A 576,716-nucleotide genomic window follows, 5' to 3' on the forward strand; every position below is an offset into this window, starting at 1 on the left:
GATGGAAGAAGCTGAGTTGCCTCGAGCATTTATGGGCCTTCGCCACAAAGCGCCACGCCTGGCAGACCGAAAGACAGACTCCCAAGTTCCCGCAATCAATTGTAACGCGAAAGAAGGTTTTCCTTTCGATATTTTGTTTCATTCTTGGCAACGGTTCTTTATTTCAGAATATTCACTGTGTCAAGATCACGTATTCAAACGCTTCTGCCGCGCTCTGTTTTCATATTGTTTTTGCTTTTGCTTAAACCAGGCTTTCTCAGGGTTTTGTGAAACCTTGGGGTTTCTTTACAGCCCTGGAAGGGTTTCTCAAATGGTTGGGAGTTAATTAATTTTTAAAATATTTTTAAATTTGTTAAATATTTCTTGGGTGAGATGACCATATATGGTCGTGTTGACCTCCCCCTTTCTCAAAATGGCCAATGATGGGCCTAGAGGGGGTGGAGATGGGAGGGGCTTCTGGGGGCCTTGTACTGTCACGGAAAGTCAGCCTTTTTTCCCTCGGAGAGAATTACCCATGGACAAGAGAAAAGATGAAAGCAGCAAGGTTTATTTTTACATGCATGGAGAAAGAGAGTTCAGGACACACCCAAATTCCTCTCTGGGGTCTGTGACGCAGCAGAGCTTATTATTAAAGGTAAAGGTATCCCCTGTGCAAGAACCGAGTCATGTCTGACCCTTGGGGTGACGCCCTCCAGCGTTTTCATGACAAACTCAATACGGGGTGGTTTGCCATTTCTGCTGCCTTACCGTTCTGCGCCACAAGAGGCTCTACATCTCTTTATTAAGACAGCCCTATTCTGCCTATTGCTGTCCCATTGGCTAGTTAGTCAATGAGCTCACATGCTAATATTCTGCCACGATAGATTTCTAATTTTTCGTCCCCCAATATTGCCCCATTCCCTTGATATTAAGCTTTCTGCTACAATGCCTGGGTCTTTGTTAGCTCTTATCTTGGTAACATACTAGCCGCTCTCATTTTTATTGTCTCCATCTTCTACGTGTTGACCTTCTAGCATGTAATGGCTTCACACTGAGACAGAAGACTCCATTGTATTCCTAACAGTACATCCCAACCATATTCTGCATGATTCTTCCACTTCTGGGATTTCTGAAAGCCTGGAGAGAATGTGTCAGGTGTTTCTCAATGGTAAAAAAAAAAATTGAGGAAGGTGGCAACCAATGTAACTCCATCCTGTGTATTAGGTTGCCTAGGCCTAGAGTTCACAGAGGGTTCAGAAGAGGGTGGAGGTGAATGGATGATCTCTGCCTCTGGCGTTCCTTCAGGAGGGACAGGCTATAAAGCCATGAGGTGTTTGGGTACAGAGACTATCTCTGTGGTCTTGGGACCCCGGTGGGAGGGTCAACTTTGGTCAACTGAAGTCAACGTTAATTTCACCAAGAGAAAGGAGGGGAGATGAGATTTGAAGTTGTCGCTCTCAAAGTGATGGGGGATGTATCTAGATATACTGTGACTGACCTTTAGAGATGTCCTCTTTCATCATTTTCTAATAAAGAGATTTTATTCAAAGAAGTCTGCTTATTGAAAGTATCAACTGGAACCTCACACACTACATAAACAAAAGGCACGGATGAAAATAGTGTTAACAGTTATCTGATTTTCCAGGCATTTTGCCATCTTCTGTAGCTGTGTGAATTGTTTGTTGTTTAGACATGTAAATGGTCATTTACCATCTTAGCTAATTCCTCCCCTCACCCCCCACCCCCGTTGTTCAGACGGGTGTAGTTAGCTGCCTAGTTTGCCCATCCCTAAGGCTGGCCCTGCTGGGAGACCTGAGTTCAAAGCCTTATTCCGCTATGATGCTCACTTGGGCCAGATACCACCTCTTGCCTATCCTACCTCACAGGGTTGTTGTGAAGACTTTTTTAAAAAGAAGGAACACCATGTAGGCTGCTCTATAGGGTGGGTGAACATATATTGGTAGGGTTGCCACGTGGATGTGGGCTGGGGGCAGGGGATTGGCGGTGTGTGGTTGGGAGTTCCCTGATGTGCTGACATCACACAGAAATTATGTCAGCATGTTGGAGGTGATGCTCTGGCTATTGGACAAAACTTTATGGTAGAGTTTTGCTCAGAAGCCAGAGCAGGTAGTACACACTCCTTGGGCCCACTCCCTCCCTCCTGAAACTTGCAGAGACGACATTTGCAATTCTGCTGCAGGCAGTGCCCACTGTCATTGCTCTCCCCCCAACCTAAACACGTGGAACTGGCAGCTGGCTTCACAAATTTCAGAGGGGGCACATGCAATGGTGGTGTCTACATTGGTTTTGTGAGTTTCAGGTGGAAGGTGTGGGCATGCATGACAGCGGCATGTGATGGGGGAGTTTCCCCTCCTTCATTAAGCCCCTAAAGCCAGGGGGAGGTGCCAAAGTGGGGGGTTCTCCTGGCCCCAGCAGGCATCTAGCATCCCTATATACTAGGAATAGATTCAGGAGGGTGGCCATGTTAGTCTGATGCAGCAGGAAAAGTTTGTCCAGCAGGGTCACCACTTGTTGGGTTTTAATTGAAGATATAGTAGTAGCGGGGTACCTCAGGGCTCGGGGCTCAGTCCGGTACTTTTTAACATATTTATTAATGATCTAGATGAGGGGGTGGAGGGACTACTCATCAAGTTTGCAGATGACACCAAATTGGGAGGACTGGCGAATACTCCGGAAGATAGAGACAGAGTCCAACGAGATCTGAACACAATGGTAAAATGGACAAATGAGAACAAGATGCAATTTAATAAAGATAAGTGTAAAGTTCTGCATCTGGGTCAGAAAAATGAAAAGCATGCCTACTGGATGGGGGATACGCTTCTAGGTAACACTGTGTGTGAACGAGACCTTGGGGTACTTGTGGATTGTAAACTAAACATGAGCAGGCAAGTGTGATGCAGCGGTAAAAAAGGCGAATGCCATTTGGGGCTGTATCAACAGGGGCATCACATCAAAATCACAAGATGTCATAGTCCCATTGTATACGACACTGGTCAGACCACACCTGGAGTACTGTGTGCAGTTCTGGAGGCCTCACTTCAAGAAGGACAGATAAAATTGAAAGGGTACAGAGGAGAGTGACGAAGATGATCTGGGGCCAAGGGACCAAGCACTATGAAGATAGGTTGAGGGACTTGGGAATGTTCAGCCTGGAGAAAAGGAGGTTGAGAGGGGACATGATAGCTGTCTTTAAGTATTTGAAAGGTTGTCATTTGGAGGAGGGCAGGATGCTGTTCCCGTTGGCTGCAGAGGAAAGGACGCGCAGTAATGGGTTTAAACTACAAGTACAACGATATAGGCTAGATATCAGGAAAAATATTTTCACAGTCAGAGTAGTTCAGCAGTAAAATAGGCTGCCTAAGGAGGTGGTGAGCTCCCCCTCACTGGCATTCAAGCAAAGGTTGGATACACACTTTTCTTGGATGCTTTAGGATGCTTTGGGCTGATCCTGCGTTGGACTAGATGGCCTGTATGGCCCCTTCCAACTCTATGATTCTATGATTCTATGATTCTATGATTCTATGATTCTATGATTCTATGATTCTATGATTCTATGATCTTCCAGTTACCAGCTGTGTACACTGGCAAGATATTTTTAACTGCAAAGGACACTGATGTGTAGAACCTGGGTCAAACCTGTAATTTGCTTTTTATCCTCTCCCAGTCCGAATAAACCCCTCTCCTTAGCACTGTATTCGATTTCCATTTTGATTTTGGGCGCATTCAATTTTCCCTCTGCAACATGCATGTTTGATCCACGGTAACCCAACCTTTTCCCGCGATATCCAGGAATAGATATAAGTAGCTACATTTGAAAAAACACATTTGAAAGTCCCCGGTATACTGTAGTATACTGTAGATCTTCAGCATTTTGCCGGATTAACTTCCTGCAACACTGATGTAGAGAACCAGCTTCAGCCAAAGACCTTTATGGTCCCTGATTGGCTGGGCATCAGTTCAAAGACTTCCTGGTTCCTGATTGCAAGGCTTCCCTCCCAAGACTTATTTTGCCCTGTTTTAAAGTGATTGCGCTCCAGAAGCCCACACTTCTGAGCAGAGATTTGTTTCGTTCACTGTGAGGCTGCTGCTGGCTCTTTTCTTCCTGAAAAGAAACAAGCTTCACTTGCTCTGGCTAATAAAGCACTCTTTAATGGTTGGACTTCACACACCCCCCCACACACACAGACTTGTTCAAGAAAAGAAAAATAAACAAGTAGCTTTGCGAACACCACTCTCCTCCCTGCTCTGAGCTTCCCCAATCAAGTGCTGAACACTTTCTGTTTCAATTCGGGGGGGGAGGATAGGAAGGAGGAAGATCCGGGTTCAAATCAATCTGAATTCAGCAGGATCAACAAGGGAACAAACAAAGTAAACACAGAACCAGCCCTGGTTTGAATTCTGCCGTATTCTTTGGTTTTTAAAGCTCCCCAAATCCTGGCGTATCCTTCATGTGAAACCACGGACTTCCACTGGGCACGTGCGTGAGGAGTCCCTTGGCTGCCGCTCAGAGCTCTTTGTCATTCTCTAGCCAACTCTTTCTTAAACGCCTTGACTGCAGACCAATTTGGGTAAATGTTTTCATTTTCTCCCCCTCCTCTGCCCTGCCTTGCACACACTTCTCCCTAGATAATTGCTTTGGTGGTTGCATTTTACCTTGATGTACTTGTTTTACACGTTAAGCGTGGCCAAAGAAATAGATATTAGAAGATTGTGTATTAAAGTCTGTTGCTGCCGCCTCCCTCGGCTGTGTGGGGAGATGGCGTGGGAGGGCTATTAAAAACCTGAGCAGAATACTGTCTTGGCTGGCTGGAAAACGTATCATGTCGCACCTGTTAAATGGACCAGCAGGAAGCAGAGATTTGGGCAAGGCATAAGGAAGGGATTTTTGAGCAAAGAAATAGTTGGGCACTTGGGGGAAATGGAGTGTCTTTCCCAATCCCTTAATCTCTGGGTTTGTCTTTAATCTGCACAGCCAATCAGATGCCCTACTTTGCAAATACTCCTCCCCTCCTACTTTCTAAAAGCAATTGGTGGGGACCAGGGAACGTGTCGGTGGATGCCCAGGGTTGGGTGCTTCAGGCACCAAAGTGGCCGTTCGCGCCCGATTTGGGGACCCCAGTATGAAAGGTTTTACAATGTGCACGTATGGGAGAGCTGTTATGTGCTGTAATGCTCCTGGGCAGCAGGCAACAAGGACTGCTTTGTGCCATGGCTCTAAAAGAGTACCCGAGAAGCCCTTCTGGGTCAGAGTTAAGCCATTCAGCATTTCCCCCCCCCCCCTGCCTGATGCCTCTGGGAGGCCAAGACACAGCAATTCTTTTATCTGCTGGCTCTCCAGCAGAGCTTTTGGCACTCAGAGGTAGAAGGCTTCTGCTTGTGGAGGTTCCATGAACCTCTCATTCAGAGGCATTTAACATTGTGAACTTATAACAGTAGAAAAGAGCAAGAACCCAAGAGCACCTTAAAAAACAATAGAATTTGTGGCCATTGTGGGTTAGGGTTAGGGTTAGGCTTGCAGAGTGGAGTGATTTCAGATGGCAATTGGCATTAGCAAGCCAATGACAACAGCAGGCGTGACTGGAATAGTTGTGATATGCAGGGTGGGGTGGGGGTGGGGGTGGGGATAAGGTAAAGGTAAAGGTATCCCCTGTGCAAGCACTGAGTCATGTCTGACCCTTGGGGTGACGCCCTCCAGCGTTTTCCTGGCAGACTCAATACGGGGTGGTTTGCCAGTGCCTTCCCCAGTCATTACCGTTTACCCCCCAGCAAGCTGGGTACTCATTTTAGTGACCTCAGAAGGATGGAAGGCTGAGTCAATCTTGAGCTGGCTGCTGGGATTGAACTCCCAGCCTCATGGACAGAGCTTTCAGACTGCATGTATGCTGCCTTACCACTCTGCGCCACAAGAGGCTCGGTGGAGGGGTAGGCATGAGGAAATCCGCATTGGCAATGAGACAGGAAATTGTCCTGTTTGAGCGTGGACTCTATTGTCACCTCCGTACAGATTCACTGTCCTCATTGCTTGCAGAATGCCCCAGAAGTCTGGGGAATAAGCTTCTTAAGCCAGTACAGTCAGATACAAATAAAGACCTAATGAAAATGATTGCCAAATTTGCTTGGGTAGCTATAAAAATAAGGCAGAGCTGGACCAACCCTATATCCTAATACTTTTACACTGGATCCATATGGAATTGTTCTTATTTCTTAGTTTTTATCCATTCATCATTGATTTTATATCTGTAATTTTATGTTTTCTGCTGGTTGGTCTATGACTGTAAATAAAAATTGATAAAAATTGATTGATAGATCTCCATTCGGTTCAGGTGTCCAAGGCCAGACTTTCTCAACCAGGGTTTCTTGATTTTATTTATTTACTAGGAAAAGAGCCCATTGTAATTCCAATACAATGGGCGCTAGAATGGGAAGGGAAGGGTAGCAAGCAGAAAGGGCAGCAAGCAGAAAAGGAGCGAACCTTACTGGAGCCGTCGTTGAGGGCTGGCGGGCGGCGGCGGCGGCTGGCTGGCGGCTGGCTTGCGTCGTTGGCGGCTGGCTGGCAGCGGCGGCGGCCATTTTTGGAGGTCCGTGGGAAGAACGGACGGGAGTCCCCGGCAGCCGCACGCTGGCCGGCCGCTGGGGGCTCCCTGGGCGGCGGCCTGACGCGGCGAGAGGCGCGAAGCCGCCGTCCGTCAGGCCGCCGCCCAGGGAGCCCCGAGCGGCCGGCCAGCGTGCGGATGCCGGGGACTCAGTAGCCGGCGGCCTGATGCGGCGGGAGGCGCTTCGCGCCTCCGGCCGCGTCAGGCCGCCGGGCAGGGAGCACCCGCCAGCCGCGCTACGCGCGGCTGGCGGGTGCTCCCTTGCCAGCGGCCTGACCCCTCGGGAGGCGCTTCGCGCCTCCCAAGGCGTCAGGCCGCCAGCCAAGGAGCAACTGTGAGCCGCGCTGCACGCGGCTCGCAGTTGCTCCGGCAAGGAATTGGAGGGACCAATCGGCAGGCGCTTTGCGCCTGCCCATTGGTCCCTCCAATAGTCTGTCCGGGGGAAGGGGCCAATCGGCACCCTTCCTCATCCCGGACACAGCCCGCCTTCCAAGGGCTTACTGTTTTATTTAGTCCGTGGCGCCCGCGGCGTCACGGGCGGTGTACAGATGGTTCAACTTGTATCCTGCCCCTCGCAGGAAACCAGCTTGTTGCGGCTAACAGTGTAAAAAACCCCGCATTAAAGCCCTCCATAAAACCGTAACCCCTTTCCATTTGAAACACAGCCAATTCCAGACAGCAGCGGCCAAGCCTCCCCCCCTCCCCCCCTCCCGAGCACAACAGGCGGAATTTGCTCAATGGGGGGGTGGGGGGAGCCCCGATCTTGACCAGCCCAGCCTCAACCAAAGACCTTTATAGTATTTCTTTCAATTGGTTTTTACAAGGATACTAACAAAGTTAGTCTTCAACACGCAACCTTGTCTTAAGGGATCACTTATAAGATTCCTTAGAGGATGGTTACCTTGTTGGACCTTTGATATTACTAGACCTAAGATATATGTCTTAAAATATAAGGTTGCATGTTGAAGACTAACTTTGTTAGTACCTTTGTAAAAACCAATGTAAAGAAATGCTACACTATATTGATAAGTTCACTGATGAAGTAAAAACGAAAACAAGGCTGCTGTAGCTAGGAACTCATCCTGCTTATAACAGTTTATATTGTTTGAATAAAAGTTTTGCCATCGCCAGCTTGAAAACTACCTTTTCTTGTCTATTCAACCCAAAGACCTGGCAGGAGAGCTCCATCTTACAGGCCCTGCTGAACTTGAAAGCTGTGTCAGGGCCCTCAGCTCACCCAGGAGTTCATGCCACCAGGTCGGGGCCAGGACTGAAAAATATCTGGCCCAGGTTGAGGCCAGGCATGCCTCTCGAGGCCCTGGGACCCTCAGCAGATTCATACCTGCAGAGTGGAGCGCCCTGTGCGGGGCATGAGGGGGTAGATGGTCCCGTAGGTAACTAGGGCTCAAGCTGCATAAATCCTGAAAGGTCAAAACCAATACCTTCAACCTGACCCGGAAGCAAATTGGTAGCCAATGGAGTTGTTTCAGCAGTGGCTGAACATGAGCCCTCTAGAATGACCTGGTGAGCACTCCTGCAGCCACGTACTGCATCAATTGCAGTTTCCAGGTTAGGGACAAGGGCAGGCCCACATAGTGGGAGTTACAAAAGTCTAGCCTGGAAGTTGCATAGATCATAGTGGATAGGTGTTCCAGGGACAAGTAGGGTGCTTAGTAGCCAAGCTTGGCAAAGGTGGAAAAATGCCATACAAGCTACCTTAGTAATCTGAGCCTCCATGGAGCTTTGTTTGACACACCACGGTTGATTTCCTGTTGTTGTATTTTATACATACCAACTCCCCCAAACATTCCTCACTTCCTCACCCTTATTGCCCTCTATTTCCCTCCCTGCTTGGTCCCTTTAGTGCCCACGTCTTGTCTTTCTGTCCCTTTATGCCTGGACAGTTATCTCCATATTATGACTTCTTTTGAACTGTTCCTGGTTCGAGTTCCCAGGGGAGGGGAAGCCTCCTCGAGCCCCTATATCTCCTACCCTATACTTTGTGAGTCAGTTCTGACCATGCTGTCAATATAGATGCTTGCATTTCTAATAAAGAAACTTTAATTCAAAAGGTTTGCTCATTTAGAATTCAAAGTCTCTCACACTTAACCAGATTCTTCAGGGATTTGCCACTTCTGGGGTTTCTCAAAGCCTGGAGCATGTTTCAAGGGTTTCGCAATGGTTAAAAGGGAGTTCCTCCACCAGGCATTTGGTTGAGGTCGACCTGAACCATCACTTCCCAAGGGCCCTCCTCCTGAGCCTCCCTCCTATGGCACCCATCATAATTCCGCCCAACCCACTGGGCTATCAGTATGAGTTACTTTAATGTTTCCCACATTTCTCTACTGTTCCATGTTACTTGTTGTTTCACTTCATTCATTATTGTGAATCTAAGTTATCTGTATTGTTTTCTGTTTTATGTGAACTGCCCTGAGCCTTCGGGGAGGGCAATGTATGAATATAATAAATGAATGAATGAATGAATAATGAAAAGTTGAGAAAGACTGGTCTAGACCTTTGCTATCAGTTGCAATTTCTTTTTAAAAAAAATTAAGTGTGTGGGCATTACAGCTCCTGCGGCAATGAGTTTTGTGCATTTCTGCCATGTCCTTCCTGATACCTGGCAGATGTGCATTATAGGCAGCAAACTGTGCAATGAACCAGAAGAAAAGCTGGAGGGCAGGAGGTACTGACGGGGATGGCCACCTCAGTTGCCAGTACATAAAAAGTACAGTGAAAAACAGTAAGACAAGGAGAGAGCATCTGCACTTAACAGACAGACTTGGGCGGAACGATGAACATGGGGTGACCGTTTGCTTGGCACGGCTTCTTTGGCAGCCAGGTGGGTGGCTCCGAGCAATGCCCATTAATCTGGTCTGTCCAGAAAGAGATTGATAGGTGCAGGATCAGACTCAAATTAGCCCCTGCCATCTGGACTTCATCCCTGGATTAACTGCAAGCGTGGGCTTGGATGCATGGGAAACCAGCTGTGCAGTTAAGGGACGGGCGTGGGGGAGATGTGGGTCACTGTGAAGCAGTGGAGCAGGTTAGGGCTGATATGAGAGAGCTGTTTTGCTGGATCTGTCCAGAGGACCACAGAGTCCACCCCTGCAGAGCCCATGAGCTCTTCCTCTTCTGTGTGCCTCTACAACAGACCTGGCGGAAGAAGCTTTCCAGTTTTGCTCAATAATTTTGCCGTTGAGAAACCTCTGAAATATCCTTCAGGCTTCGAGAAAGCCCAGAGGTGGCGCGATCGTGCAGAATAGGGTTGGGAAGCAGAGCTGTGGACACGCCCACCCGGGGCCCCTCCCCTCCCCACCCCTCCAAGACCATCATTGGCCATTTTGGGAAGTGAGGGAGAGTCAGTATGACCATATATAGTCATTTCACCTGATAAAAATGTTTATTTTAAAAATACATTAAGAGTTAATTAATTCCTACCCATTCAGGAAACCCTTCCAGAGTTTCATGAAATCCTGGTTGAGAAAGTTTGATTTAGACTTCCAGAGAGCTGAATTCTGTGCCTGGAACTCTGACCCTAAACCTCATGTCTGGTGCATTGGTCTCACCATGGCTCTCCTTTTTGATACCATGATGTGGCAGGAAGCAGCTATATTCTGCTGACACACACGCGCGCGCACACACACACACACTGACTGCTACAACAGGAAAGAAGGGTGAACTTCAGGGGACTTGGAGTTTCTTCAGAGAAGGGACACCCAGTGGCCTGCCTGCCTTGAGTCTTCCAAAGATGCTTTCAGCCTTGCTGGTCCAAAGTCTCCCCCATTACATTTGTTGATGGTGGCAGCCTCCAGGGTGTGGTCTGCCCAGGGCTTTTTATCCACTCCCAGTATGAATAAATCCCTGCCATCTACACTGAATTCAACTTTTTGATTCTGGGCGCTTTAAATTTTCCATCTGCAACATGAATGACTGAGCCGCAGTGACCCCACCTTTCCCCCGTGATATCCAAGAGCGGAGATAACTCTGTATAATTGATCTAGCCACTGACGTAGAGAAGCAGTCTGGCCCTGATTGGCTGGGTGTCAGTTCAAAAACTTCCTGATTGCAAAACTTTCCTCCCAAGATTTATTTTTTCTCTCTGTTTCCCTATGGAATCTGTTTTAAACTGACTGCGCTCCAGAATCAGCAGAGATTTGCCTGTTTCTATGAGAGGCTGCTGCTGGCTGGCTCAGCTCCCCACCCCCCACCCCTATTCATTAAGGAAAGAAAGAGATAACAGCCTCATGCTGCACTAGGCTTCTCCACTGGCAGTCAAAAGAAGATAAATAAAACATGCCAGCTGGACTTCCTCCACCCTTCCCCCTCTCAGCTTCCCCAATGAAGTGCAGAACACTTTCTATTTCAAGTCAGGGGAAAGCAATGAGGAAGACCCGGGTTCAAAACGATCTGAATTCAGCAGGATCGACAATGGAATAAACAAAGTAAGTGCAGAATCAGCCCAGTTGAGAGACAAACCGTAGTGGCTTTGCCATTGCCTACCTCTGTGTCCCAACCCTGGGCTTCTTTGGTGGGGGTCTCCTAAACCAAGTATGAACCAAGGATTAACTTCTGAGATCTGACAAGATGAGGGTCATCCAGGTCAAAGCAAGCAGTCAAACAGAGCTGGTTGTCCATGGCCTTCCTCTGCATGGCAGCCATGGACTTCTTTGGTGGGGGTCTCCCCTCCAAGTACCCGCCAAGGCCAACCCTGCTTAGCTTCCAGTATCTGATGAGCTCAGGCTATCCTGGGCCAACCAGGCCAGGGAAATCTTTTATTAGGACCAACCAAAAGCTTTATCAGGGCCAACAGCGTGCAAGCTTTTGAGTTCTCCAGAGTGCTTCATTGGGGGGGGGGGGATGTTTCAGACCACAGCTTCTTATGCCTTTTCTCACCAGCATCCCTGGGACAATAGTAGATATACACTGGTGCAATTTCACACCGTGCTATTTGTGAGAAAGGGAGACTCCCCCCCCCCGACATACATATTTTAGATGTAGCAATGAAGACCAAAGTCTTAGGCATGTGTAGGTGGTCTGTAGCCCAGTGGCAGAGCACCGGAAGGTCGCTGGCAGTTCTGGCTCAAGGATTTACCTAGGGGGCTGTAGCTCAGTAGCCAAGCCCCTTCTTGGTATGTAGAAGGTCCTGGGTTCAGCTTCTGGCCTAAATGATGCCAGGAGGAGAGCTGGGAGAGAAAGCAGCCATCAGTCATCAATATGGGCAATGCTGGATGAGAGAGGCGAATGACCTGGCTCGAAATAACAGAGGAAGAGACTGCAATCAGCGGGGGCTGCTCTGGTTCAGGTGGAATTAGGAACAGGAATTAGCCAACAGTTGCCTCTAGGTGGCAGCAGCAGCTATATTAATTCTCTCTCTCTCTCTCTCTCTCTCTTTCTCTCTCTCTGAAGACTTATTTTTTTCCCTTTTAAAAACCAATCCCAGTTTTAGAGTTAGGGAGGAACAATTGAGATGTGACCTTTTGGAAGCAACCTAAATAGAACATTTATGTTTAAAAAGAGAAGAGACAGGCTCCAGAGGAGCTTTAAAGAGCCATTTATTAAACTATGAAAAGGTTTCCCCCCTCCCTCTCTTTCCTGGATTTGCATATAAATGATTTGCAAAAGATGTTTTTGGCTAGAGAGTGGGGAGGGGGGGGGAAGGAAGGGGAGACGAATCCCTCCGTTGCTATATATTAAAAAAAAAACAGTCCACCTGCAGCTGAGTTAAGTGGCTGTGCAGGCTTAGGAGAAAATAAGTCTTGGTAGCAATTTAGGATAATCCAGACTCCCCAAAGTCAGTGGGATTGGTCTGTCCATATGTGGGACTGGTGTTTAATTAAAGCTGTGAAATGAAAGGAAGGAAGCCACCTGGATCTAGCAGAGTCGCTTTCTCTCTCTCTCCCTCTCTCCCGGGCTTGGGGAGTCAGGCCTGGCACCCCCAAAGTTGTATTTGTTCTACAGAGTCATGGAGAACAAGTGGGTGGCACACCTTCCCTATGAAGAACAGTTCAGAATATTAGGGTTTTTATTTTTTCTTAACTTGGAGAAAGGACAATTGAGGGGTGACAGGATTCAGGTTTACAGAATTATGCATGGGATAGAGAAGGTAGAGAAAGAAGTCCTTTGCTCCCTTTTCTCACCCCACAAGGACTTGTGGGCACTAAGTGAAATGAATGAGCATACCAGGAAGTCCTTGGTGTAAACTGCACGGAGCTTTTATTCCAGCCCCACATCGATTCAGTCCCTGCCGTCTACACAGAATGCGATTTCTGTTTGGATTTGGGGCGATTTAAATTTTCCTTCTGCAGCAAGAAGGATTGATCCGGAGTGACCCTACCTTTATTGTGTGATATCTCAGACTGCTGTTAATCCTCAATATCCAGATTGGGAAAGAGCTCCGTGGCAGAGAACCTCTGATAGGCTACACCAGGTCATGTGACACACTTGCCTTAAAGGAGAAGCCCCTAACTTCTCTCAACTTCTGTCAGTCCTGGATTTTTCCTCCCTCCTCCTCTGCCTTTTTCAATCCTCTCCCCCCTCCCCCCGCCTCCAAGAAAAGAAAGAGGCTCCCTGCCTGGCTCCACTCCCCCCGCCTCCAAGAAAAGAAAGAGGCTCCCTGCCTGGCTCCACTCCCCCCCCCTTCAAGAAAAGAAAGAAAGAGACTTGCCTCCCTCCCCCCCCCCTTCTGAGCCTCCCTAACCACGTGCAGAAGACTTTCCTGTTTCAATGGGGAGGGGGGGGGGAGAGAGGAAGAATCGAGTTCAAATCGATCTGAATTCAACAGGATTGACAATGGAATAAAGAAAGTAAGTGCAGACTCTGCCCTTGTTCATCCAAAGATCATTAATGTGTGGAATTCACTGCTGCAGGAAGTGGTGACAGTTATAAGCAACGGTTATGGCCACTGTGTGCCACAGTGTGTTAGTGTTAAATGGCTTTGTTGTTTTTCTCTGCTTTCTGTCTTGTGTAATTCATTATCCTAGGTGCAAAATGTAGCTGTTTAGCTAATTCCAGGAATTCCGGCTGTGCTATCTCTCACCCTCAACCTTGGGGCAGGTGGTGCCAATTGTGTCTTCCCAGCCGTGCAGGGGGGTGGCATCTGGAGTCTTTTGTGCCCAGATGGGCAGGTGGGGGAAGCCAAAGGATTGGGGCTTAAAACAGACAAATGCCTTAACGAAGTTTTTGATATGTAAGTATTGTATCTTGAATAAAGAGATTTTCTTCAACAAAGTTTGCTTTTTGGAATCGTCTGGACTCTCACAGATTGCTTAAGACTCCCTTTTTCACAGTTCCCAATCCCCAACTGTTGGCATTACCATGCCTGACAATGGAGACAAGGAATCAAAGAACAACACTGGAGAGGAAGGGGAAGCAGCACCCAGATTTCTAAGACTCAGCACAGGTTTCGCAAGAGCAAGTCATGTCAGAGACTAAACTTAACTCTTTTTTTTAGAAAGTGACTACCTTGCTGGATCAGGGGAATACCGTGGACATAGTTTATCTGGATTTCAGTAAAGCTTTTGATAAGGTTCCACATGATATTCTTGTTCACAAGTTGGTAAAAATGTGGTATAGATCCTCATTCTGTCAGGTGGATTGATAATTGGTTGACAGATTGTACCCAAAGAGTCCTGGGGCCTGTATTGTTCAACATATTTAGACATGATTTGGATGAGGGATTAGAGGGGGTACTTATTAAATATGCAGACAATACTAAACTGGGAGGGGTAGCAAACACAACTGAAGGCCGAATCAGAATACAGGATGATTTTGATGGGCTCAAGAAGTGGGCTAAACTGAATAAAATGAAGTTCAATAGGGACAAATGTAAAGTTCTGCATTTAGGTAGGAAAAACCATTTATACCAATATAGGATGGGGGAGACTTGTCTTGGCAGTAGCATGTGCGAAAAGGATCTAGGAGTCTTCGTAGACCATACTTTGAACATGAGTCAGCAGTGTGACTCGGTGGCTAAAAAGGCAAATGGGATTTTGGGCTGTATCAAATGGAGTATCGTGTCCAGTTCACGGGAGGTGATGGTATTGTTTTACTCTGCTCTGGTTTGGCCTCACTTGGAGTACTGTGTTCAGCTTTGGGCACCCCAGTTGAAGAGGGATGTTGACAAACTGGAGTGTCTCCAGAGGAGGGCAACAAAGATGGTGAGGGGTTTGGAGACCAAGATGTATCAGGAAAGGTTGGGGGAGCTTGGTCTGTTTAGCCTGGAGAGGAGGCAACTTAGAGGGGATCTGAGAACCATCTTCAAGTATTTAAAAGGTTGCCATGTAGAGGGTGGAGCAGAGTAGTTCTCTGTTGCTCTGGAGGGACGGACCAGAACCAAATGGATGAAATTAATTCAAAAGAAATTCCATCTAAACATCCGGAAGACGTTCCTGACAGTCAGAGCGGTTTCTCAGTGGAACAAGCTTCCTCAGGAGGTGGTGGGTTCTCCATCTTTGGAGATTTTTAAACAGAGGCTGGATAGCCCTCTGACGGAGAGGCTGATTCTGTGAAGGCTCTAGGGGGTGGCAGGTTACAGTAGATGAGCGATAGGGCTGTGAGTGTCCGGCATCGTGCAGGGGGTTGGACTAGATGACCCAGGAAATACCTTCCAACTCTGTAATTCTATGATTCCATGAAATTGGGGTAACTGCAGTAGGCAGGTAGTTGTGAGTTCCTGAATTGTGCAGGGGGTTGGACTAGATGACCCTAGATATCCCTTCCAACTCTATGATTCTAAGAATCCCCTGATCGATGGGGGGGGGGGACATGAAGGTGGATATCCAGGTAGTGACCGTGCCTTGCCTTGTCATCACCACTCTGACCTAGAAAGTCTGGGCCCAGTGCTGTTTGCTGGTACACCTATGACCCCCATATCCCTTCATCCAACTGAAGTGATGAGAGGAAGAGCAGCCAGTGCCTAGAGCTCAACAGGTGCAGCAAGAGACCCTGTTGCAGCCGGCAGGGGAGTGATGTCCAGGGCCCTGGTGTGCCAGCCACTCCAGCAGAGCCTGTTCTGGGGGAACCAGACCTGTCACGGAAGCTCTGGGCTATGTTTGACAGCTCCTCAGAGCAGCTTTCGTATTTCGCGAGTGGCTTGGGGGAGCATGGGTTGCTTTTGAAACAAATGCCAGCCACATCTGCTATGGAAGGTGAAGCCACAGAGTGGTAGGTGCCCCCAAGCTAGATGACTTTGGTAGCTTCATGCAGACCCTCTGGGAGTGCTTCAAGTATCCGCTCAAGGTCAACCGAGCACACAATCAGCTGTGGCACCTGAAGAACAGGCCTGAGACAGTGGGGTGTTACATGGGAAAGTTCCAGGGGCTAGTCAACAAGATTCACAAATGGTCTGAGGACACCAAGGCACAATACTTCCAAGAGGGCCTCAACCACAAAATCCTTGACCAGGCTCTGCTGTGTGATTACCGGCATACCTTGGTGGGCTGGTTGCATTTAGCAGGAGAGATCAAGAGTCAAGTAAGCCAATGGAGAGCCACTTCAGTGGACTGCACCAGCTGGTGCCCTACCAGGGGGGATCAGATGTGGCAGAGAGAAGTCAGTGCTGAGCTAATGTCTTGTGCCTGGGCTGCAGGGCTGAAGGGCACTTCTTGGCTAAATGCCAAGGTATGGCCCACACGCTACCCCGGCAACCTGGCAACCCCAGGGAAGGGGCCAAGCAACCCCAAATGGGGTTGTGACCCCAAGGTTAAGAACCACTGGTCTAGAGAGTCCTGTGAAATTTTAAAGCCAAAAGAGTTGTATTATAGCATTACTAGCAAGAAAGCCCATTGCAACCAGGAATGCAATGGGCGCTAGGACCCAGGGGACACCAGGAGGTGCTTTTTTTTTTTTCTGCTGCGTGGAGCTGTGAAAGGCTCCTACAGGGTTTTTTTTTTTCTGCTGCTTGGAGCTGGGAAAGGCTCCTACAGGGTTTTATTTTCTGCTGCTTGGATCTGCGAAAGGCTCCTACAGGGTTTTTTTTTCTGCTGCTTGGAGCTGTGAAAGGCTCCTGCAGGGTTTTTTTTTCTGCTAGCTCTCGTGGGCGTGCCGGCTTGGAGCTCCTACAGGGGTTTTTTTTCCTGCTGCTTGGAGCTGGGAAAGGCTCCTACAGGGGTTTTTTTTCCTGCTGCTTGGAGCTGGGAAAGGCTCCTTCAGGGTTTTGTTTTCTGCTGCTTGGATCTGCGAAAGGCTCCTACAGGGTTTTTTTTTCTGCTGCTTGGAGCTGTGAAAGGCTCCTGCAGGGTTTTTTTTTTCTGCTAGCTCTCGTGGGCGTGCCGGCTTGGAGCTCCTACTGGGGTTTTTGTTCCTGCTGCTTGGAGCTGGGAAAGGCTCCTTCAGGGTTTTGTTTTCTGCTGCTTGGATCTGCGAAAGGCTCCTACAGGGTTTTTTTTTTCTGCTGCTTGGAGCTGTGAAAGGCTCCTGCAGGGTTTTTTTTTCTGCTAGCTCTCGTGGGCTTGGAGCTCCTACAGGGGTTTTTGTTCCTGCTGCTTGGAGCTGGGAAAGGCTCCTTCAGGGTTTTGTTTTCTGCTGCTTGGATCTGCGAAAGGCTCCTACAGGGTTTTTTTTTCTGCTGCTTGGATCTGCGAAAGGCTCCTACAGGGTTTTTTTTTCTGCTGCTTGGAGCTGTGAAAGGCTCCTGCAGGGTTTTTTTTTTCTGCTGCCTCTCGTCGGCGCGCCGGCTTGGAGCTCCTACAGGGTTTTTTTTTTCTGCTGCCTCTCGTCGCGCTAGCGGCGAAAGGCTCCTCCGGGGGTGTTTTTTTTTTTTCTGCAGCTTCTCGGCGGCTGGAGTCTTGTGTTGTGTTTGCGGCGGGGGCTTCCTTGGGGCCGGCCTGACGCGGTGAGAGACGCTTCGCGCCTCTCACCACGTCAGGCCGGGAGCAACTGCGAGCCGCGCTGCGCTTGGCTCGCAGTTGCTGGGGCTGGGAATCGGAGGGACCAAGCGGCAGGCGCTTCGTGCCTGCCGTTTGGTCCCTCCGGTTGTCTGTCATGAGGAAGGGTCCAATCCGGACCCTTCCTCATCCCGGACACATCCCGCCCCAGAACCCCTTACTGTTTTATTTAGTCCGTGGCGCCCGCGGCGCCACGGGCGGTGTACAGATAGTTGTGTCGTCCTGCGTTACGCCCTCTCTGGCTGTGCTCCCTGGCTTAGGACATACCCAGCTCCTTGCTTGCAATAAAGAACCGACAAACAGTAGATGGTCTGCTGCAGAATTGTTTTATTCCAAGTGTTCCTCTTTACAAGTCATCTCTGTCTCTCCTACTAGCCTCCTCTCGCTTCACCAGCCCACCCCCAGTGCACTTTCCTTACTTGTCTTATACTTCCCCGTAGCCACACTGTGTACCACTCCCCTTCCATTATTCCCCCCTCTTCCATTGTTGCCCTTTTCCGCCCGACTGAGTTCCAGCACAAGTGCTGTCTCTCTGCTTAGGTCTACCACTTCACTCGGTGTCTTGCTTGTCCCTCCCGCGGGAAGCTTGGGTGGGGAGCTAAGCCTCCACTTCCCCCTCCCACTTCCCGACTCATGAGCTCACTGAGAATTTGCACCTTGTTCAGCTGGGAACCTTTGTGGGCCTCCTGCTGAGTCAGGTGTTTGTTCTTTTTCTCTTCCCCTCCCCTTCCGGTCTCTTCCCAGCCTCTTCCCTCCCAGTTTCTTCCGTTCTGTAGTTCTTCCTCCTCCTTTCTTCCCTCAACTGCATCCTTGGCCATACCGGTCTTGTCGTTTGTGACTCTGGAACACTCTCCTCCATTTGGTCGGCCTGCCGTGGACACCCTTGGGTGGGCTGTTGCTGGTACCCTGGACAAGTTGTTTCTCCGACAACGTTGCTCCTGACACTCCCCCAGCCTCCCATGGCGACAGGTGGGGCTGGTGCCTTCTAATACTCCTGGGAGGGTAGTCTGTTCATGTCTGGACATAGTTCCATTTTTTTTTAAATCTAACTTTTCTACCGCCATGATTGCATTTAACATTATATATAGTTCAATTCTATCCAACTGCTTCCAGTTTAAGCCCATTGAAATAATTGTGAAATAATTATAACTGGGTAAATCTGCCAAGGATTACACAGAAATTATGGCAAATTATATTTTATAAAGCATAGAAAGTGCATAATGAGAGGCAGAATCCACCCACAGAATCCTAATCATATTCACTCAGAGCTCAGTGGCGTTTGTGGGCAAATGTGAATAGACAGAAATTCTGCCCATCATACAATGTGGGCGTAAAACTTTTTTAATACCTAGGAATGGTTCTGTAGGCAAACGGCTCAAAAATTGCCCATAGTAACCGTCTTGCTGACATAGGAACCAGATCTGCACACAACATCCTTAAGTTCCTATGGAATAAGGGTGGTCACTGTGTCCTGGCTGCCCTTAAAGTCTTTCAGGCCAAGACTCTAGCCCAGCTGCTTTACGGCATATTCCTAGGCCCTCCAGCCACCTGCTTTACCCCACTCGAACGGGTACAAACCAAATTCCTGAGAGCGGTTTTACAAGTTCCCAGGTGTGTGTCAAACTCCCTGGTTCGGTTGGAGACTGGAATGCTGAAAGTTGAGGTGAGGGTTGTAATTTCCTCTCTCCATCTCTGGCTAAAGCTGATTTTCAACCCCAGTGGTCTACTACCCTTAATTTTAGAGGATAGCTTTCAATCTAGCTGGTTAGTGGCGGTTAGACATAAGATTAAATGTCTTGGTTTTTCCTCATGTGCTTTACTATTGGCAGGTATGGACTCAGCTAAAAAAATGATAAAACAAAGAATTCAAGATACTGAGCAGCAAGCAAACCTTTCTAGTTCCCCCATCTTTAGGTCACCGCTCAGTAACAGATATATTCTTTTTCCCGCCTCATATCTTTTTACTCTGGAAAGTAACACTCACAGAAGAGCCTTTACCCTGGCTAGGTGCATGGCACTACCCTCAGCAATATTGGAAGATGGTATAAAAGGATCTCCTTTTCTGAGAGAACATGCCCCTGTAATTCTGGCCAGGTAGAAGATCTTGAACATGTTTTTCTATACTGTCCTTTCTATGCCGAGGCCCGAGCTGAGTTCATCCATCCCTTTGTAAAGCAAAAGTTAGGACACACTGTAACACATAACACAGACATAATCAATAAATTACTGTCTGATGAATCCCCCCAATTCACTAAACCTGTTGCTAAATTTTGTTCAATAGTATGTAGAGTTCGTGGAGCTGGTAGGGCCCACCATGAAAAATGAAATATGAGGATCCTGTTTCAGGCTCAAAGCTATTTCTGCTCTAGTTTTAAAAATCCACTATACATTTTACCACCAAGTTTTAAAGTTACTTTTAATAATATATACATATATTTTTGTATTTTAACATCATGTTTTAACTGGGATGCATTGTATAATTTCCTCTGTTGTATGACTGGTGCAAACCGTAATAAAATTTCTACTAAATTTCTACTACTACAATGTAGGCCGCATCTAAATTCCCCCACCTTTTTTCCTGCTAAGATCTCCTTTTCAGTTCTCTTTAATCCTGCCACCAACTACTTCCCCCTCAATCAGCTGGAGTCAACATTGGGTGACTGCAAGAAGTCTCTCCCTTTGCAGTTTGAACCAATAGGATTTATCTGGCAGCATTCCGCCTATCAGCTGCCAGATGGATTGGGTTCTTTTCAAGCCTTGTTGGATCCAGTGAAGAACAAGTGGATGGGGTGTTGCCATTTCATCAAGCCGTAGGGGAAAGAAAGAGCACATTAATGGAATTTGGCCACAGAGGTTGCAGGTTTTCTTAATTAGAAAATGTGTAGGCCTTAATTAAATGTGTAGGCCTTGGGCGGGACTCAACTGAGAGTGTGGTCATCTTGTTGGTGTACTGTGCGCCCAATGCACCTCCAAATGCCCTGCCAGCCCTGCCAGAGGGGGTGGTGGCTTGGACACTGCAGTTCCCTAGACTCTTAATTCTGGGGGACTTTAACATCCATGCCAAGCTACCATCCTCTGGAAATGGACTGGATCTAGTGTCAGCCATGGCGACACTAGGGCTCTCGCAATTTGTTGTTGGCCCTACCCATCAAGCAGGCCACACCCTGGACCTGGTGTGGGGTTGAATGTGGATCTGGTCTCAGCTAAGGCCATGCTATGGTCAGACCACTATGCCCAGAAGGCCCAGCTAAGGCTGCCACTCCCTCCCCAGTTGGGCACCAAGCAGATTTCAGCTCTCCTGCGGAGATTTATGGACGCGATAAGATTCCTGAATGCTCTGTGGGACCCATTGCCCCCCGACACTTATCTAAATGGTCTGGTCAGCGACTGGCATGACAGAATGCTGGGCATTGACAAGACAGCTGCCCAATGTCCTCTCTGCCCCCATCTCAAGCAGGCCCCTTGGTACACTGAGGAGCTCCATGAGAAGAAACAGGAACTGAAATGACTAGCGGGAGTCTGGAGGAAGACTCATGATGAAGCTTCAAGAACATCTTATAGAATGCAGTTAGGAGCCTATGAGATGGCGGTGAAGACGTTGAAACACACATTTTACTCGACCACAATCGCGTCTGCTAACTCATGCCCAACACAATTATTTAGGATAGTTTGATCTCTTACTGCCCTGGAGGAATGGTGCCAAAATAACAACCAATTGGACATCAGCTGTGAGGCATTCTCGAGTCATTTTGCAGACAAAATCTTGACACTTTGCCACATCCTCCCTCCAACCTTAGATACAGAAAGTGAACTTAGAGCCCCCTTGTCTGTCTTTGGAGAAAACACTGAGTAACTGCAGACAACTCTGAGTAACTCACGCTGACTGAAGTGAACAAGATGCTAACGGCAGTGAAGTCAACCACAAACCCTGTAGTCCAGTGGTTCTCAACCTTTTTAATACCGTGGCCCTTTAATCCAGTTCCTCATGTTGTGGGGACCCCCAACCATAAAAGTGTTTTCGTTGCTACTTCATAACTGTAATTTTGCTACTATTATGAATCGCAATGTAAATATCTGAGATGCACCATGTAATTTCATTGTTACAAATTGAACATAATTAAAGCATAGTGATTAATCACAAGAACAATATGTAATTATATATTGTGAAATATTTATTTCTAATTACAAGTAAATAAAAGTTTGCCTTGAAGCCTGGCGTAACATGGGTAAGAGTCTTAACGTATGTGTAAATTAGGGGTTAATTCATATTGGGGTTGGGGGATGGGGAGGTTTGTGGATTGGGGTAGGGCTGGAGGTGGACAGTAAGGGTCATTTGGACAAAGTGCAGGGGTAAGTTATTAGACTGGTAATGTTGGGGGGCAGGGGGGAAACTGGTTGGGGTGGGTGATATAGGTGAGTGAATAGCTAGAGGTGGTTGGTTTGGGATGGATCGATTCGTTGGTAGAAATTACTTGTTTTGGGGTGGGTAATTGGGCAGAGGTATTTTCCTCCCCTCCCCTGATGTTTGGCAGACTGATTTCCCTCCCTCCTTTCTTTTGTTGTTGGGCAAGATTGATTTTTTTTCCTTTTTCACTTTCCTTTCCAACCTCCTTCCCTCCTTCCTGTTATTGGCCAAGTTCTTTTCCTTTCCACTCCTCCCTCCCTCCCTCTCTCCTCCCTTTCCCCCGCCTTTTCTGAGCTCCTGCCTCATTTTTTGGAGTGAGCCCCGGTGAATCCCTCCCCCCCTTTCTGCTTGCTACAATTCTCACCTGATTTTTATTATTAGAGAGTTCGTTCCCACCAATTTTTCTATTGCAGTTTCTATTGCAATATGCTCGCATTAGATTGTGGCCTGGTTGACTTGGCCTGGTTTCGTGATGGATCTCCCTCACCCGACCCTTGATCCCACACCGAACACTCCCTCCTTCCCCACAATAAATATATTTTTGAATTGGCCAATGGTTTCCTCCGCCCAGTCCTCCTTTCCCACAGTTAGCTTATTTTTGTCCTTTACTCTTCTGTTTTGCTGTCCCCCCACTGTTTTGCTGTGGGCCAGTCTGGGGTCCATCGCTCAGACCAGTCCGGCTGTGTTGCTTGGGGTGGTCTGGCTGGGTGAGTTGGGTTGAGCAGCATCCTGGGTGTGGTGTGCTGGTGGGGTGTGGGGCTGACGGTGTCTTCGTGCAGCCCCAACTCAATGTGGCAGCTCTCAGGTCCCTCTAGGGCGCGGGTCCTCCTGGGCGGTGGTAGCGTGTTGGACAGGGCAGTGATGGCCGTGGTGGATTCCCTGCGTCACCCGGACTGGCTGAGGCGATGGAGGCAGAGACTGGTGCAGCAGTCTGGGCAACACTGCAAGGGCAGTGGTGGGGCCGGCACAGCTTGGCTGCTGTAGTCCCTGCATCAGTAGTTTGAAGGGGGGGGGCATTTTCCGATGGTCTTAGGTGACCCCTGTGAAAGGGTTGTTTGACCCCCAAAGGGGTTGTGACCCGCAGGTTGACAACTGCTGCTTTAGACCCATGTCTATCGTGGCTGCTAAAAACAACTGATATAATAGTGGCCTACTTGTCCCTGGAAGACCTAGCCACAGTGACCCACGTGACGGTCACCTCTAGACTGGACTTCTGCAACCCGGTCTATGCAGGTCTCCACATAGCCCTGATTCAGAAACTACAGCTGGTCCAGAATGCAGCAGCCAGGATCCTCACAGCAACATTCGGCCCATCCTCCAACAGCTGCGCTGGCTTCCAGTCAAATTCTGGATTAGGCTTAAGGTTCTGGACCTTTAAGGTCATATGTGGTCTGGGCCCAGTGTACTCACTTGACCTCAACCAGGGCCAGAGCTTTCTCCATCCTGGCCCCCACCTGGTGGAACGAGCTCCCAAAGGAGATCAGAGCCCTATCAGAACTTGAACAGTTCTGCAGGGCCTGTAAATGGGAACTTCTTCACCAGGCATTTGGTTGAGATCAACCTGAACCAATCACCTTTCATTGGCCCTCCCATAAAAACCACCACCGATTCACTCAACCCACAGGGCCATCAGTATGTTAAAGTTGAATCCATGTTCTCACCTGTTCTTCTGTTCATCCATTTTCTTCTGTTCTATCCATGTTCTTCTGTTTTTCTTCTGTTCGATCCATTTTCTTCTGTTCCATTCTTATGACTGCATTGTTACTGTTGAGTTATCTGTATTGTTTCCCTGTTTTATGTAAACCGTCCTGACCCTCAGGGGAGGGTGGAATAAAGGTAAAAAAGGTAAAGGTATCCCCTGTGCAAGCACCGAGTCATGTTTGACCCTTGGGGTGACGCCCTCTAGCGTTTTCATGGCAGACTCAATACGGGGTGGTTTGCCAGTGCCTTCCCCAGTCATTACCGTTTACCCCCCAGCAAGCTGGGTACTCATTTTACCGACCTCGGAAGGATGGAAGGCTGAGTCAACCTTGAGCCGGCTGCTGGGATCGAACTCCCAGCCTCATGGGCAGAGCTTTCAGACAGCTGCCTTACCACTCTGCGCCACAAGAGGCTCGTCCGAGGGTGGAATATAAACATAATAAAAAATAAGTAAATAAAATACTGAACACTTACATATCCAGTATTTTTCTGTTTATCTACTGAACAGAAAGGGACTGTTTGGATCAAAACTAGACACCTAGCAAGACACAGCAGTGATGGATGGACTCCTTTGGCCACAAGAGTTAACAAGTACTACTGGGAATCAGAAAAAATATATATTCAATGAGCAGAGACAGCTGACATGTGCAAAGCCGTAAGTGAAATCTGTGACATGATCAACTGGTAAAGTGGTATTAATATTACAATGAAGAAAAGAGTTCCAGGGTCTTATGGACAAGCAGTATTGCTAAGCACCGGCATTTGGACTGAAATTAATTATAACCAAATGCTGCTCTATACTGGTATTGATCAAACTGCTTCTATTGCAGAATGTCGTCTGACAACTAGGTAATGTTATAATCTGATATAGCACGTAAAGAACCAGAAATTAAAATTCCTTTCCTTTCCTTCCTTTCCCCTTTCCTTTCTTTCCTTTTCCTTTCTTTCCTTCCCTTCCCTTCCCTTCCCTTTCCTTCCCTTTCCTTTCCTTCCTTTCCCTTTCCCTTTCCTTTCTTTCCTTCCCTTCCCTTTCCTTTCCTTTCTTTCCTTCCCTTCCCTTTCCTTCCCTTTCCTTTCCTTCCCTTTCTTTCCTTTCCCTTTCCTTTCTTTCCTTTCCTTTTCCTTTCCTTCCCTTTCCTTTTCCTTCCCTTCCCTTTTCCTTTCTTTCCTTTCCTTTCTTCCCTTCCCTTCCCTTCCCTTCCCTTTCTTCCCTTTCCTTCCTTTCCTTTTCCTTTCCTGACACAAAAAGCATCATGTTGATCATGTTGAAACAGCTTTATTAATAGCCTTGAGGGTGGGTTCTATAGCATTATGCTCTCTTGAGGTCCCTCCCCTCCCCAAATCCCCCCCCCAAATCTCCAGGTATTTCACAACCCAGAGCCAGCAGTCTTATTCACACACTTGCACGGATCAACACAAACACATGGAGTCACTTCAGCATATTTTTTTTTCAGACAATCTTCCTTTAATACAAAGTCAATATATATATCTACATACACCGTGGTTCTGAGTAACCACTTTGAACTGGTTTTGTTTGGAAATAACAGTGTGAGAGCAACAGGGGCCTTGCTTTCATACAAAGGAGGGAGAAAAATAAAAAAAACAATAAAAGGGGAAAAGAAATTTAAAAAGGGGCTCGTAACCCCTGCCTGCTCATCCACTGCCCATGTGCTGACCTTTCTCTACATTGTACCTAGAGACCCCCCCTGGTGTATCTGGAGTAAAGCACCGAGATGGGTTTTGCCTCACATCCCCTCCCCTGCTGTGTCACCCCTCTGGAAAATAACAAAAGTGAGCAGTGATTATAAATCAATGGCCCCGTACCATTTATATTGTCCAGAGAACACGTTGTGGGTGAGGAAACCGGGGACAATGAATGCCAGCACTCTGACCACCCCATGTCAGATTTTCCTTGGAAGAGCCCAGGGGGGAGAAGGTCACATGTTATCCTCACAACACCCCTGTGAGGTAGGGTAGGCTGAGAGAGAGTGACTGGCCAGAGGCCACCCAGTAAACTTAAGGCTCAGCAGGGATTTGAACTTCAGTACATCAAAACTGAGAGGGCCAATCTGCATGTTATGTTGGTGCTGCTTTTGGAAAGGGATATGTGTGATTTTTTTTCCTCCTGCCACCCTCCCAGGACCCTTATTCCTCCCCCTTCATTTGGGGTACCAAGAGGCTTGAAGTGTCTTTTAGTCCCCAGGAAAGGGGTCCGAGAGCTCCTCTAGCAGCTTCACTCCTTGGAATGTCCCCCCCCCCCTCCCCACATCCCTAAACAGGACAGCAAACATTACATGCTGTTTCATCCTGAAGATCCTGGGCAAGGCCCCCACAAATCCTAACTCCCCCCCCCTCCCAAGTTGAGCCCAGCACTCCAGCCTGGGGCAGGGACTTGAGAAGCCCTGCCATCAACAGGGTGTTTCTTGGGTGGGGGTGGGACTGCGCGATCCCATGGGGGCTTAGAAGCTACATCCAAAGCGGGTTGGGTGCGCCAGAGAACCTTTCGGGATAACCCCAGTGCCCTGCTCCTTCCTTTGTTTCTCCACGTTCTGGTGTGGCTTCGAGATCCCAGTCTTTCCCATATGACGTGGCTGTCTAAATGTCACCTCTCCTCTAGCCATTGGTCCCTTGAAGAACAGGCATGCAAGACACGGTGGCCAGAGGAGAAGGGTAGGGAACCTTCCCCCACCCACTCCTCTAACCTGACGCCTTCCAAAAGCTTGATATGCCTTTTTGAAAGGGGGGGGGGAAAGAAAAAGCAGCAACAGTTTTGTAGTTGTTGTCCATACACGAGCAGATTAAACTTCTTTTAAATGGTTAAAAAAAAAAAGCATTATGTAAAGTAGCGTTTTCCCGCATGATGCGTCTCCCATGTTCCACAGCCATTACACGTAACATTTCTACAGTGAAAAAATAGACTTGTCTTTGAACAGAATATGAACAAATAAGTATTTTTTTTTGTAAATTCATTGAGTGATATCTTTTGTAATTTTTTTTACATATTTTTTAAAAAGGAAAAAAAATACACTATTTGAAAAAAAAAAAAGCAACAAAAAAAAATGTAATGTCACTGGCTAAGTTACATCGATAGCTTTAAAGAAAGCCTCTCCCAGGCATTTCCTCCAGCCGTTTCTCTTGGCTTCGGTCTAATCCTGCTTGCAGTACAGATTGCCTCCCCTTGTTGAGCGCCCCCCCTCCCCACGTGGAGTTCTCTAAAATCTGCCGTTTTCCTCTTTGGCATTGGGGAGGGAGAGGGCGGGACACGTCCACTAAAATATGGGGGTCAGAAAAGTTCATTTTGAGGCGCAAGCGGAACCTGTGGAGTGGAGGACTCCTTTCATTAAAAACAAAACATGTTTCGTACCTCACACTGAAAAAGGGGAGGTAAGTGGGAATGAACCGAAAATGGTCAGGACACAGGGCGATGTTGCCCCTCCCCTGTTTTGGAGATCCGGTGTTTTGGGTCCTTAGAAAGTCCTTATTGCGTGGTGGTTTTACTTTCTGACACAGAAAAAGTGTGGCATTTGAAGAGATGAGGAATGTTGCAAGTATGAAAACGGGTGGAGGGGGCAGGGACACGCCCACTTTTGCATGGTGACAAAAACAGGACAGGGTTTTCCCCCCCAGGTAACTCCTGTACAATGCATTCATTTGCTGTGAAATAATTCGCTGAATTTCTCTGTGTATCTTGTACCCCCAGCCTGACCTTTGGCAAATCTGCAAGTGACTTCCTGTAAAGATTTTTCAACTAGATTAGTATGTAAACTGAAGTCTACAACAATATCCTCATTGCCACGGTCCGATCCTTTACTTGGCGATCTTTCTCCAACCTCTCTGGGCTTTTGTTTTTTCCAAACCCAGGCTGCTGTTTTCCAAGGTGGGTGCATGAGGGGAGGGGGGGAAGGCTCAAGGCTATTTTCTTGTTTTTTTAAAAAAAAGTTTTGTTAAGTGTTTGGATCAGTTCTGCGTTGTCCACACACTGCTGTCACTTCCACACCGCGAACACCAAATGAGGTAATAACAAGTTCGCCACTCAAAAAGGAATCTTCTTCCTGGGCCGCCCTCCTCCCGGCTTTGCGGTCCAGGCTCTTAAAAAAAAAACGAGGAAAAAAAAAAAACAACAATCCCAAAACAAATACACGGGGGGTCCCGGAGCCATTGGGAGTTTGAGTATAATTTTTTTCTCAACCACTTCCTGGCTTGCTTGTCTTTTCCCCGCTGGAGTGTCCGAAATGGAGAACAAAAATATAAAAGGAAAGGTTCTTCTGATTCAGTTTGTGGGTTTTTTTAAAAAAAGGTCAAGCTCACCTCTCCAGCTGGGAAGGGGGCCTTCCAGGACTTCATGATAAAAGAGTCCGCAAGATGGATGGCTTTTTGTGTGTTTGTTTGTTTGTTTATGTTGCATAGTGGTCAAAACTGCCCAGGTACTCCAACGCTGCTTGATAACAGAACTGATATTCATCCTGGAGAGGGGGAGCAAAGAGAGAGGAAGTGGTTATAACAGACAGGCCACCAAGGTGAACACCAGACCAGCTGGGAAAGGCGTCAGAATCCATGGCCACATAGGCCAGCATCCGGTTTCCAAAGCTCCCAGCAGCAGCATGAATTCACCTAACCCCTTTGTAAGTCAAGTCCCAGTCAGCCCACATCCAGCATGAATATTACGAGCCTGTTTTTAAGATCTTTACTCAAGCTACCCAAATGTGTCGCCAATCGAACCATCCTTATTGAATTAGGTCACCAACACCCGGCTTTGGAAGCTTGGCTATTGACTTTCGAATACTGGCTGAGGATTCATTTCTCAGCCTTCTCTGGTAGCCTGCTGTTGTGAGATCCGTACATTTCCAGTTGGTACAATAGAATTTCACTTAAACTGAAAAATATTGGGCTCGATATTGTGTGGGTCTGAGTGAAAAAGATACTTTCAAGGTAATTTCGCATAGACTTGAGGATATCGAAATACAAATTTTATCTCCTGTCCTATGTAATACCTATTTCACCCAATTCTGGGGCATTTCATCCAACTATAAACTCCTACCTGCTTATCTTTATCGGTTGGACTCTCATTTGGCTAGGAGGGCTTTCCTTCTTGCCAGAGTCAACTCCTTTCCCTCAAGGGTGTCCTGGGGAAGATTCTATAAGACTCCTGCCTTCAAAAGCCTCGGACACTCTACCACATTTTGCTTTGGAGTGTCCAGTCCTCCCTCCCCAATGAGCTTCTAGCCAGTCATATTTGATGGATTTAAATTCCAAAGCCAATTCTAAATCCCTCATCGTCAAATTAATGCTTTCAGAAAAGGATCCCATTAAACTCGCCAGGGTAGCCGATGTCCTTGGAAGCATGTCCCAAATAAATAATTATGTTGTCTTGCCTAACCTTGGATTGTGATTGTTTATGCCAATAAAGGCTTTCTGAGTCTGAGATATTACAAGTCAACTGCCAATCAACCTTTTGGGATGTCCTAGACTTATGGGGAAAGGAGAAATACATTCTCCCCATTTGCTTAATCCTGAGCATAACTGAGCCAACCTCCGTCATGTCCCTAGGTCACCTCTCCCTGGGCTAGGTGGTCCTTTTTGAGTAATTAAAGGCAAATTTAAATGGAGAGCAACAATGTATTCATTTATTATTTACAGCTATAGACCGCCCCTATCGAGCCAGTTGTCTGGGGGCAGTTTACGTTCAATGGAGAGAAAGTGGAAATAGATTTTTTCGAAAACGGGGCTGGCTGTGAAGCAAGAGGCCCCTGCTCAAATCTCCCCTGAACACCAGAATCAGAGTGAGGTTGGACACAGACAGACAGACAGACAGACAGACAGACCAGAAAGTCACTTCTGTCCTTTCTGGCGGTGTCCGGGCTCACCTTTCTTGGTTCACCTTCTGCTTCCAGTCTAAGGCAGTTTGCAGATTTGGGAAGTGATGCAAAAGACTATGGAATCTGCAGAGCAAAGGGGGCAGGGAGGGGGACACACAGGCCAAGCCCCCTTCCTTTCAACTACCAACTAGCCTGTTCTAGCCCAAATAGGACCATTAATTGGAGAGCTCTCCAGGCGGAAGAACACCGACAAACTGAGTAGAACACACACACATGTCATGCTCTGCAAATTGCGCTGTTACAATCGAACTTGAATAGACCTTTCTTGTTGGTGCTCGACAAATATATCCCAGTGGGAAACAGAAGAGCCTGCTCCGGCTAAGCCGAAGTGGTCCTCCTGGATGTTGAAGTGTAAAATATGGGGATGGAGAAGAATGGCTGCATCTCTTCATCCCTCAGGAAGCTACCCGGCTCCCAGTGGAGTGGATGCCTGTAAAGATGATCGGCAGCCCTTCGTGTGTTTATCGTCTCACTTCGCGTGCTCTGGTGACAAGGCCCCTCCTTTCCAGCCGGCCCCAGCTGCTCTTGAAAGAAGCCCAGGGCTGGCTCACATGGAAGCGTCCAAACACTCAGTGGCCCAGGGCGGTGGAAGGTACAAACAGAGTTTGCGACGCGATGCCAAATCTGTGATGGCCCTTTGGCAGAACCAAGTATTGCCTCCTGATCCAGTCATCGCCTAGAATAGGGGTCCCTCAACTTTTTCAGCCTGCGGGCACCTTTGGCACTTGGAAACGGCATGACACAGCATGGCAGACACCACCGCGAAATTATGGCTGCCAAATGGCTGCCGCAAGAGGCAAAGCCAGCTACAAAATGGCCGCCCCAGCTTCCTTTCAGCCACAAGGGGGAGATCCTTGTGGGGTGGTGGTAGCTGCGGCCGAAAAGCAACGTTTGAAAAATACGGATTGGCAACTGAATCTCCGACGGCCATCAAGCGGCTTGGCAGAAGCCCATCTGGACCCGCCAGGTTCTAAAATAAGAGACACCGGGAAAGCTGCTCATGGGCCCCACATTTGCGACCCATGCTCTAAACCAGGGGTAGTCAACCTGTGGTCCTCCAGATGTTCATGGACTACAATTCCCATGAGCCCCTGCCAGCAAACGCTGGCAGGGGCTCATGGGAATTGCAGTCCATGAACATCTGGAGGACCACAGGTTGACTACCTCTGCTCGAGACCATCTGCAGAAGAGGAGCATGGCGCAACCGGCTGTAACAGACGCAACTTGTGTACTGCGTCACCTCATGCCTGAGGGAGTTGCCTCCAGGCAATGTGTGAGCGTGCTTGTGTGTGTGGAGGGTATGTGCCCCCATGTAGTCCCCTCCTCTGACCTCTGTCTGCACCATAGCGGGCCTCTGTGTCCGCAGCATCTTCACCGTCTGGAAAATGTCCACCACTCCTTCATAGCGCATCCTTTCCAGCACAATGCTCAGCGTGATGAAAACTCCGGTCCTCCCTACACCCGCACTGCAAAAAGGAAAGAAGACAGAAGGTGCGTCATGGGACGGCTGATCCAAAGCAGGGAGGCCTGAGGGTGGGGGAGGATGAAACATGAGATCCCTAGGGAGGGAACTGGGTAATTTCAGCACCCAACCCCTTCCACATCTTTTGGTTGCTCTGCTTGATTTTGAGTGTTCCCTAGGCTGTACAGGGTCACAGAAGTCTCCATGGCTGGGCCACAATGTCAAGTCATCTAGACCAGGGGTAGTCCATGGACTACAAACGCTGGCAGGGGCTCATGGGAATTGTAATCCATGGACATCTGGAGGACCATAGGTTGACTACCCCTGGTCTAGACGGAGGAGGGAAAACAGTCTGGTGCTTAAAGGAAGCTCAGCCCTGAGTGGCAGATAGCAAAGCATCTACTTGGCATGCAGAAGGTCGAGGTTCAGTCCCCTGTGGCATCTCCAGTTAAAGGAGGTGATGGAAAAGACCCGTCTGGGACCCTGGAGAGTCACTGCCAGTCTCAATGTGATGGTCTGATTCAAAATAAGGCAGCTTTCTGTGCCTGTGATTCAGAGTGTTATCTACAGGCAGCAGATCTGAATCGAACCCTTGCTTAGCTACTAGGAAGCTCCCTGCAGTGTGAGCCAGGGCTGTGGAGGGGATAAAATGGAGATGGGGAGGAGTCACGTGAACAATCAATGGCCCAACACTCTGCTTAATAAAGCAGCCAACTGGATGCCCCAGAAGTCTTAGCAGGAGGGCGTGAAGATCAACTACTTCCCCCAGCACTGGTGTTCTGAGGTAAGCTGCTGCTGAACATGGAGGTTCAATCATTGCGACTAATAGCCACTGATGGGCGTTTCCTCCATGGGTTTTTGTCTTATCCCCCTTTCAAGCCAACTAGTCTAGACAGCTTGAAAAGGGGATCAGACAGATTCGTGGAGGATAGGTCTGTGAGAGAGCTATCCTACATGAATCTGAGGGGAACCTCCATGTTCAGAGACAGTCAATCTTTGAATCCCAGAGCCAAGAGGCTACTCTGGGGGGAAGCTTCATTTTCTATGTCCTGTTGGCTGTCCAGAGGAGCTGGTTGGATACTGTGGGAGACGGGATGCTGGGCTAGATGGACCTTGACCCAGCAAGGCTCTTCTTATGTTTTTATGAAGGCCTTGGCCGCTAGGCCCTGTTGTTGGCTCTCCAGGGGAACTGGCTGGCTCCTGTGTGGAGTAGATGGACCCACAATGGAGTAGATGGACCCATAATGGACTGATCTAGCAGGACTCTTCTGAGGTTCTTATCAGAAGAAGGCCATGGCCTCGAGGTCCTCTTGTTGGCCCTCCAGAGGAACTGGCTGGATGCTATGCAGAACAGGTTGCTGGACTTAAAAGTGAAATACTAAAAGCAAAGGGACAAATAATTCCCTCCAGAAGGAAAATCAGGAGGAGCCTTAAAAAGCCAGGGAGGCTCCATAATCAGCTTTCCACAGATCTCAATAATAAAAAAAGTCTCATTTAGAGAATGGAGGGAAAAATCAAATGCATCATTATAGGACGGGGGAGATCTCTATTGGCAGTAGGCCGTGTGCAAAGGATCTAGGGGTCTTAGAGGTAGCAGTGTGACTCGATGGCTAAAAAGTCAAATAGGATTTTGGGGTGTATCGAAAGAATAGTGTCCAGACTGTGCAAGGTGATGGTACCACTTGACTTCGTTCTGGTTAAACCTCACTGTTCAGTTTTGTGCACTGTGTTCAGTTTTGGGCACTGCAATTGATTCAGCAGGGCTCTACTCGTGTTCTTAGTGGCTATCCACACATTCTAGGCCAGGGGTAGTCAAATTGTGGCTCTCCAGATGTCCATGGACTACAATTCCCAATTCCCAAGATTCCTGGGAATTATAGTCCATAGACATCTGGAGGGCCGCAGTTTGATTACCCCTGTTCTAGGCAGTGGATTCTCCAAGCCAATGACTCTTTGAGTGAAGAAGTGCTTCCATTTGTCTGTCTCAAGGAGACCACATACACTGCCCGGAGCCCCTTGAAGTAAGGATGAGATGGGAACCAATAAGCTGACACGTTTTTCTTCCCCCACTGAGCAGATGGCTCAGTCCTTCCTTCGTGTTACAGAGCTGGGGGCTCTACTGTTGTTTTCCCTGCTTGTGGGAAGACGGGAGCTCCTGCAAACCATGCTTTCTGCACAGCCTCTCGGCACTGCTGGACTTGTTTGAAAACAAGCAAAACAAGCTGGCGCTAGACGGGAGCTTTATTCCCTCCAGTGGTGCGATTAATCAACTAAGGCTTTAATCGCAGATTAACACCCCTCCCAACCCCCCCAACCCCAACCTGGGCACACTTAGAAGCTGCAAAAAGATGTTGAGGATTATGGAGCCTTCACCAAAAAGCAAAATGCTACAAGGTGGCATTTCAAAAAGAGACGGCTGACCTGCCCAGGAGAGAGCAGCAAACCCTGACCCCCACTCAACATTGCAGGAGGGATGGCAGCAAAACAAGAGCTCTGCCCCCAAACACACACTGGGTAATGCCATTGGCATAGCTATGCATTTACATGCATGTGATTCATGTGTAAAAGACAGACAAGCTGCCTGCTGCGGGTCTCTCTAATGGGCCCTCCAGGGTCCTGGGTAGAGAATGGCCCTCCTGACATGTGCTACTTGGGACTGGGACCTACAGGTGGCCCATCCTTTAAAAAAATATGGAATTGAACACATTTGAATTTCCAGCACAATACCAACAGTTTGATTCAAACAAAACAACTAGTGAAATTACCAGTAGCAAGATAAAAGTGGCCCTCATGGAGAAGTCCTTGAGAAAAATCGTTAGCTTCCTCAAAGTTGAATCCCAGAACTTTCTATGAGGTTTTGCAATATGCAGAAATTGAAATCTTGGTTATCTAGCACTTTTTAAATGTATTTTTTTTAGTTAAGAGACAATTAAATAATATTTTTAATTGCATGTTTCCTTTGAGGAGCCCCAAGCGGCATAGAGGAGTTCTCCCCACCTCCAGTTCATTCTTACAATCCTGTAAGAGTGGGCAGAGATAGTGGCTCAACATTGCCCAGTGAACATGACTGAAGAGCGATTTGAATTCAAATCTCCACTCGCGTCGTCCTACATTCTATTCTGTCTTTGCTGTCCAATCACAGCCGACATTGGCCCAGCTCTTATGTGGGTCCTGGTTGGGGACCCCTCCTCCCATTTTGCCCCCGTGGAATAAGGACAATCTAAATTTCTGAGAGCTGCCCTCTGTCTACTCAGCACTATGTTTGTAGACCGGCACAATCAAAGTCAAAGCCAAGGTCTGCCTTTCTTCCAGCAATTGCTGGCTCAAGGTAAATTTCTCACCACAAGGCCAAACCCCCCTGATCCTCAGAGACAGCTTCAAATCTTCACGGCTTACGGCAACAGAAAATGAGCTGGTCAATCTAGCACTCTCCCCACAAGTGATTTTGCTTTCGGGAGACAAGCAGGCCAAATGGGTCCTGAAGCCAAGGGGCATGGATATTGCATGATGTAGAGGGAACAGAACCCTGGCTCCCCTGTTATTAGATAAAAGCAGATCCCCAACCCCTGTCTCTCCTGCTGCTCATTGCTTCTGGCTTGACAGCCCCACCCACAGAAGAGCTTTCTCCCAGGCTAGAATCCAGGGCTTTCCCTTGGCTGATACCAAATGGTCCCACGTGTGGAAAGGGCAGGTCTTTGTGGGTTGGGGAAATTGACTCCCCTTCCATCCAGTGGTTCGTTCAAGGAGGATTTTGTCTATTAATAATTTCCCAGGATGTCCCAATTCGGAATGTGTCAGACTGTTACTTTCCAACTAATTCCCCCAACGGATGCTTTTCATGGTTAGATTTTGTGCTGTCACTTGTAAAAGACGTCAGCAATGGGTATCTTAACTTTTAATTTTCATAATTCTTGCTGTTTTAATTTATAACCTATTAATTTTATAACTGCTGATTACCCATGCATGCATTTCATTGAGTTGGAAGGGACCTCCTGGGTCATCTAGTCCAAACCCCTGCAATATATAGGATATTCCCAACCTTATTGCTCATCCACTGTCACTTGCCACCCCCTTGAATCTACACAGGATCGGCCTCTGCGTCAGCTGGCTACCCAGCCTCTGTTAAAAAATTTCCAGAGATAGGGAACCCACCACCTCCCAAAGAAGCCTGTTCCACTGAGAAACTGCTCTAACTGCCAGGAACTTCTTCCGGATGTTTAGATTGAATATCTTTTGAATTAATTTCATCCCATTGGTTCTGGTCCGTCCCTCCGGGGCAAGAGAGAAGAACTCTGCTCCATCCTCTACATCAGCAGCCCCCAACCTTTCTCAGGTCAGGGACCGCCTCTGGAGTGAGGGAAGAGACGACGGCCCGGGTGGTGCGAAAACGTGCAAGCGCAATTGCCGCGCATGCGTGTTTTCGCCACCAGGTGGTGCTAACATGCATGCGCGGCAATGGCGAGTGCACGTTTTCGCCACTAGGGGCGCTAACGCGCATTCACGTTTGCATCACCGCCATGCCGGCGGCTGTGTCTGCCTCTTCCCTTCCTTCTTGCTGCCGGCGGGGGAAGGCAGGCATGGCTGGCGGCGGCCCGGTACCGTGGCCTTTGCAGCCCGCCACCGGGGATTGATGACCCCTGCTCTACATGGCAGCCTTTTAAATACTTGAAGATGGTTATCCGATCCCCTTTCAGTCGTCTCCTCTCCAGGCTAAACAGACCAAGCTCCCCCAGCCTTTCCTCATATGTCTTGCTCCAAAACCCTCACCGTCTTTGTTGCCCTCCTCTGGACACACTCCAGTTTGTCAACATCCCTCTTCAACTGGGGTGCCCAAAACTGAACACAGGACTCCAAGTGAGGCCGAACATCTTCTAACTTGAGTTGGGAGGGATTGAACTGCGGACCCTCTGGAAGCAAATCGGATGCTCTGCCACTGAGCCCTCTGTAATCCACGCAGGCCTTCAGTTAAAAAGTGAGGCCCTTGCAAAAGTGAGAAATCCTTACTGTGAAGGGGCTCCCAACAGATCTGCAGATGATCTAGGAATTTTTTTGGAATATAAGGGTGGGGGGGGGGGAGCAAATGTGCAAGCTGCAGAGTGAACAGTTTTCAGGTTCAGGAATGGATGCACCAATACAGACAGGGGTGAATGATCAACGTAGACGTGGATGCTCTGTTAGGGTCAGGACGTTCCGCCTTGCCTCAGAAAATGTACTGCAATTAGAAGCTAGATTTAAGCAACAACAACAACCACCCAAATCCTCTATGCTCTGGAAGCCAATGCTCTCGGCTTAAGTCTTGTGCTAATGAAAGAATTCTGCCAGGGATTTTGGAAGCCAGGAAAGCTTCCAAGTACAGCCAATCAGGAGGCAGCAATGGGCTTCCCATCTGACAAGAGTCTTTGGCTTAACAGGAAGGTTGGCTGAGCAGCCGCCTGGCTCTGTTTAATTCCAAGGTGAGAATTAGCAGCGGAGGCTTTTGCAGCCCGAGAAGAGAAGACTCCAAGCTTTGCTTAACTCCCCTTCCTTGGTTTTTTTTTTCTTGCTCTTCTCCCAGCTTACCTGCAGTGGACAGAAATGGGGCCGTCTTGTCCGAACTGCTCCTTCGTTTTATGTACCTGCCCGATGAAATCGATAAAGCCTTCCCCAGATTTTGGCACGCCTTGTTCTGGCCAGTCGGTGAACTGGAACTGGCGGACTGTCCGCGACTGCCCATCCTGCCAGACAGGGGGAAAGGAGAGAGGTTATGTAGCAGCAGCACCGGGGGAGACACAGGTGCAGAAAAGCTGAAGATCATGCCACTCACTTAGGGCAGAGTCTGCACTTACTTTGTTTATTCCATTGTCAATCCTGTTGAATTCAGATCACTTTGAACTTGGATCTCCCCCCCCCCCCAATTGAAACAGGAAAGTGTTCTGCACGTGGTTAGGGAGGCTCAGTAGGGTGGGGGAGCCAAGCCTCTTTCTTTCTTTTCTTGAAGGGGGCGGGAGAGAAGCCAAGCAGGGAGCCTTTTTCTTTTCTTGGAGGGGGGAGATGATCGAAAAAGGCAGAGAAGGGAGAAAAAATCCAGGACCGACAGAAGTTGAGAGAAATTAGGGGCTTCTCCTTTAAGGAAAGTTTGTCACATGACCACATGTGGCCAATCACGGGATTCAGAACAGCCTTTAAATATTGAGCATTAAAAGCACTATAAGATATCGCACAATAAATCACTCTGGATCAATCCTTCTTGCTGCAGAAGGAAAATTTAAATAGCCCTAAATCCAAACGGAAATCGCGTTCTGTGTGGAAGGCAGGGACTGAATCGACCTGGGGTCGGAGTAAAAGCTCCGTGCAGTTTACACCTAGGAGCAGATCTCATTGTTTCTGACCCACCCACCCCCGGTGGCATTTCCTTCTGCAGGTGGGGTGGCTCTGGACAGTCCCTCTGAGCAAGTGCAGAGAGCATGGTTAATTCAAAGATAGCCGAGGACACGGGGCCACTGCGATCCATCTACCCACATGGTCGGGAACAGGCTTCTCCTCTGTGAATCTGCTAATCCCCTTTCAAAGCCTGTGGCCATCTCTCTATCTTGCGGTAATGAATTTCCTGCTAGCAGAGAGCCTGCCTGGATCATTCCCAAAGCTGCATGGACCCCGGCTGCTTTCTGCGGGATGGCTTGGAACCTGAGAACCCTTCCCTGTTCTCTCTTTGGGCATTCGTCCAAACGGAACAGCCGCCCCAAGTCCACCAAAGCACCCCCAAACTATTCATAGGGGATTCATAGGGAGACACTAAAGCCGTTGTGTGCTTCCCTGTACATACATGTTCAGATCTAAAATATATATTGTATTTTGGCTCAAGAGACTGTAATAATCTTTTGAAATGAGTTCAAAGAAATTACACAGCGGGAGGCAGGCGGCTGCTAGAGAAGAAACGCTGCGCCGGCTTCAATCTCAACGCCGTGCTCAGGCACTTCAGAGTCCGCAGCTTTCTCGGTGCCACCCTCAGGGAGGAGAAAAACTGCAATAAGCCAGTGGGAGGAAGAAAAAAGGATAGCTGGGGAAGAGGAGCTGTGTTGCTGTTGGGGAGGGAGGAAATCTCTTCTGCACAACCTCCTTTGGTGATGAAGCAGAGAGTCTGCGGGAATTCGGATGCAGCAGAACTCAGTAAGGGGTGGGGGTGGGGGACGTACAAAGACAAACGTTGTCTTCTTAGAGCAGCTTCCTGTTTTCAGTCCAAATATACTATTCCAGATTCCAAGGGACCTCCTCACTGCCCTGTTCTACAAGTTTGAAGCACATCAGTTGGGCACAGAACTGATTGGCTAGTGCTGATACTGTCCCCCAGAAGCCACCAGCCCCAACCCTCACTGTAGTTTTGTGCTGTTAGGTTAAAAAAAAACAATCCCCCCCGCCCCAATATTTCAGTGTTTTAAAAACAAAAGGATGGCATTGCATGCCGAAGCACTAAGGCTGGGGCAAGACTGACAGCTGAGGTAGTACCAACCCATGCTGCATTTATTGTTTCAGTGGCAAAGCTGAGGAGGAGATCTGGGGCGTGTGGCTGAGGGTTGCATGCAGACATCAAAATCCAGGATTGGTCCAATTGTGAATACGCGGGGCTCCAAAGAGGCAGGAGTGGAGGGTCGTGGGCTTCCCCGCGGCTGGAAACAAGCCATTGAGCTAGATGGGCCCTTGCTCTGATCCCACAGGGCTCTTTCACAGGCAGCAGGGATGATAAAGACCTTCAGCTCCAGCCCTTGGAGAGCGGGACTGCTGGTTAGCGTGTGCTACGCTGGGGGTCAGATGCATCATGAAATTAGGAAGATTTCCCCCAAAAGTCAGCGCTGGCTGCTGTCAGGAAACGGGCGAGGACTTACCCTGGCGTCAGTGACCTTGAACTCTCGGAGGATGTACTGAGGCATGTTGTACTCGGCCATGGGGTCCACCACAAAGTACTGGTACCTTGCGGATCGCTCTGCCGGCCAGTATTGATGGCACTTTTCCTGTTGCCCGATGGGAGGGAGAGAGGGATTCTATCAGCACTTAGAACAAGCAATATCAACCAGTCTTCACTTTAAGCAGGATCAGCCCTCCCTCCCTCCCTCCTTCCCCCGCATTGTGCAGCCGTGATAAATGGCCCCATTATTTGCCCTGTCCTCAGCCACGGACGTGTAAATCCCGCTGGAAACTCTACAAAGCTAAAATAAATACCGTTCACAAGCAGCATCTTCTTTGGCATCTCTATTTATTTTTCTAGCACATTTGTATCCTGCTCTGACTCCCATGAGCTTGGAGAGGTTTTGATTGTTCCCACAAGGATAAAAACAGAACAATGTAAGATGAGCTTCTTTGAATGCGCCCTCTGGGCTGAAGGTCACTCGGTGATCTGAACCCACGACTCTTCCCTCTTCTCCTGTCTTCATCAGAAAACATGCTGTTGCATAATGCCGCCACCAAACTCAACTTGACCATGAGAGCTTTGACTCACAAAAGCCCCTCCTCCCATAATCCTGTGGGTCTCTCAGGTGTTCCTGGATTTCAATGCAGCAGTTTAACTGCAAATCAACAGGGGCTCCCCTCTGAAACAAAAGCCACCTATTTGCTAGTTTATTTAAACATTTATATCCCTCCTTTCCTTGTGGTTCAAGACAGCTTAGAAGAAAAAGAAGAGTTGGTTCTTATATGCTGCTTTTCTCTACCTTAAAGAGTCTCAAACTGGCTTACAGTCACCTTCCCTTTCCTCTCCCCACAACAGACACCCTGCGAGGGAGGTGAGGCTGAGAGAGCCCTGAGATTACTGAAGAAGAAGAAGAGTTGGTTCTTATGTGCCACTTTTGTCTCCCTGAAGGAGTCTTAAAGCAGCTTACAGTCGCCTTCCCTTTCCTCTCCCCACAACAGACACCCTATGGGGTTGGTGGGGCTGAGAGAGCCCTGAGATTACTGAAGAAGAGTTGGTTCTTATATGCCGCTTTTCTCTAACCGAAGGAGTCTCAAAGCAGCTTACAGTCGCCTTCCCATTCCTCTCCCCACAACAGACACCCTGTGAGGTGGGTGAGGCTGAGAGAGCCCTGATATCACTGCTCGGTCAGAACAGCTTTATCAGTGCTGTGGCGAGCCCAAGGTCACCCAGCTGGATGCATGTGGAGGAGGAGCAGGGAATCAAACCCGTCTTGCTAGATTAGAAGCCCATACTTCTAACCACTACCCCAAGCTGGCTCTCTTACAATAATAGCTCAAACATCTCCAGCTAACCTCTCCCCCCCCCAAAAAAAAAAACAGCAAACCTCAAATATCTCTTCCCTTCACCCCCATTTCAGACACCTGCCCCCGGCAAACAGGCTGGTCTTGCGGTGCCTCCTAAACAGCCCCCCCCCAACCCCAATTCAGGGAGCCCACTGCACAGCACGGGAGCCATGATGGAAACTGTTACATCCCCCTCCCTCAACTTTGCACATCCACTTCTACAGAGTGTCTCCCGATACACAAACACCTTAAGGCACATATATTTGCAGACCGCTTGGTGCAGCTGCCCAGAGCCATAGATTTTCATGCAAGGCATAGTTAAGGATTGCAATCATTGGTTCAGTGCCTCTGATTTGCCTTCTCCAACCTCCCACTTACCCGACCCATCTCTCGAAGTTTGGTTAGCATCACCACAATGGTAGAATTGTTTTCCCAAAGCATGCGCCAGAAGTCCTCTGTGGTTTCTGCTAGTGGCCCTTGAGTGGCGATGTATGCTTTCTGTTGCCTAGGAGGCCAAGGGTATGAAAAGTTAGCCATCTGGAAGGGGGGCAGGCAAAGGGTCACGGAGACAAGCAGACTGCCACTCTCAGAGGGGGACTCCCACTCCCAAAGAAAAAGAACCTGAAGAAGGTCCACAGAACAGGAATAAAGGAGGCCATGGAAAAGCCAATTGGAAGGCTTCTTTGGGAAGTGTAGAAGAGCAGTCAGATGATAGCCAAGCGGTTCTGGGAGAAGAGAAGACCAACAGCCACCCCTCCAAATGACAGCACCCCAGCAGAGTCACCCCCGCAGAATCACTGTTGTCTGATTGTACAGAGATTGCCTTGGTTTGGCTGCCCCACCTGAGCCCCATAATGTCCTGAGGCCAAGCTCATAGGAGCTCAGTTCAGGGGAGTCAGAGTTGTTTCTTGTCTTGCTTTTGGAAGACCGTCTCAGAGGGTAACCTCATTGAAGAAAAGACAGATCTGAGCCCAATAGTATCTTGAGCTCTCTCTCTCTCAGTCACAAGTTGGAACAGAAATCCCTGAGTCAGATGGAAGGTGGGAGGGGTGGAAGGTGGGAAGGATGTCGCAAGATGCAGAGGTCCAAGGCCCATTGTCATCCGCTTGATTAGCGGAGAAATGCTTATGGGTAGAAAATTAACATGTCGGCTTTCAGCTCTGAGAAGGTCCATTGTTCTGAACTTGTGAATTAATTTAAATTCAGCAATCTCACATAGTAATCTCCCCTTGATGTTTCTCTTAGGTCAATAATGGAACGTCCTGGAAAGTTAAAATGTTCTCCTTCTGGTTTATGAGTGTTGTGATTTTAAATATCTCAAAAGCTGCACTCATATCAAGCTGCTTCTAAAAGGGATACCAAGATTGCTTTCCTCTCTATGAGGGCTAGTGACTTCCTCATTTAAACCTAAATCACTAAGGAAAGCTTAAGAAACTCTAATTAGCCCGAAACATAAGCACTAAAGTGCGTGGATGTACTAGTTTTATCTCAAAAATTTCAACTTTCCCTTCTATGTTAAGTAAAATATTTTGTTATTTTTGAATTTCAAAATGACTTGAGTGCCATTTAAGTTGCTTAAATTAAAGCAGACTCCTGATCCTTACCCGAGGTTCCTGGACTGAGCCAATAACCAAAATATCATTCTGTAACAGGGTGGGGCAGCAAAGATGAAAACACAGGACTAGGGCGACTAAATCAGTAAAGGGAAAGAAAGACGGAGGGCAAAGTGGATGGGGCCATCAGAGCCCTCTTACCTGTATCCATCGATAAAGCTGGCGTTGATGTAGTCAGAGCCTTCAACGCCCCGAATGGGCTGCAGGCAAACCCGCGTGGTCTCATATGGCATGATGTTGACAAGGCGGTTTTTGAATTTGTTGCATGGGAGGTTGGCACTGATGAACCTTGAAGTGTGAGCTTTGGAGTTGGCCAGTCTCTGGCAGGAGGGAAGCAGAGAAACTACATGTGTGAGAAACTCAAAGAGAAACCCTCCATGAGGCGGATTTCGTCATTGTTTCTCCTGTCCTCAAAGCTCAGCAGCAGAACACTTGCCTTTCCCCCCCCAAGTTCCACCCCTGGCCTTTCCACCCAGGTAGCAGGAGAATGTTTCCTGCCCATGATCTTGGAGATCTCGGTAGAAGAAATGAGCTATGGGGAGAAAAGCTCCCTGCCCTAGAATTTACCCATGTATAAATCTATGATGTGACCTCATCTGGTTGCTGCAACTCAAAAAAAGATATTATAGTACAAGAGAGCATGCAGAAAGGGGCAAGTGAAATCAGGAAGGGAATGGAGCCCCTTCCCTATGCAGTTAGGCTAAAATGGTTAGGACTCTTTCGCTTGGAGAAATGACGAGGGACGGATGACATGACACAGATTTACAGAATTATGCCCGGGGCAGGGGAGGTAGAGAAGGGAGTCCTTTTCTGCCTTTCTGACAATACCAGATCTCATAGGCACTCAATGAAATTCATGAGCAGAAGGTATAGAACAGTGGTCCCCAACCTTTATTAGGCTGGGGACCCACGGGCCGCGCCCACGCATCGAGCCGCGCCTGGCCGCGCCCGCGAGCCGCGCCCGCGGATCGGGCCGCACGGGCGCGGCCTGCACGGGCGCAGCCCGGCCCTGATTCCCTCTCCCCGCCCTACCGCAGTAAGAAGCTTCCCGGGCCGCAAGCTTGTGGCCTGGGAAGTTTTTTCCTGCGGAGGGGGGGGCGGGGAGAGGGAGCCGCGGCCCGGCGCCATGGCCTTTGCGGCCCGGCAGCGGGCCACGGCCCGCAGGTTGGGGACCACTGGTATAGAACACAGAAAAGGACTCTTCACCCAAAGAGTCATTAACGTGTGAAATTCCCTGCCAGACACAGTGTGCAAGAATAGACAGCTTCAAGAGGGGATGGGATCTGGATCAGAGGTCCATGAGTGGCTATTAGCCACAAGGTAAAAATGGAATATTTTGGGGGCAGGGATGCTGTATCTTCTTGATGCCCCCAAAATATTCCATTTTTACCTTGTGGCTAATAGCCACTCATCTTCTTGATACAATTTGTTCATGAACCCAGCCGCAGACTCAAAGCTTGCAGAAAGGAGTTTGGGGACCTAGACAGTCAGCCTCAAGCACTAGGGCAGGGGTAGTCAAACTGTGGCCCTCCAGATGTCCATGGACTACAATTCCCAGGAGCCCCTGCCAGCATTCGCTGGCAGGGGCTCCTGGGAATTGTAGTCCATGGACATCTGGAGGGCCGCAGTTTGCCTACCCCTGCTCTAGAGGGACCGATGGTCTGACTTGCTATAAGGCAGCGTTATAGGTTCAACTGAGTCAAAAAATCTCTGCTCTCTACCACATACAGCTTCTTAACTTAATTTGAGCCCAGGAGCACCTTTAAGACCAACAAAGACTTATTCCAGGCGTGAACTTTCGTGTAAAGGCACCCATCCTCAGACAAATGTTTCTTCATTTATTCGTTTCAAAGGTAAAGGTATCCCCTGTGCAAGCACCGAGTCATGTCTGACCCTTGGAGTGACGCCCTCTAGCATTTTCATGGCAGACTCAATATGGGGTGGTTTGCCAGTGCCTTCCCAAGTCATTACTGTTTAGCCCCCAGCAAGCTGGGTACTCATTTTACCGACTTCGGAAAGGATGAATCAACCTTGAGCCGGCTGCTGGGATCGAACTCCCAGCCTTATAGACAGAGCTTTCAGACAGCATTTTGGCTGCTTACCACTCTGCGCAGGGGCTCAAGGGAATTGTAGTCCATGGACATCTGGAGGGCCACAGTTTGCCCACCCCTGACCTAGACCATTTCCACCCTGGAGGCTTCATGCCAGCAAATTTCCCCACCTCTTCCTGCTCCTGCATAGGGGAACATTTGGCCTGGTGCACCTCGTCCACCCCAGATCTGTGCTCCCGCATGGGACCCAGGGCAGCAGTTCCCGTATGGAAACAGTCCTTTGAGAGCTATTTGTAAACAGAGATCTAAGTCTGACACAGAATTTTGCAAGCAGGTGCCAGCATTGTGTGCACAGCGGTGTACAGGAGAGGTTTGCAAAATGGGAACCCAGGCATGTGAAAACCAAAAGGAGTCTATCGAAGTCCCACGGAGGACACTTGCACCCCACTTTCCTTTGGCCTCCCGGCCAAGCATAGACTTCAGCACTAGGACTGAGTCTTGGCTGATGGACAGACAGATGGAACTTGGAAGTAGGGTTGTGCATTCCGGTGCGGTTCGGCCGATTCGGCGATCACTGAAGTCCGAAGTTTGCCGAGGCTCACAACCCTACTTGGAAGTCTCATGCTAGGAAGCAATACTGTGGCAACTTCTTCCCCCCCTTATTCTTTCTTTACTAGTGTATTGCTATAGGGTCAAAGCTCATACTGATCCGTAGAAAATGTTTAATGTTAAGCTCTCAACTTAAATCTGAAAATATACCTGTCAGGATGGCTCTTAGAATGGGTCAAGTGTAAATTGTTTTATAGATGTATCTGTATTAAGGGTATGGAGAAGTTATGAAATCCTCTTGTAATTTTTTTTGTACATTTTTAAGGCTAAGCCCTACTTTCTTTTCTTTTCACTAGGGTATTGATACAGGGCCAAAGCTCATACTGTTCTACAAGAAATGTTTAATGTCAAGCATTTAACTTAAACCTAGAAATATCTGTCAGGACAGCTCTTAGATTGTGCTAAACAGTTAACGTGAGGTCTACGATCTCTTAAGTAAGTTGATTATTAACAACTTTTCTTTTGTATATCTAAATAGGCCTCTTTTCTTAAATGTAGTGGAAATGTGGTTGGCTCTTAGACTCAAACGTGAACAAGTTTATAAGCTTTGGGCAAAAGTTTATATCATTGTGTAGTTAATGTGGGGTCGTACATTTTCAAATGATGATTATATTTTACTATTCTTTGTATTAATAACTCATACTGTATCCTATATTTCTATCTTTGTGAAAATAAAAAAAAAACTTGTATATAAAAAAAAAATACTGTGGCAACTTCAACCTTTCCCCCCAGGAACAAGTCCCTAGCCCTCGTGCTTGGGAGTGGCAGATCAACAAACAGTTTATTTAAAACATTTCTTACCTGCCTCCAGCTTACATTAAAAATGTAACACAGCTTACATAAAAAATAAAGTGATAAGAATAAAAGCCACAGTAAAGCCCAAATTGCAGGCAGGAGGGCCCCTCCCCCTGCTCTTAATTTCTGAGCAGATGAGAGAAGGCATCCCGGACTCAAGCCATGCTGGGCTTTAAAGGCTGAATCTCTCAAGCCAGAAGAATGGTACAATGACATTTAAGCAAATCCAGGGTGATGTCCCACTTGCTTCCTGTAGGGCTCCTCATCCTTTCCTAGGGCTAGCAAAATGATGCCAGGGAGGAGGGACTGGAACCTGAGTACAACTACACCAAGATCTTTAAAGCGCTAAATGGCTTAAGGCCAGAGCAGCAAGAACCATGTAATTGGAAGATTTCTCAGGCCCTGAATACTGACTGATTGTGCACAATGTGTAACACTCTGGAGCCTGTGTTTTCATACTGATCACTGTGCACCCACCCGGGTGAGAACCCTAACATTAACCAAAAGCTCTTGTGTAACACAACGCCGTGAGAGAAAGAGGCTCTCCTGCATTCCCCCCACCCCTGAATTTGCGGATGTCCGGAGCCTTAGACTCCCTCCCTCCCTCCCTCCCAGCATCTTGTAAAGATGCTTTTATTCCAGAAGGCATTTGGACTGGTTTTGTGCAGTAGGAATTAAATGTTTGCCCCGCTGAGATTTATGAAGGAGCTAGGCTGCTGTTTTAAAAAAGGAAAAAGATGAGAAAAGGGGCTAGAAAATGAAAATGCTCCTTCCTCTGTTCTCTGCCCTTCTGAAAAAGCTCCATTGTCTGCCCCTGGAGGTGGTGGGACAGCTCAACCCTGCCTCCTTGGGTAGGAGGGACTTAAGAATAAACCCCGCATTTGGGTGCATATAGTTTAATAACTCTGCTCCTTTACATCCTCCTTGTGGCTTTAATTTTAGATACTGAAGCTTTAATGTGGCTCATTTTATTGCTGATTTCCGTCCCTGTTTCTTTTTTTACCGCACTGGTAGTCCACCTTTCAGAAAAGGAGAATAAAAAATACTCTAAATCTGTTCCATTTTTATTCCACCCTTCCTCCTGGGATCTTAACTGCTCTCTCTTTCCCACTTTATCCTCATGACAGTCCAAGGCAGGTGAAGATAAGAGAAATAGGCTGATCCAAGGCAACAAAGCAAACTTTATGACGGAGATGGAATTTGAATAGGGTTGCCAGCTCTGGGTTGGAAATACCTGGAGACTTTAGCAGTGGATCCTTTTGCACTTTCCCTCCTTATACTGTACTTTTATATGCTATTAAAGGCTTGTTGTTGTTGTACCTGGAGACTTTGGGGGTGGAGCTGGGAGTAGGTGGAATTTGGTGTGGGGAAGGACCTCAGTGGAATATAATGCTATGGAGTTCAGCCTCCAAAGCAACCATATTCTCCAGGGGAACTGATCTCTTTAGTCTGGAGATGAGCTATCTTTCTAGGGGATGCCCAGGTACCACCCAAGGCCTTGCATCCCTAGGTTCTGGTTATCACCTTTAAGGCCATACACGGTCTGGGCCCAGTATACCTGAGGGATCGCCTCTCTGCCTACACCCCTCAAAGAGCCTTACACTCTAGCACTTCTAACTTCCTGGTGATCCCTGGCTCCAGGGAAGCTTGCATGGCCTCAACCAGGGCCAGCGCTTTCTCCATCCTGGCACCCACCTGGTGGGACGAGCTCCCAGAGAAGATCAGGGTCCTGATGGAACTTGAAGAGTTCCGCAGGGCCTGCAAAAGGGAGCTCCTACACCAGGCATTTGGTTGAGGTCGACCTGAACCATCACTTCCCAAGGGCCCTCCTCCTGAGCCTCCCTCCTATGGCACCCATCATAATTTCGCCCAACCCACTGGGCTACCAGTATGAGTTAATTTAATGTTTCCCACATTTCTCTACTGTTCCATATTACTTGTTGTTTCACTTCATTCATTATTGTTAATCTAAGTTATCTGTATTGTTTCTGTTTTATGTGAACCGCCCTGAGCCTTCGGGGAGGGCAGCATATAAATATAATAAATAAATAAATACTCTAGTCTGATATTCTACAAAGTATACACCATGTCTATTAGCCACCCTGTGTCCCAGCAAACAAACCTCCACAGATTAAAGATATTCTGAAGTACCCGCCTACTCTTGACGCACTGGTTTGGGAGCTCTTTTTAAACCCAGTCTTGTGTCTTTGCACTGTTGACCCAGAGAAATGTTGCGCCAAGAGTGTTCCCATGGAGTAAGTTCCCTGGGTGAGAGGAAGCCTACCTTGAACTCTAGCTCCATGCCTGTGACGTGCTCCCCAACTTCGATCTGTGCCAACTTTTGGATGTAGCTGTACAGATTCCGAGCGGGCACTTCTGTGTTCCCGCAGGCGACGGCTTCTAGCAATGAGTCATGTATAAAGCTGTACTGGTCCTCCGTCTGAACCATGTAGTTCCTCTGTGACCTCATGAGCGTCACGTGTCCGTAAATGTCCACCGTCTTTTCATGCTTTATCCTCTCCAGCATGGCATCAATCACGATGAAGCAGCCTGTCCGGCCAACCCCCGCACTGTAACAACAAAAAGATAGCTCTTTTCCACTCCAGAAAGCATGAATTGGAATTCCGGGGTCCCCGTTGCCTGCATGATCTGCATACTCCAGCAATGCAACGTTTGAGGCCGGATTGGCACCTGGAAGACCAACCAACCTGGGCTTGAGCTTCGTTCTGCTGCTTCAGACCAAGGCAGCAACCCACCTGAATCAGACTTCACCTATGGCAGCATTAGGACCGGTCACAGAATCATTCCACCTTAATTCTAATAAAACTGTGACCAACCTCAGAAGCTGAAGTCTCTTATATTATTTGCCCCAGCCTTACTCCAGGGAACTCAGAGTGGCCTCCGAGGTCCTTCTTCTTCCATTTAATCCTTGCAACACCCCTGTAAGGTAGGCTATGTTGACAAATGTGCCCTAAAGAGGTGGGCATTCAAGCCTGAATCTCTCCATTCTGTGACCACTACACTGTACTGTCTCTCCAGGAATCCTACTTGCAGTTCTATAGGAACACTCTGTGTGTATATGTGTGTGTGTGTGTGTGTGTGTGTGTGAGAGAGAGAGAGAGAGACAGAGACAGAGACAGAGAGAAAGAGAGTCATTATTTGTGGAACTGCCTGTGGCTGGCAGCTACACAATACATTGCCTGTGACTAGTGTCAACATTTAAACTGTAAGTTCCTTGAGGCAGGACTCTTTCGAGCTTCTATCACACCGCAAATGGACGTGGTTGCTGACAAACTGTCAGAAAGGTTTATGTTTCAGAAGAAACTCCAGTCTTGATTCACAGAAGTCTGCTGATGAACAGGCAGAAAGAACACACATGGACCCCAGGCAGGAGAGATGTTCTGTAACGGACGGCTTGTGCCCAAAACACACCTTGGAAGGTGCCCCCAGCTGCAGATCTCACCACCTGACTCATAGGATGAGGTGTCCTTTCTTGGACAAAGGGCCTTGCTGTTAACTAAGGTACCTGGAGGGGAGGGGAATGGGGGAATTTGTAAGTCATGCTGAATGTTGGGGGGTCAACAATTGAAAGATGTTCAAAAGCCAAGAAAAAACACCCTTTTGTATCACCATTCAGAGGCCTAGATATTTGTCTATAGCAGCACCTGCAAGACTAACCACATTTGTGACAGGGGAGAAGCATTTGGGAGTCCCTGCTCACTTCTTCAGATAGATCCAGATGGGTGACCCTGTTTGTCTGCCTGGAGCAGGAGGAAAGAGGCAGAGTCCAGGAGCACCTGCAAGACTAACAGCATTTGTGGCAGGAAAGGAGGTTTCAGGAATTCCTGCTCACTTCTTCATCCCAGGATTCCTGCTCAGTTCTTCATCCCAGGATTCCTGCTCACTTCTTCATCCCCGTACACGAGCCCAGGAGCACCTTGAAGGCTAACAAAATCTGCGGCAGCTTTTGTGAGTCACTGCTTACTTCTTCAAATACTTTTTTAGGTATCTGAAGAAGTGAGCAGTGACTCAGGAAAACTCATCCTCTGCCAGAAATTGGGTTAGTCTTTAAGGTACTCCCGGACTCGTGCTCTTTTCTCTTGCTACAGACAGACTAAAACTGAACTATACATGGAAATAACCAAAATCAAAATCTGAATCAAGCCTGTGAGACCAGTTCCCCCTTGGACTGTCAATCAAGTACTTAAATATAAACAACAACAACAAAAGTCTGTGAACATGACAATTCTGAGCACCTCACATGATCTGCAACCAAGTTTTATTCTCTTCAGTATTCTCTGATTCTGACTCTGTGAAGGCTCAAGGGGGTGGCAGGTTACAGTGGATGAGCGATAGGCTTGTGAGTGTCCTGCATAGTGCAGGGGGTTGGACTAGATGACCCAGGAGGTCCCTTCCAACTCTAGGATTCTATGATTCTGTGATTTTTCACTATCCATCTTCATAAAACAATGGAAGTCGTAACCAAAAGTGCTTACACAGCATGCCCAGTGTTCAAAGCACTTCAAGTAACTCTTTCAAGTGTAAGGCAGGCTAGATTCTGTGCACGGACTGAAGCTGGGGGAAATATAATGTTATCTGTGGTCTGGGAATTTTTATCTGGCTCCAGTCTCCCTTCAGTCACAACCACATAGTCTTGTTACAAGGACACAAATCCTGTGAATCAAAATGACATACTTCCAGGCATAAAATCGGCTCAAATCTGTCTCAGTCTTGGTATCTGCACAGCAGCCAATGATGAGAGTATTTCCTATGTGGCTCCTGAGCATCCATCCAGCCTCTTAAGGGCTGTAAACTGAAGTTGTGTTTGAGGGCCTGTTGAGAGCATGGACATTTGCGCTCAGTGGCTGGTTATCACTCTTGTGTGGTCTGCGCATGCCATGCAGGAACATGCCTGGCAAATGCGTCAGTGTGTTGATCATGATGGGTAACCTACACGCTTGACATTTTGGAGGTCATGAATTCATAGGTTCCTCATACTGAGAAGAAGAAGAGCTGTTTTTATGCTCTGCTTTTCACTGCCCGAAGGAGTCTCAAAGCGGCTTACAATTGCCTTCCTCACCACAGACACCTTGTGAGGGAGGTAAGGCTGAGAGAGCTCTGACAGGACTGCTCTGTGAAAACAGAACTGTGACTGGCTCAAGGTCACCCAGCTGACTGTGGGGGAGGAGCAGGGATTCGAACCCAGCTCGCCAGATTAGGAGCTGCTGCTCTTAACCACGACACCAAGCTGGCTCTAGAAGTTTCTAATGACCACAGTGCAATGGAAGCCAGAGGCCTTTCCTTTGGGACTAATGGACAGACAGCGGGAAGAAAGTAATGGAGCTTCGTTTTTATACAAAACAATGTCAGCTCGATGACTTTATGCTCAGAAACGGAAAGGTCCGATGTGGAGCGTCGGGGTCTATCCCTGGGTGTAAACTGCACGGAGCATTTATTCCAACCCCAAATCGATTCAGTCCCTGCCCTCTACACAGAATGTGATTTCTGTTTGGATTTTGGGCGATTTAAATTTTTCTTTTGCAGCAAAAAGGATTGATCCAACCTTTATTGTGCGATATTTTAGAGTGCTTTTAATCCTGAATATATTCAGAATATTGCATTGTTTTGAATCTGGGATCTCCTCCGTGGTAGAGGACCCGTGATTGGCTACAGGTGCTCATGTGACAAGCCTGCCTTAAAGGAGAAGCCCCTAAGTTCTCTAAGTTCTTAGGAGAAGCCCCTAAGTTCTGTCGGCCTTGGATTTTTTTTTGTGCTTTCTTCGTTTCCCCCCCCTTCAAGAAAAGAAAGGATTTTTTCCTCCCTCCTCTGACTTCTTGGATCCTCTCCCCCCTTCAAGAAAACAAAGAAAGAGTCTCCATTTGACCCCCCCCCTTCTGAGCCTCCCTAACCACGTGCAGAAGACTTTCCTATTTCAATGGGGAGGGGGGGGGGGAAGAGGAAGACTCGAGTTCAAAGTGATCTGAATTCAACAGGATTGACAATGGAATAAAAAAAGTAAGTGCAGACTCTGCCCTGGAGTCCATCATTAACTTACTTATGGTCCACTGACCGGTGAAGTCCAACACACCAATAGAGATCATGTGGCACAGATTATTATTATTATTATTATTATTATTATTATTATTATTATTATTATTATTATTATTATTATTATTCGATTTATTATTATTAATAATCCATGGGGTTCTGTTCTGAGGCAGACACAAGTTGGGTACCTTTTTTTCTGACGTACATGAGATACACTCTCAACGCCAAATTATATAATAGCGACTAGTGGTGAGCCTAGGCATATGCCATAGGAGGTGGTCTCCAAAAAGTCTAAAATTTACATATATTGGTTGGAGCCATAATTTACAGATCCCATTCAACCACTCAGCTGCACTTTATAATGAGTTTAGAATAAATATTTTACATAGAGTGTATTATCACAGTTCTGACCACTGAGGAAAACCCAGTAGGGTCGAAACACGTTTGGTCTTTTGTGCTGTTAGCTCTGTATAGTTTTTATGGAGTTTTTATTCTGTTTTTAATTGCGCACTATAATAAATAAATCAACATTTCTTACATTGCTTTATTGTACAGCTCAGCTTCTGAGTTCCTACCTGCAGTGTGCCACGATGGGACCTGCGTCAGGAGGGTTGCAGGTTTTCACTCTTCTGAGGAAGGCCAGGAAGGGGGTCGGGTACTCAGGGACACCGTGATCCGGCCAGGCCGTGAACTGGAACTGGCGGACCTCACGCTTCTCGCTGGAGCCGTTCTGCAGGAAACAGCACAGCACAGAAGAGGTCACAAGAGAACAACAGCGCAATGACTAGTGCAGAGGCCAGGGTGTGCAGAGGCCAGGGTATGCAGGTCAAATGGCTCATAGAACTCAGGCGAGCCAGATTCTGGAAGAAGAGGCGAGAGAGACACAGGAGGCTCTGTCCTTCCTCCCTGAGCCACCCAGTTCTCTTCAAATTGTACAGCAGGACTAGAGGGACGGCCAAGCAGGGATGTTGTGCATGTCCCTATGTCACTGTCAAGCTTCAAAAGGGGAGTTTGGCTTTGGTGCTGCCTGTGGGCCTTCAAGCATTACGCCAGCACAGCAGGACACTGCCACAGCAGTATAAAGAGTCCCCATGATGATGGGCAAAAACATTCATCCATCTGGCTCTTAACATGGGTAAAATCCCAGTGTTACCAATTTCTCTTTGCTGAAGTCAGGAGGGGCAGCGTAACTCCAGTCCAGTCAGCAGAGTGCCTCTCTACAGGGGCCTCAAGCCTCCTGAGAGGGCCTCGGCTCAGTTGGACAGCATTTGCTTGGCAGGTTCAATCCTGGCATCGCCAGCTAAAAAGTGTAAAGACTCCACCTGAGCGGTTCGACTAGATGACCCTGGAGGCCCCTTCCAACAATTTGATTCTATGAGATCTTGGAGTACAGCTGCCAGTCTGAGCAGACAATACTGACTAGGCATGTACAAGCAAAAAAAAAATTGTACCATTTTGGATTTGGCCTGGAACTATACGAATGCCCCTTGTACAAATTGTACGAATACCCTTTCACGAGTTTGGGTTTTTCGGGGGGCACATGCTATCTCCCCTTCTCAGGCAGCAGAGAGCCTCTCCACTGCCTGAGAAGGTGGGGAAGAGAGCCCCCGCCAAACAGCTGATCATGTGGCACAGATTGGCCCCTCTTACCTTGTGAAGTGAGAATGTCCGGACGCAGAATGTGGCCAACTCAATGGTATCTAGCAAGGTCACTTGGATCATGCCATATGTCTCGGTGCCCCGGCCTGGCCAGTACTGGTCACACTTTATCTGGAAGATCAACGCATAGGATCAGGACATGGGTCCACTTCTCAAGGGAAAAGAAAGAGCAAGAATTCGGCTCATTCCACCCCACCTGAGCAAACCAGAGCAAACAATGAGCAGCGTGTCAAGGTCTTCCTTGAGGGATCACAATCAGGGCTATGGCTATCTTAGTTTAAAAGAACAGGCATCATGAAAACATGGAGTCTGCACGCCAAGCAGACTGTATTTTATGACGTTTGCTATTTATTTAATTTATTTAATTTCTGTCCCGCCACTTTCTGTAGACTCATGGCAGATTACCTAAAAACAAATAAAATCCCAATAAAACCGATCAGGGCTCCCCTTAAAACAAACCCAAGAAGGAGGCATAATCCCGCGACTACACATCCTCATCCTTAGCCAGCACCGCATGATGGGCTCACAGGGTGTTAAGCGTTATATGGAGGAGGGCTCCCCATTCTTCCTGACCCTGGCCTCAACTAAAGACCTGGTGGAAGAGCTCTGCTTTACAGGCCCTGCGGAACATAGGCAGCTCCGTCAGGGTCCTCAGCTCTTCCTGGAGCTCATTCCACCAGGTCGGGGCAAGGACTGAAAAGGCCCTGGCCCAGGTCAAGGCCAGGCATGCTTCCTTAGGGCCAGGGACCACGATCAGATTAGCACCCACAGAGTGAAGAGCCCTGCAGGGGCATAAGGAGATAAGTGGTCCCTCAGAAAGGCAGGGCCCAAGCCACCGATGGCCTTAAAGGTTAATACGAGCACCTTGAATCTGATCCGGGCTACGACTGGTAACCAATGCAGCTGCCTCAGCACAGGCCCTCCAAGGTGTACCTGTGAGGACTCTAGCGGCTGCATTTCGTACCAGCTCCGATTTCCGGGTCAAAGACAAGGGTAGGTCCGCGTAGAGCGAGTTACAGAAGTCTAGAGGTGACCGTTGCATGGATCACTGTAGCCAGACAGTCCGGAGGCAAGTAGGACACTAGTAGCCTCGTCTGGTGAAGATGGTAAAACCCTGTGTGGGCTACACCTATAACCTGGGCCTCCATTGAAAGGGAGGCATCTAGGACCACTCCCAAATTCCTGGCAGAGGGAGCGGTGTTGAGCTGTACTCCAGCCAAGGTGGGTAGATATGCTTCCTGCCCCACTGCCTTTCTTCCCGGCCACAGAACCTCCATCTTGGAGGGGTTGAATTTTAGGCAACTCTGCTCCAACCACCCAGCGACCACTTCCAAACATCTGGCAAATGTATCCGGGGGGGGGGGAGTCCAGGTGGTCATCCATGAGGAGATAGAGTTGGGTGTCATCTGAATATTGAAGACAACCCAACCTGTAAGTCTGAACCAGTTGTGCCAGATGGCACATAAAGATGTTGCATAGATTGGGGGAGAGTACTGCCCCCTGTGGGACTCTACATGGGAGTCAATAGGGGTGCGATAGATCTGTTTCCCCACAGCCACCCTCTGTGTCTGGTTCCAGTGAAAGGAGCACAGCCATTGAAGGGCTGTCCCCTGAATCTCATCCCCAGCAAGGCGGTGAGCCAATAACTCAAGGTCGACCACGTCAAACACAGCAACACAAGTATGGCTGACCTACCCTATCCAACTGGTGCTGGGGATCAGCCATCAGGGCGACCAGCACCGTCTCCACCCCGTGGTCAGGGTGGAAGCCCGACTGGTATAATTTTGCATAATTTATTCAGGTATTGTTAGTCAAGGGAGTGGTTACGTCCAACTCTTTAAGCCCTGTAGGAGTGGAAAAGAGCCAGAGTCCAGGAACCCTTTTTAGCAGGGAAGTTTTCCCGAGTCATTGCTCACTTTTTCAGATAGATCAGAATGGATGGACAGTAGAAAAGAGACACAGTCCAGCAGCTCCTTCAAGACTAACACAATTTGTGGTAGGGTAGACCTTTTGGTGAGTTACTGCTCATTTCAGCTCCAACTAGAATATGAGTCCTCCTGTCCTTATGGCATGGAGTGATTTCAGATGACAATAGAGTGTGATTGGGTGTGAGATGCAGAGATGTCAGAAATAAGCACTGGTAATGAGACAGGAAACCTAGGTCTCGATTCAGTCCAGGTGGAGGCATTATCCTGTACGTCCTTATCAGTTGCAATTCAGTGGCCTCTCTTTCTAGTCTCCCTTTTACACTGCTTTTAAAGAGGACTGCTACTCTTAGGTCAACAACTGACTGTCCTGAAAGGTTAAAAGATTAAGTCCTGATTAGTTTAAGCCCTAATCACGTCTGAGTTCCTGAGAGGTCACTATTTGCAATCAGATATTTGCTGTCCTGAGGACTTGCGGCCATCCTCCCCAAGTGTTCAGTCTTTGCCATGCAATCTTGATAACAGCCTCTGAACAAGACAGCCAACTACACCTCCTGGGCTGCATCCCCATCTCTCACCCGCGATTTCTCCTCCAACTTGGTCATCATCACGACTGTAGCGGAACGCTGCTCCCACACCATGCGCCAGAAGTCCCCGAAGGTCTCTGGCAGGGGCCCCTGCGTGGCGATGTAGGCGTTTTGCTTCCGGTAGCCATCAATGTAATTGGCATTAATGTAATCGCTGCCCACAATCCCTGCATCAGAGTGGCCAAAACAACCTGCATTAAATCAAAGTTACATGTGGTACAGTGTAGTGGTTACAGCACCAGACTTTTGTTAGAGATCAGAATTCAGATACCCTGAGTGGCCCTTGGGCCCATTGGTCTTGCTCAGCCTGGCCTACCTGACAGGGTTGCTATGAGGATAAGAACTCAGCCATATTATACAGGCAAAGAAGGGCAGAGCTGGGGCCTGCTTCCTGGGCAATAGGAAAGCTTTCAGGTGCTCCCTCTCTCAGAGCAGTGTCAGACATATGGGAAGACAGTGTGTAGCAAATGAGGCCTGGGGGCTCCCTTCTCCAAGGAGCACAGAGAACTAGATGCATCCAAGACAGTGGCTTAGTTTTTCAAGGCTGGTCTCAGCCCTTCTGAACGACATCCAGTTTGGAATGACGTCTTCTTTCAGGCAGCTGGGGAGAGTAAAGTTTTGCAGAGCTCTACAATTTGGTTCTGCAGTTCCGTTATCTGATCTGGATAGGTCAGGTTAGCCTGATTTCATCAGATACGGCAGGGGTAGTCAACCTGTGGTCCTCCAGATGTCCATGGACTACAATTCCCATGCATTTGCTGGCAGGGGCTCACGGGAATTGTAGGCCATGGACATCTGGAGGACCACAGGTTGACTACACCTGAGATATGGCAAGCAAAGCAGGGTAGGCCCTAGTCGTATTTAACTGGTCTTACTCTCACCTGGATGGCCCAGATGATCCTGATATGGGTGGCTCCTTGGATGGGAGACCACCCAGGAAGCAGAGCTGCTATTTTATGCATTAGGCTCTTTCCTGAAGGCTCATCTTTTGTGTAAGATACGTTGGTGACTAGGCAGGCAAAAGGTCTGAGAGGAAAGGGTGGATTCGCGTAATGCTAGCACAAGGGCATTTGCAGAGAAAGCCCTGTCCTTCCTTCTTCCTGACTTGTTATGGAGTAAGGGGGCTTCAGAGTCTCTCTGTAGTAGCCAGTTCAAGCCCTTTCCTGCTCAGCTTTCAAGAAGTAACTCTCCTGTCCAAAGTCAGCAAGCAGGTTGTAGGAAAGAGGGCAGATACATTTGTGGGGAGAAACGGGCCATTTTGATAGGGGACTGAGGCGACAATCAATCAGGCCTGCTCAGCATATTCCTTCTTTACCATTCCACATTTTCTCAAGTTGCTTATTGGGCACTGAATAGGGTTGCCGATTGAAAGCCGTGAAATTCCTGAAGATCTGGGGTGGAGGGAAGGAAGGGTGAGGTTTGAGGACCTCAGTGGGGCATAAAGTCCTAGAATCCACCCTTCAAAACAGCCAGTTTCTCTAGGAGAACCAATCTCCATAGTCTATAAATCAGTTGCAATTAGGGTTTTGCGCTGCGTTGTCCGAATCGGCTGCTCTGGGATGCCGCAGCCAGCGCCTCACCGCAAGGGGGGGGAGGGAGGGTGCACAGCCGCGCACCCTCCCTCCTCCCCCCCTGCGGTGAGGCGCTGGCTGCGGCATCCTGGAGCAGCCGATTTGAACGACGCGGCGCACAACCCTAGTTGTAATCCCGGAAGAGCCTCCCTTCTGAACCATAGTCAAAGGTTTGTGGGTTCCCCCCTCCCAGCATTCCCAGACAAATGAAATCACTGCATCTGCCCCAAGATCAGGGGAGCAACTGAAGGAGGGTTGGCATCCCTGAGTCACACTGACCCTGTGGGGCTTCTGACAAGAACTGTTGGGTAGGGGGCCTGAGAATATATTTTGCTCAAGTGTCTCCCTCCAAACTTGCTCTTGGAACATTCCTACAATGGAGTCACTCAGCATTCCAAGACCCTCCTATCCAAATGGTAGCAGAGGCAAATCCCCCCAGCATCAAAAGGTGAAAACAAAATCTGCCCTCCCTCCCAAACCCAGATTATCCATTGAATTTAGGTGTGGCAGCTCAGGGTTGGGAAGTTCCTGAGATTTTGGGGATACAGTCTGGGGTGAGGAGAGAACTCAGCAAATCCCCCCAGCATCAAAAGGTGAAAACAAAAACTGCCCTCCCTCCCAAACCCAGATTATCCATTGAATTTAGGTGTGGCAGCTCAAGGTTGGGAAGTTCCTGAGATTTTGGGGATACAGTCTGGGGTGTGGAGAGAACTCAGCACCCTGGAATAGCCATTTTATCCAGGGAAAATGCTCTATATAGACTGCAGATCTATATAGAATGTTGCAACTCTAGCTCTCCAGGCACTACCTGGAGGTTGGCAACCCTATCTGAAACACAGCTCCATCAACATGTCTCTCCCCCAAGCAGAAGTGGCCCTGCCATCTGACTTATGATGAATCTCTCGCTCCCCTTTGCTGAGGATCTCTGCCTTCTGCTAATTCAGGGAACAAAACCGACTGAGCATGAAACCGTTGACCTGACATACTTTTAAATGAAAGAAATGCTTTATTAGAGAAAAAAAGACCAAACACAACAGAGCTGTGCTGCATCATTAAAGCGAGTCATGGTTGCTAATTTCAAAGCTTTTTCACTCTCCCCAAAGAGATCACACTAAGGTTCCCCTTCTGTGGCCTACAGAGATTTTATCCACCGAGAAATCTGAGCTGGAATCCAGGCCAGGGCCCTTGATCCACCCGACTCTGGTTTGAACAATTCCTGGGGACTGGAGAGGTGGGATCTTGGGGAGGGTGAGTTAGGGGGGGGGGCTTAGTGGGGGCTCAAGGCCACAATTTCCCTCCTCCAGAACAGCCATTTCCTCCATGAGAACTGCCTTCTGTTGTCCAAAAATCTACCGTAATACTGGTAGATCTGCAGGCCTTACCTGGAGGCTGGATACGCTACATCTCAACCCACCTTAAGTGTAGCTAGAATGTGCCCGAAGCAGCAAGTCAGGGCGTGGCACTGGCAAATCAGGCAAGGGAATGGAGTGACAAGTGGGGCTGTGTGCGGTGACGTCCGAATCGGCCATTCCAGGAACGGCCGATTCGCACGCTGCCACGCACAACCCTAGTGGCAAGCCTGCCTGTGAAAAATGTTTTTTTTTTCAGTCCAGCCAGGACAACTCAAAGACTTTGCAGACAAAATCAACTGGGTAGGTTTCCACCAGGTGATCAGGTATGCTGTGCAGCAGACTGAATTTGGTCCCATGGACCTGTCCCAATAGTGGAGGCACCTTCCTTGGGGCCACTATGGCAGCCAACTCTCAAACTAAATGAATATGAGCAAAAAAACCAACACGGGATTACAGATTTTGAAAAATCCCATCCCCAAGAACCCTCCCACACACTTGCAGCCCCGTGCCATTTGACGTGTCTCTAGGAAGAGCCAGGAATGGTCCATACCTTCGATAGGCAGCAGAATGACCCGGGAGTGGTCGTAGGCGATCACGTTGGCATACCGGTTTTTGGGTTTGTTCACCTCTAAGTTGGAATGCTCCCAAGTGAACTGCTGACCAGGGTCAATGGACTAGAGGGAAGAATGAAGCAAATGTAATTGAGGAAGAATAAATGGTCTTTGTTAAACACTAGAGTGGCGCCGACAGACAATACTGGGAATGAAAAATTGGAGGGCTGACTCAATAGACAGCAAAGGAAATAGATTCGAAGCCTACTTTTAGCTGGAAAGGTCACAGCATAATGATGCACCACCTCCCTTGAATACACAACATCCCAGCATTGGTTGTCCATTGTGTTCCGGATCAGGTTCAGAGTTCTGGTGTTGACTTTTAAGGCCATCTGCGGGCCCCGTGGTCCCCGTGTGTCTGAGGGACTGCCTGTCTCCTTATGCCCCCCACAGGGACCTTTGCTCTGCAGGATTGAATCTGCTGGTGGTCCCCGGCCCATGGGAGGTGTGAAAGGGCCCTGACCTGGTGGAATGCGCTCCCGGAAGAGCTGAGGGCCCTGACGGAACTGACAGAGCTCTTCTGCCAGGCGTTTGGTTGAGGCCAGGCTGTGGAAAATCCTAGGTCCCTCCTCAGAAGGCCCTGGACATCTAGGGCCAGAGGAGTACTTCCTGAGGCCTGTAGGCAGTGAGTAGAGGGGTGGGCCATTTTGGTCCATTCTAGACTGGTGTGCTGGGAGGGGGTTTAGTAGGTTTTTATGCTGCTAGGGGATTGTTTTTATTTGTGTTTTATCAGGGTTTCTATTATAAACCGCCGTGAGCTGGCCTGTCCCAGGAGTGGTGGCCAAGAAATCAATCAAACAATCAAACAAACAAACTGGCAGGCCATTTTCTCTCCTGCTTCTGTCTGGGCAGCCAGGGAGGCCTCTTGGTGCATCTCTTGTGGGACCTGATGGTTCATGGCTGGTCTGCTTAAAATTATGTCCTGGCTGACGGGAGAATGGGACCCCTTGGCTCTCTGCTGCGCTTCAGTGAGCTGCTCATTTGGGTGGTTTCGGAAGGATGCTTCTGTCCAATCAGGGAGAGGCCAGAGCACAGCTGGATGGAATCTCTGGGCCCCCCCCCTCATTTCCAGGGGGTGGGACAAGCTCCCTGGGGATGGTTTCTTTAATAAACAACCAATGGGGAAAAACTTGAATTCTCTGTGAATCCCGTCGCTATTTTACTTTGTTTTCATCTATTTCTTTACTTCCTTTACACTCTCCCCAATGGGAACTCAAAGTGGATTACATCATTCCCCTCTCCTCTATTGCAGGGGTAGTCAACCTGTGGTCCTCCAGATGTCCATGGACTACAATTCCCATGAGCCCCTGCCAGCATTTGCAAATGCTGGCAGGGGCTCATGGGAATTGTAGTCCATGGACATCTGGAGGACCACAGATTGACTACCCCTGTTCTATTGGGACCTTGTGAGAGAGACTAAAAGGCAAGCAGGTGACCGGCTTGAGACTGGGGACTTGAACCTGTGTTTCCCACTACTCTGCAGAGGTATGTGTGTGCTTCTGATCCTCTTGGGAGGAGGGTAAGATGCATGCAGCCCCCTGCTTCAGGATGTGGGCAGCTGCTCAACACGAAACCCACCCACCCCTTTGGAATCTCCGGTCTGAACACACATTGCCCAGGGCCTTGAAAACCCTGGAATGGCAAGAAACTTCTGAACTGAAGTTCTCAGGCTGCTGCATTGTGCACTCTGCCCTGTGCTTACGGCCCTTTGTATACAAAATAGTTTTTAAAACGTGGAAAATAAACGGGTTCGATTTGGCAGTACTGTCCTGCTGGTGAAGGGGCTTTTCCTCTTGTGGGGGAGATGTCAAGATGGGCCACCTGCCCACACCTGTGCCCCTCGTATGTCAAAACCCAAGCAGGGAAGCTCAGTGTGGCCACGCTCAAGGACAGGAAGGAGGATCAGCACATCTGGGAAGAGTCCCCACCCCCAGCAGTGTTCAGCTGTTACAGATGTGCAATAAGTCAATTGCTCTCCTCTTTGATTGTGCAGAGTCCCAACTGGAATGGCGTCAGTGGTAGGGATGCCTGCTCTGGGTTGGGAAGCACTAGAGGAGAGCAGGGGTTGGGGATTGGAGGAACTTCAGTGGGGTATGATGCCACAGGGTCTGCCTTCCAAAGTGGACATTTTCTCCGGGTGACGTGAGCCCTCTTGCCTAGAGATCAGTTGTAATTGTGGGAAATCTCCAGCTACCACCCAGAGGCTGAGAACCCTGCTCTAGTCTGCCTGATGTTCCCCATGCCCATTGGAGCCCTGCCATCTGGACGGGGATCGGCAGACACGATGCACAGAGAGAGACACAGGCCAAGAACAACGCCCGCATTGTCTGCAGCACAGATCACTTGTCATCCGAAGTATGCAAACAAGAAAGTAAGTCATCAAAACAACCAAAGACTAAATTGCTGGGGAGCATCTGGTTTTGTTGCTACACGGCCTCAGTTATCTAATAATGACTGCATGCGGCCAAAACATTCTTGGAAACAGAATAGAGTTTGTTTGGATGGTGAGTATTAAAGACTCTGAAGACAAGAAATTTGTGCTTAACATTGTCCGCCTGTAGGGATTCCTTTGTAACCTGCAGGATTTATTGCGCCACACATTTCCCCCCCTTGTTTGCATACATGCTGAAATCTTTTACACCAAAGTAGACACACTGCTTTCCTGACGGCAGCCCCCTAGTCCAGGGGTAGTCAACCTGTGGTCCTCCAGATGTTCATGGATTACAATTCCCACGAGCCCCTGCCAGGCTCATGAGAATTGTAGTCCATAAACATCTGGAGGACCACAGGTTGACTACCCCTGCCCTAGCCTACTCTCAGGCCTGGGTTTTGCTCCCACAAACAAGAAAGTAGGGAAAAGGAACAGCAGCTTTGTTCCCCCGCACGCCACTCCCCCATGCTGAAACCCAAAATCACTCTGTGCTCCATGCCTTGACCCTGTGTCCTTCAAGAAACGCCCGCCAGGCCAGCCTGTGAGCAGCAGTGGAGCTGAGCTGGGCCAGAGCCTCCGTCTCCCTTGAAGCAGGGCTCCTTCCTGATGAAGAGGAATTTATAACCGTCGCCAAGCGCTTGTTCCCCGTCCATCTCTAATCTCACACTTCGTTCTATTCATTAAGGGTGTTTGTTTTAAACTCCAGAGCTGCAGCTTCAGAGGCGGCTGCCCCTGGAACTCCGCCAAAAGCACTTTCAGAAATTACATTATGCAGATTAGCTTCTGAGAAACGGGAGGGGGGGGGGAAGACAGAGGGCGTGCGTTTCATTTGCTCCTTGCCTGCTTGCCTGCCATGCCCAAATGCTGATATTGGCTAGAAAGACCCCAGCAGAGCTGAGAATCTCTTCCCATCGTCTTCCCGGTGATTAGCAATTCATACAGTCAAAGCTGGCTGCCAGAAAGACGTGGCTGGTTATTTTTGCACTGAGATGCTTAAATCGAGCCACCTGCACCCTTCTCCCCAAACACGCACCATTGGGAAGGCTGGTTCTCAGCTCCCCTCCCCTGCCAATTGACCTTTAGGCTTCCCTGCGCTGATCACACCCTCAGCTGGCCAGATTCCCAGGGGTGGATTGGGAGGTATTAATTGCCCCGGAAGGTGGCCAGGTCCTCTCCCACCACCTTCAGTCCCTTCAGTGACAAACAGCTCAGGAGCCAATCGGAAAGAAAGGGAGAGTCACTGTGGTCCTCTTACTGGGCAGGCAATGCCTGGGCGCTGTTTTGCCCGTCCTTCTTGCAGGATGAGCTGTGCCTGGGTCAGCAGGACAAAGCCATGTGTCATGGGATGCCGCCTCATCAGCCACGTGGCAGCCACTGGCTCCAGGGCAGCAGCCACCAGGATGGCCAATTCTTCCCCAACCTCCCCCTCTGTGTGAGTTCTTCCCCCGCTTAAACTAAGTAGCTAAGTAGTTCTGGCAATTATCAACATCCCACAAATAATTTCCTTCACCTCTGTAATTAGAGTAATTTGAAAAAAAAATACTTTGATTAAGTCATGGCATTTCACATTTCTTTCTCATCTGCTGGCAGACGCTCTTTCTTTGTAATGGGTGACAACAATGGCCTCCTACTTTTCAAGAATTAGTCATTTAATGGCTGTCAAGGCCTCTGTCTTTTTCAAAGGTTTCTGGAAGAACAAATGCACTTCTGTTACTGAGGTAAATGCATTGAGTTCCAGTATAAAATCAATCCGATTTCTACCCAAATGGGGTGCTAAAACCAGACATACCCATGACATGTGTGTTGGTCAACCCCAGCCAATCAAGGGTCGTTAGAATTTAAGGGTTTTCCAAGGTTCCTTGAAAGGGTCACTCCTTTTTGGGTCGTCATTATGCTGTGCATTTTCTCTCACATAGGAGATGTAACAGAGAGGGGAGAACCTGACACCCCATCAAGGATGTTCTTTCCAACATGTTGGTTTGCCCTCAACCAGTTCTGCACTGTGGCCTCCATGACTTCCCCGAAAACCTTTGGATTTCCATACCTCATACTCCTGAGAGAGCTTCAGGTTGTCGTTGGCTTTGAGATGCTCTGTATGATCGGCCAGTTCTGAAATGGGGATGGGTGGATGGCTGAGCATACCTGGAAGAGGGAGAAGGGAAAGGGGCGGGGAAGCAAAACAGCTCCTTCAGTTGAAGACCAAGAGTGTTGCAAGCAACAAACAGTTTCACAATGTGAATAGAAAACAACTGCAATGGAAGGACGGCCAGAAAGGGAGGGAAGAGAGACTGAGGGCTTGAAATTGCGTCCTGGGAACTCAAAGGTAAATGAAGAGTTCTCCCCTTGATGGCCCCTTTACCGAAAATATGAATTTCATCTGGAAAAAAAAAAGGGGGAAATAAAAAAAGATAGATTCTGACAGCAGACACTTGCTAGCAGTTCCAACAGTGAAGTTAAGGGGGGAGGAGCCAAACAAGCAAACGGCAAAAGAAACAGATGGTGGCAAAATGTACAATCTGAAGAGGAACCAAAGCGTCAGCGTGTGGGGAACAACCCCCCCTCCCCGATAATAAAAACATCCCAAAATGGGAAAGAAACAACCACCTCACAGACACACGGACATTAAAAAAGAAAGAGGGGTATGAATTGAGCAGGCCGATGGCAGAAGGGGAGTCTGACGTACGCAGGTGAGGAAAAATATGCAAAAGCGCTGTGGAGGTTTTTTCAAAAGTTTCCGCAAGGTTCACTGGACCCCCACACCTCTCGTGTGGTGGATTGGGGCAAAGCTGGTTTGTGACACATGAGCCACAGGGAAGTGGCCTCTTATTACTAGAGCATGCAAAGGAGAATTTCCTACCCAATGATAATTTGGTGGCGTGCTATTGGATTTCTACTGAGAATTTCATTTTCTTTTGGAACAAATCTCATCTTACGCCTTTCAAAAGCATTAGGAGCAGCCCCACTCCCCGCTTTCCCTTCGACAGTCATACACAGATCGGTCTCATGAAAGGGCCCAAATTTCCTAAAATCAGAAATTCCCACCCACCTGAAAATGGCTCCCCCCCCCGGTTAGATGTGAGCATTTCATAGTTGGGGGGGAGAGGGAGCAGAAATCTGCCTGTTCCAACTCCTGCAGTGCAAAAACAGGCTGTATGAGTCTGGCTACGAAAGAAGACAGCCACGCGTATTCCGAAGATGCTGGTCTTCACCCTCTAATTCAGGGGTAGTTAAACTGTGGCCCTCCAGATGTCCACGGACTACAATTCCCATGAGCCCCTGCCAGCAGGGGCTCATGGGAATTGTAGTCCATGGACATCTGGAGGGCCACAGTTTGACTACCACTTGCCTTGAGATTTTAAAGGACAGTAGAATACTTTTGGTCACGTGCCTTCCACGGAGAAAACAGCTCTGATAGTTTGCTCCTTTTTGGCACAGGCAAGGCAGCAGAAGGGAAAGCACAGATCTCTCCATGCCCAGGATCTGCAGCAGTCCTTGGTGCTCTCGTCTCCCCGTCAACTCCCAGCACGGCCTCGTCTCCCTCCAGAATGCACTCTGCCCTTTCCTGATGTCAAGTGACAAGTTAATTGCTTTTGAATGCCACGGTTCAGGTCTGGTAACAGAGTGGTTCCCCCTGAACGTGAGCAATCGCACTCTATCTTCACACCTCTTAAGATTTCGAGCAGGGCAACATAACCAGGAGGAACAGCCACCAAACAGATGTAACCCCCTCCTCTCTCAGAATTCCCCATTACTCCTGTCCTCATCAGGTCTGACAGCTAAAACTGACTTGCCAGAAGCGACTGCCGCTTCTCTATAGCACTTTGTAGCTATTCTCCTCCCAATCAGTTTTACAATGGGTGTGTGTGTGTGTGTGTGTGTGTAGGAGGAGGAACCACAATGCCCGTCTCGCTGAGAGGCATTTGAACATTATTACGGGAGCTGGCTGACGTCTGGAGGTGCGGGGTCAGATTGGAGGGGGGCCTGAAATGTCAAAGGGGAATGAAATAGCATTAAAAACAAAACATTTTCCACACTGCCCTTAGATTTGTAGCAGAAACAACCACGGGGACATGCAGACAGGGAGTCGGGATCACCGGGGAAATGTCTGCACGACAACTTAAGCTGATTGACTGTGGCACAAACTGACTGTTCTGGAAAAAAAAAATGGGGCATTGGCTGCAAAACAACGCCATAAATCAGTCGCAGCTCAGCCCTATGAAATGCATGCTTACTTTGAAGCAAGCTCTACTGATTGGCGTGCTCCCAAATGAGAATGGTAAGACCGCTGGTTTAGAGACATTCTGCAGCGGCAGAATTCTGGGACTGCCGGCGATGAGGGCATGTCTCATATTCGTCGGTGCTCCTCCATATTAAAAGCTTCTTGTATGTAGCCAACTAGCAAAGCTAGAAGAGTGCAATGCTAACATTTGCATATGACATGGTGTACAGTTACAGACAGGGCTTCTTCCCCCATTAAACCCTGGGAGTTTTAGTTCTGCAAAAGGCCTGGGGACCACCACCAGCAAATTCATAGAATCATAAAATCATAGAATCCTAGAGTTGGAAGGGACCTCCTGGGTCATCTAGTCCAACCCCCTGCACTGTGCAGGACACTCACATCCCTATCGCTCATCCCCTGTCACCTGCCAGCCCTTTGCCTTCACAGAATCAGCCTCTCTGTCAGATGGCTCTCTAGCCTCTGTTTAAAATTTTTCATTCCTGCCATTCTTGCCAATCCCCGGGTCCCTTTGGAGGGAAGCCATGAACATTTAAACTGCTTTAAAAACATTTGCGCCCAAGGCTTAGTTGCAATGCTTAGTTGTCCTTTAGGAAGGGATGTGGCTCAGTGGCAGAACATCTTCCTGGCATGGTGAAGTTCCCAGGTTCGATCTTGGGCCATGCCAGCTAAAAAGATCAGGTGGCAAGTAATGGGCAACACCCCCTCCCAAGACCCTGGAGAGCTGCTGCCAGTCTGAGAAATGATCCTGATTTTCATTTGTTCATGCAGAAGAAGAAGAAGAGTTGGTTCTTATATGCCGCTTTTCCCTACCCGAAGGAGGCTCAAAGAGGCTTACAGTCACCTTCCCTTTCCTCTCCCCACAACAGGCACCCTGTGGGGTGGGTGAGGCTGAGAGAGCCCTGACATCACTGCTCGGTCAGAACAGTTTTCTCAGTGCTGTGATGAGCCCAAGGTCACCCAGCTGGCTGCATGTGGGGGAGTGCAGAATCGAACCCGGCATGCCAGATTAGAAGTCCGCACTCCTAACCACTACACCAAACTGGATCTCATCACATTCAGCGATGGTTGGTAAGAATATTTCTGGGTGTTTGTATCCTTAAAAGACCACACTCCACCAGCTCTGCCCACGAAACTTGAGTTGGCAGATGCTGTGCTTCCCTCCCCAGCAGCCTTTTGAGAAACCACCACAGTGCCCCGGGGATGGCGGAAGGACTGGAGGGGAGCCATGGAGGATTTTGAGCCCCACTGGGTATTATGGGATTAAAAGTAGCAGCAAGCAGGGGCAGCTTGGTCAGAAAATAACCCGGAGACTCGGCACAGAGATGGCAAAAGCTTAGCACAGCATCTACCAGTTTTACAGCGTGCTTTTGCAAAGGATGATTGCAACCCAAATTGCAAAAACCAACAAGGAAAAGATACCTCACCGGCAGCTGAGAAAGAAGGTGCTTAGCCCCTGTTGGGACGGGGGGAAAGCCCTGCTGAGAGGCTGCCATGGAGCATACAGGAAGATGGCAGATGGGAGCCAGAATTGGTATTCTGAAGACCCTTGCAAAGGCTGACCCCTGACAAAGGCACACAGACAGATCTAGGCCTGGAAAATACTCCGAAGCTGGCAACTCAGTGCCTCTCCTCCCTTTGCCCTTCACACAATGGAAAAGAAAGCACGGAAGAATTGAGCGGGAGCATCGAATGAGATCAAGTGGCAGGCAAAAAATTAAAACAAACAAAAATGAAGCTTTGGGGCTCATGAGCGCGTCGCAACGAGCCACCCCCAAGCCACAAAACTGACATTGTATGAGCAGTAAATCATACAGAGAAACAGCAGACAGTCGGCTCCGCGGGTTGGCACTGCAAGGAGGTTGTTTGCTGCTTCCCTGCATGAATGAGCGCATCAGCCTTCTCTTCCAGCCGTTGTCTGCTGGGGCCTCAGTGCTGACTGAACCGTGCCATTCTCCTGAGGCAGGACAGCAGTCCAGTCACCCTCTCCGAAGGACTCCTTATCACATCTCTGCGTGAGTCAGTGATCTGCTTTCACTTCCTTCCATCTCATGCAGAAACTGGGGCGAAAGAGGGCCCTCCCTTCCTGAATATGAATAACCAAATATTTTTTCTCTGTGTCGGAATAACACATTCCCCCTCAATGTTTTTTCTTTTTTTGGGGGGGGGAGAGCAAGTTGTGGGCTGGCCTGCCCCTTTTCAACCCACCCCCCTCCCCGACATCAAAGCAGCTTTCCTGCCAAATCTAGTTTCCAAGCAAGGCCACATTTTCTGGCTTTGGAACGTAAGAGATCTTAGCAGAGACCATTCTCATCTAGCGTTTCAAATCCCTTGAAATCTCCTTAATCTTGTTATTGCAAAGGACTCAAGCTTTCTCCCTCTCCCCCCCCCCGCCCCCCTCCCCCTCCCGGGCTGGATCATTCAACAGACAAAATCACCCAAGCATCTGTTGAGCGGGCTGGCGCAATCATGAAACCGCCATTTGACGGGAGGTGGGTGCTTGGGTGCTCTGCTGCGGAGTTCCAGCACCAGTCCCCAAAAAGAGGAGAAAAGGACTTCACCCCAAATGAATCAAGAACCCCCAGTTAAAGAGAGATAGACGTGCAGCCAACTATTATAAACACGATGTGCAGACCATTTTAAATGTTCAATATATGACCACACGTTTCGGCATATTAGCCTTCTCCAGTAGTCAGGCATACATAAGCATGCACTGATGAGAAAATATAATCGCTCCAGATATATGAGAACTACTGGGAAATAACGAGAAAGACCCAGTAGAGCTTGCAATCTTACACAATGTATCTCAAGAAAATCAGAGCCCAGTAATAGCACCTTTAAGACCAACCAAGATTTATTCAGGACGTGAGCTTTCGAGTGCAAGCACTCTTCATCTTGAATAAATCTTTGTTGGTCCTAAAGGTGCTACTGGACTCTGATTTTATTGTGCTACTTCAGACCAACACGGTGACCCATTTTAATGTATCTCGAGGATAGGTTGAGATTACAGAGGCCTCTTTATCTATAACAGTAGGCCCTGGTTCAATGTAGTCGTCGTCTTCGTAGTCATAACAGCTGTTTTTTTGTACCCACTTTTTGCTAGCCAAAGAGGTTTCAAATTGGCCTACCCTTCCTTCTCCCCACGATAGGTACCCTGTGAGGCTGAGACAGCGGAGTCTGGTCCCAGGTCATGTGCAGAGTTCTCCAGATTAGATCCCTTGGCTCTTATCCACTGCACCAAGCTAGTGAATTCTCTATGCACCTTCCTTGCAGGATCCAGATCAATACATGTTACTGGATATTTTCATTGTCTGACGATACTACAGGTTTGGAGCCAATGGATTTTAAAGTCTGTGCGGGCGAACGGATGCCTGGCCACTGAAGAAAGCCATTGCGCTGAAATGCATTTGATACAGGTAATTTGGTCCTAGTTTAAGATTTTAATAATTGATTTTGGGTTCAGGTTTTACGGTGTTTTTAACTTTCTTTCAAGCAGACAGCCCATGGTGGCCTGAAACAGCGGAACACAGTTTGTGTCCAATGGCACCTTTAAGACCAACAAAGTTTCCTTCAAGATGTAAGCTTTCATGTGCAAGCACAATGAAATGGAAATTACCAGACCACATAGATAAGGAGAAAGTCCGTCATGGATTAGTCGGTCATGTTGGTCAACAGGGATATTGGTTCCTTATCTCACTACAGATGCCAACCATCCCCCAGAAGGACCATACATTCTCCTCCTTTTATTTTATGCCTTATTTGGGAGGGCTAACATAATTGAATAGTAAATGTAATGTATCATAATTTATAGTAAGATGCAAGGTAATTGAGAATGGGAGATTGAAATTTAATTCTCAGTTCTAAGGACAGAACTATCCATGTCTGCAGTTCAACCCTACAAAGATGGAGGTCCTGTGGCTGGGCAGGAAGGGACCATGTGAGGAAACGCCTCTGCCCACTCTGGATGGTGTACAGCAGTGGTCCCCAACATTTTTATCACTGGGGACCACTCAACGCCGGAGACCGCTCACCGGGGACCACTCAACGCCTTTTACTGAGGCCCGGTGGGGGGGGGGTAGTTTACTCCTCTACTCTCAACCACTGCCCTAACGCTCTCTGATCGCTATGGTAATGTTTAAACATCCCTTCAAAATAAGATACAGACACACCACAACAATGAAGTGTGTTGTAAAGGGCTGGGGGGGATGAAGTAAAGGGCCGGGGGGGGGGGGGAGAAGGCGTCCTTCGGGGCCCACCTCCAATTAGTCGAAGGACCACATGTGGTCCGCCGCCCACAGGTTGGGGATCGCTAGTGTACAGCACTCAGTGGCTCACTCCACCAGGAACCTGGGCGTGATACTGGATGGTTCCCTCTCAAAGGAGGCCCAGGTCACAAAAAGAGCACAGCAGGCATTCTAAAACCTTTCCCAAGCCAAACTACTAGCACCCTACTTGGCCCCGGAGCACCTAGCCACAATGACCCATGCAACAGTCACCTCTAGACTAGAGTTCTGCAACTCGCTCTATGCAGCCCTGCCTTTAACCTTGATCCAGAAATTACAGCTGGTCCAAAACGCAGTGGTCAGAGTCCTCATAGTGATACCATGGAGGTCCCATATTTGGCCATTCTCCAATTGCTGTGCTGGCTTCCAGTCAAATTCTGAATCAGGTTTAAGGTTATCACCTGTAAGGCCTTACACCAGTTGTCCGCAACCTGCGGGCCGCGGAGGCCATGGCGCCGGGCCGCGGCTCCCTCTCCCCGCCCCCCCCTGCAGTAAAAAACTTCCCAGGCCGCAAGCTTGCGGCCCGGGAAGCTTCTTACTGCGGGAGGGCGGGGAGAGGGAATCAGTGCCGGTCGCGCCCGTGTGGGCGCGGCCCGATGTGCGGGCGCGGCCCGATGCGCGGGCGCGGCCGATGCGTGGGCGTGGCCCGCGCGGGCCGCGGGCCACGCCCCAATGCCCTGCCGGTCCCCAGCCTCAGAAAGGTTGGGGACCACTGCCTTACACAGTATGGTCCCAGTGTACCTGAGGGCCACCTTCCTGCCTACACCCCTTAAAAAATTTTGTGTTCTACCACCTCCAACTGTCTGGTGATCCCTGGGTCCAAGGAAGCTTGCTTGACCTCGACCAGGGCCAGAGCCTTCTCTGTCCCAGCCCCCACCTGGTGGAATGAGCTCCCAGAGGAAATCAGGGCCCAAACGGAACGAGAACAATTCTGGAGGGCCTGCAAAAGGGAGCTCTTCCGCCAGGCATTCAGTTGAGGGCCACTAGCTCCAATGTCTTCCACTGGGCCATTCGTGCTTTAACTTCCTTTGTAAATAAATACATGTATTTTCATATATTTGAACATTCTAAATTATCTGCACATTGTATTTATAACAACAGGCTACATGTTTATATCTCTCTAACCTTTTGGGGGTTCTTAAAGTGTTTGTCTCTTGGCATTGAGATAACAGCTTAGAACTTTTATTCTAAATGGAGTACTACAATACTTAGTCTCTCCTCACCTCTGTTCTTCAGTTCTAATGGCCACATTTTTAAATCTCCAAGGAGCTCACAGTGGTTGTCCCTTCCTCCATGGCATCCTCTTGATCAGGGGTCCTCCAGATGTTCCTGTGGTCCTCCAGATGTTCCTGGACTACAATTCCCATGAGCCCCTGCCAACAGTGGCAGGGGCTCATGGGAATTGTAGTCCAGGAACATCTGGAAGACCACAGGTTGACTACCCCTGCTCTTGATGACTCAAGAAGGTTGGTTAGGCTGAGAGCCTGCGATTGGCGCAAAATCATCCAAGGAGAGTCTTGGTAGATTTGAACCCAGGTCTCCTTTGTCTGACTCACTAGTCATGTCACCGCACCGACGTTTGCTCAGTCAGTTCTGGCCATCACCACATCCTCATGGTTGCTCTGCTCCATTTTTGGTCTTACATCTGATATAAACCTCTTCTGCCAACTTTCCTTGGTCTCTTCCCAGAACATATTTCTGTGCTTATCCTTTTGCAACAGTTCCCTTTGAACTTCCTTACCTATTACAACTCAGAGGGCGTTAAAAATAAAGACTAGGATCTGCCAGTTCATGTTGCCACCTGGCTCTAGTTGGTCTCTTTCACCACAAGATTAACAACGTTGTCTTACAAATAATTACGCCAGACTTATTGCATTGATTTCACTGGGAGTGAATTAGAGCAATTCTTAGTAGGATCACATCCTGCTCCCCATCAGAGATGGGAAGTGGGATGCAATCCTACCCAGAATTGCTCCAATCCAGGCCCAGTGAAATCAGTTTTGTATAACACTTCGTAGGACAACACTTTATTGGGACCATGGGTTGAGACCTTCAGGTAGTCTACATGGCTTCACCTTTGGGGTCACAAGACTTTGCATAGGTAAAATTTCGAAAATTATTTTCAGAAGGCTTTCTGCTAGTTTGCATAAGTGGAGAGGGAGCAGGAGGACAGTAAATGGAGTTCTCAGCTCGGGATGCCAGGTCTGGGTTTGGAAATACCTGGAAACCTTCATTAATAATATAGATGAAGAAATAGAGGGTAAATTTATCATATCTGCAAGTGACAGAAAATTGGGTGGGGTGGCTGATACCCCAGAGGAAAGGAGTACAATTCAAGGAGATCTGGTGAGATAGGGAAATTAAGCCATTGCCAACTGGGGAGGGCAGTTTATAAATGTAATAAATAAAATCAAAACAAATAAATAAAATTAAATTAAATAGTGATAATTACATTTGTATAATAAATTGTGTTGCATCATGATAAGGCGGGGGATACCTGGCTTGATACTAGTGCATGTGAAAGGGACTGAGGCGTTCTGGTGGACCATAAGTTGAATCTGAGCCAGCAGTGCGATATGGCAGCTAAGGAAGCTCATGCGATATCAGTCGGCGTTGCTAGGAGCACAGAATCAGGAGCAAGGGACGTTATAATGCCACTCTCTTCCTCATTGGTTAGACCTCATTTGGAATACGGTGGCCAGTTCTGGGTGCCACAGTTCAGGAGGGATATGGACAAACCGGGCCGTGTTCAGGGAAGGGTGAATGGGATGTCTGAGGGGCTGGAATCCGTGCCTCACAAAGAGTTAGTTGGGTATGTGCAGCTCGGAGGAGAGGAGGGCAAGGGGTATTGTGATGGCTCTGTTTATAACTACATAAAAGGAAGGCATGCTGAAGAGGGGGCCAACTACTGCAGCTTGAGAGACAAGGACTGGGAGTCATGGGTTCAGATTACGGGGAAGGAAGTTCCACTAAAATACCAGAAATTATTTTCTGATGGTGAGGGCTGCTCATAGATGGAATGTGCTGATTCGGAGGGTGCTGGAGTCTCCTTCACTGGAAGCTTTTAGGAGGAGACTGGATAAGCTCCTGGCAGGAGGGGATGGTTTTAAGTCCCCCAAAAGGTGATAGGGCTGGACTGGATGGCCCTTAGCCATCACTTCTGGTTCTGTGTGATTCTGATTCTGACTTTGGAGGTGGAGTTGAAGGTGGGTGGGATTTGGGGCAGGGAGGGGTCCCAGCAGGATATAAGGCCATAGAGCCCACCTCCAAAGTCCCCACCTTCTCCAGGGGAACTTGTTGATCTGGAGGTCAGGTATTTTCAGCAGAGACAGGCCGCCTCCTCTTCCTGTCTTGGGACTACGATGCCCCGCCCATTTTTTCTACATGTCTGGCACTCTGATGGGTTCCTTGTTGCCACTTGGGCATTCCCGGGTGGGGCTGAGCCTTGGAAGGCGGGGAGTTCATTCCTGGAGGGATCACAGTCTACAGCACTGAGGTGGCTCTTGTGCCTTTTGCTGTACCGGATTTCTACAGCCAATCGTATTCACAACCAAAGATAGTAATGATCTTTCAAACAGGGCTGACAATTCTGTCTTTCGGGCTAGTTGCCAGGATGGGGAAGGTAGCAAGCCAGAAAATAACAATTCATGTCGTTATCATGCTCATTATTTCTACAATGGCTTTTTTTGGGGAGGGGGAGGGATGTGGAGCATGCTGCAAACACCTGCTTTGACACAACTTTAAACAAACACCCCAAACTCGCTCTCCTTTGGAACAGAATGCCGTTTTGCGCATGATCAGAGGCACTTTTATTTTGGGGATATAAAAACACAAACCAACTCCAAGCCCTTAGTTCTGCTCCAGGATAAAGGCATTCTGTGCATGCACTATCAGAGTTTTTGGAAACAAAAAGCTAACAACAGGTTCTTAGAGCGGCTAATGGGATACATACACGAGGTCTCGATTTGTGTGTGTGGAGGGGGGGGGGAAGGAAACATGGAAAGTAAACTTATGATTAATTCTGGGGCAGTGGCTCTTGAAACCAAATTGTTTTTTTGGCTTTTTAAAGCTTGCAAATGACAAGTGATGTAAATTACTCATCTCCTCCTGTGCTTTGCTGATCTCTCTGTCCATGCCTGGGAATTCAACGTGAACCGGCCTGACTGAACCACTACATCCGAATAATGCCTGGCACTTGCTTAAGAGAATGCTTGTTAAAAATAAATAAAAACCCAGAGCACAGAAGGGACATCGTTAGATACCACTGTAAATTCCTCCATAGAAAGGCAGGAGAAAAATGTACTAAAAAGGTAGGAAGACCTGTGTTCAAATCAGACCAGAATGACTTGCTATAAAGCACTGTGTACACAGGAGGTAAGAGCAGGGGAAATCAAAGTCAAGAAGAGATTTGAAACAAGGCTAACTTTTCCAGGGGCAGAATGGAACTTTCCCCATCCCTCTCCCTGAAACAGGGAGGGGCTGCTGCAGATGTAGAAATTTGCCAAAGAACATGCACAGCACAAGGTGATAAGAAAACAAATCCTACAAGGAAATGCAGAAGAAATCAGGGGAAGGGGGAACACCAATTGTGTTTGACCAATACTTGAAGGGCAGCCACAAGGAAGAGGGCAGAGACTTGGAACGCTTTCACACGCATGCACACACGCGTGCACACGCACGCACACACACACACACAAATAACGCACTTTCAATCCACTTTCCATGAACTTTGCAACTAGATTTCATTTTGTGAAATGGCAAAATCCTCTTGCAAACAGCTGCTGAAGTGGACCGAAACTGTGTTATTCAGAACCCTTACTCTCCACTGCATGGGAGGGAAGGGCTAAAACAATTCAGCTCCGGTTACAGGAGGGGAGATTTTTGTCGAATGCTAGGAAAAAGTTCCCATTGCTCGATTTTGGGACCTCACTTGGAGATCTCCAAGCAGAGGGCTGGGCTAGATTTCCTCAAGGTCCTTTTCTGATCCTCAGATTATGGGGGGGGGGGGTTTTGCATGTTTCTTTTTAAAAATTATACTAATATACATATATAAAAATACGGACAAACAAAGAGAGATACATACACATTTGGCTGAAATTTTGATCGCTTTGCAAAAGGCCTTTCAGTTCAAAGACTGTAAAACTGGAAGCACAGCTGGACGAACAAATGGCATGGGGGGGGTGAGATGGTGAAAGCTGCAAAGATTGCAGATGGAGAGAGAAGGGACACACACACACACACACACAGGGTGGAGTGTGACTAAAGGGAAACCGAAAATTCCGGGTGGGGTAGGGAAGATTCACAACCGATGAAGCCGACAGGAACAAAAACACACAGGAACTAACTTTCAAAGTCAAACTCAGGGTCACTGAGAGGGCTGCTCAGACCAGAATCTGCAGAAAACAGTAAACAAACAAAAATAAAAATAAACCAAAAATATATATATCTAAACACAAAAAAATACACTTTTATTGTTTAAAAAAATACTACTCAACCAAGAAAAAAACGGAACAAAAATGAAAGCAACATAAATAATAATAGGGGGCTTTTTTTTGTGTGTGTGTGTGCAGGGGAGGAGGAGGATGGGTGTCTCTCTTTGGGGCTCTCTTTTGGGATTCTTTGTGCATGTAGGGGGAGGCGGAGGAGGGGAGAAACAGGGCCACAGTGTGCAAGCAAAGAATGGCTTTAGTCATTCTCCTCCCTCCCTTTCCCAAATTCCAGGCCAGAACAGAAAATATCTATTCTCTGTACAAGAATGTATTTGTTCTATTTTGAAATTGGAAACCAGAACAGTGGTGACCACCCCCCCCCCCCAACAAAACCATGGCCATTCATGGACGTGGCTGGGAGTGGGTGGTTAGAGAAACCTCTCCTGCGTTTCCCATGGCGGCTTTTATTTAATGGCTGCAATTAAGACATCTACTCAAAACCCTGAGTAGGCAAAAACAACTTTGACGGACCAAGCGGCTGCTGGAGCAGAAGGCCCGTCGTGGGTGTTCGTGGCACAGTTGTGCAGGGCTTGCGAGGCTGAACTGTTCTGCCAGGCCTGTGGTCAAGGCCTGAATCTGACATCTAAGACCTGCTGGCCTCCCCATCTGAATCCACCCAGTTGAACCTCATGAAGATTGTATTTGCGAGCCCCATTCCCATCCCTCGGAACTGGAGAGGGATTTTGCAGACTGGTTAGACTGTTTGTCCTGAAGTAGAATTGAATTTTAAATTTTATATATTATTCATTCTATTATGTATTTTAATATTCTCTTAGATGCCCTGAGTCTACAAACACAAGTCATACCACAAACACCTTACCATCCTTTCAGCGATGTGCTGAGCCCGATTGGCCCTCACTGGAGAACACCCCCCATAGAGTGATGCCAGTCTCTCACTGAGGGCCAATCAGAGGCCCTTCCCCACCCCCCTGCTCCTCCTCCTCTATGTTGGTTCCTGCTCTCTCTACAGCAGGTAGCCCAGCCCTTCCTTCTCTGCAGCAGAGGTGAGGGAGAGGCAGTAGCCTTTAGAAAGGCCAAAAGACTATTCCAGCCCAAGAGACTCTTTGAGAGCAATGACCACCCTCCTCCTGGCCACCTTCACCTTACCTCAGAGGGCAGCCATGCTGGTCTGTAGTGGAAAAGCTCAAGCTAAACCCAGCAACACCAGAGAGACCAGCAAGATTTTTTTGGGGGGTGGGATGGGATGGGGAGAGCTTTTGAGAATCGAAGCAACCGCAGACTTTGAAGATGAAGCAGCAACAGTGCTGTTCTTTTGTACCCCACTTTTCACTATCCAAAGGAGCCCCTAAAGCAGTTTAAAAACACCTTTCCCCACAACAGACAGCCTGTGGGGTAAATGGGGCTGAGAGATCTCTAAAAGAACTGCTTGGTGAGAACAGCTTCGAGAGGACTGTGACTGGCCACAGGTCATCCACCTGGCTGCATGTGGAGGAGCGGGGAATCGAACACAGTCCTCCGGATTAGAGGCTTCCACTCCTAACCACTACACCCAGCTGACTCTCGAGAAGTGATGAAGAAGGCTTTAAATCTCAAATGCGTCTACCCTCAAAGTATGGCTGGTCTCCAAGGTATGTTTGGACTTGAATCTGCCTCTTGCCCTAGTCTGCCACCCTAGATGGGGCCTGGCTAATTCTTGAACAGGACATTCCACAGTTCCTTCACAGCAATTGTGGGAAGCTGGGTCACCGCTGCCAGACTTTCCCTCAAGCTGCTACCTGCTCCACAGAATGGGGTACCTGCATGCTTTCCCCTGCAGGGAGGCTCCAGGTAGGGGTGTTGGGACAGGTGGGAGAAATGGCCAAGAGTGAGGGGTTCACTCACTTTCCCTTGGCACCACTCACCTGGTTCTTCTCCCTTTTCCCTCCTCCCTGGTGAAAAAAAGGTAATTTTCCAGCGCACCTCACCTTTGCCTCTACAAATGCCAGGTTTGTGTGCTTGAAAGGGGTGAGGAGTATAGAAATCCTCAAAGGTCAGCTTTTGGTTCTATGCAAGACTAGGGGGGGACAGCTCAGCAAAGTGCTTCTAGCTACAGTTCTGGCAGACCAACAAGGGTCAAATGGTTCCTTTTGTGTGGAAGCCAAGGGATCTGTGGACTTTGGCATGTAGATCAAGAAACTCACTGGATCGACAAGAGCAATGAAAGAGAGGACAGCCCCTCTGTCGTGGTTTCCTCCACTAGCCCACCCTGTGTGAATCAAGTGCTATCATTTCTTGAGTTCTCAAACTGAGGAACTGAAAGGAACTTGATTTGGAAGAAGCAGAAGGAAATCACAAGGCAACTGTTTGCATTTGCCTTGTGTTTATGTCCTGATTTTCAGACTGCAAGCCTTGTTGTTCCCTACCTTTCAGCACCTTGCCATGGCGAGTGTCTCTAGGGATTACCTTGAAGGCTTTGGAGTCCACTTGCCTTACTGTTGGGTTCAGCCCAGGTGTGCCTCTAGCTTTAGCCAGAATCCTGCCAAGATGGACATGCAGAAACTAAACCCCTGGCAGTGCCGGCCATACTTTTTGGGAAAGAGGCAGTGTTGGAAGGAAAGAACAGGAACCGGACAGAAGGTGAGGAGATCCAGAAGAAAGCATAAACCACCATCTGCCTCTCAAGGCCCAGATTTTTCTAGGCACAGAAGTCATAAATATTGGGACAGAAAAAGAACAGTGGCTCGTCAATCTGCACTTTGGGACGCTGAGATGTGTTGTGGAGCCCCAGCAGCTTCTACAAAGATCACCATTTTTGGTTGTCAATGTGCATGCAGAGAGATGCAAAGGCCCCGGGTCTCTTGTGTCTTTTTATACGCACGCTGATTCGAATTATAGCAAAAGCAGAGTGGCCACTCAGTAGTGGAAAAGATCCCCACCCCTTCGTGCACAGGCTTGACTCCTCCTCTTCCTGTCATATGACCGTGATGTCGTGTCACTGCTTGTGACATGCTCCCAACTCCAAGGGTCCCCTGTGGTCTAAAGTCCCAGGTCTGGAAAGGCGGTTCTAGAGATGGAGCTCCATGAGCCTTAAGAAGCAAGTCTTTAAGATACCAGAAGCCTGCCTGCTTGAAGAGAAGCAAAAGGCTCGCCCAGGCATTTGGGACAGTCAGCTGCTGCTTCCCAACACCAAGAAAGAGAGAAGAGAGAAGTGAGATGGCTTTTCTCAGCTTGTGACTTGCAAGTGTCCATTCCTCAGATCACTTGCCAGTGGTGCTGCAGAAGACAGTCTTGTTGAAGGTGAGGTGTGGCTCGTGGAATTTTGCTCCATGAGACAGTGAATCCAGATCACTTCCACCCAGAGGAAGTTTGGCATTCAGTCTGGAACAGGGGTTGGGTCTTTGCCCTCCTGAGCATCCACACAATGTCATTTTTCTTATCATGTGCTTTCCAGGTTCCCCCCTGCTTTGGGCTGATTGTTGCTAAACATGGCCTGAGACCTCCCCTTTTTTTCCTGCAAGACAGCAGCTCATAGCTCTGCGCCATGTGGACTGGAAGGGGCACATCCTTGACAGGCCTGTCCACCTTGGCACCATCTCCTGCAGCTACCATTCTCCTCATGCTCCTGGATAGTCACAGAGCAAGCACATTTTTTTAAAGCCCTCAGGGGAGGAAACCGGCAGCCACGGTGCCTGTGGGGAGGAGGCAAGGAAAGGGCAAGGAAAACTGCTGAGCAGCTGCCCTTCCTTGCTGCAAAACCCTCTATGCTCACAGTTGAACAAATGTTGCACCAACAAGGGTCACCCAGCAGCATAGACTGAACAGAGAGAGAACACGAGAGAGACTGCAGCATCTGCCTTTGTGTTCTGCAGTTCTGGTACGAACTGAGAGCTTGCGGCATCTTAAGTGGCAGCAGGCAGGGTCTGAGGCAGAGAGGTGTGGGAGGGAAGAAATGCTTGTCGATGCTGAAGACGGCTTTGCCCACAGCCTTGCAGACCCCGCACAGGTTAGCAAACGTTTCTTCCTCTGGGAACAGGGCTGGGGGTGGAAATTTCATTCCTACACCAGTGAAAATCAAAACCTGCTCCATAAACCGCACCTATGAAGTACATTTGCTCTAATTCACCTTTCATGCTGCAATTTTTTTTGGCTTATTTGGCAGTACTTTAAATAAGATCTTCTGTTGGGGGAGGATCTCAGGGCAAAGGAGCTACTCCAAGTCTCACTCATCTGACACTAGCAAGGTTACTTCAATTCTGCTTCTGGTTTTTGAGATTTAGTCACGGACTGTTTTGGAGCATGTCTCTGTGTCTGGGGAACCACTATGCTCAGAGGTGGCCAGCCTCTGAATCCCAGGGCCCTGTTGCTGAACCTCTAGAGCAGGGGTAGTCAAACTGCGGCCCTCCAGATGTCCATGGACTACAATTCCCAGGAGCCCCTGCCAGCAAACGCAGGGCCGCAGTTTGAATACCCCTGCTCTAGAGGAACTGGTTGGCCGCTGCATGAGAAGGGAAGCTGGATTGGACGGACCTCTGGTCTGATCAAGCAGGGCTCTTCTATACTTATTTAAAAACAACAATAATAATGAAACCAAGTTTCTGCATCTTGTTCTATATTCTGCCATTTCTCCAGTGCAATCACAAAAGAGACCCTGCCTCCACTTAATTCCCTAAGATTCCAGGCACTAATCAATGATTTTGTCTGGACCCAGGGCAGGCCAGAACCCCACAGAACCCCATCCAGTGGGTGCTGAGTGACACTCCTGGAACAGCTGGAGCTTCCCAGCACCAAGGGCAAGAGCTGGGTGCTTCCGTTGCCTGATTGGGAAGAGGGGGAGCCTGCTGAAATTCCAGGTTACCTCCAAGGCAGGAAGCCAGGGCACCCTTTGCCGTGAACGCGCCAAGAAACTGCTTGGGAACAGAGGCCTGCTCTGACGAACATTTTCCACCCGGGTAATTCATATTCAGCACTGAGATAATTAGTTGAATTTGAGCAGCCTGTATTTAATTACTCTGACCAAAAAGCCTGGCATCCCCCCATCCTTTAACATAATTTTATACTGCATTTTTCACAACCTTGCAGAATCTTTGGTCATCCCTGGAAGGAGAACCAGGAGCTCTGCGGACCATCTGGGCACTGGAAAACTCCTTCCAGCCTTCCTGTCTGGCTTCCACAGGTGTTAACTCACACACTTCAGGGGGCATTTTTTTCGCAGCCAGAAGGTCTAGAATCTTGCTTTCCTTTTCAAAGCCTGACATTGGCAAGACTCCGTGGCCAAGGTATTTATTCTGCAGCCCTCCTGCGCTCCCCTCCGTCCTTGTGAAACACACACATCAATACACACATACCTGTTGAGATTATGGATGTTGTGACACGGCAGAGCCATACCACTGCATGGCCACGCCTTGGCAACTGTGCTGTGGGTCAGCAGTGGCAGCCAGGGAAAAAAAAGCAGGGCCATGCTCCCCCTCCCACCAGTCCTCGCTGGCTGCTACTGAAGGTGGATGAGTCTTTCTTAGAAGTCCCCTAAGTGAAGCCCCGTGGCAGGAGGAGCCTGCCGCCCGTTTACCTGGGGTCTGGAAATTGATGCGTCTCATCTCCACGGGATCTTTGGGATGGTGGGGGGTGATCTCGGCATTGTTCAGCATGCACTTGATCCTTGGCTCAGAGTCTTTCCGTTTACTTATGAGGAGGAGGAGAAGGAGGAGGAGAAAGAATGGGAAGGAAAAACAAAGAGAAATTAAAAAGGATGCTCAGCCACAGGGATTTCTAAGTGATGCTTAGGGCTGTGCTGCTGGTAACCTCACAATCCCTGCAGCAAGAAAGGTAGAACACTACAAGCTGCAAAAACTTCATTGTTCTGTATGTATGTCATGATTCATGTCTAGGGCAGAGACTCACACAGAGACAAAAGGCAGATCTATCTATCTATCTATCTATCTATCTATCTATCTATCTATCTATCTATCTATCTATCTATCTATCTATCTTTCTTTCTTTCTTTCTTTCTTTCTTTCTTTCTTTCTTTCTTTCTTTCTTTCTTTCTTTCTTTCTTTCTTTCTTTCTTTCTTTCTTTCTTTCTTTCTTTCTTTCTTTCTTTCTTTCTTTCTTTCTTTCTTTCTAATGGGGACCCAAAATGGCTTTTTACAAATGACTTGTGCAAAGAACTTATGTATTTCCCTCCCCCAGACTAAAATATGGCCATTGCACAACAACCAAAAAAAAAAAAAAAAGTATAGGCAATATAAAAGTATAGGCAATTTGCAGTAGCCCTGACACCAGGAAAGAGGTGTGGGGGTTTGTGTGTGTGTGTGGGGGGGGGACCTGGGATGTGATCTGGTAGCCAAAAGGGCGGCAGCCCTAAAATGTTTAGGAATCACTGGCCTACATTGTTTATATTGATAGATGTTTCATCTCTCTGTTCACTGAAGACACCATAAAATGGAAGATAGGGAAAAACGACACACGCAATGATCATAAAACACACAAAGATAGTAAAAGCTATAAACACAAACAACCCCCCTCGGCAATACCAGGCCACAAAAACCTAAGATAAACGAAAGTAAGAATTGAAACCATTCATTAAAGCAACAGTTCAGTAAGCCCAACCTTTACCCATCCATCCTCGGACTCAAATAGCCTGCAAGAAAAGTAGGGCTTATAGTGTTTGCATTCCTCTGAACCAACTGCAAATCCAATCCCTAGGCTAGTATCAAATTCCAGGAGAAGAACCTATTTCTCCTTACCTGCCTTCCTCATACAATGCATCATTTTATAATCCAGATCCCAACAGTGGTGACCTCTCCACTCCTCAGGTCACATCCGGTCCATCCTCCAACAACTGCACTGGTTACCAGTCGAATTCTGGATAAGGCGTTAGGTCTTGGTAGTTACCTTTAAGGCCATATGTGGTCTGGGCCCAGTGTACCTGAAGGACCACCTTTCGGCCTACACCCCTCAAAGAGCTTTGTGCTTGGCTACCTCCAACTGGCTAGTGAACCCTGGCCCCCAGGGCCAGAACCTTCTCTGTCCTGGCCCCCACCTGGTGAACCAGCTCCCAGATCAGGTTCTTTGCAGAACTAAAACGGTTCCACAGATCTTGCAAAAGGGAGCTCTTCCGCCAGGCATTAGGTTGAGGTTGACCGGAACCAACTACACCCACTAGGACCCTGAACCACCCTTCCAGGAATCTATGTACCTGAACTGGACCATGGACCTGACAGTTATCCTGTTAAATTGTTATTATTATTATTATTATTATTATTATTATTATTACCATTTCTGTATTTCTTTATTTCTTTATTTATTTATCATACTTATATACCGCCCTTCCCGGAGGCTCAGGGCGGTTTACATCATAACAGAGAACAATACATAAAACAGTCTGTAACATGTATAACTGATAACTAATAATTGTAACCAAAATAACAGCACAATATAACGGTATAACAATATAGTACTACAAACAGGTCCAGGGCTTATTGATGGGATTCTGAGGGGGGCGGGGGGGAGCAGGGGCCCTTTGATCGCTGTTAATTACGTCTGGTCTCAGCCAAATGCCTGGTAGAGGAGCTCCTTTTTGCAGGCCCTGCGGAACTGTTTAAGCTCCGTCAGGGCCCTGATCTCCTCTGGGAGCTCGTTCCACCAGGTGGGGGCCAGAACAGAGAATGCTCTGGCCCTGGTCGAGACCAGGCGGACTTCTTTAGGGTCAGGGATCCTTAGCTGGTTGGTGGTAGTAGAGCGCAGAGCTCTTTTGGGGGCATAGGCGGGGAGGCGGTCCCTCAGGTACACTGGGCCCTGACCGCGTATGGCCTTGAAGGTAATAACCAGAACCTTTAGTCTGATCCGGAATTCAACTGGTAACCATTGCAGCTGGTGGAGAATAGGCCGGATATGAGACCTCCACGGTGTTGCTGTGAGGATCCTGGCTGCTGCATTTTGAACCAGTTGTAGTTTCCGGGTCAGGGCTGAGGGCAGGCCTGCGTAGAGCGAGTTACAAAAGTCCAGTCTAGAGGTGACCGTCGCATGGATCACTGTCGCTAGGTGTTCCGGGGCCAGGTAGGGCGCTAGTAGTTTGGCTTGGCGGAGATGGTAGAATGCCAGCCGCGCTACCTTTGTGATCTGGGCCTCCATTGTGAGGGAGGCGTCCAGAATCACGCCTAGGTTCCTGGCGGAGTGAGCCGTAGAGAGCTGCACGCCATCCAGGGTAGGCAGGTGCGCTTCCTCGCATGGGCCCTTCCTACCTAGCCACAGGACCTCCGTCTTTGAAGGATTGAGCTTCAGACGACTCTGCTTGAGCCATCTCGTCACTGCTTCCAGGCAGCTGGCTAATGCTTCTGGGGGAGAGTCAGGGCGGCCATCCATCAGGAGGAAGAGCTGGGTGTCATCTGCATATTGGTGGCAACCCAGCCCAAACTTCCGTACCAGTTGTGCGAGAGGGCGCATGAAGATGTTAAATAGGATAGGAGAGAGGACCGCTCCTTGTGGGACTCCACAAGTAAGTTGCCGGCGGTCTGATGTTTTCTCTCCTATTGCAACCCTCTGTCCACGATCCTGAAGGAAGGAGATCAGCCATTGAAGGGCTGTCCCTTGTATTCCAGCATCGATGAGGCGGCGAGCTAGAAGCTCGTGATCGACTGTGTCGAACGCCGCTGAGAGGTTTAATAATATCAGCAGTGCCGACCCGCCTCGATCCAACTGGCGACGGAGGTCGTCCATCAGGGCGACTAGCGCTGTTTCTACCCCATGGCCAGGCCGGAAGCCAGACTGGGATGGGTCGAGGACCGAAGCTTCTTCCAGGTACTCCGTCAGTTGGTTTGCGACTGCCCTTTCTATCATCTTGCCCAGAAATGCTAGGTGCGAGACGGGCCTGTATTGTTAGGCTCTTGTGGATTTAGAGATGTTTTTTTCAACAGTGGACGTACCACAGCCTCTTTCAAACCCTCCGGGAATTCTCCTGTTGTGAGAGATAGGTTGATTATCTCCCGGAGGGGGCCCTTTATTCTTATGCCGGCTGTTTTTAAGAGCCAGGATGGGCAAGGGTCTAGTGGGCATGTAGTTGGTCTTGTTGTCGCTAGTATCCTGTCCACTTCGGTCAGTGTGAGTCGTCTGAAGTTACTCATAGTTTTCTCCAAAGACGGCCAAGGGGCCTCTAGTTCATTTTTTGTATCTAAGGTTGGAGGGAGGTCGTGGCGTCGAGATTTTGTCTGCAAAATGACTCGCAAATGCCTCACAGCTGATATCCAATTGGCTACTGTTTTGTTGCCCTTCAATCAGGGCAGTGAGGGATCGAACTACCTTAAACAATTGAGCTGGGCGTGAGTCTGCAGATGCGATGGTAGCCGAGTAAAAATTGCGTTTTACTGACTTCACCGCCATCTCATAGGCTTTCATCTGCATTCTATAAGATGTTCTCGAGGCTTCGTCACGAGTCTTCCTCCAACTCGCTCTAGCCGTCTCAGTTCCCGTTTCTTGTCGCGAAGCTCCTTGGTGTACGAGGGGGCTCGCTTGAGACGGGGCCGGAGAGGGCGTCGGGGAGCTATCTCATCAATGGCAGTCAGCAGTCTGTCATGCCAGTCACTGACCAGGCCATTGAGAGAAGTGCCGGGAGGCATTGGTTCCCGCAGAGCGTTCAGGAATCCTATTGGATCCATAAGTCTCCGCGGGCGAGCTAAAATTTGCTCGGCGCCCAACTGAGGAGGTGGTGGAAGCCTTAGCCGAGCCTTTAGAGCATAGTGGTCTGACCATGGCACGGCTGTTGTTGTGACCAGATCCACATCCAAACCTACGCCGAAAATAAGGTCCAGGGTGTGGCCTGCTTGATGGGTGGGGCCAACAACAAATTGCGAGAGCCCCAGTGCTGCCATGGTTGACACTAGGTCCTGTCCAGTTCTAGAGGACAGTAGCTCAGCATGGACGTTAAAGTCCCCCAGGACTAGTAGACTGGAGAACTGTAGCGTCCAGGCCGCCACCGCCTCTAGCAGGGCAGGCAGGGCGTCTGGCGGTGCATTGGGCGCGCGGTACACGAGCCAGATGGCCACGCTCTCGGTTGATCCCCATCCGAGGCCAACATTCAATGCCTGGTATTGACGGCGCAGGAAGGGTTCTAAAGGAGAAAGCCTCTCGGGTTAGGATTGCCACCCCTCCTCCCCGCCCCGCTGTCCGGGACTGGTGGAGGACAGAGAACCCAGCAGGGGCTAGGTCTTTGAGGGCAACTGTCTCCCCCTCCCTGGTCCAGGTTTCTGTCACGCACGCCAGGTCCGCTCTTTGCTCTGCAAAGTAGTTTTGCAGCATAGCGGTTTTGTTGTTTATTGACCTGGCATTGCACAGCACCAGTGTCAGAGGCGGGTTGTTTACCTTTCTATTTGATACCAAAAAACAAGTTCAATGTATTGTTCCTTTGCATTCTATGTGAACCGCCCTGAGCCTCAGGAGTGGGCAGTATACAAATGTAATAAAGAAATAAAAATGAATTCTTAAAAAAATGCATTTGAGAGCCTATAAGATGGGGGTGAAGTCGGTAAAATGCAATTTTTTACTTGACTGGCATTGCATCTGCTAACTCACGGCCAGCTGCCTACACTCCTCAAAAAGCCTCACACTCCCCCACCTACAACTGACTGGCCCCAGGAAGCTCACTTGACCTCAACCAGGGCCAGAGCCTCCTCTGTCCTGGCCCCAACCGGTAGAACGAGCTCCCAGAGGAAATCAGGGCCCTAACAAAACTAGAGCAGTTCTGCAAGGCCTGAAGAAGGGAGCCCTTCAGCCAGGCAAAACCTTCCACTGGGCCCCTGAGCTTCCCTGCCTCTCAACCATGGGTCCATCGGTACGCTTCAGTTGTGAATTACTGTTCTCATTATTGTTCCATTGTTCAACTGTACTATTTTGTACTATTGTTATTACTGTTATTATTAGTACTAATAATGGCTACCAATTCTCTGTATTGTTCTGTTCCGCTATGTTTTAAGTAAACCACCCTGAGCCTCGGGGGTGGGCGGTATATAAATTTAATAAATAAATCATGAACAAACCTGGCTGGCATATTTTTAGCACTGGCAACAATTTAGCAATTCAGTGTTGGGGATTTTATTGCTATATTTATTTTGTTTATTGCACTTCAGTTCCCAAAGCACCTCCAGCTACCATCAGTACCAGAAATCCAGAGCAGACCCCAAGCCTTTTAAACTCTTACCTGTCTGGCTTGCTGTTCAGGAAAGCGGTAAAGAAGCAGGAGGGAGAAAAGACAAATGTGAGGATTAGTCAAGGAGTAGATGGGAGGAGCAATTCCCAACCCTCCCTTAGTGTCCCCTTACAAAAACCAAGCATCTCAGCCAATGAGGAGAAAGTATCTTCTGTCCGCGGCCTGATGGAACTGTCCATCCTTCTTCAGGCTTCTGTAACTGCAGGGCTAGGCTACTACAGTGTGCTCTATGTTGGGCAACCCTTGAAGGCTATCTGGAAATTACACTGAATGCCACAAAGGACAGTTTGTCTACTGGTTAGAGCATGCTTGTGAGAACACTGACACTGTTTATCTGTATGCTCTGGGATGCAACTCAAGGTCTTCCTTTTGACTGAAGATGGATGCAATGTCAGGGCCCTTACTTGACAGCCCATGTTTTCCATTCATGAGCCTGTTTACTGTCTTAGATCCTCCTAGAGCTGACCCTTCCTCCTCTGGTTGTGCCTCCCTTTGAACTGTCTAAGACAAAGGATCACTTTTTTTGGACACGAAAGTGGGGAGGACCTTTGCTATTTGCTTTAAGCATCATGAGGTGGTTAAGCATCATGAGGTGGTTACCTGAAATCTGTTTTCAGGTTTAGTTGTTTGCTAAACATATAAACAAATAAACAAACCAGGAAGTCTGAGGGGCAGGGGATCTTGTTCCACATAACACTATCACTCACGTTTCCTACAGGTGTTTCATTGCACGTAAGGTGGTGGGAATTGTCTTACTTCCTCTTTCTTCCACATGCAGTCAATGTCCAGTGTGAGCTGGGTGCTCAATCACATGGAAGGCCCACTTGTTTAGTGTTTAACCTCTTTGGTACTCTGACTTTCTCCCCAGTGGAGACCCAAAGTGGCTTATACATCCCCCCTTCCCCATTTTATCCCTCTGAGATAGGCTTGACTGAGAGTGGGCAACTAGATTCGATCATGGGTCTCCCAAATCCTAGCCGAACACAATTTATTTATTTTTGATCGAAAGCTGTGACTTCTTTGGGTCTGTCTGTCTGTCTGTCTGTCTGTCTGTCTGTATCAATCCATCCATCCATCCATCCATCCATCCATCCATCCATCCCCCGCTCCTCCCAAAATGCCATCTCGGGCCAGCTTCCAACATAGTTTCATAAAAACATACATAATAAATGAAATGTACACACAATATTAAACTCTAAAACCCTCATTGAAAAAACAGTCATGCCAGCTGTATATGCCAATAATCCATTTAAGAGCGTCTCAGTTTTTAGGAGGGGTGTCCATAAAGAGGGAGCCCAGACGGAGTTTAACGGAAGTCATCTCGCTGTTCAATGGCCTCAACCAAATGCCCACTGGAAGAGCTCAGTCTTACAAGCCCTGCGGAACTGACTCAGTTCCGTCAGACTGCTTAGCTCTTCCAGGAGCTCAATCTACCAGGGTGGGGCCAGGACCGAAAAGACCCGGCTCTGGTTGAGGCTAGACATACTTCTTTTGGGCCAGGAATCAGTAGTTTGCATTGAACAGTCTTAGTGGCCTTTGGGGGGCATAGTCAACCAAGCGGTCCCTCAGGTATGCTCGGCCCTGACCACAGACGGCCCTGAAAGTCAGTACCAATAATTATTGTGGATTTGGAATTCCACTGAGAGCCAACAGCTGCCTCAAGGCAAGCTAGATGTGGCTCCTTCATGGTGTATGAGTGAGGAGCCATGAACCCATGTTCTGGACCAGTTGTAATTTCCAGATCAGTGTCAATGGAAGACTCATGTAGAGTGCATTACAGAAGTCCAGCCTGGAGGCCGCATGAATCACTGTGGCTAGGTGTTCCAAGGCCAGGTATTGTGCTGGTAGGTTCATTTGGTAACGAGCTGAGCTACCTGAGTGACCTGCACCTCCATTGACAGGTTGGCATCAAAGATCATGCCCAGATTCCTTATGACTACAGGCTAGACCTCATGGGGCAACACAGTTGGTTATTAGGCACTTTTTCACCCTGTCACATTGTTATTGTTCTAGTACTGTGCTAAAAGGATATCTTCTCAGTGGGTCAGTGTAAATGTTCTCAGGAGATCCCTGAGTGGTGACCACTGGTTACCAAGGTGCTTTCTAGGGAAACCTTGTCCTACGGGAGTTTATTACAAAAAAAATTGAATGTTATTATGGACATTTCCTTGGGGGGGAACTTCCGTAATACATCACTTTCGTAATAATCTCATTTTGGAAAAGAAAGACTCAGGTGGAGTTGACTCTGCACAATTGGATGTGTGCAGAACTGTGACATGCATGGCTTGGGGTGGGGGTGGGGGTGGATGCTGGGCTCACTCTTCAGCTTTGCAAGGGACAGCACCACCCCTACCCACCTCCCCACAGCAAATGTCTGAAGCAAAAACCTCTAATCCTCTGAAGGGTATTTCTTCCAAAAAGCACAAGGCCACTCATGGAATCACAAGAGTTGGAAGGGACCTCCAGGGTCACCTAATCCACCCCCCTGTACAATGCAGGAACTCCGTATGCCCCCCAGACAGCCAGCAAAGCCAAGGCAACACGCACAGGTTGGATTGACAAATATTTGACACGGCCACTCACTTTTTGTACAGAAGGATGGCGATGACGATGCAAATGATAAAGACCACAGCCAAGACTGGCCCGATCACCCAGATCAAGCCCTCTTCTCCGTCGATCTTCGGCTGCGGGTCAGGGTTATCTACCTGGAACAGGTCTGAGAAGGGGCTGGCTGCGTAGGTCTGGAAGAGAGATGAAACGGAGCAGGCTGAAAACGGAGCTGGGAGGGGAGAGAAGCTGGCCTTTTAATAAAGGCTGCAAGAGGAAGAGACTAAACTGGTGGGGGATGTGTTTTTAGCCCTGTTCCACCTGCCTCTCCCTTTAGGCTGATCCTGCCTTGAGCAGGGGCTTGGACTACATGGCCTGCATGCCCCCCCCCCCCCCACCTGTAAGATGATAAAACAAGTGACTGCAGAAAATACAAAGGAGGGTTAAACCAGCAGCACAGGGGGTTTGCTGTTGTAACTGGACAGTTCTGTGGCACTGTAAAAGCTAACGTATATGTTGTAGCATGAGCTCGTTAGCACACAATGCGCTGTACTTTCGTTAGCCTTGGAAGATCCTTTAGCTGCAGCACCCTTCTGCATTGTCCCTGGTGAGTCCAAGCCAGTTTCAGACCCCCAAACCCCAGTTTCCTAAACAAATAAAGGAAATTTGGCTGGTTTGGGTTCACTTGTCAGGGGTGGCATGCCCCGACTCTCTGAGACCTAGTCACAACCTCTCCTAGCAACAACCTCTGAGAACTAGCCAACAACCTCCAGCCATTCCTCCCCTGGGCGGCAATCTAAACCCTGACACCCTTCAAACCTAGGTTCAGAGGAAGTGCCTTCTACAAACTTTTCCCAGACATTTTGTCCAGCTGGGTTCAGGGTTCAGGCCATTTATAACCTCTGTTTTGCTTCTTTGGTGTAGTGGTTAGGAGTGCGGACCTCTAATCTGGCATGCTGGGTTCGATTCTGCGCTCCCCCACATGCAGCCAGCTGGGTGACCTTGGGCTCACCACGGCACTGATAAAGCTATTCTGACCGGGCAGGGATATCAGCGCTCTCTCAGCCTCACCCACCCCACAGGGTGTCTGTTGTGGGCAGAGGAAAGAGAAGGCGACTGTAAGCCGTTTTGAGACTCCTTCGGGTAGAGAAAAGCGGCATATAAGAACCAACTCTTCTTCTTCTTCTTCTTCTTCTTCTTCTTCTTCTTCTTCTTCTTCTTCTTCTTCTTCCCCTTCCAAATGTTGTTAGCTGCCGAAGTCGTGTCCAACCCATCGCGACCCCATGGGTCGGACAGAGGTGATCCAAATAGAGGGAAACAAAATGGAGATTTTAAATGGTTGGCAGCCATTTTGGCACTCCATTTCATTTCTAAACAGGGGAAGGCACAATGGACCGGCCTGAACCCAGCCAATCTGTTCTGGGGCTTCAGGATCGTTTGAGTTCAGGGATTTGGCCTGGGAACACCCCAAGTCCCAAAAATAAACCAGGATTTTCCAGTTCATGCCCATCCCTCCTCCTAACCTCTGATTTTACATTTTTGGTTTCCTTAATGTATTCGATTTTATAGATCTGTCTGGATTGTAAGCTGCTGTGAGTTCCATCAGGAAGCAAGGCAGCTAATGGATGTTTTAATCAAAATAACATGCCATAAAATCAAATAGCACAAAGTTCAGGTCCGGTGACACTTAAAGGTGCCACTGGACTCAAACTGTTCTGTTGCTTCAGACCAACGTGGTGATCCCCCCCCCCCCCAGAATCCATTGGGTAGCAATTGTGTGATTTTTTCCTGTTTGCAAAGCACTTTGATACCTGAAAGCCCTTGTTACATGCCTTACTCAAAATTCCATCTTGTCAAACAAGCAGATATGCTCCAAGCAGATATGCTTTCAGGCATAGCTTCCTGGTCATAAAGATCTAGAAACTTTCAAAAAGCGAAGCAAGACAACATCCTCTGCTTTTTCCCGGACAGCTGTGGAATCCTGGCATGCTAGCAGTACTAAGTACCAGAGACAGAAAGGCAGGCTTTGCAGAGACCCACTCTGGGAATCTCTCTCTTGCTCCTAGATTTGCCCCACCTAATGGGAAGGGATAGGAGACCAGGGCTTCTGGGTTCAGGTGTGATGCTTTAAACATCGCACTCGCTCACAAATAAAACATGACGACGTGCTGGGCTCTGAGCCGCTTGGAAGCATGGAGCACTACCTTCCTGGCCAAGTGCATCGCGCATGAATGCATGAACAGAGCCGGGGCCTCTTCTACAACCTAGTAATTGCAAGACGAGTTAATCCACTGGGGAAATCCTTTCCACAGGCGTGTCGACCTAATCCTTTTAATGTTAAAATGCAAAACCAACTGTTTATTTAAAAAAATAATAATAGAAAACAGGGGGGAAAGAGGCTTCTCCCTCCACAAAAGTCATAGCAATAACCAGGTTAAAAGGATATGGGGAGATTTTCAAAGGGGGAGAAAAAAAATGACAACTGGTATGTTTTGCGTGGGGAAAGCCAGGCACTAATCTCCATTCTACCGAGAAGCTCACTTCACAATAAAGACACAAACAATATCTTCAGAGCTGCAGGGCTGTTCTGAAAACACCGGCACGCTGCTCCGGACAAACATACCTGTCTTCTTCGGAGCTGAGCTCCAAAAACATTTTGCAAAATTTTTAATGGAAGCAGCTGGTGTACAAGTCAGTAAGTATTGGCTGGTATCTGTGACATCAACCAAACTGAGCAGTTTTAAGCTTTACAGGTTTTTAAAAAAAAGGTATTCTATATAATTAAAACATTTATTAACTGCCTTTCTACCTTGTGGCGCTTAAGGAGGCTCATGACATAAATAAAAGAAGCTATAAAACACATACAAGATGACAGTTAAAAATCTCAATTATTACTGCCAATAAGTAAAAACGAAATTAGTCAAACACAATCCTAAATGGAACCGTCTTCAGCTGCCTCATGAGGATCAAGAGTGGAGGGGCTAAATGCACAGATGTGGGGCTGCTGCTGAGAAGGCCCCACCTTGTTGCTCAACAAACAAGCTTCTTTGATTGGCATGTAGTCGGGGAGGGGCTTTCCCTGTGATCTTAATTCCTCGGCAGGAAAGTATTATTAGTTAACTAGCTTCAAAGCCCGTTCCTAAGAACGCGCCTTGAAAGGGTCCCCTCCCCTGGACCCCAGCCAGTCAGCTTAAGGTGGTCTTGGGCGACAGCTCCCAGCCAGATCAAGTGGGGCTGGTGGGGGCTGGCCAGCTCGTTAGCAGGGCCCGGAAAGAGCTCCTTAGCAGTCCTTAACGAGCAGTCAGTAGGCCGGGAGGCCCTCGTCAGCAGGCCCAGCCTAGCAGGCCAAGAGGCCCTTGTTAGGAGGCCCTCCACCACGATCCTTTGGCCAGGGCCTCTCCCCTTACCTGCTGCTGGCTCCAGGCACTGAGGTGTCTGAGCATAGAGGCTAGAGTCAAGGGACAGAGGGGGGGAGGTGCAGGGGCAGGGCCAATCAGGGCAAAGCTGACTGCATCCTGATTGGCCCTATTCCAACTTGGACAGCCTACCCCCTAGGCTGTTTCATAAATATATAGAGGAACAACAATGGATAAGGACTAGCAAGAAAGCCCATTGCTAGGACCCAGGGGACACTGGGAGGTGCAGATCTCTCTCTCTCTGTGTCTCTCTCTCTCTCTACGTGTGCAGGAGGCATAGCAGGTAATCAGGGCTGGTTTGTAGGAGTTAAGGAGGGCTGCTGTGCAGTTTGGAGCAGCTCTCTGTCTCTCTCCCTCCATCGCAGAAGGGACAGCTCTCTCTGTGTCTCTCTCTGCCTCCCTTGCAGCAGGAGCAATAGGAGGGAGTGACGGCTTGTGTTCAGTCTGGCAGGGCTCTGTGTGTCTCTGTCTCTGGCACGGCTGGGAGGAACATGGCTAGCGTCTAGGGAGTGAGGGCGAGAGCTGTAGGGGCAGGGGCCTATTCAGTTCCACCACGTAGGCTGTTTCACAAATACATAGAGGAACCGTGGATAAGGATAAGGTGAAAGATAGCTGATAAACGTTCAAGTTATCCTCTGAACATTTTTTTAAAAAGCGCCCTTAGCTTGCCTGAAGACTGCACTGGCATGTAGCACATATTCTTTTGACGTTATGTTTAACTTCACTTTGGGTAACTCCTGACCAGAGAGGGCAGGAAGGGGGCGGGACTTACGGCTTCAGAGTTCCGGAGCACGGCTAGGATGAAAACGACATACTTCTGCCCCGCCTCCAGGGGCTTGTTCTCAAACCCGTCGTAATGCTTCATATCCCCGAGGGTGAAATGGCTGGGCAGGGAGAGGAAGCGGGCAGCAACGTATGGCTTGTGGAGGTCCAGTTGGCGGGAATGGCGCAGGCTACGGCGCTGCAGTCTCGAGATGTCCTGAATCAACTGGGGGGAGGGAGGAGGGGAAGACATCCATCAGAGCAGGGAACCGAAGCCTCATCCCATCCCAGGCTCCCCCAGTACTGTCCAGGTGCTCCCAAGTCTTGGACCTTTTCAACAGTCAGGACTAGAAATGTGCAGGGCTGCAGGACATTGGGCGTCATGCCTCCAAACACACTTTTAGAAATGACCTTTGTACAATGAGAGGCAGGGTGCCTTGAATTAAGCAAGGTTCCTATGTCTTTTTTTCCTGGGAAGGAGGGGAGCTTTTAACACAAGGTCTTGTTTTAGACCAGTTTGATTTTGCTCCTCTTTGTAAGATCCCCATGTCCTCCCTCCCATTTCCACATTAGCAAGAAGGTGGGCAAAAGTGTCTGCAGGACTGCTGTGGTTTTGAGACAGAAGGAAGGGGCAAGTTTTTAGGGCAGTGAGGCTGTTCCAAAAACAAGGCTTTCAGAGGTCAACATCCTTAGACCCCAATGGACCCAAAGGGCTCCCGGCATCCTGGAGGACCTTCTGGCCTCCATTCCCGTCACTCTCTGGCCATGCCCTTGCTTGTTCTCTTCCTCCCTCATAGCAGGCAGAGACACCCCTCTGTGCTGCCTTGTGGTTCTCTTGCTGAGTGAGCAGGGACAAGGAAAAGTTACCCCAATGCCAAGGGGGACATGAATGAGGGGAGGGGGCCACAGGGAGTCTTGCCTGAGAGCCCTCCCTAAGTTTATACACTCTCCCGAAAAGGCACTCGTCCTGCACATGTGGATGGGGGTGAGGGATAGGAGAGCCCACTTTGGGAGGGGTGGAGCACCTGGTGAAGAGGGGAGGAAAAAGAGCCCACCAGAATAACACTCCGTTGACCCATCTTTTTGTTTAATTTATATCCTTCCTTTCTCCTCAATGAGAGCCCAAAGTGGCTTCTCATTCCCCTCTATGCTGTTTAAAACCACCATCATCTGCCTCCTTCCCTCCATTTTATCCTCACAACAACCTTGTGAGGTCGAGAGGGTGCAATTGGCCTAAAGTCGCGCATCAAACATCCAGAGCAGAGCGGGGGCTTGAACCTGGAATTTCCAAGATCCTAATCTGATACTTTAGAGGAGGGGTAGTCAACCTGTGGTCCTCCAGATGTCCATGGACTACAATTCCCAGGAGCCCCTGCCAGCAAACACTGGCAGGGGCTCATGGGAATTGTAGTCCATGGACATCTGGAGGACCACAGGTTGACTACCCCTGCTTTAGAGTAGAGTAGGTTTTTATACCCTGCTTTTCTCTACCTGAAGGAGTCTCAAAGTGGCTTGCAATTGCCTTCCCTCCCTTTCCCTGCAGCAGGAATCTTGTGAGGCAGGTGGTGCTGAGAGAGCTCTGGGAGAACAGGGACTGGCCCCATGGAGAAGCAAACCCAGCTCTTCAGACAAGATGCTACTGCTCTTCATCACTGCTATATCCTGCCACTCTTTTGGCCAGGCAACCCAGCCCGGAGAATGAGGAGGGATTGTTGCCCATTAGTGTTTACAGAATGGCCAGGAGCGGGCGGGCAATCCTTGAGAGGCACAGCCTGTGGATTCTCGGCAATTTCCATCTTTGGAAATTTGTAAACAGAGTTTAGATAGCCATCTGATGGAGAGGCTGATTCTGAGAAGGCTCAAAGGGTTGGCAGGTTACAGTGGATGAGCGATAGGGATGTGAGTGTCCTGCACAGTGCAGGGGGTTGGACTAGATGACCCAGGAGGTCCCTTCCAGCTCTATTCTTCTATGGTTCTATGAGGTGCTGCCTGCCCACACCCCCAAGCTGCACCAAAGAGGATCACAAAATGTAGAGGCCAGCCCCAAGGGCTGTTTTTGCAGGGTTAGTCAAAGCAGGATTCCCCCCACCTCCCTCCCTCCCTCCCCCCACCCCCAAATCACCACCCACCTCTTCCAAGTCCATTTCTTCAGGACTGTTGTATGGGTTCTGGAACTGCCCACTTCTGGACTTCTTTAAGGGGACCACCACTATGTAATAAGCCCTGATAATTAGAAAGAAAAGGAACCCCGATTGAGCAGGGATGAAGAAAAGAGAACAAGAAGGCATGAATGAAAGGTACTAATAAAATGGATGAGTAAGACTAAGGGGGCAGCTAAGCACTGGAAAAAACTTTTCCTCTGCATGGAGGAACCCCTCCCCCCCATGTAATGCTAATGTTTATGTTGGATTATAATGTTACATATAATAAGAGCTGGCTTTTTCTACCCTGCTTTTCACTACCCAAATGAGTCTCCAAGGGGCTTCCTCTCCCCACAACAGACACCCTGTGAGGGAGGTGGAGCTGAGAGCGCCCTAAGAGAGGAGGAGCAGGAAATCAGACCTCATACTATAGATCAGGGGTAGTCAACCTGTGGTCCTCCAGATGTCCATGGACTACAATTCCCATGAGCCCCTGCCAGCATATGCTGGCAGGGGCTCATGGGAATTGTAGTCCATGGGCATCTGGAGGACCACAGGTTGACTACCCCTGCTATAGATTAGAGGCTGCTTTCAGACAAGTGAGGAAGAGCCACATATACTAGTACGCTGATCCCTAGAGATCTGCAAATAGCTCCCAGTCAATATTGCGGGGAGCCGCGGCCACCCTCTCACGCCCTCCTGCCTGCCGCCCCTTTCAAAGCCCATTTTTAAAATGGGCTTTGATACTAGTATAAATATAAAAAACAAACAAGCAAATAAGGTTGGCCTGGCCTGCCTCAGCTTTGGGGCCAGGGGAGGTGGGGGAGGGGACTGACCCTGTTAGTCAAACCCACCTCCCTTCTCCTCTTACTAGCACTAGACAGGAGAAAAGACATGCCCTTTAAGCACCCCCTCCCCCTCCCCCACACACTTAAATATGCTAACAGCAAACCAGGGGATGCATTTTGAAGTAGCAAGACTCAAGCTGACATGCCGAATTCCCACGCTCCCTCCCCTGCCTAACCCTGAGGATCTACTATGGCAGTGGTCCCCAACCCCTGGTCCGGGGACCGGTCCCGGTCCGTGGATCAGTTGGTACCAGGCCGCAGCTCCTCCTTGTCCTCCTCCCCGGCTGCTGCCTTGGGGGCTTCTCTGCCACTCTGCTGCCGGCTCACCTTTGGTGTTCTCCAGCGGCTGCCATAGTTGGGCTCCCCCTTAGCATGGCACTGCACAGCTGCTGCTGGCAGCGCCCCCCAGAGGCCGGCTGGAAGTCAGGGGCACCGGTGGGAAAACAAGTGGAGCAGGGGCTCAAATGGCGGTGACATCCCTCAGCAAAAGACTACACCCCTCCCCCCGGGCCTCAGTAAAATTGTCAAGCGTTGACCGGTCCCCGGTGATAAAAAGGTTGGGGACCACTGTACTATGGGGTATCCTGCCACACGTGATTATTCCATTTCCCAGCATGGAGCTGAGGGCATAGGGCTGGAGAGAGGACATGAGCCAGGTTGCTGCCTAGGGGTGCCTTCCAGCCACCCCCTGGGCTGAAGGGTACAGGTGCTCTGCTGTGGCCCCACTCTTACGTACTGCACGGCTGAGTCTGAGCTTCTGATGTCCATCAGGTTCACCATCACGTGGCCGTCAATGTCATGTCCAAAGGTCACCTCCGGTTTTTTGCTCAATAGGTTTGCTGCGGTCCGGGCGTCCACGTTTTGCTGAAGACCCCCCATGGTGTTCCCACGGTTGGTCAGGATGAATCGGTAGTGGGTCTGGGGCTTCAGGTTTGTAATCAGCTTCTTGGTTGCGCGGCCGTCCACCTCTATGTCCTTGCCACCGTTGTCATACTGGATCTAAAAGAGTCGGGAGAAAAGAGAAGGGGATAAGGATGAGAACGGAGAGGCGGAGTAGGGTATAAAGCCTCTCAGTGGACACGCCCTGGGTCAAAGGCAGATGAACACCCCTCCCCCTCGGCCTCCGGGCTGCAGGAATGGATGTTTGGTGAGACACTGGACAGGAAATCCATCTCCTCCTCCTCTGGTCCCACTCTAGGGTGAAGAGGGAGCAGAACCCAAATAAGGTCCTGTACAGCAGTGTTCCCCAACCCCCGGGCCGCAGACCGGTACCGGGCCATGGAGCCCTCAGTACTGGGCTGCGGTGGAGGGGAGGGAGGCACGCACGCCCCAGTAGGCGCGCCTCCTTCTCCCTCCACAGCGCAGCGAGTGCCACGCAGAGGAGGGGGCGTTGGTGCTGGCACTGGCACACTGGCAGGCACAAATGTGCAGGAGCCGGTGCCTGCACCTCCCTCTCCCTCCCCCTGGTCCCCGGCCCGAAAAAGGGGACCAGTGCTGTAGAGGAAGGGGCAACAATGCCACTGGATTCTACTCCATCCTTTTCCCTTTGATAAATGGAGCTGCACTTAGCCAGGACATCTTCCTTGTGCAAGAGCAAAGGGTGTAAAGGAAGGTATTTAAAGGACACCCCCTGCCGAGGTTGAATAACCTGGATCACCAGCCCAACCCATTGGGTTTAAACTACAAGTACAACGATATAGGCTAGATATCAGGAAAAAATTTTTCACAGACAGAGTAGTTCAGCAGTGGAATAGGCTGCCTAAGGAGGTGGTGAGCTCCCCCTCACTGGCAGTCTTCAAGCAAAGGTTGGAGACACACTTTTCTTGGATGCTTTAGGATGCTTAGGGCTGAGCCTGCGTTGAGCAGGGGGTTGGACTAGATGGCCTGAATGGCCCATTCCAACTCTATGATTCTAGCTGAGCTAGAAAGGGGGGGGGACACAGGGTTGGCAGTGGGGGTGGGGAGTGGGATTGGACCACAACATAAATTCCTAATCCTCTTTTCATGGCCTGGGGTCACAGTCACTTCAGGGTAACACAAAAACGCCCAGTGGCCTTATGATTCCAATAAATCCATACCCTGTATGGAATAGGAGAGTTGTAATTTTCGGGGAACTCCCATCCCAGGAGAACTGATGTCTTGGTGACCATCTTCACTTTGAAGTTTTTGGGCAGAACTGTCGGAAAGAAAGGCAGTGAGGGGAAGGGAAGGAGGAGAGAACGGGTGAGAAGGAGAGCAGTTGGATCCCACTCTCACAGAGACATTTCCCCGCATGCACACAGACACACATACCCAAAGATGTGCTTTATTCCAGCCTTAGTCACCAGAGAGGTTTGGAACGAGAGAGATCCAGCCCCCCTCCCAATCTATCCCACTCCCTTGCCAACAAAATAACTACACGGCTGCTGATTGGCTGCTGAGGAGAAAGAGTCTTTAGATGAACAAAACCATTTGAAGATACTTTAATTTGTCGGGGACCTCCCCCCCCCTTCCCCCTGCCCCTTTTGCAGCTTGCAAAACAAATAAAGAGAAAGTGAAAGAGAGAGAGAGAGAGAGAGAAAGCTGAGGATAGGCTCCGCCCACCTGTGATAGCGGCTGCTCCGCCCAGCTGTCACTCAAGAAGGGCTGTCTGGACTTGACTTTTGGAAGAAAGAGTAAAAAGGGACTTACCTGTTGAAGGCAGAGAGAAGCAATCTGCCTTTTCAATTTTGGGTTGGCTTTTTAAAAAAAATGTACTCACACGCCCCGTCTTCCAACAAATTATTACTGGTTAATTTATGGTGTTTCACTGCCTCCTGGTAGCAGCTCAGATAACAAGGAGAGACAGCGAGGAGAAACCAGCAAGTCCTACCTTGGTCCAGAAGGAATGTCCGGTATTGGACAATGGGGCTGTACGGCCCAGGGCCTTTACTGGTGTGGGCTCGGATTTTAACATCATAGGCGGTGTTGGGCTTGAGGCCGTTCAACACGTACGAGTTCTCGGGAGATGGGGGAAGTTCTTTTTCCTGTGGGTTGCCAGAAGATCCAGCCTCCCAGTAGGCCACGGTATACTTGACGATCGCCCCGTTTCTCTCAGCCAAGACAGGGGGCAACCAGTTGAACTGCACTGATCTGGAGGTGACATTGCTGGCCTCGAGGATTTGGGGGTAACCTTTGGGCACGTCTTCCGGTATGGTGATCTCCTGCCTGGCTTCCTCCCCGAAACCGGTCCGACCTTTCACAGCCAGCTTGAAAACGTAAGTGGCTCCCTTGTGGATGCTGGTGGCAGCGTACTTATCCTCCTGGGCCATGAACTCCAAGGTGGCCAAGGGATCGATGTCTTTGCGGCCAAACTGAAGGCGGTATCCCAACACTTGGCCCTCGGCGTCCAGGGGAGGTTCCCAATTGACAAGGAGGGTGTTTTCTTGAGTCTGGTGGACAGAGAGAATTGGCTTTCCTGGGACTGCGGAAAACAGAAGGTAGACAGGCTTCAAGGATCTTTGAAAAAGAAGCACCCTTCGCAACACCTGGGAAATCTGCATTTAGTGGAATGTATATTATGGATATTTGCCACATTTCTGCCCCAACAAATAGAGGAAATTACTATTTCTGGGGAAAACCGTACTTAGAAAGTAAACATTACTGTGGCAAACCAAAGCATTAGCTTTAATTAATTAATTAGATTTATATCCCACCTCTCATGACTTTTGTTGCCTCGAGGCAGCTAACAATTAAAAACCATAACAATGCCCCATAAAAACCTCATTAAACAATAGCAGTACACATAGTTTCTCCTAAAAAGGAAACCAGAAATTACTCTCTATCAGTTTGGAAAAATATGCTTATTTGTGTAAGCAGGATTGAGGCAGGTCGGCCATCCTCGTGCTATTAGACCTATCAAGCGCATTTGATGTAACTGATCGCAAGTTACTGGTCTACCACTTTGCCGGTACTGTGATCGGGGTAACAGCCTTGCAATGGCTGACCTCCTTTCTTAAGAACTGCTCTCCGAGGGTTGCTGTGGGGGATGAGTTGTCTAACCCCTTGGTGTTCTCATGTGGAGTTCCCCACACTTTTCAACATCTACATGCGCCCCCTGGCCCAGCTGGTCTGGAGCTACGAGCTGGGATGTCACCAATATGCGGATGACACCCAACTCTATCTCCTGATGGACGGCCGACCGGATCTTCCCCCGGTAACGTTTGCTGGTTGTTTGGAAGGTGTGGCTGGATGGCTTAGGCAGAATTGTCTGAAACTCAACCCTTCCAAGACGGAGGTTCTGTGGCTGGGTAGAAGGGTACAGGAGCAGGAAGCACGATTACCCTGCCTGGATGGATTGTCACACTGGCACCAGCGGGGGTGATCCTTGAAGCCTCCCTGTCTAAGGAGGCTCAGATCACAAAGGTAGCTTGGACGGTGTTTTTCCATCTACGCCAAGCACACCTACCAGAGCCCTACCTTTCCTCAGAACATTTGGCCACTATGATCCATGCAACGGTCACTTCTAGACTAGACTTCTGTAACTCGCTCTACGTGGACCTACCCTTCTACCTGACCCAGAAATTGCAACTGGTACAGAATGCAGCTACGAGGGTCCTCAATAGGTCATCATGGAGGGCCCATGTCCAGCCGATATTACGGCAGTTGCATTGAGCTTCTGGATTAAATTCAGCTGGCTAAGTTTTGTGCCGCCACCATAAAAATCTGATGCTCTAAAGTAGCATAATTTTAAGTTCTATTTTATGATCTGTTTTAAATTGTATTCCACTAATGACCAAATTCTTTTGGTCTCTTATGTATTGACTTCATATAACTTCGTCTGAACAACTGTAATAAAGTTTGATTGACTGATTGATTGAATTCAAGGTTTTGGTTTTGACCTTTAAGGCTATATGCGGTCTCTGTGGGACTGCTTATTTCCTTATGTTCCCCGCAGGGCTCTTCGCTCTGAGGGTATGAATCTGCTAGTTGTCCCAGGCCCCTATGAAATGCACCTGGCCTCGATCTGGGACAGGGCTTTTTAGGTCCTGGCCCCTACCTGGTCGAATGAGCTCCCAGAAGAGCTGAGGGCCCTAATGGCGCTCTCTGGGTTCCACAAGGCCTGTAAGATGGAGCTCTTCCACCGGGCATTTGGTTGAGGTCAGGCTGAAAACTGGGTGGTAGTAAGATCGGGTACCACCCGTCCCCCTCTTGTGATCAGTACTCCTAGGCTGATATTGCCCGGAACATTTCTGGTGAACACAAACAGTGAGCAGTAGAGTGAGGCTCTCTGGGAATGAATTGGTTATCATTTGTGGCCACCACCAACAATTTCTTATTATGTACTGGGGTTTTGACTGGTTTTATATTTTATTGTAAACCGACACGAGCCAGCTTGGCTGGGTGTAGCGGTCTAGAAATTTAATAAACAAACAAACAAATAATCATATGTGCCTGATATAACTTCAAAGGAAGGACTGGGACTTCTGGACAGAATAATTCTACATGTTTTCTAGAGAATACAACAGCCAGAGGACCTCTGGGAGATGATACCATGTCTTCTGAACAGGGGCTAGCCAAATGCTTCTGAGAAACCCACAAGAGGGCTTCTGTTGTTTGCTTCCCCCAGAACTGGCATTTTGAAGTAGACTCCCCTTGATGCATCTGTACACAAGGCACATCACAAACCTCAATTCATGTCCCTCAATTAGTCATCTATTCAGTGATTCTTACATTCAACTGCATGTCCCATTTTGCTGCCCATCTACTCAGTTTGGATAGATCTCTTTGGAGTTCTACAGTCTGCTTGGTTTTTCATCATCATGAACAAACATGCTGGTATTGTCTATGAAGGTCATTGCCTTTCCTCCCTGACTTTAGATTACTAATGATACACTAAATACCATTGACCCCAACTACCTACTTCTCTTCATTATAACAATGGTCCATCTTCACCAGCTCTCACTTTACTATTTTTTAACCAATTAGTGACCAACGGGATCCATCCAAAGTGCAGAAGATGTTAATTGCGGACTTCGTTAAAAAAGAGTGTCTTTTTTAAAAAAAGGAAACCAGGTATATAATATCAGTCTCTATCTACATGTTTATGATATTTTTAAAGAATGAAAAATGTTTTTAGAGCCAGGACTTCCCTTTGTAGAAGCCATGATAATTCTCATTCAGCAAGGCTTGTTCTTCTGTATGTTTTATATTTCAAGCTTTACATTTACCCACAACAGTCACAAGGCTAAAGGGTTTGTAATTTCCTAGCTGTCCAGGGTCCCTTTTTAAAAAACTGGTGCTACATTGAATACTATTCAAGTCACTAGCAAAGTGGCCAATTTTGGGGAATAACTGTATTTTTTGTTAAAAGAACAACGTTTTCACATTGGAATATGTCTTTTTTAGAACTTCATCTCCTGTTTCATTGATCTGACTTTGTTATTTATCCCTCCTACCAATACAGAATAACTTCTTCAGAGGAAACCAATGAAAATAATTAACTCTGCTTCTCTGCAGTCTTCCTATTCTTTTTCAGAGACCATTGCAGAACACCTTTGCACTTTATTCTTCCGACTCCCTTCCTTGCCAGTTCCTTGTTTTCAATGTATTCCACAATTACTGTGCTGATTCTTTGTTGGCATTTTTTAGCAATATGCCTTGTGAATTCTATTTTTGCTTACCTTATTGTCAATTAACATTGGCTTCACTAGAGCGTGTTCACGTTTCTGCAAGAATGCTATTTCCAAAGGCAGCCTCTTCCCTTTTATGCATTTATTGACATTGCTCATTCGCCGTACTCTTGGACCTGATGATACCTGTCCTAATTTAACCATCACTTTGTTTTCAGTAACTGCTAAGCATCTTAGAGTGATCTAGTCCTCTTAGCTCTGCCTTTCAATTTTTCTGGAACTGTAGCTCTTCTATTTAAAAACTCCTTGTTTGAAATCAACTGCAACTGTGTCAGGCTGTTTTGATTTTCTTGGCATTGTAGTCCCTGTTCCCAGTTGGTACATTGTTTACATTTTGCACCATGTCTTGGGAAACCACTCAGGATTAAATCTTCCCTCCTCTCATCAGTTGCACAGCCAACTGCTCCAAGGCATAGACATCTACCATATCAAGATATGGCATCTTTCTGTGCTGCTTAAATATACCTTGACCTAGACAATGTGAAGGTAGCTGAAGCCATGAGATGCCTTCAGATTGCTCAAAAAATACAAGTACGTGACTGGGTGCAAAAGACTAGGTTTATTGAGAGCAAGCAAGCAAGCTAACCCGACAATATTAAGGCATGGCAGGTTTGACTCAGCATCTAACACTCCTCTGCCCCTCCCATGAGAAAGAGAGAATTTTAGATGTCCTGCACACAGAGACCTCTCAGAATGCAGAGGCAATGTACAAGACTGTTGCTGTATTCGTGCTCTGCAGGGTGTGTGTAGATGTGTTAAGGAATAAGGGCCGGCAGAGGAGAATGGTGAACCCATCTGAGGGAACAGGAAAGGGGTACCAGATATCAAGGGCAGCAAAGGAAAGTCGGCAGAACCCTTTAAGGCAGGGGTAGTCAAACTGCGGCCCTCCAGATGTCCATGGACTACAATTCCCAGGAGCCCCTGCCAGCGTTCGCTGGCAGGGGCTCCTGGGAATTGTAGTCCATGGACATCTGGAGGGCTGCAGTTTGACTACCCCTGCTCTAGAGGCTCAGCAACAGGGCCCTGGGATTCAGAGGCTGGCCACCTCTGAGCATAGTGGTTCCCCAGTCACAGAGACATGCTCCAAAACAGTCCTTGACTAAATCTCAAAAACCAGAAGCAGAATTGAAGTAACCTTGCCAGTGTCAGATGGGTGAGACTCGGAGTAGCTCCTTTGCCCTGAGACCCTCCCGCAGTTTGACTACCCCTGCTTTAAGGCTTCAAGTCTTTTGCAGATGGCAAAGTTGCAGCAGAGGTCATAAAGAGGGACACCCTGGCTGAGGTTTGCCCAGGCACAAAAGATGGGGGAAAACAAATCCGTCAATTTTGCTGTAGTGGTGAAATTAACATATTATTTGAAAAATGGTTCCATCTCGAAATTTGGGGAAAGATGTTTATTATGAAAGCAGAAGATAAATTTAGAATGAGAATTGACAAGTTAATAAAATACTTGTTAAGATTATGATGAGGAGAGGCTCTGGCAGAGGTCTATTATCGACCACAACTGTGGACTCCATTTTGTCCACATCTTGGCTCACGGCTAGTCAAACTGCGTCCCTCCAGATGTCCATGGACTACAATTCCCATGAGCCCCTGCCAGCATTCTGAGACCAAGATGGGCAAGTTGCTAGCTTCAGTGAGTCACACCACCTATCCTCTAGAGCAGGGGCAGTCAACCTGTGGTCCTCCAGACGTCCATGGACTACAATTCCCACGAGCCCCTACCAGTAAACGCAGGCCGCAGTTTGACTACTCCTGTCCAGCTTGTCCGCGGGAGTAAACAGCTGGGCAAACACTCTTTCCCCCTCAGCAGGATGAGCAGCTGAAGAGGTTTTAGCAGAGCCCTTCACTGAGTCTTTTGGGGAACAGGTCAGCTAAATCCCATAAATAAATGCCTCAGTTTCTCACTTCTGCTGCTCAGGTGCCCCTGGACTTGACCTTTGTTCTGCTGCTTCAGACCAACACAGCTGCCCACCTGAATCAACCTTTTCCAAATGTTCTTTACAGCTTCACTGTCATCCTTACCAACGGCAGCCTTTGCATCCCCACGCTGTGCTTACCTGCCCCCTTAGTCACCACCAGCTGGGGTTTGCTACGGGCCCCGTCCCCTTTCATGGTATAGGCCGCGACGGTGATCGAGTAGGCGGTTTCCGGCTGCAGCCCGGCGATGATCATTTCCTGGAGGCAAGAATCCAGAGAGAGAAAGTTTCCCCCACTCCTTTTTGAAACAAGAAGTGTTCCGATTAGCTGCAAAACTCTGAAGCATGCAGGGAACACAACACAAAGCAATCCTTTTTTGGGGGGGGGGGTGGAGAGATGACGGGGGGCGGGGGGTAGGAAAGCCAGAAAACCGCAGCGAGAACACACACGTAGCTTGCTGCGAACAAACCCTGTTTTAATGCAAAGCATGCAGTCGATGGTGGAGCCTTTGCTCACCCATCTGCCTCTAAGAATTCGCTTCCTATCTCAGTAGAAAACGCTTCTGCCATCAAAAAGCTCGCTGGCCTCTTCAAAGGGCTCTTTGCCACTCGCTTAAATCTTCCCCCAAAACGTGCAGCTTCAAACAGATTAAAAGCCTCCCCCTCCCACCACACACCAGTGATTCTCTTCAAGAGGACGGTGCAGGCTTTTGTTGCGCTCTGAGATGTCCTCCCCGCTTTCAGGCTCGCACAAAAGAGGACCTGCTCTGGCTGCCTTCACGCCCAGGCCTTGGCGTTATGTCCCTCCATGCAAAGATGGCTATGCAGGTGCTACATTGAACAGGTGACGGGCCTGCAATGCTTCCCACGGGCATCATCCCTTGCCCCGAAAGGCAGGCCCAAGGCGAAGGGGACCTTGGGAAACGATTCCCCCACCAACAGCATTCCCAGGCAGTGGGAAATACAGGAAGAATGTGGGTACCTGCCCTAAGGATGCCTGTTTTGGGTTGGGAAATACCTGGAGGTTTTGGGGGTGGAGAGGATGGGATTTGGATAGAGAGGGACCTCCGCATGGTTCAATGGTAGGGAGTCCCACCTTCCAAAGGAGCTGGAGATCAACTGTAAAAGTTGGAGATCTTCAGGCAGCACTTTGAACAGGAGTGGTCAAACTGTGGCCCTCCAGATGTCCATGGACTACAATTCCCATGCAGCTCATGGGAACTGCAGTCCATGGACATCTGGAGGGCCGCAGTTTGGCTACCCCTGAGCTGGCAGCCCTAGCCTGCCCCACCCCAACCAGGCTTAAAGCTTTCCAGATGAAAATAGGAAAAATGCATGGGGCGAAAGTGACATCCGAGCCTTGTTAGCCTCCTTCGTCTTTCTGCCTGAGTGCTTCTTAGTGCTGAGTGACAGCCTCATCATCAAGGTTTGGGTGTATGCCAAAGAGTGAGTTTCCTTGGGTGATTTAACGGACACCCTTTGGAGAGTGGATGACTGCAGATTCCTGAAATGCGATGATAAAACCGGTTGCAACCCAATGACTCCCTGGGATCCGAGCCGGGAACCTAATAAATGTTGTTCCTTTCTCCCAAAATGCAATGGGGGAAAAGTACAAAGGAAACAGAGAAACTGTTAACTTCCTCCCTGCATTGTTTTCTTGCACTGCTGCCACTTATTCAGGACGTGGAGCTTGTGAGCACGTGCCGTTGTCTTTATCATGGGCTGCAGCAATGAGAAAATAACCTGCTTTTAGGATAGTCAAAGGAATACTAGTGAGCCAAGGAGGGGCTTAGCATTACCTGCCCCACAGAATGACTGAAATGGGGGAGAAAGCTGTAGATGCAACTGAATGAATAAAATGAAACATCTCTCTTTGTGGCCTCTCCACCATAGGATAGGGAAGAATCCATCTTCCTCCTGGAGGTACACCTCTTTGCATTATTTTAATCTACTCTAAGGTACCTTGCTGATCAAATAATTTAAAAAGTAATAACTATTGCACGTTATCTCTGACTATTGCACATTATCTCTGACTGCTTCGCTTTCCCCAGGAGTGATGCAGGGAAAACCACGGCACAGTCACGGATAAGGTCTGGGAAGCAGCACAGCACTGTGAAGCGGGATGGATTAGAAGAGAAAAAGGGAAACAAAAACCAAGCAAGCAGGTCCACACCACTGCCAAGGAACAGGAAGGGAGCAGAGCAGAACGGAGTCGGAGGGAGGGCATCTTACTTACATATTCCGCAGTATCATCGGTTTCCCACTGGGCAAGAGAGGGTGTGCAGGGGAGGATGGAGAAGGGAAGAGAAAGAAAGAACGGCGTGAGACAGAGGGAGCAGGGAGGAATCTGTCTGGGAGCGAAACGCAGATCCCGGAAGGCAGGAGACACCCAGGGCAAAGGAGAAGGAGGTATAAGGAGGCATGGAGGTTAGTAGGGTCTAGAGCCATTGTGGGCAACATACAGGCATCATGTTTTGGACTAACCCGAAGCTGAAGAAACAGCGGATAGAGCAGCACCTTCTGCACCAAGAAATAAGCTTTTGGAGAGGGCTGAAATACACCCCCCCCTCCATTCCAACCTTCCAGTGTTGCACATCTGTTTCCCATTCTGCTCCTCTTCCGACATCATTTCTCCCCTCCCCGCCCACAAAAACCTTTAAGAGGGCTTCCCTGTATTTCACTACACAATCCCAGGCAATCAGGAATCGCATAACGAACGGGATGGTTGTCCAAACCCTTAAACCCTTAAAACAGCTTTGGCTACGGGTTAGGGTAACGGAAGAGAAGCCAAGCCTGATCTTGCTTGAACGTACATTTTCCACACAGGTGATCTGACACTGATTCAACACTGTTGGAAAATGGATCTCCCCCCCCCCCCCCACCACACACACATGCCCACACAATTGTTGTGTATTTGAGAGAGTTCTGCTATCGAGATCTTTGCTCTGACGTCCCTCCCTTATTGCCGTGCTGTGCAGCAAAACGAGAGAAGGAGGTTGTTCTAGTTTCCAAAGCAACAAGGATGTATTCCTCCCCCCCGCCCCCCCCCCCAAATTCAGAACTTTTTCATGGGTATCTGCAATACCATTTGCTGAAAATAGGATTTGTGTGTGTGTGTGTGTGTGAAGCTCATCACCCACCCTCCTTTGTTCACTGGTTTTCTTTTGTGTGCACCAAGATGGGAGCAAAGGGCTCTTTAAGGCATTTCCTATCTATTGTGAACTACATACAGCCCCCCCCTTATTACCAACCCCTATGAGTCAATCCACAGGCAAAGGAGAGCAAGTTGCTGAGGAGTGTAAGGGAAGGCCTTTGTCAATCTTGTGCGTGTAGGCTGGGGGGGGGGGAGAGAGTTAAGGAGCCCTTGAGTCACATGGGGGAAAGCACCTGAAAGTCTTAATGAAAAGAGTGTGCTTTGGATCAGAGGGGAAGCAACAGGGGCCAGAATGACTCCTGTCAGTACTGCCCAAAATGCATTACTTTGAGCTCAGCATTTCCCGGACCTTGGCATGTCTCAGGGATGTGACTGAGACATCTGGATACGGACTGAAATTACTGCATGGAAGTTACAGGTGAGCTGGAAGGCCCTTGGTATAAAGTGAGAGCCGCCCCCTTTTTGTGGATGGTCACAACTGCCCTTTCGGTTCCCTATTTTACTGGTGACTTTGACTGGCTGCCTGGAGAAAGTTTGCTTTACACACCTGGGGGCACCCAAGGAATTTTAAACTGTGCCTTCAAGTGTCTGAATTTCTTTTTAAAGAGACGAGCCAGAAGGAGAAGTGGCAGATGTTGGGCACTGTGAAGGCAGCGGAATGGGAGACAGACAAAGCGGAGCTTATGGGTTCAATCCACCAGGAAGTTCCCCCCCCCCCTCCAAGCCTAATCGGAACGAATGGGAGATGCACACGGAAACACTCGTCACTGTAAGCCTATCAAAGGCACCAGCCGTGTGATGGGTTTTATTGCAGTATAATAACAGGAGGAGAAAGGGTGTTGGAACGGCTGTTTGCCACAAAACCCCCGTCTCTCAAGCCAGCAGGTCTCTGAACGCCAACGTCAAGGAGCTTCCCAGGAGGATCTTGCTGGCCGGTCCTAGAAAACAGAGGGCTGGAAGGCACCAGGAATTTCTGAAAGCACCAGGGTTTCCCCACTTCCCATGACTGCCCCAAAATGCTCTGCCGTCTTGCTTCCTAGAGGTCCCCCTCTGCTTTAACAATGGCATCTCAAAAGGGCACTTTGGACTGCTGTAAGAAGTAGAAATATCGCACCCCATTAGCGAAACCCATAGTACCAGTGGAAATGACCAATCTGGATTCTGTCCAGGATACTGGGTACTCTGGTCTTTCGACGCTCGTCTGATGTGATTAATGAGGACTGCACAGAAAATCCTTCTTAACGCAATGTGCTCTATGCTAATTAGGAAATGGGTGGTACTATTCATCTTTTCCACCTCTAGTAGAAAAACTAGTCCGCTGCTGCTGCCATTCATTCATTATATAAAGACATGGCCAAAATATATGAATTGCAGTATATGAGTTAGGAGGCAGCATATGTCCCCAGTCCCATCACGGTTTTACATGCTGGTGCAGCCCTGTGTTCTATTCTGCCTGTCTCCTGGTTTCACTTGGCGAGGGGCTAAATTTAATTTCAGAATTGGCACACACACAGCTTTTCAGCTCCCGCCTGGTGCCTCCCATCCCCGCCCTTCGGCTAAAAACGTGAATGTGCTCATACGCACATTGGTTCCAACTGCACTGCGTTTGGCGTTGTGATTTTAATCAGCACATGCATCAAGATCCCCTGACCCCCTTTTGTGCAAGCATTTTAATAACACTTCCCTCCGGGAAGCAAGCATGTGAGCATAGAGGCCCACTGGCTCTAAAGCAGCACAAACAGGAATCGAAAGCACTCTTCTGCATCTTATCAACACACACAGCAAGATCTCATTTGGGGGTGGGATTTTAACACGGCGAAAAAAACTGCGTTGCAGCAGTCTGAACACAGTTGGGAAATAAATGGCAGATGGCTTGCGTGCTACTGCTGCTTGGCAGAGAAAAGTAAGGCGCTTCCAACTCCAGTGAGAAATCAGGACAGAACGAATTCCCCAAATTCCCTAATGTGAAGAAAAACACATGCTCTTGGAATGTCTGTGGTCTTCAAGGATCAAAATGGCCCATCCTTTTGGTGGGGCATCTGGATTCATGCTGCTTCACTGGATGGCAAAATGCCCAGGTTTCCTGCTCCAGGGGAATCACAGTCGTCAAGAACCAACTAGTTCATTTCAAAAGCAGAGGTCCATCCTAAGGGTATGCATTTGGCTGGACAAAACTAACAAAAACCAACAACCCCAAATCAAGGCTGATTTGGGTCCCCTCCTGAGATTTTACCCAAACTGAAGATCTCTAGTATGATTTGAGACCCAAATCACAAAAAGCAATTTGATTTTGATTTGGGTTCCCAAATCTGCCTGACAAATGGTTGAGCTTCTCTTCATGGGTCAGCTGTTTGTAGGGCTGTGATTTGGGGAATATTCAGCTTTCGCAAACCAAGTTGAACCAGAATCCCAGTACCGAAGCTGGAATGTAGGTATTTGGATATGTCAAATTCGGTTCGGGTCCATTTGAACCCAAAATATCCTCAATATTCTTGTGCACATCCCTAATCCATACCTGAGCATCAGCCAGCATCACATCCTTGATCTGGGGCAAGCCCTTGGCCTCCCCGTTCTCCATGCATACGTAGTGCACTTGGTAGCCACGTATCTGCCCATGCTGTCGGTTCTGGACCGGTGAGCGCCAGAACACTTGGATGGCTGTTGAATTCAGAACCTCCATTTGCACCTTGCGAGGCGGGGCACTAGGCACTGAAAGGGGGGGGGAGGAATGGAAGAAGGGGGAGGGAAGAGACAGAGCAACAGGGTGTATGTCACAGCTTGAATATGGGAAATGCTCAATCGCTAACCATATCTGCACCAAGGCACCAAGTGGTGAGCTGCTTCAACCTGCACCCGCTCTGCATGGACATATTTCATGCCTTGACTCCCTTAGAGTGCAGTCAGATGTGACTGTGCAGTCAAATGCTAACTTGAGTGTGGGTTTAATGCAGGGCTCAGTTCCAAAGAGCACAAATTGATGGTATTCTGATAGAATGCCTTCCTATCCTGTAATCACTACTTAGTCCACTGAAGAAGGCCCTCTGGTCAAAATGCGTATGGTCAAGGTCACATTAGGTCCACATCTGGCCAAATGGTATGATTTTATTCTATTCTGAGGCTATTGGGCCCATAAGTGCTGTTAATTTAATTGTAATAAATACATGTATTTTTCTGTATTTGATAGCAAGTTTGTTATTCATTAAGATATAAGACACAGCATTACTGGGCCCTTAGATTTGGAATTCTTTAACCTTTTGGGCCTTAATTCAATTTTTGGGTTGTTTTCTGTTGAATGAATATTCTAGTCGACACAAGGAGAAAACATCTTGCTTCTCTCCACAAATAGCATAATCAGATGAAATCACACCGTGATCAAACAAGATACAATATGGACATCCCATATAGGTAGTTTCTAGGTCAATCCTGTTCATGCATAAAAGCAGAAGGTGGGAGGTGTACAAATCAGATCTCCCCCTTTAAGTGGGGGTGGGGCGCGATTAGCAATGTAGGTCTTCCCTAGCTTTTTGCCAGGCCCTGAGAAGTCACACACTGCAGAGGAAACCTTTGATGAATACTTCATTTTCAAATCCATCTTGCTTCATTCCAGAACTGGTATCACCTTAGATTCAAATGGGTCGCCTTGTTGGTCTGAAGTAGCACAATAAAATCAGAGTCCAGTGGCACCTTTAAGAACAACAAAGATTGATTCAAGGTGCAAGCTATCGAGTGCAAGCACCCTTCTTCAGACTCACACTTTGAATAAATCTTTGTTGGTCTTCAAGGTGCTACTGGACTCTGATTGTATAATAGGCTTTTGTATAATAGGCTTTTGGCCAATCATGAGGGTTGCCTACTGCCTGGAGAGCTGAGGTCAGAGTCTGGCAGGCAGGGTTTGGTGAAGGGAGGGACTTTTGTGAGACTGTCTGGAAGTTGGAAGCCTACTAATCATCTACTTGGGACTGCTAGAAAATGCTGCTCCTAGAAGACCTGGATTCCCAGATCTCCTCTAGAGGAGACATACAGCTGGTCCCAGAACAGCAGCTGATCCTTGAGGAGAGCTGCAGGCAACTGGGACAGAGATGATAGATCAGATGTGTTCTGGCCCAGGAAATCAGGTGATCCTGAACAGCCAATCCTATGCCCGTTTGCTTGTATCCCTCTAAAACCTGATGGGGTTTCCTCTATTTCCTCATTGTACTTCCAGGTGGGCCCACCAGCTGCCTATGGCTTCTGTTTCAGATACCTCCTGAGGTCCAGATTTCTTTATATGGGGGGGGGTGTGGACTCCACCAGACTTTGTAGTCTCAACCAGGGATCAAATGATACAAGATATTCTGAAATTATTTGGGTGGGGGTACCATGACACAGGTAGCCTTGCAAAAGGGCACATGGAGTGCCCCCCCTTAAAATAGCTGCTTCAGAAATCAATGCACTGGAGGATGGTAGGGCACCTTTTCACCCTGCCTGACAGTCCTGATCAGAATCAGGCCCCAGAACCCTTGGAAACGTTGATTCCCACTCATCAATTCTGGCTTTGAGATTGTCAGTTGTCTGACTTGTGCCAAATTATTATTATTATTATTATTATTATTATTATTATTATTATTATTATTATATTTATATTTATATTTATATCCCGCCTCCCCCCGAAGCAAGGTTGCCTGGCTCTGCAGTAGGACCTGTTGCAAAAAGCAGCCCGATTAAGAAAAACAGGAAATGGATGAGCAGTTCCTCAAAAGAAAACCTGATTGTTCCAACAACTTTTCTATACATTATAGAATCACAGAAACACGGAGCTGGAAGGGGCCACACAGGCCATCTAATACCACCCCTTGCTTAATGCAGGATCAGCTTCAAGCATCCAGGATAAGGATCTGTCCAGCTGCTGCCTGAAGACCACCAGTGAGGGGGAGCTCCCCACCTCCTGAGGCAGCCCCTTCCACTGCTGAACTAATCTGTGAAATTTCTCCCTCTGATAGGTGAAAATTTCCTCCAATAATGGATTTAAACCCATTATTGTGGCTCCTCTTCTCTGTTGCCAATAGGAACCTTTCCCTGCCCTCTTCCAAATGACAAGCTTTCAAATCCTTAAAGAGAGCAATCCTGTCCCCTCTCAATCTCCTCTTCTCCAGACCAAACATTCCCAAGTCCCTCAGCCTTTCCTCAGAGGGCTTGGTCCTCAGGCCACAGATCATCCTCGTCATTCTCCTCTGAAACCCTATCCATTTTGTCCGCATCCTTTTTGAAGTGAGGCCTCCAGAACTGCACACAGGATACTAGGTGCGGTCTGACCAACGTGGTATACAGTAGGACTATAGCCTCTTGTGATTGTGATGTTATGCATGTGATGATACAGTCCAAGACTGCATTCACCTTCTGCTTACATTTAGCTTATAGTCTACAAGGACCCCAAAACCTCATTCGATCACTCTGCTACCCAGATTGAAAAGATTCTGGCCCATAAGAAGTCAGATTTATTGTTTCAGAAGGTCTTCCTGCTTGGTCTGCTTCCCTTGGACTTCCCTCCTTCCAGTCTCCTCGGGGGGCAAATTATCACAACAGATCTCTGTTCATGCAGAGATGGCCAAGGAAATCCCCCCCCCACGAAAGAGAGTGATGCCCCTTGGCATGAATTCTCTCTCTTGTTTCAACAGAGGCATGCTAAATAAGATAGTCATGGTTAACTGCAGCAGGTGGGCTCCTGTGAGGAAGGGTAATTATTACTCTTCCACATGCTTTTAGGAAATCTTTTCAGGAACTAAGTGTGCTCCCAGTTTTAATATAGGAGTATAAGAAACCACAGCCCCACAGGGTTCTTTGCTTTTGTTTTGGATCTGCCATACAGAGACTTGATAGAAAAGAGAAGAAAAATTACCGTCTTCATCAGTACGAATGATGACTGGTGGGCTCTCAGGGCCAGGCCCCACTTTGGTATGCGCCGCGACGGTGATGCGGTATTCTGTCCACTTCTCCAGTGATTCCAGAAGGATCTGGTTGGCCGTCGAGGCAATGTTGTTCACCTCTCGCAGTTCCGTGTCCTCCGAGTCCAGGGCTCGATAGTGGACGCTATATCCATCCAAGATTCCGTTTTGGCTTTCGGCCGGAGGAGGCCGCCAACTTACCCGAATGGCTGTGGATCTGACGCTGACACATTTTACGTCTTGAGGGGGAGCGGACGGTTCTATGGGAGGAGTTGGGGAGCAGCAGGGAAGTTCGGGGTGGGGGTGAAGGTAGGTGGGAGGGGGAATGGAGAAGGGGGACAATAGGATGGGGGGGGGGGAAACAAAAGATGGGGGAGATAAAAGAAAAAAAAGGAAAAAATGATAACAAAAAATCTAAAATAAAACACACAAAAGTTTGGTTTAGGAAGATTTAAATTTAAAGGGGGGGGAAAAGAAAATAACTTGCTTTTGAAATGAATAGAAATAAATCAGCAACAGAAACTGAGGGGATATTGCAACACAAATTTTACAAAGCAAAGAAAAAGATGCAGAGGGAGGGCTAGCCGAGGGTGTTCTGGATTCTTGCCCCCCCCCAAGAGGATCTTTCCTGATGTCACAGTTGCTGCCTGCTTTAGAACTGGTTCTATGGATGGGCTGATATCAAAAGCATTATCTCAGAACTGCTCTTCCAGAGAGATTTTGGGGAGCTTTCTAAAGGGCAGATCACCTGCTATTCTTTGGAAAACCCAAGTGGATAAATAATCCTGCCATGAGTTCATCCATGACCAGGCCAGGTGCGGCAAATGTGACATGGAGAACAGATCTGAGAAAAATATTTCCAGCCCTCAGAAATTGGGTTCTACCACCTAGAAGGACGACAATATGTGAAGGAGGGCAGCAGAGCTCTCATCTGAAAAAAAAGCCCCTTTCAATGGCTCACGGGAAATATTTCCAGTCACATCCTACTTGGGAATATGCAAACCAGCCTGTACCACAGGGCAGCCCATACTGTTTACTCATGAGTAATTGTTTAGGAAAGCAAACTCTATATCCACAATAAACAACAGAATGCCTGAGGAAAACAGTGGGTGATGGGGGGGGAGAGGATATCCCCTCTTCTCCCCTCAAATCTTGCCTCATACAACTAGGTCCTTGGGGTCCGAACTAGGAAATCCACACTTTTCAATACAGCAATGTTCATCACCCCCCCAACTGTTGCTGAAGTCTTTATCCCACCCCTCCCATCCAGTATATTCCTATTTAAGAAATCCCTGGCATGCTACCCTGCCTTAAAAGGGTTGCCAGACCCCTATGCAGAACCGGGCAGTGCCATTTCAGTAGAACAGAAGGAAAAGAGCTTGCTGGAGCGACAAATTTAAACCAAGTTCAGTGATGTCTCCATTATGCACTGAGACTGTGGCCCAGGGGTCAAATTTCTATGAACATGTTTTTTGTTGTTGTTTCTTTTTAATGGCTAAAACCCCAGAATGGTATTTTGCACTTGGTATAACTGCTTCTGGAAGGACTACTGTAAAAGTCACCCCAACCTCTGTTATTCTTCCACATTATGAGAAGAAAACTTCCAAGTGCAGCTAATGACTGCCAGCCTTTGACTCCTGCGATTAAAAGGTGTTTTTTTTTAGATTCCAGTTCTTGAATAGGCATGAACATTAACTAGTTCACAACCTTAAATTGTTCATGAATTTGGCTGGTTCATGCCCTTCTTTGGAGGAGGTGCCTCCCTTGAACATTTCATGGACCTATTGTCCAGTTGGGTTTAGGCCATTTAAACCCTCCATTTCACTCCCTCCCCTTCCAAACAGAGGGAGGCAAAACAGATTTTAAATGGCTGGCAACAATTTCAGTAATGGATTTCTCTCCTCCCACTCCCAAACAGGAGGCAGTGAAATGGGTTGCTAAAATGGCTGCCAGCCCTTTAAACCTCACAGTTCATGGGCAGACCTGTGAAGCTGTGAGGTTTAAAGGGCAGGCAACCACTTCAGTGATGGATTTCTCTCCTCCCGCTCCCAGACAGGAGATACTGAAACGGGTTGCTAAAATGGCTGCCAGCTCGAGGGCAGGCCTGTGACGGGCAGGCCTGTGACGCTGTGAGGTTTAAAGAGCTGGCAGCCATTTTAGTCATCCATTTTACTCCCTTCCTCTTGGAAACAGGAGGAAGTGAAATCGACTGGGGAGGATGCACCTCTCCACTATGACGTCCCTTTTGCTTCTAATGGGAAGAAACTGAAATGGACTCAGCTGGCTCATTTCCTAGTTTCAGGTTTGGTTGGGCTCAGGGCTTCAGTTTGGAAACACCCTGGAGCGAATTAGAAATTTCCAATTCATGCCATCCCTATACTTGAGGCTGCTACAAGGATAAGAAAGTGTTCCCAAAATTAAGAGGGTTTTTGTTTGTTTGTTTTGTTTTTGCTTTGCTGTGTTTTATGATTTAAGTGCACTTTCTGATCTGAGCCTTAAATCCACAGGGGAAAAATTAAATTGAGCAAGGCTATAGTCTTATGCATGCACTCGGGAGTAAGTCCCACCGAACTTGTATGCAACTGAGGTATGAGTTCTGCTGTATCTTCTCATTGATTTTGTCCAGAAGGGTTTTGTCAGGAAGGGTTCCAACTGACAGTCCCTAAGCCCTGAGAAGAAACAGCCAGCTTCCCTCTGCTGCCTCCAGAAAAAAAAAATAGGAATAATTTTTGGCAATAGAATTTGTCTGACAGTTCTCTCTCTATGTGTGCGTGTCTTAGGGTCTATTCCCCCTAATCATAGTGCTTAAAGCCTGTGAAATTTTCCTGCACACATTCTTTGCTCTCTTGAAGATTCTAGTTTAAAAACTTCTTATCCCATCACCCATCCACCCTCGGCAAACTGGTCTTCCAACACTCTGCCAGCCACTCAAATATATAGAGCACACAGAAACCAAATGAACAAGCTTAGAAAGAAAGAAAAAAGCTCAAATTATTAAGAATATTTTAAAAAATCTTGCTGACAAAAATGAGCATATATACATGTATATATATATGCTGAGATATAAATATCGCAGAGAAAGGGAAATTAAAATAATATAAAAATAAAACCTCAAGTAATACATAAATACAAAGCCAAGCCTGCTGGAGTTTTTGACGTCTGGTTTACCTACCTTCTGCAACAGCTAACTTTATATGACTTTCTTACGAGAGAACCCGGAATTCAGCTCTGCGGAGACCAAGCCAGGCTCTTGGTGGGTTTCTAGATGCAGCTCATATCTCACTGCTTCCCTGTGCATGAGACACCATCTCCTCCCCTTCCCACTTGATCCTCATGGGTCAGATTTCACACAACAGTGGGCACTGGAGATCCTGCAGCAGTTAGTACGCCAGATTGGAATTTGGAGACTTGGATTCAAATCTTCCCCAGCTGCAGAAGTTTTACTGTGAGTACTTAGCCTAGCCAACTCACAAGGTCGTGGTAGATAAAATGGGGAATGGAGAGCCATGTATGCTGCTCTGAGCTCCATGCAAAAGTGTGGAATAAAACATACTCTATAGGGAAAGAACATAGAAAAAGGTGTGGATGTGAAGGGAAACCCAAGTTTGAACGCCTGATTATCTGCCCCAGTTCAGCACTGTGCAGAGATTGCTCTTCTTATGTGGGAAAGCAGATATCAGCTTCAATGATAATGGGGTGATGGAGGGAGGAGGGAATAGCCTACCCCACTTGCCTTCAACTAGAGAATGGCTCCTTTGAGGCAGTATCTCTGTTTGTTTGGCAAAGGCCCAAACCCAGAAATTTTGTACTGGGCCCCCAGATAGCGTTGCCATCTATGGTTGGAAAACTCCTGGAGATTTGGGGACTGGAGCCTGAAGAGGTCAGGGTTTGGGGACAGGAAGGACCTCAGCAAGGTTTAATAATCTAGACCCTCCAAAACAGCCATTTCACCCAGAAGAACTGTGGTCCTGAGATCACCAGGCCTCCCTGGAGACTGGAAAATGCTTTCCTCAGAATGCAAACCATGCAGCTGCACACCAGCAAACCCCCAAGATGACTCCAGTATGTCGAAGGCTATTTACTTTTTGAAAATTGAAATATGACAGAATATAAGTAGATGAACACTTTGTCCGATCTGCTCAAAACCCCTCTGAGAACATGCAAACGGTTAATATTGGGATATTTGTGATAGCTCATTTATTCCTCTGCCTCAGCTGTGGAATAAATTGAGACAGGGTCATAAAGGAGGCAGAGGAGAAAAAAACAATAGGGGTGCCTCCCTGCTAAGTTTTCACTTCCCCATTTTCAATCTGTCCCCATTTCATTTTCAACTGTATCCCTGAAGCCCCCCAACTGGCGTTTTATGAATGCCGAGAGCCGCTTGACTTGGAAAGCAGGACACAAATCCAGTCCCTTCCCTCCCACCCCCATTTGAACCATCCTCCACCATATTTGTTGTTTTTCAGCAGAGGGCGGTTGCTAATTTGAGAAACGGAGGCAGATGAGATGCCGCTTAACCCATCCCAGCATCTCTAACCCCGTCCCTGTTCTTCTGCTCACCATGGCACCCTTTGAGGCTACTTTTTGGGGGGTTCCTTTTGCTTTATTTTAAACAAAAACAATTGTGAGATGTTATATTGAGCTCCCATCTCCTCAAAGTCACTCCAGGCTACTGATGAGGCCTCAGCCAGTTTGGGCCTCAGTAGCTGGTTCAGAGTTTACTTCCTTTAAAACTACAAGAGGCTGGAGCTACTGGGGGGGCTATAGAGGGTTGCAAACTGGCGATTTTGAGATCACAGTCCCATTTCCTGTCGAGAAATTGATCAGGATGGGCAGCCATCTTAGTTTGTGAAGATCCAAAGTCCAGCAGCACCATCTAGGTCGGGGGTGGGCAAACTGCGGCCCTCCAGATGTCCATGGACTACAATTCCCATGAGCCCCTGCCATGGACATCTGGAGGGCCACAGTTTGCCCACTCCTAGGCTCACAGCATCTGTGGCAGGGAGAAACTCCAGTATGGTTAGGTGTGGTGCTGCTGGGCTCTTGTGCTCTTTTCTACCATTTTCCTCTGTGATCGTCAGCTGTCCCGGGAGACTGAATAGGCTCCTCTTAGCTCCCTGCATTCTGCCTTTTACAGCTCGTGTTCTGACAGGATTCTCCCCACTTCTCAAGATGGCCGACCTCACAGACAATAAAGATACATAATATTACACACACAGACAGACACACAAAACACCCCCTCCCCATAAAAAGCAAAAGTTAAAATCACAATTCAGGACTGCTGTTAAACGTATCCAAAGGCAGTCCTAAATAATACCAGTTTGAATTAATTCATTAATTTACTTTCTTTGCCCCCCCCCACCAATTTGTACCCCTATTTGTGTGTCGAACATAATAAATAATGTAATAATATAAATAACACGGGAAACATATTGCTCAGAGACTGAAGAGGAATAGTTTTGTTTTCGTTTTTTAAATTTTTAACTGCCCTTCTACCAGGTCCATTAAAATTAGGGTCCCCTGGGCTGACATGACATGGATCTGACCCTTGACCTGTCCAGTATCACTTGTGGTTTGGCTGCGGCTATGGTGGTGAGCAAAACAAGCATATTTGGAATTTGGGGGTGAAAGTTCTCCTCTCGTAATTTGAGTCGGGCTGCTTGTGCTCGGCTGAGAGGCCAAAATGTTGACGATGCAGAGCCTCCTGCCTGTGTCAACGAGACTTTAATTCTTCACAAAGCGGCTAGCCGGCACCTGAAGTGTAGTACTTCAGAGAGGGTTCCCAATCTCCAGGTCATGGCTGTGGATCTCCTGGTCTCACAACTAGGGTTGAGTGCTTCGGCATCCGAAGTGGCTGTTTGTGCCCGAAGCAGCCAGCCCCCACCCGTGATGCAGCGCGGGCTGCTTCAGGCACGAACGGCTGCTTTGGACGCCAAAGCTCCCAACCCTACTCACAACTCATCTCCAAGTGACAGAGGTTAGTTCACTTGCAGAGAATGACTACTTTGGAAGGTAAACTTCCTGCTACCAAAGTCCCTCCCCTCTCCTCCCCAAACTCTGCCCTCCTTAGGCTCCACCCTCAAAATCTCCCATCCAGAGCTGGCAAGCCTGCATGTGATCCTAATACTTCTTCAAGCAAAAAGGGTCAAACAAGGCGGCCAGTAGGGGTAGTATTTAATTCTATTCCACCTATATGGGAGACAGGTTTAGGGATATAAATACACATGGCCTCTACCATGTCGAGAGAACCAGATGTCATGGATCAGGTTTATGGTCTAACTAAGTATGCTGGCCTCCAGCTGGGACCTGGAGATCCCCTGAAATCACAGCTTATCTCCAGACTGCAGAAACCAGTCCCTCTGGGTGAAGTGGCTGATTCGGTGGGTGGCCTCTAGGGCAGTGGTCCGTAAGCTTTCGCCCGCTGTGGACCGCCGCTCCGGAGTGGGGGGAGAGGGCGGCCCGGCGGCCCGCGCACGCGCGGCAGCCCCAGCACAAACGTGCATGCGCGGGGCGCACATGCGCATTTGCGCCGCCGCCATGCCAGCGGCCGCGGCTCCCCCTCCCGGCCCATCTGGGCCGCCAGCAAATCGGCCACTAAAGCTTCTCTTCCCTCCCCTCCTGAAACAAGAAGCTTGCTGGGCCGCGAGCTAATCGGCCGCTTTGGCGGCTGATTTGCTTGCGGCCTGGTGAGCTTCTCGCTTGGGGGGGAGGGAAGAAGGAGCTGCGGCCCGGCGCCAAGGCCTTTGCAGCCCGCCATCGGGCCACGGCCCGCGGGTTGGGGACCACTGCTCTAGGGCACTTGTCCCCCTCCCCGTCCCGAAATCTCCAAGAGCAACCCAAGGCTTAGCCTTCTCCAAGTTCTCTATATGGAGGGAATTTTTCTGTATGGAGGAACAAGTGTAATCAAAGTGAGATGCCGGCCTGCAGTCTAAAGAAACAGAGGCCAGATGCAGAAGCCTGACAAGGAAACATTTCCGGAACTTACAAAACTCCCCATTTCCTACTGTCACTGACCCCACAACGGGGATCTGGCTGATGCCTCTATTGAGAAACCCACTGCAGAGACGGACCTGACCTCACCTACCCTTTTTGTATCCTGACACTAGCCACTTCAGAAATTCAATACTAAAAAAACAAAAAGGAAATAAAAAACAGAAAATTAAAAAAAAAAAAAGTATTGCTCCAGAGAAACAGTCAGAGTGTAGAGAGCCACCTGGTCTTTTGGGTTTGTTTGTTTTTTTCCACTGGAATCGACTCATGCTGCACACTCACCCTTCTAAAACTCCAACCTGGAAGACCTGTCGAGTACCCCTTCTGTTCCCAGCAGGACAGGGAATGGGGAAATATGGAGAGGGAGAGGAAGCCAGGGGAGAGGGAGGATGAAGGCGCTTGCTGTACCCTCTCCGGCTAAGTAGAGAGAGGAACTGAGAAGAGCCACCGGGATGACCTTCGCCTTGGCCACGCCATCGGTGTGAAGACAGCTGCCCAGTGCAGACCTTGCTGAACAGAAGACCCATCATGGAAATTCATGGTTCTGAGAGTTTCCTTCACAATCCAGCCCAACCTGTGTGAATTTCAGGGAGCAGTGTATGGTTGCGCATGCATGCTGGTGTGTCTATAAAGGTGGCAATGTTTGGGAACAACAAGCCCAGTGTCTTCCCCTTGGAAGAGGATAGTATATTTTCAACCCTTGGAGTTACACCAAGGTCACACAGCATATATTGGTGGGGGTCTCTTTCCCCAGAGGTTCAAAGCAAAGTGTGGGGGGTGGCCAGGTGCTGGGGGAGGGGCATGCAGAACACATGACAGGTTGGGCTGTATTTGTGAATCTGCTTGAGACCAGCCAGTACTCACCTTTTTGCATGCTCTTGCACGCTTTAAAAGTTGACTGTCCAAGCCTCAAGAATGGCCCCTTTTACTGAGCTTTGGCATCGAGGTGTCTTTTAACCCTTTAGGTACCACAGACTTTGGATACATGAACCCCAATTTTTTTAAAAAAATGTTTTTTTTAAAGAAAGAAAACCCTATGAAGATCATTTTTAAAAGCTATTCGACAGGGTCAAAAGCTCCATTTTCTGAGGGAACAGAAAAGTATATTGTCCCTTTTGAATTTTGCTTTTTATTCTCCTCCCCTCTTTTTATCTACCCAGTCCTTTCATTGTATTCTCAAATTATCTGCTTGCATAGATTTGTACACTTGTCAAAATTTTCTGAATGGAGTGACACTTTCCAAAGTAAAAAGAAAAGAACCCAGTGTACTGCTAGGTTAGAAACGGAACAATGTCCGTCTTGTATGTGTGTGTGTGTGTATATATGTACACACACACACACACACACACACACACGTATGCATGCCATACAGCTCAGCACACAACTCCCTTCCTCGTTAGAGTTCCTCCTGGGATCCAAGTCGAATGTCTCTGGTACTTGAAGAGTTAAAACCAGACTATTTCAAGAGCAAAAAAGAATACTTTACCTTTAGTTTAATGGATTTTCTAAATAAAAACGTGGGTTATGATGCTTGGGAGGGCCACCCTGACAGAAGAGCGAAAGTGCAGTGGAGGCTGTTGCATGCGGAGAGGGTCGGGGTGGCAAGAAACGGAGCACTGGCCAAGCATGCACACTTGCACTGGAAAGCCGAGACAAGGGGAAAACTGGGGGGTGGGGGTGGGGGCGGACATGGGACATTGCAGCAAGCAGGCGCTGAGCAGAGGTGGGGGGAAAGAGCACAGGAGAAGGGCGGGAGCATGAGACCATGGAGGAAGAGAAAGGCATGTCTGCATAAAACCTCTCCTGCTTCTAAGTGCAGGGCTTGAGTGCCAAACCACAACTCTGGGAGCAATCTCCTGCGGAAGAGGGGAAGGACATGTGGCCCCCACGGGACCCTTGCCCCCACGGGACCCTTGAGTCAGCAAACCAACTCATGCTCATTCTACCGTCGTTATGGGCCACATTAATGGAGGACAACTGGTGTAGATACTTCACCAGGCAGTCTAAACCTAGATTTTTTTTTCAGTAGAGCAAGTTCATTATAAAATGGAATAGAAGAGATGTCCATGGACTATAATACCCAGGAGCCTTTGCCAGCAAAGGCGTTTGCTGGCAGGGGCTCCTGGGAATTGTAGTCCATGGACATCTGCAGGACCACAGGTTGACTACCCCTGATCCATACCATTCTAACAAAATAGGTGGATACTAAATTGGCCAGCTGCACTTTTCTTGTCAGCTGGGCTGTACAACCTTTTTGCTTTGTATACCCACATACATTCAATCTTTGGCTTGCAAAATTATAAGATCTCTGCTCTAGAGCTACTGGGTGGCAGTGAAGATGCTCATGTTAGCCAACAGACTTGAACCAACAACACAACTCAGGCAGGCAATCAAGAGGTCTTCCTGTGGCTAGCCTAGGGCTACTTTCCTGCTACAGTGGGAGCCATTCTGCTGCTAGCCTTCAGCTTCCTGTTGCTGAGTGTGGAAGAACTGAAAGGGATGTCACATAAAGGTAAAGGTATCCCCTAGGTCATGTCTGACCCTTGGGGTGACGCCCTCTAGCGTTTTCATGGCAGACTCAATATGGGGTGGTTTGCCAGTGCCTTCCCCAGTCATTACCATTTACCCCCCAGCAAGCTGGGTACTCATTTTACCGACCTCGGAAGGATGGAAGGCTGAGTCAACCTTGAGTCGGCTGCTGGGATTGAACTCCCAGCCTCACGGGCAGAGCTTCAGACTGCATCTCTGCTGCCTTACCACTCTGTGCCACAAGAGGCTCTTAGCTCTATAATGCTCCAGCAACCACCCAAAGCTCTATGGTGAAACCACAGAGATCTGAGAGATTGCTAGAGTGTTGCAGTGGTATCATTTCTAGTTATGTAACTGGAAGTGGTGTTGTGTGGCTTTATGTGACATCTCACCCCACCCCTCAAGCTCCTGGAAGTTAATACTAAGTGTCTCAGAGTTTGGTGGAGAGGCATGATGTCTCTTTCAGAGATGAGAGTGGATCTTTTGGAGCCCTAATTTAAACTGTATGGATCCCAGAATTCTGCACCACTAGCATTTCTGGAGCATAACCCCGTTAAATACATGTATTTCAGGGGCATCAAAAATGCTTCCAAGCCACCCTGGACGCTCTTAAAATATCTCTCTACAGTAATATTTACATTATTTACACAGGCTGATTATCTGCGGGTTCTGAATGGGTTGAAGAGAATCCAATCTCCAAAGAACGCCTTGTGCAGACATGTCTGGGGGGGGGGGGGTAGGATGAAAAAACAATATTGTTGTTCACCCAAACATAGCACTCATGCATTCTCACAGACATGCCAGGACACAGACAAGGAGAAAGAAGAAAGAAGTAGGAAGAAAGAAAACTCGCCATGGAGTAGGCTGGGGGAAAGGGAGCTGTATGGAGTAGGGGCTGCATGGTGTGGGGGGTGGTGGAAGAGACACAAAAAGCCTGCCCCAAGCTGGGAGGTCTGAGCGCCGAAGGATGCCACCAGGATCAGGGAAGTATTGAACTCGTTCCTCCAGCAGCCAGCCAGGAAAAAAACAAAAAACGTTTTCACCACATCACAAGACCGCTGTACAAAACCCCTTTCCCCATATTGTCTGGAAAGGAATCCAACCTCGCTGAATTGTTTTAAGGAGAGAAAGAGAAAGAAGCATTGAGACCGCCACCCTTGCTCCCACCCCAAACCTAGTTGCTTGTCACAAATATTTTTTAAAAAAATCCCTAAAAACAGCCAAAAACAAAATGATAGATCTTTTCTTCAGGGGACATGCAAAGAAGCTGAAAGGGGCCCAAATGAACCAGCAGGCTTTTCCCACCTCCCAGATTTCCAATGGATTTCCAGAGAAGCCTCTCTTACGGTGGGGATGCACCCTCCCCATGAAGAAGGAAAGCAGGGTTAGCAGCTGTGTTGTACCCCTCCCCCCCCGTTTCTGTTTATGCATTTTTCAAAAGAAAATAAACAACACAACGGAAACCAGATAATTTCTGGCTCTGTACTTCCTCATTTTCAAGTGGCAGAATGAACATGTTGACAAAACAAAAGGCTTTCTAAAATATATATTGCTATATTTAAAAAAAAACATTTAACAGAAAGGAAACAGAACAGAGAAAATAGAAATACTAAGGTCGTACCAAATGGACAGGAGGGCTTGAGGAACATTTGGCCTTAACACAATTTGATGGCAATTAAAACTCAGGAGGATGCAAACTTGCAGGTGGGTGGGTAGAGTCAGCAAGGCTTTGTAGCAAGTGAGGCACCAGGTTTTGTCTTTCCAAAAGGACATTGTTCATTGAAATTCCTCTCAGAATTCCTGGCTGACTGTGCCTTATTCTAGAGCTGTGCTCAGAGGACAGCCAAGTTGCTCTACAGCAGAGGTAGTCAACCTGTGGTCCTCCAGATGTTCATGGACTACAATTCCCATGAGCCCCTGCCAGCATTTGCTGGCAGGGGCTCATGGGAATTGTAGTCCACGAACATCTGGAGGACCACAGGTTGACTATCCCGGCTCTACAAAAGCACCTCAGATCCAGATTTTGGGGATAGGTTTAAGATTCAGAGCTCCCTTGTCAGATATATGCTTTTGGGGAAAATACGGGAGTGAAGGCAACTGAGAGCGGCTGGCCTGGCCATCAGAGGAGCTTGCTCACCATTTCTCCACACATGCCCCACTCACTCTAATCATGGGCCAATCATTTTTATATTATGTTTTGGGACTGCAACATGCAATCAGGTATATTAAAGGACTTTTAAAGAAATGCCTTGATGAATCAGATGGAAGCTAAATATATCTGTCTGCCTGCCTCTCTCTATTAGCCATCTGGAGATGCTGCCCGCAGATAGCTAAATCTGCAGATTGGGGTTAGATGGAAGATAGAGAGATTTTTCTGAAACCTGGGGGACTCCTAGTTTTCTTTCCAGCTCAGAAGGAGTTGCTCCCGCCCTGCCAAGCAGCCACAATGGGTCCAGCTGTGGTGGTGGTGGAGGATGACAGCCATGTCTGACTGACTGTACCAGTGGAAGAAGCTGGCAGCCAAGCTGAGCCCAGCTGCAACAGTGAAGGACATTGACAGACGTGCTGGGTTGAGCCACATTATGGGGAAGGAGGCAAAAAGATGCATCGGACCAGGCTGGATCCAATCTCGGCAGTGGGACATGGCTGTGGTGGCAAAGTATAGTGGTATGGAGGCTGGAGCCATGCCATGCCATTTAGGATTTTCTTCCCCCAAACCGTGAGGAATCAGTCGGAAGGGGCCATACAGGCTATCTAGTCCCACACCCTGCTCAGCCTCAAGCAGCCAGGATAAGTCTCTGTCCAGCTGCTGCTTGAAGACTTCCAGTGAGGGGGAGCTCACTACCCCCTGAGGCAGCCAATTCCATGGCTGAATTAGACTCACAGAATCCTAGAGTTGGAAGGGGCCATCCAGGCCATTTAGTCCTGGGCTGGCTGGAGAGTCACCGCTCAGAGGAAGATACGATACGATAACATTTATTGAATGTAGCCAAAGGCCGTTGCAAAACACAATTAAAACAATATGGCACGAATATAAATAAATAAAACAATATTTCTCCAATATTGTGTACCTAAAAATGTAAACATGGACTACTAAGTTACAATAAAAGGGATAAAATGGTGTCTCAAGGTGGAGGCTCCTGTAAAAATGCATTAGCTTGAATCTTCCTGGCAGCCAGAGCAAAAACTGCCACCCTACATGAGATATAGGGGTCGACATCTGATAGCAGATAGGTGACTTTGTTAAAATCAGCAATAGGGTATGAGTTTGGTAATAACTTGGCAAGGAGCTCAGAGGAAGAAGCCTTCCCCGCCGGTAAGTCCGCCGGCTGGCTTCCCCTCACCCTCGGGAAAGGAGCAGAGACACCCCGGGTCCCTTTACGCTGCGGGTGGGGAGGCCGCGGTAGGCGGGGGCCTTCTCCCGGGCCCAGGAACAGCCTCACCGCATTGCAGATGAGGCTGTTCCTGGGGCCGGGACAAGGCTCGGGGTAGCGGCCAGGTGGGCGGTGGCCTTCTCCTGGCGCCGGGGACAGCCTCACCGCGTCACAGATGCGGCGAGGCTGCTCCTGGGGCCGGGAGAAGGCCCCGGGTTGCGGCCGGGTGAGCGGGTGGCCGAGTGACCGGCTGCCTTCTCCTGGCCCCAGGAACAGCCTGGCCGCGTCGCAGCCTGTTCCTGGGCCCATCTTACGGCCCTGCCCGCTAATGCCCGCTGTATTTTTCTTACAGCGGGCTTAAATTCTAGTTATCAATAAGACAAGAAGCATGAGCACACAATGTGGGAACTGAGCTGTCTCAAGTTCTCCTGGCCTCCAGAACTACACTTCCCAGGGTACCCTGACAGAAAAAGAAAGACTGCTAAGGCGATAGCTATACACCCCCTCGAGACAAGTTTGGTTCCACATCTGAGCATGAGTCAGCTGAATTCTGTTCAGAACCTGAGAACTTTTGCATCCTCCTGAGTTATAATGGTGGAGTAGCACCCAGTGGTCTAGATCACACTGCTCAGGAACCAACAAACCGAAGGAGAATGGGAAAAGAGTTGGGGTAGGTGGGATAAACGATCCTCCAAATCCAAAGAGAAAATAGGGCCAATGGGGAAGGAACAAAGAAAAGCAGGACATGGAGGCAAAGCCATCGGACCTGAGAAGTAGGCAACACTTCCACTATTTAAGGACTGCTTGGGGGACGGGAAGTGTCACTTGGTTTTCATATGCTGGCCACCTGACCCCAGCCTCCCCCCACCTCTGCTCATGGCTACTCCAAACCCGTGGCCGAGTTCATTTTATAGTAAAGATGAAAAGAGACAGAAAAACACAAAGAACAGCCTGCAACAGCCAATCATGCGGTTGGAACAGAAAAGAAAACGAAAGGACGAAAGAAAGGGAAGGGAGGTGGGGGAACCGACAAAGAAACCACCTCGTTTGAGGGGGAAACAAAATAAAGCGAAAATCCGTGGAAAGCCCAGGTTGGAATATTGCCAGCCAGGGACTGGAGCTATCCCCAGGGCAACAGCAAAGGGAGACAATCCATTAAACTAAAACCAGCACCAGTGTATGTCCCAATGTCATTCACCGCCCCCGTGCCTCTGGCCATTAGGGGAGTGCAGAGAAGCTGCTTCGTCCTACAGGCTAAGAAGCTTGATGATGAACAATGAGTTTGGGGGAAGGAAGGGGGGAGGCAAGAGTAGGGAAAATGTTTTCCCTTGGAACGATGACCATTATTAGTCTCATGAAACTTCTTCCGTTCCCCAGCCTTGATCATCAGCAATTTCCCCCTGCCCACCCTTCCCCGGTTTGAACTCCTCCAGCGTAGCTCAGTTTTTGCTTCTGGATGGGATGACCACCTCACAGAGAACGGGGGAGCCATTCTCCCCCACCGCATGCTCCACACAGAAGGTCAATGGGATGTCATGTGTTGCTCACACACACCTCCAAATCAGGAGAAGACTTCCTTCGCCCAGGCTGGCAAACGGGTCACAAGGAGCCTATGTCCTTCTAATAACTCAAGGTGCATGACAAAGAGGGATTGGGTCCATTACCATGTATTTAATAAAACTGAAAACATGAGAATTTTCCCTGGAAAAGGCAGATCCTGTTTCTCCTTCACTGAGAACAAAACTTCAAGCTGTCGTCCCTCTTAAAGCGGCAGGACGTCTTTTCCCCTCTCTGCCCTACGTGGGCTGCGAGGGCCGAATGCTTTTCAGGAGCACAGCTGAAGTTCAAGTTACATGCCACGTGATAAAAAAAGAAATGAAAGCCTACATCCTCTGACTGAACCCCGATCCCCATGAGGCTGCCCCTCACCATTACAGACCCCGGCACCCAACCTCAGAATTTCCTCCCTGACTGTGATCCCCTGTGAGAATTCTGGGAAAGGAGAGAGACACCTACTAGACTGCAGCGTGCGCTCCCTGACCTCCGGGGTGTAGGCCCCAAGCCCCAAAGCTGAGCGAGCAGCCAGCTGGAAGACATACTCTGTGTTTGGTTTCAGGTCTCTCACAGTGAATAAAGATGTGGGATCAAAGGTCTTCGAAACCTGCAGAGTGGGTGGGGGGCATGATACACACACACACAAAAAGACCATGAGCAAGGCTTGATACACCTCTTCTTCCTGTTGCATGTTCATAGTCATAGTGGGGTTTCACCCGCTAAGAAATGGGGATGTTGTAGTTTACTGGGAGTTCCCCTTGTCCCGTCTCAGCCACTCACCTCTTTCTGGTTCTCTCCTCTGTAGATGAGCTCATACTTCACTATCATATCCTGGCGGGGAGGACTCCATGTCAATAAAATACTACTCTCAGATTTGGCTTCTGCTCGAAAGTTCATTGGTTGTCCAGGAACTAATGGAAGGGACAAGAAAAACCCAGAAGACATTATATCTGACACAGGAGAAGTCAAGATGAGTTTTGAAGTCCTGATGCCATCGAACAAAGACATTCCTCATATCCTCACAGAATAATACATAACAATGACATTGAAACAATGAAGGAGGCTGTATTACTTCAAAGGAGGATGACTTTCAGGGAATGCAAATTTTACGTTTTGGAACGAAGCTCTTTTGTTACTGTTAACAGAGAGAGCACTGATATTTAAAAGTGAGTGTATGAAAATACCGTACATCCTAAAAGACTAACCTATCTGATGCAGACATTTCTACCTAGCTGATCATGTTATGGTTCACAAGCAACAAACTTCTCACTTTTTGCTTCAAATATTAAGCAGCAGGGAGTCCCTGAGTTCCTTAGGAACAGTGGTCCCCAACCCCCGGTCCGGGGACAGGTACCAGTCCGTAGATCAGTCAGTACTGGGCTGCGGCTCCTCTTCATCCTTCTCCCTGGCTGCTGCCACAGGGGCTGCCCTGCCACTCTGCTGCCGGCTCACCTTTGGTGCTTTCCAGCGGCTGCCATGGCTGGGGCTCCCCTTCAGCATGGCACTGCGCAGCTGCTGCTGGCAGCACCCCCCAGTGAGCGGCAGGAAGTCAGGGGCACCAGCAAGAATGCAAGTGGAGCAGGGGCTCAGGTGGCAACATCCATCGGCAAAAGACTAGCCCCCCCCCCCCCCAGGCCTCGGTAAAATTGTCAAGCATTGACTGGTTCCCGGTGATAAAAAGGTTGGGGACCACTGCTCAGGAAGACTGTGAGTTCCCTGGGTGTACAGTCTTTGGCTTATCAGGACAGATGAACAGAGATGGAAAACATTCTAGAAATTTTGAAGTCATGGGGAAAAAATGTTTCCCCACTGGAAAAAAAAACCCAGAAATTTTGGGGAAAATTTAAATATATGCAATACTTTCATATCAAACCTACTGATTGAGCAACATAAAGTATACATCATTTATAACTTAGCATGTAAATTTGTATATGGAGTTTAAAGGCATCTTCACTTTCTATAAGAAAAACATCAAGTATGCACAGTACATTGGAGAGAGTTGCAAATTGCTGCACCCAATAATATTATTGTATATTTTTTGCCATCTGAGAGGAGGAGGGAGAAGAGCTGAAAGCAGCAAACAAAATAAAGTATTTGGACGGAAACTTTATCACTGAGTCACGATAGCTAGGGCAGACGTGTTTGTTATTAAGCTAAAGTTTGTAACACTGAAAAATGGAACTCTTAATAATATATTATAGTTAGATACATTATAATGTATTAATTGTCACCAAAACTGGAGTTGCTTTTCAGCCTTCCTTTTAATTTTCCAATTTTTCTGTTGGAAAAACGGGGAAAGATGCCCTTTTTCTGGACCCTCTCCTCTCTCTGTACCATTTATGGGGCAGGGGGAAAGCATGGTTTGGTGAGTTTCAATCCAGGTGAGAGATGGGTGATTTTAGATTTTGTGGTCTGGTAGTCCATTCTATTTCTACAGATGTGGACAAAAGCCATGTAACACCAAGCACAATACGCAAACTTCTGAGTCCAGCTCAACTATTAATTGGGCTGGATATTATTTTTAAAAGAAAGAAAAGAGGGGGTAGATGGGGATAAGAAAAACAGTTATTTGGGGGCATGGTTTGGGCCAACCATGAGCAGGAAACTGGAGTAAACAGCTGAAACAAAGAAGGAAGGAAGGAAGGAAGGAAGGAAGGAAGGAAGGAAGGAAGGAAGGAAGGAAGGAAGGAAGGAAGGAAGGAAGGAAGGAAGGAAGGAAGGAAGGCTCTCCTGCACCCCACAAATTGGGGGGTGGGCATGTGGGGGAGCACCCAAAGGCCATCCTGGACCTCACAGGTCTGGGGGTGGTGGCATTTCCTCCATCTTCCGTGGCCCCGGAGGGTGGCCTTTCCTGTTTCTTCCGCCCACCCTGACTCAGGGAAGTGCAAAGGCTCAGTTCCATGGGACTTGCAATGGGGGCTGGACTCCTTCTCCTACCCCCTACCCTCATGATCTTGGGTGGGAGTAGATTCCACACTTTGTGACCAAGGGCTGGACAGCAGGTTAAGCCACTTTGTCCCTCCAAGCCACCCCAGTTTCTGGCCCAGCTTGCCTTGGGAAATGGGCCAGCAAAGGGGAGGAGGAAGGAGGTGGGACAGACCCATTATTGGCCCTCCATGAGAGAGTGAACACTCCTGAGGGCCGATAATCTGGTAGGGTGTGAGCTGTTCTCATGTAACTTGAACTTTATTATGGTAAAAGAAAAGATGAAAATCTCCAATGTAAATGAAAGGCACTTCTTAACTTTCTTTTAGTCATTGCTAGGTTGCTCATTGCCCTGTGCTGGAAGAATCCTAGGGGATTCTTTGGTAGGTGGAGTGCAAACATAAGGAATATAGCAGCACTCGAAAAATTAACAAATAAGATGAGATTATTTTCTGGGGAGAAAAAAAGAAATGATTTTAAGATAATTTGGAATAGTTATATCTTTAATGGAATTTCCAGAATAGCTCATTTAAAAATATTCTTTAATTGGATGGAGACCTTTATCTGGAAATTTGACTAGGGTATTGAATAATTACATTATAGCTAATTTAAATGGACACCCCACCCCCCATTTTCCTTTTCTTCTCCTGTTTTTCTTTTTCATTTGGTTTATAAATTTCCAAGTTTTTTGTTGTTTTATTTAATTTTTTGGGACAACATCATAATATAATGGCCTTGTCTTGGATATGAGGTTCTCAGATGGTTGTTTTGTTGTGTTTTCATGTTATGGTATTTGTCTTTGTGGGCAAGAGACGTTCAGAGGTGGATTGTCATGGCCTGCCTCCACCTCATCATGATTCTGGAATACCTTGGAGGTCTCCTGTCCAAAGACCAGCCAGAGCCAACCCTGTTTAACTTCCGATGATGAGATCAGGCTATCCAGGTCAGGGCAGCAGTTCCAGTTAGATTGTGACAATCATAGATCCTAGAGTTGGAAGGGATCTCCAGTGTCATGTAGTCCATCCCCCTGCACAATGCAGGAACTGACAACTACCTGCCCACCCATGGTGACTTCAGTTTCATGCCCCAGTGATCCCTCCACTCAAAATCTCTAGCATCCAGCCTGGCTTGGAGGAAATTCACCTACCATTCCATAAGCAGTTCTGCATTTTCCTTGTATCTCTCCTCCACTACTAGTTCTTCTTTCCCATCCCTGGCACCCCATTTCCTTGTCTTCTTCTTCCCCACCTACCGACATACCTTTATCTGCCCTTATGTTCACCTTTATCTACTTTCCACCCTCAGGCAGCCTCTTCCTGGGAGGCCAGGCCCAGTTGCATTGCCATGAAGCCAAGTTGTACAGGTTGTGGGTCTTCTGTGCTCATTACCAGGTCTCTCTCCAGCAAATCCTCCTCCATCAAGGGGCTGGGCAGGGGACTGGGACAAGACCTTCTCCCTGTGCTCCCCGCTATAGCTTTGCAGAAACCAAGTTTTAGACTGCTCAGCAATATTGCTTTGGTTGCATAGTCACCTCCCAAACGGTCACTGAGAGCTCAGTGGGCATTCTTTTCTTAAAGCAATATGTTGTTTCTATAATTGGGGGGAGTTTTAATCCCCTAGTGTATTTTTTAAGATTTCAGATTTTCTGAAACCTGCGACTTTCAGGTTTGTAAAGCAATCCTTGCTATCAGTCCCTATCTCCATTTGCAGATTTCTTGATCCATGCTCTATGGCCTGGCTGAGAGTTCAATCATATGAAACCCCCCTTCTGCAAAGCAACACATTTTAGATCTACAGCAATGATTATGATAATAACAACAGTCAATCACCATAAACCTTTTAGAACTCAAGCCTAAGCATCTTGCAAAGGCAACATCAATATTTAGACCGGTTTTTGGAAGTTGAAATCATCGTTGTGAAGCTGTTAAGGTTGTAGCCTTCAATATCTATGTGAAACAATCATTTACGGGCCTCTATGTGTGTGTGTGCATGCACACTTGTACAATCTTGACACAGAAATTCAGAAAATATAGAACAACACATGGAATTCAGCTTCCTAAAAAAACCTAGTTTTCATTTCAGAAAATATCAAGTAAGTGGGATTCCAGTGTCCTTTCCTGGATGGGCCAAGCCAGACCGATCTCATCAGATCTCAGAATCTAAGTAGGGTTAGTCTTGGATAGTACTTAGATGGAAGACCACTAAAGAAGTCCAGGGTTGCCGTACAGGGGCAAGCAATGGCAAACCACCTCAGAACACCTCTTGTCCTGAAAACCCTACTGGCAGAATCCCTATTTTCTTCACAGATCCTGCCATGCATTCAGTTGCTTTCTGTATGCTTATATACATTTGCCTGTTTATCTTTCTAGTGCTTTGGGGTATAAAGGTAAAGGTATCCCCTGTGCAAGCACCGGGTCATGTCTGACCCTTGGGGTGACGCCCTCTAGCTTTTTCATGGCAGACTCAATATGGAGTGGTTTGCCATTCCCTTCCCCAGTCATTACAGTTTACCCCCCAGCAAGCTGGGTACTCATTTTACCGACTTCGGAAGGATGGAAGGCTGAGTCAACTTTGAGCCAGCTGCTGGGATCGAACTCCCAGCCTCATGGGCAAAGCTTTCAGACTGCATGTCTGCTGCCTTACCACTCTACGCCACAAGAGGCTTTGGGGTATACTGTTTGTATTTTCATAAATACTGGTCTGGTCTGCAAAATTGGGGGGGTAGGGTGGCGTTGGGCCATCTGGTGCTGGTGGGAAGTAGTTCTTGTTTCCTGGAGAACTATAGCCTAAACCGTTTCATCTCATGGGTGTTTACATGGTACCTATCTCACTGTTGGCCTCCAAGGTTTTAACACGTGGGCTAGAATTCCCCCTGATGGAAACCACTGCTTTGGTCTTGTGGGAAGCAAGGAGCCAAACAGATCCCTCACTTCCTATGGGAAAGGCGTGGGGTGATGTGACATTCGGAAGTTGGGTGCATTGACATTTTTAAGGGGGGGTGTTCAGAAGGTACATTGGTCTCTGTATCGCTAGCTAACTTCAGATTCAACAAGAAATTTCATGGACTTTGTTCATTTCTTTTCTAGTAAATCGCTTTTGCTTAACATGACCATGGACTACAATAACCAGGAGCCCCTGATAGCATGTATTTGTGGTCCATGGGCAACTGGAGAGCCACAGCTTTGGTCTTCTTTGCTCTACAGCAGGGGTAGTCAAACTGCGGCCCTCCAGATGTCCATGGACTACAATTCCCAGGAGCCCCTGCCAGCAAATGCTGGCAGGGGCTTCTGGGAATTGTAGTCCATGGACATCTGGAGGGCCGTAGTTTGACTACCCCTGCTCTACAGGGTTGCTATAAGTTGTCTGAAAGTTATTTATTATTTGTTTATTTATTTATTAGATTTTTATACCGCCCTCCCATACGGCTCAGGGCGGTCCACAGAAAACATTGTAGGAGTAATACATAGAACAGTCTGAATGCATAACACAGTCATAAAGAACATATCAACAATAAACTAGCAGAGGCTTCAAGTAGAATGACAACTCAAATAGAACGACAACCCACAGGGAGGTCAGGCTGCTTGGGTGTCTGGGGTGGTGGTTGTGAACCAGCAGATTTTATTGGGTTGGTCGATTCAAGCAAAAAGAGCTCCCTTTTGCAAGGCCCTGCATAATTGTGGTAGTTCAGGCTTGGGGGCACTTGACACACACATAAGATTTTAGCTTGACAAAGTTGGAGGCGATCTACCAATGGGCAGGATAGCTTGCATTACTCTAACCTGTGTTTTGTCTAGCAGAATGAGAATAAATTATGCAAAAATAGTTCATCTTGCTCAAAAACAGAAATCATGGATATTTACTTGTAAATCTCCCCCCCCCCAAAAGCACAAAACACACACAGAAATGTAAACCACTTCAGTGCTGGTGGCTCTCCATAACTAACCAAACATAACGGAGGACAAAGCTACTTATTACCCTGTGGCGCCCCACATGGTGCCCCACCTAGAAAGCTGCAACAGTGTCGACTGTACGTGTCTTCAAGAACTCACCTCCTTGCTGCGTTTTCACTTGGATGGGATCTGAGAGTGGTCCATCTCCTACAGAAGTGAATGCCAGGACTCGAACGGTGTACGTTTCCCCTTCCAGAAGGCTGCTCACTGTGGTCAAGAGACTGTCATCCACATTGTGTTTCTGCCAGTTACTGACAGGCTGGTCCGGTTCCATGGTGTAGTAGACACGGTAGCCTCGGATTTGTCCGTTCGGTTCCTCGGGCTCGTCCCACTGGATGATCATGGTGGAGGCACTCAGCATCCGACCCTGGACGTTCCGGGGGGCACTAGCCGGGGCCTGCTCTCCAGTCCTGGTCACCACAGGTTCACTTGGGGGGCCCTGCCCAATGGTGTTCACAGCCGACACCCATATTTCATATTCTGAATTGGGGCTGAGCCCTCCGATGCTATAGCGTGTGGTGGTGATGTCTTCTTTGATCTGGTACGGGCCGTCTTGGCTCTTTGATTTGTACTCGATGATGTAGTAAGACACTGGGTCAGGGTTCCCTGAGTCCCAGGTAATTGTGATGCTTGTCGCGGTGGTCTCTGTCACTACGGGAGTCCCCGGCGCCTTGGGAAGTGCTGAGGAAAATTGGGAAGCATTAGCCTAAACACCGCCACATGCCCCTATATGTCAATGCTCCACCTAATTGGCTAGTTATGGCTCCAGGAGCCAGCCGCGCGGGCAACGATTATTACACGGCCGTTTGAGAAAGAGCTGCCGAAACATTCCAGACCTAGTTACGCACATTTTATTATCCTCCTTAAACTGCCCCATCAAAAAGGGAAAGCGTTCAAGCTCAGCATCTGGAATTGTTAATGTGAGCTTGGAGATTGCGAGTGTGCCAGGAGGGGAAGCGGCATAGAGGGAAAAAGGCCAGGTGGAGACAGGACTCCTGAAATGCTTCTTCCAAACATGGGCTGGTTCTGCAACGGGAAACAGCCAGGGGAATGGGGTCCCCATGCTCCTCTTTCAAAGATGTAGCAAAAGCTATGTCCTGGGGTGAGTCCCCGGAAAGAGCACCAATGCTCTATAGCTGCACCTCATGCCCATTGCCAGGAGTCCTCTACAAGTAATACCACCCTAAAGCTGGAATACCCCTTAAAGGCTGTCTAGGCCAACCCTCTGTTCAGTGCAGGACATCCCCACAGAGAAATCTGCAATCAAGCACACAACTCCTGCTCAAGATCCCCGGCCCCATGGAAATTAAACTGGCCTCAACCAGAGCCAGGGTTATTTTTTGCTCTGGCAGTGGCCTGGTGGAATGCTCTCCTGAACGAGATCAGGGCCTTGCGGGACTTAAAACAGTTCCGCAGGGTCTGAAAGAGTAGTTCTACCAGGCCCCCGGTTGAGGACCATAGGCATCATCCATACTGGCCTCGATGCATAAACAACAGCTGCACACCAACTAGTTCCAACACAAGAGGACTTTGCTTCCTCCTATTGAAGAGAAGGTGGGGGACTCGTGGCTTTAATGTACATTGGTTTAAATGTTTTGATATTTTAACCCTTGTTTATATTAAATGTTGTGAGCCCTCAGGGAAAGGCAGCATAGAAATGTAAAACAAACAAAGAATTACATCCCCAACTAGAATCCTGCAGAAAGCTGTCTAGTCTCTGCCTGAAATGAAGGCGAGGCCAGACCTCTAGAGGTGACTGGTTCCAATAAAGGTCTCTTCGTGTTCTACTCTGATCTACCCTATGGTCACTTAAGTCCATTTGAGCTGGTCCACCCTCTGGAGCTTCAGGGGACACATCCATGCGCAGTCCCATGTGCCAGCTCTTCAGGAACATGAAAACATGATAATCCCTCTCCCCACCCCCTTCTCCTTTCCAGGTTGAACGTATCTGGTTCTTTTAAGCCAGGTTATTGTTACCCGTGGTGTTCATGGGTGCCTGCCAGTACTTCGTTCAAATGGCAGCAAAGTGGGGAGGGGAGTAGTGCATTTGGTTCCACCTCCACCAGCCATTTTAGTAGTTGACTTTGGTTCCTGGATCAGGCATTTATTAAATCGATCGATCAATCAATCACTATTTATCAGCCGCCCCTACTGAGCCAGTCATCTCAGGGCGGCTCACAACAATATGCAATAAAACTGTCCAATATATAGTACAGTATATAAACAAGTTAAAAACACAGTAAAAATTAGCAGCACCATTCTTCAATTGATCTGAGCGGAGTTGTTATCAGATAATCTTAAATAAGGAGGGTAGGAGGAGGGCCCAAGGCTGTTAGGGGAGGCCCATGTGAAGCTCTAGTTTCTCTCTTGAATACTGGCCCCAACCATAAGCCTGTTGGGAGAGCTTTGTTTTGAAGACCCTGTGGAACTGTGCTGACATTGCCAATTTTACAGCTTAAAAATAAATGTGGACAAAACCAAAGTCATATCCACAGATGGAGCACCAACAAATGTATACCTCAATGGAGCCCAAATTGAGCAAGTCAAAGAATTTCAATACTCATTGGTGCAAGAAAAGAGTGTCATGTCTCACTGAAGCCCACAATAAGCAACATCAGCATTTGTCACTCTCAAATGGTGCCTCTGGAAGAAAACGAACAGCTCTCTCAAGACCAAAGTTTGTCTCTTCCGGAAACTAATCCTGCCGATTGTCCAATCTGGATCAGAAACATGGACTTTCCTAAAACCTGACCCAAACAAACTCAAGACCTTCCAAATGCGATGCCTGCAGCAGATTCTTTATGACCGATTATGCACGGCGGCAGCCACGATGGGCTACCGCTGTTCCAGTGTGCCGGGGTAAAAAGCCCCGCTGTCCCCTGAGTAAGCATGGGGGCGGGGCATCCCAGGCGCATGCTGTCCGCCTTGGCACAACGGCCCTGTGCACACAAAAGGCAGGGCCGGGACTGCAGGTAAGCTGCAACAGTGGCTGGGGGGGGATTGGGGGTAGGGGGCCCTGATGCAGGATAGTGGGGAGCAGCATGCTGCTCTCCCACCATGGCAGGGGTCGCCCCTGTCGGCTCCACGGAGCCATGGAGCCAGCAGGGGCGAGGGGCATCCCTGCAGGGATGCTATAGGTCGAGGGAGGAGCCGGGCCAAAGCCCAGCTCCAATTATGCACAGAGCTCGGTCGGGCTGGCCCTCGCCTGCGTCCTTGGGAGTCCCAGGACTCCGGAAGAACCTGCGTTCCATTAATGCAGGTCTTCTAAGGGCCTGGGACGGGTCCTGGCTGGCGGTGACGGTATACATAATCCGGGATTTTCCCTGATGCCCTGCCACTGCTAGAGTGGGTGTTCCGGCCCGTGCATAATCGAGCTATGTGATCAGAATCAAAATGAGACAATTCAGACAAAATGTGACAACCAGCTGCAAATTAAAGAAGAAATCCAAAAGCGCAGACTGCAATGTTTTGGCCATGTCTGCAGAATGAACACCAGCAGACTGCCTCATGAACTCCTCTGGTGAGCACAATCAACTGAATGGAAGATCCAACGACTGGTACCAAAGAAAACATGTCTGAATTAGATCGAGGGAGACCTGAGAAACCTGCGATTGACTATCCATATGGCCAAAACTACTGACACCAATCGCCACAAGTGGAAACATATTATAAACAAGACAAACAAAAAACAGAAATTTAAAAAAAAACAGCAGCACCAACAAACTGCTCCACCAATCGCCAGCTAAAAGATAAAAAAGAAAGAAAAAGAAATGACTGTATCAGCTCCATCAGGGCCCTGATGTTCTCCAGGAGCTCATTCCACCAGGCTGGTCGTGGACAGTCACATTTTTGGTTGATGTTCTCCACTGCCTCTCAAAATTCCATCACTGCCTGCAACTCAGAAAAGTTGGGATTCCCTGATTTAAGCTCTCTTCATTATTTGATTTCCAGTGCTCCAAATGTCCCCTCCTGTGAAGTCCTTCCAGTTTGTCTAAACTTGCACTGCTCACTAGGGGCTACAAAGTTCACAAACTTCTTGCATGTCTAATCCCCATCTCACTCGCCCCCAATCCCACGTGTGCATATTCTAAAGCAGGGGTAGTCAACCTGTGGTCCTCCAGATGTTCATGGACTACAATTCCTATGAGTCCCTGCCAGCAAACGTTGGCAGGGGCTCCTGGGAATTGTAGTCCATGGACATCTGGAGGACCACAGGTTGACTACCCCTGTTCTAAAGCACCCTCCCTTTTGAACATGTACATGGATGTTTACACACATCCATACCATGCCTGTGACCTGTGCTAGCTGATCTCGACTACTCTCCACCATCCTAAGCCTTCTTGCTCTCTCAAACAATTCTACTTGACCTCTCAGAGGTCATATTTTCCCATGCAAGGCTCCATCCTCTCTCTCTTGATGCCTCTTATGTCTGCTACTATGTCCCCTCCCTCCCACCCTGACTCGGCCAGCTCCAGGGACCCGTGTCAAAACCCACTTGTTTTTGCCATTATTTTCTCAACTCTCTACAAGGTGTTCTGTCTTTCATGATGTTTATTGCTGTTTGCTTTGCTATAGCCTAGGTTAGGGGTTAGAGTGCTAAAATGCTTTGAACTATGGGTTAGGATGTGGGGATGCTTCAGGGGGGTGAATTATAGTACACACCATTTGACTTCCTTTCATTTTTATGTCTCCTGTTCCCAGGAGAATATTAAGTCTCTGATCTATGGCCTGGACATTTCCTGCCCAAACTGGTACTAAGGGGGGGCTTGTGGGCACAGCGGTTTAAAAAGGGACCTGGGGCCATCTTTTCTTTAGTCTTGGCAAAGGAGCAGCTTGTTAATCTCCAATAAAGTAAGCTTTTTTTTCAAACTGAGTTTTCTTCTTGTGGCAATTGGCTGGAATCTCACACCCAGGCTGACCCCAGGAATCGTACCTCCTGGTCCCCCCCTCTCAGGGGTCCTAACCCTAATCCAGAACCCCACAGATCTCCTGTTCCTTTATTTATCATGTTTATTCGTGCCACCATTCTTTCTCCCTTCTGCTCAGAGTTCCCTTCCAGAACACTTGCCTGGCACCACAAGGTCTTCATATATCACTGCTCCTCTCCCTGGAGAGCAGTCTGCTCTGCTAGTCCCAAATTGCTGGTGACTCCTGGCTCCAAAGGTATACACCTGGTCTTGGGCAGAGCCAGAGCCTTTTTGATCCTGGCTCCACCCTGGTGGCATGAAATCTGGACCCTGACGAAGCTGTCAAAGTTCTGCAGAGCCTGTAAAATGGCACCCCTCCCCTAGCACATGGCTGAGAGCATGATGGAATGGAACCAAATGGGTCTCCCTCCTTCTCTACAGATCCCCATTTTATACCATCTCTAGTCCGGGGAGTCAGTGAACGATTTTTAGGCAGGGGATGGGATTGTTCCTGGCTGTTCTGGATTCTTTCTATATTAAGATTTTTTACATTGGTTTTAAACTGGGTTTTGTTATGGTATTTTATTACTGTAAACTGCCTGAAGCTTGCCTGCAGCAAGGGGCAGTATAAAATTCAAATGAAAAATTAACAAAATAAATACCTGAGCATCATTGCTGACCTTTTGGCTTGGCACTTTGTGTGCCCCCCCCCCCAGCATCTCTGGGACTATCCTTCCCATCCCTCTTTTCTCTGAAAGGTCTCTGAAGCTCTGCGCTCCCTCCCACACACCTGCATGGCCTCCTCTGCACTAAATTTCAGGTTTAAATTCCTGGAGGAAGGACATTTTCATTTGTTGCAATTCTAAAGAAAACACACATACACAGACTGGCACGCATGCTGATGAAAATACTAGCACACTGGTCCATGCGGTGCTGACACGAAGCGCACACGCTTTAAAAACAAGAGCAGATACCATCAGAACATGCATGTGGAATTTTCTTTTTGGTTTTCAACAGATAGCCTGGCACATTTGCTGCTCTCAATTCCAGCTGGGCAGTTTTGATCACATGCAGGGATGTACCCCGTGACTCCCTAGCAGCACGGGCATGCGCAGATACACCAACGCATGCTTCTGAATTCAAGTGCACAAATGTTTCAAAAACATGCTGTGGGATGTTCAGGGGTAGAAACAAGAGTTCTTGCAAGAGGAACCTCCACGAATCCAAACTGGGATTAGAACTCTGGGTGCAACATCAGAAGAAACGCTCCTCATATCAGCAGACAAAGGCAAAGGTCAGAGCTGAAATGGTGCTGGGCATGCAAGTGAGCAGACATCTGAAGGAAAGCAGGATGGCACCTGAGAAAGCAAACAAAGTGAGTCCCGGAGGCCGAGCCAGCTGCCTCACTACACATGCCCAGTGCAGAGCCTACTAGGAACTCAAGGCTAGCTATCCAAATCAGGAAGACCGAGCGTCATAACAAACTTACATTTCACAGTGATCTGGGCCACAGCTTCTATGACACCCAGGCTGGACATGGCTACACAAGTGTAGTTAGCAGAATCTTTCACGTCTGTCAGCTCCAGAACATTCCGGCCCACCGGCATGTCATCCTCCGGAGTCAAATCTTCCGCCCCTTGCATCCACTTGACGTACGGCATGGGCGAACCAACGGCCACACAGGTGATGTTTACATTGCCACCGGGCATGATCTCGTGGCTGACGGGCAGGATGGAGAAACGAGGGGCCACGCGGCGAACTGCGGACAAAGTGCAGAGCGGTAACAAAACAAAAACAAGAGGAAGAGAGAGAGAGAGACAGAGAGAGAAAAAAGAAAGAAAGATAAGGGGGAAAAGGAAAGAAGAGCAGAAGAGAATTTAAATATAGATGGGGTTTTAATTATTTGTCGTTCCTTCATTAAAAAAAAAAATAAATCTGAAATAAAAAAATTATTGGAATACCAAAATCAATCAATCGAAAAGAAAAGAAAAACATAACTTCAAAATAATTTTACTTTCACAAACGATATATAGAATATAGACATAAAAGCGATATTTCATAGCAACAGGGTTCCATTGATCAATTTTAGACCCATCACAGCACAAATAAATACACAAAAATTTATTAGTAATTTCTCATCTTTAAAAGCAACAAGAGGTGGCTTTTCAGAGCTGGGACTCCCCCCATCCCCGACGGGCTTGGGGGGGATTTTCATGCCCTACAAGCCCACATTTTCAGATGGTGTTTCTCCCTTTTCAACTCTTTTCACCTCCTAGGATGTGGAAGACCTGTGTGCCCAGCCTGTGTTTTTTTCTTTTCAAATTATTCGGCAAGCAACTTTGTCCCCTCCAGAGACAAAATAAATCGGCAGGAGAAGGGTGGGAAGATGGCGAGAAATGTCTATGCTCAGCCTTGGCATGATGAGGCTCTAAATATGGCGAAGGGGAAGGCGCAGAGCCCATGCAGGAAGTCCTACAGCTCTGGGGTCAGAACTCTCAGCCCAAGGCTTGGAATCATTTGTGCTCAGGGAGCGGTGCTAGGGGGGGTCTTCCGGGCCAGACTTGGGGCAGAAGAGTGGGAGTCTAGCTTATAGGGGGCCCAAAAGCAAGCTGCAGCTTTGTATCTGAAATATACCTTGCCATTTATCTAAAGCACTGGAAGCCTGGGGGCACCTGTAGAATTTTGGCACAGTGCGGAAGGTGCGGCCACAGAAGGCGGAGCTAGCCACAAAAGGGCTGCTACGTCTCACCTTCAGTCATACTGTGAAGATTCGTGTGCAGCTGGTGTCAAAGCAACATTTAAAAATTCTGCACAGCCAATCAAAACTCCAGTTGCCCTTGGCGCCCCACCCAGTTCCAACCACTTTTAAAAAAACACTTGGTGGTGCCCAGAAAGGTGTCAGCGGGCATGGGCACGGAAAGGTGTCAGTTTAATTGCGGGGGGGGGGGGAGATATTTTCTTGTGCCTTAAGCAGCACACTGACTGAGCTGGCTTCATAGGTGCTCCGGAGGGAGACTGGGGTAAGGGTCAGAGTTGAAGTGACCCATACGATACATAGGTTAAAGGGGATAGGACCTGTTCCCTGGAGGTGGTCAAAATTTTGCTCAAATGTAGACGGCCGTGCAAGCTCCCCACCAAGAAAGAGAGCTGTTCCTTCCCCTCCTGCCCTTCCCTGAAATGAGAGGAAAAAAAAGAGATCTGGGGAAGGGGGAAGGGGTGGGGGAAAGATGAGAAACTCTAATTAAATTTTTGTGGTTTTTGGGTATAGAAACCCTAACAAAGCCTCTTTTAAAGATCTGACATGATTCCATCGATAGATGCAGCTCTCCAGAATCACAAACATCATGCAAAAGAGGTAAACAAGATAAGAAAAAGGCAGAAAGGAAGGAAGGAAGGAAGATTACAGAGGAAAAAGAGGAGAAGAGAGGAAGGAAAAGGGAGAAAGAGAGGGAGGAAAAGACAGGGGGAAAGAAAATGTAGAGCAGTTGGACTTGTAAGCAAATGCCCACATGAATAAGGAAGGAGAAAGAGAGAAGCAAAGATGGGTGGGGAAGGGAAAGAGAGGGACAGAGACAGAGAGGGAACAGGAAGGGGAAACCCACTTTTTAAATGCTGCATATTGTTACTTATCTGATGTGAACCAATGTGTTAGGTTTACATTGGCACATCCCAGCCCTGGCAGAATAATAATAATAATAAATATAATAAAATATAATTAATAATAAGAATAATTATAGGGAGAAGAAAAAAACAAGGCCATGAAAAAAGCACAACTTTTTCAATGTTGTGAAGGGGGGGGGGAACACACTGAAACAAAGATGGATGTTCTGTGCATCTCCTCAGCAGAGCCTGGGATGCATTTCCAGAGTTTACATGAAGGGGAGAAACTTCAAGGCAAGGGGCGGCCCAGTTTCCTGTGGCTCCAGTTATTCCTTCTGAAGAAGAGGACTAACGGCTCCTGGTTTTCTTGACTTCTGCATGAGGAGTTTCTGAGGGAAATATTTCAGAGAAGATGACCAGGCCTATTACACACACCAGCGAACAGACTTCCGCTTCACTTTGCACCTGGATTTTACTATGTGAAGTGGCAAAATCCACTTGCAAACGGTCGCTGATGAGGATTGAAATGGCATTATAAAGCAGGTGTGAAAGCACAAGTGACCGAAAAGGGATGCTAACTGTCCGGGGACCCCTACTGCTAAAATGGGTCTCAGTGTTCCTTAGAATTGTGGAAGGGGGCATAGAGGCCATCTAATCCAACCCCCTGCTCAAATCAGCCTAAAGCAGGGGTGGTCAAACTGTGTCTCTCCAGATGTCCATGGACTACAATTCCCTTGTATGTACTGGCAGGGGCTCATGGGAATTGTAGTCCATGGACATCTGGAAAGATACAGTTTGGCCACCCCTGGCCTCAAGCATCCAGGATCAGTCTCTGTCCAGCTTCTGCTTGAAGACTACCAGTGAGGGGAACTCACCTCCTTAGACAGCCCATTCCACAGCTGAACTACCCAGACCGTGAATTCTCCCTCCCACCCAGATATTCCTTAATCTAAATTCCTTGTTGAAGCACACCATCCCAAGTGGGCTACATGAACTAGCTGTGGCCAGACCAGTAGACGTTAGCTCTTCTTGGAGCCAGTTTGGTGTAGTGGTTAGGAGTGCGGACTTCTAATCTGGCATGCTGGGTTCGATTCTGCGCTCCCCCACATGCAACCAGCTGGGTGACCTTGGGCTCGCCACGGCACTGATAAAACTGTTCTGACCGGGCAGTGATATCAGGGCTCTCTCAGCCTCACCCACCCCACAGGGTGTCTGTTGTGGGGGGAGGAATGGGAAGGCGACTGTAAGCCGCTTTGAGCCTCCCTCGGGTAGGGAAAAGCGGCATATAAGAACCAACTCTTCTTCTTCTTCTTCTTCTTCTTCTTATGTTCCTAAAAGTTGTGGAGACAGAGCCGAAGCATGAAATGGGAGAGGGACCAGGTCAGCTTTGTAGGGGTGCGTCCAGACCAAGGCTGTGAATCTGTCAACATGCCGGTTTGGGCCCTCTCAGCTGTGGCACCAAAATGATGGGCTCTCTTTCCCAGGAAGACGGATTCAGGCGGACAGCCATATTGGCCTGAAGCAGCAGAGCAAAATTTGAGTCCAGGGCACCTTTAAAACCAACCCAGCTTAATTCTGGGTCTAAGCTTTCATGTGCGGGCACATTTCTTCAGATACAGAAGTTACACATGAAACCTTATACCCAATATTAAACTTTGTTGGTCGTAAAGTAGCCACTGAACTCAAACTTTGTAATTGCTAGGGAGATCATACCATCCCTTTCTTTTCACTGCCTTCTCTGACTTATTCCCTTCCTGATGTTCCTGTATTTGTTTGTTCTGTTTAAATTACACTTTTAAATCTTGATTTAATGTTTTTATTTACTGGCGACATTTTAGAAATAGATTCCCCCTTCCCCCTCATTTTAAGGTTCATTAGACTGGTTATGATGGATGAGGCCATGCATGCACAAGGACGTGTGTTATAATTTTGGGCCTTGGGCCTGGAGAAATTTCACTTGGGTGCTGTGTGGAGAAAAGTATTCTATCTCCCCTCCTCCAGAGATTTCCATATTTGCTGTGAGCTGGGCAGGGCTTTAGTAGTTCAAGGGCAATTACAAAATGGATTCCATTCTGCATTGGCATGGGTTACCCAGCCCTCTCCTAATCATCTACAGCCCCATCGCTTCAAAAGGAATCGCTATATCTCCCCTCCCTGCTCCTTCACACATCTCTAGCAGTTTGATCGTGAGTCAGACTCTGGTATGATGAGATCAGCATCGTCTCTCCTAGCCAGCTGTGGTTCCCTGAGGTCTCAGGTCGAGGACATGTTTACTACCTGATTCCTTTTACTGGAAGTGTCAGGGACTGAACCTGGGACCTTCTGCATGCCAAGTGAATGCTCTGTCATGGAGCCATGGCACTTTGACAAGTGCTAGAGTGTAAATTCATGTTACTTTGAATCATAGAATAATAGAGTTGGAAGAGACCTCTTGGGTCATCTAGTCCAACCCCCTGCACTGTGCAGGACACTCACAACCCTATCACTCATTTACTGTAACCTGCCACCCCCTTGAACCTTCACAGAATCAGCCTCTCCGTCAGATGGCTATCCAGCCTCTGTTTAAAAATGTCCAAAGATGGAGAACCCACCACCTCCCGTGGAAGCCTGCTCCACTGAGGAACCGCTCTGTCAGGAACTTCTTCCGGAGGTTTAGATGGAATTTCTTTTGAATTAATTTCATCCCATTCGTTCTGGTCTGTCCCTCTGGAGCAAGAGAGAACAATTCTGGCACCCTTTTAAATACTTGAAGAATCAAAGGAGTAATGACTACTTCCGACATCCTTCTAAGCCCGCAGGGTCCAGGGTGTTTTAGTGGACTCCTTTTCTCCAGTGTGGGTCCCTTCTTATCTCCCTGGCCCCACAGTGGGCCTGTTAAGTCGCAGTCACTGCTCCAAATGCTCTGATTCTTTCTCTCCCCACCAGAAACAAAAAGTCATTTTCGGCGGGGACCCAAAAGACCACTGCTAGTGGCTCTCCCACCAAGGGCTTCAGCATCGTCCCAAGGCTTTCGAGGGGGGGGGGTGATCTCTGATTTTATGCATTGAAATATCTCAGTAGCAGCAGAGTACAGCTCTTCAGCTTTTGCTCCTCTGTGGCCAGCAGGGGAAATAAAAAAATACCACACAGCCAGAGTTTACAGACGGTTTAGGGGTCCCTGCCCGCCACCCCTAAAGTGGATAGCAGAATCTCTGTGGTCTAGCATGTTCTCCTCCATGGAGAGAGAATGGTATTTTTAAAAAACAACTATGTTTTCTAACCAGTTGGATAATATCATATATGTGTTTTCCAGAGATGGAAACTTGATAGAAAACAAAACACACCAATGTGTTTTTGTGTGCCGGTGCGTGAACCTTACAACTGTTACGTTCTTCTGAAGATCAGCGCAAAAACTAGGCTTGTTTTCTGTGAACTATTTGGGGGCTAAGCCAATATGCAGAGAGGATTCCCACAGGTCCAAACCAAGTCTTTTTGCCTCCCTCTAGGTGGATAGGTAGGATAGAGCTATGGGAGATATACGTGGGTCAGAAGCCAATGGAATCAGAAGGGTATAACTCTTGTTTAGGACAGCATGAGTTGAAGTTGGCCTTGGCCTTGATCCTTGTTGAAGTGTCACTTCTAGGCCACATATGTTTTAACCGTCATGACCTCTCCTCAAGTAACCTGGGAACTATAGTTTTTGGCCGGACTACAGAACTGTTCCTTGACTCTTCACAGAACTACAGATCCCATGGTTCCTTGAAGGGAAATCTCAATAGTTGAAACTAGTTTAATCTGAGAATTGCCACACTGGTTGCTAAAGGATCAGAAGGCGTTGTCAAAGGTTTTCATGACTGGACTCAACTGGGGGTTGTGGGCTTTCCAAGCTGTGTGGCCATGGTCACACTCCACACGTAGGCACTGAGAGATTCCCCTCTTGCCGCGTCCTACCTCTGGTGACGCCAGCCACAGTTACTTGCAAAACAGGAGGGACTAAAACTACCAGACCACACAGCCTTGAACACCAACAACGAACAGTTATAAGGGGATCACACAGTTCCTTGGAAGTTAGATTGCAGATGGCTATTGACCACAAGGGGCGCAACTTCCATCTTTATTGTCTGTGTACCTCTGCATACCAGTTGCTATGGTGCGTTGGTGAAAACAGGGGAGACCTTGGCCTCCACACCCTACTCTTCAGCACTCTAAGAGAACTGGTGAGAAGCTGGCCATTGGCCTGACCCAGCAGGGTTCAGCTTATGTCCTTCACAAGAATGCCACAAACAGCTATTTGCTATTATGCTATGCTATTTCCCAGAGCTAATGAGGGATTATTAAGGAACTGATGTGAGGGGAAAACTGTCTGTCTTGCTCAAGTCCCCAACCACAGGGGAAACTAGCATGATCCACCCAGAGACAAAATGATAGAGGTGGTCTTGGAGACATCTTAGCAGCTTCCAGGAACTTCTTATGCTTTAGCCTATCATCTCCCCCAGTTGTCTTAATCCAACTGCCTGGGGCTTTGACAGAAATTGTTCTATTAAAAAAATGGAGCCACGAGAAAACAGTGCCGGCCACATTGGAGACAAGATGGTGAGATCCTGAAGAACAAAACAAATAGGAAAAACAAAACAAAACAGAACATCAGTTTGAGGCATGCAGACAGGTCAGGAGTCTAAAAAGGGGGTGGGAGATGGGAGGTTTTTAAAAAGGGGGGTCTAAAATATGTAGTTTCCAGATAGGAGGGGAAAAACTAAAAGCAGGTGGTGGTGGAAGAGAATTTGTGAGGAAGGGGGAAATATGTAACTGAACGGACAAGATCTGGTTAGCAAACAGCATTAAAAATAGCAAACAAGTGGCAGGAAGGAATGCAAACACAGAACCGTCATGGAAACAGAACAAGACAGTAAATCTGAACTAAGTCTAGCACTTGAAGAAAAATAGAGAAGAAGGAAACAGAAGAAGAAAAAGGAAGGAAAGAAAAGAACAAAAGCAGAACTGAATCATCGGTAAAACAGTCATTGAACCAGAAGAGGTTCTGTGAATCGAAGTCTGAAGGGAACCCCAATTGCTGTTCTGTGTTTGCTGGAGGAAGGAAGAGGCAGGGGACAAAAAACTCCACTGCAGGGAAGAGGAGGAAAACAGGGGGCTTTTTAGCATTCAGTGTGCAACCACCCAAGATCACCCAACACATCCCTAGGAAGGATGGAAGACTTTGGAGGTTGTGAAACGCAAGCTGAGAAGACAAAAACAAAAGAAGCTTGCAGGAGGCTCAGGCAGCAAGGCAAAGGCAGCTCCCACAGAAAGCTCAAAATGGAGTTCTCCTACTCTCAACCCCTCAAGGCCTTAAGGTGGGCAGCTTGTGCATCTTGGCTCTACAGTTTTCTACAGGAACCAGGCAAGGGAGGAGAGTCTGGAACTTCCCAAAGTGTCCTGTTCTACCACCAAAATTGTTTTTTTTTTAAGTATTAGGGAGTCCTGCTTTACTGCACTTCCATAGGCCTGATTAATTCATTTTTTATATCTGAAAACTGCCACCATATTTAATCTTTTTTCCCTATAAGACAGACAGATCTCTGCCCTTCATCCTTTGTCTCTTCTCTCTCATCTCCCATATCAAGTGTAGCTAACTGGAGACACCGACACTGGAACAGAGAAGAAAGTGTTCTATTCTGGATGGGGTCTTGCAAGCCCAACCAGAATGTCCTTTCAGCTCTGCTTAGAGGTGGCCACTCTCTATCCTACCAAAGAGCCCTGCTGGATCATACCTGTTGTCCCTCTAGTCCTGTGTCATGCAGGGGCCAGCCAACCAGTTCCTCTGGAGGCCCAACAACACGCCAGATCAGGGACTACATTTCAGAGTCAACCTGCTCACTTTCAATCCAGGTTCCAAACCATGTTTGGCATGCCACTGTACAACCCCAGCCGAGGTAGCATGCCACCCTGGTTTGGAAACCAGAGACCTTGTAACAAGTCCTTTGTTATTAGGGCGATTTGTGAGATCAGAACAAAAAGTGGCCACATCCTTCAGGTATCTTGTGCTTGCCTCCCCTCCTCCACAAGTTCACACATTCTGATTCTGCACTGTTGATGGCATAGTTTAAATTCCTTCTCCATGGGGAGCTGGATGTTTTTATAAATCCAAAGCCGCCAACAGCTTGCTTAGGCGTCCTCCCTCTGCTGATTATTCCCCTCTATGAAACAATGCTCAGTGTGACAGCGCCACCAGACCGGGTTCCCTATTCCCATCATCCAAGAGCAGGAGTGGGTAGGGCCGGTTTATCCGTGTAGCACGGGCTGCAGGCCCCACACTTCCAGGAGCCAAACACGGTGCCTTCCTCCCATGTATCAGGGCTCCCCCCCCCCGTTTTATCTCGGAGTGACACCCCTGTCCACTATTGGGGACCCTTCCACCCCCAATCTGGCTGCTCCCATGAAAATTGTACTCTGCTAGAGCCCCGCAAACTCTTAAACTGGTGCTGGTGCTACAGGCCCAGTGAATCCTTAAACCAGGGGTAGTCAACCTGTGGTCCTCCAGATGTTACATGGGCAACAATTCCCATGAGCCCCTGCCAGCAAACACTGGCAGGGGCTCATGGGAATTGTAGTCCATGAACATCTGGAGGACCACAGGCTGCCTACCTATGCCTTAAATCTAGGAGTGGGGCATCTGGCAGTGCTATGGTATCTTTATCCAGCAGGGCCATGGCAGCTGCACATCTCCTGCAGTACCCAAGGGCACTCTTAAGTAATCTGTTTCACTTATAGTCTTGTGTTTGGAAGAGAGCCAGAAGGAGCTACGCAGGATGCCGGGTAGAAGCAGGAGGGGGGTGGGTGGGTTACAGACCTGGTTGTTGAAGGATTAAGGATCCAGGTTTGGTTGGCAATTAAGCCACCACAATCCGCCCTTGGAACACAATCCCAGATGACACTGGAGGAAAAAAAGTCTGAGGACTGATCAATCTTTAAAGAACAAAACAAAGCCGATTCTGGTTTCTTTTTCTTTTCTTTTTTTTTCCAGATTCGCCCACGAAAAAGGAAGAATTTGAAGGGGGCAGATGGGGAGGCAATTTCTGCACACACAGACTTCAAACCCCGATTCACTTCAAATCAAATCAAATGTGGAAAGAAGGCAGGGGGCAGTGGGCAGGCGGGGAAGAGAACAAAGTAAAATAACCAACCCAAACATCAGAAACAGGGAGAAAAAAAAGTTAATTTCTGTTTATAAAAAAAGTAAGAAACGTGGGAGGGGAAGAGAAACAATTTTTTTTTTAACGTAACCAAATTAAATATAAAAGTGGGAGTGACCAGTTTGAAAGCGCTGCACAAAAACCAAATGGTGTTAAACATTTTAACATTCAGCAAGCCGCTGCTCCGAATGAGGTGAGAAGGCGGACATTATTGGCATTTTGGCGAGACAGGAGGCCATTCCGTCTTACTCCAAAATGAAGAAGGGGGGGGGGAGGAAAAGGGGGCCAAAATAATGTACAGCCTCTGATTTGTAGTGAGGATTAGATTACACCTGGCCTTCCCCTCCCCCCCCTCCTCGAAAAACAAGGTTGCCCCTTCCTGTCTTCCTCTAAAATCCTCTTAAGAAGCTTTCTCTGATTGCAAAATTTCAGTTCTAACCCCTCACCCCGGGCTACCACTAGGTGGATCCGGGCATGTTTGATATCCTGCCCTGCTTCTGTCCTTTCAAAGGACAAACAGTTCTTCTCTTCTTCTCCTTCTTCCGTCAATTTAAACATCTGGAAGGAGGCATTTGCAACTGGTACCCAAAGACGACAATATAATTTCTTCTCCTGATACCCTTTCAAGCCATATATCAATTGGCCAATTCCCAGACTCCTAGTCTCCATTTCCCCTTCTGATGTAGGCATTCATTTTAAAAATTTATTTTGCACATCAGATGGAATGAAATCATTTTCCAATTTGAGTTCTGAGCGATTCTGGCACCAACCCTGTTATATTAGACACAGGACATGCGTGGGTGCCTACAATGTTTTTTTTTGTTTTTTTTAAGTAATTAAATTAATGTGACAAGGTGTAATCTAAAATTTCCCCCCCTAAAACAAAGAGAACAGCAATGCAAAAGGCATAATAGACGGAAGCAGGCAGAGGGTTTTTCAAAAAAATCAGTTTTAGCTCAGTGTTCCCGCAAAGCGCCCTTCTTAAAAAATGCCATCGACAGCCAGGCCACCATTCCCTCAAGCTCTTGAGAAATCCTTCTGCAGAAACAGAATATTAATTCCGCTGTTTTATTGGAGTTTGTTAATAATAGTTTGAAATTTACATCTGAAAATTAATGAGCAGATGACTACCCAAAGCAAGCATAGGGTATCCTACTTACCCTGGGCCCATTCTCTCTGTCTCTCTCTGTCTCTCTCAAAATGTGTCAGGGATGACTGAGATTTTAGAAATGATGCTTCTATAAGCCTTTTGCCCCTTGTGCTCTTCTCCAGTCATGATATAGAGAGGTTCCGGATCTGGAAAATACGAGTGTTCTAGGAAGGTTTTACTGCCACTGTGGGCAGAATTCTAATCTAGATTACCCACCTAACTTGAAGTGGACATGGGACTTATTGCTGGATCCAGAAAGAAAATGGAGGGTTGCTCAAAGGGGCCACAGAAAGAAGCTAACTTCTCTTTCTGTGACAAACTGGCTTGTGACATTAGTTATTCATGGTTTTAGACTGCAGTTCACCACAGGTACAAGGCAGAGCTCTCGCATTTAAAGTCAGAGGCACGCCCTAAACCTGGACACCTTAAGCCAGCATGTTTCAGGTCTGAGAATGGAGGTTCGTAGGTTTGCTAAGAATGGGGGTCACCTATACTATCTGCTGTCCTTTGCCAGTCACAAGAAAAAGAGTATACGGTAGATCACAGTCAAAAGTCAAAGCCGTAAGGTTCCGTGTAGGCAGCCAGGAACGTAAAATTTTAAAACAGGTGAGGGAAGATGTAGCTTGAATCGTTAGAACGGGGTAGTCAAACTGCGGCCCTCCAGATGTCCATGGACTACAATTCCCATGAGCCCCTGCCAGCGTTCTGAGACCAAGGTGGGCAAGTTGCTAGCTTCAGTGAGTCACACCACCTATCCTCTGGAGCTCATGGGAATTGCAGTCCATGGACATCTGGAGGGCCGCAGTTTGACTACCCCTGCATCAGTTACATGCTGAAATTTCGTAAGTCCAGGTATGTTCCTGAAAGGCTTTGAGTACCAGGACTGCTCCTTTGGCGGTTTGAACTCTTGCGTGCCTGAGTGAGTGGTAGTAGCCCCCCGTGAAAGGATTTACTAAACTTCACCCTGTAACCAGTGGAAGTTCTGACAAATAAAGCCACTTCATGATTCTTCTGTTTCAAAGATTTCTGTACCAAGCAGCCTACACGGGACCCTTTGCCAGGCGGCAGGGTGGACCGCCTGGTGCCCTGCTCCTTCAGGGGAAGTTGGGAAGAAGGAATCCCACTAGAGAGGCTATACCTGAGAGAAAGAATACCTTTTAGAGGCATGCGTAGATTGGGGGGGGGGACTGTCAAATGGGGCAGATACCCCTTTGTTGAGTTTCTTAGACCAAACCCAAACTTCTTCGGAACATTTAAATTGTAGTTTCTTCTGGTTCCCCGTGGGCTGGGGGGGGGGGCTGCAACATCACGGGAAACACCACTGAAAGACCCAGGGATCTTAACCTTTTGATTTCTTCTTGCTTGCCCCTCATGAAGTAGGTATGATGACTTCATAAAAAATATTCTCCCAGGTCCCCTTGCATGATGGGATCGGGGACTCTCCTTTCTCTTGTCAAACTGTATTTGACATGAGATTCAGCTGGGTAACTGTGTCGGTCTGAAGCAGCAGAACCAAATTTGACCCCGGGGGCACCTCTGAGACCAGGGACAGAGTGTGCACACAACAGGAGATACCGTGAATAAAACTATTAAAAGTGCCCCTGGGGTCAAACTTTGACACTATGCCTGATTGCTAGGGAACATCTCTCATTGCTACTTTTAATGGATCTCTTACAAAATGAGCTTCACTCTAGGACAGGGGTAGTCAAACTGCGGCCCTCCAGATGTCCATGGACTACAATTCCCATGAGCTCATGGGAATGGTAGTCCATGGACATCTGGAGGGCCGCAGTTTGACTACCCCTGCTCTAGGACATAATTTCTGTCTTGCAGATGTGTGGGAAAGGATTTCGGAGGAAGAACCAGGGGAATAAAACCCCATTTTCTCTGTATTCTCACTAAACATTTCCAGTACTAAATTGGATTATTTTATTTTTTCAGTGCATCAACAATAGAAGACTTACTGAAATAGGACACCTACAAATAGTCCTCTAATGTACAGTCAGTTCCACCTGCTCTATAGTTTCTTCCTGCCTGGTTGTGGCCCAGCCCAGATGAGCCAGAATGGGCTGGAAAGGCACGTGCTGGCAGAGATGGGTTCTTGGATGAGCACCGTCCGCAAGCTGCGAACTGCACAATTCCTTCCCAATTCCAAATCCATTTTGCATCCAGCCAAACTGCATGGGTTGGGGTTCCTCCTGGACTCCCCTCACTGGAGGAGGCAGATCACATTTTGGTGGGCTCCCTACATTTTGCAAAAAAACCTCCCTGCGTGTAGAAAACCAGCCCCACACAGAGAAAGGGGCTTGCCATTTGCTTAATAAGCTAGCTCCCCCTCCTGGAAGAGGGTATTAATGTTGAATGATGTTTGAAGAGAAGGGCACCTTGGACCTTCCCGGCAAGGAAAGGAGGTTGTGTCTGTGCAGGGGGTGGGGATGGGGGGTGGGCAGGACCCAGGGCCTCAGCAAGGAAATCTCCGTTTAAGAAAGAGAGGCAGAGAGAAGGAGAAACAAAGAGAAAAGAGGAGAGAAGAGGAGGAAGAGAAGAAGAGAGAAGAGGAGAGGAAATAATGAGACAGGTCACTCTCAAGGCTGCACTGGATTTCTCAAAAAAACAACAACATAAATTTAAGAATCACACAGCTTTAATACCTGTATGCTAGGAATGCCCACCTTATGGTTATTGCTGTATCATGTGGTCACTAATTAATTCAAGGAGAGGTCAGCCCCCCCTCCCCCTGTATTCCTCCAAAAACCTTTCCGTTAGGGACACAATGATTTCCCTGAGGGGCAGAAAGACCCCTGCGGTTCCAGGTATGAAAAGGCATGAAAAACACACCTGAGAAAGAAAACAAAGCCAGAAGATTGGCCGTGTGAACAAGATGGCTCCTGATATGTGGGGTATACCCACCAGTTGTCGACTGTGTCCTGTCAGGTACACCCTGCATATCAGGATCTCAGGTTCAAAAAAGGAGACAAGAACCCGTAGCCAACTTGGTGAGGTTGTTGACAAGATGGCGGCCAGGGTTTCCTCCTAATCCATTTCTATGAAACATTGTGGATTTTGCCACAGGCCTGTGGATGCCTCAGGCGTCTCCTCCATGTTGCTAAGCACAAGAAGATGTAAAGTGGGGCACAGGGAGCTAGTATCTTCCATTTTCAGTTTTCCTAAATGGTACCCTTCATGGGAAGAGGCATCGGGCACACACCTTGAAAGACACCTGAAGGGAGGCGGGCATTTTGCATAAGCTCAGAGGAAACCTTGAGCAAAACAAGTAGCTGCAGCAGGTCAGTGGCTGTCTGGGACTGTCTGGGACTGCCGCCTGCAGCTCATGAACTCTGCCACCGGCTGGACTAAGCCGGCTGGCCTGGGCTGCTGTAGGCCACTGAGCCAGTTTCCTCTCAGCCACAGATATTTTATAAGATGCAATTTTAAAAAATGACATCCATCAGTTAGAGTCAAAGCTGAACTGGGAGGAGGGCAGGCAGTGATGAACAACCGAAAAAAGATGGCACTTTAAAGACCAATAACATGTCGATCTGGATTTAAAGTTTCAGATTTCATGTGCATGCACACCACAAGGTCATTTTGCTCTGATCGGAATCCAGCCTCAGGCACCTTGTGGTGATTTCAGGATCCTGAGGTTTAGTTACCAAAATTTTAAGTTAAGAGAGGATTGAAACCATCTGCCTTGAAATACTTCTGAACAGAGAAGCTAGAGTTCAGGATGGAGATCTACATTTATATTAGCAAGTGTGGGTTTTTGAACTAGGATACTGATGAGAATGTGAAGCCGTCTTTCGGTACAAATCTTCTACCTCTAATTTATGTTCGTGTTTATCGATGCACTTCTTCTGCATCAAGTGCATATTGGTGGATGTCCATGCTCATGACGATCAACCTTAATTCATATTAAAATGGTCATTCTGATTGGCTTAATTCCCTTTTTACTAACCTCTGATGTTTTTCCTATTCACTTTAGATTTAGTTTTATACAAACTAAGGCCTCATTTTCTAAATGTCCCACGTAACTCCCTCACCTTGGACCTCCCCCCCCCCCCCGGACAGGCATTAGAACTGTGTGAGTTAATCCCCCTGAGTTGGAGGCAACCAAATTATCAAGGAGGGTGGAAAGAAGTAGATTTGGAGTGTGTGGGACGGGGGGAGCAGGAACACTGGCTTTTTCCCCACAATGCATTTGGAATAAAAGTACAGCACAGCATAACCAATCAAAACCAAAAAGAAAAAAGAGGGAGGAACAAAAAAAAAAGAGAGAAACAAAAAAGCAAAAAATTAAGTTGAAAACCCTAAAAAGGAGTGATTTAACGAATAAAAAAAAATCCACTGGGGAAAAGAAAAACACATTGTTCATTTAAAATCATATGTATATAGATATATACACGCACGCACATAAATTTGAAAATAATAAGAAGAATTTTAAAAGGACCAGCATGCACAAATTGCCATTAACATTCTCCTATCATGCATCAGGCCCAAAAGTCCATACGCAAGGTAACCATGACGACAGAAAAATGCACAACGCAGCAAACATTACCAAAAGGATGCAGAGAGAGGCCCACAATGCAACTCAACTCATCGCCAACGAGACCCGAGAACGAGCAGGTCTCGCTTTTTTTTTTTTTAATAGATATCGAGATTTCTTGCTTTCTTTCTCTCTCTTTTTTTTTAAATTATAGCTGTCATTTTTTTCCAAAAAAATAATATATATATATTTATTTTTTTCTCTCTTAAGAAATGTAAAAATGTGGGTAAAGGAAGTTAAAAAGAAAAAAAACCACACCAACCTTCTCGTAGCTCTGAGGGATGTTAAGGGGGTTTGATGCAGAACACAATGACATGAGGAGAAGAGAGAAAAATAGGGAAACACAGAGAGAGTAAAAAAAGGCCTTCACGCTGGCAGCTGCAAATTGATTTTGCTTTCTTTTTTTCCCGTCTTTTAACTAAAAAAATAAATAAAGCTTTAAAAAAAAATCTCAGAATGTCCCTTTTTTCTTTCCTTCCCGTTCTTCCCTGTCCATCAGGGCTGCCGAGGAGGGGCCCTGGGCAGCATTCTGGCAAGGGTCAAGGGCCACAGGGGGAGGGGCTCCCACACTTTGCTTAATAAAGGTGTCAATGTGGCACCTGGCCAGTTTAGGAGGGCAAGGGGGGGGGTCTCCTCCTCACGAGTCCCCTGAGCCCCCACGGATTCCCTTCAGGAGCCCTGCGACCCACCCTCGGTCCAACATCCGACTCTCACGAACGCTTGTGGCTGTGCTGTTGAAATGTACAACCACACCCCCAAACAGCAAGGGACCCCTTTTCCACCAGGGCGTTCTCACCGTTGTTCAGCTCCTCTGCAAATGTTTAAATAATGGGAAGTCAACACCTCATGAGGTACAAGAAAGCCCTGCAACAACTGGAGGCATGTCCTCATGGGGGTTTCGCCACGACTTGGGGCACTCCAATTCTAGTAACACTTACTGCAAGGCCGCAATTCACAATGAATGGGTGAGAGTATCCTCAGTGGCGCAGGCTGCATTGCTTTTTCTTTGCAGCGGTGGGTGTGGGTGTGGGCGTGGGTGCCGTTTTTCTAGAATTTTGGCTTATAATTATTTATTTATTTATTTAGATTTATATACCGCCCTCCCCGAAGGCTCAGGGCGGTTATAAACCATCCTAAGCAAGAAAGTACCCATGTGGACATGCCTTGCAGCGTCTCTTTTGTCCTCACGTCTCCCCACCCTGCTCTGGCTTCATCTGAACTAATTAAAAAGAAAACAAAACAAAACTGGTTTAGTCTGAACTAATTAGAAAACAAACAAAAATACCGGAACATAAAGACCTTGTTCCTTAGGCTGTGAACTGAAAATAAGCAAACAGAAAAGGAAACTCCTTACAAATCCTAATACCGAAATTCTTTGTAGACACACACACACAAATGTTATGAGAGAAAACAGCTGAAAAGAAATCAGCAAACTGCAAGCAAGTTTCACATTCTTTATGGAACAAAATGGAAATAATGCACAAAGCTACCACCAACCCAAAAGGAAACACCTGCTCTATCCCCCACCCCCATCCCTAAGAGGACAACATTTAGCATTACACCCTTTCACAGATAGTAACACTTAAGGAAAAACAGGAATGATTAAACAGAGCATGAAAAAGCTGCCCCCAAGTCGTCTTCTGTGGGGATCCCCATGCAATCCCAAACTGACAAAGCTGCTAGGTACCATTAGCAGTGTGGAAGTCTTCCCTTCGAATCCATACAACAGTTGGCGTAAAACACAGATACATCCACGGAGTTTTGCAATAAAGATGCAGCCAGCTTAAGAACCTGCTCTGCACCAACAACTGGTGCAGTGACGTACTTGCTGGGATTCAGGAGAGATAACTGCACATTCCATCTTTAAATACATTTTGTCCCTTGAGACTGTTGTTTTGAAAGGGTGTAATGCTTGTAATGTGTCACTAGGTGCTGCTATTGTGACAATGCAAGCGTTAATTCTCATGTGGGGAGGGAGTCCGCCTAGATTCCGTCAGGCATCCGAATGCCCCTTTCCCCTAATAGTTGAGAGGGCCAAGCCCATTCCAGTTTTGCAGAACAGAACAAATGCAATTTACACAAACACAGCAACCACAAGCTGGGGGAAAAACACATCAATGACCCTCCCCTGGAAGAAAGAATTGTTCTAAACTGTGGCAGAGGTTTAAAAAAACGTCCGCCATACATGACCAATGAAAAGAAGGGCAACAAACCTATTTGGGTCAGGGATTGTGTCCACCCAGCCTAGAACTCCAAAGTTTTTAGGCACTGGACAGAAATATCCGGTACATGTGTAATTCCATACAGTGGAACACCAGCTTGGAGGCCAAGAGAGACTTTTAAGAATGAGCATACTTTATATCCTTTCAATGTATTGTTGCCGTATGGGTGCACCCACAAAAAGAGTTTAAAAAAATCGAGCATGACAAATATTCAGTTATTTAAAATCCTTCCTTCCTTCCTTCCTTCCTTCCTTCCTTCCTTCCTTCCTTCCTTCCTTCCTTCCTTCCTGTGTCCACATGACTGAGACAGGAAGCCCACCAGGAGGCAAGGATTCCGCAGCGTCCACAGATGTGATGCCCCCCAGGTGGAAAGTGGAATTGTTCTGCAAGGATCTCTCTGCTGTTTCCTGACTATGGTTGGCCAAGAGCCTGGCCAGTCATCCTTGTACACCCACTGAAAACCAAACTGAAGTATTAAAAAAACAGCAACTTAAAATCTTAATGTTTGTGGCAGGGGAGGGGCTTTCGGGGGCCACTGCTCACTGCTTCAGATATCCGGAAAATTGCTTCTGTGTTCACCGCCTGCTTTTCTTCCACATGCAGCCAGTTGGGTGGCTTTGGGTCCCGGTTCTCTTAGAGCTCTCTCAGCCCCACCTACCTCAAAGGGTGTCTGTTGTGGGGAGAGGAAGGGAAGGGGATTGGAAGCTGCTCTGGCACTCCTGGCACCTGTCATGCATTTCTACAGTGTGGCAACACAAAAAACTTGGCCACTTGCTCAAGGTGCTCCTGGCTCTTTTCAACTGCTGCCGACAGACTAACATGGCCGCCCAACTTAAAAAGAAGTCTATGGAGCCCGCAGCCAGCTACAAGGCCTCACTAGGGATTGACATTCGCTTTGCTGTCTGCTTTATGTCATCCCCCCACCCCCCTGTGTGTGTGTGTTAAACATCCCCCTACTTTTATTGTGTGGGGGGCACACACTGAAATTAGGCAAATGTTTTTGTCAAAAAAAGGGGTGTGTGTTTGGGGGGGAGGGATCTGACAGCTCTGTGAGTGGCTTTAGATCAGGGGTAGTCAAACTGCGGCCCTCCAGATGTCCATGGACTACAATTCCCACGAGCCCCTGCCAGCATTTGCTGGCAGGGGCTCATGGGAATTGTAGTCCATGAACATCTGGAGGGCCGCGATTTAACGACTCCCGCTTTAGATATTGCCTGAAATTCCCCCAACCAAGAAAAGGATGTGTGTTATTGCATTTGGGGAAGGAGATTGCAAAGAGTGACAGCTTTTCTCTTTCAAAGTACTCGCAAGTTGGAATGCTTAATAGCTGCTTGCAAGTCTTTTGCGGGGGGAAGCAGCAGATGGCAGAGAGCTCTGGGAAACGGTGGGTCAGTTTCCACCCAGCTGTTCTGAAAGTGCTTTGCTTAGATGCAAGGGACATTCCCCCAGATGCTGAGGGATCCAACCCAGTGCAGAGGGGACCTGGGTGCAATTCCCTACTCAGCTATGTCATTCAGTGTAACAACCTTGAGTCGCCCTCTCTCCTATGATTCTCTGGTTGCAGGCGTAATGCCCACTTCCAGATGACATCCGGCCATCAGTTGCCCCACGGCAAGGGAGCGTGATTCTTTCACATTCCCTTCTTTGCTGTGGGCACCATCGTGGCCTATGTCAGGCCAGGCCCATCCGGCAGAGAAGAGTTGGGCCATCCAGGCCTGGCTCCTCCCCGGACCTACGGTATCCCAGAAGGGACAAAAATGTCCCAGACATCTTTGCGTTTTCTTTTTAAGGAATGGGGTATTGAGTTGTAACACAATATCCCATTCTTAAAAATGAAAATTGGGGCCCTGCTGCCCCAGCTGCCTCATCTGGAGGGTAGATTGGGCCTGGAGGAGAAAATGCTCCCCCATACGGATTTGGGAAGATGCAGAGCAACCTGCCCTGGCAGAAACACCTGGCATCAGCCTGGCGCAGTGCTGAAAAGGTCTCTCTGCTGATCCTACCTTTCATGGGTTTGGTACAGATAAAAATCCAGGGCAAGATACCCACACATGCCACCCTGTGTTGTTCCAAAGCAAGGCTGGGCACAAACAGCCAGATATTGGTCCCGCAAAATGTCTTGTAGGCCTTGCAGAGGGCTTTGGAGAGGCCTGACACAGCAGTGGGGAAATCCATGGGCCAAAGTTCAGTCCAAATATCCAGGGAATTGTTTCGGTGTTCACCTCCCCCTTTTATGATCCTGGCAGCTGCAACGTAGCTGTCCCAAACAACTTGGCCACCGGAGCTCGCTGGCCAGAAGAAACAACAGACACTGCACTAGGCTCCTGCCAGAACAAAATGGCTCCAGAGCTAGAGGATCTGTAACTGAGGAGTTGCCAATCTGATTGCTTCCCTCATACCCTCTGCTACCAAATCCATAGGCATCCACTTGGGACTTTCTGTAGAGAACGCAAGCAATTGCGTGATGTCCTTCCCCAAGAGAATGGAAGCCTCCTGGCTCCCCACTCAGTATCACAACTGTTTTGCAAAAAGCAGTGGAGGAATGAGACTCTCCGTCAGAAGATGGGCACTAAACATCTCTGCTGGGTCAATAGCTCCTGGCCAAATGGAGGAGGCTCATCCACCTCTTGCAAAACTCACAGCCCATCATTATATTTTTTTTGGACTGGGGGGGAATAGAATAATTTTGGATTAAGATTTTCATTTTTGATTGAGTCTCATTATGGTGAGGTTCATCACTACCAATGATGGTGAGGAAAAAAAAAATCTCTTCTGCTGAAAGATTGTCTTCTGGAAGGAAGCTGTCCCCTTAAGCTTTACCAACATCCAGCCCCTGCTGGCTCCCTCTGCTCTTTCCCGCATCCTAGCTTCACCCCTGCCCTTCACTCGGTGTAAAAACAGAATCACGGTTAGGGGTGTACAAAGGCCCCCGAAGGCCACGGGCATGCCTGCATGTGAGCAGGTGGACAGAAAAAGGTCGCATTGCTGTTCTTGCGAGCCACGGCGCTCCCTACCTCTCACGTATAGGTTTGCGGGGGAAGAATACCGCACCCCGGCGCTGTTGCTGGCCACGCATTCGTATTTCCCCTGGTCGGTCTCTTCGCTGCTTTCAATCTGGAGGCCACCTGGATTGGGAGGAGAAACACAGAAGAGGGGGAAGGAGACGCCAGCAGACATATTAATGGGGGGGAAATTCAGGGCAGGGAACAAAGCGTGAACAGATCTGAGTTGGGTGGGCAAGGGTTATTCTGACCCGTTCCCAACAGTAGGTCTCACAAGGTCGCTACAGAAATCAAATCTCTCCCAGTGAAAACGACTCAACTTGCCTTTTCCAGTTGGCATCCGGACGAACAGGAAGCACCTGAATGCGGAAGGGAATGCAATCTTCCTCCAAAGCAACCAGGGTCCTCCCTTTCTTTCCGCCATAACTGCCCCCTCCCAATCCCTGTGGCCAATCCAAGGACTTCTTCCCATCCCCCTGCTCCCTCCTTATTTATAGACTTGCGTCTACGTGAGAGAGTCTCCCTTCATCCTTCATCCACATCCCCTGTTCCACATTTCCTCCCGGACAGAAGTAGCTTTCTGGTTTCTCTCACAGTAGTTCCATATTATCCACATTCTGCAGCTGGCCCTTCCCCACAGGCTAACAGACTCGGTTCAGGCAGCATATTGAATGCATGATCTATTTAGCCCACGCTTGGCTCTCGTGGCCCTTTCTTGCATGCCCATGGAAATGCCAATTGCTATTTTGGAGTCAGGAGGTGAATTTCTTCCAGGCCAGACTGAACAAGGATTCTGGAGTGTTTTTTTTGGGGGGGGAGGGGGCATCATCTGGGCATGGAACTGAGGTCACTGTGGGTGGGCAGGGAGTTGTGAATTTCCTGCACTCTGCAGACGGTAGGACTAGATGACCCTGGAGGTCCCTTCCAACTCTATGATTCTATGATTTCAGCTCATTTCTTCAACCAGGAATTGGCTAACCCAGGCAACCATTCAAAGCCTGGCTTAACTTGACTACAGCTGGTTTCATCTCCGCAATTCTTCAACCTGCAGAAATCCCAGAATTCTTTGCGATGGGAGAACGTCAGAATTTCCACGTTCACATGTCATGTGAAGCCACAGTTAACACTAACTCCCCCAGTCACTGATTTCAAACCATGGTTTCAGATCTACCCTAAGTAACCATCATTAGGACCACATTCGGATAATCTTCCTAGCCACAGTGAATTAAAATGGGGGGTTTGCTTGATGGATAAATCTAGATGTTGTATGTGACATCACAGAAGCTCAGCCAATGGCAAAAGGAAAGCTCTCTGCCCAAATGTAGTTGAAGACATGTTGAAGATGTGCGTGCACATTGCATGATAAGGATATGGGCCAACATTTTAGCAAACCACTGGCTTCCAGAGAACTGTCCTTCTGCCAGTGGGGTGCCAAGAGGCTCACCAGCCCCAGAGATGAAAAGACAGTTGAACAAGAGCAAATGAACAAGAAGGATCCTCTCCCTAGTGACAATAAAAGCATGTGGACTCCAACCTGCTTCTTGCTGCCCAGTGTCTGCCTTTTGAAGACCTGTTCAGGTGGGCAGCCATGTTGCGCTGAAGCAGCAGAACAAAATTTGAGTCCAAAGGAATCTTTAAGACCAACAAAGTTTTATTCAAGGTGTGAGCTTTCATGTGCCTTTGGACTCAAATTTAGTTTAGAAGACCTGTTTACCCTGGACTCTGTGATCCTTTCCATCTGGTTTATCAACCCTACATGGCCAACCCGTCATACTTCCCCCTCCATCTCCATCTATTTGGACACCCAAAACTCCCAAGGCCAGGTCCTCCTAACAGCCATCCTGCCAGTGAGGGCACAGAGGGGCAAAGTTTAGCCCATTAACTGGGGAAATAGCTCTTGATTGGTTAAAAATGTGCCAGAATTTAAAACAAGCAAACAATTTTTAATGTGTTGGTGTGCCATCAAGTTGCAGCTGACTTATAGCAACCCTGTCTATTTTTGTTGGCAAGAGAAAAAGAGAGGTTGTTGGCCACGGCTTGCCTCTACAGAACAACCCTGGACTTCCCAGTGGTCTCCCACCCAATAACTGACCAGCTGACCCTGCTTAGCTACCAAGAGTTGATGAGATCAGGCCAGCCTGATAAGAGCCAAACGCTAGTGATTTGTTTTCAAAATTCAAGATGGGGAAACATTTAAGCAACTTCCTGGCATTCCAGAAACAAAACTTAGTATGTATTTCTACAATACAATATATGCAACAGAAGTATAAAATATGCAGGTTAAAGCTGTAGTATTTCCCCAAAACAGTAGGAGGCTGGGCAGGAGGGACTGAGAACTATTAGTCTAAAGCAGAGGATAGATCCAGGTGGGTCAAAGCGGCAGTTTGAGGCCATAGTGGCTCCTTAGAGACCAACAAAGCTTTACTCAGGGGGAAAGCTTTTGCAAGCATGCCCACTGTCTCAGATACAGACCCTTCTGCATGCCCATGAATGCTGACACCCAGAATAAAACTTTGTTGGATTGAAAGATGGCACTGGACTCAGACTTTGCTCTAAGGCAGAGGAAAACCCCAACCCTAAGGGCTCCTCTGCTTAGCCGCTCCACTTTATTAGCTCTCAACGCCAACCAGGAGAAGGGAGAAGAACCTCAGCCAATCCCTTTGGGCTTTCATGTTCCTTGACAGCCTGGGGACAATGAGAGGGGGGCAAAAGTCTTCCCTCCCCATACTGGTCTTTCCCCTTCTGTATGAGGAAACACAAAGCCGAATACATCAATTTCCTTATTCCAGGCCATGGGTTTGGATCCAATCTAACCATCACTGCTTTTGAAGAGTTCTTTAAAAAAAACAACAAAAAAGCAAACACCTGAAACCAAATCTATATTTCAGTCCTCTGAAATGTCTGTGAGCTTTAGGTTTTAAAAGCCACCCCGTCCACCTCCGGCAGTGAGAAAGAGAACAGCCTCTTTCCCAAGAGATGCTGCAGCTGATGCCGGAGAAAAGGAATAATTACACACATATGGAAAAGAAAGACAGTTCAGGGAGAAAATAAATACCAAAAGAGGAACATGAAACAGGACGTGAAGCCACAACAGGGAAAAAGAGCCACACAAGTCCAGATTAAAGACTCACACCATGACACAAACGAGAACTGGTTATAATCGAGAGGTGTGCGTGAGACATTCTGGTGGGGGGGAACCAGGGTGGGGGGGGGGGCGAGTGTCCGAAAGTGTGTGAGAGTTTGCGAAGTGTTCTCTTACCTCGGATTGGAGTACCTTCTGCAAGAAAACCAAAAAGAAAAGAAAAAGGTAAGTGAAAAGGAGGTGGGGGAAAAGAGGGAGAGTCAGGAAGTGCCAGTGAGAAAAAGGAACCCCAAGAAAAGGAAGACCCTCTTTGGCTGCGAACCCTCAAATTCTGACTCTTCCAGTCTCCGGGAATGAGAGAAGGGACTCCCAGTTGGTTGAAGTGGGGCTCCCAATTGGCTTTAAGAGTGGGCAATGCTAACATTCATTCCAATCAGTTAGGAGACTGGTCTAACCACAGTGGCTGCCATTGGTAAACATACCCATGGTGCTGAATCCCTTACACTTCTGACTGTCGTCCTTGTAGATCCACAGGACAGTGTGGGGAATCTACATTATGGATTTGGTGGCTAAAAGACTGACTCAAGGAGTTGTTGGGTATTTTTTTGGGGGGGGGGCTGGATATAAGACCCACAGGGCCTCCTCCACCTCTACCGGCACTCCAAGAAAAATCAGGTCCACGTCCCTCATTAGTGGGCTACCTAGGAAACTTGTGAAGGGTCAGCTGTTTTGGGATACCACATTAGTACCTAACACGTAGCTATGTAATAATATCACCAAAAGGGTGGGCAGATTTGGAGCAGAAAAGTGCCTGGGGGTAACATGGGGCTTAATCTTTTTCTTCCTTAACATTTTTATACGCCCCCTCCCCCTTATTTTGGGAAGGATTTGAGAAACACGTTTTCCAGGATAAGCCTATATGTAGAGTAGAGGCCCCCAACTTTCTTGAGCCTAAACCTCTGAAATTCTGACCCAGCTTGATGGATGAGATCACAAAATGGCGGCCACCGGAAGTGGAGCCACCCACAAAATGTCTAGGAATGTGGTCATGCATAACCCTAATAGAGACTCTTGAACATTTCAGGCAGGCAGGGGGTCTGTTGAGAAGGCTGGAGCGTTTGAACATATTTTCCTGCCTGTACACAGTGAATCTTCAGTCATACCGTGAGATCCTTGGGCTGCAATTCCTGAATGGCCAGTTGGAAACCCTGCTGTGCAAAACCCCCTCCAGGCTCCACCCACTTTCCAGAAACACTTTGTGGCACCAGGAGAGGTGCAAATGGATGCCAGGCATCATGTTAGGGAGCCCTGGCCTCGGTCTTCCCAGGGGAAAGCTGGGGAAGGCAGATGTTCTCAGTGGAAAAGCCTGGGAGGAGAAGGAAGTTGCCCCCCCACCCCCCCACCATTGGATCCAGATGTGGTACCAAGCCATAGCTGAGTTCAGGCCCTACTCTGTCTGCTCCACCCTAAGTGAAGGGAACATCTCAACCTTGCAGCGGCCCTGAGTTCAGCCGGAAGCGGTCTTCCTTGGTAAACGGAGGTGAGATCCTTTTCCCCACTGGCGTTCAAGAACGGCTGCATGTCTTATCCAAGAACTGTATGTTAGAGAAATCTGTATGGTTTTACCCCAGTCCTAAAACAAGGCAAGAGGCAGCATGTTTTTCAAGGCAATGTGAGCTTCTCAAGTCCTTTGCAGAATTTCTAGGTGTTTCCCAATTTTTACTTCATGTACCCCACCTGCATGGCTCACCAAAGGACACTCACGAAGAGCTACATTCAAGGTACACTTCTCTGCACCATCCATCAATATTTTGGGGGCATGCTTCTCCTGCCCATACCTTTTCCCTGCCCTGTTCGGTGTTCAATGCATTGTTTTCAAGACAAGGGGTAAAACCGATTATTATTAATTATTAGTTATCGTTAAGTTGGGTGAGAAGAGGCAAATGTCATGTGATTAAAGCTGGTTAAGGATCTAGTTAGGCTCAGGTTCTAGTTAAAGAAAAAGGTTAACAAAGTCATCTAAAGACAGGTGTTAGCATCTAGTTAAGGCTGCTAGCTAATTAAGATGTTAATAGAAGCAGAGCTAGTTAGCTTATTGGGGAGGCGACTCAGAAAGAAAAAAAGAGAGGATTAAAATAAACCTGGACTGGTTTCTGCAAAGAGCATCCGGACAGTTTTCGAAATGAGGGACGTAAGGAGCAAGGGAAGAGGAGGGTAAGGAGCAAGAGGGTTAGAGATTTATTCAGCCTCGACACATCCTAAGGTCTCGAAAAGTAGAGTGGGGGGAAATCTACCATCTGTGGCATAGAGTGAAACACTTTGGGAAAGGATGACGGGGGGAAAGGGGTGTGTGAGTAGGAACAGTCATGGATCTCTCAGCTCTGTTGTTCTACATTCTGTCCAGCTGCCTAGCGGAGTTTAAGGAGGTTTTTTATGGGGACCCCCCGACTTAAGCAGCAGGGAACTAGATGCTGCAGAGAGGATGAGAAGGATCCTGCTCAGACAGAGTTTCCCACTTGCAATATCCTCACATAGTTATGAGCAATTGGACCGGCAGGGGCTAGATATGGAGGAGCAGGGTTGCTAGAACTAACTTTGGATACTGAATTCAGAGGTTCCCATCCAGTCCAGCTGTATGAGATCCTGTAATAATAGGTTAGTTCTGTCCTATTTCCAGTAGCCACTTATGGCTGTGAAAGCTGGACAATGAAAAAAATCGGACAAGATAAGAACCGATTCATTTGCACTCTGGTGTCGGAGAGGGTTTTTGTGGGTTTCGTGGACTGCAAAAGTCACAATCAAGGAAATACTACAGTGCATAAAGCCGGATCTATCACCGGTAGGCAAAATCACAAACTCTGGCTCACTTACTTTGACTATATCATGGGATCCAACTGAATGGGGAAAGCAATTATGCTAGGACTGGTCAGTGGAAAAAGGAAACCAGGCCGACAGACGGCGTGGTGGTTGGGCACGATCGAGGTGGACACTGGCCAGAGCATTGCACGGGTGAGGGAATTGTGGTGACAGCTGTGCTGTGGGGTCTCCAAGAGTCGGACACAACTGAATGGCTGACTACAACAACAACAACAACAACAACAACAACAACAACAACAACAACAGAAATGCACCACGTACTTTCAAAACACTTAGAACTGACAATCGTTACCTAAGCACACTTGAGATGACATCTAGAGGTTACTCCTGGCTACCAAGGCATCAGGTTGTCAAAGCCAAATTATTTTGAGCCATTCTGGCATTCGGCTGGCACAAGGCATAAGATGTTTAATTCAAGTCAGGGCCTCCCCACCTTTCTGTGCCCGTGGGAGCCTTTGGAAATCTAACACAGTGCAGTAGGCACCGTCTCAAAATGGCTGCCATAGGAGAAGGAGCCAGTCACAAAATGGCTGCCATGGCTGCCCTTGAGCTCCACAGAGAAGATGCTTGTGTTGTGGCGGCAGCTGCTGCTGAAGCAACGTTGTTACAAAATCTGCACTGCCAATCAACTCTCCAGCTGCCAGTAAAAAGCCTCTCTAGGCCAAAGCTCCACTGATTTTCTAAAACCACTTGGCAGGTGCCAGGAAAGGTGTTAACAGGTACCTGTGGGTACCACACTGGGGACTCCTAGCCTAAGTCAAGATTCATGCCCCACAGAATACTTCCAGAGGGATAGGCACATTCAGCCTGATTAGCAAAACCAAAGAACCGTCTTGCAACACCTTACAGACTGGCAAACTTTGAGAGCTACACTTATTTTCGTATGTGCCCATACACAGGGGACACCTGTTTCCGGAACCATCTCATGCACCTGCCTAAACGGGCTCTAGTCCACGAGAGTTCCTGTTAGAATAAAATAAAATGTTCATCTTTGTAGTGCCTATTTATTTCTACTCCTTCCCCAACGACAGATCTAAATGGGCCTATAACTGGATCGCAGGACACCTGGTTCCTTTTGCGTAGGGAGGATGGCGGGGAGGAAAGAAGTTGGAGGAAAGAACTGCCACTTCCCAAACTAGAAAAGAAGGGGAAAGCACAGGAGGAAGACACAGATGGTAGATTTTTTTTTCTTTCCACTGTTGGAATTTCACATCTAAGAAGAGCTCAGGAACTTGTTTTGTGAGAAGCAGGGGGATGGGACGAGGGGCACAGAGAAACTTGGATCAAACTTAGGAAGCCACAAGGCCTGAGAAAGACTTGGTGCCATTGGTGCATTCGCTGGCAGGGGCTCATGGGAATTGTAGTCCATGGACATCTGGAGGGCCGCAGTTTGACTACCCCTGCTCTAGCCAGTGAGTGGCACCTGCCCATCCCAGCCCCACTATGCATGGGTAGCTTTTTGTTATAAGCGCTCGGCCCCACCCACCAAGAAGTTCAGACGTCATGGACGCTGGGCATTTCCGGGGCAATGCAGATTGGCCATTCGGAGACTTACCAGTATGGGATCTACTGGTATCTTGTAGAGTGTGACCTGCTGTCCCCCCAATCTCTCTCTCTCAAGCACAGGTTTTTGGGAAACTCAACGTTTTCCCAAGGAGCAACATTGCAGGCGTTGAAACACTTGCTTGGTATGCATGAATCAGACCTCTCTACAGAAAAGACAGCCTGCAGTGCAACTCACATTTTTGGAGGCAGGTGGGCTCAGTTCCTGGTACGTCCAATTAAATAAGGAGGATTTTAGGTGGGAAAGCCATCCCAAAAGTTTGGAGATGCTGGTAGACAGCAGAAAGCCTGAGGCTGGGTCAGCAGTTGGTGATATTGTATGCTCTGGAACTCCCAGAAAGAGAGTCGGTCTGTATACATTGCTTTTCATACCCAAAGGAGTCTCAAAGCAGCCTATGACTGCCTTCCCCACCCTCTTCCAGGGCACCAAAAATGGCTCCTGCCTATCTCCTTCCCTCCCTAGTGCCCCCTGGAAGACAGCTGGGGCAGCAACCACAGCTCTCAGCTGTGGCCTTGGAGACTCCCTCCACCCTCATCCATCTGGGAGACTACACTGCCTCACCTGCGGTCCTGGAATCTGACTCCAGCCAGGTTCCTAGCAAGCACCTCTTAGATGTGAAATTCCAAGATCCGACTGCGTTCGCGCTCCAAAATGAGGGTATCAAGGTTGTTTTGCTTTGCAATTGTGGAATTGCAGGATGAATTCCTGCAAAACGTTTTTAAAACCGTTTTTTTTTTAAATGCTACAGTCAATCCAATGTTAGGACGCTTTGCAATTTATTTTTAAAACTCCTTTGCCAGGGTCGAGAGTGGCTGTTGTGGAATTCTGGCTGCAGTTCTTTATTTGTTAACCTGCAATACCCTGTGGTTAAATCCATTAGAACAGGCGGAATACCCCTACCAGGTTAGTAGAAGGAAGGAGCGCCATGCCTGCCGGAAACGCTGTTAAGGGGGAATTAGTGGGGAGGGTGGGGGGGGGCACAGGGGCACCAGCAGGCGGGGAGTTAATTTTTATGTTGGAAGGAATTGATGTATTTAAGTGGAATCCACACTTACCAAAGGTATCTGGGTGTTAAAAAAACAGGGAAAAATAAATAGAAAAGGGATGTTATAAGCCAGTTACTTTAAGAAAAGTGAAATCAAACACAGTCCACAGACAAAGACATTATGTTTAAAACAAGACCTGGATGTCCATGCGGAAGTCGTCTCCCTCCTTCAGACAGCCAAAGTAATTCCCACCCCTGGTCAAGACGAAAGGTAACATAACAAAATAATCTGCTTGGGAAAGTGTAAAAGGAGGAGTCACCCACTCACAGGCCAGCCTCTGCTTCTGCATGAGTTGCTGTTCTGAGAGCAGAGATTTGTGCAGAGATGCAACGGGCCGCCTCCTTCCAAAGAAAAGTTCACTCTGCCGTGTTTCATAATCTGCAGTGACTGAACGGCATGATCATACCCAAAGTGCAAAGATAAGACAGAATTCTCTGTCCTTAGTAGAGGTCAAATGGAAATGAGCCCAGAGCACTGATTCATACAGAGATGCAACAGGCAGCTCCTTTGAAGGTAGGAAATGCTCCTGCATCTCTGCATTATGAATGAACCAAGGGCACAATCACATCTGACTCAGAGTCAGTAGAATTAACCATTCCCAGGAGGTGGTTGATTGGAAGGTGATGTGGTCAGAAGTTCGGGAATTGCCAGGTTACGATACAAATAAATAAATAAAATCTGCCTGTGCAATATTTTTGTGGGTTCGTATTCCAGCCTGTGTGCCAGCAGCACATTTTTAGAGTCTGTGTGGCCCAGAGAGAGATACTTTCCTTCTGAAGTTCAAACTTTGCACGTGCTCGCTCTCTCTCTCTCTCTCTCTCTCTCTCTCTTAATTCTGTTCATGGAACAACTAACCGTGACTCCTCTGGACACCTTTATGGGTGTTTGCTCAGTTATTGGAGCAGCATTACACACACGCACACACACACACAAAACCAGCAGGAGTTTAAGCCTATGCTTCCCTTTCCTGTTTTCTTTGCCCTCCAGGATCTGAACACTTTGGGGAAGGGAAGGTGCTTGCTCGCCAGCTCCCAAAGGGCTGTTCTCCAGACCAAAGCTGCATAGGTTGTCATCTGTCAGTCAGACGCAAAGTGGAAGCTCAGCTTTGTTCTTCCAAAACAGCCCCCCAAAAGAGAAGTGGGGCAGGTGGCACTGCCATACCAAGGGGGAAATGCTGCACTTTCCAAAGGTCTCTTCCGTGTGCACATTAACATGCAAAGAAGCTCCACCCCAAAATAAACGCTCATAGGGCAATCCTACACAGAATTAGGCAAGTCTAATCCCATGGAAATTAGAGTGGGGCATCACCGCATAGGGTTTTACTGGCATAAGAAGAGAGCCCTGCTGCGTCCGACAAATGGTCCATCCAGTCCAGCATCTCGTCTCACACAGGGGCCAAACAGTTCCTTAGGAGGGCCAACAACAGGGCAGGAAGGCCGTAGCTGCCGATAGGCCTCGCCTCCATGAATCATCCTTTTCGAACTGTAGGAGGCTTGGAGGCCTCCCATGAAAAGAGGACGAGCCCCTCTCAGCTTCTGCCATCTCACACTCCAAATAATTCACCACTTCAGGGCAATCCCATTTACTCTAAAGTTCAATTTGTTCCCATGAAAGTGGGCTTCACACAACTGGCTTTAGTGGGGCTCCAGGCCAGGATTAAAACACCACCCACAAACCAGAAAGTGGGTCTGCCCTGCTTGAAAAATGGCTTTATCCAAGCCACTGGCCTTGGTCAAATCCACCCCCGCAAACTACCAAGGAAGAGGGAAGAAGCAGGAAGTGAGAACTGGATTATTGCCTCTGACCAGCAGCAAAGGTTGCTCCCAGATTTTCCTGCCACGGACAGCAAGTTGGTGGCCACTTAGGACATTGACACATTCCCAAAAAGCCAAAGTTGTCAATGGTGGGGGTGTGTGCTGTCCCTAGAGTTGTTTCTATAGGGGGCTTTCCTGCAGAAAGACCACCAGGACAGTTCCCCCAGAAAGCCTACTGTCCTTTCACCTGGGCTTAACCATGAAGGGTCATTTCCACCAGCTGGGCAGTTCCCACGAGTGGGTCAGTGTGCATTAAGGACTGAATACACAGCAGAACCCTTGTGCAACGGTGCCAACAATCCAGCCTTCCCCTGTGACAGCCCAGGGCTGCAAGGGGGTCAGAATTCAGCAGTGACACGCGTGGTCTTCCTGAAGATCTCAGCTCTCCTTTTAAAACAAAAAGCAAGGCTCTAGTCCTTAGGATAGCAAAGGTACACTTGAAAGCGTATGAGAATCTCAGCAGGGGAACAGCGATTTGGGGCAGAGCTCCAGGCCTTCAGGAAACAAAATCCAGAATAAATTATGCAGAAAAGGGGAGAGACCTGCATAATTACATAAGATATGTTCACAAAATATGGCTTTGCTGGCAGAAGGCATCACTGCTGCGGAAAAGATCCCCATGTGCCCATCTTGGTTTCTCGGATACGGAGTAGATGTTCGGGCAGAACCGTGCGCTGTCAGGAACGTTCATGACAAACTGACAGCTTACAGTGGGAGCAACGACTCAAAGATAGATCTCATTTCCTCCCCAGTTGTGAGAAACAAAAAGAGACTTCCAACATTTATTAGCTGTCTAATTGTAAATGACTGGGTTTTCTTCCCCCTCGGCAACCAGAAGGCATTGTTTCCAACGCAAGGCCTATCTCCGAAGAGGCGGCTTTCACGGAAGGGGATTTCTGCTAACAAGATTTCGATTCTGTCGAGGCTTCTTCGCACACCGGAGGGGATATTTCTATGAAAACGCCTTCCAGGACAGACAGATGCTAAAAACAGAGAAACGAGACCCTTTCCTCCCCTTTAGAACCATTTGGTTTCCTCGCAGGCAAGTTTACGCAGACTTCACAGGACAAAACCGACTCGTGCTGTTCCACGGGTCTACGTTTCTTTAAGCCAGATAAAAATCACAGTCGCTTCAGGGGGTCCGAATGAGAGATAGAAGCATGACACAGACACACAGCTGACACAGAGGCAGACAAGAGAGAGGGACAATGACAAGGAACGGAAAACAACGACAGGGAGAGGAAGCGCAAACAGCGACCGAAAAGCAAAAGACAGTGGAGTGAGACCACACCAGACTGAGAGAATACGTCAAAACCAGACAACGAGGCAGATGGATGCATCGTGGGGCGAAGAACACCTGCGCTGAGAGCTGTGCCTGGTGGACCCAGGGCTGCACCCTGCCTTCCGAGCCTCTCCAGCACAGCCTGGTGGCTGGGAAGACCCCCATCGCTGGCACGTGCTCCCCCTCCCTCCCTACGAGAGAGGCCATTCAACTGGCTTTGGAAGGCTTGCGGGACTCACACAATCAGGGCAGGACTCAAGGGAGGGAGGTGCTGAGGATACCCATAGAGAGCACACACGCCCCCCCCCTCCCCCCATGTGAAACCAATCCCAAGAAATCCCTGGCAGGGGGCGGGCTGGAAGGAATGACTGTCCAGGAAGTATAATCAGGTGGGTGGTCGTGTTGGTCGGAGTCCAGGGGCGCCTTGAAGACCAACAAAGTTTCATTCTGGGTATCAGCTTTCGTGTGCAGGCACCCTTCCTCAGATACACCCCCTCGGGCAGAAATGCGTCTGAAGAAGTGTGCATGCTTATGCCCAGAATTGCACTCTGTTGGTCTTAAAGGTGCCACTGGGCTCATGCTTGGTTCTGTTCAACCAGTAATACCCGCTGGACTCCCTGCTTGGGTGTTTGTTGGCTCCTCATTTATTAACACCCAGGCCTAAAATGCCACCTACTCCTTTCCTGGTCTTCCGAACGGGACACAGAATTGCTGTTGCAGAAACAGAAATGAGAAGAACATTGATCCCACAGGCTTGACCAGACCACAGTGTCCCAGGGGCCCTTCACAGATCTTATGCCCACCAGGAACGTGTCCACCACTCACAGATCTTTCCAGAGCATGTAGCTGCTGTGTTGCCTGAAAAGGAGTGACTGGTTTACTGTGGCGTGTGCGCGCACAGCTTCGGATCATGCCCACCGGAACCCTGGAAATCCCAGCACTCTGTTTGCACATGCTAAAGCTGCAAAGGTGGACGTTGCCCTTTTACAGACAACACAGAAGCCGTGTGTCTCAGGAGAATGGGCGTGATGTTGCTGAGCACCTGGTACATGTGGACGGAGAAGAGTCCCACCTCTGCTACCACTCTAGGCAAGGAGAGTGTCCAACACTCTGCTGCCGGTTTCCCGGGCTGTGTGGCCAAAGTGGTCTGCTAGTTTTAGCCCCTGGTGTTTTGCAAGTAACTGTGGCTGGCATCGGCAGAGGGGGGACGCGGCAAGATGGAAACTCCACCCTTTGGCATGGAGCAATTGCCGTGTTGCCCTGTCCTCCGTCTGAAGATGGACGCATCTTCACCCGCAGTTACCGGTGAAAGACTAGACCACGGCCACACAGCCTGCGTGGCCCAAACAGCCAGATGATTCCAGCCGTGAAAGCTTTTGAGCACCCAACAGCTAGAGCTTTTGAAGGACATGCCCAAATCTAGCTGCAGCAAGAGCTGGGCACACAGGAGAGCAAGTTTACTCCACAAGTGGTGCCTGGGAAGTCCAGTTCACAAACTGCCGGCCTCCCCAAAGTGCCAGCACAACGCGCCTGCCACGAGGGGCAACTGAGGCCACAGCAATGACCATAGAACTCTGGCCCCTTACCATCGCTTCCGGGACAATAGGTTTCTGGCCGGCTGGGGATAGGCTGAAGAACTTCGAGCACCCTTGCCAGGGCCTAGTCTGCACGTACAGGATAATGCACTTTCCATGTGCTTTGGCAGCTGGATTTTCCTGTGCAGAACAGGAAAATCTACTTCTAAAGTGCATTGAAAGTGCATTATCTATTGTGTGTAGATTAGGCCCAGGATGCAATTCCCCAGGTTGTCTTCAGGCAAGCCATAGTCACTGAATGGGCTTTGATAGGAAAGGTCAGCTTTAATGGAGGCAAAGGAAGGAAGAAAAGAGTTTTCGGGAACCAGGTAACGGACCCAGTACAGACAGCTCGGAACCGGCAGGATGCTCCGCAGTCCCGGCGTGGGCAGGACTCACTGGCTAGCTCCTGGACTCCAACCAAAAACTCATACAGTCCCCACTCCCTGGAGCTGTTTTACAGCGTTTTTTTGGGGGGGGGGGTAATCAAAATAATACAGAAAAGGAAGGCACTTCAACATGTTTTTTTAAACACTGCAGGGCAAAGGCCAGCAATACAATTTGACAGCGCGGACGTTTGCTGTGCTACTAACAGAAAAGGGAGCGGAGAGGGCTGACCCCGCGGGCAAAGTGCTTGCTGTGATTTTTCTGCCTCTGCTACAATGGTCACATATTCAGATTTGCCGGAAAGCCGCACAAAAGAGACCTGGCAGCAGCAAGTGAGCTCAAGAAATGGGTGTGGTGCCCTTGGTCTGCCCAGAGTAGCACACACTGACGATTGCTCTATAAAGGTAACGTTTCTGTCCACGGATGCCTGCTGAAACGGCTTCGTGCACATGAATCCAGCGGGCGCAAAGTGCGAGTCTAGCGGGGTTTCCGCCAGACGTGCAAGACGGGTGCCCTTCATCATCTCCAGGCGCCAGCCTCTCCCTAGATCGCAAACCTTCTGCCCGCCCCTCCGAGGGACGCCACCTTACCTGATCTCAGCTGCTTTATCCTCCCATTGCTCGCGCTGGGGTGGACGGGCAGGAAGTCCTTAAACCACGTGATCTCAGGGTCTGGGTTCCCGCTAGCTGCACACAGCATGGTTGCTGTCCTCGTCCGTTCCACCACCTTCAGCTGGGGTCCCATGTCGATGTTTGGAAAGCCGGGTGGCAGCTGGTCTTCTGTTGGCCACACAACCGAGGAAAAGGGGTCAGGAGATGAACTTGCCCTTGTCCTGATTTGCAAACTTGCTCTGAAGATGACATCCATTGTGCCCATTGCCCTCACCTAGAACCGTGTGAACCCCCCCCCCCATCATCCCTCTTCTTGTTGAGACCAGTTCTTGCCCCATCACAGTTCTGCACATTTGCTTCTATCTACTACCTTTCACAGCCTCCCCACATCCTCTCATTTCTCCCTTACCTGTTTGTCCGACATATCCCTCCCACGACCCAGATTCATAAGAACCACAGACGAGCCCTGCTGGATCAGACCAGGGAGGGTCCATCCAGTCCAGCTCCCCTCACACACAGGGGCCAGCCAGTTCCCCTGGAGGTCCAGCCACAGGGCAGAGAGGCCAAGGCCTTCCCTGATAAGAATATAAGAAGAGCCCTGCTGGGTCAGACCAGGGAGGGTCCATCCAGTCCAGCCTCCCATCTCACACAGGGGCCAGCCAGTTCCCCTGGAGGTCCAGCCACAGGGCAGAGAGGCCAAGGCCTTCCCTGATAAGAATATAAGAAGAGCCCTGCTGGGTCAGACCAGGGAGGGTCCATCCAGTCCAGCCTCCCTTCTCACACAGGGGCCAGCCAGTTCCCCTGGAGGTCCAGCCACAGGGCAGAGAGGCCAAGGCCTTCCCTGATAAGAATATAAGAAGAGCCCTGCTGGGTCAGACCAGGGAGGGTCCATCCAGTCCAGCCTCCCGTCTCACACAGGGGCCAGCCAGTTCCCCTGGAGGTCCAGCCACAGGGCAGAGAGGCCGAGGCCTTCCCCTGATATGAATATAAGGCTGGGTCAGAACAAAGAGAGGGTCCATCCAATCCAGCCTCCCCTGAACAGAGGACAGACTCAGTATGTGACCTCACGCCAGTCCCACATCCCCTCTGCTGCCCACTTGACAATGTCCTCGTGAGACTAAAGGGAGCAGGGAGAGCCCCCTGTGAGCCCCCCACAGGTACCGCCTCATGATTAATACAAGCGTGGACTCCGCAGGGCGATCGTGTGCACTGGGAAGACGCGAGTCAGAACACATGGAGAGCTGCTGAACTCCACGGCTGACCCTCCAAGCTCCACATCTGGTCTGACCCATAGATGCCTGCCCCCCAGAGATCTGCTCACGGCAGCTGCCGGGAATTGAACCGGGGACTTTCTGCGTGAGAAGCAGCTGTTCCTCTGCTGAGCTACGGCCTCTGTGCCGCGCACTGTGGTCCGCGTTGTGTACTCCAAAGGCAGGCCGCCGCATCCCCCACCGAGGAGGAGACGAGGGCTGACCCCCAATTGGCTGGCGGTGACATCATCCGCTGGAGTCGGGGCTTTGCCTGTTCCTGGCTGAGGCCGCCCTGCCTCGGCCCTCCGACGGGCGCTCGTTAATTTCATGAACTAATTAATCTGCCAGGAGATAGAACAGCCCCTCTTGACAGGCGGGGTGTATATTATACATGAGGGAGAGCGGGGGAGGCGTTTGTGGGTGTGTGTGGGGGTAAGGCCTGCAACAACTATTATTACCAAGTGTTTCTAATTAAACAAAAATGTTAATCTTGTGCCACATTGTGCAGAATTCCTCGGAGTTTAATTAAAACAACCGCGGCTGGAGGCGTGATCAGATTGGAGATGAGATCGGCAGAGGACGCCGGTCCCGGAGGTCTCGCCGACACTTGATTCCGCCAGAGAGAAAAGCTCCACACGCCCACTGGATAGCTTGCTAACCTCCTTGTTCACTGCCAGGATTTTGCAGAGGGTGGATCTGCGGGGATCTCAGCCTTCCAAGTTTCCCAAGAGGAAAGTTCCAGAGTCCAGCATCATCATCAGTACTAACAGTACAATGGTACCGCTTTACTCCCCTCTGGCAAGACCTTACTTGGAGTCCTGTGTTCAGTTTTGGTCACAAAAACTGAAGCAAGATGTAGAGAAACCGGAGCATGACCTGAGGAGGGCTACGAAGACGGTGAGGAGTTTGGAGACCAAGACATATGAGGAACTATTGAGACCAAGCTCCTTCAACCTTTCCTCATACAACTTGGTCTACAAATCTCTCACCATATTTGGAGCTCTTATCTGTATCTGTTTCCTGTTCCCTGTAAACCGCCCTGAGCCTTCGGGGAAGGGCATTATAGAAATACAAATGAATGAATGAATGAATGGATGGATGGATGGATGGATGGATGGATGGATGGATGGATGGATGGATGGATGGATGGATGGATGGATGGATGGATGAATCTTGTTAAGAGAACAGAAGAAGAGCTGATTTTTGTACCCCACTTTTACTGACCAAAGGAGTCCCAAAGTGGTTTACAAGCTGTTTTCCCTTCCTCTCCTCACAAGAGACACCCTGTGAGGGAGGTGAAGCTGAGAGAGAAGAAGAAGAGTTTGTTCTTATATGCTGCTTTTTTCTATCCAAAGGTGTCTCAAAGCGGCTTACAGTCCCCTTCCCTTTCCTCTCCCCAAAACGGACACACTGAGAGGTAGGTGGGGCTGAGAGAGCCCTGGGAGAACGGTGACTGGCCCAAGGTCACCCATCTGGAAGAACGGGAAGCAAACCTGGCTCTGCAGATTACAGTCTGCTGTGGTTTAACCAGAACCCCAAGGAGAAGGTAGTCTGTCACTTCCAAAAGTCAAGAATACAGACTCCTGAAGAGCCTCCTCCTCCAGTTTGTTTCTTCACTTCCTTTGTACTCTGCCTTTTCCCCAATGGGGTCCCAAAGCAGCCTGCCTCTCCTCACAACAACCCTGTGAAGCAGGTTAGTCTAAGAGTGAGTGACTGGCCTAACTGACACAGAAGAACAGGGATTTGAACCTGGGTCTCCCAGATCCCAGACCAACACCCTAATCCCTGCATCACTGACTCCAAGGGGTCGGGATCTCAATCGGAAGAGAGTCTCTGGATCCGTTTTCCTCAACCCACCTGGTTTTAATGGAACTTTGGCAAATTAACTGCAAAAAATTCTCTTATTTTTGCATGCTGTTCAGGGTACTGAATCCTCCTAGCTCCTGATGACAGGAAATTTCTTTCAACAAGTCCTCTGGAGTCCAAAATTTCACCTGGCATGGTCCTCACAATTTCTAGGAAAGTTTTACATCCCAGAAGGCCTAAAACCCTTTTTTTTAAAAAAGAACAATTCTTCCTCTCACCCATGGAAGGGATGTGTGCCTCGGCGATCCCCAAAGCCCAAGGCGGCGAGTAGGAGGCCAGCACCATGGCGCGGAGCGCAGGGGCACTCACCACGCCCCTTCTTTCTGCGCCGTGATCCTGGCTTCCTCCGGGCCACCTTGGGCTTCGGGGATCGCCCAGGTGGCCGAGCCGAGGCACACATCCCTAAGCTCAACCCAAAGACAAACTTCCTTTTTTAGTTTGAAAAAGTCCCTTTTGGTATCATTAATCAACCCCCCCCCTCCCCTGTTTGCTGCAAATCTTTGCTCCGTTGGGGCCCCCTCCAGAGAGAAGGCAAGCAGGCAGTGGGGCTCAGGGAGGGGGTCCGAAGAGGGAGTGAAAGGCAAAAGAAAAGGGAAGGAAAAGTGAGGTATGCATCAAAGGAGGAGGCAGGAGAGCAGAGGAAAGGTGAGCTTGCGCCGAGGAGCAAGAAGGCAGCGCTCCTGCACCCCTTGCGAAAAGCAGAGGTTAATAGATTCGTTCTCTGTGCTTTTAACTCTCCCCAGCAGTTACAAATGAGTCCAGCGCCGGGAAAGCAAAGCCAGGTTTTTACTGCTGAAAGCCGAAAGCCAAGAAAGTTCAAAAGGATACCTTTGTTTGGGAAAGGAGAGAGGTTTTTGTGTGCGTGCCCGCATACAGATAGAAAATGGGCCGAAGAAGGAAAAAAACAGAACAGAGAAATCAAGACTAAAGCATCTCTTTCGATTATCTAAATACCCGGCATTCTTATTATTTAGGAAGGCCTTTTTCTAGCCTGAGATCCAGTTGTCACATATGGTACCTTAAAAATAAATAAATCAGAATTTTGATGATCCAACTGGGTAGCCATGTCCAGGCTGAGAAATCCCTGTAAATTTGTGGATGGAGCCTGCTGAAGGCAGAATTTTGGAAGGGGGGGCGGGGCTCAGGGGGGGGGGGGCACAAGGCCATCAAGACACCCCCCACACAGCAGCTGTTTTCTCCAGGGGGTCTTTTCTCAGTAGTCTGGACACCAGCTGCCGTTCTGGGAGATCCACAGCTCCCCCGGGAGGCAGCAGCCGAAGAGCGGAGAAACTGTCAGCCAGAGGCACAAGCTGTGCTGAGCCATTTTTCTTTTATTCCCGAAAATAATCCTAGCAAAATAGGTTCTTTGTAGATGTCCTCGTAGGGTTGGAAAATTGCCCGGATGCGTGCTGGTTATTCAAAAGCACATTTTCAATACTTTCACCAGCGGCAATCCTTGGTCCATTTATAGGAGTTCCAAAGTTGCTGGGAGCAATCCAATACGCTGTGAGTCCAGATTTAGTTCAAAATATGTGGCGTGGGGAACACAGCATCTAGTGGGGCCTCCCTACACATCCCCTGTGTCGGCTACAAAGGACTTGTGTCCCTCTACAAAGGGTTTATTTTGTTAGGAATGTTGTCATGGATGAAAGGAAAATGGCTCAGCACAGCTTGTATCTCTAGCTGTCAGCTTCTCCGCTCTCCGGCTGCTAGATCCACTGATGGGGTGTGGTCTGTTTGCACCCACTTGGAGGCTGGTGACCATAGTGTTGTTGCTGTTAGTTGCGAAGTCATGTCCGACCCATCGTGACCCCATGGACAATGATCCTCCAGGCCTTCCTGTCCTCTACCATTCCCCGGAGTCCATTTAAGTTTGCACCGACTGCTTCAGTGACTCCATCCAGTCACCTCATTCTCTGTCGTCCCCTTCTTCTTTTGCCCTCGATCGCTCCCAGCATTAGGCTCTTCTCCAGGGAGTCCTTCCTTCTCATGAGGTGGCCAAAGTATTTGAGTTTCATCTTCAAGATCTGGCCTTCTAAGGAGCAGTCAGGGCTGATCTCCTCTAGGACTGACCGGTTTGTTCGCCTTGCAGTCCAAGGGACTCGCAAGAGTCTTCTCCAGCACCAGAGTTCAAAAGCCTCAATTCTTTCACAGTCGGCCTTCCTTAGAAGACACTTTTGCATACAAGCCCACTTCTGCAGGTACGGGGGAAGGGGGAGTTGCCAGTCCCTACATATTGGCATATTATTAGCCTGAAGCAGGTGCTTGGCACAACAAGCTTAACATGTACAGCCACCATTTGTCTGGGTTCAATTCTGTGGGGGAACAAGCTTACGCCATGAATAACACTTGGTTGGTCTTAAAGGTGCCACCGGACCCAAACGGAAATCTATTGAGCTTTGCAAACCTGTCCCCCTGAGGGCTCTGCCCCGGAGGGTGCCCTGAGACAAGCCAGCCTTGCCTGAGACCAGCCCCTCAGCTCCCAAGGGCAGCCCTCCAGAAGGAGGACACACCCCTCTGCTCCAAGCGACAAAAGGTGGCATTGTGCAACCCCCCCCCCCAGAGCTGAGGAAAAAGCATGGGGGGGGGGCTTAAAAGGTTTGGCAGACAGAGGACAGCAGGTGTGACCCACCCAGGGATCACCTTGTGGGTAAGAAAACAGAGAATTTCTGCCAGTTACCCAAATACTCAAAGTCGGTGGAGAAGCTCTGCAGAGGTTCCGAATATAATCCCTGTCAAAGACACACACTCCCCCCCACGCACACACACCCTTCTAGGTCAGCCATTCCCAGGGCACATTCTTGAAGAGATTAATCTCAGGGTTCATGGATCCCTGCAATCCCAGTGATCCCACTGCCAGTAAACCACCGAGAGCCCATAGAATTCCAAAGTATGTCTGTATAAATAAGTAGGTTGCCCCCAGTACCCCTCAAGCTATCGGTCCAATTCCTTTTCATCCTATCTCTCCTAGATGGTAATGCCTTCCTACTTTTACTCTCACAACAACCTTGCGAGGTGGGTTCGGCTGAGAACATGTGACTAGCACACAGTCACCCGCAAGGTTCCGTGGCAGAGTGGAGATTTGAACCTGGGTCTCCCAGATCCTGTTTATGTAGTTAGGATATTTCTGGGCCACCTCGGAGCCCAGCTCTAACCACTGAACCGCAGTGGCTCTGGGATGAACGCCCATTTCAGGAAGGATAGCCACACAACGGAGGCACACGTAAGTCAGAAGTCTACTCTCCTCGGTGCAGTGGTTAAGAGCAGTGGCCTATAAACTAACTAAGCATGACTATTCCAGTAAGACAGAAACATGGCAGGAGATCCAAGATGCCTAGGTGGATGAACAGAGAACTTCAGGAGGATCTAAGGAAGAAACAGGAAACGTTCAAGAAATGAAGGGAAGGACAGACCTCTTAAAAATGTTACTAGGCACTGTAGGTCAGCCGTCAGAGAGGCCCAAGCTGGGAGTGAGCTGAGACTGGCCAGGGAAGCCCACTCAAACAAGAAAAGCTTCTACAGATATGTGAGGAGCAAACGTAAGGGAAACAAGGCAATAGGCCCTCTTTGGGTGAGACTCTGACAGAGGGCAGAGAGAAAGCAGAATGGCTCAGTACCTGTTTTGCCTCTGTGTTTTCCCAGGAGAATAGGGACACCTCTAGGGAAGGTAGTAGGCAAGGTGGCAGGTTGACATGGACAGAGGGGTTGTCGAGAGGCACCTGGATGCACTGGATGAGATCAGATCCCCTGGGCCAGATGGCGTGCACCCAAGAGTGCTCAAAGAACTTTCTGGAGATGAGATTGCTGTTTTTAAGTATTTGAAATGTTGTCACAGAGGAGGGCAGGGAGTGGTTCCAGTTGGCAGCAGAGGGTAGGGCCCACAGTAATGGCTTTGAACTACATGGAGAACAGTACTGGCTAGATATTAGGGGGTGAAATTTCACAGGCAGAATAGTTTAGCAGTAGAATCGGCTGTCTAAGGAGGTCGTGAGCTCCCCCACACTGGCAGTGTTTAAACAGCAGCTGGACAAATATTTATCCTGGATGCTTGAGGCTGATCTTGCATTGAGCAGGGGGTGGGACTAGATAGGCCCCTTCCATCTCCATGATTCTACGATTCTAAATGGGGAACCAGGTTTGATTCCCCATTCCTTCTCCACATGCAGCCTGCTGGTGACCTTGGGGCCGTCACAGTTCCCTCAGAGCTCTCTTAGCCCCACCTACCTCACAGGTTGTCTGTTCTGGGGAGAGGAAGGGAAAGGCATTTGTAAGCCACTTTGGGAGCCAGCATGGTGTAATGGCTAAGACCTGCAGCCTCTAATTTGGAGAACTGGATTTGCACCTCTACTCCTCCTCCACACGCAGCCAGCTGGATGACCTTGGGTCAGTCACAGTTCTCTCAGAGCTCTCTCAGCCCCACCTAACTCACGCAGGCTGTCTATTGTGGGGAGAGGAAGAGTAGGTGATTGTAAACAACTTTGAGAGTCCTTCAGGTTGTGAAAAAGCGGAATACAAAAGCCAACCCCTCTTCTTCTTTGCAAGCACATTTAGAACTGATAGGAGAGAGAAACAGACATGCTCATATGATGGGCTTACCTCTCAGGACAGTGAGTTTGGCTGTGACTGTGATCTCAGCAACAGAATTCTGGGCAATGCATTCATAAATGTTCTCGTCTCTGGGGGTGCGGAGAGGCTGGATCCTCAGGACGGCACCAGCTCCTTCGTCAAATTCGATTGTCTGGGGTGGAAAGAGAGAGAGAGGCAATGAAGTGAAATCACACCGAGGAACAACCCCACACTGAAGGCTGCTTGGTAACACGCACTCTTTATCAAATTGCTCAGCTATATTCATCCAGCTGCAGCTGACCTCTTGCGGAGGGCGTATGGCTCAGCTTTATTCAAAATCAGAGATCACAACAGGATATCCCCAATGGGATTCCTCTGGAGCGATACAACCAAATCCCAGCCGAAAAGAGGGAATTAGAAGGAGTCCAGCGCAGGAAGCTTCCTTATGCCAACCAAACAACTGATACTTCTCTCGTCCTTCAAAACACTTCAGGGTGAACCTTCCCCTGCAGAGAGCCACATGGAGCATCTCTACGGAGACTTCGTTACACTTCCATTCATAGAGGCAAGGGTGATGGCCATTGATGGATAAGCACAGCTGTTTCAAGGAAGACCTTCTTTGATGTATCGGTTGTGCTCATGCAAAGCTCACCTTTATTATTATTGTTGTTGTTGTTGTTGTTGTTATTATTATTATTATTATTATTAAGATTTATTACCTGCCGCTCCCAGCAAGCTGGCTCGCGGTGGATTACAAAAGTTGAGCCGAACAATAAAAATAATGTAAAACTTGTTAATTATTTATTATGGTGCACAATGAAAAACAGAATAAAAACTTCTTAAAAACTAGACCGAACTAACAGCACATAGAACCAAGGACCAAACGCGTTTCGACCCTTCCGGGTCTTCCTCAGTGGTCAAGATTATAACAATAAAGCTTTTTCTGACGCACATGAGATTACACTCTGAGTACAGAACTTAATGAAAGCGAAGAGTGGTGACTTTAGGGAAATAACATAGGAATTGGTCTCCAAAAAGGATAAAATTGACACATTACAGATCCCACTGAACCATTCAGCTAAACATTATAGAGAGTTCTATATAGATATATTTATATATAGGGTGTATTATAATAATCTTGACCACTGAGGAAGACCCGGAAGGATCGAAACGCGTTTGGTCCTTGGTTCTATGTGCTGTTAGTTCAGTATAGTTTTCAAGAAGATTTTATTCTATTTTTAATTGTAAAAAGGTAAAGGTAAAGGTATCCCCTGTGCAAGCACCGAGTCATGTCTGACCCTTGGGGTGACGCCCTCCAGCGTTTTCATGGCAGACTCAATACGGGGTGGTTTGCCAGTGCCTTCCCCAGTCATTACCGTTTACCCCCCAGCAAGCTGGGTACTCATTTTACTGACCTCAGAAGGATGGAAGGCTGAGTCAACCTTGAGCCGGCTGCTGGGATTGAACTCCCAACCTCATAGGCAAAGCTTCCAGACGGCTGCCTTACCACTCTGCGCCACAAGAGGCTCATATATATATATTTTTTATGGTGTTAATTATTTATTATGTTAATTATTTATTATGGTGCACAATTTTTAATTGTGCACCATAATAAATAATTAACAAGTTTTACATTATTTTTTATTGTTCAGCTCAACTTTTGAGTTCCTACCTGTTAAGGTTGGGTTTTGTTCCTTTTCTGGTTTATCACGGTGGATTACAACATTAAAAAACCCACAATAAAATATAACCATTCCCAAGCAAAACCATTTAATAACAAGACCTTCATTTTGGATAACCTGGCCACGATAGGCACAAGATACAGCAGCAAAGAGCCATCTATGATTAAAGTGGATAACAATCGAGAAAAAGAAGTGGGCAGACCAATCCTGCACCAGATTCATGATTCTACACTGTACAAGCACACACGTGCACACATCTTGATCAACCTGAAGAAGTGAGCAAGGACTCCTGAAAGCTCTTCCCCGGCCACAAAGGTGGTCGGACCTGAAGGTGCTGTTGGACTTTGGACCTTTTCTCCTGCTTCAGGCAGACTCACAGGCCGCCCATCTTGATGTGCCAGTGTTTGTCTCTTGGGGCCCTTCCTTGCATACCCAGGGAATTGCTGATTGCCACTGTGGGATGGCAGGTGAATTTCCTCCAGGCCACACTGGATTCTGGACATTTTTGGTGTGTGCGTGGAAGGATCACTTGGGCATGAAATTGGGGTCACTGTGGGTGGGCAGGTAGATGTGTGTTCCTGCATTGTGCCAGGGGTTGGACTAGTTGTCCCTGGAGGTTCCTTCCAACTCTATAATTCTATGACCACTGGTGTGATTCAGCAGGGCTTTTCTAATGTTCTTATGAAAGCCTCTGTCTCTCTGCCCTGTGGCTGGACCTCCAGGGGAACTGGCTGGCCCCTGTGTGAGAGGGGAGGCTGGACTGGATGGACCCTCCCTGGTCTGACCCAGCAAGGCTCTTCTTATATTCTTATCAGGAGAAGGCCTTGGCCTCTCTGCCCTGTGGCTGGACCTCCAGGGGAACTGGCTGGCCCCTGTGTGAGACCGGAGGCTGGACTGGATGGACCCTCCCTGGTCTGATTCAACAGGACTCTTCTTAAATTCTTATCAGGGAAGGCCTTGGCCTCTCTGCCCTGTGGCTGGACCTCCAGGGGAACTGGCTGGCCCCTGTGTGAGACAGGAGGCTGGACTGGATGGACCCTCCCTGGTCTGACCCAGCAGGGCTCTTCTTATATTCTTATCAGGGAAGGCCTCGGCCTCTCTGCCCTGTGGCTGGACCTCCAGGGGAACTGGCTGGCCCCTGTGTGAGAGGGGAGGTGGGACTGGATGGACCCTCCCTGGTCTGACCCAGCAGGGCTCTTCTTATATTCTTATCAGGGAAGGCCTCGGCCTCTCTGCCCTGTGGCTGGACCTCCAGGGGAACTGGCTGGCCCCTGTGTGAGAGGGGAGGTGGGACTGGATGGACCCTCCCTGGTCTGACCCAGCAGGGCTCTTCTTATATTCTTATCAGGGAAGGCCTTGGCCTCTCTGCCCTGTGGCTGGACCTCCAGGGGAACTGGCTGGCCCCTGTGTGAGACCGGAGGCTGGACTGGATGGACCCTCCCTGGTCTGATTCAACAGGACTCTTCTTAAATTCTTATCAGGGAAGGCCTTGGCCTCTCTGCCCTGTGGCTGGACCTCCAGGGGAACTGGCTGGCCCCTGTGTGAGACAGGAGGCTGGACTGGATGGACCCTCCCTGGTCTGACCCAGCAGGGCTCTTCTTATATTCTTATCAGGGAAGGCCTCGGCCTCTCTGCCCTGTGGCTGGACCTCCAGGGGAACTGGCTGGCCCCTGTGTGAGAGGGGAGGTGGGACTGGATGGACCCTCCCTGGTCTGACCCAGCAGGGCTCTTCTTATATTCTTATCAGGGAAGGCCTCGGCCTCTCTGCCCTGTGGCTGGACCTCCAGGGGAACTGGCTGGCCCCTGTGTGAGAGGGGAGGTGGGACTGGATGGACCCTCCCTGGTCTGACCCAGCAGGGCTCTTCTTATATTCTTATCAGGGAAGGCCTTGGCCTCTCTGCCCTGTGGCTGGACCTCCAGGGGAACTGGCTGGCCCCTGTGTGAGAGGGGAGGTGGGACTGGATGGACCCTCCCTGGTCTGACCCAGCAGGGCTCTTCTTATATTCTTATCAGGGAAGGCCTTGGCCTCTCTGCCCTGTGGCTGGACCTCCAGGGGAACTGGCTGGCCCCTGTGTGAGAGGGGAGGGTGGACTGGATGGACCCTCCCTGGTCTGACCCAGCAGGGCTCTTAGATTCTTATGTTCTTAGACATAAGGGGGAAAGCAGGATAAACTAGTGAATGTAAGAACATTAAACTACATGTTTTAAGTCTTTTAAGTTTTAAGACAGCTGTCTCCCCCCTCTGACCTGATCTATTCACCTGGGCACCAAGTCCCAAATTTTGATTGCCGTTTGCCTTTTCTTATTTATTACACCTTTCTGTTCATATTGTTATACGTGCTCTAGATGCGCTAGTTCTTTTGTTCCATGTACACTACCCCGAGATGTCCCAGTGTGGGGCGAAATATAAATCATCAAATGAATAAATACAAATAAAATGTTTTATCCGTCCAAGGAGCTTGGGGCAGCCGCTGAACAGCACGGTGAGGCAGGTTAAGATGAGATTCCTGGACAGTGGGGATTTGAACCTGGGTCTTCCTCAACCAAGTCTGACATCTTATCAATAAACAATGTGTTGGCCCTGTTTTTAAAGCTCTCCAATGATTCACTGTAATATAACCCCACAGACAACCCTCGGTATCTCTCTCTCTCTCTCTCTCTCCCTCTCTCTGGTCGAGAACAGTGGCTTCTGAACTATCTGTTTCAAATCAAGTGGTAAGCACTTACCTCAAACCGCTGTGAGTTCACTTTCTTCCCCTTCTTGTTCCAGGTCACACGGGGCTTTGGGTCTCCGGTTGCTTGGCACACGAAGGAAGCCACCCCTCCTGAGACCCCAATCTGGTCTACGGGAGTCTTGATGAACACTGGGGGACCTTGGGTGGCAAGAGGAAGGGAAGGGACAGCAAAGGGGGGGGGGGAGAAAGACATTTGAATAAGTTGGGAGGCCAATTAACAAAAAATGAACAGGCTGGATCCACGGATCTGTTCCCCTAGTGGTGGAGCATTCTGCCAGCTTTCCCTGATGCAAAAGGCTCAAAGCTGCAGAACACTGAACGAAACCCAACAGCTAGTGGAATAGATTCGTGAAATGCAATGCCATTCCACAGCCTTTGGCTGAGTGGAGCCCAAAACTATGTTCTGCATGTTTACATTAGTCTCGTCCTCCTGTTTCCTTTATTTCTCAAAACCACTGCATACACAGAAAGGAGCAAGAGCCCAATAAAACCTTAAAGATTAACAAAATGTACAGACAGGATGTGAGATAGATTCCAAAGGGGTGGCCGTATTAGTCAGAAGCAGCATAACAAAGTTTGAGTCGAGGGACACCTTGAAGACACCCTGAAGTTTTATTCAAGAAGTGTGTATGCACAGGAAAGCTTACACTTGGAATAAAAGGTTGTTGACTTTAAAAGTGCCCCTGGACTCACATTTTATTCAGAAAGAATGTCCATACGTCTTGGAGAGTGGACTTATTTCAGATGCCGAATGACAATAGCAGGTCCAATAGGTTCTTGACTTGTGTTGCTGACACCTTCGTTTCCCGGGAAGTGAAGTGGGCAATTACAAGGTCCACAATTTTAGACTTGATTCTCACCGATAGGAACTGGTTGATAAGGTGAAAACAGTTGGGCACACTTGGTAATAGTGACCATGTGCTTTTGGAATTCTCAAGAGCCAGTTTGGTGTAGTGGTCAGGAGTGCGGACTTCTAATCTGGCATGCCGGGTTCGATTCTGTGCTCCCCCACATGCAGCCAGCTGGGTGACCTTGGGCTCGCCACGGCACTGATAAAACTGTTCTGACCGGGCACTGATATCAGAGCTCTCTCAGCCTCACCCACCCCACAGGGTGTCTGTTGTGGGGAGAGGAATGGGAAGGCGACTGTAAGCCGCTTTGAGGCCTCCTTCGGGTAGGGAAAAGCGGTATATAAGAACCAACTCTTCTTCTTCTTCTTCAATCTTGGGGAAGAGAAAAGCTGTGCGGTCAGACATATTGGCTGGAGTTTAGGAGAGCAAATGTTAACAAACTTAAAGTTATGCTGGGTAGAATTCAGTGGTCAGAAAAACTTAAGGAGAGGGATGGGGATTTCTTAAAAGTGAAAACTGAAGGCACAATCACAAATAGTTCCCCTGAGAAGGAAAAACAGGAGGAGGTTAAGAAGCCAGAAAAGCCCCATAAACACAAAAGATTTGAGTAATTAAAAAAACATTTGGGAAATGGAAGTAGAGCCGTATAACCAGGGAGGAATATAAATCAATGTTTTCTAACACTTCCTACAAGCATCGCTGGGCTCCAACTACACAGCTCCACCCCCTGAAAGTGAAAATAGAAGGTAGTAATGTCTGATGGCAAATCAGCCAGTCGGTTTGATGTTAAAGGTTTTCATGTCTGGCAGCAGTGATGAGCTGGCTCAAGGAAAGTCGTCTGAAGCTTAATCCTACAAAGATGGAGGTCCTGTGGTTCGGTAGGAAAGGGCCAAGCAAGGGAGCACGACTGCCAAACTTAGATGGGGCATGGCTGTTAGTTGCACGCTCTGCCAGGAACCTGGGTGTAACCCTTGACACCTTCCTTTCCATGGAGGAACAGATCGCAAAGATAGCCTGGTTGGTGTTCTTCCACCTCTGCCAAGCCAAGCTACTCACGCCCTACCTGGCCCCAAAACACCTAGCCGCAGTGATCCTGGCAACGGTCCCCTCTAGGCTGGATTTCTGCAACTCACTCTACACAGGCCTACCCTTATCCCTGACCTGGATATTCTAACTGGTGCAGAATGCAGCAACCAGGGTTCTTACGAGGACACCTTGGAGGTCCTATATTTGGCCCACACTCCAACAGCTGTACTGGCTACCAACTGGTAGGCTCACGGCCATACACGGTCTGAGTATCTGAGAAACTGCCTCTCCACCTATACCCCCCCCAAAGAGCTTTATGCTTCTCCAGCACCAATAAACTGGCAATCTCTGGCCCCAGGGAAGCTCGTCTGTCAACGACTGGAGCCAGGGCTTCCTCGGTCTTGGCCCCCATCTGGTGGAATGAGATCCCATAAGACATCAGAGCCCTGCTGGAGATAAAACAATTCCACCGAGCCTGCAAAAAGGAACTCTTTCACCAGGACTTTGGCCAAGACAATTGAACGAGCCACTAACCCACAAGCCAGAAGCCCCCATAAACTCCACTGGCAGTGCAGACAGATCAAACTGTTGTTTGTTATTGAGTTCTGTTGGTGTATCACACGGTTTGTCACTGTTGTTATCGAATACAGTTGTTTATTACACTCTTTGACAACAGTTTTGTTTTGTTTTTTACTGTTCTATAAGTTCTATAAAGGTAAAGGTAAAGGTATCCCCTGTGCAAGCACCGAGTCATGTCTGACCCTTGGGGTGACGCCCTCCAGCGTTTTCTTGGCAGACTCAATACGGGGTGGTTTGCCAGTGCCTTCCCCAGTCATGACCGTTTACCCCCCAGCAAGCTGGGTCCTCATTTTACCGACCTCGGAAGGATGGAAGGCTGAGTCAACCTTGAGCCGGCTGCTGGAATTGAACTCCCAGCCTCATGAGCAAAGTTTTCAGACGGCTGCCTTACCACTCTGCGCCACAAGAGGCTTGTTTATCGCACTGTACCGTATGAAAGTTATAACGTAAACCAGGCGGCATATAAATATAATAAATAAATTAAAACAATGGTTCAAAGTTTTGATTTAATGTCATTCATGGATTAATTGTACCGCATAATTTTCTAGGTGTTTTGGTTCAGGTCAGCAGGATGTTCATTGGCCCCAATCAAACGCCTGGCGGAGAAGCTCCATCTTAGAAGAAGACATTGCTCCCCAATGTAACAAGAAGAGGCATGCTGGTAATTGGGGATTCCCTACTTGAGAGGCGTAGGAGCCAAAGTCTGTCGACCAGACTTCTTGTCTCGGGAGGTGTGCTGTAAGGATGTGTGCCTCAGCGATCACTGAAGCCCGAGGTCTCCGCACCGTGGCACCGGCCTCCTACACACCTCGGGCTTCGGTGATCGCCAAGCTGAGCCACACATCCCTAGCATGCTGTCCACCTGGCGTGAGAATCAAGGATGTCACAGAAAGGGTGGGAAGACTTGTAAAGCCCAAGGACAGAGATCCCTTCCTGCTCATTCATGGGGGAACAAACGATGTTGCACAGTGCAGCGTGGAGCATATGAAGCGAGACTACATGGAGGAGGAGGACGGCCGTGCTTCACAGTGCTGTGCCAGCCAGGCTGGGTGACCGCCCTCTCAGACCTCCTGCCTGCCGCAGCCAGCCACACTCAGTGGCACAGCACCAGCCTGGGTGGTTTGACTTGACAGCTGGGCCACCCCGCTCTGCAGGAGATGTGCCCACCAAGGATCGGAGGGTGGGGAAGGGCAGATGGGAGATTAATGGGCTGACTCACTGTGGGATGCTGGGAGCAATTAGCTGAGACCTAGAGACTAACTTAAGAGCCTCTTGTGGCGCAGAGTGGTAAGGCAGCGACATGTTGTCTGAAATCTCTGCCCATGAGGCTGGGAGTTCGATCCCAGCAGCCGGCTCAAGGTTGACTCAGCCTTCCATCCTTCCGAGGTCGGTAAAATGAGTACCCAGCTTGCTGGGGGGTAAACGGTAATGACTGGGGAAGGCACTGGCAAACCACCCCGTATTGAGTCTGCCATGAAAACGCTGGAGGGCGTCACCCCAAGGGTCAGACATGACTCGGTGCTTGCACAGGGGACACCTTTACCTTTACCTTTAGAGACTAACTTATAGGCCTCTTTGGCACAGAGGCGGGATCTGGTGTTTTCCCTAGAGGTAGTGCTGTGGCAGACGTGGTTTCCCCGTGGCAGCCTTCCCCATCGCTTCTCTGCCCTTGCTGTGGTCACCATCACAATTTTTTAAAACAAACGAGCACTAGAATATCATTATATTGATACTATAAAAGGTAGAGGTAAAGGTATCCCCTGTGCAAGCACCGGGTCATGTCTGACCCTTGGGGTGACGCCCTCCAGCGTTTTCATCGCAGACTCAATACGGGGTGGTTTGCCAGTGCCTTCCCCAGTCATTACCGTTTACCCCCAGCAAGCTGGGTACTCATTTTACCGACCTCGGAAGGATGGAAGGCTGAGTCAACCTTGAGCTGGCTGCTGGGATCGAACTCCCAGCCTCATGGGCAGAGCTTTCAGACTGCATGTCTGCTGCCTTACCACTCTGCGTCACAAGAGGCTCTATCAATACTACAGGTGCAGCCAGTTCTCTGAATTCCCAGTCTCTCATCCCCTGACTAAATGGAACCTCCATGCTCAAAGGCAGTGTACCTGTAAAGACGAGTAACTGGCAGAGAACAGCCACTGGCGGGGGCTCCATCTCTGCCTCATGGCCTTCCGAGGTATCTGGTTGGCCACTGGTGGAAACAGATGGCCACACGAGATTCAGCAGCATTCTGCTTCAGATATCGTTTCAAAATGGGCTCTGATTGCTACGATGCACAGCTGTGCAGCGCATGATGTGTCGGTGTTTGTGCACCTGCATTAATAGACTTGTGCACTATATATAAAAAGTATCCACCCCCGACTCAGAGGTTTAACTTCTAGGGACCCTGGAGAAGAGCCCTGAAGGTGGGAGTTTTGTAAAACCAAGCAAAGAAGAATAAGAATTAGTTCCTATATGCCGCTTTTCTCTACCCAAAGAAGTCTCAAAGCGGCTTACAGTCGCCTTCCCTTCCCTCTTCCCACAACAGACACCCTGTGAGGTGGGTAAGGCTGAGAGAGCCCTGATATCACTGGAGAAGAAGAAGAGTTGGTTCTTATATGCCACTTTTCTCTATCCGAAGGAGTCTCAAAGTGGCTTACCCTTACCCAAAGTGGCCTTCCCTTTCCTCTCCCCACAACAGACACCCTGTGAGGTGGGTGAGGCTGAGAGAGCCCTGATATCACTGCTCAGTCAGAACAGTTTTATCAGCGCCATGGGGAGCCCAAGGTCACCCAGATGGCTGCATGTGGGGGAGTGGGGAATCGAACCCGGCTCGCCAGATCAGAAGTCCGCACTCCTAACCACTACACCAAACAACCGTTTATCAACAGGGGGACAGCTGGGGTCTGTAGAAACCTCCCCAGTGCGGCTCAGGGCTTCTTTAGGAGAGAGTGTCGTCCGCCAAAGTGAAGCTCTGCGGAAGCAGAAATGATAATTTGGTAATTGCATCATGTTCCACAGCAGGACAAAGTAATTCATTTGGTCAGCTTCAAATGAGATTACAGTTCAATTTCCCAAAGCACAAGCTTTCGTGAGTCTAAGTTCCTTCAGTCAGGAAATTGGACTCCAGCATCTTAGATTCGGCTTTTGTTGTCCGCTTGCTTTAGACTTGCTTAATATTCATATTATTAATTTTTCCCCCTTAAAGTCCTTAAGAAGAACCCAGTAAATTAGCTCATAACAATCATCTCACAATTGCAGATGTGGTGGTGAGGGGAGGGCATTGGGTTTCACGTGTGCATTTATGTGCTTTACATTTTGTCCAGAAATATGTCTCTGTACATTTTGTGCATACACAAACTGCTCCTCTTTGTGGGAAAGAAGAAGAAGAAGAGTTCGTTCTTATATGCCGCTTTTCTCTAGCCGAAGGAGGCTCAAAGCGGCTTACAGTCGCCTTCCCATTCCTCTCCCCACAACAGACACCCTGTGAGGGAGGTGAGGCTGAGAGAGCCCTGATATCACTGAAGAAGAAGAAGAGTTGGTTCTTCTATGCCGCTTTCCCCTACCCGAAGGAGGCTCAAAGCGGCTTACAATCGCCTTCCCTTTCCTCTCCCTACAACAGACACCCTGTGGGGTGGGTGAAGCTGAGAGAGCCCTGATATCACTGAAGAAGAAGAAGAGTTGGTTCTTATATGCCACTTTCCCCTACCCGAAGGAGGCTCAAAGCGGCTTACAGTCGCCTTCCCATTCCTCTCCCCACAACAGACACCCTGTTAGGTGGGTGAGGCTGAGAGAGCCCTGATATCACTGCTCGGTCAGAACAGTTTTATCAGTGCCCTTGCGAGCCCAAGGTCACCCAGCTGGTTGCATGGGGGGGAGCGCAGAATCGAACCCGGCATGCCAGATTAGAAGTCTGCACTCCTAACCACTACACCAAACTGGCTCTCCTGGAAAGGACACCCCCACATCACTGCTGCAGGAAGCAATGATGGCTCCAAGCAGAGGCAGCCTCAAGACGGGATCAGATAAACAGCAGAACAGAGGTCCATCGGTGGCTGCTACCTAGAGGAGCCCTCCGCTTGGCGCAGGGATGCTCTGTCTTCATGGCACTTAGGGGAGAAAAGTAGAATAGCTTCTGGAGTTCTTCCCTGCTGGCAGGACCTCTTGATGGCACCTGGGTCTGGGCCATTGTATACACAGAGTGTTGGACTGGATCCAGCAGGACTTCTCTTATGTTATGGCTGGGGCAGCGTTAGTTCCTGCCTTGTGCAGGGGGTTGGACTGGATGACCCTGGGGGAATCCTTCCAGCTCTATGATTCAATGATGGCGCCTGGGTTTGGGCCATTGTGTACACAGAGTGTTGGACTTGATCCAGCAGGGCTTGTCTTATGTCTTTATGTCTGGGGCAGTGATATTCTGTCTTCTTGGTGCTTGGGGGGCAAGAGTGGGAGGGTTTTCTAGAGTTCTGGGCTTGCTGGAGGGACTTCTTGGGACCACTGTGTGACACAGTGTTGGGCTGGAGGGGCCACTGGCCTGATCCAACATGGCTTCCCTTATGTTCTTAAGGATGGAATCAATGCCCCCACCTCAAGGACTATAGGCATCCCTTTTCCCTACAGGAGTGAATGGGATCAGTAAGAGAAAAAAGCAGGGGGAGGGACATCATGATAATCAGGGAGGTGAGGTCCTGCTTCTAGGCCCTCCAGCCACTGAGAAATCAAACCTCCCCCTTCCCCAGTATCTGCCTAGAGCCACCGTTCACACGGACACGGCACAGTGTGGATATTGAGCCAGCTGGCAGTGTATCTGAAGACAGCCATGTAGAGATTTTTTGTGGCTTGCCCTTGGTATGGATCCCCTTGGGCATCGCAGGAACATGCAAGGTGGAGGGAGGGCCGGTGGAGGGGGGCAGACTCTCCCCCAGCAGGCGGACACCCCACTGCTCAAGAACTGCTCTGCCAGCCTCCCCCAGCTTGTGATCTGCACACAGGAAACGCACAGTCCGTAGCTGCGCCAGATCCACACCTCCCTCCGGAACAACAGAAGGCAGCTTTACGATCAGAAAGGAAAAGAGCACAGCTGTGGCTTTGCAATTTAAATATTTCAGTAAATTTTAAGTTAACAAGCCCAGAGGAGACAGCGCAGAGGAAGAGATCGGGAAACGACAGGAGGACCCGAACCAGAGGGCCAAGATTCAAAGCACCCGCTGGAATGAGAGGCAGCTCTCCAATTGATACTGCCCTTCCAGATTGGAGCACGGCACAGGGGTCAGGGAGGTGCTAATCCCCGCTCTGCTGCGAAATTTGCCAGTCTGCTTTTTTTGGATCAAGCTATCTTGCAAGGTAACTGTCTACTCGCAGGGGTAGTCAAACTTCGGCCCTCCAGATGCCCTTGGACTACAATTCCCATGAGCCCCTGCCAGCGGTCGCTGGCAGGGGCTCATGGGAATTGTAGTCCATGGACATCTGGAGGGCTGAAGTTTGACTACTCCTGGTCTACTGAATACCCCACTGTGTCGCCTAGCAGGTGGACTAGGAATGAAGTCAGTAAAAAAATTAATGAAATAAAAGTGGGGAAAGAACTATCTACTCAGCATGAAGACCGGGCCAGATCAGTATGTAATGAAAGGAAATATTAAGCATCGTTTGGGGACAAACCAGGGTTCCGAGGGTGGACCTCGGGCTCAGCCATGTCCTTTCATAAGTAGACGAGGAAGAGCTGGCTTTTATACCCTGCTTTTTCCTACCCAAAGGAGTCTCAAAGTGGCTTGCAAGCACCTTTTCCTTCCTCTCCCCACAACAGGCTCCCTGTGAGGTTGGGGGGGCTGAGAAAGCTCTTAGAGAACTGTGACAAGCCCAAGGTCCCCCAGCACGTGGAGGAGTGGAGAATCAAACCTGGCTCTCCTCTTTTTTTGACCTCTTTTTTAACCACAGCAGCACCACACCTGCTCTCCTCTGCCCCAGGTTTCCCCCATCCTTTCCATAGAGCCCCAGAACAGCACACGTGGATCTGCCCTCCTCTTTCCTCACAGTCATCCTATCAGGGGTAGTCAACCTGAGGTCCTCCAGAGGTTTATGGACTACAATCCCCATGAGCCCCTGCCAGCAAATGGGAATTGTAGTCCATGGACTTCTGGAGGACCACAGATTGACTACCCCTGCATCCTATGATGTCAGCGAGGCTAAGTGGGGCTGTGGCTCAGTGGCAGAGCTATTGCTGGGTGTGTTGAAGGTCAACGGTTCAATCCCCGGCATCCTCAGTTGAAAAGAACCAGGAAGGAGGTGATGGGAAAGACCGTTTTCTGCCAGAGACCCTGAAGAGCAGACTGACTTTGATGGACCCGGGAGAAGGCGGGGGAATCTGGTTCAGTAAAAGGCAACTTGGTGTGTTCCTGTGACCAAGGTTCATCCAACAAGCTTCACAAATCCAGATGGGGGTATGAAATCAGGTCCTCATCAGACACTCAAAGCATGACAACACACCGTTTCTCGGTCATAAGCAGTCATAAGCACACCGACAGCAATGGGTTGAAATTAATTCCAAAGATTTTTTTCGGTTAAACATCCGGAAGGAGTTCCTGACAGTTAGAGCGGTTCTTCGGTGGAAGAGGCATCCTCGGGAGGGGGTGGGTTCTCCTTCTATGGAAGTTTTTAAGCAGAGGCTGGATAGTCATCGGACAGAAATGCTGGTTTTATGAACTTAGGAAGATTGTGAGTGGGTGGGCAGGAAGGGATGTGCCAGTGTTTGTCTCTTGTGCCCCTTCCTTGCATACCCAGGAAATTGCTAATTGCCGCTGTGGGAAGGTAGGTGAATATCCTCCAGGCTAGGCTGGATTCTGGAGATTTTTGGTGGGCGGGGGGGGGGGGTCACGGGCATAAAATTGGGGTCACTGTGGGTGGGCAGCTAGTTATGAGTTCCTGCATTGTGCACAGGGTTGGACTAGATGACCCTGTAGATCACTTCCAGCTCTATGATTCTATGGTGTAGTGGTTCAGAGCGATAGCTTCTAATCTGGTGAGCTGTGTTTGATTCCCCACTTCTCATCCACATGCTGCCAGCCAGGAGACTTTGGGCTCGCCACAGCCCTGATAAAGCTGTTCTGACCAAGCAGGAATATCACCCACCTCACAGGGTGTCTGTTGCGGGGAGAGGAAGGGAAGGGGATTGGAAGCCACTTGGAGATTCCTTCAGGCAGTGAAAAGCAGGATATAAGAACCAACTCTTGGAGGATCCACTGTTCTAGAAAGATAGAAAAGCATTGACCTGCTCTACAAAAGATTCAGATTCTGCTGATGGCATCCTGTCTGTTCTGCAGGAGAGCTTTCCCTGCCATCTTAAGCAGAGCTCCATCTTTCTATGAACTGAAGCAGATGAATTGCAAATGGCATGAATTCTTCACAGAGACTTACAGCTGTACCGTGGGTTGCTAGTTCCTGGTGTCAACTAGTGAATAATCGCCTCCTCAATTCTGCTCCAGGCTTACATGTTGATTGCAAGACGCAGAAACTGGTCCAAAATCACCCAGGTCGTTTCCACAACTATCTAAAATTTCACGGCAACACTCTTTTTAGCTGTGCAGTCATTCCTCGATTTCACACAAAAATTGGTCTCCTCAGGCACAGATCCAAAGGAAAGGTTTCCATTGCACACCTTTTTGGAGTCCCGAAATTTGCGGTAATCCAGTGCGTGTGGTCAGCATTCCAAGTGGCTTCTCTCTTCTTTCCCTGCCTTCCACATCCTTTGGGGGTCCTGAAAGCCCACCTACTGCTTCTCCCTTTCCCATTTCATTCCCTCTGCACCCTGCCGCCATATTTCTCTTGCATTTCCGGTCACATTCAGATGCATGGCCGTCGCTACAAAATTAACACGCCCACAAAATAAACACCCTTATCTCTATTTAGAGACTAAAATCACCTTTGAATGACCACCTGCTGTGTGTTGGGAACTCTTAGGGACCCCTCTAATTCCCCCCCCCAGCCATAGCACCAGATGTGGGAATGAGCTTTCCCAGCTGAGTGGGGATTGGCTATGGGGATTGGTCTCTTGGCTATGAGCTATGAGCCAACCACACCCTGGCAAGAGGCAATGAGGCCTTGAATGCAGCAGAGTATGCTGGTCCTTCTACTTCTTCCTCTTATCCTTCTCTTGAGGCCGACATGTGGACCCCTGGCCCAGGACATCACCACTCTGTGTGTGTATGTGTGTAGGAGAGGAGGGGGGTCACTCATATTATGTCAAAAACCCTTGTGTGAATATTTGCCCTGGAACGGGGAAGAGTTTGGCCCCCACATGAAAGCTATTGAGGAAAGCCAGGGAAAGCTCTTAAGTTTTGCACTCTTGTGGTGCCCTATTATGGCACCGTAGTGCCTCTACCTTGCCTTGTTATTTTGAACTAACCCCCTCCCCTCAAACGTTGGCGAGGGGGGTGTCTTTCCTTCTAAGCTTCCCAACTGAGCAGTGGTAACTTCCTACCCTCTTTGCTCCAAAGCTGCTTTTCCCTTCTGCTCCTCCCTCCCAGGAGCAGAAGCCGAGAACACAATCTCCACACACGGATACCTTGCACTGCCAAGGACACGTGCCTGTCCCCACCTTTTCCCCAGAAGAATCCACGCAGGATTACATGCCGCCTTGATGGATTCCACACCTTCCCTCCCAAACCTTGACCCTCCTCGCGCCCCCAAGCATGTTCTGTTCCCGTTACGAGATTCAAGGCAGCTTGCCACATCGAGATGAACGTGAGTTTGTGACAAGGGAGGTGAGCGCCGCTTTTGATCTCTTCCATCGTCTTTGCCCACTGAGCTTTTATCTGCTCTGGCACGGAACAATTGGGAAGGAAGGATCTATTCGTGGACTCAGATGCAACTGGGGGGAGGGAGGGGGGAGTTGTCCTGCAAATGCTAGCGGCCACTTCTTAGGAGATTTGTGCGTGGACCCGGAGCTCTGCACACGCCATGCTTAGAATGCAGAAGGCAGATTGCTAACTGGGCTTTGCCTTTTCCAATTATCGTAGCAACATGGTTGGAAAAATTAATACTAAGCAAGGCCTTTGGTGAAGCCAAGGAATGACAAGAAGCCACTGAGGCCGCCTGTCAGTATTCTACAAGTGCCAAACAAAGCACCCACAGCCCAGATGGCTCAGCCAGTCTACTCTTGTCCCAATTCATAAGCTAAGCAGGGTCAGCCCTGGTTAGTATTTGGATGGGAGACCAAGTATTGCCATGCAGAGGCAGCCGATGGCCAATCACCACAGTTAGAGCCAGCTTGGTGCGATGTTTAGGAGAAGGGGTCCTCAACCCCCGGTCCACGGCCCGGTATCGCAGCGAGGGGGGGAAGAGGCAGGCACGGCCGCTGGCATGCCAGCGAAACAAATGCGCAGGCGTGGAGCTGCCGCACATGCATGTTTGCGCCCCCTGCTGGCGAAAATGTGCATGCGCGACAGCTCTGCATGTGCGCGTTAGCGCCACCTAGTGGCAAAAAAGCATGCGCGCAGCAGCTGCGTGTGTGTGTTTACATGCAGCTGCGGCGGCCAAGCCGCCGGCTCTATCCCACCCTCGGAGGTGGTCCCCGACTACAAGAAGGTTGGGGATCGCTGTTTTGGAGTGCAGACTTCTAATCTGGTGAACAGGGCTTGATTCTGTGTTCTCCCACATACAACCCGCTGGGTGACCTTGGGCTCTCCACAGCACTGATAAAGCTGTTCTGACCAAGCAGTGTTATCAGAGCTCTCTCAGCCTCACCTCCCTCACAGGGTGTCTGTTGTGGGGAGAGGAAAGGGAAGGCAACTGTAAGCTGCTTTGAAACTCCTTCGGGTAGAGAAAAGTGGCATATAAGAACCAACTCGTCTTCTTCTGATTCCCTGCTCCTCCCCAACATGCAACCAGCTGGATGACCTTGGGCTCAGCACAGAACTCATAAAGCTGTTATGACTGATTAGGAATATCAGGGTTCTCCCAGCCTCAACTTCCTCACCGGGTGTCTGTTGTGGGGAGAGGAAAGGGAAGGCGACTGTAAGCCACTTTAGAGACTCCTTTGGGTAGAGAAAAGTGGCATATAAGAACCATCTCTTCTTCTTTTTCTTAGCCTGTGGCCTTGAAATCCCCATGAGGAGCCAACCTAGGTCAGTTGTGACTTGATGGAACTTTGCACCCACACAAACAAAGCCCTCATTGATAAGTGCCCGAATACACCCAAAAAGAGGCTCCGTTTGCAATTCTGCATGACGCTGGAGACAACAGAGTTTTTTTTCAATGTTCTGGGGAGTCCTGTGGTCAGAATCTGCTGGGACACTCAGCTTCAGCCTCTCGACCCCTCGTCACGGCAACCCTGGGTCAGTCAGTGTCTTTTGGCCTAGCCTTCCTCACAGGGCTGTTGTGAGAAGGGGGGAATTCTGTGAGCACCGAACAAGCAACAAGGTGAGATTCTGGTGCTTCGGATGTTAGCATTTTGTTTCCTAAATTACCCGGGCAAAGAGTTTCGCATCTGATCCCATCCCAATCTCATTCTTCTAAAACTCATCTTCGTGAGCGACCCCAAAGGACCATTTCAAAGTCGAAAGCACATTCAGGCAATTTGAATATTTCATTTCACAGCACCAGGTTTATTCAGTAGCGGGATGTCTCTCTGATTGGAGGAGAGCACCGTTCTACAGGGCACATAAATGTTCCTGAAATTCTATTAGGAATGTCCATCATTCATGTGGTACGATGTAGAAGGAGAGCTGGGCTTTCATAACCCTGCTTTTCACTATATGGAGGAGTCCCACAACACCTCACAGACACCTAGAATCATAGATTATAGAATCCTAGAGTTGGAAGGGGCCATCCAGGCCATCTAGTCCAACCCCCTGCTCAACGCAGGATCAGCCCAAAGCATCCTAAAGCATCCAAGAAAAGTGTGTATCCAACCTTTGCTTGAAGACTGCCAGTGAGGGGGAGCTCACCACCTCCTTAGGCAGCCTATTCTACTGCTGAACTACTCTATGAAATTTTTTTCCTGATATCTAGCCTATATCGTTGTACTTGAAGTTTAAACCCATTACTGCGTGTCCTCTCCTCTGCAGCCAACAGAAACAGCATCCTGCCCTCCTCCAAGTGACAACCTTTCAAATACTTAAATACTTTCAAATATCTTTCCCTTTGTGTCCCTGCAACCAACGTAAAAGTCCGCTTTTCAAGAAACGCTTGACAGACAAATGCATGTGAGGCAGACACATGCGCACTTTTAAAGACAACCAAATCCAGCAACACCTGACAGATAGACAAGAGTTGGGGGGTAGGCGCTTTCGAGAGTCAAAGCTCCCTTGGTCAGAGACCAGCAAGGTTTTAGGGCAGGGGTAGTCAACCTGTGATCCTCCAGATGTTCATGGACTACAATTCCCATGAGCCCCTCCCAGCATTTGCTGTTTTAGGGCTTGAAGGTTTCGGGAACCTAACGGTATTTCATGAAGGGAGCTCAGATTCTTGGAAGGGCATGCCCTAAATATCTTTTTGGTCTTGAATGATGGGGGTACCTGCACTAAAACATTTGTTGGGGAAAATATTTGTTTACTGCATTTTTATCCCACGTAAGTCTTCAGGGCGCTGTGCAACGGTCACTTTTCCTTCATTATACCGTCACAACGCCCCTGCAAGGCAGTCTGGCAGGATGCAGGTGAGTTGTCATCCTTCTGTTATTTATTTATTTATCCAGTTTAGTAAAAAAAACCCAATGCAGTCAGGAATACAGCAGGTGACAGCGGGATAGTGGAGGGGGGAGACAGACAGACAGACAGACAGGCAGGCAGGCAGGCAGGCAGGCAGGCAGGCAGGCAGGCAGGCAGGCAGGCAGGCAGGCAGGCAGGCAGGCAGGAAGGAAGGAAGGAAGGAAGGAAGGAAGGAAGGAAGTGAAAATATGTCGCAGCATCATTGGAAGGGGGGAAGGCTTCCTGGCCCAAGGGGGAAGGGAAAGATCCCACTCCCCACCGCTGGCTCCCATTGGGCCCCCACCCCCAGGGCATTTACATGTGTCCTGGGTAGCAACTAGGGGCAAACCGCCGGCAATGCCGGCAGAGAGCCCCTGGCCAGCTGGGTGGGCGGGAGTAGGCATGGTCTGTCCGAGGCAGGGCCCAATCGGGATGCGCTCGGACAAGCCATGCCCACTCTCCGCCCACTTAGCCCTTAGCCTGTTATTTTAAAAGCGAACCCGCTGTTAACGATATGCCACCCTTCCCCGAGGACTCAGGGTGGCTTACGACATTTGAAATAACAGATTTAAAACATCTGCACATTAAAATTGGAAAACAAACATTAAACATTAAAACAGCTAACATTAAGGAGATTGTCAAACAACCCAAGAGCCGGCTTGGTGCAGCAATTAGAGCATTCAGCAATGATCTCGGAGAATGAGTTTGAGTCATCACAGCCATGGATTTACCCAGGGGTAGTCAAACTGCAGCTCTCCAGATGTCCATGGACTACAATTCCCAGAAGCCCCTGCCAGCGAATGCTGGCAGGGGCTTCTGGGAATTGTAGTCTATGGACATCTGGAGGGCCGCAGTTTGACTACCCCTGGATTTACCTGTGTTTTTTACTGTTCTGGTCTAAGAGCTGGGCCTAGTCTGCACACAATAGATAATGCACTTTCAATGCACTTTAGAAGTAGATTTTCCTGTTCTGCACAGGAAACACCAGCTGCCAAAGCACATTGAAAGTGCATTATCCGATGTGTGCAGACTAGGCCCTGGTTTTCATGCTCCACTTCACTATCCGAAGGAGTCCCAAGGTGGCTTACCAATACCTTTCCCTTCCTCTCCCCACAACACACACCCTGCAAGGGAGGTGGGGCTGACAGAACTGCTCTGTGAGAACAACTCTAACAGATCACATAGCCCAGCTGGCTGTAGGTGCAATAGTGGGGATTCAAACCCAGTTCTTCAGATGAGAGGCCGCTGCTCTTAACTGCCACACCGCATTGGCTGGAGAGGACCTTCCAAGCGACACCAGGCTCAAAACGGAAGCTGCTGGACAGACTGGGAGCTGATTCTCTTGGGACTATCCCACCCAGTCACCAGAAGAAGGGACTGTTGGCAGTCCCTGTATGGGCAGAATCCCATGGGAATTTGAACCCAAATCAAGCATTATACATTAGTGCTCACTGGCAGTCTTCAAGCAAAGGTTGGATACACACTTTTCTTGGATGCTTTAGGATGCTTAGGGCTGATCCTGCGTTGAACAGGGGGTTGGATAGATGGCCTGCATGGCCCCTTCCAACTCTATGATTCTATGATTAGACCTGCTTCAATGGGAGAAATGGAACTGGGGAGGGGAACAAAAAATGCCTCCCTCTTAAGAGCATAAAAGAAGCCCAGTTGGATCAGCCAGTGCCCCTCCAGCCTCTCACTCTGTAGCACACAGTGGCCAAGACCCAGGTGCCCTCAGGAGGTCCACCAGCAGGGCCAGGACTCCAAAGTCCCGCCCACTGTGGCCCTCCCAAGCCCCAAGAAGGCAGAGCATCCCTGCCCCAGAGAGTGTTCCATCCAGATCTTGTGGCTAAGAGCTATGCACAGACCTCCGCTTCACATGCTCATCCCCTCCCCTCTTGAAGCTGCCTATGCTTGCAGCTGCCATCACATTGTAATTATTTTGGGGTGAAGTCTCAGAGTCCTGATCCATGCATTTTCCCATGCAAGTGCATGCTTTAAAGGCCTACTTTACTCATCAGAGAATACATCACATCTTATGTTCCGTACTTTGGGTAGGAAATGGGATCACGGTTTCTTTAGCTGCAGATCTGGAACATTTTGGAAGGGTGCAGATATCAGTCCAAGGGAAGCTCCAACGCCCTCCACCAGCTACCTCTGGATCGTCAGAACATGATGCGAGGGTTGGCCAATGAAACACTGTTCAGCCAGCCAGTTGGTGGTCTGCCCTTTCACAGGTTCAAGCAACCTGTGAGCTACGGATGACAATCATGTTCCTCTGCTTCTCTAGAAGGCGCTAATCTCCTCTTCCTCATAAGCATCTTGGAGGGATTGGTTACCAAAGTTGAGGTGGTTGAAGCATCGCAAGAATCAGGAGCCACTGATGTCCCACAGATATGCGGTAGGATTCAAATACTTGTGACACTTCCCCAGCATGGATGGGATCTTCCTGACCTCCCACTGTCCCTGGTGGGATCCAATATGGTGCAGTGGTTAGTGTCCAACAAGGATCAAGTACACATCTAGGGATGGTAGTACGCAAGGTATCATGTCTGCGTGGCAGGTTGATATGGATAGAGAGGTTTTCGAGAGGCACTTGGCTGCACTGTGTGAGTTCAAATCCCCTGGGCCAGATAGTATGCACCTGAGAGTGCTCAAAGAACTTTCTGGAGAGCTTGCAGAACCCTTGACCTTCATCTCTAGGACCTCTTGGAGGACTGGAGAGGTGCCAGAAGACTGGAGGGGAGCAAATCTTATCCCAGGCTTCAAATAAGGGAGGAGATATGACCCAGGAAACTACAGGCCAGTGAGTCTAACCTCAATTACAGGGAAGATAATGGAGCAGATTTTAAACGGGATGATCAGCAAACATCTGAAGGACAGTTTGATCTGATGGATAGTGTTGATCTGGGGAAGTCAGCATGGATGTTACCAACAGGTCCTGCCAGATCAATTTGGTTTCCTTCTTTGACCAGGAGACGGGCTTACTAGATCATTAAAATGCAGTTGATGTTCTTTACCTGGATTTTAGAAATGCTTTTGGCCAGGTTCCCCATGATGTTCTGATGGGTAAACTGGAGGACTGTAGACTGGATTTTCAGATGGTTAGGTGGATAGGGAACTGATTAGAAAATTACACCCAAAGAGTAGTTGTCAATGGTATTTCATCATATTGTAGGGAGGAGAGCAATGGAGTGTCACAGGGCCTAGTACTGGGTCCGATACTTTTCAATATTTTTATCAATGATCTGGATGATGGAGTGGAGGGACTCCTCATTAAATTTGCAGGTGACACCAAATTAGGAGTAGTAGTAAACACCCCAGAAGATAGAGTTCAATGAAATCTGAACATGCTGGAAAAGTGGGCAAACGAGAACAAGATGCAATTAAATAAAGAAAGGTGCAAAGCTCTACATCTAGGTCACAAAAAGGAGAGGCATGCATCCTGGATGGGAGAGACACGTCTGGGCAGCAGAGTGTGTGAATGAGATCTTGGGGTCCTTGTGGACTCTAAGCTAAATATGAGCAGACAGTGTGATGCGGAGGTAAAGAAGATAAATGCAGTCTTGAGCTGTATCAACAGACGCGTCCCATCAAAATCGCAAGATGCCATAGTCCTGCTGCATACCACATTGACCAGACCCCACCTGGAGTCCTGTGTGCAGTTCTGGAGGCCTCACTTCAAAGAGGACATGGACAAAATGGAGAGAGGAGAGCAAGGAGGATGATCTGAGGCCTGAGGACCAAGCCCTGTGAGGAAAGGCTGAGGGACTTGGGAATGTTCAGCCTGGAGAACAGGAGGTTGAGAGGGCATAGGATTGTTGTCTTTTAAGTATCTGAAAAGTTTTCACTCAGTTCCTGTTGACAGCACAGTAGAGGACCCTCAGTAATGATTTTAAACTATGTGTAGAACAGTATTGGCTAGATATCAGGCTGATCCTGCACTGAGCAGGGGGTGGGACTAGATGGCCTTTGTGGCCCTTTCCCACTCTAGGAATCTAGGAGTCTAGTTCAGCAGTGGAATGGACTGCCTAAGGAGGTGGGGAGCTCCCCCTCCCTGGCAGTCTTCAAGCAGCGGCTGAATAGATCCTTATGCTGGATGCTTGAGGCTGATCCTGTATTGAATAGGGGGTTGGACTAGATAGCTTGTATGGCCCCTTCCAACACTATGATTCTATGACCAAACGGGATAAAATCTTTGAACCTGTTAAATATCTTCATTATGTCGTATTCTTGGTGACAGCCAGCATTGTACAGTGGTTAAGAGCCGTGGCCCCTAGTCTGGAGAACTAGATTTGATTCCCCACTCCTTCACATGTAGCCATGTAGTGACCTTGAACTAGTCACAGTTCTCTCAGAGCTCTCTTAGTCTCATCTACCTCACAGGGTGTCTGTCATGGGGAGAGGAAGGGAAGGCAATTCTAAGCTGCTTTGAAATTCCATCATCAGATAATAAAAAACAGGGTACAATAAAAGAGCTCATCCTCTTTTATAATTATGGATTGGCTACATCCCTTCCATTGTATCTGAGGAAGTGTGCATGCACATGAAAGCTTAGACCCAGAATTCAACTTGATTGGTCTTAAAGGTGCCGCTGGATTCAAAACTTTCTTATGCTGCTTCAAACCAACACATTGACCCACTGGGATCTCTGTCCCCTTTCCCTGTCGTTTCTTGCGTCCGTCGGCTGAGGTAGTTTGCCGTTCATGTTTGTCCTGGGAGTTCTCTAATCCTACTCCCGTTGCATCGGTCGCTGGCTCTCTTACGGAGTCTGACTGTGCTATTTCACCTCCTTCCATCTCAGTGAGAAGGGCAGACTCTCAAGTAAAGGTCAAAGGAAGCCTCAAAGGCAGCTTGCTGGGTGACTTTGGGCGGGTTGCAGGGCCTCAGCCCATGCTCACAGAGGAGTTGTGAGGCTAAATTGGGTCCCTGCCTCACACTCCCGGGCTAGCCCGCCTCGCAGAGGCGTTGTGTGGCCAAAGTGGAGAAGAGGCAATGAGGCAGTCTACTTTATGGAGAAAGGCAGAGTAGGAAATGAAGGCGACACATAAATAGCATGGAGTGCCAAAGTTGGGGGCGGTGGGGGTGGAAATGGCAGGAAACGCCCCATTCCCACACTGGGAATATGATCCTGGGAGGCCTCCAAGCCCACCCTCTGATTTAGAAGGGATCCATTTGAAATCCAGATGGCTTTCAGACAGCTAGCAGACACCGTCTCAAATAAATTGATCTATTTTAAGGGAGGTGCTCCAAGTTGGGCATGGGGTGTGTGGGAGGGATGGGTTTCCATCCTTTGCTATCTTTATCTCTTTCCCCACTGAGACCCCCTCTCCCCTTCTTTTCCTCTTCCTTCTTTAAGGTTTGGAAGAGAGACAGGGAAGGGTGTTGTGTCTTTTTTTTAAGAGTCAGAGTGCTGGCTTCATTAATTATGCAGAAAAAGCAAAAGGGGGAGGGGGAGGGGGGAGAAGGAAAAGGAAAAAGGCCATCCTCTGGATGAGTTTAAAAGGAGGAGAAAACCCTTTTAGAATGGGGAGAAATGGCTCCCCAAGGCAGCTGAGATTTCTCTTGCAACTTCAAAGGACAATAAATTATTCAAATTGCTTCTGCCATCTTCCTCGCTCTCTCTTCTTGATGTTCTGCTCTCCAGTCAATTAAAGGGTTTTTTTTTTGGAGGGGGAGCATGGAGGAAGAAGAGGAGGGGGAAACTTTTTTAGGCTCTTAAACTAGGGTAGCCCCCCCCTCCCTTGCAAAACAAATGCATATTTATTTTCTTCTTGCCCGTGTGCATGCAAATAATTATTTTGCTTTTTTGTTTCAAACATGCTATGAATCCCGGAAGGATCACGCCACAAAACATCTGGCAGTACAGCCAATGCAATAGCTCTAACCTTGTAGTTTGCAAAGATGAGTCCTACTGGAGTGGGTCAAAGGCCCACCTGGTCCAGAATATTTTTCCCAAGAGGTAACCAGTCGGATTTCCTCTGGAGAGCCCACGAACTGTGCCAAAGCACTCATGAACCACACATCAAAAGAGAGAGCAGTTCTACGCCTCCTCCAGCCCGCCCCTCCCGTACTAGTCCAATAGCCGGTTTAGAGATTATGGTGGCAGGTCCTTCATTCCAGAAGCAAAATGGCATCCCTCGTACAAAGTAAAAACAGCTCTCTAACTCAAGTTGCACGCATCCCTGATGCCATCTTACAACCAAAAGGCAAGGGCTAGTCCATTCCACTTGGACTTGCTGCAGAGACTGGAAAAGCCAGCTCAATTTCATGTGCTCATTAACACAGCTGGTAGGCTGGGATTAATGTTGCCAACCAACCTGGAGTGTGTGTGTGGGGGGGGGGGCAGTATCCTGACACGTCAACGTGTGGAAATGGGAAGCCAAAGCTTTTGGTGGCCAAGAAGGACATTCCTTGTGTCCCACTGTCACGATGGTCAGTTCATAGTTTGAGGAAGAGTGCTTGCACTCGAAAGCTCACGCCTTGAATAAATCCTTGTTGTTCTTAAAGGTGCCACTGGACTCTGATTTTGTTTTGCTGTATTCCTTGTGCACGGAATCCATGCCCCTCCTGCCTCCCCAAAGGTGACCTAAGAGGCCGACATTCTTTTCTGCTCCTATATTTTATCTTACGACAACCCTGTGAGGTCAAGTGGTTGTCAGTCACTGGCCCCAGGTCACCCAGCAAGCTTCTAGAACTGAGTGGGAATTCAGCCCTGGAACGGGATCACCGCTTTTCATATCCACATATCAGAGTGCTGAAAAATATCAGCAGCTCCAGTTCCGTGTGTTCCAGATACCAGTTTGGGATTCTAATCTGGGTTTTCTTTGGGTATTCACCTCCATTATTATGGAGTACTGGAGGGGCTGTTGTCCCAGTGGGAGTGGAGTTGCTGGTGTTTGCCCTTCACATTAACTCCCAAATGTCGAGCAATTTGGAATAAGAGGTCCAGTTTTATGGGGCTCTGAACAGTGCCCCCCTCCACTGTTTGCTGTGTTTCCTCCAGGTCAAGAAGAGCCCAAGTCACAAGAGCAAGCAAAGCAACTCCTGGCAAAGCTGTTGGGTTAGAGAACAGAATCCTAGAATCTTAGAGTGGGAAGGGGCCTTACTGGCTACCTAGTCCCACCCCCTGCTCTGGGCAGGATCATTAGACTATGCTGTATCTGAAGAAGCAAGCGTACACGTGGAAGCTTGTGGCCAGAATTAAACTTTATTGGTCTTAAAGGTGCCGCTGGACACAAATGGTGTCCATTGAGGATAAAAAACCCCCACTGCTCTGAAGTTTGTGCAGCAAAGTTAAAAACTGCAATGAACTAGGGCGATGGCATTTTTTAAAAGGGGCCACAGCAGACAATGTGAGTGGAGCGCTAGCTGGAGCCATGGGGAACAGTACCCCAAGGCACAAGCCCAAAGAATGCTTTGGGGCAAAGACCCACTGGACAAAACGGGGCTTCTTTCTGATGAGGGCAGCTCATGCCTGTTCCCCATGATCACCCCCCCCCCCCAATTCTCTCAGCAGCTGATGCTGAAGGCCTCCAAATATCCAGAACAGGGTGGCTTTGATCTTTCGTCGTCACCTGAGCAAATGTTTCTTGTTAGCTAAATCTCCTACGGATGTCTCCCGATTCCTTTTCAAAATCCACCTAAGGGGCAATCTGTAGGTGCGGATAAAAAGAAACATTCTTGTCCCTCTCACACGCCTACAGCTCTATAGAATTCAGGCAGAAAAATCAGATATTGATCATTGATGACAACATACTCTCTGCACAGGAAGCAACCAGGGCTGCCTGTTGATCCGCTTCACTGACACATCACCTTCCTCCTGAACGGGGGCCCAGAGCCGTTCTCCTGCATCTCTCCTCTCCTGCATTGGAGGCAAGAACGCTTCTCCCCGACAGGTTGGTTTTCTTCGTGCTGGAGGGCATCCTCTGAACATCTGCCTGCCCCCTGATGCACTGCCGTTTATTTACGTCCTTAGATTTTTATACCGCCCTCCCATGTGGCTCAGGGTGGTTTCTCTCTCCGTGTGTGAAGTCATTCCTGACTTATGGCAGCCCCGTGAATGGATCAAGGTGAACGGCCGTGCCAGTCTGTCTGGAGCGGGAGAACAGAGCCGGACCCCGGCAGCACCAGAAAGATGAGCCGGGGAGGAATCGCTGTTTGCTTCTTCAGATACCAGTGACGGAATGAATGGCTTCCAAGTGTCCTGTCATGTCCAGCCTTGCTCGGGGGCTGCAAATGGAGGACTGTGGCTTCCTTGCTGGAATCAGTCTGTCTCATGTTGGGTCTTTCTCCTTGCCTGCTTCCTTCAACTTTTCCTAGTGGTTTTCTTTTTTTTTCTTGTCTTCCCCTACTGCCACCAACAATCCAGTTGCACCAGCTGATTCCTTTTAGCTCAGTGGTTCTCAGCCTGGGGGTCGGGACCCCTTTGGGGGTCGAACAACCCTTTCCCAGGGGTTGAAAAGAGCGAGATGGGACAAGATGATGGCACGGTGGGACAAGAGGCAGAACTGAACTGAGATGCCCCGGAAAAGAAACAATTTATATACAATCATGAACCATGGATCTTCACGCCATGTTTCGGTTTAATTTCATATGGTTGGGGGTCACCACAACATGAGGAACTGTATTAAAAGGTCACGTCATTAGGAAGGTTGAGAACCACTGGTCTACAAGAAGCAAGTAAAATCTGTTGTTGAATCGAGTCCCTTTGGGGAAATCGTATCCAAACAAAACATTAAAAAGCTCTTTCTCGCTCTCTCTGCTGGAGGGTGGTCTGGGACTTCATACTTGGTTTTAAGACTTGCGGTCCAAAAAAAAGTATAGTCCTCCAATCCATGTTCCTGTTCCACCCAGGGTTGGACCAGGGGGGCATCCAACACCCTGTTTCTGAGACGACACCTACTGATTCTGGTTTGGAGCGCTCGCGTTGACATCCCCACATATCCCAAACTCAGTTCTACAATGGATTTTACTTGCTCCTTGTAGACCCTTTTGTTCCCTTTGCCCCTTTAAATCAGCACATTACCAACACCTGGGTCATCAGGGTGTGCTTTAAATGTGCAGTAGGAGACAAACTGGTTGGGCACAATCAAAGAGGCGACCTCTTTACCGAAGAGCTATTGCTCTTCGGTATGTTTTAACTTTATAACTGTTCTACCTTTATAACTGAAATTAATACTGGTGATGTTAAATCTATATATTAAGGTAGGTTGACTGAGGGTCTTTATATATTTTTGTATATAATTGATTTAAAAATGGCAAACTTCCTGGTGGTGCGTGGAGATCTCCAAATTATCTCCAAATCACACAGATAATTTACCCTGAGGAGAACTGCTGTTTTGCATGGTGGACTTCATGACACCTGAGACAAATGCTTCCTTGTTTTGCTCAGGCAAAGGACTGCACACACCAAAATGAAACTAACTTCTTATTTAAAAAGCATTTTACTTTAAGAGTGATGCCACACGTACTGTAAATATGTGACTTCTGGGGGGCGTGGCCAGCTGGTATCACTCCCAGGGTCACTTGAAGCCTGAAGACTATTTCAGGGGTTACTCACTCACAGTGAAAAGGTTGAGAAAGACTGCTGGAGAGATTTCAAGGCAAGATAGGGTGGTTCACCATTATTCATCTCTCCAATCTACATTAATTTCGCTGGATGACTGACATATAAAGGCTCACACGTAAGCCCACCCCAGATCTCATTATAAGCAGGAAGACATCCAAACGTAGGGTATTTGTCTCTCTTCCCAAAACCACATCTTCCAGCCCCCTTCTCTGTTCGCTGACGTCTCCTAAAACAATACGTCTTAATGAGAGAAAGGAAAGAGCTTGTTTGAGCACAGCTAAGCATACTGCAAAACCTCATCTCCCCGGGAACAAAGCTCTGCAGAACCAAAGCCAAGGGTGAAAGTCAGTCTAGAGCGGCAGTCCCAGCAGGGAGGGTATGAAACAGGAGCAGTGGAATTTGGAAAGGGGGAGGGGAGTGTACAAAACGATCCTGGCACTGAACATCACGTGTAGTTATGCCCTCAGCTGCTCAGCCCAGTCTTTTTCAACCTTTTGATGTTGGAGGAACCTCTGAAATACTTTTCAGGTTCTGAGGAGCCCCCAAAGTGGTGGCATGCCTCTTCAGAGATGCGGGTGCAGAAGTAAGAAGGGTATCCATCAGATACTTTTCCGTTTCCATCGCGGAGGAAGAAACGAGACCTGTACAGCAGCAGGGGAAGTGGGCTCCAGTATTGTCTAGTGATGTCAGGGGGCATCCAAACTTCTGGGAAAGGTCATGGATAGGGTTGTGCACCCCGGTGTGCTTTGGCCAATTCGGCGATCACTGAAGTCTGAAGTGGCCAGAGCCCCAGTGCTGGCCGCTTCGGACTTCAGTGATTGCCGAATTGGCCAAAGCACACCGGGATGCACAACCTTAATCGTGGAACCCCTCAGGAGCTCTTGCATAACCCCAAGGTTCCCTGGTTGGGAATCAATCCCTGGCTTAGTCAGAAGTAGCACGCATAGAATCACAGAGTTGGAAGGGACCTCCTGAGTCATCTAGTCCAACCCCTTGCACTTGGCAGGACACTCACGACCCTATCGCTCATCCACTGTAACCTGCCACCCCCTTGAGCCTTCACAGAATCAGCCTCTCTGTCAGATCTAGCCTCTGTTTAAAAATTTCCAAAGATGGAGAACCCGCCACCTCCTGAGGAAGCCCACCGAGAAACCGCTCTCACTGTCAGAAACGCCTTCCGGATGTTTAGACTGAATTTCCTTGGAATTAATTTCATCCCATTGGTTCTGGTCCGTCCCTCCTTGCAAGACATTTGTTTGCTGCTGTTCTGCCTTGCAGAACTCATTCTGGCTGACAACATGAATAGAACAATGGTAAACAACACATAAAAGACAGGAGAACCAAGTCTGAGCCCAGGGGCATCTTTAAGGGCAACAAAGGTTCGTTCTGGGTTCACGCTTTCACAAATTTTTAAAAGTGCAGGTGCGCATGGAATTAAACTTTGTGTGTCTTCAAGGTACCCTTGGACTCAAACTTAGTTCTGTTCTTTCGGACCAACACGCTGACTCACCTGAATCTGTAAAAGAACAGTTTCAAATTTCCATCAGGACCGCCAATAAAGAAAACCTAAATCAGTCAAACACAATCTGTCTCCGACTGCCTCCGGAAGGCTGACCATGAGGAAGGCCTCTCTCTGGAGAGCTTGCTCCGTCATTGTGGGGCTGCTACCAAAAAGGTCCTCTCTCGTGTGTCCCCTCCCCACCCCCCAATGATTTTCTTTGGTTTAAACTTAAAGATACTGGCTTTGCTTGTCAACTCCTGCAAATAGGTCTCATGGGGCCTTGTTACAGGGAATTCAGCAGGAAAATATGTACGCAGAATTTGCAGCACAGGCTATTAAAGACAGAAACCCAAGAGTCATGCTCAGACATCATGCAGCCCCTTAGCCCCCCATGATTAGAGCCCCCCCAGGCATTATGCCACCGCAAAGAACAGCCCCAGCATCTGATTGGGGGAGACAGATTTCCATCTGAGTCACGAGAGCGGCAGGAAGAATGCCAGGAGCAGGGTGGGGAGGGGGAGGCTCGACTGGGAAGTGGTTGCAGGTCGGTAGAGGCAGTGGCCAGCAGGGCGAGGATGCAAGAGAAGGGGGTCCAAGCCCACCATGATGGACAGGAGGCAGGCCCAGGCAATACACACAGACCACAAACCACACACCCCTCTCTGCACAAAGCATGCCTCTGAAGTTCACACGACACCATTGATCAATTCAAGCCCAAAGATCAACACCCAACTGGCCGAACTCACCGACTGGCCTCAAAATCAGTAAAAGCAAAAACAAGAACCCATGTTTATGCATCACTTATCACTCTTGCGTCTACAGACCAACCCCAGAAACTATTTTTTAACAAACCGTCAAGCCTTGCCTTAGCATGTCGGAGCAGAAAACAGCCAGAGTCCAGGAGCTAACAGCACTTGTGGCTGGGGAGGAGCTGAAGTGAGCTCCTCCCCCCGGCCACAAATATTGTTAGTTTGGAAAGTGCTTCCGGACTCTGGCTCCCTTCGGTCAACTACAGACGGACCACCATAGATATCTATCTTTTGTTTGGGCAGAGTGTTCCTGGGCATGCAAAGAAGTCTTGTGGCCAGATTCCGTTCCTCTGGGATTAAGGGGGGGGGGGGGGACTGTGGCTTGAGGGCACCCAATTTCAGAAGTTAAGAAGAAGAGCCAGCTTTAATTCCCTGCTTTTCACTGCCCAAAGGAGTCTAAAAGCAGCTTACAAACACCTTTCCCTTACTCTCCCCACAAGAGACACCCTGTGAGGTAGATGGGGTTGAGAAAGCTCAAGGAGAACTGCTTGGTGAGAACAGCTCTAACAGGACTGACTTGCCCAAGGGCACCCAGCTGGCGGCACGTGGAGGAGGAGTGGAGCATCAAACCCAGCTCTCCAGATGAGAAGACCTGGGGAATCAAACCCAGCTTTAAGCGGGCCCTTGGAGTCCAGCCAAGTGTACATGTGTGCAGCAGCCTTCTGCTCCGGATGGCCAACTCCTTCTTGTCCTCTCCTCCCTGTTGGACTCCCTTAAAGAGCACCAGTGCGGGCAGGGACCGGATGACATCACTGCCGCTTGGTTTAATTTCATCAAGGTGACACGCCGTCCGCTTCATGCCATGTCCTTGGAAGGAAGACGCGGGGGGGGGGGGGGGAGCACGGTGGTCCCAAAGGGGTGGCGAGAGACAGGGTGCCGGCGGGGGAGGGCGTCACAATGGGCAGAGTGCTGGACCAGGCTCCAAAGGTGGTCCAGGTCAGTCCTTCTTGTTCGGGCCAGGCCAATTCATGGGTTGTGGGGACAGGGGAAGAATGAGCAAGATCCACACGGGGACGTTTTGAGGAAAGGGGTGGTGGTAACATAAAGGTATCCCCTGTGCAAGCACCGAGTCATGTCTGACCCTTGGGGTGACGCCCTCCAGCGTTTTCATGGCAGACTCAATACGGGGTGGTTTGCCAGTGCCTTCCCCAGTCATTACCATTTACCCCCCAGCAAGCTGGGTACTCATTTTACCGACCTCGGAAGGATGGAAGGCTGAGTCAACCTTGAGCCGGCTGCCGGGATCGAACTCCCAGCCTCATGGGCAGACAGCTTCAGACAGCATTTCTGCTGCCTTACCACTCTGCGCCACAAGAGGCTTGTGAGGTGGTAACATAGGAAGCTGTAAAAATGATTCCTTTCTGGATTAAACGGGGCTGATAAGTGACAAAAGTGCTAAGCTAGATATGAACACGAATACCCAAGTTTCTTGTCCTCAGACTCATATATGCCTTGGGGACCCTTGACTGGGTGGAAAGGTGGCATAAAAATGATTTAAATGAACAAACCAGCCAGCCTGTCCACCAGCATCCCTCTGGGGCATTGAAAAAGAACCAGCTTCATTTTCCTATTGAAATATGCTTCCTGGGCATAACAGGAGTGCTTCTTAACTGTGGTGGCCACACAAATAGCTATTTATACATTTTCTGCAGAACTCCTTGAGGAATCCTGCTCATCTAGTTCTTTTTTGGCTTGCCTTAAATTTTCCCTGCTCTTTCATCTCAGTGTTGTCGGATTCTGTCTGCCAACCAATGATGCAGACACAGGTCAAAAAAAGATGCCCGGGCTCACAGAGTCACAGCTTGGGCAAAACTGGAAAGGCATCTACCCGCCACACCCCAGAAGACCCTCTCCTCTCCCTGAATAGGGGGCATGCTGATCAGGAGAAGGCGCATCATGAAGATACAGCTCAAGATAACCAAGGCAATCGAGTCAAGCAACATAAATTCAAAGGAAGCCAGAAAGACATCACAGATACTAGCCAGCCAGGCCTTGCTTCCATGAACCTGATGCTCAAGCAAACCAAACACAAGGCAAAACCCTGTATTTGCTGTTTCAGTCAACAACAGGTATCTCCCAAGGATTCCTGCAAGGCTCTGATCCAACCAGTGCTGTGCAGTGGTTCAAGTGCAGGACTACAGCCTGGGAGGCCAGGTTTGAATCCCCACTCTGCTACGGAGCGCTCAACGGCCATGTGCACACTCTCAGCCTAACCTGCCTCACAGGGTTGTTGTGAGGATGAAATGAAGCGGGGAAGAACGACGGAAGCTGCTTTGGGTTCCCAGTGGGGAGAAAGGTGGGGTATCATCAATGAAATCTGTACCACTATTTAGTTCTGGTAAGAGCTGGTGGGAGGAGTTGGTCTCATGGCTTAACTGCCACTCAGGGCGGCTGGCCCATCCCTGCATGCCCCCTCCTCCAACTGAATTGCCTGTCTGTCCGACGGGTGGCCAATCACGTTTCGTCCCCAACCCCTGACCACCACCTCCTCCTTGTACTTCCCTTCGAGGCTCTAGGTCCCTGCCCCGTGAGAGCTGCACGTGCCTGTGAGTTTCCTGCCTGGGAGGGCAGCAGCCCTAGAGCTTGGGGTGCTCCAGCAGAGCGCTTGGCCCCTAGACGGAAGCCAGCCAGCTGTGGTCTCAGGGTGGGGAGAGGGGGTAGGGAGGCCCCACCCAGTGCTCCTGTGGCGCCCAGCAACTTCGGCCCCAGCCTTGTCAGGCCTTGGTGGGGCTGCTGGGGCGGTGGGAAGAGGGCTGCTCTGCCCGCCAACACCTCCCCCCACCAAAAAAAGGCCAGCCACCACCTCCATGGGGCTCAACACATCTTTTGAAGCTAGAGGGGCCAGGTGCCTGCCACCCCTTCCCACCCTGCGCTGCCACATGACTGTTGAGCCCCCTGCGGCTTCAGCTGGCCTTTGGCGGCCAGTGGCAGCAGGAGCCAGATCCCTGCTGGCACTTCCCCGCCCTGCCGTGACAAACCCCCTCTGAGGCATCTGTAGGCTTCAGCAGGTGCTTTGCAGGCAGTGGTGAGAGGGGAGGGCTCCTTGCAATTCCCCTGCCCCGCAAGGTGCCCACCAAGGCCTGTCTCGGGGTGGGGGTGGGGGCTAGCACCCATTGTGTTGTCACATTACAACAGGCGTTGCTGCTAGTACATAAATAAATAACATTCCCCCCTTCCCGTGAAGTAGTGAATGGAGTGGACACAATCCATATGCTGCATGCTTAAACCACAGGACCACAGTGGAGAAGCCAATGTATCAGAATCAGAATTTGCATCACGCTGGTCCAGAGCAGGCTGGACAGACAGCTGTGCCATGAGCAAAGCATTGAATTGAAAGGTTCATGTGAGGCCACAGTGATGGGGTAAGTAGCGATAAATTTCTTTAACTTTTTCTCAGCTACTAGATACTGATACGACGTTGCATTCAGGATTGTTTTTGATTGAGCAGGTCTGCTCTGTAGTAGAGAAAACACTTTGCCATCTCTCTGGAATGTAGCTTCTGATGAACCTACATTTCAGCGGCTAATGTTTATGTCAAACTGACCTAATCCCACAGCTGAAGGACGGGGCATTATTGCTAATGTAAATAATTGGAGGCTTGGGGGGTGGGTGGAGGCGTAGAAGCAGCTTTTAGGGCTGGACCCATTCTGCACACGTATGATAATGCACTTTCAATGTGCTTTTGCAGCTGGATTTTCCAGTGCAAAACAAGGTAATCTACTTCTAAAGTGCATTGAAAGTGCATTATCCAACGTGTGCGAATTGGGCCCTTGTCTGCAATTTATGGGGGCTGGCTCAGTGGCTGCAGGGTGGGCCTGGGAGATGATATAGGGGGGAGGAGACCTTGGGTTTTTGGCCTGACCCGTAAGGGCATCATCTCTCTCAGCCTTCAAGGAAAGGGCATTTAACACTATGTAATCCTATGGGTGACACACAAATTTGGGAACTCCCTTGTGTCTATTTTTCTGCAGTAACATAAATATCAAAAAGGCTTTCCTCTCACTGTACTCAGTTGGGAGCAATACACTGGGCAAAAGAACCCGTATGAGGCTGCTTGGCTATCAACAGTATCCACACATAGAGTATGCCTGCTGCATCTCTGCATGCTTCATTGTCATGGTTTTTCCAGTCAGTCCTCCAGAAGTGGGCAATTCTGACTCAACATCAAATCAAGTGTGACTGAATGATCCAGAGACACTGAAGAAATGTCTATCCTCATAGAAGTCTACCTACTGTGTCTCTGCCTGAGTTACTAGTCCAATTCGCCTTTTGTGTGGAAAGCAATTCTGATACCTCCACGTAATCTCTTTCTTAATGTCAAGATACAGAATTATCTATCCCAAGAGATGGCTTCTTTTGTGCCTATGAATAAGCTTTATTTTAAGGGCTATAAAGAAGCTTTATTTTAATCAAACTCTGTTGGGGTGTTCGAATTCTGTTGGGCTATATATGAGATTTGAACTACTGGATTGGTCACAGTCTAAATGAAGATCTGTAGTATTAGGTAAAGGTAAAGGTAAAGGTAAAAGTGTTCCCTGTGCAAGCAACGGGTCATGCCTGACCCTTGGGGTGACGCCCTCTAACGTTTTCATAGCAGACTCAATACGGGGTGGTTTGCCAGTGCCTTCCCCAGTCATTACCGTTTACCCCCCAGCAAGCTGGGTACTCATTTTACCGACCTCGGAAGGATGGAAGGCTGAGTCAACCTTACTGTAGTATTATCTTTCCTCAAAGGAGGTTGCCAGGTGCATCTCTGCATGAATCATTGCTGCAAATTTATCTCCTTTCAATCTCTCTCTGCTGGAAGTGGCAAAGTCCACCTAGTCTCTGCATCAACCATTTTGATTCAATCTTTCAGCAGAATCATCTCCCTAAGAGGCTGCCTGTTGCATCTCTGTATGAATTACTCTGCTAGCCTCATCCCCTTTCAGAAAGTAAACTGCTTCCAGGATGGTGTCTTATACCAAAAAAACAGGCACGCCATCTGTCACGATAGAATGTGTGTGTGTGTGTAGGGGGGATATGTCCCCTGCAAAACTTACTTTCTGCAGCACAGTCAATCAGCAGGAAGTCGATGAGGTGAACAAGCGAGATGAGCAAAGGCATTCCAGGGCCAGGATTCATGCTGACGGCGGGCAGAGGCTGGGCTGCCTCCCCGGTTCAGCAAAACTCACAGCGCCTCTGGATCAGGGTCAGCACCTGCAGGGAGCGACACAAAGTCAGGTTGTTAAAAGGGGTCTAGCTTGAGAAGGGACGGTACACAGAACTTCATGCGCAGGGAAGGAGTGTCAGAACCACAAAAATTCTGAAGGCCCATCTCAGCCAGTATTCCATCCCCAAGAACCCTTCAAACTGGGCGTGCAGACAGCAGCCTGCACCCTTTCTCCTACAAAAAGCCAAATTCCATCCAAACAGAAAGGACTCCCTGCTGATCCCCAACCCCAGAGCACAGACGGCCAGATGAGGACATTGGGATTCGGCCAGATCCCTTCTTCATGCTTTCATGGGAAACTAGAGGAGATTCTTGAAGTTCTATTAGTTGACCTCCCCTCTACAAAACAACCAGGGAGGCTGAAGCAGCGGGGACTCAAAACTGGACTGAAATCATGGCACAGAAGAAGAGCTGACGAAGAAAGGTAGGAGAGCAAACAGGTGAATAATAACCATGCAATCCTCCCCTCCCCAGGAACCTCCCACTCAGTTGTTATAGTCTCAGAAGCCCCCCGCCCCCTGCAATAGCCTGGCTTTCTTTCCTCACCTGGGCTAACTGCTGACCTCTCCCCAGGCCCTGCAACACAGACCCATCCACAATCCAGGAACAGTTGTGCTTTCCTTTCAAAACCTTTGGGGAAATCTGCTCCTAGGCCTTCCAGGGTGATGTATTTGTCTGGTTCTCAGCTGTGGGAGATCACCAAGACCAGTGGTGTGTGTGTGTCCACGGGGCCATGCCCTTGTCTCACACCAAAAAGGAATCGGCATGCAACGTTGGCCCCGCAACTGGCATGTCATATGAAGCCCCAGGACTGGCCCGAGCCAAACCGCAGACATATCTCCTCATACCCACCCTTCCAAAAAAAACTAATCCCTCCATCCTGGGCAAGATGAACAGACTGTGCCCGGAAGTTGATGCATGGAATCTCACTTAACAAAATTCTTCAGTAGAGTTGAAGATTAGTCCCTGGAGGTGGCACCAAAGTCAAGGCCTTGTACCATGCCCACTGCATGCCCATAAAACACCAGATGGATCCTACTTAAAGTAAGAGTCTGGCCAGGAGCATAAATGGGATCGACTGATTTCTGTTGCTGGGAGAGGATACCAGCAGAGCCAGAACCCCAGAAGCCCTTCCACTCTCACCTCCCAAGCACCAGGAATACAGAACATCACTATCCCAGATATAATAACATGAGAGAAGCCATTTTGGATCAGATCAGTGGCCCATCTAGCCCAACTCTCTGTGTCCCACAGTGGCCAAGACCCAGGTGCCATCAGGAGGACCACCAGCAGGGCCAGAACCCCAGAAGCCCTCCCACTCTCACCTCCCAAGTGCCAGGAATACAGAGCACCACTGCCCCAGACATAATAACATAAGAGAAGCCATTTTGGATCAGGTCAGTGGCCCATCTAGCCCGACACTCTGTGTTCCACAGTGGCCAAGACCTAGGTGCCATCAGGAAGACCACCAGCAGGGCCAGAACCCCAGAAGCCCTCCCACTCTTGCCCCCCAAGTGCCAGGAATACAGAGCATCACTGCCCCAGACATAAGAACATAAGAGAAGCCATTTTGGATCAGGCCAGTGGCCCATCTAGCCCAACACTCTGTGTCCCACAGTGGCCAAGACCCAGGTGCCATCAGGAGGTTCCTCTCCCTAATTTGACAGAATAAGGTCCAAGGGCTGAGGGGGGCATGGAATCCAGAATGAAGAGCATTTTCAAATGGGAAACTGATGTAAACAGCCCTCCCTTCCCCACAATGCAACCCCCAAGGTCCTTTCTTTCTAGCCCGCCTGTTCAGAGGCAGACAGGCCCAGTCCGCCACATGTTGTGGTAAAGAGGGAAAGATTTAGGTCTGAGATGCCCGGGTTCAAGTCCCTACTTGTGCCCTGGAAGCTTGCTTGCCAGTTACAGTCTCTCCACCAGGCCTACCTCGCCAGGTTGTTGTGAGGATAAAACTGGAGGAGAGGAGAAAGATGTAAACTGCTTTGGGGCCCCCATTGGGGTGAAAAGTGGGATAGAAATGAATTAAAATCATTAAAAATGAATCAGTGAACACAAGAAACCTCCTTCTACTGAATTGGGCCCTCGGTCCACCCCCGTCCAACTTGTCTACTATCCGGGTCTTTACCGCCTCCCCCTGCCCCTCCTAACTAGAGATGCTTCCAGGGGTTTGAACCGGGGACCTGTGGCATGGCAAACAGAGGCTCTGCCACTGAGCCACAACTAATTTACTGAATTTAGAGTTTCCATCAGGCTATCAGAAGAAGAATAGTTGTTTTTTTTTTATATCCCACTTTTCACTACCGTAAGTGGCCTTCCCTTCCTCTCCCCACAACAGACATCCTGTGAGGTAGGTGAGGCTGAGAGACCTCTGAGAGAAACTGCTCTGTGAGAACAGCTCTAAGAGAACTGTGACCGGTCCATGGTCACCCAGCTGGCTACCTGAGGCAGAATGGGGAATCAAACCCAACTCTCCAGATTAGAGGTCACCACTCTTAGCCACTACACCAGCTGGCTGAGAGCAGAAGATGAAAGATATCTCCGCCCTTGAAATGCAAGATACTAGCTGGGTCAGACCAATGAGTCCTGGATTCAAATCCCAGCACTGGCCAGCTAGATACCACATGGACACCCCCAGGCATGGAGGCAACATGAACAGTTCAAGAAATCATTCGCAGAAGCTACAGATTCTGTCCAGCTACTGTGGCTTCAACCTACTTCTTCTTCTGATTCCCTGCTCCTCCTCCACATGCAGAAGAGAAACAGCCATGTCCACAATTCAGCAACACTTACCATGCAAAGTCATTTAATGACACATGTTGGAGGGGGATTTGCATTTCTGAGGGGTCAAATCTAGCCATGGCAGAGGGCAGGGGTGGCCAAACTGTGATTCTCCAGGTGTCTGTGGACTACAATTCCCATCAGCCCCTGCCAGCTCATGCACTCTGGAGAGCCACAGTTTGCCCCCCCTCCTGGCACAGGGATAGACTACAATCCCTTACTCTGATATTCTCAGCCTGGCCCAGCTCACAGGGCCGTTGGGAGGGGGAAAAAATCTATGTCAGCACATGTTTTGGGGAGGGAGGGGGGAATAAAAAAAGATTATTTTGTCCAGGAATATTACCTTAGTTGAAGCAGTCTTGTACCATTGCACTCTTTAAAAGAAAACAGTAATAAATGACTAAAGAGGCACACATCCGCTGCCTAGGATCTGCAAATAACTTCAGAAAGGCTGGATTCGACTCCAGTTGCACCTTATTGACCAATGAGGTTTTGGGGGTAGAAGCCTTCCAGAGTCCTCGCTGGAAATCTCATTCATTCATTCATTCATTCATTCATTCATTCATTCATTCATTCATTCATTCATTCATATCCCACCATTCCCATGCAATGGCTCATGGCGGGTCACAAAGTCCTCCTTACAAACCCATTAAAATCCCCATTAAAAGGATTAACCCCTAACTTGCTAACAGACTCCAACCCAGCTGTTCCACTGGCTGGCCACACTCTGGAACAACCTTCCCCAGGGCAGTGACTAGTCCACAGGAAAGGCTGAGATTCTTCCAGCCTAACAACTACCTTTTTCAATCATTTGATGGGTAGGAGAAGAGGTAAGTGCTTTGGAGCAAAGTATTTTACGATTCACATACAAGACTTTAGAACCCTCGGAACTATTTGTAACTGCAAGGAACCCGCTTCTGGTTGCTTTTCACTTCAGGGTAATTGTCAGAACTTTGTAATGGGATAGTTTCCCCTGCCATTCTGTTAATAGTGTCTGTAATAAAGAACGGAAACAAACACAAATAAACACTCAGTCCTCCCGTGGCTCTCTGCACAACTGAGTAAGGCTACAGAACCCATAACTCGGCGCGACTACAAGCATATGGAAAACACCATGGGGCTTTCGAATGGAAGAAAACGATGGGGACCACTGGAATTATAGTAAACTCAATTAGCCACGACTATAACAAGCAGATGGGTTTTTGTTGAATGTTTCCCACAGGGAGATCAAAGAAGAACAGGAGTAAACAAGTAGAATTTTGGCCAGAGGTTTCATACAGGGGCCCCAATTCCTGGTGGGTCACCAAACTCCAGGTAAAAGAGTAGATCTGACCAATTTCATAAACTATGCATTGCACAGGCAAAAACTGAAGCGGGAGAATGCATTTCTCTCTCTCTCTCCTACAATCCCTGAAGCCAAGAGTCCCCCAACAGAGTTTGCATCCAGGAGGCCAATCCGAAGAAAGGTCTTTGCAAAATCATCCCCGTCTGTTTGTTTGTTTGTTTTTTAAACAGGCACATCAAATATAGAACCTCAGCTGTCCAGGAAAGTCCACATAAAAGGTATCGATTGGAAGCCAAGCGTTGGATACAGATATCAAATGTCAACAACTCCCGTCCACCGAATTCTGGAGATGATGCAGAGGAAGGGAAAAATATGCCTAAATTGTCAAAATTAGGGCAGGTCGGAAAAGGCCCAAATGGAATATAGAAATTAATTTGCACCCAGGTGCCATCAGGAGGTCCCTCAGCAGGTTCAGAAGTAGGACTGTGTACTTCAGCTCGGTTTGGCCTTTTCGGCAATCGCCAAAGCCCAAGGCAACCAGCACCGCGGTGCGGAGAGGAGGGTCGATGGCGATGCGCAGTGAAGGCCATGTATGAATTACTGGTTGGGTGAAGAAGGACTTCCTTTTCTGTGACCAGCGGGAGGGAAGAAGAAGCCCTGATCCGAACAGGAAGAAGACTGTGCCTCCTTAAGAATTGGCTCGTCTGCCCGGAAATTCATCGTCACTGACAAAGTTACAGCCCAAGACTTTCAAATCTCCTGGTTCAGATCCCTCTGAATAGTTGCACTATGTACTTCCCAAAGTGATGCCTCTGGGGAAGACCATCTGCTTGTCCAAAGGAGAATGCTGGGTACTATTTCATGTTCATTTAGAAGTGAAAATACCGGCCAAGGACAACTCCAGTCCCAGCCTTAAAATGCGCAAGGAGCACACAGCTCCACGGTGATGGCAGCCATTCATCCGTGTTCGATGTTTTCCGACATAAACCCAATGAACTCCTTATCAAATTCAGACAGAGTCCAGAATTGGGAAGGGAGATGTGAGAATGGAATTTGTAATGAGCCAACCACATTCAGTGCTCAGACTGCCTGATGATACAAGCAAGTCCCGGGTTCGAATCCCTGCTCAGGAACACTGCTGCTTGAGTGATGACCAATGCCCTTGAGGAAAACCAGGATGGATTTGGGGACGTAACGTGTGGCTGCCAGGCTCATGAGTGTCACACCAGGGATAACCAATGCATTAACGTCTACACCAGGGGTAGTCAAACTGCGGCCCTCCAGATGTCCATGGACTACAATTCCCATGAGCCCCTGCCAGCGTTCGCTGGCAGGGGCTCATGGGAATTGTAGTCCATAGACATCTGGAAGGCCGCAGTCCATGGTGAACACCTCAAAAAGAATCTGCATGTCTGCTTTCTTCCGGGGCTGCAAACTCATTGCCACAGCCGGGTTAGATGCAGGGCCTACCAAGCGGAATATTATCTGGGAAACCCAGGCTGAAATCCCCACATTGCCAGCGAGCTCCTTGTCCAACCGCACTCTCTCAAGCTAACCGACCTCACAGGGTTGTTGTGAAGATAAAACAGGCAGGGGGAATAACATTGCTCTTGTGGTTAGTCTGGCTCTTTCCTCCTGTGTCATACAGAAAGACTCACACGGCCACCCATCTTGATCTATGTCCAGTATTTACAGGTTGCAGAATCCGCGTTTCCAAGCTATGGAATTAGCGCTCCCCCAGCATGTAATTCTCTGCATTTAGGTCAGTATTCACAGCCGTGTGCTGCGATGTTCAGGAAATCTTAGGAGCACCGTCCCGGCCAGTGTTAGTCTTCCTTCAAACAGAAATTGTTTATATTTTAATCTCATAACTAAGTTTCTAGATCTCAGCAATCTTAAGAGCTGAAGAAGCATTTCAAGATGCCCAAAGGAGAAGAGGCAGAAGTGAATATTGGCTCAGCATAAGCGTTCCAAGCAATTTCGAGGGACGCGTTTAAAAAACGCCTTTCTGGTTTTAGGGGCGGCGAAGGTTGTAAGCGTTCTTTTGATCAGCACTGATCAAAGCGGGCCAAGTGTCAGGGCTGGAGAGACAGCACCAAGCAAAAAATGAAATCTGAAATACAAAACTCCCATTTTAAAGCTCTTGGGAAGGGGTGGAAGATTACCCATTTCCACCTATGCTTTGCCACGATCAGAAGATGTGGATCCAGGAAAGGCAAGAGACACCCAGTAGAGCCTGTCTCCCTGCCAGCAAGGGGGGCATCGGACAGCCACAGGTCTGCCTAAAGGGAGCCCTTTTGCAGGCGACCTGCAACTAGCTGGCAGAATTCACCCCATGGCCGCAAGTCCCCAATGGTCACCCCTGGGTAGACACAGAAGCCTTTATTGGAATTCAGGAACAAAATATGCAAAATGTATATAATAGAGTTATGATAAAACAGTGCTACCCAGTTTCATTAAGAACCTGGAGTTAATTCTAGAAATAAAATCAGAGTCCAGTGGCACCTTTAAGACCAACAAAGATTTATTCAAGGCGTGAGCTTCGGAGTACAAGCACTCTACCTCAGGACTCTGATTTTATTGTGCTAATTCAGACCAACAGGGCTACCTATTTGAATCTAATTCTAGAAATATTTACAGAAAAACACCACAATACAAGAGGTTCGTGTAGGAGGAGCCTATTAACACATCTTGTTTCATCCAGTTCAGATTGAAAAGCGCACAGTGCAACAGCAATCAAAGAGTGATACGCGGAGAATTTAGGGCAGGCCAAAATAATCTGGGAAAGACGGGACCTCTGTGTTAACTGCAATGTGAAGTTTGGGCCTACGCCAGCCAGAGGACTTGCATGTTCTCCCTCAGCATTTAAAGGCAATCTCGGTTTGGTGCCAGCCTGACAAATTCAATCGGCTGTACATTTCAATTTTCAAAGCTCCCCGGGTCCCCAAGAGGTTACGGACGTGAAAGAAAATCAAATCTGAATGCTTGCAAGCAAATCGACAGGGGGAGAACTTGCCGGGGGATTGGGCCCCTCCTTCCCTGCCCCCCAAATCCATGTCCTCTGTCTAAACCATGCACAGACCTCTGTCTAATGCTCCCTTGGGAACCTCATTAACAAAGCATCAGAACAAAGAGGGGGGCGGCTGAGTCACACCACGCTAATGCCTTGTGACGGGCGCCCATCCGCCTTTGGACGGATCCCGCCCGCCTGACATGATATCATTTCATTACGGAAGAGCATCAGGCTTAGAAAGAAGGATGGGAGGGCTTGATGGTGGGGGGGGGGACTGACATAGAGGGGAAATCCTGCTGACCAAAGCACAGGCTGAGACCCGTGGATGTGTTCCGGGAAGGGCAATAATCTTCTCTGATGCAAGGAAGGAAAGGAACATCACTAGCAGAGCAGCCTGCAGGATACGGCCCCATCCTAGCTCTTCTGTAGCCAGCGGGGATCAGAAGTGAATCTACGTTGGGTGGATTACCCAGCCTTGTTTCCTTCTGGTGAATGAACCACCGTGTGGTGGTTGAAGTCCAAAAGTGGGAAGGTCAGGATCCGGCAGGTAACGGGGCTGCAAGTGGCCCGAGGCAAAAGAAGCAGACAGGTCAGGGGCCAAACCGTAGGCGAAAACAGGACATAAGAAGGCATGCACACGGCCAGTCATTAGCCGAATCTCTGTTATGCCACGGAATGTTCACTAACATTTTAATGGCTCTTGTCCCAACAGACTGTTAAAAACAACACTGGACTGTACACTAAAGCATCATTCTCACATGGTAGATCTTGGGTGTGTGTGTGTGTGTGTGTGTGTGTGTGAAGGGGCAGTATATATTCCAAGCAGACAGTGGAGCTGATAAAGGTCACTGAACAAACCTGTGGCAGTAGCTCCTGCCTGCGACAACGTTCCCCATCCAAACCTATACCAGCAAGGAGAGACGTTTGTGCAGCACAGGACAATGGCCAGAGACTTTCACAGATATTGCTTCATTGCTCTAACAAAGGGGAAGGCAAACGGTGGCTCTCCAGATGTCCGTGGACTACAATTCCCATGAGCCCCTGCCAGCAGTTGCTGGCAGGGGCTCATGGGAATTGTAGTCCACGGACATCTGGAGGGCCACAGTTTGCCTACCCCTGCAGATTTCCCCACCACCACCCCCTCAGTCCCCATTGACAATTGCTATGCCCTGTGGTGAGGTTCTGCTCCGAAACATTCAGCAAAACAGACGCCTCCTGGGGGAGGAGGGATGTCTGCTAGCAGAGACCCTTTACGGGAAGCCTGTCGGAGCCCCCGAGGGCAGCTGACGACCTCCTGGCCATTCCAGCTCGCCTCTCCAGCGATGGCTTCTCGTCATCCGGGGAGGCAGCATGCCAGCTGGGAGCCGAGCCAAACCAGACAGTCTCTCTCGGGCCAGGCACGCAAGCCGCCATCTTGGCAAAAGAGGTCATTCTCCCTGGCCGTCTGCAGGGTGCACGAAGGACCAAAGCCTGGCCATTCCCCCACCACCACTGCCCAGAAACTGAAGCAAGTATTCCTTCCAGTAAACAGCAATCCCAACAGGAGCATCTACAACCCAGGAGTCCTTTAGAAGCCAAGCATTTAGAAGCTGCCCGCCTTAAGGCCGAAGGACCTCTTTGTCTGCAAAGGCCTGATGGGGACATTTTTAAAACTCCCCCCCCCTACACACACACACACACACACAAACACACACAAACAAGGCATATTGTCTGTGTAACTCTCTTCCTGCTGGCCTTCAATTTTCCTTTTGTCGGCTCTCAAGTGCGCCTGAACAAGCCCAGTCTCTCTCCTCTCCAGCGGCTCACCGAAGGACAGCCCGTGGGGAGCCGGGGTGACTACACTGGGGGGCTCCAGAGGCTGAGGAGTTAGACTGGAGGGGCCAGCAGCACCTTCAAGACTCACAATATTTGTGAAAGGAGAACAGCTTTTGTGTGTCACACAGCTAACCGCCTGAATCTATTGTTTAGCAGCGATTGGCATCCGTGGCCATGGCACATTGGGGTGCTATTGGTGTGCCTGAAGGGCACCTGGGCATGTTGGGATTTTCAAATGATTCCTGTTCTAATCCAGGGGTAGTCAAACTGCGCCCCTCCAGAGAGGGGCCTGGCTCAGAGAGCATTTTTTTTTTTTACAAGATCAGATGTGCCTCCACAGTCAAAAAGTTGGGAAAAGCTGATCTAGAGGCTTGAGATGGCAGGTGCGAAAAGCATTCTGCATATGCTCAGAGGGACTTCCCTTTGCAGTTGCTTCTGGCAAGGGCCATTTTTCAACACAGGCACCAGAGAGAGGATTCATAGAGGGAGGGAGGTGGTGAAGTGCAGAGACAACATCTTGGGCCCCTCTCCTGTCTCTCAGCCTGCCTCACCTCGCAGGGTTGTTGTGTGGGTAAAGGGGATGTCTTTGGAAGAACAGGAGGATAGAACCTAACTGATAAACAAGCACAAATTGCACAGACTGCAGGTGGAGGGGTTGAGAGTGTATGTTGAGATCTTTCCCCCTCCTGAAAAAAGCAAAAGCACACACACACACACACACACACACACACCATCAGTGGAGACATAGTGGAGAAACTCAGAGAAAGCTGGAGATCCAAGGAAGAAATCATGCCCTGCTCCATGTGCAACTGAGTCTCGGAGAACAGTTGAGATGGGAGATGCAAGGTAGGCTTGTCACCCTCCAGGCAGGACCTGGAGATCTCCTGGAATTACAACTAATCTCCAGACTATAGATATCAGTTCCCCTGGAGAAAACAGCCAGCACAGAAAGGAGTCTTTGGCATTATATCCTTTCCTCAAAACCTCCAGGTTCTACTCCCAAATCTCCAAAAAATGTCTCAGGCAGGAGTTGGTGACCCTGCGTGTTTAGATCAAGGCGACTGCCTGGGAAAGGGAGGGGGAGCTGACCCCAGCCCCAGAGGAAGAGAGGGGGGCAGACTGCGTGTGGGGGGGGCATTGAGGGCATCTTCCCCCTCTTTTCCAGCTCTGAGGTCCCGATTCACAGCCCCAGGGAAGTCCTCCATTCAGAGAAATCTGGCCTTGGGCTTGTCAGGAAACAGACAAGCAAAACCCAAAGGCCATCTGTGCAGACTGGAACCAGGATCCCTTATTATTCAGGGTACCTGTCTCTTTCTCTCTCCCCATGTCCGACCTTCAGAAGCAGTAAATCAATAAAACAGTTAACAAATTTGGGTGGCCTGATCCAGCAGTGGGCAAGCTTGTGCCCTGTGGGAGGGTAAGGCTATCCGTGGCTGCCACTCTTGCAAATGGAGCCTCCACGTGCAAAGGCAATCTACCCCTGAGCACCAGAGACTGGGAACGAGAAGCCGGAAATGGCCCCCTGTTACCACCTTCCCACTATCAGAAAACAGCATGCTGGATGAGTTAGTTAGGGAAGCTGTGTTCATGAGATAATACCAGCATGGACAACACAGATTTTTTGGGGGAAACTGTCCATCTGGAAAACAGATGGGAGGTGGGGGGAGAACCCTGACTGTTCTCAGAAAGCAGCTAACAAGAGCAGGGAGAAAATGCAACTGTTTTCAGGCAGCAGCTGGTGAGGAAAGTCGCCAGTGGGAGTCTTCCAGTGGGGCACGCACCCAGGGCCAAAGCACAGAAACACACAACAAAAGAGGGAGAGCGAGGAGGGAGAACGACGGCAGAAAGCACGCAAGAGTTTGCAACAACAATCAGAAAACAAACCCGATTGGTGAATAAATACTGATTTGATGAATACAACGAGCATTAGTGATGTGAATTCTGAGCATTTCCACATTCTGACCCAGAAGCTGAATTTTTTGCAGGCAAAGAACCACTGACGGTTTTGGGATTTGCAACCAAGGGGAAGGGAAAAAAACCCTAGAACTGAAACCTCCGAGGGGCCAACGCAGCCCCATTCCATCCACTGCATCTCTTGAGTGGGCAGGGAACCGTGGAATCGGTGAAAGCAGCAAACACATGCACCCATGTTGGCACACTCTGGGTTGGATGCCGGTCCCTCCTAGGGACACAATTATGGAAAATAGGGAACTGGTCAAAGATTTGGGAGGCGCATTAATATAGTTGCCATAAAAGGTACCATCCTACCCATTTGCGACATGCCCAGATCAAGGACTCCACTCAGGAACCTATTTTAAATACCCTGATACAGGAAGTGGCATTCAACAGCTGGCAGACCTGGGGCCCATCCTAGCCGGTGTTGTCTCCTTACACAGGCAGGTGGAGAAAGGTCCATCCTGCCTGGTCCTTTGAAATGCAGATGCCAGGGACTGAACCTGGGACCTTCTGCATGCCCTTGAGCCATAGTCTCTCCCCATTATTCACTCAGCCCTTGATTTACCCCCAGAAATGCAGGTCTGGAAACACAAGGCAAATGGCCTGTGATTCAGCGGCATTTCTTACCAGAGCTGACCATCAGTGAAAATAAGTAAGGCAAGACCCCTGAAGGGGGCTCCGAGGCTCATCAAGAAGCAGATCCGGACTTTCTGTTTTTTCATAGACTCAATATCACCGCGACAAAGTCCAAAGACTCCCGCCTCTCTTCTCCTTCCAGATGTAAGTCAGGTTGGCAGCTCTGGGTTGGCAAATACCTGGAGACTGGGGAAAGGAAGAGCCTAAATAGGGAGCAATGCCCACCTTCTGAGGTGCCCCTCCTCTCGGTCTAAGGCAGGGGTAGTCAAGCTGCGGCCCTCCAGATGTCCATGGACTACAATTCCCATGAGCCCCTGCCAGCATTTGCTGGCAGGGGCTCATGGGGATTGTAGTCCATGGACATCTGGAGGGCCACAGTTTGATTACTGATCTGTGTCACTTGGAGACCAGATTGAAAGGGAGGGATCACTCTGTTGGTCAGAAGCAACACAACCAGGTTTGAGTCCAGGGTCACCTTGATGTTTAAATCAAAGTAACTCACCGGGGGAGAGCACAAGAGAGAGGCCTTTTCAGTAGCAGCCCCTCGATACCGAACAAGCTCTCCAGGGGGATGCTCCAGGCCTTCCTCAACAGGTTTATTTAGGATTGTGTTGGACTGATTGAGGTTTTGGCCACTGGCAGTTCTGACTGAAATTTTAAAGTGTTCTTTGATGGATTCAGGTGAGTGGTTGGTCTGAGTCCAGGGGCACCTCGAAGAACAACAAAGCTAAATTGTAAATATAAGCTTTCACGTACATGCACACGTCTTCATATCAGAACACTCAGGCCTAGAATTAAACCTCGTTGGCTTCGTTCTGGAAACCAGCTATAATTTTGGGGAGATCTTCAGCTGCCACCTGGAAACTGGGAACCTTAGGTATAAACCGTCCCCTTTCTTCATCCATAATCTTCTGGATGTGTGTGCATGCGGTGTATGTTTGTGTGTGTTTGTTGTTGTTGTTAAATAACAGTTTGCAAGACTAAACCCCTCTCCCTCGTCCAAATATGCTTCCCCCCCCATTTCACCCATGCTCACATTCTCTTGTTCTTTTGTTTCTCACCTGGCTGTCTCAGCCCTGACTTGAGAGACAAGCACTTCCCACACGGATGCCACAAAAAGAAGGTCAGCGACACCTTCGTGCCGGACTCATTGGTGGAAAAGCTTGCAGGGAGTTGTCATGTGAGAGAGGCGTGGGTGGCCGACACCTAAAGGAGTTGTACCTGAGGTTCGCAGGTGAGGGTCATAGCTCCGTGGGAGATATATCACCTGAACGGTGAATGGTGCCAGTAAAAAAAAAACACTTTCGGAATAGGGATTTGAGGAGTGCTTCCTTTGTTCAAGATCCTGGAGACTTGCATTTGGGGACCAGAACATAAGTCAGGGGTCCCCAATTACCTGGGTGCCTGCAAGCACCTTTGGAATTCTGACACCTGTAACCTTTGCCTTCACAGAATCAGCCTCTCCGTCAGATGGCTATCTAACCTCTGTTTAAAAATCTCCAAAGATGGAGAACCCTCCACCTCCCGAGGAAGCCTGTTCCACTGAGGAACCGCTCTAACTGTCAGGAACTTCTTCCGGAGGTTTAGACGGAATTTCTTTTTAATTATTTTCATCCCATTGGTTCTGGTCTGTCCCTCTGGGGCAAGAGAGAACAACTCTGCTCCATCCTCCATATGGCACCCTTTTAAATACTTGAAGATGGTGCTGTGGTGGCCGCGGCTGCCAAAGCTACATGTTAAAAAATCTGCACAGCCAATCAAATCTCCAAAGGCTAGGCAAAAGCCTTGCTTGGCTTCACCCACGTCCGATAAACATTTGGCGTGCGCCAAGAAGAGGGCCAGCGGAGGCCTTGTGGCCATGGGGCTGAACCCGAGAACATTGGGCTACTCTGGGCAGGGCAGGACAGGGACCCCCACAGCCACGATCCAAGGTCATTTGGCTAGAGACACGAGATGACTGAGCCGGCACATTCCGGATGGGAAGCTGGTGCTCTACCACTGGTCCCAGTTCTGCCAATGTTTTGGGGCAGAGACCTGTCTGCTCTTTTTTAAAAAGTCACCCTCTAAAAAGCCAAGGGGCGTGACTGCCGGGCCAAATTTCTACACACAGAGAGACACACCCCTAAGAGGAGAAGCAGAAGCTTCTGTGCGATTCTGCAATGAGTTTCAAGGGTGCTTGGGAAGGAGGGATCCCCTTGCAGGTTTTGCAGCACAGGGTGGCAGTGAGTCACCTCAACCCACTCACACCAGCCGAAAAGATGTTCTTGCTGATCAAGGGGCTGTTGCAGTGCATTATCAGACGCAAGGCAGTGCGGGGGTGATGGCTAAAGAGCTGGACTAGGGTCTGGGAAACCCAAGTTTGAATCCCTCCTCTGCCAGGAAAGCCTGTCATGCACTCACAGCCTATCGTACCTTACAGGGTTAAACCTAGTACGCAACAGAAGCCCTGTTAGGTCAGGGCCCATCCAGCCCATCCACTCTGTGTCCCACAGTGGCCAAAACCCAGGGCCATCAAGAGGTCCACCAGCAGGGCCAGAGGTCCAAAAGCCCTCCAAATTCCTGCTCCCCCCAAGCACGAAGAAGACAGCACATCCCTGCCCCAGAGGGCATCATCCATACTGTGTAGCTGCTCCAGATCCTGATCAAATCTCCTGCTGTAGCCGCCAGCACTTCCTGCAGCAGTGAATTCTGTGGGTTCAGGACTCTTTGGGTGAAGAAGGACTTCCTTGTATCTGTTCTAAGCTTCCTGCTCCTTAACTCCATCGAGGGCTCATGAGTTCTTGTGTCCTGAGAAAGGCGAGAAAGGGCTTCTTTCTCTGCCTCCTCTATCTCAGGCAAATTTTTAAAATCTCTGCCATGCTGATGGGAGGATAAACCAGGGGAGATGAGCACGGCGTGAACCACTTGAGTCTCCAATCGGGAAGAGAGGCAGGATAGACATACAGTAAGTTAAACAAAGCTGTGACTTGACCACCCAGCCTCCTAGGTCCTTGCAGTAGTGGACCTGAAACAACCCACCCCACTTCCATGTAACAAACCATTCCGTTAAGCAATTAAAACAGCACTTTAATAAGGATGGGAGGAAGAGAGGGAACCCAACTCCCTGAATGAGATGTCAGCCTCCATTTTCTTCAGCTAGTTGCCCCAGGGATCGTTTCCTACCAAGGGATGCAGCATAACTCCATGGGGAGAAGATCCAGAGACTTGGCTGAACCGAAAACGAAAGCCTCCGGGGGTTGAATTCATTAGCAGGAGGAGGCCCTGCCAACAAGGCTCTGGTGAGACAATGCTGGGGCCTGGTGGGTCAGAGGAACCAGCATAGAGCTCTGCAGTCTCCCCAAGACTGGAAGACCATCCCGGACTCTCCAAGGAGAACAGGGATGTGTTGAAGCCCTCCCTTGCCCTGGGCCTCATTCACAATAGTGGCAAACCTTTGTGTTTGTTCGTGGTCCATAACCCCTGCACTCTGGCCTGGCAGTTTTGCTTGGGGACATCCCAATCCATCTCCCTCTCTGGTTTCCTTCCTCTGATCCCCTCTCTGCAGAGCACAAAGTTCTACCTTTTGTGATCGGCAGAGCAACTGCTTGCTCCCCCCCCCAATTTTATTTTTCTCCCCCCCCCCAATGAGTGAATTAGCAGGAGAGCAGCCGACTTGAACATCCCCTTATCTTAGCACAGGGCTCAGTGGCAGGGATTTGCATAATTTTAATCTTTCCCACCAATGAGCATGAAAAAAGCAGATTTTCCACTGTTTTATCTTCTGTTTGTGTTCAACAAACAGCCTCCAAGGTTTTGCGCCTTTCTTTATGTTGCGGGAGGGGGGGGGGCAAAGAAAAGGAGAAGGAGGGGCTATGAGGATACAAGCTGGAGTGGGGGGCAAGATGGAAGCCATCGGCCTGGAAGGGCTGAAGGAGGCTGAACCTTTGCCACGGAAGGAGAAAGCCAACCAGCCCTTGACTCTTTACAGTCCATGGACCGGGAACAATTCCCATGGCTTTTCGGCTCCCTCTTTCCCCACCCACCCCCGGCCAAAGCCACATCACAGCAGGGCAAATGAGTAGGGAACCCGGCCCTGTCTGCTAACCATGCTATATTTTAGAGGAGAAACCAACAATGTCTGCATTTGCATGGAACAAGAAAACAATACAGGTAACATCATTTCTAGAACAGCAAGGTGAATAAGAACAATAACGTTAACATAGCCAAAGGCCATGACAAAGCACAATTAAAACAATATGGTACAAATACGAATAAAATTGTTATAAGCAGAACGAGTTCCTAGGGACAACAGCCTCATTTTCGTTTTGACTTCATCAGTGAACTTATCAATATAGTATAGTATTTCTTTAAATTGTTTTTTACAAGGCTACTAACAAAGTTAGTGTTATATTTTAAGACATGTACCTTGGGTCTACTAATATCAAAGGTCCAACAAGGTAACCAGCCTCTAGGGCAGGGGTAGTCAAACTGCGGCCCTCCAGATGTCCATGGAGTACAATTCCCATGAGCCTCTGCCAGCATTGGCAGGGGCTCATGGGAATTGTAGTCCATAGACATCTGGAGGGCCGCAGTTTGACTACCCCTGCTCTAGGGAATCCTCTAGCCAGTGCCCTTGATAAGAACAGGTTGATTTCACACAGCTGCATTCGATTAGACTTTTGAAGTTCTCCCACTCAATCCAGGATTCCAATGGGAGAAGGTAAGGGATTTGGGGATATATCTGTTGATGTTGATCTGGTAGTTTGAGTACTACTGATGCCGTTTGGGTTCAGTGGTGTACCCGGTGAATTTATGACCTTGATTAATGAAGTGCTTCATGATTTGCTGTACAAAGGGTTTGCTTGATGACATTTTAATCTATTCGAACTCAAAGGACGAGCTTGGTAAGTGTTGCAAGATCTACATTAAAACAACCTGTTTGCTAAGCTATCCAAATGCAAGTTCCACAAAGAATGCCTGGACTTCCTAAGATATCGGGTATCCCAGAAGGGGCTAAAGATGGACCCAACTAAAGTGCAGGGTATCTTGGGAGGAACTCCCCCTTAGCCAAGGTGCCTATTCCAAAGTTTCCTGGGCTTCGCTAATTTTTTGTGACTTCCTGGCAAGTTCACTCAAGGGCACTCCCCCTAATGGACCTGTTAAAAATGAAAGGAGGGGAAGACAGAAGCAAAAAAAACCCAGAGCAGGTAACACCTGAATATCAGCAGGTGTTCGAGCCGCTGAAACGCTTAACTATTGAGCTCATTCTCCACCACCCCAGCCCAGCAGAGGCCTTTCTGATGCAAGTCGACTCAAGTGACATGACTATGGGGGCAGTTCTCCTGCAACACGGGGAAGGGGGCCGCCTACACCCTTGCACGTACCTGTCAAAGAAAATTCGGCACCGAGCACAATTGGGCTACCTGGGAAGGATGGTCTGAAGCAGGGCAATGGATATAAGTACAACTTGCCTGTGGAAGGCTGACAGATAGCAGAACATAGTTTCATAATGCTCCTTGTAGTTGCTCCTGAAGACCTGGAATCCAGAGGTACACTGCCTCTAAACACCGAAGCTCCATTTAGCCACTATCATTAACAGCCATTGATGGATCCATTCCTCCATGAATGAGTAATCCCTTTAAAAAAGTATTTCAATTTGCAGACATGTCTACACCTTGTGGTGGTGAGTTCCACAGATTAACGGTGCACTACATTCAGACATTCTTCCTTCAGCCTCTTCTGAAATTTATTACCCATGTGGTAATCCCATGTTTTGGGGGAGAAGGAGGAAAACATTCTCAGTACATTTTCTTCAAACCCCACATACTTTTATAAGCTACTCCTCATGCTCCTGTTCTCCCATCTAATGACACCACATTCTGGCAAGTAACCTGACAGTGCAGCCTGAAATAGTCACCAAGTTCAAGAGATGGGTCATATGCTGCTCATAACTCTCAAGTTTCTAGCTACACCCCTTGATTTTCAAAGTCCGGATATGCGGGGGGTGCTCAGTTGCTGGGCTGTTTGTGCTGCTTGGACTGCTTGCTAGAGGTACAGGCAGCCAGCAGACTCAACAGCACCTCCATTACAGGTGGTCAGAAAGCGGTATTACAGTTATCAGCACAGCAGGGACTGGATGACCCCCAACCCCAGCCCTGCTTGGACCCTCTGTTGTTGGAGTCCTCATGGACGCAGGCGAGGACCTGCACCCCTGGCTCTCAGCTACCCTGGCCAAGTGCTTGCCGGCTTTGGGCTGCCTCCCTCCCCTCCCACCTGCCACAGTGTAGAGTCTGAATTGCAGAGTGCTCCCAGGCGGAGCCCGCCTGCTCGCCCTTTCTTAGCTGGGTCACTCTCCCTGGCTTGCTCCCAGACCCTGTAGAGCCCAGGGCTGCCTGGGACCATCAGGAGCCTGGGAAAAACCTCTCTCCCCATCAACACTCAAGGGAAGGGAAACTGCAAGGATCAGCAGCGAAAACAGCAGGGCCATGTTTATTTTTGTGAGCCGAGGGTTTGGGTTCTTTTGCTCCCACTCGCTCTTCCAGCCCTTCCCAGATTCCACACAGGCTCCCCAACCCCCCCCCCCAACACACATACACTACTGTCTAATCTACACTCCAAGGTGCAATTACCTCCCCATACTTTCCCCATTTACGCTCCAGAAACCTTATAATTTTCCCAGGCCAGAAATGTAATTAAAAGAAAGCTTCCTGGAGTGGAGTGCATCTCCCTTTAACCCTGCACTGGACTAAAAATACTCTTGGCTGGCAGACCAGAAGAGCCAAAACGTCCTCCTGCCAAAGGGAAAGAGGGTGGGGCAGAAGAAAAAACGAACCTCTAGAAAATGCCTGGGAACAGAGGAGGGGAGTCTGGCCGGACTGGGCACAGGGTGTGGGAAAGAAGAGGGCAAGCTTAAGTCTCAGTTGTTGGCCAAGTGGATTTGTACGGCTTCTTTCCTCCAAGGAGGTGAGCGAAGGCACTATAGATGATGTTATCCTCACAATCACCCTGTGAGGCAGGTAGGTAGGTGAGTCTGGCAGACAGACAGAGACAGAGTGAATGAGAATCACTCACACATGGCGATTCGCACCCAGGTCTCCAAGATCCTAGCCCAACGCTCTGGCTCTGCTTCCAAGAAGCCCCTCCGCAGGCAAACGCCTTGCCCCTCATCTTGCCCTGCAACAAGTAATATTCAAAGACAGTCTGACTCTAAAGATGGAGGTTTCGTTGCACTACTGCAGCTAAAAGGCACCGACAGACCTAAATGCCTTGCCCCTCATCTTGCCCTGCAACAAGTAATATTCAAAGACAGTCTGACTCTAAAGATGGAGGTTTCGTTGCACTACTGCAGCTAAAAGGCACCGACAGACCTATCCACCTCTGCCAATGCTGTTGCTCTTGTTTTTTTAAAGCACTCGGAATGGGTAACCTTCAACTGCCGCAACAACAGCCCTGCAGAGTCTGCCCCAAAGTCCATCTAAGGCAGACACTCTGTTGTGCCAAAGTGCACAGACGCCCATAAGCCCCACTTTCTCCTCCTGTGGCCCTGCCTCCAGCCGCTAGTGCTTGGGGCCTGAACCCACTGAGGAATCTGGGACCCTGCAAGCAACTCAGACCAGACAAGGGAGCCAGACATCAGTGCCTACCGCCTACCAAGCAATTGTGTCACCCACGTCTTCCTAGACATAGAGCCAAGGCAGGTTCTCATGTGGTGTCCCCTCGTAGCTGCACTTGCAACCAGAAGCTCCTGATGACAACGGCAGTCTTGCAGTCAAGTTGTCTCTCGGATGACGAAGGGGCCACCTGACTTCACCCAACGAGGCTGGACATTGTCAGAAACCTCAAGGAGGGCAGCACACGCTGCCCGTTTCTATGGCAGATCCTCCCCCCCCCCTCCATCTGGAACTGACATACGAGGCGTGAGCCCCGGAGCCTTCAAGCCAGCCTGGAAGACTGCAGCACGGTTTTAGAATTAAGAATGGGGGGGGGAAGAAATCCATTTAAAATTGAAGAAGAACATGCAATTAAGAGGATCAAAGCGGCTGGCATGGCATCCTCACTGGCCATCTTCAAGGAGCGCCAAGGAGGAGAGACGTTCTGGGCATCCTGTGTGATCCCTGCCTGGTCTTCCAGCCTGCCCATTTATTGCCGTTCTCCTCCACTGCCGCAGCTGCCCTGAGCCCCGCAGCCTGATGGAGAGGGAGGGAGCTGGCCGTTGTTCTGCAGATGGGGGTCTTGCCCAGCCAATCCCCTCATCTGGCAACGGCCTGGCTTGGCAGAAAGCCCCGCCTGCTTCTGTGGCCGCTTGCTCCTTTCCAGCATGCAGAGAAGCTCTGCCCAAGCTGTTGCCCAAAAAACTTTTCCGACTGCCTGCAGGCCAGGCCTGCTCCCTTCCGGAGGCTCAGAGAGAGCAGTGGCCCTGTGTCTCAGCACAGGGAAGGGCCCACAGTCTCTTCCTCGCTCCCAGCTCATTGGGCTGCGTTTCACGGTTTCTCTTTGGAGAGGGTTGGGGGACGGGCAGGGGTGATGCCCCTTGGCTCTCATGCAAGGTTTCTTTCCCACCCTCTGCAGCCTGCCTGGCCGGATCCAGGAGCACATCCTGGACCCCACGGCCAGATTAAAACATTCTGAACTTGTCCAGGTACTTCGAAAGAAGGAAAGACACCACATTCTTCTCTCCCATCCCAAAACAAGATCAGAAGCCGGCAAGGACCAGCGGACTCCCAAGGACCGCAGCAGGTCAGAGATCATTGCTGACAAGAGACTGGGGGAAACTACAGGTTCTAATATCACTATTAAAAGAATTCCAGGTGTCCAAGACTCAGAGCATTTCTACCGCTCAATGCAGGGGTCAGCACTGACCAAGGGGGGCAGAGGGCAGCCTCCTAAGTTCCCCAGAGGGCCTCTCTTTTCATCCGCAAGATGCCTAGGATCCTCAAGTAGGGGTCCCACCTGGAGACCATCTACTATTAACATCCTCCAGTTCCCCTGGGGGAGATGGCTGCTCTGAAGGGGGGTCTCTAGGGCATCAGACCCTGCTGAGGGCCCCCTCCTGAGTGCCCTCTCCTCTGAAAACTCTTCGCTTCCCAGGCTCCACCCTCCAAATCTCCAGGCATGTGCCAACACAGTGCTGGCAACTCCTAGGCCTTATTCTCCTTCTCTACCACCTACTTGAGGCCATGCTGAGGAATGGCCGCAGTACAGAGAAAGTAGAATGAACCAATGAAGCAGAATTCAGGTTGAGAACCTTCACTTTAAAAAAAAAGAGAAGTTTCTAGTTCTCATGATCCTGAAGATACATAGAAGATACATAGAAGACTGAAGGAGCTGCTGGTTTCTGGCTTTTCCAGAACTTACAAGGGTCTATCACAGGGTATTCCTTCCACCCCTTCCAATACACTCATCCCCTCCTTCAAATGGTTCTGCAAAGAGAGGCAGAAAAAGAGAAACACAACGAACACCTCCCAGATAGCAACCAAATCCTGGCTCGCCTGAACTTGCAATAATGTAATCGGACCACTTCCAAATGCCAAAATATTCAGTGCAGCTTTCTTGTAAGACACCCTTGCGTGGGTGGAGGGTTTCAACCACAGTTCTTCTCTGTGTGTGTGTTTTTTTTAAAACATGCCCTGTGGGGACGAAAAGAACTTGAGCTCTGAGTAACAAGCTGGGACAAGCCGAGTGTTTTTCATAGCTTCAGGGAGCTGAGAGCAGAGGATCAGGGCAGCCACGCGAGGCAGCTTGTGCTCCTTGGCAAGAGAGAGAAATCATCCCCGGGGAATCGCTCCAGAGGGGAGCCGTGCTGGTCTGCAGGAGGGAGAACAGCCAGAGAAGTCCACGAGCACTTCAGGGACCAGCAAGAGTTTTGGAGACTGTACTGGGGAGAATCATACCAGAATCATAAAATCATAGAGTTGGAAGGGGCCATACAGGCCATCTAGTCCAACCCCCTGCTCAACGCAGGATCAGCCCTAAGCATCCTAAAGCATCCAAGAAAAGTGTGTATCCAACCTTTGCTTGAAGACTGCCAGTGAGGGGGCTCTCACCACCTCCTTAGGCAGCCTATTCCACTGCTGAACTACTCTGACTGTGAAAAACTTTTTCCTGATATCTAGCCTATATCGTTGTACTTGAAGTTTAAACCCATTACTGCGTGTCCTCTCCTCTGCAGCCAGCAGAAACAGCATCCTGCCCTCCTCCAAGTGACAACCTTTCAAATACTTAAAGAGGGCTATCATGTCCCCTCTCAACCTCCTTTTCTCCAGGCTGAACATTCCCAAGTCCCTCAACCTATCTTCATAGGGCTTGGTCCCTTGGCCCCAGATCATCCTCGTTGCTCTCCTCTGTACCCTTTCAATTTTATCTACGTCCTTCTTGAAGTGAGACCTCCAGAACTGCACACAGTACTCCAGGTGTGGTCTGACCAGTGCCGTATACCATGGGACTGAAGTATCATGTGAGGATGGAACGCTGCCCCCTGGCCAGAAGCAGGCCTTGTGTTTCTGGGACAGGGGTTTCAGACCTCTCTCAGAGCAAGGAGGGGTGTTGTAGGGGTCAGACACCCTGAACTCCCCACATACATCTGGCTGGGGTGCCTTGGGCCAGTCTCTTCTGCCTGCCAGCTCCATCTCCTAAGACAGTGGTTCTCAACCTTGGGGTTGCGGCCCCATTTGGGATCGCTTAACCCCTTCCCCACGGTCGCCAGGTTGCGGCAGTGAGCAGTGGTGGTGGCCAGCTGCAGTGGGCGTCAGTGATGGCGTGCAGAGGCGGGTGTGGCAGTGGTGGGAGGCGGGTTGAGGCAGCAGAGCCTCGGCAATGGCCGTCTCCACGACGCCTCAATTGCTGCATGTGTGCGGACACCCGCACACGCCACCTGCATGCGCTACGCACACGCACGCTGCCGCTGCTGCACCAACCGCCGCCTAGTTGGGGTCGCGGAGGAGGTAAGGTTGAGAACCACTGTCCTAAGGGCATTGTGGGCGTAACATGTGGGGAGAGAGCACCTGAGCTTCTCTAGCCCCCAGTTCACTATGTGTTAAGGGAAATCAGCAAACACATCCAGTTATTTCTCTAAGACAGGGGTAGTCAAACTGCGGCCCTCCCGATGTCCATGGACTACAATTCCCATGAGCCCCTGCCAGCAAATGCTGGCAGGGGCTCATGGGAATTGTAGTCCATGGACATCGGGAGGGCCGCAGTTTGACTACCCCTGCTGTAAGAAATGTACTAGACGGCTCACCAGTCTGGCCAAAGCAGCCGTGAAAAGCCATTTAAAATCAGGGCACACAATAATTTAAAAAGGCCTGTGCAAATGACCAAGTGCTTTCCCCCAAATGGTTAACTGAGGAGCCCCTTCCGCAGACTGCCCCCTGCCTCAGCTCAGAAGTTATGGCTCAGGTTACGGGGCCCCTGCCCAGGGCCCTCCGTGCTAGGCCAGCTTGTAGGGAGCACCGCCTTCCTGCAATGACTAACTTTGCAAGAGGCGTGCATCCTCACTGTGAAAGCAACAGTAATAAGACTTCCTCTGAGGAGCTATGGGAGGCAAATGAATCAAGATGTGATCACTACTCGTCCTCAAGCCAGGGAGTTATCAGTACGGTGCACTGGCGGTTCGTGCCAAGGAGGCACGGACAGGTGAGGTCAGAAGCCAACTCTCCGCTGACCCCCATCTCTGGGTGGCTTGCTTCGTCACCGTTCTCTTAGGGTTGGTCTCAAAGACAGTTCTCTCAGAGCTCTCTCAGCCCCACGGGTTGTCTGTTGTCGAGAGAGCAAGGGAAAGGTTGTAAGCCACTTTGGGACTCCTTCCAGTAGGGAAAAGGAGGGCATAAAAAAAACAATTGTTCTTCTTCTGACCCTCCCCTCCCCTCCCTCAAGATACTCTCAAAAGCAAAGCTCTTCCGCGGTCACCATTTTGGACCAGGCTGGTAAACGCGGATGATTTGTGAGCCACTTACAAAAAGTGTTTTTTTCCTGGACTGCCTGCCCTGATCCCTTTTAATCCACTCCCAATGCAGCCTCCCTTTCTTTCCATGGGGCACCTGAAACAACCCCCCCTTGCGATACGTAGGTTCAAGAAGAAGCAAAAAAAAAAAAAGGGAAACGCATCCGATGGTCTCTTTGAATGCCGCTTCAAAGGGAAACTTCAGTGGCGTTCCCCACCTCAGTTTGATTGTGAAGTTTGGGGGAGGGGGTTAGAGGAGCATCTATTGTGCGTTCCCTCAAAGCATAAAGCGATGCCTATTGTTTCTTTCTTTGGTTCTCTCCACTGTGTGCGCGTGTGTTTGTGCACAGGGAGTCAGATGAAAGGTGTGCAGGAGACGGCCACCCCCTTGAGGGTCCTCCTTCAATGACAACCACCTCCGATCTAGGTTCTGACAGCCCGATATGGAAGCGCCTCCCCAACTGCACGTCAAGGGCCCAAGCGCATTCTCAGTTCCCAGCTCCAGCTCCCACTTTTCCTCTGACCTTGAGTGGCCAAACTTTCCTGCCGACTGCAAATCTGAACGTCTCCTGTGACTCTGAGCCCATCTCTTCCAGCAAGCCCAATAAGCCCCATCTCGGTCTTGAGGCCATCCGGTGCAAACCCAAGGAACTGGGGAGAAGGAGGGGAACACAACCTTCAGATACCAATCCAGAGCATCATGTCAGGAGCTGCACATGAGCTCCATGCTGCACAAGGGGCTCCGTGCTGCACCACAATACGGGCACGAAAACAAATATTTCCCGGGTCCGGTCCACTGCACTTTATTCTGCCCCAGGGACAGCGCATCATGTTCCCCTATGCCGCCCATCCTACGTGCCACCACATGTGCACTCCTCCCAAACTGTGCCATAGATGTCGACCCCAAAGCCACAGGCGTACCTGGTGCCGGGTGCTTTGAACAAACTCATCAGAAACTAGAACAAATTGGAACGGGATATTTTGGTTGTGTTGGGGGGCAGCAAATTGAGCGATCTTGAAATGTGTTATCAGCAGCTTCCAAGGTGGTTTCTGAAGAGTAGGTCCCCCCCACACACACTGCTTTTCTCTACCCGAAGGAAACTCAAAGCACCTTGCAGTTGCCTTCCCTTCTTCTCCCTGCAACAGGCAGCCTGTGAGATAGAATTTGGAGAGAAATTGGCTGGCCCAGACCCCCAGCAGGCTTCAACTGGAGAAGGAGTGGGAAATTGGACCTGGCTCTCCAGATCAGAGCCTGCCCCTCTCCTCCGTGATGCCATGCTGGCTTCAGGACCACTCAGGCAAATCCAGGGCACCAACTGGCAGACTGGGACCTGGCGGTATCTTAAGACAGGAGGAAAATGTATCCACCCCCCAGTCAGAGAATTAACTCCACAATACTCAGGGGCAGGAATTAAACTAAGGAGGACAACACAGAGAAGTCGGTGTGGTGTAGTGGTCAGAGTGCTGGACTAGGATCTGGGTTCGAATCTCCACACCGCCATGAAGTTCACTTGGGCCAGTCACTCAGTCCAGCCTACCACACACAGATGCTGTATGGAACAAACACGGGGGGGGGGGGTTCTCAGTTCAGTTCTGCCTCTTGTCCCACCATGCCCATCTCGCTCTTTTCCGCTGCTCCAGACAGACAAACGCTCTATCTCGATCTACCCCGCAAGGCTGTTGTGTAGATGGTGCCCCCCCCCAGCTAAGTTGCTTGCCCAGCCGTGACCCCTGTGAAAGGGTCGTTCGACCCCCAAAGGGGTCCCGACCCCCAGGCTGAGAACCACTGCTCTAGAAACACACAACCTCTTTGATAGCAAAGAGAACTTCTGCAGAAAAAACACGGTGCAAAGACAGTTCTCCGGAGTTTTTAAAAAGTTTGGAATTATCCACCTTGAGTGGATTCTATGAACACTATATTTGAAAGCCGGTTCTCATAACAATTCACTTGGATCCAAACCACTCCTTAGATTTGTAATCGTGGCAGTCTGGGGTTTTGGGTTTTTTACAAAAAAACAACAACAACACTCCCTGTATTTTAGAAGACAAGACCCCACAATTTTCACTTTATTCAGACAGTCCTGCATAGCAGACAGGCCTGGTTGGTTGCGTCACGGGGGGAGAATAAGGAGGTTAGAAGTCCAGATTGAGAACCCGCACGTGACATTGCCAGGAATATCATCCCATGTTCAGTGTGTGTGTGTGTGTGGGGGGGGGGGAGACGGTTTTCTGCACGTCATCCCGTTACGTACAGCCAGGGCAAAATTATAATAGAGTAAAATAAGCTAATATTATAGACTAAAATACAGTAAAATCAGCTGATTAAAACATCTTAATTCTAGCTCGATAAACAGCCATTAAAAATTCAGCTACACACAATGTGGTCTCTGCAGAAAGATCATGAAGCAGAAACTGGAGTGTAGCTTCATCATTTACTGGTCCTCCAACCCCCATGCTGTTCCAGGGGTGACTGTGGCTCTGCACATGTCCATGAACTACAATTGCCTTCAGCCACTGCAAGTGGGAAAAATCTGGCCCATCCTTTGCCAGTATGTGATTCCAGTCCCCCTTCGGGCTGCCTGCTGTCATGAATTTCTGTTGCAAAGCAGAGAAGAAGGTTTGTGGTGGCCATACACTCCAGAGAGGAAATGGGGGTGCTCAGGAGTAGAAGACGATGTCCCTCTTATCCTGGGGGGCTGCCTGTCCAGGGTTAGGCCATGCAACCAACCCAAGAACAGGGAATGCCAACCCTGGACAGACCACGAGCTGCACTTTGTACAAGACAGCTTGCATTGCCATGCAATATCTCTGCAGAACAAGGATGGAGACATTTGATGATTCCTACTGAGGAGGGCTACGAAGATGGTTAGGGGTTTGGAGACCATGTTGTATGAGGAAAGGGTGAGGGAGCTGGGTCTGTTTAGCCTGGAGAGAAGACGACTAAGAGGTGATATGATAACCATCTTCAAATACTTGAGGTGCTGTCATATAGAAGATGGAGCAGAGTTGTTTTCTGTTGCCCCAGCGGATCGGATCAGAACCAATGGGTTGAAATTAATTCAAAAGAATTTTCGCCTAAACATCCGGAAGAAGTTCCTGACAGTTAGAGCAGTTCCTCAGTGGAACAGGCTTCCTTGGGAGGAGGTGGGTTCTCGTTTTTAAGCAGAGGCTAGATAGTCATCTGACATATATGTTGGTTTTATGAACAGGCAGATTGTGAGTGGGTGGGCAGGATGTGCCAGTGTTTGGCGCTTTCTTGCATGCCCAGGGAAATGCCAGCTGCCACTTTGGGGTTGGGATATGAATTTTGTAACAGGCCACACTGGCCAGAGATTCTGGGTTTTTTTGGGGGGGGGGGCCTTCATCCAGACATGGAATTGGGGTCACTGTGGGCAGGCAGGTAGTTGTAAGATTCCTGCATTGTGCAGAGGGTTGAACTAGATGACCCCGGAGGTCCCTTCCAACTCTATGATTCTATGAACTTTTCTTCATTGGTCTCCAAACTCTTCACCATCTTCATTGCCTTCTTCTGGACACACTCCACTTTGTCTACATCCTTCTTCAATTGAGGTGCCCAAAACTGAACACAGTACTCCGAGGTCTAAGAAGAGTAAAGTGGTACCTTGCATGATATGAACTCTGTACTTCTTTTGATACAGGCCAAAATCTCGTTTGCCTTTTTAGCCACCGAGTCACACTGCTGACATGTTCAGTGTATGGTCTACACTGTCTCCTAGATCCTTTTCACACATACTCCTGCCGAGACAAGTGTCACACATCCTATAGTGCTGAATTTGACTTTTCCTACCTAAATGAAGAACTCTACATTTATCACTTCCGAAGTCCATTTTATTCATTTTAATCCAGTTTTCTAGCCTGTCAAGATCATCCTGTATTATGATGTCGGTGTGTTTGCTATCTCTCCCAGTTTTGTGTCATCTGCAAGTTTAATAAGCACCCCCCTCTATTCCTTCATCCAAATCATTTATAAATACATTGAACAACACAGGGTCCAGGACAGATCCCCGAGGCAGTCCACTCATCACTCCTCGCCAAGAAGGTGACAAACCATTTACAAGCACCCTTTGGGTGTCAGTTCTTGATCCACCCAACAGTAATAGGATCCAAATTGAATTTTACCAACTTGCCAATAAGAATATCATGTGGGACCTTATCAAAAGCCTTTCTGAAATTGAGATAAACTATGTCCACAGCATTCCCCTGATCCAGCAAGGTAGTAACTTTCTCAAAAAAAGAGATAAGGTTAGTCTGGCATGACTTGCCCTTGAGAAAGCTGTGCTGACTTAGTAATTACAGCCATCTCCTCTAGCTGCTCAAGGACCAACTGTTGGATAATTTGTTCTAAAATTTTGCCAGCTATAGATGTCAAGCTGACAGTTACCCGGATCCTCCTTTTTCTCCTTCTGGAAGATGGGAACAACATTTGCCTTCCTCAATCTTCTGGCACTTTACCTGTTCTCCAAGAATCGCCAAAAATAATGGACAGAGGCTCAGAAATTACATCTGCAAGTTTTTTTTTAGTTCCCTTGGGTGCAATCCATCTGGACCAGAGGATTTGGTTTTGTTTAAAGAAGCTAGGTGTTTATGGACTACCCCTACAGGGATCTCAGGCCACAACTTCCATGGCTCATCATGTGAAATGATTTTGCCACAATGAGCACAATTCCTCTTGCAAGAAAAGACTGTGGAGTAGTAGGAATTGAGCTGTTCAGCCCCCTCTTCATCGCCTGTTCCAATGTCACTTTCTGGTCCCCGCAATGGTCCTACCATGTCCCTATCCTTTTTCTAACTTTGAACCTAACTACATAGCCCTTTTTTTGTTTAGTTTTTTTAGCATTTCTCGCTAGGCTAAGCTCATACGGAGATTTAGCTTCTCTCCCTACCGACCAAGTCATAAAATATCATTTAAATATTTTTACAGTGGCCCATGAAGGAAAAAGTACTTGGGGCCCACAGGAATCCTGATGACATCTGAGTGGCCCCAGGATGCTGGACTCTATGGACCCTTGGCCCAAGACCCCTTATGGCAAGAAGGGATTTTTATCTGAGCATCCACCCACAACGGACCTTGTTTCCTCTTCTGTATCAGCCTCGGTACTGGGCATTTTGACTGCTCCTGCATGGTCCGAAATGGATTTTGCCCCACCCCCGGGGCTCCCATTTCTAATGGCCCCTTTTGTTCTCTGGGAAATGCCCTGTTCATTAGTTGTCTTTTCATTTAGCAGAGGTAGGGAGGGGAAGGAGGAAGAAGGTGGTGGGCTGCACACAAATAGATCAGAGAGACTGGGAAGAAAAGCCATAAAATAAAATTCTGAACCTTCTGAAAAATCCTGTAGCCTTCCCTGGATTCTACCACGTTTGTGCATTTCCCTCCCTCCCCACCCACCCCCTCCACTCAGCATTTAGGCTTACCGGCTGGCTCCAGCTCTGTTAATTCAATAACCTGCTATATAATTACGCCATAATAAACTGCTATTATCCTAACATTCGCTCGACAGCTGTGATCGCCTTAAAGCGCATGGAAAGGGGGGTATCTCCAGGGATACGAACTGGGGCATCCTTCTGCCAGCTGGGGGGGGGCGTGCCCCATTAAACCCACCCACTCCATCCACGCAAAGAAACAACACACACAGAGTTGGGAAGATTAATGTTAAGTTCTCTTTCTTATTAAAAAAAAAACAACAGCCTTCTGAAGGGGCTGATCGCCTACGGTAAAGAAATACCACATCCAGGTGATCTTTGTAAAACTCAGTGGTGGGTATCTGAAGAACTAAGCAGGGAATCACAAAACCTTATACACCGCCACAAATGTAGTTAGTCTTGCAGGTGCTCCAGGACTCTGGCTCTTTCCTTCTGCTCCAGGCAGAAAAACAAGCACAACCTCCCATCTTAATCAAACTGAAGAAGTGAGCAGGGACTCCTGAAAGCTCCTCCCCAGCCAGAAATGTGGTCAGTCTTGAATTCTTGCTCTTTTCTGGATTCTTGCTCTTTTCTGCTTTTCCAGACAGATTACTGTGGCCACCCATCTTGATCTCTTTTCTTGGGCCGCAAAGAGTACCAGTCACAGGTTTACACGTGAACACAAACAAGAGTGTTGTGTTTTTCAACACCGCTCGGCAACGTCACTTGGTAATATTCTCAACTTATCATAAAGCACTCCTGTGGAGCGGATTAAATAAAAGGGTAAGGGCTGTTTGGGAGGAGTTAGGGCGGGCCCTGTCCGGGATAAAAACTCAGAGGGACCAATCAGGAGCCGCGAAGTGGCTCCTGATTGGACCCTCCGAGTGTCCATCCAGGGCCGAGCAGCCAATGGGGAGCCGCATTGGCTGCTTGGCCCGGCTGGGGACTTACCGCACAGACTGAACTGGCAGCCCACACGGTGAGTCCTCCACCCCGGGTGCTCCTCCGCCTTAAGAAAGGAGCAGGGACGCCGCATCTTCGACGCCGCGTCCCTGCTCCTTTCCAGCCCTGGGGACCCTGCCCATTGGGGGGGCCACCCATGGTGGAGCTGTCCTCCTGGCACAAGGCCCCGCGATGCTCCGGGGTGGGGTCGCCGGCTTCTCCCGGACCCGGCTCCTGCTCCCGGGGCTGGGAGAAGGAACCGAGACGCTCCGGGGTGGGGGGGACCACCTTCTCCCGGGCCCAGGAGTGGCCTCGCCGCGTCGCTGACATGGCAAGCCCGCTTCTGGGCCCGCAACAAGGCCCCGGAACACTCCGGGGTGGGGCCTCCCTGCCTTCTCCGAGCCCCAGCAGACCAGCCCACAACCAGGAGAACGCCCCAGGTCGCGGCCCAGACCCCCTGAAGCCTTCGCCCTGCAAAGACTTCCCCGGGGACTGGCCCCTAGCGCCCATGTTATTCAGCGATAAAATGGGCTGTATTCCTAGTTTTGCATAAAGTAAGAATACACCAGGATCACAAAGAGCTGGGACTCATAAATATAACTATTATGCAGATTCTTTCTTCCCGCACAAGGAAGTTTCCTGAGATGCAAGAACAGACCCGCAAAATGTCTTTAACGCTATCCTTAACTCTCACCTTTCCCCTAGGCTATCTAATCCCTGAGTATGTGTAAAGGGCCATCAAGTTGCAACTAATTTCTGGTGAGTCTGGAGGGTTTTCATGGCTTAGCAGCCCTTTCAAGATGTAACACCCACAGTCTCCCATCCAAGCAGCAACCAGGGCCCAGGGTTGCTTAGCTTCCCAGTTCTGATGAGAATGTGCCAGCCTGGGCTCTCCAGGGCACAGCAGAGATGAGCAGAGCTGGGTGGCCATTGTCTGCCTCTGCGTAGCAACCTTGTACTTCCCTTGATGGTCTCCCATCCAAGCACTAATCAGGGCCCACTTTGTTAAGCTTCTACAGAGACAGGGCCGCAAGGAGACGGGAACAGAACCAAAAACCAAAGGAACTCGTGTCTGAGAAAGACAGCCTTTCCTCACAGCAAAGGGACGGGGAGAAAGAAAAGACTCCAGTTCAAATCTCGCCACAGTGCCCTATGCAAGTTTCACACCATCAGGCTTCAGTTCAACACTGTGCAGCTAATGAGTCTGGCCTACCTTACAGGAGCGGAAGAACAGCTACTGAGAAGGCATGAAAAAGATTGAGTTTCCTGAAGCTGCTGTGGCATAGTGGCTGAGGGAATCCACTGGGATCTGGATGGTCCCGGGTTCAAATTCCTCCTCTGTCCTAAATGCACTCAGTGGCTGCAAAGACACTCACATCCCTGTGTGAGCATCTTGAAGGCCCCAATACCCCAGCTTTTTTCCACTGCTCCAGACAAACTCAGCAAACCCCTGAACCGATACTGTCTCCTGTTTAAGGACAACAAGACGAGACTCTGAATGCCTGAAGGGCCTATATATATATATACACACCCATCTGCCTTATTTTCTGCGTCCCGCCCTGCTCTTTGTTTGCACGTCATGTCAGTCACCTGACCCCCTCCCACTTCCCAATTGTGATCCAGGAAACTCTAGGGTTGCTCAAAAGGTTACTCGAGGAGAAGGCCAGTCAGGGCAGATGAGACTCCCCTCCCCAAGAGAGGGTCATAAAAGCCTGAGTGGGGGAGGAAGCAAAAGCAAGAGAACGCTTCTCTCCCCGCCTCCGTTGTCCTTCCAGGAAACCAACAGGCAGCCGATTAAGGATAGAGCACCAGATGGGGAAAGAGTGGCTTACCTTGAAGAGGGGTAGGAAAGACATTCGTGGGGGACAGACCCATCCATGGCAGACAGCAAAATTAAACCTCAGAGACAGTCTACCTCTGGAGACATACAGGGAAGGAAAGCCATTACCTTTCTGTCCAGAGGTTGTAAACAGACCAGGGTCCTCTCCAGCCCTGTCCTAAGACAATGAGAGATCCTGCAACTACATGGTCTATCTAGGGCAGAGTCTGCACTTACTTTGTTTATTCCATTGTCAATCCTGTTGAATTCAGATCGCTTTGAACTCGGGTCTTCCTCTCCCCCCCCCCTCCCCATTGAAACAGGAAAGTCTTCTGCACGTGGTTAGGGAGGCTCAGAAGAGGGGGGGGGAGGCAAATGGAGACTCTTTCTCTGTTTTCTTGAAGGGGGAAAGGATCCAAGAAGTCAGAGGAGGGAGGAAAAAATCCTTTCTTTTTTTGAAGGGGGGGGGGCGGTGTAAGAGGATCGAAGAAGGCAGTAAAAAAAATCCAACAGAAGTTGAGAGAAATTAGGAGCTTCTCCTTTAAGGCTGGCTTATCACGTGACCACCTGTGGCCAATAATGGGTTCCCTACCACGGAGGAGAGCCCAGATTCAAAACAATGCGATTTTAAAATATATTGAGGCTTAAAAGCACTCTGAGATATCGCACAATAAAGGTAGGGTCACTCCGGATCAATCTTTCTTGCCGCAGAAGGAAAATTTAAATCGCCCCAAATCCAAACGGAAATCGCATTCTGTGTAGACGGCAGGGACTGAATCGACCTGGGGTTGGAATAAAAGCTCCGTGCAGTTTACACCTAGGTCAGGATTGCTTACATGCAGCTCAAGGCTGTCTCCCCTTGGCGATCTCCGAAGCCCGCTACGGGGTTTAGGAGGCCAGCGCTACGGCGCAGAGAGGAGGGGTTGGTGGTGGCAGTGGTGAACCAGGATGGAGGGGTGGGTAGGGGGCCTGGGTGGGCTATGCTTCCCAACCATATTCTGCATGATTATACCACATCTGGGGTGTCTTGAAGCCTGAAGAATGTTTCAGGGGTTTCTCAAGAGTAAAGAAGTTGAGAAAGGCAGAACCTTTGGGAAGCCCCTGCCTCTCCCCTCCCAATCAAAGCATCTGGCAGTTCTCTCCAGCCCCACAGAACCACACCAAAGCACATGGCCTCTGAAATGCCATTCCCAGGTGCAATCAACGGCACAAAGATTATTGACAAGGAAAAGCCGCGTGAGTTGTCCAAGGTGTTTGGCAGGAAACATGTATCACTTCTTTCGCAAAGCAAATCCCCAAAAGAACCCTCGACCTTTTACATTTTATTTTTCTATTTTTAACACACACTAGAAACCCTTTAGGAAATCTCCAGGTCCCTTCAAGACTGGAAACGCACCAAACTCCTTGGCAATTAAGGATGAAATGATCGTCAGAGGGAACCATCGACTACAAGTAATTTGCACAGCCAATGTTACTGGGAACATGACACCTGATAATCAGGCAGGTAAACTCCAACCTTGATTAGTGAGGCAGAGCACAGAGATGTTAACAGGCCTGAGTGTCTGCTCTCTGTCTTGTAAGCCACCATCCCCATTTGGCCTCTCTGGAGGGGAACTTGGGAGTGGTTTTGAGCACCTGCCCACAGATGTACACCCGGGGTTCCCACTCACTCCTCCAGGTTGCTAGCAACGAAATATCTGGTGCCGGAAGCGTGATGCAGGGAATGAAACTGTGACAGGTAAGGAGAAGAGGGCCTTGAACCTTGTTGCCACCCCCTGTCCATCCTTCCTCCCCCCCAGGATTCCAAATTTGTTTGCAGAGTCCCGCCTTCATGCAGCTCAAGGATGCACATGGCAGGAATTTCGACCACAGATGCATTCTACTTTTTGGAAACCTCCAGCCTAGGCGATCCAAACTGCAACACACAAAGCCAGGGGTGGCCAAAATGTGACTCACCACATGTCCGTGGACTACCATTGGCAGGGGCTCATGGGAATTGTAGTCTATGGACATCTGGAGAGCCTAGGTTTGGCCACCCCCCTAGAAAGCTGTCTTGGTGTCCTGCAGACCATACAAAAACACCAAAGACAAAGCAACCAAATTATCTGCAGCAAAGACCACATTACTGTAATTTTCCCACGCTGGTATGAATTAGCACTGTTTACTTAAATTGTACCTGGGATTAATGGAGACTACGTTGAGACGGAGGACAGGTTAGATCTCAGAAGTGGAGGGGGGAAAACGCATGTTATTTGCGCGAGATTGGCTGGCTTAGTACAATGGTCATGGCCAAAGAGAAACTTGTTAAATGGTCCATAAACTTAAATGCATTACAGAAACATATCAAATGGGAAACTGTCCATCTTTTATGAATGGCAGCCGTGCCTCGTAACAGTGTGAAGGAGGCCACCAAATGTTGGTCACTGGAAAAAAAAACATTACCAATCTGTGAAGAGAAACAGCTGGCAAAACTAGTTCCTGTATTGATTTAGTTTCTGTTGTGACTGAGAATGCAAACCTAGGTCATGATCAGGACAGGAGGTGACAGGTGAGGATGCTACATAGATAAACTCCCAGTGGCTCTCAGGTAAAAAAAAGGTAAAGGTTTCCCCTGTGCAAGCAATGAGCCATGTCTGACCCTTGGGGTGACGCCCTCTAGCGTTTTCATGGCAGACTCAATACGGGGTAGTTTGCCAGTGCCTTCCCCAGTCATTACCGTTTACCCCCCAGCAAGCTGGGTACTCATTTTACCGACCTCGGAAGGATGGAAGGCTGAGTCAACCTTGAGCCGGCTGCTGGGATTGAACTCCCAGCCTCATGGGCAGAGCTTCAGACACAGCATGTCGGCTGCTTTACTACCCTGAGCCACAAGAGGCTCTAGTGGCTCTCAGAGATGTGGCCAAAACTCAGGTTCCCTGGTTTCAGCAGCTCAGAACAATGGTGTTTGCATTCTTGAATTCTCACATTATGGACCAGGAAAGAATTCAACTCTCCCCCACCCGCTCCCTGTTGCTTATCGTGTCATTTAACCCAAATCAGACTGCACCAAGCCAACCAGTAGGGTCATACCCAGACAGCAGGGTAGGCACACCACATGGCCTGCTTCCCCTGCATCTTGGCTACTGTTTTGACAGGGTCTGAGATGCAGTGTCTCGAGAGGCACCCTAGGAAAGATAGTCCCCAACATCCCTGGAATCTTAATGGGCAAGCAGTCTAAGGCCTAATGTTGCACCAAAACAGGGAAGGAAGAGGCCCTCTCATCTCTCCCAGCCCACCAGGTAAAGTGGGTTAGGAGACCTCCCTGGGGCCCACCATGGGCTACCCGGGACACACTGAGCTCAGATCTTGGGCTCACACAAGCCCCCAAAGGTGTGCAAATCGTTTCTGCAGGCATACCGGGCTGGACCCTGCAAATCCTTTCAGCTTGGCAGCTGTGCTTTTCTCCTGGACAAGGAGCTCACAGCTGCAAGCCAGCGAGCTCAAAGAGAGCTCCCTTTGCGCTGGAGCCAAGAGCCTCCTCGGACGGAAGCAGAGGGCCCCAGGGGAAGGGGAGATCACCAGAAGCCCACCGGCTAGGCGGCCATTTTCAAAAGCTACCAGCTTTATCCCAGGGTGGCTTCTGCCATTCCCCTCTCCACGGAGCACGCAACCCTAGTAGTTATCTGTGGAACTCACTGCTACCTGCTGTTGCAGTGGCCACTAGGGTCCAGTGCTCTGGGGGAGCTCTCAGTCCAGGTGTTTGTCTAATGTAGGAGGGAGAAACCTGAAATAGGCAGGATGTTCCCAAAACATGCATTCTGTCACTCTGCCAGCATTGCTTTTGGATGCCCCATGCTGTGCAGGGATGAGATGCCTTTTCTGCCTTTCTTGGGACCCCGGCACACCGGTTGATTTCACCACTCTCCAAAAACAGGCAGAGCAAAGAACGGAAAATCTATTTATAATGGAAGGAAGCCAAGCACCTGGTGCTGGCTGCAAACAGGGGGACGGCCAACCCCCTCCTCCCGACCCTGCCTATGAGTTCTTGGTGGGGCACACACACACACACACACACACACACACACACACACACACACACACACACACACACACACACACCGGCTGGTTGACACGATGCAAGAAGGCCAAATCCAGGGATTGGCAACAAGACCACTAGGCAATGGTTATTCCCTGCGCATGAATTCCCAGTGGAACAGAGCCATAAAAAGAGACGGTGACTTTGGAAAATCAGATATCCTCCTCTCGCTGGGAGACACCGCACCCTCTTGCGTGCCCCTCCTTCCCGGGTCAGGTTCTAAAACTGTCTAGCCGAGCAACATATGGAAAAGCTCACGTACAGCCCTTGCATTGCACCATGCTGAAAACGAGACGTTTCCAAGAACAGAGATCTCAGTCTGCATTTAGGGCTTCCGGTGCAAACCCAGCTGCTCATAATGGGTTGCTATGCACTTTGCAACGCCATTTCAAAGTAGACCTTCCCATGACTCTGTGACCACCTTAGGCTCCATGGATTTCCCACACGTGACGTTTCAGGGTGGGCTTTGGTCGGATCCCTCACTGAACTGATCAGATGAGGCTTCTGGAAGGAGAGTTGCAGTCTGCAGCCACAGGGGACAAATGGACGTGATCTGGGGCACGCTCCATACACACGGGGAGGCAAAACAGGGACCACAAGGTTTATGGGCTCATCAGAAGCTGCGGGGGGGGGGGGGTGCAATAATGACACCATTTTCACTATTAGTTCCAGGCATACAGAAGCAACAGCAGGGCTTGCTGAGCCCAGCCCAAAGACAGGGGAGCTCCGCCTACCCTAACAGCTCCTGCGGATACTTTGGTAGGAGTGAGGTCCTTGTAGGCATTCCATTCATTCAAATGGGAACCCAGAGTGGTTCTCCTCTCCTCCATTTTTATCCTCACGTCAGCCCTGTGAGGTAGGTTAGGCTGCGAAACTGTGGCTGTGCCCTGGGACTAGATCCCCCACAAGATACTACTTAAAGTGTGTGGCCTCATCTCCTGCTTCTGGGAACTTTAAACTAGAGAGTCCCCCCCAAGAGATCGGTGTGTTACCATATCATTCAAAATTCATTCCAAGACCACAAAAATGGCTGTCGGTTTCTACAAAACTATTTCACCCATTAATATCTGAACTGCAGAGTACATTTTATCACAACTCAGTAAACCAGTTGTGGGGGATTACAACTTTCATCTAGCAATTCAGATTGAGGGGGAAGAAGAAGAGTTGCTTTTTATATCTTGCTTTTCACTGCCAAAGGTGTCTCAAAGTGGCTTACCGTCACCTTCCCTTCCTCTCCCCACAACAGACACCCTGTGAGGTAGCTGAAGCTGAGAGAGCTCTACAGGGAACTGCTCTGTGAGAACAGATCTATCAGGACTATGACTAGCCCAGGGTCACCCAGCCGGCCACATGTGGAGGACCGGAGAATCAAACTCAACTTGCCATATTAGAAGATACCACCCTTAACCACTACACCAAGCTGCCTCACAGAAGAAACCCATGATTCAGAGCTGCATACAAAAGAATTCACTGCATGCAGAAAACCAGAGTGTCAGGGAGGGTTCTAATTTCATCATTGAGGTACTAGATGTCCATGTGCAAGGAAGAGGTTTTGTTTGTTTGTTTGCATGCCTCAAGGGATCCTTGACCTGCAGTCTAAATGGATACAGTCAGAAACAGGCTGAATTTTATATAATGTAATATTAAATAAGTGAGCTGATCAAACATTAAAATTTCTGCATGCTTTCAGAGGGTAGTTTCTAAGTGCCTCAAACCTTCCACTCATGTAGCATCTGAGCCCACGGAAATCTCCGTAAGAAAGACCAAGGAAATACACAAAGCTGCAAAGCCATCAAGCCAAAAGGTAGGACTTCCTATGGACATCGTCCCTCTCCGTGACAACTGCAAGGAAAAGGCCCCCAAGAACGTTAGGTATCTCAGGCAAGGAAGCCGAGGAGAAGGGCAAGGTCGCTGAGTCACTAGCCAAGCCGAGTTCAGCAGGATACGAAGATCCCACCAGCACCCCAAATACACCTCCACCTTCTATCATATTCTCTAGCCCAGGGGTGATCAAACTGAGGCCCTCTAGATGTCAATGGACTACAATTCCCATGAGGCCCTGCCAGAAAATGCTCGGTCCGGTACTTTTTAACATATTTATTAATGATCTAGATGAGGGGGTGGAGGAACTACTCATCAAGTTTGCAGATGACACCAAATTGTGAGGACTGGCAAATACTCCAGAAGATAGAGACAAAGTTCAACGAGATCTGAACACAATGGAAAAATGGGCAAATGAGAACAAGATGCAATTTAATAAAGATAAGTGTAAAGTTCTGCATCTGGGTCAAAAAAAGGAAAAGCATGCCTACTGGATGGGGGATACGCTTCTAGGTAACACTGTGTGAACGAGACCTTGGGGTACTTGTGGATTGTAAACTAAACATGAGCAGGCAGTGTGATGCAGTGGTAAAAAAGGTAAATGCCATTTTGGGCTGTATCAACAGGAGCATCACATCAATATCACAAGATGTCATAGTCCCATTGTATACGGCACTGGTCAGACCACACCTGGAGTAATGTGTACAGTTCTGGAGGCCTCACTTCAAGAAGGACGTAGATAAAATTGAAAGGGTACAGAGGAGAGCGACGAGGATGATCTGGGGCCAAGGGACCAAGCCCTATGAAGATAGGTTGAGGGACTTGGGAATGTTCAGCCTGGAGAAAATGAGACTGAGAGGGGACATGATAGCCCTCTTTAAGTATTTGAAAGGTTGTCATTTGGAGGAGGGCAGGATGCTGTTTCCGTTGGCTGCAGAGAAAAGGACACACAGTAATGGGTTTAAACTTCAAGTACAACGATATAGGCTAGATATCAGGAAAAAAAATTCACAGTCAGAGTAGTTCAGCAGTGGAATAGGCTGCCTAAGGAGGTGGTGAGCTCCCCCTCACTGGCAGTCTTCAAGCAAAGGTTGGATACACACTTTTCTTGGATGCTTTAGGATGCTTAGGGCTGATCCTGTGTTGAGGAGGGGGTTGGACTAGATGGCCTGTATGGCCCCTTCCAACTCTTATGATTCTATGATTCTATGACATCTGGAGGGCCGCAGTTTGACCACCCCTGCTCCAGCCCCTTAAAACATTTATTTTGCCATCATCAAGCCTTTATACTTTAGTTTTTTAAATGTATTTTACTTGTATATCCCGCCCTCCCAGTGCTGGGGCCTAGGCCAAAATAGCCTTGCTCTGACAGAGGCCTATCTCACTTCCTTGGGGCCAGGGATCTTCAGAAGACATTGTTCTGAAGAGCTGAACACTCTTGGGGGGATAGAAGGGGAAAGACGGTCCTATAGATATGCTAGCCCCAAGACAGAGACCAAAGATTCAGGTCAAATCAGGCCCAATCTAGGTTGACTTTAGCAACTTGATAAAATAAAAAGATAAAAACCACTCTGTACTGGCTCAGGAACGTTTTGCTCTCCAGCTCTCTTGGGGCTGGCGCAGTGTAATGAGTATGAAAACAAACTGAGATCTGGGAAGGCCGCTGATTCAAATCTCACTTCTCCAACAAGCAAAGGGTGTGTGGATAGACAGAATATCTCCTCCCTGCCGCCCCCCACTCTTGATGGAGGCAAGGAGCTCCACATTGGCACCCTGGGAAATGTAGTTCTCGTTGCTGACAATTACCTGCAGGGTGGGAATAAGCGACTTTGCAGGAATATATATATATATATTTAACTTCTTTTATACCCCATCTGTCTCCCCGGTGGGGAAGATTATGGCAACATCCTAGCATGTGAACACTGAAAACTGCTCTCTGAAATCCATAAAAATTAATATATTCAGCGTGTTCTTTTCTATTATTCCCAATAACGGTTTTGGTAGTTGAAAACAGACCCCAGGGCTGCATTGTTCTCCTACGGCCTCCTCCAAAGGACCGTCTCTTGTTTGTATTTTTATGGGAAATGAAAGGAAGGAAGAAATCGACCTGCCTCGACCCTGGAAGCCTGGCGAGGCCTCGAACCCGTCTCTCCTGTGCCACTAATGCAGGGGTAGTCAAACTGCGGCCCTCCAGATGTCCATGGACTACAATTCCCAGGAGCCCCCTGCCAGCGAATGCTGGCAGGGGGCTCCTGGGAATTGTAGTCCATGGACATCTGGAGGGCCGCAGTTTGACTACCCCTGCACTAATGCATCGGCCCACCCAGCAGAACCTCCTTGGCTCTCCAGCCTACGCATTCCCCTCCACGCATCCGGCCAGAAGTACTCTGCCGATTTGAAATTAAAGGACCGGATCTGAAAGACATTTACCATATTCTCTGCTCATTTAGCAGCTCCGTCCTCCATTCCAGAACAATTAGAAGAATAAAGACATTACGGAATGGAGGTGGTTTTGGCATTTAAAAACAGTAAAAACAAAGGGAGAAGAAAGAGACAATCGCAATTTTTCACACAGGAGTCTCATTAATTGTCTGTGGTGCTTCTATCCCCTCCCTCTACCGTTCCTGCAAGTTTCCAGTCCATGGTGAACAAAACAGCCCACCCTCACCTGTGCCTCCCACCTTCCGGTTTCTGAGATGGTTCCTTTGGCCATCATCAAAGGCCAGCAAGAAAGAGAGTACTGGGTTTCAATCTCACCCCTGCAGCCCGGAAGCACTCTAGGTCACTTTGGGCCAATTGCATCTTAATTCACAGGGCTGCGGCAGGGAGAATGCAATAATCCCAAAGCATACTTGAGGGACAGGAAAAATAAAAAACTGAGTTAAAAAACACACACGTGCGGGCCGAAATGAAATCTAGCCGTTTTAACAAGAGCTGCCAATTTTTCAACTAGCTGCCTGCTTAACAATGGCCTGATCCTTTAGCGCCATGTTGAGAACTCTCCCCCCCCCCCCGTAACTTTTTGTGGATTTTTGTCCACAGAGCTTCATTTAGAAGGTGTAAAAAGAGCTGGGCCCTCAACCCTGCCTCCCCCCCCCAGCAGCTGGCAATTCTTGTGCCAATCAGGGCTTGCCCAGATGTTTGCATGCAGCACATGCCAGGCCTCAAGGCACTGCTGAGCATGACCGCACATGAAATCAAAACTCTTTCCGTGCTGTGCCACCACAGCATTGAACAGAAAACAGCAGTGGTGAGATGGGACTCCACTCACCTTCATTTTTCTGTGTGTGTGTGTGTGTTGAGAGAGGAAGGTTTAATTAATTTATTCATTCTTCCTTTCAGAACAATGTTTATGCTGCCTATCAACCTGACCAGGATCATAGAATCATAGAATCATAGAGTTGGAAGGGACCTCCGGCATCATCTAGTCCAACCCCCTGCTCAACGCAGGATCTCAAAACTACCTGGTGACCGAATTCCATGCCCAAGTGATCTTCTCCACCAGAAATCTCCAGAATCCCACCTGGCCTGGAGGAAATTCACCTCCCATCCCACAGCAGCAATCAGCAGTTCCCACAGGAGGTAAATGTAGAAAGATGGAAACAATTTAAAACCATCTGCAATTGAAAAACAATTCAATAAAACCCCATAAGCAAAAATACAAGAGCCAGGGAGGTTGCCCAGTAGAAGACCACCCATTCCCCCCCTCCACCACCAACCCGCCCAGAAGGAAGAGGGACACCACCAAGTGAGGGGGATTTCCTTGAGCTGATATCGAGAACGCGGGTGCAAACCATCTCTCCTCCCACCCCACTTTCCAAGATCCTAAGCCCCAAAATGGTCCACCAGGTTAACTCAGGTAAACATGCAAGGTCTTTGTGCCTGGGTGCCAACTGGGGCTATACAGCAAATGCTGGCAGGGGCTCATGGGAGTTGTAGTCAATGGACATCTGGAGGACCGCAGTTTGACCACCCCTGGGCTAGAGAAGATGAAAGAACATGGAGGTGTATTTGGGGTGCTGGTGGCGTCTTCGTATCCTGCTGAACTCTGCTTGGCTAGTGACTCAGCGACTTTGCCCTTCGCATATGCTGGCAGGGGCTCATGGAAGTTGTAGTCCATGGGCATCTGGAGGGCCGCAGTTTGACTACTCCTGCTCTACAGGGACAAAACCGGCTGGGCTTTTCTTTGTCAGGCTGCAGGGGGGGCAGTGGCAGTAGAGCAAATGGCAAACTGCAGGGGTGGGGGGAAGCAAGAGAGAAGGTGGGCGATTTACTGGGATGGAGACCCTGGAAGGACATGGTTCTCAGAGGCAGATGCACTCACTGGCTGACAGGAACGCTCTGGAGCCAGGGACATCTTTGGCTCACCGAGGTCTCTAGAGTCAGCCCCCCCCCTTCCCCTCCACTTGTGAATCAAACCAATCCCATCTGGTGTTCAAGGAGAAGGAGGGAGGGGAGGGAAGAACCCATAATCATCCAAGGAGGATTTGAGGCTGAGGAAGGGAGAGCAGATGAAAGTTTCTTTAATGGGGTGGGGGGAGTAAGGAGGAGGATGCTGGCAAAACAGAGTCAGAAGAGGAAATCAGAAGGAAGGGCAGAGCAAAATGGTGAGGGGGGGGGGAGTACCCTGCAGTGTTGGCAGAGGGATCTAGGGAGATTACCAAGAGGGCAGCTTCGGGGTTGGGAGACGGCTGGTCAGAAGGGATTGGAAAGAGATTGGCTTTCAAAATAGCCTGCTCTGTTGCATCCTCGGCAAAGGCTTGGAAGCCAGCCGGGGGAGAGGGCAGGAGGAAAACAAAAGACCCCCCCCCCGGCCATCGTCTTCCTCCTCTTCATCAGTCAGGAGAGGGAACGAGGGAAGAAGTAGAAAAAGTGGCACCCAAAATCCCGGTTTAATCACAGAATCATAGAATCATAGAGTTGGAAGGGGCCATACAGGCCATCTAGTCCAACCCCCTGCTCAACGCAGGATCAGCCCAAGGCATCCTAAAGGTTTCAAACACTGGACAAGATCCTGGACTCTTACCCACCAGCTGGCCTTTCCCACAGGATCCAACCCAACTGCCTCAGTCACCAGGATATGGCACCCAAAAAGATTACACGCTTTGGAGCATGTGCAGAATAGTGTGGTGAGAGCTGATGTTTAATTCAAGTGCACCCTCCAATGCTTCCCTGGGTTTGGGCAGAGCAGGACTTTAGACCTGGGAGTGGGGGGGATTCAAAACCCATCCCTGTTTGTTTTTCAACTCCCCCCTCCTGCTTCAAACCATTTTTCCATCTGGACGAGGAGGGAACAAACTACCAATCTGTGTTCATGCGAACGAATGCAGCCCACACCACAATGTATTTTTGGGGAGGGGGGGTCACCATCAGCAAAGACTAGAATCCTTAAAAAAAAAAAAAAACAGGAACCAAATAGAGTCTCCCCCCATCCCCCACCCCCAAAAAAAACCTGGGAAAAGGCTGGAAAAGAAGCCCCCGCAGAACTCTTTCCGGGAGCTGCACGATGTGCGTTCCCCAAACAAGTTGGCGAGTTTCCCTGTGAGCCACAGGCCTCCTAAAGAGGAGCAGCTTTGTCCCCCCCGAGGAGGCAGCCCAGGGTCCTTTCCAATGCGTGCGTGTGGCATTTGCAGATAAAAGACCCAATTGTTTCACAGCGGCTGAACAGGGGCTTGCCACCGAATCCTTCCCCCTCAACAGCTCTGAGCCAGGCCCAGGCATACAACAAGAACACCATCTGGCTGGCTGGCTGGCTGGCTGGCGGAGGGGGTGGTGGGGGGGAGAGGATTCACTCAAACAGTTCCGAGCCTGACAAAACTGGCTTTTCGATCTTGAAAATTGCTTCATTTCTCAGGGAAAACAGGCATTCGGCAGGGCGGGATTGTTCTTCACACTGGGACATCCTAACTAGGTGCCCCAAAATATATCTTGAGGCCGCTTCTTAGCATCTTGGAGTAGGAAGGGACCTCCAGCTTCATCTAGTCCAGCCCCCTGCACAATGCAGGACACTCACAATCACCTGCCCACCCACAGTGACCCCAATTTCACGCCTGAGTGATTCTCCGCCACCACCAAAAATCTCCAGAATGCAGGCTGCCTGGAGGGTATTCACCTACCATCCCATAGTGGTGATCAGCAATTCCCTGGGAATGCAAGGAAGGACTACAAGAGAAAGACACTGGAACATCCCTTCCTGTGCACCCACTCACCATCAGCCTAAGTTCATCAAATCAGCACTTCCGTGAGATAACTATTTAGCCTCTGCTTAAAAACTTCCAAAGAAGGAAAACTCACCACCTCCCGTAGAATCGTGTTCCACTGAGGAACTGCTGTCAGGAACCTCTTCCGGATGTTTAGCCTAAAATTCTTTTGAATTAATTTCTGCCCCTTGGTTCTGGTCCAATCTTCTAGGGCAAAAGAAAACAACTCTGCTCCATCTTCTATATGAGAGCCCATCACGTATTTGACGATGGTTATCAAATCACCTCTTAGTCGCCTTCTCTCCAGGCTAAACAGACCAAGCTCCCTCAACCTTTCCTCGTACGACTTGGTCTCCAAACCCCTCACCATCTTTATTGCCCTCCTCTGGACATGCTCCAGTCTACTGCCAAGAAAGGTCTCACCCATCCTATAGTGATGCATTTGATTTTTTCTACCCAAATGCAGAACTTTACATTTTCACTATTTAAATTCATTTTAGCCCAAGTATCCTGATTCTGTCTTCTGGTGTGTTTGCTACCCCTTCCAATTTAGTATCATCTGTAAATTTAATAAGCACCCCTTCTACTCCTTCATCCAAATTATTTATAAACTGGAAAGTAAGCCCGGTGTAGAAACAATACAGCAGGCGTCAGTGGGCAGTGGGTGGATGTGGCAGGCTCCCCCCCCCCTCCGGGGCAGTGTGGGTAGATAAAGGGATGGGTGGACGGGTGGATAATAGGAAGGAAGGAAGGAAGGAAGGAAGGAAGGAAGGAAGGAAGGAAGGAAGGAAGGAAGGAAGGAAGGAAGGAAGGAAGGAAGGAAGGAAGGAAGGAAGGAAGGAAGGCAGGCAGGCAGGCAGGCAGGCAGGCAGGCAGGCAGGCAGGCAGGCAGGCAAGAAAGAAAGAAAGAAAGAAAGAAAGAAAGAAAGAAAGAAAGAAAGAAAGAAAGAAAGAAAGAAAGAAAGAAAGAAAGAAAGAAAGAAAGAAAGAAAGAAAGAAAGAAAGAAAGAAAGAAAGAAAGAAAGAAAGAACATGGGCAGAAAGGATAGAGATGAAGGAAGGAAGGAAGGAAGGAAGGAAGGAAGGAAGGAAGGAAGGAAGGAAGGAAGGAAGGAAGGAAGGAAGGAAGGAAGGAAGGAGAAAGGTACAGGGAAAAGGAAGGTGTAGTGAAAGGGATCAGGGCACGGAGGAAGGAGAAAGGTGAAGGGTCCGCTCGGCAGGTGAGAGGGGGCGAATGGTGAGGGGAGCAGGGGGGAAGAGGTTGAGGTAGAGATGGGTGGGAGGCAGGGTGTTTGGGGGGGCAGTGGTGGCGGAGCGCGGGGAGAGAGAGAGAGAGAAAGGGGGGAAGTGAGGAGATTTGGCAGGGGGTAGGAGGGGAGGCGGTGAAAGGGCTGTTTGGGGAGGTGAGTGCCCAACCCCCGTCTGCCTCCCGAGGTGTGAGCCCCGCCGCCAGGCTGGGTGGCGGGACCGGAGCTTCTGGAGCGGCAAAGGGACAGCCCCGTGGTGGCTGCTCCGGGTCGGGGTTGTTGCTTTGCCGCCCTGGAAGTTCGATGGGCCCAGCAGGCTCCAAGCCAGGGCCGGAGCTTCCTGCGTGGCAAAGGGACAGCCCCGCTGCAGCTGGGCCACGGCTGGGCTGTCCCTTTGGTGCCCCGAAGCTCGGGGAGCCGCCCGGACCACCGCCTACCTTGCTTGGCTGCAGGGTAATGGCGGCGGTGGGGAAAGGCAGCCGACTTGGGGGGGGGGAGCGGGTCAACAGGCGCTTTGCGGCTGCCGATTCATCAGACAGGGGCCAAGGGGCTGATTGGCCCCTTGGCGGCAGACTGGCAACTGGAAGGCCCTCCGGTTGTCAATCCAGGGGGAAGGGGCCAATGTCCACCCTTTCCCATTCCAGGCAGGGCCCACCTCAAGGACCCTTAGCGTTTTAGTTATACCGCTCCCGCGGAGTCATTTACCCAAGCAGCAAGGCAAACTAAACTGGATGGTCAGACTCCGGGTGGTTCAGGAAGTGGCTCTTGAAAAATCTGTGTAAGAATGCCCTACCTAAGCAAAGGCGTCACCTAACCCCCTTGGATGACTTCGGCCCCACTGAAGGAGGACAAGGAGGAATTCCTAAAGAGCACTAAAAGCCAATCCCAGAAAGCAACGGTTTGGATTTTCGGCTTCAGGGCACTCTTCCTCCCACACACTGTCCACACAAACAAGGCTGGGAGAGGCAGAGGGGAAGAAATGGAACCTCTCCCAGCTCCAGGTAAAGATCTTACGAGGACAACCCCAACTCCTTCTCACGTTTACCGGGGAGTAAGGTAAGGTGACCTGTAAACAGGATGCTTAGGGCTAATCCTGCGTTGAGCAGGGGGTTGGACTAGATCAGGGGTAGTCAAACTGCGGCCCTCCAGATGTCCATGGACTACAATTCCCAGAAGCTCCTGGGAATTGTAGTCCATGGACTACAGAAGCTCCTGGGAATTGTAGTCCATGGACATCTGGAGGGCCGCAGTTTGACAACCCCTGGACTAGATGGCCTGTACTCTATGATTCTATGATTCTATGATTCTGTGACCATATTTCAACATTGGCAAAGTGGGACACCATTGACCGGGGGTGTCTTGATTAAAAATTTGGTCTATATGGAGCAACAAAAAGTTTCATAGAACGCACAGAATGCAAAAATAGTATTGTAATATATATATTTTTAATTTCAACATAAGTACAATTTGCCAGGGGCCCCCAGAGGTCCCTCCAAAAGTGGGACAATCTTGGTCACCTTAGAGTAAGGACCCTTCAAACCAGCAGAAATTGCTTCCGATGAAGATATGCCCAATGCATCTGAGGAGTCCTCCTTTGCAGCTAGAGCAGCAAGATCTCAGGTTGCGCCAAGGGAAAGCACAGCCAGACTCTTCAGAAACATCCAGACCAGCAGCTGCTCCGGTTCGTCTCTTGCGTGAAGCGGAACCTGGGGGTCACTCGCAAGGCAGAGCACAAACATTGGGGAGGGGGGATGTCTTTGCTTGCGAAGGACAGCAAATCTCTGCTGGCTCCTCAATCCCCTCTTTGCGCCCCTGCTTCCAACACAGCCAGTTGTGGAACAGAAGGGGAAGGACAGGTGTGAGAGTGGTTTACAGGTGAGGTAACAGAGCACGTAGAGAGCGCTGCTCCTCACATGCTACCTGACAAAGGGAACTTTGATTTCCAGAAGCTCACACCCAGAAAACCTGCCTGGTCTCTAAGGTGTCACTGGATTCAAATCCAGCTCTTCTGTGACTACCCCAGCCTCCCTCCTCAAACTCACTAGCCTGGAGCCCACATTAATCTTAACCGACTGGGTACAGTGCATTCGTGTTTTTGTCTTTCTGTGTGCATCTAACAATTCTCAACTTCCATGGATAGCTGCATGTGTAATTCAAACTCTGCAGCTCTATGGGTTTCATTTGGGAAGTGGACATGCCCTGCCTCTTTCTTACAAACAGGTGAATATGTATGATGTGAATGTGTTCCCTGAAATGTAGGTGCAAATGGGTAGCCGTGTTGGCCTGAAGCAGCACAACAAAATCAGAGTCCAGTAGGAACTTTAAGACCAACAAAGATTTATTCAAGGCGTGAGCTTTCGAGTGCTTGCACTCGAAAGCTCACGCCTTGAATAAATCTTTGTTGGTCTTAAAGGTGCTACGGGCCTCTGATTTTGTTCAATGAAATGTGTGAAGAGTGTGTCACCTCCAGAATTAGGAGGAAAGACTTCCGGAATTTTGAGGGGTGGGGGGTGGGAGAGTGCCACGTCATCACAATGGCCGGCACAGGAAGGAAGAGCCGAACCCCAAAGAGCTGTCACAGGAGGCAGAACCAAATGAACTACAACTCCCCAGGTAAGTGAAGCCCAGGTGCCTACACCGCATCCGTCCTGATCCTCCAGTGGCTGCAATTGCTATTTGCCGCCACGGAAAACCCTTTCATTTGGAGGAAGGCAACCAATATTATTATGGATTATTATTAATATACAAATTAATTTCATTTATAAGCCACCCTTCTCTACGGCACAAAACGGTGTTCGTTAGAATAAACAATAGGAAGGCGTAATCAGCCTAGCCTTACAATGGCCCGACCCACTTTCTGAAAAGCTCAAGGGTGGGATCCAAGAGCAGTCCTGTCAGACACTGTGGTGCCCGTGGGTGCCATGTTGGAGAACCCTTCACATGTTCTCTAGAAGTTTCCTGTTCACTCTCATAGTCTAGGAAACTGTGGCCCGCCAGAGCAGGGGTAGTCAAACTGTGGCCCTCCAGATGTCCATGGACTTCAATTCCCATGAGCCCCTGCCAGCATTCGCTGGCAGGGGCTCATGGGAATTGGAGTCCATTGACATCTGGACGGCCGCAGTTTGACTACCCCTGGGTGCAGAAACCACACAAGGCTAATATTCCGCCAGCAAACAAGAGGCAGCCTCCCATTCAAGGAATCAGATTGTCTCTGAAACCCTCCCTCTGCTTAATTTTCACAGTGCGACTGCATGCTGCTGCACAATAAATAATTGAGCACAGATTAAAGGTGAATCTAATAGAAGCACCTCTCTGCCTCACTCACAATCAGTTTGAGGAACCCACTGCCCGTGGATACAGCGACGGTCATTAGCTTTTAATGAAACCTGAAATTAATTTTGATGGGGCTGAGAGTCATATAATTTTTTGGGGGGGGGGGTTGGTTTTATTGTTCAACTGAATGTTTTTACTGTTGCGAACTTCCCCAAGCCCGTATGGGGAAGAGCATCACACAAGTTAAATATTGTTATTGCTGTTGCTGTTATGATTATGTGCCTTTCAGAAAAGGATCGGACAAGTTCGTGGAGGAGAGGTCCATCCCTAGCTATCAGCCATGACAGCTAAAAAAAACCTCCATATTCAGAGGCAATATGCCTCTGATTTAGTTTCACAGCTGGGCATCAACAATACTGTATGCTGTCGTTGGGTTTCAAGATCGTGTTCTTATGGATTCCAAACACAAACAAGGTGGAAGCTGACTATGTGCCAGAGTAGGGCCTTTTCTGGAGTGGTGCCATATTTTTTAAAATTCTCACCTGCACAAAGTCCCCAGCACTTCCCCAAGGCTGGTCGACATGACCGTAAATAAATGAAAGGAATTACCGCTTGCTGAAGTGTGACTTACAAAGTGCCCCAGCACAGCAGAGATTATGCCTGTTTTCGCAAACATCTTACAAAGCAGTAAGAACTGTTACTCTGAAATGGAAAAAAGTCACAATCTATACTGCTGTTCTTTTACTGATTTGTATTTAGGGTGACTGAAACAATTTAAACACAATTCTGAGCGGATGGCAGCAAAAACCTAAATACTGAATCACAGCAGCCACGAGAAAGCCGGTTGACAGGGTGCAGTGGTTAAAGCAGCCTTCCTTAACTTTTTTGCCATTAAGAAACCCCTGAAACATTCTCCAGGCTTCAAGAAAGCCCAGAAGTGGCACAATCGTGTAGAACAGTGGTCCCCAACCCTGGGCCGGGGACCGGTACTGGTCTGTGGATCAGTTGGTACTGGGCCGCGGCTCCTCCTCGTCCTCCTCCTTGGCTGCTGCTTTGGGGGCTGCCCTGCCACTCTGCTGCCAGCTCACCTTTGTTGCTCTCCAGCGGCCGCCATGACTGGGGCTCCCCCTTGGCGTGGCACTGCGCAGCTGCTGCTGGCAGCACTCCCCAGTGGGCGGCGGGAAGTCAGGGGCGCTGGCAGGAAAGCAAGTGGAGCAGGGGCTCAGGCAGCTACAACGTCCCTTGGCAAAAGACTACCCCCCCCCCCCGGGCCTCAGTAAAATTGTCAAGCGTTGACCGGTCCCTGGTGATAAAAAGGTTGGGGACCACTGATGTGGAATATGGTTGGGAAGCAGAGCTGAGGACACCCCCCCCCAGAGGACCCCCCCCTTCCTAGGTCCATCAATGGCCAAGGTGGGGGGGGCTGGTCAACATCATCCAATTAACATTCAACAATTAAAAAAATATATTAAAAAATTAACTCCCATGCATTCAGGAAACCGTTCCAGGGCCGTCAGGAAACCCCAGGCTTTCACAAAACCCTGGTTGAGAAAGCCTGATTTAGAGTTTCATAATAAGATCTGAAAGAGTCAGGTACGAAAATGCAGGAGTGGAGAAAAACGCAAGTTGCTTTGAGCCTCCAATGGACACTGAGGTGGGTTATAAATGAAGACGGACAGACATAAAAATAAAGATTACACCCCCATCCCCCCCAGGGCAGTTCTCGCAAAGACAATTTTAGCCATCAGGCATCAAAGCATGAAAGGCAGGCATGCATGTAAAGACCCCAACTTTCATGCCATACTTCCCTAAGCCCCCCCAACACACACACACACACACTCACAGTTCCACACTGCAGGCAGCTCTATTCCACCTGCCGCATTAGCAAGCTCTGCCCCAGCCTTCTCTCCAGGGACTGGAAAGCCAAGTAGGTGTCTGCTCTTTTAATTCCAGATAATTTGAAAAGCTATTAATTGCTTGACCACATGCCATCAGAGCTTCGAAGGAGTTGGCAACAGCTGGAGTGCGCCGCAGAACCCCCAGTGCTCATGCGCCCACTTTCAGGCTTTTGTGCGCTAAAGACAAACACCTGGACACCATCGTTCCATGTGGACCTTCATGCCCAGCACCAAACCTAGGAATGAATTCCGCAAAAGCCAAAACGGGGACCCAAGAGAGATCTCCTTCGTAATCGGGTGGCTGCAGCAGCCCACTCTCCCAATTTGGGACTCAGCGGGGCTCCAGGAGGCTTGGAAAAATTGAACCGATAAAGAATTGACAGCAAGGTCACCCAGGGTGAAGGCGGCACCATTTTTTCCAGGAAGACAATTAGCGAGAAAGAATTGCTAGGGGGTATAAAGGATTGTCGGGCACAGTTTGGGTCCCTTTTTCAAAAAAAACCACCGTCCACAAGACTGACGTATGCAGAAAGCAAGTGGAATTTACCAAGACAGGTAGAACCAAAATCCTGGGAGCCTGAAACGCACCTCGAGACCATTCCCCATTACAGCAAACCAACACGTGTGACTTTGGAAAGAACCATTCACACCCTCAACCCTCCCCAGTGTCCCTCCTCAGCACCCATGCGCTGTGCCACGCAACTCGTCCTTCCAAACACCCAGCCATGAGGCAATGGCAAAGAAGTATTCAGCCAGGCATTCTCCGTATAATCCCCCCGCCAACCAAGAATGCCAATCTTGGCACAAGGACTCACAGGCGCCTCATCGCGCACGTAGAAAGGAAGCGGGTGAGTCATCATGCGCCAACAATGCTGTACCCGGGGCATGGGAGGGGTGGGGGGGGAGAGATGACGCTGTACTGGAGCTGCCCCTAGGTTATCAGACTATCAACGGTTTGAAGTTCTCCAAAGTGGGAAGGGTTCCCCCCCATGCACCAAACAGTTTGGGAGAAGGATGCCGAACATTAACAGTCGAAAAACCGAAACCATTTGCAGTAACCATGTAAGCTCAAACAATTTATATCAAGAAAGGATAACAAATATTTTCCAGAACAACAATGTTGACAATTGGCACAGACAGTAGGTCCAGAGCCCCCCCCCCTCCATCCCACCCCGTTCCCCTGCAAATTGGTAAGATTCCTTTGGTTCTTCTGTCTTGGTCCACCAGGGCTGAAGCTACAGAAAAGGAGATTAGGAAAGAGCCAGAGTCTAGGAGCTCCTTCAAGACTGACAACATTTGTGGCAGGGGAGGAGCTCTTGTGAGTCCTCACTTCTTCAGATACAGCTAGAATGTGAGTCCATCTGTCCTTATATCTTGGAGAGTGGCGTGATCTCAGGAAAGGAGGTTGTAGACCAGGGGTAGACAAACTGTGGCCCATCAGATGTCCATGGCCTACAATTCCCATGAGCCCCTGCCAGCAAATGCATGGGGATTGTAATCCATGGACATCTGGAGGGCCACAGTTTGTCTACCCCTGTTGTAGACCATGACTGAGGGACCTCAGCACTTTCCCTGGAATCTACCAAGAGCTTTGAGAAAGTGGGCAGGGTTGGGGGAGACTTTTGTCCCATAGGGCTTCTGATTGGCACTGCAGACGTCAATCAATCTGGCCTCCCCACTTGAAACACCCACCAACAGAGACCCTTCTGAGCTCTGAAAAGATCCCCCAGGCATTAACACGAGAAGGCAGTTTTTAAGGTAAGACGGTTATTTATTGTTATGATTTTACCCGGTATGACTTTATAATGTCGTGAACCGCCCTGAGCTGATATTTATTATTTATTATTTAAAAGGCAGGATGTTAAACAGCGTCTGCCTGAAGTGATGAGCTGTGACCAAACTCCCTGACATCTTGTGGCTGACTCCACCCTCTGTGGCAGCCATTTTGGAGTCGTGCCCACCGCCCTGCCTCAGAACCCCGAAGCTGCCCAAAGTCTCAACAAGAATCCCTCATCTAGCCTAACATGTGGAGAGAAAATCTGCTGGGCTTGCAGGTGGTCTCTGGTTCGATGCCCAGCAGGTCTCGGGAGCAGCAGATAGGAATGAGCCCCTTTGCTCAGGGGTAGTCAAACTGCGGCCCTCCAGATGTCCATGGACTACAATTCCCAGGAGCCCTTGCCAGCATTCGCCAGCGAATGCTGGCAAGGGCTCCTGGGAATTGTAGTCCATGGACATCTGGAGGTCCGCAGTTTGACTACCCCTGCTCTGGAAGAACCACGGCTAGTAAGAAGAGGCCATTCTTTGGCAGCTTCCCACTGAAGTGGTGGCATTTCTTGTAGAAGAACAGGATGCTCTTGAGCAGAGGGAACCCACAAGTCCCCCAAACCAAAGAGCACAACCACCTCCTTTGACACGGTCTCTGACACATCAACAGAACGTGACAACTGAGGGGTGACACGACAGAGGCTGACAAAGTTACGCGCAGGGCAGAGAAGAGCGAAAACAAAGGCCCTTTCTCCCTTTTCTCACCGTACAAGAACTTGTGGGCACGCAATGAACTTAAGGCGCAGGAGGCTCAAAACAGATAGAAGGAAGGACTTTTTCATCCCAGCACATGGAACTCACTGCTGCAGGAATCGGCAGTGGCTACAAGCATTGACAGCTCAAACAGGGGATCACCTGGAAAAGAGGTCCATGCGTGGCTCTTAGCCACAAGGTCTCAACAGAACAGACTCTTTGGGGCAGGGATGCTCTGTCTTCTTGGGGCTTGGGGGGGGGGCCACAGTGGGAGGGCTTCTGGACTTCTGGCCTTGCTGCTGGACCTCCCAGTGGCCCCTGACTTTTGGCCCCTGTGTGACACAGAGTGCTGGACTGGACGGGACACCGGCTTGATCCAACAGGGCTTCTCTTATGCTCGTAAATTCAAATGTCATTTTGTCTGAGTGGGAAGGCACTGTGCCTTTAACTGTATTTACAAACACCCAGAGCGTAGTCTGGCCCTTGTACTTGCAGAGACACATAAGCAATAACTACAGCAGGGTCATGCAGGATTAGACCAAAAGTCCCCCTAGACCTGTTTCTTGCCACACATGGTATCCTGGGTGTAAACTGCACAGAGCTTTTATTCCAACCTTGGATCGATTCAGTCCCTGCTCTCTACACATAATGCGATTTCCGTTTGGATTTTGGGCGATTTAAATTTTCCTTCTGCAGCAAGAAGGATTGATCCGGAGTGACTCTACTTTTATTGTGCAGTATCTTAGAGTGCTTTTAATGCTCAATATCCGGATTGGGAAACCAAGCTCAGTGGTAGAGAACCTCTGATAGGCCACACCTGGTCATTTGACAAACTTGCCTTAAAGGAGAAACCCCTAATTTCTCTCAACTTCTGTCAGTCCTGGATTTTTCCTCCCTCCTCTGCCTTTTTCGATCTTCTCCCCCCCCCCCAAGAAAAGAAAGAGGCTCCCTGCCTGGCTCCTCTCCCCCCCCCTTCAAGAAAAGAAAGAAAGAGGCTTGGCTCCCCCCCCTTCTGAACTACCCTAACCACGTGCAGAAGACTTTCCTGTTTCAATGGGGAGGAGGGGGGGAAGAGGAAGACCCGAGTTCAAAGCGATCTGAATTCAACAGGATTGACAATGGAATAAAGAAAGTAAGTGCAGACTCTGCCCTGGAAGGATGATGAGAAAAGGACTTGTACTGTTCTGCACTGGGTATTTAAAAAACCCACTGCCTCTGCCCAGGGAGGCTCCCTTTACACCCCAGGACTACCTTTTGCGATAAATTGTCCCAATGTCCTTTGAAGGCTAACTAACCTCGCTGTTATCGCCACATCTTGGGCTCCAGTTAAGAAAGAGTTCCCGAAGAGAAGCAGAAAGGGGAGTGATTTGCTGGACGGAGACATTCCTGGGCACAGAGAATTTCGATAGCGGGCAGGCAGCTGACCGTATCAGATCAAATTCACTGATAAAATGCCGTTTTCCAGCCGCGTTTGCCAAAAAGCAGTTCCAGCCAGAAACATCTTGTTTGGGGAAAGCACGGGGAAATGCTCCAGGGGAGCTTGGTGGGATCTAACCCATTTTCCAAAGGCAAACCGGCAACTGTTTCTCTGTCAAGCTGCAGGCAAGACGTGGATGTCGCAGAGTTCTCTTGCGCCTCATCCTTGGGAGATTGCTTTCATGGGGTAGAATGCCTCTGAATGTGGAAGTTCCACTGGTAGAACGACATCTTTTTTGTGACTCTTCTCATAAAGACAGGTATCTTGGAGGCGTCCCTTAGGATGCAGGGGACTCTATCAAGATCTGGACTCAAATAACTCGCTAGAATTGGCTCCAGATCTCTTGGACAGATTATTTTGCCAGCGGCAGATGTTTTCCCACAGTTAGCCTTTTTCAGGGGAGGAGGTCCTATGACGCTTGCTTGGCACAGAACCCCGATTCCCTCATTCTGACGAGTTCATATTTTTCACGGCCTCCAGAAGTTCTCTTTGAAAAAAGTTCTGGGAAATTTAAAAAATAAGAACACCCAGGCAGTGACTAAACCTGTGATAATCGGAGAAAATGCTCTGGCTGATTTCAAGGGAATGGATGCAACTCAAATTCCCTTGGCCAGACCAGCCAAGGGGAGGGGGGGCACAGCTGGCAAAAGGGGATGCACTAATTCACACAACAGACCTATTTGCAGAGGACCATGACTGGGGAAGGCACTGGCAAACCACCCCGTATTGAGTCTGCCATGAAAACACTAGAGGGCGTCACCCCAAGGGTCAGACATGACTCGGTGCTTGCACAGGGGATACCTTTACCTTTACCTTTATGCTGCATAAAATCAAGTGTATACCAGTTTCTTATTATTTATTTATTTATTTATTGGACTTATTGCCCACCACTCCAGGCAAACTGGCTCATGGCGGGTTACAAAATCAGGTTCCAATACAAAACCCCCAATAAAAAACCCATTAAAACCTGATTAAAACACAATAACGTAATCTAGCAGTAACATAGTGGTAAACATAACCCCATTCTATGGTGGTGCACCCACCTAGGGGGGATGGTAATGCAATAACGGGTTGCCATCAGAGACGCCAAGAATTGGTAGTGGCTATCTTCCTTTGGCGCAGAGTGGTAAGGCAGCTGTCTGAAAGCTTTGCCCATGACGCTGGGAGTTCAATCCCAGCAACCGGCTCAAGGTCGACTCAGCCTTCCATCCTTCCGAGGACGGTAAAATGAGTACCCAGCTTGCTGGGGGGTAAACGGTAATGACTGGGGAAGGCACTGGCAAACCACCCCGTATTGAGTCTGCCATGAAAACGCTAGAGGGCGTCACCCCAAGGGTCAGACATGACTCGGTGCTTGCACAGGGGATACCTTTACCTTTTATCTTCCTTGGGGGGGGGGGGTGCAGCAGAGCTATGCCCTGAAAAACTGGGCTCATCTGTAGACAAAGTGGAAGAGTTCCGTCTTGTGGAATGCTGAAAGCTCCTGCAGGGCCCGTAGCTCTTCCAGAAGCTCATTCCACCTGGTAGGGGCTAATCCCGAAAGGGCCCTGGCCCTGGTCAAGGCCAGATGGGCTTCCCTGGGGCTGGGAATGACCAACAGATTAATGCCCGCACAGCATACAGCGACAAGCGGTTCCACAGTCTCCTGTAAGTAAGACTGTTTACAAAAGAAGGCTGCCTGTTGCTTCACTGCATGAGTCCCTGGGCTCTATCTCCTTCTAATTAGCTGTACAGATCTGGTGCACTTAGGTTAGGGGTGCTTGTGTCCGTGTCCAGATTTTAACATTGGCAAAGTGGGACACCATCAACCGGGAGGGTTCTTGATTTAAAATTTGGTCTATATGGAGCAACAAAAAGTTTCATAGAGCGCATAGAATGCAAAAATAGTATTGTAATATATATATATTTTTTTTAATTTCAACGTAAGTACAATTTGCCAGGTACCCCCAGATGTCCCTCCAAAAGTGGGACAATCTGGTCACCAAGTCACAGTTTCCCAGCCTGGATCTGGCCGCCTCACCCCACTCCTCCCCCACTGATGGCCAGGGACCAAACCCTGACATCTCTTTATTTATACATTTATTAGTCAACCTTCTTCCTTATGTAGCTTGGGGCCACTCGCAGCACAATGATTTGGGGAACATGAGCTTCCTTAAGTCAACGCTCCCTCAGGTACTAAAAATCCAGTATTTGAAATCACAGCTCAGAATGGCTTGTAAACTTCGCCAGTCTTAAATGAAACCGTCTCCAGCTGCCTCCTGCAGACCAGGCACTCAGCCCTGGGCAGCCTGCTCCATAACTGTGGTGCTGGCGCCAAGAAGGCCCTCTCTTGTGCGCCCACCAAATGAGCCTCTTTGATTGGTGGAAGAGTCAGAGGGCCTCCCCTCCGTCTTAGTTTGAGAGTTTAAAGCAGGGGTAGTCAAACTGTGGCCCTCCCGGTGTCCGTGGACTACAATTCCCATGAGCCCCTGCCAGCGAATGCTGGCAGGGGCTCATGGGAATTGTAGTCCACGGACACCGGGAGGGCCACAGTTTGACTACCCCTACTTTAAAGACTTGAAAGTAGCAGGCCCCAGAGAACACCCACACACACACACACACACACACACCTCCCAGTCTGAGGCCTCCAATTCACACTGAGTAGATTGACCTGTGTGCCAACTAGCGATAAGAAGTCTCAGAAACACTGGGGAGGGGGAGACCTTTTCTCCCTCATGTTGTCAAATATCTAGGCCAGGGGTCTCGAGACTTTTTGTGCCTGCAGGCCCCTTTGGAATTCTGATATTCAGTGGTAGGCACAAGCACAAAATGGCTGCCTCAGGAGGAGGTGCCAGTCACAAAATGGCTTCCCTTCAGTCACACAGTGAAGAGCCTAGTGCGGTGGTGGCAGCTGCTGCCCAAGCCATGTTGTTGTAGGGATTTTTTTTTTTGTATGAAACAGCACAGCCAATGAAACCTACAGGGCCAGTCAGAAGCCCCATCTGGCTCCCACTCCCAGAAAAAGAGTCAGCGGGCGCTGCGGTTCCCATGGGCACCACGCTGGGGACCCCTACTCTAGTCCTTGCTTTGAAGAAGTGTGGCACTATCCCTTGAACACTGGGCACAGAGCAACACCCAGCCAACTCTGGAGTCCATTCAGACAAACCTGTGAATTGGGGCCAAAGAGTTCTGCCCACCCTTTGCCGTTCCCCTGTTTTCTCAACTCTAGACCCAACGTTGGCCAGGGCCTTCCAGCTACCAGCTTCTGCTTTTCCTCCTCACTAGAAGCTGTATTACTACTACTACTACCACTACTACTACCACTACCACTACCACTACCACTACCACTACCACTACTACTACTACTACTACTACTACTACTACTACTACTACTAATAATAATAATAATAATAATAATAATAATAATAATATTGTTTGCTCCTTATTGAGATCCATGCGTGGGGGGTGTGGTGGCACTGGCCAGCCACACACCCCACATCCACTGTGCTGCCTATGCACTGCGCATCCCCAACTGAAGCCATCACATCTTCTTCGATGCAGAATGTGGGCGAGAGGAAGGTGCTACTTTTTCTTTCTTTTATTATCTCTTGTTTTTCTCTTTTCTGGCTCTCTTTGCTGGCAGCTCATCTTCTCCTAGTCTTTCATTTCAATTGCGGTTAAAATAAAGGGAGGGAAAGACGAAGGGACTTCCTGGGTTGCGTTGGAGCTTGTATAGTGGGGTGGTGGTGTGGGGGGTTTTTTTTGGGGGGGGGGCTGTTTTACCTAACTATTTATCTTAAGCTGTAAGTTTCCCATTAGTCCCTGGAGTAATAAGAGTTGTAGGACGCAGTTAGTGCTTTCTACCACTGGTATGTACACTCCCAAGGACTTTTATCTCATTATGTAGAGACTAGACTAGATGTAAAGCCCATTGTATCTTTGAATACAATGGGCACTATCATGGGTGCTGGGGGGGGCAGCAGGCTCGCAGGGCTCCTAGCAGGCCCCTCCGCCGCACCGTCCCCGCCGCCCGCTTTCCCCCACCCCCCTCCCCCTCTCCCCCGAGGTCCCGGCTTCGGTGTGGTGACAGGAGAAGGGCTAGCGCGTCTCCGATATGGCGGGCCTGCTCTTCTTGCCGTGGCAAAGCCTTTTCCCCCCTCCCCCCCACTTCGGTGCGGCAAAAGGAGCAGGCCCGCCGTGTCTCCGACATGGCAGTCCTACTCTTCTCGCTGCGGCAAAGCCTTTCCCCCACCCCCCTGCCCACCCCAGTTCCCGGCTTCGGTGGCGGGAAAGGAAGTGGCAGCGGCGGAACGCGGGGTTGAGTGGCGAAGGGGGGGAAGAGTTGGGGGTTGGGAAGAGTGGGTGGCTGGGTGTTTGGGGATGGGGAAGTGGCGGCAGCGGAGCATAGGGTTGAGTGGCAAGTGGGGGCAGGGGGGAAGAGGGCGGGGTTGAGAAGGGTGGGTGCCTACCTGCCTTGTCGGCGGGCAGCTGCATAATGGCGGTTGTCGGCCAAAGGTGGTACAGCTTGGGGGGTGGGCGGGTCGTCAGTCTGGGGGCAAGGCGCCAATTGTTGTGTCCCCCCCATCCCGGACCGAGCCCTCCCCCACACTCCTTCCTGCTTTATTTATACCGCTCCCACGGAGCAGTGTAAAGATATGTTGACCAACACAGGGCCCAGGAAAGATCCCTGAGGCACACCACTGATCACTCTTCTCCAAGAAGATCACAAACCATTTACAAGCACCCTTTGGGTATGGTCTGTCAACCAGTTCTTGATCCACCTAACAGTAATAGGATCCATACTGCATTTTATCACCTTGTTCTAAAAGACCCACTTGCAGAGGAGGTGACCTGCCATCTCTGTTCTTGTCCCTGGCTAATCAGTTCCTATCTCAGATGCAACGAATCATTTGAGGTCATTCCAGACACAAACATGCAAAAAAAAATTAAGAGAGACTCCATTGTGTCTCTGCCTGAGTTACCAATCTACATTCCTCCTTCCCATTGGTTACCAATTTTGCTTCCATCTTGGCTACAAAAGCACTGACCAGTCATTTCCAGGGTGGAAATACACCAAGAACAAGCTGCCTGTTGCATCTCAACATGAGTCAGCGTTCCGCATTGGCACAGCCAGGTCAGCAACACATGCAAGATGGCCTGTTCAGGAGGCTGGCAGCTTATCTAAGAAGACTGTGGGGCAGTTTAAGAAAAATTCCCATTATTGAGTGCCAAGGAGAAAGGCAGTCTCTCCTCATACCTCCCAAGACTGACACGAGCCCACCTTTAAAAAGGGAAAACAAACAAACAAACAACAAGCAAGAAATGGTCTGTTAAAAATGACAACCATGAATAGATGGAAGGTCCTTCACAGCCAAATGCAGGCAAGGACCAAATGCACACGATCCATTTGTGAACAAACTAACCATGATGCAAAGGTTCCTTTTTCTCTCTTCTCCCACCTTAACCCACCCTCCCTTTTTCTGTACAAGCCAAACGGCGCTGGATTTATAAATATCCAGAAGATGCAAAAAAAAAGATTCCTACATCTGATGAACGCTCTTATTCACAAGCTGCCAACCAATTGTCTGTAGGTGGACTTAAAGAGAGAACAGGCGTATGCTGGATGAAATATTCAGCCCGTTTGAAAAAAGACGCAAGAATGCTCAATGGCTAGGGTATTTCAAGGGGGGAGTTATTTTGGGGGGAGGATCTCTCTTTTGAAAATCACCAAAGTAACATTATTTGGGATTTTATGCAGCGTGACTCACACTGGGGTCCCGGTGCTATTGAACATCGCTTCCTTTCAGGACGACTTGCTCTAAATGGAATTTTCCAAAAGGAGCAAGAGCCTTTGAAGGCAGGCGAAAAAGCAGGCTAAAGATTCCTTTTTTAAAAAACCCCAAAACCGAACAATAAAACCTAACATTAAAATTGCAAACCGGGTTTTTTTAAGATACCTAGATGTGTCTTCTCCAAGTCTCCACACGCTCTCTTCCCATTGGCCCCCAGAACAGGCTGTAACAAACGGCTTTAAAAAGACGTTTCTTACCAAAACAGAAAAGGCAGCCCACAGGACTGCAGAAAAGTCACCACAAACTTGCTCACACATGCACAGACCCACACTCACAGCTCCCTAAATCTCGAACAGCTTTCCCTCTGCTTTTATCATTCACACAATCTGGTAATGCACACATAGGTCAGCTTTGGGAGTTGCACAAGTCCTCTCAGTGCACCATGAATGGCTGCAAATCCCCCAGAACAACGACCCATAACGTTTGAAAAGCTGGAGGGTAGCAAACTTTGCTTGGGGAAGTTCCTGGAGGTCTGGACGTCAAAGTGACCTTGGCAGCGTATAATGCCATAGAATCATTTATTTAATTGAACTGCTTGAATGATTTTAACTGTTCGTGCATTTTAACAATGTTGTAAACTGCCCTGAGATGGCAGCGCCGTTAGGGGTGGTCTAGAAATGTTCTAATAAATAAATAAAAATCTGTTTTTAAAAACCAGAGTAGCTGATCTCTGTCGTCTGGAGATCAGCTGTAATTCTAGAAGATCAGAACAGAGAGATCAGGCCAATGACCCCTCCAGTCCAACCCTCTGTGCCACACAGTGGCCAAAACCCAGTTGCCATCAGGAAGTCCATCAGCAGGCCCGGAATTCCAGAAGCCCTCCCCCCATTGCCCCCTCCCCAAGCACCAAGAATGCAGAGCAGGCATAGTCAAACTGCGGCCCTCCAGATGTCCATGGACTACAATTCCCATGAGCCCCTGCCAACGTTTGCTGGCAGGGGCTCATGGGAATTGTAATCCATGAACATCTGGAGGGCCGCAGTTTGACTACCCCTGATGCAGAGCAATCACTGCCCCGGGCACACTGTCCCACCTGTACTTGTAGCTAAGAGCCACTCGGGGACCTCTGCTCCAGATGTTGATCCCATCCCCCTCTTGTCTAGGTTTATAGTGAATTTCACATTAATGACTCTTCTGTTGAAGGACTTGCTTTTATCTATTCTTAGCTTACTGCTTGTTGATTTCATGGAGTCTTGTATGGTGAGGAAGGGAGGAAAGGACTTCTTTCTCTCTCTTCTCTAAGCCAGGCATAATTTTGGGCACGGGTGGTCAAACTGCGGCCCTCCAGATGTCCGTGGACTACAACTCCCATGAGCCCCTGCCAGCGAATGCTGGCAGGGGCTCATGGGAATTGTAGTCCATGGACAACTGGAGGGCCGCAGTTTGACTACCCCTGCTCTTTCCCGTCACCCCTCAGTCGCCCTTTCTCCACACCAAAGAGCCCTCTCCTCCTTAAGTCTTTCATCCCTCAGCTGCTGAGCATCACCTAAAACCGAGGTGGGCTGGGGTGGGGGGCACCCCAAGGGCAGCAGTGAATTCCCAGGCAAGTGGGAAGGCTGGAGAGGGGAAAGGGGGGGGGGGAAATGGCTGCCAACTTGGCTAAACTTTTCCACAAAGCTGCTCAGGGGCCCCCACAGATGCCTGGTCTCCCTCTCCCTCTCCCTCCCCATTTGCAAACATTTTCAGAAGTTCGAACGTGTTTTCGGAGCTTTGGTGCTTTCTGTTTAAAGTGTTTGCAGGGAGCGGAGAGAAGAAGGACACTAATAAAAGCTTTCTAATGAAAAAGCACAAATTACAGGCAGAACAAACTTCACTGACCAATCGCAACGCGCTCAGGAAACCACCAATTTTCAAGTTGGGGAGGGGGTTGGGGGGACTATTTCCAGCCCTACACAGCCTGAAGCCTGCAGCTCCCCTCTCCTTTGCTACTCTTTGTTGGCCAGGAATGAGGGGTGGGGGGTGGAGAAAGGGAATGGATGGGGAGGGAGGGAGGGGGGGAGGGAGAGAGGGAGGGAGTTCAAGTGAATCTTTGGAAAGCTGCTCATTTTCAAACATCAGCCAGTGGGGGAGGACAAGCCTAACGCTCCACACAGGCACAGCTGCCAAAAAACGTGCACCAGGGTTCACACTGGGCACTTGCGTTCTCCGCTTGGAACAACCAATTGGTTTGCAACCAGCCAGATTAAGAAGTTTTAAAGTGGGGGGGGGGGGGACGGACGGACAGAAAGAAAGAAAGAAGCGGTCGGGGAGAAAAACCACAGCCTCCACTTTTAACAGACTTACTCTAAAAACTCCAGTCAACTTGCTGAGTGTTTCTGCTACCAAAGTTTTCAGGTTATTCGTCCAGGCAGACAAAAGACCGGGGGGGGGGGGGGGGGAGAGATGTGAACAAATGGGGGTTCCTCTGATGTGATTAAGGACCATTCTGAGTCAGCAAATGCTTCCCCCCCCCCTGAACTTCCCTGAACAACTGGATATAATTTTTTTTTAATTCTAATGTTTATAGCTTGGCTTCCGACACCAAAAGCGTGCCAGGAAGGAATAAAGCAAAATCCGTACTCCCCCACACACTTCTTGCCAAAGAGCCCTCTCCCCAAAAAACTGTACTATTTGTTAAAACCGAACAGAGAATACAGAGATGGAGGAGGAGGGGGGGACTGGGATGGGGGGTATCTGGGGGAGAATTCCATGATAATCAGGGCCTTGGGAAGGGGAAAAAACTATTCTTCTCAAAAGGGGGGCCTCAAAAGTCAAACAATCTAGGCATGTGCTCCCCCATGATATATCATTACGAAAAATCAGGGGCCTGGAATGCAGAAAAATGCCCCCTTTAAAAGCCTGGAAATAAACAAAGAGGTGAGTGGATCCAAGAGGGCAGGGGACTGACTCTTCATAGGATTATGCGAGCACGTTTGTTTGGCAAGGGGGCTTTTACCCTCCCCCTGTTTCTACCACCAAATCGCTTTGCTCCCCCAAGGCCAAAAGAGAGTCAATGCTGCCCCTGCCCTGCTAGCTCCTCCAAAACAAAAGAACCCTTGGAAGAACAGCAGACAGTTTTGGGAGAGGGTGGATCTGGGGGGGGGGGGGAGATAAAAACAGAAGGAAGTTCGAAAAACTAGGGCGCCTTTTAAACTTAAGAATTGTAATTCTATTGTGATGAGCTGTGGGAGGGGGGGGGTCCCAAATTCTGGGAGTTCTTTACCCACCATGAGCCTCCAAGACTAGGGGGAGAAAAAAAATACGGGACAAAAAACCCAGTTAAGACTCACCAGGCAAGCGGGAATCTCTTCCATCAATGCTTCATACTCCCCCCAGTCGCAGGGGCCCCCCCGATCTGGTTCCCGGGACGGTTTCTGTCCAGTTAATCCAGTTTTTAAGTTTGGGATGCGAGAGGCAGTCAGCCTACAGTCCCCTCCAGCCAGGCTCCGGAGAGGCGGAGATGGAGGGGCACAGAGGGACGGACAGGGGAGGAGCTGGGAGAAGCCAAAGGGGAGGAATTCGAAAGGGGGGGGGCATCAGGAGAAGGGGAGAAGAACGATTCTCTGTGCACTGTTTGGCTGTGGAAGAATACCAAATACTTTAAAATCTGGAAGACATATCTGGTTCTCCCCCTCACAAACTAAGACTCTCAAAAGCTGCATTTGGCTTTTCAAACCCTCAGCCACAAAGGCGCGGGAGTGAGGTGAAACCCACAGTGGGGAAGAGCTGGGCATGATCTTCCATGCCTCCCTGTCTACGGAGGTTCAGATCACTAGAGTAGCTCAGCTGGCATTTTACCGTCTCCACCAAGCTAAGCTACTAGCACCCTACATGACCCCAGAACATTTAGCCAGTGATCCATGATCCACAGTCACCTCCAGGTGAGGTTACCGGGGCCCTCCCTTGACTTTGACCTGGAAACGGCAACTGGACCAGAACACAAATGTTCTCATCAGGACCCCTTGGAGGACCTACATCTGGCCTGTCCTCAGGCAACTGCACTCTCTCCCAGTTGACTTCTGGATCAGGTTCAAGGTGCTGATGTTGACCCTCAAGGCCATTCCCAGTCTGGGTCCGGTGTACCTGAGGGACCAGATCTTTTCACTGGATATAAAAGATACTTGGGATTAAAACTGGGACCTTCTGAGTGCCAAACAGATGCTCTACCACTAAGCCACGGCCCCTCTTCCTCCCAACAGGGTTCAGTGTACACAGGGGTCCTATTTTATCCTCACAACAGCCCTGCAAGGGGAGAAACGTGGACCCCATTGGGAGAAACATGGGGTATAATAATAATAAAATATATAATAAAACAGTTGAGCCTGGGCCTGGCACTTGGGCTCTCTAGGCCCAAATTTCCAGAGCTGTGACGTGTATCACCTTCCCTGTGAGACTGCAGCTTCCCTGAAGGGGTCTTACTGTTGGGATTTCCAAGCTCTGTTGTGGGCATGATTCAACAGCAGATGAAGAACACCCCATAGGGGGCATCGGAGGAGGTATCAATTGAGCATAGTTAGATTAGTAGCTTCCGGGTATTATTCAAATAGTCTCCTCCTATGTTCCGATTGGCTCATCTGGAGACTTCCTGCTCCTTTGAGCTCTCTTCCTTGACTCCAGAACAGGCGCTTGACTCCAGAACAGGCAGAATGAAGACAACGGTTTGACAGTTAGGTCTCTCTCTCCCTTCTTTCTTTACAAAATTGCTTCCTTTCATAATAAAACTATTTTGTTCTTTTAAGCATCTCGGTGCTCTGCTCCTGTTTGCATATTTAAACACTGCTAACACTTAAGAGGTCATCTAGTCCTACCCACCACTGAATGTGGGAAAGCCAAAGCTGGGATATCCCCAAACAGCTAGCTAACCAGCCTCTCCCTGAAATCCTCCATTAGAGGAAAAGAGGAGTAGATTTTTATACCCCACTTTCTCTACCCTGTGTTCAAGTGGCTTACAATCTCCTTCCTCTCCCCAAAACAGGCAGATGTATTATTTATATGGGTCAACTGACCGAATAAAGAGACTGACTGACTGACTGACTGACTGACTGACTGACTGACAGGCACCTTGTGAGTTGGGGAGGGGGGCTGAGAGTGTTCTGAGAGACAGGTGAGTGGCCCAAGGTCACCCAGCTGGCTGCAGGTGGAGGAGGAGGGAATTGAACCTGGCCCTTAACCACCACGCTGGCTTCTGATTAGGAATCCCCTCCTAATGTTCAGGCGAAACCCGCCCCTCCCATCACGGAAGTCCCTTTGAGCCAACCCTGCTCATTGAGAGTCAGTGGAGTCTTGGTTAAAGTGCTGGACTAAGATTTGGCCAGTCCAGGTTCAAATCCCCAGTGGAAACTTACTGGGCAAAATTGGGCCAGACACGCACGCTCAGCCTCACCTACTTCACAGGGTTGTGGTGAGGATAAAAGGGAGGAGAGAAGGCGGCCAGCTGCTTTGGGAGCCTCGCTAGGGAGGAAGACAGGAGAGAGACAAAGTCAATGAATACAAGTTCAGGAAAGGTGGCACTTCTGCAGATTTAGCAATGCGAGGCGGGAACAGCAGCGCATGGGCCATCTCTTCCGGGCTTTCGACATGTGCCGCTCTTGCAGGGGTAGTTTTTGGGCAGGGACGAGAGCCAGAAAGCTGGGCAGGGGTGCTCTTCCAGCTAGGGTCCCCCCTGGACACCAATGGGAGATGGGAGGGGCAGATCCAGGTTGGGAAACTCCTGGAGAAGCCTTGGGAGAAAAGGGGCTTAGGGGCTGCAAACTGCCAAGGAGCCCACCCCCAGAGAATCCCTTTTCCCCAGGGGAACTGATCTCTGTAGTCTGGAGAGGAGATGGAATTCCAGGGGATCCCAGGCCCCACTCCCAGGCCTTGAGCCCTGTTGCTTTCCACTGTGAAGGACTCTGCACTCAAAATGCTTCTGCTCAAAAAATGCCTTTTGATCCACTCCAAAACATCTCCTGGAAGGAGTGAGGCAAATTTGAAGCCCATGATTTACCTACAGACAACTTCTTAGCCCAGACCTGGGCAGGGGAGAGGTTAGGGGACTTCAGAAGAAGAAGGAAAACACCTGGAAACTTTAATCCCTTATGCCATCTGTGGTTGCACCTATTTATCGATTTGTTTGTTTATTTATTTCTTTAGATTTTTATACCGGCCTTCCCTATGGCTCTGGGCAGTGTACATAAAAACATTTTGGAACATTTACACAGAACACTATCAATATCAATATAACAGTATAACAATAACAATAACATACCAACTAGAACAAGTAGAACAGTATTTCAACAATAACTTTGACACTCCCTCAGTAGGTTCGATCTCTCAGTCTGGGGGTGGGGGGGACCTGTAGTTGTCATGGGTCAGTCGGCCTCACCAAATGCCTGGTGGAAGAGCTCCTTTTTGCAGGCCCTGCGGAATTGTGGAAGTTCCAGCAGGGCCCTGATCTCTTTGGGGAGCTCATTCCACCAGGTGGGGGCCAGGACTGAAAAGGCCCTGGCCCTTGTTGAGGTCCGATGTGCCTCTTACCTGGAACTGCTGTTCACCGAGGTGTCACTGCGCAGGCACACGTAGGAACAGCACAGTTGTTGGAGCTGCTGAAACTAGGGTTGTGTATTTTGGCGCGGTTCGGCCGCTTCGGCGATCACTGAAGCCCAAAGCAGCCAGGTGATGCCAGTGACAGAGTCGTTAGAAGACTGGTCTCTGGTTTCAACAACCAAGCAGTCAGGTATAGGTCTCTCCCCTTATATGGCTCGTCTCCGTTCTCCAGAACTGGACACAGAGAGTGGCAGTGGGGGCAGATTTGTACTCCTGTGTGGAGTACCACCAGGTGCGATCCTCTCCCCTAATTCAAAGGAAATTCCATCTAAACAACCAGAAGTTCCTGACAGTCAGAGCGGTGGAACAGGCTTCCTCGGGAGGTGGTGAATTCTCCATCTTCAGAGATTTTTAAATAGGCTGAACAGCCATCTGACGGTCTGATTCTGTGAAGGCTCAAGGGGGTGGCAGGTGACAGTGGATGAGCGATAGGGATGTGAGTATCCTGCATAGTGCAGGGGGTTGGACTTGATGACCCAGGAGGTCCCTTCCAACTCTATGATATTTAACCTTTTTATGCACCCAGCTGACCTAGAGTTACAGGCTGGGTTGTCACCAATATGCAGATGACACCCGGCTCTTTCTCCTGATGGATGGATGGCCTGACCACCCCGCCCCCAAGAAGTTTTGCCAGATGTTTGGAAACAGTGATGGCCTGGATCAAGCACAGCCACCTGAAACTGCTGCTTTTCAAACTTCTGATGCACACCCCAAAAGATTGACTTTCTCTGGACACAATCTGTCCAACAGGATGCGTTTTTCGATCCCCTGAGCTTCACCAGATTCCTTAGTAATGTGCTGGAACTGTCTTCCTTTGAAGCCAATGGGACTTCTCACACCTCAGATCTTGCCTGGATCATACCTACAGTGCACACAAGTTTTTAACAGTTACTCGGTGGATTGCATTTTCTTTTCTTTTCTGGCTGCACCTCCTAGCTGGAAGAAAGCAAACTGAGAACAGTAACTCAGAGAGGCGACAGCTGGAAGGTCAAGGAGCCCGTTCCACCCAGCCCCTCCTAGCCTGCTTCCAGTGCTGCCCAACAAGAGGTCTCCCAGAAGCATCCCAGCAAGGTACAAAGTACTCCAAGGTAGTCTGCCTCTCAACTGGGAGGTTCAATTTAAGCAAGAGACGGTGCCCAGCATGCTGTAACTTATCCCCCAGGCTGTTTTTCTCCTCCAGCACAAATGTTACAAGAGCAAGATTGTAAGCAGTGACTTCTCCGTAGTACAAGAGCAGAATTGGGGGTGGGGCTGAAGGGGGAGGAATCTGGTTCAGAAAGCAGCGAAGCTACAATCCAGATTGGAAACAGATGGGAACAAACATGACATCCGATACCACGCAGGAGGATGAAGGGAGGAATGAACTCTAATGTTCCCAGCATTTTGGCAGCCAATCAGCACTGGAGAAAAGGAAAATATTTTGCTTTAGGAACAGCCCCCCACACCTCTCCGCACAGTCTATCCCCCCCCCCCACACACACACAAGGTTTCCAGGGAAGCAAGGAACCTGGAAAACCTTCATCTTCTCTATTCCTTCAAAGAAAAGAAAAGAAAAAAAAGGGGGAGAGACATTTCTCCCCCAGTCTGATTTTGCTATTAAGCTCAGGCAGATTACCTCCCTATGAAAGAGCAGCCTGCCTTTGTTTAACCATGTGAGGGACAAGCCTTGGGGGAGGGCCAGGAAAACCAGAAGACAATCATGGCCTCGAGCCTGGCCCAGCAGGGCTCAATGGATGCATCGTTTTTGGGAGCCCATACTGTGACATACTAGGAAGATTTGTGCAATCTGAAGATAATCCATTTACTGATATTTTAAATGTTTGGCTGAAAGATAGTAAAATATTTTTGTTGTTGTTGTTGACATAACAGGAGGGTTACCCACAAGACTGTGCTTGTCTCCTTACATAAAGATGGCAAGGCTTCAGTTCGTTTCACTTCACTTCTTATGAGTCAGTATGGAATAGCAGTCAGTGTCGTATTAGGATCTAGGATGTGCAGGTTCAAATCCCCACTCTGCCACGGGTCAGCCAGGGTGTAAACTGCACGGAGCTTTTATTCCAACCCCAGATCGATTCAGTCCCTGCCCTCTACACAGAATGCGATTTCCGTTTGGATTTGGGGTGATTTTAATTTTCCTTCTGCAGCAAGGATTGATACGGAGTGACCCTACCTTTATTGTGCGATATCTCAGACTGCTTTTAAGCCTGAATATCCAGCTTGGGAAAGAAAGCTCCAGATTGGGAAGCTCCGTGGTAGAGAACCTCTGATAGTCATGTGACACGCTTGCCTTAAAGGAGAAGCCCCTAATTTCTCTCAACTTCTGTCGGTCCTGGATTTTTCCTCCTTCCACTGCCTTTTTCGATCCTCTCCCCCTCCCCTCCAAGAAAAGAAAGAGGCTCCCTGCCTGGCTCCTCTCCCCCCCTTCAAAAAAAGAAAGAAAGAGGCTTTGCTCCCCCCCCCCCCCTTCTGAGCCTCCCTAACCACGTGCAGAAGACTTTCCTGTTTCAATGGGGGGGGGGGAGGGGAGGAAGAATCCAAGTTCAAAGCGATCTGAATTCAACAGGATTGACAATGGAATAAAGAAAGTAAGCGTATACTCTGCCCAGGTCTCAGCAATGTTGAGGAGGAAGAAGACCCAGCATAGCCAGGCTAGAGGCAGCAGAAGCCGAAAAACAAGAGGAGGAGGTGCCAGAAAGCCAAGACTTGCAGCCAAGAGCCTGAACAGAGTCACTTCTGATCCAGCAGATGAAAGCCAGCTGCCTGTTTTTGATCCTCCAGGAACACCCAAACCATTAGAGAGGTGAAGGCACAGGCTTAGAGCAGAGCTTCAGGGCAAAAGGAGAAGTGCTCGCCTTATAACTAGACGTCAGCTACCTGATGAAAGTGAGGATGAGTCTGTTGCAGGATTGAGTCTGAACATCTGGTGTTTAACTATAAGAGCTCTTGAGGGACATTGTGTGGTATGGCTACATGTAATGGCAGTGCCCTGCTTGAGTCCTGGAAGCCTTGCTGATTACCATGCTTGCCTGAACTCTGGAAGCTTGAACCTTGAACAGAAACTCCTCCCTTGATTTTGGTAATCTGAAAGAATTATGAAGATCACTGCAATCTGATATCATCACCTGGCCAGAACATTACACCCTCTGCCATAGAAACCTGCTGGGTAACCTCAAGCCAATCATACTTTCTCACTGTACCTACCTCAGAGGGGCATTGTTGTTGTTTTGAAATCATTTTTTATTAAAGCTTTTTTTTTAGTAAGACAAAGATAAAATCTAACAAACTACCGAGAAATGAAGATAGAAACAAGAAGAAAAAGACAGAAGAATAGGAAAAAATACAAAGCAGCTGTTTTTGATTTTCCCTTTGCCAAATATATGTAGAATAACAGACTTAACACTTAATCTAAAGGTACAAACATGAAAAATTCTCTTTTTTCTAATTTCTAATAATTTCTTTTAGTCATGTAAACCTCAAATCATCAGTTCATTTTTCCCATGTAATGCAAAAAGTCTGTAAAAAAATTTCAGTCAGCCATAAATACAGATATTATTTTTTCTTTGACCAAAGACGTAAGCTTGGCAAATTCCATCATTTTCACCAACCAGTACCCATTTTGTGGGTAATGTGTCTTCCCATTTTTGTGCATATAATAGTCTACCTCACAGGTTTGTTGTGAGGGTAAAATGGAGAGCAATGCAGGCCGCTATCGGTCTGCAATGGAGAGAAAGGCAGAATATAAATGATGGATGGGACAAAATAAATAAAATCAACATTTCCAGCAGAGAGCAGATTGCCTGCTTGTTCCTACGGAAGCACAAAACGCCATTTTATATCTTGCTATGTGAGATTCTTGAAACTGGAGATGCCGGGAATTGAACTGGGGGCCTCCTGCATACAAAGCAGGTTCTCTGTGCCCCTCACTCAGCTAGGAAATGCACGAGTTTGAAGTCAGGCTTCAACAAGGTCTCTGCAGAATCCCAAAAGCTTGTGAAAAACTCAAAGGCAGGTCCAGTGCCCAGTTGACCCTGTGCCCTGCCAGAATCGTGAATGTGGCCCTTGACCTTCCAGATATTGGTCAAATCCTTCCAAAAGCACCCGTTTCATTACCCAACGCCCAAATAGAAATTCAGTCATCAACAACTAAATTGGCTTTTAAAAAAACAACGTAATGAATGACTGTAGCAATGTTTAGTACAGTTTCTAAAAACGTACAATTCACTGAAAAATTCTTCTCTTTGGCTGTCAGCCTAGAATAGAACAGCATACAGTTATTGGGGGGGGGGGATTTTAAAGGAAAATTAAAGAACAAGATCCCCCCCCCATCCCCCCCACCCCCGGTGGTTGTCCTTCGTGGGCGGCTGGCCAATTCTCTCTGCTAGGAGATGGGGGTGGCAAATTGGGCTTTGCTTCTTGTCAGGAAGAATAAATACCACACGCTCTTCATCCCGGGTGCCAGACCCCATCCAAGGGAAAAAAACCCTCTGAAATGCCTCCCTCTCAAGCCAAAGAGATATTCCAGACATAAAGGGCGCCCCTCCCCGACACACACAAACACACACACACACACAAGTTCTTCTCAACAGGTCACACATCAGACCCAGCTGTCAGTCAGTAAAGCAGGATGCAGTGGAAGGAGACGCATCAGCTGGACCATCTTCCCCAAACAGCTGCCTGTGGGCAGAGAGCGTGAAGCCAGTCAGTCGATGAACAGGTGAACAGCCCCTCCCCAGCCCTATCCAGGGGGCCAGTGGTGGGTCATCTTCAAAAGGGTGACCACTCTATGGGGGCGCCTCTTAAGGGGACTGACCTCCTCTGCTGCTTCTGCCCACCTTAATAAGTGTGCTCTTACAACAGAGAAGGAGGAGGTACTCTTCAAAACCCCAGAATGGGTCAGGCAAGCCTATTCCACAGACCCACAGACACCGCTGTAAGGATGCCCGGCAAAACAACCCATCCTCTGTCTCTCGGTCCCCCTGGGAGAACAGAAGAAGCTGCCTTTGACAGAATCCAGCCTTGGGTCCATCCAGGTCCATGCTGTTGACTCGGGCTGGAGGCCGTTCCCCAGGGTCTCCCCCCCAGGCATTTCGCATCAGCCAGCTCTTTTGGGCTGGAGATGCTGCCGGGGATTGAACCTCGGACTTTCTGCGTACCAAGGAAGCACCACGCCACCCGGCCATGGCCCGCAGTGGACGTGACCCTTGCTAGTGATTTTGGCACTTTTCGGGTGCTGGGCATAAAGTGCTTCGTTCCAATGCAGGGGAATCACATGTACATAGAAGCCCCTCTGATGGAAACATTGCTGCATGCGGCCTGGGGGAAGAACACCTGTTTTACATGTATGTATGTATGTATGTATGTATGTATGTATGTATGTATGTATGTATGTATGTATGTATGTATGTATGTATGTATGTATGTATGTATGTATGTACGTAGGGCCTCTTGTGGCGCAGAGTGGTAAGGGAGCCATCTGAAAGCTGTCTGCCCGTGAGGTTGGGAGTTCGATCCCAGCAGCCGGCTCAAGGTTGACTCAGCCTTCCATCCTTCCGAGGTCGGTAAAATGAGTCCCCAGCTTGCTGGGGGGTAAACGGTCATGACTGGGGAAGGCACTGGCAAACCACCCCGCATTGAGTCTGCCATGAAAACACTAGAGGGCGTCACCCCAAGGGTCAGACATGACCCGGTGCTTGCACAGGGGATACCTTTACCTTTTATGTATGTATGTATGTATGTATGTATGTATGTATATTTTGATGTTTTATTGAAAGTTGTTTTGACGTTATAGTCTGCATAATGTTTCATGTAAGTTATAATGTTCTGTGTAAACCGCCCAGAGCTGCAAAGAAATGGGCGGTATAGAAATCTAAATATATGTATGTATGTATGTATGTATGTATGTATGTATGTATGTATGTATGTATGTATGCATGCGCGACAGAGAATGAGGTGGCTGGGTGGAGTCACTGAAGCAGTAGGTGCAAACTTAAATGGACTCCGGGGAATGGTAGAGGACAGGAAGGCCTGGAGGATCATTGTCCATGGGGTCGCGATGGGTTGGACACGACTTCGCACCTAAAAACAACATGCATGCATGCATGCATGCATGTATGCATACATGTATGTATTATGGTTTAAACCAGAACAACACAAAAGCAATAAAATTTGGTACATACTTGCCTTGCATCTAGACAGGCCCAGGCTCAACCCCATACATCTCTCATTAGAAAGGACCAGGGAGAAAGTGATGCGAAAGACCTCTGGCTGGAGACCCCGGAGAGTCAGTTCCGGGCAGAGTCAATGAGACGGACCATCATCCTCCCTAGAAAGCAGCTTCATGGGGTCATTTGGGTCAGTATTCGGGGCTGGGTTGCTCCCCACCCCCACCCCGTCATCCTCTGGTATGGTGGGGACTTTCCCATGACTGCATCATCTTGCAGTGATGCTCTGTATTCCTAGAGGGGCAACAGCAGAAGGGCTTATGTAGTTCTGGCCCCACTAGTGGACCCCCTGTGGGCACCTGGGGTTTTGCCATTGAGTTACACAGAGTGTTGGACTGGATGGACTATTGGCCTGATCCAACAGGGCTTCTCTTATGTTCCCTTCATGAGTCATACCTATTGGCAGTCAAGCCCTATCTCTGATTTCTGCAGGGCCAGCAAGACAGAGCTTTTCTGCCCGGCCAAAGGTTGAGGCCAGATAAACAATAAATAACATTGTATTCAAACCTCGGGCCTCCCCCCCCACACACACATACCATCTGCCCCCCTCCTCCCCTCCGGTTCCTCCAATTTTTCAACATCAAATTGGTTCCGTATGTGGACTCTAAGGAGCTTTTATTTGCTCTGTAGGATATAATGGAAAAGTTATTAATTTATGTGTTTGTTTGTTACACTTCTATGCCACCCTCCCTTGTGACTCAGGAAGGCTTACAATGAAATTTGTGGCTCGCAGTTTGCTGTGATGCTGGCATAGTACAGAGAACACAGTAACAGTTTGGTAGATATTTATTTATTATTTATTTTAGAGAGCCAGTTTGGTGTAGTGGTTAGGAGTGCGGACTTCTAATCTGGCATGCCGGGTCCGATTCTGTGCTCCCCTTCTGCGCTCCCCCACATGCAACCAGCTAGGTGACCTTGGGCTTGCCACGGCGCAATAAAACTGTTCTGACCAGGCAGTGATATCAGGGCTCTCTCAGCCTCACCCACCCCACAGGGTGTCTGTTGTGGGGAGAGGAAAGGGAAGGCGACTGTAAGCCGCTTTGAGACTCCTTCGGGTAGGGAAAGCGGCATATAAGAACCAACTCTTCTTCTTCTTCTTCTTCTTCTTCTTCTTCTTCTTCTTCTTCTTCTTCTTCTTCTTCTTCTTCTCCTTCTCCTTCTTCTCCTTCTCCTTCTCCTTCTCCTTCTCCTTGGATTTCTAGTCTGCCGCTCCCCTGAGGCTCACGGCGGGTAACAACATGTAAAAAAACCCCATAAAACCCCTAATACATAAAACATCTAAAAATTATTATTAAGGTCTTGGCAATCACCCTTAAGGGCATACAATATTAAAAGACTAGAAATAAAGCCCATTTATAAAAATGGGCAGAGGTCGGGCTTGAGGCGAGGCCTCCGTACCTGCGAGGCTGTTGGGCCGCTGTCGGGGGCGGGCTGCGAAGCGGCGCAGCGTGGAGTTGTGGTGGCGCAGACGACGGGGAAGGGAAGGAGGACTCCTGTAGAGTCCACGCCTGCGTGCTGTAGGCGAGGGCGGGAGGCGGGGCATCTGGCAGAGGAACCAGGCATGCGCGTGAGTCCGCGCATGCCTGGTTCATTCGGGAGCGTTGCTGGCCGGCGAGCAGGCCGCGCTGGCTGGCAGCATGGCTGGGAGGCTGAAGGGAAGAGAGGGACAGGGATCAGGAGAATCGGTAGAAGGTGAGGGCGGATCGGGGAGCAGGGAGCGGGCGGGGGAAGGGTCAGTTGTTGTGGGGGTTGGAAGCGCGGGGTGTGGGGAGGGTTGGGGGGCTGCGGGTGGGTGGCGGAGTGTGTGTGTGTGTGTCGGGAAGCGGCGTTGTGTTGGGAAGGGGTCTGGGGAGGGTTTGGGGGGTTAGCGGGCAGCGGGTGGGTGTTGGAGTATGGCTGGGCAGGTTTGTTTGTATCGGGGAGCGGCGGCGGGTCAGGACGGAGTGTGGGGAGGGTTGGCGGGTGGGTGGCGGTGTGTGTGTGTGTGTCGGGAAGCGGCGTTGTGTTGGGAAGGGGTCTGGGGAGGGTTTGGGGGGTTAGCGGGTGGCGGCTGGGCGTGGGAGTGTGTGCGTGGGGGGGTCTCGTTGTCTTTGGGGCGGGAAGGTAGGTGGGGATGGAGCAGGGGGGCGAAGACTGAACGATTAGCGTGGTGTTGGGGGGTGGCGGGAAAGGAGCAGGGACGCTGCGTCTTCGACGCGGCATCCCTGCTCCTTTCCCGAGGGGATTGGGAAGGAGTCCCTGGCGGGCGAGGCGGTGGGAAGCGGCTGATGGGAAGGCGCGCTTTGCGCGCCTCCCCATCAGCCACTTGGGCCAAGAGTGGCACTCGCAGCGGCGAATCAGGAGCCGCTTCGCGGCTCCTGATTCACCGCTGCGAGAGTTTTTATCACGGACAGAGCCCGCCCTAACTCCTCCCCAGTAGCCCTTAGGGCTTTATTTTATCTGCTCCGCAGGAGCGGTTAAAGATGGCTATTCATAGGAGTTAACTCCCCATCTCCCCTCCCCTGCCCGGCTGCAGTCAGGAGCTCTTTTCATTAGGAGCGAGAGTCCTGATCTCACTAATTCTAATTATTCTAATTATAACATTTGAATATAGGCACAACAGTATAATGTTTTAAATGCAATAACACTTTAACAATCTTAAATTGTGTAAATTGTGTTATCCACTCAGCCTTTTGTTTGTTTAGTGCAGGGTTAGTCAAACTGCAGCCCTCCAGATGTCCATGGGCTACAATTCCCATGAGCCCCTGCCAGCAAACGCTGGCAGGGGCTCATGGGAATTGTAGCCCATGGACATCTGGAGGGCTGCAGTTTGACTAACCCTGGTTTAGTGGATGTGCAGGTCCAGAGTCGCCTTGGGTCATGGGTCTATTGTGGCGGTATTGCTCTGATTGGCCTCAACCAAACATTTGGCGGAAGAGCTCCCTTTTGCAGGCCCTGCAGAACTGTTTCAGCTCTGGCAGGGCCCCAGTCTCCTTTGGGAGCCCATTCCACCAAGTCGGGGCCAAGACGGAGAAAGCCCTGGCTCTGGTTGAGGCCAAATGGGCTTCCTTGGGACCAGGAAGTGTGAGCTAATTGAAGTTTGTGGAGAGTAGTGCTGGGGCCGAGGGGGCTGGGACAGGCGGTCTCTCAAGTACACAGGGCCCTGAGCGTGTACGGCCTTAAATGTAATTGACAAGACCTTAAGCCCAGCTCCCTTGATATTCCCACAAGCTAGAGAAGGCAAGGAAATGGCTCGGAAACCAAACAGGGATCTCTTCTGTATATTTTCCTGGGGAGAAAGCCCCTTTGGCCAGCTCTCGGACAAACACACCCACATGCAGACATTCACACACAGATGCCCTCTCTGTCCCTTCAGTGACACAAAAATGCCTAATTCTTACAATCCTCTGAAGCACTTTTTGCAGCCTCCCTTCTTCTTTTCCCTGCTAGTTCAATGCCTGAAGAAGATGGGGAAGAGTGCTAAGAGGTTAGAAAAAGGTCAAATGCTTATTCAGAATTTAAAGTGCCCCCCCACATGCAGGAGTCCTGGGGAGGGATGGGTGAGAGAGCAGAGACAAAGCTGGCTGGTCCACAGTCTTACAGATGGCTGGAGCTTCCGGTTCCTGAGAGCTTTCTCTCTCTCTCTCTCTCTGTCTCTCTCTCTCTCTCAGGACAAAACATGCATATACACAAATACACACACACACAAAGGGATTTTCAAGTTCACTCTGGAATCTGGCCATTAATGGGACAACCCCATTCACAAATTATGATTGCCTCCAGGGCAATTTCACTCAAGCGTAGGGAACGTTCCCTTTTATATCCATTTCTGGATTCTGCCAAGTGCCTCCTATTCACTGTTGGTGTTATAAATTCTATTTTATTATTTTATTTTTATTTCATTACATTTATATACCACCCTCCCTTGTGGCTGTGAGTGATTCACAGTAAAATTCATGGTGCCATACAGGGAACATATAATAATTGAGAACATATAATAATTGAGAACAGGCAAGAGTTGGTGGATGAGGTGAAGGAGGTGGGGACCCTAGGGGGAAGTGACCATGTCCTCATAGATGGGGAGCCAAGGAAGCTTGTAGCCAGACACGGATGTTGGATTTTCGTAGGGCAAACTTTAATAAACTCAGATGAGTGTCATACCATGGACGAGAATGCTGGAAGGGAAGGGAGCATGTGAAGGGTGGGCGCTACTCAAACAAGAGCTATTGCATGCTCAATCAATGACTATCCCAGAAAGACGAAAACACTGCAGGAGCTCTAAGAAGCCTATTTGGATGAACAGAGAACTTCAAGAGGAACTAAGAAAGAAAAGGAAAATGTTCAGGAAATGGAGGGAAGGACAGAGCTCTAAAGAAGAGTACCTACAGGTTACTAGGCACTGTAGATCAATCATCAGAAAGGCCAAAGCTGAGAGTGAGCTAAGATTGGCCAGGGAAGCCCATTGTAACAAGAAAAGATTTTTCAGTTATGTGAGGAGCAAACGTAAAGTAAAGGAGGCAATAGGCCCACTGTTGGGTGCGGATGGACAAACTCTAACGGAGGATGCAGAGAAAGCAGAAAGGCTTAGTGCCTATTTTACATCTGTTTTTTCCCACAGGTCAAAGTGTTTAGGCACATCTAGAGATGGCCGTAGCCAAAGGATAGTGTCTGGGTGGCAGTTTAACATGGATAGAGAGGTTGTCGAGAGGCATTTAGCTGCACTGGATGAGTTCAAATCCCCTGGTCCGGATGAAATGCACCCGAGAGTACTCAAAGAATTTTCCAGAGAACTTGCACAGCCCTTGTCCATCATCTTCGGAACCTCTTTAAGGACTGGAGATGTCCCAGAGGACTGGAAGAGAGCAAACGTTATTCCAATCTTCAAAAAAGGGAGGAAGGATGACCCGGGAAACTACAGACCAGTGAGTCTGACCTCTGTTGTGGGGAAGATAATGGAGCAGATATTAAAGGGAGCGATCTGCAAACATCTGGAGGACAATTTGGTGATCCAAGGAAGTCAGCATGGATTTGTCTCCAACAGGTCCTGCCAGACCAACCTGGTTTCCTTTTTTGACCAAGTAACAGGTTTGCTGGATCATGGAAATTCGGTTGATGTCGTTTACTTGGATTTTAGTAAAGCTTTTGACAAGGTTCCCCATGATGTTCTGATGGATAAGTTGAAGGACTGCAATCTGGATTTTCAGATAGTTAAATGGATAGGGAATTGGTTAGAGAACCGCACTCAAAGAGTTGTTGTCAATGGTGTTTCATCAGACTGGAGAGAGGTGAGTAGCGGGGTACCTCAGGGCTCGGTGCTCGGCCCGGTACTTTTTAACATATTTATTAATGATCTAGATGAGGGGCTGGAGGGACTACTCATCAAGTTTGCAGATGACACCAAATTGGGAGGACTGGCAAATACTCCGGAAGATAGAGACAGAGTTCAACGAGATCTGAACACAATGGAAAAATGGGCAAATGAGAACAAGATGCAATTTAATAAAGATAAATGTAAAGTTCTGCATCTGGGTCAGAAAAATGAAAAGCATGCCTACTGGATGGGGGATACGCTTCTAGGTAACACTGTGTGTGAACGAGACCTTGGGGTACTTGTGGACTGTAAACTAAACATGAGCAGGCAGTGTGATGCAGCGGTAAAAAAGGCAAATGCCATTTTGGGCTGTATCAACAGGGGCATCACATCAAAATCACAAGATGTCATAGTCCCATTGTATACGGCACTGGTCAGACCACACCTGGAGTACTATGTGCAGTTCTGGAGGCCTCACTTCAAGAAGGATGTAGATAAAATTGAAAGGGTACAGAGGAGAGCGACGAAGATGATCTGGGGCCAAGGGACCAAGCCCTATGAAGATAGGTTGAGGGACTTGGGAATGTTCAGCCTGGAGAAAAGGAGGTTGAGAGGGGACATGATAGCCCTCTTTAAGTATTTGAAAGGTTGTCACTTGGAGGAGGGCAGGATGCTGTTTCTGCTGGCTGCAGAGGAGAGGACACGCAGTAATGGGTTTAAACTTCAAGTACAACGATATAGGCTAGATATCAGGAAAAAGTTTTTCACAGTCAGAGTAGTTCAGCAGTGGAATAGGCTGCCTAAGGAGGTGGTGAGCTCCCCCTCACTGGCAGTCTTCAAGCAAAGGTTGGATACACACTTTTCTTGGATGCTTTAGGATGCTTTGGGCTGATCCTGTGTTGAGCAGGGGGTTGGACTAGATGGCCTGTGTGGCCCCTTCCAACTCTATGATTCTATGATTCTATGATTCTATGATTCTACATATATATTTCTAACAGTGGAAACTGAAAACAATACATTGTTGAACATGTAACATTTAAGCATAACATTATAATTTTAACTCACGATTTCGTATTTTAGTCCTGTGGTTTGCCTGCAAGGTGTAGTTGGTGATAAGAGGGGTCTCTAGGTTTTGACGGGTGGGACTGGCCTCGACCGAAGAGTTCCATTTTGCAGGCCCTGCAGAACTGTTTTTAGATCTAACAGGGCCCTGATCTCTTCTGGGAGCTCATTCCACCAGGTGGGGGCCAGAACAGAGAAAGCCCTGGCCCTGATGGAGACCAGATGAACCTCCCTGGGGCCAGGGATCACCAGTTGATTGGAGACTACAGAGTATAGTGCTCTTTGGGGGACATAGGTGGAGAGGCAGCCCCTTCAGCCTGTTGGCGTACAGTACTGGATGTGGGCCCTCCAAGGTGTTCTTGTTAGCTGCTGCATTCTGAACCAGTTGTAGTTTCCAAGTCAGGGATACAGCATATTGTAGAAATCTGGTCTAGAGGTCACCATTGCCCTGATCGCTGTGGCTAGGTGTTCTGTATCCAAGTAGGGCGCTAGTAGATTAGCTTGGTGCAGGTGAAAGAATATTTGCCAAGCTCCGGGAATTCTCCAGCTGAGAGGGAGAGGTGGACTATCTCTTGGAACCATCTACTGCAGTGGTCCCCAACCCCGGTCTGGGCCGCAGCTGCCTCTCCCCCCCAGCGGGAAGCTCGCCAGGCCGTGAGCAAATCGGCCGCCAAAGCAGCCAATTAGCTTGCGGCCCAGCAAGCTTCTTGCTGCGGGAGAGGGGGGAGAGGGAAGTGCGGCTGCTGGCACGCCAGCGGCACAAACGCATATGTGCGGACCTACTGCACATGCGCGTTTCCGTGGGGCTGCCCACATGCGCAGGGGCCCGGTCCGCAACCTGAAAAAGGTTGTGGGCTGCTGATCTAGTGTTTCCTTCAAATATAGCCAAGGGGCCTCTAGTTCCTCTTCTGTGTCTAAAGTTGGTGGAATGTTGTGCTGGATGTTCACATCCAGTTTATAAAATGGGGAAGGATCCCACCACCTGTCCCACAAACACTTTGTGCTGGTGCAAAATGCTGTCCCCTGATCCAATAGCTGCAGGGAAGCTCCCTTGAGCTGGATAAGGTGTTCATGGAAGGAATCCAGCCCATGGAATCATCATTTATATGTACAATAAAAATGTATTGACAATCGGAAGAAATCCAGCAGGGAGAAATGGTTCAAAAATTTGGACACACCTGTGCAATTTCAAGCTGGAAACAATAAACTCTGCCTGCTTGGTTTGCTTTTGGAAGCAACTCTGTGGATGCTGGGAAAGCCATGTTAAATAAAAACAGGGATTTCAGAATCAAAACAGCAGGGATGAAAAAATTCATCTCCTGAAATAATTCCATTCATCTCCTGAAATAATTCCAGGTGGGCACCTGTGCTAGTCTGTCACAGAAAAAGCAAACAGGAATCTTGGGACACCTGAAAAACAAATGTAATTCCTGCAGATATCTCCCTAGACTCCACCAGGAAGTCCCTTCATCAGAGGCAGCAAGGAAATCCTGACTGTGCAAACTTTGATTTAAAAAATCTAATAAAGCACATTTAAAACCTCATTTTCACCTGCTATATGCACCACCACAAGGAAAGAAGTTTTCAGCATTTTAGAAAGGTCATTCAGACAGGAGATTCTACCATATTGCACCCCCCAAAAGCTGTTACTGCTTCTCCTCCTCCTCTTACCTCTGCTCAAACAGGCTTTTGTATCAAAATGATATTAAAATCTTGCAATACCTGTTTACTAGAGGAGACAGTCAACTTTTTAACATTCAACTTTTCCTTAGCCATCTCTCCCACAATCACTACTATCAATTGCAACACCAGATTCAGAGATAAAGCTCTTGTCTGATGCAGATCTTACCTGTGAAGATACAGTCTCTGACAGAAGTGAAGAGGCTGCAAGTTGTCTAAAGCAAATGCATTAGATTTGAGTGGGGCTTTCACTACGACTTATTCTTTCTCAATGCTATTTATTTTCTTCAGTACACATGAACAAATGAAGCTGCCCTCTACTGAATCAGACCCTCCTCAGTCCATGAAAATTAGTATTGTCTACTCAGGCTGGCAGCAGCTCTCCAGGCTCAGGACTTCCACATCAGCTCCTGCCTGGTCCTTTTAGCTGAAGATGCCGCCTGAGACCTTCTGCATGCCAAGCAAAGGCCCCTTCCCAGTTAACCTCCAGTGCCTGTTCACTGAAAAGTCATCCCATCTGTTCAATGTTCTGCTCTGGTTCGGCCCCACTTGGAGTCCTGTGTTCAGTTTGGGGCACCCCAACTGAAGAGGGATGTAGACAAACTGGAGCATGTCCAGAGGAGGGCCACAAAGATGGTGAGGGGTTTGGAGACCCAGATGTATGAGGACAGGTTGGGGGAGCATGATCTGTTTAGCCTGGAGAAGAGACGACTGAGAGGGGATCTGATAGCCATCTTCAAGTATTTAAAAGGCTGCCATGTAGAGCAGTGGTCCCCAACCTTTTCATCACCGGGGACCACTCAACACCAGGGACCACTCACCGGGGACCACTCACCGCCTTTTACTGAGGCCCAGTGGGTGGGGGTAGTTTATTCCTCTACTCTCAACCACTGCCCTAGCGCTCTCTGATCGCTATGGTAATGTTTAAACATCCCTTCAACATAAGATACAGACACGCCACAACAATGAAGTATGTTATAAAGGGCTGGGGGGGGGATGAAGTAAAGGGCCGGAGGGGGGCGGGAGAAGGCGTCCTTCGAGGCCCACCTCCAATTAGTCGAAGGACCACATGTGGTCCGCGGCCCACAGGTTGGGGATCGCTAATGTAGAGGATGGAGCAGAGTGGTTCTCTGTTGCCCTGGAGGGATGGACCAGAACCAATGGGATGAAATTAATTCAAAAGAAATTCTGTCTAAACATCTGGAAGAAGTTCCTGACAGAGCAGTTTCTCAGTGGAACAGGCTTCCTCGGGAGGTGGTGGGTTCTCCATCTTTGGAAATGTTTAAACAGAGGCTGGACGGAGAGGCTGATTCTGTGAAGGTTCAAGGGGGTGGCAGGTTACAGTGGATGAGCGATAGGGTTGTGAGTGTCCTGCATAGTGCAGGGGGTTGGACTAGATGACCCAGGAGATCCCTTCCAACTCTATGATTCTATGATTATATGACATCAGCCTCAGACTTATCAACAAACAAGAAAGCCCATTGCAAAAAAAATTACAATGGGCTCTAGCTGTGGCAGGTTCTGCCAAGGCCTGGCAAAGCTGTAGCGGGGTTGCTCGGGACATGGGGGGAGGAGCACCAGTAGGGTATTCTTGCCTCCTCCGCTGACCCAGATAATCTCCGTTGAGGCCTGGCAAGGCTGCGGCGGGGCTGCTCAGGGTAGGCAGGGGAGCTCTGGAAGCTAGTTCCACACTTTAATCCCTCTCTGGGTAAATCAGCATTTCCTTTTGGCCCTCCTGAACCTACTGCCCATCAGCTTCCTGGGATGAAACTGTGGTCTATACTGCTGTGTACAGCTTATTTTAAGTAGGATCATATGAGATTTATGGAACGCTTTAATGCATCATGGTCATACTAATGCAATGCAGTTCTTTCTGGTGGTTCCAGATTTTTAAAATCCTAATGCTTATTGAATGTCCCATTTGGTTGTCTGCAAGGACCCATTGTGTGCAATTTGCCTTCTGTCCATGTGAGGAAAACAGACTATGAATAACACAGTACAGTAAACTTTATTGCACTAGGCCACAGGCAAGTTCAGATATACAGGACAATAAACACACAGGCAAGTTCAAATACACAGGACAATAAATAGGTTCAAGGCAATTTCAAGGCACTAATGCCACCCGTTAGGTATCACTCAGAGCTCTGTCCCCGCTTACTTTAAAGGCCAAAGTATGAGTCCAGCAGGGGCACGTTGAAAACCAACCAAGTTTTATTCAAAGTAGAAGATTCTGTTTGCAGACCCACTTCTTCAACTACGTCTTCAGGACATGAAAGTTTATACCCAGAATTAAACTTTGTTGGTCTTCAAGGTGTCCCAGTATTCAAACTTCCATGATTTTGAAAGATGTTTAAATAGTTGCCAATGAAACTTCATCTGCTCTGTGACACACAGCAGGGCTACCTGCCAGTTTTCTATGTCAGGAAATCTGGGGGTTCCACCAATCCAACTTGCTTCCCTCAACGAGATCACAGATTGCCCTCAACCCCCCCCCCACAGATTCACCCACCCACCCATACAACCACACTGAAGGGCACAAACTGTGATCATCAAACTGCACCTAGACCCAAGAGGGTCTAAAGTGATCAATGGGCATAAAGTGGTCTTGAAAGATTCTGCTGAAGAAGAATCAGGGTGCTCTTGGGGAGGACCTAGAAGAGATCTTACTACTAAAGGATCCCAAATCTCTGAGACTAGCCATTGTGCATTCTCTTCAGCCTTTGCCCCACACCCAAAGCAGGATTGAATCTGCACTGGACTTTTTATCCCCAGTGACCCCAAATTTTAAAAAGTGATCTACATGTAATTCGATATCCATTTGGACATTTAGCACTTTAAATTTCCCCTCTGCAATGTCTACGATTAATATGCAGTGACACTACCTTTCCCCCGTGATATCCAGGAGCGGATATAACTTGCTTTATTTGGGGAAAAAAATGATCCGAAAGCCCAAGTATTAAGTGTGTATCTCTGCATTTGGCTGGATTAACTTCCTCCCCCTTCCTCAACGGCTCCAATGCTGGTGTGGCAAGGTCAATGATTGTCGATGATTGGTCAGGGCATCAGTTCAGACTGCCTGGTTCCTCGTTGCCATTCCCTCATAAGACATATTTTTGCCCTCATTTCTAAAGTGACTGTGTTCTTGTCCAAAAGCCCACACTCTATGTCCTAAGATTTACATTTTTGGATTGTCTTTTCGCCCTTGTTCTCCCACCTTGCTTGTTCAAGAGAAGGAAAATAAACAAGTAGCCTTGTGCTCCATCCCCCCCTCCCACTTGCTTTGGCTGTAGAGTCAGGAGACGAACAGCAGGAAATAAACCCCTCTCCAGCCTTGCGCTCCTTCGATTCTGGCTGTAGGTTTGCAACCAGCACTCCTCTCCCCCCTCTTAGCTTCCCCAATCAAGCAGGAAGGAGAGAGCAGCTACACAATTAAGTGTAGAACACAACGTCTGTTTCAATTCAGGAAACAAAAAGGCAGAATACCTGGGATCAGTTTACATACAGCAGTCACATTGCTGGCTCATGTTCAATGTATGGTCTACTAAGACTCCTAGATCTGTTTCACACATGCTACTGCCAAGAGAAGTCTCCCCCATCCTATATTGGTATATATGGTTTTTCCTACCGAAAAGCAGAACTTGACATTTGTCCCGATTAATTTTCATTTTATTCACTTATCCAACTTCTCAAGCATATCAAGATCATCCTGTATTCTGATTCTGTCTTCGGTTGTGTTTGCTACCCCTCCAGTTTAGTATCGTCTGAAAATTTAATAAGTACCCTCTCTAATCCCTCATCCAAAGCATTTATAAATATGTTGAACAACACAGGCCCCAGGACAGATCCTTGGGGTACTCCACTTGTCACTGTTCTCCAAGAGGATGCTAAACCATTAACACGCCCCCTTTTGGTAACATCTGTTAACCAATTATTGATCCACCTGACAGAATTAGGATCCATACCACATTTTACCAACTTGTCAAAAAGAATATCATGTGGAACCTTATCAAAAGCTTTACTGAAACCACAGCATTTCCCTGATCCAGCATTCCCCTGATAAAGTTGGTATGACATGACTTGTTCTTGCAAAATCTGTGCGGAGTCTTAGAAATCACAGCTCTCTGTTCCAGCTGCTCAAGGTCCAAACATTTGATGATTTGTTTCAAAATTTTGTCAGCTACAGATGTCAAGCTGATTAGTCGGTAGTTACCCGGTTCCTCCTTTTCCCCTTTCTTGAAGATGGGGACAACATTTGCCTGCCTCCAATCATCTGGCATTTCACCTGTTTTCCACAAAGTGTCAAAAATAATGGACAGAGATTCAGAGATTACTTCTGCAAATTCATTTAGTACCCTTGGATGCAATTCATCTGGCCCAGAACACTTTGTTTTATTTAAAGAAACTAGGTGTTTATGGACTGTCCTCACAGTGATCGTAGGCCACCATTCCCATCTCCGTGTTGTGTTACATTTTTGTCACATTGAGCACTATTTCCCTCACAAGAGAAGACTGAGGAGAAATGGGAGTTAAGCTGTTCACCCCTCTATTCATCATCTGTTATAATTTCACTTTCTTGTCCTCACAGTAGTCCTACATTGTTCCTTCCTTAGGCTCCTTCCATCTTTCCTTCTCTTGGGATTTGTTTGTGATTGAGCCTTCAGGATTTCCCTTTTAAGAAACTCCCAGCCCTCTTGGACTCCCATCTCTTTAAGTCTCCTGACCACGGGACTCAACCCAACATGCCTTTAAAGGTAAAGGTATCCCCTGTGCAAGCACCGAGTCATGTCTGACCCCTTGGGGTGCCCTCTAGCATTTTCATGGCAGACTCAATACTGGGTGGTTTGCCAGTGCCTTCCCCAGTCATTACCGTTTACCCCCAAGCAGCAAGCTGGGCACTCATTTTACCGACCTCGGAAGGATGGAAGGCTGAGTCAACCTTGAGCCGGCTGCTGGGATCGAACTCCCAGCCTCATGGGCAAAGCTTTCAGACAGCTGCCTTACCACTCTGCGCCACAAGAGGCTCATCCAACATGCCTTTAAGTCTGTTAAAATCTGCTTTCCTGAAGTCCAGTCTATACATCCGACTACGTAAAGGTTTTCTCTTTCCCACTATTGAAAATTCCAGAATCACATGGTCACTGCTACCAAGTGTGCCCACTACTTCCACCTCATCTACCAGTTCTTCCCTGTTGAAGAGAATCAAGTCTAAAATAGCAGACCCTCTGGTTCCCCTCTCTACTTTCTGGGAATGATCTTGAACAAAGTACAGAAAAGCAAAGACATGAGCCTGAGTACCAAACATAGATTAGTTCAATCTATCATGTTTCCAGTAGCCACTTATGTCAGTGAAAGTTGGAAGATGAAATAATTGGACAAGAGAAAAATCGATTTGTTTGAACTCTGGGGCTGGAGAAGGTTTTTGTGGGTTCCATGAAAGCAAAAGCCACAAACAAGGAAATACTACTACATAAAGTCTGATCTATCACTTGTAGGCAAAATCACGACACTCCGGCTCACTTACTTTGGCCGAGAAGGCAGTTCTCCTAGGACTGGTTGGTGGGAAAAGGAAACCAAAAAACATGGTGGATTCAAATGAGTAGCCATGTTGGTCTAAAGTAGCACAATAAAATCAGAGTCCAGTAGCACCTTTAAGACCAACAAAGATTTATTCAAGGTGTGAGCTTTCGAGTGCAAGCACTCTTCCTCAGACTTGGGCCAGTTACTGTTCTCTCAGAGCTCTCTCAACCCCATTTTCCTCACAAGGTGCCTGTTGTGGGGAGAGGAAGGGAAGAAGGATTTTTGACTCCTTCAGGCAGAGAAAAACAAAGTGCAAACATCAATATTATTTATTTTGTTTTTATTTATTTCTATTAATCTCCAGAGAGGGAGGATAAAATTGCATTAAATAAAATAGACAGAAGTTTAAATTCAATTCAATAAGTTTTAAAACATTAAGAGAATTTAAAACTATGCTTTCCCCTTCGTCCGATCCCCTCTGATATATCAGAAGGGGAGAGAGGTCATGCGAATCCCTTTGTTGGATTCATATTTTTTTTCCTCTTCACCTGCATTTATTCATGGGAAAGCCCTTTGTACTGCAAATATCAGGACAGAACTGAGGGACTGCAGGGGGTTGATCCTGCGTTGAGCAGGGGGTTGGACTAGATGGCCTCTATGGCCCCTTCCAACTCTATGATTCTGTGAACTGCTGCCTGCCCTGCTGACTAAGAAGGCATTTCCCAATTATGTAATTATGTTAGGTTGGGTGGGGGATTTAAAAATTTTAAATAAAATTTTTAAGAAGGACACAGGGTGGTTTTCACCTTATTTTGGCAAGTCAACCTACCCCAATGGCCAACAATGGCCCTGGAGAGGGTAAGAAGGGGAGGGGGCTCAGATGTACAAACCTTTGCCATCCAAGGCACCCTGTTGGTGGCAGATGGGGTCCAGCGTGCCAAGTCCTCTTTGGGTTGGATGGGTGGGGGGTTATTTGGGGGGGGGGTTACTGAGTGGGTTGGAGGCTCAGCCCATTAGAGCAGGCCTCTGAGCCACCTCAGGGCTTGGGGGTGAGTGGGGTTGGGACCAGGGCATAGCTTCCACCCATAATTGAAGCCTGGCATTTCAGTCCTGGTGGTGGGTGCAGCAGGCCGCACCATTCTCCAGCCAGGATAGTCTTCATGGGGTTGGTTGGAGGGGTCATTTCAGGGGGGGGGTATTTCTCTGGGTGGGCGGGATGGGGAGTGACATCCAGGGGCATGACAGGGAAGTGTGACCAGCTGACATGACTTCATGGTTACCACAAAACCTACAAAATTTTTCAGAGGTTACTGCACAGTCAAAATGTTGAAAAAGGCTGGTCTACAGATTTTGGTATCACAATGGAACGATTAGCCATTTAATTATTCTTTATTCTTCTTCCCTGCTTTACTGTTGCAAAGCATCCCAAGCCAGCTCCCTAGAAGGAGCAGTTATATAAATTTAAATATAAATAAAAAGAAATAAATTCCGGCAGGGAAAGGGTGCTCCTTACATGCAAGACAGCTTCCTGACTGGGGCTGCCTAGGACTGAACCCAGGACAACTTGGTCTTTCAGATCTCCTAGTATATGCACTGAATTCCGTTCTCACTCCTCTGGATCTCTGGGAAAAATGAAAATGTTGGCAGCGTCTTCACTGCAGCACACATGAACAGGAGGAGGAAAGGTTACTTTGAACTGCAAAGGTGACGTGTTAGAGCAGGGGTCCCCAAGGTGGTGCCCATGGGCACCTGCCAACACCTTTCCTGGTGCCCAAGTGTTTTTAGAATGAGGCTGGGGCCCAGCAGGGGTTTTCATAGGTCACTGGAGATCTGTGGCTATGCACATTAAAACTGCATTGCTTCAGTGGCAGCCACTAGAGCAGCTTTTTTTCGAGCTTTTGACCATGGTAGAGTCCCTGAAATAATTTTTCAGGCTTCGAAGAGCCCCGGAAGTGATGCCAGCTGGCCACGTCTCCTTGCCACACATGCAGATGTGCCACGTCACTGGAATTGACATCACCACCTGCATTGATAGGCAGACTCAAGGAGGACTGAAGGGGGAAGCCAGGAGGCAGTTTAAGGAGGGCGTGGGCGTGCAGGTTCCGCCGTCTCCCAGGCACGGAAACCACGAGAGAACTCACGTGCAGATGGGGGAGCAGCGGAAGCGGCCGGTTCCCTAGTTTGTGGTTAAATCCAATAAGGCAGGAGGGGAAAGGCCGCGGACTGAAAGTGCATTATCCTGTGTGTGCGGAATGGGCCCTAGAGTACCAGTTTTATTCCTTTACTCCTCTTTTCCAGAGTCTTTATAATAACGCCTGCCTTGTGTTTGGGCTCTCTTTGCACATATGTGTGGCTCCAACTCCCACTCCAGCCATTCGGGGGTTGCTCCTCAGTCCCAGAAATCCAAGGGGGCCCAAAGGCTCGAAAATGTGGGGGATGTTTGACTGTCATTTGGCTGAAAAGTGGGATGACAACAGAAGAAGGGATGAATAGAGCCCTGGCTGCCCTCATTGGGCCATTGTCAAAGTTACAGGATGTTTGTAAAGGGATGTCAACACCAAGAGCCCCCCTGTAGGAGCTTAATATTATTATTAGGGATTCGAGCCCGTGAAATAGGCGGTTTCTAGGAAGGGGCTTAAATTCTTGCCAGACTGCTGGACAGAAAACAGGCAGAAGAACTGAGTGGCAAGAGAGGTGACCCTTTCTGCTTTCAGCTTCTCGTCTCCTGCTTATCTGTCCGCCTTCAGCATATCGACTCGATTTTTAATTAAGCTAAAGCAGCCCCTATTAGACTTATATTATCCAAATGATGGGTTCATCTGATCAGTTATCTTCTCATTCGGGCTGAAGTTATGAAATACGTCAACATTATTTTTTTCAAAAAGAGAGAAAGGGTCTGGGGTTCAATTAATTTCCCAGAAGAAAATCTTTGCAGAAACTCTCTAACAACAAAAAAAAAATCTTAATCACTTTTAAAAGAAAAGAGAAGAAAAAAAGTATTTCTCCTCCCACACATCTCTTTATTGCTTAACGGGATTTAAACTGGATTCCTTGTGGAACACAAAGAATTAGATCAGCTCATACCCTTCCCCCATAAAGCACACACTGGAAAGTGTGCAGAATACCAAATATATCTGTGCAGGATCCAAATCTCCAGAAGAGGACGGGCACCACAGGTTGGCAGGAGGACTGGCTGCCAGAATTGTGTGCATGAAGGTCAATTTAAAAAAAACCCACACTAATAAAAGCCAGCATCCACATCTTAATTTACTGCACATGCTTAAACTAGGCATCTTGTACCTGCACACTAAGATCAAAGCTGTTGAGCTCTGGCAGAGAACTGCATTGTCATCCGCTATGATGCATTCTGTAATTCACGCATGGACTTTGTCTACCACCAATTCACGGGCCCCAATCCACGAACCCCTGAACCCATGTCCTGCTCTGTTGCCATGTGCTATAGCCCAAATACAGGCTCAGCCACTGTCTCCGTGGTGTGACACCTTTGCCATGAGCTCTGCATCCCACAGGAGTGCCCACACACAGATTTTAATCTTTGTTATCTACTTTTAAAATAATTTTAAACTTAAATGTATTTGTTTTGAACATTGCATTTATATACCACTTTGTCCACCACCCTTAGCCGGCTCACTGTGCGAGTGGTTTAGAAATCTAATAAATAAAACACACACACACACACACACACATGCACATAATGTATTGATTGATTGATTTACAGACCACCCTTTCCAATCAGACTAAGGGTGGTGTACAATAACTGAAGTACAATTTTTAAAATATAGTACTAATATTTATTTAAGTTAAAAACCCAAGGCTTACAGCATAGCCTCAATAAAATCAGTGTATACCTACTAATGCCTCCACTGACCACCCTGGGGTTTAAAGCTAAAATAAATATTAGTAGTATCTTTTAAAAATTGTGTTCTACCCTACATAGGTTTCCTTTATTTTGTTTTTGTTTGGGTCAGGATATTTTTGCCAGTTTGCTTTCAGCAACTGTAACTCAACATGCTGATAAAACAGTACAATCAATAAAAGAATAAAACAGATAATACCCTCTATCCAATCCTGGGAGGGAATTTCAAGAAAGATGCTAACAAACTGGGCCAGGTTCAGCAGAAGGCAATGAGGATGTTTGGGGCTGAGAAGTTTAGTTCAAGGAAAGAAGGAAGGCAGTCTTCTCCAGCAATTTCAGAGGCAAAGCTGGAGCTTTACCCACAAACTCTCTTTGTTGCTGCTTTAGAATACAATGCAACCTTTCCAAAAGTGGTTTCATCAATGAGGAATGCTGCGATGCTCAGCTTCCCTTTCAGAGCCCTGAATGCGGTGGGGGGAAGAAAATATTCAGTGCCCAAGTACCTGCTCTGCGTGCAAGGATCCTGGATTCTATTCACAGCATCTCCCTTCAAAACTATCTCGTGCACCAGGTGATGGGGAAGACTTTTCTTTACCTGAGGGGAGGCTGGTGTGATTCACTACAAGGCAGCCCCATATGCATCCCAAAGGTACGAGGGCCAGTATGGGGTTGTGGTTCCCTGGGGGCTCATGGGAGTTGTACTCCATGCACATCTGGAGAGCCACAGTTGGGACACCCCTGCCCTAGGGTCTAGAAGACCTGGGTTCAACACTGAACCAGCCCTAAAGGTAAAGGTAAAGGTATCCCCTGTGCAAGCACCGAGTCATGTCTGACCCTTGGGGTGACGCCCTCCAGCGTTTTCATGGCAGACTCAATACGGGGTGGTTTGCCAGTGCCTTCCCCAGTCATTACCGTTTACCCCCCAGCAAGCTGGGTACTCATTTTACCGACCTCGGAAGGATGGAAGGCTGAGTCAACCTTGAGCCGGCTGCTGGGATCGAACTCCCAGCCTCATGGTCGGAGCTTTAGACAGCATGTCGCTGCCTTACCACTCTGCGCCACAAGAGGCTCTATTCTTGGCCTAAATCCGACTCACAGAGCACACTGTTTTGAGGTCCTTGGAGGTACGGAAAGATTAAAAAATGGCCTAAGAGTGCAATCACCATCTAACACAGATTCCAGTGGGTTGCCGTGTTGGTTTGAAGTAGCACAACAAAATCAGAGTCCAGTAGCACCTTTAAGACCAACAAAGATTTATTCAAGGCGTGAGCTCAGTTAAAGGTACTACTGGACTCTGATTTTGTTGCGCCATCTAACATAGTAAGGTTTACTTAATGGCACATGGCCTGCTGTCAGAAACCCTCATGTGTTTCTGCCATGATTATATTTTGCTGTAACTTATTGTTTAGCTAGGCTGGCCTTTGTCCCCTGATGTGACCCAGATGTCTTTGTTTGACAACCCAAATGTTGATTTCCTGCCTTTGTATTTTATGCATCCCAAACTCCCCAAATATTCCTCACCTCCAACCTTTTAGTGCTCTCTAGTTTTCCCACATCTTCTGGTCCCTTGAAGCCCCGACTGTTATCTCTATATTATGACTCCTTTGAACTGTGTCCTGTCCAAGTTCTCAAAGGAGGGGGAAACTATATATTGATTACCCTATGCCTTGTGAATCAGTTCTGACTATGTCTTCAATGGAGAAGGTACTTGCATTTCCGATAAAGAAACTTTAGTTCAAGGAGTTTACTTATCTAGTATTCCAAGTATCTCACACCTGCAAAGACTTTTGAGACCTGGCACCTGGCATTAATTCATCACAGATTAAGAGCACGATCCCTAATAGAGTTACTCCATAAACTGAAACCGTAGCAACTCTGCAAAAGGCTGCACTGTGAGTTTCTCTTCAACCTCCCTTCTTCCATGAGCATTTTTCTGAAGTTTTTTTCTCCCTGAAAATGACAAGCCCAGAAGAATCAGCTCCTCCATTTGTTTTCCAAATTGGTTTATTGTGCAGGGAAAGGGAGTGTGGGATGCAGCAGGAAAACTTTCCCCTAGCCAAACTGTGTGCGTGCTATCTGAAGATTTAATTTTCATAAAAGCTGCTACCAAGAGCTGCAGAACTGGCAGGAGGGGGGAGGGAAAAGGGTTACGCATTGGAGCATGTTTATTTAATGCATCGCTTCCCCGTGCCAGAGAAGTCCTGGTGCCGTTGGCAGTTCCTTGCAAAAAACATCCCGAAGTTTATCTATCCCCAGACAGAAAATGTGCAGCCAGAGAAGAAGAGAACTAACAGAGTGCGTCAGGGACGTGGCCTGGCCTCCTAAGACCCGTGTCTGCATTCCTTCACCTCCAGAGGCCACACGTCCCCCCACCCCTAGAGGCAGAGAAGCCTTAGAAGGGCCGTATGCGGCCACTGTGGGTGATGCGTCCTGACTGGCTCCTCGCCAAGCTTTCTGATTGGCTGGGAGCCCTATATAAACAGCTGGATCAGCCCGAGGTCTGGACATTCTGTCCGCGGATGGCTGCCAGCGAGAGTCCGTCACCCGGCTGACCATATTCTAGAAGTACAACAACGAAAAGAAGGACCCGGCCAAACAATTTCCTAAGAGCTTTCTGGGAAAAGACTGTTTCTAGCATCCAAATGGATGTCCTTCCAGGCCTACTGCATCCTGGGAGAAGCCAAGGCCGCCTAAACAAACAAGGGATGCTGGGACTCTTAGATCACATATACGGACCACTTTGGGATACTTTTAAACTTACCACCAGGTCCAACTGAAAAGCTAATGAGGGGGGGGGGGGAGGAAAAGATTTCACTTGTCAGAAGCTGCGTTAATTGGCTGTATTGGAACTGCTGGGATCCCCAATTGGCCAGGACAAACAGAGAACAAGTGGGTAGCGATGTTGGTCTGAAGCAGCACAATAAAACAAAATTATAGTAAGGAAGCCTGAGGAAGAGTGCTTGCACTCGAAAGCTCATGCCTTGAATAAATCTTTCTCGGTCTTAAAGGTGTCAGTGGACTCTGGTTTTGTTTCATTTAAATAGAGAACAGTCAGTTTTCGGACCATCTTCCTGACAACTTATGGAAGGAGCCCCCAGTGTGGTGCCTGTGGGTGACATGGCACACCCTGGCATCCTTGCTGCCACCCACTGAATGTTTTTAGAATATGGGAGAGGCTAGCTGGGCCTGCTGCCCACCAGGGCCTCTGACTGGCCACTGAATATTTGATTGGCTGTGCAGACTTTTAGAAAGTTGCTTCAGCAGCTGCCATGGGAGCAACAATATATTTAAGATAATTGTAGTCCATGGACATCTGGAGAGCCACAGTTTGGACACTCCTGGCCTAGAGGTATGGCTGTTACGTTCTGTGTTGCAGCGGTGGAGACCAAGTCTAGCACCAAAGGAAGTCTAGACTCAGGCTAGCCAACAAGGAACTACCAGAGTTCCGCAGGGCCTGTAAAACGGCACTCTTCCGCCAGGACACTGGTTGAGGCCATGGCAGCATAAGATCCTTATCCAAGATTCCTCTATATATTTGTGAAACAGCCTGGGAGGTGGGATGTGTCTGTCTGTCCAAGTTGGAATAGGGCCAATCAGGGTGCAGCCAACAAAGCTGCCTGCACCCTGATTTGGCCCTGCACCCTGATTGGCCCTGCCCCTGCAGCTCCTGTCCCCCTTCCCTGGACTCTAGCCTCTTTGCTCTCAGACGCCTCAGTGCCTGGAGGTAAGGGGAGAGGGCCCTGGGCAAAGGGTCGTGGTGGAGGGCTTGCTAACAAGGGCCTCCCGGCCTGCTGACTGCCTGCTAAGGAGCTCTGTCCTGGGCATGCTAACGAGCTGCCCAACGTCGCCCGCCCCACTGATCCAGCTGTGAGCTATAGCCAAAGCCACCTTCAGCTGCCTGGCCGGGGGCCAGGGGAAGGGGCTCTTAAAGGCCCGTTCTTATTAACGGGCTTTGAAGCTAGTTATAAAATAAAGGATCACCATCAACCCCCCCCCAAGCTGCCCCCCCCCAGCTGCCACAGCAGGTCCAGCTCAAGCCTGTGTGAGCATCCAAGGTGCTTCCATGACACTGCCAAGTCCCCACCGTCACCTCCCCTCCCCTCCAGCCTCCTTGCTGCCTGCAGCCCCTCAGAGATGGCACGGAAGGAGGAGAAGCAAGTGGGACACCTGGCATTTCACCCGTGCCAGGGGCCTCTGGGGAAGCAAAGCTTTTTTTTACTACAGATCTCCCCAACCCCAGAAGGGCTGGCCAATAACACTGGGTCTCCTCGGGACTGGCCCCAGGACGGGGTTCCCGTTTTCCCCTGGCGCAACTGAAATAGGAACCTGGAGCGTCTGGAGGTTTGCTCATAGGCCTGACGCAAGCAGCGGTGCCCACTTGGGCCCAGGCGAGCAACAAACAGGATTAATGAGTCCTCAGGAGGGGTGCCAGCCAGGCCTAATTACAGTCGCTGGCACAGCTCTTTCAGACGGCTTCCGACTTTTCTGGGCAGGGAACGGGATTCTTTTCCCCTCCTCCAAAATACTATTTTAGGGTTACGTCCAACCCTTATTTCTGGCCCCGCTGGTGGATCTCCTTGTGACGCCTGGGATTTGGCCACAGTGTGACACAAATGGGACTGATTCGGCAAGGCTTCCCTTATGGTCTCACGTAAAGCAGAAGTGGACTTTGGGTTTCACCCCTCAGAGAGGAATTCCAGCCCTGTGACTGATCCTGTTCTTGCCCGCTTTCTAGCAATCCGTCCAGTACAGGCGGACCACCTTCCATGGCCCTGCCTTGTGCCTCCTGCCATCTGAAGTTAGACTGGGGGGGGGGGCACCAAACCTTTGGAATTTCCTCTCCAAGAAGGTTCACTTCTCTCACTCTCAATGTCTTTCACCAGCAGCTGAGGACTGTTTTGTTCTGTCTTGTATACCCAAAAAACGGTTCCAGTGTTCTTTGGTCATGTACCCCCCTAGTACAGTGGTCCCCAACCTGCGGGGCCGCGGCTTCCTCTCCCCACCCCCCCCGCAGTAAAAAACTGCCCAGGACGCAAGCTTGCGACCCGGGAAGCTTCTTACTGCAGGAGGGCGGGGAGAGGGAATCAGGGCTGCGCCGCGCCGCGCACTGCGCATGCGCAGCCGAAATCGTGCATGCGCAGCTGAAATTGTGTGTGCATGCATGCGCAAAAGTGCAACGCATGCACGATTTCGGGCGTGCATGGCGCATGTGTGAGCGTGGCCCGCACATGCGTGATGCGCGGGCGGGGCAGTTGCCCTGCCGGTCCCCAGCCTCAGAAAGGTTGGGGACCACTGCCCTGGTACATCCCCCAAAGCGCTTTGCGCTCTGCGAATACTGATCTGCTGGTGATCCTTGGTCCAGGGAAGTGTGACTGGTCTCAACCAGAGCCAGGGCCTTTCTGGACTTGGCTCCTGCCTGGTGGGATGTGTTGCCAGCAGAGATCTGGGCCCTGGCAGAGCTGACCGAGTTCCGGAGGTCCCATGAAATAGCACTCTTCCACTGGGCCTAGGGAGGGCACGGCAGCTGAGATACAACTATGGGCTTCCCCTTTCTTACCCATTTCATGTGCCCTCTTCATTCATTCATTCATTCATTCATTCATTCATTCATTCATTCATTCATTCATTCATTCATTCATTCATTCAATAATTTTATCGACACCCCCTGTTGGGCCTACCATTTCAAAGCATTTCACAACATGAATAAAGGTAAAGGTAAAGGTATCCCCTGTGCAAGCACCGAGTCATGTCTGACCCTTGGGGTGACGCCCTCCAGCGTTTTCATGGCAGACTCAATACGGGGTGGTTTGCCAGTGCCTTCCCCAGTCATTACCGTTTACCCCCCAGCAAGCAAGCTGGGTACTCATTTTACCGACCTCGGAAGGATGGAAGGCTGAGTCAACCTTGAGCTGGCTGCTGGGATAGAACTCCCAGCCTCATGGGTAGACAGCTTCAGACAGCATTTCTGCCGCTTACCACACAAGAGGCTCTTCACAACATGAATCCAAGAATACAATTAAAAAATCTTAAAATATTAACCTTTTAAAAATAGCCAAACAATGGGTCGCGTCTTCATCGGCACTCTGCTTTTAGGGAAAGACAGTGAGAGCTGTCTAATTCGCATCAGGCCCCTAAATATGTTTCTGTCCCAATGCCCAAAACACCTGCGAAATTCACCACACTTTGAGAAGAGCGTTGGATGAGAGTGGGGCGGGAGGTGTGGGGGGGAGTCTGGAATGAAATGGTGATACCAATTTAAATGTGATTTGTATTGTGAGCTGGGGAGGGGCATCCTAGATATCCAAGTATGACCTTGGAGTGGAAAGGCACTGGTCGCCTTCACAGAACTTCTCCAAAGATAGCTGGACTGAGGCGGGATGGTGCTGCTGATATTATCGGACTTTCCAGCAACATTCAACATTGTAGAGCTTTGAGCTCACTGCCCCACCAACACGGGGATTTGGGGGTCAGACTTACAGCTGATGGGAGACAGAGCGCCTTGGCTGGGTTGCAGGAGCTAGACCCAGCTCCTCCTCCTCCTCCTCCTCCTCCTCCACTTCACTGCATTCCATGTGTGTGTGTGTGTGTGTGTGTGTCAAACTGCCCCCTAGCTCCCATTACTCCTGGGGAGACATTCACACTCTGCCTGGGCAAGAATCTTGCTGGAGAGACCTTAAAAACGAGGCTGACAGCCTCTCTTGTTCTGGCTCCCCTCTTAGATCTATGTCTCAAAACTCCATTTCTGTGTTGGAGGGGGGGGAGAGAAGGAGAAAGAGGAATGAAACCAGGGAAAGCGGCAACCAGCAGCTCGCAGTCACAGAGGTGGGGAGGAGCTCTCTGTCCTCCCCCCTCCCCCCCCCCCCGCCCAATTACCCACACCGACTTCTCCAGCCTTCTCACAGACACGTTGTGTATAAATAGCCCAACAGGCAGCAGGCTTGGTTTTTTTAAAAGGGGGGACTTGGAGAGAGCATCTCCCCGGAATAGCTTCACATCCTCCAAGCACGATGTTGTTGGGCTCATGCTTGCAAATGCACCCACTTCCTTTTGCTCCAGTGCGGCTGCAGCTGGACGCCCCTGCTCCTTCTTCCTCCTGTCTTCCCAGCCATGAACCAAGATCTTTGCTCAGGCCCCCAAGCCCTCCAGTTTCAGCTCCTGCCAGGTATGGGGGGTGCTGTGTATCCAGGGCAGGTCCAGTCAATTGGGGCAACCTGGTATGCTGTAGAACAGGGGTAGTCAAACTGCGGCCCTCCAGATGTCCATGGACTACAATTCCCACGAATTCCCATTCCCTGGCAGGGGCTCATGGGAATTGTAGTCCATTGAGAATTGGAGGGCCCCAGTTTGACTAACCCTGCCGTTTCAGGAGGTTTCCTCAGGGGTTCCAAACAGCTGCTGGTCCCATTTAGCTCAACACAGAATAAAGGAAATTGGGAGGCTGAAAAAATTAATTCTTCAAAGCTAATAATGTCCCTCGATGATTTATTCCAAATTCGAGAAATCCAAACGGGGTCCGAGGTAGTAAACCCGTTTTCCAGGTGCTTCTTCAGTGATTACTCCTCAGCGTGAAGACGATTTAACAGAAACCAAGTTACGTGTTATCACACAGGTGCTGCTCATACGTTATGGGGTCCACTCCCAAACAAACCCCTGTGAATGGACCGCGTAACTTTTGTGGAAATGGTGGTACCCCTGGCAAAACTCCTCAGCACAAAATGACCTTTCCACTGGGGTGCAGCCACTGGCCAAGCTGTACGAATCCTGAAGTAGCACTTTGTGACAGAACCTTGACTCTCCTACGCGGACCCAACCCGGCACACTGCCCTAGGTACAAAGATGTGCTTCTCCAGTGCTCATCATCCGGAAACCGACGGTCAGATGAAATCGTGTAAATGGGATCACTGAACAATATTTACGTTGTTATGTCTCCTACCAGCAGGAGGACTGTGCTCGGTGGCTCCCCCTGGTGGAGTTTGCATATCCAGGGGGTACGGCAAAAGGAGATTTTGCGATGGACCTACCCCGTCCCGAAGATTCACCACCATCCTAATAGTAGTGGATCATTTCACAAAAATGGCCCACCTCATATCCAGTCCCACTGGATCCACTCTGTTTTCCAATGTTCCCGGCCCTTCAATGTGGAAGCTGACACCTCCAGCTTGGCTTTCAATGCCATTCTCCTACAGCCCGACCCTGATGGGGGACCTCCATGCCCCTGTGCATGATACTCTCACCAGTTCTCGTCCAACCTAAAGGGACTCCACCATTTGGGAGTGGGAGCCTTTGGCCATCAAGGCCACCTTCAAGACATGGCGGCACCATTTGGAAGGGCCACGGCGTCCGATCCAGGCATGGATGGATCACTGGAGCTTGGAACACCTCCAGACAGCCTGATGCCTAAACCAGTGGCAGATCCGCTGTATTTGAAAGGTTGTCACTTGGAGGAGGGCAGGATGCTGTTTCTGTTGACTGCAGAGGAAAGGACGCGCAGTAATGGGTTTAAACTTCAAGTACAACAATATAGGCTAGATATCAGGAAAAAGTTTTTCACAGTCAGAGTAGTTCAGCAGTGGAATAGGCTGCCTAAGGAGGTGGTGAGCTCCCCCTCACTGGCAGTCTTCAAGCAAATGTTGGATACACACTTTTCTTGGATGCTTTAGGATGCTTTGGGCTGATCCTGCGTTGAGCAGGGGGTTGGACTAGATGGCCTGTATGGCCCCTTCCAACTCTATGGTTCTATGATTCTATCCAGTGGGCTCTCTTCCTTTCTTGGTTCTAGTTCCACATTGAGTATATCCCGGGGAGCCAAAATAAACAGACAAACGCACTGTTGCACCAGCCCCAATACCATTCAAACATCGAAAGCCCCCCTCTGTCTCTCTTGCCTGCATCCGTTTTCTCAGACATTCCTGAGAGTCCAGATTTCCACCAACAGGTGATGGAGTAACAGTCTGCAGATCCCTGGACTGGAGTATCCACAGGACCGGCCCCTGCTCCACGGAAGCCACACGGAAGCCCCCCGGGCTGCTGGAACCTCTGCCAGCACCTCGAGGGGCATGGCAAAAGGTGACACTGGACTTTGTAATGGATCTACCCCTGTCCCGAAGATTCACCACCATCCTTGTGGTGGTGGACTGTTTCACAAAAATGGCCCACTTCATCCTGTGCCGAGGTTTACCAAAGGCACAGCAGACAGCCAGGCTCTTCCTGGCCCATGTATTCTGGCTATATGGACTCCTTTTGCGATTAACCAGTGAAAGGGGGGGGGGGGAGTGCAGTTCACCTCTCGCTTCTGGTGAAGCCTGCACACCGCCCTGGGCACAAAGACGTGCTTCTCCAGTGCTCATCATCCAGAAAACTATGGTCAGATGGAATGCATAAATGGGATTACTGAAGAATATTTATGTTGTTATGTTTCCAATCAGCAGGACTAGGCTCCCCCTGGCAGGGTTTGCATATAATAATGAGGTACACATCTCCACTGGAATGTTACCTCGTTCCAGGCTCTGTATGGTTATCATCCACACTTCCTGCCTGATACCATTGCTCCACCCTCAGTGCCTCTGGCAGCAGCCGATTTGGAAGAGCTTCAAGCCCAGCACCAAATCCTGAAGGACACGCTGCAGGAAGCACAAGAGCACTATAAGTCTCAAGTACCGCGTTGAGTGGGTACCCATTGCCATTGGAAGTAAAGTATGGTTATCTACGAAGCACCTGCACACAACTTGGCCATCCGAGAAATTGGAGGCCCGCTTTGTGGGTCTGTTTGAAGCGGTTGACCAGATTAACGTGGTTGCCTTCAAGCTTCGCCTTCCTCAGTCCTACTGAATCCACCCTGTTTTCCCCTAGTTCCCTCGTATTCACCGAGGATCCCCGGCTGCCAGCACTGACCCCGCTGGCTCCTGTTCAAGTCAATCGAGAAGACTTTCTAGTATGTCAGGTTCTAGACTCCCGGATTTGCCAGGGCACACTGCAATACCTCATTGATTGGGAGGGCTATGGACCTGACAAGCGGCCCTGGGAATTTGCTGGGGATGTGCATGTTCCCGACCTTGTGCAGGCATTTCACACTCGTGCCCCCGCCACCACTCTTGGATCAAGAGCTCCCATCGGATCAGGAACCCTCGCTACCGCCGCCACCAGAACCAGCCCCCCCTCTAGTTTCCATGCAGCTGCCGCCACCACTGACAGAACAAGGAGAAGGGTGGAGCCTCAGAGGCCCAATTGGAGCTCTGGTCAAGTGCAGCAACAGAGCTCCAGCCAGGTCGACACTCTGCCCTCTTCACTGGCTGTGTCCTCAACCGCACCATCCCGCATATCTTGCCAGACCACCGTAGGCGGCAAAGTTGAGCAGATTTCACGGAGCCCCGCAGGAGCGCCTGGCTCATGGCGCGCTGTCAAAACCGATGGGGCCCAGGTGAGGGCCCTTTGACAGACGACGCCTGAGGCTCCAGGTGGGATTGTTCAGCTCATTAAGGGAGGTTGCACTTAAGCAAGGCTGCAAGGGCATTTCCTTGGGGGTGCCACCTGTGCGTTGAACCTACCTGTCGCCTCGACATCGGTACTCCTCTTGCCTTTGCTTCAGCAAAGCTCCGCTCGACTGACTCCCGGTTTTGCAAGACCCTAATACAGGTGGTCTAATAAGTTAATAACGTAATATGATTTAATTATTACTTCCATTTGGAAAGTTAAATCGCTATCAACTGCTATTAAGGTAACTCCATTGCATACACATGCCTGTTGTTACCTGCCCTGAGCAGGATACAAAAATAATTATTATTTAGCCATTTCAGGGTGGGTCTACAACTCTGGAATGGCTGCCCCGCTTGCCCTCTGTTGAGTTGTTAGGTATCCCCCCCCCTCCCCAAAAAAACGAAGACTTTGGGAGGCTTGCCAAGTCGGACCGACCTTCCTGCCTGGTAGCGTTAGGGAACGGTGCAAAGTGCCATCAAGTCACTGCTGGCTGAGGGCGACCCTGGAGAGTTTCCAAGGGAAGAGGGGTTCAGAGGCCGTTTCCCATCACCTGCCTCTGCATTAGGATTGGGCACTTCGGCGTCCGAAGCAGCCTATCGCTGGCTGCATCGGGATTGAACGGCTGCTTTGGACGCCAAAGTGCCCAACCCTACTCTGCATGGTGTAAAACTTCCTGCGTGGCCTCCCATTCAAGGACTAACCGGGGGAGAGCCTGTGTAGCTTCTGAGATCTGAGATCCAGCTCACCTGGCCCATCCTGGCCAGGGATGGAATAGAACAGAAACAGGATTCCCCGAGATCATCCAGAATCATAGAATCATACCAGAATCATAGAATCATAGAGTTGGAAGGGGCCATGCAGGCCATCTAGTCCCTATGAAGATAGGTTGAGGGACTTGTGAATGTTCAGCCTGGAGAAAAGGAGGCTGAGAGGGGACATGATAGCCCTCTTTAAGTATTTGAAAGGTTGATCCACATAAGTCCGACATACGGCAAGCTAAAATGCAAGCCTCTGACTTTCTAAAAGACAAGATTCCATCAAGACATTCCATCCAAAGACCTGACCCCTGCCTCACTTCCCAATGTGGTGATGCTGTGGAACAGATGGCGCTCTGTACGCGTTCAGGAACACTGTCACAGTGACCAGCTGTAGTACCAGAAATGTCTTGGGAGAGTCCAGAAAGACTAGGAGCTCCAAACATCGCTCCTTTCCCAGTGCAGTCCAAAGCTGGTCCACCCAAGTCCATCAAAGGCAATAGGATTGGGCTGATAAAGGGCAAAATTCTCCAAATATTCAGACCCAAGAAGGAGCTATTAGGCCCAGGATGCAGTTTCCAACAAGGGTTACCCAGAAGTTTCAAGGAAACTCATCATCAGCAGGGCATACATTTGTTTGCATCAGCCGCTCACCTTTTCTGTCCAGCAAGCAGTAATTCCAAGCAGTTCGCCCTGAGGTATCCATTTTGACCCTGTAACTGGGGCACACCACCCCTCTGAGTGTAGGGACACCTGGCCACATGAAGCTGCCTCAGATGGAGTACACCCCCTCCTGCTCATCCAAGTCCTGTCTCCTTAGACCAGCAGTGGCTTTCCAGGTTCACAGGCAGAGAAAGCATTTCCCCATCCCCTCCTCCCTGGTCCTTTCAAGTGGAGATGCTGAGGATTGAACTGGGGACCTCCTGCATGCCAAGCAGAGACTCTTCTGTTGAGCCACGACCCTTCCCTTTTGAGCCGACAATGTGGCAGAGAGTTCCACAGGTTAACCGGGAAAGAAGCGCTTCCTGGATCAACAACCATTCTAGCATCGCAAGAGATTGTAAAGCAATAAGAGTTTAGAGGACCCACAATAAATTTCGCCCCCAAGTCACTTGAAGAAGTTGCATGGGAAATGGGGATCTAAAGCCAGGTCTTCTCTGGCCTGATCCTGAACTCACCCTGAGAGCTGCCCTCTGTGCATTTCTACCTGCTGTTCATGGGGTTTGACTCTTTCAGTTGACACCATCCAGAGCAGCAACTCCCAAAGAGATGCAACCAAAGCCTTCCTCTGTTACCAAGCAACCGAGGCATTTTTGCGTTGGAATGAACCATGCAGTTCCAACTATTGATTGATTGATTGAATATCGATACCAGCCTTTCCTGAGGGCTCAGGGCGGTTTGCAACATAGGAATCCTTTCACTTAAAACATTTAAAATAATTAAAACCAGTTTATTTTAAAAGTACAATTACTTAAAAGCCCAGGAGCTCCCACCATTTCTCAAACGGGGGGGGGGGGGGTAAAGTACTCTACTGATGTAACTCTGTGGCATCTAGATGCTATTTCTATGTCCATGTGTGTGCAGGGAGTCAGTTACATCGATGTTCTCTGGGCCTCTCCCGTAGACCTGGCAGAACAATTCTGTCTTGTAGGCCCTGCAGAACTCTTAACACTTACAGCTGGCCAGGAAAGAGCTAAACTGCAAGAACTCATGCAGAGATACAGCAGGCAGCCTCCTCTCCAGATAAGCATTTGGATTCACAGGAATCCTGAACTAATCTCTGGCAGTCCGCCACCGTGCCCAGCATATGATATGAGAATTACTGGGTCCCGGGATATCTCCGAGCAGCCCCCCTCCTCCGCAACTAAGTCCTTCTGCTAAGCCACTGCCGGAGAGAGGATTTGAAAATCAGCTTTTTTATTTCCAGTAAGTTTAATATACCTGCGGCCTTCACACACACACACACAAAACCTTTCAAAAACTGGCAGCTAATCCTCTCCCACCCTGAACGTCGGTTCTCTTGTCCGCCTGATGAAACCAAACATTTTTACATCCGTTTCCTCCAAAAGCAATATGCACGTTCCCAATTTCCCCCGTGAATTTAGTATGCTGGCTTCCAACTTAATAAGAATCTGTCAGCTCTTAGAGCCTACGATATCCTAGGCCTGATTTAGCTGCGCAGCTGCCAAATAAATCCCAAATGGGCCCAATTCACACTCAAACAGCTCAGTGGCGCCACCGACTGGTAAGGTCAGCTGTCCCCCAAGATAGCTTGAACTATAGCAGTCAATCAAGCAGTGACTGTGTTGAGGAGGGAGAGAAGGCAAAGCAGTGGCAGTCACAGGGTGGGAGGGGCCGCAATGGGAGTAGAATGCTTGCCAGCTCTTGGAAGTGTGATCGCTTAATAACAATAGCAATAATAGCAATGATAATAAAAAATTATTAGTCTTGAAATCTCTTTCGTTATTTGAGCCATCATTGAAAATCAGTGTGGTGTTTTGGTTAAGAGCAGGGGTAGTCAAACTACAGCCCTCCAGATGTCCATGGACTACAATTCCCAGGAGCCCCTGCCAGCATTCGCTGGCAGGGGCTCCTGGGAATTGTAGTCCATGGACATCTGGAGGGCCGCAGTTTGACTACCCCTGGTTAAGAGTGTAGAACTAGGATCTGGGAGAGCCAGGTTCAAATCTCCATGGCCACAGAAGTTTGCTGGGTGACGTAGGGCCAGCCCCATACTCTTAGCCTAACCTACCTCACAAGGATGTCATGTGAGGATAAAATGGGAGACAGAAACAATGCTGTATGCCATTTAGGGTCCTCCGCTGGGGAGAAAAGCGGGTATAAAAGAAATTAACTTGCAGAAGCTCCCTCCAAGTTATCGGCAGCTACTGACTGGCTGTACCATGTGCTGGGGTGGGGGTGGGGGTCTGATGGCAGGAAAGGGCCTAGCACCCCAACTTCAAAGAAGAATCTCCAAAGGGGTTCACCAGGAGCACATCAGGGGAGGAGGCCCAGAGAGGACACTTTGCCAGGCCCCCATCCATTCTAGCGCAATAAGGGGGGCTCACACTAAACCCCAAAGGGAAATCCCTCCCCCCAAAAGATAGGGCTTACCCCTTGCAAAGGGACTCAGGAAAGTTACTCACAGGTCTAAGCATGCAGCGTGACCAAGGAAGAATTACACCAAGAATTACACCAAGGCAGAAAAATGTGAAGCACAATGGGAAAGAAAAGTTAGAAAGGAAAGAAGATACATGTACAATAATGTTTATTGTATATAGCCAAAGGCCATTACAAAGCACAATTAAAACAGAAGAGTACAAATGAAAATCAAACGATATTTCTGCAATATTACATACATAAAACTGTAAATATGGACTACAGAGTCACAACAAGATAAAAAATTGGTGTATCAAGGTGGAGACTCCTGTACAAATGCTTTGGGCCAAAACTTCCTGGGAGCCACAGCGAAAAGTGCCAGCCACCCTGTATGAAACGTAGGGGTCGACATCTAATAACAGGTAGGATACATGAACGTTTAGTTGGAAGCAACAGAAGAAGAAGAAGAAGAAGAGCTGGTTCTTATATGCCGCTTTTCTCTACCCGAAGGAGGCTCAAAGCAGCTTACAGTCGCCTTCCCATTCCTCTGCCCACAACAGACACCCTGTGGGGTGGGTGAGCCCTGATATCACTGCTCGGTCAGAACAGTTTTATCAGTGCTGTGGCAAGCCCAAGGTCACCCAGCTGGCTGCATGTGGGGGAGTGCAGAATCGAACCCGGCATGCCAGATTACAAATCCACACTCCTAACCACTACACCAAACTGGCTCTCAAAGTCTGAGTCCAGGGGCATCTTTAAGACCAACAAAGCTTAATTCTGGGCATGCCCAGTAGATCTTTGTGGGTCTTAAAGGTGCCTCTGGGCTTTGTTCCACATGAACGCAGGAGGTTGCCTTTCACTGAGTCAGACCATGAAGGGCAGCAGGGTCAACTCAGACTGGCAGCTGCTCCAGAAGATCCCCTCCCCTCCTGCCTGCTCCTGTCAACAAAGACGCCCGGAATTGAGCCGGGACCGCCTGTTTGCCGAGCAAAGACTCTTCTATCGAGCCCCACCCCCATGTGACTGACCCCTGGGCGCTGGTCTTCACACTTCATCACCAGCCTAAAAGGACAGAGGAGTCACGGCTGGAGGGGGTTTGGGGAAGACAGCATCTCCCACCACGGGGTAACTTTTGACGGCCTCTTTTCTTTGACTCATTCTTCAGCAGCAGGGGTGGCAAGCTCCAGGAAGGGCATGTAGGTCTCCCTCTTTTACAACTAATCTCCAGACTACAGAGACTGGTTTCCCTGGAGAAAATGGTTGCTTTGGAGAGTGAGTCTTATGCCATTGTAAGGGGGTTCCCCACCTTCAGATTTTCTTCCCCAATCTATGGTTGTTTATTTATTGCATTTGTAGACCACTGCTCCTGGACCACCCATCTCCTGGTGGTTAACAACATGAATTCATTTAAAACAGAACAGTCTAAAAACAACTTTAAAAACAATCCCATCCCACCTCAAAAAACACCACTGCAGTCTTATTTCCCAGGGTTGGTGCTTAGAGGAAAGGCCCAAGATCTTCCTCTAGGTTTCAGCCCCCAAGATCTCACGCATCTAGGTACAGTTAGGCCTTAAATGAAGAAGAGTTGCATTTTATACCCTGCTTTTCACTACGCGAATGAGTCTCAAAACGGCTTACAATCGCCTTCCCTTCCTCTCTCCCCAACAGATACCCTGTGACGTAAGTGGGGCTCAGAGAGCTCTGAGAGAACTGCTCTGTGAGAACAGCTCTAACAGGACTGGTGACCACCTGGCTGCACGTGGAGGAGTAGGGAATCAAACCCGGCTAGGCAGAGTAGAGGCCAAAGTGGCTCCCTGCACCAGAGGAGAATCAAACTCTTCAGGCCTTATATATGGAGGAGTAGAGGAGAGTCAAACTATGGCAGGGAGGGACCCCATTCCTGGCTCTGGGAGTACACAGATGGCTACACAAAACTAGGGTGTCCAGCTTCATGTGGCTGAGCCTGTGGAAAAGGGAATCCAGCGAGTGTAGAAGCAACGTTTGGCAGAGTCTCCTCTGCTCATCGTCAGTCTGACAGCACTTCCACCACGTTCATCATCTGAAGGCCTCACAGGTTGGGTGAGCTGGGTGACCACGCTTGGGTGCCACAGGGGGGGGGGATGTTTGAAGTGGCACCTGTGGACTTCTGAGCAAGACTCACCCCATGGGCCAGGGAAGTAGGCCAAGCCCTTACCCGGAGGTGTTTGTGGTTGGCTTACAGTTCCCACCTTGACCCAGGTGCCTCCAGAGAAATAGGTCAGCTCGGAGCCTGGAGAAGTGAGGCTCCTGCCATGGACGGAAGGAGATGCTATTTTGGGGCTGCAGCAGAAAATGGAGCAGAGTTGTTACCCCAGAGGGTAGGACAGGTAGGACCAGAACCAATGGGTTGAAATAAATCCAAAAGAACTTTCGGCTAAACATCCGGAAGAAGTTCCTGACAGTTAGAGCGGTTCCTCAGTGGAACAGGATTCCTCAGGATGTGGTGGGTCTTCCTTCTTTGGAAGTTTTTAAGGAGAGGCTAGATAGCCATCTGACAGAAATGCTGATTTTATGAACTTGGGCAGATTGTGAGTGGGTGGGCAAGAAGGGATATGTCAGTCTGTCTCATTTGGCCCTACCTTGCATACCCAGGGAATTGATGATCCACTGTGGGATGATAGGTAAATTTCTTCCAGGCCAGGCTGGATTCTGGTGGGGGAGGGGATGACCTGGGCATGAAATTGGGGTCATTATGGGTGGGCAGGTAGTTGTGAGTGCCTGCATTATGCAGGGACCCTGGAGGTCCCTTCCAACTCCATGATTCTAAGCTGTTATTGGTCATCCCCTCTCCAACGACATCTCACTCATTCTAAGCCTTCCTTCCAAGGAGCTCAGGGTAAATGCACATTCATGCTCCAGATACTTCCAAGTTTCTCATCCTCATGGATTACAACAGCGGTCCCCAACCTTCTTGTAGTTGCAGACCGCCTCCGAGGGTGGGAGAGAGCCAGCGGCCCGGCCGCTGCAGCTGTATGTAAACGTGCACACACAGTTGCCGTGCATGCACGTTTTTGCCACTAGGTGGCGCTAACGCAGAGCTGGCGCACATGCGCAGAGCTGGCGCACGTGTGCATTTTCGCCAGCAGGGGGCGCAAACACGCGTGCGCGTTTGCATCGCTGATGTGCCGGCGGCTGTGCCTGCCTCTTCCCCCCCTCTCGCTGCGGCCCGGCCCGGGCCGCGGACTGGGGGTTGAGGACCCCTGGATTACAACACTGGCTTGAGAACAAATGGGAAGAAGGTAAGCATTGCCTCAATAAGGGTAAGCGCTTGGCCTACTTCCTTGAAGCATGGGCTGAGTCTTGCTCGGAAGCCCCACAGGTGCCACATCAAACATCCCTCCCTGTAGCCCCCAAGCGTGGTCACCCAGCTCACCCAACCTGCGAGGCATTCAGATTATGAATGTGGCTTCCACGAGCGGTGGTGGGAACTGCTGTCCGGCTGTGTCCGACTTGTGGCGATGAGCAGAGGAGTCAGGGTCACTGTCCAGTGTGACTGAGCAATGATCAGCAGAGGGATGTGCAGAGGGATGTACAGTGGTCAGAGAGCTGTATGCGGCTCTGGAGGAGCTGGGTTCAGATCCCCACCCTTCGTTGCTTACAATGAATTCTCCAATCAGTACCACAGAACGAAAGCGACTTGAGCAAAGGCGTTTGACACCCTGGACACTCCCTGGGAACAGAGTTACAGCAAGGGCAGAGGGCTGCAAAAAATGAGATTCTCTGCTAGGTATCGGCAACCCAATATAAGCAGGCCTGATGAACAGCCAAACTTTATAACTATTATATTTGAGCTACACTGTTTTATTGATTCGTACACAACCTCCTTTGCCTGCAGCAGATATTTTGTGTGTGCTGTTCTTATTTAGACCACTGAAGAAGGCCCTCAGGGACAGACCACATGTCAACAAGTGGTTATTTTATACGTAGCAAATATTTTGATCTAGTGGCAATTGTAAGGATGTATAGCTTATATTTGTTGCTATATGCAGGGTGCTAATGGATGCAATTAATGGACCCACCACATCTTTGTATCTACATTCTCGGAATGTTTTTAATTTGTGGTTACTGCGCATTTTGCAATAAACTGATGTGCTTTGCTCTATGTTTTACCTGTTCAACCTTCACGGTTCCTGTGTTGACTCTCAGTTTGGGCTTGTTTCCCTTTTGCTCTTTCCTGGGATCCCCACCCTGCCATGGAAGCTTGCTGGGAGACCCGGAGACAGTCACACACACTTAGCTTGAGCTACCTTCAAGGGTTGTTGTAAGGATAAGAGAGAGGAGAGAGGAATTTTATTCAACATCTTCATGTGCCCTCCAACCCAACTGGTATGAATGTTCAGGCAGGGAAGACTGAGAAGTAGGAATTGAGCAGGTCAGCCCTCTCTTCATCACCTGTTAGGACATCACTTTCTGGCCCCTACAATGGTCCTACCATGTCCCTATTCTTTTTCTGTGAATATAACTAAAGAGCCCTTTCTTGTTTTTAGCATTTCTTGCTGGCCTAAGCTCATACTGATCTCTAGCTTTTCGAACTCTCCCCCTACAGGCTTTGGTTATGTGTTTATATTCCTCCTTGGTTATAAGGTCCTCCTTCTATTTCCTAATTGAGTCTTTTTTATTAGTCAGTTCTTTTGAAAGCTGTTTATGGAGCCACCCTGGTTTCTTTAGGTTCCTCCCAGTTTTCCTTCTCAGGGGAATTGTCTCCTCTGCACATTCTTTTTGAAGTGAGGTCTCCAGAACTGCATACTGTACTCCAGGTGCGGCCTGACGGATGCGGTATACAGTGGGACTAGGACATTTGTGATTTTGATGGGATATCTCTGTTGAGAGCCAGTTTGGTGTAGTGGTTAGGAGTGCGGACTTCTAATCTGGCATGCCGGGTTCGATTCTGCGCTCCCCCACATGCAGCCAGCTGGGTGATTTTGGGCTCGCCACGGCACTGATAAAACTGTTCTGACCGGGCAGTGATATCAGGGCTCTCTCAGCCTCACGCACCTCACAGGGTGTCTGTTGTGGGGAGAGGAATGGGAAGGCGACTGTAAGCCGCTTTGAGCCTCCTTCGGGTAGGGAAAAGCGGCATATAAGAACCAACTCTTCTTCTTCTTCTTGATACAGCCCAAGGCTGCATTCACCTTCTTTACTGCCGCATCACACCGTCTGCTCATATTTAGCTTAGAGTTCACAAGTAGCCCAAGATCCTGTTCACACCCACAGCTACCCAGATGTGCATCTGTCATCCAGGACGCATGCTGCTCATTTTTGTGACTCTGCGCTTCTCCTTATTGAGTTGCATCTTGTTCTCACTGCCCACTTTTCCAGCATGTTCAGATCTCGTTGACCTCTATCTTCTGAGGTGTTTGCTACTCCTCCCATCTTGGTTTCATCTGCAAATCTAACAAGGAGTCCCTCCACCCCTTCATCCAGATCTCTGATAAAAACGTTGAAAAGTGCCAGACCCAGTACTGAACCCTGTGGCACGCCATTGCTCACCTCCCCCCGATATGATAAAGTACCACTCTTTGGGGGGGGGGGTTCTAGGCAACTCCCTATCTCCATATCCATCCGAAAATCCAGTCCGCACTCCTCCCGTTTTCCCGTCAGAACATCATCAGGAATCTTGTCAAAAGCTTTACTTATATCTAGGTAAACAACATCCACTGAGTTTCCACAATCTAGCAAGCTCGTTATTTGCTCAAAGAACGAAACCAGGTTGGTCTGGCAGGACCTGTTGGAGATAAATCCATGCTAACTTCCCAGGGTCAACAAATAGACCCTCAGACGTTTGTAGATCATGCCCTTTAAAATCTGCTCCATTATATATATATTTATTATTATTGTTGTTGTTGTTATTATTGCCATCCTTGGCCAGCCAGCTCACAGCAGTGTACAGCAATAAAATCACAATAAAACCTTACAGTGAAACCAATCTGACAACCCTCCCAATACCCTTATAACCCAAGCCAATGAACCCTCACCCCAGTAAGTATGAGGCCTCAGAGAGGGAGGAGGACGTAGAGGAGGGGCCCAGTAGGTCTTCCCTGCCCTGGCCTTAATTGAATGCCCGGTGAAAGAGCTCCATCTTACAGGATCTATGGAACTGAGACAGTTCTGTCAGGGCCCTCAGCTCTTCTGGGAGATCGTTCCACCAGGAAGAAGCCAGGAATGAAAAGGCCCTACCTCTGGCCGAGGACAGGCGCACTTCCCATAGGCTCAGGATCACCAACCTATTCGAACCCACAGAACGGAGTGCCCCATGAGGGGCACAGGGAGATAAGTGGTTCCTCAGGTATGTAGGGCTGAGACAGCAAATGTCTTTAAAGGTCAAGAACAGTATCTTAATCTGGTATACAACTGGCAACCAGTGCAGTTGCCATAAAACCAGTTGCTTTTGGGTAAAAGATTAAGTGCACCTTGCACTCTCTTGGTAGAAAGGAGCAAGAATAGACTCACCAATCAGGTTTAGAATATCCAGGGCTCAAATGTCCTTGTCTGTCCCAACCAGAGATGTCCCTTTGGCCTTCTAGTCCCATCTACTGCTTCTCTTAAGCCTGGTAATGTGGAGCTGGGTCTGACCTATTTCCAAACCCCACAGACACTTCCGCCCCACACCCTGAGAGCTTTCTCCTCTCTCTGCCTGCCATCTGGAGAAGAAAAAGAAAAGTGGGAGCCCAGCAGCCAGATGAGGTCTGCCAAGCCACATCAGTGTGTCTGCTTAATAAGGAAAAGCATTAAGGAAAGCATGGGGTAGGCGGGGAAGATACTGAAATATCTCAGCCTTTTAAAAAACTGTTGCACATTCAACAGCAGAAACCACAGGATTCTGATATGGAGGTATCTTCCAATTATACCCTATCTCACAATAAGTTTACAGAATGGTTCTTCCTAAGTTACCTGGCCCTGCTGTCAAATGTGCAAAGATCTATTCTATGATGACAGAGCTACAGAAGTTTTTAGTTAGGAACTTAGCCCAGGGTTTTATCTGGCCAGCCACTTCACAAATGGCTACTACCATGCTGTTTGTAAAGAAAAAGGATGGGTCCCTATGGTTGTACACTGAGGGGGCTCAATGCTGTTTTCACCTCCAATGTCTACCCCCTTCCCCTAATAAAAGACCTTCTGAGACAGTTGGGGTTGGGTAGGATTTTAACAAAGCTCCATCTGAGGGAAGCTTATTACAGAGTGCAGATAAAACACAGTCATGGGCATCTTACAACTTTCAATACCCTGCTGGGCCAGTTAAAGTAGCTTGTGATGCCATTTGGACTTTCAGACACTCCAGGAATTTTCATGAATAAACGAGGTCTTGCATGATTTACAGGAGCGGTCTGCAACGTTTTCCGGTTTGTGGACCGCTAGGAGGGATGTGTGGAAGGGAGTGACCCAAAGTGCCACGCCTGTGTGGCAGCTCCATGCAAACACGCATGTACGGAGATGCCATGCATGCACATCGGCGCCCGGCGGTGTATTGGTGGCTGCGCCTCCCTCTCTCCCCCTCCCGCAGTGAGAAGCTCGCTGGGCTGCGAGCTAATTGGCTGCTTCGGCAGCCGATTTGCTCGCAGCCTGGTGAGCTTCTAGTGGTCAGGGAGAGGGAGGCGCGGCCCCCGGGCCGCTGGCAGATGACCAGGGGGTGATGACCCCTGATTTACTGTACAAAGGGGCCCTGGTTTAGCTTAATGACATTTTACTGTATTCTGAAACAATGGATGCGCTTGGGGAGGGAGGTGTTGAAAAGACTATGGGCCAATCACCTCTATGCTAAGTTGTCCAGTTAAAAAGCCTGCAATTATACCTTTGTTCCCCCTCACAAGGGTTAAGCACGGACCAAGCCAAAGTGTGCCACTTACTGAGCTAGGCTCTGCCTCACATCTGGTGACAGCTTCAAAGTTTCCTCCAATTCGCAAACTTCTACCATTCCTTCCTCCCCAAGTTTGTGCAAGTTGTCCTGCCCCTTACAGACCTGATTAAGACTAAAGGGGGGGGGGAAGCAGGAGCTAGATGACTGGGGGCACAACTCCAGTGGTCCGCTAAATGCTAGCAGATGTTTACAGAGCTGAAGCAGCATTTCCGTTCCTACCCTCCCCTATTTCTCATCTCTCAGCAACCCATTTGCTCCTTTCCTTTCCCCTTCTGCCTTGAAGCTGGATTCCCATCTGCAGGGGAGGGGGGCACATGGTTTGGGATATATGCTAAGACCTTTGTCCATGGCCCCAGTTTTGACAATGCTTTGATGAGAGTACTTTCTTACTTCAGAAATCTTTGATTATTCGCCAAGAGTTTGCGTTTCTGAGTAACCGGATCCTCACACTCCGATAAGAACAGCATGGCGGGGGAGGAGAGGTGAAGGCAAATTAATTTGGTTCGCAAAAAAATAAATAACTGATGTATTGCTTCCAGCAGCATTTTCCCATCAGAAATCCTGGAGAAAGCAAACTTTTAGTCTATTCCTCCCTCAGTGCAGATATCCAAGTCATATCCACATGCACTTCCATCCCAATCCAGAGGATTTTCTCCCCTACCCTGAGATAACATTTGGGGAAATCAGCTGGATGGCCAGGCAGGAAACTTCCACTGGATCCCATACAAGGCTTAAACCTGCTCTTCCTTTCCAGAGTGTCTTTCCATTCAGTTCTCACACAAACCCTGAGAGGTAGTCAGGAGAGCATGGCCCCAGTTTAAGCCAAGTGAAGATTGGAATCCCTGTGTCCTCAGTCTAATACCTCTGCATTACTAGTCTACCCTACAAGCCTGCTGTGAGAAGGACAATCAGGCTCTGACCTTTTTCTTTTCAAGCATTAACCCGTAAAGTTAAAAAGCAGATTCGCTGTAAATAAAAAATGGACACATTTGGGAATGGAAGATTTTGCTGGTAAAAAATTACTGGATTAGACTCAGTGTTTCTCTCCTCAGTGACATATGGGTGCAAAGCTACACTTTAAGAGCGGCAGTATTTAAACCGCTGAATCTATTATTATAATGCATTATGCAATTCACATGCTGAATGGAATTATAAAACCCAGTCTGTCTTAAATGATAAAACTCGGCTTCTTTATAACACTTCCCACGTCCCAATACATGGCGTTATGGCCATCCTATAAAAAAAGCACATTTGGGCAACTCAGGGACAGAGGGAAGGTGCATATGGCATTCCACAGAGCCACCTAGGAAGTTCGTTTATTTAAAACATTTCCATGCTGCCTTCCCACCCAAATCAGGGTCCACAAGGCAGTGATCTGAAGAAACATTAAAACATTTACACAAGATAGACTCAGGTGGGTGGCCATGTTGTTCTGAAGCTGCTTAATGAAACTTAGGTTCAGTGGCACCTTGAAGACCTTTGGACTCAAACGTTGTTCTGCAAAATACAGCTAAAATTATATAATTCAATTAGAAATGTATCAGCAAGCAACTCTTGACGAAAAGCCAATAACCGCCACTGGGGAGCATGTCGAATGGAACAGAAGTTTTCACCTGCTGGCCAAAGACACGGATTTTTATTGTTGTTATTAGGTGCAAAGTCATGTCCAACCCATCGCGACCCCATGGACAATGATCCTCCAGGCCTTCCTGTCCTCTACCATTCCCCGGAATCCATTTAAGTTCGCACCGACTGCTTCAGTGACTCCATCCAGCCACCTCATTCTCTGTCGTCCCCTTCTTAGGAGACAAATGAATCTCCCCAGGGAGGGATTTTCAGGGTTCGCAGCCACAGTGGAGAAGGCCTTTCCTTGGATGGTGCATAAAGGCCCCCAAGGATGACGGGAGCGAGCACGTAAATTCATATAGGAGCAGGTGGTCTTTGTGGTGTGTTGGTCCCAGGTTGTACAGGTCAATACCAGCGCCTTGCGTGGGGGTAGGAAGAAAACTGCTCTCCCTACCAACTGGCGCCTGTGCCAAAATTTACAACAGGCAGGCTTCTGGGTCCCACCCTTAGTTGGTATACTATACACATACAGTGCAGTATAGTCCAACCCCTTTAGCTCTTTCTTCAATGCCCCACCTGAAAACCTCCAGGGGGACAGAGAGATTTAGCAGGGGGAGCAAGATCAATGAATTTCAGACTTTCTGATCAAGGATTTCAGGGAGGCCTTGGTTCAGATCTGCCCAAAATTTAAAAAAAGCACACACCCTTAACTAAAAATAGTTACAGAAATCAAGATCTTGCTTATATGGAAAAGCTCTCTTTCAAATGAACAATGACATCTTCTGAACGCAATTATACCTCCTTTACTGGACTTACCTAAAATCCACCTCACTCAGATCTAGCACTTCTCCCCCTGGTTCTACCAGAAAGAGAGCCAGCCGGCCTTCCATGTGCCAAGATCCAGTCCAGCTAAGATGTTCTGACAACCTCCAGTTAACCTACAGTGCTCACTTTTGACTTATGGCAAAGATTCCTCACATTTTTGATTTCCTGTGCTCAGTAACTGGATTTCACCGTTAGAATGTTTATATGCCACCCTTTGCCTTGAATCCAACACCCCACAGACAACCTGATATACAGGTAGGCTGGCAAATCATTTATGCGGGGACTAGATGCTTGTCTTGATGGCCAAAGAAGACCCTCCAGTATGAGAAGCCCAATGAGACTTTACAAAACGATTCACTTTCATTTCTTTACTTCAATTATACCGCATCTTTGACCTCCATGGGGATCCACAGCAGCTTTCCATCTCTCCTATGTTTAATCCTCCTAACAACCCTGTGAGGGAGGCTGGGTTGAAAATGAGTGAGTGATCCATGGTCACCCCAGAAGCTTTAATTTTAATCTACTGTGTATTGTTTTATGGAATATACTGGTTTTATCGATTTTTAGATTCTGTAAACCGCCCCAGCACAGCATGTCCAGGAGGATCAGTATATCAATCCCTAAATAAATAAATATTAAATTAAAAAGCTTTCATGATGGAGTGGAGGTTCTAATGTGAGTTTCCTAACCGTCCTCAGGCACCATAACCACTGCATCCCCCAAATTAGAAAACCAGATTCAATCGCATCAGATACATCCAAGGGAAGAGTTCCGTGTTGTTTGACGTCTTCCTTGATGATTTTGATGAGGTAATAGAGGGTACAGCTTGGTGTAGTGGTTTGGGGCTCTGACTTCTAATCTGGAGTAATAAAAATTGTAGGACACAGTTAGTGTTTTCTACCACTGGGACTTCTATCTCATTATTATGTAAATAATAAGGCTAATGCTACATTTGTGGAACGAGATGGCAGGGTCTGAGAAGGGCAGTATATAAACTGCTTCATAAATTAAATAACATAAATAAACTAAGTTTGAGTTCAGAGGCACCTTTAAGGCCAACAAAGTTTAATTCTGGGGATAAGCTTTTATGATTGAACCTGGGGTCTTCTGCATGCCAAGCAGGTATTCTTGCTACTTGCAATGTGAGCTCTCCAGAGTCTAGGCCAGGGGTAGTCAAACTGCGGCCCTCCAGATGTCCATGGACTACAATTTCCATGAGCCCCTGCCAGCAAACCAGGGGCACCTTTTAGATCAACACAGTTTAATCCTCGGTATTTGGGAAGGGTGGAGCATAAATGTAAAAATGAACAAACAAGCTTGCCTGGGCACAGGTATTTCTTCAGGGAAGTGGAAGATGGGGCTCTCTTGGCATGAACAGTGCCCCTGAATCGGGGCTCTCTCCGTGCACAAAGGAAGGACACAGGAAGGAAACACAATACTGCAGAAGCAGTCCACGTTCCCGCCCTCCGAATTCTCCCACCTCCTTGTATGTTCTGTTCCAGATGGCTGCTGTGCCAACGTTCCAACACCCACACCTTCCCCAAATCAGCTTTCCCTCCACGGAGGATGCCATCTGCTAAGCCACCCTCTTGCTTTCTCCTTCCCAGCCATTCACCAAGGTCGGTTGTGTTCTGGTAAGGATCCTTTCTGCTCCCCCCTCTCCCCGCCCCACAACTGCAAGGCCTGCAGCTCCCCATCGATACAGGCCAAATGTTATTCTCATAAACTCTGCCAACTTTGAAAGAGAGGAATCATGACTTGTGCAAAGGATTCTGGGTCCCGTCTCCATGGGTCGCGCCCCCCCTTGAGTCATGGGGCCAGACAACAACCCACCAGGACCCGAGGAGCAGCCTCTGCAACATGGTGCACCGAAGCCCAGTTTACAAGCAGGTCATGGTCTACCAGCCGAGTAGGTTGACGGAAGCAAGCCAAGCCATGTGATGCTCCAGTAGATCTGGGCAGCGCTCCAGCAGACCCTAAAACGTATTCCAGAATCTTCCATGCTGCAAATGAGACCCAGCAAAAGAAGAAGAGTTGGTTCTTATATGCCGCTTTTCCCTACCCGAAGGAGGCTCAAAGCGGCTTACAGTCGCCTTCCCATTCCTCTCCTCACAACAGACGCCCTGTGGGGTGGGTGAGGCTGAGAGAGCCCTGATATCACTGCCCGGTCAGAACAGTTTTATCAGTGCCGTGGCGAGCCCAAGGTCACCCAGCTGGTTGCATGTGGGGGAGCGCAGAATCGAACCTGGCATGCCAGATTAGAAGTCCACACTCCTCACCACTACACCAAACTGGAGGGGGCCCTCTAAACACAGGAAGTCAACATGAATGTGCCCCTGCTGGTTTCAAACCCTTTTTTGAGCAAGTCCCAAAGCGGAACCCTGCAATGAGAACAGGTGCAAGGTTCCCACCCACCGACAGTCCTCTCCCCCCTTCCAGGGGGAGGCTGCAGTGCCCCCTGTGCTGTTCCGGGGAAACACACAGACACGCACCCCTCCTAGGAATGAGATTTTGTGGACATTTGAGGCTGATGCATGAAAAGAGGAAGGCAGGTAAATGTTTCATGGGCAGCCTGAGGAAGTATCTGGTCTGGATCGAAGCCACATGACCAGAGGTGCCAACCTCCAGGTGGGACCTGGGGATTTCCCAGTATTACAACTGACCTCCACTCTACAGACATCAGCACCCCCCCCTCCCAAGAAAATGGCTGCTTTTGAGGGGGATTCTAGGACATGACACCCTGCTGAGATTGCTCCTCTCCCCAAACCCAGAGCTGGCAGCCCCACCTCTAATAACCCAATGCTTTCGTCTTCTCCCACCTCTTAAGGACATCAAACAAAAAAAGTAAAAATAGAATGCTGTGCGTTCAAGGACACCCGCATGCCTGGAGGATTTCATAACCGGAGGCCCAAGCCAGCATGGCCTTCTCGTGGAGCCAATGGACACCCCCCACCCTCCCCTGTGCGGCAGAGGCAACTGAAGCAGGACACTCTTCCAGTGCTCTGGCACTTCTCTGACCTCTGGAGGCTCTTTTACAGGGGTAGTCAAACTGCGGCCCTCCAGATGTCCATGGACTACAATTCCCAGGAGCCCCCTGCCAGTGAATGCATTCTGTAAGCATGCATTCGCTGGCAGGGGCTCATGGGAATTGCAGTCCATGGACATCTGGAGGGCCGCAGTTTGACTACCCCTGCTCTAGAGTCTGTTACCTAAACGAGGGGTCCCCAACGGGGCATGGTGCTTCCGGCCACAATGGCGCCCCAACTCCTTCCCTGTTGCCTCTGAGTGTTTTTTGAAAGGGGTTTCTTGCCCAGCAGAGCTTCTGAGGGGCCACTGGAGAGATGAGTGTGCCTGCGTGTGGCCACTGGCTGGCGTGCGGCCGCCACTGCCCCTCCTCTCTGCACCATGGGGCTGGCCTTGGCCTTCACTGATCGCCGACGTGGCTAAGCTGAAGTGCACATCCCGTGCGTAGATTGAAAGAACATTGTTTAGGTGGCAGCTACCATTGTAGTGTGAGCTTTCTTCTCTGTCCCAGTATATACGGTATTTGCTGGCGTATAAGACGACTTTTTCCCCCTGAAAAACACGCCACCAAGTGGGGGGGTCGTCTTATATGCCGGGTGCACTTCAGTTGGGATAGACATAGCGGCCCATAGCGGCCCATAGTACTGTATTTTGAGTGGAAATGTTGGGGGGTCGTCTTATATGCCCAGTCGTCTTATACGCCAGCAAATACGGTATATATATATAATTACCCTTCTTTCCCCTTGCCCGTCACCTCTCTGTAGGTGTCTCTGCCTTCTGCAGCAGCCATTTTGCAACTGCATCTACCAACCCGTGTTAGAATTCCAAAGATGCCCGCAGACTCAAGATGGTTGGGGGCCTCCTGACCGAAACTCACTAGGAAAGCACTTCGCTCTCACTTAACATACACCCCCGGAATGCAAGAACAAGCTTCCCTGCAAGGAAGGAGGCTGACTAGAGAGGAAAAGCCTGAGCTAAAAGTCATGCAGAGATGCAGCGGACAGCCTCCTCTGGATGTGGAAACCCTTGGCGGGCAGGAGGGTCGGATTGTCTCTCTCTAGGCATGCCAAATATGTTCCAGCGCAAGGCCAGAGTGGCTGTGGGAGGATGCCTTCTTGTCCTGATGAAAGGTCCACCATCCCAAATGTACCCCGGGTCAAGGAAAGCAAAATTAGCCATGTTTCCGACACATCTAAGCATGTCAAAGAGCATTAGAGAGTGCCGTGGGAGACATTTTTCTCTCAAAGCCTGAAAGGAGCCACCAGGAGCTTTGCGGGCAATGTGGATCAAGGAAAGAATCCGTGTCCCCGAGGGCGATCAGAGGCCTTCAAGATTGCCAAGATATGACACACACATTCCTTCCATGGCTTCCTGGGGGATCTGGCCAAGGGCCAGGCCTGACAGCACCACTCTGTTGCGGTCAACGACTTTCACCTCTCATAAACTGAGGAGGAGGGAGTCAGATCTGGGACTCATGGAGAGCCATGGTTTCTTGGTCGGCGGACTTGAGGGCCTTGACATCCCAAGCGCTTTCTCCCAATGTCTCAGAGGGCAGCCATATTGTCTCTTTGACCTTGGTTCTTCTGAAACGAAGATCTATGCTAGCCAGGGAGGCTGCAGCATTTTAAGGATTTAAAGGGGCCAAAGGATCCTAACATGTGTGAGATCCAGTGACAAGTGGATTCCGCTGAGCATTATGAGCCAAACATATGAGTAGTGTCATGTGTAAAGGGCTGTGTGTGTGTGTGCACGCATGCACCCATGCAAAGCAGTACCTTCATGACAAACAAACCCAAATTCAGGGAAGAACTGAGCAATCTGGCCGTGGGTGGGGGCCCCGACCAACTTTACTTCCTCCCTACAACAGTAAGGATCTGGCAGCCAAGATCTTTCTGCAGACCTTCTCTGCTTAGTCCTCCTTACACTAAGGTGACTTGGAAGCTGTACAAAGCCCAAGAAAGACTCAGCGGTGATCATCGAACATCCCAGACTCAATTTCTGATAAAAGCCAGGCCTTTCTGAGACCAAAGAGAGCCATTTTGTCCTTCCAGAGCGGACAGACGTTGAGCTACACAGATCAACAGGCCGACTCTGTGCCAGGCAGCTTCGGAGGTTCCCGCTGTCTGTTGAAGACGCTTCTGGGTTCCTCGGAAGTTCATTAATCATGACAGACAAGTTACTAGTCAAGCAGCAGCCAGCGGAAGGGAAGTATTGTCCCGGGATAGACTTTCCATTCAAAGCAACGAGCATAGAGTCATGTGGGCCCTTCCTTCTGGAAACAAGGAGCAAACCACACGCCCCTGGTCTCTGGCCATGGAGCCGGACCCAGAGGGAGGGGGGGTCAAGGGCCAACCAGGAGGGGTTGTTCCAGCTTTAGCAGTTATCTGAACAGTGGAGAGAGAATGTCGCAGAGGGACAAAGAGGACAGGGGAAGAAGAGGGGGGGGGGGCTAACAGAGAGCAAATGTTAAGAAGTGAGCACACAATGTCCTGCTCTGGGGTCCCCCTCTGTTGTGGACGGGACCTCAGTGGGCCTGCAGCCAGCCCAGGAACGTCCATGGTCTGTTGGGGGTGATTCAAACCCCGAGCTCACCAGTCTGAATTTGCCTCTAGCCCATTATCCCATAAAGTCATCAGATTGTCCCTCTTTTGGAGGGACATCTGGGGGCACCTGGCAAATTGTACTTACGTTGAAATTTTAAAAAATATATATTACAATACTATTTTGGCGTTCTATGCGGTCCATGAAAATGTTTGTTGCTCCATATAGACCAGATTTTTAATCAAGAACCCCCCTCAGTCAATGGTGTCCTGCTTTACCAACGTTAAAATCTGGTCACCTTACCACAGGCGGGGCTGCCAACCTCTTCTGCCATTACAACTGTTCTCCTGGCCATCAAGTCCAGCTCCCCTGGAGAAGATGGTGGCTTTGGAGGGGGTGGGGGGGGGGGGTTCTGTGGCCTTGTGGCCCACTGAGGGAGGTCCCAGTCCTCTGTTGGCTCAACCCATCCCCCAACCTCCGTGCCTTTCCCAGCCCAGAGCTCTGTGGAAATTCACAACCGGAAGTGGGAATGGAAGTCTCTGGGTGGGCCGCATATTCCCCAGAACTTGGGTCTCCCTACATTTGAGACGTCCACTCAAGCCTCATTGCTTCAGCGGACTCAAAAGCAGAAGGCCTGCAGGGAGAGATGGCACGGTTGTCAGCCACTGGCTTCCCTTCACAGGAGAAAAGGGAGGAGACCTATCTTGCCCCTGCTTCCTCCTCCCAGCTCCAGCGAAAGGGGGGGGGGAGGAAAAAAGAAAAAGAGATGTATTAATTATCTTCAAACAGCTTCTGGCAGGGCGGAGAGATCTCCCTGCGATTAGGAGCCATGTCTCAGGAAGCTATAATGAAGGTGGACTAGTGACACCCCTGATTAATATTTTATTCCAGGGAAATTTAAATGAAACGATCCATCATCATTCGGTAGGGGAGGAATCGGCAGGGACGTCTGCCAATTACTGGCATGGTGTGGAAGCACCTTGGCTTTTTTTTAAGGGGGGGGGGTATAGTACAGGAATCGTTCCAGGTGGGGAAATGGGGGCTCAAGTCACCTTGGTCTCTCCCCCACCCCTGATTTTGCAAAAAGAAGAGAGAGGCCTGCTTCGGTACAGATAAGGAAGCCCATTAGATGGGGGTTGGACAGGGTACCTAAGAGGATACGGGCTTAGCAAGCAGTTTTGGCATCCACACCCGACAAAGATTAAGCAGTTGTCATCGTTGCGTCCGTCCGTCCCCGTACAACTTTTTCTCCCAAAAGAAAGAAGTTCAAAAGAAAAATGATGTTCAATTTACAGAGCTGTAGCGACTTCAAGGCAAGATTTTATAATTAGATTGCCAGCATTGGAAGAAGAAAAGGGTTGCACCAAGTCCAGCAAACAAAATAGGAAAAAAAACAATTGGTGCTTGCAGGGAAAGAAAGAATCATTAAAATTTGTGAAACTCCAACAGGCTTCTTACAGAAGGGGATATGTAGAGGAATGGGAAGGCGACTGTAAGCCGCTTTGAGCCTCCTTCGGGTAGGGAAAAGCGGCATATAAGAACCAACTCTTCTTCTTCTTCTAGATATGAAAACAGACAAAAATAGAATTAAAATAGCCATATTAAACAAGGCGCATGTTACTGAAAGCTGAAACACTCAAGTCCACAGCCAGGAGCCTTTGGCTGCTTACCCTCCAGGGCACAACAGGACCATCAGCGTGCCACAAGGAGGGCAGCATCAGCCAATTTTGAAGCTAAAAGGAGTGGACTGCAAGGTTTAAAAACTGCATATTGATCAGTTAAGACTGAAGACAACAAGCCAAGCTGATTGTGCAGAAGACCAAGAGCAAGACAGTTCGAACCGGGAGAGAAGCTCAGCCTCAGCTCCCATACTCAGAAGACGGCGACCCTCAACTAAAGGAATGCCGCTGTTCTGTTCCGTCCTGCAAACGGTGACCGCAAGCACGGTCTGAGTATAAACACTCCTGCCACGAGAGATCCTGAATGTAATAACCCTGACCGCTCAAAACAGTTACCGAGCTCCAGCAAGTCCGGCTCAAAATAACTCACCTTCCCTGGTTAAAATCTGACCCCAAGTCCACAACTGCAAACTGCAAGCTACAATGTGAGTGCTCCAGGCCCTTCAATCTATGTGACAAAACATCTATGCTTTTCCAGGGTTCCACGGAGCCATATAGAGGCAAACCGTTCAAATACCACAATAAATCCCTCGGCCAGAGTCACCCTGCGTGGCTGTCTGAATTAGGGATGTGAGCTTCGGCTCGGCCACCTTGGCGGTCACTGAAGCCCGAGGCGGCGCATAGGAGGCCAGCGCCATGGTGCTGGCCTCCTATGCGCTGCCTCAGGCTTTGATGATCACCAAGGTGGCCGAGCCAACCCAAAGTGCATATCCCTAGTGTGAATCCTCGCATATACAGCATGCGCTCCCCTTGCACAGCACTCAACAGAAAACTGATGGGAAAAATAACAATCAGGTAAGTTTGGAAACCCCCCCAGTCCACGCCTCCTTATCCCAGGAATAAGAATCACAAGCCCCGTTACTGATTCAAGAAACCAGCTGGACCACTGGAGAGTTAATGGCAAGAGACAAGGAGAATTCTCCGGCCATGCAGCAACTGGCCTGACACGTGACTTTCCGAAAACAAAGAATGAAATCAAAGACACAATTTCTTTGAATGTTCTGCAGAGAGACAGAATCATAGAAATATAGAATCACAGAGTTGGAAGGGACATCCTGGGTCATCTAGTCCAACCCCCTGCACTGCACAGGACACTCATTAAGGAATACAATGGACGCTAGATAGGGGTGTGTGTGGAAGAACTCTATGGATGGCCTCTCCCTCCCCCCAGGACTTGGAAAGGCTACAGGCTGGAGGCCCCCCCGGGAAGGGAACTCACCGGCAGGGGCAGCTCTCAAGCAGCAGGGATCTACAGCCTTTGAGCCTTGGAGGGAAGTGGAAGGGGGTGGTCAGGGGTGGGGAATGGAAGGCAATTGGCTGGCCACTGGGCAGACAGGCAAGCCGGTTGAAGAAGGAGGCATTCAGGGGTGGGACAACTGCCCTGAGTGGGTGTTAAGCGCTGAGTGGCACTTAAGCCATGAGACCAGCTCCTCCTCCTAGGCCTCACCAGAAAAATCAATTGGAACAGATTATTATGTTATATTAAGTGCATGGTGACACAACCGTATACTAAGTTTGTATTAAGTATTTGTAAGTATTTGAAAGGTTGTCACTTGGAGGAGGGCAGGATGCTGTTTCTGCTGGCTGCAGAGGAGAGGACACGCAGTAATGGGTTTAAACTTCAAGTACAACGATATAGGCTAGATATCAGGAAAAAGTTTTTCACAGTCAGAGTAGTTCAGCAGTGGAATAGGCTGCCTAAGGAGGTGGTGAGCTCCCCCTCCCTGGCAGTCTTCAAGCAAAGGTTGGATACACACTTTTCTTGGATGCTTTAGGATGCTTAGGGCTAATCCTGCGTTGAGCAGGGGGTTGGACTAGATGGCCTGTATGGCCCCTTCCAACTCTATGATTCTATGATTCTATTAGTCTAAGTGTTAATAATAAAAACTGCAGATTTTTGTGGGGGGAGGAAGGGAAGGCAATTGTGAACCACTTTGAGACTCCTCGGGGTAAAGAAAGGCAGGGTGAATGAACCTGCTCTTCTTTTCCTGCCCCTAGAAGAGCCTGGGTGACTCTGTGGCCAAGTGACTTATTGGGGCATTTGAATACTTTGTGCCTGAATGGCTTTGAGCCATCTTGGTGCCATGGAGTCCACCTAAGCTGCCATTTTCCCCAGGGGAAATGATCCCTGAAATCTGGATTGCAGTTGTCATTCGGGGAGATCTCCAGGCCCTAGACCGGCAAACTGGGGTGGTAAAAATGAAGGAAGAAGAAGAAGGGCTAAAAATCCCATGTTGCATGCAAATTACATTTGGCAATCCTGAGAGCATCAAACAACTGCTGGATGTTGATGTGATTTTTCCAAAAACAGGAACCACATTCTACCTAGGAGGGCTGAGAGACTCAAGGAGAGTTTGGGAAATACAGGAAACAGACAGCACAATCCTTCTAATCCAGTGGTTCTCAACCTGGGGGTCGGGATCCCCTTGGGGGTCGAACGGCCCTTTCACAGGGGTCACGGCAGGGCAAGCAGCTTGGCTGGGGGGGGGGTACGCCATCCACACAACAGCTTTGTAGAGTAGATCAAGATAGAGCATTTATCTGTCGGGAGCAGCGGAAACGAGCAAGATCAGCATGGTGGGACAGGAGGCAGAACTGAATGGAAAACCCCCGGAGGAAAAGAACCCAATTTATATACAATCACAAACAATGGATCTTCACGTCATTGGTCAGTCTCGGTTTAATTTCTGTGAAAGAACACCTGCGTAATTTTATGGCTGGGGGTCACCACAACATTAAAGGGTCACAGCATTAGGAAGGTTGAGAACAACTGCTCTAAGCCCTTTCACTTCAGCAGACACTGTAAGCAACAACAAAGATTTGAGGAAGTGATATTTTTCCCTTGCTAAACACTTCTGGAGGAACAAAGATGCTGCAGAAGGACGTCACAAGTGACCAAAAACTCTGTTTTAATAAAACTAAGCATTTCCTGACAGACCCTCCTTGGGATATTTTTCAAAGCAACCCCCCCCCCACCCCCTCCCCCGATGAGGCCAAACTGAAGTTGGTATTTCGGATGCGTTGCAATAAACTGAGGTCGGTTCCATTCTGATGTGGGGAGGGGGGGGGGAGACACCTCTACTTCTAAAATTATGGCAGGGAAACATTCAGATTCCTTTGAATAATCCGATTGCTTCAAACTAAATTTGCAGACGGAGTGACTTCTTCAGCGTCAATTCCTAACACATTTCTGTGGCCAACGGGAAAACCTCTTCGTGAATATGGAAATGATCTACAAATTCTATCCAAACTGCAGGAGGCCAAGAGACCTCTGAACCTCTAACAAAATAAAACTGAGCAGTGTGAATGTAAAGTTCTGCCTATGAGGGCAGCGTTTACAGAACCTGCCTGAAAAATGCACCAGCAAGTCTGAAATGTTCTGATGTTGCTTTTTTTGTGACCACGGACTTGAGACTTTAAACATCCCCAGAGGGGATTCCGCTATACAATCCAATAACCCGGCTCGAACACTACTAAGGGGCAATAGTGTGAAAGATGTCATGACAAAGTCTCCTGCGGGACCATCCCTTGAAGGCTGTACAGCACACAAAGCAGAAGGCCATCTATATTCTAGCGCCAGCCCTGTCCAGCATGGCTCAGGCCAGTCCAATCTTGTCAGAGCTCAGAAGCTAAACAGGGTTGGGCTCTGGTGAGCTACCAAGGAAGAAGAGGGTAGCCCAGGAGAGTCTGACCTCATCAGATCTGGGAAGCTAAGCAAGGTCAGCCCTAGTTAGTACCAAGAGAAAGCCCAGGCTGAATCTGCACAGACCTTTTATTCCAATCCCAGGTTGGTTCGGTCCCTGCCATCTCCACTGAATGTGATTTCCAAATCAGATTTAAATTTTCCCTCTGCAACAAGCAGGATTGACCTGGAGTGACCCCTACCTTTTCCCTGCAGTATCCTAGAGTGGATATGACCCACAATATTTGAAAAATCGGCATGAGAAGTCATGCAGATCTCTGCTTGCTGCTGAGCCTCTGCTGTAGGAAAGCCCTGATTGGCCGAGGCTTCAGTTCAAAGGCTTCCTCATTCCCAGGCTGCAAGCTTGCCTTAAGGGGAAGCCCTAACTTCTCTCGGCAGAAGCTCCAGAAGCCCTAACTTCTCTCGGTAGAGATTTGCCTCTTGTTTTTTTTTCCCTCCCTCCTCTGCTATCTCCAATCCTCCTCCCCCCACTTCAAGGAAAGAAAGAGGCTCCTGTTGCTCTTGGTTCCCCCCACTTCTGAGCTTCCCTAATCACGTGCAGAACACTTTTCTGTTTCAATGGGGGAAGAATAGAGGAAGACCCAAGTTAAAATCGATCTGGATTCAGCAGGATCCACAACGGTATAAACAAAGTAAGGGCAGATTCAGCCCCAGGGTCACGACAGAGAGGCAGGCCGTGGAAAAGCAACTCTGAACGCCGCTTGCCTTGAAAGACAGATTGTGCTGCTGTACATCAGCCACCCCCCACCCCCCAAAGGGAAGTCTTCAAAGAATATGCATGGCCACAAAAGGCCCAGGTTACCATTAGGTGAAAGCCCCTCAGTTTTCCTACAAGGAAAAGCAGGCCAGGATGAACCATTCAGGAGAGGAATGGCCGTCACAATTAGAAAGACCAGCTTCCTTTTTGTTGGAGAAATCACTATATTGGTTCATTTTCCAGCTTCCAATCTACATCTAGTCTTGCTACTTTTCCATCCAAATCTTTGAAGGAAAGCTGAAACGCATATGATACTTTCCCCAACCTAAGAATGTACTGATTTAATAGCATAAAATGCATTATTCATAACACTCCTTAGCATATAAAACTGTATATGGCCTATATTTGTGAGATGCAATGCACAAACACCAGAAATACAGGGAAGAACTGCAAACTGCAGCACCTGGTATTAGAAGAGCTGGTTTTTTATACCCCCCCCTTCAATACCAGAAGGTGCCCCAAGACATCATACAAACACCTTTTCCTTTCTCCCCCCAACACAGACACCCTGTGAGGTAGGTCGGAGTTGAGAGAGTTCTAAGAGAACTACTCTCCAAGAACAACTCATGGTTAAGAGAATTAGGACTGGCTGCATGTGGAGGAGTGGAGAATCAAACCCAGTTCTCCAAATTAGAGGCATTTGAGAACCAGGAGGGAAAGAAATGTTGAAAAAGAAAAACTTGAGTTCTGTAAAGAAACAAAAAGTCTGTTCATTACTTAAAAAAAACACTGTTCATTATTTAGACAGACAGTCTTCATGGCATTGGGCTAACAGCATTTTTTAAGTGGGAGAAACTTAACATGAACCATTAACTCTCTTGTTACTTAACTCGGTAGGTGTTCTGATGAAAAATCTTCAATCTGTTCCATTCTAAGAAAGCACCGAGTGAAAACTTGCCTTATTTCACACATCCCAAAAGGGGGGGGAAACGCCCATCAGCCTTTGGGAAATGCTGCCTCTGCTGCATTTTTTAAATATCTCATCTGTCTGCAACTGCGTTAGCAACAGAGAATCAACAATGTGTGATGAAAACATTTCCACTTATTTACACCATTATTATAAAATCCAAGATTCCACATGGTATCCCTTTCTTTTTATTTAATCCGTGTCTACCCTGACTTTAAGAGCCTCTTGTGGCGCAGAGTGGTAAGGCAGCAGACATGCACTCTGAGCTCAATCCCAGCAGCCGGCTCAAGGTTGACTCAGCCTTCCATCCTTCCGAGGTCGGTAAAATGAGTACTCAGCTTGCTGGGGGGTAAACGGTAATGACTGGGGAAGGCACTGGCAAACCACCCCGTATTGAGTCTGCCATGAAAACGCTAGAGAGCATCACTCCCCCCAGAGGGACCCCAAGTGACTTCCCGGCTCCTCCTTTCCTCACTTCTGTCAAAACAACAACCCTGTGAGGAAGATCAGGCTGAGAGGATGTGTCTGGTGAGCTTCCACGGCACCAATGGGGATTTGAACCTGGGTCCAATCCACTGACCACTACCGCACGCTAACTTGGTGTTGGGCTTGGACAGCCGCTAGCAGGAAAGGATTCCCAGCCCCAATTTGGGGGGCCCTGCAGGCCAAGAAATGGTTTCTACCGGCAGGAGGGCTCTCTCGTTTCTGCGCCTAGCACAGATGTAAAACCCGCAAGCCCTGCAACCCAAGGAGGGCCGGCCTCCTCTCCTCCCCGCTGCCCGCCGTGACCTCGTTCCGCTGCATCACGCAGCCCCGGCCTCAGCTGCTTTCTCTCGAGTGTGTGGTAATTGAGCGAAGAGAAGCTCACGGCAGCGTCCACGGATGTGTGAACCAGTTTTAAGAATTCAGGCGCCCGCGGCATTGCACCCGGCTCTGCATCTCAGCACAAAGGCACCGTGACAGATCGGCGGGTGGCAGCCACGGTGGAATCCGACTTGCAGGCTCCCGGCTGCAGCTTTTTATGTTAATTTGGGACCATGTTACCCATAATGCCTTGCAAGCCAGGGAGATATTCTTGGCAGGCATCCTAAGCTGAATTTTTTATGTACTCGCATACAATCAATGCATATAATGTTCCAGAACCGGGGGTGGGGGGGTGGGGAGGGAAATGGAACATTTAATAGGGAGAAAGGTGGGGGCAGGACACCTGTGCAATCAGGCACCTGAGAACACAGGCCAGTCATGCTTGCTTAAGCGCTAGGCTACCACAAGCGAGGGGTGGGCAAAGCTGGACCAGGGGGGGAGAGAGGGAGAGAGGAGAGAACAGCACCACCCCCTTGTTACCACAACGAAGTCCTGAGACATACTTGAAGCGCAGGCCCAATGCCTTTAAGGGCAAGATCCCAACTGCAGGGAGTGAGGGAGGGAGGTCTCCCCATTCATGTGTGAAGGATACATTCATGAAAAATTCAGCATGCCTGCCGTTAAAAACGGAACGGTGGGAAAGGAGTTGATCCATTCCAGGTTGCTGCTTCCAGTTTACTTTTGCAAAACAAAGAGGGGGCATCAGAGGACAAGCAAAAACATCAGCCCTGCTAGATCAGACCAGTGAAGGTCCATCTAGTCCAGCCTCAGGTCTCACGCGGTGACCACCCCGTTCCTCTGCAGAGCCGACCACAGGGTATACAGCTGGCTTTCTCAACCAGGGTTTCGTGAAACCCTGGGGTTTTCTTGATGGGTTTTTTGGAAGGGTTTCCCCGAATGAGTGGGAGTTAATTTTAAATAGATTTTTTAAACTCGTTAAACATTTATCAGGAGATATGACCACACATGGTCATGCCGAACTGCATCTCCCCTCCCCAAATGGCCAAGGATGGGCCTGGAGGAGGTGAAAAGGGGAGGGGCCCCAGGTGGGCATGTCCACCACTCTGCTTTCCAACCATATTCTGCACGATCGCACCACTTCTGGGGTTTCACAAAACCCAAAGAACGACACAGGGCTTTCACAACCGTAAAAAAGTTGAGAAAGGCTGGCATAGACGCTGAGGCCTTCTCCCTGAATTTCCCTCCTAGCATTGGGATTCAAAGGTTGACTGCCTTTTAATGTGGAGGTTCCGTTCAGTCAACACCTCTAACACAGTGGTCCCCAACCTTTTTATCACCGGGGACCACTCAACGCCTTTTACTGAGGCCCAGTGTGTGTGTGTGGGGGGGGGGGGGGTAGTTTACTCCTCTACTCTCAACCACTGCCCTAACGCTCTCTGATCGCTATGGTAATGTTCAAACATCCCTTCAAAATAAGATACAGACACGCCACAACAATGAAGTGTGTTGTAAAGGGCTGTGGGGGATGAAGTAAAGGGCCGGGGGGGGGGGGGAGAGAAGGCGTCCTTCGGGGCCCACCTCCAATTTGTCGAATGACCATATGTGGTCCGCGGCCCACAGGTTGGGGATTGCTACATTCCTGTGGCCATCTCTACATCTTCTGGCATCAAATTCCACTTTTTAAACACTCATTGATTAAAGGGCCATTTTCTTTTGTCTGTCCCGAATCTAATGTCCACCAGCTTCATGGGCTGAACAGGTGGAGGTGCACGCATACAAGGCCCTCAAACTCAAACAGAACTTAGAACTCGGCTTCTCATCGGGCAGAACAGATTCCCTTCCTTTAATGCAGGGGGAGTCAACCTGTGGTCCTCCAGATGTTCATGTACTACAATTCCCATGAGCCCCTGCCAGCAAATTCCTGAGACTTATTCCGCCAAAGGCGGCACTCTGCTCTCATTCCTGACAAACACAGAGCATCTCTCAAATCAGTTCCGGAACTGGCAGGCAGACACTTATCCCTCTCCTCCCATCTGCCTGTTCTCCTCATCCTCCCCCACTTTACCGGGGCTCACAAGTCCTCATGCGCCTGACATGCTCATCCACGCCACCTTTCGCAAATGACTGCTGGTGCTTACCACTTCTACTTTACCCTCACACCCAGGCAATCTTTAGGCTACACGGGATGGATCAGCACATCTCTTCTGAGGTGCATTTCGTCAGTCCCCACAGCCCTTGCGTGATGTGCACATGGCACAAGGAAAAGAAGAAATGGAAGATTATTACTCTTCACTGTCTGCATCAGTCTCGAGAAAGAGAGGGTAGCGTCGTGCAAAAATAATGGATTGGGTCGTTCAGAACTCCACACTCCGGAGAGACTTACAAGCCGTTCACCAGACTGCTGAATCCTGAGCCCATCCAACGGGGATTCAACCAACTAATCCTTCTGGTTAGGGGATCACATTCAGTCTCCTGGGTTTTGAGATCCCAGCACAACCCATTTGCCCTCCATGAAACCAATCTCCCTCCCTTAAGGACTAGGAACTTGGTTCCCCCCAGCTAAAGAGACCAGGTTTTGCATCCTATGTTTTTGATGATCCACAGCCCATAAGCAGCCCATTACCAAAAGCAGGAAATAGGGCCCTGCTGAAAAGACACGGGAGTCCACAATGTCAACCTGGAAGGATTCTGTATTTGCTAGAGAGCAGCATACAGTCTCTTCAGAAGGCGGCAGGAGATGTGAGAGAAGGTATGCCCCACTTCTAACAAGTACAAATTCTACATTTTATTCCTGTGCTCCCCCCCCCCAAAACCTATATGTTCCCAATCTACGAAGAGGTATAGGGAGCCTCTCCAAAAAGCACATGTCCCAGGGGTTCTTCATTTTCGGAGCATGCTAACTGGACCCTGAAGGAGGCAGTACATGGAAGGGTCCCAAGTACAGACACCCCACCTTCAGTGAAGCTGGGACTCCCATTTTGGAGGTCATGTACTTACATAAATTCTTACCACCGCCTCGAAATAAACCTTTAAATTTCACGTCCTCTCTCTGATGACAGATTCCTTGATCTGCTGCCATAATACCTCCAAAACAGGCAACAGCCAACACCACCCTATTTACCATGGAACTGATTTTTCTGACTGGGGGGGAAATAATTCTTTTCAAAAGGGAAAGAACTAAACGGTTTCTGAGAAGTTTCTGCCGTGTCCCTTTATTTCTGTTCAAGCTAAGCCTCCTGAGCAGAAGGAGGCATGCCCCTGAGCAGTGACTCAGGCTGAGCTGCAACAGGCACCCTCTTCTAGAGAACTAGAGAATGACCCATTCCTCCTCTCTCAACCCAGAGCAGGAACTCACAGAGTGGCAACAGGTAGCCTCTTCTGCAGGGGGCACTCCAGGCTTGTCCAATCTCTGGCTTTTTCCCAACCACACCAATCCAACTTGCTAAGCATCTCCCAGGCTTACAAGGATGCAGCTGGGGTGTGTGTGTGTGATCTTCCTTCTGTTCTCAGATCTGTTCTGAATCCCACAAAGCACAGAAGAAAGACAACAGAAACTATTTCCCCCAGACCATCTTGCACCAGGCGCCAGAAGTCTCCAGCATTTCATGCCTTTGGAACATGTGGTGGATTGTTCTAACTAAGCGTCTCATTATGTGCTTGCTGCCTACGCATGGAAATTAGAGGGACACACAACCATGAGGCCATGGAAAAGCAGCCGGGGGAGAGTGCCAAGCATCCTCTCAGGAGAGGAGACGCCAGCGTGGTACCCATCTGGAGAAATCCGCTCTGCATCTTATCCAGGATTCAGTCTCCGCGGTTGAGCATCTTAGGAACCTCAATTTCTGTTTCCTTAAAACACAATTAAGCCCCAGGTTTCCAGGGCTCGTGGTTACAGACGATCCCCAAAAGAAGGAAACATCACAAATGCCACCAGATGCAAAACAGAGCCAGCAAGACCTGGATTCGTCGTAATCGAGAACGGCTATGCAGGCTGTCGGCCCATTAGGCAATTTTGAGTTGATTTATCATCTGCCTTTCAAGAGATTCATTCATTTTAATTCAAAACAAAATTGCCAGACCTCAATGCAAGTGCCTTTCAGAGATAGAGAAGCTGACAAAATGGTGAGTTATTGCTGGGGAAACCACTTCCAGAATGCCCCTCCCATTACAAAGCCAGCATGAAGAATGACTTTCATGCACCCTGAATTTGCAGCATTGTGGAGGGAAATTTGTCTTTGTGTATTTAAACTAGTGACTGGACTTCCATACAGGGGTGTTGCAGGATGTAAAGAGAAAATATGGATATGTTTCAATGGAGACGCACGGATGTAGGTGACGTACGAGGGCATTAGTCGGATTATCCAAGTCGTTTGGCTGCTATTTCAACAGGACTAGAAACCTGAAATTTAATACGAGCATAAGAATTACCAGGAGTGCGTTGACGAAAATTTGTACCAGGGAAGCAACTTGTGAGAGTCACTGCTGACTTCTACAGATCCAGCTATATCAGAAGGAGTGAAGGGGGACTCAGGAAAGCTCCTCCCCGGCCACAAATGTGGTTCGTCTTGAAGGTGCTCCTGGACACTGGCTCTTTCCTCCTGCTCCAAACAGGCTCACAGGGCCACTCATCTGGACCAATCTTGTGAGAAAAATTAAGTTGGGGGCATTTGTATCCCAAGGGACTCAGGGGACTGTGGAAATTTTGTTGTGTAAGTTTGGCCCCCAGAACACGACATCTTCCAGAATAGACGAGAAACCCAAATTTACTTCTACCACATTCCACAGTAAAAGGTAAAGGTATCCCCTGTGCAGGCACCGAGTCATGTCTGACCCTTGGGGTGACGCCCTCTAGCGTTTTCATGGCAGACTCAATACGGGGTGGTTTGCCAGTGCCTTCCCCAGTCATTACCGTTTACCCCCCAGCAAGCTGGGTACTCATTTTACCGACCTCGGAAGGATGGAAGACTGAGTCAACCTTGATCTGGCTGCTGGGATCGAACTCCCAGCCTCATGGGCAGAGCTTTCAGACTGCATGTCTGCTGCCTTACCACTCTGCGCCATAAGAGGCTCATACATTCCATACATTTTGGACATAGAGTCCAAAAGTCTGGCATTGAGCCTAACAGTTATCACATAGGGTCAGAAACCTAAAGGCTGAGCTGCAGAAAGTTTCTTAAAATACAAAGAGTTATTCTAATCAGGTGCACATAATAAAAATTAAAAACACGGATATAATCTCTGTTATGTCCCGTATATCTGAGGAAGTAAGATCAGACATGTTTTGACCCTAAGGGTCTTCCTCAGTGGTCAAACAATTCAGTAATGTCCTCACCCAATAAAATAACAGAACACTGGGTGCTTGCTGGGTGGTAAAAAAAATCTGTAAGGCGATGTTGCAGCTAATGTGTGTTGTAGATATAGTTGTCTTATATGGAACCCACACTCTGAAAGAGTATCCAAAAAGAGGGGACCTCAACGGGGTATAAAGCCCTTGAAGCCACCCTCCAAAGGGGCCATTTTCTCCAGGGGACACTGATCTTCCCCAAATGGAGATCACTTCTAACTTCAAACTCCCCCTGGAGGTTGGCAAGCCTTCCACCTACCAGGCTGCAGACTCCAGGTTGGGAAGCGGGTTGTTTTATGTTTCCATCACCAAAATGACCAGAGGAAGGAACTGCTGTAAACAAGTTCTGTCCACTTTGGACATCTTCTAGTTAGGTGCCCCTAAGCTTGAAACGAGGCAAAAATGGGATTACCCTGCATCCAGTGCAGGATTTCATTACTGCTTTCCCATTTTTAACTGGCTCAGAAAATGATCCTGTTATGGACTCCAGCCCTTCCCAAAAGGTAGAACAGGCAATAACAAGATCCTCTGAGAGCTATGACAAATGTTCGGATGGATTGGTAGGCTTTCGAATAGCCTCCCTTATAATTTTATCTCACCCTTCCCTCCATGGAGCAGAAGCATGTAAGTTTCTACCCCTTTCCAGTGTATGTGCACAACATCAATGCAAGGTAGGTTAAATGTACAACAAGCCCCAAAGCCTGTAAGATTGATAACCGAGCAAGGATTTGAACCTGGGTCTCCACAGGTCTAGTTTTAACACTCTAAACTAAGGGTGGAGGGGGAATGGTAGCTCTCCAGATGCCTGTGGACTGGGGTCATGGGAATAGCAGTCCACGCTCCAATGGCTGCAGGGAGTCATGGGAATTGTAGTCCATGGACCTCTGGAAAGCCACCCTTTGGTTTCCCCTGCTCTAAACTGCAACAGAGAGCTTTCAGAAAAGTCACACACGGCCTGCTTAGCCTTCCTCACAGGGTTGGTGTGTGGCTACAAAGGAGGTGAGCGATGCCAGCCGCTTTGAGGAGAAAGGCCAGGTATAAATGAAACAAATACTAAATAAGAGATACAAATCCAGCACCCCACTTGATATTCGCATCTAAGCCAGGTGCCCAGTCAAAGCAGATCCGGAAGCAATCCTGTGTCTTAATGGTCCTCTGCAATAAAGCTACCTTTGCCTGGCTAAAGTTCCCCCAAACCACCAAACCCCACGTGTATCCGCTCCTTGTACCCCACATGCCCTGGTGCACCCTAGGAATGGTAGACCTGAAGGCACCCAGGACCAAGCTGCACCAAAGCACGGGCCGTCAAATGTGAAGGAAGCAGAACAGGATGCCTCAGGAAGTGTTGATGTGGTGGGGGATATTCTCTCCTCCAGCCCTTCTGGCCAAGACAGATTAAGCCCCACCAGTATAGTGGGGGGGCGGGGGGGAGGGCAGATTGCAAAAAGTAGAGAAGGAACAAGCAGCATCTATTCATTGCTCCCACACCCGCACCATTAGGGTTGCACGCTCCGGGTTGGGAAATACCTGGAACTTTTGGGAGAGAAGTTTGAGGAGGGAGGGAAGGGACCATAGCGGGGTCCAAAGCCACAGAATCCCCCCTCCAAAGCAGCCATTTTCTCCAGGGGAGCTGATCCCTTGTCGCCTGGAAATCAGTTGTGATCTCAGGAGATCCTATGTACTGTGGGCGAGAGGAATGAGAAGAAGAAAGCTTTTGTTTGTTGGTTCCTTTATTAGGTAGCAGATATCACAATCCCAAATGGGCACAGAGTTCCCCCAGGAGAACCTGCCAGGACCCTCTGGGCACATCCTTTCGTGATAAGCCAGAAAATGTAGAGTCTCAGGTGGTGGAGCAAATTACCCTCCACCCACGACTGAGAAAGGCAGATAAGCAGACCTGGGGACACAAACGTTATCACCCTCAATGCACTGCAGTAATCCCAGAAAGCCCGCCGAGGACTCCGATTTATGCCTGCAGTACACAAGCACTCATTTTCAGTGTGATCTGACTTGCCCTGTGAACATCCAATGCTACCTGGTACCAATTTGGAGCACGAGAACATCCAAAGAGCCCTGCTGGATCAGACCAGCGAGAGTCCACCTGCTCCAGATCGCAGCCAACAACCCCCATTGCCCTGTCCAGGAGCAGAGAACAGTCCGCCCCCAACGACTGCGCCCTGAGTGAGCTGGCTCCTTCTGAGCACAAGGCATGTGCCTTCCCAATGGGCCACAGACCCTCCCAGCAGAGATGCTGCTGAGGCTGCACGGTCCACAAGCGGGAGACCTACACCTCTGCAGGCAGGCGAGCAGGGCCCTGCGGCCCACCCCTTTCCCCATTCATCTCCTTTGTCTCAGCAAACAAGCTGCCAGAGGGAAATAAATAGTCACTAAGGTGATCATTAATTGGATGGTGGGAGAACCATCTTTTCCTCTTCCAGCAGGGCAGCTCGGAGTGAGCCATCAAGGCCCAAATGGACACGCTCATCGGCATACAAATGTCTTCATAATTCAGCGTTAGAGGAGACCGGGAGGAGGGAAGGGGAGACAGGGAGAAAGAGACACACACAGAGACAGGTTGGGCAAGAACAGCCCAACTGGAAGAGAGCCACTTCCAAAGGCCAGACGGGAATGGCTTACAAGCCCAAATGCAGCCAGGCCACAACAGTCAAAATGGAAGCCCTCCCATTTAATTCATTTCTATCCCATCTTTCTCCCCAGTGGGAAGTGGCTTATATTGTTCAGCCTCACAACAACCCTGTGAAGCAGAGTAGGGACTGGAACTCGGGTCTCCCAAATACTAGTCCAACACACATAACCACTATAACCACTGTGGCTCTCTGTGCCTCTTCCAATTAACATAAAGGCCCACATTAGGGCTGCCAACTTCCAGACAGGGCCTGCAATATGGATAAATTGAAGGACTGCAACCTGGATTTGCAGATAGTTAGGTGGATAGGGAATTGGTTAGAGAACCGCACTCAAAGAGTTGTTGTCAATGGTGTTTCATCAGACTGGAGGGAGGTGAGTAGCTGGGTACCTCAGGGCTCGGTGCTCGGCCCGGTACTTTAACATATTTATTAATGATCTAGATGAGAGGGTGGAGGGACTACTCATCAAGTTTGCAGACGACACCAAATTGGGAGGACTGGCAAATACTCCGGAAGATAGAGACAGAGTTCAACGAGATCTGAACACAATGGGAAAATGGGCAAATGAGAACAATATGCAATTTAATAAAGATAAGTGTAAAGTTCTGCATCTGGGTCAGAAAAATGAAAAGCATGCCTACTGGGGGGATACGCTTCTAGGTAACACTGTATGTGAATGAGACCTTGGGGTACTTGTGGATTGTAAATTAAACATGAGCAGGTAGTGTGATGCAGCGGTAAAAAAGGCAAATGCCATTTTGGGCTGTATCAACAGGGGCATCACATCAAAATCACAAGATGTCATAGTCCCATTGTATACGGCACTGGTCAGACCACACCTGGAGTACTGTGTGCAGTTCTGGAGTCCTCACTTCAAGAAGGACACAGATAAAATTGAAAGGGTACAGAGGAGAGCGATGAGGATGATCTGGGGCCAAGGGACCAAGCCCTATGAAGATAGGTTGAGGGACTTGGGAATGTTCAGCCTGGAGAAAAGGAGGTTGAGAGGGGACATGATAGCCCTCTTTAAGTATTTGAAAGTTTGTCATTTGGAGGACGGCAGGATGCTGTTCCCATTGGCTGCAGAGGAAAGGACGCGCAGTAATAGGTTTAAACTACAAGTACAACGATATAGGCTAGATATCAGGAAAAATGTTCACAGTCAGAGTAGTTTAGCAGTGGAATAGGCTGCCTAAGGAGGTGGTGAGCTCCCCCTCACTGGCAGTCTTCAAGCAAAGGTTGGATACACACTTTTCTTGGATGCTTTAGGATGCTTAGGGCTGATCCTGCGTTGAGCAGGGGGTTGGACTAGATGGCCTGTATGGCCCCTTCCAACTCTAGGATTCTATGATTCTATGGCCTGTATGGCCCCTTCCAACTCTATGATTCTATGAATATCTCCGTAACTACTACTGACTCCCAGAGAAGCAAGAGCAATTCCAGTGAAGAAAATGGCTGCCTTGGAGGGCAGATCTGATGCCATTCTGCTGCCCTGAGGACCCCCTCTCTTCCCCAAGCTCCTCTCTCCCTTCGTCAGGGATCTCCCTACCTAGAGTTGGCATCCCAAGAAATGGCGTACTGTATATGACTGAAATAACGTGTGATTGCCAGAGCCCAAGAATACCAGTGCTTCAAGATAAGATCAACTTGTCCACGTGGTGGTCAATCAATTCAAAAACCCTTAGAGCCAGTGTGGGCTAGTAGTTAGTGTGTTGGAGACCCAGGTTTGAACCCCGCTCGGCCATGGAAGCCTGCAGGGGCCAATCACACCCTGTCAGCCTAACCCACCTCACATGGCTGTTGTGAGGAGAAGCTCCTTTGGGTCCCCCACTGAGGAGAAAGGCAGGAGAGAAATGAAGATGGACACAATTAAAAGAGCCCTGTCCCCATGCCGCACCCTGTAGCCAAAGATGTCCTGGCACATGGGGTCCGATTTGTCCTCCTGCTGGGAAGTGCTGCCTCTGAGGCCCAGCTCTTGCGCGAGAAGCCAAACCTGGTCCCTGCTGGCCCCATTGAGGCAGTTCCCACATGTGTTTCTGAAGACCCATGTAACAGTAACCTTCCCCCCCCCCCACCCTTGTCCTTAATTTAAAAATAAATTAAAATGATTAAATTTGACACACCGGATCTGGGTTTAGTAATCGCAGAAGTGCTACAAAACAGCCAACTAGATTCGAATCCAGAACCATCTTAGAGATCAACAGGACTGGGGGTGGAGGGAAGCTTTAGAGATCCAAAGCTCCATCAGATACCCTCGGGGAGCAAGGCAAATGCACATGGAGCCACAGTCCACGCATGGAGACCATTACCCAAGTCTGCCAAGGTCAGGGCTGTTCTGAGCCAAGGTCACTTCCCCCCCTCCCACCAGCCGGCAAAGGAAACACTTCAAATCCAACTTTGTCTGCCACTAAGTCAGGTGTCCCTAACTGTTTGGAGTCAGTGTGTGCCCTTGCACCAGGAAAGGGGTTGGCAGGCACTGCGTTGGGCACCCCTGCACTAAGTGAACACAGAAAACGGGCGGATGTCAGAGCCCAGTCCTGTCTACCACAGCTGGAGTTGTCTGCAGAGGAAAAACATCACTCCAAAGTCACAACCCAAAATCCCTGAGTTAGAGCAGACTGAACCCAGAAGCTTTTGCATGGGAAGCTGCAGACCCACAGGGTTGTTGGGAGGTCAGTGAGGATGACTGCCTTAAGGGCACCCAAGAGGCTTCCAGGGCAGAGCAGAGATTCGAACTTGGGTCTCCCAGATATTCTAAGCCTGGGAGAGGAGCAGCCAGGAGTCCCTGGCTTGTACTGACACCTAGGCTTGCAAATCCGTGCTTGGCATGTTCTCATATTTCTCCGTGGAAAGATCACACAAAAAGCAGTTCTTCTAGAGCCTGAGCCAAAACAATGGTCCGTGTTGGCCTGGAATTCAATCTGCAGGGCTCTTGAGGATCTCAAGTACCCCCCAACCCAACCCTGCTTCATGCTTATCGCACAAAGGGTAGCACCCCTGCCCCCAATCTCAAGCGGGCTTGGAGGCCCAACCCGAAGGGTGACTGTTGAAAGACACACAAACACACACACACACCTCTCCAGCAAAGCTTCCCTTTCTCCTCCAGGGTTCCCAAGATTAATCTCGGCCCTCTCCCTTCCCTTCCCATCCTGCATGCAGCCAGTTCAATGCGGTTTTATAAAAAATAATAATAATGTTCCTAATTATCTTTTGCAGCTGTCAAAAATAGCTCCAATCACTGGCCATGCAAAGCCACTTTGTTTAGTTGTTTTTTTAAGTAACAACCAACCCTTTTCCCTCCCTCCCACCTCCTCAGGTTTGACAGGCAACAACGGCTCTCTTAAGTGCGCTTCCCCTACACTTTCATGCTCCCCTCAAGGGTCAAAGCCAGGGGTAGTCAAACTGCGGCCCTCCAGATGTCCATGGACTACAATTCCCATGAGCCCCTGCCAGCATTTGCAGTGGCTCATGGGAATTGTAGTCCATGGACATCTGGAGGGCCGCAGTTTGACTACCCCTGGTCAAAGCTCTTGTCATCTTGGGGTGCTCTCATGTGTTCGCTCACAGGCTCTCTGGCATGGGTTTCAGAAGCCAAAGGTAGCTAACAAACCACAAGAGCTTCCTTTAAAATAAGGGGGGGGTAGGGTTGTGCGCTCCAGTGTGCTTCGACCGCTTTGGCAAGCACCGAAGCTCAAGGCGGCCGAAGCACGTTAAGAGCGCACAACCCTAGCAACGGCAGTGTGTTCTCTCTCTATACATACATCTTTAAATCTCACAATGGACCTGGTTACTGTTACGCTGGCTGTCGTGCAAACACATGCCACAAGCATGTGAAGCCTTCTGTGAAGGCTTAAGGGGGTGGTAGGTGACAGGGGATGAGCGATAGGGTTGTGAGTGTCCTGCATAGTGCAGCGGGTTGGACTAGATGACCCAGGAGGTCCCTTCGAACTCTATGATTCTATGACTCTAAGCCTCACCTCTTCCAAAAGCATGTTTTGCGGGTGGGTGGAAGGAAGCGGAGAGCTGCGCTGGAACAACCCGCTCCCAGGCACCTTCAGGCCTGCCTGCTACGAGGCATCCCTTTCTCCCCTCTGAGACCCGACAGCTTCAGGCCCAGAAAGTAGTCCAGCGCTCAAAAACAAGGAAAAGCTCCCAGACTGTGTTAGCTTCAGGTCAGAATCATCTCTGGAAGTTCAGGTGCTGGTGGTGGTGGCGGCTTTCTAATGTTTTCTTTCCATCTCTGAGCAGAGCAAATTGCAGAAGCAAAATGCACCCCGTGGTCAGATCGATCCGGATGGGTGGCCCTGCTAGTCTGTCTGTAGCAGGAGGAAAGAGCCAGTCCAGGAGCACCTGCAAGACTAAAGGCATTTGTGGCTGGGGAGGAGCTTTCGGGAGCCCCTCCTCCCTTCAGTGCAAACTCCTCCCCTGCCACAAACGTCATTAGTTTCAAAGGTGCTCCTGGACTCTGGCTCTTTTCCGCACCACTGGCAGACAGCTGAGCCACTAACCTTTCACTAAAGAGCCCCTTCTCTTCCCCCCCCTACTCCCAGCCGTATTATAGCTCCAGTTCTTACTAAATTAAGACTGCTCCAAACTGTTGCTTCCGTACACATTCAGCCCTAGAACCGAGTTTGAATCCAGTGGCACCTTTAAGACCAACACAATTTAATTGTGAGTGTAAGCTTTCCTGTAAGAGCCTCTTGTGGCGCAGAGTGGTAAGGCAGCAGACATGCAGTCTGAAAGCTCTGCCCATGAGGCTGGGAGTTCAATCCCAGCAGCCGGCTCAAGGTTGACTCAGCCTTCCATCCTTCCGAGGTCGGTAAAATGAGTACCCAGCTTGCTGGGGGGTAAACGGTAATGACTGGGGAAGGCACTGGCAAACCACACCGTATTGAGTCTGCCATGAAAACACTGGAGGGCATCACCCCAAGGGTCAGACATGACCCGGTGCTTGCACAGGGGATACCTTTACCTTTAAGCTTTCCTGTGCATGCTGTGAGGGCAATTTGTTTCATGCAGGTGGGGGCTGCAAGGAGAGGCTAGTCAAGAGTCTGGGCAGCTCCCACCTGCTTTATTTCTGCAGGTGGTTTATGTGTACATGTTGGTTTGACGCTGTATCACGTGCACTAGGTATTAGGGTATTTATGGTGTTGTTTTCTGTCTCAGAATTCCTGAAGAAGGCTACAGCCAAAAAATTGCTTGAACTGGCGGCTTTTTAATGAATTGTTAGAATTTGTGTATTTTCTAGCTATTGTTGGTTGTTGGGCAGGAACAATTATAATTGCATTGTTTGAAGTATGGTTGTCTGCGGGGGGGGGGGAGACTAAATTTTTGTCATGGCTGATCAGTACATGCTTACACAGTAATTGCTGCGCTGTTGTGTTTTTGCTATCCATCTCCGGTAGCTCCGATTTTACTTTGGCATGGTTAAAGTGTCAGCTACCAAACTGGGAGAGCTGTATTCAGATCTCTACACTGCCCTTAAGTTCATTGGGCGACCTTGGACCAGTCACTCACACTCAGTATGACCTACCTCGCAGGTTTGTTGTGAGGTTAATTTGGGAATGAATCACGTATGCCTTCAACTTCTTGATGAATGACGAGTTAAAGGCAGGCTAGACAGAAAGAGCCTTTCTTCACATGCTCCTGAGAATAAAGATATGACGAAATCTCGCAGGAAAGGACATGGCACATTACTTTCCTTCCTACCTACTCCCACAACCACCCCTCCAATAGTTTCCCCTCCCCAAGTAACACCAAGGGGAGGGGATGATGATTGGCTGTGAAAGCTCTAGCCCAGGGGTAGTCAAACTGCGGCCCTTCAGAGGTCCATGGACTACAATTCCCATTTGCTGGCAGGGGCTCATGGGAAATGTAGTCCATGGACATCTGGAAGTCCGCAGTTTGACTACCCCTGCTCCAGCCTGTTGAACTCTGCCCTTCCATAACTGCTCAAGGGCTATGGAATGTTTATGAACATTCCTACTGCTCAGACATTTAAGAGCCCACATGCACAACTTTAAGACAGATGGGTGAACTCTGAGTGGGTGCGTGTAAACTGCGGAACGAAAGAGTGCAAGAGCACAGAAGGCATAAACTCAGTAAGCGTGTTACAGAAACACGCGAAGGGAACATATGGGAACTCACATGCACAAGCTGGAACTCCCCGAAGAAAAGGTTAAACACGTAACAGAGCACATGCCTCTAAACCAGGGTCTGCAACCTTTCTCCTCCTGCATAAATTAATTTGGCTATCGGCTAGGGCAGAGGTAGTCAACCTGTGGTCCTCCTGATCTTCATGGACTACAATTCCCATGAGCCCCTGCCAGCGTTTGCTGGCAGGGGCTTATGGCAATTGTAGTCCATGGACATCTGGAGGGCTGCAGTTTGACTACCCCTGGGCTAGGGAACTGGCTGCCTCCAGCCAGAGGGCTCGATGGGTAGGAGGGACGTGAGCTTTGGCTTGGTTCAGCCACCTAGGCGATCACCGAATCCCGAGGTGGTGCATAGGAGGCCAGCGCCACAGTGCGGAGAGGAGGGGCGGTGGCTGTGGCAACGCACCAGCCAGTGGCCACATGCAGGCGCTACCTGCACAACACCGTCGTCCTCGCTCTCCACACTGTGGCGCTGGCCTCCTATGTGCCACCTTGGGCTCCGGTGATCGTCAAGGCGGCCAAATTCAGCCAAAGCATACATCTCTAATGGGTAGGACGTGGGTGTAAAGTTTAAGGGGGGGGGGGGAGTTAGTTGTGGCATGATAGGGGGGGCTGTTTTCTCAATCCTTCTTTTCAGCTTACATGAGGGCAAAGCCCCATGATAGTAGTGAAGGGGGGGGGGTGGATGGTTATGTCACTTCCAGGGGCGTGGCCAGCTGACATCAGTTCCAGCAGCCCTCGAAGCCTGAACAGTTATTTCAGGGGCTCCTCCACAGTCAAAAGATTGAAAAAGGCTGCTCTAAACATACACAGAGTGCATTCTTCACCAGTGATGGGAAAGTACAGCTAAACCACCCTCTGGTCAACAGGAACGAGTGACACACAAACAACTAGCCACAGCCTTACATGCAATATGGGGCAGCCTCAAAATATTTGCCAGGCAAAGTTTAAAAAAGCAATACTGTGAAGTAACTCTCCTAATTCTGGGGGGTGGGGGAGAAAAAACACACAAGCGCCAGTGCATGAACGAAGGCACGAATAATAATAATACACCGCTTTTTCTCTACCCAAAGGAGTCTCAAAGCAGCTTATAATCACCTCTCTCCCCACAACAGACACCCTGTGAGGGAGGCCTGATATTACAGAAGACAGTTGGTTTTTATATGCTGCTTTTCTCTACCCAAAGGAGTCTAAAAGGAGTCTCCGCACAACAGACATTCGATAAGGGAGGCAAGGTTGAGAGAGCCCTGATATTACTGAAGAAGAGTTGGTTCTTACATGCCACTTTTCTCTAACCGAAGGAGTCTCAAAGCAGCTTACAGTCGCCTTCCCTTCCTCTCCCCACAACAGACACCCTGTGAGCGAGGTGAGGCTGAGAGAGCCCTAATATCACAGCTTGGTCAGAACAGCTTAATCAGTGCTGTGGCAAGCCCAAGCCCACCCAGCTGGCTGCATGTGGGGGAGCGGGGAATCAGAAGAGGAATTGGTTCTTATATACCGCTTTTCTCTACCCGAAGGACTCTCAAAGCAGCTTATAATCCCGTTCACTTTCCTTTCCCCACAACAGACACCCTGACCGTTTACGCACTGGGAACTTCAGTGCCCCAGCTCCCGTACAGGAGCAAAAATTGGGGGCGGATGAGGCACTCCGGGCCAAAAGCTCCCCTGTGTGGTTGCAGGAAGAGGTGGGGCAACCTTCCATGACTAAAACTCCAGCCTGCAGCCCGGCATGAAACCTCCAGTGCGTAAACAGTCCCTGTGAGGGAGGTGAGGCTGAGAGAGCCCTGATATTACTGCTTGGTCAGAACAGTTCTATCAGTGCCGTGGCAAGGCCAAGGTCACCCAGCTGGTTGTATGTGGGGGAGGAGCGGGGAATCAAACCTGGCTTGCCAGATTAGAAGTCCATGCGCCTAATCACTACACCAAGCTGTTTCTCTTTAAATTTATATCCCATCCTGGCAGGGACCAATTAACAGTTTCCAATAATCAATTAGAGAAGACGAAGCAGCAGCACCTTTGCTTCAACACCCAAAGATTTCCAAGGGCTCAAAATAAAGGCTTTTTTCTTCTGATTTCCCCAGAAGGCTTTGTGGGGAACTAATTGGCGACTGTGAGATTCCATTGCCAGCGTGGCAGACATTTTGTTCTAGGCACAAGCAGGCAGAGGATTCTGGGAATCCGTATGGCTGACAGGTTACCTATGGAGAAGTGGGTACAAAAATAATAATAAAACCTAAAATAAAATACAAAAACAGAATCCAGAAGTCAGACTTGAAGGTTTACAGCGCCTTTCTTTTACCCACCAAAATTCACCCAACATTTCAGTTCTGGCAAAATTGCATTGCAGAATTGGTCATCCTTAATTTTCTCTTGAGTAAGGTGCGGAGAATTAAATTTAGTACTTTTTTAATGCAAAGGGTGGAATCTCAGAGGAAAGACCTTGCTGTAAGTCCACCCCAGTTCCACTGCAACAAGGGCTGCTTAGCCCAAAATCTCCTGGCCAAGGATGACTAGCCTCAAATGCCTCTTAGAATCCACTCACTAAACCAGCCCAGCTGTGACTCCCTCTCTGGCATCTCTCCCAACTTCTCCCATCTTTCCCTGTAGTTGTCGTTGTTTCCGACTCCTGGGGACTTTCTGAGCAACAGCCTGCCATCCACCTCTGATCCTTTCCCATAACAACTTAATTCCTTTATTTATATCCTGCCCTTCTCCCTAATGGGGACCTAAAGCCATTGACATGGCTCTCCTCTCTTCCAATTTATCTTCATAACACCCCTGTGAGGTAGGTTAGGACAAGAGTGTGTAAGCAGCCCAAGGACACCCAACAAGCTTCCAGGGCAGAGCAGGGATCTGAACCTGGGTTTCCCAGATTGTAAGAACATAAGAGATAAGAGAAGCCCTATTTGGTCAGGTCAATGGCCCATCTCGTCCACCACTCTGTGTCATACAAGGACCAAATCCCAGGTGCCATCAGGAGGTCCCCCAGCGGGGGCAGAACTCTAAAAGCCCTTCCACTCTTGCCCCCCCCCAAAGAACCTAGAACACAGAGCATCACAGAGCCCCAAACATAAGAACATGAGAAGTCCAGCTGGATCTGACCAATGGCCCATCCAGGCCAACACTCTGGGTCACACAAAGGCCAAAATCCAGGGGGGGCAGCAGATGCACCAGTGGGGCCAGAATTCCAGAGGCCCCCAAGCAACAAGAACACAGAGCATCCCTGCCCTAGACAATGTTCTATCTCTACCTTGTGGCTAAAATTCACTGATGGACTTCTGCTCCTAATCTGACACATTAAACTAGGTTTCCTGAACGGGTTTTTAAAAACCCGTCAAACACTTATCGGGTGATATGAACATATATGGTCATGTCCACCTGCTCCCTCCCTCCCTCCCCAAGTGGCCAAATGATGGGCCTGGAGGGGGGTGAAGGAGAGGGGCTGTGGGTGGGCATGTCCAGAGCTATGCTTCCCAGCCATATTCTGCTCGATCGTACCATGTCTGGGGTTTCTTGAAGCCTGAAGAATGTTCCAGGGGTTTTATCATCAATAAAAATGGCGAGAAGGGCTTCTCTACTAGGGTTGTGTGTGTTGGCGTCCAAAGCGGCCGTTCCAGGCCGAAGCAGCCAACGCCGCAGTGCTGGCTGCTTCCGCCTGGAACGGCCACTTCAGACGTGACCACGCACAATCCTATCCATCCTGGCTTCCAGAAGAGAATGGCAGCGGTTTGCTGACCAGCATAGTTTCTCTGACCTCACATGACGCTTCCTTTTACTGTGCACCAATATTAGGTTAAAAACAAAGTTTAAAAATACGTATAAATAAACGATACCGATCTAATTGCATATGAACAGACCAAATGCAGTTTGACCCTACTGGGTCTTCCTCGGTGGTCAATAATATTAAATAATGCACTCTCATCTACAACCAATTATGAAGTATAGCTGGGTGGTCAAGGGAAATCCTGGAAAAATAAATGTAGAAACGTATTAGAATGAGCAAATATTTAAAAGGGAAAACCTAATATATTTTATATATGTAGGTAAGCTGTTCAAACACAAGTGGTGACTTACTGTTAGGTGTAGCCCCAACAAATACTGGTGTAGTGTTTCTTTTTGGAGCATCACCTTCTAAGATATGTAATATCTAGGAATACCACTCTGTATAGATAATGTAAAAATAAGACTACTATTGAAAATTTAAAAGTAAAAATGCTCATATTTCAAATAGGACATCTCCATACATATCTCAGCTATTGCTTTACTCTTGTTTGAAATATGAGCATTTTTACCTTTAAATTCTGAATAGTATTCTTATATTTACAGAGTGGTGGCCCTCCCAAGTTCTCCGTCAAAAGTCTTTTTGCATCACCTGTTACCTGATCCTGGAAGGCAGGAATCCAACCTCGGCCCTTCTGCCTGCCAAGAGGACACTCTACCCCTTAGCAAAGAGCTCTCCGAATGATCGGTTTAAAGATACATGGAATAATAAAGGATGCCTGAGCATGCACAGAGTATCTAACGTTCCCTCGCTGAGCAGCTGCCGCCCGACATTCTGGGAGTGAAGAAGCTGAGCTGAGGGAATACCCTACCCATCTCCCAGCAGCTGCCTTGAAAGATTAAGAACAGCCTCTTCTCTTGACAGGGTTTTAACGTTTCTCATTTCCAGAGATACTTAAAAGCTCCTAACAGCCTTTCTGCACTACTTCTAAAAGCTGTTACTCTGCACCAAGGCTCTTCAGCATCCTCACGGCACCCAAGAGAAGCGCAGGGCCACAGATCTCAGACACAACAGCCTCCTGACACCAAGGAGAGAGACCGCACCCAGGAGAATGCGCTCAGCAGCCACCAACAAGGATTGCCAGCTATGAGTGTGTGTATGTGTGTGTGGGGGGGAGCCTGGAGATTTTGGGGGGGGGGGGAGGCTGAGGAGGGCGGCGTTGTGGGAAGGACCTCAGTAGGGCACAGTGCCTTAGAGCAGGGGTAGTCAACCTGTGGTCCTCCAGATGTTCATGGACTACAATTCCCCTGAGCCCCTGCCAGCATGCTGGCAGGGGCTCAGGGGAATTGTAGTCCATGAACATCTGGAGGACCACAGGCTGACTACCCCAGCCTTAGAGTCCACCTTACAACACAGTTGTTTTCCCCAGGAGAACTGATTCCTGCTCTCCAGGCCCCACCTGGAGGTTACAGACGGAAAGAAAAGCTGAGCCTATGTGCAAACCAAGAATCTTCTTTATTCTTAATCAGCAACAACAGCGCCAGAACAAGACAACAATGACAACAACTCGTAAAATGGTGCTTTTTACAATTTAGAAATATAAGCCACTGATGGAAGGATTTTCTCCTTGGAAACGAGTACAATACCGGATCTCAATTTGGCGCTAGCATGGAATAAAGAAGATTCTCAGTTTGTATTCAGTCAGTTCACCGGCTTCTCTTTCCTCCTGTGACTTCCTTGGGCTTGTGGCTCATCTTTTTCCCCACTGAAAGTTGGCAATTCTATTTCAAAGGAAGGCTGCTGGACACTAGGGTTATTTCCTGCATCCATTGTAACCCACACCCCAAATGCTGGCAACACACAAAACCCAAATTGCTCCTAGAATCATAGGGGAGAGGAGAGGAGGGGCAGGAGGCTGGACTGAATGGACCACTGGTGTAGGAAAGAAGGGGGACAGGAGATCAGAAATAGCCAGGACATAACTTCAGATCACCTCACGACAACATACTGTGGTGGTTAAGAGCAGTAGCTTCTAATCTGTCAAGCCAGGTTTGATTTCCCCCTCCTCCTCCATATGCAGCCAGTTGGGTGACCTTGGGCTAGTCACAGTCCTGTTAGTGGTGTTCTTACAGAGCAGCCCTCAGACCTTTCTCAGCCTCACCTACCTCACAGGGTGTCTGTTGTGGGGAGAGGAAGAATTGTAACCCACTTCGGGACTCCTGGTAGTGAAAAGTGAGGTATAAAAACCAGCTCTTCTTCTAAGGATTGCCAGCTCCCCGTTGGGAATTTCCTGGAAAAAGACCAAGATTTTGGGACATGAGAACAGCCATCTAGTCCAGCATCCTGTCTCACACAGTGGCCAACCAGTTCCCCTGGAGAGCCAACAACGGGGCACAGAAGCTGAGGCCTTCTCCTGATGCTGCCTCCTGGCTCCAGATTTTTAGTGCCTCTGAATGTGGAGGTTCCCATCAACCACCAGGGCTAAATAGCCATTGACAGACTTATCCTCCATGAATCCCTCTAATCCCAGTATGTCAAGGTAAGAGTGGTGTCCTCTAATATGAAGATCCGGGTTACATTCCCCACTCCTCCACATCCAGCCAGCTGGGTAACCTTGGGCTAGTCACAGTTCCCTCAGAACTCTCTCAGTCCCACCCACCTCACAGGGTGTCTGTTGTAGGGAGAGGAAAGGGAAGGCGAATGGAAGCCGCTTTGAGACTCCTTCAGGTAGGGAAAAGTGGGGGATAAAAACCAACTCTTCTTCTTTTTAAGCTGTCTATTCCTGTGGCCATCCTGACATCCTTGGGCAGCAGGGCTGGCCAAACTGTGGCTCTTGTAGACAGTGGACTACAATTCCCATGAGCCCCTGCCATCATGTCGGGGCTCTGGAGAGCTACAGAGTCCACCGTCCAAAATGGCCATGTTCTCCAGGGAAGCTGACCTCTTTAGTCCGGAGACCAGTCACAATTCTAGGAAATTCTCAGCACTCACCTGGAAGCTGCCCATGCATGAAGATCCCTTATCCTTATCACCCCACAAAGAGCAGAGAGAGGACCACCTCTACCACACTCCTATGTGCACAATACCCTAAATGGAGCTCACCTCCCTCCCCAGCTGTAATCTCAAGGAGCCAGTTTCTGAGCAACTGCTGCACAGGGTGGAATGGAAGAGCTCCAGTCCCCCCACCCCAGTCGAGAACAGGCCGAAGCCCCAGAAGGGACCACACACCCCCAGAGCCACCGCCTGCTCAGATGGAGGGCCAAGCAGACACACGCACACACACACACACACACACACACACACACACAAAGAAACGTAGGCCAAGTCACCATGGAAATGCTACTGAAGCAAGACCCCAGAGCCCTTCACAATTTGTAAACAAAGAAGAGCGAGAGAATCTTCCAGATCACATACGAAAAATTTTGAATCCTGAACAGTCCAGCCCTCCGCTCCAACTTGACCTCTGAAGCCAACTTGGGTGTTTTCCTCAGGGGAAAGAACTGGAAGCATTTCAATGAAAACCCCAAAAACTAGCAGCACGGATCTTGTCCCACAGCCAGTGTGGTGTGGTGTTGAAGAGAGCTGTATTCGGGAGACCCAAGTTCGAAACTTGCTGGGTGACCTTGGGCCAGTCACTTTCTCTCAGCCTATCCTACCTCATAAGATTGCTGTGAGAATGAAAGGGAGGAGAGGAAAATTCTGTATGGTTCTCTGGATGCCCAAAGGCAGGGTACAAATCACGAAAAAAAAACACTTTTAAAAAACCTGTGCCACCATTCGACACTTGCCTTGAAGGTCCCATGCCTTCAATATTTTTCTCAAATGATCACCTCCAGAATTCTGGCTACACAAAAATCCTGAAATGCTTCCTCCCTCAAAGAGGTGGCTCAAACCAGCCAGCCAAGTTATAGGTTCCAGCAGAATGCATAGCACATAGCCAAAATACTAAAGGCAGGCTTGGAAATCCAGAAGCATGCTCTAGTTACAGTTTTTTCTCAATCTACATCATGCGGCCTGATTCGCTTACTTGATTCCAGGTAAAAAAAAAAGGAGATAAGTACATTACCCAACACAAGAAAGGTTCCAAAAAGGCTGGCTTTTCTCACAGTACCTTAGCACACCATCTGAGCTTTGAGGATATCAGATTGGCCTAGGAAGATCCATGAGCAAATGAAATATTTTACCTTTTGATGTTGTATCACAAGAAAATCAGATACCACTTACTCCATGAGTGCACATCTCAGTGAGAATAAGGTCCATTCTACGTGTGATCCATTTTATGTACGTCTTTGTTATTTGTTATACTAGGGGAGTACTGAGTTTGAATTAGACCACTTAGAAAGGCCAGGTGCCTATATGCGTTTAAATTGGTTCTGGCCAACAGAGACAACATGTTTTTTTAAACCAATATTTATGTTAATGGACATCTCTCTTGATATTGGGATTAGGTGTTTATAAACCACAGGATTGTTTTTAAATGAAATTTTAGCACTTCTGATGTAACATTAAGTAACATACAATATTTTGTACCTACGCGCTATGTGGTATGTTTTACTTTTCCTTTGTTCTGACCTTGCTTACTGAAGTCACCAATAGGCAATTATTCCTTAAGCACACACTCTCCTTTCATGCCACACAACAAGCCACACAAAATCAAAGTTGCTAGTCCACAAGAGCTTTCTCTTTACATTTTGCTCCTCCCACACAAGAGAAACACAATTATAGGCAGAAGGTCCTGGGTTCAAACCCTGCAATGTCCATTTCAAAAGGATCAGGCAGTGGGTGGCGTGAAAGACCCTGGAGAGGGGCTACCTGCCCAAACACACAAAACTGGCATTGACAACAGTCTGAGAGAGTACGAGACAGACTCCTGTGTTCATGTGTTGCCACACCCCTTCTGTTAAACTAGCCATAGCCTTCCCAATGCACACAGAGGATGCTAAAACAAGGATTGCCAGGGGCTCATGGGAATTGTAGTCCGTGGACATCTTGATAGCAGAAGGAAATTAATAATAATCGCAATAATAATAATAATCAGTACTTTCGAGCATGTACAGAGAGCACACCCAGTAAATGCTGCCTGTGCTGCTAACGGCAAAGAATTCGGGGGCTTTAAGTAAGTGGTTCTTTTACCGGTTATCTAAACATCTCCACAGAAATGTCTTGGAGGGCGTTTGAATGAGCTGTCTTCATTAAAAAGCATCTGCAGAATTCATCAATAAAAAGGATCCACAGAAGCTCTGGCTCAAGTCTTCACCCTTCAAATGATTCTGACATCTCCAGTGAAAGCGGGACCCTTGCGGCTAGGAAATAAAACAGTCCCCCACCCACCCACCCACTGTATTTTACCTATAAGCTGTAAAACAGGAGACAAAAGACCCAATATGAGAAATGTGCTATTTTTTTTTTTAAAGGATCCTAAAGTAAGGACCGCATTCCTAATTTAACAATTATGTCATAAAGACACAGAGACTGGAATTGGCTGCAAGCCCACAAGCACACTTACCTTGGAGTAAGCCCTACCACATGAAGTGGGAAATTACGTCCGAGTAAATAGACACTGGCTCACGCCGTTTTGTTGATTGTCAGCAATCAAAAGCCATCCAACCCACACTATTTGGTTGGCTTAGTTAGCAGCACGGAGCTTCCCAATTTAAGCCTCCCAGAAAAGACTCCAGTTTGGGCACTTCCCAAAATTCACAGTTCAGATCTCCATTCAAAAGAGATCCCAAACTGGAGCCGGTCTCGGAAAGGACTCGCTCAGCTGCAGCAGAGAACAGGTTTTGCAATAAAATAAAATCACAGAGAAGCTTCCGAGAAGCATAAGACTGAAAGCAAAGATGAAAAGGTCTCAATGGAGTCTCCGGAGAAAGAAAGAGGCAGGACAAGATCAGCTCTGGAAATCGCCAAGGCCAGAGTGGAGAACGAGGACAATGATGGGAGAGGGGGGGGGACTTTTCCACAGCTGGCCATTCAAGCGGCAGCTGCTCCTAATGCTGCCAACAAAATTTTGAACACAAACAGTGCTCTCAAGCACTGTTCCTCTGAGAATGTGCAGAGTGGCTCTACAGGAAGACCAATGGAAAAAGAAGCAGCATGCACCCCCTGCTTCCAACAATGCATCATGCACACAATCTTTCTAAATATAAACACACGCGTTGGTCTACAGCTGGAGAAACCTAGGTGTAAATCCCCATGTCGTCATCTAGGGAGATGGTACACTATTATTTTGCATGGAGGTTCTATTGTATTTGCAATCAGCTCTGTAGTTCATTGACTACTGAAGCCACTCAGAATATCACACAGACTCAATTACAGACATCTAAAATCCAGGCAGCCTTTTTAAAGCCCAAACACCTACATGCCAAGCTCTTCCTTTGGCATAGAAGGCATAGATTGCAGAGTATTTCACCTTTGTGATCAACATCATTTGGTAGAACGACCCTCCAGGAACTGGCCCAGACCATTTTCTGTATAAAAACCCTCTTTGTAAACGACCCCCTCCAGATCTTGTAGCAGTGAGTTCCACAGGAAGCACTGTCTAAACTGAAGCAATATACCCACCTATCCAGAAGATACATAACCCACTTCAATGAAATCAGAGTCCAGTGGCACCTTTAAGACCAACAAAGATTTATTCAAGGCGTGAGCTTTCGAGTGCAAGCACTCGAAAGCTCACGCCTTGAATAAATCTTTGTTGGTCTTAAAGGTGCTACTGGACTCTGATTTAATTGTACTACTTCAGACCAACTGGCTACTCATTTGACTATAACCCACTTCAAGACACCGCCATTCCTCCCCCCGTCCTTTCCAGCTCATCCATATTTTTGTTTTTTGTCCCTCTTCTGTCAACCCCCACAAAAATTCAGGACAAAGCTCTGTTTCCCGTTAGCACTGTGCATATCCCGGGTGACCATCTCCAGCACGGACTGGTGCACTTGGGCAGAACAGTCAGTTAAGAACCCAATTCCTCACAAACATATAGCAGCAACAAGCATCTCCACAGCATGTAGGCCCCCGAGGCATTTATCACTGAGCACAAGGACCCCTCCAAATAGACCCTATTTTGGCAGCTCTGCTAGCGCATCATGCACTGAAATACTAACTTGAGGGGGGGCGGCCTTACTGTATTTCTGTTGCACAAGAAGCTCAAAAATGGTGGGCTGCCCTAAGCACCCTTTTCTCCTTGTGGAATATTCACAAAATGACCACATCACCTAGGAAAATGCTCCACTAGAGTGGTCTCCAGAATCCCTGGCTGCCAAGCCCACAAGGGTGGATTAACGCTGTGCTCAAAGGGAAAGAACGGCAAGGAGGAAAAGCCAGCTACCTTGGAGGCTATGCAAGGAACAGCCCGATCCTGGCACGCTAGAAAAAAAAATGAGAACATCAACTTGGCTATGTCAGATTAGTCCATCCTTCCGTTTTGACACAAGCCAGCCAAGTTCCCCTACGCAGGACACAAACCCTTCCCACTTTTCTTCAGCATCAAGTAGTCAGTCTGACTGCTACTGAGCAAGGAGGGTACAAATACACCTGCCTTCCGTGCACAAGGCTGACCCCTTTTTTAAAAAATAAAACACCACCATCAACACATCTTGAGGCAGTGAGTTCCGGACATCTCCGCACTGCTTCCAATTACAGGCACTTCTAAAAGAAAAGGTATACGGAGTCGCTATTTCCGTCTACCCCCGCCCGCTCAGATGGCCACAGAGACCCCCGTACTTACAGTTGTCACAAAACACAGCCCGAGTCCGTTGTCGGCAACCACCGTTAAAAGCCACGGGGTGACGTTTTCAAGATGCCACATAACCCAAGATGCAGCCGTGGTGCCCTCCGATAAATCCATTGGTGGTGGGCAATATTAGCGAGAGGGAGAAGAACACCTTCCCCGTCTTCAAAAACAAGTACGGGGCTATTATAGGGCAGCCAATGCCCCGACGACGGCACCCCCTTCAAAGCAGCTCCCTCGCTCCCAGCAGCGTTCCGGCCCAATCCTGCCACGATGAAGGGGAATAGGGAGTTTGGGAGTTTCCAGGAGGAGCTGCATAAAAAACATCCCCCCCCCCTCCAGCCTGAGGGCTAGGGCGGGAAGGTTTAAGGCTTTAACTACTCAGCCACAGATCTTGGAATCAATTAAGATTTGGCATGAGGGAGCTCAGCAATGCTCTTCAGGATCACGGGAGGGCAGACCCGACAGCCCTTCCAGCAGCCCGTGTAGCCTCCCCACACGAACGGACCCGATTCTCCATCCACGGAGATCGGCTGCCTGCAGCCAAGAAAGCAGCCAGGTAGAACGGACTCTTTCCCCAGCTGAAGCTCCACTGCCCACCCCTCCCCATCGGAGCCCCCCCCTCATTTAAGAAGCCACGCCTCCACCAGGTCTTTAAGAAACCAACCAGTCCATGTCAACCTGCATCCCCTCCTTTCACAAATAAATGCCATGCCCCGTAGCCCTCCCCCCTCCCCTTAAGCCTCTGAATAGGAGGGTGAGGGTTCCTTTCAGATTTCTCCAGCCTGTTCTTCCCCCTGCAGAATTCCTGCTTGGTAGGAAAATCGCAGCATTTGGAGGAGTTGGGGGGGACAAGAGAATCCAAGCAAGGGAGCAGGAAACAAAGAGGATGTCTCCCCCCCCCCAATCTTAGCTGGTTCAAGAACAAGAGGAAAGTCAGAAGGGCCCCTCCTGACTTCAGAATCAATCAGGTGTTTGTGTAGGTCAAGAGGGAGAAGGTAGGGAGGGGAAAAGAGCTTGGCATCACACCCCGTTTTGTGCAGATTCCACCCCATCGGGGATTTCTGACCCTCTGGTGAAACTAAGGATCCCAACCTCCAGGTGGGGCCTGGAGATCCCCTGGAATAGCAGCTCATCTGCAGACCACCGAGATCAGTTCCCAGGAAGAAAATGGATGCCTTAGAGGGCGGACTCTGTGGCACGGCCCCCCCTCTGAGACCTCTGTCCTCTCCAGGCTCCGTCCCCACACTCTGGACCTGGCAAACCTGCCCCATCCCCCACTGGTACCCAGGGGGACTTGGCCACCCTTGGCCCAACCTGTAGGGCAGCCATATAGCTGACGACGTCTCCCTAAGCCCTGCGTTGTGTGATCCCAGCCAGCGAAAGATGCACCATCTTGAACACCAAGGAAAGCCCCTGCTTCTTAACAACGCTGCCTACCGCGAGAGAAGGCAGAAACTTGCCAAGGGAGGATCTCACATCCAAGGTTTTGGAATCAGCAAGGAAAAGGGGGGGGGGGGGAAACGGAGGGGGATAAAAGACACCTCTCCCCTTCGAAACATCGCAAAAGGCCAGTTGTATCCACGTCCTCAACGCACACACAATCACCAGGATGCAGGTCAAAAAACTGCATCGCATGAAGGAGGGGAATTTGTAGCAGGGGGATGAGTCTCCTCTGGTCATGGGTTCGAGTTTCATCAAATTTCACCCCCACACACACACACACACCCTTGATTAAGAGGAGATTTGATCCCTTGGCTGCATTCAAGCGTCTGGAGCCAAACAACCGAGGGAGACCCCAAATAAAAGTTGTTATCTGAGCAAAGGGGTGGATAAGGAATGGCAGAAACCCGGCTTGACAGAGCAACGTGGGAATATACAAGAGGCAGCGAAGGGAGGGGGAGAAATATGGAAGGCCCACCAACGCCCCCTTGGGAGCAGAAGAATCAATTCACGGAGGGGAGGAGAAAACCCACCCAGCCTGGATGGTTCAAGGCAGGATTCGGAGAGGGAGAGGCATCTCTCCATTGGATGTGGGAAAGAGAGAGAAGGACGGAAGTTTGGACACGGCATGGGGGTGGGGGCCGGGATTTCGAGTGGGAAAGGGAGCTGCAGATGGGAGTGGGAGCCACACCAACGGATGGGTGCCAGTTCTGGAGTGACTCAACCGCGGCTGAGAAGGGAAGCAAGGGGAAGGAATGATATATTTGACCTTTTCAGGGGAGGGGGGGGGGAATTCCTAAGAGGTTTGCTGTAAATGGGGGGGGGGAGTTCTCACAGAAAAGAAGTTGGGGGAGAGCACAACTTTCTCTTGGGCTTCTCATCTTCAAATCCTAGTTTTGCACTATAGAATGCGGCTTCTTCTTTTATAAGCTGTCACCATTTGGATGCAATTTATGACCCAAGGAGCACCGCTAGGTTTTCCTTGATACCAAATTGGGAGAGATGGCAGAAATCGTATCTTCCCTTCAGAGGGGTTCACACAAACACACACACACACACAACCACCCCCAATCCGGAATTTTCTGAACATGCCAACTTCCAGTAAGTCACAAAAGACAGGTGAGAGCGGAGAAGAAAGCTGGGCCCCATCGCAAGGGAGCCAGCGGGCCATGCCAGGCAGGCGGGGAGGCGCAACAGGGTGGGCACCAAGGCGCCCGCCGCTCACCTGGCGCCCTCTATGGGGAAGCACTGCCGCCCCGCAGCTGCCAGGCTGGGCAAACCACAGGGCGGCACTGCCCAAGGGGCATTGCAATGGGAAGCCCCCCCCCAACTCCCAACAGGAGGGACCGCGGCACCCAGGGGGGCTGCATGCAAGGGACGGAGGCGCGGATCCTCGCGGCCACGGCCCCCCAAGGCTCCGCCAGCCTCGCCAGGACGGCCGTCCGAGGGAAGAAGGGCTCGGGGGCGGGGGGTCCCTTTGTTCCGACGGGCAGGAGGCGAGCGGAGGGTGGGTCGCCCGTTGGGCCCCCGTGTCTCGCCCGCCCCGCCGGGCCGGCCACAGGGAAGGAGGGAAGGGGGCTGGGCTCAGGTTGCAACCCCCCCCCACACACACACACTCCCGCCCCCGCTGGGATGTGCTGCCGGCTCCCCGACCCCTCCGCCGCCGCTCGTCCCCCGGGGACCCCGCGCACGCCAGCAAGGCCCCGCCGCCGGGCAGCCCCCCCTTGCAGCACGCGGCGTGGCCCGGGGCCCAGGGCGGAGCGGGGGCGCTGGCCACTCTGGCCCCACCGGCGGCAGTAGCCGCGGGCGAGGGATCCGGGCGCCGGTCCCCGCCCTCCCTTGCATCCTCTCGCATCCTCGCCTCGCCTTACCTGGGCGCGCTCACATCCTCGCGCGGCTGGAGAGGGCGCATCTGCAGGGCGGGCGGCGGGTCCGGCGCCCCCTCCGTCCCGTCCCGTCGTCCCGCCGTCCCGCTTTGCGTGCCCGGCTGGCCGGCTGCCCCCCGAGGGCTGCTCCGCGGCGCGCAGGAGGCGGAGGCGGCGGGGGCCACTGCGGCTCGCGCTCCCTCCCCGGCTCGGCGCCGCCACCCTCACAGGTGATGTCATTCCCCGAGCCGCCGCCGCCTGACGTCACTCCGGGGGCGGGGCCGACGAAGAAAGGCCGGGGCGGGGCCGCGGGGGGGGCATAAAGAGAAAGAAAATGGAGGCGACGTCACCCGGGGAGGGGGGGCCAGAGAGAGAGAGAGAGAGAAGCCGCCGCGCGCCCCCGCCCACCTGTCTCCCCCGGCAGCCAATGGGGGCCGGAGCAGGTGTGAACCGGGGGAAGCACGCGGGGCCGCGCGGCCTGACGGAGCGAGGAGAGGGCGCCTGGACCCCGCCCCCGCCCTGCCTCCGCCCCAGTGCGGGGGGAACACGTATTCTCGCCCCCAAATTCAAAAAATTCCTCACCCACGACAATACCGCATCTAACTTGAACAGGGGCAGCGGGACCAGAGCTTGCAACAAATCCAGTTGCCAACTTTGCTGCCGTCTCAGGGACGCTGCATGCGCCCTTAACTGCCAACAATGCCCCTCCGCTCTTTGCATGGGGCAAACAGGCCATACTTTCCGCCTAAGGATAAATGGCAGCCAGTCTGGCATCAAGAAGCACAAGACTGAGACACCGAGGACACATCAACCTCCCAGAGCACTCAGGGGGAGACCTCAGAGTAGCTGCTTTATTGCCAAACAATGTCAGAAACAGAGGGGAACAGGAGACGACCGAATTACAAGTTATCACCACACTCGGGACACATGGAACCCCCGGGGCTTAACAGAGATATCGGCGACTTCTCCCACTACACATGCAAAGTCACTTAGTTCTCACTTGTACCCAGAAGGTGAACTGTGTTGGTCTGGGGGGGGGGCACTGGGCAAACTGAGTCCTCACATCTGTCATTAATTATCCCAATGTGCTGTTATTTACATGTGCTCTTCCAATCTGCATTTATTATTGCACCTTTACTCTAATTAGTCCTTCCTGGCAACTACTCCCCCCATATGTAACTTTTAAGGAAATCTGTTTGTGTGACTGAAGGAGTGGGCCTCTGCACATACAAAACCTGTTTGCACTCAAGAGAGACACTTTGAGCCCAGTGGCAACCCCAGGAATAACAAACTTCATTTTCAGGTTAACTCTTGTATTTGTATGCTGATGAGCTGCCATTCCCAGAGCTTGACAATTGCCTTAATCCAATCTCAGTTATAATTGCCTAATTACTCAAGCATCATAACTCTAGCTATTCTTCCTGGCAATTTCTATTTCATAATATCTGAAGAAGTGTCCTTGCATAGGAAACCTTTGTTGTTGTTATTAGGTGCGAAGTCGTGTCCGACCCATCGCGACCCCATGGACAATGATCCTCCAGGCCTTCCTGTCCTCTCCCATTCCCCGGAGTCCATTTAAGTTTGCACCTACTGCTTCCGTGACTCCATCCAGCCACCTCATTCTCTGTCGTCCCCTTCTTCTTTTGCCCTCGATCGCTCCCAGCATTAGACTCTTCTCCAGGGAGTCCTTCCTTCTCAGGAGGTGGCCAAAGTATTTGAGTTTCATCTTTAGGATCTGGCCTCCTAAGGAGAAGTCAGGGCTGATCTCCAACTGGAAACCTTATACTTTGAATAAACCTTTGTTGGTCTTAAAGATGCCCCTGGACTCATTATCAACTGCATTCTGTCTTGCCCTGCACCCACCCCAGGTTCTCAGAACTGAGCTTAAGCATTCAGGTAAGGCCAAAGCGTAACAGTTGGACCCAGTTGCCAGGCGGAAAGGGGGGTCTGGAGATCTTCCGGAATTAGCAGTGCTCTTCAAGCAATAGGGAGTAGTTCCCCTAGATCAGCGGTTCTCAGCCTGGGGGTCGCGACCCCTTTGAGGTTCCAATGGCCCTTTCACAGGGGTCACGGCAAGGCGAGCAGCTTGGCCAGGGGGCGCGCCATCCACATAACAGCCTTGTGGGGTAGATAGAAATAGAGCATAGAGCGTTCGTCTGTCTCGAGCAGCAGAAAAGAGTGAGATCGGCATGGTGAGAAGAGGTAGAACTGAACTGAAACCCCCCGGGAAAAAACCCAATTTATATATAACAATGGATCTTCATGCTATTGGTCAGTTTCGGTTTAATTTCCGTGAAAGAACCCTTGCATAATTTTATGGTTGGGGGGTCACCACAACATAAGGAACTGTATTAAAGGGTCGCTGCATTAGGAAGGTTGAGAACCACTGCCATAGATAAAATGGCCGATTTGGAGGGGGAGGGGGCTGTACGGCCTCATACCTGCTGAGGTCTCTCCTCTGCCCTCCCCAGATTCTACCCCTGAAGTTTTCAGGTATTTCCCAACCCAGAACTGGTGATTATGAAGCACCAGCTATTGTGACTGGAAATGTCAACATTATAATTAGACATTTTGATTACATTTAATCAGTGCATGTCTTGACAAAATATAGTTTTTTTTTCATTTTTGGAACCTGCTCCAAGCCCAGTCTGGTAGATGCTTTGCTCAGGAGCAAAACCCAATTTCTGCCCCCAAATGATTGGGCTCCTTCAAAGACATCAAAATGTTGCAATTGATTTGAATCTATTATTTTAATAATGTTCTGTTAGACATACACGTAATTGTATAAACCATAATCACATTAGATTATTTGATATGATATTGTATAATGTATTTAAGGAATTTGTCTGCACTTAGTCATTGTCCAATATTTTATAAACACAAGGATTTATGGGTTTGCACTGCCCAATCCTACACATGCTTTACTGGGGAAGAAGTCCTGTTGTGTTCAAATTTGTTTGTTTATGTGTTTAAAACATTAGCAGCTTTTCTGCCTTGTAGTGCTAATGATAATAACACACATCAAAAAACCCAAGTTCAAATCAGTAATTTAAAACTCCTGGTTGGCAAAAGGACCAATCAAATGCCATAATGGGAAAAAAAGGTTTCTCCTAAAAAGAAAAAGGGCCAGGTGCCCTTCCCGGGAGAGGTTGGACCATAATTGTCAGGCTGCTGCTGATAAGGCCCTGTCTCGTGTGCTTCTTGGATGGAAGGACAGTTCAGAGGACCTCTCCCTGGGATCTCAGAGACAGCTTGCCAGCCCAATCCCATTCTTACTTGAAAGTTGTGGGTTTCTGATATTGAGAAATCGTTTCCACAATCTGCCTGTAGAAAGTGACTCTGGACCACAGGAACTAGGGCTATTCCCCCAACTCCCCTGAAGCTCAGAAGATGGTTCACAGGCCCCTGTGGATGAGAGGAATGCCTCTTCTGCTCCCCAACCTATAGGCATAAGATTTGATATACATAAAACAAAATTTAAAACAAACAAATTCCGGGCATAGACATATGGACAACAGTAATAAGGCCTTATGTCGTATAGCCAATCTGCAGCAGGTATAGATTAGCTTCTTGAGATAGTTGACAGGATTTTTGCAAGGTCCACTATCTGAGAAGGCTCCTTTATACTCAACAACATTTTCACTAGATGTTTCTCATCGATGCACAGATATTCCAGTTTTCCCATAAAACCCACCAGATAATGAGGGAACATCTGAAATTTGGGGCAGTTGAATAATTGGTGGCCAAGGGAATCTGTTGCATTGCACCCGTGCAGACAGCTTCTCTCATTTTGAGGGATTTGAAGGAAGCGTCTTCTTGATAGGGTTGAAGGGAAGATGTTTAGGCACGCAAGGAGAAAGGCCCTTTTTAGGGAATAGACATCTAGCCATTGAAGATATAGGGACATTGATTTATAAGACCAGGGGATGTCCCAGTGGCCTGGTGAACAGATCCTGTGGGTTGATGTGCCTATTATCTGAATATCCTGGTCTTCTAGTCTTTTAGGGATCAGCTTCAGGACTGTGCTCTCATCATAATTAACTATAGATAAATTTAATCCTAAGTAACGTTAAAGCCCTTAATAAAATAAAGGTAAAGGTAAAGGTATTCCCTGTGCAAGCACCGAGTCATGTCTGACCCTTGGGGTGACTCTAGCGTTTTCATGGCAGACTCAATACGGGGTGGTTTGCCAGTGCCTTCCCCAGTCATTACCATTTACCCCCCAGCAAGCTGGGTACTCATTTTACCAACCTCGGAGGGTGGAAGGCTGAGTCAACCTTGAGCCGGCTGCTGGGATCGAACTCCCAGCCTCATGGGCAGAGCTTTCAGACTGCATGACTGCTGCCTTACCACTCTGCACCACAAGAGGCTCTGGATCACACGTAGAATGGACCTTATTCGCACTGAGATGTGCACTCATGGAGTAAGTGGTATCTGATTTTCTTGTGATACAAAATCAAAAGGTAAAATATTTTTACCTCACGGGCAGAGCTTTCAGACTGCATGTCTGCTGCCTTACCACTCTGCGCCACAAGAGGCTCTTCTTAATAAAATAGGGATCTCCTAAAGAGCCTCTTGTGGCGCAGAGTGGTAAGGCAGCAGACATGCAGTCTGAAAGCTCTGCCCGTGAGGCTGAGAGTTCGATCCCAGCAGTCGGCTCAAGGTTGACTCAGCCTTCCATCCTTCGGTGCTTGCACAGGGGATCCCTTTACCTTTAAAGTGTTAGAAAGTAGAGATAGAGGGAAAGAACGGAAGTGTGTCGATTGGACTTGTCTTGAGAGGGATGCTGTCCACCTGGTGCGAGAAAGAAGGATGTCTCGGAAAGGGGGGGAAGACTTGTAAAGCCCAAGGACAGAGATCCCGTCCTGCTCATTCATGGGGGAACAAATGATGTTGCACAGTGCAGCATGGAGCATATGAAGTGAGACTACGTAGTCGGGGGGGGGGAGGGGTGAACGACTGGGGAGCACAGGTTGTGTTTTCAATCTGTGCTTCTTGTTCATGGCCGAGACTTAGGGAGGGGAAGAAAAACAACCCAGATAAATGAGGGGCTGTGTCATTGGTGCCATGAAAAAATGTTTGGGTTTTTGGATCATGGATTGCTCTATTGTCATGAGGCTCTTCTGTAGGTTTGTACCCCACAAGGGTTGGGGAAATGTTTTTGCAAGGAGTCTTGCAGGGTGAGGAGGGCTTTAAACTAAGTCTAGTGGGGGAGCAAGATGGACATTCAAAGCCTAGTTTGATGGCAATTACTAAAGATGGGAACACTGCAGATTTAAAGGGAATGGCACATATGCAGGGAATACATGCAGGGAGCCTTACAGGAAAGTTCAAAAACTAAAATCCTAGGGTACTCGTATGAGGGATTATGATGTCTCTGCACTAATGCACAGAGTATGGGAAACAAGCAGGAAGAACTAGAAGTCCTAATAAAGGAAGGGGACTGTGATCAAATAGGCATTACAGAAACCTGGTGGGATTACAATCACAACTGGAATAATAGGATTGAGAGATACAACTTATTTAAAAGAGACAGACAAAGAAAGAAAGGGGGAGGAGTTGCACTATATGTTAAGAATGTATATACTTGTGGGGAAATACATGCATCTGAGCCTGAGAGTTCAACTTGAGAGTCTTTGCGTAAAAATAAAAGGAGTAGGAAATAATAGGGATATTATGGTGGGGGTGTGCTATAGCCCATGAGGCTAGACAGAGGACTTAGATGAGATGCTCCTAGACCAGATTACAACGTTCTCAGTGAGATGGGACCTAGTGGTCACGAGAGATTTCAATTTCCCAGATATTTGTTGGAAGACCAATTGTTGCTAAAAATGAAAAGTCTAATAAATTCATGGCTTGTCTTGCAAAGGGCGAACAAGGAGTCTGTTGTTTTAGATTTCATTCTAACCAATAGCAAAGAACTGGTTGACGAGGAAAAAGTTGTGGGCATGCTTGGTAGTAGTGACCATATGATTCTGGATTTTTATGATCTTGGGGAAGAGAAAAGCTGAATGTAGTCATACATACAGGCTGGACTTCAGGAGAGCAAATTTTAACAAATTTGAAGTTATGTTGGGTAAAATCCCGTGGTCAGAAAAACTTAAGGAGACGGAAGTCCAAGAAGGTTGGGAGTTTCTCAAAAGTGATTTCACTGAAGGCACAATCGCAGACTATTCCCTTGAGAAGGTAAACTGAGAGGACCTTATCTTAATAATTACAGCCATCCGCTCTAGCTGCTCAAGGACTGATTGTTGGATTATTTGTTCTAAAATTTTGCCAGCTAAAGATATCTAGGTGATGGGTTGGAAGTTACCTGGAACCTTCTTTTTACCCTTCTTGAAGATGGGACAACATTTGGCTCCATAAACAGCTTTCAAAAGAATTGAATAGTAAAAAAAAGACTCATTTAGGAAATGGAAGGAAGACCTTATAACCAAGAAGGAATATAAACAAATAACCAAGACATGTAGGGAGAATGTTAGAAAAGCTAAAGCTCAGTATGAGCTTAGGCTAGCAAGAAATGCTAAAAACAAGGGGGAAAGTGTTCTTTAGTTATATTCAAAGTAAGAAAAAGAATAGGGGCATGGTAGGACTATTGCAGGGACAAGGAAGTGACAGTGTAACAGGTGATGAAGAGAGAGCTGAAGTGTTCAGTTTCTACTTCTCCGCAGTCTTCTCTTGCGAGGGGAATCATGCTCAACATGGCAAAACTATTTCATGTGATGAAGGTTGGGAGTTGTGGTCTACGATCACTGAAGGGGTAGTGCATAAACACTTAGTTTCTTTAAACAAAACCAAATCCTCTGGGCCAGATAAATTGCGCCCAAGGGAACTAAAAAAATCTTGCAGATGTAATTTCTGAGCCTCTGTCCATTATTATGGACAATTCCTTTTTCTTCTTCTTTATATTTATATATTGCCACTCTCAAAAGTCTCACGGCAATTTACAGAGATTCATAAGAACAATAAAATCCCATAAAAACCAATTACAACATAATTAAAACACAATATCACGATAGCGGATAATAAATATATAACCCACTCCCCTCCCCCCATCCAGCAAAGGTCTATTGGAGAATGAGTGATGTGCCAGAAGATTGAAAGCAAGCAAATGTTGTCCCCATCTTCAAGAAGGGTAAAAAAGAGGTTCCAGGTAACTACCAACCCATCACCTAGATGTCTTCAGCTGGCAAAAATTTAGAACAAATAATCCAACAATCAGTCCTTGAGCAGCTAGAGCGGATGGCTGTAATTATTAAGAGTCAGCATGGCTTTCTCAAGAACATGTTAAACTAACCTTATCTCTTTTTTTGAGAAAGTTAATACCTTGCTAGATCAGGGGAATGCTGTGGACATAGTTTACCTTGATTTCAGTAAGGCTGAATAAGATTCCACATGAAATTCTTATTCACAAGTTGGTAAAATGTGGTACGGATCCTATTACTGTTATGTGGACTGAGGGTGTTTGTAAATCATTTATCATCTTCTTGGAGAGTACCCAAAGAAGTACCCAGTAGTCCATTTGTCTTGAATAAATAAAAATATTAGTATAATTTTATGGGCCTAACATTTATGGGCCATAATTTTATGGGCCCTTGGGATTTTCAATTTGACCATGGTAAATTTGACTATGGTATCCACTACAGCTCTCAGCAGCACTGGGCTGTATACACAGGCTAGGAACAATTTTCTAAAATGGCTTGTCAATCTGGCCTACCAGATGGTAGAACTGCAATCCCAAGTACATTGAATGCTAAGAGATTTATTTCTTAACTAGAAAATAGGCCCGCTGTATAAATACAGTGGGTGCTAGGTATGACTGGTGGACCCCCCGTCCGCGCCACAGCCTACCTGAGGGCACCAAATGTCTTGAGGTCTGTGTGCGGGCCGGGCGGGTGGGCACGGCTGTGGGCGTCGTCGTCGTTTCTTGAGGCAGCGGCGTTCGCGGGGCCGGAGGCGGCAATCGCGGCTCCTCCACCGGGCGCGCCGATCGCGGCACCGCTGATGTAGGGGCCGCTGGCGCCAATGGCGGCTCGTCTTCTTGGGCTGACGATCTCGGGGCGGCGAGTCCGCAGGGTGTCGTGCAGGGAGGAGCCATGAGCCGCACTGCACGCCCTGCAGGTAGGGGTGGCGGGCGCGTTGTCTGGGCGTCGATGTTCGCGGCATCCTTCTCCCGGCCGCTGGAGCGGTGTCGCGGCGTCAGTGAGGTGTCGCGGCCGCTCCAGAGGCCGGGAGAAAACAGAGTTGTGCGGGTGTGCGGGTGGAAAGGAGCAGGGCCCTGCTCCTTTCCCCACATTGAGGCGGAGGCAATGGCAGCCAAGGAGGCAATGGGGAGGCGCGCTTCGCGTGCCTCCCCATTGCCTCCTTGGTCCAGAATTGACACTCGGAGGAGCGAATCGGGAGCTGCTTAGCGGCTCCTGATTCGCTCCTCTGAGTTTTAATCCCGGACAGAGCCCGCCCTAACTCCTCCCCACCAGCCCTTAGCGTTTTATTTAGGCCATGGCGCCGCCCGCGGCGCCACAGGCAGTTTAAAGATAAACACAGTCCCTTGAAGTTTAAATATACACCTGCTAATATGTTTTCATTTGAGTATGTTAAAAATTGGGGGCCCTCCAAAAAAGGGCAAGTAGACAGAAAAATGAGGTCAGCCTTCCACCTGGAAGAGAGGATATGCCATTAAGTTGGCTTCAAATTATATGCAGGCTGCACATACACATCACTGCTTGCCAGCCAAGCCTCAATCATGAGAAGTAACATGGCAGTCAGTGAGGGGAACCTGGCTGGAGGAAAATGCGAGAAGAGGAATGCCGTAAGCCGGTGGTCCCCAACCGCGAAGGCCCTGGCCCTGGGCCGCGGCTCCCTCTCCCCCCCCCCCCCACAGTAAGAAACTTACCAGGCCGCAAGCTTGCAGCCCGGCAAGCTTCTTACTGTGGGAGGGGGGGAAGAGGGAAGCAGGACCGCGCACGCACATTGCTCATGCATGGCCGGGCTGCACATGCAAGCCCGAAAGTGCCGTGCAGGCATGTTTTCGGCCGCGCATGCATGGCATGCGCGGCCGGGCAATCGTCCTCCTTGCTGCCGCCGGTCCCCAGCCTCAAAAATGTTGGGGACTACTGGCATAAGCTTCCCTGCTAAGAGACCACTCACTGGTCCTGCAATGCCAGGTGTATAAAAAGACTCCAAGCTGAAGTGAGGAAGGGAGGAGGCAGGAGCAAGCAAGACCAGAAGTCAGAGCAACCAGCTCTTGTTGCGGAAGGAAGAATGCTCTTGCTTGCAGCACCAAACTCACCAGTAACTTTTGAAGCCACTTGCTCTGATAGGTGAAGCCTCTAGAAACATTCAGTATGCAGAACACTTTGTATCCTTCGTTTGCAAAAATACCTGCCCTTTTTTTTTTTGCCAAGGCAGACCTGACATCTCCTGCATTCACACAGCGACTTCACCTTCCTTTCAGACATACATTGCTTCAATATGATAATTCATGGAGAGAGGGCTGAGTGATATATGCACACTCGTGTTGCCGGCATCAGGTTGGGACAATCCTGAAGGTCTGAGGGTTGGGCTGGAACCTGGGGAGGATCCTCAGCAGGCTGTAATGCCACACAGCCCACCCTCCATACGATCCATTTTCTCCATGGGAACTGACTTCTGTCATCTTTAAACCATCCCGCGCCGCGGACTAAATAATTGAGTAAGGGCTGTCAGGGAGGAGTTAGGGCGGGCTCTGTCTGGGATAAAAACTCGGAGGAGCGAATCAGGACCCGCAAAGCGGCTCCTGATTCGCTCCTCCGAGTGGCACTCGAGGGCCAAGTGGCCAATTGGGAGGCGCGCTTTGCGCGCCTCCCTATTAGCCACTTGGCCCGTCTCCCGAACACCAGTCCTCCCGAGCTGCCATCCTAGCCGGATGGCTGCCAGGGAGGAGGCTCGCCCCACGCCACTGTGCTCGGGAAACAGCTCTTTCCCTCTGCCCAGTGACTGCCCTTCCCCAACTGCCCACTTCCCCCGTTGACGCCCTTCGCTGCCGCTGCCGACACCACCCACCAACCTCCCCGCGCTCTCAAACACCTTCGCCCCGGCCACCCACCGCGCTCGCCGCTTCCGCCGTCCCCGTCCCTCTCCCAGACCTTCAGGGGACCTTTCACGCTGACCGGCCTCTCCGCCTACTTTGCCGCCGCTGCGCCCAACCAGCACGCGGCAACATGGCCGCCCAGACCACGAGGCCGCCACCCAGCCGCTCCAAAACTACCGCCATGCCAAAACATCGCCGCCCGGCCTCTACATTGCCGCACACAGCAAACCTACCCCGCCGGCCCCGGCGCAGCACGCGGACCTCGCTGCAAGCCCAGGACAAAATGGCTGCCCGATCCACTGGTGACCTCCTTCAAGCCGCCGCTACCCCACAGCTCTGCGCCGCTCCCGCGCCAGTGCAGCACGTGGCCCTCGCTTCCAGCCTGGGACGCAACGGCTGCCTGATCCACTCCTCACTTTCTTCTGGCCGCTGCTACCGTGCCGCTCTGCCCCCAGCGCAGCACACGGTCCTCGCAGCCAGCCAGGGACAAAATGGCCGCCCGATCCACTGCTCTCCTCCTTCAAGCCGTCGCTGCCCACGAAGACGTGCGAGAAGCCTGTCCACAGTGAGTTCGTCCCCACTAGGCTGCCCCAGAACCACTGCCCCAACAGCCTGGTCCGTACCCGTCTTCTGCCTGCCTCCCCGCCCACACAGAACCCTTTCTGAGTCACCCGGGTCACCCGGGGGGGAATGACAGCCTTTCTAGAGCCCATTTTATTGTGATATAAAATGGGCTTTGATTCTGATCTGTTGATAAGCTGCAATTCCGGCAGGTTTCTGGGTCATACCTGGAGGTTGACAGCTCCACGCCAGTTTTAATCCTCCATTATGGCTAAGGGTTCTGGATGTCCTCCAAGCTTCACACACTCTTTTGGTTTGTCTTAATAAAAGGAGTTGTGTGGATCCTGTTTCAGATTGAATGATTTATACCAGTGAAAGTAAATCATGGCTGGGGAAGGTCCCACACACAGCCTCACTCAAAACACAATAATTTATATGTGGTATTAAATGCATGGAATGATATTGATTGTTATAAATGCATGATTCATGCACAAATTAATCACATGAAGCCCCTCTCAACCTATCATTGTTCTATTTACTGTGGTCAATTGTAATATTGATATACACCAGTACTATTTTTCAATAGTTTAGGGCAGGGGTAGTCAACCTGTGGTCCTCCAGATGTCCATGGATTACAATTCCCACGGGCTCCTGCCAGCAAACGCTGGCATGGGCTCGTGGGAATTGTAGTCCATGGACATCTGGAGGACCACAGGTTGACTACCCCTGGTTTAGGGTACAACCTTCACTGTTCTTCCACACAAGATACAATGCCATTACCATCCAAGGTTCAGGATTCCAGAGGTCAGGTAGCACAATAGTTCAGTTGAAGAAATCGATTCAAGCAAGGCACTGTCAGCTTATGACTTGCACCCACAATCCACGTCCCATGCCTTCCCTCAAGAGGCTTTCTGATTAGCTAGCTGCTTAGATTCAATCCTGCAACAGCTCATTGTCACTCTTAGCAGGCAGCTGACCTCAAGCCATAAGGTGGTCTCTTCTCCTTTTATCCTGTAGTTCTGCCCTTTGCCTCTTTAATGGTGCAGGTGATCCTGGAGGGCTGAAAAAAGACAGCTGGCTTTCATCTTCTGGATCAGAGCTGTATATGTAGAGGTGACTCTGTACAAGCTCTGGGCTGTAAGTCTTGGTGTCCTTACACCTCCTCCTGCCTTTGGCCTAGCTACGCTGGCCCTTCTGATAAGGTTCCACATGATGTTCTGATGGATAAATTGAAGGACTGCAATCTGGATTTTCAGATAGTTAGGTGGATAGGGAATTGCTTAGAGAACCACACTCAAAGAGTTGTTGTCAATGGTGTTACATCAGACTGGAGGGAGGTGAGTAGCGGGGTACCTCAGGGTGTTGATCCTTGGGACTTGGAATGTTCAGCCTGGAGAAAAGGAGGTTGAGAGGGGACATGATAGCCCTCTTTAAGTATTTGAAAGGTTGTCATTTGGAGGACGGCAGGATGCTGTTCCCATTGGCTGCAGAGGAAAGGACACGCAGTAATGGGTTTAAACTTCAAGTACAACGATATAGGCTAGATATCAGGAAAAAAATTTCACAGTCATAGTTCAGCAGTGGAATAGGCTGCCTAAGGAGGTGGTGAGCTCCCCCTCCCTGGCAGTCTTCAAGCAAAGGTTGGATACACACTTTTCTTGGATGCTTTAGGATGCTTTGGGCTGATCCTGCGTTGAGCAGGGGGTTAGACTAGATGGCCTGTATGGCCCCTTCCAACTCTATGATTCTGTGATTCTTCTTCTGAGGAGTCCTTAACATTGTCGAGACCTGGCTGACACATGACACAAGCTGCCTAAATGGCATTGGAATACATGGCATTTCTGCTCGCCTTTACACCAGACTCTGTGGTCTGACCATTATATGTAATTTTTAAAAATCACTATCAGGGTGACATACAATTGCTCCCCTTCTCCATTTTACCTTCCAACAACCCTGTGAGGTAGTTTAGGTTGGAAGAACACTGCTGCCACAGCTTGCACCAACTTCCCTTCCCTACAGTCTCAACCCCCAGGGGAGCTTGTTTCTGACCTTGCCACTTCCAGTGCACATGATGCTGGTGCCTCAGGTGTCCCCCAACCACCCACAGGTATCGATGCACGTGCCACCAGACCAGGGGTCTGTCCCTAGGATGGGGATGGAGGGGGTATCTGGGTGCAAGTTTCATGACAAGATTGACAGTTCCGTGGACAAACTGTCTTATTTTCCTGTCCAGGCAGCCAGTTTAATGCAAGACTGGGGGTGGGGGTGATGCTAGTTTCCATAATGAGGCTGAGGCAGTGCGTACCTTGGGGACCAACCTTGAGGCAGAAGCCAAGGAATAGTGGGCCAAACTCCATGAGCTACAGGGTCCTGAACTTGTGAGTGTCCCGAGGTTATGGGAGGCTCTGCAGGGGAATTTTGGAGACCCATGAGCAGGAATTTTGGAGGAGACCCATGAGCAGGAAGCCTGAGCTGAGTGGCAGCAACTGCAAAAGCATGGCCATCCTGTGGCTCAATACATCAGTGACCCTGTTTGGTTGGGTCTGTGACCTCAGTGAGGACTCTCACATTATGTTTTTAAAGAAGAGGCTGGACCCAAGCATCATAGAAGAGATTCTCTCCTAGGATGATCCAGTCATGCTGGAGGGTTGGTTCCTGGCTGTGGGTCACATGGAGAGCTGCCTCCAAGAGCTGAAACTGTGGTGACAGCAATAGGGGGCCACCTATACATTACACTGAGGCACTGAGCCCCTGCAGAGTGGGATTGGCACAGCAGGGATTGTGTCTAGAGTGTGGCACATGCAGTCACTTTCCAGCTGAGTATTTGAGGCGCAAGACCGCAGTTGCCCACCCAACCAAGCCAGTCTGGGCCAAGCCACCTTTTAGTGCCATCCTGCCCGATGAGAAGCATGTTTCCCTAGTGTGGGACTGGACAAGCTCTTTGCCAAATTCTCCAAATGTAAATTTCACAAAGAAAGACTATCTGGAGTATTGGGGGCCATTCCGCACCGGGATCTATGTAGCAAATTGGTTGCGGAACGAAAAAACGCCATTTAAATAGTGGAATTCGTCGTTATGCATACCTGCCTTTGTAGTGGAATCCAGTTGTGTTTCAATCGTTTCCCACAGGTTTCCGGTCTCGGCAAAAATTGCTAGCCAGGAAGCGATATTGCCGAGCTTTGTCCCGCCCTGGCTGTCAATCAAACGAGCAGCCAATGGGCGGCCGTTATCATGCTCCCGAAGAGCCCCTTTCCCTTTAAGGCAGGTTAAAAAAAAAAAAACACGTAGTAACGAATCTGTGTTGATTCGTTGCAATGGAGAGACCAATCTAGCTAGCAGGTGGTGTTTGCACTGCCGTTTCATCGTTGCCACGCTCCCCCCGAGTGAAAAAAAAATACCCCCCCCTGCACGGACATGATTTTCGGCTGAAAATAAAGGGAAAAATAAAGGGAAAATAAACCAGCTAACGGGGCTGTGTGGTGCTTGGTGCTTGGTGACTTAAAACAGCTCTGGGGAGGGACTGCAGCCGGGGAAGCCTCGCTGGGTAAATGAAGGCTCGCTGGTGCGTTGATCTCCGCTCGCTCTGAGAAAAAAAAAATGGCAATCGCTTCGCCAGAAGATCAGAGGAGAGAGCCAGGGGGAGGGACTTTGCAGAAACCGCAACAATGGTAACGCACAGAACTTTCCCGCTAGTGTTGCAGATTGGTTGCAAGAGTATAGCGCTTTCCGGAGGGTGAATCCACTTTTTGGGATTTCCCTGAAAGCTCTCCAATGAAGCGCTTTTTGCGGATTGATTTCAGGAGTGTGGCAGATTGACAACGACATTGTGCATAACTGCAAATTAGTAGCGATTTCAATTTGCAACCATTGTGCAATTTTGAACTAGTGCGGAATGGCCCTGGGTGTCCTCAGAGGGGATCCAGATGGATCCTGCCAGAGTTCAAGATGTCCTGGATTGGGCCCCGTCTGACACCTGCAAGCAGCTCCAGTCCTTCCTTGGTTTCCTTAATTTTTAATGTGATCTCCTCCCCCACTTCTCTCAGGTTTCCCTGCCACTGACAGATCTATTAAAAACCTGTGGGAAGGACAAAGAAGCTCGGCAACCACCTGGAATGGACAGAGACTTACCAGGCAGCCTTTGAGGAACACAAACTGAACCCATCCTGGCTCACCCAGACACAACCAGTCCCTTCATTGTCCAGGTAGATACCAGTGTTATGGCTGTGGGCGGGGTTCTGTTTCAGCTGGGGGAGAATGGGAAGCTGTGTCCCTGTGCCTACCTCTCCTGCAAGTTCTCCATGACTGAGTGGAATTGGACAGTGTGGGAGAAGGAGGTGGCTGAGGTGATAACTGCACTGATAACTTGGCACCATATCCTTGAGAGGGCCAAGGAGCCTTTCCAAGTCTGATAGATCACAAGAACTTAAGAGTTCCTGTACAAGCCATAGAAGCTGAAAGCCAAACAGATATGGTGGGCAGAGTTTTTCTCCCATTTCCATTTCCCTCTGAGCCATAAACCTGGTCAACTTCCAACTTCCTCACTGATGCCCTATCCTGTCTGCCCCAGAATAAATCAAAGTGGGAGGTACTGGTGGATATTGTGTTCACCTCCCGCCAACTTGGCTTGATGGTCCAGATCCGGAGCAAAGTCTAATCCACTTCCCACCATCCCACACTTGCAAGAGATTATTCAGGATGCCTTCAGGGAAGATCTGTGTATAGACCTTGCTCTTCAACAACTGCAGGGGTCCCTTACTAAATTGAATGGGTTATTCTATCACGGGCAGAGAGTGTATGTTCCAGAGGCCATGAGGGGTCTCATCCTCGGGGCTCATCATGACAGCTGAGTGGTTGGACACTTTGATTTCATTAAGTCTGGAAGCAATTCTGATGGCCCTGCCTCTGCAAGGATGTGGAGGACTATGTGAGGGGTTGCCCAGTCTGCATCATAACCAAGCAGGGGATGGGGAAGCCTCCCGGCCTGCTAACCCCCTTGGAGACACCCCCAACACCCACGGGAAGTCATCTCTATGGAGTTCATAACCAATCTTCCCCCCAACAATGGAAAAATGGTGTTATGGATGGTAGTGGACCTTTTCTCAAAACAGGCTCACTTTGTGCTCTGTGCATCTCTCTCTCTATGGCCCAACGTCTTGCTGAGTTGTTTGTGCAGCACATACTCTATCTCCATCCCTTTCCCAACAAGATAGTCACTGATAAGGGGGCCCAGTTTACTGGCAGGTTTTGGCAGTCCCTTGACAAATTAGTGAGGGTGGACCAATCAGTTAGTTCCGTAAAGCACTCTGCCGCCAACAGGCAGATCGAACGCATCAAACCAGATCATGGAGCAGTACCTCCTTGGCTTCATTAACTGCCAGCAAGGTGACTTAACATTGATCCTCCCTCTGCCTGAGTATGCAAACAACAATGGCTGCATTTCGTTCTTCTTTACCAGGGCTGGTGGGAAGCTGAGGCAGGGGTGGCACAGGCTACTCTAGCACACATGCAGCTGCCATCACTACCATGGCTGGGCTGCCCTTCTGTTCCTCCATCATGGGCAGGACAGGTTCAGCCTGTAGTGGCTCTGGCTTGACCTTGGTTCAGGCACAGAGGACCCCTCCTCCAGCAGCCAACAACAAGTTGTTGAAGATGCTTTGGAGACTGAGGAAATGGTGGCAGCCCTGGCTCTCAAGTCCCAGCTCATTCTCTACCACCTCATCCACATCTGCTGCTGCCACTGCCACCTCCACAGTGACAACCTCTGCTCACAAGGGCAGGTATCAGGGGTGTGGGCAGGGGGCACCCAGGGTAGCAGGCCCCCATGGAGAAATGTCATTCCCTGCTTTGGGGCTGAAGCATCTGGTTGGGCACTGCTCACTGCCATCCTCCACCTGCAGGCGTGGCCATCAGTGGTGCAGGTGGGGAGCATGGGCACCTTAGTTGAAGAGGGATGTAGACAAATTGGAGTGTGTCCAGAGGAGGGCAACAAAGACGGTGAGGGGTTTGGAGACCAAGACGTATGAGGAAAGGTTGGGGGAACTTGATCTGTTTAGCCTGGAGAGGAGATGACTGAGAGGGGATCTGATCACCATCTTCAGATATTTAAAAGGCTGCCATGTGGAGGATGGAGCAGTGTTGTTCTCTCTTGCCTCAGAGGGACAGACCAGAACCAATGGGATGAAATTAATTCAAAAGAAATTCCGTCTAAACATCCGGAAAAAGCTTCTGACAGTTAGAGCTATGCCCTCCCCCAAAGGAAGAGTATTCCATCACGTGACATAGTGGTCAGCTGCTCCCCTGGGTCCCGTGGGAGTAGGTGGTGGGTTGCCACTATTTTCTGGTAGTTTGTATTTTAATTATTGGTTTTAGGGGTTTTTTAGGGGTTTTAGGGGATTGTATTGTTTTATTCTGTAATCTGCCACGAGCCGGTTTGGCCAAGAGTGGCCAGTAATAATAATAATAATAACAACAACAACAACAACAACAACAACAACAACAATAGAGTGATTTCTCAGTGGAACAGGCTTCCTCAGGAGGTGTTCGGTTCTCCATCTTTGGAAATTTTTAATATACAGAGGCTGTATAGCCATCTGACATAAAGGCTGATTCTGTGAAGGTTCAAGGAGTAGTGTCATACCGTGGGGGAGCGTTGGACTAGATGACCCAGAAGGTCCCTTCCAACACTGTTATTCTATGATTCTATGAGTGCCTGGGGTGGCAAGCATGGCATGGGTTGCTTCTTCTTGCGCACACCTCATAAGACACTGCTACATTGGCAACGTGATGTTTATAGCTCAAAGTCCTGTCCAGCACAGTGCCAAGGTACTCAGATGTATGATTGTGTATCAGTCAGGTGTTATTAAGGTAGACATTCAGTCTATGTTTGGCAAGATTGTTATTGAGATGGGAAAAATATTCTGGTTTTCCTGTACTTGGGACAAGCCCCTTTACAGTAGTAGTCTCCCAAAATTTCAAGGTCCCTAGTCAGTATTTCTTCTGTCCTTTCGGCCAATTTGTGTCTAACTTCAATTGCCATGTCATCAACATAAAAAACATCCTGTATATTGTCTTGGGAATGTCAGAGATGTATAGATTGAAAAGGACTGTGGCAAGGACCAAGATCTCGGGTAGACTGTTATTTAGTTTCTTCTCTTGCTGACAGTTCCTATTGCTCAGCATATTATTTAGGAATAAGAATAATGTATTGTAAAAACATGTACAGCAGACCACACCTCCAAACTGTCATAAGCAGTCAGATTGATGAAAAATGTTGATGTCATAAGACACTTCCAATGCCCTTAACAATGAAAGTTGTTAAGCTGAAAACCTGGTCTTCACAACTGTGACAGGGTTTAAATCAGGCTTGCTTTAAAAGGAAATGCCCATTAATTCTGTCACTGATTCTGTTCAGGGTTTTATAATAGGAGCTCAGATGGGAAATGGGTCATTAAATTTCCACAGATATTTTGGATTTCCAGATTTTTAGAATAGCAACTTAATTTGCTTTCTTAACCCCCCCCCCAGGAGTCTTCCTGTTTTCACGATGTCAGTGAGACACTTTGTAAGCCACTTCTTTGTGAATGTGCTGCTGTTGATCAGTAACTCATTATGGATGCAGTCAAAGTCTAATACCTTTCCACTCCTGATATCCTTCAGAGTCTTGGAAGTCTTATCAGCACAAATCCCCTGACAGCTCACAGTCTTCAGGCCTGGTGGATTTCAAAATCTGGCATTCTTTTTTTTTTATCCTTTTTGTAAAATGTCAGTCCTTTGGAGCTCTGGATAGTGAAATCAGTCAGGCAGCTACCAGGTTTGATGTTATCTCCAGATTTCCTTGGAGCACAGGTGGGCTTGCACCTAGTTTTTTAAAACAGGCTTTCCTGCTCAAATGCCTGAAATCAAGATTCACAGTTGGTTTATCATAGAATCATAGAATCATAGAGTTGGAAGGGGCCATACAGGCCATCTAGTCCAACCCCCTGCTCAACGCAGGATTAGCCCTAAGCATCCTAAAGCATCCAAGAAAAGTGTGTATCCAACCTTTGCTTGAAGACTGCCTTATTTCTGTCTGTGTACAGCACTGAGTTCATGGATTCTAATTCTGGATCATTGCTAATTCTGGATCATTGCTGAGGTCCCCTTCATTTAGGATATCTTCCTAAACCAAGGCTAGCAACCCAGTCCTTCTTAACAGCAGCTCTGTTTTTTACCTTTTAAAGTTGCATTGAAATCAAACATTTGTCTATTTTATAGAATGTATAGAATATAGAATATAGAAGCCAGCAGTATTTTTAAGCAGATGAAAAACTGCTGGGGGATGATGGGTTCTCTCTGTCAGTGGGTCTACCCAATCAGTGTTGTACCTACCAGGTTCCCACTGCAAATGGAATTGGATCCTGCAGAGAAGTTGCTTAAACAAGACGCTGGAGAATACTTCTGGGGCTGCCCCTCAATTCAAATTATCTGCCTTGGAGAAAGGGCATGGAAAAAAAAGTTAAGAACACTTTTGAAAACTTAATTGATTTCAGTTAAGAGTTCAACTCAGACTCACCTGTCCTGTGGGGGTAAAAGCATTTATCTTTGCCTGAAGCATAGCCAGATTTAGCAAAAATAACGACTACTAAAAAAAACAGTGAAAGGAAAAACCCTATTTCCATTGAGAGAGGTTTTTTGAAAATGCAAGGTAGTTGAAGGGTCTGTGTATGCTGCGATATTGAAAGATGCTGTTTATTTTTTCTTGTCTCACCTCAGGAGGCCTCTGTATAAAGTCATTCTGCCTCAGCAAAATAGCGGCCGATCGATCCCCAAGTTATTTATTATTGTGCGTAACCAGACTTCAGTTCTCAAAATAGGGAAGGATCAATGACACCGAGAAGAAGAGATGAGTGCTTCCGATACAGAAGTTTGACAAAGAACTTTACTGGGCCCGAGTTCATCTTCCTCTGGATCGTTCATCATTTAGATGCCCGAGGGGGCTGGCAACTGAGGTTTAGCCAAGGTCTCTTGGCTTGCGAGTCAGCTGAGGGCTAGCAAAGCTGGCAAAGGACCCTGGAAAACCACTTTGATCTCATAGCATCGGCTGCCAAAGTGAACTACTTTGTCTGGGAGAGAACAAGAGCGTGGTAAAGGTAAAGGTAAAGGTATCCCCTGTGCAAGCACCGAGTCATGTCTGACCCTTGGGGTGACGCCCTCTAGCGTTTTCTTGGCAGACTCAATACGGGGTGGTTTGCCAGTGCCTTCCCCAGTCATTACCGTTTACCCCCCAGCAAGCTCATAAGAGCGTGGTATTCCTATGCAAAAGGCCTTTTGTAAACCACTGTTTCAGGGAAACCTGATAATTCCATAGACTTGGAAGCAGAAATAAACAGAAGCCTTGAGGCTTGGTTCCAGCAACATCTTTTGTGAACTAGAGCTCAGGAGCATGACCGTGTTGTGGTGTCTATTCCTGGTTGACCGGCCAGGGAATCAAGGGAGGTCTCCTTCTGCCCACAAAATGCAAAGTGCAGCCTCAATCAGCATCTGTTTGTCTCAGGACTGAGCAGAGAAGTGTGTGTGTGTGTGTTTTGTGTATACGCACATACATGTGTTTACCCCAGGCTTTTTCAAGCAGGGTTTTGTGACAGCCCTGGAAGGGTTGCACTGATTGAGTGGGAGCATATAAGCTGACCTGCATATAAGCCGAGGCACCTAATTTTACGACAAAATCTGGGCAAACTTATTGACTCGCACATAAGCCGAGGGTGGGAAATGCTCCATCCTCACAGGCTCTCCCATCCAGCCTCTCCCCCCCCCCCAACAAATACAGAAAAGTCAAGAGGATAAATAGCTGCTGGTTTTTGTACCCCGCTTTTCGCCGCCAGAAACCAAAAGAATAATTTGGATGAAGTGATTAAGAAGAGGAAGAAGTGAAGGCAAAAGTAAAAAAAAAATCAGAGTCCCTCAGTCACACCATTGATGTCCTACAAGCTGCCAGAGCAACGATTGGTTGGCTGGAGCAGGCTTTTATTTCAATTACCGTATATACCCACGTATAAGCCGAGGAGGGCTTCCTCAACGTGAAAAAGGTGCAGAAAAACTAGGCTTATACACAAGTATATAGGGTGTTTGTGTGTATGGTCGATTTGACCCACCCCCCCCAAAAAAGGGCCAGTGATAGGCCTGGAGTAGGTGGGATGGAGAGGCGCCCTGGCCATTCAAATCCTTGCTGGCTGAGGCTTGTCACATGCAGTGGGGACTGGAGCACAGAGAGGTAAATACTCTCATCGTAACAACTGTGGGGGTATCATAGCAGCATAGCCCTGCCCCGGCCCTGTTTCTTGCATGGGTGGGGGGGTGGAGGTGATAGAGCGGAAGAGGCCCCCCCTAGCCCTGTTACTTCAGGCTCCCGCTGTAGGCTCCCTTTGGTGAAGAAGAGCCAGCTGGAAGCCAGCCCTGAGTGTTCACGAATCATCTGAAAATATTTCTGTGCTGTCACTTCCTGTGCTGTGGGAGTGGCCTGTTGATTTCACATCCAGTGGGCATGTCTGGGAGATGTCACTTTTAGTGACGTGTAACTTACGGTGGCGTGGCCTGCTGACCACTTCTGGGATTTCTCAAAGAATGTTTCAGGGGTTTCTTAATGGTAAATATGCCATCAGTATGCAGATGACACCCAGGTCTTCCTCCTGATGGATGACCGCCCTGACTCTCCCCCAGAAGCTGCCCGGAAACAGTGAAGAGATGGCTCAAGCAGGGTCGTCTGAAGCTCAGTCCTTCAAAGATGGAGGTCCTGTGGCTGGGTAGGAAGGGACCATGTGAGGAAGTACATCTGCCCATCCTGGACGGTGTGCAGCTCTCACTAACGCACTCCGCCAGGAACCTGGGCATGATCCCGGATGCTTCCCTTACAATGGAAGCCCAGGTCACAAAGGTAGTGTGGCATTTAAGTCACCTCTGATTTTTATATTTGTGTTTGTCAAATGGTTCCCCCCCTCCCCAAAAAAAATGCCAAAGGTGAAGCAGTAAACTTCTGGAAATGCTTCTGGAAAGGAAGTGAAGAATGAATTTCACCCATGGCGCTCCACACCCAGTTCCTGGTGTTTGATGATACACTGCCCCTTACCTTGGAGGTTTCATCTGGGAGCAGCTGTTGATAGAACTATGCTGCATTGGTCAGACCCCACAGAGTTCTGCTTGCAGTTCTGGAGGCCTCACTTCAAAAAGAATGTGGACCAAACTGAGAGGGTGCAGAGGAGGTTGACGAGGATGATCTGAGGCCTGAAGATCAAGTATTATGAGGAAAGGCTGAGGGACTTGGGAATGTTCGGCCTGGGGAAGAGGCGGTTGGGAGGGGACAGGAGGGTTCTCTTTAAGTATCTGAATGGTTGTCACTTGGAGGAGGGCAGGGAAATGTTCCTGTTGGCAAAAGAGGATAGGACCAGCAGTAACTGGTTTAAACTACATGTAGAATGGTACTGGCTAAATATCAGGGGGGGGGGGAATTCAGAGTAGTTCAGCAGTGGAAAGGGCTGCCTAAGGAGGTGGTGAGCTCCCCCTCACTGGCCATCTTCAAGAAGTGGCTGGTCAGAGCCTCACCTAGATGCTTGAGGCTGGTCCTGCATTGAGCAGGGGGTGGGACTAGATGGCCTGTGTGGCCCCTTCCCACTCTAGGATTCTATGAGTCTAGTTCAGCAGTGGAATGGGCTGCCTCAGGAGGTGGTGAGCTCCCCCTCACAGGCTGTCTTCAAGCAGCAGCTGGACAGCTCCTTATCCTGGATGGTTGAGGCTGGTCCTCCACTGAGCAGGGGGTGGGACTAGATGGCCTGTGTGGCCCCTTCCCACTCTAGGATTCTATGAGTCTAGTTCAGCAGTGGAATGGGCTGCCTCAGGAGGTGGTGAGCTCCCCCTCACAGGCTGTCTTCAAGCAGCAGCTGGACAGCTCCTTATCCTGGATGGTTGAGGCTGGTCCTGCACTGAGCAGGGGATGGGACTAGATGGTTTGTATGGCCCCTTCCCATTCTAGGATTCTATGAGTCCAGTTCAGCAGTGGAATGGGCTGGCAAAGGATGTGGTGAGCTCCCCCTCACTGGTGGTCTCCAAGCAGATCCTTCTGGATACTCAAGGGTGTTCTACATTGAGCAGGGGGTGAGACTGGATGGCCTGTATGTTCCCTTCCCACTCTAGGAGTCTACTCTCCACAAGTTTGGTTAGAACCCTTTGAAAGCTATTGTAAAGAATGGCTGAACAAACAATGGTTACATGGTGTCTTCTGATGGGCGGTAACAGGGATTGAACCTGGGACATTGCACCCACACCATTGTTACTCTAACAGGGAGCAGTCTCCCTAAGTGCAACCAGAAATGAGACATTGACCTAGATCCACCTGCAGGCCTTACCTTCTGGCTTGGAGGGGTGTTGGGGGATAAATGCAGTCTTCCAAGCCCCCTCCCATATGTCCAGGGATTGGTATTGAGACCCTCTGCCCTAGTGGTTAAGACTTTGGAAGTCCTGGCACTTTCCTGACCATCCTAGACCTCCTTTGAGTTACAGATGCTCTGTAGGGCTTTTAAGGCAAGAGGCCAACAGCTGTGGTTTGCCAATGCGTGCCCACTGCACAACCACCTCTTTACTTCCTTGCTGGTCTGCTCTCGAAATCCGGACCAAGGCTGACCCTCTTCACCACCAAGATTGGGCAGGACTGGCCTATCCAGGGCTAGATAAAATGACAGCCTGAACTATTTCCCTTCACCAAACCCATGGAAACAATAGGATCTATAAAATAATGAATTAGGTGTCATAGCAAATGTAAGAAAAACCAGCAAGGCCTTTGAAGCAAATTTAAAAAAATACAAAACTAGAAAAAAACTTTCAGATCTGTATTTATTACTTTGAAGAAACGCTGCAGTGCCAGATGAGAGACGTTAAGAGGGTGAGGCTACGGGAAGAGGGGAGGAGCCACATGGCTCAGACTCCGGAGAAAAGGGGAAAAGTGTTTCCCCTGCTCTTAACTTTGCTTTGAAGCCTTGTGGCTTCTAATATTAAGACCATACCCCCCTCCCCCTTCCACATTCTTAATTTCTCGTCATATGCTGGGCCTCTGTTTCATTCTGAAATGAATTCCATGCCACAAATTTATCTTGTAGCAAATCTCATCTCGCCTTTATGCTTCCACTATATCTAGAGCAGCTATATTATTAATAGGCATATAGTATTTTACAGTAATTTGCTCGTTTGTCATGCAATCACCTCCTTTGATCAGACATAACGGAAATGGGGATATCAATTATTAACTGAACCCATTTTGGCCCCACACATCCCCCCCCCAATTTTTTCTGTTTTTTTTTTTTTTAAGAAGACACAAAAGAAGAAATAGAGCTCATTTCAAATTCTGCTTTGGGGGGGGGAAACACTATTTTAAAAATTGGGATATTCAGATCTGCAGACTTAATGGCAAATCCTAAAGACTGGAGAGTGTTATCACTGGAACTTAGGGGTCATCTCATGAGGGTGATGAGGACGGACAAAAGGAGATACTTTCACAGGATAGAATTAATGGCCAGTGGATATATTGACAGCCACAATCATGGCGGGGGAAACTCATGGTTGGAAAATCCTTGGACGGGAGTGGGTGGGGTAGAGCCTGGAGAGAGTGGGTTTGGGGAAGGGAAGGAAGCTCAGCAGGGTCTACCATGCCATAAAATGCACTTTCTAAAGCAGCAATCTTCTCCAGGGAGAACTGAGCTGCAATTCTGTGAGATCTGAAGGCTGGCAACCTGAAACACCGATAGCTTTTAAAGGGAATCAGACGGATTCATGGAGGAGAAGTCCCCCGACAGCTACAAGCCAGGGGGACCAAGCCCTGTGAGGAAAGGCAGTTGGACAGGGTCATGTTCACATTGCAGGAGAGGTGGGTGGGAGGGGACAGGTTGGCTCTCTTTGAGTATCTGAATGGTTGTCGCTTGGAGGAGGGCAGGGAGCAGTTCCTGTTCGCAGCAGAGGATAGACCCCTCAGTAATGGGTTTAAACTACATGTAGAGCAGCCCCAGCTACATATCAGGGGGGAAATGTTAACAGTCAGAGCAGGAGTGGTTTAAGGATTCGTGGGACCTGTGGCACAAGAGTCAGTTCAAGGATTTGCAGGACTTTAGAAATAGACAATTGCAGCGGAAGCAGCCAAACAGGGGACAGAGGGGCTCCCCCATTGTGGAAAGGGGCATCACTCCAAACATCATAAAACAGGGAACAGGGGGGGAGGAGACAGGCTAAGGCACTAACACATAGGGGTCCTGGAAGCATGGTGCCCACAGCATGTGCTGTATATGCTACATGAATAAACCAGTAAGTGATAGTAGTTCAGCAGTGGAATGGGCTGCCTCAGGAAGTGTGGAGCTCCCTGGTCTTCAAGCAGTGGCTGGATAGATCCTTCTCCTGGATGTTTTAGGCTGATCCTGCCTTGAGCAGGGAATGGACCGGGGATGACCGTGAAGGGGGAAAGGGTGTCCCATCTCTTGCTGAAACCTGGGAAATAGATTTGGGAAGAAAATCTCTCTTGGATTCACTTGCTTTCCCAGTCAAATTCTCAAGGGGAAGCACTTTCCACCTCATGGCTTAAAACCTCTGTCCTGAGACAATCTCCCTGCCCAAGGGGATTTTGACACACCTCAAAAGAGATTCTGGCGCTGGAAAAGGTGTAGGAGAGGGGGCTGGAAGTCCTTCCCTGCAAAGCATGGCTTAAGGAGGAGGGGGCTCTTTGGCTTGGAGAAAGGGCGACTGAGGGCTGACGGGAAAGAGACTTCTTAAATTATGCCTTACCTGGAAAAGAAAAAAGTCCTTTCCTCACTTTCTCACATAAATATGTGTTGATAATATTCTTTTTCATGTCCTTAAGCAAAGAGCAATTTCCCCTATTCTAAAGATTTTGGATGTCCTCAAAAGCTCCGGATTCCACCTCTCCATGGGAACGTGGAATTTCTGTGTCAACAGATGACGGAAACCCCCACCCCCAAATAAAGGAAGAAGATTAAATAAAAGCCAAAGCTTTGTGTTGCCAGAAGATAAACACAAAACAAGACGCTATGGTTCGTGGGAAAATAAAATGAGTTTTATTTACACACTGCTTTCTAACGAAGGGTCTAAAATTGTTAACTTCTGGTATTCTATCTATCTATCTATCTATCTATCTATCTATCTATCTATCTATCTATCTATCTATCTATCTATCTATCTATCTATCTATCTATCTATCTATCTATCTATCTATCTATCTATCTATCTATCTATCTATCTATCTATCTATCTATCTATCTATCTATCTATCTATCTATCTATCTATCTATCTATCTATCTATCTATCTATCTATCTATCATATATTGTATCGTGCATCTTGCCTAAAAATTGTAAACTCATGGTTTTCTATAAATCATCTATTTATCAAAGTATCTCTACATATCATGTTTTTTCTATCTTACCTACCTATCACCTATTAATCTATCTAAATCTATCTAAATGCCTAAAGATTCTGAACTTATGGCTTTCTATGAATCATGTATTTATCTATATCTCTATCTACTATCTATCAATCTACCATGTGTTGGGAGAAGACCTTCTCAGGAACTCCACAGGAAGCCATATGCCCTTCTTCGGGGTTGGAGGGAGTACAAGAACAGATCTCCCGCATTCAGATTCCAGTTGGCCAGGTCAATGTTGACGTGGCCGAGGAAGTTGTGACTCGAAAAAGGCTTGTAATGCCAAACGGAGAGGTTGAGCCTTTGGTCTTTGATTGGTGTTTTCCCCATTGGAAACCGGAATAGCTGGTGAAAGACGGGGTCCCGTGTGGCCATGTGCAGTTTTGTTTTTTTTATCTGGCCATCCAAAGGAGAAAGGAAGGCGATGACGTAAGGATTGGGCCTCCTGCTCGTTCCGCCACCCAACCGCAAGCCCTGGCAGCTTTCAACATGGACCCAGATCTCCTGCAGGTTCTCCACGTACTTCACTCCAAATTTCAGGTGCCCAAGACTGTCCAATCGGAGAGGGGCGATTGGAGGAAGGCTGCGGCTGGGTCTCCTCACAAAAGATGAAGCTGGGGAGACGTGTTGTTTGCCGTTCGGCCCAGATGACTCAACCGGTTCCTCTGCCACGCCAGGTGCCACAGGTTTTGGGTAGCCACAGCCATCAGGCAGTGGTAGTTGGATGTTATCTGAGGAGAGACCGCAGAGAACTGGAGATTTGCAGAGGGAAGGGCTCAGCTTTGGAGCTGAGAGGTGGATGCTCAGCTCAGCCCAAATGTCCACAGCTCGTGGACTCCTGAGCACATGATGAGGACTGCTCCAGGGGGCTCATCAGTAGACTAGAGCCGATTTGGAATGCTGGGGCAATCCTGGGTGCCGTCTGAAATTTGGAGAAGTGCTCCTTCCCACCCACATCCCTCTGATAAGCCTAACGGAGGCCAAGCTACTCACAGGCACTGCCGGTGCAGTTCCTCTCCTGGCCTTTGCCGCGATAAGCCTGCCGATCAGAAGAGAGAAAAGAGAAATCCAGTCGGGGTATTCAGGGTATTCATCACCATTCTGTCCTGAGACGATCTCCCTGCCCAAGGGGATTTTGATCTTTGCTCAAAACACATCCTGTTAGCCTGTGCATATAGGGCTAGCAAACCCACCAAATAAAGAGCCTTGGATGTGGAGAATGACTTCAGGTGTTCAGGATGGGGGAGAAATTCTGGGTAGAATGGGATCACCCTTCCCCTGCGCCAAACCTTCTAATGCCCTGAAAACCACCCCAACAGACATGAAATTTTCACATCACCTACCTGGTTGATGGCTTTGCCAAGATAGTTCACGAGTACAGTGAGATGGAGCATTATGTACTCACTAATCAACGGCCTATCAATATTCAAACACACAGGGTATCGATCCCCAACTTACAAATTCTGTATGTTTAGCTACCTCCCTCTTGTGGGAGAAACTAGCGTGAAATCTCACTGTCTACAAAACCCCCTATTTGCCAATCCAGTATGCAAGCCTCGTGCTAGTCCTAACCACCCAAATACAATCTGGGCAGAATCCTCTCAGATTGAAATTTCTCAGGGCGATCGGTGTTCAGACTCCACCCCGCTCTCCACTGGCAACTGCCGGCTGGCCAAGAATGGACACCAGGTCCACAGCCCTGCTGGTGACCTCACCAACTGACACCATTATTGTGCGTTGCACGCTGACCTCATAGAGGGGGTGGAATGGCCTTGGAGGCGGGGGTGGGGCCTTGATGCTCCAGTGCTTGTTCCAGAGCCTGGATGTTCCAGTGCTTGTTCCTGTGGAAGAGACCTGGGAGGTAGGAGGGCTGCAGAGTCTGGTGGCACTAGATGAGTCCTGTCCTTTTCCTGCTGGTACCTTGATGGGCAAACCCACCTGGACCTGGCTCAGACGGCACTCTTCTTCTAAACAAAACCCAGGGCATGGGCTCTTTGGGCAGATTGGGTCAATTCTGAAATCAGACGGCTGGCCAAGAGAGGAGACCACAGCCCCTCTGATGACCTCACCAACTGACACCATTGTTGAGCGCGGCACGCTGACCTCATAGAGGGGGTGGAATGGCCTTGGAGGGGGGGGGGCTGACATGTGCCTGGATGCTTCAGTTATTGTTCCTATGGAAGAGACACGAGGCAATTTTCAGCTTTGGCTCGGATCTTCCTGGCTCGGATCTTCCTGGCGGCCAGAGTGAAAAGTGCCACCCTATACGAAATATAGGGGTCGACAAGCCAAAACATAGTGGAGTTCCACATATACACAGATGAAGTTCCACATATACACAGGCGTTGGGCTATGGGTATTTGGAGATATCGCCCAGAGAGCATGGAGGATGGCATCATTTCAAACCGCAAAGATGTTAGGGCCATTCTAAGATTGCGTGTTATGTTTACTAAATATCATGCTCTAGAGTGGTCTTTTTAAATTGTTTTATACCATGGGGCTGATTGTGATAGCAGAATTGAAGAGTGATCAATCAATGAATCAGCTTTGAGCACCCAATCAGGTACATCAGAGATATTGGCTGATGTGCTCAGTAAGTCATCGGGTATGGTATCGCGTGAAAGAATGGAGCTAAAAAAAATCAGACCAAGTCCTGTCTTTGCCCTAAAACGTTGATGGCTTAAAGAATCTGATTTGGTTGTTATGTGTTTCTTCCAAGATTTTAGAATAGCTTAGTGGGCATGGGCTTTGAGTAAGGGGAAACCAAGCTCTGCCCTCATCAGGGCTGCAGGAGACCCGTTTGGAAGAGCCAGGATATGTCTGAAGAAAAAGTTCTGAATGGGCACCAAGCTGTTGGTTATTTGTTCTTTCCAGCCCCAGATGTCGATGTCATATAGTAGGTGAAGAATGACCTTGGCTGCAAAGAGCTTTAGAGCTGGGTGAACTAGAAACCGTCCCCTGGTGTAATAAAATCTCAGAATGGCTCCAATGATTTTTAGACCAGTGGCCTTTATAGTTGCAAGGTGGGCATTCCAGTTTAGGGTCTCACTGTGATCCCAAGATATTTAAATGTACTGCACTGTTCTATAGGAATATTGTATATTTTTTAGGTCTTGTCTTAAAAAACATAACTTTTGTTTTTGCATAGTTGATGGAGAGGCACTCTTCCGTACCATAAGTACCGAAGTTGTTAAGTAGCTTTTTCGGACCAACTCTTGCAAGGAAAGCCAGGACCATGTCATCTACATAAAGCGGCATAGAAACCTTTTGCTGACCAACAGAAGGGGGTACAAATTCTGGGCCCGATAACCCCTATTCTAAAGACCTTGGACATGCCCAGAACTCCGGATCCCACCTCTCCATGGGAAAGATGGAATTTCTGTGTCAACAGATGATGGAAACCCCCAATGAAAGATGAAAGAAAAGTCAACGCTTTTTGTTGCCAGAACTGAAACAAATACCGACACACTATGGTTTATGGGCAGATAAAATGAGTTTTATTTACACACTGCTTTGTAAGTGCCTAAAAATTGTTAATCTATTGTATCAATCATCTATTTAACATCAATGCATCAATCTGTACCTATCATCTATTTATCTCTTAGCTATCTATCACCTATCAATCTATCTAAATGCCTTAAGATTGTGAACTTACGGCTTTCTATGAATCATCTATTTATGTATCTATCTCTCTCTATCATCCATCAATCTACCATATGTTTACCTATCCATCTGTCTGTCTAGATCTTTTCAATGAAAAATGAGAAGAGAAGTCCATCTCTGCAGCTCCAGAGGAGACCACAATCCCTTCTTTGGGGTTGGAGGTAGTACCAGAGCAGATCTCCAGCATTCAGGTTCCACTTGCTCAGGTCAACGTTCACTTGGCCAAGAAATTGGTGATTCGTAAAAGTCTTGTAGTGCCAAATCAAGATGTTCAGCCTTTGGTCCTTGAGTGGGGTTTTTCCCACTGGGAACCGGAATAGTTCATGAACGACGGGGTCCCACATTTCCATGTGGATTTACATCCTCCCCATCCAGCCATCAGAAGGAATAAGGAAGGCGATCACGTAGGGATTTGGCCTCACAGTCTTTCCACCACCCACCTGCGAGCGCTGGCAGCTGTCAATGAGGATCTAGGTTTGCCACATACTGCAGTCCAAATTCCAGGTGCCTGGGACTGTCCAAGTGGAGAGTCAGGATGGGAGGATGGCTGCAGCTGGGTCTCCTCACAAAACAAGCTATGGCTGGGGAGTCCTGTGCTTTTCCTGTGAGCCCAGCTGGCCCAAAATGGTCCTCTGCCAGTGCAAGTGCCACGCTCTTCGGAAAGCCACGGACATCAGGCAGTGGCAGTTGGCTGTCACCTGAGATGAGAACGCAGAGAGCCAGAGGTTGAGAGGGAGAAGGACTCAGCTTAGAAGCTTAGAGGTGGACATTCAGCTCAGCCCAAATGTCCACGGCCCGTGGACTCATGAGCACATGAAGAGGACCGCACCAGGGGCCTGATCAGTAGTGGGCCCGCACTCACCCAATGGACCAACTCTGACAGCCAGGATGGAGAGGGTGGAGTTGCAGAGGAGGAATCCGAGTCTCCACATCACATAACTTATGATAAGAAATGGCCAACAGCCCAAGGGAGATTTTCAAGGGGAAGAGTTCTCTGTAGCCTAGACATGGTTTGGAATGCCGGGACCTTCCCAAGTGCTGGCTGGATGCTGGCATCCCTGTTTCCAGGAGGCCTGAGAATTGGAGGAGTGCTCCTTCCCACCCACATCCCTCTGACATGCCGAAAGGAGGTCAAGCTACTCACAGGCACTGCTGGTGCAGTTTCCTTCCTGGCCTTTGCCACGAGAAGCCTGATGATCAGAAAAAAGAGGGGTATTCAGCATGGGAGGGCAGTCAAAACCCTCCTCACCTTGTCAGTTGGGGGCGGATAACCAGTGGGCTCTTCTGGAGCCAGGGCCTTGGATGCTGCCAGTAGAGCCTGGGCTAGAGGGCCTCCTGGGCTGATGGTTGGCCCTTCAGTGGCCTCTTGGATGATCCAAAGGGTGGCAACGTCTGAAAGAGCCTCGCCTTGGTCCCTCTCCTTACGCAGCCCAGATCTTGTTTTCTTCTTGAGGGAACTCATGGGCAGATATTAGAAATGACCGGGAAGGGATGTCCCATCTCTTGCTGAAAACTGGGAAACGATCTTCCTGCCCAAGGGGTATTCACATTTGTTCACTTACCCGTCCTGTCAGCATGTGAATGTAGGCTCAGCAAACCCACCAAAGGAAGAGCCTTGGATGCGGAGTAGGGTGGAACCGGGCACCTGCCTGACAGATGCCCAGCGTGTGGGCCCTGCTCCAGCTCTCCACCCTTCCCCTGGGTGGGGCCTATCTCTTCCTGTCCATCACTGCCACCACTCACTGACTGCAATACCCCTTCCCGGGTGAGCCCCCCTTGGCTGGGTTCCTGGTGTTTTTGAGTCAATACCTTTAATCTTTGGGTCCCGCCTGGAGAGTTGTCAACCACCTTTTTTCTGGTTTTCCTCCCCCAGTGCCCTCCCACTACACTAGGAGTGCCCAAGTGGGGGAGACTAGGTGGTCCACAGCACCAGCCACTTGGTTATGTGCAGAACTATGTGTATTGAACTATTAACACTCAGAAACATAAATTTACACTCCCTCCAGCGCACCACATGACCTCAAACCACAGCACTTATCTTGGTGGCTGCTTCTCCTGTGGCCAGACCAGGCCCTCTCCCTCTGCCTGGGTCAAGCAGGGCCTTCTCTCTGGAGAGGAGACCTCCCCCCTTCTGCCTTGGAGATCCTGGACTGCCCCCTCCCAGGAGGTCCGGAGCCTAAATACTCACACGCTTTCCCCCCTAGTGGAGCCTGATTCCTCCATTCTCATTGGGGCATGTGACCCTCTCCTTCACTGGGTCTCCTGGGAAGTGTAGGCAATTTCAGCCTTTCCACCTCCTAGCCGCCATTTTAACCTGCAGGCCCAGGGCAGCCATTTCAGCGCACCAATCCAACTCCAGGCCTCATTTTGCCACATCTCCCCCCCTCCTAGGTTCCACTTGTAGGAGCCTCCGTGGGTTCAATGGTGGGTCCAGAGCAGAATCCCCACAACAGCTGATTGCAGGAAAACCCATATACCTCACACTCTAATACAAGGTGCAGGAGAGGGGGCTGGAAGGCCTTCCCTGCACAGAATGGCTTAAGGAGGAGGGGGCTCTTTTGGCGTGGAGAAAGGGCGACTGAGGGCTGAAGGGAAAGAGAGTCCCAAAATTATGCCTTACCTAGAGAAGAAAAAGAAGTCTTTTCCTCACTTTCTCTCATAAATATGTGCTGATATTATTCTTTTTCCTGTCCTTGAGCAAAGAGCAATTTCCCCTATTCTAAAGATCTTGGATGTCCGCAGAAGCTCCGGATTCCACCTCTCCATGGGAACGTGGAATTTCTGTGTCAACAGATGACGGAAACCGCAGAGAACTGGAGGTTTGCAGAGGGAAGGGCTCAACTTAGGAGCTGAGAGGTGGATGCTCAGCTCAGCCCAAATGTCCACAGCTCGTAGACTCCTGAGCACATGATGAGGAATGCACCAGGGGGCTCATCAGTAGGGGGGCCATGCTCACCCAAAGGACAAACTCTGATCCCCCAGGACGGAGAGGGGTGAGTTGCTAAGGAGGAAACCGAGTCTCGACAGACCTTATGATAAGAACAGGCCAACAGCCCCAGGGAGGATTCATATGTCCAGGGGGGGAGGAGAGGGTGGGCAATTTGAGGATGAAAAGGCCTGGGGATTTGGGGGTGGAGTTGGGATGTCGGGGACCTCAGAGGGGCACAAGAGCCCATCCTCCCAAGCAGCCATTTTCTCCAGGGGAACAGTTCTTTGTAGCCTAGAGCTGATTTGGAATGCCGGGGCATTCCCGGGTGCTGTCTGAGATCTGGAGAAGTGCTCCTTCCCACCCATATACCTCTGATAAGCCGAAAGGAGGCCAAGCTACTCACAGGCACAGCCGGTGCAGTTCCCCTCCTGGCCTTTGCCACGAAAATCCTGCCGATCAGAAAAGAGAAAAGAGAAGGCTATTCAGGGTATTTAGGGTATTCCTCGCAGGAGGGTAGTCGAAACCCTCCTCACCCCACCGCTTGGGGGCAGATCACCAGTAGGCTCTTCTGGAGGCAGGGCTTTGGGGGCTTCCACTAGAGCCTGGGCTGGAGGGCCTCCTGGGCCGATGGTGGCCCTTCAGTGTCCTGTTGGACACTGGACACCCCAGGGGTGGCTAGGTGTGAAGGAGCCTCTCCTTGGTCCCTCTCCTTAGCCATCCCAGGTCAAGGTTTCTTCCTGAGGGAACTCGTGGGCAGATGTTGGGGGGGACTGGGAAGAAGGTGGGATGTCCCATCTCTTGCTGAAACCTGGGAAATAGATTTGGGAAGAAAATCTCTCTTGCATTCACTTGCTTTCCCAGACAAATTCTCAAGGGGAAGCACTTTCCACCTCATGGCTTGAAATTTGTGTCCTGAGAGGATCTCCCTGCCCAAGGGATTTTGATCTTTGCTCACAAACCCATCCTGTTAGCCTGTGCATATAGGGTCAGCAAACCCACCAAAGGAAGAGCCTTGGATGTGGAGAATGACTTCGTGTTCAGGATGGGGGAGAACTTCTGGGTAGAACGGGATGCCCCTTTGCCTGCGCCAAACCTTCTTATTATTTATTTTTATATTTATATTTCTGTGCCCTGAAAAGCAACCCAACAGACATGAAATTCTCACTCTGTCTCATCGCCTACCTTGTTGATGGCTTTGCTAAGATAGTTCACGTGTACAGTGAGATGGAGCATTACGTATTCACTAATCAAAGGCCGATTAATATTCAACCACACAGGGTATCGACCCCCACCGTAAAAAACTATATACGTAAGTTTAGCTGGCAACTGCAGGCTGGCCAAGAGAGACCTTCCCCACTGCCCCGCTGATGACCTCACCAACTGACACCATTGTTCAGCGCAGCACGCTGACCTCATAGAGGGGGTGGAATAGCCTTGGGGCTGGGGGTGGGGCCCTGACATGAGCCTGGATGTTCCAGTGCTTGTTCCTATGGAAGAGACACGAGGCAATTTTCAGGACCCACGGGCCTGGGAGGTAGGAGGGCTGCAGAGTCCGGAGTGTTACCCAAATTGTTGAACACGTGTCCTAAAACACGTATCTTTGAGCTTGTGGGGAATATTAGCTAAAATGCTGCGAGAGGGGGGTAACTTAGCGTTATCGGATTGTTACCTTTGTATACAAGGGTTTATTACACCTGTAGGAACTCAAGGCAAACACAGATTTAAATGGTAAAATATTAATATAAGCTTTTATTGAAAGGTAAATAACAAAAGTACACACAAATAGCTATCACACATACAAGCAGACATATAGAGAAGGGGGAGGAAGAGTGGAAGGCTTGATAGCTACCTGTCTGAGGAGTGGTGGATCAGAGGAAGAAGCATGAACCGGCGTGGGAGGTCCCGGGTTGGAAGACACTCAGAGTGGCTGTGTGAAGCCACAGGTTTTATAGGGTTTTGGGAAGGGGGCTATGTGACAAGGCTCAGGTAAGCATGTGCTGGAAGTTTCCAGGGTCCCCGGAGATTAGGACAATACCTGGCCAAGTGGGGGTGATGGCCGTAAATGGATTTGGATAAAGGTATTAATGGCTCTGAGGAAGAGAACCATCAGGTCTAGCTGGCAGGATGTGGGGAGGAGATTTCCCCTGGCAGAGGGGCCAAGTGTGAAAAATGTTGCAAGACAAAGGATTTTCCTAGGTGCCCTTAGGCAAACAGGAGGAAGCCAGTCCACTCACTTAGAAATACAATGGGGGGGGGGGGATGAGCTGATGCAAGCTTGAGTCCAGAGGCACCTCTGGGTCAGGCAAAGGCTGTCATTCCAAACCTAAGGCAGAGAGCAAGATTTCTAAGATGGAGTCTGGCCTGGCTTGGCTGACCCTAGAAGTGTCATGGCTTTAGCTTAAGCCTAGACTATTGTGGGGTGCCATTAGTTATAGAAGACAGTGTGCCAAGGCATAAGGCAGGGATCCTGCCATGCGTAACAGGAGGCACTAGATGAATCCTGTCCTTTTCTTGCTGGTACCCTGATGGGCAAACCCCATCAAATCAATGAATCAGCTTTGAGCACCCAATCATGTACATCGGAGATATTGGCTGATGTGTGCAGTAAGTCATCGGGTATGGTATCGCATGAAAGAATGGAGGTAAAAAAATCAGACCAAGTCCTGTCTTTCCTCAAGAAGAGCTTGAAACTTTGATGACTTAAAGAATCTGATTTGGTTGTTACGTGTTTCTTCCAAGATTTTAGAATAGCTGAGTGGGCATGGGCTTTGAGTAAGGGGAAACCAAGCTCTGCCCTCATTAGGGCTGCAGGAGACCCGTTTGGAAGAGCCAGGATATGTCTGAAGAAAAAGTTCTGAATGGGCTCCAAGCTGTTGGTTATTTGTTCTTTACAGCTCCAGATGTCAATGCCATATAGTACGTGAAGAATGACCTTGGCTGCAAAGAGCTTGAGAGCTGGGTCAACTAGAAACCATCCCCTGCTGTAGTAAAATCTCAGAATGGCTCTAATGATTTTTAGACCAGAGGCCTTTATAGTTGCAAGGTGGGCATTCCAGTTTAGGGTCTCACTGTAAGTGATTCCAAGATATTTAAATGTACTGCACTGTTCTATAGGAATATTGTATATACTCTGAAGAAAAAATTTAGGTCTTTTCCTAAAAACCATAACTTTTGTTTTTACGTAGTTGATGGAGAGGCACTCTTCCGTACCATAAGTACCCACGTTGTTAAGTAGCTTTTTCAGACCAACTCTTGCAAGGGAAACCAGGACCATGTCATCTACATAAAGCAGCATAGAAACCTTTTGCTGACCAACAGAAGGGGGTACAAATTCTGGGCCCGATAACCCCTATTCTAAAGACCTTGGACATGTATTTATCTATGTCTATTTCTATCTACTATCTATCAATCTACCATGTGTTGGGAGAAGTCCTTCTCAGGTACTCCACAGGAAGCCACATCCCCTTCTTCGGGCCTGGAGGGAGTACAAGAACAGATCTCCCGCATTCAGATTCCAGTTGGCCAGGTCAATGTTGACATGGCCAAGGAACTTGTGACTCGAAAAAGGCTTGTAATGCCAAACTGAGAGGTTGAGCCTTTGTTCTTTGATTGGTGTTTTCCCCATTGGAAACCGGAATAGCTGGTGAAAGACGGGGTCCCGTGTGGCCATGTGCAGTTTTGTTTTTTTTATCTGGCCATCCAAAGGAGAAAGGAAGGCGATGACGTAAGGATTGGGCCTCCTGCTCGTTCCGCCACCCAACCGCAAGCCCTGGCAGCTTTCAACATGGACCCAGATCTCCTGCAGGTTCTCCACGTACTTCACTCCAAATTTCAGGTGCCCAAGACTGTCCAATTGGAGAGGGGCGATTGGAGGAAGGCTGCGGCTGGGTCTCCTCACAAGAGATGAAGCTGGGGAGACCTGTTGTTTGCCGTTCGGCCCAGATGACTCAACCGGTTCTTCTGCCACGCCACGTGCCACAGGTTTTGGGTAGCCACAGGCATCAGGCAGCGGTAATTGGATGTCATCTGAGGAGAGACCGCAGAGAACCGGAGGTTTGCAGAGGGAAGGGCTCAACTTTGGAGCTGAGAGGCGGATGCTCAGCTCAGCCCAAATGTCCACAGCTCGTGGACTCCTGAGCACATGATGAGGACTGCACCAGGGGGCTCATCAGTAGCCTAGAGCCGATTTGGAATGCTGGGGCAATCCTGGGTGCCGTCTGAGATTTGGAGAAGTGCTCCTTCCCACCCACATCCCTCTGATAACCTAAAGGAGGCCAAGCTACTCACAGGCACTGCCGGTGCAGTTCCTCTCCTGGCCTTTGCCGCAATAAGCCTGCCGATCAGAAGAGAGAAAAGAGAAATCCAGTCGGGGTATTCAGGGTATTCATCACAATTCTGTCCTGAGACGATCTCCCTGCCCAAGGGGATTTTGATCTTTGCTCACAAACACATCCTGTTAGCCTGTGCATATAGGGCCAGCAAACCCACCAAATAAAGAGCCTTGGATGTGGAGAATGACTTCAGGTGTTCAGGATGGGGGAGAAATTCTGGGTAGAATGGGATCACCCTTCCCCTGCGCCAAACCTTCTAATGCCCTGAAAACCACCCCACCAGACATGAAATTTTCACATCACCTACCTGGTTGATGGCTTTGCCAAGATAGTTCACGAGTACTGTGAGATGGAGCATTATGTACTCACTAATCAACGGCCTATCAATATTAAAACACACAGGGTATCGATCCCCAACTTACAAATTCTGTATGTTTAGCTACCTCCCTCTTGTGGGAGAAACTAGCGTGAAATCTCACTGTCTACAAAACCCCCTATTTGCCAATCCAGTATGCAAGCCTCATGCTAGTCCTAACCACCCAAATACAATCTGGGCAGAATCCTCTCAGATTGAAATTTCTCAGGGCGATCAGTGTTCAGACTCCACCCCGCTCTCCACTGGCAACTGCCAGCTGGCCAAGAATGGACACCAGGTCCACAGCCCTGCTGGTGACCTCACCAACTGACACCATTATTGTGCGTTGCACGCTGACCTCATAGAGGGGGTAGAATGGCCTTGGAGGTGGGGGTGGGGCCTTGATGCTCCAGTGCTTGTTCCAGAGCCTGGATGTTCCAGTGCTTGTTCCTATGGAAGAGACCTGGGAGGTAGGAGGGCTGCAGAGTCTGGTGGCACTAGATGAGTCCTGTCCTTTTCCTGCTGGTACCTTGATGGGCAAACCCACCTGGACCTGGCTCAGACGGCACTCTTCTTCTAAACAAAACCCAGGGCATGGGCTCTTTGGGCAGATTGGGTCAATTCTGAAATCAGACGGCTGGCCAAGAGAGGAGACCACAGCCCCTCTGATGACCTCACCAACTGACACCATTGTTGAGCGCGGCACGCTGACCTCATAGAGGGGGTGGAATGGCCTTGGAGGGGGGGGGCTGACATGTGCCTGGATGCTTCAGTTATTGTTCCTATGGAAGAGACACGAGGCAATTTTCAGCTTTGGCTCGGATCTTCCTGGCGGCCAGAGTGAAAAGTGCCATCCTATACGAAATATAGGGGTCGACAAGCCAAAACATAGTGGAGTTCCACATATACACAGATGAAGTTCCACATATACACAGGCGTTGGGCTATGGGTATTTGGAGATATCGCCCAGAGAGCATGGAGGATGGCATCATTTCAAACCGCAAAGATGTTAGGGCCATTCTAAGATTGCGTGTTATGTTTACTAAATATCATGCTCTAGAGTGGTCTTTTTAAATTGTTTTATACCATGGGGCTGATTGTGATAGCAGAATTGAAGAGTGATCAATCAATGAATCAGCTTTGAGCACCCAATCAGGTACATCAGAGATATTGGCTGATGTGCTCAGTAAGTCATCGGGTATGGTATCGTGTGAAAGAATGGAGCTAAAAAAAATCAGACCAAGTCCTGTCTTTGCCCTAAAACGTTGATGGCTTAAAGAATCTGATTTGGTTGTTATGTGTTTCTTCCAAGATTTTAGAATAGCTTAGTGGGCATGGGCTTTGAGTAAGGGAAAACCAAGCTCTGCCCTCATCAGGGCTGCAGGAGACCCGTTTGGAAGAGCCAGGATATGTCTGAAGAAAAAGTTCTGAATGGGCACCAAGCTGTTGGTTATTTGTTCTTTCCAGCCCCAGATGTCGATGTCATATAGTAGGTGAAGAATGACCTTGGCTGCAAAGAGCTTTAGAGCTGGGTGAACTAGAAACCGTCCCCTGGTGTAATAAAATCTCAGAATGGCTCCAATGATTTTTAGACCAGTGGCCTTTATAGTTGCAAGGTGGGCATTTCAGTTTAGGGTCTCACTGTGATCCCAAGATATTTAAATGTACTGCACTGTTCTATAGGAATATTGTATATACTCCGAAGAAATTTTTTAGGTCTTGTCTTAAAAAACATAACTTTTGTTTTTGCATAGTTGATGGAGAGGCACTCTTCCGTACCATAAGTACCGAAGTTGTTAAGTAGCTTTTTCGGACCAACTCTTGCAAGGAAAGCCAGGACCATGTCATCTACATAAAGCGGCATAGAAACCTTTTGCTGACCAACAGAAGGGGGTACAAATTCTGGGCCCGAGAACCCCTATTCTAAAGACCTTGGACATGCCCAGAACTCCGGATCCCACCTCTCCATGGGAAAGATGGAATTTCTGTGTCAACAGATGATGGAAACCCCCAATGAAAGATGAAAGAAAAGTCAACGCTTTTTGTTGCCAGAACTGAAACAAATACTGACACACTATGGTTTATGGGCAGATAAAATGAGTTTTATTTACACACTGCTTTCTAAGTGCCTAAAAATTGTTAATCTATTGTATCAATCATCTATTTAACATCAATGCATCAATCTGTACCTATCATCTATTTATCTCTTAGCTATCTATCACCTATCAATCTATCTAAATGCCTTAAGATTGTGAACTTACGGCTTTCTATGAATCATCTATTTATGTATCTATCTCTCTCTATCATCTATCAATCTACCATATGTTTACCTGTCCATCTGTCTGTCTAGATCTTTTCAATGAAAAATGAGAAGAGAAGTCCATCTCTGCAGCTCCAGAGGAGACCACAATCCCTTCTTTGGGGTTGGAGGTAGTACCAGAGCAGATCTCCAGCATTCAGGTTCCACTTGCTCAGGTCAACGTTCACTTGGCCAAGAAATTGGTGATTCGTAAAAGTCTTGTAGTGCCAAATCAAGATGTTCAGCCTTTGGTCCTTGAGTGGGGTTTTTCCCACTGGGAACCGGAATAGTTCATGAACGACGGGGTCCCACATTTCCATGTGGATTTTCATCCTCCCCATCCAGCCATCAGAAGGAATAAGGAAGGCGATCACGTAGGGATTTGGCCTCACAGTCTTTTCACCACCCACCTGTGAGCGCTGGCAGCTGTCAATGAGGATCTAGGTTTGCCACATACTGCAGTCCAAATTCCAGGTGCCTGGGACTGTCCAAGTGGAGAGTCAGGATGGGAGGATGGCTGCAGCTGGGTCTCCTCACAAAACAAGCTATGGCTGGGGAGTCCTGTGCTTTTCCTGTGAGCCCAGCTGGCCCAAAATGGTCCTCTGCCCGTGCAAGTGCCACGCTCTTCGGAAAGCCACGGACATCAGGCAGTGGCAGTTGGCTGTCACCTGAGAAGAGAACGCAGAGAGCCAGAGGTTGAGAGGGAGAAGGACTCAGCTTAGAAGCTTAGAGGTGGACATTCAGCTCAGCCCAAATGTCCACGGCCTGTGGACTCATGAGCACATGAAGAGGACCGCATCAGGGGCCTGATCAGTAGTGGGCCCGCACTCACCCAATGGACCAACTCTGACAGCCAGAATGGAGAGGGTGGAGTTGCAGAGGAGGAATCCAAGTCTCCACATCACATAACTTATGATAAGAAATGGCCAACAGCCCAAGGGAGATTCTCTAGGGGAAGAGTTCTCTGTAGCCTAGAGATGGTTTGGAATGCCGGGACCTTCCCAGGGGCTGTCTGGATGCTGGCATCCCTGTTTCCAGTAGGTCTGAGATTTGGGGGAGTGCTCCTTCCCACCCACATCCCTCTGACATGCCGAAAGGAGGTCAAGCTACTCACAGGCACTGCCAGTGCAGTTTCCTTCCTGGCCTTTGCCGCGATAAGCCTGACGATCAGAAGAGATAAAAGAGAAGGATATTCAGCATGGGAGGGCAGTCAAAACCCTCCTCACCCCGCCACTTAGGGGAAGATCACCAGTGGGCTCTTCTGGATACAGGGCTTTGGGGGCTTCCACTAGATCCTGGGCTGGAGGGCCTCCTGGGCTGATGGCTGGCCCTTCAGTGTCCTCCTGGATGACTCCAGGTGTGGCAGGGTCTGAAAGAGCCTCGCCTTGGTCCCTCTCCTTATGCAGCCCAGATCTTGTTTTCTTCTTGAGGGAACTCATGGGCAGATATTGGGGATGACCTGGAAGGGATGTCCCATCTCTTGCTGAAAACTGGGAAACGATCTTCCTGCCCAAGGGGTATTCCCATTCGTTCACTTACCCATCCTGTCAGCATGTGAATGTAGGCTCAGCAAACCCACCAAAGGAAGAGCCTTGGATGCGGAGTGGGGTGGAACCGGGCACCTGCCTGACAGATGCCAAGCGTGTGGGGCCTGTTCCAGCCCTCCACCCTTCCCCTGGGTGGGGCCTATCTCTTCCTGTCCATCACTGCCACCACTCACTGACTGCAATACCCCTTCCCGGGTGACAGTAAGACCCCCTCGGCTGGGTTCCTGGTGTTTTTGAGTCCATACCATTAATCTTTGGGTCCCGCCTGGAGAGTTGTCAACCACCTGTTATTTCTGGTTTTCCTCCCCCTGTGTCCAAGCGGGGGAGACTAGGTGGTCCACAGCACCAGCCACTTGGTTATGTGCAGAACTCAAGTGTATTGAACTATTAACACTCAGAAAGATAAATTTACACTCCCTCCAGCGTACCACATGACCTCAAGCCACAGCACTTACACACACTCCGGGCATGAATTTAACACTCCTCTTTCCCTACACTCCCTGCTGAAGAGGGGGAGAGGCTCCTGTGGCCACTTGCCTGCCGGGCTCACCACCCACCTTCTTGGTGGCTGCTTCTCCTGTGGCCAGACCAGGCCCTCTCCCTCTGCCTGGGTCAAGCAGGGCCTTCTCTCTGGAGAGGAGACCTCCCCCCTTCTGCCTTGGAGATCCTGGACTGCCCCCTCCCAGGAGGTCTGGAGCCTAAATACTCACACGCTTCCCCCCCTAGTGGAGCCTGATTCCTCCATTCTCATTGGGGCATGTGACCCTCTCCTTCACTGGGTCTCCTGGGAAGTGTAGGCAATTTCAGCCTTTCCACCTCCTAGCCGCCATTTTAACGTGCAGGCCCAGGGCAGCCATTTCAGCGCACCAATCCAACTCCAGGCCTCATTTTGCCACATCTCCCCCCTCCTAGGTTCCACTTGTCGGAGCCTCCATTGGCAGGAAAACCCATATACCTAACATTCTAATACAATTCTCTAACTCATAAATTCTAAACAAGTCAATAGGAAAATATACACAGGTAACAAACAAGTCACCACCAGTAAGATATCCCATTTTCTACCCAGCCTCTTGTTCAGCGAGCCAAGTCTTTTCTGGACAGGAAATCAGCCACTACATCGGCCCATGCAGGAATGTGCTCTGTTTTCATACCTCTTCTGTGTTTTCTCTTGTTCTCTCCCATTTTTCCAAGGAAATATTCATACCTGAATCCCTTTCCAATCGATTATATAATTCCTTCCCTTTTGGTCACTCTTTTTTTCTTTTTTGAAAGTTGCTTACGTATTTGCTAATAAAAGAGGACTGAAAACGAAGCAGCCCCTAACTGAACGCCCCGGACAAAATCCAGGGCTCGGCCTCATCCGGCCTGCTGGGCTCAGTTCTGGCCCTCATGAAAAGAGAGATTTTGGCACCGGAGAAGGTGCAGGAAAGGGGGTGAAAGTCCTTCCTTGCAAAGAAAAGGCTTAAGTAGCTGAGGGCCCTTTGGCGTGGAGAAAGAGGGACTGTGCGCTGACAGGAGAGAAACTCCCAAAATTAAGCCCAGCCTAGAGAAGAGAGCGAAAGAAGTCCTTTCCTCTCTTTCGCACATAAATATCTCTATTGGGCGGGTCCCTATACTTGCTGCCCTCTCTAGCAGCCCCACACACAGGGTGCCTATTATGGATAGAGGAAAGGAAGGCGATGGATAGAGGAATTGAAGGAGACACCTGAGGCCTAGTGGGTGACTGTGGGCCGTTCCCAGTTCTCTGAGAACTCTCAGCCCTACCTACCTCACAGGGTGTCTGTTATGGGGAGAGGAAGGGGAGGCGATTTTAAACTGCTTAGAGACACCTGAGGCCTGCTGGGTGACTGTGGGCCGTTCCCAGTTCTCTCTGAACTCCCAGCCCTTCCTCCCTCACAGGGTGTCTGTTATGGGGAGAGGAAGGGAAGATGATTTAAAACTGCTTAGAGACACCTGAGGCCTGATTAGCGACTGTGGGCCGTTCCCAGTTCTCTTCGAACTCTCAGCCCCACCTCCCTCACAGGGTGTCTGTTATGGATAGAGGAAGGGAAGATTTTAAACTGCTTAGAGACACCTGAGGCCTGGTGGGCGACTGTGGGCCGTTCCCAGTTCTTTCAGAGCTCTCAGCCCTATCTCCCTCACAGGGTGTCTGTTATGGGGAGAGATAAGGAAGGTGATTTTAAACTGCTTAGACTGCTTAAACTGTGGGCCATTCCCAGTTCTCTCCGAACTCTCAGCCCCACCTCCCTCACAGGGTGTCTGTTATGGGGAGAGGAAGGGAAGATTTTAAACTGCTTAGAGACACCTGAGGCCTGGTGGGCGACTGTGGGCCGTTCCCAGTTCTTTCAGAGCTCTCAGCCCTCCCTCCCTCACAGGGTGGCTGTTATGGGGAGAGATAAGGAAGGCGATTTTAAACTGCTTAGACTGCTTAAACTGTGGGCCGTTCCCAGTTTTCTCCGAACTCTCAGCCCCACCTCCCTCACAGGGTGTCTGTTATGGGGAGAGGAAGGGAAGATTTTAAACTGCTTAGAGACACCTGAGGCCTGGTGGGCGACTGTGGGCCGTTCCCAGTTCTTTCAGAGCTCTCAGCCCTATCTCCCTCACAGGGTGTCTGTTATGGGGAGAGATAAGGAAGGCGATTTTAAACTGCTTAGACTGCTTAAACTGTGGGCCATTCCCAGTTCTCTCAGAACTCTCAGCCCCACCTCCCTCAAAGGGTGTCTGCTATGGGAAGAGGAAGGGAAGGCGATTTTAAACTGCTTTTAGACACCTAAGGCCTGCTGGGTGACTGTGAGACATTTCCAGTTCTCACAGAGCTCTCTGAGCTCCACCTCGCTCCACCTCGCTCACAGGGTGTTATGGGGAGAGATGATGATGATGATGATGTTATCCGTTCAGTTGTGTCCAACACTTGGCGATTCTATAGGAAAGTTTTCGCCATACGTTTCTGTCAGTGACTGCTACTTTTTGTTGATTCACAGGTTGTCTATTGTGGGGGGGGGGGGACAAAGGGAAAAGGTTTATGTAAACCGCTTTGAGACTCCTTGTGGTAGTAAACAGCAGGACACAAAAATCCAGCTCTTCTTCTTCCAAGGGGCAACAGTGAAAGAAGCATTTGGGCACATAACATGATATCAACAGTAAAAACATGGAGACCAAAGGAGCAGGGTGGACACCTGTGTCTTGTGTCTATCCCATGTGGATATAGACAGGGGAAGATTTCGGTGTCCGTGGCCTAATTCACACAAGAAGGGAAATGAGGTTGAACACAGAACTGGGAGGAATTGGTTGCCATGTAATCTCCCCCCTAAGAAGAGTCTTTATCTGAAGTCATGGCTCTGGAAAGCTCACCTGTCACCGCTATGCCACAATTCCCAAAGGTCAGTCCTCTCCCACACTCAATGAACATTCCAAACCACAGGTTCTTGACACCCATCTCTCCACACCACAACTCCCACACAACAGACACAATCAACCTCATGCCCTTACAGACTGGACAACCCCTCCCCTTACTCATCCCAATTCCAAGCTGTATCTATCTTAATCCTTTCTACCTCCCTCTCTCTTTGCTATTAACCCCCTACCCCGCTCCTACATGTGCTCATTGTATCAGCTAAAATTGGCTTTAATTCTAGTATGTGTTAATAAAATTTGTTCTTGAGCAAAAAGAAATTTCCCCTTTTCATTCAATGGTCAAAAAGACTTTGGATGTCCTCGGAAGCTCCGGATCCCACCTCTCCAGGGGACAGTTGGAAATTCTGTGTCAATAGAGGATGGAAACTCCCACCCCACCCCGAAATAAAGGGAGAAGATAAAATAAAAAACCAAAGCTTTGTGTTGCCAGAATAGAAACACATACCAAGAGGTTATGGTTCGTGGGCAAATAAAATGAGTTTTATTTACACACTGCTTTCTAAGGGCCTAAAAATTGTTAACTTCTATCTATCTATCTATCTATCTATCTATCTATCTATCTATCTATCTATCTATCTATCTATCTATCTATCTATCTATCTATCTATCTATCTATCTATCTATCTATCTATCCATCCATCCATCCATCCATCCATCCATCCATCCATCCATCCATCCATCCATCCATCCATCCATCCATCCATCCATCCATCCATCCATCCATCCATCCATCCATCCATCCATGATATATTGTCTTGTGTATCTTGCCTAAAAATTGTTAACATGGTTTTCTATAAATCATCTATTTATCGTCAGATTTCTATCTCTACCTATAATCTGTTTTTCTATCTTACCTACCTATCACCTATCATTCTATCTAAATCTATCTAAATGCCTAAAGATTCTGAACTTATGGCTTTCTATGAATCATGTATTTATCTATGTCTATCTCTATCTACCATCTATCAATCTACCATGTGTTGGGAGAAGTGCTTCTCAGGAACTCTACAGGAAGCCACATGCCCTTCTTCGGGGCTGGAGGGAGTACAAGAACAGATCTCCCACATTCAAATTCTACCTGGCCAGGTCAATGTTCACGTGGCCGAGGAAGTTGTGACTCAAAAAAGGCTTGTAATGCCAAACCGAGAGGTTGAGCCTTTGGTCTTTGATTGGCGTTTTTCCCAGTGGGAACCGGAATAGCTGGTGAAAGACGGGGTCCCGTTGGCCATATGGAGTTCTGTTTTTTTCATCCGGCCATCCAGAGGAAGAAGGAAGGCGATGACGTACAGATTGGGCCTCCTGCTCGTCCCGCCACCCAACCGCAAGCCCTGGCAGCTTTTAACATGGACCCAGATCTCCTGCAGGTTCTCCACGTACTTCACTCCAAATTTCAGATGCCCAGGACTGTCCCATCGGACAGGCGTGATCGGAGGAAGGCTGCGGCTGGGTCTCCTCACAAAAGTTGAAGCTGGGGAGACCTGTTATTTGTCCTTCAGCCCAGATGACTCAACCGGTTCCTCTGCCACGCCAGGTGCCACAGGTTTTGGGTAGCCACAGGCATCTGGCAGCGGTAATTGGATGTCATCTGAGGTGAGACAGCAGAGAACTGAAGGTTTGCAGAGGGAAGGGCTCAACTTCGGAGCTGAGAGGCGGATGCTCAGCTCAGCCCAAATGTCCACAGCTCGTAGACTCGTGAGCACACGATGAGGACTGCACCAGGGGGCTCATCAGTAGCCTAGAGCTGATTTGGAATGCCGGGGCATTCCTGGGTGCCGTCTGAGAGTTGGAGGAATGCTCCTTCCCACCCACATCCCTCTGAGAAGCCTAAAGGGGCCAAGCTACTCACAGGCACTGCTAGTGCAGTTCCCCTCCTGGCCTTTGCCGCGATAAGCCTGCCGATCAGAAGAGAGAGAAGAGAAGGCTATTCAGGGTATTCAGAGTATTCATCGCAGGGGGGCAGTCGAAACCCTCCTCACCCCGCCACTTGGGGGCAGATCACCAGTGGGCTCTTCTGGAGACAGGGCTTGGGGGGCTGCCACTAGAACCTGGGGTGGAGGGCCTCCTGGGCCAGTGGCTGCCCCTTTCAGTGTCCTGTTGGATGACCCCAGGGGTGGCAAGATCTGAAGGAGCCTCTCCTTGGTCCCTCTCCTTAGACAGCCCAGGTCAGGTTTTCTTCCTGAGGGAACTCAAGGGCAGAAGTTGGGGATGACCGGGAAGAGGGTGGGATGTCCTATCTCTTGCTGAAACCTGGGAAATAGATTTGGGAAGAAAATCTCACTTGGATTCATTTCCTTTCACAGTCAAATTCGCAAGGGGAAGCACTTTCCACCTCATGGCTTGGAACTTCTGTCCTGAGACGATCTCCCTGCCCAAGGGGATTTTGACCTTTGCTCACTAACCCATCCCGTTAGGCTGTGCATATAGGCTCAGCAAACCCACCAAAGGAAGAGCCTTGGATGTGGTGAATGACTTCATGGGGGAAGAACTTCTGGGTAGAACGGGATGCCCCTTTGCCTGCGCCAAACCTATGCCCTGAAAACCACCCCAACAGTCATGAAATTCTCACATCGCCTACCTGGTTGATGGCTTTGCCAAGATAGTTCACGAGTACATTGAGATGGAGCATTACGTACTCACTAATCAAAGGCCGATTAATATTCAACCACACAGGGTATCGACCCCCACCTTACAAAAGCTATATAAGTAAGTTTAGCTGGCAACTGCAGGCTGGCCAAGAGAGGAGACCTTCCCCACAGCCCAGCTGATGACCTCACCAACTGGCACCATTGTTGAGCGCGGCACGCCGACCTCATAGAGGGGGTGAAATGGCCTTGGAGGTGGGGGTGGGGCCCTGATGCTTCAGTGTCTGGATGTTCCAGTGCTTGTTCCTATTGAAGAGACACGCTATGGTTTGTGGGCAGATAAAATGAGTTTTATTTACACACTGCTTTCTAAGTGCCTAAAATCTTTAACCTATGGTATTCTATCAATCATGTATTTATCATCAATGCATCTATTTTTTATCTCTCTTAGCTATCTATCACCTATCAATCTATCTAAATGCCTTAAGATTGTGAACTTATGGCTTTCTATGAATCCTCTATTTATGTATCTATCTCTATCTATCATCTATCAGTCTATCGTTATCTACCATATATTGACCTGTCTATCTGTCTGTCTAGATCTCTTCCCATGAAAAAGAAGAGAAGTCCGTCTCTGCAGCTCCAGAGGAGACCACGTGCCCTTCTTTGGGGTTGGAGGTAGTACCAGAGCAGATTTCCAGCATTCAGGTTCCATTTGCTCAGGTCAACGTTCACTTGGCCAAAAATTGGTGATTCGTAAAAGTCTTGTAGTGCCAAATCAAGATGTTCAGCCTTTGGTCCTTGAGCGGGGTTTTTCCCACTGGGAACTGGAATAGTTCGTGAACGACGGGGTCCCACATTTCCATGTGGATTTTCATCTTCCCCATCCAGCCATCAGAAGGAAGAAGGAAGGCGATCACATAGGGAAGAGGGGGAGAGGCCAAGTTGTTAAGTAGCTTTTTCGGACCAACTCTTGCAAGGGAAACCAGGACCATGTCATCTACATAAAGCGGCATAGAAACCTTTTGCTGACCAACAGAAGGGGGTACAAATTCTGGACCCGATAACCCCTATTCTAAAGACCTTGGACATGCCCAGAACTCCGGATCCCACCTCTCCATGGGAAAGATGGAATTTCTGTGTCAACAGATGATGGAAACCCCCAATGAAAGGAAGATGAAAGAAAAGCCAAAGCTTTTTGTTGCCAGAACTGAAACAAATACCGACACGCTACGGTTTGTGGGCAGATAAAATGAGTTTTATTTACAAACTGCTTTCTAAGTGCCTAAAAATTCTTAACCTATGGTATTATATCAATCATCTATTTATCATCAATTCATCTATCTGTACCTATCATCTATTTATCTCTTAGCTATCTATCACCTATCAATCTATCTAAATGACTTAAGATGCCTTTCTATGGCTTTCTATGAATCATCTATTTATGTATCTGTATCTATCATCTATCAATCTCCCTTTATCTACCATATGTTGACCTGTCCATCTGTCTGTCTAGATCCCTTCCCATGAAAAAGGAGAAGAGAAGTCCCTCTCTGCAGCTCCAGAGGAGACCACAAGCCCTTCTTTGGGGTTGGAGGTAGTACAAGAGCAGATCTCCAGCATTCAGGTTCCACTTGCTCAGGTCAACATTCACTTGGCCATGAAAGTGGTGATTCGCAAAAGTCTGGTAGTGCCAAACCAAGATGTTCAACCTTTGGTCCTTGAGCGGGGTTTTTCCCACTGGGAACCGGAATAGTTCGTGAACGACGGGGTCCCACATTTCCATGTGGAGTTTCATCTTCCCTATCCAGCCATCCGAAGGAAGAAGAAAGGCGATCATGTAGGGATTCAGCCTCCCTGACTTTCCACCACCCACTTGCGAGCCCCGGCAGCTGTCAATGAGGATACAGATTTGCCACATGTAGTCCAAATTTCAGGTGCCTGGGACTGTCCAAGTGGAGAGGCATGATGGGAGGAAGTCTGCAGCTGGGTCTCCTCACAAAACACGCTGAGGCTGGGGTGTCCTGTGGTTTTCCTGTGAGCCCAGCTGACCCAACATGGTACTCTGCCCATGCAAGTGCCACGCTCTTCGGGAAGCCACGGACATCAGGCAGTGGCAGTTGGCTGTCACCTGAGAAGAGAACGCAGAGAGCCAGAGGTTGAGAGGGAGAAGGACTGAGCTTAGAAGCCCATGGACTCCTGAGCACATGAAGAGGACCACACCAGGGGCCTCATCAGTAGTGGGCCGGCACTCACCCAATGGAGAGGGTGGAGTTGCAGAGGAGGAATCCGAGTCTCCACATCACATAACTTATGATAAGAATTGGCCAACAGCCTAAGGGAGATTCTCTAGGGGAAGAGTTCTCTGTAGCCTAGAGATGGTTTGGAATGCCGGGACCTTCCCAAGTGCTGGCTGGATGCTGGCATCCCTGTTTCCAGGAGGCCTGAGAATTGGAGGAGTGCTCCTTCCCACCCACATCCCTCTGACATGCTGAAAGGAGGTCATGCTACTCACAGGTACTGCCAGTGCAGTTTCCTTCCTGGCCTTTGCCGCGAGAAGCCTGACAATCAGAAGAGATAAAAGAGAAGGGTATTCAGCATGGGAGGGCAGTCAAAACCCTCCTCACCTTGTCAGTTGGGGGCGGATAACCAGTGGGCTCTTCTGGAGCCAGGGCCTTGGATGCTGCCAGTAGAGCCTGGGCTAGAGGGCCTCCTGGGCCGATGGTTGGCCCTTCAGTGGCCTCTTGGATGATCCCAGGGGTGGCGAGGTCTGAATGAGCCTCGCCTTGGTCCCTCTCCTTACGCAGCCCAGATCTTGTTTTCTTCTTGAGGGAACTCATGGACAGATATTGGGGATGACCGGGAAGAGGGTGGGATGTCCCATCTTTTCGTGAAACCTGGGAAATAGATTTGGGAAGAAAATCTCACTTGGATTCATTTCCTTTCCCAGTCAAATTCTCAAGGGGAAGCACTTTCCACCTCATGGCTTGGAACTTCTGCCCTGAGACGATCTCCCTGCCCAAGGGGATTTTGACCTTTGCTCACAAACCCATCATGTTAGACTGTGCAGATAGGCTCAGCAAACCCACCAAAGGAAGATCCTTGGATGTAGAGAATGATTTCATGGGGGAAGAACTTCTGGGTAGAACGGGATGCCCGTTTGCCTGCGCCAAACCTTCGATGCCCTGAAAACCACCCCAACAGACATGAAATTCTCACATCGCCTACCTGGTTGATGGCTTTGCCATCAATATTCAACCACACAGGGTATCGACCCCCACCTTACAAAAGCTATATAAGTAAGTTTAGCTGGCAATTGCAGGCTGGCTGATAGAATTACCTTCATTTGCACATAGAATTATCGGCTTGACAAAAAATGAAGACTTTCTAAAAATGTATTTTATTGGGAAGTGAGCTGTGCCTCATGTGGAGAAGACCATTATTTCTGAGGTCTTCATTAGAGGAGGATTTAGATGTCTTCATCCCTGATTGTGCACACTCTTCTTGTTCCAGATTTCTCTCTCTCCCATTCCCATTAGGAGGGCTTTCTTAATATTTCTTAATATTTCTAAATGCCTAAAGAGTGTGAACCTAAGGTATTCTATGAACAATCTATCATCTATCAGTCTATCTTTATCTATCATATGTTGTATTGTCCATCTGTCTAGCTTTCTTCCAATGAAAAAGAATACTAGTCCCACTCAGGAGCTCTAGAGGGGACCACATGCCTTTCTTCGGGGCTGGAGGGGGTACTAGAGCAGATCTCCAGCATTCAAGTTCCCCTTGCACAGGTCAGCGTTCACTTGGACAAGGAAGTGGTTATTAGCAAAAGGCTCGTAGTGCCAACCCGTGATGTTCAGACTTTGTCCTTGAGCAGGGTTCGGCCCACAGGAAACTGGAGTTGTTCGTGAAAGACGTTGCCTTGTGGACTTTCCTCTTCCTCATCCGGCCATCCCAAGGAAGGAGGAAAGGCCATCACGTAGGGATTGGGCCTCCCGCTAATTCCGCCACCCACCTGCAAGCCCTGGCAGCTATCAGCGAGGGCCCAGATCTCCTGCAGGTTCGCCACATACAGCAGTCCTAATTTCAGGCACTCGGGACTGTCCAAGCGCAGAGGCGTGATGGGAGGAAGGCAGCGACTGGTTCTCCTCACAAAACAAGCAGTGGCTGGGGGGTCCTGTGGTTTTCCTGTGAGCCCAGCTTACCCAACGTGGTCCTCTGCTGCAAAGAGGTGGAGGTCTAGAGGGGGAAGGGAACAGGAGCTTTGAGGTGGAAGCTCAGTTCACCCCAAATGTCCACTACCCGTGGACTCCCGAGCCAGCATGGAAATGTCCCCAGGGGGCTCATGTTCTTCCTGAGGGAAGTCTTAGGCAGATATTAGGGATGACCGGGAATAGCGAAGGGATGTCCCATCTCTTGCTGAAACCTGGGAAATAGATTTGGGAAGGAAATCTATCTTTGATTTAGTTGCTTTCCCAGTCAAATTCTCAAGGGGAAGGACTTTCCACCTCATGGCTTGGAACTTCTGTCCTGAGACGATCTCCCTGCCCAAGGGGATTTTGACCTTTGCTCACTAACCCATCCTGTTAGCCTGTGCATATAGGGTCAGCAAACCCACCAAAGGAAGAGCCTTGGACGTGGAGAATGTCTTCGTGTTCAGGATGGGGGAGAACTTCTGGGTAGAACGGGATGCCCTTTCGCCTGCGCCAAACCTTCTGTGCCCTGAAAAGCACCCCAACAGACATGAAATTCTCACATCGCCTACCTGGTTGATGGCTTTGCCAAGATAGTTCACAAGTACAGTGAGATGGAGCATCATGTAACTCACTAATCAACGGCCCACCAAATTTCAAACCCACAGGGTATCGACCCCCACCTTACAAATTCTATATAAGTAAGTTAAGCTACCTCCCTATTGTTGGAGGACCTAGTGTGAGTTTTGTCCTGGGACGATTTTCCTGCCCAAGGGGATTCTCCCATTCACTCACAAACCAGTCTTTTCATCCTGTGCATATAGGCTCAGGAAACCCACCAAAGGAAGAGCCTTGGATGTGAAAATGACTTCATTTGTTCAGGATGGGAGGAGAACTTCTTGGCAGAATGGGATGCCCCTCCCCCGTACCAAACTTTCCATGCCCTGAAAACCGGCTCAACAGACACGAAACTCCCGCTCTGTCTCGTCACCTACCTGGTTGATGTCTTTGCCCAGGTAATGCAGGAATACAGCGAAATGGAATATCCAAATTCCAAATGCACAAGCAATCGACCCCCAGCCTACAAATTCTATATAACTAAGTTAAACTACCTGCCTCTTGTGGGAGGAACTTTTGTGAAATCTCACTGTACACAAAAAAAAACAAAACAAAAACACAAAAATAGAATTATCAGCTTGACAAAAAATGAAGACTTTCTAAACATTGATCTTATTGGGAAGCAAGCGGTGCCTCATGTGGAGCAGACCATTATTTCTGAGAAGAGGATATACATGTCTTCATCCATGATTGTGCACACTCTTCTTGTTCCAGATTTCTCTCTCTCTTTGCCATTAGGAAGGGTTTTCTTAATATCACTGTTTTCTAAATGCCTAAGGAGTGTGAACTTAAGGTTTTCTATCAATCTCTATCTATCATCTATTTATGAATCTTACCTTTGTTGTTGTTATGTGCGAAGTCGTGTCCGACCCATCGCGACCCCATGGACAATGATCCTCCAGGCCTTCCTGTCCTCTACCATTCCCTGGAGTCCTTTTAAGTTTGCACCTACTGCTTCAGTGACTCCATCCATCCACCTCATTCTCTGTCGTCCCCTTCTTCTTTTGCCCTCGATCGCTCCCAGCATTAGGCTCTTCTCCAGGGAGTCCTTCCTTCTCATGAGGTGGCCAAAGTATTTGAGTTTCATCTTCAGGATCTGGCCTTCTAAAGAGCAGTCAGGGCTGATCTCCTCTAGGACTGACCGGTTTGTTCGCCTTGCAGTCCAAGGGACTCGCAAGAGTCTTCTCCAGCACCAGAGTTCAAAAGCCTCAATTCTTTGACGCTCGGCCTTCCTTATGGTCCAACTTTCGCAGCCATACATTGCAACTGGGAATACCATAGCTTTGACTAAACGCACTTTTGTTGGTAGGGTGATGTCTCTGCTTTTTAGGATGCTGTCTAGATTTGCCATAGCTTTCCTCCCTAGGAGCAAGCGTCTTTTAATTTCTTTGCTGCAGTCCCCATCTGCAGTGATCTTGGAGCCCAGGAAAATAAAATCTGTCACTATCTCCATTTCTTCCCCATCTATTTGCCAGGAATTGAGAGGGCCGGCTGCCATGATCTTTGTTTTCTTGATGTTGAGTTTCAAGCCAACTTTTGCACTCTCCTCCTTCACCCGCATCAACAGGCTCTTTAGTTCATCTTCACTTTCTGCCATTAGAGTGGTATCATCTGCATATCTGAGGTTGTTGATATTTCTCCCTGCAATCTTGATCCCAATTTGTGACTCCTCTAATCCCGCCTTTCTCATGATGTGCTCCGCATACAAGTTAAATAGGCAAGGCGACAGTATACAGCCTTGCCGAACTCCTTTCTCAATTTTGAACCAATCCGTGATTCCATGTTCAGTTCTCACTGTTGCTTCTTGACCTGCATATAAATTTCTCAAGAGACAAATAAGATGCTCTGGTATTCCCATCTCTTTAAGAACTTGCCACAATTTGTTGTGCTCCACACAATCAAAGGCTTTAGCATAGTCAATGAAGCAGAAGTAGATGTTCTTCTGGAACTCCCTAGCTTTTTCCATGATCCAGCGTATGTTGGCAATTTGATCTCTAGTTCCTCTACCTCTTCGAAATCCTGCCTGTACTTCTGGAAGTTCTCGGTCCACATATTGCTGGAGCCTAGCTTGTAGGATTTTGAGCATAACTTTGCTAGCATGAGAAATGAGTGCAATGGTGCGGTAGTTTGAACATTCTTTGGCATTGCCCTTCTTTGGGATTGGAATGTAAACTGACCTTTTCCAATCCTGTGGCCATTGCTGAGTTTTCCAAATTTGCTGGCATATTGAGTGTAGCACTTTTACTGCATCGTCCTTTAATATTTTGAATAGTTCAACTGGAATGCTGTCACCACCACTAGCTTTATTGTTGTTCAGACTTCCTAAGGCCCATTTGACTTCACATTCCAGGATGTCTGGCTCCAGGTCAGTAACTACCCCACTGTGGTCATCAGGGATGTTAAGCTCGCTCTTGTATAGTTCTTCTGTATAATTTTGCCACCTTTGCTTAATCTCTTCTGCTTCTGTGAGGTCCCTACCATTTTGGTCCCTTATCATACCCATCTTTGCATGAAACGTTCTCTTCATATCTCCAATTTTCTTGAAAAGATCTCTGGTCCTCCCCATTCTATTGTTTTCTTCTATTTGTTTGCACTGTTCATTTAAGAAGGCATTCTTATCTCTTCTAGCTTTTCTCTGGAATTCTGCATTCAATTGGGTGTATCTTTCTCTTTCTCCCTTGCCTTTCACTTCCCTTCTCTCCTTAGCTATTTGTAAAGCTTCCTCAGACAGCCATTTTGATTTCTTGCATTTCTTTTTCTTTGGGATGGTTTTAGTTGCTACCTCTTGTACAATGTCGCGAACCTCCGTCCATAGTTCTTCAGGCACTCTGTCTATCAGATCTAATTCCTTAAATCTATTTGTCACCTCTACTGTATATTCGTCGGGGATATGATTTAGTTCGTACCTGAGTGGCCTAGTGCTTTTCCCTACTTTCTTCAATTTAAGCCTAAATTTTGCAACAAGAAGCTCATGATCTGAACCACAATCAGCTCCTGGTCTTGTTTTTATTGCCTGTATAGAACTTTTCCATCTTTGGCTGCAGAGTACATAGTCAATCTGATTTCTGTGTTGACCGTCTGGTGATGTCCATGTGTAGAGTCGTCTCTTGGGTTGTTGGAAAAGAGTGTTTGCTATGACCACTGTATTCTCTTGACAAAATTCTACCAGCCTGTGCCCTGCTTCATTTTGTACTCCAAGGCCAAACTTGCCTGTTATCCCAGTTATCTTTTGGCTTCCTACTTTAGCATTCCAATCCCCCATGATGATAAGCACATCATTTTTTGGCGTTGCTTCTATAAGGTGTTGTAGGGCTTCATAGAACTGATCAACTTCATCCTCTTCAGCAGCAGTGGTTGGGGCATAGACCTGGATCACTGTGATGTTGAATGGTTTGCCTTGGATTCGAACTGAGATCATTCTGTCATTTTGGGGATTGTATCCCAAGACTGCTTTTCCTACTCTCTTATTGATTATGAAGGCTACTCCATTTCTTCTGCGAGATTCTTGTCCACAGTAGTATACCTGATGGTCATCTGAATTAAATTCACCCATTCCTGTCCATTTTAGTTCACTGATTCCTAAAATGTCGATGTTCAGTCTTCTCATTTCTTGTTTAACCACGTCCAGCTTGCCTTGATTCATGGATCTGACGTTCCAGGTTCCTATGGAATAAAAATCTTTACAGCATCGGACTGTCTTTTCGCCACCAGTTACTTCCACAACTGAGCGTCCTTTCGGCTTTGGCCCAGCCGCTTCATTCATTCTGGCGCTACTCGTACTAGCCGTCTGCTCATCCCCAGTAGCATATTGGACACCTTCCGACCTGAGGGGCTCATCTTCCGGCGTCATATCGTTATGCCTATTGGAACTGTCCATAGAGTTTTCATGGCAAAGATACTGGAGTGGTTTGCCATTTCCTTCTCCAGTGGATCACCTTTTGTCAGAGCTCTCAGCTATGACCTGTCCGTCTTGGGTGGCCCTGCACGGTATAGCTCATAGCTTCACTGAACTACGCAAGCCCCCTTGCCACAACAAGGCAGCGATCCTTGAAGGGGGGAATCTTACCTATCATCTATCAATTTATCTTGCTCTACCATATGTTGACTTGTCCATCTATCTGTCTAGCTCTTTTCCAATGAAAAAGGAGGAGATACTTCCCTCTCAGCATGCCCTGTGGTCCCCTCTAGATGGGGTCCCGCAGTCCAAATTTCAGGTGCCTGGTACTGTCCAAGGGGAGAGGCACGATGGGCGGAAGGCTGTGGCTGGATCTCATCACAAAACAAGCTGTGGTTGGGCAGCTGGGCCCCATCTGGTTTTACAACATTCTCTGAGCGGAGCGCTCCGGTGGCGAGCTATCAAGTCGCTCCTTCTGCACAGTCTCCTGCACTCTTGTGAACTATCTGGCCTGGGAACGGATGCTGCCTCTGGCTGATCTGATGCTGGCGCAGAGGGCATGGTGTCCACCTGGTAGGAACCTTGCTGTGCATCCATATTAGGGATTTTCTTGTCCAGCAGAGTCTTGCTGCTTTGCCCCAGCACCTCCTCACACCCGTACTCTAAGAGGAATGGCAGCAGAGCTTCTGGTATAGGTGCAGATGCAGCCTCTGGTGACAGGAGCATGACACAAGCTGTGGCTGGAGAGTCCTGTGGTTTTCCCATGAGCCCAGCTGACCCAACCTGTCCTCTGCCAGGACAGGTGCCACACTCATTGGGAAGCCACGAACATCAGGCAGTGGTGGTTGGCTGCCACCTGAGGAGAGACTGCAGAGAGCCAGAGGTTGAGAGGGAGAAGGGCTCAGGGTAGGAGCTCAGAGGTGTATGTTCAGCTCAGTTCAGCTCAAATGTCCACGGCCCATGGACTCCTGAGCGCATGATGAGGACTGCACCAAGGGGCTCATTAGTAGCCGGCCTGCCCTCACCTAAAGGACAAGCCAGGTTGCAAGCAAGTTTGAATGCACTGGATCCCAGTGTTAGGATCCGGGGAGTGCATGGATGAAGACCACACTCGCCTCGATCCTACTTCGGAACTCAAGCTCGGTCTTCCGTAGGAGCCTTAACATGGCCACATAAATAAATAAGATCTTCCCAAATGTTGCCTCCTGGCACTGGAATTCAGAGGTTGACTGCCTCTGAATGTGGAGGTTCCTGTGGCCATCAATACATTGTCTGGCAGTGAATTCCACATTATAATTTATTGTGTAAAGTATTTCCTTGGCTCAGCCCCGAATCTTCCTCCCACCAGCTTCAACGGTTGCCTCTGAGAACTGGTAAATTGGAAGAGGGAGAAAAAGTTATCTTTGTCAACTCTCTCCACACTCAATATAAAGTTATAAATCTCTATTATTCCCCTCTGATCCTCTCTTGTCTAAACTGAAAAGTACCATACGCTTTAGCATCTCCTGATAGAGACCTTTTGTGTCTATTCTCTTGTTCTCTCCCATTTTTCCAAGGGAATATTCATACCTGAATCTGTTTCCAATCGATTTCTTAATTCCTTCCCTTTTGGTTACTCTTTTTTTCTTTCTTGAAAGTGGCCTAAATATTTGCTAATAAAAGAGGACTGAAAAAGAAGCAGCCCCTATCTGAATGCCCCGGGGAAAAATTCAGGGCACGGCCACTGTGGTGGAACTGTCCGCCTGCTTGACAGATGCCAAGCCTCTGGGCCCTGTTCCTGCCATCCATCTTTTCCCTGGGTGGGGCCTATCTCTTCAGGTCCGTCGCTGCCACCACTCACTGACTGTAATACCCTTTCCTGAGGGACAGTGAGATCCCTTGGCTGGGTTCCTGGTGTTTTTGAGTCTATACCATCAATCATTGGGACCCACCTAGACAGTTGGCAACTACCCAATTTTGCCTGGTTTTCCTCCCCTGGGGCCCCCAACGCACTAGTAGCACCCGAGTGGGGGAGACTGGATGGTCCAGAGCACCAGCCGCTTGGTTATGTGCAAAACTCACATTCATTGAACTATTAACAGATAGATAAATTTATACTCCCTCCAACACATCACATGACCTCAAGCCACAGCACTTATACATGCTCCGGGCATGAACTTAATGGATGCCTAAACACACTCTTCTTTCCCTACACTCCCTGCTGAAGAGGGGAAGAGACTCCTGTGGCCACTTGCCTCCCAGGCTTACTGCCCAGCTCCTTGGCTACTGCTTCTCTGGTGGCCAGGCCCTGTCCCTCGGCCTGGGGCAAGCAGGGTCTTCTTTCTGGAGAGGAGATTGGGCCCCTTCTCCCTTGGAGATCCTGGAGAGACTCCCCCTCCCAGGAGGTCTGGAGTATAAATACTCACACGCTCCTCCCCCTGGTGGAGCCTGACACCTCTATTCTCATTGGGGCATGTGACCCTCTCCCTTCCTTGAGTCTCCGGGGAAGTGTACACAATTACAGCCTTTCTAACCCCTAGCAGCCATTTTAGGTTGCAGGCCCAGGGCAGCCATTTCAGAGCACCAATCCCCCTCCAAGCCTCATTTTGCCACATCCGCATTGGGAATGCTGGGCTCAGTTCTGGTCGTGCCTCAAAAGAGATATTATGGAGAACATGCAGGAAAGGGGGTCTGAAGTCCTTCTGTGCAAAGAAAGGCTTGAGGTGAGGGCTAGGAAAGAGAGTCCCAAAATTATGCCTCGCCCAGAGAAGAGGGAGAAAGAAGTCCTTTCCTCCCTTTCTCACATGAATAAATATGAGTTAATAAAATTATTTCTCCTGTCCTTGAGCAAACAGCGATTTCCCCTTTTTATTCAATGGTCTAAAGATCTTGGATATCCCCAGAAGCTCCGGATCCCACCTATTCATGGGAAAGGTGGAATTTCTGTGTCAATAGATGATGGAAACCCCCACCCCACCCCCAAATAAAGGAAGAAGATGAAAGAAAAGCCAAAGCTTTTTGTTGCAAGAACAGAAACAAACACCACAACACTATGCTTCGTGGGCAAGTAAAATTAGTTTTACTTACGGAGAATTATCAGCATGACAAAAAATGAAGATTTCTGAAGATTGATCTTATTGGGAAGCGAGCTGTGCTTCATGTGGAGCAAGCCATTATTTCTAAGGTAGAGGATATACATGTCTTCATCCCTGATTGTGCACACTTTCCTTGTTCCAGATTTCTCTCTGTCTTTGCCATAAGGTAGGATTTTCTTAATACTACTACTTTCTGAATGCCTAAAAATTGTGAACTTAAGGTAGTCTATCAATAATCTATCTATCATTTATGTATCTATCTCTATCATCTATCAATCTATCTTTATCTATCATATGTTGTCATGTCCATCTGTCTAGCTTTTGTCCAATGAAAAAGGAGAATACAAGTCCCACTCAGCAGCTCTAGAGGGGACCCCATGCCCTTCTGTGGGGCTGGAGGGGGCACTAGAGCAGATCTCCAGCATTCAGGTTCCACTTGCCCAGGTCAACTTCCACTTGGCCAAGGAAGCACTGATTTGCAAAAGGCTTGTAATGCCAAACACAGAAGTTCAGCCTTTGGTCCTTGAGTGGAGTTTTTCCCAATGGGAACCATAGTTGTTCGTGAAAGATGGGGTCCTCCATTGCCATGTGGAGCTTTATCTGTCTCATCCGGCCATCCCAAGGAAAGAGGAAGACCATCAAGTAGGGATTGGGCCTTCCATGCTTTCTGCCACCTACCCGCAAGTCCTGGCAGCTGTCAACAAAGACACAGATCTCCTGGAGGTTTGCCACATACTGCAGTCCAAATTTCAGCCACCCATGACTGTCCAAGTAGAGAGGTGTGATGGGAGGAAGCCTGCAGCTGGGATTCCTGTGGTTTTCCCGTGAGCCCAGCTGACCCACTGCCAGGACAGGTGCCACACTCTTTGGGAACCCTTGGACATCAGGCAGTTGCGGTTGGCTGTCACCTGAGTAGAGACCACAGAAAGCAGGAGGTTTGGGGTGTGGCCAAGATGTCATCCTGAGAGGATTGCAGTGCAATCACTGAAGCCTGACAGGGGCCAATTGTGGAAGCAATTGGCAGAAAAGAGGAGGGGTACGCAAACCCCACCTCACCTTTCTACCCAGGAAGTCCTAGGGAACTCTTGGGGCCATCTCCAATCCTTTAGGGTAGCGATCCCCAACCTGTGGGCCGTGGACCACATGTGGTCCTTCGACTAATTGGAGGTGGGCCCCGAAGAACGCCTTCTCCCCCCCCCAGGCCCTTTACTTCATCCCCCCCCCCAGCCCTTTACAACACACTTCATTGTTGTGGCGTGTCTGTATCTTATTTTGAAGGGATGTTTAAACATTACCATAGCGATCAGAGAGCGCTAGGGCAGTGGTTGAGAGTAAAACTGCCCCCCCCCACCGGGCCTCAGTAAAAGGCGTTGAGTGGTCCCCAGTGAGTGGTCCCCGGCATTGAGTGGTCCCCGGTGATAAAAAGGTTGGGGACCACTGCTTTAGGGAGTATATCTCCCCGGATTACAGGCTGTCAGCGTTAGGGGTCAAGAGGACGAACACCATATTCTATCTTGGACTTTTCTTTCTTTCTTACTTAAAGAATCTGCTTTAACCCTCCACTATGATTTACTGCAAATGAACGCTGTGAACTGAGGGGAGGACATCTGCTAAATTCCAAGATATCAATTAAAGCACAGAGACCGCAAGTATTTCTCCGTTTTTTCGTTTCTCTTTCCCCCCCCTTTTGCTCTGCCTGAAGCCACCTCGTTATGAGGCAGGCTAATTCTCTTTCCTAAGCAGAAGAAGGACTTAAATCAACTCAAATTAATTAGCAATAGCTCTTACTGCAACTGTTTTGGTTTTCGGAGATAAGAGATAAGAGCCGTGGGTGGGAGGATCTCGCGAGAATTCTGCTCCAGTACGAGAATATCTGCTTTACTGATTTCAATACGTCACATGCCAGTGCCAGGAACGTCAGAGGTCAAAACAGACTTTTGCTCTTGCTTAGGACTGTGTAGGACCTCTAATGGCTATTTGCAAAATTGTCTGAGATTGGCTGCTGATTTACAAGCCTAAAACATGTCTATGTTAAAAAGAATGGCTCATCTAATAGAGAAACAAACCCAAGATTTGAAAGCATTTACAGAAGGATTGCTTAAAAATATTTTCAAGGAGATCCAAGATGGCAAGGAAGAAGTCTCTAACAGAAATGATGGATCAATAACAGTGGCTGCAAAACCATCAGCAGAAGAGAAATTTGAAATTATGGAGATGGAAAAGAGGATGTCGGAGCCTTGCAACCTAGATAAGGTCACCCTTCTCAAAAAGGCATACAGCCATCTCAAAACAACAGTACACAAGAACCAATCAAAAGATATATGGATCTGCTGTGAAAGTAATTGATTTAAAGGAGCTTCTCGGGAAAACAATTGTATTGATATTGGAGTCCAGGAGGTGCAACTGCCTCAAGATTCATCGATGCATACTCTGCAGGAAAGAGTATAACTGCACTTTCTACGCCAAAGGCCAACTGAACAGAACACAAGTTTACGGGAACAACAAGATGCAGCAACCCTCGATATGAGACCCCCTTAAGAAGACCGGGGAAGGGAAAGGAGAAGCAGTGGTTGAATTTTTTTCTCTTTTTTTTCTTTTCTTCAGGTACATAGGCAATATAATCGTAAGTGCCGGAAATATAAAACGGGGTTTCTCCCCTTTTATTTCTTCTTTATTAGTGTATTGCCATAGGGCCAAAGCTCATACTGTTCTGCAAAAAATGTTTAATGTTAAGCATTTAATTCAAATCTTAAAATATACCTGTCAGGATGGCTCTTAGAATGTGTCATGAAATGTTTTATAGATGTATGTGACACTAAAAGGGACTGTAAAAATTACTAAAAATTATGTTAACAAATGTTCGAAATGTGGTAACAAAGTAGGCTTCTTTTCCTATATATGGCAGACATGTGAAAAAGCTTATAAGTTTGGGACAAAAGTCTATACCATTGTGTAGTCAACATGGGGTCTCAGATTTCCTATGTAAGCTGAATCTGTATTAAGGGAAAGGAGACCCAATGACTGAAATCCTCTCGTTATTCTCTTGTACATTTTCAAGGCAATGTCACGAAAGAGTCACAAAAAAGTGGGGCTTTTTCCCTTCTTTCTCTTCTTTTTTACTAGATGTCAAGAAGTTAATGTGGGGGTCTAAGATCTTCTAAGTAAGCTGAATCTGTATTATTAAATATATCTCCGCAGCTTAACTAAAAGGAGACACCTAATGGAGTGGGTTTAAGTATAACAGATGAAGACTATAGTTTACTGCTCATTGTAAGTTTATACTATTATGTAGTTAGTGTGGGGTCTTAGATTTCCTATGCAAGCTGAATTTGTATTATTAAATATATCTCCGTAGTGACTCCCAGTCTAAACGTAAAGCATAACTAAAAGGAGGCACCTAATCGAGGAGGTGTAAATGTAATCAACGAAGACTTTATTTTACCATTTTTTGTATTAATAACTTATACTTATATAACTTATACTTATATAACAACTTATATATTTTTCTTCTGTACAACTAAGTAGGCCTCTTTTCCTAAATGTGGTGGAAATGTGGATGGCTATAAGATTGTGTTAAGTATACATTGTTTTATAGGTGTTATGGGACACCAAAATGACTGTTAAAATTGTTAAAAACTATGTAAACAAATGTTGGAAAGGTGGTAACAAAGTAGGCTTCTCTTCTTAAACATGGTGGAAACGTGAAAAAGTTTATAAGCTTTGGGCAAAAGTTCATACCATTGTGTAGTTAATATGGAGTCTTATATTTCCAAACGAATACTATATTTTACTATTCTCTGTATTAATAACTTGCATTGTCTCTATTCTATATTTCTATCTTTATGAAAATAAAAAATTCCCGTCCTGCCGACAAGGGAGCAACTGTGAGCCGTGCTCTGCCCGGCTCGCAGTTGCTCTCTTGCCGGTGACCTGACGTGGTGAGAGGCGCGAAGCGCCTCTCGCCGCGTCAGGCCGCCGGCCTTGGGAGCCCCCGCCAGCCTGAAAGAAGACACCGCCGGCAACAAAAATGGCCGCCGGACAGAAGACACCGCCAAGGAACCGCCGCAACCGCAGCCCACAGCACCAGCACAGCCACAGCACAGCGCGCCCGCACACAGCACCACAGCACCGCTGCCGAGACAAGGACACTGCGCCGCCGCCGTCCGCCCTCACAAAAGCCCTCTTACGAGTAAGCCGCCTTCCCTCACCCTACACTCGCCAGTCCCTCGCTCTGCCCCCGCCTGCTAGTGCCCATAGTATTTTTTATACAATGGGCTTTTTTACTAGTTTGATAATATGGCTTGACCCTTCTTATTGAATATACTCTGGAATATGGACTGTGGCTCAGAATTTTTCAGTCCTGGACCCTACCTAGTTGAATGAGCTCCCAGAAGAGCTGTGGCCCATTCAGGAGCTAGCTCAGTTTTTGAGGGCCTGCAAGACAGAGCTCAACTGCAAGTTAGGGCCAATTACCAGTACCTTCACTGACTTCTGCGACGGAGTTTTCCCCTGGAACAAGAAATATTATTGGCAGCTGCTTCGATACTTGTGTCAGTGAAATCTTTGAGAATGGTTTTTTGTTTTAATTAATACTGTAACTGTATTAAAGTTTTAATCTTACGTAATTCTTATCATGTTGTTAACCACCCTGAGCTGGATCACCGGGAGGGAAAGCATATAAATCCAAATTAATAAATAATAAAAAATTTAAATTGGATGCAAGGCATATAAACATCCAGTAAAAATTTAATAAATGGAAAACTGACCAAAACAATTTTAATCAAAAAAGGAACATGTCAGAGTTGGCCCTGTTTATCTTAGCAATGGAATTCTTAGACACAAAAATGATACAAAGATTAATGGAATAAGGGTTGATGATACAGAACTCAAAACAAAAAGCTATGTAGATGATATGGTATTAGCAATACTGAATCCACAGAAATCATTGCAGTGTGCAATGAAATATATGGGGAAATTCTGATCCTATTCAGGATACAAAATTAACAGGAAGTAAACAAAAATGTTAATGAAATTCATAATGTAACAGCAAGAAGAAGTTGCAAAGACTATCAAGTATTTGTGAATAAATGTGACTGGACAAAACTGTACTAATAATTAAAAAAAAACTACCAGAAACCCTGGAAATTGATACAAGCAGATCTATCTGGAAGGACAAAGTTAAAAACCTCCCGGCTGGGCAGAATTGATACTAGATTTAAAACCCGTTGCATCTGTAAATACAATGGGTGCTAACATCCGCTTTCCTCCCCCCGCCCCGGGGCAGCCCTCCTGCCAGCCCTCCCCCTTGCCCCCAAAAGACCTGCCTCTATGCCTATACCCCCAAAAGAGCCCTATACTCCATCACCTCCAACTGGCTGGTGATCCCTGGCCCCAAAGAAGCATGTCAGTTGTCCACAAGAGCCAGAGCCTTCCCTGTACTGGTGGAATGAGTTCCCTAAAGAGATTAGAGCCCTGCCTGAACTCCCACAATTCCTCAGGGCCTGCAAAAGGGAGTTCCTCTACCAGGCATTCAACTGAGGCTAACCTGACCCATGAACATCTCTGGGTCCTCCTTCATGATTCCAACCTCCCTAGGAGTTCCTTTAATATTGTTCCTACTGATATTGTTCAATTGGACCAATTGGACCAATTACAGAAATTGTTAACTTACATTCTTGTTGAAACTGTTTGTGTTGTGTTATGTAATAACTGTTGTTTATACCACTGATGTTCAATGTACCTCATAACAATCCATGTAAACTGCCCAGAGTCATATGGGAGGGCGGTATAAAAATCAAAGAAAATAAATAAATAAATAAATCTAAAGGGTATCTGAAGGGTCATTGTGGGTGGGCAGGAAGTTGTGAGATCCTGCCTTGTGCAGGGAGTTGGACTAGATGGCCTTGAAGATCCCTTCCAATTCTATGAGTCTATGACAAGGGTTCTGCAAGCTCTCCAGAAAGTTCTTTGAGCACTCTCAGGGGCACACCATGCGGCCCAGCGGATCTAAACTCATCCAGTGCAGCTAGGTGCCTCTCGACAACCCCTCTGTCTATGTCAACCCACCATCCAGTCTTCCTGACTGCCACCCCTGTATGTGAAACACAGAGGCAGTGTGTGTTGACATTGCTTCTGGGTTCCATAGGCAACCAGGTAGACACTTTGCTGCTCTTCACATGTATTTCCCTCCTTTTCAGGATAAGTTGCCCCTGTGCCAATGGGGAACCCCTGCCTCTCGAGAGGGAGGGATGGGGTCAGGGGACTGGTAACCCTAGCATCTGAGGGCCTGCTCTGAACACAGAGTGTCCTGGTAGTTGATTCACATAGAATTGTTGTTGTTAGGTGCGAAGTCGTGTCTGACCCATCGCGACCCCATGGACAATGATCCTCCAGGCCTTCCTGTCCTCTACCATTCCCCGGAGTCCAATTAAGTTTGCACCCACTGCTTCAGTGACTCCACCCAGCAACCTCATTCTCTGTCATCCCCTTCTTCTTTTGACCTCTATTGCTCCCAGCATTAGGCTCTTCTCCACATAGACTACGGATGGCCAAACTGTGGCTCTCCAGATGTCCATGGGCTTCAATTCGTATTCAGTTTGGCCACCCCTGAGAGAGAAAGTGGTTCTGGCATCTCCATGCTGGGTTCTGGCTCAGATGGGAGTGGCGAGTCCTCCATTTCTGCATGCTCGGCAGCTGATTCGGATCCTGACTGAAGCATGAGTGAAAAAATTTCCTGATCACAAAGGGTTAGTGTTGTCCACTTCCAGGTGGTGGCTAGGGATCTCCTGGGATTACAACTGATCTCCAGGCAATACAGATCAGTTCACCAGGAGAAACTGGCCATTTTGGAAGGTGGATGCTACCCTCCCACCAACCCCCCCTCCCTCCTCAGACTCCACCCACACAATCTCCAAGTATTTCCCAACCTGAAGGTGGCGGTTCTACCGATGGTTCATGGTGTGGGCTGGTTGGCCCATTGGAGAAGTCCATGGGTCCACGTGGGGTTTTCCCCCACAGAGAAAAGAGCACTTCACATGGATCCCAGGCTAGCCCAATCTCATCAGCTCTCAGAAGTTCAACAGGGGCAGCTCTGGTTACTCCTTGGATGGGAGAGTTCCAAGGAAGTCCAGGGTTGCTGTGCAGAGGCAGGCAATAGAAAACTACCGTGGGTCATCTCTGGCCCTGAAAACTCTATGATTCAGCCGTACCCTGGTGGCAATTGACACATAGACGTACACCTGCCTGGGAGTGCATGGGGGAAGATCCTGAGGAGGACCTCTCCTAGCCTTCGACACTGGCCACCAGGCCTGAGGCTGTGCCCGTGTTATTTATTCCCTTCCCACCACATTTCTGCACCAAAACTATCAGGATGAGCACAGAAAAGTCATTCCTCGACCCTGATATCTCCAAACAATGATGGGCTGTTAGGACTGCAATGCAGACCCTTGGCTGATAGATATTCTGGGGCTGGCGGAGAGGGGGAGCAGGGGGAATTGCAGGAAGGAATCTTTCTTTCAGCAGCGAGTGCCATGAATTTCCGCTCCCTAATTCACAACCAATAGAAACCCTTTTTTGGATAGCTTTTGTGCCGTCAAGCAGGATGGGGGGGGGGGCAGGGGAGATCGTGAGCACCTGTTCTAGCCAGTTTGCAGCAGGCAATACAGACAGCCATCTAGGGGGGGCAAATATCGCAAATCATACTATGGAGGACATTCGACAAGCAGAGTCCCACCCCCACAAATTGTGAGGCTTCACCTGGCTCCCAGGGGCAGCGTGGGGTAGGGGGAAGTTGCCAGATCTAGCTGGGAAGAAGTCCTGGAGATTTGGGGATGGAGCCTGGGGGGGACAGGGACCTCTGTGGGGTACAAGGCCATAGATTTCACCCTCCAAAACAGCCATTCCTCCCCCCCCTGCAGGGGGAAGTGATTTTTGCCATTCTGGGGGATCCCCAGGTCCCACCTGGAGGTTACCATTCCAGGTGGAGGGCAAAACCAAAAAGGGAACTGAAACCCAACCTAAACAGACGTCAGGAACCCAAAAGTTGAGCTGCAAAACAAAATTAAAAAATCATTACAAATATTTATTAAACAAAGTGCATCAATAATGTATTAAAAAAAACAAAGAAAAAACAACACTAGTTAGATATGTGTTGTTTTCACTTTGTTTTAAAAACATTATTGGTGCACTTTGTTTAATAAATATTTGTAATGATTTTTTAAATATTCCAGGTGGGGGGTACAATGCGGGATCTAAGTTGTCCCCCTATCTCAACCCATGTGGTCTTAATTGAACTCTACCTGAACAGAACCTGGTTCCCTACAAGTGAATTGACGAAAGAACCACACTTCCGTGCTGGAGCAGCATCCATCCGTTCATGCTGTGCTTTGGCCATAAAATCAGAACACTGGACCAGTTCCTGAAGGCCCATTCTGCTAGGGTCAGCACTTTCCTTAAGGGATAGTTGGCAGATTTTTCACAGTTGTACTTCCATCGCATCACTGAGGAGCCAAAGATGTTTGCTATACTATAAAGTGTCCAGAACCATCTATAGCAGTGGTCCCAAACCTTTTTATGACAATGACACCCGAAGTGTGTTGTAAAGGGCCGGGGGGGGGGGGAGAAGGCGTCCTTCGTGGCCCACCTCCAGTTAGTCGACGGACCACATGTGGTCAGCGGCCCACAGGTTGAGGATCGCTATGTTAGAGGACTGACCTATGTCATGTCTTCAGATATGTGAAGGGGAAATCAGACTGGAGACTCTTCTTAGGAGAAGAATACAAGGCAACCAATTCCCCCCAGTTCTGTGTCATTTCCCCTTCTTGTGTGAATTAGGCCACAGACACCGAAATGCCCCTCTGCCCTAATACACATGGGTTAGTCACAGTACACAGGTGTCCATCCTGTTCCTTCTGTCTCCATTTTTTCACTTTTGATAAAATGTTATGTGCCCACATGCTTCTTTCATGGTTGCTCCTTATTTATTGTATTTATTTTATTTATTGTATTTCTATACCGTCCTCCCCGAAGGCTCAGGGCGGTTTACAGGAAACAACAAAATAGTACAGGTAACATCATTCAAGTAACAGTAAGGAGGTAACAACAACGATAACAATATTCACATCAGGGGTAGTCAACCTGTGGTCCTCCAGATGTTCATTTGCTGGCAGGGGCTCATGGGAATTGTAGTCCATGGACATCTGGAGGACCACAGGTTGACTACCCCTGATTTACATAATAACAATAACAACAATAACATTAAAGGAAGTTGAAACTGCAACTGCAAGAGCCTTAGCTCAACTCGTACTGAGATCCAGGGCTTGGGTGGATTTGTTTAGTCATGGTTGGAGGGGAGGGCTTGGGGGCCAATTGGAAGCAATGGACAGGTCAACCTCAACCAAATGCCTGGTGGAGGAGCTTCCTTTTGCAGGCCCTGTGGAACTGTTTTAGTTCTGTCAGGGCCCTGATCTCCTCTGGGAGCTGGTTCCACCAGGTCGGGGCCAGAATGTAAAAAGCTTCCTTGGGGCCAGGGACCACCAGGAGGTTGGAGGAGGTAGAGCGCAAGGCTCTTTGAGGGGTGTAGGCAGAGAGGCAATCCCTCAGGTATACTGGGCCCAGATCGCGTATGGCCTTGAAGGTGATGACCAAAACCTTAAGCCTGATCCGGAATTCAATCAGGAGTCAACACAGCTGCTGGAGGATGGGCTGGATGTGGGACCTCCAAGGTGTTGATGTGAGGACCATGGCAGCTGCATTTTGGACTAATTGCAATTTCCGGATCAAGGATAAGGGCAGGCCAGCGTAGAGCGAGTTACAGAAGTCCAGCCTAGAGGTGACCGTTGCATGAATCACTGTGGCTAGGTGTTCTAGGACCAAGTAGAGTGCTAGTAGTTTGGCTTGGCGGGGGTGGTAAAATGCCAGCCGCGCTACCATTGTGATCTGAGCCTCCATTGAGAGGGAGGCATCAAGTATCACTCCCAGGTTCCTGGCAGAGTGGGCTATTGTTAGCTGCACTCCATCCAGATTGGGAAGGCGCGCTTTCTTGCTTGGACCTTTCCTGCCCAGCCACAGGACCTCTGTCTTTGAAGGGTTGAGCTTCAGACGACTTTGCTTAAGCCATTCCGTCACTGCTTTTAGGCAGCTGGCTAATGTTTCAGGGGGAGAGTCAGGGCAGCCATCCATCAGGAGGAAGAGCTGGGTGTCATCTGCATATTGGTGGCAACCCAGCCCAAACCTCTGCACCAGCTGGGCCAGAGGGCGCATAAAGATGTTAAATAAGGCTGGAGAGAGAATTGCCCCGTGGGGGACTCCACAAGCCAGCTGGTGATGGCTTGATGAGCTCTCTCCTAATACTACCCTCTGTCCGCGATTCTGGAGAAAGGAGAGCAGCCACTGAAGGGCAGTACCTCTGATCCCGGCATCGGCGAGGCGGTGAGCTAGAAGCTCATGGTCTACTGTGTCAAACGCTGCTGAAAGATCTAATAATATAAGCAGCACTGATCCGCCCCAGTCTAGCTGGCGATGGAGGTATGTGGGGCTCTGAGAGGTCTGAGAGAACTGGGAATGGGCCACAGTGACCCAGTAGGCCTCAGGTGTCTCAAAGCATTTTCCAATCATCTTCCCTTTCTCTCCCCATAGCAGACTCCCCATGAGGGAGGTGGGGTAGAGAGCCTCACAGGGAAACTGGCAACCTTAAGAGGAAGACTCTCTGTGCACAGCAGTCTTGAACTTAGTAAGGTTTTTTATACTGTTTTTTGATTTGCCAGTCTAAGGTTAGCCCATAGCCCAGGAGGGACACACCTGCACCACTCCCTCCCAACTGCAGGCAAAAATGGCTCCTTTGAAGGCTGGACTCTGAGGCATTGTACGATTTTGAAGTCCTACCTCCAAACCTCCAGGAATATTTCCAACCCAGGGGTAGCCAACCTCTAGGTGGAACCTGCAGAGCTCACCTGCAGAGTATAAAGATGAACTCCCCAGGCAGAAAGGGCTACTTTGGACAGGGTTGTGGTAGAGAAGAAACATTTAAGGCCTCCCACACAGTTTGTTGAATTGAAAGACCTGAGGCCTACTGCACAGGGTTGTTGTGCAGATGAAACAGGAGACAAAAGAACCAGTTTCGTCTGCAGAATAATGCTGTTCAGTAGGCCTCAAATCTGAGAGAGTTGCAAAGAAGAAAGACACATGACTTGGCTGTGTCTATCTCCCGGCCAGAGCAGTATTTTAAGTGAGAAGGGGCTTTTCTGTGGCTTCCCTGTCAGCCAACTGTTTGGCTGAAGGGGAACATTCCCCACCCTCAAAAGGAAGGCCCTCAGGCTCCCCTGCGTTGCTCTTGGAAACCCAGCTCTGTCAGGGTTCTGAGGCAATTTACAGTTGGACATGACAGTTAGAACAGCCTTGGGGCAAAAAGGACTGGTGTGGCCTGTCCAAGCCTCTGTTCTCATTCCCCTTGGCAGCCCAGCTGACCTCCTCTCCCTGCAGTGGTCAGGAGCAGACTGCCAGCCACGTCTCCTGATTGCCTCTGGCTGGGCTGACTGGATGGAATTTTGGTGTGTCCTGGTGAGGTGCCCTCCGATTGGCCCCTCTGCTTGTCAGTCCGGGGCCAAGGAGCCAATTGTTACCCCCCCATCCCGGACTGAGTCCACCCCAACACCCCTTACTGTTTTATTAAGAGGGAACAGATGTTCTAAATACAAGAGGTTTTTAAACAATAGGTCTTCAGCAGGTAAAACCTATTTTCAATTCAGCCTTCCATAAATGTTCCAACAGTTAGAACATTTCTTATATCTTTTATATCTTGCTACTAAAAGGTATGGGGAAAGATAAAAGGGAAAAGTTAATGGAGAGCAAAAAATTAAACTGAAATAATCTATTATAATAGTCTAATCCTCTCTCAAAAATGCGGCAAAATGAAAAAAGATAAAAATACAAAAAGGAGGGCTTGGTCAACCCCTTGGTCCTCAATTCAGGCTCTTTCTGTGGCTCCAGTTCTCTGAGTAGAAGGCATGAATCCATATGATTCTTGTAATTGTTAAACCAACAGTTGCCTATTACTGTGATGATGATGAGTCTGCCAAGCTGGACTGTTCTTTCAATTTCCTCCTGCTGCATCACAATACCAAGTAAGCCCCCCCAATTTGTAAGTGTGTGTGTGTGCGGGGGGGGGGGGGTCTTAGTTGCTTCTCCGGTTGGAGAATATTCCATAATACGTCGAAAAATCCAGAATTTCTCCCCCCAAATTTCATCCATATGGCTGAAGCACAATTTGTTTTATTTGCCAGGAATGCTTCTTCCCTGCTTCTAGAACAAGGCCCATCTTAAATAGCCTAATTTCCTTAGAAGCACCAATTAGGTGCAGTTTGGAACAACAAAGTGTGATTCAGATCAGATCAAAGCTTTCTTCCACGGCTGTTTAACATAAATCAGTTCACAACTCAGGGTCATATCTCTGCCTTAATGTACAGAAGTTCGCAACTGAAATGCTTTTCTAGCGCCTGCTTCCTGGAGCAGCCGTGCGGCCGCTGGAGAAATTCCTCCATGGAAGCTGAGTAAACTCAAGCAGTTAATGTGTCCAAAGTGATTCTTTAGAAATAGCTGGTGGTTCCAGTAATCCAGTATACCCAAGAGAAATATTTGTAAAGGATCCAACATTATAAAATAAAAAGGGAGAAGAAAAAGTGAACAGAAAAATAAACAGATTCAAATGAGTAGCTGTGTTGGTCTGAAGCAGCACAATAAAATCAGAGTCCAATAGCACCTTTAAGACCAACGAAGATTTATTCAAGGCGTGAGCTTTCGAGTGCGTAGAGAGAGAGAGATGTGTGGTGGGATCACCCTTTTCAGCTAAAAGCTGTCTTGTCTTGGCACACTTGGATATTGACAAAACCCCGGTGGAATCCATAAAATTTGGGACTTCATCCTCAATTCACCCATCCAATATGTCTCCCCTGCATGAGGAGACATGGGAGGGGGGGGGGTTTAGAGAGAACAGTATCTTCAACAAGGGCCAGAACACTACGCTCCACCACCTCCAACCAGCTGGTGATCCTTTGCCCCAAAGAAGCACGTCGGCCGTCAACAAGGGCCAGAGCTTTTTCTGTCCAGGTGGAAGGAGGTCCCTGAAAAGATCAGGGCCCTCCCTGAACTCCCACAATTTTGCAGGGCCTACAAAAGGGTGCTCCTCCACCAAGCATTCGTCTTAGACCGACCTAACCCAATAACATCCATAGGGCCCCTCAGACATCCCCTTCATGGCCTAAACCAGTCTGACCTCTCTGGGGTCTATTCTAAGTTACCATTCCTGCTATGTTGTTGTTGATTAAGTCCACTGAAATTATGTTGATTTAGAACCACTGTTGGATTATTGTTGATGTTACTTTTGATTAAGTTATATGTTTGGGTCATTCCATGTATCGTCCCATGACGTTATATGTAAACCATCCTGAGCTGCGGGCCCTGCGGGACCTTCCATCGTTCCGCAGGGCCTGCAAGACGGAGCTCTTCCGCCAGGTTTACGGTTGAAACCAGGCTTAACATCTACGCCCCCCCGGGACCTGAGGATTGGGATTAGACAAGAGTACCATCAGTATCCCCTCTCCACTTGCTAGGGGGGGAATGGGTAGTTGATTAGCCGCTCTTGCCAGGTAGTCATTAACTATTGACATGTTAATTGGTTTTAATGTATTTTATGGGGTTTTATACTGTTGTAACCCGCCACGAGCCGCAAGGGCGTGGCGGGAAATAAATTCAATAATAATAATAATAATAATAATAATAATAATAATAATAATAATAATAATAATAATAATATATGGGAGGGCGGCATAAAAGTCAAATAAATAAATAATTTACTTTGATCTCTTTTCTGTTATACTGAAGGAAACCTGGGAATCATAGTTTTGTGGAGGGGCAATGGTGAGGGAGATCTTTATTGGAGGGCTGCTGGTGGCAGATTCAGTTTCCCCATCCTAGTGACCCCATTGACCTGGTCGGTTCTTTTTGCTTTAAGAAGACCCAGGATGTCCTGAGCCAGCCAGCTGCCACCTCCTCCTTCTCCTTGGAACTGGAAGAATTAGGCCCCACACCTATGGAATCCCCACTTGGGCAGTAGGGTATATAGCCTATCTGGTATCCGGGGTGGGCGGGTAGTTTACTTTATTGTTATGGTCATAGACCATTAAATATCAAGTATCAAATGCAGATTAAAGCAGTAAAAATCCATTTGAATAAAATAAAATCACATAAAAGATTATGAAACATAAATATTAGATTCAAGTGTGGAGCCACGTTGTTCTGAAGCAGCAGAACAAATTTAGTGTCGAGGGGCACCTTTAAGACCAACAAAGTTTTATTAAAGGTATGAACTTTCATGGGCATACACACTTCCTCAGATACAATATATGTACCTGCACATATATACAAAGTGTTGTATCCAAGGAAATGTGTGTGCCTGCAAGGTGTAGTGGTCTGACTATGGGATGATGGTTGTTACCATCAGATTCACTTCTACCCCAGCACCAAATATTAGTTTATGGGTGTGGCCTGCCAGATGAGTGGGGCCGGTAACAAAATGCGAGAACCCTAGTGTCGCCATGGTCAACACCAAGTCTAAGCCATGACCTGGAGACGGTGAGTTCGCATGGACATTGAAATCCCCCAGGATTATAAGCCTGGGAAACTGCAATATCCAGGTGGCCACCGCCTCCAAGCTCTTGACCATGTCCCATTCAATGCCAACACACTTCACCCCTGGGATTGCTGGTGCTGGGAGAGCCCTGTAGAACAGTGGTCCCCAACCTTTTTATCACCGGGGACCACTCAACGCTGGGGACCACTCACCGGGGACCACTCAATGCCTTTTACTGAGGCCCGGTGGGTGGGGGGTAGTTTACTCCTCTACACTCAACCACTGCCCTAGCAATGTTTAAACATCCCTTCAAAATAAGATACAGACGTGCCACAACAATGAAGTGTGTTGTAAAGGGCTGGGGGGGATAAAGTAAAGGGCCGGGGGGGGGGGGGAGAAGGCGTCCTCCGGGGCCCATCTCCAATTAGTCGAAGGACTACATGTGGTCCACGGCCCACAGGTTGGGGATCGCTACTGTAGAAGAAAGCCTCCCAAATAAGGATAGCTACTCCTCCCCCTCCCCTACCATGGAGCCAAGCCCAAGACTGGGGAAGGACAAAGAACCCTGGTGGAGCTAGAGCTACTCACTCTCTCCCACCCAAGTCTCAGTTACGCAAGCATGGATGACCCTGAACTCTGCAAAATAATCCTGCAGAGTAAAGTGTCTTGCAGGAGAATCACACCTGGGACTCCTCAGGCTGCAAGAATCTGGCTGCACTCCCAGGAGGGAGGGGATCCCCAACCAAGTACCACATGGTTTGCAGGCTTGAGCTTGGCTGTTTTGGTGTTGGTAGGCCCCCATAGCCAGTTGATCAGATGCCAGTAGCCTGCCTATTGCTGCAACTCCCATTTTTTTTCTCCCTGCTTGTTCAGCTTGGGCTGCATCCTCCATCAACTGTCAGCCAGAGCATGTGGCCAGGTTGGCCTATCCTAGAGCCACTGGACCTGGTGGCAAACCCCACAGGCAAAGTATCAGGAAGTGAGAATCTTTCTCAGTCATGGCCACGCTGCTCAGTCATCCAAGAGGAGAAAGAGTGGCCACTTGGGCCAACTTCCCCTCCAGCCTCTCCTGAGCCAGCAGAAAGCAGAATGAGGAAAGAGCCCTTGGTGACTCAAGAGAGATGACAGAGGACCTGCTTGGTGCCCAGCAATGGTCAGTATTAATTCCTGGAATGGAGTGCTTGCAGGTCCAGGACTGACACACAGGTAAGAAAACAGTAAATGACCCACACCTCTGGGCAGTTGCACCTGATACAAGGAGCAAATCCTAGCAGATGCTGATGAAAGGATCACAGCGAGCAAGGCTTGGAGTGGAAGCAACCTTGCTTGCTACCCAACAGAACTCTACCTTGACCCTGCTGCCTTGTACCTGGCCTCTGGTAACCTGGGGCCCAGATCCCTTTATCTTGCACCTGTTCCCAAGCCTTGGACCTGGACTTCTGACCACCCCCAGATTCCTGGCTCCTGGTGCAGGTGTTAATTGCACCCCATCCAGGCATGCTACTTATTCCTGCCCCTTTCTACCCAGCCACAGGACCTCTGTCTTGGACGGGTTGAGTTTCAGACAACTGTGCCTGAGCCATCCAGCCACTGCTTCCGAACAACTGGCAAATGTTTCCAGGGGGAGTCTGGCTGACTGTCCAACAGACAGTAGAGCTGGGTGTCATCCACATATTGGTCACAACCCAGCCCAAAGATCCAGACCAGCTGGGATAAAGGGTGAATACAGATGTTTAAAAGTGTGGGGGAGAGAATTACCCCCTGAGGCACCCCACACAGGAGTGCCAAGGGATCCAACAACTCACCCCCCACTGCAACCCTCTGAGTCCAATTCCGGAGAAAGGAGATGAGCCACTTCAGTACCGTCCCCCCAATCCCAGTCATGGCGAGGCAATGGGCCAACAACTCATGGTCGATCACATCAAATGAGGCTGACAGATCTAAAAGAACGCGGATAGGCGAACCGCCCTGGTCCAGATGATGTATGGAGTGAACATTTCCTTCCTGCTCTTTGGTGCCCCCTTTAGGATGCACCCTGGCAGAATACCTGGGTCTGAACTGGCTTGTCTTCTGCAAGCCTTTTAGTCTGCCACATTTCTCAGCAGTTCACTGTGAGCTAGTAAAACCTGAAAAGAAACGTCATCTTTACAGCACAGCTGGTCAGCTGGAGCAAAAGGTCAGGCAGTGGGCGAGATGGCTCTGCCTGTGGCATTTCTTTGTGATGGGGCGACTTTGGTGGATTACTTTGGAAAGAGCAAACTTCTGGCCAGAGAGGCTGCCCTCTTCCCTTTTTAAAGCTTGTTAGCGTCATCGTCAAGAATTCTTTGATGACTCACGAAGTTCAGTTTCTATCACAGGAGACCACTGCAGGCCTGTATTTTGCTGCAGATACATGCAGCATACTTGGGCAGCCAACAGAAACGCCTTCCACCTGCAGCAGATCTGCAGCTGGCAACTAATGCGGCCTAAGTTGACCAGCTGTAAGGTTAGGCTGTATTAGTAGCTTCATTTGGCAGAAACGTTTCTGTCTGAAGGAGGAGTCCAAAAACTGGTCTCTGGAACTTTCTGGCTGTCTCAACTCAAGAAGGGCCATTTTCAGGGATTGGTTTCATTAGGGAGCTCCTGTGCTCCCACTACTGTCCCTGGACTTCTGCTGAAGAAACCATTATAAGAGCCCAAGAGACACCATGCTGTATCAGAGGAGGAGTGGTCCATCTGGTTCATCAGCTTCCCTGACTAGTATTTAGAAGTTGACTGCCCCTATCAAGTTTTCCTTTATTCACCATGGTGAGTAGCCACTGATGGACACTTCCTTGACGACAGGAGGTTGGTCTAGATGTCCCTGGAGGATCCCTTCCATCTTTATGATTCTAATGTGCCTGATCCCCTTTTAAAATCTCTCTGCCACTGTGGCCATCCACTGGCAGTGAGTTAAATTACTCACTGATAACAGTTCTTTTTGTCCGTTCTGTACTTGTGGAGGAAGGCTACCAACTTCATGGGGTGTGCTCAAGTTCTAACATTATGTAAGAGGGAGAAAAGAAAATTCTTGTGTTGTTGGCAGGAGTTGGCAGGAAAAAGATAAGAAGGGTTCTCACAGGAACATCTCGGAGAGCTCACATCCAGCTGGCGCTGCAGCAGCTGCATTGGTTGCCAGTTGTATTCTGATCAAGTTTAAGTTTTAGGTTTTGACTAGGGATGTGCGCTTCGGCTTGGCCGCCTTGGTGATCACCAAAGCCCAAGGCGCCATGTAGGAGGCCAGCACCACAGCGCTGGCCTTCTACATACTGCCTTGGGCTTTGATGATCGCTGAGCCAAGCTGAATGCACATGATCTTTAATTTCATTCATGGTCTGAGAACAGCATACCCTAGGGACCATTTAACTCCTTATAGACTCATAGAATCATAGAGTTGGAAGGGGCCACACAGGCCATCTAGTCCAACCCCCTGCTCAACGCAGGATCAAGCCAAAGCTTTCAGAGCTCTTCACTTTGCGGGTCTGAATAGATTGGTGATTCCCAGTCCATGAGAAGTATGTCTGGCCTCGACCAGGATCAGGGCCTTTTCGGTCCTGGCCCCTACTTGGTGGAATGAGCTCCTAGAAGAGCTAAGCATACATGCAAGAAGAAGAAAAAAAGACTTGAGATGGTGCAAAAGGGGACTGTTAGTTTGGATCAGAAAAAAGGTTTAATAGCTACTGATCAGACGTGTAGAGATTCGTTAGAGAGAAGCCAGAGCTGAGGGCATGTTGTGGATCCCAGAACAGCCCACACAAGGCTGCGTCCAGTGCAGTCTTTAAATCACAGTTTGCATCTAAAACAGTGTGTTTGGGCTAATTACCAGTATGAAATAAAGAAAGAGAGACCAGCTAGTCTGACAAAGAAACCTTGATTGAGTTAAAGGGAAACCTCCAGAGCAAGGTAATTTGTTCAGGGTTTCCTCGGGCAGCTGCAACATTAGCGTTCATACTTTACTAGGTGTTTGGGTATAGCCAAGCCACTTTGCACATGGATGGGAAAATGGCTGGTAGATAATTGAATCAGAAAAAGAATAATTCCAAGTGTTGCGATAGCGTTTGCGGCCTATCAGAGAGGATTACTGAATGGCCAGAGACCATCCATGGTACCTTTGTTCGAGGCATTCTTGGGCAACAGAAGGGTCCCTATGCAATTAATTACATTACTGTGATAGCTAGAATCCTCTTGCTGGGAGCTGACATCTCAATAGAGCAAGGATGGCCTATTTGTGGCAGGCAAGCATTCCTGCGCAAGCCTGAGACCCTGGAGAGCTGCTGCCAGCCTGAGCAGAAAATACTGACCTTGATAGACTCAAAGTCAGGGGCAGTCAAACTGTGGCCCTCCAGATGTCCATGGATTACAATTTTCATTCGCTGGCAGGGGCTCATGGGAATTGTAGTCCATGGACATCTGGAGGGCTGCAGTTTGACCACCCCTAAAAGTGCTTGAAGTGAAGTGCCACGGAAAACTCTGGGGGATCTGATCAGGAGCTTGTCCCACACATAACCCAGGGAGGCCATTTTAGGTGAGTTTGTTGGTGCCTGAGTTTGTATTGAAGTTCTCACCCCCAAGCTGTGACCCATTATGTGGATAACATCCTGTCCAACAATGTGGCCTCCCATAAGACCTGAGCTCAGGCGACAGCACTAGGAATTAACCTCCGCAAAATATCTGGTTTGTGCAGTTGATTGACTGGGCCAAACAACACTCTGCCGGTGGTATAACCTGTTTGAGATAAATGGAACTTTGCACCCCTTCTGTTTTCCATTTCCCATGCGGAAGTTTTCCCCCTCTGTCACCACCAGGTTACAGAAAGGGACCATTGATTGCCCCTCAGGTGGCGTTTGACTTCCCATTCTTAAATTCGAGAGGCTAAAATCAATGACTTCTTGCCTCTCAGTATTTGAACAAGCAGGTGCCAGTCTATAACCCTGCAAGGGGCACAGATGTGACTGCATTGGGCGAGGGGGACGGTGTAGTTCATTGTTTGAAATCCCCTTTCTGTTTAAAACCCTAGTGAATAGGACTGCCAACTCAGAATGACAGCTGATCTCCAGAGTACAGCCACGTCATGTGGAGAAAATCGTAGCTTCAGAGCAAAACTCTATGGGCTAATGCATTGTTGAGGCAACTGCCTTTCTCAAACCCCTCACCCCCATCTGCCAGAACATCTCAGGCTGGAGGTACCAACTTCAGGTTTGAGTCTTCACAGGGCAGCTGGGAGGAGGCAGGGTCTGCAGGCTAGATCCACACACATCTCTCTCTGGTGCCCAGTGGTCACCTGGAATTTATTTATTTAAATCACTTATTAGCTGCCTTTCTGTCCTGGGGAACTCAAGGTGGCTTACAAATACAACAACGATTATTTCAAAGACTCACATACAAGATGACAGTTTAAAATATCAGCTAGAGTTGTCAAGAAATAAAAACAAAACAGAAGTTGATACATCAAAAAGATCATTTATTATTATGGATATATGTTACTACTTAAATTTGAAACAGAAGGAGAACAAGTGAAAAAATGCATGATTAAATAGGTGCAAAACTATGTCGCAGTAGGAATGTTTGTGGAATAAACCAATTAAGTATACAGCCAGTCAGAAACTAAGAGAAATTGGTAAAAAATGTTTTTTAGATCAGTGGTCCCTAACCTTTTTATCACCAGGGACCAGTCAACGCTTGACAATTTTACTGAGGCCTGGGGAGGGGGGGGCGTAGTCTTTTGTCGAGGTACACTTCTGCCGCTGCCTGAGCCCCTGCTCCACTTGCTTTCCCGCTGGCGCCCCTGACTTCCCGCTGTCTGCTGTAGGGCGCTGCCAGTAGCTGCACAGTGCCATGCCAAGGGGGAGCCCCAGCCATGGTAGCCGCTAGAGAGCACCAAAGATGAGCCGGTGGCAGAGTGGCAGGGCAGCCCCCGAGGCAGCAGCCAGGGAGGAGGACGAGGAGGAGCTGCGGCCCAGTATCGACTGATCTATGGACCGATCCCGGTTTCCGGACTGGGGGTTGGGGACCGCTGTTTTAGATGATACATAATTCCAAAGGATTAAAATTGTACTGGAAAATACTGGGAATGTCAAGAAATAGATGGGGCATTTTTAACATATGTGATGTGGACCTACAAAAAACAACAACAAATAAATCACAGAAGAATGCAGAATATACTAAAATTTAATTTTCCAATGGAGCCTAAGAATAGGCTATTGGGAACATTGCCCAGCCAGTTACCAAGAGTTTTGAAAGAGATATTTGAGTGTTTGGTGACTGCAGCTAGAATAATTTGTGCTGAGCTTAGAAGACTGGAACAACTAAATGACTTAATATGCTGTAATGTCAAACTTAAATCTTTTTGAAAAATAGATCAGTGTTAAAATGTGAGGAAAGATGGAAAGTCTACTATGAAAACTAAACCCATAATATATTAATTAAAAGACAACTTTGGGGACAATCCTCCCTGTTTGGGTAAAGACAGATTGAGCATTGCGACAGGATCTCTTTTAGTGACTCCCGGGATCCACAACTGGACCCATTCATCTTTAATCATGACATTTCTATTTCCTTTACTATGTTTCTTTCATCCAGAGCTGAACCCAAACAAAAGGTGACTTCATAATCTTAGTTTGTTATTCCTGTAAGGCCTGTGTATCTGGTAAACAGCTTCATGATGCTGCGCAGTAATTCATGACCAACCTTCCCGCTTTCTGTGTGATCTTGTCCCATTTCATTGTGTCAGACAAAGTGTGCTGTACACATAGAATCTTACACTTGGAATGAAACTTCGTTGGTCTTTAAGGTGCCATTGGACTCAAAATGTGTTCTGCCTCAGGTGTAGTAGGTCCAATACTCGGGGTCATTGATGATGATGATGAGGAGGAGGAGGAGGAGAAGGAGGAGGAGGAGGAAGAGGAGGAGGAGGAGGGCTTGGGGTGGCTTGCAATGCATTTAATATTACATCAGTAAAAACATGCACTAAAAACATTATAGTTAAAAAATTCTCACTGCTGTTTCCTTCCTTCGCTGCTCCACTGGCATTTATATATATAAAAAAATATTCCAAACCTATGATGGGAGGTCTCTGTGTGCTGAGTTATTAGCATACTCTGAGATGTCACATTGGGAGATGGGAGAAGCGGAGGAAGGCCCATGTTTGCTTGTATTCCCCATTTTCCTAGCATGAGCCATAGGCCTGGTGGAAGTCCACTGTTTTGCCGTCCCTGCGGAACTTCACTAGTTCCGTCAGGGCCCGGATCTCAGCTGGTAGCTCATTCCACCAGAGCCGAAAAGGCCCAGGCTCTGGCCGGGGCCAGTTGGATTTCTCCAGGCCAGGGTTCCTGCTCACCAGCAAGGCTTGCCTTTCGAATGCAGATCAATAATTTTGAGTCTTGAGGGCAATCTGGAATTTTCTCCGGATCACTGTGGAGGCTTGACTGCACAATGCACCCCCCTTCACTGACTGGACCCTCCTGGCTATGAAGAGGAGGCGTGTGGTTGTGGATGGTGGTGGGGGAACAATTTTGTTATATTGAAATCTTGTTATAATGCGTTTGGAGTTCATTAAAAAAAAAAAAAACCACCAGAATGATTTCAGACTTGGAAGGGGAGGCGTTCAAAGGCAACAAAATGGCCCTAGCAGCTGATTGAATGTTTTCACCCCATAACAAAGATGGACAAGTGAAAAAGAAGCTGCTGAGAGGTTCCCTTCCAGTCCCCTGGGCGTCAATGCAGAAACAAGGAGCCAATCTGGGGACAAGAAGAGGGAAGGGGAGCAAAAGCAGATCTTGGAAATGGCCTGGGGAGGGATCCCGAACTTTAAAAAAGGGAATCCTGACATGACAGCTGGGTGAGTCCTCAATGTGAAAATGGTCTTTGTCTGTTCTAAGTCTACTCCTCATTCATTTCACAAGTTATTGTATTGAGGAAGAGGGAGAAAAGCACTTTCCCCCTGTCTTCTCTATCCAATGCAAAATTTTGTAAACCTCTGTCATGTCACCGCTCAACTATCATTTATCCAATGTAAAAAGCCCCAACTGCTTTGACCTTCCTTAACAGGGAAATACTGGTCAAAGGCTGTAACAAATAAACTCCCTCCTTCCATTAACAGGGAAGGAGTTCCACCCCCATCAGCATTTCAGTTGCCCTCTAGCTACCTTCTGAAGATTGGAAACACGGGGCCAGGTACACCTCCTTGGGGAGGCGGTTTCATAATTGTGGGGCTCCCCTCTATCTTATGCCCACAAGATGAGCTTCTTTGATTGGTGGGACAGTCAGGAGGGGCTCTCTCTGCAGGCTTCATTCTCAGGCAGGAATATATGGGTGGAGAGGATCCTGCAAATATCTTGGTGCCAAGCCATGTAGGTCAAAAACTACCCCTTGAATTGGGTTCAGAAACTATTTGGATACCAGTGTAATTGCTGTAATGTCAGGCCCACATGCTCCCCTATAGCTGGCCACAACCAGGAGTCTACCCGCAGCCTTTGGCAGTGGCTTGCAGTTTCGGAACACTCTTCAAGGGTAGCCCCAAGTCAAGCACATTGCAGTAGTTCAGCCTAGATGAAAAGGGTCAGAGTCAACCTCATAGTTCTGTATTGCCTCTGGAGCCAGTTCCAGTGTCACTGGTAAAAAAAATAATGTTGAACTTTGAATTTGGTATCAGTAACAATTTCAGGAGATGAAATTTCAGCCTTTTCTGTTCATTAAAAAAACACTAGCCCAGGCTTTCTCAACCAAGGTTTCATGAGACCCTGAGGTTTCTTGAGAGCCTTGGAAGAGTTTCCTGAATGGGAATTAATCTATCTATCTATCTATCTATCTATCTATCTATCTATCTATCTATCTATCTATCTATCTGTCTGTCTGTCTGTCTGTCTGTCTGTCTGTCTGTCTGTCTGTCTGTCTGTCTGTCTGTCTGTCTGTCTGTCTGTCTGTCTGTCCCAAAATGGCCACTGATGGACCTGGAAGGGGCGTGAAGGGGAGGGTCCCTGGGTGGGCGTGTCCACAGTTCTGCTTCCCAACCATATTCTCCACGATTGTGCCACTTCTGGGGTTACTTTGCCTCCGTCCCGGCAGGGGTGAGACCCAGAGAAAGGCAGCCTCAGGGGGCTGAGTGTGGGGAGAGACTCAAGGAGGGGCTGGCCAAGAATCCCATGCTGGCAGGCTGAGGGCAGCTCCAAAAGGCAGCTAGGGACACATGGACATTGGCCAGCCCGAGCCAGGTGCATCTCTTCTTTTTTTTTTCTTTGTACACACACAATAATGCAAGTTTGCACATTCAATTTAATGAATTTGTGAATTGCTTTGTCTCTGAGGAAGTGTGAATAAAACCTTGAATAAAACTTTGTTGGTCTCAAAGATGCCGCTGGACTCTATATTTGTACTTCAAAGCCGAAATGATGGGGCAGAAAGAGCCTTCAGGAAGAAGGCGGAAAGGAAGGGGTGGGCAAACAAGGCCTTTTGAAATACTTTCAGAAAAGCCCTGGGGGGTGGTGGTGGTGGTACATGATCATAATTACAATCATGCGTCTCAACGCAATCACAAAGTAGATACCCCACATGTAGTGATTTTAGTCTGGCGGAGCCTGGGCGATTGACTGGGCGCAGGGCCAGAGGGGAGCCCATGCAGCCCCATGTGAGGCCAGGCTGTTGGATGCTTCCTGACTGGGGCTAGCTGGAGCTCACAGCTTTGGGAGGAAGGAGGGTTCTTGGCGCTGCTGGCCCCCAATCAGACTCAGATCGATCCGGCTCCCTTCTTGACTGCCTCCCTGCAGCAGATAATTCCTGGATTTAACTGCCCCTTCGCTATCTTTCCAAGGTGGCCCGAGGCAGCTGCGCTCATCTGTACACCGCCCGTGGCGCCGCGGGCGCCACGGACTAAATAATTCGTTAAGGGGCCTTGAGGTGGGCTTTGTCCGTGATGAGGAAGGGTCCGGATTGGACCCTTCCTCACGACAGACAATCGGAGGGACCAATCGGCAGGCGCGAAGCGCCTGCCGATTGGTCCCTCCGATTCCCAGCCCCAGCAACTGCGAGCCGCGCGCAGCGCGCCTCGCAGTTGCTCCCGGCCTGACGCGGCGAGAGGCGCAAAGCACCTCTCACCGCGTCAGGCCGGACCCCAAGGGAGCCGCCGACGCAAACACAAGACTCCAGCCGCCGAGAAGCTGGAGAGAGAAAAAAAACACCCCCAGAGGAGCCTTTCGCAGCTCCAAGCCGGCGCCCACGAGAGCCAGCAGACAAAAACAAACTCCTGTAGGAGCCCTTCGCAGCTCCAAGCCAGCACGCCCACGAGAGCCAGCAGAAAAACATTAACCCTGTGGGAGCCTTTCGCAGCTCCAAGCCCACGAGAGCCAGCAGAAAAAAAAACTCCTGTAAGAGCCCTTCGCAGCTCTAAGCCGGCGCCCACGAGAGCCAGCAGAAAAAAAACCCCCTGGAGGAGCCCTTCGCAGCTCCAAGCCGCCACCCAGGAGACCCAGCAGAAAAAAAAACTCCTGTAGGAGCCTTTCGCAACTCCAAGCCGGCACGCCCAAGAGAGCCAGCAGAAAAACATTAACCCTGTAGGAGCCTTTCGCAGCTCCAAGCCGGCACGCCCACGAGAGCCAGCAGAAAAAAAATCCCTTGGAGGAGCCTTTCGCCGCTTCAAGCCGGCGCCCTGGGAGCCCCGGCAGCCGCCCACAGCGCAGCTGCTGGGTGCTCCCTGCCCTCATGGCCCCAGAACACAATGGAGCCGCCGGGAAAGCCGCAGAAGAACAAAAAAATGCAGAGGAGACGCCGCCCGCCTCCTCTTTCAGGTAGCCTGTCCCTCGCTCTGTCCCTCGCCTGCCGCTCGCTCTGGTCCCCACCTGCTAGCGCCCATTGTCTTCTTCAAACAATGGGCTTTTTTACTAGTTATAATTAAAGCATCAGTGGGGAGCTTTATGGCACCAATTCTTTGAACCACAAAGGGAGTGACTTTCCCAAGACCACCCATCGTAATTTGAATGGGAGCTCCCCATCCCACCCCCCCTTGCGTTAATTTCTAACAGTGATGATGCGTCTTAATGTGACCAGAATTTTATTTTTTTTTAAAAAAATGGTGGCAGGGTGCAGAGGGAATGAAACTGGAGGCAAGAAGCAGGTAGACGGGCTCGCAGGTCCATGGAATCATGTTGAGGGTGTGGAAAGAACAGCAAAGTCACTTAGAATGCTGACCACAGACATTGGAGCACCGCGAATTCCCTCCCCGGGAGGGGAAGGAATTCGCGGGTTTTTGGAACTCCATAAAGCTACGCGATGGATGCCTTTCCTCTGGGTCTATGCCTGAGGAGCTCAATTTTTGGGTGAAACTGAGGAAATCCCATGCAGCTAAAGGAGGGTTGATGCAGAGTTTTAAGTCAGTGCAGAAACGATCCCGGTTGCCTGCGTTCGACGGATCAATGCCCCCAGAGGATGAATCCAGCAAGGAGGTGACGTGCTAGGCCCTGTTTTGGGCTCTCTCCAGGGGGTTGGGCCCAGTGTCCTCTCTTGTCGGCTCTGCATTTGGGGATGGAAAGGCGGTCTCCCTCTGGGGGGCCCGCCTCTGCTCGCAAGGAGACACCTTCTAGGCCCCATGAGGGGCTTTCCCTGTTCCTTTGTGGGGCAGAATGTAGAGATTACAGGACAGGTGAACTGTGGGAAGGAACAGCGTTGGGGGTCATTTGGCTCATCATTTAGGCTGCAGATATCCCAAAATTGCCACATCCCCAGAAGGCAGAGATCGGTTCCCCTGGCTGCTTTGGAGAATAGACTTTAGGGCATTGGATCTTACTGAGGCCCCTCTCTCCCCCAAATTCCACCTTTGCCATGCTCTACACCAGGGGTAGTCAACCTGTGGTCCTCCAGATGTTCATGGTCTAATTCCCATGAGCCCCTGCCAGCAAACATTGGCAGTGGCTCATGGGAATTGTAGTCCATGAACATCTGGAGGACCACAAGTTGACTACCCCTGATCTACACCACAAATCAGCAGGAATTTCCCCTATTTGTTGATTTGGAAAGTTATATGGAGCAGCCACGAGGATATACGGTGATACACCCTGCTTCTGGTTCGTTTTCCTACCACGGACTCACCAGTGTTAATAAATCCTTTCTTCCTCTCTCCCCCTCCCTCCTTCTCTCTTATAATGCACGGATTTAGAAACTGCTCACAGCTAGTTCCTTTGGGTCACCCAGAGGTCACCTTTCAGCAGAATCTGAATAGAAGACGGGAGAAAAAGTTTATATCTAGCCAAGATGGTTTTGAACTTCCCCAAGTGGCTGTAGCACCTCAAGCTGAGAATTTTTCCGAACGTTAATTAGACCCAGGGAAATTAGAATCTGGTCCGAAAATAGCCATCCAATCAGGCTGCTCTCTGGAAACGAAGCTTCCTTCAGAGCGTCTCTACATCTCACACCCACTAAGAATCAGTGTGTCTGCATGTGTGTGAGAGAATGAATGAATGAAGAATGATCTCAATATAGCGAAGTCTCAAGATGACTAAATTTGTGGGTGCTTAAATGTAGAGACCGGAGCCATGAAAGCACAAGACAGATCCTTCTACAAACCTGGGAAATGCACCAGGTTTGTAGGAAAATCAGAACTCTAAAAAACAAATACCGCCCCAATACTAGAAGTAATGCCTGTTGCTTGAAGACATAAATGACCTCAATGGCCATTGCCTGGCAACCGTAACATTATTGCCAACCTTCAAGTGCTGGTTTATGGCAGGGCCCTTTCCAGGGATGTCAGGGCCTTTGAAGGAGGATTCAGCTGCTGGCAGGCCTGGCTCTGACTTACCATATGGTTTTACCATATACTTTCTGGTGAATCCTAGAGTGTCAGGGCAATGTGCTGCCATGCAATTTGCCTGACTGATCCAGGATGGGCTGCTTGCTCCTTCTCCTCAACAGCACCTGCTCCATGAAAAGCCAGTGTGAAAGAATCGGAAAACCCAGGTTCATATCCTGAATCACACTGGAGGCTCCGGCGAGTCACATATCCTCAGCCTACCTCATTGTGAGGATAAAATGTTAGTCACTGTGGATCCCCACTGTGAAGAAAGGTGGGGTATAGGTGCAGCAACTAGATGATAAGCAAACTAGAAGGGGGAGCAGAGAAAAGGGAGGTTGGGATGGGCAGGAAGAGAGGATGCAGGGAAAGGGAAGGGCCAGGGAGGTTGCTGGGAGAAGAAGAAGAGGAAATAATGCAGGGAAGGGCACACAGGGGAACGTGTCCTTGTGAATTCCCCGCTGTGTGGCTAAGCCCAGACCCACAGCTGGCACCACACAGATAGTTCTCAGGGAGGGAAGGAAACCTATGCAAACATAGGTTGGCGGGTGGGTGGGAAGAAGAGACAGAACCAGAAAAGGGAAAGAGGCTTTAGGGGCTTCTACGGAAGGGAGATAGTGCAGGAGGGGAAATGAGATACCCCCTGCTTGTAAGGCCTATGGCCATGCAGCATCCTTTTATAGTGCTGATCTGTCCCCAACTCGGGGGAAAGAGGAGCAAAGTGGCTGGAAAAGGGAAGCATTGCTGGGCTGAAGGAGAGATCCACCGGGCCCAGGATCCTGTTTCCAGCAGTGGACAACCAGAAGTTTTCTTCCTGCCTTGTTCTGTCCTCACAACAACCCTGTGAGGGAGGACATTGAGTTGAGAAAGTGTGAATAACAGCATGGTGGTGGAGGCCGGGTGTCCCTTTGAAGCTCTAACCTCCACACCAGGGGTAGTCAAACTGCGGCCCTCCAGATGTCCATGGACTACAATTCCCAGAAGCCCCTGCCAGCGAATGCATTCGCTGGCAGGGGCTCCTGGGAATTGTAGTCCATGGACATCTGGAGGGCCACAGTTTGACTACCCCTGCTCTACACTATCCTGAGTCTGGGATATGGCAAATTGCCATTCCCAGAATTCTAGAATCATAGAAACATAGAATTGGAAGGGACCTCCAGGGTCATGCGGTCCAACCCCCTGCACTATGCAGGACACTCACAACTACCTGCTTACCTACAGTGACCCAATTTCATGTCTAAATGACCCCCCCCCCCCCCCAAATCTCTAGAATCCAGCCTGGCCTGGAGGAAATTCAACTACCATCCCACAGTGGTGATCAGCAATTCCCTGGGTAGACAAGGATAGCTCACAAGAGACAAACACTGGCACATCCCCGCCTGTCCATCCACACACAATCTGCATAAGTTCATAAAATCAGCATTTTTGTCAGATGACTATCTAACCGAGGAAGCCTGTTCCACTGAGGAACCACTCTGTCAAGAACTTGTTCAGGACATTTAGTTGAAAATTCTTTTCAGTTAATCTAAATCCATTGGTTCTTGTTTGACCTTCTGAGGCAACATAAATTAACTCTGCTCCATCTTCAAGTATTTGAAGATGGTTATCATATCACCTCTTAGTCATAATCTCTCCAGGCTAAACACACCAAGCTCCCTCAACCTTCCCTTGTACAACTTAGTCTCTAAAGCCCTCCTCTGGACATGCTCCAGTTTCTCAACTTCTTTCTTAAGTTCTGGTGCCCAAAACTGAACACAATATTCCAAGTGAGGCCGAAGCAGTGCAGAGTAAAGCGGTAACATCACCTTGCATGATTTGGACACTATACTTCCCGTTTGGCTTTTTAGCTCACCACTTCCCGAGGAAGCCTGCTGACTCATGTTCCGTGTATGTTCTACTAAGACCCCCAGATCCTATTCACACGTACTACTGCCAAGACAAGTCTCACCCATCCTATAGTGATGCATTTGATTTTCCCTACCCAAAGGCAGAACTTTACATTTTTCACTATTAAAATTTATTTTATTCACTTTAGCCCAGTTTTCCAGCCTGTCAAGATCATCCAGTATTCTGATTCTGTCTTCTGGTATGTTTGCTACCCTTCCCAGTTTGGTATCATCTGAAAATGTAGTAAGAAACCCCTCTAGTCCTTCCTCCAAGTCATTTATGAACATGCTGAACAAAACAGGGCCCAGGACAGATCCCTGAGGCACTCCACTCGTCGCTCTGGCCCTGCGCCCAAGATGAGGACGAACTATTTACAAGTACCCTGTGGGTGTGGTCTGCCAACCAGTTCTCGATCCACCTAACAGTAATGGGATCCATACCGCATTTTACCAACTTGCCAATAAGAATATCATGGGGGCCCTTATCAAAAGCCTTACTGAAATCAAAGTAAACAATGTCCACAGCATTCCCCTGATCTAGCAAAAACAGAAACAAGGTTAGTTCGACATGACTTGTTCTTAGAAAGACTCTGAGTCTTCAGGCTCCTCCAAACCTTTCACAGCCATTCCCATCCATCTATCTCATTCTGATTATAGGAACTTTTATGACTCTTGAAATTGTTATCTCACTCCTCAGTCTCAATTGTCTTTCTGAGCAAAGTAACCTGACAATCCGTTCTTTATCCTTTCGGTCTTTCTTTATCACCTCCATCTGGAATTTGAAGAGAACAGGTTTTGATAGCCTTTTTTTTTTTTTTAAACCACGCCTGTTGAATCTTATATATGTTTTTTCTTAGTAAAATCATAAACGAGTTTTTACGAGGTGGGTGGGTAGGAGAAATATGATGATTGGCTGTTAAACATTATGGGAATCCCCTCCCCTCCCCCTTTATTTCTTTCAAAGCAGGAAGGTAAAATTACTTACAATTTCCGAGCTGTGTTTTGTGTACTTTGAATCCTGGCTGTGGAGATGTGAATTGCAAGCAGTGAGAAGACTGGAACCACTGTCAAGTGGAGTGCTATTCAGGGGGACAGCTCCAGTTGCAGATCACGTAGGACAGTGGTCCCCAACCTTTTTATCACCGGGGACCACTCAATGCCGGGGACCACTCACCGGGGACCACTCAACGCCTTTTACTGAGGCCTGGTGGGGGGGTAGTTTACTCCTCTACTCTCAACCACTGCCCTAACGCTCTCTGATCGCTATGGTAATGTTTAAACATCCCTTCAAAATAAGATACAGACATGGCACAACAATGAACATAAGGAACATTTTATTTTCATGGAAATTTTAACTCATGACAATGACAAATCAATGGGAACCCTGAGCTTGTTTCTCTGCACTCCCATCTGGGAGTGATGGGAGACAATGACACCCGAAGTGTGTTGTAAAGGGCCAGGGGGTATGAAGTAAAGGGCCGGGGGGGGAGGGAGAAGGCGTCCTTTGGGGCCCACCTCCAATTAGACGAAGGACCACATGTGGTCCGCGGCCCACAGGTTGGGGATCGCTAACATAGGAGATCTCCACCTGAAACCCTGGAGAGCGGCTGCCAGTCAGAAGAAGAAGACGAAGAGTTGGTTCTTATATGCCACTTTTCTCTACCCAAAGGAGTCTCAAAGCGGCTTATATTTGCCTTCCCTTCCCTTTCCCCATAACAGACAACCTGTGAGGGAGGTGAGGCTGAGAGAGCCCTGAGATTACTGAAGAAGAAGAAGAGTTGGTTCTTATATGCCACATCTCTATCCAAAGGAGGCTCAAAGAGGCTTACAGTCGCCTTCCCTTTCCTCTTCCCACAACAGACACCCTGTGAGGGAGGTGAGGCTGAGAGAGCCCTGATATTACTGAAGAAGAAGAGTTGGTTCTTACCGCTTTTTTCTACCCAAAAGAGTCTCAAAGTGGCTTACATTCGCCTTCCCTTTCCTCTTCCCATTACAGACACCCTGTGATTCCCTCACAGGGTGTCTGTAATGGGAAGAGGAAAGGGAAGGCGAATGTAAGCTGCTGAGAGGCCCTGAAGTCCTTTCCATCCCTGAATCATGCCTTCTCCATGCTCCACTCCGAAATCTCCAGGCAACCTAGGAGCTGAACCCCAGATTTTGTTGGGAAGGTAGGCAGACGTCCCTGGTAATTCCTCCCCGTTGGTTTTGCCATCCCTGTGACCGTTCCTGAGCTCACCAAATTCTGCCTTGTTCTCCTCAATGTTTTGATATTTTAAAATGCATTCTAAACAGGCTGAGAGAGAAGAAGAATTGGTTCTTATATACCATTTTTCTTTACCCAAAGGAGTCTCAAAGCGGCCTTCACTTTCCTCTCCCCACAACAGAGGGAGGTGGGGCTGAGAGAGCCCTGATGTTACTGTTCTGTCAGAACAGTTTTATCAGTGCCATGGCGAGCCCAAGGTCACCCAGCTGGTGGCATGTGGGAGAGCGCAGAATCAAACCCGGCATGCCAGATTAGAAGTCCACACTCCTAACCACTATGCCAAGAGACAATACCAACTTTGATAGCCAAATGTAGATGGCAATTCTTATACTACATCTCCACAGGACAAAAAAGATTTTCATTAAGGAAATTACAGCTTTGGAGGGTGGACTCTATGGCATTATATCCCATGAATCATAGAGCTAGAAGGGGCCATACAGGCCATCGAACCCCTCCCTCTTCTCATTGCAGGATCCATCTAAAGTCCTGAAGTCCTTCCCTTCCCTGAATCATGCCTTCCCCATGCTGCACTCTGAAATCTCCAGGCAACTCATGGTTGGCAACCCTATTTGTAGGCCAGGAGCTGAACCCCAGATTTTGTTGGGAAGGCAGGCAGAAGTCCCTGGTAATTCCTCCCCATTGGTTTTGCCATCCCTGAGACCATTCCTGAGCTCACCAAATTCTGCCTTGTTTTCCTCAATGTTTTGATATTTTAAAATGTATTCTAAACAGATGTATCCCACCTGTCTGCCCAATTAGCACCCTCAAGTCAGCAGAAAATTAAAAACCATTTTCTAAAATAAAGGACATATGTCTTAAATTTAAAAACAAATAACAACAAATTAGAAGGACGATCATTAAGGGAATGCTAGATGAAACAGAAAAGTCTTCACCTGCTGGTGGATGGTGGTGGGCAATGATGAATGAAGGGGAAAGATGAATCTCCATGGGGAGAGAATGCCACAATTTGGGAGCCATGACTCAGAAGGCCCTCCCCTCTAGCCTTGGATGATTGGGGGTCCTCAATAGCAGAGTCCCTGGGAGTGGTCATAAGGGTCAAGTAGGCATAGGAGCACCTCACCAAACCTCAAAAAAGAGGTTATGGCTTTGAAAAAGATGCAGAAAGAGGCAACTAAAAGGATGAAGGGGATGGAACATCTTCTGGAATGAAAAGGTTAACAAGGTGAGGGCTCTTTATGTTGGAGAAACACCGACTGAGGGATGACATGACAGAGGTTTACGGAATCATGCCTGGGATAGAGGAGGTGGAGAGTGCTGGAACATGATTCACTTTCAGAGGATCGGTGATCCAGTTCTGGATCATGATCCATGGGTAACACTATCTCCTACAGGTCAGGCCACTGTCCATCCTACCGGAGTGTTGTCTGCTTTGCTCAGGCCAAGAAAGCTCTTTCCTACCAGGAGCTATCCAGGTCCTATGTGGTGGTACAAATCTCCCCGCTAGTTGAAAATCTGCCCACCAGGGAGATTCTAGCCCGGTCTTCGGGCATCTGTGCTAATTTTCAGCCTACAAGGAGATCTTGGGTGGCTTTTAAAAAAGCAAAACCTGGTAGGGATTAATGAAAACTGTGATAGATTTTTAGAAATGGGAATGAGAGAGACTTCATCTGTACCACTACAGCCAAGATTCAGACTTGGTGGGGCTCAGAAAAAGTTGACCCTTAGTATGGTTTTTGAATGGCCTAAATGTGACCTGTCCTAACTGTGACCAGGATGAAGGTCCTGTGGTTAGGGAGGAAGGGTTCATATCAGGAAGCGCATCTTTCTAGCATGGACATGCTTTGTCAGGGCTCTCGCAGCTCCACAGGGCCTGCAAGATGAAGCTCTTCCACCAGGCATTTGGTTGAGGCCGGGTGGTGGAACATCTATCAGGCTCCCCGCTTGAACCACCCCACCTTTGGTAGGAGGTGGCATTTCCAGCCATTGCATGGCGGCAGGGGTGGTAGTGGCTGGGGTTGCTTGCTTTTTCTGGTTTGGTTATAATTGTGTTTTTATTGTTTTGAGCCATCCCGATTTGGCTGGCCAGGAGGGGAAGTATATAAGTCCAATAATAAATTAAATAAACAAACCAAATCAGGAAGAACACAGGTAAGCACAGCAGGGCTTTTTCCTTAAGGCAGCTGCTGTTGCTCCCCTTCCATACTGGATGGAAGTCACCAAGATTCACAACCTCCCACATTCAGCTATCAGGGGCTTTCCGCACCGGGATCCTTGTAGCAAATTGTTTGCTGAACGAAAAATCGCCATTTAAAATAGTGCAATTCGTCATTATGCATACCTGACTTTGTAGTGGAATCCAGTTGTGTTTCTATCGTTTCCCACAAGCTTCCGGTCTCAGCAAAAATCGCTAGACAGGAAGCGCCATTGCCAAGCTCGTCCCGCCCCTGACCGTCAAGCAGCCAATGGGCAGCCGTTAGCATGCTCCCAAACAGCCCCTTTCCCTTTAAGAAAGGTTTTTTTTTTTTTAAAAACACACCCATTGCAACGAATATGTGTTGATTCGTTGCTACGGAGAGACCCATCAGCTGGCAGGTGTGTTTGAGCTGTCGTTTCATCGTTGCCACGCTCCCCCCAAGTGAAAAAAAAAATCCCCCCCCCTCGCGGGCCCGATTTTCGGCCGAAAACAGTATAAAAAATAAAGGGAAAATACATCAGCAAACGGGCTTGTCTGTTGTTTGTGCTTAGTGAATAAACAGCTCTGGGGAGGGACTGAAGCCGGGGAAGCCTCTAAACAGGCTTGCTGGTGGGTTGAACTTCGCTTGCTCGGAGAAAAAAAAAATGGCGATCGCTTCGCCGGAAGATCAGAGGAGAGAGCCAGGGGGAGGGACTTTGTAGAAACCGCAACAATGGTAATGCACAGAACTTTCCCGCTAGTGTTGCAGATTGGTTGCAGGAGTGTAGCGCTTTCTGGAGGGTGAATCCACTTTTGGGGATTTCCCTGAAAGCGCTACAAGGAAGCGCTTTTTGGGGATCGGTTTCAGGTGTGTGGCAGATTGTCAACGACGTTGTGCATAATGGCAAATCAGTAGCGTTTTCAATTGGCAACCATTGTGCGATTTTGAAGGTGTGCGAAAAGCCCCTCAGAGTTGCTTTACTATATACAATAGTTTCATGAGATGCACTGCTTTCAACATTTCAAGAAATATCAATGCTAGATGTAAGCAAATTTGCATTTGGAATGTTACTTCTAAAAAAACCTTCTATAGTGTCAGAAAATAGAGCCAGTTTGTATGCCTGAAACCAGGGCCACCATGACATATGTTTGTCTTGTCTACAAACAGAATTCTATAAATCAACCTAGCCATGTACCATGTGGGTATATTATGTTAAGATATGTTCAAAGAAATGTGCCCTTTAATGTTTATTTGCATCTTTCAATGAATATTCTGTTCACAACAGCAAACTAAAAGCCAAACAAAAATACAGTATCTTAAAAAGCATGGAACAATCAGCTGCTATATAAAATTGTTAACATGAGGACAAGGCACTGGACAAGATTTCTGTCCTGTCATACAGATATATATTGGACTGCCCAGCACTTAAGACAGAAAGAATAAGGTTTACCATGTTGTTTGTAGATAGGTGGTTTTCTATAAATATTGATGCCTTGATCAGGTCTGTGAAAATGCTGTGGTGAACGTGACATTGTAGGATTGTAGCTATGGCGGCTGTACACGGGAGAACCAATGGAACCCTGGCTGGTAGACCGATGGATCCCGAAGATCTTGATAACCCTCTGCAGATGGGATTGGAGACAACGTCCTTGGAGAACTTTCATCGTGCACAGGAGGAACTTTCATCGCCACATCGTGCACATTCAGCTAGGTGACCCCATGTGGGGAGGCGACCCACAGTTTAAGAAACTTTGGTCTATAATACTGTTTACTGTAAGTTGTAAATATGTAATCTCACATCATTTAATGTGTTGCCTTAACATGTCTGCATTGTTTCAGTCCTGCCTATTAGATTCCTAGTTGGTTCTACTACCCAGATCCTATTCCATAGTTCATTAAATGTCCCATCTTCTGGAATGTATTGACCCTTAAACTTAACAAACTTAAAGTTATCTTGGGTACAATACTGGGGAAGAGAAAAGCTGATCTTGGGGAAGAAAAAAATCACACATACAGGCTAGACTTCAGGAGATAAAATTTTAACAAACTTAAAGTTATGTTCGGTAAAATCCTGTCAGAAAAACTTAAGGAGACGCAAGTCCAAGAAGGTTGGGAGTTTCTCAAAAGTGAAATACTGAAGGCACAATCGCAGGTAATTCCCATGAGAAGGAAAACTGGGAGGAACCTAAAGAAACCAGGATGGATCCATAGACAGCTTTCAAAAGAATTGAATAATTAAAAAACCTCATTTAAGAAATGAAAGGGGGACCTTATAACCAAGGAGGAATATAAACAAATAACCAAAGCCTTTAGGGAGAGTGTTAGAAAAGCTAAAGCTCAGTATGAGGCTAACAAGAAATCCTAAAAACAACAAGAAAGGGCTCTTTAGTTATCTTCAAAGTAAGAAAAAGAATAGGGAGAAGGGAGGACCATTGCAGGTACAAGAAAGTGACATTGGAACAGGTGATGAAGAGAGGGCTGCTCAATTTCTACTCATTTTTCTCTTGTCTGGGGAATCATGCTCAACAAGGCCAAATCAGTTCACATAATGAGGGATGGGAGTTGTGGCCTAGGATCACTGTAGGGTTAGTCCATAAACATTTTCTTTAAAAGAACTTGCAGATATAATTATTTTTGACAGTTCTTGAGGAACAGGTGAAGTGCCAGAAGATTGGAGGCGGGCAAATGTTGTCCCCCTCTTCAAGAAGGGGAAAATGGAGGATCTGGGTAACTACCGGCCCGTCAGCTTGACATTTATAGCTGGCAAATTTTAGAACAAATTATCAAACAGTCGGCCCTTGAGCAGCTAGAGCGGATGGCTTTCTCAAGAACAAGTCATGTCAGACTAACCTTATCTCTCTTTTGTTAGATCATGGGAAAGCTGTGTTTACTTTGATTTCAGTAAGTAATAAGACTGGTAAAATGCAGTATGGATTCAGTTACTGTTAGGTAGATGAAGAACCAGTTGACAGATCGCATCCAAGGAGTGCTTGTCAATGGTTCATAATTTTCTTGGAGAGGAGTGATGAGTGGAGTTCCTCAGGGATCTGTCCTGGGCCCTGTGTTGTTCAACATATTCATAAATGATTTGGATGAAGGAATAGAGGGGGTGATTATTAAATTTGCAGATGATACTAAACTGGGAAGGGTAGCAAACACACCAGAAGACAGAATCAGGATATGGCATGATCTTGGCAGGGCTGGGAATTTGAGCTAAAATGAATAAAATGAATAAAATGAATTTTAATAGTGAAAAATGTAAACTTCTGCATTTAGGTAGGAAAAATCAAATGCATCACTATAGGATGGGTGAGACTTGTCTTGGCAGTAGTATGTGTGAAAAGGATTTTGGGGTCTTAGTAGACCATACAGTGAACATGAGTCAGCAGTGTGACTTGGTAGCTAAAAAGTCAAATAGTATTTTGGGCTTTATTAAAATAAATATAGTCTCCAAGGCTGAATCTGCACTGGGCTTTTTATCCCCAGTGACCCCAAATTAAGAAAAGTCATCTACACGTTATTAGATTTCCATTTTGATATTTAGCCCTTTAAATTTTTCCTCTGCAACGTCTATGATTGATCTGCAGTGACACTACCTTTACACTGCAATATCCAGGAGCAGATATAACTCGCTACATTTGAGAAAACCACACTGAGAGCCCCAGTATTAAGTGCAGATCTCTGCATTTTGCTGGATTAACTTCCACCTTCAACACTGACATAATGAAGCAGTCTGTTGCTGATTGGTCAGGGCGTCAGTTCAAAGACTGCCTGGTTACCGGTTGCCATTCCCTCAGATAAGTTATTTTTGCACTCATTTCTAAAGTGACTGTGCTCCAAGCCCTCACTTCTATGTGTTGAGATTTGCCTTTTGGATTGTCTTTCCCCCTTCATTCTCCCCCTCCCCCCAGCTTGTTGAGAAAAACCAAAATAAACAAGCAGCCCCATGCTCCATTCCCTGACCCCCAGCATGCTTTGGCTATAGAACAGCAGGAAATAAACCCCTCTCCAGCCTTGTGCTCCTTCAATGCCGGTTGGAGCTTCACAACCACCACTCCCCTTCCCCCTTGTGGCTTCCCCAATCAAACAATTAAGTGTAGAATGCAGTCTGTTTCAATTCAGGAAAAAGGAAGGTGGAAAACCCAGGTTCAGATCGACTGGCCTCCACCATGCTGCTATTCACGCTTTCTCAACTCAATGTCCCCCCCTCACAGGGTTGTTGCAAGGACAGAACAAAGCAGGAAGAAAGCTTCTGGTTGTCCACTGCTGGAAACAGGATCCTGGGCCCGGTGGATCTCTCCTTCAGCCCAGCAGTGCTTCCCTTTTCCAGCCACTTTGCTCCTCTTTCCCCCGAGTTGGGGACAGCACTATAAAAGGATGCTGGTTCCATAGGCCTTACAAGCAGGGGGTATCTCAGTTCCCCTCCTGCACGATCTCCCTTCCCTAGAAGCCACTAGAGCCTCTTTCCCTTTTCTGGTTCTGTCTCTTCTTCCTACCCACCCGCCAACCTACCTTTGCATGTTCCTTCCCTCCCTGAGAACTATCTGTGTGGTGCCAGCTGTGGGTCTGGGCTTAGCCACACAGTGGGGAATTCACACGTTCCCCTGTGTGCCCTTCCCTGCATTATTTCCTCTTCCACTTCTCCCAGCAACCTCCCTGGCCCTTCCCTTTCCCTGCATCCTCTCTTCCTGCCCATCCCAACCTCCCTTTTCTCTGCTCCCGCTTCTAGTTTGCTTATCATCTAGTTTCTGCACTTATACCCCACCTTTCTTCACAGCGGGCAACACACCAAGGCATCAGCAGCAGCTGCCACAGCAGGCACAGAGTGATGGGAAGTCGTTCCAGCCAAGGGCCACTGGAGCTTTGGTGCTGGATCCCATCACAGGGGGCCATGCCAAGCATCACAGCTGGGGCGGAGGAGCCTGGCGCTGTCCCTGCTGCTCAAGGGCACCGTTGGCAGCTTACGGCCTGCTCGAGTGTAACGCGTGTGGACAGATTAGCATGTGTCTGACAGTATCCATCAGGCGTGTTCTGTTACAGAAAGCAGACCGGGACTCTTTCCAACCGGTTGTGTGAATTCCAGGCTCCTTGCAGTTGGCTCTCTCCGTCCCATGTGCAACGGAGGAGAACCGACAGGTGCTTTATCAGTGCCCCTGTCAGGTAGGGCTTTACACCTTGTGGCTGATTCCTCCTCAGTTTTGGAGGATTTCTAAAATGTATTTACTTTGTGGTGTTGTAAGCCTCTAAGGCTGCCAGTCTCGAGTTGGAAGTTGGACATTTCTTGGTCTCCAGGTTACAGAGATGAGTTCCCCTGGAGAAAATGACTGCCTTGGAGGGTGGGCTCAACCTATTGAACCCCACTGAAGACTCTCCCCTCCCCAATTCCGACCTTCCTCCAGGCTTCACCCCCAAATCTCCAGGTGCTCCCCAACTCTAAGCCAGCAATCCTTGGCTTTTCTCACCGTAATCAGTTCTTGAAGAAAAGTCCCACTGCAAAAAGATCTTAATTGCATAATGGCTGTCAATTTTATACAGCACTGATCATTGGGCTGCCAACCTCCAGGTAGCAGCTAGAGATCTCCCAGAATTATGACTAATCTCCAGATGCCAGGGATCCATTCCCCTAGAGAAAATGGCTGCTTTCGGACGTGGTCTCTGTGGCATTTTACCCCATTCATCTCCCACTTCTCCTCAGGTTCTACCCTCCCCCTCACAAATCCAGGAATTTTGGCAGCACTAATTGTGGCTGGCACAGCCCCTGTCTTGCCTGTGAAGTTTCCCCAGACATTTCTGAGTGCCCCTTTGCTGCCGTTCGGGCCCGAACAGGGTCTCCCAGGCTTGGAGAGTCTTGGAATTCTGACCCAGCATGGCGAGTACAGTCACAAAATGGCTGCTGCAGGAGGGGAAGCTAGCCACAAAATGGCTGCTGCAGGAGGGGAAGCCAGCCACAAAATGGCTGCTGCAGCTACACTGTGAAGATCCTTGTGCAACGGTAGTAGCTGCCAACAAAGCAACATTTAAAAAGTCTGCCCATCAAGTCTTCAGTGGCCAATCAAAAGCCAAGCTAGGCAAATGCCCCGCCTGGTCCCACTCACTTCCTAAAAACTCTTAAAGGAGTCAGTATGTGCCATAGTGCCCACAGGCACCAGGTTGGGGGTCCCTGGGCTTTCTAGCTGGCCGTTGGGTTTAAAAATGAACAACAGGTTTCTGAGCACAGCGAATCCAGCTCTCAACATGGAGTGTTGCAAATGTTTGGCAGACGCACAAGAACAAGAAAGGAGTCACAGCTCCGGCGGGGGAAGTCATTTCTCACTGCTAGAATGCAACGGAGAGGCCACCCCAGCTAGAAATCACGCAGCAGGATTCGCCCTTGCCACTTCACCTTCGTTGCCAGTCTGGCATTAATCGTGCCACTCAAAGGTGGCTATCGGCTGGGATGTGACTCATCCCAGGCTTGATTCTTGAACACCCTGGACCCCAGCCTCTAGATCTGCATGCATCATCCGTCGTCCCCCCCCCTCTCCCCATCTTTCCAGGCAGCCTGAAAAGAAAAGAAAGGAAAAGGGAGGCGAGGAGTCATGGGGTGGGGGTGGGGGACTGAAGTCCCAAGTAAAATCAAAGCGTCCAGTGGACCATGTCAGGAACATCAGTGCAAAAGGAAGAGACAAAATGGGGTCAGTCCACCCCATCAAAGGTCTAGCGGTTAAATCCCACCTTCTGCTCTGCAGGCTAAAATTGGTCTCCTGACCTTTATTCTGCTGCCTGGCTCCTGGGACCAGGAGAGTCACCCAGAGCGGCTGTGCGGTGCCACTCGAAGGGTCGTATCCTGCCTCTCTGCTGAGCTCGCCGTGGCGCCTTCCTCGGGGATTCGGGCCAATGCCTCCAGGAGAAGTGGTTCTGCGTGGGAGGGAGGAAGGGAGGCACTGCTGCCTGCTGAGCAGAAGGGGAAGGGCTGATTCGCATGGCCAGTGCTCTGCTGGCCACTGGCGGGGGATGAGGACCTGTAGGGTTGCCAGCTCCAGGTTGTGGAACTCCTGGAGATTTCCGTAGGGTATAGTGCCCTATTGAGGCTACACTACAAAGCTGTCATTTTCTACAGGGGAACTGGTAAGCTGCTGTAATTCTGGGAGAGGGGTCCTCTGGAAATCAGCTTCTGGGGAAATGTTGCTCCATATCCAGCAATGATGTTTGGGAGAGATCAGGTGCCTGCCCCCTTGCTGACCAGCCGGGAGTCGGGCTCTTCTGACCTCCCATCCCAGAAGCTTGCAGAGATGCAGTAAATGTAGAAGCCCACCCGATTCCCCTTCTATTATACTTGGGCTACAAAGAAAGGGAAAGAAAAGAAGCAAGTTCTTTCTCCTCCCCGTTTTGCAACCGGGGTGCATGGGGGGCTGTCTCAGAAACACTGCTTTGGTCCTGTCTGGCTTGGAGAGATCTCTGTGTTGTAGACAGTCACGTGGCTTCCAACTCTTGGTGACCCCAGACACGAATGACCGACAACATGTCCTGTCACGAACAGCCTTCCCCAGGCGCTGGAAACCAAAGGCCATGGCTTCCTTTATTGACTCCTGTTGGGTCTTCTGCCTCCAGGTTTTCCTAGCATTATTGTTTTCTCTGCCCCCCAGTGAGTCTTGTCTTCTTGTGATGTGACCCAAATGCAATAGGAGGAGAAATGATTCTTCTTCCTTTGGCAATGCAGAGGCTGAAAGGATTGTGCCTGCCCCAGCCCAGCTTAGGGGGAGGGGAGAAGAGAAACAAACTCTTCCTCCTCCGCTTTTTGCAGCTTTTGTTTGCTTATTGCTAAGTGTGGGTGGACCACTGGCCCCAAGGCACAATCCGGGTCCACCTGCTCCTCTAAAGCCCCCCCCCCCCCCCGCTTGCCCTGCACCTGGAGCACCTGGAGAGGCTCCTGCTGTGCTCAGCCCTTTCTCTCCTCCTTAGCACATTTGCTTCTTGGACATGAACACAGGATGATTCAACTCTGGCCAGGGCGGAATCCGCATGGAGCTTTTATTCCAGTCCCAGGTCAATTCAGTCCCTGCCGTTTACCCTGAATGCGATTTCCATTTTGATTTTGGGAGATTTAAATGTTTCATCTGCAACAAGCATGATTGATCCAGAGTGACCCTACCTTTCCCCTGCAATATCCTGGAGTGGATATAACCCTCAATATTTGGAAAAACAACATGAGTAAAGGTGCAGCTCTCTGCTTGTTCCTGAACTAACTTCCTGCTCAATCCTCCAATGTTGTAGTAAAGCCCTGATTGGCCAGGGCATCAGTTCAAAGGCTTCCTCATTCCCAGGTTGCAAGGCTTCCCTTAAAGGGGGAACTTAACTTCTCTCAGCAGGGGCTCTAGAAGCTCTAACTTCTCTCAGCAGAGATTTTCCTCTTGGATTTATTCTCCCTCCTCTTCTGTCTCCAGTCCTCTCCCCCCCACCCTTTCAAGAAGAAAGAGGCTCTTGCTGTGCTTGGCTCCCCCCCCCCCCTCTTCTGAACTTCGCTAACGTGCAGAACTCTTTTCTGTTTCAATGGGGAGTAGGATAGAGGAAGACCTATTCAAATCAACCTGAATTCAGCAGGATCCACAACGGAATAAACAAAGTAAGTGCAGAATCAGCCCAGGTCTCTCTAACTTTGGCTTTGGGTAGACAAAACTGACTTTGATGGACAACGGATGGCCACATTGTTTGGTTTCCTTCTAAGCCTGGCCCAGGGATTCCTTGTAGCCCCTCTCCTGTTGATCTGCTACTCTTCTGTTCCAAAAAGTTCTTAAAGTGATTTACAGCTGACATCAACAGAACAAAATGTTATACTGTAAATCCCAAATTCCCAGCCTGCTCGTATTGAAGAGGAAGAACCTGGATGTATGGCGGTTGGTTGAGGAGCAATGCCGGGGTGGGAGTGGGGAGATAGAATGCCCCCCCCTTTCCACTCCATTATTGTTTCACATTCTCACTTTGCAATGAGTGTCACTCCTGGACTCTTGGTTATGTAGGATAACATCTAAAACTAGATCTAGAATTGGAGCCTGTACAGTTTGCTATGGGGTTGGATCCGTCACTTGTGCCTTTCCCCCACAGCTACACTATAAAGCATTGCCCCAAAGAGCAATCTGGGGGTAGTCAAATGTATGATTCAGAACATGGGAGAACCCCTGTTGGACCAGGCCAGTGGCCCCTCCAGTCCAACACTCTGTGTCACATAGTGGCCAAACCCCACGTGCCTTCAGGAGGTCCACCAGTGGGGCCAGAGCTTCAGAAACTGTTGCTCCTCAAGCACCAAGATGATAGAACAACAGTACCCCATACGTACGAACAAATGAGAAGCCATTTTGGATCAGGCTAGTGGCCCATCCAGTCCGGGTGCTATCAGGGGGTCCACCAGCAGAGTCAGAACTCCAGAAGCCCTTCCACTGCATCACTGCCCCAGACATAAGAACATATGGGAATCATAGAATCATAGAATTAGAAGGTACCATACAGGCCATCTAGACCCACCCCCTGCTTAATGCAGGACCAGCCTCAAGTATTCAGGGCTGATTCTGCACTTACTTTGTTTTTTTCCGTTACCGATCCTGCTGAATTCAGATTGATTTGAACCCAGGTCTTCCTCTATCCCCCCCCTGCCCCCGAATTGAAATAGAAAATGCTCTGCACTTGATTGGGGAAGCTCAGAGTGAGGAGGAGAGCCAAGCATAGCAGGAGTCTCTTTCTTTTCCTTAATGCAGGGGAGGGGGAGGGGGAGGATTGGAGACTTATATCTGCTCCTGGATAGGGCAGGGAAGAAGCTTTTCTTGTTTGAGTGGGTTTCCCTGGCTGGTCTCACTCAGTCCCAGCTTGGGCCTCTCTGATGGCTGACCTACAGTGCCTAGTAACCTTTTTAAGAGGTCTGTCCTTCCCTTCATTTCTTGAACGTTTCCTGTTTCTTCCTTTGCTCCTCCTGAAGTTCTCTGTTCATCCACACAGGGTTCTTGGAACATGAGAGAACACCTGTTGGATTAGGCCATTGGGCCATCCAGTCCAACACCCAGGTGCCCTCAGGAACACCCCCCCCCCTCCCAAATGTTGCTTCCCAAACACCAAGAATACAGAACATCATTACCCCAGACATAACAACATACGAGAAGCCATTCTGGATCAGGCTAGTCGCCCATCCAGTTTGACACTCTGTGTCACATTGTGACCCAAACTCAGAGGTCCACCAGTGAGGACGGAACTCCAGAAGCCCCAAGAGAGCAGAGCATCACTGCCCCAGACTGTATCAACGTTCTATGGTGTAGCTTTTTACTCCTCTGATCCTCAAGAGCAGGGGCAGTCAACCTGTGGTCCTCCAGATGTGCATGCACTGCAAACGCTGGCAGGGGCTCATGGGAATTGCAGCCCATGAACATCTGGAGGACCACAGGTTGACTACCCCTGCTCAAGAGGACTGATGTTGAACAGGAGACTCTCCTTCCTTGGCTCCTCTTTGTTTGGCCACGGCTGGAATCGTGTCCACAGCCTTGCAGGAGGAATTGGAAAGGGAGGCATGGAAGGCTTGTGCAGACCGGAGGGAGGAGCAGAGAACGTCCTCTTTGGCTCATATAAGCAATCCTAGGCCAAGAAGGTTTGTATTTCGTGCCTCGGGCGATCAGCTGCCTGGGAATGTATTCTGAGCCTAGGGAATGCAACGGTGGTGTCCTTGGCTGACCGTGGTGCTTAAAAATCACACACAAAGAGCACACTGCTGTCAAGATGGACAATAATCTCTTTTGCGGTGTTTTTTAATCAATGTCTGTCACACCAGGGCTGGGGGTGGGGGTGGAGAGAAACAACAAATTGTCCAAACCTTTAGGACAGGGGTAGTCAAACTGCGGCCCTCCAGATGTCCATGGACTACAGTTCCCAGGAGCCCCTGCCAGCGAATGCAGTTTGACTACCCCTGCTTTAGGACACAGCTCTCTGACCAAAATTGGGATTTTATTTTATTTTATTTTTTTAAAGGAATATGGGATGATTCTACCCATGAAATTCAGGACCCCAAAATCTAGGGAGAGAAGCAGAGGGGAGGATTTCTGAGGACTTCCAGCAACAGATGGATCATTGACGCCTCTTCTTCCACGCCAGACCTAAAACCAGGCCCAGCAGCCACTGGGAATAATTTGGTTCCAGCTGCTGAACCCCAGCTTGACTCCCCTCCAGGTGCCGGGAGCAAAGCAGCCGCTCTCCCTGCCGAGGCAGCCACCTGCTCCTCATCCGAAGAGCGACTTTCTGCTCCCCTGTTGGCTGCTCTCTCCTCTTGAGCCCTCAGAGATGAAAAGGCCGAGGCTGAAAGCAAGCCGCCTCCGTTCAATATCTCTCGCTCGCCAAGCAGGCCCTGCAGACTTTCCCGCTCAGGAGGACGGAGGGCTTACAGGCTTAGGCCGTCGCCTTTGTGAAAAACTTCCCCAAGTTTCTCCCTCCAAAGCCCTCGGATCACCTCCAGCATCATTAGCGCTCCAGATGGAGGTGGGGGGGGGGAATGCAAAATGGCTGGCACATTTCAGGTCAAGACGAACAAGCGCTTGTCACAGGTAAGAGCATAACGGGGAGCATTTTGATTACCGCCTTCCTGGGTGCAACCCCCGGGTTGGTTTTCTGTTATCTGTGTGAGACGGAGACTGGGGGGGGGGGGGCTATTTGTCTGGGAAATTCAGGCGCACAGCAGGCTCCTAGATGGGCTCGACAGCTGGAAGGAATGCAGACATAAAGATACCACCATTGCAGGGCATCAACCCACACGAGAGGAGGAGATCTCGGCCACCGTGTCCCCGGGCTTGGATTTGTGCTTAAAACTAACTGTGGGGCCCCTTCACTCATTGGCCCCACGGAGCAGAGCCAGAGCCCCCAACAGGGTGCCTGTGGGCTGACTCCTTTTCTGGCCCCTGACAAGAGTTTTTGGCAAGTGGGTGGGGCCCAGTCAGCAGGTCTTCTGATTGGGCAAGCCAATTCAAAGGTCTGCTGTGAAACAACTTCTGCCTGAAATGCTGGAGAGTTAAGCCTCCTAGTTAAGCATCAGCTTGCTCCCTGATCTTTGTCCTGGTTGGCTCCGCCTCCTGCGGCAGCCATTTTGCTTCTGCGCTCCACTCCCTTTGTCAGAATTCCGGAGGTGCCGGCAGCCTCCGAAAGGCTGGGAACCACTGAAGTTGAGGGAGTGGTATGAGCCACGAGCAGCCTGGGGAACGGCATGATGGACGGGGTGAGCCCACCCTTCTCTGGCACTGCACTCCTGATCATGTTTCCTCTCTTGTGACTGCCAGGACTGGGCTGACCATTGGGCAAGCCTAGAGCACCAGATTTTGAAGGATGCCAGCTGGGCATGATGAGGCTCTTCTTTCCCTGGGGCTCAAGGCAAAGCAGCCCTTGCCTGCCATCTTTCTTTCCCTTCCTCCTCCTAGCCCTGCCCAAGGGCTGGCATTCTCAGCCTGCTGCCACTGAAGAGCCCAGCAGGGTAACACCGGAAGTGATGTCACAGCTTGGAAACGATGTCTGTTCCCCCATCTTGCCCTCACCACTCAACCAAGAGGTGGCAAACAACTTGGGATGCCAGCAGGCAGACTTCTGCTATGGTGGGAGACCTGGCCTCCTTTTGCTTGGATACATTCTTGCTTCATGCATGTTTTTACTTATATTAGGCACACATTGAAGTGTTGCCAACCTCCAGGTGGGACCTGGGGATCCCCTGGAATGACAGCTCACCTCCAGACTACAGATGCTCAGTTCCTCTAGAGGAAATGGCTGTTTGGGAGGGGGTCACCATAGCATTATACCCCACTGAGGTTCATGGATGCCAGCCTCCAGGTGGGACCTGGGGATCCTCTGGAATGACAGCTTCTCTCTAGGCCAGGGGTAGTCAAACTGCGGCCCTCCAGATGTCCATGGACTACAATTCCCAGGAGCCCCCTGCCAGCATTCGCTGGAGGGGCTCCTGGGAATTGTAGTCCATGGACATCTGGAGGGCCGCAGTTTGACTACCCCTGCTCTAGGCTATAGAGATCAGTTCCCCTAGAGGAAAGGGCTGCTTGGGAGGGGGTTCTCTGTGGCCTTGGACCCCACTGCGGTCTCCCATTCACAAATTCTGATTTCCCTAGCCCATAGTCCTTGATCTCCAGGGATTCCCATCCTGGAGCTGCCAGCTGTAGGCCAAATGGCAATTCCTGCCTTGGATATTCATAGGCAGTCCTGAGGCTCATTTCCTTGTTTGTCCCTGGAGAACCTGAGGCTGCACCCTTTATTAAATATGAACTCCATTAAACAAACCGGGACTTAATTCTTGGCAAACATGCATTTCAGAGACACGCACTTACTGTCTGCAATCAGTGAATTAGCCAGAGACAGAGAGGCACCGAAAATATTCCAGAATATGGGAGGATGAAAATCCAGTGTTTTTGGGACTGGTCTCTTCCCTGACAAAGGCCTAGATCCAACACCCCCCCCCCACCCCCAGCCCTGGCCCTGCATTCCCTGAAAGTGCAGTGCCGTCCAGCATTCCCTCTGCTTATTTTGCCGATACACAAGAAATGGAGGCAGCCTCGTGTTACTGCTGACCAGGGTCTGCTCGTAAATTCTGAATCGAGTGAGAGGTGGAGAGAGACACCCAGCCGGCCAGTGTTCCTCATAACTGCTGAGCCTTTTCTTTGCAGGGAACACAGGCAAGGTAGAAAGTGGGGGAAAGAGCTTCCTGAGTGCAGATGATGTGCAGCTGCTTGTTGACAGGACCCCTCCCTCCCTTTCTGGCCTTAGACACCAGATTAACAGCAGATGGTGCGAGGCGCCTGATTCAGGGTTCCTGCAAGAAAGGCCTGGGGATTTTCCTTCCTTGCGGAAGAGAGCGCTATCAGCTCGGGGTTTGTTGCACTACAGCGCCACCACCATGGCTGGCCAGAGAATGGTATTGCAAGGACCAGCTCAGCAGGGGGCAGGGGACAAAGGAAGGACCAACAGGGACCCTCCTGGCCGAGGTCCTGAATCTGAACAACAACACTGAAGCAAAGCACAAGCTGAGCATACTCACACCGTCCTTGGCTGCCTGCCTGCCCCTCGCCTCCTCTGCTTCACCTCCATCTAGAGATGCTTCTAAAGTCCTCTCTATCAAAAAGCCCCTCTGCTCTTTGGTTAAATTCAAGGGCAACCAAGAAGATGTAGAAAAGCTTGGAAAGATTTGGCCCTTTTGGGTCTCTCTCAACCTGCCTTGATTGAGCACATTGAAATCCAGAGGATGTCATGTTGGCCAGAGGGATAAACACCCTTGAAAAGAGATGAGACAGATTCGTGGAGGAGAGGTCTGTCAGTGGCTACTAGCCCTGTGACTGAGGAACTGAGTTGGTCACTGCGTGAGACAGGATGCTGGACTGGATGGACCACTGGTCTGTTCCAGCAGGGCTCTTCTTATGATGGCCCCAGCCTCTCTGGCCTTTTGTTGGCCCTCCAGCGTTTGATGGCAGGAGCTCATGGGAATTGTAGTCCATGGACATCTGGAGGACCACAGGTTGACTACCCCTGCTCTAGAGGAACTGTCCCACTAGTCCAGCTGCTGCTTGAAGACGGCCAGGGAGGGGGAACTCACCACCTCCTTAGGCAGCCCATTCCACTGCTGAACTACTCTGTGAACCATTTTTCCTGATATCTCACAGGTAAAGGTAGTTTAGAGCCATTACTGCAAGTCGTACCCTCTGCTGCGCACAGGAACTGCTCCCTGCCCTTCTTCAAGTGACCACCTTTCAGATACTTCAAGAGAGCCATCCTGTCCCCTCTCAACATCCTCTTCTTGAGGCTGAACCTCTGAGTCCCTCAGCCTTTCCTCCTAGGGCTTGGTCCCCAGGCCCTGGACCTTCCTCTTCACTCTCCTGCATGATTCTTTGCAGCAAATTCTCCCTCTGCAGCCTTGTTGCTGGGAAGATTTGCGGAAGAGCCCTCCTTTCTTGTTCGTCTGTGTTCCCTTTGTCTATTTTCTGCTTCACTAAACATTAAGGGGTGGGGAGGGAAGGTAGAGGAGGAGGAGGAAGAGGGTAGGAGGAAGTCCTCCAGAAGAATTTGGTTTGGCTGGCAGCTGTGTCTTCAGGTAGGCATCAGTTCAGTGAGGACATCTTGCCATCTTCCTGATCAAACTTTACAAGCCCCAATGAATCCTCTGATGGAGGTTGTTTGTAATGCCAGGAGGCACGCAAGCCTTGTTATGTCCTGTTGGGATGGAGAAACTCCAGATGCGGAAGGAAAGGAAGTGGACTGGGGTGTGGAAGGGGGGAGGACATCCAGGGGGAAGGCAAGGCAGCCCATCTTAAGGGCTGCCCACTGCAGGAAGTGAGATTCTTTGAGATTTGGGGATGGAAGCTGGAGAGAGCAGGGTTTGAGACCTTTACCTTCCACAGCAGCCATTTTCTGGAGAACTGACCTCTATGGTTTGGAGCTCAAGTGTAATTCTGGGGGATCTCTCCCACCACCTAGGAACTGCCCATCCTGCCCTTTCTGGTGTGTGATTCAGGATGGCAAGGGGTCAGGAAGACCACCTGGAGCCCTAATTTCCTCGGAAGTTCTTCAATAAATGCCCCCTTGATGATCCATGGAGTTGTAGCTCTTGAATGTCCTCTACACATGTTACTTGGTCTTGAGGTGTTGGTCATATGTGCATATTGGCTGGGAGGGATGTCCAGGTGTGGGAGACCCTCTCTTTGCAATGAAAGGCAGGAGAAAGTTGCCAGGCTCATGAGGCTCCCATGAGCCAGTTTGGTGTAGTGGTTAGGAGTGCGGACTTCTAATCTGGCATGCCAGGTTCAATTCTGTGCTCCCCCACATGCAACCAGCTGGGTGACCTTGGGCTCACTGCGGCACTGATAAAGCTGTTCTGACCGGGCAGCGATATCAGGGCTCTCTCAGCCTCACCCACCCCACAGGGTGTCTGTTGTGGGGAGAGGAAAGGGAAGGCGACTGTAAGCCGCTTTGAGCCTCCTTCGGGTAGGGGAAAGCGGCATCTAAGAACCAACTCTTCTTCTTCTTCTTCTTCTTCTTCTTCTTCTTCTTCTTCTTCTTCTTCTTCTTCTTCTTCTTCTTCTTCTTCTTCTTCTTCCTCCTTCCTCCCAGTCCTACCCACTGGCTTTCACCCCTCCTCCCCACCGGCTGCTGGCTTCTCCTGGTGAGGCAACAAAGCCATGCCCACCACTCCCTGAGGACCCCATTCCAGCTGCAGTGATTTGGAGATGCCCTGTGGGTCCCTTTTCCATCAGGCATGGCTCTTGAGGCTGGGGGTGGGCCAGCAGTAAGTCCAGAGCCAGACCCTTCCCTGGACTCAGCAGAGCCTACTTCAAAGGGTTGTTGTGAAGATCAGATGGAATCTTGTATACCACCCTGAACTCTTGTGAGGAGTGGCAAGAGTAAGGTAAAGGTAAAGGTAAAGGTGTCCCCTGTGCAAGCACCGGGTCATGTCTGACCCTTGGGGTGACGCCCTCCAGCGTTTTCATGGCAGACTCAATACGGGGTGGTTTGCCAGTGCCTTCCCCAGTCATTACCATTTACCCCCCAGCAAGCTGGGGACTCATTTTACCGACCTCGGAAGGATGGACGGCTGAGTCAACCTTGAGCCGGCTGCTGGGATTGAACTCCCAGCCTCACAGGCAGAGCTTTCAGACGGCTGCCTTACCACTCTGCGCCACAAGAGGCTCTTAAGAGTAAAATAGGATAAATACATAAACAGTCTCCCCAAAGAAAGGAAAGATTTCCCCTGAAACTCCCGTGGTGTTGCTTCTCATGAGCTAGAGACAGTATTGTGTAGTGGTTAGAATAGCAGGTTAGGACTCAGAAGGCTTGCATTCGGATGGATGCCCTCTGCCATGGACACTTAATGGGTGACTTTGGGTCAGTTACTTACTCTCATCATAGTTTTTGTCTGAAGCAATAAAGCAAGAGTCCACGGCTGGGCAGGATCTGATCAAAGCACCGTCCCCTGCCATGAACAAGCAAATCACATTTTCCCCCTTGCCTGCAAAGCTTGAACCACCTGTCTTGGTCTCTAAGCCAGTTCCCTCTTGCCTGCCAGACTTGGCAATGCATATGAGGAACCTTCTGAGCAAATAGCATGAGGAGGGAGAGCAGGGGCCCTGGGACATGCGTACGGAGCATTACTGCAATGTAATTTGAAGCCAGCTTTTTGCTACCATCGCAGGCCTTTGTGGCAGCTAATTGAGATCTTTCCAAAGTTCAGTGCCTTTCATTAGAACAAACCTCTGGAGCAGAAGCTTTCTGGCTAATGATCAGAGGAGAGAAGGAAAGGGCAGGTGTTTACAGGAGGGAGCAGACCAGCACGGGTCTTGGGGGGCTATCCCCCCTCCCCATAAGCAAATAGAATCTGTTTTGCATGCAGTTGGGGCATTCAGAAGGTCTGGTTTAATCGTGTCTTCCTCTCCAGAATTTTCACTTCTATGCATTATTGCTGGGCCAGTTGCAAGCAATTTTCTTTTCTTTTTTATTATTCTTTTATTGAAATGTATAATATAATACAAAAAAAGAAAGAAATGTAGATGTGGTATACATACAAAATCCCCCTAAGGGAGGCGAATTGGTTCCCTGATCCCTTAGTTTAATTCTTTTTGTTCAAAAAGTCTGTATAATGATGCCATTGTTCTTGAAATCATTGTGGTGTTCTCCCATTAACACGGCTGGTTAGTTTGGCCATTTTTGAGAGTTCTGCTGGTTTGTCAAACCTAACTGATAATGCTGATAAAGTTGAAACTTTCCATAGCTTGACTAAGATCATTCTTGCCAATGTTGCCACTTAAAAAAAAGCCATGGCTTGGTGTGGTACGTTCTCTGGGCAGGTATTTAACAGCATATTTTTTGGTTTCAAGGGGAATTCAGAATTTAACATTATCTCTAATGCAGAGTGAATTTTTGCCCCAAATTTACAGACTTTACTACACCTCCACCACATATGAAAGAAGGAACCAGTTTTCACATTGCATTTCCAAAATATATCATTGTGATCATTTACAATTTTACTTATAATGTTAGGTATGATATACCAATGATAAAACATTTTACACCAGTTTTCTATTAAAGATTGACATTTAATAAGTTTGGGTTCCTTCAACCATAATTTTTCCCATTCTTCCATTGAGATACCTTGTTGTAAGTTTTGCATCCATTTAATCATATGCTGTTTGACTTGCTCAGTTTCTGTATCAAGTTTTAGCAAGAGCTTATATAGTGGACTTTGCAAGTGTGGTTTACTTGCAAAATAAGTAAGAATAAGATGTCAAAATAAGAAAAATAAGATGTTTTCAAATTCTGAGAGTGCTGCTGCAAGATAGATCTGTTTCAGGAATTCCATATTAAATCTTGATACTAATTTATTTTATTCTAACCATTGTATGTCGGTTCCTTCTATATTCAGGATGGTTAGACTTTTTAGTATCCCAGTACAAGTTAGAAGGTTCTTTAGACATCTGAGCCTTTTCTGAGGTTTGAAAAAATATGCATCAATTGGGGATTTCAGCAAGGATGAGTTATCAGCAAGTCTTTGTTTACATTTGTTCCAATTTTCTTGTGTCCATCCAGCCCCCTCACTGCACGATACATTTTCACTGATATGTATTGGCAGTTTAATTATTTGAAGATAGAAACACCAGCTGCTTAAAGAATAAATAGTTTTATTAAAAAGTGAAACAGCTTTGTAAGGAGGAGAGAAAGAGTCCTAACTGTCCAGGAACCTGGAGGAGAGTATTTGAAAAATACCAGGAAGTTCCTAATTTAGCTATGCTAACTACACACCTTCCCTGATGCCTCCTGCAGGGTGTTCCCCATATTCTGTTCAATCATGTACATTACAGATCTTACATATTCCCACAGTATGTGTGCTCAGTGATGAAGCCAGTGCATGCACAGTAAGGGACCTGAGTTTTTCACCAGCATGCTGTTCTACACTCTGTTCTTTAAGTGGGATGAGCATGCTTCTTCTGCATCTATAGTTCTTTATATGGGAATGAACTAAGCAACAGTAAAAATTATGCTAAAGATGGCCTCCCTCTGTGGTCCAGATGCTTGAATTGTTAAAATCCGGGCTAAACATAACAAACATACAGATTGGTTGTTATGTGGAGTAGAGCTGTGGCTCAATGGGATGCAGAAATTCCCAAGTTTCATCCCTGGCATCTGAGATAAACGGACCAGGCACTAGGTGATATGAAAGATCTCCTGACCTGCTTCTGCCAGTCACAGGAGACAGGACTGCCTTGATACCAGTTGTATTAACTCAGGAGGGGTTCCCAACCTTTTGTGTTGGCAGAGTTTAACTATGCAAAGGAGCAGGGCCCCAGTTGCTCAAAATAATAAAATAGTTTTATTAAGAAGAGAAACAAACTTGGTAATTACGAGAGGAGAGAGACAGTCCTAACAGTCTGACTAATATTCTGGAGGGAAACCATGGAGCAAAGGTACTCAAAGGAGCAGGAAGTCTCCTGCTGAGCCTATTAGGACATAGAAGATTATTTGAAAACATCAGGAAGTTCCTAATCTAAACATGCTAACTACACATCTCCTCTGATGCCCCCTGTAGGATATTCTTGTATTGCTAAATCATGCACACTACAGATCTTACATCCTTATCCACTGTTGTTCCTCTATATATTTATGAAACAGCCTAGGGGTGGGACGTGTCCGGCTGTCCAAGTTAGAATAGGGCCAATCAGGGTGCAGGTCCCACCCTCCATCCCTGGACTCTAGCCTCTTTGCTAGAGGGCCTCCTGGCCTGCTAGGCTGGCCTTGCTAACGAGGGCCTCCTGGCCTGCTGACTGCCTGCTAAGGAGCTCTGTCCCGGCCATGCTAACGAGCTGCCCAGCCCCCGCCCACCCCACTTGATCCTGCGAGCTGCCACCCAAAGCCACCTTAAGCTTCTTGGCTGGGGGAGAGGGCCCTTTCAAGGCCCATTCTTAGGAACGGGCTTTGAAGCTAGTAGTCCAATAATTTGAGCCTGTGGGCCCCTTTGGAATTCTGACACAGCATGGTGAGTGCAACCACAAAATGGCTGCTGCAGGAGGTGGAGCCAGCTACTAATGGCTGCAGCATCTTACCTTTACTCACACCACAAAATTTTTTATGCTGCAGTGGCAGCAATGTCCAAAGCTACATTTCAAAAAATCTGCTGAGCCAATCTAAACTCTAGTAGCCAATGAGAAGCCTTGCTGGACAAACACCCCATCTGGCCCTCAAAGCACTTGGTGGTCTCTAGGAAAGGTGTCAGCGGGTGCCACTCATGGGCATTCCGTTGGGACCACCGTACTGTGGTGTTGGTGAAAAAGCACCAAGCTTTACAAATAAACCAGGGCCGATTGACAGGATACAGTGGAATTAAATTGTATGTCCAGGTGTACATGAAAGTAACATGAGAATGATTCAAGGTGTGTTTTAAGAAAAATCAAGTGTACACTGTACATGTGCTTATCTGAGTCCCCTTTGACCCATCAAGGTCAGTATTGTCCACTCAGACTCCAGGGTCTCAGGTGCTTTCTCATCACACCTTCCATGATCCTTCACTGGATACGTTGGGGATTGATCCTGGGACCTTCTGCTTGCCAAGCAGGTGTTCCGTCACTGAGCCACAAGAGCAAGACTGGGGAAGTTGCATACATAGAACTGAGTATTGGGGGGAGGGGGTAATGGGCCAGTGGGGGTCCCCCCCAAATACTTAGTTCTACGTAGGCAGCTTCCCCTGTCTTGCTTTTTTGGCTCAGTGATGGGACACCTGTTTGGCATGCAGAAGGTCCCCAGCTCAACCGCTGGCATCCCCAGTTAATAGAACTAGATAGAACTCTGCATTCACTTAACTCTCCTTAATTTATTTTGGAATGGAAATGCTCAACGTAAGCAGAAAACATTGGTGAACTTCCTGATTATAACAGCCAGAATGATAATTGCCACAAATTGAAAAACAAATGCAGAAAATATTTCATCCGATAAATGGATGAAATAAAATAAGAGACTACATGATTTTGGAAAAAAAATATCCAATAACATTAAAGTATTTCAAGGGGGGGGGGGAAGAATGAGGATTTCAGCAAAGCATGGATTAATTTGCAAGATGAGTTAAGGAATCTTTCAGATTGTGATATATGTAAAACGATCACGTACCGGGAGATATCAGGTGATGAGTGCTGGATTTGAATGGTAACAAAGTCTTTATAGCAGGGGTAGTCAAACTGTGGCCCTCCAGATGTCCATGGACTACAATTCCCAGAAGCAAATGCTGGCAGGGGCTTCTGGGAATTGTAGTCCATGGACATCTGGAGGGCCGCAGTTTGACTACCCCTGCTTTATAGGAATGGAAAGGAATCCAGTTTCAGACTATTTGTATCCTTTTCTGCATGTCTTATGTTCTTTTTGCTGTGTTGCCTTTAGTTTTATGATGTTTTTTAAAACTTGAAATTAATTTTGAAAAGAAAAAGGACCAAGTAGAAGTTGATGTGAAAAACTTCTGCCGGAGACCTGGGAGAGCCTGAGGCCTGTGCCAGTCTGAGGAGTCACAGCTGACCTTGGTGGGCTCAGGAGAAGGCAGCTTTTAGTGTCTTCAGAAATGAGGAGAGAGCTCCTCTCTGTCCATAAGATAAACTATAGGCAGAATGCTCTGTCTGGAAGAGTGATGCTCTGTCTTCTTGGAGGGCAAGACTATGAGGTCTTCAGGAGGTCTTCTGTCCCTGGGTTTTGGCCACTGTGGGACTGGGTGGGCCACTGAACTCATCCAGCAGGGCTTGTCTTAGGTTCAGAGGGCAGTTGTGTTGGTCTGCAGAAGGACCACTATGTGTGAGCCCAGGAAAACCTTTGGGACCACTCTGCCTTTGAGAGTCAAAGTGCCATTTGTCAGGTATATTGGTTAGGGGTGCCAGTTTGGTGTAGTGATTAGTAGTGCGGACTTCTAATCTGACATGCCGGGTTCGATTCTGCACTCCCTCACATGCAGCCAGCTGGGTGACCTTGGGCTCGCCACTGCGCTGATAAAACTGTTCTGACCGAGCAGTGATATCAGGGCTCTCTCAGCCTCACCCACCTCACAGGGTGTCTGTTGTGGGGAGAGGAAAGGGAAGGTGAATGTAAGCCGCTTTGAGACTCTAGATAGAGAAAAGAGGCAGATAAGAAACAACTCTTCTTCTTCTTCAGGAATATCAGGGCTCTCTCAGCCTCACCTCCCTCACAGGGTGTCTGTTGTGGGGAGAAGAAAGGGAAGGCGAATAGAAGCCGCTTTGAGATTCCTTTAGGTAGAGAAAAGCAGGATATAAGAACCAACTAACTCTTCTTCTTCAGTAATCTCAGGGCTCTCTCAGCCTCACCTCCCTCACAGGGTGTCTGTTGTGGGGAGAGGAAAGGGAAGGCGATTAGAAGCCACTTTGAGATTCCTTTAGGTAGAGAAAAGCAGGATATAAGAACCAACTCTTTTTCTTCAGTAATCTCAGGGCTCTCTCAGCCTCACCTCCCTCACAGGGTGTCTGTTGTGGGGAGAGGAAAGGGAAGGCGACTGTAAGCCGCTTTGAGAGTCCTTCAGATAGAGAAAAGAGGCATATAAAAAACAACTCTTCTTCTTCTTCAGGAATCTCAGGGCTCTCTCAGCCTCACCTACCTCACAGTGTGTCTGTTGTGGGGAGAGGAAAGGGAAGGCAACTGTAAGCCGCTTTGAGCCTCCTTTGGGTAGAGAAAAGCGGCATATAAGAACCAACTCTTCTTCTACTTCTTTGTCTAGGGTGGATCCAGGCCAGTGTAGAGATGATGCATGTCAGGACGCGCACAAACAACCCAAGGTCATTCTTGCCATCTCTATGTAAATGTCCACATGGCACATGGGGTGCGTTGTGGTCTGGAGCATATGTGTGTTCTGTCATTGCCCACTTGAGTTTCCCCCGTCAATCACCAGGCCCTGATTGCTCTGCAGCCATTACCCACCTGGTGCCCATCTTTCCTCGTCTGTCCGCCCGCTCTATGCCGGTTTCCCAATCTTGCCCGGACGGCGAGAGCCTCGTAAAACAAGACCGTGTGCTCCAAAAAAAAAATCAATCTCCTCTCTATTAATTTGGCTCCCTTTTGATTTATCATTGTCTTTGCCCGGGCGCATCAGGAGCTGCTGGCAACCTCTCAAATAGCCTTTTTAAATTCTGTACTGGGGAAAGGCGGGGGGGGGGGGGGCTTCCAGGAATCTCCCATGAATCTGCCTTGCACTGAATCAGGCAGTCAGTCCTCTGAGAGCAGCAGTGTCTCCCCTGGGTTTAGGCCGAGGTCTTCCACATCACCTCCTGTCTGGTCCTTTTGAACTGGAGATGCCGGGGATTGAACCTGGCACCTTCTACATGCCAAGCAGGGGCTCTGCCACTGAGCCACAGCTCCTCCCTTCCTGCCTCATGACCAGGGTTGGTCAGTGTAGCTTTAGAAAGATGGGGCCAGTGGGGCCTCTAGCCCAATACACTGTCTCCATGAGTCTTTCACGGGATTCTGCTGGAAGAAGGAGGCTGGATGAAAGGGAATGATTCAGCAAGGAGCAGTCCATCTTGGGGTGTGTGTGTGCTACATCTGGCTGCGCTTGAGTCTGTGGTCATGGGCCTCAGTGGGCATGGCTCACTACACCTAGAATCTTCCTCCTTCCCATAGTCACTTCTGTTCTCTGTTTGAGCATTCAGGAATCTGAGTCTGACGGAAGGGAACCTCCACATTCAAAGCCTCTGAATCCCAGAGTCAGGAAGCAACTACGGGGGAAGGCCTCAGTCAACCTGCTGTGTTGGTGGCCCTCCAGGAAAAAAATGGTCTGTGTGAGACAGGATGCTGGACGAAATGGACGCTCCCATGTCTGATCCAGCAGGGCTCTTCTGAGATTCTTATGAAGGCCTTGGCCTCTCTGCCTTGTTGTTGGCCCTCCACAGGAACTGGTTGGCTTCTGTGGGAGATGTGAAGCTGGACTAGATGGACCCTCACTGGTCTGTTCCAACGGGGCTCTCCTTATGTTCTTAGGAAGGTTTTGGCCTCTAAGCCCTGTTGTTGGCCCTCCAGAGGAGCTGGTTGGTCTGTGTGTGAAACAGGAAGGCTGGACTAGATAGACCATCCATAGTCTGACCCAGCAGGGCTCTCCTTATGTTCTTAGGAAGGTCTAGATATATATTATTTTTTCTTTTTAATACTTAAAATTTCTTGTAGTTTTGCAATAATCTCTGACAGTCCAGCTAATAATTCTTGACATGCTTCTTGAATATTTTTCTGTGTTCTCTCCTGAGATTCTTGAATGTTACTCTGGATACTCTGAATGTTATTCTGGGTTATCTCCTCAAATGGGTGCATTTGATTCACAATAGTTTTCCCTCTCATACTTCACTTTTTGGTCTACATCAGTTTCTTCTTATTTTTCTTTTGTCTTTTTGACATATTCTAGTTGCCATTAGTCTTTCTGTTCTTCAGTTTCTAAAAATATTATACAATTTTCCCATGTACTATTTCCAAATACTTTTTTCCCCTATGTTGTTAAAATAACCAAGCTATAATGAGTATCTGTGATATTATCTTAAATCTTTATAAATCTTTATAGAGTAAAAGAAAGAAAAAATGAAGCTGGTTTCCTAATCATAATTATGTTACCAACAAAACATGTTATGTCTTCTATTACTATGTAGGTTTAATAAGGGAGTGAGGGAATGAGAAATAATAAAGGAGAAGGGAAGAGGGAATGGAGGGGAGAGGAGTGAGAAGAAAGGAAAATAAAGAACAAAAAACAAAAATGGAAAAAGAATTTATATTCACTATTATTAAAATGCATTGAAAAAATGAAAGAAAAAACAAGGAAAATAAGGGAAAATATATCTGTATCTACATATATCCTTGATTTTTTGGCTCTCAAAAGTCTATAATAATTTGTTATGCTTCACCAAGAAGCACCAAGAAATAAAAAAGTGAAAGGCCAATTGTTAGTGCACAGAGAAGATAATCCACCAAATACAGATTATTTAAAATAATAATACATATTATGTAATCAGATGCAGATGTTTCTGCTCTGTTTTAAGTTAGAGCTTTCTTGAAAGAAGTAGTTAAATCAGGTACAGTTCAATAGTTTACCTCCACACTGTCATAAATCTCATCAGTTTGTACTTTGTAGTCCATATATTTTCTGAAAATCTCTTACCAGTGAACTCAGACACTTCTGGGAATCTGCCAGCCTTCCAAGATAAGTTATAATTCCAAGACACAGATTTATAAAAAAGAAAATATAAATAGAAGTGGGAGAGTCAACCTTTGCTGATAAAAGCACCTTTATTCTCTGCTGACTTTGGTGTAATCGGAACCCAACTGGAGTCTGAATAAATCAGCATATCCCTCCCCCACTTGATTCACCTGAGCCTTCACAGAATCAGCCTCTCCATCAGATGGGTATCCAGCCTCTGTTTAAACATTTCCAAAGATGGAGAATTCACCACCTCCCCAGGAAGCCTGTTCCACTGATAAACTGCTCTAACTGTCAGGAACTCCTTCCTGATGTTTCCTCTCCCCACAACAGACACCCTGTGAGGTGAGTGAGGCTGAGAGAGCCCTGATATCACTGCTCTATCAGAACAACTTTATCAGTGCCGTGGCGAGCCCAAGGTCACCCAGCTGGTTGCATGTTGGGGAGCGCAGAATCAAACCCGGCATGACAGATTAAAAGTCCGCACTCCTAACCACTACACCAAACTGGCTCTCAGATGCCTGGGGCAAGCAGTATCGGGGCTCCGGCCCTCAAGTTCTGTTTGGGATACAAGATGATATCATCAGGACCAGTTCCAGGTTTTGGGTGCTGGGCCGATCGGCTGGGCCTTTTCTTTCCCATTCACTCAAACATCCCCTCACCTGCTCATGCATCATTCTGCCGACTGGCATTCTCCCTCATTCCTTGCAGAAATAGCTGCCTGCCTGCCTTTCCCTCAATGGTGCTGGGTGGGGGGTACAGCTAGGAGTGCCCCTGTTATGGCCACTAACAATGCCACCCACCAGCACTGGACAGCAGAGGAGACCCAAACATTCCCAAGCAGGTGGTGGAAGCGTCCCGGAGGAGGTGCTTCAATTGGGAGTTGCCGGCAGCAGGCACCACAAGAAGCCATGGGCCCTGTGGACCGAGCAGTCACCAGCCCCGAGTCTGTTCCAGCAACTGGTTTGATTTTGCAGAACATTTTCACATTACAATGCGTTCCTCTTCCCCAGAGGCCCCGGATCCCCCCCTGCAGCGACTGCCCTTCCAACAGCGAGAGGGGACAGGGCTTTGATGGAATTAATTAAACGTGTTCTTTTTTCAAACGGAGCTGGTGCTTTGATATTTCCTCATTTGTGGTTCAGACCGGGGAAATGGCTATGATATGTTAAAGATCTGCATCGTAATTGTTTCTCCTTCTGGGGGAGTGGATGGGGTAAGGCATCAGGCAGCCTCACAGAGAGGCAGCTTCAAACTGAAGGAAGAAAAGCCAGATGGAAACGCATTTTATTACTGTCCTTCTAGGATGGGACTCTGCTATCAGTGATTATGACCAGGGAACTGTAGAACAGTCATTCTCAACCAGGGTTACTGATAACCCCAGGGCTACTCCAGAGCCCTGGTCGAGTTCCCCAGTTGGGGGGGGGTGGGATTTAATTTATATAAACTAATCCCCCCCAACTGAGGTAGCCATGGGGTTATTAGTAACCCTGGTTGAGAATATATCTTACCCATCCATCCATTCCTCTTAATACTTGTGAAATTGGCCGGGGGGTGGAGCGAGTCCGGGGTGTCCAAGTTGGAATAGGGCCAATCAGGATCCCTTCCATTGCTCATCGCTCACCACCACGGCAACCTTAACATGCACATGCCTGCCTTCCAGGACCAACACCTCGCCACCACTCCGCCGCTCAAACCGCCAGCCTCCTGCCTCAGAACATGCCTGCCACCCATGCCACCAAGGACGAGCAGCCTGTCCAGGCGCCACTTTACACGTGGCTGTGCCACCATCCACGAGCCGCCCCTGCTGCCCACTAACAAGGCAAATGAGGCAATAGACCCACTAGTGGGTGAAATTGGAGAGACTCTGACAGAGAGAAAGCAGAAAGGCTCAGTAAGTATTTTGCCTCTATGTTTTCCCTGAAGAATATGGACACATCTAGGGAAGGTAGTAAGAGCCTCTTGTGGCACAGAGTGGTAAGGCAGCTGTCTGAAAGCTTTGTCCATGAGGCTGGGAGTTCAATCCCAGCAGCCGACTCAAGGTTGACTCAGCCTTCCATCCTTCCGAGGTCGGTAAAATGAGTACCCAGCTTGCTGGGGGGTAAACGGTAATGACTGGGGAAGGCACTGGCAAACCACCCTGTATTGAGTCTGCCAAGAAAACGCTAGAGGGTGTCACCCCAAGGGTCAGACATGACTCGGTGCTTTACCTTTACCTTTACCTTTAGGGAAGGTAGTAGGCAAGTTAGTGTGTCTGGGTGGTGGGTTGACATGGACAGAGACGTTGATGAGAGGCACCTGGCTGCACTGGATTAGTTCAGATCCCCTGGGCCGGATGGTGTGCACCTGAGAGTGTTCAAAGAACATTCTGGAGAGCTTGCAGAACCCTTGTCCATTATCTCTAGGACCTCTTGGAGAACTGGAGAGGTGCCAGAAGACTATAGGAGTCTTCATAAAAGTGAGGAGAGATGACCTGGGAAACTACAGGCCAGTAAGTCTGATCTCAGTTGCAGGGAAGAAAATGGAGCAGATTTTAAAGGGGGTGATCAGCAAACATTTGAATGACAATTTGTTGGTCTGGGGAAATCAGCATGGAATTGTCTCCAACAGGTCCTGCCAGACCAACCTAGTTTCCTTCGTTAACCAAGTAACAGGCTTACTACATTGCAGAAACTCAGTGGATGTTGTTTACCTGGATTTCAGTAATGCTTTTGAAAAAGTTCCCCATGATGTTCTGATGGTGCAGAGTTCTACACCTGGGTCACAGAAATGAGAGGCAGGCATCCTGGATGCGAGAGACACTTCTAGGCAGAAGTGTGTATGAACAAGATCTTGGGGGACTTGTGGACTCTCAGGGAAATATGAGCAGACAGTGTGATGCGGTGGTTAAAAAAGAAGAAGAAGAAGAAGAGATGATTCTTATATGCCGCTTTTCCCTACCTGAAGGAGGCTCAAAGAGGCGTACAGTCGCCTTCCCTTTCCTCTCACCACAACAGACACCCTGTGGGGTGGGTGAGGCTGAGAGAGCTCTGATCTTACTTCTCGGTCAGAACAGCTTGATCAGTGCCGTGATGAGCCCAAGGTCACCCAGCTGGCTGCATGTGGGGGAGCGCAGAATCGAACCCGGCATGCCAGATTAGAAGTCCGCACTCCTAACCACTACACCAAACTGGCTCTCTGCAAATGCACTTTGGGGCTGTATCAACAGAGACATCACATCACAATCACAAGAGGTTAGAGTCCTGCTCTGTAAACCACATTGATCAGAATTCGAAAGGTTGTCACTTGGAGGAGGGCAGGGAAAGGCTCCTTTTGGCAGCAGAGGAGAGGACCCGCAGTAATGGCTTTAAAAGATGTGTAAAATGATATCGTCTAGATATAAGAAGAAAACATTTCACAGTCCTTACCAATCCTTCTTGTCCAGTAGAAAATGCTTACATATGAATAAGGAAGGACTACAGCAAGCCCCGTCTTTCGGTGGCCCCACCCACTTTCTGGGAGAACTCAGTGGGCCCCAGGGAATTCCAGCTGTGCCCCTTGGAGCCCATGGGCTGGGGAACCCTGCTAGAGCTCATCACTAGTGGGCAAGCAAGTCCGTGGGATCAGCAATGCTGGCTCTCCTTTGGAGCTTTCCATGGTGCTGAGGAGCCCTTGAAAGTTCACTTCTGGGACTCTGTAGCATTCCCTATGAAGACCGATGGTTTTCCCGGCCCCTAGCCTGGCTGCCAGAACAGATTAATTCCCGCCCAACTTCCACTGGCAGCTTGTTTGTCTGCAGAAGGGCCGCTTCCACCTTTGCAGGCTCCCCAGAGAGGAGTGAAGGAAATCCGTCTGCCGTTAGGGCGGGCTTTCCCATCTGTTCTGGGTGCCCCCCTGAGTTTCCAAGGCCAGTCAAGAACCCTGCCAGTCTTCTGGGCTCCTCTGCTTTGTTTTTTAGTGTCCCCTGGGGAAACATGTAACCTTGGCAAATACACAGCTTTGACAGGCCTGTGTGTTCTTGACTCGACTGCCTGGCATCCAAGGGGGAGAAAAATATCCCCGCTCAAGATATTTTTTTGCTCCTGTCTTTAAAAGCAGGGAGATCTGATCCAGATAAGACCAGCAAATTTGCTCACCGTGTTTACTGTGGCATCACCCTCCCTCCGTCGCCTGTCTCCTCGCTCCTTTGGGCTAAATTTATATTGTGAGCTGCTTGGATCCGGACCTTGTCTTATTACTCTGTGAAGCGCTCGATACAGCCATGGCACCCCAACAATAATGAAATAATAGCAAGACTCAGAATGCACAGGCATGCCAAACTAGTGCCGGAGTCCACCTAGGCGGGCTTTCTAAACCAGGGTTTCAGATTGTATGCATAACTTCTGATTTGTACTTCTGATGACACGCACTGTACGTTCGAAAGGCTCCAGAGCAAGCCCCGCCCATCCCCGGCATAGACCAGGGGTAGTCAAACTGCAGCCCTCCAGATGTCCATGGACTACAATTCCCATGAGCTCGTGCCAGCTTGCACTCGAAAGCTCACGACTTGAATCAATCTTTGTTGGTCTTAAGGGTTCCACTGGACTCTGGTTTTGTTTCATTGCCAGAGCATGACATCTCTGCCATGACATCACTTCTGGTTATGCAACTGGAAGTGAGCTTGCTGCACCCCACAATTCTAGACTGACAACAGCCATCTTTGGGGAAGGGGAGAATGAAGCGGAAAGTCCTCAAGTCACTGCCTGGCCAAAGGCCCATCAAAATCCGTTCCCCACCCTGCCTCATAGATGCAGCTAGCTCTATAATCAATCCATCTGGGCTGCCCTTCTTGAAACACACCCGCTTCTAATCTCCCCTGTCACCCCCTTGTTGAAGGCATAAGTGGGGGGTCTTGACCATTTTAATAACGGCCTGTCAGTGCTCAGCTTGGAATCTGGCTCCTAAAGCAAATACACTTGTCATCCTTAAAAAAACCAAAACATCCATTAAAATCTGGATCCGCTGGGGGAACGGGAAGGGGGAAGCACCCCCCCCCACGACATAATGCGAGAATCAAGGAATTGTCCCCTGCGTCGCCTGTCATTTTGTCAGCCGCGGAAATAAAGGGATCACTTCATTTTGTCTCAGACGCGAACACTGCGGCCTGCCTAATTGCAGATCTAAGTGGAAGGCCATACTTCCTTGGAGCGGTGGACACAAAAGGAGGGATGACAGGAGGTGGGGCCAGTCTGGACTCCAAAGTGGCAACAGCTCCCAAACCGACAGAGACGAACATCGACTTCATTGGCTGATGGGGCTTCTGATTCCAGCAAGGGCAGTTTGGGTGATGCAGAAATGACAGCCGGGGCCATCGGGCATCCATCGCAGAAACAGAAACGTGTGCCATTTCCGTGTGCAATACCTTTTCGGTGCCAGCTCCTTCCCCTCCCCTCATACACACTAATCACATAGCTGGCTAATACTGTGACAACCCTCCATATTACTGCCATGGTTGAACCCATCCCAGACAACATCTCACATCTTCATCTGTCCTAGAATCTTGTGTGTTGTCTGCTTTTTTCAAACACGGAGATGTACAAATATCTGTAAAGATTCCACCGCAGCCGATCAGCTGTTAAATGCGAGAATCTGTACCAATGCACCACCTGTGAATCGGCCAAGCCAAACCAAATAGGAACGTTGCAAGCCTAGCAAATGTAAAATCAGAGAACCAGCCAATGTACAACTCAAGAATCCAGAGCAATATCAAACCTGTGAATGTACCACAAGCAGCAAACGTGACAGGAAGCAACTCAAGGAAAGAACACACTTTTGCGAAGTTTGAAAGGGCGTAATCTGTGACAAATCAAGCAAGCAAGCCCATCTCAAGACTGGGAGGATGCTGACAGATGAAAGAAGGAAGGAAGGAAGGAAGGAAGGAAGGAAGGAAAGAAAGAAAGAAAGAAAGAAAGAAAGAAAGAAAGAAAGAAAGAAAGAAAGAAAGAAAGAAAGAAAGAAAGAAAGAAAGAAATTTAATTTTCAGAGGTTCATAGAGTGGCTGTCAGGGCCCACCCTCTCTCTAAAGAGAGTTGGTCGGCAACAGGATTCGGCTGGTGCTTTGGCACCCCTGGGCACCCTGTTGAAGGCTCCCATCCTTGACATGCAGAGTTTTCCATGGCTTCCCCCCCCCCCTGTGATTTCAGGAGGAAACGCAATTTGCATTCCAGCCCTGGCTTTCTTTTCTGTTCACACTGTGATGCGACTAAGCTCCAACAATGGCTCCTCTAGCAATGAACATGAGCCAGGATAGACTGCTGAGGATGCCCAGTCACTAAAAGTAATTTCCTTCTCGAGATTTCTGATTTCAGAAAAGGCCTGTGCCACCTTAAATGCAGTGAACCGAGTAAAGCAGTCTTACAATGCAGCAGCCATTTGCAGGGCTTGCAAAAGGGAGATCTTCCACCAGGCATTTGGCTGTGGTCAGCTGACTCAACAACATCTACTGGGCTCCCAGAACCCCTCCTCCCATATGGACACGCCCATTAAGCACATCAAAGGGCAATCCTGAATTGACTATCCAATGGGGCTTCAGTTGACATGTTAATTATTAGTGAAGTTCTGGTGATTACAAGATGTTCTTGTTATCACTGTTACTGCTGTTGTTATTGTTTGCTTTAATGTTATTGATTTATATTTATATACTGCCCTCCCTTCCAGCTCAGGCTGGTTATTACTGAACCATATTATACCTGTCTTTGATTTCCATGTTCTCTATAAACTGCCCTGAGCCACAAGGGGAGGGTGGTATATAAATAAATAAATCTATATAGGTGGTGTGGTGGGGAGGGGGTAATTGCCAGGAAGGCTAGCCAGTGTCACACTGCATGAGCAAACTGAGGGATTACAGCTGAGATGGCCAAACTCTGGGCATGGCAGTAAATCAGCATACAGATCCAAGAGCTTCCGGAATGAGCTCCCGGGTGAGCTGCGGGCCCTGCGGTATATTTTGGCATTCCGCAGGGCCTGCAAAACAGAGCTCTTCTGCCAGGCCTATGGTTGAGGCCGACTTGGCAAGGACGACCTGATGCCCCCCCCCCCCGTGCTCAGAGCGTAAGCACCCGCTATGTGATCTGCACTCTCTCCTGTCAGTCCTGTACTAGATTTTTAGGGGGTTAGTGGGTTGTAGTCCGCCATGGTTTTAAAAATGTTTTTAGGAGTCTGTTTGTATAGGGATGAATGTCCGGAATGGATTTAATGGGGTTTTAATGGGGTTTTTAACACAGACAAACTGTAACCCGCCAGGAGCCAGTTATGAGAACTGCAGGCAAGAAGCCCAATCAATCAATCAATCAATCAATCAATCAATCAATCAATCAATCAATCAGTCAGAGGCATTGAACAGACCTGAGAATGAAGTGTAAACCCAGTGGCAACCCCAAGAATAAGAAAGTGTACCTCTGGGCACAAACAGGACCGGGGAGTGTATGCAGAGGCATGCTCCTTCACTCACACTGAAACAGATTTCCTTAAATTTTACATATAGGGGCGGGGGCAGGGGGGGGGAGGTTAGTTGCCAGGAAGGACTAATTAGAGTTAAGACGCAAAAGTCGCTGAGCAATAAATGCAGCCAAGATTGGAAGAGCACATTTGATAAGACGTGTAAATAGCACCAACTCGGTGAAGGAATTAAGGGCAGGTGTGAGGATTATGAGTCCAGCGCCCATCCCAAAACAGCTCAGTTTATGGGTATAACTGAGTGACTTAGCATAGCGATCCCCAACCTGTGGGCCACGGACCACATGTGGTCCTTTGACTAATTGGAGGTGGGCCGCGAAGGACCCCTTCTCCCCCCCCTGGCCCTTTACTTCATCCCCCCCGGCCCTTTACAACACACTTCGGGTGTCATTGTCTCCCATCACTCCCAGACGGGACTATCTCGTTGCAGAGAAACAAGCTCAGGGTTCCCATTGATTTGTCATTGTCACGAGTTAAAATTTCCATGAAAATAAAATGTTCCTTATGTTCATTGTTGTGGCGTGTCTGTATCTTATTTTGAAGGGATGTTTAAACATTACCATAGCGATCAGAGAGCGCTAGGGCAATGGTTGAGAGTAGAGGAGTAAACTACCCTCCCCCCACCAGGCCTCAGTAAAAGGCGTTGAGTGGTCCCCGGCGTTGAGTGGTCCCCGGTGATAAAAAGGTTGGAGACTACTGACTTAGCATGTAGTGAGAAAAAAGATGCTATTCTTGTTAAGATCATTGTCCTGAGGGTTGTAATAATTTGTAGTTCAGCGGCTGCCTGTCCCGGCCTTTTTCTGAAATTCCATTACAATAAAACACCTACTTTGAGGTCCCCATGTTGGTTTCCTTGCGAGGTTGAAACGTTTTCCTTCAGGTTTCTCAGTTGGTCCTGTGCAGAGCATGGAAGGGCATTGTCAACATTGAATGGCGCATGCAATGTTCGAAGATGAGCAAGTCCATGACCAATAGCAGACTAGAGACTGTGACTCAGTCATTGTTCTTAGTGTGGATACTCCAGATCTTGACCAGATTTAAGTGCAAACATGAAAAAGGCCTTCAGTTCATTCCCTGTTGTTTTTAGGTGATATTAGGGGTGGATGCGGGGGTTGGAGCCTCTTCCCTAGGTCTGGGCTTTTTCGGTTTAGAAAAGAGATGACTGGTGGGGGGGAGGTAATAGAGGTTTATAACATTATGCACAGGGGGGGAGAGAGAGTTGGCAAAGAAAATTTTTCCTCCCTCTCCACAAATACTAAAACTCGAGAGCATCTAGTGATGCCGATGGGCAGTAGGTTCAGGACACACAAAAGGGAATGGTACACTTCATGGGGAGTAATTAAAACGGGGAATTTTCTGCCAGAAAATGTAGCGATGGTCACAGGCAGAGGCGTCTTTAAAAAGGGATGAGATGATAGGTTCATGGAGGATGAGTCTATCAATGGCCTTAGTCTTCTGAATCCCAGAGCTAGGATGCAAGCCTGTCTGCCCTGTGGTTGTCCTTCTAGAGGTTGGCCCCTGTGTGAGAGGGGAGGCTGGACTGGATGGACCCTTTCCCTGGTCTGATGCAGCAGGGCTCTTATATTGTTATCAGGGGAAGACTTTAGCCTCTCTGCCCTGTGGCTGGACCTCCATAGGAACTGGTTGGCCCCTGTGTGAGATGGGAGGCTGGACTGGATGGACCCTTTCCCTGGTCTGATCCAGCAGGGCTCTTCTGATGCTCTTCTTACATGACTAGGCCAGATATCCCAGCCCTCTGACTTGCCAGAACTCAAGTTCTAATAACTTGGTAATGGCAACTTGAAACCTTCTCCCTGCCCTCCTCCAGGAGTTAATTGATCCTTTCCCTGAAAACCCTGACAGCTTTCATCTTCCCTGAAATGGAGACATCTGTCTTGAAAAGAAGAGATCTGGAGAGAAAGCCCTCTTGCTTTTTTTTTACAGGGGAGGCGTTGGAGGAATAAAACGCAGGGCGAAAGGGAAGAATTCAATATTTCTATTTGTTCTTCCCCCCAAATAAATTGAGATGTATTTGTGAGAGTGTCAGGTGCAGCCCGCAGGAACGAAACTATAAAATAACAAAAGCTGTTCAGTGCCTGGCTGACAGACAGGCCCAGATTAATGTACCGGCCTTTTTATGGTCTGTTAACAACTGATATGGGTTTTAAATATATTATCTACTCTTCCATTGTCTGTCATTTTAAAATCCGCCCCGTCTGGTGTGCTTGCTTTTAAGAGGTGCTTCTGGAATAATCAGAAGGGAAGTCGTGTGCTTTATTTATATATTATTAGTATTAATATCTGTCACTTTCCCCCCTACTTAGAGCTCCCCCTCCCCTCTGCCCACGTCAGGTAGGCTTCCCCCTAGAGTTTTCATGGGCGATTTCCTCCGAAATCTATTGAAACATCCTTAATTCTGAGAGCTTCCAAAAAGATTTGCCTCCCTCAACTGATGTTGAATGAAGACCATCGCCTATATGCCGGTGTGTGTGTGTGTCTGTCAATGAAGGAGAGGAGAGGAACGTTGACCAAAAACCAAAACAAAACATAAAGAGAGCGATCCTGCAGATTGGGGCTGTGTGCAGGCTTCCAGCAGGCCTTTCTGGAGCCGCATGACTGCCAGCAAAAAGAGCAGCTTTGCATCTTCTCCTCTCTTCCTTGGCAATGCCCAATCATGGAAAATTTGTTCTGTGGTGATGATGGCGGAAAGGACAAACATTGAGTCATGAAGTTCACAAAGTGGGACCCTCCGGCTCAGAAATGCTTGCACCCAGAGACAGCTCTGGAGGAAGTCTTTTTGAGTAGGAGGAAGGCACCACTGAAAGCTGAGTGGTGTGGCGGGATACAGCCATTTCTTTTCCTGCAGGTGAGAGAAACAACCCACTCCACCAGGGTGTTTCTTTCACCAGAGGACAGGCCCTGAGGGGGATTCATGTTTTCATGAGAATCAATCTTCATTAAGTCTCCTTGTATGTAAGGTTGCTACCACCAACTCAGAAAATGCCAGCAGATTTTGTGGGAAAGGTGAAGTTATGGAGGATGTGATGTCATTTTCAGGTGATGTTCTGGGAATTTCTGCCAGTCTCTGTGGTCAACACCATAGAGACCCAGGGACATTTCTAGAGTAGCCTTATGGAGGCCATTTTGTCTCTCACTCCTCAGTTTCTGAAGGGCAGGTGAGTGGGGCTGAGAAGAGGGGGGTTTACCTCTCATAGGAGGGCAAATGGCAAGCCTTCTGATATTGCTTCCTGCTGGGAGTGGTGGGAACTGCCATTTTCCTCAGCTTTTCATGTGAATTCAACTTTATCCCTGCAACTAAAAGTTGTTTTCCTCCCTGCCCTTCAACAAGGTATGTTTGGTGGCTTGGAAAGAGGAAGGGAGCCATAATTTGTACCAAATATATCTGCCAGCATATCCCTGAACACGAACCCGTTCCCACCTTGCATTTCCAAGGGTTTGACAGGAATTCTTGTAAGCATGCAGGCAGGATCAGATCAAGAAGAAGAGGAAGAAGAGTTGGTTCTTATACCCTATTTTTCACTACCTGAAGGGATCTTAAAGCGCTTTACAAACACCTTTCCTTTCTTCTCCCCACCACAGACACCCTGTGAGGTTGGTGGGGCTGTGAGAGCTCTGAAGGAGCTGCTCTGTGAGAACAACTCTGAGAGAACTGTGACTAGCTCAAGGTCACCCAGCTAGCTGGATGTGGAGGACGAGCAAGGAAGCAAACCCGTTTGCCCAGATTAGAACCCACCACTCCTAACCTCTGCCCCAAGCTGACACTCAAGCACTGGGTGGGGTGGAGAATTTTGTCAGGGGCTGAATGAGACCTTGAATCATCTGTGTTCTGATCCCCAACCAACGAGTGCAGTGTTAGATGTGGCCACTGCCCAGGTCTTTGAGAAAAGAGGCTCAGGTGGACATGGATCTTTCGGCCTTTGCCGAGCCTTGACAGGGGTGATGGCAGCCCTTCGGTGAGCAAAGTCCAGCAGATGAGGTCACTCCATTCTAGTGTCCACACTGCTGGGAGAGAAGTGGGCAGCAAGTAGATCTGACGTCCTGTTGTCCAATACCTGGTTGAACCAGTCTATTGATGAAATTCCTCCAACATATCCCATTTTAACCTTCCCCCCCACAACCCCCTGTGTGTGTCTATAACCATCAGCCAAGGGTGACGGTTCATGCATCTGATGAGCTAGATCTAGTCCACAAATGCTGATACCTCAATAAATCAGCAAATCTTTCAGGTGCTGTAAGACCTTCTGGGCTACTTCTGGCAAAGGAAGTTCGATAAGAGATTTTGGATTCATGCGGCACTTTTCATGTCATTCATTAACAATGGATCATATATCGCAGAATAGTTCTGGCTCAGGAAACCCTTGGTGTAAATTGAAGGTCAGCTGATAACCCACCAGATCATTGAGAAATGACCCTGTCAGATATCATACTGGAGGACATGGGGTTGAAGAGGACTCTTGCCACAACGGGAGATGCCCTTAGAAAGCCTTTGTGATGATGAGAGGTTAGCATGTTGCGCCTAAGTCCCGTGGACCTGGGTTCACATCATACCACAACCCTTGCTGCATGACTTTGGGCCGTAAGCCTACCTCACAGGGGGAGTGCAAGGATGAGGGGAGGGGGGAGAATTAGAGGAGGTGCAAGGTCAAAATGTATCAGTAAAGGGTTGTGTGATGCGGCCATCGAAGCGGCTGTTCCCGCCCGTCACAGCTAGCGCCATGCGGCGCTGGCCGCAATGGGCGGGAACAGCCGCTTCGGTGGCTACATCGCACAACCCTAGTATAGAGTAGCCTTGCCAACTCTGGGTCAGGAAATCCCTAGAGATTTGAGGCTGACATCCGAGGAGGGTGAAGTTTGGGGAGGGAGAGAACTCAGTAGAGTATAATGCCGTCGTGTCCAAAACATCTATTTTCTCCAGGGAAGCCGGTCTTTGTAATCTAGAGACCAGCTGTCCCTCCAGAGTTCTCCAGCCCCCCTACCCCCTTGGGCTTAGCCTCTGGCTTGGCCATTAAGCCAGTCGCTGGGTGTCTGCCTCTGGTCCGAGGCCTGAAACTCCATCCACCAGGCCTGCCCTCTCTCCTTTGAGCGGATGTTATCTCCATAGGGACATGGCCACGGTTATAGGAACTCAGGGAGTGGGCGTGTTTTGGCGGCTCCCAAGAGCAGCTCCCTGGCAGATGGCAGCCACCATGCCTGTCAGCCAGAAGAGGCACCCGTGGATTCAACCCACCCCCCTTTGGATGTCGTCTTGGGTGGATGGATGGATGGATGGATAGATTGATATATGGATAGATGGATAGATGGACAGACACACAGACAGACATAGATGGATGGATGGATGGATAGATGGATAGATGGACAGACGGACAGACAGACAGACATAGATGGATGGATGGATGGATGGATGGATGGATGGATAGATGGATAGATTGATAAATGGATAGATGGATAGATGGACAGACAGACAGACAGACATGGATGGATGGATAGATGGATAGATGGACAGACGGACAGACAGACAGACATAGATGGATGGATGGATAGATGGACAGATGGACAGACAGACAGACAGACAGACAGACAGACAGGGATGGATGGATGGATGGATGGATGGATGGATGGATAGATAGATAGATAGATAGATAGATAGATAGATAGATAGATAGATAGATAGATAGATAGATTATCCTTCCGCCCATGCCTGCCTAATCAGATTGGATCCTCCTGCTGAGATTTTCATTTCCAATCTGAAGGAAAGAGAAAGACGGGGAGTGTGGGAGGGGTGATTACAGGGACTGGGCTGGGGAGAGGGAGGATGTCCCCATCTCCCAGTTGAAACCTGCCTTCTCTGCCAGTAGCTGCTTTATTCCCCAATACGGGAACAAAATAGGAATTATCCCAGTGCTATACTGAGGCTAACTGCAATAAGTGGAAAACTGTGTCCAGAGGAGTGTCAATCCTGATCCTAATCCAAATTCCTATTCCCTGTAGCTACTTTTTAAACAAAAAACAAAATACATAGGATGTATGTAGTTCTCCCTGTGCAATGGCCCTAATATTCTCTGGCATTCTTCTTCTGAACATGGGGAGTTCCATTTAGCCTTTGGGGCTAAACAGAGTCCACGATTGTGTCTAATCCTGTTTTAAACAGCCATCAAAGCAGGTGTTTTTCCTTGCATCCGGTGGTGGCGAATTCTCCATTTTTAATTCCATATGAATCTCCCACTAATTAGCTTCATGCCACATCACTGAGTTTTAGTGGAGGGGTGGAGGAAGAAAAATCTTTCAGCCCCCATTCATAGTCAATAATTGTCTAAAAGGTGTAAGCCCCAGACCTCCCACAGCATGGGAGGGGCACGCCAAAGGAGCTCAAGCTGTTCTGCGTCTCTGAGAGGGGGAGGCAAAGCCAAGGCCATTATTGTGAAAAGTGTTTGTGCAGATGTAGCCGGAATGAAACATCTGGGACAGTCTGGCAGGCAGCTGGCAAAGAGAAATGTTGCATACCAAATGCCATGACATTCACGCAAGGAAAACGTCACCTGGTGCCAGCCCCCAATTTGCACCATCTGTTACCCCTGCTTAAGCTGTCTTGAGGCACCTCTGGAAAGAAATTGTTAGGAGCGAGCCACAAAAAAAGCTTAACGGGCTAGGCTTAAAGGACTGATTATGCTGCTTTGGGGGTGGGTAACAGCCCTCCCTTTCTGGTTATGTGTCTCACAGGTGTGTCTTCCCATTTCTTAGGAAGCAAAACCAGCTGCAAGGGACGACTAGTCAGAACTTTACTCATCAAGAAGCCAACCCAAACCATGCCCATTTGTAAATATCACAGATGCTCTGAATCAGATTCTTTCTGACATTTAGAAACAGTTGGAAACCTTCATATCTGACACTTTTCTTTTTTTTTTTGTTCCTTGCTGTCTGGTTTCATTTTGGGCAGTAGACAGTAGGAGAGAAAATAGGTGGGAAGAGTGACTCAGATAACATGCACCTGAAAGGGACTCTGTCCTACTCAAACAGTTAGCCAGTCTTCCCACCAAACAGGATCTCCCTGGTTGAAATTTCCATTGATTTCCTCTTTCTGCATGCCAGCTCATTATCTTTAGGAGGGCTTTATGATTCTCACAAAGCATGAATTCTGTGATAGTATGAACAGTTTTAAAAGGAGATCCGAGAACTTCCAGGACCATGCAAGAGTCAGGCCTCACCATCTCCTCTGGGTCTCCCAACAACAAATGGGACATTACGCTGGGCAAAGGCCATAGCAGATTCTGATGGCTCACAGCCCTCCCCCCAACCCCTGCAACAGTGGCTCTGTTATTCTCCTAATCATAGCTACCCTTTCCCCCAGTTGTGAGTCCTTCCTTCCTCCTTCTATTGCAGGTGATTTCCTTGCATTCCTTTTTGGCCCTGGATCCATACCAGTCTGGCTTCTGTCCTGGTTATGGGGTTGAGACCATGCTGGTCACTCTGATGGATAATCTTTAGAGCCAGCTGGACTGGGTAGGTTGGCCATTCTCATTTTATTAGTTCTTTTGGCTGCATTTGATGTGGTCGATCATGAGTTATTGCTGACACAGTGATTGGGGCCTTGAAATGGCTGACCTCCTTTCTCAAGATGTGGTGACAGAGCATTGCTGTGTTGGACCCCTTTGTACTTCCTTGTGTGGTGCCACAAGGGGCGATACTCTCCCCCACACTTCTATATGTGTCCTCTTGCCCAGCTGGTCCAGAGCTATGGGCTGGGGTGTCAACAGTATGCAGATGACACCCAGCTTTATCTCCTGATGGACGGTTGGCTGGACCTCCCCCCAGATACATTTGCCAGATGTTTGGAAGCAGTGGCCAGGTGGATCAGGCAGACTTGTCTGAAACTCAACCCCTCCAAGATGGAGATCCTGTGGCTGGGAATAATGGATCAGAATCAGGAAATGCGTCACCCCTGACTGGACGAAGTGCAACTTACATCTGCACCAATGGCCAGGGACTTGAGGGTGATCTTCGAGGAAGCTCAGGTCATGAAGGTAGCCCGGGTGATGTTTTTCCATCTGCGCCAAGCATGTCTACTAGTGCCCTACCTGTCCCTGGAACACTTGGCCATGGTGATCCATGCAACAGCCATTAGAGTTCTGTAACTCGCTTTATGCGGGCCTACCCTTGTCCTTGACTCGGAAACTGCAATTGGTACAGAATGCAGCTGCGAGGGTCCTCACTGGGTCATCTTGGAGGGCCCATGTCTGACCATGGGACAATGTTATTAGCCACCAGATCTACCTCTATCCCTGCACCAAAGATTAAATCAAGGGTATGGCCAGACTGATTGGTGGGACCAGCAACAAACTGCGAGAATCCCAGTGTCTCCATGGCCGACACCAGGTCCGAGCCAAGTCTGAAGACGGCACATCCTCATGGACATTGAAGTCCCCCAGAATCAACAACCTGGGGAACTGCAATGCCCACATGGCTGCCTCCTCCAGCAGAGCAACTAGGGGTGAAGTGGGTGATTGGTACAGCACCCAGTTAGCCATGTTCTCAACTGACTCTCACCTAGGCTGACACATTCCACCCCTGCGATCGATGGTGCTGGGAGAGCCCTTAAGGAATAGGCGTTCTGGATGAGGATTGCCACTCCTTGCTCCCTACCACGGATCCAGGGCTGATGCAAGACCGAGAACCCAGGTGGTGCCAGATCTTTCAGGAACGTTCCTGCACAATGCAGCTCTTCTGCCAGGCATTTGGTTGAGGCTGGGCTGGGAATCCCGGGGGGTCTCCTCCCGTTGGACTCCTGAGTCTGGTATTAGACTGGACCTGGGATGCTGGTGATGTACCAAATTATACCATCCCCAATATTGACGGGAACCTACACTGGATGAAGGACTGGGAACGTTGAGGAATTGTTATCACCATGGAGCTTGTGTTTTTTGACCATATGGGGGTATTGTATTTTACAATGTTTTAGGGTTATACTGTGTTTTAATGAAATATTTTATTGTGAACTGCCACAAGCCAGCTTGCTGGGAACGGTGGTATATAAATTTAATTATAAATAAAATAAAGGAACTTAGTAGAGAGAAATTGTTGCCACCATCTATTGTCTACTGTTTATTGTTATTATTAATTTTTACTGTTCTTTTTATCATTTAGGGTATATTGTATTGTTCTCGGCAAGATGGCATAGCCTTGCCAGTAGTATAGGGTCTTTGTGTTTTATTGCTCTGCCTATTGTAATCCACCGTGAGTCAGCAGGTTCGAGGGTGGCGGTATAAAAATCCAATAAATAAATAATAAATAAATAGGTGCCTGCAGAACTTAAAGTAGCAGGCAAATATCTCTTTAAAGTTGCAGGAGCCTCTTGGCCAACTGCAAGGGGAAGTTACTGAGGAGAGAGTGAAGGCTGAAGCTCCCTCACCCATTTCCTTTTACTGCATCCTGGCAAGGCCACCCTTAGCAAGTAGGATGAGAAAAGAAGGAGCTGTACCAGTCACAGGGGATAAGAATGTAAGGCCAAAGCCAAAACGGTACACAATGGTCCTTGCAGTGATTATTCAGAATCTCTAAGAAGAAGAGTTGGTGTTTGATGTGAAACCATCTTATATTGTGCCCTGGAGGAAAATGCAACGGAAATTGTAGCGGAAGAGATGTTGTGTGCACCCCTCTGCCTCGGCTCAGAGGCAGAGCATTTGCTGTGTTCTCCAAGCTGTGTTTCACGCTGCACCATCGTCCCTCAACGGTGTTCTTGGCGCTTGGCTTCCAGGACTGGAAGAGTCCTGTGGCCTCAGACTGGCCTCAACCAGGGGTAGTAAACCTGTGGTCCTCCAAATGTTCATGGACTACAATTCCCATGAGCCCCCTGCCAGCAAACGCTGGCAGGGGCTCATGGGAATTGTAGACCATGAACATCTGGAGGACCACAAGTTGACTACACCCTCAACCATCTTTGCTGGCCCCATCCTGCAGATGCTGAGCCCCGGGAGGAGGAGGAGGAGGAGGAGGAGGGAAGGAATCACAGCAGTCCAGCTCAGTGGCAGTCTCTGCTTCCTCCTTCTGCTGGGCTTTTCCTGGAGTAGAGACAAGGAGTAGCTGCCAGCACACTCTGCCACTGAAGGAGAGACCCTGCTCAGCTTGCTCCAGCCACCCTCCCCAGTTCCCCTGGAGGAAATAACTGCTGTGTGTTGGGGACTCTGGCACTAGGCCTCAACCCCACCCTCCTCCAGGTTCCAGTTCCCCTGGAGAAAATGGTGGACTCAATGGTATTGTACCCCATTCAATCCCACTCCTCAACTTTGGCTCCCCCTCCCATCTCCAGGTACTGCCCAACTAGGAGCTGGCAAACCTGAAAGTGTCTGTGTGTGTGTGTGTGTGTGTGGGGGGTGTTTTCTCCAACTCAGTTTTATAAGGCTTGGTTTTGCCTTCCTGTGGTACTTACTTACTCACAAGACTTACCTGCATTGCTTTTCTGAATTTATGATTCATTTGGACTTGTCTGCCTCAGGCCCACATGAGTTTCAATGATGAAAAAGAAGCTGAAAAGGTTCCTCCATCTTGGGGATTTACATACACGCAAGGACACACAGACCCAACACAAAGGAATTTACTTTCAATCCTGTAACGAAACCAAATTCTTTCTCATAACTGATGAGCTCCTATTTCAGTAGTCTTTCTGCTATGTTTGATGTTAGAGCGGTTTCTCAGAGGAACAGGCTTCCTCGGGAGGTGGTGGGTTCTCCATCTTTGGAGATTTTTAAACAGAGGCTGGAGAGCTATCTGACGGAGAGGCTGATTCTGTGAAGGCTCAAGGGGGTGGCAGGTTACAGTGGATGAGCGATAGGGTTGTGAGTGTCCTGCATTGTTGGAGGTCCCTTCCAACTCTGTGATTCTATTATTCTATGATTCTTTGTTTTCACATACATCTTCCATGACAATCTGATTCTCACATTTTTTATACCTCACTTTTCACTACCCAAAGGAGTTTTACAATCACCTTCCATTCCTCTCCCTTCAACAGACACCCTGTGAAATGAGTGGGGCTGACAGCTCTGACAGAACTGCTCTGTGAGAACAGCTCTAACAGAACTGTGACTGGCCCAAGGACATGCAGTCGGCTGCATGTGGAAGAGGAGGGGGGAATCAAACCTGGTTCTCCAGATGAGAGGTCACCGCTTTTAACCATGACACCACGCTGGCTCAAAAAGAGTAAAAGATCAGAAGCTATTCATAGCCTTGATTCTCCATTATACAGGAGCATTTGCCTCATTATATTCAAACATTAACAAGGACGGACTCATTGCCACTGACGAAAGCCAGACTGAAAACGGAAAACAAATGAATCTAGAGACCGTTTTGGCAGAGTCAAAGTCTAAATAAATGACACAAGACACTTTTTATCTTTTTATACTCAATTAAGCCACTGGATAGATTCTGTTTCTCCTTTGTTACAATTTTGGAATCGTCCACTTTTTTCGTGCGGCACTCCCTTTCTATGGAGGCACAGGTCATAAAGGTAGCCTGCCAGCTGTAAAATGCAGCTGCTAGGGTCCTCACAGGAACATCTTGGAGGGCCCATATCCAGCCTGTGCTGAGGCAGCTGCACTGGTGGCCACTTGCAGCCTGGATCGAACTCAAGGTCTTGGTTCTTGCCTTTAATGCCCTTTGTGGTCTAGGACCGACATATCTGAGGGACCACCTGTTGCCTTCTGCCTCCCCCAGGACCCTGTGCTCTGTGGGTACTAATCTGTTGGTGGTGCCTGGCCCTCAGGATGTTCACCTGGCCTCCACCTGGACCACGGCCTTTTCAGTCCTGGCCCTGACCTAGTGGAATGAGCTCCTGGAAGAACTGAGGGCCCTGCAGGAGCTCTTAGTTCCATATATCCTGCAAAACAGTGCTCTCCTGCCAGGTCTTTGGTTGAGGCCAGGGGGCGGAAGATCAGAGGGACCCATCCTGGCCAGGCAAGCTTATTCACCTATGTACCTGGTTTGCCTAAAAGGTAAAGGTATCCCCTGTGCAAGCACCGGGTCATGTCTGACCCTTGGGGTGACGCCCTCCAGCGTTTTCTTGGCAGACTCAATACGGGGTGGTTTGCCAGTGCCTTCCCCAGTCATTACCGTTTACCCCCCAGCAAGCAAGCTGGGTACTCATTTTACCAACCTCAAAAGGATGGAAGGCTGAGTCAACCTTGAGCCGGCAGCTGGGATCGAACTCCCAACCTCATGGGCAGACAGCTTCAGACAGCATGTTGCTGCATTACCACTCTGCGCCACAAGAGGCTCTTGCCTGGATTGCCTACACCCCCTCAGTTCTCCCACGAGGCACTGAGCGGGGCTATTGGATTGGATTGGGGGGTTGGGTCTTTGCTGCCAGGTTATTTTTTTCATTTTTCATTTTATATTGTGGGGTTTTATCGTATGCAACCCACTTCAAGACAGCTTTGCTGATCTCGGCAGCCATTACATCTAGTAATAGTAATAGTAATAGTAATAATAGCAATAGCAATAGCAATAGCAATAATTTCTCAGGAAATGAGACCCTAGCCCAGGCTGGAGATGCTGGTAGCTTCTCAGCTGTGCTGGCCATTGGCTCAGGCTCAATAACCTCTGCAGCCCCCGGAGAGATCTTTCATTTCACGGAAGAGCCACTCTTGTCTTGTCCACTGTGGCCCTCTGCCCTGCCACACCAGCTCTTGGCATCAGGCCTGCTAAAGGGCCTGCTCAAATTCATGCTTTTAAAATTTTTGCAGGGTGCTTTAGCTGCCTGTCTAAATCTTGCAGGCTTGCACGTGTGCGTGTTTTTCACCATTTGTGCGAGGGGGGTGGCAACGGATGGATGTTTACATTCATAATCTGCTCCCAAAGCTTGAATGGCTGTATTCTCAATTACGTGAGATTGGGAGAACAAAGATGCCCTTTCTGATGATCTGGTGCTGTGCTGGAGATAATGAAAGGGAACAGGAGCCCGATAAGGATGAGAGATAGTTTCCCTCAGCTTCCCTCCCAGATAAAGGGCTTCCCAGATGAAGAGAATTCAGAATGAAAAGCCCTCCGAAACAGAAACAAAGTAAATAGGCAAAGCGCCGTTCTGGACAAGATAAAAAATTACACCGATGAGAGGTGAGAAATAGGACAAACGAGGAAAGCACTCGTGGAGAAGGGGGTAAAGGAGGGAAACGGGAAGATTTAGACTGAAAGAAGACAGAAGAGAGAGATGCAGGAGGGCATACACCTTCTGCTACAGCTGTTGACCCCCTAGTCATTTGCATTTGCAGGCATACCGCCTCTGCCCATGGAGGTTTCATTTAGCCAACATACCAGAGAGGGACCATGGATTCGTCTCAAGCCTTCTAAATCATTCAAGCATCTTAGATTCAGGTGAGTCGCTCTGTTGGTCTGAAGCAACAGAACCAGGTCTGAGTCCAGAGGCAACTTGAAGACCAACACAGTTTGATTCTGGGTGGAAGCTTGCGTGTGCAGGCATGCTTCTTCAGAATAACCTATCCCTAGAATTAAGCCCTGAAAGGTGCCACCCCTGGACTCAGACGTCGCTCTATCCCTGCCTCTTGTGGCAGTGATCTCCATAATGGGATTGTGGCCCCTGTTGGCCCCAAATCAATTCTCCTGGGTGTTCCGCCTGGGTTCTGGAACGGTTCGGGTCCCTGCGGATAGAACACTGGGGGATAAATAATCTTAACATCAATGTTTTAGAAATTCTACACCAAAGGACCCCAGTATTTTAGCCTTGCCTGGAAGGATCCTTCCAGTCCTTTTGGTTTGCCCTCCAGTGCACTCCAGCTCTTCGGCAAGCACCGAAGCCCGAGGTGCTTGCCGGAGCGTGCCACCCTAGTTCCCAGGGCTACCATGCTCTTGTTTTAGAGAAAGCAACCAGTCCCTAGCATTCCAATGAGCACACCAGAGAAGCATGTGACAACACTGGATCGGATGTTAAGTGCTTGGCCCTAAGAATGCTCTTCTGCACACCTGCTGACAAGTCCACACAAGGGCCCAGAGAGCTGCATTCAGGCCGATCGGCAATGTGCTGCAGATCCCCCCAACTCCACTTGACTCTTGTGTTCTGCACCAAATAGAACTTGCTTGGTGTCATGACCTTGGTGTCATGACTCTTCTCTCATTCCTCTCCCATCGTCAGCTGCTGAGGGCAGGGTGAGCCGGGATAGGCTGGTGGATCGTCACCCCCTCTTTCTCCTCATCACTTGTTTTTGCCACGGCATAACTGCCGGTTGTATTTTCATTTTATGCATTACTCTGATCAGAGAAACACAGTTGTGTTGAGGCACACCATCTGTGACTATTCCGGGCTTTTAAGGTTAAGAAAATATCTGCGTCGGGGACATTCAGGCTGGGGCACACATCTCCCCCTTCCCTTGTTCTATTCTCACGACAACCCTTTGAGGTAGGTCACCCTGTGAGGTTCATGGGGACTGGAACCCAACACTCCTAGATCCTATTCCATGCACCATGTTAGCTCAGTCACTTTGTCCTTCCTGAAATCAATCTCAAATAGTGTAGCTTCATCTCCCCTCATTGCTCCCTGAGTATGCATTCACGTCTCTTGTCCATAAAGAGTAAGAGGGAAGCAGACTCCTCGAACGAAAGTTGGGATGAAAACTGCGAGATTATGAATGGGAAGATTGCAATCTTCTTGGGGCATCGTTTTTGCAGCTTTATAAAGCACTTTAGGGATGCTACATGAACAAAATCTCAGCCCTTACAGTGCCACAGTAAACAACTCTGTGCATTCACGTTGGATCAAATCCGGCCCCTTGTAGCAACCAACCTCTTGCAAATGTGGCTTCGCGTACACAAGAAGCATACATGTGCCTGAGACCCAGTGAGATTTTGACGCTTTCTTGGAATGACTAATGTGCGGCTATCGCACACCAGATGGCTGACCTTTTTGCTTTGTACCCTCATGGAGTTTTTCTTTCTCCCTCCCACACACATGCAGGGCATGCTTTCGTTGTGTGGATCTTTGGTGTCGCCTCCTTGCAGGGGAGTTCACCCGTCTCCTTTCTGAGTGGAATGAAAAAACAGCCAGTGTGGATTCACTCAGATCTGAGTCTCCCTGGGATCCTGTGATGGCTGCAGAATCGTCACCCCATCCACTGACCTCTGTCGGAATCGTTATGGTTCTTTTGGAGAGGGGGAGTTTGCACGTATGTGTGTGCGTGTGTGTGTGCGTGTGTGTGTGTGTGGGGAATGTGTCTCCTCCTGTCAACGGCTCTGATTAGCAGAACGCCAACATCCCCTCCGTTGCGGAGAAGCGTGTGCAACTTAGCAACATGTTGTCCGTTCTGCGGCTGCCATGGCAACCGGCCTGAGGTCGGTGACAACAACGGTGAGATGCGCCGAGCGGGTTTTGAAAAATTAAAAGGAGGAAGGCAAAGAAATCTCTCTCGCTCCAATCCAAAGGCCTTTCGGTCGTCGGGAACTTTTAAATGGTCCGCTTGGGCCTGGTTCCGAGGGTCCCCCTTGCCCGCTTTCTGGAGGGTGATCGTGCCATCGTGTCTGCTTGGGACACTCAGGGCGGGGGAATGGGACAGAATTTCTCAACAAAAATGTTTCTTGGGTGAAGCTTTGAGACGGATGCTGTCTTTCACGCAAGAAGGACTTGAGAGCAGTCAGGAAGGGGAGCCAATAATCTGCTCGCTTCCACTCCCTTGTCAGTCATGTTAGTCCCCAAATGGAATCCCTGCAGCCCTCCAGAGGTCCATGGACTACAATCCCCATGAGCCCCTGCCAGCGTTTGCTGGCAGGGGCTCATGGGAATTGTCCATTGACCTCTGGAGGACCGCAGTTTGACTGCCCCTGATAAACAATAGTGATCTGGCAGTCAGGTGTTTGGTTCTTGAGTTGTGTCTAGGGTTGCCAACTCCTGGTTAGGAAATGCCTGCATATTGGGGGGGAAACAGGATTTGAAGAGGAGAGGGGCCTCAGTGGGTCCCCCCGCCAAAGCAGCCATTTACTTCAGGGCAAGTGACCTCCGTTGCCTGGAGCTCAGTTGTAGTCTTGAGATCTCCAGGACCCACCATAGGTTTGCCACCACAGGCCTAGATCACAAGGGGGAGCTGTGTTAGTCTGTATCTGCTTACTTCTTCAGATACAGCTAGAGTGGGAGCCCACCTGTCTCAGGTTGTGGAGTGGAGTGATGTCAGATGCCGAATGTTTTAGCTCTGGCAGGGCCCTGATCTCTTCTGGGAGCTCGTTCCTCCAAGTGGGGCTTGTTTCCAGACAAAGTGGTGTGTGTGTGTGTGTGTGTGTGTGTGTGTGATTGTAGCGAATATCCAGCATGGCACAAGAAAGGGGATCAAGGGTGGATGACAGCAGGTGGATGACAGCAGCAGACATGATAGGTATAAGTGTGAGATGCAGATGGGTAGTGGGAGTAGAGAAATCAGCATAGCTAATGGGACAGGAAACCTACGTCTCTATTCCGTCCAGGAGGATGCATTGTCTTTAGCTCTGTTACAGGTTTCAATTCAGTGGTCTCTCTTTCTAATCTCCCTTTGCAAATCTTTTCTTGCAATTAATACAGTCTTTCTGGACTCTTGCTCTTTTCTATCTGTCTTGCGCATGTTTCCTTCCTCCAGAGTTTGGGATGGTCCACAAGCCACTCTCCGCCTGTGTGATAGAAGTCAGGTGCGTCTGATCCCATTGGATCTCAGAAGGCAAACAGCATCAGCCCCGGTTAGTGTTTGGCCACCAAGAAAGCCCAGGATTGCTAGGCAGAAGCCGGCAACAGCAAGCCAGCGAGGAGCCAAACAAATCTTTAAAAAATGACAGTGAAGCCGGGAACCGAGACAGTTGGTGAGAAAATATCAACACACAGACAAAGGAGGGAAGACAAGTTTGTCCAGCCCCTGTGCTGCTTTTTTCCTGCATCTACGCCAGGAACTGAGAGCCTGGGTTAGCCTGAATTGCCAGCCCAGGAGGAGTCCCGCCTGCAAACAGCATTCAAAGCTGCAACGGAGAGATATCGACTTGCAGAGTTGGGTTCCCTGACCCCATCGGCGAGTATTGATTGGAGGTGAAGCAGAGGCCACGAAGACAAAATGTTAGTTTTCACATCACAAAGAGGCTAGGAGGCTGTGGAGAACCCCTGCAGAGAAATTCCACTTATCTTTGTGAAAAATTTTTCTCCCGGTTTTTATCTCCCGTGAATGCCTTGAGACCGGGGAGTCTGAGCAGGAATTTTTGGACTTGTTTCCAGACAAAGTGGTATGTGTGTGTGTGATTGTAGCGAATATCCAGCATGGCACAAGAAAGGGGATCAAGGGAATGCAGCTGGGACGGCATGTGAACAGGGGCATTGGGAACAAAGAAGGGGTGAAGTCTGTTTTTGCCAGTGTTATTTCCTTTTGAAAATTCCCGTGTTCAAACCCCTCCAGTGAAAGAGCCTGGCTGGGGAGCACAAGAATGTTTGGATATCCCTGGTACTATGTTCAGCAGGATGAAGTTAAGTCCAGTGGCAACTTTAAGATGGACAAAGTTTGATTCTGGGTATAGGCCTTAGTGCGCCTTAGTGCGCATGCATGCTTCTTGTTCAGCAGGGCATTTTTATACTATGAAATAGGACTACACAATAACCTACTGGTGCAGCAACAGGCACTGCGTTTTCTGGTGAAATTTCCTGTTCTGTATTGTCCATGCTTACCATTTGGGCAGGTGCCTGCTCCGTTTCCAATGCCAGCCATCCTGGTTTTATTAACATCCTTACGAGATGCAGCATCCCAATCCATTGCATTGATTTGCATTGTGTAATCTGCCTTGAGCCTCAGTGGAAGAGGTGGCCTCTAGATAAAGCAAATAAATAGACATTTTCTATTCTCTTGCGCTTAACCTTGCCTGCTAAATTTGGGCAATTGTGTGCTGACTCTCTACAAAAGCCATAACGTCTCTCTTTCTGATTTTCATCTCACCCTTCTTTCAAGGAAGAACAGGGTCAGCAATAACACGGTTCTCCATTCCTAACTACCCTCACAACAAGGCTGGAACAATATGATGAGGCTGGAACAATATGATTCACCCATGGTCACCCACTCCAGGGAGCTTAAACCCTTATCTTTCTGGTTCTTACCTAATGCTCTAACCCAGTGGTAGTCAAACTGCGGCCCCCCAGATGTCCATGGACTACCATTCCCATGAGCGCCTGCCAGCGATTGCAGGAGGGCCGCAGTTTGACTTCCCCCTGCTCTAACCATTATGCCTCAAACAACAACCCCGAGAGCACCAGGACAAAAATTGGCCAAACTAAGCAGTTCCTAAGGGCATGACACAGACCTATTTCGCATGAAGAATTCAGCGCATGCCTAGTCACGGGGCTGATGCCTGTTTCCAGATGATGTTGGTGCTGGCCCAGAGTGTTCCTGGGCTTGTCACAACTCCGGCGCTCGGTCAGCCCATGACAAGGGAACATGGATTCTTCCACTTTCCCTTCCTTGCTGTGGGCATCAGCAGGCCTATGTTGGACCAGGCCCATCCAACAAGGAAGAGGTGGGCTGTCCTGGCCTGACTCCTCCTCACCCACGGTCAAGGACGACATCCTGCAAGGGACGAAAGAAGCCCCAGGGGGCTTGGCCACGCTGCGGAATCTCACCACCCCAGCTGCCTCATCTGGAGGCAAGAATCCGGAGCGGGAAAAACACTCCTTCCAGAAACAAATCGGAACAAAAATGGAACCTACTTGTACACCTCAAGGTCAATGGAAGGGAGTGGAGAAACGGAGGGTTAAGATCAAGCAGGATAAAGTTCAGGCTCACAACCGTGCACGAATACTCCTGGAGTTCATTCGAGTGTTCCACTTTTTTCAAAAGCAAACCAAGTTTCTAGCCCTTTTGGTTGTGCGAGTGGGGAAGCATCTTGGAGGCTACAGTTCCCAAGCTCACTTGAGGCCTGGTGCTTCTTCGATGAACACTCAAAATGCAGAGAAGAAGTTGAAAGAAAGACCAAGCTCTTCCTGGAGCACTGCCTCTGCCTCTGTCTAGGAAATCTGACCCGTTCTTAACCCATCCAAAACAATGCGTGACTCCTAGGTAGGCCCCACTAGGAAGTCCTTTTCACACAGAAGCAAATTGAACGGGAATTCACAAGTGGTGTGCAAAGACTGAACCCAGCCCTCGGCTATTAACTGGAGAGAGGCCCCGTTGCGTTAGATTCAGAGTGGAAGCCTTGAACAGAAAGGGAATGACACAGCAGCATGGGAAGAAAATTGCTAAAGGGGCTGTTTGTTTAGTTGTCTGAAATAGCTGGTAAAGGGAAGGGGGGCGGGGCGGCGGATAGCACTTGATTTATTTCATTCCCTGCTAAATCCAGGAAAACTTCATGCACCATTCAGGGAGCACCAAAGAATCTAGTTCCAGGGCATGCCTCAATTTGGTTCTCTTCTGAATCCCCAGACAGGCATCCCCAAATAAATGCAGGTGATGGTCTGCTTGGGCAACGTTAACCCAGGGAAACATGGGGAGTAGCCAGAACTCAAACCTGGAGCCTCGTAGCCACTATGGCAGTGAGCCCCTAAAGACTACAGAGTAGTGGGACCAGATCAGGGGTCCCCAATGGGTGCTGCCATGCCACCTGCTGACGCCTGTCCCAGAGTCATGACTGCCCCTGGCAGTCTTGGAAGAGTTCAGATCCGGTGGACGGATGGTGTCCCCCCCAAGAGTGCTCAAAGAACTTTCTGGAGAGCTTGCAGAACCCTTGTCCATCATTTTCAGGACCTCTTGGAGGACTGGAGAGGTGCCAGAAGACTGGAGGAGACAGAATGTTATCCCAGTCTTCAAATAAGGGAGGAGAGATGATCCAAGAATCTGAGTCTGACTTTAATTGCATGGAAGAGGGGAGGGAGGTGAGCAGTGGAGTGCCATAGGGCTCGGTACTGGGTTTGGTGCTTTCCATCATTTTTATCAGTGATCTGGAGGAGGGCGTGGAGGGACTCCTCAGTTAATTTGCAGATTACACCCCAGAAGATAGAGTTGAAAGAGATCTGAACATGCTGGAAAAGTGGGCAATGAGAACAAGATGCAATTCAATAAGGAGAAATGCAGAGTTCTACATGTGGGCCACAAAAATGAGAAGCAGGCATTATGTAACCTCAGTATGAGCAGACAGTGTGATGCCGTGGTTAAGAAGGCAAATGCAGTCTTGGGCTGTATCAACAGAGGCATCATATCAAAATCTCAAGATGTCATAGCTCTAATGCTGTAAACTGCATTGGTGAGACCCCACCTGGAGTCCTGAGTGCAGTTAGAATAATAGAATCATAGATTCATAGAGTGGGAAGGGACCTCCAGAGTCATCTAGTCCAACCCCTTGCACAATGCAGGAACTCACAACTACCTGCCCACCGACAGTGACCCTAATTTCATGCCCAAGTGATTCCACCCCCCCCAAATCTCCAGAATCCAGCCTGGCCTGGCGGAAATTCACCTGCCGTCTCACAGTGGCGATCAGCAGTTCCCTGGGTATGCAAGGAAGGACCACAAGAGACAAACACTGGCACATCCCTTCCTGCCCACCTACTCACAAGCTGCCTAAGCTCATGAAGGTCATAAATCTGAACTGGGAAATCAAAGATGGCGCTCCTTCCATTTTAGCCTACACAACAGCCCTGCGATGATGATTAGGAAGAGTGCAACTGATTTGTCATCCCTCCCCCCCCCCCCCGCTTTGTGGATGAGCTGGGATTTTAACTGGATCTCTCATGATGTTTGGGGAAGGTTGGGATGTGAAAGATGGACCCTTTGAATTCTAATCTTTTTTTTTTCAAGAGCATCACAAATATTAGGCCGTCAAAAATCTCAAGGATGTGTCCAGATGCTGCCTCTGGGGAGTTCTTCCCCTCTCTGCTCCCTGTTTCTCTCAAGCCATCATCCATCTTATCGGTCCAGGTACCAAAAAACACACACACAAGGGAGTAACTGGGCTCTCACATTTCTCTCCTGTCCAATATTTGTCGTTAAAAGTGCACAGATAACTAGTTAACAAAGAAATGTTTCTTCAATTTTCTCTCCCCTCCTCCCTTTATTTGACGAGGAAATATAATTTCTTTTTGCTCAAATATCTTTTGAAACAATAAGCACACCTCATCAGGAAAAGCGATGCTTAGTTGAGTTTTCCTCCCCCAGAAACCAGGCTGCGATAAACAAAGCAAAACCTCCAAAACAAGGCAGGGAGGCGGAGGAGTTCTACCTGGGGCACCGCAGGAAATGCCAGTGTGAATCTGGCTCAGAAGACTGACATTCAGCCAGGCGTTCAGCGAGGACATGCCCTTTCACAGGCCCACCGCTGCTCACACCTGAAAAGACCCGTCTTGTCCTGGAAGCTTCTTCCTGGTCTTTCCTTGGCAAGAGAGAGACTGGGTGAGATGTGACCCAGGACTCCTCGGCCCTTCTGCAAGAGATGGTGAGAAGGCACTCTGCCCATGCTCAGAAACAACCTCACCTATCATCTCAGGCTCCCAAGGCTCACTAAGAATCTGTCTGTTTCCAGCCAGAGGGATAAATGAATGCTCCCAATTTCTTTTGCTTTTAGGATGTATTTTCATCAGCGGTCCTGGCTCTCTGCTGTTTTGCTATTTGTTTTGTAGCTTTGTTAGTACCATGTTATGTTTTTATGTGCAATGTACGATTTGTGTACACTGTACAATGTACACACATTCATGTGTACGATGTTTCCTATTTATACAGATAACAAGCAGGGGACCTCCAGGGCTTGCATGAGGGCCTCTCCTTTTATCTCACCACTATCTCTTTTTTCTCTTACCTGAAAGCCCCTGTAGACCAGGGGTAGTCAAACTGCGGCCCTCCAGATGTCCATGGACTACAATTCCCAGGAGCCCTTGCCAGCATTCGCTGGCGAATGCTGGCAAAGGCTCCTGGGAATTGTAGTCCATGGACATCTGGAGGGCTGCAGTTTGACTACCCCTGCTGTAGACTCTCCCCATTCCCCTGTTTTCATCTCTTTCCCACCCACCAATCTCTCTTTTATCTACCATTCACCTTACCTGTAGTTGTTATTTATTTAATCCATTCATACCCCACCAGTCACCACAATGGAGATCCAAGGACCTACCATTATTTTCCTTTTCTTCGTTTTATCCTCACAACAACCCTGTGATGTAGGCTAGGTTGAGAATTTGGGACTGGCTCAAGATCACCCAGGGAGCTTCCTTGGCAAAGCAGGGATTCAAACTTGGGTCTGACTCTTGACAGATTGTACCAAAGGGTACTTGTTAATGGTTCAGCATTCCTCTTGGAGAAGAGTGACAAGTCGAGTTCCCCAGGGATCTGTCCTGGGGCCTGTGTTGTTCAATATATTTATAAATGATTTGGATGAGGGTTTAGAGGGGGTACTTATTAAATTTGCAGATGATACTAAACTGGGAGGGGTAGCAAACACAACCGAAGACAGAATCAGAATACAGGATGATCTTGATAGGCTCGAGAAGTGGGCTAAACTGAATAAAATGAAGTTCAATCAGAACAAATGTAAAGTTCTGCATTTAGGTAAAGGTAAAGGTATCCCCTGTGCAAGCCTTGGGGTGACGCCCTTGGGGTGACGCCCTCCAGCGTTTTCAAGGGAGATTCAATATGGGGTGGTTTGCCAGTGCCCCACTGCATTTAGGTAGGAAAAACTAAATACATCAATATAGGATGGGGAGACTTGTCTTGGTAGTAGCAAGTGCGAAGAGGATCTAGGAGTCTTAGTAGACCACACATTGAACATGAGTCAACAGTGTGACTCAGTGGCTAAAAAGGCAAATGGGATTTTGGGCTGTATCAAATGGAGTATCATGTCCAGATCACGGGAGGTGATGGTACCGCTTTACTCTGCTCTGGTTCGGCCTCACTTGGAGTCCTGTGTTCAGTTTTGGGTACCCCAGTTGAAGAGGGATGTAGACAAACTGGAGCGTGTCCAGAGGAGGGCAACAAAGATGGTGAGGGGTTTGGAGACCAAGACATATGAAGAAAGGTTGGGAGAGCTTGGTCTGTTTAGCCTAGAGAGGAGACGACTGAGAGGGGATCTGATAACCATCTTCAAGTATTTAAAAGGGTGCCATATGGAGGATGGAGCAGAGTTGTTCTCTCTTGCCCCAAAGGGACAGACCAGAACCAATAGGATGAAATTAATTCAAAAGGAATTCCATCTAAACATCTGGAAGACGTTCCTGACAGTTAGAGTGGTTTCTCAGTGGAACAGGCTTTCTCAGGAGGTGGTGGGTTCTCCATCTTTGGAAATTTTTAAGCAGAGGCTGGATAGCCATCTAACGGAGAGGCTGATTCTGTGAAGGCTTAAGGGGGTGGCAGGTTACAGTGGATGAGCGATAGGGCTGTGAGTGTCCTGCATAGTGCAGGGGGCAGGACTAGATCACCAAGGAGGTCCCTTCCAACTCTATGATTCTATGAACCACTACAGTGTGGTGTAGTGGTTAAGAGAGGCAGCCTCTAATCTCAAGAATCAAGTTTAATTCCCCACAATCTTTCACATGCAGCCAGCTGGGTAACCTTGGGCCAGTCACAGTTCTCTCAGTGCTCTTTTAGCCTTACCTATCTCACAGTCTCACTTTCCTTCTCTGTTGTGGGGAGAAAAAGGGAAGGTAGTTGTAAGTTGCTTGGAGACTTTTACATGGTGACAACAGCTGAACAATAGCAAGCAGCTAGTGCTGGGTGAGTCACATGCTATTAACTTGCCTGGTGGTTGCTGCTGTGTCTAGCTCAAAAGACCCCTCCCTCAAAGGCTAGAACAGCCCTGGAAAGGGTCCTGCCCTCTCCTGCTGCCTTTTATGAACAGAAACCAAGGCTCGAAGCCTGGCAATATTGTTGTGGCTGTATCCAAGGGCATTAATTTTAAAGCTACAGGTGTATTTCTATTATTTTGGGTTTTTTAAAACTCCCCAATGTATTTCCCCCCCCCCCCCCCAGATTCCAGATTTTTCTGCAAAATCGGGCCTTTTTCAGGTTTGTACTAAAAATCTGTCTTCTGCTCATGGCCTCAGTCTCTGAATTTAAGTATCCACATATTTCGCCATGTTGATTTATTGATGCACAAATAATTTGAACACATCCCAATCCAGGATGGTGAGAACCAGGGCAAGAATATTGAGGCCGTCAGGTGAATCTCTGAATTAGGGAGTGGGCAAAAACATGGCTAACGAATCCTGTGTGTTCTTAATGCTTGGTATAAGAATAAGGAGGCAAGATGGCTTCACACAGGAGCACAGTTCTTTCTCTGTCTGGAGCTACAGTGAATGCAGTGTCTTTTCTCCTTGTTCCTGCCCATACCAGGTCCTGGAGTGGATTAGAGCATTTTAAAGCGCTGCCCTAGATTGAAGGAATGGAGTTGTCACAAGACCTCAAACCCTATGTTTAAATATATGCTGTGAGATCTGAAATGAGAAGGAAAGATATTTGGACAGTAGAGGACATCCTGATGAACACACTGGCTCAGTGTGAAGCCGTGGCGAAAAAAGCAGACTCCGTGCAGGGGACTGTAGGGAAAGGAATCAAAAGCAGAACAGCCAACGTTGTGATGCCTTTTAATCAATCTATTCCTTGTCAGGAATACTGTGTACAGTCCGGCTGCCATCTCTCAAACCTTCAGATATTCGGCCACATCTGAAGGGAGGCCTTGGTTCTGCAGGGTCTGATTTATTGCCTCCCCCCTCCCCCAAATGGTTGGTCGCTGTGTGAAACAGGCCACTGGTCAGCTAGATGGACCATCTGCATGATCTAGCAGGACTCTTTTGACATTCTTAATGATCTCCTTGTTTATTAGATTCAAACGCTGTCCTTGCACTGAAAAGGGGAATGAGATGGCCATATGAAATAAAAATAGCCATTAATTAACAGGAAGGTCATGAAAATGAAATAAGGCAACAAACCAAACTAACTTCTGGCAGTTAAAATCTCTCCGACAGCCCACCCCAATCCAACTTTAAAGCTCAAGAGCAATTTTTAAAACGTGAATTATTTGTCAAAAAAAGAACCAGGCAATCTCGAGGATGTTTCCCCCTCTGAAAATGGAATAATATCTGCCTCTGTTCCACATCTTAAAGATTCACAAATTTCTGCGAGACTCATAATAGCAGTTTTATATTGATTCTTCTTTGGAGGAGGGGGGGATGTTGATTAAGTATCTAAAGCTTTCACTCGTGTGTGGCCATTCTGGAGCCTTGGAAACTGAGACACATGGGGGAGGAGCCAAGGAGACAATGGGCGGGGTCTGGAAGATTAGAGGCAAGGCCTGGTGGTAGAGGAATAGCTTTCCTTCTTCTAATAGGCACACAGCCACACACAGACCGTTTATGCACTGGGAACTTCACTACCCCATCTTCCATGCAGGAGCACAAATCCAGGGCGGATGAGGTGCACCAGGCCAAATGCTCCCCCGTGTGGGTGCAGGAAGAGGAGGGACAACCTGCCATGACTAAAACTCCAGCCTGCAGCCTGGCATGAAACCTCCAGTGCGTAAACGGTCACAGAGATTTTCTTTCAGTCCAGGAAAGGTTTACAGAAAGGGATCTACCTGGTGATCATAAATTCTGTCCATCCCAAATAGAACCAGGATACTAAGTAGCTCCTCTGGGTACTACAGCAAGCACTTATATTCGTCCTTCCTGGCTGTAATTATTTATCTGTGGATCTGTAATTGGCCGTTTAAGAAGATCCTTTTGTATCGAAATGCGTCAGGTTATTTGGTTATTTTGTTATAGGTCATTTTATTATCTGGGCATTGAGAAGTGGGCTAAACTGAATAAAATGAAGTTCAGTCAGGACAAATGTAGTTCTGCATTCAGGTAGAAAAACCAAATATATCAATATAAGATGGGGGAGACTTGTCTTGGCAGTAGCATGTGCGAAAAGGATCTAGGAGTCTTAGTAGATCATACATTGAACATGAGTCAGCAGTGTGACTTGGTGGCTAAGAAGGCAAGTGGGATTTTGGGCTGCATCAAACGGAGTATCATGTCCAGATCATGGGAGGTGATGGTACCACTGCTCTGGTTTGGCCTCACTTGGAGTCCTGTGTTCAGTTTTGGGCACCCCAGTTGAAGAGGGATGTAGACAAACTGGAGTGTGTCCAAAGGAGGGCAACAAAGATGGTGAGGGGTTTGGAGACCAAGACATATGAAGAAAGGTTAGGGGGAGCTTGGTCTGTTTAGCCTAGAGGAAAGATGACTTAGAGGGGATTTGATAACCATCTTCAAGTATTTAAAAGGCTGCCATATAGAGGATGGAGCAGAGTTGTTCTCTCTTGCCCCAGAGGGATGGACCAGAACCAATGGGATGAAATTAATGCAAAAGAAATTCCGTCTAAACATCCGGAAGAAGTTCCTGACAATTATAGAGGTTTCTCAATGCAACAGGCTTCCTTGGGAGGTAACGGGTTCTCCATCTTTGGGAATTTTTAAACAAAGGCTAGATAGCCATCTGACAGAGAGGCTGATACTGTGAAGGCTCAATGGGGTGGCAGGTTACAGTAGATGAGTCATAGGGATGTGAGTGTCCTGCATAGTGCAGGGGGCTGGACTAGATGACCCAAGAGGTCCCATTTAACTCTATTATTATATGATTCTATGATTCTGTATTTTGTGTGACATATATTTTATCCTGACCTTTTCATTGCTGAGAAACCCCTGAAACATTCTTCAGGCTTTGAGTAACCCCCAAGTCGATGTCGGCTACGTTTAGCTGTTGTTAGTATGACCTTGTAAGTCTCTGTTTTGTCTTCTTTTTTCTACAAGGTTAAATGTTATAATAACAATATTAGCTTGTTATATTTGTACAATCACCGAAGAATATATTTACTCCTGTTTTCAGAATTATTTAAATATTTTATTTCTGTTTTAGATGTCAAGAGATATCTTTATAAAGTTGAAGTTGGTCCTTAAATATAAAGTATATGTATTCATGACAATTACTTGTTAATTTGTTAATATACACATAATTATTATTGTTGAACAACCACTAATTTTACCTTTGTATTTTCCAAGAACCACCGTCCCTTGAAAAAGTTGTAAGGCGAAATGCGTCAGGACTTGTGTGAAATTATAAAGAATAAAGAATTACTGAAGATAGAAAACTCTATATAAGTCCATTTTGGATATTTTATTGCCATATTGGATCCCCAGTGCATCTATAGTTCTCTATACCCCTGGAAGTGACAACACGCATAGTGATAGTCAAACTGCGGCCCTCCAGATGTCCATGGACTACAATTCCCAGGAGCACCTGCCACCAGATGGGAACTCACCAGGCCACTCCCACAGCACAGGAAGTGATGGCACAGAAATGTTTGCCAATGATTTTGCTGGACTGGCTACCAGTTTGCTCTTCTTCACCAAGGAGAGCCTGCAGAAAAAGGGCCAGGCTCTGGTTGAGAAAGCCTGCTTTAATCCATTTTAGCACTGTGCAAGAAAACGTGTTTTTAATATATTTCATGATAATAATTTTTAGATTTCTCAACGTCTTTTGTTCCTAGGGCAGGAGTGGTGTCCAGTAGGGTTGTGCTCTTCGGTCGCTGAAGCGCACAACCCTAGTGTCCAGTGGGGTCTGGGGAGGGCAGAGGAGGCTGCCTTGCAGGTCAGGGGAAGAATCTTCCTCCCCCTGGCACCAACGGAGAAGGCAAGGCAGCCTTGATTATGGCCCACACCCTGTGGTACAGAGCGTGTGGAGAAGGAGCCTGAATCTCCAGGGGAAACTCAGCAGCCCACGTGGATTCTTTGAGGTAAATATGGATGCCTAATTTGGATTGGGGCCATAGGGCAGAGGAGAAAAAGGCTTCCACTGCTTCTTCCCCCGTGCCATTTCCAAGTGCCAAAGCAGACTCCCAGAGCCATTAGTCATGCTCTGTTGGGCAACGCAGACATTCAGGTTGGCTGGTTTGTAAAAAATGGATATTCTGACATTTTACTCCATTTTCACTTGCTTGCCCACAACCTGAAGAGCAATATTTCAATTTGGCTATGGTTCTGATAACCACACTTTCATCTTGAATGTGGCAAAGCAGGAAGAAGCTTGACCCTTCAAAAGACAGCAGAGTTGTCACAAAATTTGGCAATATTTCTGCTTTCAGAGGCAGAGAACACCATAGTGCAGAACTGGGCTCAGTCAGAAGACCCAGAAGTTGGCAGCCTGCCTTCTGCTCACAAGGCCAGGAGGCCTCTCTGGGGTCTACCCCCTACAATAAAGGGACAGCAGAAACTACATACAGTAGGCTGTATGGTTGCCAAACTCCAGGTGGGACATGGAGGTCTCCCATCACTATTACAATTCATCTCCATGTGTCCAAGAACAGTTTCCCTGGAGAAAATGGAGGGTGGAACCATGCTCAGGTAGTGGTCACCCCCCTCCCTTCCCCCCTCCCCATACCGCACCATTGGCCCACAGACATGGCAATGCACAAAGGGACCAATCATTTGTCATCTCCATTCAGTACTGTCACAAGTTTCTGCTCATGGGAGAGGGCATTTCCTTCCCTCCTCTTAGCCTTTGCTAGGCAGAAAGAGATTCTCCTTGCATTGTCCTTCCTGCTCCCCAGAATTTGCCAGTGTGTGAGAGTGCTAGGGTTGTCAACTCCATGGTGGAAAATCCTGGAAATTTGTGGGGAAGGAGGGGGAGGGACATAATCAGGCATAAGACCATAAAATCTGTCCTCTGGCCATTTTCTTCTGGGGAAGTGATCTCTCTGGTGGCCTCTTGTTATTCTGAGAGAACTCTGGGTCCCACCTGGAGGTTGGCAACCCTATTTCATTCCAGCCTGAGTGCCTAGAGCTATTAAGTCATGATAGAAAGTTATGAAGAGCCAAATCAGAGCAGGATATGGGGCTTTTGCAGTAAAGGTGAGTTCAATGGAAGATTATGGTGCTGTGAATTCCGAGGGTGATCCCGTTTGCGGGCAGGGGCTCATGGGAATTGTAGTCCATGGACATCTGGAGGGCCACAGTTTGACTACCTCTGCTCTACGAGATAGAGGCATCCCACCACTTTTGAGGAAAGGGCACTCAGGTAGCTGCCGGAGGGATCATGAGCAAGCAGTTGGAGGTTGTGATGGAAATGCTCCCTTCCAACAGCCACAGGGGCACATTTCACATTCAACTGTAAAAATGGCCCTGGCCCTCCTTGTTCTGCCAAAAAACCCCGACGCCCGGTATCCTTATGAGAAGACTCATTACCATGGCAAAGAGTTTTCCTTGATGGAAGCGGAGCGCTTGAAACAGCAAATGCTGTGGTGATTTCATTGAGCGGGAAATCAATAGGGCTGCAATATTAATTGCCACCCTTTCTACCGGGGCAGCCGCTATTTAAATACAGCTGAAAGGAGGCCTTGGGTCCCGCTCTGGGATTTATTTTTCCAGCCCAGGTGCCTTTCTTTTCAAGGAAAGGTTCTGCTAGCTCCTTCCCCCTCCCTTTCGCAGCTGGTTTTGGTCCTTGGTCTTCTCTCTTTCTGCTTATATGGAGCTATTGTGGGGGGTGGGGGGAGAGGCTGTGGAGCAATTGCAAAGGTTGTGCATCTTGAGGGTTCACTCAGCAGCATCCCCCTCCTGTTCAGGAGAGTAAACAAGAAATTAACCTTAAATTAGAATTGGCTGTAATCTCTGATTGCTTGGCTCGCTTTCCTGAAGCACGGGCGGCCCACTTGATTTCTGGTTTCCTTGGCAATTTCACCTCTTTCCCCACCCCCTGCAAGCTCCCTTAAAAAAAGAGAGAAAGAGAGAGAGAAAGAGAAAGAGAAAAAGCAGGTTTAAAAACAGCTATTAGTAGAGTCTTTAATCCTCCCCCAGTCTCTTAATAGCACTCTGGCTGCTGTTAATCACGGAGAGATGGAGCACCGCTAAAATGACTTTTAGTGGCTCTCGTCCTTATTTTCCACCCCTTTTGTGGCGGGCATCTCTCGGAGACCTCCAGAGAGAGGTTTGAATGCACAATAGTTCCTTTATATGTCTGTGTGTGCAACACCGGCTCCTATTAAAATGGCTCTTCTGTAGAGAGACAGGAGAATAAGTCGTCAAATTGGCTTTGGAGATGAGAAAACAATGCCGCTTACCCCCGAATCAGGTTGTCAGAAGAGCTGATGAAAGCCCAGAAGAAAGGAGGAAAGAGACGGCTGTCAGCCAATTAGAGATCTTTTACAATTAGGAAACTCAGATCAATTTAAAATGTGGATGAGATCAGGTAACGGTTGGCCTTCCTCAGAAATGATCCAAAAGCGGGTGACCTGTTCAAGGGGGGGGGGCCCTGATCCAGTTAGGGGAGGCCAGATCTCTTCCACTCTGTCCTTTCCTTGTTCTGGGATGTTGCTGTGGGTGGGCTGAATGTCTTAATTTGGAAACTGAAGTCTGCAGCACAGACCTCAGGTTCCAGTTCCTCCCATTCATTTCTCCCCCTTCCCCACCTCTGTGTTCCTGATACACCAATGTTGACAAAACACTCCAAACCCTCCCCACGCCAGGTTTTGATTTTAGCGCACCTGATCGCATTGAGATACTTTTCTGTGATGTTTTACAGCAGGCATTGGGAGGAAAATAGCGCATGAGGAGGCAACCTCCGAAGGGGGCCTGTCGCATCACGATTTTTTGGGGTAGGGTCCACTTTTTCTATATGCACTGGTTACCAAGACAAACCCAATGAAGAAACTGAGAGCTCCGGCACAGTATGCATCGCTGAGTACTTTCAACGCTGGGAAAAAAGGCAGAATGGAAAATTTCTAAGTCATTGATTCCACTTTTGGAACTGAGACAAAGTAAATCCCATCAGAATTTGGGAAGCCATCCTGATTCTCTGGGGAGCCCAATTACACTCCCTCGGATTCACTTAATGAGCGCCTGGCCAGGGCTGCGTCCTCTGAGGCATGTCTTGCATTGTACAGAAGCATGTTGTGCGGTGGATAGAGCAGTCTGGGAGATCCAGATTCAGATGTCTGCTCATTGGTTGGCCTAGGGCAGGGGTTTGGCTCGGAGGGTAAAGCCCCTGCCCTAGGGTTTTACGCTCTGAGCCAAACCTCACAGAGTCATTTTTGGGGGTGCGTGAACAACCATGTACGGTGCCTCGAGGAACCTTGGGAAGACGTTCTTCTCAGTGTTTGGCTCTTGTGGCCCTTTCTTGCAGGCCCAGGGAAATGCCAATTGCCACTTTGGGGTAGGGAAGTGATTTTCCTCCAGGCCAGACGTGCCAGGGATTCTGGTTTCTTTGGGGGAGGGGGGCTGATCCGGGCATGAAATTGGGGTCACTGTGGGTGGGCAGGTATTGTGAATTTCATGCATTCCGCAGGTGGTTAGAATAGATGACCCTGGACCCTTCCAACTCCATGATTTTACGAAAGGTGGGAATGAGATGGAAAGTTCACCCCTGTAGACTATAGGTGGGTGTCTTTTGCAAGGCAACACAACTCGGGAAGCATTTAGGTCCTTGAATCGAATCCCATTTGCTTGGCCAGATGGAAAAATGCCTTTGCTTCATGCAGCTCAACTGGCTCTTCAATCCAGATCCTCACCATGTTTGTTTGGTTTCATCAGGGAAACCAGTGATGAGAACGGGCCCCGTCATGCAGTTCTGCCTTTCCCTGCCGAACAGCCTCTTGTGAGGGGAAATGTCGCCTTGTGTTTGAGAACGCTGCAAGGGCCGGCAGGACCGTTCGGTGGGATCCAGTCCCCTGGCAGAAACACAGAGACACATCCTGGATCCCTCTCCACAAGCAAGCGGAAGGAGCCCCACTGAATAATTGATCTTATTTTTGTTTTTTCTTTCCAAAGAAAGCTTTTAATATTTCATAAACTGTTGTAATGAGCCGGCAGTTTGTTTCTGTTAGGCTGTTTATATGTCGTTAAGCGGAGCAGGCTGGGAATGAGATCCTTTCATTAACAGGCGGCCCAAGAAAGACAAAAGTGTTGTTTAATAAATGAAAGTGTCAAGAAACCAAGTCGGGAATTTTTTAGTTGTGGACATATAAATAACAGAATAGCCCTGCTGGGTCAGATTAGTGACAGCCTACCTAGTCTAGCATCCTGCCTCACACAGGGGCCAGCCAGTTTCCCTGGAGGTCCAGCCACAGGGCAGAGAGGCCAAGGCCTTCCCTGATAAGAACATAAGAAGAGCCCTGCTGGGTCAGACCAGGGAGGGTCCATCCAGTCCAGCCTCCCTTCTCATGCAGGGGCCAGCCAGTACCCCTGGAGGTCCAGCCACAGGGCAGAGAGGCCGAGGTCTTCCCTGATAAGAACATAAGAAGAGCCCTGCTGGGTCAGACCAGGGAGGGTCCATCCAGTCCAGCCTCCCCTCTCACACAGGGGCCAGCCAGTACCCCTGGAGGTCCAGCCACAGGGCAGAGAGGCCGAGGCCTACCCTGATAAGAACATAAGAAGAGCCCTGCTGGGTCAGACCAGGGAGGGTCCATCCAGTCCAGCCTCCCGTCTCACACAGGGGCCAGCCAGTTCCCCTGGAGGTCCAGCCACAGGGCAGAGAGGCCGAGGCCTTCCCTGATAAGAATATAAGAAGAGCCCTGCTGGGTCAGACCAGGGAGGGTCCATCCAGTCCAACCTCCCCTCTCACACAGGGGCCAGCCAGTACCCCTGGAGGTCCAGTCCCAGGGCAGAGAGGCCGAGGCCTTCCCTGATAAGAATATAAGAAGAGCCCTGCTGGGTCAGACCAGGGAGGGTCCATCCAGTCCAACCTCCCATCTCACCACAGGGGCCAGCCAGTACCCCTGGAGGTCCAGCCACAGGGCAGAGAGGCCAAGGCCTTCCCTGATAAGAATATAAGAAGAGCCCTGCTGGGTCAGACCAGGGAGGGTCCATCCAGTCCAGCCTCCCATCTCACACAGGGGCCAGCCAGTTCCCCTGGAGGTCCAGCCACAGGGCAGAGAGGCCGAGGCCTTCCCCTGATAAGAACATAAGAATAACCCTGCTGGGTCAGACCAGGGAGGGTCCATCCAGTCCAGCCTCCCGTCTCACACAGGGGCCAGCCAGTTCCCCTGGAGGTCCAGCCACAGGGCAGAGAGGCCGAGGCCTACCCTGATAAGAACATAAGAAGAGCCCTGCTGCGTCAGACCAGGGAGGGTCCATCCAGTCTAGCCTCCCGTCTCACGCAGGGGCCAGCCAGTTCCCCTGGAGGTCCAGCCACAGGGCAGAGAGGCCGAGGCCTTCCCTGATAAGATCATAAGAAGAGCCCTGCTGGGTCAGACCAGGGAGGGTCCATCAAGTCCAGCCTCCCCTCTCACACAGGGGCCAGCCAGTTCCCCTGGAGGTCCAGCCACAGGGCAGAGAGGCCGAGGCCTTCCCTGATAAGATCATAAGAAGAGCCCTGCTGGGTCAGACCAGGGAGGGTCCATCAAGTCCAGCCTCCCCTCTCACACAGGGGCCAGCCAGTACCCCTGGAGGTCCAGCCCCAGGGCAGAGAGGCCAAGGCCTTCCCTGATAAGAACATAAGAAGAGCCCTGCTGGGTCAGACCAGGGAGGGTCCATCCAGTCCAGCCTCCCCTCTCACACAGGGGCCAGCCAGTACCCCTGGAGGTCCAGCCACAGGGCAGAGAGGCCGAGGCCTACCCTGATAAGAACATAAGAAGAGCCCTGCTGGGTCAGACCAGGGAGGGTCCATCCAGTCCAGCCTCCCGTCTCACACAGGGGCCAGCCAGTTCCCCTGGAGGTCCAGCCACAGGGCAGAGAGGCCGAGGCCTTCCCTGATAAGAATATAAGAAGAGCCCTGCTGGGTCAGACCAGGGAGGGTCCATCCAGTCCAACCTCCCCTCTCACACAGGGGCCAGCCAGTACCCCTGGAGGTCCAGCCCCAGGGCAGAGAGACCGAGGCCTTCCCTGATAAGAATATAAGAAGAGCCCTGCTGGGTCAGACCAGGGAGGGTCCATCCAGTCCAGCCTCCCCTCTCACACAGGGGCCAGCCAGTACCCCTGGAGGTCCAGCCACAGGGCAGAGAGGCCGAGGCCTTCCCTGATAAGAACATAAGAAGAGCCCTGCTGGGTCAGACCAGGGAGGGTCCATCCAGTCCAGCCTCCCCTCTCACACAGGGGCCAGCCAGTTCCACTGGAGGTCCAGCCACAGGGCAGAGAGGCCGAGGCCCTGCCTGATAAGAATAAAAGAAGAGCCCTGCTGGGTCAGACCAGGGAGGGTCCATCCAGTCCAGCCTTCCGTCTCACACAGGGGCCAGCCAGTTCCTCTGGAGGTCCAGCCACAGGGCAGAGAGGCCGAGGCCTTCCCCTGATAAGAACATAAGAAGAACCCTGCTGGGTCAGACCAGGGAGGGTCCATCCAGTCCAGCCTCCCGTCTCACACAGGGGCCAGCCAGTTCCCCTGGAGGTCCAGCCACAGGGCAGAGAGGCCGAGGCGTACCCTGATAAGAACATAAGAAGAGCCCTGCTGGGTCAGACCAGGGAGGGTCCATCCAGTCTAGCCTCCCGTCTCACACAGGGGCCAGCCAGTTCCCCTGGAGGTCCAGCCACAGGGCAGAGAGTCCGAGGCCTTCCCTGATAAGATCATAAGAAGAGCCCTGCTGGGTCAGACCAGGGAGGGTCCACCCAGTCCAGCCTCCCCTCTCACACAGGGGCCAGCCAGTTCCCCTGGAGGTCCAGCCACAGGGCAGAGAGGCAGAGGTCTTCCCTGATAAGAATATAAGAAGAGCCCTGCTGGGTCAGACCAGGGAGGGTTCATCCAGTCCAGCCTCCCCTCTCACACAGGGGCCAGCCAGTACCCCTGGAGGTCCAGCCACAGGGCAGAGAGGCCGAGGCCTACCCTGATAAGAACATAAGAAGAGCCCTGCTGGGTCAGACCAGGGAGGGTCCACCCAGTCCAGCCTCCCCTCTCACACAGGGGCCAGCCAGTTCCCCTGGAGGTCCAGCCACAGGTCAGAGATGCCAAGGCCTTCCCTGATAAGAACATAAGAAGAACCCTGCTGCGTCAGAACAGGGAGGGTCCATCCAGTCCAGCCTCCCCTCTCACACAGGGGCCAGCCAGTTCCCCTGGAGGTTCAGCCACAGGGCAGAGAGGCCGAGGCCTTCCCTGATAAGAATATAAGAAGAGCCCTGCTGGGTCAGACCAGGGAGGGTCCATCCAGTCCAGTATCCCAACTCTCTGGAGGATCAACAACAGAGCAGAGAGGCCTTACCACTGAAATTTTCTCTTGGCACCAGATTACCCCTAATCTAGTGCTGACTGGAGACCTCCTGCCATTACAATAAATCTCCAGCTGATAAAAGTCAGTATCCCTGGAGAAAAAGCTCTTTTGGAGAGTGAATATGGCATTTTACCTTGCTGAGCACCCTGAGCTCCCAAACCTCATCCCTACCAGGCTGTACCTCCCAAATCTCCAGGTATTTCCAAACCCAGAGCTGACAAACCTACCGAGCACTGTGTTTCAGAGGTTGATTGCCTCTAAACATGAAGGTTCTCCTCAGTCACCACAGCTAGAAATCATCAATGAATGTATCCTCCATGAATCTATTGAGTCCCGTTTTAAAACTGCTTATTCCCGTGGCCATCACTGGTTTTGGTGGTGATAGTCATCATCATCATCATCATCATCATCATCATCATCATCATCATCATCATCATCATCATCATCATCATCATCATCATCATCATCATCATTATTATTATTATTACTTTACACAAGTTGTACAAGGGCTCCCAAGGTGGCTGACAATTTAAAATATACATGATAACATCACATAATAAAATCATTTAAACCACCCTGCCCTCCCAAACACAATAAAACCCAGTTAAACTACACTGGAAACATAAAAACAGCAATAAGAACATTGGTGAGGAAGGCGAGCCAAGCAGTTACCTGGGTGTAGCCTGCATGGGGCTTTTTACACAGTCCCAGTTCGAATTATTCCTTCCATCTAAACTGAATTAGATCTGCATTTTTCCCTCTGCAACATGCATGACTCATCTGGACCCTACCTTTCCCCCACAATATCCTGAAGGGGGTATAAGCCTCAATATTTGAAAAAATTGGCATCAGTAAACATGCAGCTCTCTGCTTTTTGCGTATTAACTTGCTGCCTCCAACGCTATACCAAAGCAGTCTTCCCTGATTGGCTAGGGCATAAGTATTGCAAGGCTTCCCTTAAAGTGACTGCGCTCCAGAAGCCCTAAGTTCTCTCAGCAGAGATTTGCCTCTTGTTATTTCCCTCTCCTCTGCTGTCTCCAATATTCTCTCCCCCCCGCCCCTGCCCTTTCAAGAAAAGAAAGAAAGAGGATCCTGCTGTGCTTGCCCCCCCCTTTCTGTTTCAATTGTGTGTGTGGGGATACAGGAAGACCTGAGTTCAAATTGATCTGGATTCAGCAGGATCCACAATGGAAAATGAAAAAATTAAGTGCAGAATCAGCCCTGGATTCATGGGCAGACACTAAAGACTCACAAGGACACCTAAGTAGTAAACTCAAACATTGCTAACTTAATTTCCCCTTCTTCTTTATGGTGAGCCTTTTGAAATGGGTGGTGGTGGCTGCAGATAGGGGGTGAGGTGAGGTGTGTGACAAAGCAGCTTAAAAGTCATACATGAAAGCAGCAGCCCTGTGAAAACTCAGCAGATCATCTTGGTCAGATACATGGTCCATTATGCACAGAGTGGGTCCGCATTCGGGGTGGAATGGCGGCGGCTAAAATCACCAATTATGCACGCTGCAGGCGACAACCGGGCGCAGAGTCAATGTATGCTGCCGAAAAAGCCGCGTTAGTGAGTTGCAGAAGAAAGTGGAGCTTCCTGGGACCAGGGCGGAACCAGAAGCAGCTCCGGAGTAGCCGCGTGCATAATCGGATACTCTGGGTTTTGACGTTGTTGCGTTCCGTCCCTTGTGTAAAGCGTTTGCTTCGCTTCTTCTTACTCCGCGTTCTCTATGCCGCCGTTTCAGCGGCCATGCATAATAGGCCCATCTGAGCAGCTTGCCAAGCCACTGACCCTGACCAGAGATTAGGACAAGTGCAGAATGAGTGAGTCTCTGAGGTAAGGTGACCAGATTTTAACAGCATTGACCGGGGCAAAGGAGGGGTCCTTGATTAAAAATTTGGTCTATATGGAGCAACAAAAATTTTCAAAGAATGCATAGAACACAAAATAGTATTGTAATATATATATATATATACATACATATATATATATATATATATATATATATATATATATATATATATATATATATATATATATATATATATATATATATATATATATATATATATACACTAGTAATCAAGCCCGCTGTAATCAAAATATAGCTGGCGCTAGGCAAGGGAGTTACCTGGCACCATGCGTTACCAGGAGTTACCTGGCACCGCTATGCGCGGCTCGCAGTTGCTCCCTTTTTGCCAGGGCGGGAATCGGCAAGGCCAATCAGCAGGCGCTTTGTGCCTGCCCATTGGCCCCGCCGATGGTCTGTCCAGAGGAAGGGGCCAATCGGCACCCTTCCTCATACCGGACAGAGCCCGCCCTAACTCCTCCCCCTAAGCCCTTACGGGCGGCGCGGACTGTGTTAATATATATACAAATAAATAAATAAATAAATAAATATATATATAAAATTTCAACATAAGTACAATTTGCCAGGTACCCCCAGATGTCCCTCCAAAAGTGGGACAATCTGGTCACCTTATTCTGAGAAGGATTGTCGGGTGGATCTAGAATGGGCTGGGAAGGAATGAGACTCCAGAATTCTTGGCCAAAGGTCGGTAAGAGTGAGCTCACTCCAAAATGGGAGGGTGGGCGGGTGTGATCAGGTTAATCTTGACACATCCAAGGTGAAAACTGAGCGAGGCCCCTCTCTGTAAGCTGCTGCAATGTCTCTGGATGTCCATACACATTTTAACTATGGGGAGGCCAAGCACATGACAGGCAGCTCTGTTGCTAGGCTGCACCATTTCCCATGGCCAGTGTGGGAACAGAATAGTGGAATAGGTTCCCCACCTCAGCTCCTGAATATGCAGAGCTGATAGGTCAGGGGCACTGTGCAGGTTGTTGTGCATGTGTGCTTGTTGACCCATTAGATTTCCCCAGCTGGGATCTGCATTAAAAGGGCTGAGTTTCTTCAGCCCTGACAGGGGTGGAGCCCTCACTGAAGATGCTGGCTGTGAAAAAAATGCAAGGGGGGGAGAGGATGTGGAGGGGGAGGACGGGACAGAGTGGAAGGAGCAAGGAATGGCACAGCTAGGGGCCAAGGGGTGCCATGACCCCTGGTCTGCCATGAAAGCTTGGCAAGTTCTTGCCAAGGGGGCAGCCGGGCAAAGCCCAGCCAGTCTCATAATTGGCCAGCTGGTTACATAGGCAAGATTGCCAACTCCAGCCTAAAAACTCCCTGGGAATGGTAACTGAGGGGTGGCAAGGAAGAGGTTTACAGAATTATTCCTGGGATAGAGGAGGAGGAGAAAGAGGTCCTTTTCTTTGTTTTGCACCAGGCAAGAACTTGTGGGAACTTGATGAAACGAATGATAAGTAGGCTTAGAAAGGAAGCCCTTCTTCACCCAAAGAGTCATGAACTCGTGGCATTCATTGCCACAAGAAGTGGCAGCATCTACATTAGTGGGCAGGTTCAAGGGAGGATTAGATAAGCAGGGGTCCGTCAGTGGCTACTAGCCACAATGTAGAGCGGGAACACTCTGGGGCAGTGAAGCTCTATATCGGGTATTCAAATTGCGGCCCTCCAGATGTCCATGGACTACAATTCCCATGAGGCCCTACCAGCATGGGAATTGCAGTCCATGGACATCTGGAGGGCCACAGTTTGACTATCCCTGATATAGATTCTTGGTGCTTAGGGGGCACCAATGGGAGGCTTTCTGGAGTTCTGGCCCTGCTGGTGGACTTCCTGAGAGGACCTGGGTTTGGGTCAATGGGTGACAAATAAACTTGGATGGGACGGGCCATTGGCCTGACCCAGCAGGGCTTCTCTCCTGTTGTTAGGTTCTTCCGGCCAAGGCCTGGAGGCGGGGTATTCAAACACTTCACTTTTCACTTGGGTGCAATAAGCATTCTAGAAATACAAAAAAATCAAGCTTTTAACAGTAGGAAGATCTCCAAACAGTTTCAAAATTTGCAAACAATATCGTACAATGAAAAACTTCCTTATCATAACATTCAAATGGTCTAGTCCTATCAATCCGCTGTTCTCTCAGGGGACCGAGCCTTCATGATGGCAACCCCTATTTTGAGGCCTGAAGGTCCTTCCAGCCAAGGCCTGGAGGCTGACGGAGTGCCCCCTGGCAAGGATTCCCATGTTCTAAACCCACTGGGTGCTGGCACGACCAGGGGCCATCCTTGACTGGGACAGTGGAAAACTCCAGCAGGGCTCTTCATGTCTCCAGAGGTGTCCAGAACTGCAGGTGGCTCGGGGGAGGGGGCAGGGGTGGGCTGGCATCTGAGGAGGGAGGCAGGGCTACTCCCCAGGGTGAGGCACCTCTGGCCTCCAGAACATCTGGCTTCTTCTTAGACCTTGAAGAAGTGCTCCTGGAGTAGGCTTGCCAGATCTAGGTTAGGAAATTTGACAGTGCAACCTGGGGAGGAAAGGGACCTCAGTGGGGCACAAGTTCATAGAAGTGACCCTCCAAAGCAAACATTTTCTCCAAGGGGATCTGATCTCCATGGTCTGGAGATGAATGGTAATTCCAGGGGATCCCCAGGTCTCACGTGGAGGCTGGCACCCCTATCCTGGAGATACCATGGCACCGTCTCCAAGGGGTAAAGAAAGGGTTGCCAGCCTCCAGATGGGGCCTAGAGATCTGCTGGAGTTACTACAGACCTCCAGGTGCCAGAAGTTGGTTCCCTTGGAGAAAAGGGCTGTTTGGGAGGGTGGACTCTATGGTACCATGCCCCAATGAGGTCCCTCCCTTCCCTCTCCCCAGGTTCCACAGCAAACATCTCCACCTTCTCCTCTCCAGAGTGTTTGGATTTTCCACCTCCTGAAGAGGAGTGGCTGCTTACTGTGTGTGTGTGTGTGTGTGTGTGTGAGAGAGAGAGAGAGAGAGAGAGATGAGCGGAGGCAGCAGCCTTGTGGAGGAGGGGGAGGGGCAGGCACATCATTTTGGGCTTGACTTATGTGCCTTCTTGGAAAGATAAAGCAGGGAGCGGCCCAGCGCCACAGGACACAGGCTGCCTGGTGATCATTTTCCCGGAGGAGCTCAGCCTTCTCAGAGAGAACTTATGGACAAGCAGGGCCATTTTTCAATTCCACTCATCCTTTGCCATATATAAAAAGGAAAGCTTTTGGTGGGGAAAAAAATTCTAAATTGAAAGCAAATAGCAAACGGGGCTTTTCTGGGTGATAAAAACTCCCATTCCAGAGCTTCCTTGTACAATATTTATTCTATCCTCCTTATAAGTACCCGGGCTGTCTCTCCACGTTATTAAAGTAATGCATTTGCTTAACCTCCACTTAAGTTCTCCTCCCGGCCCTCCCCCCTCCTGATTGTACAGCGCACTGCTATGCAATTTTCAATAGCTGGACAATTATATTAACTACTTCTGTTTGCAATGACAGGGAATCCCAAGGGTGGCCCTAAGGTTGAGACTTGGCCCCCTTGCAAATGCCACATCGTGAAGCCTGTCCTTTGAGTGAGCTTTGGAGGGGCTTCCAACACATCAGCAAGGTGCGGGGGATCTTTGCCAATCCTTTGTGACCCCACCGTCTTTGTAAACTGCATCTTCAAGAAGAGAACTTTTCTTGATCAGAATCCCTGTTTTCCAGTTGAGAGTAGGGTTGTGCGTTCCAGCCACTTCGGTGAGTCCAAAGTATGCTTCAGTGCTCACCGAAGTGGCCAGAGTGCGCTGGAGTGCGCAACCCTAGTGGAGAGCCCTGGACACTCACATGATGGATGTGCCGCTTGCAATTGGGAGATCTGGTCAATGCAGCAGAGTTTTGCCCAGTTGATAGACGCAGGATCCTCAGTGCAGGAAAGAAATCTCCCAAGAAGTATATTGCAAAAAGGGTCAACTTCCAGGGCCATTCTGCACTCATTCAAAATAGCACAATGGTTACAAATTGAAATCGCTACAGTTTTGCTGTTATGCACAACGTCGTTGACAATCTGCAACACTCCTGAAACCGATCCGCAAAAAGGGCTTCGTTGTAGTGCTTTCAGGGAAATCCCAAAAAGTGGATTCACCCTCCGGAAAGCGCTACACTCTTGCAACCAATCTGCAACACTAGCGGGAAAGTTCTGTGCGTTACCATTGTTGCGGTTTCTGCAAAGTCCCTCCCCCTAGCTCTCTCCTCTGATCTTGCGGTGAAGCGATCGCCATTTTTTTTCTCTCCGAGCGAGCGGAGATCAACGCACCGGCGAGCCTTCATTTACCCAGCGAGGCTTCCCTGGCTGCAGAGCTGTATTAAGTCACCAAGCACGAAACAACACATAGCCCCGTTTGCTGGTTTATTTTCCCTTTATTTTTCACTGTATTTTCGGCTGAAAACTGTGCCCGTGCCGGGGGGGGGGGTAATTTTTTTTTCACTCGGGGGGAGCGTGGCAACGATGAAACGGCAGCTCACGTGCCACCTGCTACCTAGATGGGTCTCTCCGTTGCAACGAATCAACACAGATTCGTTGCAACGTGTGTGTGTGTTTTTTAAAAACTTCCTTAAAGGGAAAGGGGCTTTTGGGGATCATGATAACGGCTGCCCATTGGCTGCTTGACAGCCAAGGGCAGGACGAGCTCAGCAATATCGCTTCCTGGCTAGCGATTTTTGCCAAGACCGGAAACCTGTGGGAAACGATAGAAACGCAACTGGATTCCACTACAAAGCCAGGTATGCATAATGACGAATTCCACAATTTAAAATGGCATTTTTTCATCCTGCAACCAATTTGCCACATAGATCCTGGTGCGGAATAGCCCCCAGTTATTCAGCTAGATTCAGCTCCCATTCAGGTTGCAGTCAAACTAAGAAGAGGAAGTGAAGCCTCATTCAAAGGGTACTTTCCTATTGCCAAGGGCCAGTTTGTCTGGCACCCTGTGTGTGGCAATATTGCTTCTAAAGGAGAGACCTGCAAAGATGTGTGTCTCCACAGAAGGCCATGTGAAGTGAGGGAGAGGACAATGAGAGAGAGAGGAGAGCTCAAAGGTTACCGTATTTGCCGGCGTATAAGACGATTGGGCGTATAAGACGACCCCCCAACATTTCCACTCAAAATATAGAATTTGTTACATTACATTACAGTACTATGGGCCACTATGGGCAGCTTTGTCTATCCCAACTGAAGTGCACCCAGCTTATAGGACGACACCCCCACTTGGAGGCATGTTTTTCAGGGGGAAAAAGTAGTATTATATGCCAGCAAACTCTGTAAATATTTTTGGGGATGTTAAAATATTTTTTATTACATGATCTCCATTCTATACAACACTATATATACAGCTGATTTTTCAAAGTATATATATCACTTTTAAGTACAAATCTTTCAAGTAACTAACTCCAGCTTACAAATTAGACAATTCAACATTAGCAACTTCGAAAATTATAAGTTATAAGATTCAAAGTTACACCAGCCACAAAAACAACCCTCCAAGGGTTAATTTCTCCCCCCCCCCCTTCCCAGCAGTAATTTATAGCTCAGAGGGCTATTCCCAGGTTAAGACAAAGAGAGGCAGGTTAAGACAAGGAGATCACACCTAGGGCCTTTTTGCACGCCTTCAAAATAGCACAATGGTTGCTAATTGAAAGCGCTACTGATTTGCAATAACGCACGACGTCGTAGACAATCTGCCACACACCTGAAACCAATCAGCAAAAAGCGCTTCCTTGTAGCGCTTTCAGGAGAATCCCAAAAAGTGGATTCACCCTCCGGAAAGCGCTACACTCTTGCAACCAATCTGCAACACTAGCGAAAAAGACCTGTGCGTTAACATTGTTGCGGTTTCTTCAAAGTCCCTCCTCCTGAGCCTGTCCTCCAAACTTCCGGCGAAGCGATCGCCATTTTTTTTTCTCCGAGCGAGCGGGGATAAACGCACCAGCGAGCCTCTTTCTGTTTAGAGGCTTCCCTGGCTTCAGTCCTTCCCCTTTAGTCACTAAGCACAAACCACAGAAAAGCCCGTTTGCTGAAATAAAGTCCCTTTATTTTTTACACATTAATTCAGCCGAAAATCGGGCCCGCGAGAGGGGGGGGGATTTTTTTTTTTCATTCGAGGCAGCGTGGCAACGATCATACGATCAAACGACAGCTCACATTAGGCAGCTGGATGGGTCTCTCCGTTGCAACGAATCTACACAGATTCATTACAATGGGTCTGTTTTTTTTGTTTTTTTTTTTTAAACCTTTCTTAAAGGGAAAGGGGCTGTTTGGGAGCATGCTAACGGCTGCCCATTGGCTGCTTGACGGCCAGGGGCGGGACGAGCTTGGCAATAGCGCTTCCTTTCTAGCGATTTCTGCCGAGACCGGAAGCTGTGGGAAACGCTACAAAACGCAACTGGATTCCACTACAAAGGCAGGTATGCATAGCGACGAATTCCACTATTTTAAATGGCGATTTTTCATTCAGTGACCAATTTGCAACAAAGATCCCGGTGCGTAAAGCCCCCTAGAGCCCCTTCGAGTGATGTAGTGTCTCCTAATGTCCCGGTGTTGCAAGATCCCATACCTCTGGGGTCAGCATGTGTTGTTTAAAATGTGCTACATTTTGAGTGTATGTGTTGCTTTTGCACCTAGGATTTCCAGCTTCCAGGGGGTGCTTGGAGGCATCAGCTGACCTCCAGACTATAGAGATCTGGTCCCCTGGAGAAAATGGTGGCTTGGGGGGGGTGGACTCTATGACATTGCATCCCGGCTAGGCTCCCTCTCCTCTCCAAATCTCCCATTGACCTCTTTGAAAGGATCATTGAAGGATCTCCACAGGGGTGCTCCCTTCTCAGTGGCGCAATCTCTTTGGACACAGCTAGTCCCTGCAAGCTGTTCCTCACATCCCCAGGAAGTCTAAAGCAGGGGTAGTCAACCGGTGGTCTGCCAGATGTCCATGGACTACAATTCCCATGAGCCCCTGCCAGCAATTGCTGGCAGGGGCTAATGGGAATTGTAGTCCATGGATATCTGGAGGACCACCGGTTGACTACCCCTGGTCTAAAGGAATCCAAACGTAGCTTTCCACGTCCCTCTCCCCAACACCCCCAGGACTGATTGTCAGTGCTCCCCATAGGGCGGCTGATGAGGAAGGGGAGCGATGCTTCTGCCCCTCTCTCCTGGAGGCCCAGCCATGCTTGGGGCTCCATTAGCAGAGGAGAACCCACCCCCACCCCCTCGCTAGAGACTGAGTCCCCCTCTACTTTTGCTCAAAACCTTCTGGCCACCCCAGGAATTGCTATTCTGCTGCGCTCCCAGGAGTCGTTGAGGCTGGAAGTTGTTTCTTCTACTCCCTCTTGCCCATCATCTTTCCCCTCCATGCCCTCATTGCCCTTGACCTCATTAGCCCTCAGTGCCATGCGAACGGATGGGCCATTGGCAGTGCCTGCTATTTTACACACATGGATTCCAGCCAGAGTGACAAGGCATTGTGGACAGAATCTCAGACTGCAACCAGGAGTAGATTCAAATGGATCTCCATGTTGGTCTGAAGTAGCACAACAAAAACCAGAGTCCAGGAGCACCTTTAAGACCAACAAAGATTTATTCAAGGAATAAAGAATAAATCTTTGCTGGTCTCTTTGAAGGTGCTCCTGGACTCTGGTTTTGTAAGCACTCGAAAGCTCACGCCTTGAATACATCTTTGCTGGTCTTCAAGGTGCTCCTGGACACTGGTTTTGTAAGCACTCGAAAGCTCACGCCTTGAATACATCTTTGCTGGTCTTCAAGGTGCTCCTGGACACTGGTTTTGTAAGCACTCGAAAGCTCACGCCTTGAATACATCTTTGCTGGTCTTGAAGGTGCTCCTGGACTCTGGTTTTGTAAGCACTCGAAAGCTCACGCCCTGAATAAATCTTTGCTGGTCTTGAAGGTGCTCCTGGACTCTGGTTTTGTAAGCACTCGAAAGCTCACGCCCTGAATAAATCTTTGCTGGTCTTTAAGGTGCTCCTGGACTCTGGTTTTGTAAGCACTCGAAAGCTCACGCCTTGAATCCATCTTTGCTGGTTTTGAAGGTGCTCCTGGACTCTGGTTTTGTAAGCACTCGAAAGCTCACGCCTTGAATCCATCTTTGCTGGTCTTGAAGGTGCTCCTGGACTCTGGTTTTGTTGCACAGCCAGGAGGGTCAAACTGAGGGCACAGGCAGTGAGGGAAGGGCCCAAAGGAAAAGGGCAGGGAGAAAGCAAGTGCTTTCCAACAAGTGTCAAAAGTAGCAGGTTTTATTACACACCTAAATTAACCTCAAATTTTTGCATGGGGCCCCTCAGGTCTGAACACCCTGGGGGCACCCAGGGACATCGATGGTCTCATCCCTGTGGCGAGATGTCAAGCCCCACCCCGTGGACATCGCTGCTAAGAAGAGGGAGGCAGAATCAAAGGAGATTCACGACCAGGCCAGGGGAAAGAGCGGCTGTCTGCAGTTGCCACTGCTTGTTTGTGATCCAAGTTGGGAAGGAGGTGTCAATCATCCTGATGGATAGGTGAGCTGCCATTGGAAAACATTTCTCAATTAGACTAAATGCATGCTGATTCCGTAATTAATTAGCATGCTTTTTAAACTGAGGCAGCAGGCTGATGTGTACTCCTATCAGCGGGCCAGCTGCAGAAACTTTCTGGGGAGGAGTTGGCTCTTAAGCTCGGAATAGAAGTGCCTCCGTCAGTGATAAACAGCTGCCAGCCCAGACGTCACATCCGGTCTGCGAGAGTCTGCCCCTTCGGTCCTGCCAGCGTCAGTCTTCCGAGCAGGGCCTTCTTCAGGTGCGAGCCTACCAATGGGCAAAGTCTACAACTGCATGGATATTATTGTTGTTGTTGTTAATTAATTAATTACCTGCCACTCCCGAGAGGCTCGTGGCGGGTTACAAAAATCCAGTTAAAACCCCATTAAAGGTAAAGGTATCCCCTGTGCAAGCACCAGGTCATGTCTGATCCTTGGGGTGACGCCCTCCAGCGTTTTCATGGCAGACTCAATACGGGGTGGTTTGCCAGTGCCTTCCCCAGTCATTACCGTTTACCCCCCAGCAAGCTGGGTACTCATTTTACCGACCTCGGAAGGATGGAAGGCTGAGTCAACCTTGAGCCGGCTGCTGGGATTGAACTCCCAGCCTCATGGGCAGAGCTTCAGACTGCATGTCTGCTGCCTTACCATTCTGCGCCACAAGAGGCTCTTAAAAGCCCATTAAAAGCCCATTAAAACTCATTAAAACTCATTAAAAAGGACTCCTTGGAGAAGAGCCTAATGATGGGAGCAATTGAAGGCAAATGAAGGAGACAACAGAGAACAAGGTGGCTGGATGGAGCCACTGAAACAGTCAGTGCAAGCTTAAATGGGCTCTGGGGAATGGTAGAGGACAGGAAGGCCTGGAGGATCATTGCCCATGGGGTCGCGATGGGTTGGACACGACTTCGCACATAGCAACAACAAAACTCATTAAAATGGACAGCCACAACACAATAACAACGTAAGAGCAACAACATGGCGGAACCCCCCAACCCCTCTCCCATCCTACGTCAAGAGGGAGGAGGTAGGAGAGACAAGAACACGGATGGCATCTAACATTAGGGGGACCTGAACTGATCTCCCTTCACTCCCCCAGCTTCAACCATAGGCCTGGCAGAAGAGCTCCATTTTACAGGCCCTGTGGAATGCTGGAAAGTCCTGCAGGGTCCAAAGCTCACCCGGGAGCTCATTCCACCATGTCGGGGCCAGGACCGAAATGGCCCTGGCCCTGGTGGAGGCTAGGCGTGCTTCTTTGGGGCTGGGGACCATATGTGTCTCCTCTGTTGTGCCCCCCCATTGTGGAACGGCCTGCTTGAGGGGGCCAGGAAGGCTCCCTACACTCCGGGCTTCCCGCAAACTCTGCAAAACAGAATTATACAAGATGGTTTCTCTGTGTAGGTAATCAGGTGGGGCTGTCCAAAGTGGTTCCCTGGGGTACTTGAAGAAATTATTAGGAACAGTGATCTATACTTCTGTGTCTCCTGTGCTGGACGGTGGCTCCTGCAGTGTCATTTTGCACCATTTAATATGCCAGGCTAACACACTTTGCTTCCATGCTGTGTTTCAGATTCCGGGTTGGGTCTCATTCCACTGCTCTTTGGCTGTCCGAGCCTGTTGATGGTCTCAATTCACTCCAGCTATGGAATCCTCCTGGAGTCCCTGTGAGAGAGGCAGCAGACTGTTAATACTGCAAAGGAAGCTGGGAAAAACAGGTGGCGTAGTGCCTCGTTTTGCTGCTGGAAACACAGAGGCCAGTTCCTCCATAGGCACCCTCAGCCTCTTCCCTGTTCCTAGGAGGAAAGACGGTATTTGGGGTAGCAGAGCTACAGCCAGGAGCAGTGACTTACAGACCAATCTCGCATCTGTGTGTATGAATCTGCTGGTGGTCTCAGGCCCCCCGGGACATTTGCCTGGCTTCGATCAGGGACAGGGCTTTTTTGGCCCACCCAACCTGGTGGAATGAACTCCCGGAAGAGCTAAGGACCCTGACGGAGTTACCAGCATTCTGCAGGGCCTGTAAGACGGAACACTTCCACCAGGTGTACGGTTGAGGCCGGGATGTGGTCCCGGAGTTACCATCAGGGGATCCCCTAGAACCAATGAGATCAGGACCCCTGCTCCTAATGAAAGAACTGCGGACTGCACGCTGGACAGGGGAGGAGATGGGGGCTTAATTTTAAGGAATTGCTATCTTTAATGTCTGGGGATTTTAACGGTTGTTGCTTTATTCTTTTATTGTAGACCATTGTCTTTGAGAGCGGTGGTGTATAAGTTAAAATACAAATATAAATAAATAATGAACAATCTTAACAGAGTTAAACCTTTGGAGATTTGGAATATCCTCATTTGGAATACTGTGTACAGTTCTGGTCACCACACCTCAAAAAAGACGTTCGGGCATTGGAGAAGGGGCAGAAAGGGGCAGCTGAAATGAGGAAGGGGTGGAGCACCTTCCTGGGAAGGAAGGCTAAAGAGATGTGGGTGCATGAGCATGGAGAAATGGCGACTGGGGGCTGACAAAATTTTGCCTGGGAGATTCTTTTCTCCCTTTCTTACCATACAAGAACTTGTGGTCACTCAATGAAATTAATGAGCTGGAGGTTTAAAACTACGACTAAAATAGGCGGTGCAAGAATGGAAAATATGGGGACAGTTGACCCATCGGATCATCAAGAGTCAGACAGGACTACATGGCTAACATCATCATCATCATCATCATCATCATCATCATCATCATCATCATCAAGCCTGGAATAGATCCGAGGAAGGGCTTCTTCGCCCAAATGTGGAATTCCTGGCTGCAGGAAGTGGCAGCGGCTGCAAACAGATCGCTTCCAGAGGGGATGGGATCAACATTTGGAGCAGATATGGTCCATCAGTGAGCTCTCTTCTGGGGCAGTGGGGCTCTATCTTCTTGGGTTTTTTTGGGGGGGGCAAGAGTGGGAGGGCTTCTAGATTTTACAGAGACTGAAGAAGGTTCCCTTATCCCAGGAACAGTTAAAAGTCTCACTGGTGGGGGGAAGGGCACCGAAAAGTATGGCTTGGGATGCAGGCAACTTTTCCCTGGGACCCTCAAGCAGCGGGCAGGGGAGGTAATTTTAAACTACACTGAATATGATAGATGTTGCTTGTGGAATGTGCCATTAAGGCAGGGCCAACTTCTGGTGATCCCAGTGGGTTTTCAAGGCACGAGGTGAACAGAGGTGGCTTTTGCCCATGCAGAGCCACCCTGGATCTCCTCGTTGGTCTCCCATCCAAATATCAACCAGGGTTTAGCTTCTGAGAGCTGGTGGGATCGGACTAGGCTGCCCCATGTAGGTCAGCCACAGCACAAGCTGAGCTGTAAGTCAGCAAGGAACAAAAGCAGGAGGGAAAAGGAAGAATAAGTCTCTGAATCAAGCAGGTAGGCAAAATTGCACTGATGACTGTGATTCATGAAGCAGGGGGTTTCAGCAGAGCTGGGCAGCCACTGAACTCTGCATGCGCTTAAGGGCCTCGGAAGGCAGAGCCGGGTGGGGACGACCCACATCCCATCGTGGCAGGACTAAAGAGCTCTTTGCAAGCGCTTTCAGATAGAGCCAGCAAACAATGCAGATGCAATCAATAGCTTGCGGAAGTGATAGGAAATTACCTTAATAAAACTTCACGGATGGGTTCCCGCGGTGACCAAATATCATGCATCGGGAAGGAAACCAATCGAGAGGCTGCCGGCTGCTGCAGGGGAGAAGAGCGTTATTAAAAGGGGTTAGGAGAGGACAAGAGGTTTCATCCATCAGAGAAGGAAGTTGTTTCAATAACTCAGTACTTTATTTCCTCTCTGTTTCCCTCCTGCTTGCTTTTCTCCCCTTGTGATTCCAGCATGTCGCAGCATGTAAGGCAGGGGTGGGCAAACTGTGGCCCTCCAGATGTCCATGGACTGCAATTCCCATGAGCCCCAGGGGCTCATGGGAATTGCAGCCCATGGACATCTGAAAGGCCACAGTTTGCCCACCCCTGATGTAGGCTTTCTGTATCTTCTACAGTAGATGTGCCCCATCTTAATCCAAGTAGTGATGGGATTACACCATGGGGCACATTCCTCTCAGATGCTTCCCCGGATGTTTTTCTTGGAACTTCTCTGTTAACTACAGGCGTTGAGTGTTCTCTGACCAATGTGGGATACCGAAAGCTGTTTCCCTGCCAGCTGCCAAACATCCTATATTTCCGCCTGGTGAACATCAAACACAGGGAAATGGCACACCAAATGCCTTTTGCATTACTCTTCCATTGCTTTGGAAGGGGAAAGTCTCTTTCATTTCTTTTGTACAATCATATACCTTGTAGCCATGGGTGGCCGCTGTGGAGATCAAAAAATCCAAACAGTGGGGCCACCTGCAGCTTGACAAGATGTTTCTGTAAACCTGGGAGAACAACCAGCTTTGCAGAGAAACCCAAATGTTAACGGAGAAAGATGAAAGAAAACACAAAACAGGGACAAACAGTAAGCTCTTGTTACTTTACCTTGTGTACTCTCGGCTGCCATTTTGAGCTTCCTCTGCAACTCAGGTTGCATCACCTGGGTGACCCAAATGGTTGCAGAGAACTCTTCGGGCAGTCTCATGAGAACATGAATTCAGGCCGGTTGCTGTGTTGGTTGGAAGCTGCAGGAAAAAAAATTGAGTTCAGTGGTACCTTTAAGACCAGCAGAGTTTTATTCTGGTGATAAGCATTGGTGTGCATGGTGGTGTTAAAGCTGCCACTGGACTCAGACTTTGTTCATGAGAACATGGTGCTTTCAAATGATTCTCTGTTTTATTTCATCCCCTTTGGAGAGGAGAGGAGGCTGAACCAGGAGTCAGAAATTAGAGAAGGGAAGGAAGAAAGGATGCAGAGAGGTGGCGTGGGGGAGAACAGACAGGTACCTAGGAAGGGGAGGAAGGAGATAGAAGGTTGTGGGGAGAGGGAATGTAGGAACTGTCAAGGGAGCAAAGAGCAGGGAGCCACAGTTAATGGGTGAGGGGGGAGTAGGAGAAAGTAGGACTCCATATTTGCAGAATCCTAAAGAATTCCTATCGCTAGAGGGCGTCACCCCAAGGGTCAGACATGACCCAGTGCTTTACCTTTAAAGAATTCCTATCGAATCACCGAAGGTCGGACATGACTGAACGGATAGCATCGTAATCAAACTGTAAATGTAGTAGGAGACGTGTCATTCATTCATTCATTCATTCATTCATTCATTCATTCATTCATTCATTCATTCATTCATTCATTCATTCATTCATTCATTCATTCATTCATTCAATTTATATAACGCTTAAAATAGCATCTATAACTAGCAGTAGCATCCATTGGCATCATTATTTCCAGCAGACTCTTTGTCAATAGTTCTTCCCAGATTGAGATGTTTTTGTGGGGTGTTTCTTGCCAGGGGGTGTGGCTCAGATGGAGCAGGATCACTTGCCTATGGCTCCTAAGTATAAGAAGTAGGAGATTTCCAAGGAACCTCAGAAGACTGGAAATCCCACTCCCCCTTTTAACTTCTGCTCCAGTTTACCATCCCTGCCCTCTCCTCTCCTTTTCTTGCTGACAACCTCCCCCTGCCCACCGTGGAACCTAGGATCTTGATGTCTCTTGCGGTTGTTATGGCAACCCAAATCATCAGCTGTCAGGCTTGCTTGTCCTTTTCAGTGTCTGTGCATGCACAGAGATGGGTCTCACGTGGTTTCGAAGGGGGTGGACCTGCCCTGAAATTTGGATTTGTTTATTTATTGGTTCATGGTGGCTTCACCTTTCTGGCTGAGAAAGGCTTGATTGTACTTTGTCTAAAAGAGCAAGATGGCAGCTTGGGGGAACCAGGAAACCCAAGGTCCATTCCGCACAACTTCAATGTAGCAGAAGGCTTGCAAATTGTAAACGCTACTAATTTGCAGTTCCGCAAGATGTCGCACACAATCTGCCACACTCCTGAAACAGTCCCCCAAAAAGCGATTCGTTGTAGCGCTTAAAGGGAAATCCAGAAAAGTGGATTCACTCTCTGAAAAGCGCTACACTTGCAAACAATCTGCAACACTAGCAAAAAAGACCTGTGTATTCCCATTGTTGCGGTTCCAGCAAAGTCTCTCCCCCTGGCTCTCTCCTCCGAACTTCCGGCAAAGCGATCGCCATTTTTTTTTCTCGGAGCGAGAAGAAAGCAACGAACCGGTGAGCCTTCATTCACCCAGCTTCCCTGGCTACAGTCCCTCCACAGAAGTGCTTTAAAGCTCCCCTAAGTCCCCAAGCACAACACAGCCCCTTTTGCAAGTTACCTTTATTTTCAGCCGAAAATCACGCCCGTGCGGGGGGGGGCATTTTTCTTTTCACTCGGGGGAGCGTGGTAACAATGACTCACCAGCTCACACGCCAGCTGCCAGCTAGATGGGTCTGTTCGTTAGGAAGAATCAAGGCATATTCATTGCAACGTGTTTTTTTTTTTAACTTCTCTTAAAGGGAAAGGGGCTTTTCCGGAACATGATAACAACCGCCCTTTGGCTGTTCGTTTGACTGACGGCCAGGGACAGGACAAAGCACAGGAAAAATCGCTTCCTGTCTAGCAATTTTTGCAAGACTGGAAACCTGTGGGAAACAAATGAAACGCTACTGGATTCCACTAAAAAAGCAGGTATGTGTAACGCCGAGATTGCACTTTTAAAAATAGCATTTCCGCTTTGTGGGGCCAATTGGCAACATTGGTCCTTGTGCAGAAACACCCCAAGTCTTCACAGGGGCTTTCTGTCTGTCATCTGTCACTGTCCATCCGTCTGTCCCTCCATCCATCTGTCCGTCTCTCTGTAATCTATCTCTGTCCATCAGTCTGTCTGCCCGTCCATCTGTCCATCATCTATCTCTGTCCGTTCATCTCTCTGTCTGTCCATCTGTCTGTCATCCATCTCTGTCCGTCCGTCTGTCCATCTAACGATCCGTCTGCCCGTCTGTCTATCTGTCCCTCCATCCAGCAAATTTCTGCTTTCATCCATGATGTGGTTTTTGTGGTCCAGATGTTCTCTGTCTCACGGAGAGAGGTTTTGGTGAAGGGGAGCCCTGACTGGGCTGGGTCAGGCTTTGAGACTGGGGCATGAGCCATCCATCGGCAAGGAGTCCCGCAAGCTGGCAGCCACGTCTGAGCAGTATCTATTCGTCACTGAGGGCAATGATGCCTCTGATGCCAGCCAAGAGGTGCTGTTGGATTCTGCTGGATTCGTAGGGGGGGCTTAGAGTGGCTTTGCCCCCCCCCATCCCGGTCCATCAGCATTAAAACAAGGTCTTCAACATTACGCCTGACATTTTGTTCAGGTGTTAACTTTGTTTTTCTTCTTTGAATATTTCCTGGAAAAGGAGAAAACGATAATGCAAGCGTGTTTGAAGAAGCACGGGGGAAATGCAAAGCAAATATTAGACATTGTTTGCATGAAACAAATTCCAGATACGCTACTGTGAGCATTTGGGCAGCAAAGCCTGGAGTCTTGGTTTCAGTGGAAAGAAAATGATCCTCGCTGTGTTCTCTCTCTCTCTCTCTCTCTCTCTCTCTCTCTCTCTCACACACACACACACACACACACACACACACACACACAGAAAGGCACCCATTTCCCTCCTGAGCAAGACACTGAGAAATGCATCAACTATATTGTGAACAGTTAAAACACTTGAAATGGACATTCAAATTAGGCGGTGGCCTGCCCAGAACACAAAGGGCTGAAAACACCATCAGTTATCAGCCCCCCATGGCAGTCCCTGTCGAAGAGACGGGCCTACACAATGGGCCTTTCAAAATGAGACCTTGAAAGGCTAGAAAGGGGAGAGGAGCAAGTCTGATTTCCTGGAGGGGGTGGGTGGGTTGAGTCTCCCGGCTTATGGGCCACAGCCCTCTCCCCAACATATCTCTTCCAAGACATAAATAAGAAGGGCTTGTAATGAGCGTGTGGAACTCACCACTACAGGACGTACTGATGGCCACCAGTTTCCCAAGAATTCACAGGAAGCTGCCTTCTTCTGACTCAGGCCCTGTGTCCATCAGCTGCTCAGCCTGGCAGCAGCTCTCCAGGGTCTCAGGCAGAAGAGGGTCTTTCACATCACCGCCTGGTCCTTTTAAAACTGGAGATCGAACCTGGGGCCTTTTGCATTCCACTAAGCCGCAGCCCCTCTCAGTTGCGTGAGCTTTTAATAGGGGACTCGATGAATCCAGGCAGGACAGGCTCCTCAGTGGTGACTAAACGGAACCTCCGTTTTCAGTGAGAGTATATTGCTGAAGGCCAGTCTATGGGGGCAAAAACAGGGGATGGGTTTAGATGCTGGGCCCTGTTGGTAGGCCTTCTGGAGGCATCTTGATGGGCTGTTGGACTGGTTTGATGTCCTTCTGCCAAGTCAAGCATTCATTAGATTTCCCCCTCCCCTCTTGGAATGGCACTAAAAGCCATCCAGCTGCCTCCTTTACGATCTTCATACCCATCTCATGTGAGGAGTGGTCCTTCGATGGTCCAGCATGTACCTGTTATATTGTTGGCAGGTAACAATAAATAACATCAAGAAAACAAAGATCATGACATCTGGCCCTCTCAATTCCTGGCAAATAGATGGGGAAGAAATGGAGATAGTGACAGATTTTATTTTCCTGGGCTCCAAGATCACTGCAGATGGGGACTGCAGCAAAGAAATTAACAGACGCTTGCTCCTAGGGAGGAAAGCTATGGCAAATCTAGACAGCATCCTAAAAAGCAGAGACATCACCCTGCCAACAAAAGTGCGTTTAGTCAAGGCTATGGTCTTCCCAGTTGCAATGTATGGCTGCGAAAGTTGGACCATAAGGAAGGCCGAGCGTCAAAGAATTGAGGCTTTTGAACTCTGGTGCTGGAGAAGACTCTTGCGAGTCCCTTGGACTGCAAGGCGAACAAACCAGTCAGTCCTAGAGGAGATCAGCCCTGACTGCTCCTTAGAAGGCCAGATCCTGAAGATGAAACTCAGATACTTTGGCCACCTCATGAGAAGGAAGGACTCCCTGGAGAAGAGCTTAATGCTGGGAGCGATCGAGAGCAAAAGAAGAAGGGGACGACAGAGAATGAGGTGGCTGGATGGAGTCACTGAAGCAGTCGGTGCAAACTTAAATGGACTCCGGGGAATGGTAGAGGACAGGAAGGCCTGGAGGATCATTGTCCATGGGGTCGCGATGGGTCGGACATGACTTCGCACATAACAACAACAACAACAATAAATATTCCAGAGGTGCATGAATTCTTGGGTTACACAGGCTGCCAACCTGTTTCCAGGTCAACCAAATGAGATTATGGTTTTCTGGGGAGTCAGGAATGGGGCAATTGAATGGGCCAGAATATAACGACTACGTAAGGTAAGCATTTCACTACATTTAACATTTAATGGGTGTGGAAATGCCCTGAAAGCTCCCAAACAAACCTGCCTGGCCATGAAGAGCTACAAGACCCCTGTGTGTCCGTCTCTCTGGCCTTAGACAAATGATCAGAGATTGGTTCAGTGGTTGTGACTCACCTCTGGAATTCCCAACCCACTACTAGAGGCCAATTAGATTGAGCCCCCCCCCCCGCCCCCCAAGTGCAAGTCTTCCCTTTGGTTGGTTGTGCTTTCAGTTCAGTTGCACCCTCCTTATCATAGAATCATAGAACCATAGAGTTGGAAGGGGCCATGCAGGCCATCTAGTCCAACCCCCTGCTCTACGCAGGATCGGCCCTAAGCATCCTAAAGCATCCAAGAAAAGTGTGTATCCAACCTTTGCTTGAAGACTGCCAGTGAGGGGGAGCTCACCACCTCCTTAGGCAGCCTATTCCACTGCTGAACTACTCTGACTCTGAAATGTTTTTTCCTGATATCTAGCCTATATCGTTGTACTTGTAGTTTAAACCCATTACTGCGCGTCCTTTCCTCTGCCGCCAAGGGAAACAGCATCCTGCCCTCCTCCAAGTGACAACCTTTCAAATACTTAAAGAGAGCTATTATGTCCCCTCTCAACCTCCTTTTCTCCAGGCTGAACATTCCCAAGTCCCTCAACCTATCTTCATAGGGTTTGGTCCCTTGGCCCCAGATCATCTTCGTGATTGATCAGACCACATCAGTGACTGCTCAGACCACAAGAACTATTTCTACCCTGGCTTTGGTCAGTTTGACTGCTATGGGGTCTCCAGTCTGAAGTCTACTGCTTGATTGTCTTCTTATTGTTGGATGATGCAGGATCTGCAGTGACATGAGTCATCTGAGGAGATGACACGGGGAATCTGGCTCAAAATGACAGAGGGCATCCGAGGAGATGGGCATTAGTTATGGCACAGTTATAGGAACTTCTTGATTATTTTTGTTGCCCCCATCTTCAAGAAGGGGAAAAAGGAGTGTCCAGATAACTACCAACCCGTCAGCTTGACATCTATAGCTAGCAAAATTTTAGAACAAATCATCAAACGGTTGGTCCTTGAGCAGATGGCTGTAATTACTAAGAGTCATCATGCCTTTCTCAAGAACAAGTCATGTCAGACTAACCTTATCTTTTTTTTTTTTGAGAAAGTTACTACCTAGCTAGATCAGGGGAATGCTGTGAACATTGTTTACCATGATATCAATAAGGCTTTTGATAAGGTTCCATGTGAAAGTCTTATTGGCAAGTTGGTAAAATTCGGTATGGATCCCATTACTGTTAGGCGGACCAAGAACTGGTTGACAGATCATAACCAAAGGGTGCTTGTAAATGGTTCATCATCTTCTTGGAGAGGAGTGATGAGTAGAGTGCCTCAGGGATCTGTCCAGGGCCCTGTATTAATCAATATCTTCATAAATTATTTGGATGATTACAGGTGGTACTTGAAAAATTTGCAGACGATACTAAACTGGGAGGGGTAGCAAACATATAAGAAGACAGAATCAGGATACAGGATGATCTTAAACAGGCTGGAAAACTGGGCTAAAATGAATTTTAATAGTGACAAATGTAAAGTTCTGCATTTGGGCAGGAAAAATCAAATATAGGATGAATGAGATTTGTCTTGGCAGTAGTATGTGTGAAAAGAATCTGGGGGTCTTAGTAGACCATACACTGAACATGAGTCATCAGATGGAGAACCCACCACCTCCTGAGGAAGCCTGTTCCACTGAGAAACCGCTCTGACTATCAGAAACTTCTTCCGGATGGTTAGACAGAATTTCTTTTTAATTAATTTCACCCCATTGGTTCTGGTCCGTCCCTCCGGGGCAAGAGAGAACAACTCTGCTCCATCCTCTACATGTCAGCCTTTTAAATACTTGAGGATGGTTATCAGATCCCCTCTCAGTCGTCTCCTCTCCAGTCTAAATAGACCAAGCTCCCCCAACCTTTCTTCATACGTCTTGGTCTCCAAACCCCTCCCCATCTTTGTTGCCCTCCTCTGGACACGCTCCAGTTTGCCTACATCCCTCTTGAACTGCGGTGCTCAAAACCGAACACAGGACTCTAAGTGAGGCCGAATCAGAGCAGAGTAAAGAGTAAATTGTATGTCAACAATGTCCCCACCCCCACCCCGACACTCAATGGAGCACTGGATGGAACAAGGCCATCCATAGCAGGCAATGGACAAGTCTCCCCAGTGACTATTGGGACCAGGGCCCTGCCCTGGGAGCTCCCTCCTCCATCACGCCCCTTCATGCCCTGCTCTGGTCAAACAGGACTTCCAAAATGTCGAGGGGAGGGGTCTGTGGTACCGTGTTCCTCCAGCTCCTATAGAAATTTTTTTGGCTCCAACTATGCGGGGAGGGGAAAACATATTAAAGGAAAGAAAAATGTCAGGATTAAAGATTTGTCTCCACCCAAGCATGGAGGCATCGCCACAAGGGACTGGACAGAACGATGCATGCCCGGTCACTTGTGGGGCTGTTTTCATGTCTGGGTGGAGACAGATTGAGCATTGTGACAGGTTCTCTTTTAATTACTCTAAGCCCCCACCACTCGGAAGGCATCTATCCATTTATCTTTAATCTTGACATTTCTGTTTCCTTTACTATGTTTTCCCCACAGAGTTGAACCCTGTAAGACTCTTGTACTTGTCAAACATCTTCATTTATGCTGTGCGCTAATCCATGCCCCACTCTCTACTTCTATAGGTGGTCTTGTATCTCCCATTTCATTGTGTATGAAGAAATCTGCATGTACACGAAAGCTTAAACCCAGGGGTAGTCAAACTGCGGCCCTCCAGATGTCCATGGACTACAATTCCCAGGAGCCCCCTGCCAGCGAATGCTGGCAGGGGGCTCCTGGGAATTGTAGTCCATGGACATCTGGAGGGCCACAGTTTGACTACCCCTGGCTTAAACCTGAGTAAAACTTGATTGGCCTTAAAGGCGCCCCTGCTGGACTCAAACTTGGTTCAGTATAAGGCAGGTTTAGCTGTTCCCTGCATGAAACAGGATGAGACGGATCACTGCTCTGAGACCGCTGGACACCTCTGTCTCCGAAAAGACACCTCTTCCTCTTCTTTTTCTCCTCTCTCAGCCCCACCTACCTCACAGGGTGTCTGTTGTGGGGAGAGGAAAGGGAAAGCGATTGGAAGCCACTTTGAGACTCCTTCTGGCAGAGAAAAGCGGCCTATAAGAACCAACTCTTCTTCTTCTTCACTTGGCAGCAGGTTTGGAAAAGCATTTCAAGAGAACTGTCATCTTCTGGGGACTATCTAGCAGAGACAGGGAAAAGGAAGGAAATAAAAATGCATTGAATAAATTGTTCAGCACAATCAGTTCCCTGCACATTCTATTGCAAACGTATCATTGGCGACAATACACAGAAGCTGGAAGCTGCTAATGCAGTGAGGAATATATATAATATCCCTGGAGTGGGGGAATGATGGTTCGGAATTCATGCGCAAAACCTCACATGGGGGAGGGGGGTTGTGTCATTCATTCCAGTTCTTGCATATTGATGGACAGCTGTAGCTGTGGGGTACCCTGCATGGGGGACTATCAAGCAGACTCAGCCAGGGCTTGGCAGTTAGAATACAGCAAACATCCAGTGTTTTTCTGTAGCACTAGTTCACATGTTCAGGCACTGCCAGTGTACGGGCAATGCACACAAACTTCTCTTAAAATATCCCAAAATGCCCGGGAGCAAGGAAAGGATTTGAGAATGTTTGAGAGAAGACCCAGATCCCAAAGTCAGTAGCTTGAGCTGACTGCCCCAAGACCAGCGGAATCATAGAATCATAGAGATGACCTCATGGGTCATCTAGTCCAACCCGCTATACTATGCAGGACATCACAACCCTATCGCTCATCCACTGGAACCTGCCACCCCCTTGAACCTTCACAGAATCAGCCCCTCCATAAGAAGGCTATCTAGCCTCTGTTTAAAAATTTCGAAAGATGGAGAACCCACCACCTCCCGATGAAGCCTGTTTGACTGAGAAACCGCTCTAACTGTCAGGAACTTCTTCTGGAGATTTAGACAGAATTTCTTTTGCATTAATATCATCCCATTGGTTCTAGTCTTTCCCTTCGGGGCAAGAAAGAACAACTCTGCTCCATCCTCTATATGGCAGCCTTTTAAATACTTTGTTATCAGATGCCTTCTCAGCCATTTCCTCCCCAGGCTAAACAGACCAAGATCCCCCAACCTTGCTTCATAGGTCTTGGTCTCCAAACCCCTCATCATCATTGTTGCCCTCCTCTGGATATGTTCCAGTTTCTCAACATCTGTCTTCAACTGGGGTGCCCAAGGCTGAACACAATACTCCAAGTGAGGCCGAGCCAGAGCAGAGTACAGCGGTACCATCACCTCCCGTGATCTAGACACAATACTCTGTTTGATACAGGCCAAAATCCCATTTGCCTTCTTAGCCACCGAGTCACACTGCTGGCTCATGTTCAATGTATGGTCTACAAAGGCTCCTAAATCCTTTTTGCACGTACTACTGCCAAGACAAGTCTCCACCATCCTATATTGGTGTATTTGGTTTTTCCTACCTAAATGCAGAACTTTATATTTGTCCCTATTGAACTTCATTTTATTCAGTTTAGCTCACTTCTTAAGCCTATCAAGATCATCCTGTATTGTGATTCAGCCTCCTGTTGTGTTTGCTACCCTTCCCAGTTTAGTATCATCTGCAAATTTAATAAGTACCCCCTCTAATTCCTCATCCAAATCATTTATAAATATGTTGAACAGCACAGGGCCCAGCACAGGCCCCTGGGATACTCCACTTGCCATTCTTCTCCAAGAGGATGCTGAACCATTAACAAGAACCCTTTGGGTAAGATCTGTCAACCAGTTATCAATCCACTTGACAGAATTAGGATCCATGCCACATTTGACCAACTTGTCAACAAGAATATCATGTGGAACCTTATCAAAATCTTGACTGAAATCAACGTAAACTATGTTCACACAGTACTCTGTGTCCAGTTCTGGAGAAGAGTGATCAGATGCTTAAGGGAAGTCCTACGAATCCCAGCAAGGCGTTGGGCTAACAACTCAGGGCTGACAAGTCTAACATAATGAGTTGTGCCGACCCAGCTCTATCCAGCTGATTCCGTAGGTCATCTGTCAAAATGACCAGTGCTGTCTCCACACCGTGGCCAGAATGGAAGCCACATTGGAAAGGAACAAGTGCTGAAATTACCTCCAAGAATGCCAGGAGCTGGTTGAAGCCGGCCCTTTCAATCACCTTGCCCAGAAACACAAGGTACAAGACTGGCTGGATCTAGCAATGTTTTTTGAGTAAGGGACAAACCATCGCCTCCTTCAACACCTTGTGGAATTCTCCAGATGTCCGGGAGAGATTTATAATATCCCTGAGAGGCCATTCGATCTGATGGTTGCCAAGCACTGGCAGTCCTTAAGCAGTGGCTGGATAGATACTACTCATGGATGCTTTCATCTGATCCTGCATTGTCCAGATGGCCTATATGGCTCCATCCCATTATAGGATTACGTGAAATCCTGAATTTTCTTTGGTGGGGGGATCGGAAAATAAATTGCACAGGCTGGTCCCACACGGAGCTATCTGCTGCTGATCTAGGGCTGACTTCTCTTTCAGCAGCTGAAGTAGAGGGGGCTCTCAGTCCTCACAGCTCCAGTTGATCTTCTCGTGCAGGTCAACTTAAAGCAGCCTTTCCCAACTTTTTTACCATTGAGAAACCTCTTCATGCTTTGAGAAACCCCACAAGTGCTGCAATTGTGCAGAATATGGTTGGGAAGCAGAGCTGTGGACACAAACACTCGGGGCCACTCCCCGCCCCCTCCGGGCCCCTCATTGGCCACTTTGGGAGGGGTGGGTGAGTCGACATGACCATATATGGTCACATCACCCTATACATGTTTAGCAAATTTAATGCATATATTAAAAAGTCATTAACTCCCACCCATTCAGGAAACCCTTCCAGGGTCATCAAGAAACCCCCGGGGTTCACAAAGCCCTGGTTGAGAAAGCCTGGTTTAAACCGACCTGCAAGAGGAACCGGTCCCAGCTGAGGCAGATCTTGGTCTACAGAGGAAATCAAGCAGGTGACAAAGCACCAAGTCCTCCAGTAATCCATCCCACAAACACATTTGTCACGGGCCAGCCAGGTCTCATCCATCTCAAGGACTCCTCAGAAGAGAAAGGGCCAGCAGAGCCAGGCCAGCAGAAGCCAAGAGCAAGAGGAGGAGGTGAAAGATGCCAAGACTTACGGCCCAGAGCTTGTACCCTTCACCTTCCAGGTCAGATCCAGCAGATGAAAGCCTGTTTCCAGCCCTTTGCACCATTAGAGAGTCAAAGACACAGGCTTCAAGCAGAGCTGCAGGCTAAGAGAAGTGCTTGCTTTATGGCTAGATGTCAGATACCTACCGAGTCATTGCAGGACTGTCTGAACAGGTGGTGTTTAACAATAAAGCAGCCATGAAATTGGAGTCACCGTGGGTGGGCAGGTAGTTGTGAGTGTCCTGCCTTGTGCAGGGGGTTGGACTAAATGACCCTGGAGTCCCTTCCAACTCTATGATTCTAAGATCCTGAGGGCTGCTGTATGGTGTGGATGTTATTGGCTGATACCTCTATGCCTAAAGACACTGACCTCTTGGACAGCGTTATTGTACTTGACTGATTTCTGGACTCTTGAACTATGGACTTTGCATTGGCTTTTGTTTACCGGGAAGAACAGTGAAGGATGCTGAAACCAGATACCTACACCTGGCCTGTTATTGCACTGCTTTTCTGCATGCCCATTTCTTTACCACCCATTTTGTTACCAGAGAAAAGAGAACCCGGAAACTTTAGTATCCCTAAGAGCAACAGAGTCTAGCTCATTAGCTAGCCGTCCTTCGGCTGGTCTTGGGAGGGTCTCTGATAATGGCCGTGAATGCTGCTGGAAGTGTCCCAGATGGCTTTTGGTCTCTCCACTCTTTGCGGCTATGATTCTAATGACATTTACTTGGAGGTAAAGCCCATTGATTCCCTCTCTAAGAGGCCCATTATAAAAGAACAAGGGACATGGCCTGGGAGCCAGGCTGCTGATTCAACCTTGTAGCCTTGATTCAGGTGAGTCACGCCACTAGAGCCGGTGGGGCGACTTGTGTGAGCAAGGGATTCAGGAATGGCTACCCCCCCTCCAAGAGTGACTGCAATGACATCTCTGTAAAGAGCTGATTAAAATTAAAAGATCAGAAGCCAGCCACAAAGAAAGCGGGAGGAGAGGAGGAGAGGGGGATAGAAACCACAAAAAGCAGTGGACCCCCTATGTGACAAGGCCATAGCACTGAGAGCCATTAGGCCTCAGAGGCAATTATGGGGTCTCCAAAAGGGCTTGAGGAAATTTATTGGCTTCTTTGCCGTACTGGGGGACTTTGGGGGGAACAGGGTTTCCTCCTTGGTCTCTGTGTATATGTGTGTAGGTACATGTTGCACAGGGGTAGTCAAACTGCAGACCTCCAGATGTTCATGGGCTACAATTCCCATGAGCCCCTACCAGCAAATGCTGGCAGGGGCTCGTGGGAATTGTAGTCCATGGACATCTGGAGGGCCGCAGTTTGACTACCCCTGATGTTGCATATGTGTGCACACCGGTCAAACGTCTGGCTTTTGATTCCCCACCTCCCCAATCTTCTACTCTGGTGGTCAAAGGTCTCCCGCCACCCCCTACATCTCTCCGGCTGTGCGATTTTGGATGCAATGGCGGATTTCATTTTGGGATGAAAGTGAGAGCCCTTGAAGCACAAAGTGTTGGTCATCCTTCTGCGCTGTCTGGAAACTTCCTTCTCTCCTCCTGCACCCATTTCCCAGAATAGTGACGTTCATCGAGGATTAAGCAATGTTTTTTCCTGGCTTGTTGCTTCCTGGCCGGACTCTGTCCTGGGTTTCCGGAGTCTGCCTTGATTCTGTCAGCGTCTCGATCCAGGCCTCTCTCTCTTGGATCTGGGCTGGTGTTTTCTCTTAACGTGGCCTACTGCAGGACTGGCCACACAGTAGGTCTGTAATGTCCATGAATTACAGTTGCCCTGAGTCCAGGACTTCTGGAGAGCCACAGTTAGGCTACACCTGATTCCAGTGAATCCGAATCAGAATTTATTATCCGGCCAAATACCAGGAAGTCACACAATCCAGAAATCGAGGGTTTAAATTACAGTGTTAACAAGTATAACAATTAAAACTCTATTTAGTATAATCAAATCATGAGGTACTAAGTTTAAAATTTAAAACTGCATAATTTGTACATCAGCCCTGAATTCAATGTCAGCTGCCAAGTTTTGCAGGCTATAGAGAAAAACTTTTCTAGTGGCTCTCCGAATCTTAGATTTAGTGCTTGGATTGCAGATCCACTGGTCTGAGCAGAGGTGTCCGCATTTTAGGGTGCACCTCTCCCTACGCAACCCCCCCCCAGCTCTTTCCAAAACAGAAGAATGCTGCAAATTAATGCAATATGGTGACATCACCTGGAAGTGATGTCACTATGTCGGCATCATTAGTGAGGTGACACTCTGGTTGTTTTGGAAGCTAATTCTACCATCGAGTTCATGCCCACAAGCTGAGTGTCACCCTCAACTTTGCTGATATGCTGACAGCACTTCTGGGTGATATCAATACGTTGTGTTAATTGTGGCACTCCTCCCCCCCTCCTGCCCCCCAGAATGTGTACTCCATTCCCCTCTGGCAGCTGTGATTCCCCCTGGCAACCCTGCTGAATGTTGCTTTGATGTTTTAGAGCTCATGTGGTCCAGATCCTGAGTCCCCAGAGGACCTGGTTGGCCACTGTATGAGATGGGATGCTGGACTAGATCAGCTCTTGGGCTGATCCAGCTGGGCTCTTCTGATGTCCTTATGTCTACTTTATTGGTGCAAGAAGGTTCTATCCTTGGCCAGGGGAGCCAGGTGGCTCGCTTAATACATGCTTGGCTGGTGTTCTGCAGGTTCAGGACCTGCCAAGGGCCACCGTGCACAAATCTCCCCTGGCCTTGGCATGGAGGGATTCCCGGCCAGGCTCCTACAATGACCAGACCAGTGGAAGAGCTTCTAACCTTTGGCGGCTGCAATTACATTTCCATTCCCCCAGTTTCAAATAACTTTATTAGCAGAGTCTCTGAGTGTCGCCAGAGTCACTAAAGCGGGCACACGCAACGGAGAGCAAGTTTCTATTTTTAAATTTAAAATGGCAAGGGGAGAAAACAGAGCTGCAGTTGTGCCTGACCATAATTCGCATTTGCAGTTTCTGGCGGAGGCCAGGAAAATTATTATTAACAGAAGTAGCAACAGCTGCAGCTGCCAGATCTCACTATGATGGATCTCCACAGCGCTTAATTTCTGAAATAATAGGTACAAGGACTCAAGCCTGCTTGGCAGCCAGACAAGAGACTCATTGCGGGATGAGACTGAAGGCCCGGGCAGACTAGGAGTGGGGGGATGGAGGGGGCGAGAAAGAGAGGCCGAGAACGAATGAAAAAATAGCGACCCCAATTCTCCGCATGGCCACATCTGTGGATCCTTACAGCCAGAGACAAGAGCCTCAAAGGCACAAGATAGATCTTTCTGCAAACCTGGAAAACATGTCTGGTTCATAGAAAAATCTATACTCCAAAATTCTCTCTGAATAATATTGGTCATCCACTGCTCTTAACCACCACATCACTCTCCAGCCAGGGAAGACAAGGCTGAGGGACAGTGACTAGCCCACTAGTGGTGGTTTTATGTCAAGGGAAGGATTGGACCTGCATCTTCTGGATAGTAGTCTTGCGCATTGATTGTGCCTCTAGCAGGGCCAGCCTGAGTGTTTTCGGCCCTCCAGGGGACTCCTGACTTTGGCACAAACTCCTCCCTCCCGACATGACCCAGGCGTGGATACAGCCACCAAGATCTAGGTGCCCCCCTCCTGCTTCAGCCTGGGCATGCGTGGCACTGGGCAGCAAGGAAGCAGGCCTCTGCCAGCCAGGTTTGTCAGGTTGGTGGCCACCTGCTCCCCCACCCTCCACAGAGAAGGCAGCTCGGCTGAGCTTGGTCTGACCTTCAACACCCTCCCTGATCACAGGGCTGCCAACTGCAGGAACATCAGACCCGGAAGATCCAAGAGCAGCCCTTAAGGAGTGGGGCCAGGGAGAAGAGGGGCCTTTGTAGGACCTGACCCTCTGCATTCCACCTTCTGAAGCCATCGTGTTCTCCAGCAGAAGTGGAATCAATGGTGTTAATGAGTAAGAAATGTATGTCATCCCCAGGCTCTGGTCCGGCTTTTATCACGTTCCTAGCTCCAGGATATGGGATTCCTGGAGAATTGGGACAATAAAAACAGAGTCCAGTCACACCTTTAAGACCAAGAAAGATTTATTCAAGGCATGAGCTTTCGAGTGCAGGCACTCTTCCTCAGACTATGAACTCCCTTCATGACAGTGGGAATATATAGCAGAAATTAATTCTATTAAATTAGTAAACTGAGTCACACATCCAAAAACAGCCATATGATAATTCTTTGCCAAAACAGCCAATCAGTCCCCTGGAATTCAGTTGTAGTTCACAGAACTGTAGTTCACCTTATAGTCACATTATCAGAAATAAAATAAATTGTGAGGAATATGGATACACGAGTTAAACAAGGTTAGCATGAATAGTGAGATAAAAAACCTATGTCCTTGTTGAGTCCAGGGTACGCCTGGGCACCACATTGGGGAGCTCTGATACGGGGACTTGCTGTTGTGGATCCAAGTTTTGCTGTGTTTTCTCAGACGTTTCCTTTGGCACTCTGAGATTCCGAACTTCAGCTCTGCAAGGTTGGCTCCTTGGCAGCTCATGCCAACACGTCCCTCTCCAGGTACCTTCCTAATGAAGGCTTCTCAGCAGGCGTAATTCGGCTTTCTCTGGAGAAGAGATTAAATAGTTGGGTAAAACACTCCACGACCAAAATGACTTTATTTTTCTCTCTCCCCCTCCTGGAACGTACTTGCTCCAACGGCACAGATGTAATACCTGCTTTTAAATTCAATTAGCGGTGACTCAGTTGTGCTGCTCGAATACATTACCGCAGCTTGAGATGCTGCATGTTATTCTTTTAAAAGCACCAGAAACAACCCAGAAGATTTCCCTAAATGCATATTAATTCTCCCCAATATGTTACGCACGGTAACAGTGTTTGACACTGATTTGGGCTTTCCCCCCCCCCCCTTGCTGTTCCTTCCCCACCCGCCATCAAGGGCGGAAGACAAGGCACTGCCAGTCAATGCGCCAACCCCAGTGCACCATCCCCCAAACGCCAGCCGTGCCTTGGACCTGGGCTGAACCTCTAGCACGGGCATAAAGCCACATGTGAAACTGCCTTGCCTGGAATCAGTCCCTTGGGCCAGCAAGATCAGAACTGCAGCAGTTCTCTGGGCTTCTGGCACCTCCTGCCTGGTCCTTCCCCCTGGAGACAGCATTGAGTCCAGGATCTTCTGCATGCCAAGCAGATGCTCTGCCACTAAGCCATTGGTTGTAACTCCTTGGAAGCACGGATTCAAATGGGCCAGGGATGTAGGACTTCTCTCCCCCACCCCTGCAACTGCACTGCCCGGCAAGAAATTTGCCTGAGTTTGATGAAAACTCTTGTTTTAATTTATGCTTAAACATACACCCCACATCCTTAGCCCTGAGCAGGGTCAGCATTTGCTTGTGTCACATTGAAGCAAAAAAAGGAAAAACAGCACAAAATGATTAAGGGTGGGAATGGAATGCTAATCTCTAGTCGTCTTGCTGCAAAAGAAGGCTGCCTGGGAGAGGGAGCTGCATGTGAAATGTGTGTTGTCCCCGTTTTACACCAGAGAATCCTTGGAACTGTGCTTTGGTGAAGGTGCTGAGGCCCCAACTTCAGCAGACCTCAGAAGCTAAACAGAGTCACAAACCCGGAAGCCCTAAAGATACAGGCAAGGGCAAACTACCTCTGCCCATCTCTTGCCTCGGCCTGGAAGATCCAGACTAGCCCAATCTCATCAGAACTGAGAAGCTAGGCAAGGTGGCTCTGGTTAGGACTGGGAGGGGAGAACACAAGGAAGTCTGGGGGTGGTTGTGACACAGAGGCAGGCAATGGCACACCTGCTCTGTTCATCTCTTGCCCTGGCCTGGATGGCCCTGTCACAAGCCGTCTCTATCAACTGAGCCCCCCCCCCCCAGCCTCTGTTGCTTTGGGGAACCAGATTTATTTCACACTATGGGCATTTCCGCACATCGAAAAAAATAGCGTTACCCTAGCATAATTTCATAACGCTAAAAGTTATCGCGCTTCCAGCCATTCCTCACCTTCTTCTGGTCTTGCTTCCATCTGGCACCTTTTCATGCTTCTTACACTCCACATGCCTGCTTGAAATGGTGGAAGAGAGCAATGTGCTTTACACACAGCTCTCTTCTACCTGTCAATCAAGCCAGGCAACCAATCCCCTTTCTCAACCTTTTAAAGGGCCCGCAGTGCCTGCTAATTTAAAAAATAAAATCCTTCTCTGTTGAAACACCTATGTATCTAATCATAGTTGCATAGTGCTTTGTGAAAGCCAGCCCTTATGGAATCACAAGTCTTGAATCTTTTAAAAATTAATCTTGTTCCTGATTTTTTTTTTTTTTTTTTTTTAGCGAGGCATGCTTTGTGTGACAACTTTGGGGAAAAATTATTTTTGGCTTTCCCTGCATGATTGAATGCCAATTCATTGCTCCAGGCAGTTTGCTCTTTAAAAAAATAATAAAATGTTCCCGGGAGAAGGGAGAAGGAAGCGGGTGCGAGGGCAGGGCATTGGAGGCGGAAGTAGCGCTTCTTCACCTCCACGCATTTGTTTGGTTGGTGGCCTGCTGGCTGCTCTCCTCTAGCTGGTGCTTTTTAGGCTGGGAAAGCCACTTTATGCGATTCCCAAACTAGTGCTTTTAAATGGCGGCTGTGGTGTTTGGTTTGCTGGCCAGATGCGGGAGGTTTGTGACATCATGTGAAATGCCAAAAATGTAGCGTCTTCATATGGTAAGTATAATGCTACATTAATGGAGTGTTGAATGGCCTCATAAATCTTCCCCTCCATTACCAGGTGCTATAAAATCTGTGAGTATCTATGCTTTGACTTGGCTGATGCAGGGTCAGTTTTGGGGTGCACAATGGAGGCAGGAATGATGCACTGACCACAAAGAAGATGGTTTCCAGGAACAGATTAGCAACATGGGTCTCCAGGCAGACACAAGCGAAGCCTGGTGGGAGGCACGTCCATTTCGAGAGCCATTTAAATTTTCTGTAATGCTTTCTAGCCTGAATAGGCTTTTACAGATGAGCCCCTAGGATTTGACCTGTACCAGTCTGCCCTTTCCCAAGAATCAGACTCCATGGCACAAGGGCTGCTTATTGAGAGAGGCAGGCCAAGCCACGTGTGTGTGTGTATGTGTGCATGTGTATGTGTGTGAGTGAGTGCTCACAGCTCTATCAGAAGGAGATGCAAAGCAATCTGGCACACTGCCAAGCAGAGCGGCAGGAGGAGGGGGCAAGAGGGGGATTATGCCTGGGAGAGAGAAGGCGGAGGAGGAAGTCCTTTCTTCCTTTCCCACCATATAAGAACTTGTGAGCCTAGAACTTAGGCAGATGGTGAGTGGGTGGGCAAGAAGGGACGTGCCAGTGTTTGTCTCTTGTGGCCCTTCCTTGCCTACCCAGGGAACTGATGATCAGCACTGTGGGATGGTAGGTGCATTTCCTCCAGGCCAGGCTGGATTCTGGAGATTTTTGTTGGAGGGGGAAGGGGGAAGGGATCACTTGGGTATGAAATTGGAGTCACTGGGTGGGCAGGTTGTTGTGACTTCCTGCATTGTACAGGGACTTGGACTAGATGACCATGGAGGTCCCTTCCAACTCTATTCTATGATTATAACATGTAAAAGAAAGTCCTTCTTCACCCAAAGAGTCCTGAATGCATGGAATTCACCACTGCAGGAAGTGGTGGCTACAAGAATAGGGAATTGGGTCAGTATCTGGAGCAGCCATAAAGTATAGATGGAGCACTCTGTCTGGGGCAAGGGATGTGCTGTCTTCTTCGTGCTTGGGGGGAGCAGGAGTTAGGAGGGCTTCTGGACTTCTGGCCCAGCTGGTGGACCTCCTGGTGGCCCTGGGTTTTGGCCACTGTGTGTGTGACACAGTGTGTTGGGCTAGATGGGCCACTGGCCTGATTCAAAATGGCTTTTCTTGTGTTCTTATGTCTGGGGCAGTGATGTTCTGTATTCCTAGTATTTGAGGATAATTCCTATTTCTGGCTGGGAAAGCCCGCAGTGGGGGAGCTTCTGGAGTTCTTCTGGCCCAACTGGTGGACCTTCTCGTAGCACCTGGAGTTTGGCCTCTGTGGGACACAGAGTCTCTTATGTTCTTACTAGGTTTTGAAAGGCCGCCCCCGGGCGCCAAACACACCCACCGCCCCAGGGAGGCAGCGGGTGTGCGCCGCAGGCCCGGGGAAGCTCTCCCCAGCCACCCCCCACGGAGGCCGCAGCTTACTGGCTTGTGGCTGATGCTCCGTGTGTGTGTGTGGGGGGGGGGGGGCTCCCGACTGGCTAGAACTCCTGGGTGAGGGCCCGCCCACTCTCCACCCCAAAGACCCTTAACCAAATATGGTACTGCTCAAAGAGCAGTTACAGATGCCTGGGGCAGTGATGCTCTGTCTTCTTGGTGCTTGGGAGGCATCATTTGGATGGCTTCTGGAGTTCTGGCCCCGCTGGTGGTCCTCCTGATGGCTCTTGGGTTTGGGCCAGTGTGTGACAGAGTGTTGGGCTGGGTGGGCACTTGGCCAGACCCCAAATGGCTTCTCTTAAGTTCTTGTGAACTATTGACACCATGGTCAAAGAGAAGAACTGGTCTTCATCATTGCAGGGCCTTCCTCCTCTTTGAGACTCTGGAGTAAATCATCTTAAATATAGATGGTAAGGAATACTACAGATTAAATGGTTGCCAACCTCCAGGTGTTGTCTGGAGACCTCTTGGAATTACAGCTGGTGACAGAAGTCAATCCTCCTGGAGAAAGTGGCTGCTTTGGAAGGTGGACTCTATGGTAGTCTAGACCAGGGGTAGTCAACCTGTGGTCCTCCAGATGTCCATGGACTACAATTCCCATGAGCCCCTGCCAGCAAATGCTGGCAGGGGCTCATGGGAATTGTAGTCCATGGACATCTGGAGGACCACAGGTTGACTACCCTTGGTCTAGACCCATGAAGTCCATCCCTTCCCTGAACCCTGCCCAGCATTACCTCCTCCCCCAAATCCACACCCCATCTGGTCCAGTAGCAGCCCAGGCCCTGGGCTACTGTTCTGACACTGAGCCCTGACAGCCCTGTTCCCCAAAGCAGAAATGGATCCTGGAAGGACAACAAGGTTTGTTCTAGTGACACCCATTTGTCTGAGTAGATATCTTTTTTGTCAGAAAGAGCCCATGCCTGGTCACTTGGCAAATAAAGCTAGGGACAAGTGCCTGAATCCGGGGTCCAGAGGGCCTGCAGGTGCCCTCTGAGAGCCAGTTTGGTGTAGTGGTTAGGAGTGTGGACTTCTAATCTGGCATGGTGGGTTCAATTCTGCGCTCCCCCACATGCAGCCAGCTGGGTGACTTTGGGCTTGCCAGGGCGCTGATAAAAGCAGTTCGAGCAGTAATATCAGGGCTCTCAGCCTCACCCACCTCATAGGGTGTCTGTAGTGGGGAGAGGAAGGGAAGACGAATGTAAGTCCCTTTGAGACTCCTTAGGGTTCAGAAAAAGCGGCATATAAGAACCAACTCTTCTTCTTCTTCAGTAATATCAGGGCTGTCTCAGCCTCATCCACCTCACAGGGTGTCTGTTGTGGGGAAAGGGAAGGTGACTGTAAGCCGCTTTGAGATTCCTTCGGATAGAGAAAAGTGGCATATAAGAAGTAACTCCTCCTCCTCCTCCTCCTCCTTCTTGTGTCAGCTGGCACCTCTCCTGCTGCTTGCAAAGTGTGGTTTAGGAAATGGGTGGGGCCAGGGGGGGGCTTTGTCTAGCAGGGCTTCTGACTGGCCAGTGGATGCAGATTAAAGTTACCTCAGCGAATATGAGCTTCCCACCCATGCTTCAAAAATGTCCCCTAAAAAACTGTGAAAGGAGGGGGAGGAACAATTTGGAGCCCCCCTCGCTCCACCAGCCACATGCCTCCCTCCCTCCAGGATGATCACAAGTCCGTTTCCCTGTCTTCCAGAAAAGCTCTTGGGCTTCCATGCTGCCTGGACCATCCTCAGTTGGCTGCTTGTTCTGTCTTTGCAGCTTTTGGTTCCTTTGCAAAAACCTATTTTTTGGCACACCGAGGGAGAAATCTCAGCAGGTCAACCTCCCCCCTCCACCTGGGGGAAGCCTGATGCTGCTACTTTTCAGACGGGCATGAAAAGGGCCTTGCAAACAAGAGTTGCTAAGGATTTGCTCTACCCCAAATGCCACTTCTTCCTTTTGAACTTTGGGTGTTTTTTCAGATATCCTCCGAATGATATTTGATATCAGCGTTTGACATTGGTTGATATTTTTCCTCCTTCCTTCTTTCTCATATGTCTTGATGGCTTTTCAACTCACCCAGAGTCCCCAAGGCATGTGACATTAAAAAAAATGGTGATTCTAAAGCTAACAGCAATGAAATTAAAATAGCAGCAGTTGAGTTTACAAGAGCAAACCATGAAGGCCAAAGTAAAAAAATGGATTGCTTTACTAACCGAAGAGCCAGCTTTTCACTGCTTCTTCCAAAGTGTCATCAGGAACTATCCAAAGCAGGTCTCCTCGGAAGTCAGTCCCATTGTATTTCCAATAGGAAGGTTTTCCATTAGTTACAACCAAAGTTGCTTATCTATATATCTTTCTGACACAATCCTGCAAAGGGCATCTGCCTCATCCCGAGGGAGGCCTGGCTGAAATAGGGCTGGGAAATCCAGGTGGGGAATTCCTGGAAACCCTGAAGCGTAGCCTGAGTGGGGCAGCGACTGGGAAGGAGATGCAACTGAGCAGGGATGTGATACCAGAGAACTCAACTTCCAGGGATGTCATTTTCCCCCTGGGGACCTGGTAGCTGTAGTCTTTTTAAACATGTATATCACTTGTGCTTGCTTTGGCAGCACATATACTAAAATTGGAACAATACAGAGAAGATTAGCATGGCCCCTGCGCAAGGATGACACGCAAATTCGTGAAGCGTTCCATATTTTTAGGAAAAAAAATACACACAAAAAAAACATGTATATCACTTGTAATTCCAGGAGGAACAGAGGGACTGGTTGGCCACACTGTGAGATGGGGATGCTGGATTAGAGCCAGCTTGGGGTAGTGGTAAGGAGCAGCAGTTTATAATCTGGCGAGCCAGGTTTGATTCCCCGCTCCCCCACATGCAGCCAGCTGGGAGACCTTGGACTCCCACAGTACTGATAGAGCTTTTCCAACTGAGAAGTAATATCAGAGCTCTCTCAGTCTCACCTCCCTCACAGGGGGGCCTGTTGGGGGGAGAGGAAAGGGGAGGTGATTGTACACGGATTTGAGACTCCTTCGGGTAGATTAAAAACAGCGTATGAGAACCAGCTCTTCTCAGCTCCCTTCTTCTTCTTAACCATTGGTCTGATCCAGCAGGGCTCTTATGAAGTTCATATGAACTCTCCCTACCTAGAGATGGCAGCCTAGCCTGAGACAAAGTGACAGGACCACGGTCACCTGTGAGATGTGTGTGGCCCTGAACTCAGGGCTCCCCAAGTTGCTCTCTGGGTACAAATTTACTGGAGATCCCTGGCCCAGGAAAGTTTACCTGGCCTCAACCCCAACTGGTGGAATGAGCTCCCAGGAGAGCCGAAGGCCCTGCTGGAACTCTTGCAGTTCCTCAGGACCTGCAAAATGGAGCTCTTCCACCAGGTCTATGGTTGAGGCCAGGACTGTTAAGCTCCCCCATCCTGAACAAATACGATCTGGCTACTGCCTATTAACCTCCTGAGGCCTTTTTTTTATCCTTCTGTAAGCAGGGATGGATATGGGTTTTTTGGTCTGCGGCCAATTGTTTTGGATCTTTTTTGGATGTTTTATGGGGATTTTATTGTGGGGCTGTATTTATTGTTACCGGTCACGAGCTGGTTATGGAAGTGGTGGGATATAAATCTGTAAACCATATATTGTCCAAAAAGACAGGTTGCACGCTACCTGATTGGCCCTCAGCCAGGAATGGCCCTCCTTTGTACCTCAGCCCCTACTGGGAGGGAGGCCTCAACCAAGAAGGGCTGATAAGGAGTCAGCTCTCCATCTCAAACTTCCTGCTGACCTCAGAATTTGCTAGGTAGAAATGGAGCCAGTCCCAATGAGTAGTTATTCCTGGGAGGTGCGGGATGGGGGAGCAGAGCCGGCCCCATTGAGTTGCTCTGGTGTAGAAGTTGGGGGTGGGGAAGCATAACCAGCCCCAATAATTTGCTCTGGTGTAGAAGTTTGTGTGTGTGTGTGTGTGTGTGGGGGGGTAGTAGCAGAGTTAGCCTCAGGTGTAGAAGTTGTGGAAGGGGAAAGCAGAGCCAGCCACAGTGAGTTGTCCTGGTGTAGACGTTGTGTAAACGGGAAGCAGAGCCGGCCCCAGCGAATTGCTCTGGCGAGCGGTGATTCAGAAGTCAGATAGTTCCCCCTTGGAAGGCAGGGCACCACACCAGCGGAATTCAGTGGCCTTGTCTCTCCTCGGTGGGCAGGGCTCCGCGGCCGCAGTGATTCCAGCCACAGATCGCTTCCTAGCATGGCTAGCTAGCGTCACAATCCCGTCCTTGTCGCTAGTGTAAAATATGTGGGTCGAAGAACCACAAGACAATGAATCTGTTGCAGCTCTTTATTGGTGAAGACACATGATACAAGCAGCACCAAGACTTCACTGACCAAACCCCCACTAAGATCCCACCGTATATACAGAGTGAGAACAGTAGGGCCAGCCAGGGCAGCAAGCCATTGGCACAGACCCCTTGATTAGTCCAAACTGATAGGCTGTCACAGCGGCTGCAACGGTTAAGAGTAAGGTGACCAGATATCTGGCCCCGCAAGGCGAGACGCGCCGTGGCGGCGGCAGTTGGCTCCACTCGTACTTCCTCCCTCCCTCATCCTCCCTCCCCCTGACCCTTAGAAGGGCGACGGTGGGGCGACGCTGACAATGGTGGTGGCGGCAGGCCCTCCTTCCTCCCCCTTGCCCTCCCCCTCCCCCCTCCGATTGGCCTTAGGGCCGTGGCAGTGGCCCGGGTCAAGGCCTGGTCCTGGAGGAGGCAGGGAAGCCCGGAGGAAAAGGCCACCCGGAGGAAAAGGTGGCAGCAGAGCTGTCCGGAAAGCCCCGTCCCGGAGCCTGAGTGCCTGCATGGGGGCCTCCTGAGCCCGGACTGTCTAATGGGCTGCCTGCTGCGTGGGGAAAATTTTTCTTTAATTTAAATTACAAAAAAAATAAACGAAGGCCGCGGGACAATTTGGAAAACGCCATAGGATAGCGATCCCCCACCTGTGGGCCGCGGACCACATGTAGTCCTTCGACTAATTGGAGGTGGGCCCCGAAGGATGCCTTCCCCCCCCCAGCCCTTTACTTCATCCCCCCCCCAGCCCTTTACAACACACTTCATTGTTGTGGCGTGTCTGTATCTTATTTTGAAGGGATGTTTAAACATTACCATAGCGATCAGAGAGCGTTAGGGCAGTGGTTGAGAGTAGAGGAGTAAACTACCCCCCCACACACACACTGGGCCTCCGTAAAAGGCGTTGAGTGGTCCCCGTTGAGTGGTCCCCGGTGATAAAAAGGTTGGGGACCACTGCCATAGGACATGGAGCTAATGCTCCAAAAGTGGGACTGCCCCGCCAAGGGCGGGAAGGATGGTCAGCTTAGTTAAGAGTCCAAGTTTATCTGATCCTTCCGTGGACCATGTGCTTGGTCCCCTGTGGTATCACCCGTGTGAATGTATACACAACAGA

The 576,716-nt window shown here is 48.8% G+C and overlaps 1 protein-coding gene, 2 long non-coding RNA genes and 1 other non-coding gene across 4 annotated transcripts; 1 reads left to right on the forward strand and 3 right to left on the reverse strand.

Annotated features, from left to right (window-relative positions):
- Window positions 1-25,248: 25,248 nt before the first annotated feature.
- Window positions 25,249-282,744, reverse strand: PTPRS (protein tyrosine phosphatase receptor type S). Its single transcript, XM_077332102.1, has 35 exons — window positions 282,567-282,744; window positions 219,201-219,357; window positions 188,148-188,293; window positions 183,769-183,910; window positions 176,036-176,224; window positions 161,832-161,942; window positions 141,623-141,892; window positions 135,326-135,907; window positions 129,132-129,262; window positions 128,814-128,958; window positions 113,859-114,164; window positions 110,499-110,692; window positions 107,066-107,092; window positions 104,971-105,088; window positions 99,112-99,702; window positions 98,339-98,436; window positions 96,997-97,259; window positions 95,401-95,494; window positions 93,282-93,497; window positions 89,130-89,287; window positions 86,538-86,549; window positions 80,916-81,028; window positions 75,266-75,313; window positions 63,445-63,542; window positions 58,909-59,032; window positions 55,427-55,602; window positions 52,915-53,034; window positions 51,840-51,994; window positions 47,501-47,786; window positions 41,903-42,081; window positions 40,527-40,653; window positions 38,783-38,908; window positions 36,483-36,637; window positions 30,792-30,927; window positions 25,249-28,048 (listed from the first exon to the last, which is right to left on the reverse strand). Exons 2-35 carry the CDS (start codon window positions 219,280-219,282, stop codon window positions 27,980-27,982), a joined length of 5,787 nt encoding a protein of 1,928 aa, XP_077188217.1. The 5' UTR covers window positions 219,283-219,357; window positions 282,567-282,744; the 3' UTR covers window positions 25,249-27,979.
- On the reverse strand, window positions 148,389-161,825 carry LOC143835027 (uncharacterized). The gene is made up of 2 exons (XR_013229969.1): window positions 150,355-161,825; window positions 148,389-150,236 (listed from the first exon to the last, which is right to left on the reverse strand). It is a non-coding gene; the product is annotated as an uncharacterized LOC143835027 (long non-coding RNA).
- A 266,221-nt stretch (window positions 282,745-548,965) lies between the features above and the next one.
- Window positions 548,966-551,872, reverse strand: LOC143836720 (uncharacterized). Its single transcript, XR_013230683.1, has 3 exons — window positions 551,857-551,872; window positions 550,988-551,070; window positions 548,966-549,015 (listed from the first exon to the last, which is right to left on the reverse strand). It is a non-coding gene; the product is annotated as an uncharacterized LOC143836720 (long non-coding RNA).
- Window positions 551,873-573,861: 21,989 nt separating this feature from the next.
- Window positions 573,862-573,968, forward strand: LOC143836925 (U6 spliceosomal RNA). The gene has a single exon (XR_013230838.1). It is a non-coding gene; the product is annotated as a U6 spliceosomal RNA (small nuclear RNA).
- The last annotated feature ends 2,748 nt before the right edge of the window (window positions 573,969-576,716 follow it).

This window comes from Paroedura picta, chromosome 4, assembly GCF_049243985.1.
Source record: "Paroedura picta isolate Pp20150507F chromosome 4, Ppicta_v3.0, whole genome shotgun sequence".
Taxonomy (NCBI): Eukaryota; Metazoa; Chordata; class Lepidosauria; order Squamata; family Gekkonidae; genus Paroedura; species Paroedura picta.

Coding starts and splice junctions, on each gene's coding strand:
- PTPRS (XM_077332102.1), bottom strand. CDS start 219,282: ATGAATCCTGGCCCTGGAATGCCTTTGCTCATCTCGCTTGTTCACCTC. Junction 55,603..58,908: donor CATTCTGCTGCCTATCGAAG/GTATGGACCATT, acceptor ACTCTGATGCAG/GGATTGTGGGCAGCGATTAC. Junction 51,995..52,914: donor GGACATTCTCACTTCACAAG/GTAAGAGGGGCC, acceptor TGTTTCCTGCAG/AACGGCTCCAGCGAGAAGCG.